Source organism: Mobula hypostoma, chromosome 6, assembly GCF_963921235.1.
Source record: "Mobula hypostoma chromosome 6, sMobHyp1.1, whole genome shotgun sequence".
NCBI lineage: Eukaryota > Metazoa > Chordata > Chondrichthyes > Myliobatiformes > Myliobatidae > Mobula > Mobula hypostoma.
In genome coordinates this window covers 97,312,010-97,783,826 of record NC_086102.1, presented here as the reverse complement: position 1 = coordinate 97,783,826, position 471,817 = coordinate 97,312,010, and the positions used below count along the sequence as shown (strand labels likewise).

Here is a 471,817-nt window from a genome sequence, read left to right as displayed (position 1 = left end):
ATTGTCAAAGATTGCAGAGAGACATTGATAGGATGCAGAAGTGGGCTGAGAAGTGGCAGATGGAGTTCAACCCGGAGAAGTGTGAGGTGGTACACTTTGGAAGGATAAACTCCAAGGCAGAGTACAAAGTAAATGGCAGGATACTTGGTAGTGTGGAGGAGCAGAGGGATCTCGGGGTACATGTCCACAGATCCCTGAAAGTTGCCTCACAGGTGGATAGGGTCGTTAAGAAAGCTTATGGGGTGTTAGCTTTCATAAGTCGAGGGATAGAGTTTAAGAGTCGAGATGTAATGATGCAGCTCTATAAAACTCTGGTTAGGCCACACTTGGAGTACTGTGTCCAGTTCTGGTCACCTGACTATAGGAAGGATGTGGAAGCATTGGAAAGGGTACAGAGGAGATTTAACAGGATGCTGCCTGGTTTAGAAAGTATGCATTATGATCAGAGATTAATGGAGCTAGGGCTTTACTCTTTGGAGAGAAGGAGGATGAGAGGAGACTTGATAGAGGTGTACAAGATAATAAGAGGAATAGATAGTGGATAGCCAGTGCCTCTTCCGCAGGGCACCACTGCTCAATACAAGAGGACATGGCTTTAAGGTAAGGGGTGGGAAGTTCAAGGGGGATATTAAAGGAAGGTTTTTTACTCGGAGAGTGGTTGGTGCATAGAATGCACTGCCTGAGTCAGCGGTGGAGGCAGATATACTAGTGAAGTTTAAGAGACAGGTATATGGAGGAATCTAAGGTGGGGGCTTATATGGGAGGCAGGGTTTGAGGGTCGGCACAACATTGTGGGCTAAAGGTCCTGTACTGTGCTGTACTATTCTATGCTCTATGTTCTGATGAAACCAAAATTGAGCTGTTTGGCCATCGGACTAAACCGATCATCAAAACACACCACCCCTACCATGAAATGTGTTGGTGCTGCATCGTGCAGTGGGGATGCTTCACTGCAGCAGGCCCCTGAAAGCTTGTGAAGGTAGAGGGTAAAATGAATGCAGCAAAATACAGGGAAATCCTGGTTGAAAACCCAATGCAGTCTGCAAGAGAACAGTGACTTGGAAGAAGATTTGTTTTCCAGAGAGACAATAACCCCAAGCATGAAGCTCAAACTACACAGGAATGGCTTAAAACAACCAATGTCCTGGAATGGCTAAGTCAGAGTCCAGACCTCAATCCAATTAAGAATCTGTGGCTGGAGTTGAAAAGGGCTGTTCACTCACTACACGCACACAATCTGACAGAGATTAAGAGGTTTCGTAAAGAAGAATGGGGAAAATTTTCAGTGTCCAATTCTGCAAAGTTGATGAAGGCACAGATTCAATGCTGTAGTTGCTGCCCAAGGTGCATCTACTAAATACTGACTTGAAGGAGGTGAGTATATAACCATATAACAATTGCAGCACAGAAACAGGCCATCTCGGTCCTTCTAGTCTGTGCTGAACTCTTACTCTCACCTGGTCCCACCAACCTGCACTCAGCCCATAACCCTCCATTCCATATATCCATCCAATTTAACTTTAAATGACAACATCAAACCTGCCTCAACCACTTCTGCTGGAAGCTCGTTCCACACAGCTACCACTCTCTGAGTATAAAAAAAAAGTCCCCCCTCATGTTACCCCTAAACTTTTGCCATTTAACTTTCAACTCATGTCCTCTTGTTTGAATCTCCCCCATTCTCAATGGTAAAAGCCTATCCATGACAACTCTATCAATCACTCCTCATAATTTTAAACACCTCTATCAATCCCCGCTCAACCTTCTATGATCCAAAGAATAAAGACCTAACTTGTTCAACCTTTCTCTGTAATTTAGGAGATGAAACCCAGACAACATTTTAGTAAATCTCCTCTGTACTAACTCAATTTTATTGACATCTTTCCTATAATTTTGTGACCAGAACTGTACACAATACTCCAAATTTGGCCTTACCAATGCCTTATACAATTTCAACATTGCATCCCAACTCCTATACTCAATGCTCTGATTAATAAAGGCCAGCATACCAAAAGCTTTCTTCACCATCCTATCCACATGATTCCACCTTCAGGGAACTATGCACCATTATTCCTAGATCCCTCTGTTCTACAGCATTCTTCAATGCCCTACCATTTACCATGTATGTCTTATTTTGATTAGTCCTACCAAAATGTCGCACCTCACAGTTTTCAGCATTAAACTCCATCTGCCATCTTTCATCCCACTCTTCTAACTGGCCTAAATCTCTCTGCAAGCTTTGATAACCTACTTCATCATCCACAACACCACCTATCCTAGTATCATCTGCATACTTACTAATCCAATTTACCACCCCATCATCCAGATCATTAATATATATGACAAACAACATTGGACCCAGTACAGATCCCTGAGGCACACCGCTACACACCATCCTCCAATCTGACACACAGTTATCCACCACTACTCTCTGGCGTCTCCCATCCAGCCACTGCTGAATCCATTTTACTACTTCGATATTAATGCCTAACGATTGAACCTTCCTAACTATCCTTCCATGTGGAACCTTGTCAAAGGCCTTACTGAAGTCTATATAGACAACACCCACCACTTTACCCTCGTCAACTTTCCCAGTAACCTCATCAAAAAATTCAGTAAGATTTTTCAAACATGACCTTCCATGCACAAATCCATGTTGACTATTCCTAATCAGACCCTGTCCATCCAGATAATTATATATACCATCTAAGAATACTTTGCATCAATTTACCCACCACTGACATCAAACTCACAGGCCGATTATTGCCAGGTTTACTCTTAGAACCCTTTTTAAACAATGGAACCACATGAGCAATACGCCAATCCTCCGGCACAATCCCTGTTTCTAATGACATTTGAAATATTTCTGTCAGAGTCCCTGCTATTTCCACACTAACTTCCCTCAAGGTCCTCGGGAATATCTTGTCCGGACCTGGAGACTTATCCACCTTTATATCCCTTAAAAGTGCCAGTACTTCCTCTTCTTTAATCGTCATACTTTCCATAAATATCCTTCTTGTTTCCTTTACCTTGCACAATTCAATATCCTTCTCCTTAGTGAATACCGAAGAAAAGAAATTGTTCAAACTCTCCCCCATCTCTTTTGGCTCCGCACATAGTTGTCCACTCTGATTCTCCAAGGGGCCAATTTTATCTCTCACTATCCTTTTGCAACTAACATAACTATAGAAACCTTTTGGATTTGTTTTCACCTTACTTGCCAAAGCAACCTCGTATCTACTTTTAGCTTTTCTAATTTCTTTCTTAAGATTCTTTTTACATTCTTCATATTCCTTGAGCACCTCATTAACTCCAACCTGCCTATATTTATTGGAGATCCCTCTCTTTTTCCGAACCAAGGTTCCTATATCCCTTGAAAACCACGGTAATCCCAAACTTTTAACCTTTCCTTTCAACCTAATGTAAAGATCCTGTACCCTCAAATTTTCACCTTTAAATGACCTCCATTTCTCTATTACATCCTTCCCATAAATCAAGTTGTCCCAATCCACTCCTTCTAAATCCTTTTGCATCTCCTCAAAGTTGGCCTTTGTCCAATCAAAAATCTCAATCCTAGGTCCAGTCCTATCCTTCTCCATAATTACACTGAAACTAATGGTATTGTGATCACTGGACCCGAAGTGCTCCCCAACACATACCTCCGTCACCTGCCTTATCTCATTCCCTAACAGGAGATCCAACACTGCCCCTTCTCGAGTTGGTACCTCTATGAATTGCTGCAAAAAACTATCTTGCACACATTTGACAAACTGCAAACCATCCAGCCCTTTTACAGAATGGGCTTCCCAGTCTATGTGTGGAAAATTAAAATCTCCCACAATCACAACCTTCTGCTTACTACAAATATCTGCTATCTCCTTACAAATTTGCTCCTCCAGTTCTGGTCCCCATTAGGTGGTCTATAATACACCCCTATAAGCATCATAACACCTTTCCTATTCCTCAATTCCACCCGAATAGCCTCCCTGGACGAGTCCACTAATCTATCCTGCCAGAGCACCACTGTTATATATTCTCTGACAAGCAATGCAACACCTCCCCCTCTTGCCCCTCCTATTCTTTCACACCTGAGGCAACGAAATCCTGGAATATGTAGTTGCCAATCGCACCCTTTCTGCAAGCACGTTTCACTAATAGCTGCAACATCATATTTCCATGTATCAATCCATGCTGTAAGCTCATCCACCTTTCTTACAATGCTCCTCATATTAAAATAGATGCATTTAAGAAACTCTCCACCTCCCACTCTCTGCTTATCCTTAATGGAGCAAACAACTTTGTTATCTTTTTCTTCCTTTTCCCCTACATCTTTGGTCTGATTGCTCCTGATCTCTGTCCTCGGCCTATCCTCCCTCACACACCACCTACCTGCCTTCTCCATTTGTGAACCAACCTCTTCTCTCCTAGTCTCTTTAATTTGATTCCCTCCCCCCAACCATTCTAGTTTAAAGTCACCTCAGTAGCCCTTGCAAATCTCCCCCGCCAGTATATTGGTCCCCCTAGGATTCAAGTGTAATGCGTCCTTTTTGGACAGGTCACGCCTGTGCCAATAGAGGCCCCAATGATCCAAAAATTTGAATCCTTGCCCCCTGCTCCAATCCCTCAGCCACGCATTTATCCTACATCTCATTGCATTCCTACTTTCACTGTCGTGTGGCACAGGCAGTAATCCTGAGATTACTAACTTTGTAGTCCTTTTTCTCAACTCCCTTCCTAACTCCCTATATTCTTCTTTCAGGACCTCTCCCCTTTTCCAGCCTATGTCATTAGTACCTATATGTACCACGACCTCTGGCTTCTCTCCCTCCCACTTCAGGATCTCTTGGACACAATCAGAAACATCCCGGATCCTGGCACCAGGAAGGTAAACTACCATCCGGGTCTCCGGACTGCACCCACAAAATCGTCTATCTGACTCCCTAATAATTATGCAATTATGTAATGAATTATGTGAGTAATTATGCAATGAATTATTTTGTGTTTAACAATTAATAAATTTAGACCAATATCTAGAAATACTTTGACTTGTAAGAGTCTTATTTGTTGGTCAGTGTCAAAAAGCCAAATTAAATCCATTGTGATTCAATGTTGTAAAACAATAAAACATGAAAACTTCTAAGGGGGAGAGGGGTGAATGAGATAGCACCTTAATACCTTAATGAGATAGCATGTGTTATGTGCCTTACACCCTGATTCAAAGAAATGGTGTCTCGTTTCTATATACATTATGTGGTTGTATATGTTTTATGCAGGTATAGAGTTAAATGACAATAATCTTGACTTGTACTTATGACTTGACTGGGGGGTCCTTGTGCAGGATTCCCTAAAGATTAATTTGCAGGAAGGCAAATGCAGTGTTAGAGGACTAGAGTATAAAAGCAAGGATTTAATGTTGAGACTTTATAAGGCAATGGTGCAATCTCACTTGGAGAATTGTGAGCTGTTTTTGGCCTCTTATCTTAGAAAGGATATGCTGAAACTGGGGAAGGTTCAAAGAAGGCTCACAAAATGAATTTGGTTTTGAGCAGCTTTAAGAGCTATAAAGAGCATTTGATGGCTCTGAGCCTGTATTCACTGAAATTCAGAAGAATGGGGGGTGATCTATCAAATGGTGAAAGGCCTTGATGAAGCGGATGTGGAGAAGATGTTTTCTATGGTGGGAGACCAGAGGATACAGCCTCAAAATAGAGCAGCGTCCTTTTAGAACAGAGATGAGGAGGAATTTCTTTAGCCAGAGAGTGGAGAATCTATTAAGGATGGAAGGGCGCCCATTCAGAACAGAAATGTGAAGAAATTTTTTTAGCCACAGGCGGCAGTGGAGGTCAAGTCATTGGGTATATTTAAGGCAGAGACTGGTAGGTATCTGAGTAGCCAGGGCATCAAAGGTGAGAAGGCGGGACAGCGAGACTAAATGGGAGAATGGATCTGCTCATGATAAAATGGCGGAGCAGACGCGATGGGCCGAATGGCCGACTTCTGCTCCTTTGTCTTATGGTCTAATCTGTGAAATTTGTTGTCACAGGCAGCTGTGGAGACCAAGTCTGTATGTATATTTAAGGCAGAGGTTGATTGGTCAGGGCATGAAGGGATACAGGGAGAAGGCAGAAGATTGAAGCTGAGAGGAAAAATGTATCAGCCATGATGAAATGGTGGAGCAGACTTGATGGGCCAAATGGATGCACCATATACAGGGAGAGGGGATTTAGTTTAATTTGGCTACTGGAATGAACATAGAACAGTACAGCGTAGGCCAGGAACAGCCCTTCATCCCACAATGTCTGTACTGGACACAATGCCAGGCTCTTCTGTCTGGATATATATTTCTTTAGAAAAACAGCGTGAGTCAATGAGTCATACCAGAAGTAGCCTACCTATGTAACACTAGCCTTAAATATGATGAGGGTTTCAGTCCTCCCCCTCTTCAGGCGGTGCATCTCAGACCCTGCCACTCTGAATGAAAAGAAAATTTCTCACTGCCCCTCCACTCTGTCTACCAATTACATCTCTTTTCCTGGTTTGGAGAGTGGGCTTTGATAAGGACAGACTGTGGCAGCATCTGGTCTGATGGTGAGCTTAGTCCATGCAGTCAGAATAGCTACATCTGTGGGAGATGCCTCCGGTTTGGACACTTGAGTCCTGGGTTAAGTGATGACTTAAGACTCTACAGCATGTCTATGAAGCTGAGCTACATCGATAGTTAAGAGGTGGACACTCTATGACTGGAAGAAAAGTTATAAGAAAAGGAACAAGGGATGAGGTTCTGCAATGCAAATTTGGGGAACTAGGTGTGCAACAGGAGGGGAAGAAAGATGCAGTCAAATGTCAATTAGCTTAAATTATATTTAGATTATGAAGACACACAGTCCTCTTTTATTGTCATTTAGTAATGCATGCATTAAGAAATGATACAATATTTCCTCCGGTGTGATATCACAAAACACATGACAGACCAAGATTGAAAAAACTGACAAAACCACATAATTATAACATATAATTACAACAGTGCAACAATACCATAACTTGATGAAGAAGTCCATGAGCACAGTAAAAGTTCAAAGTCTCTCAAATTTCCCACATCTCACGCAGACGGGACAAGGAAGAAAAACTCTCCCTGCCATGCCGACCACAATCCGTCTCTGAGTCACCCGAAAACTTTGAGCCTTCGAATCAGCTCTCCGACACAGAGTACTGAGCGCCATCTCTGTCGAAACGATTCGACCTCAATCTCGGTCGCCAACAGCAGGCAAAGCTGGGCATTTTGAGGCCTACCCTCCGGAAGATTCCCAACCACGCAGTAACAACAGCAGCAAACGAGCGTTTCAGAAATTTTTCCAGATGTTCCTCTGTGCTTTCATGTCTGTCTCCATCAAATCAGAATTGTCCACGACCCCTATTTTAGATTTATTTATTTCCTGTGTATCAAAGCATGCAGAGAATATTTTTGTTTGCATTAAAAAATCAACACACCCAAAGATGTGCAAGTAGCAGACAACAAGTGTCACGAAATATTCCAGTACAAATAGAGAATGCCCACCATATTCAGAAAACTGAGATATTAGGTAGAGCAGACAAGGCACAGGGGAGAGGTCCTTGGTACAGAGCAGGTGGAAGAGCAGTGACAGGTTATATATAACTGAAAAATCTTTTGGTATCCTGCTTTATATTATTGGCTAGTGGGCTATTGCCTTCATATCTCATCTTTTTCCTCCTTATAGCATTTTTAGTGGCTGTTCATTGGATTTTAAAAGCTTCCCAATCGTCCAACTTCCATTTACTTTTGCTGCCTTATACACCCTTTCCTTGGCATTTATGCAATCCATAACTTCCCTTGTCAGCCACGGCTGCCATCCCCTGCCATTTGAGAACTTCTTCAGTGGTTATTTCAATAGACAATAGGTGCAGGAGTAGGCCCTTCGGCCCTTTGAGCCAGCACCACCATTCACTGTGATCCTGGCTGATCATCCACAATCAGGAACCCGTAGCTGCCTTCTCCCCATATCCCTTGACTCCGCTATCATTAAGAGCTCTATCTAACTCTTTCTTGAAAGCATCCAGAGACTTGGCCGCCACAGCCTTCTGAGGCAGAACATTCCACAGATCCACAACTCTCCGGGTGAAGAAGTTTTTCCTCAACTCCGTTCTAAATAGCCTACTTCTTATTCTCAAATTGTGGCCTCTAGTTCTGGACTCCCCCAGCATCGGAAACATTTCTTCAGCAGTTTGATCGGAGCACAACTCCGCAAGCGCGTGGACGTCAGCCAGTGAGAACGGCGGGCAGAGTTTAAAAGGAGACAGCTTTAAAGAGCAGGCGTCTGACTGGGCGGGGGACAGAGTAGGAAGGATTTTGCGATAACGGGTCGAGGCGAGGTGGGTTGTTTGTGTAGAATACAGACAGAAGGAATGTGTGTGAGGCCAGTGTTCTGTGCTCAGTGTCAGATATGGGAAATCCTGGAGACCCAGCCTCCTGGACAGCTGCATCTCCACCAGGTGCATCGAGCTGCAGCTCCTTAGGGACTGCGTTAGGGAACTGGAGATGCGGTTCGATGACCTTCATCTGGTCAGGGAGAGTGAGGAGGTGATAGAGAGGAGCTGTAGGCAGGTAGTCACACCGGGGCCTGGGGAGACAGATAAGTGGATAACAGTCAGGAGTGGGGAAGAGCAGGAGTCAGAGGCTAGAGAGTACACCTGTGGCTGTCGCCCTTAACAATAAGTGCTCCTACTTGAGTGATGGCCTACCCGGGGGAAGCAACAGTGGCCGCGCCTCTGGCACAGAGTCTGGCCCTGTGGCTCAGAATGGTAGGGAAAGGTAGGGTAGGGTATGGCAGCATAGATAGGGGACTATAGGTAGGGGGTCAGACAGGCGATTCTGTGGATACAGGGAAGAAGCACGAATGATAGTTTACCTCCCAGGTGCCAGGGTCTGGGATGTTTCTGATCACGTCCATGATATCCTGAAGTGGGACATATTGGTACCAACAACATAGGTAGGAAAAGGGAGGAGGTCCTGAAAACAGACCACAGTGAGATAGGAAAGAAATTGAGAAGCAGGACCACAAAGGTAGTAATCTTGAGATTACTGCCTGTGCCATGGGACAGGCAGTACAGGAATAGAATGAGGTGGAGGATAAATGTGTGGCCGAGGGATTGGAGCAGGGGGTAGGGATTCAGATTTCTGGATCATTGGGACCTCTTTTGGGGTAGGCATGACCTGTACAAAAAGGATGGGTTGCACTTGAATCCCAGGGGGAACCAACATCCTGGTGGGGAGGTTTGCTAAGGCTATTGGGGAGAGTTTAAACTAGGATTGCTGGGGGGTGGGAACCAAACTGAAGAGACGGAGGAAGAGGCGGTTGGCTCACAAATAGAGAAAGCTTGGAGCCAGTGCAAGAGGGAGGATAGGCAGGTGATAGAGAAGGTACACGCTCAGACCAAGGAGTATTATGAACAAAGTGGATGAGCTTAGAGCGTGGATCAGTACTTGGAGCTATGATGTGGTGGCCATTACAAAGAGTTGGATGGCTCAGGGGCAGCAATGGTTACTTCGAGTGCCAGGCTTTAGATGTTTCAGAAAGGACAGGGAGGGAGGCAAAAGAGGTGAGGGCGTGGCACTGTTGATCAGATATAGTGTCACGGCTGCAGAAAAGGAGGTAGATAGCGAGACAAATTCTGGAAAGGTGTAATACTAACAGGGTTGTCGTGGTGGGAGATTTTAATTTCCCAAATATCGATTGGCATGTCCCTAGAGTGAGGGGTTTCGATGGGGTGGAGTTTGTTAAGTGTGTTCAAGAAGGTTTTTTGACACAATATGTAGATAAGCCTACGAGAGGAGAGGCTGTACTTGATTTGGTATTGGGAAATGAAGCTGGTTAGGTGTCAGATCTCTCAGTGGGAGAGGATTTCGGAGATAGTGATCGCAATTCTATCTCCTTTACCATAGTTCTGGAGAGGGATAGGAACAGACAAGTTAGGAAAGCGTTTAATTGGAGTAAGGGGAAATATGAGGCTATCAGGCAGGAACTTGGAAGCATAAATTGTAAACAGATGTTCTCAACAACATATGGAAGAAATGTGGCAAATGTTCAGGGGAAATTTGCGTGGAGTTCTGCATAGGTATGTTCCAATGAGACAGGGAAAGATAGTAGGGTACAGAAACCGTGGTGTACAAAGGCTGTTGTAAATCTAGTCAAGAAGAAAAGAAGAGATTACGAAAGGTTAAAAAAAACTAGGTAACGATAGAGATCTAGAAGATTATAAGGCTAGCAGGCAGGAGTTTAAGAATGAAATTAGGAGAGCCAGAAGGGGCCATGAGAAGGTTTGGCAGACAGGATTAAGGAAAACCCCAAGGCATTCTACAAGTATGTGAAGAGCACGAGAGTGTGAAAGAATAGGACCAATCAAGTGTGACAGTGGAAAAGTGTGTATGGAACTGGAGGAGATAGCAAAGGTACTTAATGAATACTTTGCTTCAGTATTCAGTATGGAAAAGGATCTTGGCTATTGTGGGGATGAGTTACAGCAGACTGAAAAGCTTGAGCATGTAGATATTGTTACGAGAATACACATAAAATTAAGATGTTTGCTGGCCTGGGTTAGCATCAGTGACATCAGCAAGTGGTCTGCCACCTGCCCTCAGGGGAAGGAGAGATAAGGAACAATGGAGCAGCGTCTGGAGATGTGTAATGAAGGGACGTGGGAGAGAGAGAGCTGTCTGGAGCGGCTCCCCCTTTGAACCCTGAACTGTTTGATGTGATGGACAGGCGATACCCCAGCAGGGGGATAAAAAGGGACCGGTTCGCTAAGACAGACACACACGCCACCCGAGGTAACGAGACACTGGAAGCGGAGCGCCTCTCACGAGTGGGTGAGAAGTACCAGACAACGACCAGGGTGGAAAGGTACGATCAGCGGGAACCCGGTGTGTGTCCGCCCTTGCCTGGGTGCCGGGTTCACTGCAGAGGATCGACCGCATCTGGAGGAGGGGTCACAGTCGGTGACCTCAGGTGACATCACCAAGGACCCGCCCAAAAGTTGCTTGTGAGCCATCTCGCCGGTCTGTGAGTGAAGCTGTGCTGAATGATCAGTTGTTCCTGTTCTCTCTGTCTCTCTTCCCCCACGTTGTCCATCCATGGCAACGATTACTGCGAACTGAACTACTAAACTGGACTGAACTTTGAGTCACTTTGAAATTTGGTCATTTACCCCTAGACAACGATAGAGCTTGATTGATGCTGTTATCTTAATTCTGTGCACATGTGTGGTTATCATTGCTGAACTGTTGCATTTATTATCCTTTCGATTACTGTGTTGCTTGTTTCTTTAATAAAACGTTCTTAGTTCTAGTAATCCAGACTCCAACTGAGTGATCCATTTCTGCTGGTTTGGCAACCCAGTTACGGGGTACGTAACAATATTAAGAAAGAGGATACTGGAGCTTTTGGAGCATCAAATTGGATAAGCCACCGGGACCGGACGAGATGTACCCCAGGCTATTGTGGGAGGTGAGAGAGGAGACTGCTGAGCCTCTGGTGATGATCTTTGCATCATCAATGAGGACAGGAGAGGTTCCAGAGGATTGGAGGGTTGTGGATGTTGTTCCATTACTCAAGAAAGGGAGTAGAGATAGCCCAGGAAATTATAGTCATAGTCATAGTCATACTTTATTGATCCCAGGGGAAATTGGTTTTCATTACAGTTGCACCATAAATAATTAAATAGTAATAAAACCATAAATAGTTAAATAGTACCAGCCTATTCGCTCAGGGTGTCTGACCCTCCAAGGGAGGAGCTGTAAAGTTTGATGGCCACAGGCAGGAATGACTTCCTATGCATCTCGGTGGAATGAGTCTCTGGCTGAATGTACTCCTGTGCCCAACCAGTACATTATGTAGTGGATGGGAGACATTGTCCAAGATGGCATGCAACTTCGACGGCATCCTCTTTTCAGACACCACCGTCAGAGAGTCCAGTTCCAACCCCACAACATCACTGGCCTTACGAATGAGTTTGTTGATTCTGTTGGTGTCTGCTACCCTCAGCCTGCTGCCCCAGCACACAACAGCAAACATGATCGCACTGGCCACCACAGACTCGTAGAACATCCTCAGCATCGTCCGGCAGATGTTAAAAGACCTCAGTCTCCTCAGGAAATAGAGATGGCTCTGACCCTTCTTGTAGACAGCCTCAGTGTTCTTTGACCAGTCCAGTTTATTTGTCAATTTGTATCCTCAGGTATTTGTAATCCTCCATCATGTCCACACTGACCCCCTGGATGGGAAGAGGGGTTACCATAGACCAGTGAGTCTTACTTCAGTGGTTGGTAAGTTGTTGGAAAAGATCCTGAGAGGCAGGATTTATGAACATTTGGAGAGGCATAATATGATTAGGAATAGTGAACAGGTCGTGCCTTACGAGCCTGATTGAATTTTTTGAGGATGTGACTAATCACATTGATGAAGATAGAGCAGTAGATGTAGTGTAGATGGATTTCAGCAAGGCATTTGACGAGGTACCCCATGCAAAACCTATTGAGAAAGTAAGGAGGCATGGGAATCAAGAGGACGTTGCTTTGTGGATCCAGAACTGGTTTGCCCACAGAAGGCAAAGAGTGGCTGTAGACGGGTCATATTCTGCATAGAGGTCAGTCACCAGTGGTGTGCCTCAGGGATCTTTTCTGGGACCCCTTATTCTTCGTGATTTTTATAAATAACTTGGATGAGGAAGTGGAGGGATAGGTTAGTAAATTTGCTGATGACACGAAGTTTGGGAGAGTTGTAGATAGTGCAGAGGGCTGTCAGAGGTTACAGCGGGACCTTGATAGGATGCAAAACTGGGCTGAAAATTGGCAGATGGAGTTCAACCCAGATAAATGTGAGGTGGTTCATTTTGGTAGGTCAAATATGATGGCAGAATAGAGTATTACTGGTAAGAGTCATGGCAGTGTGGAGGATCAGAGGGATCTTGGGGTCCGAGTCCATAGGACACTCAAAGCTGCTGTGCAGGTTGACTTTGTGGTTAAGAAAGCATACGGTACATTGACCTTCATCAATCGTGGGATTGAGTTTTGGAGCCGAGGTAATGTTGCAGCTATATAGGACCCTGGTCAGACCCCACTTAGAATGCTGTGCTCAGTGCTGGTCGCCTCACTATAGGAAGGATGTGGAAACCATAGAAAAGGTGCAGAGAAAATTTACAAGAATGTTGCCTGGATTGGGGAGCATGCCTTATGAGAATAGGTTGAGTGAACTCGGCCTTTCTTCCTTGGAGTAACAGAGGACGAAAGGTGACCTGATAAAGGTGCACAAGATGATGAGAGGCATTTATCGTGTGGATAGATGGAGGCTTCTCCCCAGGGCTGAAATGGCTAGCATGAGAGGGCAGAGCTTTAAGGTGCTGAAGAGTAGGTACAGAGGAGATGTCAGGAGTAAGTTTTTTAGGCAGAGAGTGATGAGTGTGTGGAATGGGCTGCCAGCAACGGTAGTGGAGGTGGATATGATAGGGTCTTTTAAGAGACTCCTGGACAGGTACATGGAACTCAGAAAAATAGAGGGCCATGGGTAACTGTAGGTAATTTCTAAGGTAAGGTATTGTGCTGTCGGTTTTCTGGGTCTTGTGTGGGATATAGCTATCCTGTGCCTTGAGAACTATTCCTAGAAGCTTCAGTTATCTCTGCTCTGCTGTTGTCCCCACTGGTATCCTTCTCCAATCCACCTAAGCAAGATGCGCTCTCATGCCTCTATAATTCCCTTTATTCCACTGTGATATTGATACATATGACTATGCTTCTCTCACTCTCAAATTGCAGTATGAATTCAATCATATTATGATTATTTGAGAAGGACGTCTGAGAATCGGAGCAGGAGTGCGGAGGAAGCCATTTTGAATTTTTCAGGTTTTTTTCATCGGATTTCAAAAAGGTGGAACTGCGCAGGCGTGTGATGTCGGGCAGTGAAGCGCAGAGGTTTAAAAGGAACAGAGCCTTATACAGTGGGCAGCAGAGAGAGCTGGGTGCAGAGTGAAGGCTTAAGGGCTTTGGCTCAATGGGCTTAGGCAGAAACGAGCGAGGCGAGGAAGGTTTGGTATTCATTTTTTGTTGTTATTTGAGGAGAGGAGCAGTATGAGTGTGAGAGCAGCTTGTTGTTCTCAGTGCTGGATGTGGGAGGTTGTGGAGTCTCCCAGCCTCACGGAAGTCCACATCTGCACCAGGTGCGCCGAGATGCAGCTCCTAAGAGACCACGTTAGAGAACTGGAGCTGCAGCTTGATGACCTTCATCTGGTCAGGGAGAGTGAGGAGTTGATAGAGAGGAGTTACAGGCAGGTGTTCACACCGGGGCTACGAGAGGCAGAGAAGTGGGTCACCATTAGGAGGGGGAAGAGGAAGAGTCAGGTAATAGAGAGTACCCCAGTGGTTGTGCCCCTTGACAATAAGTACTCCTGTTTGAGTATTGTTGGGGGGGGGGGGGGACAGCTTACCTGGGGGAAGCAACAGTGGCCATGCCTCCGGCATAGAGTCCAGCCCTGTGGCTCAGAAGGTAGCGAATGGAAGAGGAGGGTAGTAGTGATAGGGGACTCGATAGTTAGGGGGTCAGATAGGCGATTCTGTGGACGCAGTCCGGAGACCCAGATGGTAGTTTGCCTCCCTGGTGCCAGGGTCCGGGATGTTTCTGATTGCGTCCAAGATATCCTGAAGTGGGAGGAGAGGAGCCAGAGGTCGTGGTACATATAGGTACCAATGACATAGGTAGGAAAAGAGGAAAGGTCCTGAAAGGAGAATATAGGGAGTTAGGAAGGGAGTTGAGAAAAAGGACGGCAAAGGTAGTAATCTCAGGATTACTGCCTGTGCTACACGACAGTGAGGGTAGGAATGCAGTGAGGTGGAGGATAAATGCGTGGCTGAGGGATTGGAGCAGGGGGCAGGGATTCAAGTTTTTGGATCATTGGGACCTCTTCTGGCGCATGTGTGACCTGTACAAAACGGATGGGTTATACTTGAATCCTAGGGGGACCAATATCCTGGCGGGGAGATTTGCGAAGGCTACTGAGGTGACTTTAAACTAGAATGGTTGGGGGGGTGGGAATCAAATTAAAGAGACTAGGAGAGAGCAGGTTAGTTCACAAATAGAGAAAGCTATTAGACAGTGTGTGAGGGAGGATAGGCAGGGGACAGAGATCAGGAGCACTCAGACCAAAGATGTAGGGGATAAGGAAGAAAAAGATAAAGTTGTTTGCTCCATTAAGGATAAACAGAGAGTAAGAGGTGGAGAGTTTCTCAAATGCATCTATTTTAATGCTAGGAGCATTGTAAGAAAGATGGATGAGCTTACAGCATGGATTGATACCTGGGAATATGATATTAGTGAAACGTTGTTGCAGGAGGGGTGTGATTGGCAACTAAATATGCCAGGATTTTGTTGCTCCAGGTGTGATAGAATAGGAGGGGCAAGAGGGGGAGGTGTTGCATTGCTTGTCAGAGAAAATATAACAGCCGTGCTCTGGCAGGATAGATTAGTGGACTCGTCCAGAGAGGCTATTTGGTTGGAATTGAGGAATAGGAAAGGTGTAGTGACCCTTATAGGGGTGTATTATAGACCACCTAATGGGGACTGAGAACTGGAGGAGCAAATTTGTAAGGAGATAGCAGATATTTGTAGTAAGCACAAGGTTGTGATTGTGGGAGGTTTTAATTTTCCACACATAGACTGGGAAGCCCATTCTGTAAAAGGGCTGGATGGTTTGAAATTTGTCAAATGTCTGCAAGATAGGTTTTTGCAGCAATACACAGAGGTACCAACTCGAGAAGGGGCAGTGTTGGATTTCCTGTTAGGGAATGAGATAGGTCAGGTGATGGAGGTATGTGATGGGGAGCACTTTGGGTCCAGTGATCACAATACCATTAGATTCAATATAATTATGGCGAGGAATAGGACTGGACCCAGGGTTGAGATTTTTGATTGGAGAAATGCTAACTTTGAGGAGATGCGAAAGGGTTTAGAAGGAGTGGATAGGGACAATTTGTTTTATGGGAAGGATGTAATAGAGAAATGGAGGTCATTTAAAGGTGAAATTTTAAGGGTACAGGATCTTTATGTTCCTGTTAGGTTGAAAGGAAAAGTTAAAAGTTTGAGACAGCCATGGTTTTCAAGTGATAGAGGAAACTTGGTTCGGGAAAAGAGAGGGATCTACAATAAATATAGGCAGCTTGGAGTTAATGAGGTGCTCGAGGAATATAAAGAATGTGAAAGAACCTTAATAAAGGAATTAGAAAAGCTAAAAGAAGATACGAGGCTGCTTTAGCAAGTAAGGTGAAAATAAATCCAAAGGGTTTCTACAGTTATATTAATAGCAAAAGGATAGTGAGGGATAAAATTGGTCCCTTAGAGAATCAGAGTGGACGGCTATGTGCGGAAGCAAAAGAGATGGGGGAGATTTCGAACAATTTCTTTTCTTCGGTATTCACTAAGGAGAAGGGTATTGAATTGTATAAGGTAAAGGAAACAAGAAGGTAGTTATGGAAAGTATGATGATTAAAGAAGAGGAAGTATTGGCGCTTTTAAGGAATATAAAGGTGGATAAGTCTCCGGGTCCAGACAAGATATTCCCTAGGACCTTGAGGGGAGTTAGTGTGGAAATAGCAGGGACTCTGACAGAAATATTTCAAATGTCATTAGAAACAGGGATTGTGCCGGAGGATTGGCGTATTGCTCATGTGGTTCCATTGTTTAAAAAGGGTTCTAAGAGTAAACCTAGCAATAATCGGTCTGTATATTTGACATCAGTGGTGGGTAAATTGATGGAAAGTATTCTTAGAGATGGTATATATAATTATCTGGATAGACTGGGTCTGATTAGGAACAGTCAACATGGATTTGTGCGTGGAAGGTCATGTTTGACAAATCTTATTGAATTTTTTGATGAGGTTACTCTGAAAGTTGACAAGGGTAAAGCGGTCGATATTGTCTATATGGACTTCAGTAAGGCCTTTGACACGGTTGCACACGGAAGGTTGGTTAGGAAGGTTCAATCATTAGGCGTTAATATCGAAGTAGTAAAATGGATTCAGCAGTGGCTGGATGGGAGACGCCAGAGAGTAGTGGTGGATGACTGTGTGTCAGATTGGAGGATGGTGTGTAGTGGTGTGCCTCAGGGATCTGTACTGGGTCCAATGTTGTTTGTCATCTATATTAATGATCTGGATGATGGGGTGGCAAATTGGATTAGTAAGTACGCAGATGATACTAAGATAGGTGGCGTTGTGGATAATGAAGTAGGTTTTCCAAGCTTGCAGAGAGATTTAGGCCAGTTAGAAGAGTGGGCTGGAAGATGGAGTTTAATGCTGAAAAATGTGAGGCGCTACATTTTGGTAGGACGAATCAAAATAGGACATACATGGTAAATGGTAGGGCATTGAAGAATGCTGTAGAACAGAGGGATCTAGGAATAATGGTGCATAGTTCACTGAAGGTGGAATCTCATGTGGATAGGGTGGTGAAGAAAGCTTTTGGAATGCTGGCCTTTATTAATCAGAGCATTGAGTATAGGAGTTGGGATGTAATGTTGAAATTGTATAAGGCATTGGTAAGGCCAAATTTGGAGTATTGTGTACAGTTCTGGTCACCGAATTATAGGAAAGATGTCAATAAAATTGAGAGTACAGAGGAGGTTTACTAAAATGTTGCCTGGGTTTCATCTCCTAAGTTACAGAGAAAGGTTGAACAAGTTAGGTCTTTATTCTTTGGAACGTAGAAGGTTGAGGGGGGGACTTGATAGAGGTGTTTAAAATTATGAGGGGGATTGATAGAGTTGACGTGGATAGGCTTTTTCCATTGAGAATAGGGGAGACTCAAACAAGAGGACATGAGTTGAGAGTTAAAGGGCAAAAGTTTAGGGGTAACATGAGGGGGGACTTTACTCAGAGAGTGGTAGCTGTGTGGAACGAGCTTCCAGCAGAAGTGATTGATGCAGGTTCGATGTTGTCGTTTAAAGTTACATTGGATAGATATATGGACAGGAAAGGAATGGAGGGTTATGGGCCAAGTGCAGGTCGGTGGGACTAGGTGAGAGTAAGAGTTCTGCACGGACTAGAAGGGCCGAGATGGCCCGTTTCCATGCTGTAATTGTGATATGGTTATACGATTACTGCCTCCTAAGAATTCCTTTACATCAAGCTGCCTTATAAGGTTTTTACACAACACCCAATCTCAGATAACCTTTCCCTAAGTAGGCTCAAGCACAACTGCTCTACAGAGCTATCTTGTAGGCATTCAGCAAAATCCCTCTCTTGCAAGTTGACAACAACCTGTTTTTCCCAATGCTCTTGCATGTTGAAGTCCCCCATTACAATTGTGTCATTACCTTAATTACATGCCCTTTCCAGCTCCCTTTATAATCTCAACCCCACATATTGGGTACTATTTGTGGCCATATATGATTCCGATAATGTTTTTGTTTGCCCTTGCAGTTTCTTAACTCCACCCACAAAGATTCAACATTCTCTGACCCTCTGTCTTCTCTTCTAAAGACGCGATCCCACCTCTTACCAACAGAGCCACACCACTGCCTATACCTTTCTGCCTGTCCTTTTGATACAAAGTATATCGTTTGATGCTAAGCTCCCAACTATGGTATTCTTTCAGCCATGACTCAGCGATGCCCACAAAGTCATACGAACCAATCTCCAATTGCACGAGTTTGCTCACCTTATTCCAAATGCTTCACACATTTAAATACAACACCTTCAGTCCTGCATTCTTCGCCCTGTTGAATTTTGCCTCTGTGGTACAATTTAACTCTTTGCTCTGTCTGTATTTGTACCAAATCATTGGCTTGTCCTTCTTTACATTCATGTCACAATCATCATCTACTTGTAAACCTACTGGCTCATCCTCAGCTGTATCACACTGGTTCCCCATACCCCTGCCATGTTAGTTTAAACCACTAACAACAGCTCTAGTAAACCTGCCCACAAGGACTCTCCCACCACAGGAAACATCCTCCCCACATCCACTCTATCAAGGCCTTTCACCATTCAATAGGTTTCAATGAGGAAGCGCTTCATTATTCTGAATCCCAGTGAGTACAGGTACACAGCCACCAAAGCCTTTCAATCCTGAATCATTTTTGTGAACCTCCTTTAAACCCTCTCCAATGTCAGCACATCCTTTCTTAGATAAGAACCTAAAAATGCCCACAATATTTCAAGCGTGGCTTCACCAGTGCTTTATAAAGCCTTAATTTTTAGATGCTTGCTTTTATATTCTAGTCCTCTAAAGTATTGGTGAGGTCTAATTTGGAGTATTAGAAACCATAGAACATTACAGCACAGAAACAGGCCTTTTGGCCCTTCTTGGCTGTGCCGAACCATTTTTCTGCCTAGTCCCACTGACCTACACCTGGACCATATACCTCCATACACCTCGCATCCATGTACCTGTCCAAGTTTTTCTTAAATGGTAAAAGTGAGCCCACATTTACCACTTTATCTGGCAGCTTATTCCACACTCCCACCACTCTCCGTGTGAAGAAGCCCCACCTAATGTTCCCTTTAAACTTTTCCCCCTTCACCCTTAACCCATGTCCTCTGTTTTTTTTTCTCCCCTAGCCTCAGTGGAAAAATCCTGTTTGCATTCACTCTATCTATACCCAACATAATTTTATATACCTCTATCAAATCTCCCCATATTCTTCTACGCTCCAGGGAATAAAGTCCTAAACTATTCAACCTTTCTCTGTAACTCAGTTTCCCAAGTCCCGGCAAAATCCTTGTAAACCTTCTCTGCACTCTTTCAACCTTATTGATATCCTTCCTGTAATTAGGTGACCAAAACTGCACACAATACTCCAAATTCGACCTCACCAATGTCTTATACAACATTGCGCAGTTATACAATATTGTGCAGTTTTGTTCACCCACCTACAGGAAAGATATAAATAAGGTTGAAAGAGTAGAGAGAAAGTTTACAAGGATGTTGCCAGAGCTGGAGGACCTGAGCTATAGGGAAAGGTGAAATAGGTTAGTACTTTTTTCCTTGGAACATAGAAGATCAAGGGGAGATTTGACAGAGGTATTCTGAGGGGAAAAGTTTGTCACTCAGAGGGTCATGAGTGTGTGGAATGTGCTGCCAGCACAATCGGTGCATGCAAGCTTGATTTCTATGTTTCAGCAAAGTTTGGATAGGTACATGGATGGAGGAGGCAGTTGAAGTGGTTTGGTATGGACTAGATGGGCTGAAGTCCTGTTTCTATGCTGCACTTTTCTGTGTCTTGCTTGGAGTGCTGTGTGCTTCTCTCGTCACCATATAATAGAATAGATGTGATAGCATTGGGCAGGTTTGATAGAATAAAACTACAGCTATGAGGATCCCTGCAGCCTGTGATCTCTGTCTGTTAGAATGCTTTTGTTATGCTGAAATTGTACAAGACATTGCTGAAACCTAATTTGGAGTATTGTTTGCAGTTTTGGTCACCTACCACCAGGAAACATGTAAACAAGGTTGAAAGAGTACAGAGATAATTTACAATAATGTTGCAAGGTCTAGAGGACCTGCGTTAGGAGGAAAGGTTGAATAGATTAGGAATGTATCCTGTGGAACTTAAGAAATTGAAAGGAGATTTGATAGAAGTATACAAAATTATGAAAGGTATAGATAGGGTAAATGCAAGCAAGGTTTTCCCCACTGTGGTTGGATGGGACTACAACTAGAGATCTTGGGTTAAGAGTGAAAGGTGAGAAGTTTAAGGAGAACATGATAGGAAACTTCTTCATTCAAAGGGTCATGAAAGTGTGGAATGAGCATATGAATTCGATTTTAACGTTTAAGAGAAGTTTGGATAGGTACTTGGATGGTAGGGATATGGTCCCCATGCAGGTTGACGTGAGTAAGTAGTCTAAATGGTTTTGGCATGGAACAGATGGGCCGCAGGCTGTGCTGTACTTTTCTATGACTCTATATCCCATCAAGCCCTGGGGACTTAACCACCTTCATGCTCTTTAACTCCTCCTGAAATTCCCGAGCATATCAATACACTCACAGCACTGATCTCCCTATGCTCCACGTCCCTCTCCTTGGTAAGTTCTGATGTAAAGTATTCATTAAGGACCTCACCCACATCCAAACAAATGCCCCCTCCCCCTATTGGGGTCATGAATCTTTCAAGTTTGGCTTGTTTAACTTTTGCGGTAATTGTAAACTGTTCTTTAGGATTCAGTTAACAAGAATCCTAAACAAGAGTTAAAATATATAAGACAATGTTTTGGGACATTGTAATTTTCTGCAAGGTGAAACTGACTCCTGCTGGAATAACAGGTAGAAGACACAGGCTGTGTAAATAACATAACTTTATTACTGATGTTACAGTAGAAGTGAATTTTACAAAATATACACTATATACAATGGCTTTAGATAACATCAAAAGCCACACATGCAAAATACATTTCCCAATCTATATACAGACAACAGAAGATCTTTTGGCCATATAAGTGTAACTGGGTTTCCCAGAAATCAAGCACTGTCTAAAAACCACAATTTTACAAAATATTAAAAGTTAGAGCGTATTTTTACACACACAATGTAAGCTGACATCAGCTGCAAACTGAAAACCTGATGTCATTCAACATTCAGTCTGGAGATTTTTCAGAAGCACGAGGTCATTATATATATATATATATATATATATATATATAAATTGCATTTGCACAGCACAGCTCACCTTGAAGATGCAAATCAGAAGTTCTCCTCATCTACCAGTTATGCTTCCTCTAGTTATATACTTCTGGTTCGAAACAACCTGCATTTGTCAAAGATTGCTTTTGGTGCCTTATTATCCAAAATAATAGAAATCCATTTAAGTGCATAGGCCATTGCAGTACCCTGCTGTCTACTATCTTGTTTAAAAGAAAAGCAGCACTTTGAATGCACACCATCGTAATGATAACACAATTAACAGATTTTCTTGCTTGATCCTATCTTTTTCTTCAAACGTCAACACTACCTCTCCTTCACAAACAGGTGCTGCAGGAGACTGTATTAGTTATTTGAGATTAGTGATGAGATGATTTGGTGAGTTTATGGCTTAGGAAGAATGCTGTTGATATTTCCTGAGACTGTGCAACATTCATTTATTTTCTGATAACAATCTCCTTTGCAGTACTTGTAAGTAAAATTATTACCTGCTGCCGACATTCTTATATATATCACACTTCTTGGGTGCAAACAAGCAATTCAGGCCCCACCCTAATTTCACAAAACCCACAATCTGTGCTCAGGAATATCTCCAAAAGTGAAAAACAAACTACTGTCTTGAACCTACACAGGTAATTGACATGAAGAAGTGGTTGAAATACTGAAGTGTAACCCCTCCAACCCTTGCCAGTTGTTTGTCCTAATTGAGGCATTCAGTTTTCACCCTCTCGGCCCCAAATTTCACCCACTAATTGAACGTCTAGGGTGGTGGAGTGGAGATACATCTCTACCAAAGGAGATGCAAGGTTTTCCTTCCCTTTGCTAGCCTGCAGCTCACCATTGGACAAGGTGTCACACTTGCCTAGCCCCCAATCATGATCACATGACCATGGGAGCAGTTGGTGTATATCACAAGTTCTGGTCACGTGACCACTGATGTCAGGCAGATCATCTCTGAAGAGTATTAATAATGGCTGGGGTCACCACCTTGTAAAGACACTGCCCAAACCACTTCTATAGAAAATTTACCAAGAACAATCAGGGTCATGGATAGAGAAAAGAATAGAAGAGACTAAAGACAGATGAAAGACAACATGACACATAAAGATGATGAATGGAATTTCTACCAAGAAAAATATTGGCAATAATTACTAAAACACCATTTCCATTAATATAATTCACCACTGACAAGCTGATTTTGATTGAGGTTGGCAGGCAGAAATGGAATTTACTTGTGCTGGATTACCTTTATCATGGAGAATACTATATTCGGTACCCTCACACCTTTGCTCCACCACATGGCCTGCCACACCACCTCAGAGCCCACCTCCAGAACTTTGCCCCACTCTTCAGACGGGTCACACTGCCCTCTTCCCCATACCATTCATAATTAGGAGAACTGTCACTGCTACACCCTAAAATCAATCTTAAGACAAAACTCTCTCCTGTTAATGTTCATTGTGTTGATGTGGTCAGCCCACTCATTTCCCTCCTTCCCCTCTCCTCACCCATGGACCAAGTTTCCACATCACAGAAGAAACCACAAAAATGGTGAAAATGATGCCCATCCCAGCAAAATGCTGACAGCAAACAAATTTGACAAGCATTGCATCATGCAAGCTGTTACATATGAAAAGCAATGTGTATTTGGTGCATTTATATCTCTGTGCATCTTTATTATACCAAACTGCAGCAAAAGATCCACATTCAGAAAGTAGCAGAATCATACACAGTTGTTTCCAAAACTTTGGGGACTTGTGCCTCTGATCCCACTCCTCAGACAGCTGGAGGTGGTGTTGGAGAGAGATGGGTTCTCTGACAACTCCCCCATCCCCAATGCCCCTTCCCAATCCCAATTAACAACTACTTCTGGCAGCAGGTACTACTGAGAGGGTAGTTTTTCCTTTGTTTGGAACTGGCTATTTTTCTTTTTAAATGGCAGTTACAGGTATATTCCTGCATTTTTTTGGTGTCAGCTCTACCTTCATCTGTGTGAGTAAACCTAAGGGTTGGCAGCCATGGACACACAGCTTCATTCATGTTAACTGCAAGCAGTGTTTGTGTGTTCAGAGAAGGCCGGCTGTATGGCTTACAAAGTGACTGCTTTCTGCAGACTGGCACACAACAACTTGTGAGTCAATATCGTTTGGTAGGGGCAATGATTCCTGAATACTTTTATATTTTAACTGGTCCCCGAAATTGGCAATGAAGTCTAATGACTAGCATTTGCGTTTGGCTCCAGTTAGTTCCTGAAGCTCACATAATTCAGTACAACTGTTTGCATATTTAGATAATGCACTACCAGGTGCTGTAGGAAGGCAACTTGTTAGCCTGAATAAACTACAGTGAGTTGTCTGTTCTGTGTTGCAGCACGTCATAATGGATTAAGTATGGTAAAATCTAGAGGTTTAGTTCACAGATCCACGATAAACCACAGGGTTATTCCACAGAGCTAATCTGGGTTGAGTTTTTGGCATTGTTCCTATATTAAGTATGGTAATATCAATTTTACCATCAATAAAATGGCCTTTTTGATGTAAATTTTTAAAGATTCTGTCATATTAGGTGGGGGCAATCACAAATGTCAAAGCAACAAGCTACACCGTTCTTGAAAACATTCCACTAATTTGGGCCTCTCCTCGCTCCTGCTTTTGGTCATAGCTTGAGTCATCCTAAACCATTCATCTGAGCAATGTGTTATTAAGATCCCTCTTTTCATTTGCTCTATCCATGCAGTGGTCAAAATCATACTGATTTGATTTCTAAACTTGTCAGCCAACCAGTCTATCTGATCCAGGGTGTATGATCTGGAATGAAGCACCAGGGAGAACTAATCGAGTGTCCACAGAAACTTGTTTAAACTATTTAAACTCTTTCTTGTTACTTTACTTGCAACAGTAAGTAAAATTTATTTGATTAGTCTGAAACATTGTCAGACATTGCCTTAAACGAGTTAACTGCCCTTCTCTCTCATTACATAATATCACATGAAGATCACAAGCAGATTCTCAGGAAGCTTTAAGGTTGTTCAACTGATGATACCAAATATTAACTAAAAATGACTAAACTACCATCATAAAATAAAATTGCTTAAATCTTTAAAAAAAGCTGCAAGCCTTTCAAATTTACAACCATCATCTCAATGGACGGGTAAAACATCTGAATAAATAATATAAATAAATTATGACTATGTTCTAAACTTCTTCACAACCAAAAGCCATTATTGTATAACTAAACAGTCATAATTAAACAAATTAGCAAAACAAAAGAGTGTCTCTTTAATACATCAAAAGATACAAGAGAGTTGGGCTTTCCCCACTTCTGCAAAAGCTGTAACTATCTGTAGTTGATAAGTTTACATATTAACTAAATACTGTGACAAATGTAGTATGCTTCTAAAACAAATGTTAGTGTACAGAAATAGCTCCACACATCAGCTGAGGAAAATGTCCACCTTTTGTAGGCTGTGTACTCGTCCTGGGCTTGAGGCTATGTCACTTGCTGGACTTCCAGAGGCCGGCAACACTGTGGTTCTGGATTCACGTAAACAATGGGGATCTGGTCATGGCCCAGTTCAGCAGTGCTTGAACAGTCATACTTAGTTTTAGCAACCCTTTTCCTTCCAGTATGTGATGGGGCAAACATAGCTTCTCCTATGGAAAGGTAGCACAAAAAGTAAAGATGTTACTGCAGATTCTTCCCAGACTGATACAAGCCAAAGACATACATGTGCAAGGGGAATTCAGTTGGCTTCTGAACCTCTGTTCGATTACCATCAGGACCAGCGCTAATCAGTCAGGTTACTCACCAGCCTTCCAGCTCACTCACACTCCAACAAGGAACATAACATATGTGGCATGTACATCTCCCTGCTTTCTTGAAAGCAAGTCAAGTTACACCAGCAATCAGGAGAAGAGAGCTTGTATCAGTGCTGAAACATCTTTTCAGCAGTTCATGAATAGCCACACAGATTAAACACTGAAACACCAGAGATCCTAAGCTATTTCTCCCAGGATCAGTTCATCAATATTGATGACCAAGCTCAATGTGCCCCAAACATCTTCATTTGACTATGACTATCTCACTACCTGCCTGCTCAGACCAAATAGCACCCAAGCTAGCCACAATGAATTGGAATTGATATCAATGCATGGGTTTTATCAACAATAGTTTGTACCTCACAACACCCGCATTCTCAGTTTGATTTCTTTGTAAAAGCAATCAAATTTTACTTCATGACTTAAAGTATCTTAAAAGAGCAACTTCTCCTTTTCTGCAAGATCCCCTATGCATTGCCCAGTCCATCTGAGCATAGTCAGTATGGTATCACCAAACCTGCCTATTCACAAAGTGGCCTTGAACGAAGTGAGAAACTCAGTTTCACCATTGGATGGTGCTGAAGGTTCCTCAGATGTATGGTTTCCATCAAAAAGAGCAATTTATTTTCATGTCAAAGGATTTTAGTCACAAGTTTGCTTATAAGTTGCCATTGGTAGGAGATGCAAGTATCTTTCCCAAATAGAAAGAGATTCCACAATCTGTTCAGTCATCCTGGTTTTACAATGACACTGTTAAGATGCAGGAGCAAATGAGTTCAGTCTTTCAGGAAGGTATAGGGTATTCTCAGTTATGGTAAAGAATCACAAAAACAGGTTGTTTGGCCCACCACATCCATGCTGACCCTTGAGCACTTAAGTCACAGCATGTAAACAGGCCCTTCATCTAGACACATTTGTCAGTGAGCTGGTCCCATCTGCCTGTATTTGGCCCAGAGCCCTCTAAACCTCTCCTATCTATGCAGTTATCTAGATGATGTTTAATGTGCCCACCACAGCCACTATTTCTGGCAGCTCATTCCAAACATACACTCTAAGTGCAAAAGCTACCCCGATGTCACCTTTAAATTATTTTATAGTGCGAAATAGGCCCTACTGACTCTTCGAGCCGCACTGCCCAGCAATCCCCCAACTTAATCCAGCCTAATTACGGGACAAATCAGCCTACCGACTGGTATGCCTTTGGACTGTGAGAGGAAACCCACACCGCCACAGGGAGAACATACAAACTCCTTACAGACAGCATGGGGAATTGCCTGCACTGTAAAGTATTCTGTCCCTCTGGCCTCTCCCCTTAAACCTATGCCCTTTTTGTTTTTGCACCCCCTCTTTGGAAAACTCTTGGTCTGCAGTGTAACAGCATGAAACAGACAATGGGTATTAAAAAGAGTACAAATACCTGTAATTGGATTATACACACGGTGCAAGGATATATGCACATGCAATGTTCTAAACCAATACGCTCCAGTTGTAAGTAATATATAGCAGCACTAAAAAGAAAGCGTGGAATACACAAAAGCCAAACAGATCCCAAGTGAGAAAGGCTGGTGCTGGCTGTTGAACTTTCTCCCTGTTTGTCAGCAGTGCGGCAACAGTCCTTTGAATGGTGTGGACGTCCGACTGCAGGATGTCGTACGGAGAGCAGAGGTCAGCCTATCCAAGGGGCAGCAGGCAGAATAGAAGAACAGTGCATGAAATTACAAATACAAAACTTAACGAGAACCATATCAACAAGAACCAACAGGCTATATTAGTTGCATGCATGGGGAAAGCATGCCGGCTTGCATTGTACTATTGGATGCAATTGCTAAGTGGGTTTCTGGAGATAAAACAAAAATGGATATGCTATTTTCAACATGTTAATGCGAGCTGTGGATTGAAGCATACTCTAAAGTTGCTGTACCACAATAAAGCCATTAGACACATGGCAACTGGGAGAGAAGCAGGAAAGAAGCAAGCAACAAGCTCATTTGTCTGTAGATGGCTCATCTATCAGACATCCCAGCTCTCTAACAGTTCTGATACCAATGAGCCATTCCTCTCCATTCTCACATTGAAGGAAAATAGTTTATCAACCCAAAGTTACATTTAGGAATTTTGTTCAAAAAATAATGAGGAATGTGGTTTACATTTACTTTTGTGGTGAAAACTACGTTCTTTCTACATTTCAAAGTTGCTGGTGAACGCAGCAGGCCAGGCAGCATCTCTAGGAAGAGGTGCAGTCAACGTTTCAGGCCGAGACCCTTCGTCAGGACTAACTGAAGGAAGAGTGAGTAAGGGATTTGAAAGTTGGAGGGGGGGGGGAGATGCAAAATGATAGGAGAAGACAGGAGGGGGAGGGATAGAGTCAAGAGCTGGACAGGTGATAGGCAAAAGGGGATACGAGAGGATCATGGGACAGGAGGTCCGGGAAGAAAGACAAGGGGGGGTGACCCAGAGGATGGGCAAGAGGTATATTCAGAGGGACAGAGGGAGAAAAAGGAGAGTGAGAGAAAGAATGTGTGCATAAAAATAAGTAACAGATGGGGTACGAGGGGGAGGTGGGGCCTAGCGGAAGTTAGAGAAGTCGATGTTCATGCCATCAGGTTGGAGGCTACCCAGACGGAATATAAGGTGTTGTTCCTCCAACCTGAGTGTGGCTTCATCTTTACAGTAGAGGAGGCCATGGATAGACATGTCAGAATGGGAATGGGACATGGAATTAAAATGTGTGGCCACTGGGAGATCCTGCTTTCTCTGGCGGACAGAGCGTAGATGTTCAGCAAAGCGGTCTCCCAGTCTGCGTCGGGTCTCGCCAATATATAAAAGGCCACATCGGGAGCACTGGACGCAGTATATCACCCCAGTCGACTCACAGGTGAAGTGTTGCCTCACCTGGAAGGACTGTTTGGGGCCCTGAATGGTGGTAAGGGAGGAAGTGTAAGGGCATGTGTAGCACTTGTTCCGCTTACACGGATAAGTGCCAGGAGGGAGATCAGTGGGGAGGGATGGGGGGGACGAATGGACAAGGGAGTTGCGTAGGGAGCGATCCCTGTGGAATGCAGAGAGAGGCGGGGAGGGAAAAATGTGCTTAGTGATGGGATCCCGTTGGAGGTGGTGGAAGTTACGGAGAATAATATGTTGGACCCGGAGGCTGGTGGGGTGGTAGGTGAGGACCAGGGGAACCCTATTCCTAGTGAAGTGGTGGGAGGATGGAGTGAGAGCAGATGTACGTGAAATGGGGGAGATGAGCAGAGTTGATAGTGGAGGAAGGGAAGCCCCTTTCTTTAAAAAAGGAAGACATCTCCCTCGTCCTGGAATGAAAAGCCTCATCCTGAGAGCAGATGCGGCGGAGACGGAGGAATTGTGAGAAGGGGATGGTGTTTTTGCAAGAGACAGGGTGAGAAGAGGAATAGTCCAGATAGCTGTGAGAGTCAGTAGGCTTATAGTAGACATCAGTGGATAAGCTGTCTCCAGAGACAGAGACAGAAAGATCTAGGAAGGGGAGGGAGGTGTCGGAAATGGACCAGGTAAACTTGAGGGCAGGGTGAAAGTTGGAGGCAAAGTTAATAAAGTCAACGAGTTCTGCATGCATGCAGGAAGCAGCGCCAATGCAGTCGTTGATGTAGCGAAGGAAAAGTGGGGGACAGATACCAGAATAGGCATGGAACATAGATTGATCCACAAACCCAACAAAAGGCAGGCATAGCTAGGACCCATACGGGTGCCCATAGCTACACCTTTAGTTTGGAGGAAGTGTGAGGAGCCAAAGGAGAAATTATTAAGAGTAAGGACTAATTCCGCTAGACGGAGCAGAGTGGTGGTAGAGGGGAACTGATTAGGTCTGGAATCCAAAAAGAAGCGTAGAGCTTTGAGACCATCCTGATGAGGGATGGAAGTATATAAGGACTGGACATCCATGGTGAAAATAAAGCGGTGGGGGCCAGGGAACTTAAAATCATCGAAAAGTTTAAGAGCGTGAGAAGTGTCACGAATATAGGTCGGAAGGGATTGAACAAGGGGTGATAAAACCGTGTCGAGGTTGGGAGACCGCTTTGCTGAACATCTACGCTCTGTCCGCCAGAGAAAGCAGGATCTCCCAGTGGCCACACATTTTAATTCCACATCCCATTCCCATTCTGACATGTCTATCCACGGCCTCCTCTACTGTAAAGATGAGGCCACACTCAGGTTGGAGGAACAACACCTTACATTCCGTCTGGGTAGCCTCCAACCTGATGGCATGAACATCGACTTCTCTAACTTCCGCTAAGGCCCCACCTCCCCCTCGTACTCCATCTGTTACTTATTTTTATGCACACATTCTTTCTCTCACTCTCCTTTTTCTCCCTCTGTCCCTCTGAATATACCTCTTGCCCATCCTCTGGGTCCCCCCCCCCCTTGTCTTTCTTCCCGGACCTCCTGTCCCATGATCCTCTTGTATCCCCTTTTGCCTATCACCTGTCCAGCTCTTGGCTCTATCCCTCCCCCTCCTGTCTTCTCCTATCATTTTGGATCTCCCCCCTCCCCCTCCAACTTTCAAATCCCTTACTCACTCTTCCTTCAGTTAGTCCTGACGAAGGGTCTCGGCCTGAAACGTTGACTGTACCTCTTCCTGGAGATTCCAGCATCTGCAGAATTCCTGTTGTTTTCCTTCTACATTTGGTTTTTGCATTGGAAGTATTAATTTATCTTCCAACAAAAATACACTCTCTGTACGTACAGTGTACTTCCAGTGACTTGTGCAGCACATTCTGGACTAGGAATGGTAACCAAACAATTACCAGTGGGCTCCATGTCAAACTGACTATTTCTGGGCAGGTCCAGATTGCATCACAGAGGTAATTGTGAGATTATACAACAAAAAAAATAACAAGAGAAATGTCATTTGCATTTAATTTTCTGGTGAAAACTACGTTCTTTCTGCATTGGAAGTAAAATACAGATGCATTTGTGAGATTATTCATCCCTGATGAATATGGCGGAGTTTGTCATCAAAACGTTGGTTAAAATGGAAGAAGAGTTTATGCGCCACGCATGCCGGGAAAATACTAAACCCTTCTTTACAGCAAGTATTATACTGGCTAGTGTGTGCTGCAACCCCACCCACCAACCTCACTTCCACTGACAGTGACTTCATGGCAATCTAATCAACACTGTGTTGACAGCAACATATTAAAGGTGAGGCATAGTGTAGGCATCGCAGACAGCTGCTGTCTGTTGCTGGGGTTGAGGTGTACTGTGAAGAATGGACCAATTACTAATGAAGAACAATTTAGTGAAAACTCCAAGCCTGGTTGAGACTGACTCAGGGTCAACTGGTTCCTAACAGCTCAATGGAAGCAGGTATCACAGGATGCTGCATGTTCTATATATAAAAAACTATGGTACATTCGGTATCCCACTTTGCAGCAGTATTTCGAGACATGGTACAGCTCATATGTCCCATTTTGCAGAGTGCGGGTGCTGAAACGGCACTGCAAGGGCCTGGGCAGGTGATACTTCCCACAGTTCCAAGTATGACCGTTACGCACATTGCATTGGACACCGTTCTTGACACAACACAAGAGGAGGAAACCCAAGAGGTCTGGAGGGAAGAAAAAGCTTAGTTCACTCAAGACAAGAAGCTGTTAAATGGATTTAAGAAAGATGTGGAGCCAGACACATTGAAAATTATAGCACATCTGGATGCCAGTGTCTTAAATCATTAGATAAAGCCACAACCAAGCTATGCTAATGCAAGTGCCCCATGTAAGCAACTATGAATGGTGGGACCACTATAGAAACTACTCATCTGATGCAGTCGCAGTCAAACACTCTTTTGAAGCACATCTTTCATCATGCACATTAAATTCCATTCAATTCAGGCTGTGCAAACATGGGCCTTGCTCTTTAAAATGATGCCAACAAAATTACACATAGTTGGTAGAATTTTAAAGCTATAAATTAACCTTGTGATCAGATGATTGTGTACTACATGAATAAAGGCTGGCAGATTTGTGAGCACAGTCTGTGGCAAAGAATACATTATAAACAAATACAAGATGTTTATAGAATTTTCCATTATAATCAAAACTCTAAACCCAACAAAATGCAGTGCAGTAGGCAATATGACCGTAACAGAGTAATTAGCACTACAAGTTCCTTTGCCAGGACTGCAGTTCTCCCTGTGTTATCTTTTCCTCAATAATTCTCCATCTTCCTCCAGACTTTCGGTCTTTCCAATATAATCCCACTGACTTATTTTCTCACAGACACCGCTTGCCAACGTCGATTCTTTTTGTCACTAATATGCAATCAGGTATATTTAGAAAACTGCTCCTGCAGAACATACACATACAAATGCCATCCTCTTCTCTTAATTCGTCTGTCTTCGCCGCATCTGCTCTCAGGATGAGATTTTTCAATTCCAAAACTAATGAGATGTCTTCCTTCTTCAAAGAAAGGGCTTTCCTTCCTCCACCATCATTGCTGCCCTCATCCGCATCTTATCCATTTCGTACATTTCTGCCCTCACCCCATCCTCACCTACCACCCCACCAGGAACAGGGTTCCTCACCCTCACCTACCACCCCACCAGGGAAAGGGTTCATCATCCTCACCTACCACCGACCAGGGATAGAGTACCTCACCCTCAGGGTTCCTCGTCCTCACCTACTACCGCACCAGGGAAAGGGTGCTTCGTCCTCACCTATTACCGAACCAGGGATAGGGTTCCTCGTCCTCACCTATCACCGCACCAGGGATAGGGTTCCTCGTCCTCACCTACCACCGAACCAGGGATAGGGCTCCTCACCCTCACCTACCACCGAACCAGGGATAGGGTTCCTCGTTCTCACCTATCACCGCACCAGGGAAAGGGTGCCTCGTCCTCACCTACCACCGAACCAGGGATAGGGTTGCTCGTCTTCACCTACCACCGCACCAGGGATAGGGCTCCTCACCCTCACCTACCACCGCACCAGGGATAGGGCTCCTCACCCTCACCTACCACCGCACCAGGGATAGGGTGCCTCGTCTTCACCTACCACCGCACCAGGGATAGGGTTGCTCGTCTTCACCTACCACCGCACCAGGGATAGGGCTCCTCACCCTCACCTACCACCGCACCAGGGAAAGGGTTCCTCACCTCACCAAGCAGGTTTTTCCCTCCACCCACCCCCCCCCCACTTTCTGCTTTCCACAGGGATCACTCGCTATGTGACTCTCTTGTCCATTCGTCCCTCCCCACTGATCTCCCTCCTGGCACTTACCCTTGCAAGTGGAACAAGTGCCACACCTGCCCCTACACCTTCTCCCTCACTACCATTCATGGCCTGAAGCAGTCCTTCTAGGTAAGGCGACACTTCACCTGGGTCTGTTGGGAGTCATCTACTGTTTCCAGTGCTTCCAGTGTGGCCTCCTGTATATCGGTGAGACCCGACATAGACTGGAAGACAGCTTTGCTGAGCACGTATCAGAAAAAGCAGGATTTCCTGGTAGCCACCCACTTCAATTCTACTTCCCATTCAGACATTTCAGTCCATGGCATCCTCCACTGCTGTGATGAGGCCTCATTCAGGTTGGAGGAACAACACCTTGTTATTCTGTCTGGGTAGCCTGCAACCTGATAGCATGAACTTTGATTTCTCAAACTTCCGGTAATTACCTCCCCCCCACCCCCCACCATTCTCATGCCTATTACCTTCTCTCATCTTATCTCCTTAACCTGCCCATCACCTCCCTCTGGTGGTGCTCCTCCTTTTCTTTCTTCCAATAGCTGTTTACTTCACCCCTCCCCTCCCCCCCCTCCTGGTTTCATCTATTGGCCACCACCTTGTACTTTCCCTCCACTCCCCTATCTTTTTGCTTTAGCTTCTCATCTTATTTTCCAGTCCTGATGAAGGGTCACAGCCCAAAACATTTACTCTTTTCCATGGATGCTGCCTGGCTTGCTGAGTTCCTCCAGCATTTTCTGTATGTTGCCAGAACACTTGAGGTAGAATTGTTAAATTTTTGAACACATATTTTCGCATCAACTACACTTAAGATGTACAAACAGGATAACGACCTCAGACACTGTAAAGTTTGTTAAGCCTTGTCCTCTCCTGGTAAGCATTCACATTGCCATGCCTGCTCTGCTGAAGATGGAAATATAACCAGATTTAAAGTAATTTTACCAAAGAATGAAAAACACATGGAAAGTACTGTGCTTAATTCTGGTCGCCTCACTACAGGAAGGATGTGGAAACTATAGAAAGGGTGCAGAGGAGATTTACAAGGATGTTGCCTGGACTGGGGAGCATGCCCTATGAGAATAGTTTGAGTCAACTTAGCTTTCCCTCCTTGGAGCAACGGAGGATGAGAGGTGATCTGATAGAGATGTATAAGATGATGACTGGCATTGATAGTCAGAGGCTTTTTCCCAGGGCTGAAATGGCTCGCACAAGAGGGCAGAGTTTTAGGGTGCTTGGATGTCAGGGGTAAATTCTTTTTACGCAGAGTGTGGTGAGTGCATGGAATGGGCTGCCGGCGACGGTGGTGGACGTGGATACAATAGGGTCTTTTAACAGACTCTTGGATAGGTACATGGAGCTCAGAAAAATAGAGGGCTATGGTTAACCCTAGGTAATTTCTAAAGTAAGTATATGTTCAGCACAGCTCTATGTTTCTATGGAATCGAGGATTTGGGAAGAGAAAATAAAAAGCATTGGAGTGGAATAGGAACAGACATAGCATTGGAGAGGGATAGGAAAAGACAATTTAGGCAAACGGAATTGTTTAATTCTCACCTGACCAATCTCATTCTCCTGTTAGGGAATGAGATAGGTCAGGTGACGGAGGTATGTATTGGGGAGCACTTCAGGTCCAGTGATCACAATGCCATTAGTTACAATATAATTATGGAGAAGGATAGGTCTGGACCCAGGGTTGAGATTTTTGATTGGAGAAAGGCTAACCTTAAGGAGATGCGAAAGGATTTAGAAGGAGGGGATTGGGACAAATTGTTTTATGGGAAGGATATAATAGAGGAATGGAGGTCATTTAAAGGTGAAATTTTGAGGGTACAGAATCTTTATGTTCCTGTTAGGTTGAAAGGAAAGTTAATAGTCTGAGAGAGCCATGGTTTTCAAGGGATATTGGAAACTTGGTTCAGAAAAAGAGAGATATCTACAATCGATATAGGCAGCATGGAGTAAATGAAGTGCTTGAGGAATATAAAGAATGTAAAAAGAATCTTAAGAAAAAAATTAGAAAAGCTAAAAGAAGATACGAGGTTGCTTTGGCAAGTAAGGTGAAAATAAATCCAAAGGGTTTCTACAGTTATATTGATACCAAAAGGATAGTGAGGGATAAAATTGGTCCCTTAGAGAATCAGAGTGGACAGCTATGTGTGGAACCACAAAAGATGGGGGAGATTTTGAACAATTTTTTTTCCTTCGGTATTCACTAAGGAGAAGGATATTGAATTCTGTAAGGTAAGGGAAACAGGTAGGGAAGTTATGGAAACTATGATGATTAAAGAAAAGGAAGTATTGGCGCTTTACACGGCAGAGCAGCAGTGGCTGGAGTTTATGCGAGAAGTGAGGAAGGTGCAAGACAGGTATATTCCAAAAAAGAAGAAATTTTCGAGTGGAAAAAGGATGCAACCGTGGTTGACAAGAGAAGTCAAACCCAAAGTCAAAGCAAAGGAGAGGGCATACAAGGAAGCAAAAATTAGTGGGAAGACAGAGGATTGGGAAGTTTTTAAAACCTTACAAAAGTGTGGTCAGATTATCTCGTATTCGGCTGCTTTGAGGAAGAAGCTGAAGCAGGAGGAGTTGGTAATTGTGGACAAGATTAAGGAAATTGATAAGAAATATGTTACAGCTGCCTCTGAGGAGTTATATAAACAAAGAACTGAACTTCAAATGGAACACAGTTTATTACTTTCGTCCTCGATTGTAAACCAATTAAAGAAAACAAGAAGTGAATTTTATGTACACAGTGACAAAATTGGCAAACTGTTGGCTAACCAATTGAAGTCTAATTATGCTAAATCTCAAATTAATCAGATTTATAATCAAAATGACCGACTGATACTTGATCATGCGGGGATTAATCAAACTTCCTTTGATTTTTATTCTTCCTTATATCAATCAGAGTCTCCTCGAGACTCTAAATATATAAATGATTTTTTAGATAACCTAGACTTCCCTGAGATTTCACAGGATATGTCTTCTATGCTAGATACTCCCATTACCACTGATGAGATTAAGAATGTTATTTCCTCTATGAACCTGGGGAAAGCTCCTGGCCCTGATGGGTTTACCGTAGAATTTTATAAATGTTTTGCACCTTCATTAATCCCTTGGTTCTGTAGGGTGTTCGAGGCTTCATTAAAACTTGGTAAACTTCCTGAATCTTTCAATAGAGCGTCAATCTCTCTAATATTAAAGAAGGATAAAAATCCTGCTCAATGTGCATCTTATAGACCAATATCTTTATTAAATGTTGACTCTAAAATTTTTTCTAAGTTATTAGCAAACAGATTAGAAAAAGTACTTCCTTTTATTATTTCGGAAGACCAAACAGGTTTTATTAAAGGTCGTTACTCTTTTTATAACATTCGCACACTGTTAAATATTGTTTATACCCCCTCACAAAATGTTCCTGAGTGTGTTATCTCTTTAAATGCTGAGAAAGCTTTTGATAGATTAGAATGGCCTTACTTATTTAAGGTGCTTGAAATGTTTAATTTTAGCTCGAAATTTATATCCTGGATCAAACTGTTATATCACTCTCCTGTGGCCTCGGTCCGTACTAACTCTCTAAGCTCACCTTTTTTCCCTCTTTTTCGAGGTACTCGACAAGGTTGTCCTCTTAGTCCTTTATTATTTGATATTGCATTAGAACCTCTTGCAATTGCCATTCGAGAATCTCCAAATATTACTCGAATAACTCGGGGCTTAAAGTCCCATAAAATATTACTCTACGCTGATGACTTACTTTTATATATTTCTAATCCTCAAAAATCCATCCCTGCTGTTTTAGAGTTATTAGCACAATTTAGTCTCTTTTCAGGTTATAAATTAAATCTTAGTAAGAGTGAACTTTTCCCGATTAATAAACAACTTCCCTTATATCATAACTTTCCATTTAAATTGATTAATAATTATTTTTCATATCTTGGATTAAAATTACTTGTAAACACAAAGATTTATTTAAGATTAACTTTTTACCCTTAATTGACCATATTATTCAACTTTCATCTAAATGGTTTCCTTTATATTTAACTTTGATTGGTCGTATTAATGTAGTTAAGATGTTTTTTCTGCCAAAATTTTTATATATATTTCAGGCATTACCGATTTTTGTTCCAAAGTCTTTTTTTGATAAAGTTGACTCAAAAATTTCTTCATTTATTTTGCAAAATAAAAACCCGAGACTGGGTAAAATACATTTACAGAAAGCTAAGAGAGATGGAGGTTTAGCATTACCTAACTTTAGATTCTATTATTGGGCAATCAATATTTGACATATGAAATTTTGGTTACTTGACCAGGATATACTATCCATTCCTAAATGGGTAGCATTGGAATTACAATCTGTTCAGGGCTATACACTTGGCTCTATTTTAGGTTCCTCTCTTCCTTTTGATTTGAAACGCCTTAAACAGGTATCTAACCCGTTAAATATACCTTACGTATTTGGTTCCAATTCGGAAAATTTTTTGATCTTAACCAATTTGGGCTAGCGATTCCTATTTTAGGTAACATATTTTTTCCTCCCTCTTTTACGGATCGTGCTTTTCAAATTTGGAAGACTAAGGGTATTTCACGGTTTTTGGATTTATTTTTAGATGGTTCCCTTATGTCTTTTGAACAATTATCTAATAAATATAATTTATCAAGAATACATTTTTTTTAGATATCTACAAGTTAGAAATTTCCTAAGTACTATACTTTCTTCTTTTCCAATGCTTCCTCCTACATTCATTTTAGATACTATAATTAACCTTAATCCATGTCAGAAAGGTGCATCGGTTATGATTTATAATATTATTATGAAACTTAGGAAAGCTCCATTTGATAAGATTAGGGTAGATTGGGAACAGGAATTGGGGTCTATCATTTCCGTGGATGACGGGGGGCAGATTTTACAATTAGTCAATACTTCCTCTATCTGTGCTAAACATTCCCTAATTCAATTTAGAGTTTTCATAGAGCACATATGTCCAAAAATAAATTAGCTCGCTTTTATTCTCATATTAATCCTTTTTGTGATAGATGTCCGGGGCAGATAGCCTCTTTAACTCATATGTTTTGGTCTTGTCCTACTCTGGAAACTTTTTGGAGAGACATTTTTAATATTATCTCAAAGGTATTGAATATAGATATCTCTCCTCATCCTATTACTGCTATCTTTGGACTACCTAAAATTTCCAGTAATCTTTCTCCTTCAGCCCGTAGAATGATTGCATTTCTTACTTTAATGGCGAAAAGATGTATTTTACAACATTGGAAAGAGCTTAACGCTCCAACCACCTTTTTTTGGTTTTCTCAGACGATATTATGCTTGAATTTGGAGAAAATTAGAAGCAATCTTTATGATTCCTCACTTAAATTTGAACAGACCTGGAGATCTTTTATTCAATATTTTCATTTAATGTAATTCTTCTTTCTTCTCTTTTTTGCTCCATATTTATATACCCTTCGTTTTTTTTTTACTGTTTTTAATGGAGGTCGGGTTTGAGGACGTGATTTTAAGTTCTTTAACTCTACTTGGTTCCAAGTTAGCCCATTGCTTTGCTTTGCTTTTAGTTTAGTTGCACGGTGGGTTTTTTTTGGGGGTTTTTTATTTTCCTTTTCTCTATTGATATATACGTATAAAAATTATGTTACCTTAGTATGTTATGTTTAAATTACATTGTTTGTATCACTTTTTTTTCTGTATTAATATCTCCTGTAATTTTATTATATTCTAACAGTGTATTAGTGCCTATATGGCTTACCTTTTTGTATACTTATTCAATAAAAAGATTTAAAAAGTAAGAAAGAAAACCTTACAAAAGGAAACCAAGACGGTCATTAAGAGGGAAAAGATTAACTATGAAAGGAAGCTAGCAAATAATATCAAAGAGGATACTAAAAGCTTTTTTCAAGTATATAAAGAGTAAAAGACAGGTGAGAGTAGATATAGGACCGATAGAAAATGATGCTGGAGAAATGGCAATGGGAGACAAGGAGATGGCAGAGGAACTGAACGAGTATTTTCCATCAGTCCTCACTGAGGAAGACATCAGCAGTATACTGGACACTCAAGGGTGGCAGGGAAGAGAAGTGTGTGCAGTCACAATTACAACAGAGAAAGTACTCAAGAAGCTGAATAGTTTAAAGGTAGATAAATCTCCCAGACCAGATGGAATGCACCCTCGTGTTCTGGAGGAAGTAGCTGTGGAGATTGCGGAGGCGTTAGCGATGACCTTTCAAAAGTCGATAGATTCTGGCATGGTTCCGGAGGACTAGAAGATTGCAAATGTCACTCCGCTATTTAAGAAGGGGGCAAGGAAGCAAAAAGGAAATTATACACCTGTTAGCTTGACATCGGTGGTTGGGAAGTTGTTGGAGTCGATTGTCAAGAATGAGGTTACAGAGTACCTGGAAGCATATGACATGATAGGCAGAACTCAGCATGGATTCCTTAAAGGAAAATCCTACCTGACAAACCTATTACAATTTTTTGAGGAAATTACCAGTAGGCTAGACAAGGGAGATGCAGTGGATGTTGTATATTTGGATTTTCAGAAGGCCTTTGACAAGGTGCCACACATGAGGCTACCTAACAAGATAAGAGCCCATGGAATTACGGGAAAGTTATACACATGGATAGAGCGTTGGCTGATTGGCAGGAAACAGAGAGTGGGAATAAAGGGATCCTATTCTGGTTGGCTGCCGGTTACCAGTGGTGTTCCACAGGGGTCCCTGTTGGGGCCACTTCTTTTTACATTGTACATCAACGATTTAGATTATGGAATAGATGGCTTTGTGGCTAAGTTTGCTGACGATACGAAGATAGGTGGAGGGGCCGGTAGTGCTGAGGAAACAGAGAGTCTGCAGAGAGACTTGGATAGATTGGAAGAATGGGCAGAGAAGTGGCAAATGAAATACAATGTTGGAAAGTGTATGGTTATGCACTTTGGCAGAAAAAATAAACGGGCAGACTATTATTTAAATGGGGAAAGAATTCAAAGTTCGGAGATGCAACGAGACTTGGGAGTCCTCGTACAGGATACTCTTAAAGTTAACCTCCAGGTTGAGTCAGTAGTGAAGAAGGCGAATGCAATGTTGGCATTCATTTCCAGAGGAATAGAGTATAGGAGCAGGGATGTGATGTTGAGGCTCTATAAGGCGCTGGTGAGACCTCACTTGGAGTACTGTGGGCAGTTTTGGTCTCCTTATTTAAGAAAGGATGTGCTGACATTGGAGAGGGTACAGAGAAGATTCACTAGAATGATTCCGGGAATGAGAGGGTTAACATATGAGGAACGTTTGTCCGTTGTTGGGACTGTATTCCTTGGAGTTTAGAAGAATGAGGGGAGACCTCATAGAAACATTTCGTATGTTGAAAGGCATGGACTGAGTGGATGTGGCAAAGTTGTTTCCCATGATGGGGGAATCTAGTACGAGAGGGCATGACTTAAGGATTGAAGGGCACCCTTTCAGAACAGAAATGCCAAGAAAGTTTTTTAGTCAGAGGGTGGAGAATCTATGGAATTTGTTGCCATGGGCAGCAGTGGAGGTCAAGTCATTGGGTGTATTTAAGGCAGAGATTGATAGGTATATGAGTAGCCAGGGCATCAAAGGTTATGGTGAGAAGGCAGGGGAGTGGGACTAAATGGAAGAATGGATCAGCTCATGATAAAATGGCGGAGCAGACTTGATGGGACGAATGGCTGACTTCTGCTCCTTTGTCTTAAGGTCTTTAAAGGAATATAAAAGTGGATAAGTCTCTGGAACCTGACAGGATATTCCCTAGGACCTTGAGGGAAGTTAATGTAGAAATAGCAGGGCTCTGACAGAAATATTTCAAATGTCATTAGAAACAGGGATGGTGCCGAAGGATTGGCATATTGCTCATGTTGTTCCATTGTTTAAAAAGGGTTCTAAGAGTAAACCTAGCAATTATCGGCCTGTAAGTTTGACGTCAGTGGTGGGTAAATTAATGGTAAGTATTCTTAGAGATGGTATATATAATTATCTGGATAGACAGGGTCTGGTTAGGAACAGTCAACATGGATTTGTGCGTGGAAGGTCATGTTTGACAAATCTTCTGAATTTTTTGAACAGGTTACTCTGAAAGTTGACAAGGGTAAAGCGGTCGATATTGTCTATATGGACTTCAGTAAGGCATCTGACAAGGTTCCACATGGAAGGTTAGTTAGGAAGGTTCAATCGTTAGGTATTAATATTGAAGTAGCAAAGTGGATTCAACAGTGGCTGGATGGGAGACGCCAGAGAGTAGTGGTGGATAACTGTTTGTCAGGTTGGAAGCCGGTAACTAGTGGTGTACCTCAGGGATCTGTACTGGGTCCAATGTTGTTTGTCATATATATAAATGATCTGGTTGATGGGGTGGTAAATTGGATTAATAAGTATGCAGATGATACTAAGATAGGTGGCATTGTGGATAATGAAGTAGGCTTTCAAAGCTTGCAGAGAGATTTAGGCCAGTTAGAAGACTGGGCTGAAAGATGGCAAATGGAGTTTAATGCTGATAAGTGTGAGGTGCTACATTTTGGTAGGACTAATCAAAATAGGACATACATGGTAAATGGTAAGGCATTGAAGAATGCTGTAGAACAGAGGGATCTAGGAATAATGGAGCATAGTTCCCTGAAGGTGGAATCTCATGTGGACAGGGTGGTGAAGAAAGCTGTTGGTATGCTGGGCTTTATAAATCAGAGTATTGAGTATAGGAGTTGGGATGTAATGTTAAAATTGTACAAGGCATTGGTAAGGCCAAATTTGGAGTATTGTGTACAGTTCTGGTCACTGAATTATAGGAAAGATGTCAACAAAATTGAGAGAGTACAGAGAAGATTTACTAGAATGTTACCTGGGTTTCAGCACCTAAGTTACAGAGAAAGGTTGAACAAGTTGGGTCTTTATTCTTTGGAGCATAGAAGGTTGAGGGGGGACTTGATAGAGGTATTTAAAATTATGAGGGGAATAGATAGAGTTGATGTGGCTTTTTTCCATTGAGTGTAGGGGAGATTCAAACAAGAGGACATAAGTTGAGAGTTAGGGGGCAAAAGTTTAGGGGTAACATGAGGGGGAACTTCTTTACTCAGAGAGTGTGGCTGTGTGGAATGAGCTTCCAGTAGAAGTGGTGGAGGCAGGCTTGCTATTGTCATTTAAGGTAAAATTGGATGGCTATACGGACAGGAAGGGAAGGAAATGGAGGGTTATGGGCTGAGTGCAGGTCGGTCGGACGAGGTGAGAGTAAGCATTCAGCACGGACTGGAAGGGCCGAAATGGCCTGTTTCCGTGCTGTAATTGATTATATGGTTATATAATTGGAGTATAGGGAAATATGAGGCTATCAGGCATGAACTTAGAAGCATTAATTGGAAACAGATGTTCTTAGGGAAACGTACAGAAGAAATGTGGCAAATGTTCAAGGGATGTTCAGGCAAATGTTCGTGGGGTTCTGCATAGGTAGGTTCCAACAAGACAGGGAAAGGATGGTATAGGATATAGGAACCTATCAATACCCTATATCTATGATATAGGGTATAGGAACCTATCCTGCCTTCTGGCAAAAGGCACCGAAGCATTCGGGCTCTCACGACCAGACTATGCAAAAGTTTCTTCCCCCAAGCAAACAGACTCCTCAATACCCAGAGCCTGGACTGACACCAACCTACTGCCTTCTACTGTGCCTATTGTTTTGTTTATTATTTATTGTTATGCCTGCACTGTTTTGTGTACTTTATGCAGTCCTGGGTAGGTCTGTAGTCTAGTGTAGTTTTTGTATTGTTTCATGAAGCACCATGTTCCTGAAAAACATTGTCTCATTTTTACCGTGTATTGTACCAGCAGTTATGGTCGAACTAGAGGATAAGGCGTGAGAGAATAGGACCAATCAAGTGTGACAGCAGAAAAGTGTGTATGGAACCGGAGGAGATAGCAGAGGTACTTAATGAACACTTTGCTTCAGTATTCACCACGGAAAAGGATGCTGGGATGACTTGCAGCAGACTGAAAATCTTGAGCATGTAGATATTAAGGAAGAGGATGTGCTGGAGCTTTTGGAAAACATCAAATTGGTTAAGTCACCGGGACTGGATGGGATTCACCCCAGGCTACTGTGGGTGGCAAGGAAGGAGATCGCTGAGCCTCTGGTGATGATCTTTGTATCATCAATGAGGACAGGAGAGGTTCCAGAGGATTGGAGGGTTGTGGATGTTGTTTCCTTATGCAAGAAAAGGAGTAGAGATAGCCCAGGAAATTATAGACCAGTGAGTCTCACTTCAGTGGTTGGTAAGTTGATGGAGAAGATCTGGCGTGGCAGGATTTATGAACATTTGGAGAGGCATAATATGATTAGAAATAGTCAGCATGGCTTTGTCAAAGGCAGGTTGTGCCTTACGAGCCTGATAGAATTTTTTGAGGATGTGACTAAACACATTGATGAAGGAGGCATGGGCTCCACCACCACTGCTGATAGTGTATGCTAGGCACCCACAACTCTATGTGTTTCCACATCTCCTTTAAACTTAGCTTCTCCAACCTTTCTTATTAAAGAAAAAATACTGGCTGTGTACTCTATTTATGCCTCTTAAAATTTTACAAACTTCTATCTGTAGATGTCACCTCAGTCTCCACGGTTCCAGAGAAAACAACTCGAGTTTGTTCAACCTCTCCGTACAGTTCATACTGGCGGTGTGCGGGTAAAGCTCTTATACACCTTCTCCAAAGCCTTTACATCTTTCCTATAATGGGCTGTTTAATATATTTTTCAGTACATTTAGTTACTTTTTAATGATTAAATACTTTAAATTTCTTCACATAATTTACCTTAATTTTCATTATTTGTAAATGTTTCTGTATGTTGGGATCATTGGAAAAACTATTACAATTTAGTCACATCTTGTTAAAACTTGGGAGAGCTTTACCAGCTGTCACTGCTTGCTGGGCAGTTTGGAGACAGTGCTTCTGGAGGCTTTTTGAGTCTGGCATGCTTTAATCACTGCATCCAGACCGGATGGATACAGGTAAAGAGCAATTGCAGCAGGTGAAACCAAATCAGAACGTCTTTCAACTAATCCTCAAAATGCCCTTCTTTATAAAGTTGGAAAGCCTGAACTGCAGCAACCTGGTTGAGCCAGCTTTTCTCATGTCACATCAAAACAATCTTTTCCTCCATCAGCACAATTCTTTGAAGAAACGACAGACCCTTTCTCTTGGGGCAGTCATCCAATAATAATATCTATCTGCTCAGACAACAGAAAATAAAACAATTCAGTTGGTAAAGCAACGGCTTGCTAACGTTAAATTCAATGCAAATCCGCAGGAATTTTACACTTGGGATCCTGGTGAAACAAGACACAGTGTGCTATCAAACGTCCTACTGACTGCAGGGAGCAAAATACTTCCAGCCAACAGTATATGTGCACACGACCCACAGCCTACAAAGTAAAAGTCAAGTTATGTAGACAAAAAATCCCTGACACATTCCAGAGGATTGGCATGAAGAAGATATCACATATCAATAGATGGTGGACAGAAAAAGGTTGAAAGTAAGCTACAGAAGGCAGGGTAGGCCAGATGATGGAGGAATTGATAGGAGAATAAGAACTTTCTATTTAATGTTATTGTAGATTAGCAAAGATGGGGGAATTCATCTGAACATGGGATTAGAATTTACTGCTAAAAAGAATTTGGGTAGCTGCATTCTGGGCATTTGTAGACAAAATGGTAGGATACAGAATTTGAGGTGTGATAATAGGGTAGGGAATTCAGTAGATGGGGTCCACAAGGAACAGTGGAAATAAGCCTTGGTAATGAATCTGTTTAAGATAACCACTGGCAAGAACCAGCTTAGCTGAGTAAGTGGTGGGAGATGTTTTGAGAAATAAAAACACACTCTGGTGATCTCCCCTCTACGTGCATCCAACCCCATAGTAATATAAACACACCACTCCGCTGATCTCCCCTCTATGTGCCTACACCCCCATAGTAATATAAACACACCACTCTGGTGATCTGATGCCAACATTGTATTTGCCTTCTCTACCACATACTTAACCTATAAATTAACCTTCTGAGAGTCTTGCACGAGGACTCCTAGGTCCCTCTGCACCTCTGATGTTTCAATCTTCTCCCTATTTAGATAAAAGCCCACATTATTGTTCCATTTACCAAAATGCATTATCAATACATTTCCCATCTGTCACTTTTTGCCTATTCTTCCAATTTGTTTAAGTCCTGTTGCAAACGCATTGTTTCCTCAGTGCTACCTTCCTCTCTATCTATCTTGGTGTCATCCCTGAACTTTGCCACAAAGACACCAATCCCATCATCCAAATCATTGACAAACAAGGTAAAAAGTAGCGGTCCCAATACCAGTCCCTGAGGAACACCACTTGTCATCGGCAAGCAACCGGAAAAGGCCCCTTTTATTCCCACTCGCAGCCTCCTGCCTGTCAGCCATTCCTCTATCCATGCCAGTATCTTTCCTGTAATGCCACAGGATTTTATCTTGTTAAGCAGCCTCACATGTGGCACCTTATCAAATGCCTTCTGAAAATCCAAGTAAGTAACATCCACTGCCTCTCCCTAGTCCACCCTGCTTGTTACTTCCTCAAAGAATTCTAACAGATTTGTTAGGCAAGGTTTCCCTTTACAGAAACCATACTGACTTTGACTTATTTTATCATCAATCTCCAAATATCTTGAAACCTCATCCTTAATTATAGACTCCAACACTTTCCCACCACTGAGGTTAGGCTAACTGGCCTATAATTTCCTTTCTTTTGCCTTCCTCCCTTCTTAAGAAGTGGAGTGACATTTGCAATCCTCTATTTCTCTGGGACCATGCCAGAATCAAGTGATTCTTAAAAGATCATGACTAATGCCTCTGTTAAAATCTTCAGCAATCTCTCTCAGGACTCTGGGATGTAGTCCATCTGGTCCAGGTTACTTATCCACCTCAAGAGCTTTGAGTTTGTCTAGCACTTTTTCCTTTGTAATAGCAATGGCACTCACTCCTGCTCCCTGACACTCACAGACCTCCGGCAAACTGCTTAGTGTCTTAGTGAAGACAGATGCAAAGCACCCATTAAGTTCACCTGACATTTCTTTGTCCCTCATTACTACCTCACCAGCATCATTTTCCAGTAGTCTACTATCAACTCTCACCTCTCTTTTACTCTTTAAATAACTGAGTAGCCAGGGCATTATGATGAGAAGGCGGGGCAGTGGGACTAAATAGGATAAAATGCATCAGCTCATGATAAAATGGCGGAGCAGACTCGATGGGCCGAATGGCCTACTTCTGCTCCTTTGTCTTATGGTCTAATTGCAAATATGGAGGAAGAACTACAGAACTTAATTGATATAGTTGTTGAAGAAAGTGCAAAAATAGGTCTATTTATCAATTGCAAAAAGACAGAATGAATGGTGATATCCAAAAAGAAGGAGAATCCTATCTGCAGGCTGAAAATAAACGGGGAAGACATAAGACAAGTACAGAACTTTTGCTACTTAGGAAGCTAGGTGACATCAGATGGCAGGTGCGACATGGACATCAAAAGAAGAATAGGGATGGCAAAAGACACCTTTATGAGAATGAAGAGTATACTGACCAACACTAAACTAGGCATGACAACCCGCCTCAGAGTACTGAAATGTTACGTTTATCCAGTTATATTATATGGATCAGAATGTTGGACAATATCTAGTAACATGAGGAAATGAATTGAAGCAGCAGAGATGTGGTTTTTGAGGAGGATGCAAAGAATGTCATGGACGAAACAAATATTTAATGAGGATGTCATGAACAGAGCAAGCACAAAAAGAGAAATAATGTATGAGATCATGAAAAGGCAACGTAACTTCATTGGACATGTGACTAGGAAAGAGGAGTTAGAATGCACGGTAATTATGGGAAAGATTGAAGGGAAGAAAGCAAGAGGAAGACAAAGACAAATGATGATGGAGACAGAGAACTGGAAATGAATACCAATGAATTGATCCACTTGACCCGAAACAGGAGTGTGTGGGCGATAGCAGTCAAAACTCAATCTGGGCATGGCACCTGATGATGATCAGTCAGCCCGAAGTGGCAGGAGGCGAGTAGCTAGGTGACTGTCAGGATAAATGAAAATGTGAATAGGCAGGTAGCACAGAGCACCTCTATGGTCATTCCTCTCACAAATAAGTATACCCCTTTGGATACTGTTGAATGCCACGGAGACCGAGCATGGGTCTGTGGTGCAGAACGGAAAGAGGGAGAAGAGGGGGAAAGTGGTGATAGGGGTCTCAGCAGTCAGAGGAACAGACACCTGAAAAGAGAATTTAGAAAGCTGAGAAGAAGGACCTCCTGGGTAGTAATTTCTGGATTGCTGCCTATGCCACATGACAGTGAGGGTAGAAACAGGATGATTTGGCAGATTAATGGGTGGCTGAGAAGCTGGGGCAGGGGGCAGAGCTTCAAGTTCTTGGATCACTGGGATCTCTTCAGAGGGAGGTATAACCTGTTCAAAAGTGATAGGTGGAACTAATATTTTCATGGCAGGTGATGAGAAGTGGAATTCTATTTTCCATTGCAACATTTCCTTCCTTCAAATAATAGCAGAGCCAAACTTTGAAATAGAAATTGTGAGATTTATATTCTCATTTATCTTTGTGAGGTGGGTGCTCTCATTTACTGCCCAGCCTTCAATGGCCAGGAATACTGGTTGGCCAGTCTGGCAGACAGAGTGCCACTTATATTACTATGGGGGTGGATGCACATAGAGGGGAGATCACCATAGTGGTGTGTTTATATTTCTATGGGAATGGATGCATGCTGAGGCTTTATAAGACACTAGTCTGGCCGCACTTGGAGTGTTGTTAACAGTTTTGGGCCCATATATCAGAGAGAGTGCAGAGGAGGTAAACGAGGATGATTCCAGGAATGAAAGGATTTAACATATGAGGAGCGTTTGGCAGCATTGGGTCTGTACTCACTGGAATTTAGAAGAAGGTAGGGATGATTTCATTGAAACCTACCAATGTTGAAAGGACTAGATTGGATGGATGTTTCCTATGATAGCTGTATCCAGAACTAGATAGCACAGCCTCAGAACTGAGGGATAAGCTTTTACAACAGGGTTAAGGAGGAATTTTTTTAACCAGAGAGTAGTGAATCTGTGGAATGCTCCACCACAGATTGTGGTGGAGACCAAGCCCATGAGTATATTTAAGATGAAAGTTGATAGTTTTCTGACTGGTCAGGGCATCAAAGGATATGACAAGAAGGCAGGTGTATGGGGTTGAATGGGATCTGGGATGAACCATTGAGCAGACTCAATGGTCTGAATTGCCTAATGCTACTCCTCTCTTATGGTCTTATAGAGTTGGGAAAGGTATAGTTAAGAGATAACATTTTTCTTCTACGAGCCCAGCAAAAATACAAATTCAGTCACTGAGTCAAAATCCTGGAATAGGCTACACAACCCCACTTTGGGACTAACATGGACAGTTGGGTTGGTGTTAGATTGTAGACCACCAATTCTTATACACTCCACATTACTGAACACATACTTCTAGGAATTTTTAAAATGTTTACATTTGTAGACCTATGACAAATGTGCATATAATCTTCTCTTATTCAGTAATTCTAGATTACTCATGAATGTGAACTAAATCTGAGCCAATCTTCACAGGCTACTGATAATTGCAATAAAAATTCACACCTGTAGAATGATCATCTCAACAAGAGAATCGAAAAGAACACAAAACCCAAGAAACTACCAGTTCTTTGAAAGCTTTTATGCTCCCACTTTGACCTGAAGTGATTTGTTTTGATTACAGATGATGGAATGAGGAAGCCATAGAACACATTCCACAATCCCTGTCCCCCTAAAATGAAGCTGCAGCTAAATCAATGAAGAATATCCCAGAGTACACCAGGGAACACATTGCTCATCAAAGATTGCACCATCTGGACCATGCCATCTTCTCGCAGCTACCATCAGAGAGAAGTTACAGAAGCCTGAAGTCCCACACCACCAGGCATTTCCCTTCAACCATCTGGTTCTTGAACTCATCGGCACAACCGACCTAATCTTTAGTTTAGTGTGCAGTAGGTTTAAGAGAAAACTGACGCAGAATTAGGAATCTAGCTCCTTCATCGACCAATATCATTTCACTGTTTTCCAATTGGTAGATCACAACAAAGGGATAGAACTGATTGGCCTCTTCAGCCTGATCACCATTTTACCTTAAATTTTTACCTCAACTTTTTACCTTAAATTCACAACTCTGCCTTACTCCATCTTCCTTCAGAATATCATGAGATGGCACAATGAAAATTGAGATGCCTTAGGAGTTTGGTACACTAGTCCAATACTGCTTGCAATGTGGAACATGTTTGAACCTAATCCAATACAGTTGGTAATGTGGAACAAGTTTGAACCTAGACCAACCTAGTCCAATACAGTTTGTAATATGGAAAAAGTTTGAACCTAGACCAACCTAGTCCAGTACTGTTTGTAATGTGGAACATATTTGAACCTAATCCAATACTTATCCAACCTAGTCCAATACTGTTTGTAATTTGGAACATGTTTGACCCTAGACCAACCTAGTCCAATGCTGTTTGTAGTGTGGAACAAGTTTGAACTTAGACTAACCTAGTCCAATAGTGTTTGTAATGTGGAACATACTTGAACCTAATCCAATAGTAGTCCAACCTAGTCCAATACTGTTTGTAATTTGGAACATGTTTGACCCTAGACCATAGTCCAATACTGTTTGTAAAGTGGAACAAGTTTGAACCTAGACCAACCTAGTCCAATTCAGTTTGTAGCATGGAACATGTTTCAACCTAGTCCAATACTGTTTGTAATGTGGAACATGTTTGAACCTAGTCTAATACTGTTTGTAATGTGGAACACATTTGAACCTAGTCCAATACTATTCCAACCTAGACTAATACTGTTTGTAATGTGGAACACGTTTGAACCTAGTCCAATACTATCCCAACCTAGTCCAATACTGTTTGTAATGTGGAACAAGTTTGAACTTAGACTAACCTAGTCCAATAGTGTTTGTAATGTGGAACATACTTGAACCTAATCCAATAGTAGTCCAACCTAGTCCAATACTGTTTGTAATTTGGAACATGTTTGACCCTAGACCATAGTCCAATACTGTTTGTAAAGTGGAACAAGTTTGAACCTAGACCAACCTAGTCCAATTCAGTTTGTAGCATGGAACATGTTTCAACCTAGTCCAATACCGTTTGTAATGTGGAACATGTTTGAACCTAGTCTAATACTGTTTGTAATGTGGAACACATTTAAACCTAGTCCAATACTATTCCAACCTAGACTAATACTGTTTGTAATGTGGAACACGTTTGAACCTAGTCCAATATTATCCCAACCTAGTCCAATACTGTTTGTAATGTGGAACAAGTTTGAACTTAGATCAACCTAGTCCAATACTGTTTGTAATGTGGAACACGTTTGAACCTAGCCCAATACTATTCCAACCTAGTTCGATACTGTTTGTAATGTAGAACACGTTTGAACCTAGTCCAATACTATTCCAATCTAGACTAATACTGTTTGTGATGTGGAACATGTTTGCACAGCGTTTCTCTTTAATCAAATCTCACAGATCAGTAGTTCACATTTCAGTGACAGTAATGTCGTGATTTGTGAAATAAAGTTGAAGAACAAACAATGAAAATGAAGCTCCCCACAGTAAATACTGAAATAACACAGGTCAGGCTGCAATGAAGCAAGGACTTACTCTTATTCATTGAAGAGCTTTTGAGGCACTGAATAAAATGGATTGTATTGTCATTTAGTAATATTGACAACATGAATCTTGCTTCCACTTTTTTTTGAAACTGCTTTTGACCATGTTTATTTTTCAATTTTTTTTTTGAGTATGTGCCTGTCATCATCACAACCAGTCATCAATAAAGGTGATGAATTACATCAATTCATGAAATTACCTCAGGTACTCCGATTTTCCTGCAAGCTTCGAGGAAGTTTTCCACATTTCTCCTGCATTTTGCCATGCTGAGTTTAGGCTGTAAGACAAGTTCATGACTATTTTAAAGAATCCATTTTAGAAGTAATGTTTAAATCACACTCTGCATTGTGGACACCTTGGGCTCATGCTGCTCAATGATGAGCCTTGGTGGCAGAGGTGCCCAAGATATCGGCAAATCAATACCATGCAGGCCAAGAGAGTCATCTCCCGCCTGGACACAATTGATTGAAATAGTACCAAGGCAAGAAATCCAGGGTTAAATTCTCCAGCAGTGCACACACACACACACACACACACACACACACAGACATATTGTGCAAAAGGCACATGTAAAGTGAAGATCCTGTCAAAAATAAATGAAATTAAAAGTTTCTAAATATAAAAGAATACTATAAAGACCAGTAAACAGTTAACAAAAATTAAATCAAATGAATATTTTCCTTTAAATTCTGCATGAATACTCTTAGAGTTGGGGGGCAGGATAGATATATTCAAAAGTAGAATTCTAATGGCAGGATTATGCAATTGATAAGGGAAGTCAAAGCCAACGAAAAAGTGAAAGATAGGGTACGTAATAGAGCAAAAATAGTGGGAAGGTTGAGGATTGGGAAGCTTTTAAAAACCAACAGGTAAAGGTGGGATACAAAGATAAGCTAGCCAATAATGTCAAAGAGGATATCAAAAGTTTTTTCAGGTATTTAAATGAGTAAAAGAGAGGTGACAGAAAGTATTGGACTACTGGAGAGGTAATAATGGGCAACCAGGAAATGGCAGACAAACTGAAAGTATTTTCTATCAGTCTTCACTGTGGAAAACACCAGCAGTATGCCGTAAGTTCAAGAGTACTGGGGGCAGAGGTGAGTGCAGTTATTAGTCATAGTCATAGTCATACTTTATTGATCCCAGGGGAAATTGGTTTTCGTTACAGTTGCACCATAAATAATTAAACAGTAATAAAACCATAAATAGTTAAATAGTAATATGTAAATTATGCCAGAAAATAAGTCCAGGACCAGCCTATTGGCTCAGGTTGTCTGACCCTCCAAGGGAGGAGTTGTAAAGTTTGATGGCCACAGGCAGGAATGACCTCTTATGACGCTCTGTGTTGCATCTCGGTGGATTGAGTCTCTGGCTGAATGTACTCCTGTGCCCAATCAGTACATTATGTAGTGGATGGGAGCCATTGTCCAAGATGGGATGCAACTTGGACAACATCCTCTTTTCAGACACACCGTCAGAGAGTCCAGTTCCATCCCCACAACATCACTGGCCTTATGAATGAGTTTGTTGATTCTGCTGGTGTCTGCCATCCTCAGCCTGCTGCCCCAGCACACAACAGCAAACATGATCACACTGGCCACCACAGACTTGTAGAACATCCTCAGCATCGTCGGACAGATGTTAAAGGACCTCAGTCTCCTCAGGAAATAGAGACGGCTCTGACCCTACTTGTAGACAGCCTCAGTGTTCTTTGACCAGTCCAGTTTATTGTCAATTCGTATCCCCAGGTATTTGTAATCCTCCACCATGTCCACACTGACCCCCTGGTTGGAAACAGGGTTCGCCGGTACCTTAGCTCTCCTCAGGTCTACCACCAGCTCCTTAGTCTTTTTCACATTAAGCTGCAGATAATTCTGCTCACACCATGTGACTAAGATTCCTACCGTAGCCCTGTACTCAGCCTCATCTCCCTTGCTGATGCATCCAACTATGGCAGAGTCATCAGAAGACTTCTGAACATGACAAGACTCTGTGCAGTAGTTGAAGTCCGAGGTGTAAATGGTGAAGAGAAAGGGAGACAAGACAGTCCCCTGTGGAGCCTCAGTGCTGCTGATCACTCTGTCGGACACACAGTGTTGCAAGCACACGTACTGTGATCTGCCAGTCAGGTAATCAAGAATCCATGACACCAGGGAAGCATCCACCTGCATTGCTGTCAGCTTCTCCCCCAGCAGAGCAGGGCGGATGGTGTTGAACGCACTGGAGAAGTCAAAAAACATGACCCTCACAGTGCTCGCTGGCTTGTCCAGGTGGGCGTAGACACGGTTCAGCAGGTAGACGATGGCATCCTCAACTCCTAGTTGGGGCTGGTAGGTGAACTGGAGGGGATCTAAGTATGGCCTGACCATAGGCCAGAGCAGCTCCAGAACAAGTCTCTCCAGGGTCTTCATGATGTGGGAGGTCAATGCCACCGGTCTGTAGTCATTGAGGCCGCTGGGGCGCGGCATCTTCGGCACAGGGACCCTCTGGAGCCTCAGGCTCAGGTTGAAGACATGGCGAAGTACTCCACATAGCTGAAGGGCACAGGCTTTGAGCACCCTGGTACTGACACCATCCGGTACTGCAGCCTTGCTGGGGAGAAAGTGATTGGGAAACTGAAAGGTCTGAAGGTATACAAATCACTTGGATCAGATGAACTACAACCCACAGTTCTGAAAGGGGTGGCTGAAGAGATTGTGTAAGCAGTAGTAATGATCTTTCATGAATCTACAGATTCTGGAATGGTTCTGGAGGACTGCAAATTGCAAATATCATTTCACTCTTCAAGAAGGGAGAGAGACAGAAGAAAGGAAATTACAGGCAGTTAGTCTGATTTCAGTGGTAGGAATGACATTGGAGTCGATTGTTAAGGATGAGATGTCAGGATAATTGGAGGCACATGATGAAATGCCAAAGCCAGCATAGATTCCTTAAGGGAAAATCTTGACTGACCAACCTGTTGGAATTGTTTGAAGAAATAACAAGCAGGATAAACAAAGGAGAATCTGTGGATGTTGTGTACTTGGATTTTCAGAAGGCTTTTGACAAGGTGCTGCATATGAGACTGCCTAGCAAGATAATAACCATGGTATTTCAGAAAAGCTGCCAGCATGGACAGAGCACTGGCTGACTAGCAGGAGGCAAAGAGTGGGATAAAGGGAGCCTTTTCTGATTGGCTGCTGGTGCCTGTAATGGGACTGCTTTGTTTTAAGTTATATGTTAATGACAGAATTGATGGCTTTGTATCCCAGTTTGCAGACAATACAAAGATAAATGGAGGGGCAGGTCGTGTTGAGGAAGCAAGGAAGTTGCAGAAGGACTTAGACAGATTAGGAGAATGGGCAAAGAAGTGACACATGGAATACAGAGTCGGTAAGTGTAAGGTCATGCACTTTGGTAGAAAGAATAAAAGAGTAGACTATTTTCTAAATGGGGAGAAAATTCAAAAGTTCGAGGTGCAAAGCAAGAGAAATATGATGTTAACATTCATTTTGAGAGGATGAGAATATAAAAGCAAAGATGTAATGCTGAGTCTTTATAAAGCACTGGTGAGGCCTTACTTGGATTACTGTGAGTAGTTTTGGGTCCCTCATCTAAGAAAGGATGTGCTGACATTGGAGACGGGACAAAGAAAATTCACAGAAATGATTCCGGGAATTAGAAGTTTGTCATATGAAGAGCATTTGATGGCTCTGGGCCTGTATTCACTGGAATTCAGAAGACTGAAGGGGCATATCATTGAAACCTATCGTATGCTGAAAGGCCTAGACAGAGTTGATGTGGAGAGGATGTTTCCTATAGTAGGGGAGTCTAGGACCATAGGGCATAGCCTGAGAATAAACAACGTCCATTTAGAATTGAGATTACAATAAATTTCTTTACCCAGAGGGTGATTCATTACCACAGGCGGCTGTGGAGGCCAGGTCAATGGGTGTATTTAAGGTGGAAGTTGATAGATTCTTGATAAGCTTATTAGATTATGGGGAGGAGACAGGAAAAAATGGGGTTGAGAGGGAAATGGATCAGTCATGATCAAATAGTGGAGCATTCTCAAGGGGCCGAATGGCCTAATTCCACTCGTCTGTCTTATGGACTTACAGACTAATTCTTGAACACACATATAAGTTGTTGGTGAATGCAGCAGGCCAGGCAACATCTATAGGAAGAGGTACAGTCGATGTTTCGGGCCGAGACCCTTCGTCAGGACTAACTGAAAGAAGAACTAGTAAGAGATTTGAAAGTGGGAAGGGGAGGGATGGAGCCAAGAGCTGGACAGTTGATTAGCAAAAGGGATATAGAGGATCACGGGACAGGAGGCCTATGGAGAAAGAAAGGAGGAGGGGTGAATCCCAGAGGATGGGCAATAACGGATGAGGTACGAGGGGGAGGTGGGGCATTAACGGAAGTTAGAGAAGTCGATGTTCATGCCATCAGGTTGGAGGCTACCCAGACGGAATATATGGTGTTGTTCCTCCAAACTGTTGTTCCTCTATCTTTACAGTAGAGGAAGCCGTGGATAGACATACCAGAATGGGAATGGGACGTGGAATTAAAATGTGTGGCCACTGGGAGATCCTACTTTCTCTGGTGGACAGAGCATAGGTGTCTCCACCTGTGAGTCGGCTGGGGTGATATACTGCATCCGGTGCTCCTGATGCGGCCTTCTGTATATTGGCAAGACCTGACGCTGAACACCTACGCTCTGTCCGCCAGAGAAAGCAGGATCTCCCAGTGGCAACACATTTTAATTCCACGTCCTATTCCCATTCTGATATGTCTATCCACGGCCTCCTCTACTGTAAAGATGAAGCCACACTCAGGTTGGAGGAACAATACCTTATATTCCGTCTGGGTAGCCTTCAACCTGATGGCATGAACATTGACTTCTCTAACTTCCATTAATGCCCCACCTCCCCCTCGTTCCTCATCCGTTATTGCCCATCCTCTGGGCTTCCCCCCTCCCCCTTTCTTTCTCCCTAGGCCTCCTGTCCTATGATCCTCTATATCCCTTTTGCCAATCACCTGTCCAGCTCTTGGCTCCATCCCTCCCCCTCCTGTCTTCTCCTATCATTTTCGATTTTCCCCTCCCCCTCCCACTTTCAAATCTCTTACTAGCTCTTCTTTCAGTTAGTCCTGACGAAGGGTCTCGGCCCGAAACGTCGACTGTACCTCTTCCTATAGATGCTGCCTGGCCTGCTGTGTTCACCAGTAACTTTTATGTGTGTTGCTTGAAATGCCAGCATCTGCAGATTTCCACATGTTTGCGAGACTAATTCTTGAAATGACCTCAGGTACTCCGGTGTACGTACACACACACACACACACAAAGAAATGTATTAATCAAAGTACATGTCTGTCACTATATACAACCCTGAGATCCATTTTCTTGTGGACATACTCAGTAAATCTGAGATACAGAACAGATTAATGAAAGACTGCATCCAACAGGGCAGACAAACAATGTGCAAAGGGCAACAAACTGTTCAAATTCAAAGGAAGAAAAATGATGTAACAGTAGTAAATATTATGATAGTGGAGCCACTAGCAATGATCTTTCAAAAATCATTGGACTTTGGCATGGTGCCAAATGACTGGAAAATTGCAGATGTTACTCCACTCTTTAAGAAAGGAGGAAAGCAGCAGAAAGGAAATTATAGACCAGTTAGCCTGACCTTAGTGGTTAGGAAGATGCTGGAGTCAATTGATAAGGATGAGGTGATGGAGTACTTGCTGACACAGGACAAGATAGGACAAAGTCAGCATGGTTTCCTTCAAGGAAAATCCTGCCTGATGAACCTCTTGGAATTCTTTGAGATTACAAGTAGGATCGATAAAGGGGATGCAGTGGATGTTGTATATTTGGACTTTCAGAAGACCTTTGACAAGGTGCCACATATGAGGCTGCTTACCAAGTTAAGAGCCCATGGTATTACAGAAAAGTTACTGGCATGGTTAGAGCATTGGCTGATTGGTAGGAGGCAGTGAGTGGAAATAAAAGGAACCTTTTCTGGTTGGCTGTCAGTGACTAGTGGCGTTCTGCAGGGGTTGGTGCTAGGACCGCTTCTTTTTATGCTGTATGTCAATGATTTAGATGCTGGAATAGATGGCTTTGTTGCCAAGTTTGCAGATGATACAAAGATTGGTTGAAGGGCATGTAGTGTTGAGGAAACTGGTAGGCTACAGCAGGACTTTGACAGATTAGAAGAATGGGCAAGAGAGTAGAAAATGAAATACAATGTTTGAAAATGCATGATCATGCACTTTGCTAGTAGAAATAAACGTGTAGACTATTTTCTAAATGGGGAGAAAATCCAAAAATCAGAGATGCACAGGAACTTGGGAGTCCTTGCACAGAACACCCTAAAGGTTAACTTGTAGGTTGAGTCAGTGGTGCGGAAGGCAAATGCAATGTTTGCATTCATTGCAAGAGGTCTAGAATACAAGAGCAGGGAGCTAAGCACACAGCCTTGTGCTGAGGCTTTATAGGGTATTGGCGAGGCCTCACTTTGAATATAGTGAATAGTTTTGGGTCCCTCATCTTAGAAAAGATGTGCTGGCATTGGAAAGGGTCCAGAGGAGGTTCACAACGATGATTCTGGGAATGAAAGGGTTATCATCCGAAGAACGCTTGATGGCTTTGGGTCTATACTTGCTGGAATTCAGAAGGATGAGGGGGCATCTCATTGAAACCTTTCGAAAGTTGAAAGGCCTAGACAGAGTAGATATAGAAAGGATGTTTTTCTTGGTGGGCGAGTCTAGGACAAGAGGGCACAGCTTCAGGATAGAGGGGCGTCCACCTAAAACAGAGATGTGGCACAATCTCTTTGGCCAGAAGATACTGAACGTGGCATTTGTTACCACAGGTAGCCGTGGAGGCCAGGTTTTTGGGTGTGTTTAAGGCAGAGATTGATCGGTTCTTGATTGGACATGGCATCAAAGGTTACGGGAGGAGGCCTCAGAGTGGGGCGGAGGAGGCCTCAGAGTGGGGCTGAGGAGGGAAAAAAAGGATCAGCCATTATTTAATGGTGGAGCAGACTCCATGAACCAAATGGTTTAATTCTGCTCCTATGTCTTATGGTCTAAATAAATAAGCAATAAACATCAAGATCCTGAGATGAAGCATCCTTGAAAGTGAGTCCATAATTGGTAGGAACAGTTCAGTGATGGGGCCAGTGAAGTTATCTCCACTGGTTTAAGAGCTGGATGGTTGAGGGGTAATTACTGTTCCTGAACCTGGTGGTGAGAGTCCTGAGCCTCCTGTAGCTTCTTCCTGATGCCAGCAGCAAGAAGAGAGCATGGCTTGGGTGTGACAGTGCTCCATGCAGATGTTCTCAATAGTGGGGAGGGCTTTACATGTGATGGACTTAGCTGTATCCACTACTTTTTGTAAGATATTCTGCTCAAGGGCATTGGTGTTTTCATACCAGACTGTGATGCAACCAGTCACTATACTCTCAACCACACATTTATAGAAGCTTGTCAAAGTTTCAGATGTCATGTTGAATCTCGCAAACTTCTAAGGAATTAGAGGTGCTACCATGCGTTCTTCATAATCACACTTATGTGCTAGACTAAGGACAGAACCTCTGAAGTGGTAACACTGAAAACACATGACAAACCAAGACTGAAAAAGTGACAAAAACCACATAATTATAACATATAGTTACAACAGTGCAAAACAATACCGTAATTTGTTAAGAACAGATCATGGGCACGGTAAATCTCAAAGTCTCTTGAAGTTTCTCCAGATGTTCCTCCGTGCTTCTTCACATTTGTCTCTATCAAATCAGGATTGTGCATGGCATCCTACTTCACAGATACGATATCATTCGGAACGGCTGTGCGTGCTGTGTCGCGCCATCTTCTCCTCCCTCAGAACATTAGGCAACAATCAGGAGATGACCTTACCAATCTGAACTGACTAGGATTGTCATGGTCCTGTTTGGCAATCCCCCACCTTGCCATTTGCCTCATGATTTAGGCCTCGATCACCTCATTTAGATTCCAATCATTCTCAAGTACCACTAACTACATGCACCTGCTTCCCCATCAAACGGCAGGATAAAAACCCTGCAACCACAGCAAGAAGCCGCCAGTTTGTTGGTTGACTCTTATTAGAGTAAACCTTGTTTCCTATTCCTGAGAACTGTCAGTTCTAAGCTTCGATTTGTCTCCTGGATATCGGCTCCCCGTTCGCAGAGGTGCTGCGCCTAATGACTCTGCTTCAGCCTGCACTCTATCCTGCACTTGGGTTCGTCCCCAGCCACGTCCTTGCAACAGAATGAACTGGCCAACATGAACCCAGCGGACACGAATCCTTTGCAACAAGCCTTCGCCAGCCAGGGCTCCCTACTGGGCTTGCATGATCAGCTGCTCCGGGAAGTCATGGAAAACTTCCGTTGCCTGTCAGCAGACATAAGAAAGGTCAGTGAACAGGTCGACTGAGTATCCACCCATCTTACCCTGTCGACTCCTGGAACTCAGTCTGACCAGCCCAGACAGTCTGTGGTGGCGACGCCCAAGGCGTCAACAAGACGTCTGCTAAGGGAGCCGCGCGTCCCCGAACCAGAACCCTACGCCGGAGATCTGGGGAAGTGCGGGCTTTTCTGCTACAATGTTCCCTGGTGTTCGAGCAGCAGCCATCCACGTACCCCATGGACAGATCTAAAATAGCTTACATTATGGGGTTATTACGAGGAAATGCCTTAACGTGGGCCACCACGATTTGGGATAATCAGCCAGAAACCTGCTCTTCCTTCCCCACCTTCATCTCAGAAATAAGGAAGATTTTTGACCATCCCATCTGCGGTAAAGATGCCGCTAAGTGGCTACTCACCCTCCATCAAGGCTCACATGGAGTTTCGGACTCTAGCGGCCGACTCGGGCTGGAATGATGAGGCACTCCAGGAGGTATTCTGGCAAGGCCTCTGTGACAAGGTAGGGATTTGGCGGCTAGGGATGACGCTAACAGCCTGTATTCATTGATCCCCCTAGCCACCAGGCTGGACAACCGACTCCAAGAATGACAGAGGGAGAGAATGGGTCATCGTTTGGCCACCCCACGGCATGCTTTACCATCTACTCCCAGCCCTAACCTCTCTCCTCCTCCCACTCCTAGAATAGCATCCGGCCCGGCCGTTTCCACCACCCCGGGAGAGGAACCAGTGCGTCTTTCTCCCTCCAAGCGGCTCGAGCAGGGGATTGTTTCTATTACGGTCAGTCTGGCCATTTTTGCGACACCTGGTCCCTTTGGTCAAAAGAGGAGGGCTCGCCAGTAGAAAAGGAGACCCTGATGAGTCAGACCACATTCCCTTCTGTTCCCCAATCCCAGATGCAAGTCCAAGCCACTATAAGCTACAACCAACAGTCCCTGTCCTTGTCTGCCTTGATAGACTCCGGGGCTGAGGGGAATCTGTTGGATGAAGATATAGCAACCCAGGCTGGAATTCCTCGAGAGCTGTTGACCACTCCTCTGGAAGCTCGGGCACTGGACCTCTGGCCCGAATCACTCACTGTACCCCACCACTGTCTTTGATTCTCTCGGGGAACCATCGGGAACAGGTACAATTTAACTTGATCTCCTCCCCTCAAGCCCCAATAGTTCTTGGGTACCCATGGTTGAGCCGCCACAACCCTTGCATTGATTGGTCCACCGGGAGGATAGTCAGCTGGAGTCCATTTTGTCACGCCACCTGTCTGCAGTCGGCCCTTTCCCCTGCGAAAACCACCTCAACCTCATCTGCAGTTGAACCCCCTGACTTGCCCAGGGTTCCAGCAGAGTACCACGACCTGGGACACGTGTTTAGTAAACAACGCGCCCTTTCCCTGCCTCCACACCGACCATACGATTGTGCTATCGACCTTCTCCCCGGAGCTCCTCTGCCCACCAGTCGGCTGTATAACTTGTCCCGGCCAGAGAGGGAAGCAATGGAGGGTTACATCAGTGAATCTCTCACAGCGGGCATCATCCGACCCTCATCCTCCCCGGTGGGCGCAGGTTTCTTCTTCGTGGGGAAGAAGGATGGTTCCCTACGTCCCTGCATCAACTACCGAGGCCTAAATCATATAACCATAAAGAACAAGTACCCACTGCCTCTGATAAGTTCTGTGTTCGAACCACTTCACGGAGCCACCATCTTCTCGAAGTTGGACCTACGAAGCGCCTGCTATCTGGTCCGGATAAGGGAGGGGGACGAGTGGGAGACAGCATTCAATACCCAGTTAGGCCACTTCGAGTACTTGGTCATGCCTTTTGGCCTCACCAATGCCCCTGCAGTCTTCCAAGCCTTGATTAACGATGTACTAAGAGACTTTATTAACCGCTTTGTGTTTGTCTATCTGGATGACATCCTAATCTTTTCCAGCAGTCCCCAACAACACGTTCTTCATGTCTGTCAAGTCCTGCAGAGACTGGGGGAGAATAAGTTATTCATAAAGGTGGAGAAGTGCGAATTCCACGTCCCCTTGGTCAGCTTCCTAGGTTATATCATCGAGAGTGGACAGGTGAGAGCTGATCCCGAGAAGATCCAGGCTGTGACGGAGTGGCCCAAACCCACGGACCGCAAGCAACTCCAACAGTTCCTGGGGTTTGCGAACTTCTATCACCGGTTCATCAGAAACTACAGTCAGGTGGCGGCTCCTCTGACCTGACTTACCTCAGCTGCCACACCTTTCCTTTGGAACTCCGAGGCGGACTCAGCATTCGCGGAACTAAAGAGGCGCTTCACGTCTGCTCCCGTTCTGATTCAACTGGACCCCTCCTGTCAATTCATTGTGGAGGTTGACGCCTCCGACTCCGGAGTGGGAGTGGTACTGTCCCAACGTTCGGGCCCGGATCAGAAACTACATCCCTGTGCCTTCTTCTCTTGCCTCCCGCTGAACGAAATTATGACGTGGGGAACCGGGAGTTACTAGCGGTCAAGCTGGCGTTGGAAGAATGGAGACACTGGTTGGAGGGGGCGGAACACCCGTTCATTGTTTGGACGGACCATAAGAACCATATATATCCAGACCGCCAAACGCCTGAATTCTTGCCAAGCCCGTTGGGCATTATTCTTTGGCCGGTTCAGGTTTACCCTCACATACCGTCCGGGATCCAAGAACAGGAAGCCAGATGCGCTGTCCCGCCAGCATGACTCCAAGGATGACACCTCCAGTCCCGAGACTATCCTCCCACCTTCCTGCGTGGTTGCCACCCTCACTTGGGAGATCGAGGCTAAAGTAAAGGAAGCCCAGCGGGACGACCCCGACCCGGGCAATGGACCCTGCAATCACCTGTACATGCCCGCCTCCGTCAGGTCCAAGGTTCTCCAATGGGGGCACACATCCCGGTTCGCCTGCCACCCCGGGAGTGATCCGACCCTGGATCTCCTGAGGAAGCACTTTTGGTGCCGTCCATGGAGGGGGACACCTGTTCTTATGTCTCAGCTTGTTCTATCTGTACCTGGGGAAAAGTCTCTCATCGACCACCTGCAGAGCTACTTCGTCCTCTACCTGTCCCTGGTCGCCCCGGTCACACATCGCCTTAGACTTCGTCACCGGTCTACCCCCTTTCCACGGAAACACCACAGTCCTCACCGTGGTAGACCGATTCTCTAAGGCGGTTCACTTTGTGGCCCTCCCTAAACCTCCTTTCTCTCAGGAAACCGCAGATCTTTTCGTCCGCCACGTCTTCTGCCTCCACGGAATCCCCGCGGACATCATCTCCGATCGAGGTCCCCAGTTTGTCTCGCAAGTATGGAAGGCATTCTGCCAAGCCTTGGGTGCATCGATCAGCCTGTATCTGGCTTCCACCCCCAGATGAACGGGCAGACAGAATGGGCAAACCAAGACCTGGAGGCGACGCTTCGTTGCGTAACGGCAAACAACCCATTGACCTGGAGCGACCACATCCCGTGGGTTGAGTACGCCCACAACTCTCTGGTGAGTTCTGCCATTGGGAGGTCTCCGTTCGAGTGCTCCCTTGGGTACCAACCCCCGCTGTTTCCCGTGCAAGAAGCGATTGCAGTACCGTCGGTTCAGGACCATATTAATCGGTGCCTTAAGATTTGGGAGGAGACGCGCACGGCCCTACTCAAATCAACAAATTGAAATAAGACAGCCGACCGACATCATATCCCGGTGCTAGAGTACCAACCTGGCAGATGGTGTGGCTGGCCTCCAAGGACATCCCGCTCAAGAACAAACATAGAAAACTCGCCCCTCGCTTCCTGGGACCATTCAAGGTTGAAAGAGTAATCGAGACTTCCGGTAGCGCTCATGGAGTGAAGTCGCGTTCTTGACTCGCTCCATTACCTCTGAGTTTTTTTTTCTCTATGGTCAGCTATACTTTAATTAACCATTAAGGCATCAATTCTTACAATACTTTGAATTAAACTGAATTCTCTGACAATTGGATGATACTTAGATCTGCTATGTCTAAGAACGGGAAAAACGGCAAGGATGGTAAACCTCCGGTTAAACCGAAAGCCACGGATTTCCCCCCGACTGAATCACCGGTGACTTTGAAAGCGATATCGGAGTTAATTCAGAGGGAAATTTCAACCTCTGTTAGGGAGATGATTCGTACGGAAATTGCAGGCTCTGTTAAAGACCTGATTCATACGGAAATCTCAACTAATCTCCAGAAAATTGCCGATTCAATGGATAAGATGCAAACATTTATTGCGGAACATCAGTCGGCTATATCTGATCTTCAAAAATTCGAGCAACAAAATGAGCTTAAGATGGGGAAAATCGAAGAAACAATTAATGTAATGAAGAAGAAACTTGACTTTTTGACTTTTAAAAACTCTGACTTGGAATCTAGAATGCGACGGCAGAATTTACGAATGATCGGGGTGAGGGAAGCTGTTGAATCCAACAACCCCATGAAATATTTTTCTCAACTTTTAAAAGATGCATTCCCTACTGTATTTCCTGACCAACCACCGCTTCTGGATCGTGTTCACAGAATCCCATCATACTCGTCTAGGTCAGATAGACCTAGGCATGTTATTTTACGTTTTCATTATTTTCAAGACAAGGAGAGACTGTTTCGATTCGCTCGATCTAAAGGTTTCATTGATTATTCGGATCTTAAGTTCCGATTCGTGGAAGATTTCAGTAAACCAATCTGGGACCAACGGGTTCGTTACAGATCCGTGATGTCGGAATTCTATAAGATGGATTTAAGACCAGCGCTGCTGTACCCTGCACGTCTAAGGATTCGCATGTCAGATGGAGCCCTTCGTTTTTTTGATTCTCCATCGGATGCCCAGAGTTATCTGGATCAACTTTCATCTTCAACATCTTAATTGCCTTTTTTTAATTATCTCCGTTGATCGGAGGCTGTGAATTGGTTGGTTTTAACTTTTTCGTGCCCTATCTGGGCAGAAAAGTTTATTTTTGATTTCTTAATATGGTTGCTAAACTTTCTTTTTAACTGCGTCATTTCTTTCTTTTCCCAGGGGATTCTGGGTGGTTACTTCCCTTTTGTCATCTTACGTATTTCCTGTGTGGCCTTAAATTTTGTAGTTTTTTTTTAAATTTTATTCTGTTTTGCTTTTTATAACCACTTTATGTTAATAATCCTATTTTTTCTTGTTGCTGTGTCTATTCATGGGTTTGAGGTTTATTGTAGTTTTTTTTAATATATATTTTCCGGCTTTTGTTCTGTTCTGTGTGTATTTTAATTGAGCTAACTTTTTTTTACTTACTTTTTTACTGTTTTACAACTAGTTGATCCTTTTCATATTTATACCTTTTTTTTAGGGAGCGTATACCGGAAGTCATGGGGGTAGTTTTAGCGCTTGCTTCTTTCTGGCGGGTCTGCTTTAGATTTTGCCTTGGGGTCTTGGGGCGGGGGTGGTGGGAGGGGCTTCACGTTTTAGTTTGTTTTTCTTTGGGCTATATACATTATTGAAGTACTGGTTGCGTCCTTTTCCCCGGTATCTTTTGTATGTTCTGTTTCCTCTCCGGGTTTGTGGGTCGCGCCTATCGTCAATCCTCCTTGTTGTGGGTTGACTTTAGGATTTATGGAGTCTATTATTAATTTTGTCTCCTGGAATACTAATGGTCTTAATCATCCTATTAAAAGGAAAAAAGTTTTTAAAGTGTTCCGGAGACTTAAAGCACAAATTTTATTTTTACAAGAGACCCATGTACGGAGAGGGGACAGACTACGTTTTTTCAAATTCTGGAAGGGACAACAATTTCATTCGAACTCCAATGCTAAGATTCGAGGCGTCTCTATTTTTATAGATTCCTCAGTTACTTTTACACAACAGGATATTATCTCTGATCCGAATGGTAGATTTTTATTGGTTAGTGGTTTACTATTTAATAAAAAAGTAGTTTTGGTTAATGTTTATGCTCCTAATATGGATTGTCCGGAATTTTATAAATCATTGTTTGATCAGTTTCCGAATTTGAACGAGTTCTCATTGATTTGGGGCGGAGATCTTAATACCTGTTTGTCTCCAGCTTTGGACCGTTCGGCTCCTTTACGGACTTTACCTAATAAATCTGCAAATCTGATTAATTTTTTCCTTTCTGATTCTGGGTCGACGGACATTTGGCGTTTTCTGCATCCTCAGGAAAAAGATTTTTCCTTCTTTTCACATGTTCATCATTCCTATTCAAGAATTGATTATTTTTTCATTGATTCTCGTCTCATTCCTTCAGTGATTAAATGTGATTATGATTCTATAACCATTTCGGATCATGCTCCACTTAAGCTTTCTATTAAAATTATGGCCAATATACCAAATACTAGACAATGGCGTTTTAATTCGCTGTTGCTTCAGGACTCGGACTTTGTTAATTTTATGAATGAACAGATTGAGCTTTTTTTTACAATTAACCATACAGAAGATATTTCGGTTAACACTCTTTGGGACACTTTTAAAGCCTATATTCGGGGTCAGATTATTTCGTATTCCGTTGCTTTGAGGAAGAAACAGAAGCAGGAGGAGATGGCAATTGGGACAAGATTAAAGAAATTGATAAGAAATATGTTATGGCTCCTTCTGAGGAGTTATACAAACAAAGAACTGAACTTCAAATGGAACACAGTTTACTACTCTCGTCCTCGATTGTAAACCAATTAAAGAAAACAAGAAGTGACTTTTATGTTCACAGTGACAAAATTGGCAAGCTGCTGGCTAATCAATTGAAATCTAATTATGTTAAATCTCAAATCAATCAGATTTATAACCAAAATGATCGATTGATATTGGATCATGTGGGGATTAATCAAACCTTTTGTGATTTTTATTCTTCTTTATATCAATCAGAGTCTCCTCGAGATTCTAAATATATGAATGATTTTTTAGATAAGTTAGACTTCCCTCAGATTTCACAGGATATGTCTTCTTTATTAGATACTTCCATTACAATGGATGAGATTAAGAATGTTATTTTTTCTATGAATCTGGGGAAAGCTCCTGGCCCTGATGGGTTTACCGTTGAATTTTATAAATGTTTTGCTTCTTTATTGATTCCTTGGCTCTGTAAGGTTTTTGAGGCTTCTTTGAAACTTGGTAAACTTCCTGAATCTTTTAATAGAGCATCAATTTCTCTAATACTAAAGAAGGATAAAGACCCTGCTCAATGTGCATCTTATAGACCAATATCTTTATTAAATGTTGACTCTAAAGTTTTTTCTAAGTTATTAGCAAATAGACTAGAAAAAGTACTTCCTTCTATTATTTCGGAAGACCAAACGGGTTTTATTAAAGGTCGTTACTCTTTTTATAATATTCGTACATTGTTAAATATCGTTTATACTCCCTCACAAAATGTTCCTGAGTGTGTTATTTCTTTAGATGCCGAGAAAGCTTTTGATAGAGTAGAATGGCCTTATTTATTTAAGGTGCTTGAAATGTTTAATTTTAGCTTGAAATTTATATCCTGGATTAAACTGTTATATCACTCCCCTGTGGCCTCGGTTCGTACTAACTCTTTAAACTCACCTTTTTTTCCTCTCTTTCGTGGTACTCGACAAGGTTGTCCTCTTAGTCCCCTATTATTTGATATTGCATTAGAACCTCTTGCAATTGCTATTCGAGAATCTTCAAATATTACTGGGATAACTCGGGGATTAAAGTCCCATAAATTATCACTCTATGCTGATGATTTACTTTTATATATTTCTAATCCTGAGAGATCCATTCCTGCTGTTTTAGAGTTATTAGCACAATTTGGTCTTTTCTCAGGTTATAAATTAAATCTTAGTAAGAGTGAACTTTTTCCGATTAATAAACATCTTCCCTTATATTATAAATTTCCATTTAAATTGATTAATAATTACTTTTCATATCTTGGGATTAAAATTACTTGTAAACACAAAGATTTATTTAAGACTAACTTTTTACCATTAATAGACCATATTACTCAACTTTCATCTAAATGGTTTCCCTTATATTTAACTTTGATTGGTCGTATTAATGCAGTTAAGATGTTTTTTTTGCCAAAATTTTTATATGTGTTTCAGGCATTACCAATTTTCGTTCCTAAATCTTTTTTTGATAAAGTTGACTCTAAAATTTCTTCATTTATTTGGCAGAATAAGAATCCGAGACTGGGTAAAATACATTTACAGAAAGCTAAGAGAGATGGAGGTTTAGCATTACCTAATTTTAGATTTTATTATTGGGCTATTAATATTCGTCATATGAAATTTTGGTTACTTGACCAGGACATACTATCTATTCCTAAATGGGTAGCATTGGAATTACAATCTGTTCAGGGTTATACACTTGGTTCTATTTTAGGCTCCTCTCTTCCTTTTGATTCGAAACATCTTAAGCAGGTCTCTAACCCGATAGTTAAATATGCTTTGCGCATTTGGTTTCAATTCAGAAAATTTTTTGATCTTAATCAATTCGGGTTAGCGATTCCTATTTTAGGTAACATATTTTTTCCTCCCTCTTTTACGGATCGCGCTTTTCAAACTTGGAAGACTAAGGGTATTTTACGGTTTTTGGATTTATTTTTAGATGGTTCCCTTATGTCTTTTGAACAATTATCTAATAAATATAATTTATCAAGAATACATTTTTTTAGATATTTACAAGTTAGAAATTTCCTAAGTACTATACTTTCTTCCTTTCCAATGCTTCCTCCTACATATATTTTAGATTCGATAATTAACCTTAATCCATGTCAGAAAGGTGCATCGGCTATGATTTATAATATTATTATGAAACTTAGGAAAGCTCCATTTGATAAGATTAGGGTAGATTGGGAACAGGAATTGGGGCTTACCATTTCTGTGGATGATTGGGGGCAGATTTTACAATTAGTTAATACTTCCTCTATTTGTGCTAAACATTCCCTAATTCAATTTAAAGTGGTTCATAGAGCACATATGTCCAAAGATAAGTTAGCGCGTTTTTACTCGCATATTAATCCTTTCTGTGATAGATGTTCGGGGCAGATAGCCTCTTTAACTCATATGTTTTGGTCTTGCCCTACTTTGGAAACTTTTTGGAGAGATATTTTCAATATTATTTCTAAGGTATTAAATATAGATATCTCTCCTCACCCTATTACTGCTATCTTTGGACTACCTAAAATTTCTAGTAATCTTTCCCCTTCAGCCCGTAGAATGATTGCATTTCTTACTTTAATGGCGAAAAGATGTATTTTACAACATTGGAAAGAGCTTAATGCTCCAACTACCTTTTTTTGGTTTTCTCAGACGATTTTATGTTTGAATTTGGAGAAAATTAGAAGTAACCTTTATGATTCTTCATTTAAATTTGAACAGATTTGGGGAATTTTTATTCGATATTTTCATTTAATGTAATATTTACCCTTCTTGTTTTTTTTTTCACTGTTTTAATGGAGGTCGGGATTGAGGACGTGATTTTAAGTTTAACTCTGTTTGGTTTCAAGTTAGCCCATTGCTTTGTTTTGCTTTTAGTTAGCTGCACGGTGGGTTTTTTTTGGGGGTTTTTTTTTTCTTTTTTTTCCATTTATATAAAATTTAGTATACTATTATGTTATCTTGGTTTCTTATGCTTAAATTACATTGTTTGTAGTATTTTCTTTTTGGTATTGTTATCTTTTGGAATTTTATTATACTTTAACATTGTATTAATGTTTATATGGCTTACCTTTTTTGTATACTTACTCAATAAAAAGATTTAAAAAGAAAGAAAGAGTAATCAATCCCACAGTGGTCCGCCTAAAGCTGCCTAGATCCATGCGCATCCACCCAACCTTTCATGTGTCTCAGTTAAAGCCAGTTTCCATCAGCCCGCTGTGTCCCCCAGCCGAGACTCCTCCACCTGCCCGTATCATCAACAACCATTCGGCATACACCATCCGACGACTACTAGATGTGCGCCGTCGGGGCAGGGGTCTCCAATATCTGGTGGACTGGGAAGAGCACGGTCCAGAAGAGCGTTCCTGGGTCCCCCGCTCCTTCATCCTAGACCCTTCCCTCATCCAGGATTTTCATCGGGACCATCCGGACAGGCTGGGAGGATTGCCTGGAGGCTCCCATTGGGGGGGGGGGGGTACTGTCATGGTTCCGTCTGGCAATCCTCCACCTTGCCATTTGCCTCACGATTTAGGCCTCGATCACCTCATTTAGATTCCAATCATCCCCAAGTACCACTAACTACATGCAGCTGCTTCCCATCAAACGGCAGGATAAAAATCCTGCGACCACAGCAAGAAGCCGCCAGTTCATTGGTCGACTCTTATGAGAGTAAACCTTGTTTCCTATTCCTGAAAACTGTCAGTTCTAAGCTTCACATCGTCTCCTGGATGTCGGCTCCCTGTTCGCGGAGGTGCTGTGCCTAATGACTCTGCCTCAGCCTCTGTGGCCTGCACTTGGGTTTGTCCCCAGCCACGTCCTTGCAACAAGGATCTGTAAGTGAGGGCATCAAGGATCCAATTGCATAAGGATATTGAGGTCAAAGTCTTGAAGCTTATTGCTTAGTTTTGAGGGGATGATGAGATTGAATCCTGATGGATGCACCTTTGCTGTGCAGATGTTCCAGAGTTGAGTGAAGAGCCAATGAAATGGCATCTGCTGTGGACCTGTTACGCTGGTAGAAAAACTGGAGCGGATCCACGTCACTTCTCAGACAGGAATTGATATGTTTCAGTACCAAGCTCTCAAAACACTTCTTCACAGTGGATGTAAGTGATATTGGACGATCGTCTTTGAGGCATCGTTAAACATCGTTGTAATTGAAGGCTGTTTGAAGAGGGTCTCTAGATTGAATTTAGTCTCTAGATGGTTGCTATACACAAACACTCCAGATGGCTCTTGAGGTGTGTTGGCAACAGCACATGATGAACGTCGAGCTCTATAATGACCTACCGATGCTCACCACTAAAATCGAGGTGAGAACACTGCAACTAGTGGGGTACTGTCTACGCCACCCCAAGCTACCTGCCAGCTTAGTTATCATATGGAAGCCTAAGCACGGGAGGATGAACCCTGGGCGCCCTCCCAAGACCATGGTCAACACGCTCCTAGAAGACAGTGGCGCAGCTAACGTAGATGAACTGAACACACTAATGAGGGAAAGGGAGAAGTGGAGAGTCCGTCATTGTGCCCGAGGCCAGCCCCCCTAGGCCTGAGTCGACGTAGTAGTAGTGAAGTAGGTGGGTACCTCAAAATTCCAGTCAGTGGTTAAAGATCTCAGTGAACAATGATCAGCACATCATCGGTGGCTGTGAGAGTTTGTGAAACCTCCTGTTTTGACAGTGAAAACGAGCACAGAAGACACTGAGGTAATTTAGAAGTGAAGCCTTGTTGTTTGGTTTCACATTCAAGCCCTGCCACAGCTGCCGAGTATTACTCAGTGATTGAAGTTTAGTCAGGAATTACCTCTTTGCACATGAGATAGCTTTCAGAGATCAGAGCCGGATCTCTTGTTTCTCACCTTGTCGACAAACCGGAATGCCACTAATCTGGCCTTCAGTAGACTGTAAATCTCACACGTCCTCCAGGGCTTCTGGTTGGAAAAGACACTGAACGTTTTTGTGGGGATATACTCCCCTACAACTGTTTATATAAAGTCTGTGACAACTGTGGTCCTCTGATGACTCGAAACAAACACAAACACATACACATACGCACAGATACACGTACACACAGATGCATACATACAAACTCATGCATGCACGTATGCACAGATACATATACATACACATATACACACACTGATACATACACATACACACACGCACACAGATACATACACACACACAAGACCATAAAACATTGGAACAGAATTTGGCCATTTGGCTGATCGAGTCTGCTCTGCCATTTCATTGTGGCTGATTTATCTCCTGCCTTCTCCCCATATCCTTCATGTCCTGACTAATCAAGAATCTATCAGCCTCTCCCTTAAATGAACACACCCAATGACTTGGGCTCCACAGCTGCCCGTGGCAAAGAATTCCACAGATTCACCACTCTCTGGCTAAAGAAATTCCTCCTCATCTCCGTTCTAAATGAATGTCCCTCTATTCTGTGGCTGTGTCCTCTGGTCTTAGGCTCCCCCACCAGAGGGGGAATCCTCTGCACATCCACTTCATCAAGGCCTTTCACCATTCGATAATTTTATATGGATAGATATGTACAAACACAGATCGTAGCTAGTGGTTAGCATGACACTATTACAGTTCAGGGCGTTCCAGAGTTCAGTGTTCATTTCCGGCGCAGTTCTAGAAGCAATCAGAATTAGAATTGGGTTTAATATTACCGGCACATGCCCTGAAATTTGTTAACTTTGGGCAGCAGTACAATGCAATATATAATAAAAGAGAAAAAAACTGAACTGCAGCGTGTGTGTGTGTGTATGTATATACGTGTGTGTGTGTATGTACACACACACACACACACATATATACACAGTGGCATGCAATTTTGGGCACCCCTGGTCAAAATTTCTGTTACTGTGAATAGTTAAGTGAGCAGAAGATGAACTGATCTCCAAAAGTCATAAAGTTAAAGATGAAACATTCTTTTCAACATTTTAAGCAAGATTAGTGTATTATTTTTATTTTGTGCAATTTTAGAGTGAAAAAAAGGAAAGGCGCACCATGTACGAGTTTGGGCACCCCAAGAGATTTGAGCTCTCAGATAACTTTTACCAAGGTCTCAGACTTAATTAGCTTGTTAGGGCTAAGGCTTGTTCACAGTCATTGTTAGGAAAGGCCATGTGATGCAAATTTCAAAGCTTTATAAATATTCTGACTCCTCAAACATTGTCCCAGCAATCAGCAGCCATGGGCTGCTCTAAGCAGCTGCCAAGCACTCTGAAAATTAAAATAAATGATGCCCACAAAGCAGGAGAAGGCTATAAGAAGATAGCAAAGCATTTTCAGGTAGCCGTTTCCTCAGTTCGTAATGTAATTAAGAAATGGCAGTTAACAGGAACGGTGAAGGTCAAGTCGAGGTTTGGAAGACCAAGAAAACTTTCAGAGAGAACTGCTCGTAGGATTGCTAGAAAGGCAAATCAAACCCCCCGTTTGACTGCAAAAGACCTTCAGGAAGATTTAGCAGACTCTGGAGTGCTGGTGCACTGTTCTACTGTGCAGCGATACCTGCACAAATATGGCCTTCATGGAAGAGTCATCAGAAGGAAATCTTTCCTGCGTCCTCACCACAAAATTCAGCGTCAGAAGTTTGCAAAGGAACATCTAAACAAGCCTGATGCATTTTGGAAACAAGTCCTGTGGACTGATGAAGTTAAAATATGATGTTAAAAACTGATGAAGCCCAAGAATCTCACAGAACTAGAAGCCTTTTGCAGGGAAGAATGGGAGAAAATCCCCCAAACAAGAATTGAAAGACTCTTAGCTGGCTACAGAAAGTGTTTACAAGTGTTTATATATCACATCACATCTCTCTCTATATATCTATAACAGAAATAAAAAAAGTAGTGAGGTAGTGTTCTTGGGTTCAATGCCCATTCTGAAATTGGATCACAGAGGGGAAGAAGCTGTTCCTGAATCACTAAGTGTGCGCCTTCACACTTCCTACTACCTACATCCAGACAGAGCCTAAAAAGCAAGGTTCAAGAGAGCAAGAAAACTAAAAACTAAGAGGAGGTCGTGGGAGGCTAAAGAACGGTTACAGGTTTCCCTCGAGTGAATGGACTGGGTCGTGTTCACAAACTCATCTGAGGACTGAATGACAACACCTGGGTAGTTACAGACTTTATTAAAATAGTGTGGATGAGTGTGTCCCCACAAAATCGTTTAAGATTTTCCCTAATCAGAAGCCCTACAAGAGGTGCGGGTATGACCTCTGGAAAGCTATCTCTCAGACGAAGTGCAGATCTCAGACTGGACTGGAATCAGCAAGGGATGCTTGACAGCTGTGGCAGAGTTGGAGTTCCATAACCTCCTACGAAGTTAAATCTTGCAACATAAGGGAAAGCAGAGCTTCGCTTCCAGGTGAGCTCAATGCCTTCTCTGCTCGCTTTGACAACCAGAACAGGGAGGAACCATCATGCACCTCCATGATCCTTTGTTCTCAGTATCTGAAGATGATGTGCGGGTTGTCTTCAAGAGAATTAATCCAAGGAAAGTATCCGATTTGGATGGAGTACCTAGCTGAGTAGTGAAGACCGTGCTAACCAACTGGCTGGTGTATTCACGGATATCTTCAATCTCTCCCTCTGGCAGTGTGTGGTATCCACCTGCTTCAAGCAGGCGGCGTCTAAGAAGAGCGTGGTAACCTGTCTAAATGACTCTTGCCCAGTGGCACTTGCATCCACAGTGATAGTGTTTTGAGAGGCTGGTATTGAAGCCTATGAGCTCCTGTCTGAATGGTGACTTGGATCCACTCCAATTTGCCTACTGAAGCAACAGGTCTACAGCAGATGCTATCTCATTGGCCCTTTACACAACTCTGGAAAATCTGGACAGTAAAGATGCATACATCAGGATGCTCTCCATCAATTACAGCTTGGCATTTAACACCATCATCACCTCAAAACTAATCAGTAAACTCCAAAACCTGAGCCTCAATACCCTCTTGTGCAATTGGATCCTGGATTTCCTCACTTGTAGACACCAGTCAGTTTTCGGATTGGCAAAACTTCTCCTCCACAATGTCCATCAGCACAGGAGCATTGCAGGGATGTGCTCTTAGCTTCCTGCTGTACTCACTTTACACCTATGACTGTGTGGCTAAGTACAGCTCCAACACCAGATACAAGTTTGTTGATGACACCACTGTGGTGGGCTGTATCAAAGGTGGTGATGAGTCAGCATACAGAAGGGAGATTGAAAACCTGGCTGAGTGGTGTCATAACAACAACCTCTCACTCAATGTCAATAAAACCAAGGAACTGATTGTAGACTTCAGAAGAGAGAAACCAGAGGTCCATGAGCCAGTAATCATTGGAGGATCAGAGGAGGAGAGGACAGTGATTTTAAATTCTTGGGTGTCACTTCTCAGAGGACCTGTCCTGGACCCATTATATAAATATTATTGCGAAGAAAGTGATTTTCTTAGGGCACAAGATGGAGTAAGTCGCTCTTTGGCTTTGCTCCGTTCATTTTTCAATCTTTTTACCACCTTTTTACTATCTATATTAAAGTGTTTATAACACTTTTATATGCTTGAACTTTGATTCTTAATTGCTGGAAATAAGTACCAGAGGGAAAAAGGCATTAGCCGAAGGCAAGGAAGCCGGTCATGGAAATGGAAGGAGAGAAGGTGACTCTCAATAGCCTAACTCTCAACTCACTTTGGAGGCTATGTCAAAGCTCCTGGATGACAAATTCAATACAAGATTTTCTAATTTGGAAGTATTGTTAAAGGAGATCGAAAGTAGACTGGGAGCAATTAAGTGCGAGTGTGAAAAACAACAACAGCAAATTTCCGAACTTGATGAAGCTGGTAGACAGAGAGTCCGCAAGCTAGATTTGTTGGAAAAGAAATTAACTTCAACCACTCAAACACTGGAACAATATAAAGTTAAGATTATCAACCTGGAAAATCGCAGTCGTGTTCGACACTGAAGTTTTTTCTACTTCCCCTATACTTGATCACTAAACCCCCTGAAGAACTGAAACCTCGACTTGTCATACTCCGATTCCACTATGTGCATAGCAAGGAGCATTTAATTTGAATTGCCCATCGGAAAGCAGTAATTGAATACGGAGACCTCACGTTTTGTTTGGTCAAAGATGACAGTCCTGAGGTAATGCGAGAAAGATCGCTTTTTAAACCGGTGATGTCCGAGCTCTATCAAAGAAAGTTCCAACCAGCTCTGCTATTTCCAGCTCACCTAAGGGCTGTTCTGCCTGATAAATCACGTAAACGGTTTAAATCCGTAGACGAAGCTCATCAATTCCTTGAGGATCAAAGTTCGATCTTAGCTGTTTAATAAATTTACTGTTTTTTCATGTCTGTATTCATTTGGTTTATAAGTTAATAATCAGTTCGTAGATTTGGACTTTTAAAGTTTGAAGAATTTTGCCCTTGGTTTGATAATGCTCGTACCTTGTTTTGGAGTATGGATATTTATCATGCTTTTATGCTAATGTTCCTTTTTTTACTCCCTTTATTATTTTATTTTATTATTTTCAATTGTCTGTTTTTGAAAATAATTAAGAATCTGATTTGGTGATTGATTTTTTTATTGAAATATTAATAAGATTGTATTCTATTTCACTTTCCAAGATCTTGCCTTTCAAAATGTTTTGCAAAAGGCTGTTTGCTTTAACATTTGTTTGGTGTTTTTTTATGGCATTCTCTTCTCAATGTTTTGATTGTGGGTGGTGTTTTGAATTCTTTTCAACTTTGGAGACTTGCCTTCAAGAGAGATGGGGGTAGGGAAGTGTCTAGCTAGCTTTCTGGCTGTCTATTGGCCAGTTTTCAGGCTTTTGTGGGTGGGGAGGTGAGACTATATTTAGTTTAGTTTTTTCCATCTAGGCTGATCTGAAACTACAAATATGTCTGAATTGTTGTGACTTCCTGTTCCTCTTTAAACTTTTTCCCTCTTCCTGATTCATGAGTTTCCTATGCGGTAAGGTTAACCCTTTACACACCATATGGCTTATTCAAGTACAATGGATAATATTATTAACTTTGTTTCCTGGAATACGAATAGTTTGAATCATCCGATTAAACGGAAAAAGATTTTTAAAGTTTTTCATAAATTGAATGCTTAGATTATCTTTGCCCAGGAGACTCATGTAAGGAAAGAGGATAATCAGCGATTTTTTTAGGTTTTGGAAAGGAAAAGAAATTTCATTCCAACTCACAGGCTAAAGTGAAAGGAGTCTATATTTTTATAGATTCCTCGATTTCATTTGTTCACTATGAAACAATTTCAGACCTGAATGGTAGATTTCTGTTAATTACTGGTTTACTTTATAACCAAAAAGTTGTTATGGTTAATATCTATGCACCAAATACCAATTATCCTGAATTCTTTAAACATTTATTTGCATCTCTTCCTAATTTAAACGAATATAATTGGCGGAGATTTCACCTGTTGCCTGAATCTCTCAATGGACAGGTCTGCGCCCAGTCAGGTACTTCCAAACAAATCAGCTATTTTTATTAATTCCTTTTTAGTTGATTCTGGAATTTTAGAAGCTTGGAGGTTTTTACATCCTAATGATAAAGAATTCTCATTCTTTTCTCATGTATATCATAATTACTCTAGAATTGATTATTTATTGACTCTCAATTAGTTTCATCTGTTACTGCCTGTGAGTACGATGCAATTGCCGTCTCTGATCATGCGCCCCTGAAACTATCAATCAAATTAACTGATGTAACTTTCAGTGCTAGACAATGGAGGTTCAATTCTACTCTGCTTCAGGACTTAAATTTTGTTAACATTATTAAAGAACAGATTGCCTTCTTCTTCTCAAATAATTTTACAGAAGGAATTTCCAGTGGGATATTATGGGACATTTTTAAAGTATATATCTGTGGGCAAATTATTTCATATTCTGCTGGATTGAAAAAAAACAAATTAATAATGAAATACATACATTGGTTGATAGGATTAAAGAAATTGACAAAAAAAATATTCTGCTGCTCCTAATTTGGAGCTTTACAAAAAGAGAGTTGAACTTCAGATGCAACACAGTTTGTTATTAACGTCCCCAGTTGAAAATCAATTACTTAAAACTAAGAGTCAATTTTATATACATGGTGATAAATCAGGTAAATTACTGGCCAACCAATTGAAAGCTGCTTCGGCTAAATGTCAGATTATTAAAGTTTGTAAACGGGATGGTACCTTGACGGTTGACTACAACGGAATTAATAAATCTTTTCAAGAATTCTATACCTGTTTATACCAATCAGAATTTCCTGATGATTCTACCATAATACATGAATTTTTAAGAAAATTGAATATTCCGAAATTACCACTTAATGAATATTTAACATTAGATGCATCCATTACGGAAGAAGAAATAAAGAAAGAATTTCCTCGATGAATTCTGGTAAAGCACCTGGCCTGGATGTGTATACAGTAGAATTTTTAAAATCTTTTTCAAGTCTACTTTCTCCTTGGTTATGTAGAATCTATCAGGATGCCTTATTCGTAGGTAAATTACCACAATCTTTTTATGAAGCATCTATTTCTTTAATTCCTAAAAAAGATAAAGACCCCACTGAATGTGCATCATATAAACCTATATTCTTGTTAAGTGTGGACTCCAAATTTTCTTCCAAAATATTAGCAATTAGATTGGAAAATGTATTGCCACAAATGGTCTCTGATGACCAGACAGGATTTATTAAAAATCGTTATTCGTATTTTAATGTTAGGAGGTTGATGAACATTGTATATACTTCTTCATCTAAAACTCCAGAATGTGTTCTTTCACTTGACGCCTAGAAAGCGTTTGATAAGAGTTGAGTGGGAATATTTATTTAACATCCTTGAGAAATTTAGTTTTAGCCCAACATTTTAGCTTCTGTAATTACTAATAATCAGAGATCCCCCTTTTTTAGGCTTTTTCGAAGTACTAGACAGAGCTGTCCTTTAAGCCCTTTACTATCTAATATTGCCTTGGAGTCCTTGGCAATCGCTCTTCATGATTCACCCAATATATTTGGCATTATTCGTGGGAATGAGACGCATAAGGTCTGCATTATATGCAGATGACCTCTGTTACTATATATCTCCAATCCAGAGAAATCCATCCCTGCAATAATATTACTACTTGCTCAGTTTAGTAGTTTTTCTGGTTATAAATTGAATCTTAATAAGAGTGAGCTTTTTCCATTAAATATGCAAGTTCCAATCTATAGACAATCACCATTTAGACTGGTTACTGATTATTTTACTTATTTGGGTGTTAAAATTACTCAGAAGCATAAGGATCTATTTACAGTTAACTTTTTACCCTTAATTGATCATGTTAAACAACTGCTTACTAAATGGTCCCCATTGTCCCTATCATTGATTAGTCGAATCAATGCTATTAAGATGATTATTTTACCTAAATTTCTGTATCTATTTCAGGCAGTAGCAATCTTCATCTCTAAATCCTTTTTTGATATTATTGATTCTAAAATTTCTTTATATATATGGCAGAATAAAAATCCTAGATTAAGGAAGAAATATTTACAGAAATCAAAAAAGGATGGCGGTTTGGCATTGCCGAACTTTAGATTCTATTATTGGGCAATTAATATCCGATATCTAATGTTCTGGACACAAGATCTGGATGAAATACAATGTCTACGAAGGGTGAACTTCGAGTGTGAGTCTGTACAGGGGTTCTCATTTTAGGGGCTTCGCTTTTCTTTGCACTTACTAAACTGAATAAACAAATGATTAATCCAATAATTAAACATACAATACGAATATGGTTTCAATTTCGTGAATTTTTTGCATTGAATAAATTTATCCTATCAAGTCCTATTATATCCAATTTTTTTTCCCAACCATCCAGAACTGATCAAGCTTTTCTTTTATGGAAAATGAAGGGAATAATATGTTTCCGTGATTTATTCATGGATAATTGCCTCATGTCCTTTGAACAGTTGTCTAATAAGTATAATTTGCCTAGATCACATTTTTTCAGATATTTACAGATTAGAAACTTTTTGAAGGTTATTTTATCTACTTTTCCAATATCACATCAAACCGAAATTACCGAAAATATTTTAGGTTTAAACCTCTATCAGAAGAGTTTAATAGCAATTGATTATGATTTAATTACGATAACACATTTAGGTATGTCTGATAAAATTAAGAATGAATGGGAAAGAGAACTTCAAGTATCTTTACTCATAGAGAAATGGGAGAAAATTCTCCAACTAGTTAACACTTCTTCAATGTGTGCTAGACACGCTTTGATATAACTTAAGGTGGCTTTGATACAATTTCATGGGGCCCATATGTCTAAGGATAAGTTAGCTCGTTTTTATGGTCATATAAATCCTGTCTGTGACAGATGTAATTCTGAGGTAGCTTCCTTGACACATATGTTTTGGTCTTGCCCTCTTTTGGAAAAATATTGGAAAGACATTTTTGATATTATTTCAGTAGTTTCGCGTATTGATTTACAACCTCATCCTATTACTGCAATTTTTGTACTATCAATGATAGACTTTAGTCATTTATCCCCTTCAGCTTGTCATTTGATTGCATTTGTTACATTAATAACCAGAAGATCCACTTTATTTAAATGGAAGGATTCTAATCCCCCTACTATATTTCAATGGTTTTCCCAAACTATAACATGTTTGAACTTGAAAAATATTAGGAGTGGTACCATTAATCCTTTGGTTAAATTTGAAGAAACATGGAGGCTATTTATTCAACACTTTCATGTGATGTAAGCTGACCTTTTCCGAATCCTTTTTAGTAACTTTTTGCTTGTGTATAGAGGAGCAGAGTTAATGACACATAATGATCTTAACCGATGAAATATGGCAGCCCAACCTTTGTTTTGTTTTTTTTAGCATAGGGGGTAAAAACTTTTTCTTGAATCTTTTTCATGTCCAGTTATTAAAAGATTGGGAGGTTTATATTAAATACGTTACTCAGATCTGGAGTCTGTGTCTGTATACGCTAACCGTTATTAATGTAATCCCGATCTCTTTGTATTATTATCATTAAGTTTATCATTTGAAACTCAATAAAAAAGATTGAAAAAGAAAGAAAGAAAGAAGGCACAACAGCACCTCTACTCCCTCAGGAAGCTGTGGAGGTTTGGCATGTCACTGAAAACCTTGGCAAACTTCTATAGATGTATGGTGCTGACTGGCTGCATTTTGGTCTGGTATGGGAACACCAATGCCTTTGAATGTAAAATCCCACAAAAGGTAGTGGATTCGGCCCAGTACATCACGGGCAAAACCCTCCCAACCATTGAGCACATCTGCATGAAACTTTGCCGTAGGAAAGCGGCATCCATCATCAAAGATCCTTACCACCCAGACCATGTTCTTTTCTCACTGCTGCCATCAGGTAGAAGTTACAAGAACCTCAGAACTCACACCACCAGGTTCAAGAAGAGTTAACACCCCTCAAACATCCGAACAATAGCTACGCTTGGTTAAGGGCTCTCCATGCTTGTTATTTATTACTATTTATTTATATCTGCATTTGCACAGTTTGTTTACAGTTTGTAATCCCTGATGTTTACAGTTACTATTCTATAGATTTACTAAGTATGTCCACAGAAAAAGAATCTCAGGGTTGTATGTGGTAACCTGTATGTACTCTGATAATAAATTTTACTTTGAACTTTTTCTTCTTGATGGTAGCAATGAGAACAGGGCATGACCTGGTTGTAGAGGGTCCTTAATGATGGACATCGCCTTTTTGAGGTATCGCTCCTTGAAGATGTCTTGGGGCTCATGATGGAGTTGACTAAGTTTACAACTCTCTGCAGCTTACTTTGATCTTATGCATTAGCAGCACCCCCCCCCCCAATACCAGACAGTGATACAGTCAGTTGGAATGCTAAGCTACATCTATGAGGAGGGAGGAAAAGATGGCGGCGTGACACAGCGCACGCGGCCGTTCCGAATGATATCGTATGTGTTAACTAGGGGGCCGTGCACAACCCTGATTTGATGGAGACAGCCGTGAGAAGCATGGAGGAACACCTGGAGAAACTTCTGAAATGCCCGCTTCGCTGCCGCTGCTACTGTGCGATCGAGAATCTCCGGAGGGGAAGGCCCCAAATCCTCAGCTTTGCCTATTGCAAAGCCGGGGTCGAAGCGCTCGGCAGAGATGGTGCTCGGTGTCAGAAAGCTGGTTGGAGGCTCAGAGTCGGACTGTGGTCGGATGCTTCTGGGATGCTGCATTGGCAAGTTTGCGGCACTCGAGGTTCACCATCTGCATGAGATGATGGGACTTTCGAGAGACTTTGAGACTTATTACCGTGCCCATGGCCTGTTCTTTATCAAATTACGGTATTGCTTTGCACTGTTGTTATATATATATGTTATAATTATGTGTTTTTTGTCAGTTTTTCAGTCGGTTTGTCATGTGTTTCTATGATATCATTCTGGAGAAACATTGTATCATTTCTTAATGCAGGGGTCCCCAACCTTTCTCGTACTGCGGACCGGTTTCATATTGACAATATTCTTGCGGACCGGCCGACCGGGGGGGGGGGTAGGGTTGCCAACGTACAAGAGTAGCAGTCAAATACGTTGGGTTTACCCCAAGAAAGACTATAATGACCATGAAGCCTTGCGCGGGCACCAGTGCGCATGCGTAACTTGCACATGTGTTTATGTGCCGATTTCTTAAAAATTGTTTTTGCCGATTCTATTGGTGGCAGCAGCGGGGGGTAGGGGTGTGTTAATCACGACCGGAATGTAGGTGATAAGTGGCTAATACACTCAATTTTGTTTCTAAAAGGGTTTATCTAACGAATTTAATATTAAACATACAGCGCATTTTCCTCGCATGAATATAGGGATAAGGCAATTATCAGGGGAGGACAGGGAAGCTTGAAGTGTTAAACGAACTTCCAGTAGAAGTGGTAGAGGCAGGTTTGATATTATCATTTAAAGAAAAATTGGATGGGTATATGGACAGGAAAGGAATGGAGGGTTATGGGCTGAGAACAGGTCGGTGTGACTAGGTGAGAGTAGCGTTCGGCACGGACTAGAAGGGGCGAGATCGCCTATTTCCATGCCATAATTGTTACATGGTTATATAAGTCACTTATAATAGCATCATAACGTTTTAAGTAACGTTTGGATATCAAACACACAGCGCATATTTTCCTCGTATAAACATATAAAATCATTGCAACGCACCAATATCGCTGAATCAGTGGGAGCCCTGGGCTTGTTTTCCTGCAACAAGACGGTCCTATCAAGGGGTGATGGGAGACAGCGATACTCGAAGAGGGTTCCTTATGTCCAGTCTATTCCGCAATTTAGCTATCGTTGCATTCATTGCAGAGAAATGTTGGAAATGGAAGCAACGTTTTCAGTGCTTTCCTGACTATCTCAGAATATTTAGCCTTGACTTTGATCCGGAATGCCGGCAGAGATGTTATGTCAAACATTGAAAGTGGGCATGCAGGTACAGCAGGCGGTGAAAAAGGCGAACGGTATGCTGGCATTTATAGCGAGAGGATTCGAGTACAGGAGCAGGGAGGTACTACTGCAGTTGTACAAGGCCTTGGTGAGACCACACCTGGAGTATTGTGTGCAGTTTTGGTCCCCTAATCTGAGGAAAGACATCTTTGCCATAGAGGGAGTACAAAGAAGGTTCACCAGATTGATTCCTGGGATGGCAGGTCTTTCATATGAAGAAAGACTGGATGAACTGGGCTTGTACTCGTTGGAATTTAGAAGATTGAGGGGGGATCTGATTGAAACGTATAAGATCCTAAAGGGATTGGACAGGCTAGATGCGGGAAGATTGTTCCCGATGTTGGGGAGGTCTAGAACGAGGGGTCACAGTTTGAGGATAGAGGGGAAGCCTTTTAGGACCGAGGTTAGGAAAAACTTCTTCACACAGAGAGTGGTGAATCTGTGGAATTCTCTGCCACAGCAAACTGTTGAGGCCAGTTCATTAGCTATGTTTAAAAGGAAGTTAGATATGGCCCTTGTGGCTACAGGGGTCAGGGGGTATGGAGGGAAGGCTGGGTTCTGAGTTGGATGATCAGCCATGATCATAATAAATGGCGGTGCAGGCTGGAAGGGCCGAATGGCCTACTCCTGCACCTATTTTCTATGTTTCTATGTTTCTATACTTTTCAGCCCGCCGTCATTTGCAAGCTCGAGGAGTTGATCTCCTTCCCGCGCTGACATGGATGACGTGCGGGTAATGACCTCGCGTGCATTCAAACTCAACAGTGCGTGACAGGGAATGAGGAAAGGTGCAGCTGACTCCTCTCGCCAAATCATATCGTTGCCTCGCGGCCCGGTACCGGTCTGCGGCCCGGTGGTTGGGGACCGCTGTCTTAATGCATGCATTACTAAATGACAATAAAAGAGGACTGCGTGTCCTCATAATCTAATCTAAATCTATAGAAACTTTCAAGTGGTTTATGGAGACATACCAAATCTTCTCAAACTCCTAATTAAATATAGTCGTTATCCTGTCTTCTTTGGAGCTGCATCAATATGTTAGGTCCAGGTTAGATTCTCAGAGATATTGAAATCTCTCACTCTTTCCACATCTGGTCCCTCTATGAGGACTGGTGTGTGTTCCCTCATCTTACTCTTTCTCAAGTCCACAATTAGTTCTTTGGTCTTAGTTGAGTGCAAAGTTGTTGCTGAAGGACTATTCAACTAGCTGGTATATCTCGCTTCTGTATGCCCTCTTGTCACCATCTGAAATTCTGCCAACAAATTTATAGATGGTATTTGAGCAGTGCCTGTAGAGAGTAGAGAGTGGGCTTAGCACATCCCTGAGATGCGCCAGTGTTAATTGTTAGTGAGATGGAGATGTTGCTTTCAATCTGCACAGATTGTGGTCTTCCAATGCATGTTATTCTGTGGAATTTGTGGGCTTTCTCCAGGTCCTCTGGTTTCCTCCCACAGTTCAAAAACATTAATCAAGTAGGTTAATTGATGGCAACACACATAAAAGTTGCTGGTGAACGCAGCAGGCCAGGCAGCATCTCGAGGGAGAGGTACAGTCAACGTACCTCTTCCTAGAGATGCTGCCTGGCCTGCTGCATTCACCAGCAACTTTTATGTGTGTTGCTTGAATTTCCAGAATCTGCAGATTTCCTCGTGTTTGCGAAGTTAATTGATGGAATGTAATGCCAACGAGTGAGAGGTTTTGCAGCACCAACCAGGGTAGATCTGTGGCTACGCTACACTGGCACTTCTGCAAATAACTATTGTAATGCGTGGTTATTTAATTTACTGTCACCTGGTCAGTCTCAACCAGTCTGGCCGTTCTCCTCTGACTTCTCACATTAACAAGGCATTTTTGCCCACAGAACTGCCACTCACTGGATTTTTTTTGTTTCTCGCACCATTCTCCGTAAACTCTAGAGACTACTGTGTGTGAAAATTCCAAGAGATCAGCAGTTTCTGAGATATTCAAACCCCGTCTACTACCAATATGCATCCCATAGTCAAAGACACTTAGATCACATTTCTTTCCATGTCATGTCTGTTTGCTTTTATGCATTGAGTTAATGCCACATGATTGGTTGACTGGATATTTATCTTAATGAGCAGATAGACAAGTGCACCTAATAAAGTCACCTCTCAGTGTAGATAGGGTAAATGCAAGTAGGCTTTTTCCACTAGAAGAGGTCATGGGTTAAGGGTGAAATGTGACATATCTAAGGGCAACATGAAGGAGAACTTCTTCACTTAGAGGGTGGTGAGAGTGTGGAACAAGCTGCCAGCGTATTTGGTGAATGACTTGACTTTAACATTTAAGAGGAATTTAGGTACGGCTGTCCCCTGCTTTACGAAATCTCACTGTTACAAAAGACCTACATTAGTTACCTGTTTTCGCTAACAGAAGGTGTCTTCACTGTTATGAAAAAAGGCAGCACGCGGAAAAAGTAGCGCACGATAAAAGGCAGCGTGCGCCCCGAGCAGCCGCTCTCCCCCGGATTCGGAACTGCATTCTCGCCAGCATTGCTTAAACACGTGCCTCTGAGCAGCCATTTGCAAGATGAGTTCCAAGGTATCGGAAAAGCCTAAAAGAGCTCGGAAGGGTGTTACACTTAGCGTAAAACTAGACATAATTAAGCGTTTCGATCGTGGTGAACGAAGTAAGGACAAAGTAAGTTTGGCTTGTGGAAGTTGACGAAAATGATGTTGAAGTGGTTTTGGCATCCTATGACCAAGAACTGATAAATGAAGAGCTGATGCAATTGGAAGAGGAAAGGATAACAATCGAAACTCAATGTAGTAGTGAACGGACCGAAAGTGAAGTCGTCCAGGGACTGAACGTGAAGCAACTGCGTGAGATTTTCGCTGCAATGATAAAGTACGACTTTAATTTTGAAAGGGTACGTCGGTTTAGGGCATATTTGCAGGATGGTTTGAGTCCTTAAAAAGAACTGTATGACAGAAAAATGCGCGAGGCTAAGCAGTCAAGCATACTGTTGTTTTTCAAGCCTTCCACACCAGCCACAGCAGATGACAAACCTCGACCTTCGACATTGAGGCAGGCAGTCATAGGAGGAGATGACCTGCCTTCCTGTTGGAAACAGACGACACCCCAGTGTCCACCCACCCCAACCCCCAGGCTGCGGACAGATACTGATCCATGGAGAATGCAGCAGTAGTCGGGACACACCCAGCACATCTTTAAGGAAAAAAGCCGAAATAAACAAGCTAATTAATTAGGTGCCGCCTGGCACATAAATATCAGCCCAGATCAGAGGCGATTGCTGATTGCGTTGACATTTAGGCAGCACCTAATTAATTAGCTGACGAAGGGTCTCGGCCTGAAACGTCGACTGCACCTCTTCCTAGAGATGCTACCTGGCCTGCTGCGTTCACCAGCAACTTTTATTTGTGTTACCTAATTAATTAGCTTGTTTATTTCAGCTTTTTTCTTAAAGATGCGCTGAGTGCATCCTGGCTACCGCTGTACCACTGCATGCTTCGCGGATCGGTATCGGGTTGCTGCCCAGAGGCTGGGGGCCACTGCACCACCTCAACCTCCGATGACTCAGCCTAACACACCATCATCAGTGTGCTTGGCGCCGTCCCAATTCCAGTAAGTGATATTAGACTGTACATTATTTCTACTTTATATCGGCTGTGTATTTTTACGTGTTATTTGATATGATTTGGCAGCTTCATAGCTGAAAGGTTACAGGAGAGCGCTTGCGTGAGATTTTCACTACGGTGAACAGTTCAGCAGTGATTGTGGAAAAGTATTTCTACTTTATATAGGCTGTGTATTCATCATATCATTCCTGCTTTTACTATATGTTACTGTTATTTTAGGTTTTATGTGTTACTTGGCATGATTTGGTAGGTTATTTCTGGGTCTGTGAACGCTCACAAATTTTTCCCATATAAATTAATGGTAATTGCTTTACGACATTCCGGCTTACGAACCATTTCATAGGAACACTCTACCTTCGGATGGCGGGGGAAACCTGTAAGTACATGGATATGGTCCAGGTGCAGGTCGATGAGACTGGGCAAATTAATATTTTGGCATAGACTAGATGAGCAGAAAGGCCTGTTTCTGTGCTGTAGTGTTCTATGACGATGACTCTGTACAGCTGAGCTACATGAAGAAAGCTGAAGGAATGACAGCCATGAACCATTCACAGGTTGATGAAGTGATCCACTCTTATAGTCATAGTCATAGTCATAGTTTATTGATCCCGGGGGAAATTGGTTAATTCCACAGCATTTCAATGCTTGGAAAACACCTCAGGAAACAGTGTTCCAGTAATCTGAAATATGTGGTAGAGAGAGCATACTTAGTCGTAACATGAACTTCAAATTGCCAAAGCTCCACACTGCTGGGGCTTTGTCCGAGCCTGCTGTAGACAGAGGATGGTCAGGTTGAATTGGTTACTAGTAATTCCATTACTGCTGTAGACAGAGGATGGTCAGGTTGAATTGGTTACTAGTAATTCCATTATTGCTGTAGACAGAGGATGGTCAGGTTGAATTGGTAACTAGTAATTCCATTATTGCTGTAGACAGAGGATGGTCAGGTTGAATTGGTTACTAGTAATTCCATTATTGCTATAGACAGAGGATGGTCAGGTTGACAGAAAACAAATCAGTTGGACAATCGTACACTTTGTGTTCCTATATTAACTCCTTTTTTCAGCAGAAAAACAATGTTTGGATCCCCAAAATTGCATATTGTTTCATACCTCACAACATAAGGAACAATATATGCAACAACACATAGCATCATCATATAGACTGGATACAACAAAAACTTTTATCAAATCCATGTAGCTGTTCTTTCTAAATGGAAGGCTTACCACTGCAGGTGATGGTACATGTATACTGAGCACGGATCGCGGCCGGATCTGATTAACTAAATGACACAGAACCACTCCGTCCATCAAGGCTTCTCCAATTTCTTCAGGTAGATTAATTTTTAGTCTGGATTCAATGTTCTGTTGAACAAGATTCAGTCAGATTTGTAAGAAACACCTGGCTTAAATTTACAACAATCCACCACAGCCCACCAAAATCCAGAGAAGTCTCTGGTGCACATGTTTCACCAGGGCTAAGTAACATTCTACCTGCATGAACATAATCCTCAAAGCTCCCTCAGGGATAGGAGCTGAGCCACACCAATTTAAAAAAATCCTACTGCAGCCCTGCTTTGTGCTTATTCTCAGTTAACACAAATGGCTAAGCCCCAGCAACTTATGGAAGGCCCACTTTGTTTCAAGGACAGGATCTATATCAGCCATAATGAAGTACCTGAGCAAGTCACCCGGAGGAACTCAGTGTGTCAGAGGGCATCTATAGAGGGAGACATAAACTTGACGTTTTGAGTCGAGACCATTCATCTCGACAACAATCAAAGATCTTGCCCAAACCAAGGATAATCAAAATTTTATATATATATATATTTTTTTTTCAGTACATGATACATTATCCGGTCTCACTGGTCTGGCTGTGACTCCAGCACATCAAAGGGTGCCACAGTAGTGTAGTGGTTAGTGCAACTCTATTACAGTCTGGGCTGCTGGAGTTCAGAGTTCAATTCCAGCATCACATGTAAGGAGGATGACTGCGTGGGTTTCCTCCAGGCATTCTGCTTTCCTCCCACAGTACTGGTTAATCAGTTCACTAGTCATTGTAAATTGTTCTGTGATTAGGCTACTGTTCACTAGGTGGGTTGCTGGGCAGATTTCTTCAGCTAGAAGGGCCTGTTTTCACACTATATCTCTAAATAAATAAAAAATCATAGTGATTGTGTGATGAATAATTCAGCAGAAAAGTGCTGATGGTAAAGTACATTAGTTTCTTTAACACACACAAAAAGCTGAAGGAACTCAGCAAATCAATCGGCATAAATGGAAATGGATAAATAGTTCATGTTTTGGGCTGAGACTCCAATGAAAAGTCAAGTCTTTATTCATTTCCAGAGATGCTGCCTGACCTGCTGAGTTCCTCCAACATTTTGTGAATGGCTCCAGATTTCCAGCATCTGCAGAATCTCTTATGTTTATTATTTTCTTTAACATGTTTTTGAGCTGTATTTTACATTTCAAAGCACCTAATTCCATAAAGGTGCAATCATGAAGAAGGCATTTCAGAGCCTCTATTTTCAAAGAAGCTTAAGGGGATTTGGCATTGCACCAGATGCTCTAACAAACCTACAGATGCAATGTTGAAAGGCTGCATCATGCCTGCTACGGCAAAGCACAGCAATGCAAGAGGCTGCAGTAATTATTACACATAGCCTAGGTACATCACCACACAAACTTTTCCACCACTGACAGGAGGTGCTGCCTCAAGAAGGCAGCATCTGTCATCAAGGATCCCCACCATTCAGGTCATGTCTTTTTGCTGCTACCATAAGGCAGGAATTACAGCTACTTTCCTTCGACCATTTGGTTCCTGAACCAACCTGCACAACCCCAATCACTACCTCATAAGATCAGCACTAACACCACTTTTGCACTGCAATTTTAAAAAAATGTTCCAACTGAAGTCCAACAACAATGGGTTCAACAACAGCTACTTCCCTACAAACATTAAAAAAAGCTTTTTCAAGTATATAAAGAGTAAAAGACAGATGAGAGTAGATATAAGACTGATAGAAAATGATGCTGGAGAAATTGTAATGGGAGATAAGGAGATGGCAGAGGAACTGAACGAGTATTTTGCATCAGTCTTCACTGAGGAAGACATCAGCAGTATACCGGACACTCAAGGGTGGCAGGGAAGAGAAGTGTGCGCAGTCACAATTACGACAGAGAAAGTATTCAGGAAGCTGAATAGTCTAAAGGTAGATAAATCTCCCGGACCAGATGGAATGCGCCCGTGTGTTCTGAAGGAAGTAGCTGTGGAGATTGCGGAGGCATTAGCAATTATCTTTCAAAAGTCGATAGATTCTGGCATGGTTCCGGAGGACTGGAAGATTGCAAATGTCACTCCGCTATTTAAGAAGGGGGAAAGGAAGCAAAAAGGAAATTATAGACCTGTTAGCTTGACATCGGTGGTTGGGAAGTTGTTGGAGTCGATTGTCAAGGATGAGGTTACAGAGAACCTGGAGGCATATGACAAGATAGGCAAACTCAGCATGGATTCCTTAAAGGAAAATCCTGCTTGACAAACCTATTACAATTTTTTGAGGAAATTACCAGTAGGCTAGACAAGGGAGATGTAGTGGATGTTGTATATTTGGATTTTCAGAAGGCCTTTGACAAGGTGCCACACATGAGGCTACTTAACAAGATAAGAGCCCATGGAATTACAGGAAAGTTACATACATGGATAAAGCTTTGGCTGATTGGCAGGAAACAAGAGAGTGGGAATAAAGGGATCATATTCTGGTTGGGTGCCGGTTACCAGTGGTGTTCCACAGGGGTCCGTGTTGGGGCCGCTTCTTTTTACATTGCACATCAACGATTTGGATTATGGAATAGATGGCTTTGTGGCTAAGTTTGCTGACAATACGAAGATAGGTGGAGGGGCCGGTAGTGCTGAGGAAATGGACAGTCTGCAGAGAGACTTGGATAGATTGGAAGAATGGGCAAAGAAGTAGCAAATGAAATACAATGTGGGAAAGTGTATGGTTATGCACTCTGGCAGAAGAAATAAATGGGCAGACTATTATTTAAATGGGGAAAGAATTCAAAGTTCTGAGATGCAACGGGACTTGGGAGTCCTCGTACAGGATACCCTTAAGGTTAACCTCCAGGTTGAGTTGGTAGTGAAGAAGGTGAATGCAATGTTGGCATTCATTTCTAGAGGAATAGAGTATAGGAGCAGGGATGTGATGTTGAGGCTCTATAAGGCACTGGTGAGACCTCACTTGGAGTACTGTGGGCAATTCTGGTCTCCTTATTTAAGAAAGGATGTGCTGACGTTGGAGAGGGTACAGAGAAGATTCACTAGAATGATTCCGGGAATGAGAGGGTTAACATATGAGGAACGTTTGTCCGCTCTTGGACTGTATTCCTAGGAGTTTACAAGAATGAGGGGAGACCTCATAGAAACATTTTGAATGTTGAAAGGCATGGACAGAGTGGATGTGGCAAAGTTGTTTCCCATGATGGGGGAGTCTAGTACCAGAGGGCATGACTTAAGGGTTGAAGGGTGCCCATTCAGAACAGAAATGCCAAGAAATTTTTTTAGTCAGAGGGTGGTGAATCTATGGAATTTGTTGCCATGGGCAGCAGTGGAGGCCAAGTCATTGGGTGTATTTAAGGCAGAGATTGATAGGTATCTGAGTAGCCAGGGCATCCAAGGTTATGGTGAGAAGGCGGGGGAGTGGGACTAAATGGGAGAATGGATCAGCTCATGATAAAACGGCGGAGCAGACTCGATGGGCCGAATGGCCAACTTGTGCTCCTTTGTCTTATGATTTAAGACATTAGGTTCTTGAAAGACCTGTACACCTAAACCCTGCCTCAGCAACAGAACACTGCAGACCGCCTCTTACACTACCACTAACTTGTCTCTAATTGTCTTTTTTTGCACTGTTTTTCTCGCTTTTCACTGTATTGTGTAATTTATGTATTATTTACATTCTGTGTGTTTTCTGCACCATGTCTGTGATGCTGCTGAAAGCAAGTACGACACATGACAATAGACTTGATCTTAGTACATTTGCATATTCACAGCTTCATAGCTTGAACAAAAATACTGGTAGATGGGGCAGCATCAGCACCTCACCTCCCGGAGCTGTTCTATATGTTCCTTTTCCTCTCTCATCTGCTCCATTTTTCTACGGATGGTAAATTGAGGATCCAAGGAGTCGATATGCCGCAATGACCTGAAGAAAGCTGTTAAAAACAGAAGAGGTAAAGCTTCAGGTTATTCTGCAACCTGCCACAATCCCTGCTTCTTGATAATATTCTCTCTACCTTCGATGTGCTTGGCTGAGTGTAATTCATTCTGTTTGGGCTTCCTTTTTTAACACAGTTAAACCACTTCCAAATAAAGTACTGAATATATTTCAATCACCAGCCTTTTTCGCTATCCCGTTAGTTCAACCATCTTTTCCAGATCCAGACTCTGCACCTGCTGATTCAAATTCTTGATTATTTACTCTCTTCGCGAATCCATAACTTTCCAATATCTCCGATCATTTGAAACTGCAGAAGCTGAAGCAATTCTTTCCTCACAATAATATTTTAGTATGAATGAATGAAGTAAAGACATGCAGAACTGAAGATGGAACTTATGAAATGACACCAATAGTTTTCCATCAACCACCTCAACTGGAAAAGATTGATAAATGGTCCAAAGAAATCCCACATCCTCTTAAAGGAAGTTTGAAGACCTGTACTGATCTTTAATATATTAAGAACATATACAAACTGCACCGACATCATGGCATCCACATTTTGGCTACTATGTTGTCTTCTTGGCAAATCAAACACCTGACTAATGCAGTTGATGAAATGGGAAATGATAAACAAAATATACAAACAACAGGAATTCTGCAGATGCTGGAAATTGAAGCAACACATATCAAAGTTGCTGGTGAACGCAGCAGGCCAGGCAGCATCTCTAGGAAGAGGTACAGTCAACGTTTCAGGCCAAGACCCTTCGTCAGGACTAACTGAAGGAAGAGTTAGTAAGAGATTTTACTTTGATGTGTGTTGCTTAACAAAATATACAAGTTGGTTGGAATAACAGGCCCCAATACAGACTAACTGGAAGAAAGTGAGGATGTTTCTGAATATGAGGAATGCTGCAGGACAGTATGATTGTGCTATTCAAGAGTTCAGGGAATAAATGAAAGTAGCATATAAGACTCAGCATAGGGTCCCTTGAAATCAACTTTTATTGAAGCCAGATGATGCCAAAATGGTGAAGCTGACAAAACTGAATTGGACTGAAGCAGCTGTTCCACTCAGTACAGTGTGCTAGTGCAAACCACCACACATGTGAAACGGGATATTGAAATCCAAATAATATCACTACAGGTGGTCAACAGTCTGTGCTTGCTAGTCAACAGCCAACACCCAACACCTATTAACCAAAAGGAGGAGGAGGCTGAAATTCACTGTATACACCTCAACAATTTCAGTCTGAGTCACACCCACAGCTCCGATGCCAATCCCCTCAAATGTCTTTCTTGTGGTGAAAAAGGACATTGTGTTAAAAGTTGTTGGGATAGCATACAAGGTGGAGAACAGGTTCAACAGGTCCAATCCTTTGCCTCAAAATCCTCTGGTCTTATAATACTGTTTGAACAAATAAATAAGAATGAAATAGATGTATTTTGAATTCAATCACAATGAAGTCTTCCTTGCCTTGATGGGAGCAAAAACTAGATGGCTTAAATGTAAACTTACTCATTAGGAATGGGAATGAATGTGCTGAATTCTGGTTAGACTATGATGACCATAACTGTGCAAATAATAATATGCCATGAAATTGCAAGTCATTACAACGAAACACCTCTATTGAATCCAGATCTGATTCTGTACACCGACAACTCCACAAGGATTGAGGGAGGAATTCGAATGGCCGGATTCTGAAACTGAAGTGCTGGCAAAAGCATGACCCTTAGTACCTCTGTGCAATAGACAGAACTGACAGCTCCCACTGAAGCCAGTAAGCTGGCAGAAGGAAGATCAGCTGATATCTACACTGATTCTCAATATGCTTTTGGAATTGTTCATTATTTTGGAAACTTATGGAGACAAAGGGGATTTCTTATGGCTGTAGGAATTCCAATCAAGAATGTCTATAAGACCATAATATACAGGAGCAGGACTAGGCCATTTGGCCCATCGAGTCTGCTCTACCACTTCATCATGGCTGATACAATTTCCTCTCAGCCCCACTCTCTTGCCTTCTCACCATATCCCTTCATGTCCTGACTAATCAAGAATCTATCAATCTCCCTTAAATATACATAAAGACTTGGCCTCCAAGGCTGCCTGTGGCAAAGAATTTTACTGATTCACCATTCTCTGACTAAAGAAATTCCTCATCTCTGTTCTAAATTCTCCCACCATAGGAAACATTCTCTCAAACATCAAAGGCCTATTAAGACCTTTCAACATTCAAAAGATTTCAATGAGGTCACCCGTCATTCTTCTGAACCCTAGAGAATACAGGCCCAGACCCATCAAATGCTCTCCATATGACAAGCTATTTAATCCTGAAATCATTTTTGTGAACCTCCTTTGAACCCTCTCCAGTTTCAGCACATCCTTTCTAAGATAAGGCGCCTGAAACTGCTCACAATACACCAGGTGAGGCCTCACTAGTGTTTTATAAAGTCTCAACATTACGTCCTTGCTTTTATATTCTAGTCCAGCAGTCTCCAATCACCAGGCCGCAAAGCATGTGCTACCGGGCTGTGAGGAAACAATATGATTTGGCGATATGAGTCAGCTGCACCTTTCCTTATTCCCTGTCACAGCCACTGTTGAGCTTGAACGCACGCGAGGTCATTACGCACGCGCCATCCATGTCAGCGCGGGAAGAAGATCAACTCAAGCTTGCAAATGACGACCGGCTGAAAAGTATGTTTGACATAACATCTCTGCCGGCAGTCTGGATCAAAGTCAAGGCTAAATAGCCTGAGATACCCACAAAAGCGCCGAAAACGTTGCTTCCATTTCCAACATATCTCTGCAATGAATACAACGAAAACTAAATTGCGGAATAGACTGGACATAAGGAACTCCCTTCGAGTATTGCTGGCTCCCATCACCCCTCGATGGCACCGTCTTGTTGCAGGGAAACAAGCCCAGGGCTCCCACTGATTCAGCAATATTGGTGTGTTGCAATGATTTTATATGTTCATACGGGGAAAATATGTGCTGTGTGTTAATATCCAAACATTACTTAAAATATTATGATGCTATGGACTTATAAGTGTCTTATAATTCACTTATCACTATATTCATATGAGGAAAATATGCGGTGTGTTTAATATCAAATTTGTTAGCTAAACCCTTTTAGAAACGAAATTGAGTGTAATTCACTTATCACCTATAGTCCAGTTGTGATTAACACCACCCCCCCGAACAGAATCGCCAAAACGATTTGTAGAAAAAAAATTGGCACGTACACGCATACGCACTGGTGCCCGCGCAAGGCTTCATGGTCACGGTAGTCTTTCTCGGGGTAAACACAACGTATTTGACAGCTACTCTTGTCCGTTGGCAACCCTACCCCCGCCTCTCCCCCACCCACGGTCGGCCGGTCCGCGGCGCAAAAGAGGTTGGGGACCCCTGTTCCAGTCCTCTTGCAATGAATTGCATTTGCCTTCCTCAGCACTGGCTCAGCCTGCAAGTGAACCTTTAGGGAATCCTGCACAAGGACTCCCAAGTCCCTTTGCACCTCAGCTTTTGTCTTTTCTCTCCATTTAGAAAACAATCAACCCTTTCACTTCTTCTACCAAAGTGCATGACCATACACATCCTGACACTGTATTCCATCTGCCACTTCTTTGCACAATCTCCTAATCTGTCTAAGTGCTTCCTCTTCCTCAAAACTACCTGCTCCTTCACCTACCCTCGTAATGTCTACAAACTTTGCAACAAAGTCTTCAATTCGTCATCCAAGTCATTGATACATAAAGTGAAAAGAAGTGGTCCCAACACAGTATCTTTCCTGTAGTACCATGGGCTGTTAACTTGTTCAGCAGCCTCATACGTGGCACCTTGTTAAAGGCCTCCTAAAGATCCAAGTACACAACATCAACCAATTCTCCTTTGACAATCCTACTTATTATTTCTTTGAATCCATCAGCTTTGTCATGCAAGATTTTCTCATAAGGAAACCATGCTGACTACAGCCTATTTTATCATGTATTTTTTCTAATTTATCCAATGATACAATCTTAACAATCGATTCCAACATCTTCCCCACCACTGAGGTCAGACTAATTGGCCTATAATTTCCTTTCTTCTGCCCCTCTCCTTTCTTGAAGGGTGGAGTGGCATTTGCAATTTTTCAGTCTTCCAGAACCATTCCAGAATCTAGTGATCATTACTTATGCCTCCACAACCCGTTCAGCCACATCTTTCTGAACTCTGGGGTGTACACCATCTGGTCCAGGTGACTTATCTACCTTCAGACCTTTCAGTTTCCCAAGAATCTTCACCCCAGTAATGGTAACTTCACACATTTCATGACTCCTGACGCCTAGAACAGTCACCACACTGCTAGTGTCTTCCACAGTGAAGACTGATGCAAAATACTTACCTAGTTTGTCTGCCATTTCCCTGTCGCCCATTACTACCTCTCTAGCATTGTTTTCCAGTCCAATATCCACTCTCGCCTCTCTTTTACTCTTTTTTTAATCTGAAGAAACTTTTGATATTATTTGCTTGCTTACTTCTGTATTCCACCTTTCACTTCTTACTGACTTTTTTAGATGCCTTCTTTTGGTTTTTAAAAGCTTCCCATCTTCTAACTTCCCACTAATTTTTGCTCTATTATATGCCTTTCTTTGGCTTTTATGTTGGCTTTGACTTCTCTTGTTAGCCACGCTTGTGTCATCTTGCCTTTAGAATACTTCTTCCTCTTGGGGATATATATATCATGTGCCTTCCAAATTGTTCCCAGAAATTCCAGCCATTGCTGCCCTGCCACTATCCCTGCCGCTGTTCTTTTGCAATCAAATTTGGCCAACTCCTCTCTCATACCTCTGTAGTTTGCATTATTCCACTTTAATATTGATACATATGACCTCAGCTTCTCCTTCTCAAATTTCAGGATGAATTAGATCATATTATGATCACCTGCCCCTAACAGCTCTTTCACCTTAAGCGCTCAAATAAATTTCAGTTCATTGTACAACACCCAATCGAGAATAGCTGATCCCATAGTGGACTCAACCACAAGCTGCTCTTGCAGGTATTCTAAAAATTCCCCCTCTGGAATCCATCACCAACCAGATTTTCCCAATATGCCATGACTACTGCAACAAAGTATGTATCGTCTATCTCCCATGGTAATTTGTAGACCACATCCTTACTACTTTTTGGGGGTTTGTAGGTAACTCTCATCAGGGTCTTTTAACCTTTATAGTTCTTTAGCTCTATTCACAATGATTCAACACCTTCCGACCCTATGTCACCACTTTCTAATGATTTGACTTCATTTCATTGTTTGCCAACAGAGCAACACCACCCCCTCTGCATTCCTACCTGTTCTTTTGATACAATGTGTATTCTTGGACATTAAGCTCCCAACTATAATCTTCTTTCAGCCATGATTCAGTTATGCCTTCAACATCATACATGCCAATCTGTAACTGTGCTACAAGTTCATCTCCTTTATTCTGTATACTGCACACATTCAGACAATACCTTCTGGCCTGTATTCACTCTTTCCGATTATGTCCGCTTTTTACACTCATCCTGTTGACTGCAATTTTGTCCAAATAGTACAAGAACCCATGAATGTCATAAATTGCTGTTAGAAGTGGCTGTATTAAAAAGTAAAAGCCACTCCAGAATGACTACAATGGAAAGCCATGGAAGGCATTCACAGATGTAACTACAGTATGGGAATGAGTAAAAGAAATAAAAGAAGTCAAAAAGGCCAAAGAATTAGAAACTGCACTGAGTACCTACGCAGTGAGCATGACAACTGACTCTATCACAGATGAACATACAGGATAATCGAGAGATGCAAACTCAATGCTGTAACCAGGAAAAGTGTTCTGGATGGAGAATGGTGGGAGGTTAAATTGCGATGGAGCATGGAGATGTGGCAATAGTCATAGACTCGTAGTCCCAACTGCGTTGCTTCCTTATCTGACACAGCAGATACATTCCCTCGGACATATTGGAGTAGAAAAAAAATCAAAAGACTCTCCCATTGGTAATGGAATCCAAAGTTCAGGGCACAAGCTCTAGAAATGTTTGAAAAATACATGACATGAGAGAAATAAAACCCTGGAGCAACAGAAAACCTCCCACAATTAAGTGCTCCTGCCCAACCTGGTAAAGTCTTACAAGTTGACTACAGTACTTAAAGTGTCAAGGATATTCAGACATACTGCACTAGTAACAATGGATAAGTATTCAAGATGGGTGGAAGCTATTCTTGTAAGGCGAGACACTGCCACACACACAGCCAAAACTCTGATTAAGGACTATATTCTAGATAGGGATTGCCATGTCACATCGACTCTGAACACGAAACACATTTAATTGGGAGTGTTTAGAACACTGAACTGGTGAACATCGAGCTGTGCACCACAGGAGTGTTTAGAACATAGAACTGTTCACCACAGGAGTGATTAGAACATAGAACTGTACCCCACAGGTGTGTTTAGAACATAGAACTGTGCACCACAGGAGTGTATAGAACATAGAACTGTGCACCACAGGAGTGTTTAGAATGTAGAACTGTGCACCACAGGTGTGTTTAGAACATAGAACTGTACACCATAGGAGTGTTTAGAACGTAGAACTGTGCACCACAGGTGTGTTTAGAACATAGACCTGTACACCACAGGAGTGTTTAGAACGTAGAACTGTACACCACAGGGGTGTTTAGAACATAGAACTGTACACCACAGGAGTGTTTAGAACGTAGAACTGTACACCACAGGTGTGTTTAGAATATAGAACTGTGCACCACAGGTGTGTTTAGAACATAGAACTGTACACCATAGGTGTGTTTAGAACATAGAACTGTGCACCACAGGTGTGTTTAGAACATAGAACTGTACACCATAGGAGTGTTTAGAACATAGAACTGTACACCATAGGTGTGCTTAGAACATAGAACTGTGCACCTTTCGGCCTACAATGTTGGGCCAAACCAAATAAAGTAGTTATTAAATAGTCAACTAGACTAATCTCTTCTGCTACAAATGGTCCGTATCCTTCCATTTCCCTCACATACGTGTGCCTGTCTGAACATTTCTTCGAAGTCCCTAATGTTTCTGCCTCTACCACCACCCCAGGCACCCACCACTCTCTTATCCTTCAGCCCTTCTCATCTCCTTTCAAATGACCCCTCTCACCTTAAATGCAAGCCCTCCGGTATTATACATTTCAAACCTGGGAAAAGATATTGTCCGTCTACTCTATGCCTCTCATAATCTAATAAACTTCTATCAGATCTCCCCTCAGCCCCTGCCGCTCCAGAGAAAACAAACAAAGTTTGTCTAACCTCTCCTGAGAGCACATGTCCTCTAATCCAGGCAACATGCTGGTAAACCTCTTCTGCTTCTTGACCAGAAATATATGTAATATTCCAGATGCAGCCTAACAAGAGTTTTATACTTTCAGGGAGTTATGAACTTGAATTCCAAGATCCCACTGCTCATCAACACTTAAAGGTCTTGCCCTTAACGGTCCATCTGCCATTTCACTGCCCATATCTGCAACTAATTCTTTGCCAGTTTTCATGATTTTATAAACCTCTGTAAGTTTACCCCTCGGTCTCTTTAGGTTTAGAGCAAACAATCTCAGATTACTCTGCTATCTTATTGTGGGAGAGTGTGCCACAGTAATCCTTAATCCTTGATCTTTACTAAGTCACCATACTAATGATCCTCATGAACTCCTTCTACATCACCTTTCTCCTATGAAACCTGATTCTTAGATCCCATTCCATTCTCTGATATCACCATGTCTCAAACCTTTTCGCAATACAGGAGCCTTGTGCATCAGGATAAATGCCTGACAGATGAAGAGAGTGGCAGTTCTGCACTCTACTGTCTGTTCAGGTCCTTGGACGAGCGAGGGTGTCATAAAGGAAGAACTTGGTTGTGACTGCCAACTGCATCAAGGTGGTGACAGCACATCCAAATCTTATCATCCAACAGTATTGAGTGACTACAATAAAATTTGTTATTTTCTCACAAGCCTTGCCATACTCTTAAGTCATCTATTGGCCTCATCTATTGAAGAGCAGCTCGAGTCAACATTACAGTATTTTCTGTTTTTATTTAATGTTGTAGGGCAGAATATGGAGAATATCTTGATATGCAGCAAAGGACAACCATGCAACCAAGGGATGAGGTGACAATGAAGACAAATGGAATAGACAGAGGGATAGATGTGGAAAGAAAGAGAAAAAGATGTGTAAACTACCCAGGATGGAACAGAATACTGTTGCCACTAGAACCTGGAGTAAAAGGGAATTCCAGAAATGCCCAGCAGGTCAAGCAGAGAAAAACTGTGGCAAGAGGAACTGAGTTTATGACAACTGCCAAAAAGTAAACAAAAAAAACCCTGCAGAAGTTGGATGTCTAAATCAAAAACAAAGTGCCAGAACTACACAGATGGACACATAACATCTACAGAGAAACAAAAGATAACTGGAGCATCTCAACCTCACAATACACCTGGATGGAAGACAAGATACAGTTTCCCAACCTTACACTGGGCTCTGTTGGAACAGTGCAGCAGGCTACAGAAAGACGGTTCAGAGTGGAGGCGAGATGGAAAATTGAAGTAACAAGAAATATGAAGATCAGGGTCACTACTGTAAACTGAACACAAGTGGTGCTTAAAACAACTGCTGCTCAGAATGTCCCAGCTATCCTCTGGCACTTCAAAAATGGCAGTGTTCTCATATTTCCTTACAACAGTAGAGAAGGCCTTTCTGCCTATTGGGTTTTATGCTAGCACTTCCTCCATTTATTTCCCTGTAATCTATTTTCTTCCACAACACTCCTACCACTCACCTACATACTGGACCAATTTACAGTGGCTACTTAAGCCACCAACTTTGGGATGTGGGAGAAAATTGGGGCACCTGGATGAAAGCCCACACAGTTCCAGGGAGAAGATGCAAACTCCATACAGACTGTGTCAGAGGTCAGCCATGAACCCAGCTCACTGCAGCTGTGAGACAGATACCCTATCTCCCTGAAACATTGATAACATTGCTTAATCAGATACACTCTGCAAAATGACATTAGTTCTACCCTAACATCACCAATCTCCAAACCAATTAACTTCATTTGGCAGTGACACTGATACTTGTAGTTTTTCAACTTCCTTGATTTTAAACCTAATCTAAGATTATATCTGCAGTTTAATGTATATTAGAAAATTCAAGTACTAAATTGGATTCAGAATTGGATCAATGTAGGCCAGTGATGCTGACATCAGAAGTGGGAAGGTATTAGGAACTGGAGATATGAGTATTTGGATAGACATGGACTGATTTGGGATAGTCAACATAGCTATAAGGTGTGGTAGGTTGTGATTAACCAATCTTATACAGGTTTTCAAGGAAGTTACCAGGAAAGTGAATGAAGGCAAGGCACTGGATGTTGTTTTGTGGACTTTAGCAAGGCACTTGACAAGGTCCTACGTGGGATGCTGGTCAAGAAGGTTCAGTGGCTTGGCATTCAAGATGAAGTAGTAAATTGGATTAGACATTGGCTTTGTGGAAGAAGCCAGAGAGTGGTAGTAGAGGGTTGCCTCTCTGACTGGAGGCCTGTGACCACTACAGTGCCGCAGGGATTGGTGCTGGGTCCATTGCTGTTTGTCATCTATATCAATGATCTGGATGATAATGTGGTTAACTGGATCAGCATATTTGCGAGTGTAGTGGACAGCGAGGAAAACTGTTAAAGCTTGTAGTGGGATCTAGACAACCTGGGAAAATGGGCTGAAAAATAGCTGGTGGAATTTAATGCAGACAAGTGTGATGTCTGGCACTTTGCTAGGACGAACCATGGTAGGTTTTACATAGTGAAGAGTAGGGCACTGATGAATGCAGTAGAATAAAGAAATCTGGAAATCAGGTCCATAATTTATTGAAAGTGGTGTCATGGGTAGATAGAGTCGTAAAGAAAGCTTCTGGCACATTGACCTTCATAAATCAAAGTATTGAGTACAGGAGATGTTATAGTGAAGACTGAAAGATAAAATTTACAAGGATGTTGCCAGGGTTGAAGGACATGAGTAAAAGGAAAGATTCTATGTTCCAAGGAACGTAGAAGACTGAGGGGAGATTTGATAGAAGTATACAAAATTACGGAGGTGTATAGAATGCAGCTTTTTCCACAGAGGTTAGGTGGGACTCAAACTTTTCAGCTTTCACCCTTAACCTGTGACCTCTAGTTGAAGGGTAATGTGTGAGGAAACTTCTTCACTCAAATGGTCGTGACAGTGTAGGAATGAGCACAAGTGGTGCATGCAAGCACAATTTCAATGCTGAAGAAAAGTTTCAATTGGCACATGGATATGGAGGGCTATGGTCCGGGTACAGGTCAGTGAGAGTAGGCAATTTAGAGAGTAGGTTTAGCCCAGACTAGATGGGCCAAAGGGCCTGTTTCTGTGCTGTATTCTATGATTCTCTAATGAAGGGTAATGATTTGAGAAGTGCTTTGATGATGGTTAGTTTGTCATTAGTACAACAATGAACTAAGTTTAGATCTAAATGTAGAGACATGGAAAAGAAATCTGCAGATGATAGAAAATCTGGCTATGAAAGGACATCTGGTCAGTTGTGTAGAAAGTTGACAAAGGGAATTTAATATGCAGTAATGGGAGGTAAAGCATTTACGGAGGTGTTAAAAAGCAAAGGGTTTAAGAAACTGAGAGCTGTGGAGCGATTAAAAATCCCCAAGGCAGCTTCAGGTCAATAAGGTGATTACAAAGCCATGCAGGTTTCTTTATTAATCAAACAATGGAATATAAGAGCAGGAAATATTGCAGCCACCTTTTATAGCACTAGTTAGTCTATAGTTGAGTACTGTGTAGTTCTCATCGCATTACAGGACAGTGTGACTGCACCCGAGAGGATGCTGAGGTTTGCCAGGATGTTACCATACCGAAAATTAATAGCTCTGAGGAATGACTGGAAAAATTGAGATTGTTTTCCTTCAGGACAGAGAATGCCAAGAGGCAACTTCATTAAAGTATAAAAAATGATTAAGGGCTTAAATGGAACTAACAGAAAGGTAGCAGAACCCAGGAACAGAGTGGAGGGGGAGTGCGAAATATGCTTTTCAGAGTGGTGAGGTCTGGGATTCACTGCCGGAAGAGAAGGGTTGACAGAAATCCTTGTCTATTTAGGCTAGTGTTAAACAGGCAGCTCATCTAGGAGAACGAAAACTAATCTCAGACCTGGGCTGCCTTGTGTCTGTACCCACTCATCGGGAAGGCTTCGGAAGTAAACCCTGAGGGACAAATCCAGGGCTGGAGTCTCTAAGGCAGTCTACATTGTATTCAACGCTGACTAACAACTCCTGTGACACCGCTGGTACCAAACTGTGATAGTCTCTACTGTTACTTTGGGTTGATCAGATGTGTGGAGAAGGGGAGCTTAATACATGGGCAACAGCTTGCTCTCTATATTGCACTGCCCAGGCTTGCGTATCTGGACAGTCAGGACGAAATATCCATGGTCAAGTCTGACTGACGGAGGCCACACACACTCAGGGTTGGACGGTGGTGTTAGGCTAGGGTTAGACAGTGGGGTTAGATTAGGGCTGGACATTGGGGCTAGGTTAGTGCTGGACGGTGGGGTTAGATTAGGGCAGGACGGTGGGGTTAAATTAGTGCTGGACACTGGGGTTAGATTAGGGCTGGACGCTGGAGTTAGATTAGGGCTGGACGGTGGGGGTTAGATAAGGGCTGGACGGTGGGGTTAGATTAGGGCTGGACGGTGGAGTTAGGTTAGTGCAGGACGGTGGGGTTAGATTAGTGCTGGACGGTGGGGTTAGGTTAAGGCTGGACGGTGGGGTTAGGTTAGTGCGGTACGGTGGGGTTAGGTTAGTGCTGTACGGTGGGGTTAGGTTAGTGCTAGACGGTGGGGTTAGATTATGGCTGTGCGGAGGGGTTGGATTAGTGCTGGAGGGAGGGGTTAGATTGGGGCTGGACGGTGGGGATTAGATTAGGGCTGGACGGTGGGGTTAGGTTAGAGCAGCACGGTGGGGTTAATTTAGTGTTGGACGGCGGGGTTAAGTTCGTGCTGGACGGTGGGGTGAGGTTAGGGCTGGACGGTGGGGTTAGGTTAGGGCAGGACGGTGGAGTTAGAGTAGGTCTGTACGGTGGGGTTAGATTAGGGCAGGACAGTGGGTTAGATTTGGGCAGGACGGTGGGTTGTTTTTGGGCAGGACGGTGGTGTTATGATAGGGCAGGGCGGTGGGGTTAGGGTAGGGCAGGACGGTGGGGTTAGGATAGGGCTGGACGGTGGGGTTCGGTTAGGACTGGACGGTGGGGTTAGGTTAGGGCTGGACAGTGGGGGTTAGGTTAGGGCTGGACGGTGGGGTTTAGATTAGGGTTGGACGGTAGGGTTAGATTAGTGCTGGACGGTGGGGTTAGGTTACTGCTGGACGGTGGGGTTAGGTTAGTGCTGGACGGTGGGGTTAGGTTAGTGCTGGAAGGTGGGGTTGGATTAGGGCTGGACCGTGCGGGTTAGATTAGTGCGGGGGGGTAGGGTTAGATTAGGGCTGGACCGTGCAGGTTAGATTAGTGCTGGGGGGTGGGGTTAGATTAGTGCTGGGGGGTGGGGTTAGATTAGGGCTGGATGGTGGGGTTAGTTTAGGGCTGGACTGTGGGGTTAGATTAGGGCTGGACGGTGGGGTTATATTAGGTCTGGACGGTGGGTTAGATTAGTGCTGGACGGTGGAGTTCGATTAGTGCTGGACGGTGGGGATAGATTAGGCCTGGACGGTGGGGATAGATTAGGCCTGGACGGTGGGGTTAGATTAGGGCTGGACGGTTGGGTTAGATTAGGCCTGGACGGTGGGGATAGATTAGGCCTGGACGGTGGGGATAGATTAGGCCTGGACGGTGGGGTTAGATTAGGGCTGGACGGTTGGGTTAGATTAGGGCTGGACGGTGGGGTTAGATTAGGGCTGGACGGTGGGTTAGGTTAGGGCTGGATGGTCGGTTTAGGTTAGGGCTGGATGGTCGGTTTAGGTTAGGGCTGGACAGTGGGGTTGGATTAGGGCTGGACGGAGGGGTTAGGTTAGGGCAGGGCGGTCGGTTTAGGGTAGTGCCGGACGGTGGGGCTAGGTTAGTGCTGGAAGGTGGGGTTAGGTTAGTGCTGGACGGTGTGTTAGATTAGGGCTGGACGGTGGGGTTAGATTTGGGCTGGACGGTGGGTTAGGTTGGGGCTGGTCGGTGGGGTTAGATTAGGTCTGGTCGGTGGGGTTAGATTAGGTCTGGAAGGTGGGGTTAGATTAGGGCTGGACGGTGGGGTTAGGTTAGTGTTGGACGCTGGGGTTAGGTTAGTGCTGGATGGTGGGGTTAGATTACGGCTGGACGGTGGGGTTAGATTTGGGCTGGACGGTGGGGTTAGATTTGGGCTGGACGGTGGTGTCGATTAGGGCTGGACGGTGGGGTTCGATTAGTGCTGGTCGGTGGGGTTAGATTTGGGCAGGACGGTGGGTTAGATATGGGCAGGACGGTGGGTTAGATATGGGCACGACAGTGGGTTACATATGGGCACGACGGTGGGTTTAGGTTAGTGCAGGACGGTGTGGTTAGATTTTGGCAGGACGGTGGGGTTAGACTTTGGCAGGACGGTGGGGTTAGATTAGGGCAGGACGGTGGGGTTAGATTAGGGCAGGACGGTGGTGATAGATTAGTGCTGAACTGTGGGGTTAGATTAGTGCTGGTCAGATTGGGAAAAGGAATTGTGCTTTATTATTTCGGTGGATGACTGGGCGCATAGTTTACAACTAGTCAATAATTCCTCTATCTGTTCTAACAACTCCCCAATTCAATTTAAAGATTTCCATAGAATACATATGTCTAGAGATAAATTAGCTCGTTTTTATTCTCATATTAACCTTCTCTGTGACAGATGTCATGGGGAGATAGCTTCCTTAACTAATATGTTTTGGTCCTGTCCTACTTTGGAAACCTTTAGAAAAGACATTTTTAATATTATTTCAAAGGTATTGAATATAGATATTTCTCCCCATCCTATTACTGCTATCTTTGGATTCCCTTAAATTTCTAAATTTCTAGTAATCTTTCCCCTTCAGCCTGTAGAATGATTGCATTTCTTACTTTAATGGCGAAAAGATGTATTTTACAACATTGGAAGGAGATTAGTGCTCCAACTACATTCTTTCGGTTTTCCCAGACGATACTATGTTTAAATTTGGAGAAAATTAGAAGTAACCTTTATGATTCTTCAGTTAAATTTGAACCGACCTGGAGATCTTTTATTCAACATTTTCATTTATTGTAACTTTTTTTTCTCTCTCGGTCCATATTTACATTCCCTACTTGCTTTTTAACTGTTTTTAATGGAGGTCGGGTTTGAGGACGTGATTGTTTTAAGTTGTTAAACTCTACTTGACACCTAGCTAGACCATTGCTTTGCTTTGTTTTTTAGATTAGTTGCACAGTGGTTTGGGGTTTTCTTTTTTGTTTTTTTTTCCTTTACTTATTGATATGTATGAAAATTAGTATATTATTATATTACCTTGTTATTTTATATCTAAACTGCACTGTTTGTACTAACTTCTTTTTGTGTATTAATATCTCTTGTAAAATTATATTGCAACAGTGTATTAGTGCCTATATGGTTTACATTTTCTGTACAAGTTCAATAAAAAGATTTAAAAAGAATAGATTAGAGCTGGTCGGTCTGGTTAGATTAGGTCTGGATGGTGGGGTTAGATTAGGTCTGGACGGTGGAGTTCAATTAGTGCAGGACGGTGGGGTTAGATTTGGGCAGGACGGTGGGTTAGATATGGGCACGACGGTGGGTTACATATGGGCACGACGGTGGGTTTAGGTTAGCGCAGGATGATGGGGTCAGATTAGGGCAGGACAGTGGGGTAGATTAGGGCAGGACGGTGGGGTTAGATTAGTGCTGAATGGTGGGGTTAGATTAGTGCTGGTCAGATTGGGAAAAGGAATTGGGCTTTATAATTTCGGTGGATGACTGGGCGCATATTTTACAACTAGTCAATACTTCCTCTATCTGTTCTAAACACTCCCTAATTCAATTTAAAGTTGTCCATAGAGTACATACGTCTGAAGATAAATTAGCTCGTTTTTATTCTCATATTAACCCTCTTTGTGACAGATGTCATGGGGAGGTAGTTTCCTTAACTCATATGGTTTGGTCCTGTCCTACTTTGGAAAATTTTTGGAAAGACATTTTTAATATTATTTCAAAGGTACCTTTCGTGTACTAATTCAATAAAAAGATTTAAAAAGAATAGATTACTGCTGGCCGTTGGGGTTAGATTAGGTCACGATGGTGGGGTTAATTAGGTCCGGACGGTGGGGTTAGATTTGGGCTACATTGTGGAGTTAGATTAGGGCTGGACAGTGGGTTGGATTAAGGCTGGACGGTGGGGGTTAGATTAGGGTTGGACGGTAGGGTTAGATTAGTGCTGGACGGTGGGGTTAGGTTAGTGCTGGACGGAGGGGGTAGGTTAGTGCTGGACGGTGGGGTTAGGTTCGTGCTGGACGGTGGGGTTAGGTTCGTGCTGGACAGTGGGGTTAGGTTAGGGCTGGACGGTGGGGTTAGATCAGGTCTGGACGGTGGGGTTAGATTTGGGCAGGACGGTGGGTTAGATTAATGCTGGACGGTGGGGTTAGATTAGTGCTGGTCGGTGGGTTAGATTTGGGCAGGGCGGTGGGGTTCAATTAGGGCTGGACGCTGGGGTTAGATTTGGGTAGGACGGTGGGCTTAGATTAGTGATGGACGGTGGCGTTAGATTAGGGCAGGACGGTGGCGATAGATTACGGCTGTGCGGTGGGGTTAGATTATGGCTGTACGGTGGGGTTGGATTAGGGCTGTGCGGTGGGGGTTAGATTAGTGCTGGACAGTGGGGTTAGATTAGGGCTGGATGGTGGGGTTGGATTAGGGCTGGACGGTGGGGTTGGATTAGAGCTGTGCAGTGGGGGTTAGATTAGGGTTGGACGGTGCGGGATAGATTACTGGTGGGCAGTGGGCTTTAGTTTGGGCTGGACGGTGGGTTAGGTTAGTGCTGGATGGTGGGGTTAGGTTAGTGCTGGACGGTGGGGGTTAGATTAGGGCGAGATGGTGGGGGTTAGATTTGGGCAGGACGGTGGGGTTAGAGTAGGTCTGTACGGTGGGGTTAGATTAGGGCTGGACGGTGGGGGTTAGATTAGGGCGAGACGGTGGGGGTTAGGTTAGGGACGGATGGTATGTTTTGGTTTGGGCTGGACGGTGGGTTTAGGTTAGGGCAGGACGGTGGGGTAGGTTAGTGCTGGATGGTGGGGTTAGGTTCATGGTGGACGGTAGGGTTAGGATAGGTCTGGACGGTGGGGTTAGATTAGGGCTAGACGGTGGGGTTAGATTAGGGCTACATGGTGGGGTTAGATTAGGGCTGGACAGTGGGTTAGAACAGGGCTGGACAATGGGGGTTAGATTAGGGCTGGACGGTGGGGTTAGATTAGGGCTGTACGGTGGGGTTAGATTAGGGCTGTGTGGTGGGGTTAGGTTAGGGCAGGACGGTGGGGTTAGGTTAGGGCTAGACGGTGGGGTTAGATTAGGGCTACATGGTGGGGTTAGATTAGGGCTGGACAGTGGGTTAGAACAGGGCTGGACAATGGGGGTTAGATTAGGGCTGGACGGTGGGGTTAGATTAGGGCTAGACGGTGGGTTTAGATTAGGGCTGGACGATGGGGTTACATTACAGCTGTGCAGTGGGGTTAGATTAGGGCTGTGCTGTGGGGTTAGGTTAGGCCTAGACGGTGGGTTTAGATTAGGGCTGGACGATGGGGTTACATTACGGCTGTGCAGTGGGGTTAGATTAGGGCTGTGCTGTGGGGTTAGGTTAGGGCAGGACGGTGGGTTTAGGTTAGGGCAGGATGGTGGGGTTAGAGTAGGTCTGTATGGTGGGGTTAGATTTGGGCAGGACCCTGGGTTTAGGATAGGGCAGGATGGTGGGGTTAGGATAGTGCGGAACGGTGGGGTTAGGTTAGGGCTGGATGGTGGGGTTAGGTTACGGCTGGATGGTGGGGTTAGGTGACGGCTGGACGGTGGGGGTTAGCTTAGAGCTAGACGGTGGGGTTAGATTAGAGCTGGACGGTGGGTTTGATTAGAGCTGGACGGTGGGTTCGATTAGGGCTGGACAGTGGGGTTCTATTAGTGCTGGTCGGTGGGGTTAGATTAGGGCAGGACGGTGGGTTAGATTTGGGCAGAACGGTGGGGTTAGATTAGGGCTGGACGGTGGGGTTAGATTAGGGCTGTGCGGTGGGATTGGATTAGGGCTGGACGGTGGGGTAAGATTACGGCTGTGCGGTGGGGTTAGATTAGGGCTGTGCGATGGGGTTGGATTAGGGCAGAACGGTGGGGTTAGGTTAGGGTAGGAAGGTGGGGTTAGAGTAGGTCTGTACGGTGGGGTTAGATTAGGGCAGGACGGTGGGTTAGATTTGGGCAGTAAGGTCGGGTTAGGATAGGGGAGGACAGTGAGGTTAGGTTAGGGCTGGACGGTGGGGTTAGGTTAGAGCTGGACGGTGAAGTTAGGTTACGGCTGGATGGTGGGGTTAGGTTACAGCTAGACGGTGGGGGTTAGGTTAGGGCTGGACGGGTGTGTTAGATCAGGGCTTGACTGTTGGGTTAGGTTAGGGCTGGACGGTGGGGTTAGATTAGGGCTGGACGGTGGGTTAGGTTAGTGCTGGACGCTGGGGTTAGATTAGGGCTGTGCGGTGGGGTTGGATTAGGGCAGGACGGTGGGGTTAGGTTAGGGTTGGAAGGTGGGGTTAGAGCAGGTCTGTACGGTGGGGTTAGATTAGGGCAGTACGGTGGGTTAGATTTGGCAGTACGGTCGGGTTAGGGTAGGGGAGGACGGTGGGGTTAGGTAAGGGCTGGACGGTGCGGTTAGGTTACGGCTAGACGGTGGGAGTTAGATTAGGGCTGGACGGAGTGTTAGATTCGGGCTGGACGGTGGGATTAGATTATGGCAGTGCGGTGGTGTTAGATTAGGGCTGTGCGGTTGGGATGGATTAGGGCTGGACGGTGGGGTTAGGTTAGGGCAGGACGGTAGGGTTAGATTAGTGCTCTACGTTGGGGGTTAGATTAGGGCTGGACGATGGGCGTTAGATTTAGGCTGTACGGTGGGGGTTAGATTAGGGCTGGACGGTGGGGTTAAATTCGTGCTGGACGGTGGGGTTAGGTTAGGGCAGGACGGTGGGGTTAGATTAGTGGTCTACGATGGGGGTTAGATTAGGGCTGGATGGTGGGCGTTAGATTTAGGCTGGACGGTGGGAGTTAGGTTAGGGCTGGACAGTGGGTTTCGGTTTGGACTGGAGGGTGGGGTTAAATTCGTGCTGGACGGTGGGGTTAGATTAGTGCTGTACGGTGGGGTTGGATTAGGACTGGACGGTGGGGTTAGGTTAAGGCAGGACGGTGGGGTTAGAGTAGGTCTGTACGGTGGGGTTAGATTAGGGCAGGACGGTGGGTTAGATTTGGGCAGGACGGTGGGGTTAGGATAGGGCAGGACGGTGGGGTTAGGTTACGGCTGGACCGTGGGGGTTGGATTAGGGCTGGACGGAGTTGTTAGATTAGGGCTGGACTGTGCTGTTAGATTACGGCTGTGCAGTGGTGTTAGATTAGGGCTGTGTGGTGGTGTTAGATTAGGGCTGTGCGGTGGGGTTGGATTAGGGCTGGACGGTGGGGTTAGGTTAGGGCTGGACGGTGAGGTTAGATTACGGCTGTGCGGTGGTGTTAGATTAGGGCTGTGTGGTGGAGTTGGATTAGGGCTGTGCGGTGGGGTTGGATTAGGGCTGGACGGTGGGGTTAGGTTAGGGCTGGACGGTGAGGTTAGATTACGGCTGTGCGGTGGTGTTAGATTAGGGCTGTGTGGTGGAGTTGGATTAGGGCTGGACGGTGGGGTTAGGTTAGGGCAGGACGGTGGGGTGAGGATAGGGCAGGACGGTGGGGTTAGGTTAGTGCTGGATGGTGGGGTTAGAGTAGGTCTGTATGGTGGGGTTAGATTTGTGCAGGACCCTGGGTTTAGGATAGGGCAGGATGGTGGGGTTAGGATAGTGCGGAACGGTGGGGTTAGGTTAGGGCTGGATGGTGGGGTTAGGTGACGGCTGGACGGTGGGGGTTAGCTTAGAGCTAGACGGTGGGGTTAGATTAGAGCTGGACGGTGGGTTCGATTAGAGCTGGACGGTGGGTTCGATTAGGGCTGGACAGTGGGGTTCTATTAGTGCTGGTCGGTGGGGTTAGATTAGGTCTGTACGGTGGGGTTAGATTAGGGCAGGACGGTGGGTTAGATTTGGGCAGAACGGTGGGGTTAGATTAGGGCTGTACGATGGGGTTGGATTAGGGCAGAACGGTGGGGTTAGGTTAGGGTAGGAAGGTGGGGTTAGAGTAGGTCTGTACGGTGGGGTTAGATTAGGGCAGGACGGTGGGTTAGATTTGGGCAGTAAGGTCGGGTTAGGATAGGGGAGGACAGTGAGGTTAGGTTAGGGCTGGACGGTGGGGTTAGGTTAGGGCTGGACGGTGAAGTTAGGTTACGGCTGGATGGTGGGGTTAGGTTACAGCTAGACGGTGGGGGTTAGGTTAGGGCTGGACGGGTGTGTTAGATCAGGGCTTGACTGTTGGGTTAGGTTAGGGCTGGACGGTGGGGTTAGATTAGGGCTGGACGGTGGGTTAGGTTAGTGCTGGACGCTGGGGTTAGATTAGGGCTGTGCGGTGGGGTTGGATTAGGGCAGGACGGTGGGGTTAGGTTAGGGTAGGAAGGTGGGGTTAGAGCAGGTCTGTACGGTGGGGTTAGATTAGGGCAGTACGGTGGGTTAGATTTGGGCAGTACGGTCGGGTTAGGGTAGGGGAGGACGGTGGGGTTAGGTAAGGGCTGGACGGTGCGGTTAGGTTACGGCTAGACGGTGGGAGTTAGATTAGGGCTGGACGGAGTGTTAGATTCGGGCTGGACGGTGGGATTAGATTATGGCAGTGCGGTGGTGTTAGATTAGGGCTGTGCGGTTGGGATGGATTAGGGCTGGACAGTGGGGTTAGGTTAGGGCAGGACGGTAGGGTTAGATTAGTGCTCTACGTTGGGGGTTAGATTAGGGCTGGACGATGGGCGTTAGATTTAGGCTGTACGGTGGGGGTTAGATTAGGGCTGGACGGTGGGGTTAAATTCGTGCTGGACGGTGGGGTTAGGTTAGGGCAGGACGGTGGGGTTAGATTAGTGGTCTACGATGGGGGTTAGATTAGGGCTGGATGGTGGGCGTTAGATTTAGGCTGGACGGTGGGAGTTAGGTTAGGGCTGGACAGTGGGTTTCGGTTTGGACTGGAGGGTGGGGTTAAATTCGTGCTGGACGGTGGGGTTAGATTAGTGCTGTACGGTGGGGTTGGATTAGGGCTGGACGGTGGGGTTAGGTTAAGGCAGGACGGTGGGGTTAGAGTAGGTCTGTACGGTGGGGTTAGATTAGGGCAGGACGGTGGGTTAGATTTGGGCAGGACGGTGGGGTTAGGATAGGGTAGGACGGTGGGGTTAGGTTACGGCTGGACCGTGGGGGTTGGATTAGGGCTGGACGGAGTTGTTAGATTAGGGCTGGACTGTGCTGTTAGATTACGGCTGTGCAGTGGTGTTAGATTAGGGCTGTGTGGTGGTGTTAGATTAGGGCTGTGCGGTGGGGTTGGATTAGGGCTGGACGGTGGGGTTAGGTTAGGGCTGGACGGTGAGGTTAGATTACGGCTGTGCGGTGGTGTTAGATTAGGGCTGTGTGGTGGAGTTGGATTAGGGCTGGACGGTGGGGTTAGGTTAGGGCAGGACGGTGGGGTTAGGTTAGGGCAGGACGGTGGGGTGAGGATAGGGTAGGACGGTGGGGTTAGGTTAGTGCTGGATGGTGGGGTTAGGTTAGGGCTGGACGGTGGGTTTAGAGTAGGTCTGTACTGTGGGGTTAGATTAGGGTAGGACGGTGGGTTCGATTTGGGCAGGACGGTGGGGTGAGGATAGGGCAGGACGGTGGGGTTAGGTTAGTGCTGGATGGTGGGGTTAGGTTAGGGCTGGATGGTGGGGTTAGATTAGGTCTGAACGATGGGGGTTAGATTAGGGCGAGATGGTGGGGGTTAGGTTAGGGCTGGACGATGGGTTTTGATTTGGGTTGGACAGTGGGGTTAGGGTAGTGCTGGACGGTGGGGTTAGATTAGGGCTGGAAGGTGGGGTTAGGTTAGGGCTGGACGGGGTATTTAGGTTAGGGCTGGACGGTGGGGTTACATTAGGGCTGTGCGGTGGGGTTAGATTAGGGCTGTGCGGTGGGGTTAGATTACGGCTGTGTGGTGGTGTTAGATTAGGCCTGTGCGGTGGGGTTGGATTAGGGCTGGACGGTGGGGTTGGATTAGGGCTGTGCGGTGGGGGTTAGATTAGGGCTGGACGGTGGGGTTAAGTTCGGGCTGGACGGTGGGGTTAGATTAGGGCTGGACGGTGGGGTTAGATTACGGCTGTGTGGTGGTGTTAGATTAGGCCTGTGCGGTGGGGTTGGATTAGGGCTGGACGGTGGGGTTAGGTTAGGGCAGGACGGTGGGGTTAAAGTAGGTCTGTACGGTGGGGTTAGATTAGGGCAGGACGGTGGGTTAGATTTGGGCAGGACGGTGGGGTTAGGATAGGGCAGGATTGTGGGGTTAGGTTACGGCTGGACCGTTGGGGTTGGATAAGGGCTGGACGTAGTTGTTAGATTAGGGCTGGACTGTGCAGTTAGATTACGGCTGTGTGGTGGTGTTAGATTAGGGCTGTGCAGTGGGGTTGGTTTAGGGCTGGCCGGTGGGGTTAGGTTAGGGCAGGACGGTGGGGTTAGATTAGTGCTGTACATGGTGAGGGTTAGATTAGGGCTGGACGGTGGGGTTAGGTTCGTGCTAGACGGTGGGGTTAGGTTAGGGCTGGACGGTGGGGTTAGATTACGACTGTGCGGTGGTGTTAGATTAGGGCTGTGCGGTGGGGTTGGATTAGGGCAGGACAGTGGGGTTAGAGTAGGGCTGGACGGTGGGGTTAGATTAGGTCTGAACGATGAGGGTTAGATTAGGGCTGTGCGGTGGGGTTAGGTTAGGGCTGGACGGTGGGGTTAGATTAGGGCTGTGCGGTGGAGTTAGATTAGGACTGTGCGGTGGGGTTGGATTAGGGCTGGACGGTGGGGTTAGAATACGGCTGTGCGGTGGGGTTAGAGTAGGTCTGTACGGTGGGGTTAGATTAGGGCAGGACGGTGGGTTAGATTTGGGCAGGATGATGGGGTTAGGATAGGGCAGGACGGTGGGGTTAGGTTACGGCTGGACCGTGGGGGTTGGATTAGGGCTGGACGGAGTTGTTAGATTAGGGCTGGACTGTGCTGTTAGATTACGGCTATGCGGTGGTGTTAGATTAGGGCTGTGCGGTGGGGTTGGATTAGGGCTGGACGGTGGGGTTAGGTTCGTGCTGGACGGTGGGGTTAGGTTAGGGTTGGACGGTGAGGTTAGATTACGGCTGTGCGGTGGTGTTAGATTAGGGCTGTGTGGTGGGGTTTAATTAGGGTTGGACGGTGGGGTTAGGTTAGGGCAGGACGGTGGGGTGAGGATAGGGCAGGACGGTGGGGTTAGGTTAGTGCTGGATGGTGGGGTTAGGTTAGGGCTGGATGGTGGGGTTAGATTAGGTCTGAACGATGGGGGTTAGATTAGGGCGAGATGGTGGGGGTTAGGTTAGGGCTGGATGATGGGTTTTGATTTGGGTTGGACAGTGGGGTTAGGTTAGTGCTGGACGGTGGGGTTAGATTAGGGCTGGATGGTGGGGTTAGGTTAGGGCTGGACGGGGGATTTAGGTTAGGGCTGGACAGGGGATTTAGGTTAGGGCTGGACGGTGGGGTTAGGTTAGGGCTGGACGGTGGGGTTACATTAGGGCTGTGCGGTGGGGTTAGATTAGGGCTGTGCGGTGGGGTTGGATTAGGGCTGGATGGTGGGGTTAGATTAGGGCTGTGTGGTGGGGGTTAGATTAGGGCTGGACGGTGGGGTTAAATTCGTGCTGGATGGTGGGGTTAGATTAGGACTGGACGGTGGGGTTAGATTACGGCTGTGTGGTGGTGTTAGATTAGGCCTGTGCGGTGGGGTTGGATTAGGGCTGGACGGTGGGGTTAGGTTAGGGCAGGACGGTGGGGTTAGGTTACGGCTGGACCGTTGGGGTTGGATTAGGGCTGGACGTAGTTGTTAGATTAGGGCTGGACTGTGCGGTTAGATTACGGCTGTGCGGTGGTGTTAGATTAGGGCTCTGCGGTGAGGTTGGATTAGGGCTGGACGGTGTGTTAGATTTGGGCAGGACGGTGGGGTGAGGATAGGGCAGGACGGTGGGGTGAGGATAGGGCAGGACGGTGGGGTTAGGTTAGGGCAGGACGGTGGGGTTAGGTTCGTGCTGGACGGTAGGGTTAGGTTAGGGCTGGACGGGGAGGTTAGATTACGGCTGTGCGGTGGTGTTAGATTAGGGCTGTGTGGTGGGGTTTAATTAGGGCTGGACGGTGGGGTTAGGTTAGGGCAGGACGGTGGGGTGAGGATAGGGCAGGACGGTGGGGTTAGGTTAGTGCTGGATGGTGGGGTTAGGTTAGGGCTGGATGGTGGGGTTAGATTAGGTCTGAACGATGGGGGTTAGATTAGGGCGAGATGGTGGGGGTTAGGTTAGGGCTGGACGATGCGTTTTGATTTGGGTTGGGTTGGGTTGGGTTAGGTTAGTGGTCTACGATGGGGGTTAGATTAGGGCTGGATGGTGGGCGTTAGATTTAGGCTGGACGGTGGGTTTCGGTTTGGACTGGATGGTGGGGTTAAGTTCGTGCTGGACGGTGGGGTTAGATTAGTGCTGTACGGTGGGGTTGGATTAGGGCTGGACGGTGGGGTTAGGTTAAGGCAGGACAGTGGGGTTAGAGTAGGTCTGTACGGTGGGGTTAGGTTAGGGCTGGACGGGGGGTTTAGGTTAGGGCTGGACGGTGGGGTTAGATTAGGGCTGTGCGGTGGGGTTAGATTAGGGCTGTGCGGTGGGGTTGGATTAGGGCTGGACGGTGGGGTTAGGTTCGTGCTGGACGGTGGGGTTAGGTTAGGGCTGGACGGTGGGGTTAGATTACGGCTGTGCGGTGGTGTTAGATTAGGGCTGTGCGGTGGGGTTGGATTATGGCTGGACGGTGGGTTTAGGTTAGGGCAGGACGGTGGGGTTAGAGTAAGTCTGTACGGTGGGGTTAGATTAGGGCAGGATGGTGTATTCGATTTGGGCAGGACGGTGGGGTGAGGATAGGGCAGGACGGTGGGGTTAAGTTAGTGCTGGATGGTGGGGTTAGGTTAGGGCTGGACTGTGGGGTTAGATTAGGTCTGAACGACGGGGGTTAGATTAGGGCGAGATGGTGGGGGTTAGGTTAGGGCTGGTCGATGGGTTTTTATTTGGGTTGGACTGTGGGGTTAGGTTAGTGCTAGACGGTGGGGTTAGATTAGGGTTGGATGGTGGGGTTAGGTTAGGGCTGGACGGTGGGGTTAGATTAGGGCTGTGCGGTGGAGTTAGATTAGGACTGTGCGGTGGGATGGATTTGGGCTGGACGGTGGGGTTAGATTACGGCTGTGCGGTGGGGTTTAGGTTACGGCTGTGTGGTGGGGTTGGATTAGGGCTGGACGGTGGGTTAGGTTAGGGCAGGATGATGGGGTTAGGTTAGTGCGGAACGGTGGGGTTAGGTTAGGGCTGGACTGTGGGGTTAGGTTACGGCTGGATGGTGGGGTTAGGTTACGGCTGGACGGTGGGGTTAGATCAGAGCTGGACGGTGGGTTGAATTAGGGCTGGACGGTGGGGTTCTATTAGTGCTGGTCGGTGGGGTTAGATTAGGTCTGTACAGTGGGTTTAGATTAGTGCACGACAGTGGGTTAGATTTGGGCAGGACGGTGGGGTTAGATTAGGGCCGTGGGGTGGTGTTAGATTAGGACTGGACGGTGGGCGTTAGATTTAGGCTGGACGGTGGGTGTTAGGTTCGGGCTGGACGGTGGGTTTCGGTTTGGGCTGGACGGTGGGTTTTAGTTTGGACTGGACGGTGGGGTTAAGTTCGTGCTGTACGGTGGGGTTAGATTACGGCTGAGCAGTGGTGTTAGATTAGGCCTGTGCAGTGGGGTTGGATTAGGGCTGGACGGTGGGGTTAGGTTAAGGCAGGACGGGGGGTTTAGAGTAGGTCTGTACGTTGGGATAGATTAGGGTGGACTGTGGGGTCAGATTAGGGCTAGACAGTGGGGTTAGAATAGGGCTGGACGGTGGGGGTTAGATTAGAGCTGGACGGTGGGTTTTGGATTGGGCTGGACGGTGGGTTTTGGATTGGGCTGGACGGTGGGTTTTGGTTTGGGCTGGATGGTGGGTTTTGTTTTGGGCTGGACGGTGGAGTTAGGTTAGTGCTGGACGGTTGGGTTAGATTAGTGCTGGACAGTGGGGGTTAGATTAGGGCTGGACGGTGGGGGTTAGATTAGGGCTGGACGGTGGGGTTAGATTAGGGCTGGATGGTGGGGTTTAGATTAGGGCAGGACGGTGGGGGTTAGATTAGGGCTGGACGGTGGGGTTAGATTAGGGCTGGATGGTGGGGTTTAGATTAGGGCAGGACGGTGGTGTTAGGTTAGGGCTGGACGGTGGGGTTAGGTTAGGGCTGGACGGTGGGGTTAGATTAAGGCTGGACAGTGGGGGTTAGTTTATGGATCACGGTGGGGTTAAATTATGGTGCACAGTGGGTTTAGATTAAGGCTGGACCATGGGGTTAGATTAGGGCAGGACGGTGGGGTTAGAGTAGGTCTGTACTGTGGGGTTAGATTAGGGCAGGACGGTGGGTTAGATGTGGGCAGGACGGTGGGTTAGATGTGGACAGGATGGTGGGGTTAGGATAGGGCAGGACGGTGGGGTTAGGTTAGTGCTGGATGGGGGTGTTAGATTCGGGCTGGACGGTGTGGTTATATTAGGGTGGACGGTGTGGTTAGATTAGGGTGGACGGTGGGGTTAGATTAGGGTGGACGGTGGGGTTAGATTAGGGCTGGACGGTGGGGTTAGATTAGGGCTGGACAGTGGGGTTAGATTAGGGCTGGACGGTGGGGTTAAATTAGGGCTGGACAGTGGGGTTAGATTAGGGCTGGACGGTGGGGTTAAATTAGGGCTGGGTGGTGGGCTTTGGTTTGGGCTGGACGGTGGGTTTTGGTTTGGGCTGGACGGTGGGTTTTGGTGTGGGCTGGACGGTGGGGTTAGGTTAGGGCTGGACGGTGGGGTTCGATTAGGGCTGGACGGTCGGGTTAGATTAGGTCTGGACGGTGGGGTTAGATTTGGGTAGGACGGTGGGTTAGATTTGGGCAGGACGGTGGGTTAGATGTGGGCAGGACCGTAGGGTTAGATTAGTGCTGAATGGTGGGGTTAGATTAGTGCTGGTCAGATTGGGAAAAGGAATTTGGCTTTATTATTTCGGTGGATGACTGGGAGCATATTTTACAACTAAATACTTCGTCTATCTGTTCTAAACCCACCCTAATTCAATTTAAAGTTGTCCATAGAGCACATATGTCTAAAGATAAATTAGCTCCTTTTTATTCTGATATTAACCCTCTTTGTGACAGATGTGATGGGGAGATAGCTTCCTTAACTCAAATGTTTTGGTCCTGTCCTACTTTGGAAACTTTTTGGAATGACATTTTTAATATTATTTCAAAGGTATTGAATATAGATATTTCTCCCCATCCTATTACTGCTACCTTTGGATTACCTAAAATTTCTAGTAATCTTTCCCCTTCAGCCCCTAGAATGATTGCATTTCTTACTTTAATGGCGAAAAGATGTATTTTACAACATTGGAAGGAAATTAGTGCTCCAACTACGTTCTTTTCGTTTTCCCAGACGATACTATGTTTAAATTTGGAGAAAATTAGAAGTAATCTTTATCATTCTTCAGTTAAATTGGAACAGACCTGGAGATCTTTTACTCAACATTTTCGTTTATTGTAACTTTTTTTCTCTCTCTGTCCATATTGACATTCCCTTCTTGCTTTTTAACTGCTTTTAATGGAGGTCGGGTTTGAGGACGTGATTGTTTTAAGTTGTTTAACTCTACTTGATAGCTCGCTAGCCCATTGCTTTGCTTTGTTTTTAGATTAGTTGCACAGTGGTTTGGGTTTTTTTTGGGGGTTTTTTTTTTCCTTTCCTTATTGATATGTATGAAAATTAGTATACTATTATATTTACTTGTTATTTTATATCTAAACTGCACTGTTTGTAATAACTTCTTTTTGTGTATTAATATCTCTTATATTGCAATAGTGTTTTAGTGCCTATATGGTTTACCTTTTGTGTACTAATTCAATAAAAAGATTTAAGAAGAATAGATTAGTGCTGGTCGGTGGAGTTAGATTAGGTCTGGACGGTGGGTTAGATTAGGGCTAGACGATGGGTTAGATTAGCGCTGGACAGTGGGGTTAGATTAGGGCTGGACGGTGGTTTCGGTTAGGGCTGGACGGTGGTTTAGATTAGGGCTGGACGGTGGGTTAGATTAGGGCTGGACGGTGGGGTTAGGTTAGGGCAGGATGGAGGGGTTAGATTAGGGCTGGACGGTGGGGTTAGATTAGGTCTGGACTGTGGGGTTTAGATTAGGGCTGGATGGTGGGGGTTGGATTAGGGCTGGACGGTGGGGGTTAGGTTCGAGCTGGATGGTGGGTTTAGGTTGGGACTGGACCGTGGGGTTAGATTACGGCTGTCCGGCGGGGTTAGATTAGAGCTGTGCGGCAGGGTTGGATTAGGACTGGACGGTGGGGTTAGGTTAGGGCAGGACGGTGGAGTTAGATTAGGGCAGGACGGTGGGGTTAGATTAGGGCTGGTCGGTGGGGTTAGATTAGGTCTGGACGTTGGGGTTAGAGTAAGTCTGTACGGTGGTGTTAGATTAGGGCAGCACGGTGGGTTAGATTTGGGCAGGACAGTGGGGTTAGGATAGGGCAGGACGGTGGGGTTAGGTTAGGGCTGGATGGTGGGTTTAGGTTAGGGCTGGATGGTGGGGTTAGATTAGGGCAGGATGGTGGGGTCAGATTACTGCTGGACGGTGGGGTTAGATTATTGCTGGACGGTGGGTTTAGATTAGGGCTGGACGATGTGGTTAAATCAGGTTGGACAGTGGGGTTGGGTCTAGTTACAGACAGATGCTGGATGGTGGGGTTGGGTTTGGATGGTGGGGTTGGGTTTGGATGGTGGGATTAGGTTTGGATGGTGGGTTTGGGTTTGGATGGTGGGATTAGGTTTGGATGGTGGGATTAGGTTTAGATGGTGGGATTAGGTTTAGATGGTGGGTTTGGGTTTGGATGGTGGGATTAGGTTTGAATGGTGGGTTTGGGTCTGGTTACAGACAGGTGCTCGGTGTTAGGGGTAGGTTTGGGACGGTGGGGTTAGCAAATTCTAATTTGTCTGACACAGATGCACATGGATTGAGAGACTTCTTATTGTGTATTTTCTGTGATTTCTATGTTTAATTCAAGTGAATCCATTAGAGTAAAAATACCAATACACAAAACGTAGGCATCCACAAGCAACAAACATACCATGATTTCTGTCTTCTTCCTGCGGAGTACTGGCGGGGTTGAGTTCCTCTATGTAGGTCTGTGACAGTTTTCTGAAGAAGGAAGGAGGGGAGTCCAAAGAAGAGTTTGCTTGGACTGAAAGTGGCAAGGGCATAGAGAAGGCACAAAGCAAGTCCAAGGAGCATTGGGTAAATGTCAAGCAGATCAGCAAAGTCAAAAAAGAGGATCAGAATTTAAGTATCAGTGGCAGCCATTGCAAGTTTAAGGTGAAATGATACCAAATTGTACCAGAAAATTTCAGATTAAAAGATCAAAAGAAGTAGAGAAACACACAACACAAAACACATGGGGGAAAAATAACCTGTTAGCTGTTGAAAAGAAAAGCAAATCAAATTACAGAGTCACATTTTGTAACCATTCATCCCTACAATATCACACCCAACAGTCTAGCCTAAAGCTGCTGAGTTCAATGTGCCGCTCCACAGCTTTACATGGAATTGATTGTAAAGGGCTGCACTGGTCAAAAGAACATTAACATTTAGTGCTAGCTACTCGCATCTTTACCACTAAACTGCTCTGTCCACTAAACTTCATTCTTTGCTTCACATTCATTCCAAATTAGCCTTAATGTATTCAAGGAATTCCTCCTCATTCACTCCCAAAGCTTAACATTTAACATAAATGATTTTGTTTAAGTTGGTACGGTATGAGTGGAGACGAGTTTCCACTGATATAACTATTTAATAAAGCATGTCAGCAGCTGATCAAGGATGAGAAACAGTTTATGACAACAATGTCGAGAGCGTTGATATTTATAAATAATGTAGAACACTCTCCATGAATTCAAAGTAACTTCATGTTTGGTTGAAACTTTTACCATTTAAACATTAATTACAATAGCAACACTTGGAATCAGAGATCTTATTTAGCAATTAATTACTACAGATGTCAAGTATGTCTAAACAAACACAAGAACTCTATCAGACCCACTCCCATTTTATAACCATAACTGGAACATTCAGCAAACGTGAACACAAGGGTCAGTACTAGTTTAACTGACCAAATTTCAATTGCATCTGATAAATTGAACAGTAAAACAAAATTAATTGTCATTTATTTCCAGGTTTAGAAATAATTTGCTCAATTGGTATAAGTTGGAAAATGTTGTATTTTGTGCAATCGAGTCAAAGTACTTCCACGGATTCATAAGAGAAAGGGGAGGGGGGAGGGATGGATGGGGGATAAGAGAGAAGGGGCAAGAAAAGCAGGGGGTGAGGGAAGCAAAGGAGAGTGAGGACAAGGCCAAGTGATGTGGAGATGGGTGGCAAAGAAGAAGTGGGAATGAGGGGAGGAGGTTGTTGAGGGGAGGGGGCACGTGGGGGGAGGGACAAGAGGATCAAAGGTTAGTGGGCAAGGCAGAGGAGGGATGAGTGGGAGGAGGGGCAGAGCAACAGACAGGGTGTGTGTGAGAGAGAGTGTGAGAGGGAGGGCAAAAAAGAGGACAGGAAAAGTACGAGAGCGAGGGAGGGAGAAGAAAAAGGAAAAAAACACAGAGCAGAAGTAGATTGTTTTTTTAAAGGGCAAGTAATTGACTTTGGACAAAAATCATAAACTTAATATTACAAGGTGCTTCTAAAAATGGGCGACAAATGGAAGAATACAGATGGAAAATTAAGCTTTGTCTTCTATAAATAGGACAGATGGAGACAAAGTAAGAGGGCATGATGAATCTATTACCAGTTAGGTTGTAGTGAAATCAGTGTCTTGTTTAAAGGTTTTTGTTAGAGGAACTTTGGGAAAAGTCCTGCAGAAATTCATCTGGATAATATCAGGGATAAAAGCAAAGCCAGCTGGGAAAGAAATTGAGAAACTTGAAAGATATTAAGAAGTGTGAGGTAAAGTGAGGATGTTGATGGACATGTACTATAGTTACTGATAATTTAGAGTCTGATAAGTTCCATGATCTTTCTTTCTTCTGCAATACAAATATTGCTACTGTGAAAGAAAACACCTAAACTTTGAAATATATCACATCAACTGGTCAAGTTGGAGCAAAGTTAACCCAAATTATTTTATTTTGTAGAACTGTTTAGATGCACAATAATGCTCTCTTCATTCAGTCAGTTCAAGGTACTTTTTTTATGGGCCTCAGGGATGAATGTGTCCTTGGCAAGGCTGCATTCATCATGGAGAGAGAGGAGGTTAAGCTTTCTGCTTTCAATGCTCTGGTTTCTGCAGCAACTGTATCTAAAAGTTGTGTACAACACTTACATTCTTGCCGATGACTTGCAAGGGACTGTAATCATGTACTCATGGTCCACCTGCTCTTGGAATTCGCACCACTAGGGGTCAAGTGCAGGAGATACTTTTGAATTATTTTATAATGCGCCTATATGGTGTGCTTTTGGAGTAAGAGAATTGTTATTAAGCCTTGAGATATTGGTGCCAGACACCAAAATGCTATTCATTGGATGATGGATTTTTTTTAAGGACTACCGGGATTTATGGGAAGAAAACTGGAACAAGATGATGAATCTGATATGAACACACTAAATGGCATGGCAAACGAATGGCCTATCCTTCTCCTATTTTTCAACTTTCCTCTATTTCTTCTTCCATTGCTGGAGCTTCATTGCTGCTTGAGTGGCAAGTACTCTATTACAATTCTGTCCATGCAGAAATAACACTCACTGAAAGACTGGTGTAATTTTGGCCTATGTAGGATCCGATTACATATGCAGTCAAGTTATTGGCAAAGAACTTAAGATAGTTATGGCATGACTGAGGGGTTAATTGACAGGAGGTGCAAGACACAGGAACCCGGGCGACTGTCAGGAGGGATAGAGGGGATAACCGGCCAGTGTAGGGTACCCTTGTGGCCATTCAGTAACAAGTATATTGTTTTGGATACTGATGTCAGGGTGGGCTGGGGGGGGGGGTGGTGAAATGACCTAGCAGAAGAAAGGAATGGCAGAGAAGAGGTAAGAAGTAGTAATAGAAGATTTATTGATTACTGGAACAGTTCTGTTGACATCAACAAGATTCCCAGATGGTACGTTGCCTCCCAAGTGCCAAGAGAGTTCAAGATGCTCGATGGGCCAAGGTTGTGATTCAGGATTGCTAGTTGCCAATTGCTAGTGAAGCCAGAAATAGGAAGATCATACAGTTTAACACATGACCAAGGAGATGAGGCAGGAGGGTGGGCTTCAGATTTTAGGTCATTGGGTTTTCTTCCAGGAAAGGTAAACCCGGTACAGATGGGCTGGTTTGCACCTGAATTGCAAGAGAACCAATATTCTTGTGGAAAGGTTTGCTAGCGCTACTCCAGGAAGATTTAAACTAGAGTTGCAGGGAGATGGGAACCAGAGATCCAGACAGTGGAGTGGTGGTGGGAAAAGGCAAAGTTAAGCCTAGATGCAAAGGCAAGAATCAAAAAGGTGGGACACCATGAGGGAAATCAGTAGGGCTGAGCATGGTTGCGTATATTTCAATGCAAGGATTATTATAGGAAAGGCGGAAGAGCGTAGAGCATAGATCAGCACGTGGAATTAAGACATTGTAGCCATTAGTGAGATCTGGATGCAGGAGGGGCAGGACTCATAATTAGCGTTCAAGGTTTCCTTGATACAGTGGGAGGGATTAAAGAGGGAAGGTTAGCATTACTAATTAGGGGAAATGTCACACAAATACTCCCAAATGGCAGACTGCACAGATCATCTGAGCCTATATGGGTGCAACTGACCAATTAGAAAGGAATGACATTAATAGGATTATATTACAGACCACCCAACAGCCAGCAGGATTTAGCAGCGCAAATTTATAGAGATAGCAGACAATTGCAAGAAACAAATGGTTGTGATAGTAGGCTATTTCCACAGATGGACGTAGTCTCCCATACTGTAAAAAGACTTGATGGGATAACATTTGACAAATGTGTTCAGGAAAGTTCCTTTAAACAATCTACAGTGATCCCAACGAGAGAGAGTGCAATACTGGATCCCCTATTAGGAAACAAGACATGACAAGTGACAAAAATGTGTGTAGGGGAATACTTAGTATCTTGTAATCACAATTCCATTAGTTTTGAGATAATTATGGAAAAGGATAAGATTGGTCCTTGGGTTGAGATTCGAAATTGTAGAATGTCCAACATTGACGGCATCAGAAAGCATCTGGCAAGTGTGGATTGAGATAGGGGGTTGCTTGGTAAGTGGGAGGGCTTCAGAAGTGAAATTTTGAGAGTACAGAGTTTGTATATTCCTGTCAGAATAAAAGGAAAGGCTAGCAGGTTAGGGAACCTTGTTTTTCCAAAAGATTTCAAGGCCCTGATTAATATGGAGATACACAGATAGTTAGGAGTAAAGCATTTGAGGAATGAAGTATTCTCTTGCATTATATGAAATGCAAGAGAACATGAAGCAACTCAGGAGGGCGAAAAGAAGACTTGAGACTGCTCTGGCAGACAAAATGAAGGAGAATCCCTCAGGTTTCCACAGATATATTAAAGGCAAAAGGACAGTAGGGAAAAAATGTGTCTAATTATAGGTCAGCATGATCATCTATGCATGGGGCTGAAAGAGATGGGAGAGATCTTAAAGAGATTTTCTGCAACTGTGTGTACACAGTCAAAACAAGTAAGGGCATGGACTATATACAGAAAGGACAATGCTTGAGTAAAATTAAGGAGGATAAATCTCTAGGAGCTGCAAAGGCATACCTGTGGACCTTGTGGGAGGCTAGTGCAAAAATTGCAGGGACAATGGCAGAAAGGTGCTGAACGACGGCAGGATAGCTAATGAAACTATAATGCAGCTATAAAGAAGTCAGGATAGTGGATATACTTCATAAGGAGTTTGAGGAGATTTGGTTTGTCACCTAAAACACTCAGAAACATCTACAGATGCACCATGGGAACATTCTGACTGGCTGCATCATTGTCTGGTATGTTGGCACTACTGCACAGGATTGAAGTAGGCTGCAGACAGTTATAAAATTAGTCAGCTTCTTCATGGGTGCTAGCCTCCATAGTATCCAGGACATGCAGGAAGATTGTTCCCGATGTTGGGGAAGTCCAGAACGAGGGGCCACAGTTTGAGGATAGAGGGGAAGCCTTTTAGGACCGAGATTAGGAAAAACTTCTTCACACAGAGAGTGGTGAATCTGTGGAATTCTCTGCCACAGGAAACAGTTGAGGCCAGTTCATTGGCTATATTTAAGAGGGAGTTAGATATGGCCCTTGTGGCTACGGGGGTCAGGGGGTATGGAGGGAAGGCTGGGGCGGGGTTCTGAGTTGGATGATCAGCCATGATCATAATAAATGGCGGTGCAGGCTCGAAGGGCCGAATGGCCTACTCCTGCACCTATTTTCTATGTTTCTATGTTTCTATATCTACAAGGAGTGGTGCCTCAGAAAAGTGGATTCCATCATCAAGGACCCCCACCACCCAAGACATGCCTCTTTGCATTGCTACCGTCAGGAAGGGGGGTAAAGAAGCCTGAAGGCACACACTTAGTGACTCAGACACAGCTGCTCCCCCTCTGCCATCTGATTTCCAAACAGACATTGAACTCATTCTGATTTTAATGTTGTTCAAGGAAGGCTCCAAGAATAAGAAATTATAGGCCTGTAGTGGGTGATTTACTGGAAGGTACAGTATTCTAAGACCATAAGATATAGGAGCACAATTAGGCCACTTGGCCCATCGAGTCTGCTCTGCCATTTCATTGTGGCTGATCCAATTTCCTACCTTCTCCCCGTATCTCTTCATGCCCTGACCAATCATGAACTTATCAACGTCTGTCTTAAATATTTATAAAGACTTGGCCTCCACAGCTTCCTGTGGCAAACAATTCCACAGATTCACCACTCTCTGGCTAAAGAAATTCCTCTTCAACTCCATCCTAAAAGGACGCCCCTCTATTCTGAGGCTGTGTCCTCTGGTCTTAGGCTGTCCCACCACAGGAAACATCCTCTCCACATCCACTCTATCAAAGCCTTTTGCCATTCGATAGGGTTCAATGAGGTCACTCCTCATTCTTCTGAATGCTAGTGACTACAGGCCCAGAGCCATCAGACCCATCATATGCTCTTCATATGACAAACCATTCAATCCTGGAATCGTTTTTGCGAACCTCATTTGAACCCTCTCCAGTTTCAGCACATCCTTCCTAAGATAAGGGGCCAAAACCTGCTCACAATACTCCAAATGAGGCCTCACCAGTGCCTTATAAAATCTCAACATTATACCCTTGTTTTTATATTCCACTCCTCTTAAAATGAATGCCAACATTGCATTTGCCTTCCCCAATACTGACTCACTTCCAAATGAACTTTAAGAGATCTTGCACAAGGACTCCCAAGTCCCTTTGCATTTCAGCTTTTGGTATTTTCTCTCCATTTAGAAAACAGTCAACCCTTTCAATTCATCTACCAAAGTGCATGACCATACACTTCCTGACACTATATTTCATCTGCCATTATTTGCCCATTCTCCTAATCTGTCTAATTCCTTCTGTGGCCTCTCTGCTTCTTCAAAACTGCTTGCCTTCCACCTATCTTCATATCATATGCAAACATAGCAACACAGCCATCAATTCCATCATCCAAATCATTGACATATAACAAATAGAATCGGTCCCAAAACAGAGCCCTGTGGAACATTGCTAGTCACCGGTAGCCAGTCAGAAAAGGCTCTCTTTATTCCCACTATCCTTTTGTTACAATGTGTATCATAGAAACATAGAAAAACCTACAGCACAATACAGGCCCTTCGGCCCACAAAGCTGTCCTTACCTTAGAAATTACTGAGGGTTACCCACAGACCTCTATTTTTTTGAGCTCCATGTACCTGTCCAGGAGTCTCTTAAAAGACCCTATCGGCTGGCAGCTCATTCCACCACTCCCTGCGTAAAAAACTTACCCCTGACATCTCCTCTGTTCCTACTTCCAAGTACATTAAAACTGTGCCCTCTCATGCTAGCCATTCCAGCCCTGGAAAAAAGACTCTAACTATCCACGCCATCAATTCCTCTCATGACATTATACACCTCTATCAGGTCATCTCTCATCCTCTGTCGTTCCAAGGAAAGAAGGTTGAGTTCACTCAACCTATTCTCATAAGGCATGCTCCCCAATCCAGGCAACATCCTTGTAAGTCTCCACTGCACCCTTTCTATGGTTTCTACATCCTTCCTGTAGTGACGTGACCACAACTGAGCACAGTACTACAAGCGGGGTCTGACCAGGGCCCTATATAGCTACAACATTACCTCTCGGCTCCTAAACTCAATCCCACGATTGATGAAGGCCAATGCACCATATGCTGCATAACCACAGAGTCAAACTACGCAGCAGTTTGAGTGTCCTATGGACTCGGACCCCAAGATTAGATTAGATTCAACCTTATCGTCATTGTGCCAAGTACAGATACAAACCCAATGAAATGCTGATCCTCCACACGGCCAAGAGCCTTACCATTAATACTATATTCTGCCATCATATTTGACCTACCAAAATGAACCACCTCACACCTATCTGGGTTGAACCCCATCTGCCACTTCTCAGCCCAGTTTTGCATCCTATCAATGTCCCGCTGTAACCTCTGACAGCCCTCCACACTCTCCATAACACCTCCAACCTTTATGTCATCAGCAAATTTACTAACCCATCCCTCCACTTCCTCATCCAGGTCATTTAAAAAAATCCTCCTAATATGACAGATTCTCTCTTTCAGTTTAAACCATTTCAAAAAGGGTTGATAGCTATAATCTATAAACAGTTACTGAATTCACAAATGATATCTAATGATAAATTTAACGAGCTTGGGAATCAGAATTTCAAGAGTCATTTTCAGATAATCAATGGAGTAAAATTTTTCATTTGGTTAATAACTTATCTATTTGTGTCTGTCATTCCTGTGCATTGGGCCCATATGTCAAAGGATAAACTAGCCCGTATTTTTTCCAATATTAATCCTATTTGCGACAGATGTAATATTGAGATGGCCACTTTAACTCGTATGTTTTGGTCTTGTATAAAGCTAGATAACTTTTGGAGAGATGTTTTTAAAATGCTATCAAAAGTCTTGGATCTGGATTTACAACCTAATTTACTTTCGGCAATGTTTGGGATTATCCCATCAGAAGCAGGAAATATTCCTGTTTCTGCTCAACGTATGATAGCCTTTTCGACTTTATTAGCTAGGAGAGCCATTTTATTGAAGTGGAAGGGCTCTAATCCACCTACTGTCTTTTTTAGGCTTTCCTCCATTATGTCCGGTTTAAGTTTAGAGAAAATAAGAAGTCGGACATTTGATACATAGTGAGAGTAGGAGTTCGGCACGGACTAGAAGGGCCAAGATGGCCTGTTTCCGTGCTGTAATTGTTATATGGTTATACATCCTTTAAATTTGAGCCAATATGGCGACCATTTATTCTATATTTTCATTTGATTTATTACCCTTGCAATTTTTTTTTCGAAGTTTTGGATTTGATCAGAAAGTCTTCCTTTTTTCTTGGTTGTATCCTCCGAGTGGACTTCCCAGTCCCCCTTTTTCTTTCTTTTTTTTAGTGCAGTGGGGTTTTTTTTCCTTTCATTTTAAATTTAAAGTTTTTTTTCCTCTCTTTATCAATTCATTGGAGGGGAATTAGTTGCCCTTTTTTATTATATATTGCATATTTGCTTATTGCTATGTGTGATTATGACAATATCTATTTCATCTTTTGTTTATATTGTTGCTGATATATATATATTTGAGATACTTCTCCCCTTGTCTGTATATATGTTTTCTCTAAATCAATAAAAAGATTAATAAAGAAAGAAAGAAAGAAAGAAAAATCCCAAAGAGTAGGGGTCCCAGAACAGATCCCTGAGGCACACCACTGGTGACTGACCCTCATGCAGAATTGACCCGTCTACAACCACTCTTTGCCTTCTGTGGGCAAGCCGGTTCTAGATCCACAAAACAATGTCCCCTTGGATCCCATGCCTCCTTACTTTCTCAATAAGCCTTGCATGGGGTACCTTGTTAAATGCTTTGCTGAAATCCATAAACACTATATCTACTGCTCTACCTTCATCAATGTGTTTAGTTACATCCTCAAAAAATTCAATCAGGCTCGTAAGGCACAACCTGCCTTTGACAAAGCCATGCTGACCATTCCTAATCATATTCTACCTCACCAAATGTTCATAAATCCTCTCTCAGGATCTTCTCCATCAATTTACCAACCACTGAAGTAAGATTCACTGGCCTATAATTTCCTGGGCTATCTCTACTCCCTTTCTTGAATAATGGAACAACATCCACAACCCTTCAATCCTCTGGAACCTCTCCTGTCCCCATTGATCATTGTCAGAGGCTCAGCAATCTCCTCCTTCGCCTCCCACAGTAGCCTGGGGTACATCTTTTCCGGTCCAGGTGACTTATCCAACTTGGTGCTTTTCAAAAGCTCCAGCACATCATCTTTCTTAATATCTACATGCTCAAGCTTTTCAGTCTGCTGTAACTCATCCCTACAATTGCCAAGATCCTTTTCTGCGGTGAATACTGAAGCAAAGTACTCATTAAGTACCTCTGCTATCTCCTCTGGTTCCAACACACTCTTCCACTGTCACACTTGATTGGTCCTATTCTCTCACATCTTATCCTCTTGCTCTTCACATACTCGTAGAATGCCTTGGGGTTTTCCTTAATCCTGTCCGCCAAGGCCTTCTCATAGCCCTTTCTGGCTCTCCTAATTTGTTTCTTAAGCTCCTTCCTGCTAACCTTATAATCTTCTAGATCTCTATTATTACCTGGTTTTTTGAACCTTTCGTGAGCTTTTCACCACTTCTTGACTAGATTTACAACAGCCTTTGTACACCACGGTTCCTGTACCCTACCATCCTTTCCCTGTCTCATTGGGATGTACCTATGCGAACATTTGCCACAGTTCTTCCGTAAGTTTCCCTATTTATACTTCCAAGTTCCTTCCTGATAGACTCATATTTCCCCATACTCCAATTAAACATTTTCCTAACTTGTCTGTTCCTTGGACATTAAGCTCCCAGCTATAATCTTTCAGCCATATTTCTGACACCTACATCATCACACTTCCCAATCTGCAACTGTACTGCAAATTCACCTGCTTTATTCCATAGACTGTGTGCATTCAAATACAACACTTTCAGTCTTGTATTCACCCTTTTTGATTATGTCGCACCACGCTCAACATTTTCATTCCGAACTTTGTCTGAGGTCTTACAAACATCTGCCTCCACAACCTCTCCACCAACTGTTCTCGCACTCTGGTTCCCATTCTCCTACAACTTTAGTTTAAACCCCATTGTGCAGCAACAAACCTTCTCGCTAAGGGACCAGATATATAAGTAAGTCTGATCTTCTATGTAATCCCTTATCACTACTGCAATCCTGTTCTCCCCTCTTTCCTTCTGAATCACAGAGACACACACAGTGCCAGAGAACAGGTTGCTTTGGCGTCCCTCGGTAGATCACCCCGTCCCCTACAGCATTTGAAGTGGTTCTTGAGGGAATGTCTGCGGAGTTCTCTGCACTGGCTGTCTATTCCTTTTCCCTCTTCTGACAGTCACACTGGTACTTGACTCCTGTAACTTTGGTGTGACTACTCCCCATATCAAGTATTTCAAGAATCTCACCTGGTACCTCAGCACCAGCTCCATAGCCAAGACAGCCCAGCAGCAACACACATAAAAGTTGCTGGTGAATGCAGCAGGCCAGGCAGCATCTCTAGGAAGAGGTGCAGTCGACGTTTCAGGCCGAGACCCTTCGTCAGGACTAACTGAAGGAAGAGTGAGGAAGGGATGTGAAAGTGGGAGGGGGAGGGGGAGATCCAAAATGATCCAAAAAGAGTAAAAAAGGCTTTGCAGGTTAATATATAATTAAAAGCTTTCCATCCAGCATAAAAAGAAACTTAGCCAATCTTAGTGATTATCATAAAGGAGGTGACCTGGACTGTTGCCTAGCCTATATATGACTCCAAATGTTTTCTTAGTCATGTCCACAGAATCTTGTGTCTAATTTCTGACTATGGAATCCCCCATCACTACTGCAGTCCTCTTCTCCCCACTTCCCTTCAGAACCACAGCACCAGACGCTGTGCCAGAGACTCAGCTGCTGTGGCTTACAACTGAACCCATGGGGGACTAATATCTTCGTGGGCAGGTTTGCCAGAGCTGTTCAGGAGAGTTTAAACTAATTTGGCAGTGGGATGGAAACCAAAGTGATAAGGCTGAGGATAGGCATTTGGTATACAACTAAATGCAGTGTCTAGTGAGACTCTTATGAAGGATAGACAAATGATAGGGCAAAACTGCAGTCAGTGGGATGAGTTGAAGAGTAACGCGGGGGGGGAAAAAAATCGAAAACGGTGAAGAATACAGGACTGAAGGTGTTATATTTGAATGCAAGCAGTATTCAGAATAAGGTCTTGTAGTGCAGTTAGACATTGGTAGGTATGATTTGTGGCCATCACTGAGTCTTGGCTGAAAGAAGATCGTAGTTGGGAGCTTAACAGCAAAGGATACACCGTGTATTAGAAGGACGGGCAGGTAGGCAGAGGGGAGGGGTGGCTCTGTTGGTAAAAAAAAAATCAAATCCATAAAAAAAGGTGACATAGGATTGAAAGATGTAGAATCCTTGTGGGTAGAGTTAAGAAAATGCAAGGGTACAAATGCTACAAATTACGACGGGTAATTGATAAGTCCGTGGCCTAAGGCAGAAGGAGTCAATTTTAGAAAACCTAGCATATTTATTTTTCCTACATCGTGGAGCATATGGATCCCTTCTTTGTAGAAGTCAGTGTCTTGGACCTCCAGAAGTGGTCCACAGCAGGGGTGATTGATAAGTTCGTGGCCTAAGGTAGAAGGGAATGAGTTATTAATTTCAAACTTTCTGCATTTTCACTCAGTGTTGAACTGCACATGCATGTAACGAGAGCTGTATAACTCATCTCTTTCTACTTTGGGCCACAAACTTATCAATCACCCCTGCAGTGGACCACCTGGAGGTCTAAGATGCTCTCGTTACATGCACGTGTAGTTCAACTCTTTAAGTGATAATGCAGAAAGTTTGAAGTTAATAACTCATCTCCTTCTACCTTAGGCCACAAACTTATCAATTATCCCTGCTGTGGAGCACTTCTACAAAGAAGGGATCAGTATGCTCCACGACCACTGTGTGTACATGTAGGAGGGGACTATGTTGAAAAAATAAATGTGCTAGGTTTTCTAAAATTGACTCCTTCTACATTAGGCCACAAACTTATCAATCACCCCTCGTACAATGGGAGACAGAAGACACAAATCAAAAGGGCAATGTTTAGTGATGGGAGATTTCAATATGCAGGTAGATTGGGAAAATAAGTTTGGTGCTGGATTGCAGAGAGAGAATTTGTAGAATGCCTACAAGATGGCTTTTGAGAGCAGCTTGTGGCTGCATCCACAAGGAAAAAGTCTATTCTGGATTAAGCGTTGTGTAATGGACCGGATTTGATTAGGAGGCGTAAGATAAAGGATCATAATATAATAGATAGAAGCAGTTATCATAATATGATATATTTCACCCTGCAGTTTGAAAGGGAAAAGCTAAAGTCAGATGTATCAGTATTATAGAGGTAATAGAGAGGAGCTGCAAGGTTGATTGGAAGAGGACACGAGCAGGGATGACAGCAGAACAGCAATGGCTGGAGTTTCTGGGAGCAATTCTGAGGACACAGTATTGTCCCAAAGAAGTAGTATCCTAAAGGCAGGATGACACAACCATGACTAACAAGGGAAGTCAAAAACAACACAGAAGCAAAAGAGATGGCATATAATAGAGAAAAAAAAACTGAGAAGTTAGGGGATTGGGAAGCTTTTAAAAACCAATAGAAGGAAACTAAAAAGCCATAAGAAGGGAAAAAATGAAATATGAAGGTGAGCTAGCCAATAGTGTCAAGAGGAAACCATAAATCTTTTGGATATACTGCATAAAGAGTAAAAGAGGGGCTGATAGGAGATAACAGACCACTGGAAAATGACACTAGAGAGGCAGTAAAGGGGGAAATGGAAATGACTGACAAACTCAATGAGAATTTTGCTTTTGTCTTCACGGTGGAAGACTTGGAGTATTCCAGGAGTTCAAGAGTGTTAAGGATAGAAGAGAGTGCAATTGCTCTAAGGAGAAGCTGAATGGTCTGAAGGTAGAAAGTCATCTGGACCACAGGGACTACACCCCAGGGTTCTGAAAGAAGTAGAGAGAAGGGAGAGAGGCAGAAGAAAGGAAACTACAGGCCAGTTAGTCTGACCTCAGTGGCCGGAAAGATATTGGAGTTGATTATTAAGGATGAGGGCTCAGTGTACCTGGGGGCACATGATAAAATAGGCCATAGTCAGCATGGTTTCCTCAAGGGAAAATCTTGCCTGACAAACCTGCTGGAATTCCTTGAAGTAGTAGCAAGCAGTATAGACAAAGGAGAATCAGTTGATGTTGCGTATTTGGATTTTCAGAAGGCCTTTGACAAGGTGCCACACATGAGGCTGTTTAACAAACTACGAGCCCATGGTACTACAGGAAAGATTCTAGCATGGATAAAGCAGTGGCTGAATGGCAGGAGGCGAAGCGTGAGACTGGCTGCCGGTGGCCAGAGGCATTCCACAGGGGTCTGAGTTGCAACCAACTCTTTTTGCGTTATATGTCAATGATTTGGATGATGGAATTGATGGCTTTGTTGCAAAGTTTGCAGACTATATGAAGATACTGGAGGCCAGGTAGTTTTGAGGAAATAGAGAGGCTACAGAAGGACTTAAAGACGGATTAGGAGAATGGGCAAAGAAGTGGCAGATCAAATAGTGTCAGGAAGTGTATGGTCATGCACTCTGTAGAAGAAATGAAAGGGCTGACTATTTTCTAAATGGAGAGAAATACAAAAGACAAAAGGTCTTGTGAGTCCTTGTGCAGGATTCCCTAAACATTAATTTGCAGGTTGAGTCTCTGGTGAGGAAGGCATATGTGATGTTTGCATTTATTTCAGGAGGACTAGAATATAAAAGCAAGGATGCAATGTTGAAACTTGATAAAGCACTGGTGAGGCCTTACTTGGAGTATTGTGAACAGGTTTGGGCCCCTTATCTTAGAAAGGATATGCTGAAACTGGAAACAGTTCAAGAGGTTCATGAAAATGATTCCAAGATTGAAAGGCTTGTCATACGAAGAATGTTTGAAGGCTCTGGGCCTGTATTCACTGGAATTCAGAAGAATGAGGAGTGACCTTATTGAACCCTATCAAATGGTGAAAAACTTTGATAAAGGGATGTGGGGAGGATGTTTCCTGTGGCGGGAGAGTCTAAGACCAGAGGGCACAGCCTCAGAATTGAGGGGTGTCCTTTTAGAACGGAGATGAGGAGAAATTACTTTAGCCAGAGAGTGGTGAATCTGTGGAATACTTTGCCACAGGCAGCGATGGAGGCCAAGTCTTTGTATATATTTAAGGCAAATGTTGACAGATTCTTGATTGGTTGAGACATGATGGAATACAGGGAGAAGGCAGGAGATTAGGGCTGGGAGGGAAATTAGCTCAGCAATGATGATGGCCCAATTCTGCTCCTATATCTTACAGTCTCATGATCTAAGAATGGAAATTATAGCCCAGACCTCATTGGTTGGAAAGAGGTTGGAGATGATTGTGAAGGATAAGGTCTCAGGGTACTTGGACACACAAGATAAAATAGATCTAAGTCAGCATGGTTTAAGGGGAAAACCTTGCCTGATAAATCTGTTTGAATTCTTTAAGGAAAAAACAATTACGATAGACAAAGAAGAACTGGTGGATATTCAGATGTACTTTTACAAGGTGCTGCACTTTCGACTGCTTAACAAGATAAGAAGCCATGGATTATAGTGAAGATTCTAGCATAGATAGAGCAGTGGCTGATTGGCAGGAGGCAAAGGGTAGGAATAAAGGGAGCCTTTTTTAGCTGGCTGCCAGTGACTAATGGTTTTCCACAGGGTCTGGTGTTCGGACTGCTTCTTTTTGAATATGTCAATGCTTTCTGACCAAGATTGCAGATGATATGAAGATAGGTGGAGGGGCAGGCAGTGTAGAGGAAGCGGAGAGTCTGCAGAAGGACTTGGACAGATTTGGAGAATGGGCAGTGTCAGATGAAATACAGGGTTGGGAAGTGTATGGTCACACAGTTTGGTAGAGGAAATAAAAATGTAGACTATTTTCTAAATGGGGAAATAGTTCAAAAATTGGAGATGCAAAGGGACTTGGGAGTCCTCATGCAGGACATCCTGAAGGTTAACTTGCAGATTGAAACATTGTTGAGAAGCATTCATTTCGAGAGGACTTGAAAATAAAAACTTTTTAAGACACTGGTGAGGAATTACTTGGAGTATTACGAGCCATTGTGGGAGCAAAGGATATGCTGATATTGGACAGAGTGCAGAGAAAGTTCATGAGGATGATTCCAGGAATGATTGGGTTATTGTATGAGGAGCGTTTGATAGCTCTGGGCTTGTACTTGCTGGCATTTAGAAGTATGAGGAGGATCTGACTGAAATCCAGTGAATGTTGAAAAGCCTAGAGGTGAGGAGGAATTTCTTTAACCAGAAGGTGGTGAATCTGTGGAAATCGTTGCCACAGGCAGATGTAGAGGACAAGTCATTTTTAGATTATGAAGACACGTAGTCCTCTTTTATTGTCATTTAGTAATGCATGCATTAAGAAATGATACATTATTTCCTCCAGTGTGATATCACAAAACACAGGACAGACCAAGACTGAAAAAAACTGACAAAACCACATAATTATAACATATAGTTACAACAGTGCACAATACCATAACTTGATGAAGAAGTCCATGAGCACAGTAAAGTTCAAAGTTTCTCAAATGTCCCACATCTCACGCAGATGGGAGAAGGAAGAAAAACTCTCCCTGCCATGCTGACCACAATCCGACTCTGAGTCATCCAAAAACTTCAAGCTCTGATCAGCTCTCCGACACCGAGTACTGAGCGATTCGACCTCCTTCTCGGTCGCCAAAAGCAGGCAAGGCTGGGGATTTTGAGGCCTACCCTCCGAAAGATTCCCGACCACACAGTAACGACAGCAGCAAACGGGCATTTCAGAAATTTCTCCAGATGTTTCTCTGTTCTTTCACGTCCATACTCCATCAAATCAGAATTGTCCACGGCCCCTATTTAACAGATACGATATCATTTTTCACCGGAGGGCTGCGCACACAGAGGCGCGCTGCCATCTTCTCCTCCCGCCTCTTTTGGTGTATTTAAGGTGAGAGTAGATAGATTCTTGATTGGTCAAGGTGCGAAAGATTATGGGGAGAAGGCAGGAGAATGTGGCTGAGAGGAAAGTTGAATCAGCTATGAAGAAATGGTGGAGAAGACTTGATGGGCCGAATGGCCTAATTCTGCTCCATTCATGGTCTTATTCCGGCACCAGCACAGCATGCCCACCAAGTTCACAGAACAACACAAACAGCAACAAAACAACAGGAAAACAAGCCCTGTTTCTCCCACCCCCTCACACACACAAACAGCCCTCCAACCGCAGGCCTTCAGCAGACTTGCAGACATTGGGCCTTCAACTTCCCCAGTGGACTTGCAGACTGACAGACCTAGGGTTCCAGCCATCCAGCCTTGACTCCCAGACTACAAACTGACTGTTGGGCTTCAATCTTCATTATCAGCCCCAGGACTAAGCCAATGACAACGAATGGGACTGAACTCCAGGCTTTGCCGATGAAGGAATCCCGAAGTCTGGACTCTCCAAAGACCAAGACCCTGAACGTAAGCCTTGAATTCCGGTCACATCAACTGTATACCTTGAGGATCACCAGCCCTTGTGCCTCCTGGACTCACAGAACTCAGATCCTGAAACCCACCAAAGACTTGCTGATATGAGGGGTGGTAGGGTTATTAGCCCTTACCCTTGGTGGAATGACATCCAACCATGGATGCCCTTCATCCCAAGTCCACCGAGAATAGGAGCCAAGCACATGATTATACTTTGCAGATGGTTGCATTTCAATGCATGGATTGCAAAGGGAAGTGAGCTTTCCACTCCTGGAAAATTTCCCCAATGAGTCTGAGCCTTTCCCACAACACTCACCATAAACCAAGAGCTCCCTTTAGCAAACCGGTCTAAATAGATGCATTCTTTAAGAAATGCTTATAAACCTATTGCACAGGGTTCTAGAGGAGGGTGGCTGTCTCTTAATGCAACTGAAATTCAAAGAATGACTTACCAGATCTTGGCTTCAGCCCAAAGGGGGCTGTGGGTGATGCATCAGGAGACAACGTAGGTGTGACTGCGGGAGTCTTCTTCTCATCCTGTAGGTTTTCAAATGACATTAAAAATAAAACTCAGTTCAATTGTCATCATGCAGCTGATGAACTCGGTTCCCTCTACATATGATTTGTTATATAATTCAGGTTGTTTAATCAGAACATTTCCAACTGATTATGTGTTCAACAATTCACTGATATTTGGTATCAGAAAACAAATGTGTACACTTTGTAAATACTGTGAGGATTTATCCTTTCCACAGATGCTTTAGCTGAAAATGAAACTTTGCCTTTTTTTGGGGATACAGCACTGTTGAACTTCATTTGTGGTGTGAGTAACTTTGAATTCTGAAGTTAAATTGTTAATTAAAACATTGGCAGACGTGTTAAAAATAAATTATATTACTTATTACAATAAAAAGGAAAAGCTAGCTTCAGAAAACTAGCTTGTGAACATTACTTCTAATCTGAAATGAGCTGATTATTTACATTAATTATAAGCAGGATATTCTTAGGGGACCTGAGCTTAAAAATGATAACTTAAGTGATGTAGTAAAGAGTTGATTCTATTTTCCATTGTGCTATTAATGGGTACTGCGAAAAATAGTAATTTTTTGTGGGATCCGGTCAGAGGTTGGGAAGTAATCACACCAGAAAATAGTGAGATATTCTACTTCCAAAGTGAAAATGATATATTCTCTTGATTTTATATCTAGATAATAGATTCTTAAATTTTCAGTAATATTAGAGTTATCAACTATAATCTACTGGTGGTAGTAGTGGGTAGTGTTGGCGCATGGCCAAGTGGTTAAGGTGCTGGTCTAGTGATCTGGAGGTCGCTAGTTTGAGCCTCAGCTAAGGCAGCGTGTTGTGTCCTTGAGCAAGGCACTTAACCACACATTGCTCTGCGACGACACTGGTGCTAAGCTGTATCGGCCCTAGTGTCCTTCCCTTGGACAACCTCAGTGGCGTGGAGAGGGGAGACTTGCAGCATGGGCAACTGCCGGTCTTCCATACAATCTTGCCCAGGTCTGCGCCCTGGAAACCTTCCAAGGCGCAAATCCATGGTCTCACGAGACTAACAGATGCCTATAAAAATTAGTGGGTAATATTCCTTGGCTGCAGGTGTAACCATTGTTATTTGCATTTCAAATGTAACATCAGCTGAAGTAAAATGTATTAGATATTCAGAATTTTAAATAACTTACACAGAAAAGTTCAGTTAGTCATACTTCAGAGTTACATAGAACATTACAGAACAGTACAGGCCTGCAGCCCACAATGTTGAGAGTTTTTTTTTAACCTACTCTAAGATCAATATCACCCTTCCCTCCTATATAGCCCTCCATTTGTACATCATCCAGGAGTTTCTTATATGCCGCTCTGTATCTGCCTCTTCCACCACCACTGGCAGGGTGTCTCAGACACCCAACACTCTCTGATACAAAGAATGTACTTCTGACATCTCCCTTATACTTTTAACTTCGATTTTAACTATCAAAGTATGTATACTATATACAATCTTGAGATCTGTCTCCTTATTGGAAGCTAAAAATGTCCTGAAAAGAGAATTTAGAGAGCTCGGTAGAAAGCTGAGAAGCAGCACTTCCTGAGTAGTAATTTCTGGATTGCTGCTTGTGCCATGCGCTAGTGAGGGTAGAAACAGGATTATTTGGCAGATTAATGTGTGGCTGAGAAGCTGGGGCAGGACTTCAGGTTCTTGGATCATTGCAATCTCTTCTGGGGGAGGTACGACCTGTTCAAAAGTGATGCGATGCACCTGAACCCAAGGGGAACCAATATTCCCATGGACATGTTTGTTAGAGCTGTTGGGGAGGGTTTAAACTAATTTGACAGGGGGGTGAAAACCGGTGTGAAGGGATTCAGGATAGGTCAAATGGTAAAAAAAGCAAAGATAGCATGCAGAAAGACTGTCAGGAAGGGCAGGCAGATGATAGGACATAATTGCAACCAGCAGGGTGAGTATCACTGCATTAGGGATGCAGAATCAAAAAGGGTAGCAAATACAGTACTCAAAGTGTTATACTCAATGCACAGAGTGTAAGAAATAAGGTGGATGATCTTGTTACACTACTACAGATTGTCAGGTATGATGTTGTGGCCATCACTGCATCATGGCTGGAGGATGGTTGTAGTCGGGAGCTGAATGTCCAATAGGAAGGTAGTCTCTGCTGGTAAAAATAATCCCATCAAATCAGTAGAAAGATGTGACGTAGGATTGGAAGATGTTGAATCCTTGTGGGTTGAGTTAAGTAACAGCAAGGATAAAAGGGCCTTGATGGCAGTGATATATAGGCCTCTCAAAAGTAGCTGGGGTTTGAACCACAGATCACAACAGGAAGTAGAAAAGGTGTGTCAAAAGGACAAGGTTATGATGGTCATTGGAGATTTTAACATACAGGTCGATTGGGAAAATCAGGTTGGTAATGGATCTCAAGAGAGTGAGTTTGCTGAATGCCTACAAGATGGCTTTTTAGAGCAGTTTGTCACTGAGCTTACTCAGGGAACAGTGATACTGGATTGGGGGTTATGTAATGAACCGGAGGCGGCTAGGAAGCTTAAAGTACAAGAACCCTCAGGAGACAGTAATCACAATATGACTGAGTTCAACTTGAAATTTGATAGGGAGAAAGTAAAATCTGACATAGCAGTATTCCGGTGCAGTAAGGAAAATTACAGTGCTATGAGAGAGGAGTTGGCCAAAGTAAATTGGAAGGAGAAGCTGGCAGGGTTGACAGCGGATTAGCAATGGCATGACTTTCTGGGAAAAATGAGGGAGGTGCAATATATATGTATTCCAAAAATGAAGAAATACTCAAATGGCAAAATAGTACAATCGTGGCTGACAAGGGAAGTCAAAGCAAAACAGAGGGCATACAACAAAGCAAAAATTAGCAGGAAGATAGGTCACTGGGAAGCTTTAAAAAAAAACTACAGAGAGCAACTAAAAGAATCATTAGGAGTGAAAAGATGAAATATGAAAGCAAGCTAGCAAACAATATCAAAGTGGATAGTAAAAGTTTTTTCAAGTATGTAAAAAATAAAAGAGAGATGAGAGTGCATATAGGACTGCTAGAAAATAAAGCCAGAGAAATAACGGTGGACAAGGAGATGGGAGATGAACTGAATGAGTATTTTGCATCAGTCCTCACTGTGGAAGACACTGACAGTATGCCAGGTGTTGAAGGGTGTGAGGGAAGAAAAGTGGGTGCAGTTACTACTACAAGGGAGAAGGTGCTCAAAAAGCTGAAAGACCTAAGGGTACATAAGTTACCCAGACTAGATGAACTGCACCCAAGGGTTCTCAAAGAGGTAGCAGTAGAAATTGTGGAGGCATTAGTAATGATCTTCCATAAATCAATGGACTGTGTCATGGTGCCAGAGGATGGGAAAATTGAAAATGTCACTGTCGTCTTTAAGAAAGGAGGGAGGCAGCAGAAAGGGAATTATAGACCAGTTAGCCTAACCTCAGTGGTTGTGAAGATGTTGAAGTCAATTGATAAGGATGAGGTTATGGAGTATTTGGTGACACAGCACAAGATAGGACAAATGCAGTATGGTTTCCGTAAGAGAAAATCCTGCCTGATGAACCTGTTGGAATTATTTGTGAAATTACAAGTTGGATAGATAAGGGGGTTGCAGTGGATGTTGTATATTTAGACTTTCAGAAGGCTTTTGACAAGGTGCCACAGATGAGGCTGCTTACCAATTTAAGAGCCCATGGTATTACAGGAAAGTTACTGGCATGGTTAGAGCACTGGCTGATTAGTAGGAGGCAGTGAGAGGGAATAAAAGGATCCTTGTCCGGTTGGCTGCCAGTGACTAGTAGTGTTCCACAGCGGTTGGTGTTGGGATCACTTTTTTTTTAATGCTGTATATCAATGACTTAGATGATGGAATAGATGGCTTTGTTGCCAAGTTTGCAGATGATATGAAGATTGGTGGAGGGGCAGGTGTTGAGGAAACTGCTAGGCTGCAGAAGGAACTTGACATATTTGGATTTTCTAAATGGGGAGAAAATCCAAAAATCAGAGATGCAAAGGGACTTGGGAGTCCTTGTGCAGAACACCCTAAAGGTTAACTTGCAGGTTGAGTTAGTGGTGAGGAAGGCAAATGCAATGTTAGCATTCATTTCATTTCAATAGATCTGGAATACAAGAGCAGGGATGTGATGCAGAGGCTTTATGGGCCACTGGTGAGGCATCACTTTGACTACGTGAACAGCTTTGAGCTCCTTATCTTAGAAGAGATGTACTGGCATTGGAAAAGGTCCACAGGAGGTTCACAAGGATGATTCCAGAACTGAATGGGTTATCATACATTTTTGTATTGCTATATTTATGCTCTATTCTTGGTTGGTGCGGCTGTAACGAAACCAAATTTCCCTCGGGATTAATAAAGTATATCTATCTATCATACGAAGAACATTTGATGGCTTTGGGTCTGTACTCGCTGGAATTTAGAAGGACAAGGAGGGGATCTCATTGAAACCTTTCGAATGTTGAAATACCTAGACGGAGTAGATGTGGAAAGGATGTTTCCTATCGTGGGGGAGTCCAGGACAAGAGGACACAGCCTCAAGATAGAGGGGTGTCCATTTAAAACAGAGATGCGGAGAAATTTCTTTAGCCAGAGGGTGGTGAATTTGTGGAATTTGTTACCACAGGCAGCTGTGGAGGTCAGGTTGTTGGGTGTATTTAAGGCAGAACTTGATAGGCTCTTGATTGGACACGGCATCAAAGGTTATGGGGAGAAGGTCCGGGAGTGGAGCTGAGCAGGGGAGAATAAGACCAGCCATGACTGAATGGCAGAGCAGACCCGATGGGCCAAATAGCCTAATTCTGCTCCTATGTCCTATGGACTAAAAAAAAAGAAACCCAATAGAACCCATTAAAGTGCAGAAGATGAAAACAAATTGTGCAAACAATGAAAGTAAGCAACTAACATTTAGAACTGAAATTCACGAAAGATTGTCCACAGTCACAATGCCAGTCATCACTGCAGCTGATCAAGAAGCCTGTTACTTGCAGGCCACAGCCTCAGTTCAGCCCAGAAATGAGTAAACTTCGCCTAGTTACAAGCTGAACACTGGTCTGTCCCTTGCCTCTAGCCCCAACACCCTGAACATTTCAATCTGGCCTGGTGCTTGAATTGGCCAATCAGTAGGTCGTTCCTCGTTGTCAGATCCGGGCCAGCCACTTCGGTCAGCTCTCCGGCCCGGGCCCTGCTGCCTCATTTAGCCCATACTCAACCTTTCCAATTTGGCCCAGCACTTACATTAGTCAAACCTTGACTTGTTCCTCACTCTCAGGCCTGCACCTCACCCCTGCGACTCTGCCGCTTCCAGTTGTCTCCAATTCCACTCTAGCAGGCAAACACTGGCTTGTTTCCCACTCTCAGGCCTGGGCTACACCACTTCGGATTGGCCCATACTTGTCATGTTGCAACTGTAATGCACCTTCGAGACTTCAGTTCACACCACAAAAAATGGCAGCTCGTACAAGCAGTGCAAAAGCTCGATTCCAAAAGGGAAGTTACAGGCTATTGATAGAAATGATCGTTTTTGAGAAAAAATGTGATTAATAAAGGTATTTATAGTTGTTTTGGCTGCCAACAAGTTGTTACTGTGCTTCACCAGCATCACCTTAAAGTGGAAATCACCTTAAAATGATGCACCTTGGGGAAAAATCTCTGGCCGTCCACTCGATGTATGCCTTTTATCAAACAGTTCACCTCCATCAAGCCTCATCTCATCCTCTTTCACTCCAAAGAGGAAAAACCCTAACTTACTCAACCTATCTTCATAAGACATCATTTTTGATTTACTTTTTAGCTGGTTGGCACAACAGTGTGAGCCGAAGGGCCTGTTCCTGTGCTGTACTGTTTTATGTTCTATATTCTATAAGGTATGTCCTCCAGTCCAGGCAACATCCAGGTAAATTTCCTCTGTATTTTCTCTAAAGTTATGATGTCCCCATTCATCTTCTACCGTCACTGCACATACCTAGCTATTTGCATTCAACAGCACTGAAAAGCTTTGTGGCTCTCTACCTATGAGACAGTATGTAATGTACAAGTATAGTTAATACACTCAATACCACTTTCAAACACGTTTGACCAAGTAGCTTTGGACACAGTGGTTTCCTATTAGTGTAAAATGATGCTACAATTTCCCATCACTGCTTAAACCAGCAAGCTAACATGCATATGAATTTGTTACCTGCAGGACTAGTCTGCTTTTAAAATTGCTACTTAAACCAAATATTATTTACCTTAACCAAATAAAAACAAGGTGCAGTACAATGCTGGATCAGAATATTTATGCACTTTTTATGGAATGTGGATGGGTATGTTCTAAGGGTGGGAAGAAAGGGGGAATTGGTGGCATATGAGGAAGATGGAACAATTTTGTTCTGATTAAACTGTATGAATTAATGCACAACACAACTGGCAGGTGTGTTTACAGATATTTTTAATCTCTCCCTTTCCCAGTGTAGAGTGCTCTCCTGCTTCAAAACATCCACCATTGTCCCTGTACCTAAAAAGACCAAGGTAACGTGTTTGAACGGCTGGCATCCTGCCACACTCACCTCAATAATAAGCAAATACTTTGAGAGGCTGGTTAAGGACGACATCTGCAGCATGTTACCACCCAAACTGGACTCTCTACAATTCACCTACTGACACAACCGATCGACAGATGACACAACAGTCACTGCTCTACACACCGTCCTTAAACACCCGGAGAAGAAGGATGCTTATGTGAGAATGCTGTTCTTGGATTACAGTTCAGCATTCAACACCATAATTCCCTTCAGGTTCGATAAGAAGCTCAGAGACCTTCAGCCTGCCTTGTGTAGCTGGTTCCTGAACTTCCTGTTAGCTCGCCAGCAGGTGGTAACAGTGGGCTCCCTCAACTCTGCCACTCAACACAGGTGCCCCTCAGGGCTGTGTCCTAAGCCCCCTCCTTTACGCTCTGTATACTCGTGACTGTGTCACCATTCACAACTCCAATCTGCAAATTAAATCTGATAACGACACTGCACTGATTGGCCTAATCTCAAATAATAATGAGGCAGCCTACAGAGAAGAAGTCACCACCCTGATACAGTGGTGTCAAGAAAACAACCTCCCCCTCAATGTTGCAAAAACAAAGCAGCTGGTTGTGGACCACAGGAGGAATGGAGACAGGCTATTGGTGTCAATGGATCTGGGTTTGAGAGAGTGAACAGCTTTAAGTTCTTCAGCATAAACATCACTGAAGATCTCTCATGGTCTGTACATATCAGCTGTGTGGTGAAAAAAACACAACAGCACCTCTTTCACCTCAGATGGTTGAAGAAGTCTGGTATGGGCCCCCAAATCCTAAGGGCTTTCTACAGCGGCAGAATTGACAGCATCCTGACTGGCTGTATCACTCACTACCTGGTATGGGAACTGTACTTCCCTCAATTGCAGGACTCTGCAGAGAGTGGTGAGGACAGCCCAGCGAATCTGTAGATGTGAATTTCCCACGGTTCAGGACATTTACAAAGACAGATGTGTAAATAGGGCCACTGGGGACCCGAGTCACTCCAACCACAATCTATTCCAGCTGCTACCATCCGGGAAGTGGTACCGCAACGTAAAAGCCAGGACCAACAGGCTCCAGGACAGCTTCTGCCACCAGGCCATCAAACTGCTTAATTCATGCTCACACAACTGTATTTCTATGTTATATTGCCTATCCTGTTGTATGCAATATTTATTATAAATTGCATATTTAGATGGAGACATAACATAAAGATTTTTACTCCTCATGTATATGAAGGATATAAGTAATAAAGTCAATTCCATTAAATTCAATTTGTCAGATTTTCTCAAGGGCACTCACCTCATTTTCTGTCTCATTCTTCTCCATACTCTCATTAGTATTCTATGTAGATATCAGAACAGGTGAAAATAAAAGAAAGGAAATACTTTGAACATTCAATTTGGTAACTGATCATATATCGGGAAAGGGAAGATCAAACTTAGATCTCATAACAAGTCACAAGTCACAGATAAAACTGAGTGGAGAATTGCTAGAGCACTAGATGCAAGGGATCACCATCACATTTCACTGTAAATCGTACTCCAATGCAGTCATTGAGAAAGGCCTGCTTTGAGCTCAATGACTCTAAATATTACCCAGCTGATCTGTGGGAGCTCTTTTACTTCAAGGAGGCCTAACACTAACTTGTCAAAGAGTTATAGAGCACTACAGCACAGAAACATGCCTTTCAATCCATCCAATCCCTGCTGGCCTTTCTTGTGCTGAGTCCCTTCTATCTTCACCTGGAGCCTCCATATCTTCCTCATCCAAACTTCTCTTAAATGTTACAACTGAACTCGCATCTATCCTTCTGCTAGCAGCTCAGACCAGACTTGCACCACCTCTGAGAGAAGATCCATCTCAGATCCCCATTAAATATTTCCTCTTTCACCCTAAAGCTATAAGCACGAGTTCTTGTCTCACCCAACCTGAGAAAAAGCCTGTAAGAATTCACCCTACCTATACCCCTCATAATTTTCTACACCCCTATAAGATCTTCCCCCATGCATCTGTGGTCCAGTGAATAAAGTCCTAACCTGTTCAACAGTTCCTTATAGCTCACAAGTCAAGTCCCAACAGCATGCTTGTAAATTTTCTCCGGACTCTCTCAAGTTTATTGATTGTATCTTTCCTGTAGGTAGGTGACCAGAAGTGCACACAATATTCTAAATTCTGGTGCACTAGCATCATATAAAACTTCTGCATAACATCCCATCTCCTGTACTCAATGCTCTGATTTATGAAGGCCAATGCGCCAAAAGCACTCTTTATGACACGACGCCACTTTCAAGGAATTATGGGCGTGTACTTGCAGGAGCCACTGTTCTCAGTGACTTACCATTTACAGTGCAAGTCCTACCCTGGCTTACCCTCCCAAAGGGCAGCAGCTCACGCTTGGCTGCATTAAATTCCTTCAGCCCATTTTCAAAGGTCCAATTTAATGTCAGACAAATGTATACAATATACATCCTGAAATGCTTTTTCTTCACAAACATCCACAAAAACAGAGAAGTGCTCCAAAGAACGAACAATGGTTAAACGTAAAAACCCTGAAGTCCCCCCATCCCTCCCGTGCGTAAGCGGCAGCGAGCAACAGTCGCCCCTCCCCTACAAACAAAATAAGAGCAAGCATCGGCACCACCACCAAGCACTCAAGCGCGAGCAAAGCAACAACAGATCACTTTGCAAGCTTTGATAGCTTTTCAAATCAGACATAAATGCTACCTTTGCCAGTGATGTCTGTATTCCCAGAATAAATGCTTGAAAATGCACAACTCTTATTTTATTTAGATACTGCACAGTAACAGGCCCTTCCAATGAGACCCCTGCCACCCAATTACTCCCATAACCTACTGACCTACTAATCCAATCATCTTTGAAATGTGGGAGGAAACTGGAGCACCTGGAGGAAACCCACACAGTCATGGGGCTATCATGCCAGCCGTTCTTTACTAATTGAAAGAGTAGGCTACTTAGCTCCTCAGGCCTGCTTTGTCATCAGTAACTTGTCGTTGATCAGTTTATATCCTCTATTCCACAATCCAGCCTACACCCTCTAATTTTCACCTCCTTGCTTATCTCTAAGACATAGACGTTCAAGTCTCTGTTTCCACTGCCCAGTAAGGAACAAAGACTCATGATCCTGCAAGAGAAAACAAATTTACTTCATTTTTGCTTCAAATGGGTACCCAAAATGGCACCAGTTTGTCGAGATTGCTTAGGATCTTATATTGTTTCCTTGTATGGAACAATTTAATAAGTAAATTATCAACGATGTTGTATAAAAGATTTTAAAGTGTCTTGGATCAATTACAGCAAATCCAGTGGAATATGCATCAGAAAATGAAAGAGGCAATTATAGAACAAGGTGACTCTAATGAGAAAGGAGACAAATCAGAAGCACTACAAAGTAAACACTTTTATCAGCTGTCGGATCTTTGATTTCAATGCATTAAATCTTGAAAAATTTTACTGCAGTATTAAAGATGAATGGGTGCTCAGAAGGTATTTTCTGATTGTGATCAAGCTGAATCTAAACCATTGAGGCACCACTTAATAATAAAAAGAGAGAAGTAACCCACTAGCTTCATTGCAAACAGACAACTGGCATTAATCCGTCTCTAGAGCCTTGGTAGTTTCAGACACAACTGTTGGAATGGAGTAGAAAATGCATACAAACATTAACCAGCAAGTAACTGCTTAAGATTGTTACACAAATCAAAGTCCAGGTAAAGACTGCTGACCTAGTTAATTCAATTCCTTAATAGGACACCTGAATATAATTTCTGTAGAAAATGTAACTCTTGTACCAGGACATTGAAAGAATGGTGGGATTTTGTTTTGCAGGGTGGAGCTGGAAAGCAAGGCAGGAAGCAAGGGCTCAATACAATGAGTTAAAAGTTAGAGGACAGAATATAATAGGAGACTGTACAGATCAGAAATAAATACTGAGAAAACACAGCAAGTCTGTGGCGAGAAACACACAGGGTTAACATCTGACTGGAGAACTGAGAAAGATAAACGAAAAAGGGAGTTTAAAGTTGCAGAGATAGTAGAGAGAACACATGAAATAGTTGTAGTAGGTAAAATGTGAAAATGGGGCCAGTGGAGAATATCTGCATTGCACCTTGCTAACACAAGGTCACAGTGTACAAATGGAGTCAAACTCACCAGTGGATGATGTATACCATGAATGGCCAGTTGAGAAACAGAAGAAGCCATTAGTATACTCTGACCTGCCAGGTATGTCCCACTGCCACATTACATAATATCCATTTAAATGCCACATTTGACAGAGTCTCACCCTGTTTTGGTCATGTTGATCCTTCCTACCATATTCAATGCAACTTAAAATTGCCCTTTATATCTTTCCTTCCCAGTTCAGATATGACCTGAAATGTTAACTCTGTTTGTCGGCATGGATGAGTTGGGCTGAAGGGCCTGTTTCTCTGCTGTAAAACTCTCATTTCTCTTTCCACAGATGCTACCTGATTCACATTTTTAAATTTCATATCAGATTTCCAGCATCTGGAGACTTTTCAATTCTTGAGCTCCAGCATGAAGCTTTTGATCACCACTAACTACTAAATCATTTTAGCACCTGCTTGGACTTCTGCCATTTCAGCCGATGGGATGCAACTTGAGCTTCGTGCCTTGCTTTCTCCAGCATGATCTCACGCTTTCTCTGAAACTCCAGCTCCACCATGGAACTTCCTTTCTGTAAAGTACGCAACACAGGCCATTAAACATTCAAAATATCCTGTTGAATTTCATATAGCCAAACCGTATGGAGGATTAGCAAGTTATTTGCTCATGGCCAGGCATCCAGTCACAACAATGCAACACAACGTCTCCTTTGTCTGTTGGCTGTATTGGGACTCAGTTTGCTCTGCAGCAAACCAAACTGCATTTCACTGGCAAGAAGTTTAGATTGCATGAGGAGAACAGAATTCTCAATGGATCTGGGATTTAGAGGAATTCACTTTCTTTTGTCTATTGAATCCACAATAAATTACATGGAAAAACCTTCTTTAGGGCTGTCACAGTACCCAGCACAAAAATTCATTAATTCAATGAGAATGAAAAATTCACTAATTCAATGAGAAGGAAAAATTCACTAATTCAATGAATAAGTCAACACATACAAAATGCTGGAGGAACTCAGCATCTCTGGAAAAGAGTATAGTTGATGTTTTGGGCCGAGACCCTTCATCAAGACTGTGGAGGGTCTCAGCCCAAAATGTTGACTATACCCTTTTCCATAAAAACACAGAAAAACCTACAACACAATACAGGCCCTTCGGCCCACAAAGCTGTGCCGAACATGTCCTAGCTTCAGAAATTACCTAGGGTTACCCATGGCCTTTTATTTTTCTAAGCCCCATGTACATATCCAGGAGTCTCTTAAAAGACCCTATCGGATCTGGCTCCCCCACTGTCACTGGCAGCCCATTCCACGCATTTACCACAGGCTCGGTAAAAAACTTACCTCTGACATCTCCTCTGTACCTACTACCAAGCACCTTAAAACTGTGCCCTCTTGTGCTAGCCATTTCAGCCCTCGGAAAAAGCCTCTTACTATCCAAGCAATCAATGCCTCCCATCATCTTATACACCTCTATCAGGTCACCTCTCCTCCTCCGTCGTTCCAAGGAGAAAAGGCCGACTTCACTCAGCCTATTCTCATAAGGCATGCTTCCCAATCCATGCAACATCCTCTGCATCCATTCTATGGTTTCCACATCCTTCCTGTAATGAGGCGACCAGAACTGAGCACAGTACTCCAAGTGGGGTCTGACCAGGGTCCTATATAGCTGCAACATTACCTCTTGGCTCCTAAACTCAATCCCACAACTGATGAAGGCCAATGCACCATACGCCTTCTTAACCACAGAGTCAACCTGTGCAGCAGCTTTGAGTGTCCCATGGACTTGGACCCCAAGATCCCTCTGATCCTCCACACTGCCAAAAGTCTTACCATTAATACTATATTCTGTCATCATATTTGACCTACCAAAATTAACCACTTCAAACTTATCTGGGTTGAACTCCATCTGCCACTTCTTAGCCAGGTTTTGTATCCTATCAATGTCCTGTTGTAACTCTTGACACCGCTCCACACTATCCACAACACCCCCAACCGTTGCGTCATCAGCAAATTTACTAACCCATTCCTCCACTTCCTCATTCAGGTCATTTATAAAAATCACGAACAGTAGGGGCCCCAGGCCAGATCCGAGGCACACCACTGGTCACTAGCCTCCATACAGAATATGACCCATCTACAACCATTCTTTGCCTTCTGTGGGCAAGCCAGTTCTGGATCCACAAAGCAATGTCCCTTTGGATCCCATGCCTCCTTACTTTCACAATAAAGCTTGCATGGGGTATCTTGTAAAATGCCTTGCTGAAATCCATGTACACTACATCTGCTGCTCTTTCTTCATCAATGTGTTTAGTCACATCCTCAAAAAATTCAGTTAGGCTTGTAAGGCAACACCTACCTTTGACAAAGCCATACTGACGATTCCTAATTATATTATGGCTCTCTAAATGTTCATAAATCCTGCCTCTCAGCATCTTCTCCATCAACCTACCAAGCACTGAAGTAAGACTCATTGGTCTGTAATTTCCTGGGCTATCTCTACTCCTTTTCTTGAATAAGGGAACAACATCTGCAACCCTCCCATCCTCCGGAACCTCTCCCGCCCCCATTGATGATACAAAGATCATCACCAGAGACTCAGCAATCTCCTCCCTTGCCTCCCACAGTAGCCTGGGGTACATCTTGTCCGGTCCCAGTGACTCTTAATATCTACATGCTCAAGGTTTTCAGTCTGTTGTAGATCATCCCTACAATCACCAAGGTCCTTTTCTATAGTGAATACTGAAGCATAGTACTCATTAAATACCTCTGCTATCTCCTCCGGTTCCATACACACTTTTCCACTGTCACACTTGATTGGTCCTATTCCCTCACGTCTTATCCTCTAGCTCTTCACATACCTGTAGAATGCCTTAGGATTTTTCTTAATCCTGTCCGCCAAGACCTTCTTATGGCCCATTCTGGCTCTACTAATTTCATTCTTAAGCTCCTTCCTGCTAGCCTTATAATCTTCCAGATCTCTACCATTACCGAGTTTTCTGAACCTTTCGTAAGCTTTTCTTTTCTTCTTGACTAGATTTACAACAGCCTTTCTACATCATGGTTCAAGTACCCGACCATCCTTTCCCTGTCTCATTAGAATGTGCCTATGCAGAACTCCACGCAAATATCCCCTGAACATTTGCCACATTTCTTCCGTACATTTCCCTGAGAACATCTGTTCCCAATTTATGCTTCCAGGTTTCTGCCTGATAGCCTCATAATTCCCCTTACTCCAATTAAACACTTTCCTAACTTGTCTGTTCCTATCTCTCTCCAATGCTATGGTGAAAGGAGATAGAATTGTGATCACTATCTCCAAAATGCTCTCCCACTGAGAGATCTGACACCTGACCAGGTTCATTTCCCAACCAAAGCAAGTACAGCCTCTCCTGTTGTAGGCTTATCTACACATTGTGTCAAGAAACCTTCTTGAATACACTTAACAAACTCCACCCCAACTAAACCCCTTGCTCTTGGGAGATGCCAATCAATGTCTGGGAAATTAAAATCTCCCACAACGATAACACTTATTATCACACCTATCCAGAATCTGTCTCCTTATCTTCTCCTCGATGTCCTTGTTACTACTGGGTGGTCTATAAAAAACACCCAGTGGAGTTATTGACCCCTTCCTACTCCTAACTTCCACCCACAAAGACTCTGTAGACAAACCCTCCATGACTTCCTCCTTTTCTGCAGCCATGACACTATATCTGGTCAATAGTGCCACACCCCCACCTCTTTTGCCTCCCTCCCTGTCCTTTCTGAAACATCTAAAGCCTGGCACTCAAAGTAACCATTCCTGCCCCTGAGGTATCCAAGTCTCTGTAATGGCCACAACATGTTAGCTTCAAGTACTGATACACGCTCTAAGCTCATCCTCTTTGTTCATAATACTCCTTGCATTAAAATAGACAAAGCTCAAACCATCGGTCTCTATCACTCTTCTCTATCACCTGCCTATCCTCCCTCTTGCACTGTCTCCAAGCTTTGTCTATTTGTGAGCCAACTGCCTCTTTTTCCGTCTCTTCAGTTCAGTTCCCACCCCCCAGCAATTCTAGTTTAAACTCTCCCCAGTAGCCTTAGCAAACCTCCCCGCCAGGATTTGGTCCCCCTGGGATCAGGTGCAACCTGTTGATTTTGTACAGGTCACACCTGCACCAAAAGAGGTCCCAATGATGCTGAAATCTGAATCCCTGCCCCTTGCTCCAATCCCTCAGCCACGCCTTTATCCTCCACCTCATTTTATTCCTATACTCCGTCATGTGACACAGGCAGTAATCCTGAGATTACTACCTTTGTGGTCGTGCTTCTCAATTTCCTTCCAAACTCTCTGTAGTCTGTTTTCAGGACCTCCTCCCATTTCCTCCCTATGTCGCTGGTACAAATATGTACCACGACCTCAGGCTGTTCACCTACCCACTTCAGGATATCATGAACGCGATCAGAAACATCCCGGACCCTGGCATCTGGGAGGCAAACTACCATCTGTGTTTCTTTCCTGTGTCCACAGAATCGCCTGTCTGACCCTCTATCTATAGAGTTCCCTATTACTGCTGCCATCCTCTTCCTTTCCCTACCCTTCTGAGCCACAGGGCCAGACTCTGTGCCAGAGGTGCGGCCTCTGTTGCCTCCCCCAGGTAGGCTGTCCCTCCCAACAGTACTCAAACAGGAGTACTTATTGTTAAGGGGGACAGACACAGGGGTACTCTCTAGTATCTGACTCTTGCCCTTCCCTCACCTGACTGTTACCCACTTATCTGTCTCCTGAGGCTCTGGTGTGAAAACCTGCCTATAGCTCCTATCTATCACCTCCTCACTCTCCCTGACCAGACGAAGGTCATTGAACTGCATCTCCAGTTCCCTAACGCAGTCCCTAAGGAGCTGCAGCTCGATGCACCTGGTGCAGATGTGCCTGTCCAGGAGGCTGGGTCTCCAGGATTTCCCACATCTGACACCGAGTACAGAACACTGGCCTCACACACGTACTTCCTGTCTGTATTCTACACAGGCAACCTACCTCGCCTCGACCAGTTTTCGCTGAAGCTCCGCTGAACCAAAGCCCTCCTACTCTGCCTCCCTCTACTCCGTCGCCTGTTCCTCGAACACCCCCTCTATAAAGCCATCTCCTTTTAAACTCTTCTCGCTGTTCTAACTGGCTGATGTCCATGTGCTTGCGCAGTCGTGCCTTGATCAAACCGCTGAAGAAATAACTGTCTCCTTTTAAACTCTTCTCGCTGTTCTAACTGGCTGATGTCCACATGGTTCATATCCCCTAATTACCTACTTGTTCATATGTTTTTAAGTGTTTCTTAAAGACTACGAATGTGTCTACTTCCTCCACTTCTCCTGACAGTACATTCCAAGCGAGTCACTCTGTGTAAAAGGACCTGTCTCACAGGACTCCTTCGAACTAACCCCCTCCACAACTCATACATGCCTTAATGCAATGCCCTCTTGTACTTGGCAATTACACCTGGTGGGGAAAAAGACTATCTACCCTATCTATATTTTTCATAATTTTATAAAATTATATCAGGTCTCTCCTCAGCCTCTCAATGTCTGGCTGATACCTTTAATCCAGGCAACAGTCTGGTAAACCTCTTCTGCACCATCTTCAAAGTCTTCACATTCATCCTGTGATGCAGCAGCCAGAACTGCACCAAATATTGCAAATGTGGATGAAGTTTAATATAGCTAGAAAATCACTTCCCAGCTTTTATACTCAAGTGTCCTGACTGATGAAGGCAAGTATGCCGTAACACCATCTTTACCACATTATCTACTTGTGTTAAGCAATTTCATGTGAATAAGGAAATCTTCTCTCTGTGTACAGCTAGATGAAGTGATACCATACATAATACATAGAAACACAGCAAACTCAAGTTTAACAAACTGACTTACTCACCAACATAATGAACTGCTTGCTAAATAAATATGCAGTCCTACAATACAGCTTGTTGCTGACAGAGGTTCAGGATGAATACAGCTTCAGGTAAAGTTAAGTAATAGGCAAGGGAAAGTGTGCACCCGTGGTAAAGTAATTTCAATCCAATGATAATGTACATCATTAGTATTCATTCTCATTCCACATACAAATTCCACCATGCATATTTCAAATGGAAACTACATGCAAACTTATTCCACAAACCTGATCTCACTGTGGACAAGATGTGTATGTTGATGTATAATATTAATGGTATTAGAGACTGGTGGCATTGAAAGCCCATTTTTCTTCAACTACACATTGACCTTAGTTGGCCTGTGTATTTGACGTCTCTGGGCCTGCTCATCCGGATGGGGGAGGGAATTTTAATGAAACATAAATATTGAAATACCCAGACACAGTGGACATTGAAAAGATGTTTCCACTAGTAGGAGAGTCTAGGATCTGAGGGCACAGCTTCAAAATAAAGGGACGTCCCTTTATATCTAAGAGGATAAGGAATTTCTTCAGCCAGAGGGTGAAGAGAATCTGTGGGATTTATTGCCATAGAGGGCTGTGGAGATCTAGTAATAGGGTATATTTAAGGCAGAGATGAACTATTAAAGGAGTTAAAGGTAACAGGAAGGTGGTGTGAAAATGGGGTTGAAAAAAATCAGCCATGATTGAAGAAATGAGTAAACATAATGGACCAAATGGCCAAAATTTGCTCCTGTATCTCCTAAATACCAGTATGTTGCCAGTTGGCCGGATTCTGTTTGAGATACAAAACAGTTCTCAGGAACAGAACCCTGCCATAACCTAGTGAGGGCTTGAAGTAATGACACAATAGCAGATTATTCAACTGCGTTAGGCATTTTAGCTGCACTGTATTTCATCCTTATTCAGGTATAATACTGGACAGAAATTAGTAGGAGATACTCTAGATAATTCCTAAAGTCAGCTAAACTAATGATAACAGTTGAAGCGTTCCAACCACTATCAACACAATTTTTGCAAAGCATGACACTGGGAATAGTGGATGCATAGAGGCTTTGAGTTCCCATACATTCCGATTACTGCTATGTGGTATCAATATTAATGCTAATTTATTCTGTACTTTATTCCATCAATAAGAGATCATATTCTTTTTGCTCACCTGGTAACTGGAGATCTTCGCTGAAAGGTAAATGCTTGGTGTCTCATCACTGCAATAAAACAAAACATTTAGTACAATGTTAGTTGTGGTATCTGAATTAAAACTAGGGGCCTCAAAACATAATACAGTAGAACAAAAGGACACATGTTACATCAAACTATAGAACAAAATTTAAGATCAAATTCCATGAATTTTAATCACAGTGGGAGTTTATAAGGTTATGTCATTCAGCTGCTATCCTTTGCCCAGGGTGTCAAAATGTCTAGGAGGCATGTGTTCAAGGTGGTGGGGGGGAGGGGTGCAAGTTAAAAGGAGGTGTGTGTGGCAATTTTTTTTTAATACAAAAAGCAGTGGGTGCCTGGAATGCACTGTCAGGGCTGGCGATGGAAGCAGATATTTAGTCAATTGTCAAGATCAGCATTTACAACCCTTCCCCCATTTGCTCCTAAATTGAAATTGAAGCAAAAAACTACTACAGAAGAAAATCTGATACAAAAGCAGGAGATGCTTGAGGCACCGAGTAGGTCAGGTAATGTCTGCTTTGTTTTTGTCTTTGAACTGACTGACTTGTTGGGCCACTTCAGGGATCAGCTAGGAATCAACTACTTTGGAGTCACATTGAGGCATAAAGGGTCTTTGTGTCTCATACTGGTTTTTAAACAAGCCAATTGTTTTCTGGTTATTTTACCACTGATTATTAACTGTACTAAAAATTAAGGATGGGATGTGAAATTATCTCTCCGCATTGTTCATGCAAGCTTCTAGATTACAAACCCTGTAATTTTAACCACTGAATGCAAGTGGAAAAGGAAGTTCCAAGATTTAGATCCATTAGTGGTGATACACTGGCAATATATTTACAGGAAACATAGGCATTGGTGATCCAACCAATTATTTCTTTTGACATCTAGTTGGGAGAGATTGTGGATTTGGAGAAGCCTTAGTGGCTACACTGCAGCCACTGGGCACTGGTGCTGGCAGGAATGCAACTGTAGGGTGAGTGGTGTGTGGAAAACCAACCAAGTGGACAGTATTGCCTTGGATGGTGATAAGCTTTTTAGAGGTTGTTGGATTTGTACTCACAGTCGAGCAGTACGTGTACCATCATACTCTTAATCTGTGCCTTGTAGGTGGTGAAAAGAATTGGAGTGACAAGAAGCAAGTTACTCACAAGATACCCAGCCTCTTACTGCTCTCTGGCCACTAATAAGGTTGGCCCCAATAGGTTCCTTGTCAATTAATGGCCTGCCCCAACTGTGTTATGCCCTAAGTATGATACTATCACAATGGATACAATACTCTTGAACACAAACAAGTCATGATGTGCAGACATCACTGACGTACTGTACATAATACAATTTATATAAAGGTTAGAATCAGCCAACCACAATAATCAGAACAAAAACAAGCCATAACTAAAAAGAGTACTTAAGCAAATGTACAGTGCATAATTATTTTTAATAATTAATTTTGGCAATCTGTAAAACAAAAGAAAAGTATCTAAAATATCAAAGGAGATGACCAGTTAATTTAATCGTGTAAAAACAAAGTCAGAGTTTAAAGCTATCCATGCATATTAACAACCTAGATGTGAATGTAGGAGCAATGATTAGTAAGTCTGCAGATGACTACCACTTGGCGGTGTTGTAGAAGGTGAGGGGGACATGTTAGGCAACGGAAGGATATTGAAGATAGATTGAACAACAGGCAGATGGAATTTAATACTGATCAATGTGAAATGAATCAGTTCACAGTTTTTAATAAGAGTAGTGCTTGTACCATTCCTTGTTGGACCCGAGTGAATATTAAGGAATACGGGAATCTTGCGTGCAAGTCCAAAGATCTCTGAAGGTGGTAGCACTGATAGACAGGGTGGTGGAAATGCAATATCAAATGTTTGCGTTCATTAGCAAGGCACAGAATACAAGAGGAAGGAGGCCTTAGCACAACTTTATAAATCACTGGTTAGTCCTATATGGAATATTGAGTACAGTTTTGGTCACCACACTTCAGGAAGGATATGATTGCTTTGGAGAGATCACAGAGGAGATTTGTCAGATGCTGCATGGATAAACTGAAAGTCGAGTTTATTGTCATGCACAAGTAAGCTTTTCATTTGATTTGTATGCAGGCGTAATGAAAACTTGTTAGTGATATCACAAGAAAACAGCATCAGATAGACAACATTCCATAAAACCATAAGACACAGGAAAAGTATTAGGCCATTTGGCCCATTGACGCTGCTCCACCATGACCCTGACACAGTGGTGTCAAAAAAACCTCTCCCTCAATGTCGCAAAAGCAAAGGAGCTGGTTGTGGATTACAGAAGGAATGGAGACAGGCTAATCCCTATAGACATCAATGGATCTGGGGTTGAGAGGGTGAACAGCTTTAAGTTCCTCGGCATTACATCACCGAGGATCTCATGTGGTCTGTACACACTAGCTGTATGGTGAAAAAGGCACTAGAGGGCCTCTTTCACCTCAGACGGTTGAAGAAGTTTGGTTTGGACCCCAGATTCTAAGAACTTTCTACAGGGGTACAATTGAGAGCATCCTGACTGGCTGCAACACTGCCTGGTATGGGAACCGTACTTCCCTCAATCACAGGACTCTGCAGCGAGCGGTAGATGTAGATGTGTACCTCCCACTACTCAGGACATTTACAAAGACAGGTGTGCAAAAAAGGGCCCATTAGGGACCTGAGTCACCCCAGCCACAAACTGCTTCAGGGGCTACCATCCAGGAAACGGTAGGACAGCATAAAAGCCAGGACTAACAGGCTCCGGGACAGCTTCGTCCACCAGGCCATCAGACTGCTTAATTCATGCTGACGTTACTGTATTTCTATGTTATATTGACTGTCCTGTTGTTCATAATATTCACTATAAATTACGATAACTGCACATTTGAACGGAGACGTAACGTAAAGATTTTTACTCCTCCTGTATTTGAAGAATGTAAGTAATAAAGTCAATTCAATTTAATACTCTAAGGCTGTGTCCTCTGGTCTTAGACTCTCCGACTATAGGAAACGTTCTCTCCACATCCACTCTATCAGGGCCTTTCACCATTCGATAGATTTCAATGAGGTCATCCCTCATTATTCTGAATTCCAGTGAATACAGGCCCAGAGCCATCAAACACTTTTCATATAACAAGCTCTTTAATTCTGAAATCTCCTTCTTTTCTCTTTCCTTTGAACCCTCTCCAGTTTCAGCACATCCTTTCTAAGGGGCCCACAACTGCTCACAATACTCCAAGCGAGGCCTCAGCAGTGCTTTCATATAAAAAGCATAAATTAAATGAATGATATACATCTTTTACAAGAAAGAACATAATTATAACAAGAAAGAGCCCAGTTATACTGCAACACATACAAAACATCAGAGGAACTCAGCAAGTCAGGCAGTATTCTATGGAGGGGAATAAACGGTCGACATTTTGGGACAAAATCCTTCGATTGGGAGGATACTTGGTAGTGTGGATCTGGGGGTACATGTCCACAGATCCCTGAACGTTGCCTCACAGGTGGATAGGGTAGCTAAGAAAGCCTATGGGGTGTTAGCTTTCATAAGTCGAGGGATAGAGTTTAAGAGTTGCGAAGTAATGATGCAGCTCTATAAAACTCTGGTTTAGGCCACACTTGGAGTACTGTGTCCAGTTCTGGTCGCCTCACTATAGGAAGGATGTAGAAGCATTGGAAAGGGTACAGAGGAGATTTACCAGGATGCTGCCTGGTTTAGAGAGTATGGATTATGATCAGAGATTAAGGGAGCTAGGGCTTTACTCTTTGGAGAGAAGGAGAATGAGAGGAGACATTATAGAGGTATACAAGATATTGAGAGGAATAGACAGAGTGGATAGCTAGCGCCTGCTTCCCCAGGGCACCACTGCTCAATACAAGAGGACATGGCTTTAAGGTAAGGGATGGGAAGTTCAAGGGGGATATTAGAGGAAGGTTTTTTACTCAGAGAGTGGTTGGTGCGTGGAATAGGTGGGGGATTATATGGGAGGTAGGGTTTGAGGGTCAGCATAACAATGTGGGCCACAGGGCCTGTACTGAGCTGTACTATTCTATGTTCTATGTTTTTGTTCTATGATTGTTTATGCCCCTCCATGGATGCTGCCTGTCTTGTTGAGTTCCTCCAGCATTTTCTGCCCGTTGCTCAAGATCTGTAGCTTCTGCAGAATCTCTTACGCCAGTATACTGTAAAGTAGTCATAGGGTTGTAATGCTAAGGCAGTAATTAGGACTGTGCAGGTTGGTCCAAGAATCTTAATGGTTGAAGAGAGACTGCTGTTCTTGAACCAGGTGGTGTGGGACTTCCTGCCCAATGGCAGGAAAGGAATCCATGGAATAACAGAATTGAATTGAAAATACGCCTGGATTAAGATGTTAACTGTGCTATGCTATCACCAGTGGGATCATCAGTTGATCTGCCACCCGTCTTCGGGAGTTTTGGCCTGTTTATGATCAAGACTCCCTCGAGGTGGTGGGCCAACAGTGCTGAAGCATCATCTCCCACTGGTGACCTTAAAAACTGGGCATCTGCCTCTATCAGAGTTGTTGGTCGCTTCCATCCAACAGATAGTCTGCTCTTCAGGTGTCTGTGCAACTACTGAAGGGTTTGCAAAGGATGGATACACTGTCTGACTATCTGCCCCTCTGGACGTACTTGGTCCACACTCGTGACGATCCTGTCTCTGCTGCCTCGGCTTAGATTGTGGGGATCTTTGCCTTCTTAAGACAGTGCCTCATGTACATTGCACCAAAGGTGGGGAGGGATATGCATGTGATGTGGGATGTGCATCTGATATATTACCCTGAGTCCACACTCTACTTGGGACAGAATGTTTCAGTTATGAGGAGAAGCCTGAAAAGCTGACAGGTTGCTTTCTTTGGGAGCGAAAGAAGCTAAGGGAGGACCTGATAAAGATATCAAAACTATCAAGGCATAAATAGGTTAATGTGCCTGTTCCATCTTGTTCTAGTTTTGGGCAGAAGAAGGGATTTGTCTGTTCCGTTTTTGTTTGTTTTCTTCTATGCGGGGAGGTGGGATTTACAGGGTTGATGATCGTGGTGCCTTTCTTTTCTTTCTTCGTTTTGTGGCTGCTTGGAGGAGAAGAAATTCAGAGTTGTACACCTTGATAATAAATGAACCTTTGAAACTACTCCCCAAAGTAAAGGTGTCTAAGACTAGAGAGCACTGGTTCAAGATCATGAGTAAGAGGTTTAGATGAGAACTGAGAAAGAGTTGTTTTTGGCCAATGATGATTGGATTCTGGAATGTACTACCTGAGAAGATGATGGAAACAAAGACATTCACAACATTTAATCACTTTTTCCACCTCTGAGATGAAGTATTTGGCACTTGGAAGGGAAACGTTTAGAGGGATAAGGGACAAATGCAAGCAAATGGAACTAAATCTGATGGATATCTTGGCTGGCATGGACTGCGTGGACTGAAAGGTCTGTTCCAACCTGTAAGACTCCATGAATTCAGGAATGACTGGCAACTTCAGATACACACAGGATACCTGCTCTAGCTGAGTAAGGCACAGCATACATAGGACAAAGATTATTTCAATTATTCAACTCACCAATTAGGTCACAATTGTATTCTCTGGTGGCACAGAAGTTAATTACTAGGCTAGTACTCCAGAGGCCAGGACGAATGATGCAGAGACCCAACTTGGTTATATTTTTCCCCTTGTTATGAAGAGAAAAAATTATACCTACCGTCTTAGTGACTTCCTGCCCTTCATATTTTACTACGGATTTTCCTCAAAAGTTGAAGGCTGCCAAATGGTGATAGAAGCTGAACTTGAACCTGCCATCACGCAATGACAATCTGCAGCAGCAGCAGCTTCTCTGTTCCAGAAGAACAGCACATTTTGTCCACATCTTTACTGAAGCACAGAGGTCAATTATGACCTAAAATCAGCCCAGTTCAGAATGTACACTGGAACCTCCTGGCGTGTATGACTGATCACTTGTGAAATAACCTAGAATGCCCAAGAAGGCTGAAATAAAGTCTTCCATGACAAAGTAAAATAAATCTCAATGTTTGAGATGTTTAATATAGGAGTGGACAAAAGTAAACTTGTCAAATGATAAGGACATGGTCCTTCCACCCTGGCCCATGTTGTTGTAAATTCTTGTACTTCACTAAAGAGACACTCTCTGCTTGCCTTAAGCTATGGAATCTTCCCATTAAGGTGAAGGCAAATTAAAATTCAGAATAGTTTAAAACAACTGGATTCCTCGCTGACACAGGAGTTATTGGAAGTAACATAGGTTGCACTGATCATTGAGCCAGAGACATTTGGAAGCTGTGGGGGTAGCTGTTAGACCCACTGTCCATGCTAACCTAAGTGGCCATTTCTTTTCAATTCCAATCCTTGGTCAAGTCCTCATCCAGGCACTGGTTCATATGGGGTTCTGCTTTCACTGCACTTTTAGGTAGTGAGTTGCTTCAGTAGTGGGCAAGTTGTTGGAGTAGATCCTGAGAGGCAGGATTTATGAGCATTTGAATAATCTGATTAGGGATAGTCAGCATGGCTTGGTCAAGGGCAGGTATTGAGGATATAACAAAATACATTGATGAAGATAGAGCAGTGGACGTAGTGTACATGGATTTCTGTAAGGTATTTGATAAGGCTCCCTAAGCAAGGCTGACTCAGAAAGTAAGGAGGCATGGGATCCAAGGAGACCTTGCTTTGTGGATCCAGAATTGGCTTGCTCACAGAAGGCAAAGGGTGGTTGTAGATAGTTTGTATCCTGCATGGTGGTCGCTGACCAGTGATGTTCTACAGGGATCTGTTTTGGGACCCCTCCTCTTTGTGATTTTTTGTAAATGGCCTGGATGAGGAAGTAGAAGAGTGAGTTAGTAGGTTTGCTGATAACACAAAAGTTGGGGGTGTTGTGCATAGTCTGGAGGATTGTCAGAGGTTACAGTGCGACGTTGATAGGATGCAGAACTGGGCTGAGAAGTAGCAGATGGAGTTCAACTCAGATAAGTGTGAAGTGGTTCATTTCAGTGGGTCCAATTTGAAGACAGAATAGAATATTAAAGGTAAGGCAGCGGGGAGGATCAGAGAGATCTTGGGGATCATGTCCATAGGACACTCAAAACTGCTGCACAGATTGACAGCGTTGTTAAGAAGGCATATGGTGTGGTGGCCTTCATTAACCATGGGATTGAGTTCAAAAGCCGTGAGGTAATGTTACAGCTATATACTGCCTTAGTTAGACCCCACTTGGAATACTGTGTTCAGTTCTGGTCACCTCATTACAGGAAGGATATGGATACTATAAAGAGAGTGCAGAGGAGATCTACAAGGATGTTGCCCAGATTGGAGAACGTGCCTTGAGTGAACTTGGCCTTTTCTCCTTGGAGTGATGGAGGATGAGAAGTGACCTGATAGGGGTGCATAAGATGATGACAGTCATTGATTGTGTGGATAGCCAGAGGCTTTTTCCCAGGGCTGAAATGGCTAACATGAAGGGGCATAGTTTTAAGGGGCTTAGAAGTAGGTACAAGGGGGATGTCAGGAGTAAGTTTTTTACACAGAGAGTGGTGGGTGCATGGAATGCCCTGCCAGCAATGGTGGTAGAGGCAGATACAATAGGGTCTTTAACTCTTGGATAGGAAGATGGAGCTTAAGAAAATAGAGGGCTATGTAGTAGGGAAATTCTAGGCAGTTTCTAGAGTAGGTTACATGGTCAGCACAACATTGTAGGCCGAAGGGCCTGTAACATGCTGTAGATTTCTATGTTCTATATTCTAAAATCTGGGCCTGGAGCGAGTTGCAGGGTGGCAAAATCTGGGCCCAGAGCCTTTCCAACAGCAGTGCCTGGGTCCTAGTGCTGGGTATGATTTGCTGTTTAGACAACTTAAACACCAGCCCAGCTCAGAGGTGAGAGCTATTTTCATTTGCTCTCCGCGATCTTCAATCCTCTCTCCAGGGCGCCAGATCCTTTCACTGTTCTGTTGCTTGGACTATTTAAACACTGGCCCAGATAAACTGAAAAGGCAGGGAGTTGGGATCCGGGATGAGAGCCAATTTTGCTCGTTCTCCATGGTACTGAAGCTCTGTGCCCTGTGCCCGTTATTGTGATGAACTTTGGGCAACATCCATGTTGCCGTGGGGTTCAGATCCAAGGACTCATTTTGGTTCAGAATACTTCTGTTCACTTGAATTGTTGGCACAATTTGTATTTTTTTCTCTTTCACTTTGCATTGAGTGCTGGTCTTTATTTTTAATTTTATTTCTTTAATTTGGTTTTTTCGGGTTTCTTGGCTACCTGCGAGCAAGCAAATCTCAAGGGTGTATAATTTATACATCTTTTGGTAATAAGTGCATTTGAATCTTGAATCTTTTCTGGGATCTTTGTGTATAAATGACTTGGATGAGAATGTAGGTGGCCTGATTAAAATATGTTGAGTCATATGTAGCAAGGAAGTTTGTCTCAGGATACAGTGGACTAGAAATGGAGCAAGCAAAACTCTGCAGATGCTGGCTCATCTACTGAGTATTTTCAGCACTTTCTGCAGCTGACAGAAGCTGCTCTTATTAATAAACTGCTGACAAGGAAAAATTTTACTGAGAGGCTTCACTTAAACAGCAAGATCAAAAAATAATCTATATAACTTTATAGAAAGCCTGTAAAGTTCTTTGAATGAATAAATGAAGGTGAAGAGATAACCCTGCAGATAAACTGAAAATAGAAAGCATAGGGAAATGAAGAAATAATAGACTTAGAAATAAATAAAGGCAAAGTGCTGTGACTTTTACAAAACAGTACCTCTGTTCTTCCTGCACAATGCCTTCTGGAGAACTCATATGTCCTGCCACCTCTGGCTCACTGTACAGATGGTCATCTGTATTTGGTCTGTAATAGAAACACACCACTAAAATTGGAAATCTGACTTTTCGATTCGTAAAATTAGATTAAATAAAAACTTGCTCTTCACAAATGTGAATGAATTATCTTCTTGAGCCACAGCAATGATTACAATAAGGCGCTCACTAGTTTTGAACAGCCTGCACATCACCAGTCACAGGACATGTTAGCATTACTCCTTTCCATGAATCACTATGATGACTAATTACATGGAACGCTCATACAAACGTTTGTAACATGCATGAAAAAGACAAAGGTAAATCAACAACAGAATGGTTTAAAAAGAAGAAAATTTGTGTTTTGGAATCGCTGAGTCAAAGTCCTGACCTATAGAAATCTTATAGGAATGTTGTGCAAGCAGTTCATGCAAGGAAGCCCACCAACATCCCAGAGTTGAAGCAGTTGTAAAAGGAGGAATGGCCTAAAATTCCTCCAAGCTGACGTGCAGGACCGATCAACAGTTACCGGAAACATTTGGTGGAAGTTATTGCTGTACAAGGGGGAGACACACCAGTTACTGAAAAGGCTCACATACTTTTTCCAACAAATGCATGTAATACTGGATCAATTTTGAGACTGTACCCTCAAGTTCTGGACACTCCCACCAGAGGAAACATTGTCTCCGCATCCTTTCAACATTTGGTAGTTTTCAATGAGATCCTGCACCCCCCCCACCCCCCGCATTTTGCTAAATTCCAGTGAGTACAGGCCTAAAGCTACCAAATGCTCCTCATACGTTAACCCCTTCATTCCCGGAATCATCCTCGTGAACCTCCACTGGACTCTCTCCAATGACAACACATCCTTTCTGACATATGGGGCCCAACACTGTTGACAATACTCAAAGTGAGGCCTGACTAGTGTCTTATAAAGGCTCAGCATTATCTCCTTGTTTTTATATTCTATTACCCTTGAACTAACTGCCAACATTACATTTGCCTTCTTTACCATAGACTCAAACTGCAAATTAACCTTCTGGGAGTCTTGCACAAGGACTCCTAAGTCCCTTTACACCTCTGACGTTTGAATTTTCTCATTTAGGTATTAGTCTGCATTATTGTTCCTCTTACCAAAATGCATTATCCTACATTTCCCAACAGTGTATTCCATCTGCCACTTTTTTTGCCCATTCTTCCAATTTGTCTAAGTTCTGCAGCAATCGCATTACTTCCTCAGCACTACCTACACCTTGCATAATCTGCAAACTTTTTGTCACAAAGCCATCAATTCCATGACCTAAATCATTAAATAACAATGTGAAAAGCTGCAGTCCCAATACTGACCCCTGAAGAACATTACTAGTCACTGGTAGCCAACCAGAAAAGGTTCCCTTTATTCCCACTCGCTGCATCCTGGTTATCAGCCATTCCTCTATCCATACCAGTATCTTTCATGTAACGCCAGGGGATTTTATCTTGTTATGCAGCCTCTTGTATGGCACCTTATCAAATGCCTTCTGAAAATCCAAGTTAATTACATCCACAGCTCTCATATGTCCACTCCGCTTATTATTTACTTGAAGAACTTTAACAGATTTATGAAGCAAGATTTCCTTTTTCAGAAACCATGCTGACTTTGGTTTATTTTATCATCAGCCTCCAAATATCCTGAAACCTCATCCTTAATAATGGACTTCAACACTTTCCCAACCACTGAGGTTAGGCTAACTGGGCTATAATTTCCTTTCTTTTGCCTTCTTTCCTTCTTAAAGAGTGGAATGACATTTGCAATCTTCCAGTCCTCCAGAACCACGCCAGAATCAAGTGATTCTTGAAAGACCATAACCAATGTATCAGTTATCTGTTCAGCAACCTCTCTCAGATCTCTGGGATCAGTATCATCTTGCAGACTTTAAACCGTTTTCCCCACTACCAACACACATTTTTATCTCATCTGCAAACTCACTCACCTTACCTCCTACATGAACAACATTAAGATTTATGTTACATGTATATTTCAAACTTGCTAAAGGCTGTCATGCAGCCAGAGTCATACAGCCTTGATGAGTCACTCCGTTCTTCAGCCTGTTGAGTCAACACTCATTTGCACCAATACAATGCATTTCCCACAATCCAAGGTTCCAAGGCAGAAATGAACCCAGCTCTCTTAAAGCTGCCATTCTGTGAGCTGTGCAACTTCCTCACCCCAGAAAAGAAAACCTCAACAGATTAGTCCATAGGCAGTGTGGGTGGGACCCTTCATGATATTGCCGGCCTTTTATCGACACCATATACATTCTTGTGCACAGACTTGCATTGTGTGTCACATAGCCAAGTTCACTCGAGTATATTCCATATGCACACTCTTCTATGGGTCAAGACAATTAAGGCTGCAGATGCTGGACTCAGGATGTTGACAGTATGGTGAAAGACCTCATTAGAGTGGTGCTTCCTCTGATGGGAGAGTCTAAGACCAGAGGACAGAGCCTCAGAATAGAGGGGCGTCCTTTTAGAATGTAGCTAAAGGGTGGCGAATCTGTGGAATTCGTTGCCACAGGCAGTTGTGGAGCTGTGGAGGGCAAGCCACTGGGTATATTGAAGACAGAGGTTGATAGATTTTTAATTGGTCAGGGCATGTAGGGATATGGGAAGAAGGCAGGAGACTGGGACTGAAAGAAAAATGGCATCAGCTATGATGAAATGGCGGAGCAGCCTCAATGGACCAAATGGCCTAATTCTGCTCCTATATTTTATGGTTTATGGTTTTTACATTCCAGTGCCCGGTACTATAACATCGGAGACAGGAAACTGTGATCCAATTTTTGTACAAGAGCAACATCCACCTTTGCAATGGCAGGCAAAACACAAGTTGAACAGGAAGATAACATTATAGGAGAGCTTGTCCATTGACATTTCATAGCACTGTCTATTAAGGCAGCATGTTGAAGGTCCTTGGTAACGTTCCTGACCTGTACAGAGTCAAAATGATGTGTTTCTAGCAACCACCTACGGTTTCACAGATGAAGATACACTCGGGTTGCATTTTGCATGTAAGATGACGCATACGGAACTGACTTCCAGTATGATTTTGCAGAAAGGACTAGAAACTTTGAGAATGTAACTAAGAAAGCCAGTGGATGCAGTGTACCTGGACTTTCAGAAAGCCTTTGATAAGGTCCCACATAGAAGGTTAGTGGGCAAAATTAGAGCAAATGGTATTGGGGGTAGGGTACTGACATGGATAGAAAATTGGTTGGCAGACAGGAAGCAAAGAGTAGGGATTAATGGGTCCTTTTCAGAATGGCAGGCAGTGACTAGTGGGGTACTGCAAGGCTCAGTGCTGGGACCGCAGCTATTTACAATATACATTAATGATTTAGATGAAGGGATTAAAAGTAACATTAGCAAATTTGCAGAAGACACAAAGCTGGGTGGCAGTGTGAAATGTGAGGAGGATGTTATGAGAATGCAGGATGACTTGGACAGGTTGGGTGAGTGGGCAGATGCATGGCAGATGCAGTTTAATGTGGATAAATGTGAGGTTATCCACTTTGGTGGCAAGAACAGGGAGGCAGATTACTATCTGAATGGTGCCAAGTTAGGAAAAGGGGAAGTACAACGAGATCTAGGTGTCCTTGTTCATCAGTCACTGAAAGTAAGCATGCAGGTACAGCAGGCAGTGAAGAAAGCTAATGGCATGTTGGCCTTCATAACAAGGGGAGTTGAGTATAGGAGCAAAGAGGTCCTTCTGCAGTTGTACAGGGCCCTGGTGAGACCACACCTGGAGTATTGTGTACAGTTTTGGTCTCCAAATTCGAGGAAGGATATTCTTGCTATTGAGGGAGTGCAGCATACTTTCATGAATTTAATTCCCGGGATGGCGGGACTGTCATATGTTGAAAGATTGGAGCGACTGGGCTTGTATACACTGGAATTTAGAAGAATGAGAGGGGATCTGATTGAAACATATAAGATTATTAAGGGATTGGACATGCTAGAGGCAGGAAACATGTTCCTGATGTTGGGGGAGTCCAGAACCAGAGGCCACAGTTTAAGAATAAGGGATAGACCATTTAGAACGGAGTTGAGGAAGAACTTTTTCACACAGAGGGTTGTGGTTCTGTGGAATGCTCTGCCTCAGAAGACAGTGGAGGCCAATTCTCTGGATTCTTTCAAGAAAGAGTTAGATAGAGCTCTTAAAGATAGCAGAGTCAAGGGATATGGGGAGAATGCAGGAAAAGGATACTGATTGTGGATGATCAGCCATGATCACAGTGAATGGCCGTGCTGGCTCGAAGGGCTGAATGGCCTACTCCTGCACCTATTGTCTATTGAAACATTAACTGAACATTTCTGAACAAATATTACATTAAAAAAATCACTAACATTCGTCCTATTGTCCAACTTGAATCTTCCTCAATTATCAGCGGTTCCTCAGGCTCCTCTGCCTGTGTTAAAGCAACAAGAAAGATAGTAACGTGATCTGAGGGCATGATTACATTGACTGACAATCATATACTGTTTCATAATTCCCTGTTAAACCTGGGTATGTTCATTAAAATATTTGATCACTGGGAGAAAAAGTCTCCTCCAAGCAGCAATTTTTGTAACAGTTTGAGGTTAACAAGATAATTTAGATATAAATGAGTGTTTGGTTGTTACAGCTGTCTATTTTATTTCTATGGAACCACTCACTGGGAGAAGAGTTTTTAATTATAACAGTTGCTTTTTACAATGTGAATAGGACAAAAAATAGAAGATATTGATTTTTCTACCATCTTCAACCTGGAATGTTTGTAGGACTCACAACACGCTGGAGGAACTCAGCAGGTCGGGCAGCATCCGTGGAAAAGATCGGTCGACGTTTCGGGCTGGAACCCTTCGTCATGACCTGCTGAGTTCCTCCAGCGAGTTGTGAGTGCTGCTTTGATCCCAGCATCTTTGTGTTTTGGAATGTATGTAGTCTGGTAGAAGGAAAGATCTCAGGGCCCAGAAAACATACTACCTGCTTGGCCTGAAGTCCAGCACATTGATTCAAGCTTTAAAGCAGGGGTTCGGAACCTTTTTCATGGCATGGACTCCTATCATTAACCAAGGGGTCCACGGACCCCAGGCTGGGAACCCCTGATTGAAAGGCTTCTTCTAATAAATAAAGTGGTTGGCCAACCACTTCAAAATTGATATATTCAATCAAATCAAAGTACATTTATTATCATAATGTATAAATCATACACCTTGGGATTTGTTTGTCTACAGGCAGTCACAAAGCAAGAAACCTGAAGAACCCCATTACAAAAAAAGAAAGACCATAACCACTGCCAAGAGAAAGAGGAAAAAAAAAACACACATGATGCAAACAACAGCATTCCGAACAGACTGAGTCCTTAGATCCGCTCTCCGGAGCAGCCAGAGTAGTAGGCCCAAGCATCGATCTCATTCATCATATTAGCAGGGCAAAACTCATAGCCACTGGAGAGAGGAATAAACATTGTGAGAAAGTGATGGTGAGCCTGACCCTCGCTTCTGCATTCAGGCTTTCCAGTCTATCCTGACCAGCTTTTAAATCGTCCAAGCACTGAGTAGTGCCTCACTCTAGTGCCCGGACTCTGGCACAGCGACACACCCAGACGTCACAGCCTAAAACCATTCTTGATTTCACCAAATCAACCCGGCACTTGGAGCAATTCAACCTTGCACCTGGGTTAAGTGGACAGCCATCGAAACTCTTCCGCATTGACTCTGGTCTAAATCGTTCACTCCAACAGCGACAGCAATATGAGCTAAGTCTGTGACCACATCTTGAACACGCTACATTCCAACCTTGTGATGCTCCCGCATGGCCAACCTTCAAATCAGATTCTTCAATTGATTGCTTTGATAGTTGACCACAATTTGCTTCAGAAAAGGTGTTATTAGCAATGTTTATAATCGTAACTCATCTCTGATCAGCAAAGGTGTTATCAGCAATGTTTTAGTCATATTTCTTGCCTCTGATATACCAGCAAGCTGTCACATATTTTCAGCAGCACCTTCTTAAACTGGAAGATTTGAGCAGATTGTCGACTTTGAGGCCGGAATGGGCAGTTAATCTTTGAACAATTGCATTTCTGTGTTCCTGTACATGGTTCTAACTCCATAATCAAGTTCGCAGACGACACCACGGTGGTTGGTCTGATCAGAGGGGATGACGGGATGGCCTAGAGGGACGAGGTCCAGCACCTGGCTGCGTGGCGTGCCGACAACAATCTGGCCCTTAACATCCAGAAGAGCAAGGAGATCATTGTGGACTTCAGGCATGCCAGGAGTCACACTCACGTCCCCATCTACATCAACAGAACTGTAGTGGAGTGTGTATCAAGCTTCAAATTCCTTGGTGTCCACATTTCCGAGGATCTCACCTGGTCCCTGAACTCCTCCATCCTGATCGAAAAGGCGCGACAGCGCCTTTATTTCCTGCGGAGCATGAAGAAAGCTCACCTCTGTCCCAGGATACTGACGGACTTTTACTGCTGTACCATTGAGAGTATACTCACCAACTGCATCTCAGTGTGGTATAGCAATTGTCCCGTATCAGACTGCAAAGCACTCCAGCGTGTGGTGAAAACTGCCCAGCAGATTATCGGCACCCAATTGCCCACCATTGAGAACACCTACCGTAAATGCTGCCTGGGCAGGGCGAAAAGCATTATCAGTGATGCATCTCACCCTAACCATGGACTTCTTACCTTCCTCCCATCCAGTAGGTGCTACAGGAGCCTCCGCTCCTGCACCAGCAGGCACGGGAAGAGCTTCTTCCTTGAGGCTGTGACACTGCTGAACCTCTCATCACAGCGCTAAGCAGTATTGCTTCCGTATTGTACTGTCTCAGTACTTTTATATTTGTGGGCTGTAGCACTTTTTTATTCGCAGTTATTTTGTAAGTAACACTATTCTCTGCATTTCTGGTCAGATGCTAAATGCATTTCATTGGCTTTGTATCTGTACTCAGCACAATGACAATAAAGTTGCATCTAATCTAATCTAATGTTTGCAACCCATTAAAGTGTGTCTATGACATTTACCTGAAACATCTCTTTAAATCCAAGCTTTTTTTAAAATACTGAAAATAATGCATACCTGAGAAAGTTACATACACTGATACAAATATTATAAGCTACAAAGCTACTTTAGTATTAGTTTCAGCAGTTAACACAAGTTGAACTACAACATAGTTGTGCAATGTACTACATTCAATAAAGGTCTTGATACCTGGGAGTATTCAGTTTCTTGTTCAAGATGGTGCTGCTGAGGGTGAGTGACAACTTTGTGGTGGTTCCCAAATAAAAGAAATACAACTAAAAACGTTGTTATTAACACTTTTTCCATAAAAAATTATGGTAAATAATCACAGCAAACAATGAAGACGCAAGCAAAGGCGAGTCTGAGTGAGGGTCGAAGAGTGCAAGTGCGAGATGTAGACAGGGTGAGATTGAGGCATATTCAAGATGAAGTGGGAGTGAGTGGAGCAGGGGAAAGGAGGAAAGGCAGATTTGGGCCCTGTCCACCTAAACTGAGAGCGAAGTTTGGTTGATTTAAGTGCTGGGCTGATTTGGAAAGATTGAATATGGGCTGAAACATGGTGGCAGGGTCCAGGGCCAGAGTATCAAATCAACAGGGCCCAGGTCCTAGAGTGAGGAGCGACCTGATGTTTGGACAATTTAAACGCCAGGCCAGGTGAATTCAACAGGTTGTGTGTCGGGACCAGAGGCGAGGGTTGGGCCAGTTCTGCTCACTGCTCTGTGACATTTGCTCTGCTTTTTGCTGCATGGAGGCTGTGGGTCTGCTTTACTGCTCTGGGCTTCACATCGGAAACTCACTTTCATTCTCAATGCTATTTGCTTTTTTTGTGTGCATGCTTGTTCCCTTCTGCTTACTGGCTGTTTACCGGTCTTTTGGGTTTCTTGTTTTGAGACTATCTGCAAGGAGACAATTCTCAAAGTTGTATAATGTATACATACTTCGATAATAACTTTATTTATGGAAAACACTGTAATTACATATCAAATATGGTGATTTCAATTAATTTTTTTTCCTTTTGCTTCAAATTTTAATGTGACTAGTAATTCTGTATTCAAAGGAGGGAGCAGAAAATGGTTACACAATACAAGTAAACTGCTGCATCTTATTCTCCTCAGACCCATGTGACTTTCATAAATTGAACTTGAAGAAGTGGTCCCTGAATCATCAGCAGGTGAAGTATGTACCAAAGTGAATTCAGCAACAGAATTCAATGAATGGGTAGAAAAAAAGCATATAAACTTCAAAGATAAGTTCTCAATCACCTTGACAACATTTAATTTTCTCAGAAGATGGACTGCTAGCACAGCATGCTTTCCCTCGACTGAATAAACTAAAGAAACAAATCTGCATTCAACGAAGGAAATGGATATTACCAGATGCAGTTTTCAACAAGAGAACCTTTGCATTTGTGCACCCCCATGAAGCACTGAGCTTGATACTTGCCTTCATGTAAGTCCTAAACTCAGAACTCAAGCCATCACCTTGGACAGCCACTTTCTCTTCCACTTCGAAATTACGCTGCAGAAAATCCTTTGTCTCCTGATTAGATTCCACTGAAAGGAAAAGGAGTACTTTAGTAGAGCTGAAAACATATAAAGAAAGCTGCACTGCTTTATAAAACCGTACCAAAACAAAATCTACTACTATTAACTGGTTTAATGGCTAATCATTATTATTCATGCCCAAACTGCAACTAAAGCTGAATTGCTAATCTTTTACCTTGAGATTAGCCTCAAGCAAAGGTAGACTCCACACTACTGCTCATTGAGAGCTTGAACTATAACAAGAAATAATTTTGACATGGGATTTGGTTGCAATAGATGACAAATCTGAGATACACTCAGTGGCAACTTTATTAGATACAGGAATGTACCTAATAATGTGGCCACAGGAGAGGAACCTAGTGGGTTTCTGGCCTCTGTAGCGCATCCACTTCAAGGCTCAACATGTGTTCAGAGCTGCTCTTCTGCACACTGCTGTTGTAATGCATGGTTATTTGAGTTACTGTCACCTTCGTGTCAACTAGAACCAGTCTGGCCATTCTCCTATGACCACTCTCATTAACAAGTGTTTTCGCCCACAGAATTGCCACTTACTTGAGGTTTTTTGTTTATCGCACCATTCTCTGTAAACTCTAGACACTGTTTTGCATGAAAATCTCAGAACATCAGATGTTTCTGAGGTACTCAAACATCTGACACCATCAATCATTCTACGGTCAAAGTCATTTCGATTACAATTCTTCCCTGTTCTGATGCTTGATCTGAACAACAAATGAAGCTCTTGACCATGACTGCATGTATCGAGTAGCTGCCACATGACTGGCTGATTAAATATTTGCAATAATGAGGTGTACAGGTGTACAGTACCTAATAAAATGCCTGTGAAATGTACGTCAAGAAAATTGAATGATTTCTTAGGATTGAATGGAGCTGGAGAAGATTGCAATAGCTTATTTAGATTTGATTTAGCTGTGAAACCTCTTATTCCAAATCTACTGTCAATAAAATCACAGGCCATATGTGAATTTAAAAAAAAATAAGATTAGTTTACTGGTACATACACCAGGGTGCAAACTCAAAGTGTGACCTGACCAATGCCTCAGCATCATATTGTTGCTTGCATGCTAAGATTGTATTTGCCTTCCTTCCCATGGACTCAACCTGCAAGATAACCTTTATGGAATCTGCACAAGGACCCAAAATTGCTTTGCATCTCTCAATTCTGACTCCCTGCCCAATTTAGAAAATAGAAAAAGGAAATAGAAACTGGGAAGCCCATTCTGTAAAAGGGTGGATGGTTTGGAGTTTGTCAAATGTATGCAAGATAGTTTTCTGCAGCAAATACATAGAGGTACCAACTAGAGAAGGGGCAGTGTTGGATCTCCTGTTAGGGAATGTGATAGAGCAGGTGACGGATGTAGGTGTTGGGGAGCACTTCGGGTCCAGTGATCATAATACCATTAGTTTCAATATAATTAGGGAGAAGGATAGGACTGGACCTAGGGTTGAGATTTTTGATTGGAGAAAGGCTAACTTTGAGGAGATGTGAAAGGATTTAGAAGGAGTGGATTGGGACAATTTGTTTTATGGGAAGGATGTAATAGAGAAATGGAGATCATTTAAAGGTGAAATTTTGAGGGTACAGGAACTTTATGTTCCTGTTAGGTTGAAAGGAAAGGTTAAAAGTTTGAGAAAGCCATGGTTTTCAAGGGATATTGGAAACTTGGTTCGGAAAAAGAGAGGGATCTTCAATAAATATAGGCAGCTTGGAGTTCATGAAGTGCTCAAGGAATATAAAGAATATAAAAAGAATCTTAAGAAAGAAATTAGAAAAGCTAAAAAAGATATGAGGCTGTTTTGGCAAATAAGGTGAAAATAAATCCAAAGGGTTTCTACAGTTCTGTTAATAGCAAAAGGATAGTGAGGGATAAAATTGGTCCCTTAGAGAATCAGAGTGGACGGCCATGTGTGGAGCCAAAAGGGATGGGGGAGATTTTGAACAATTTCTTTTCTTTGGTATTCACTAAGGAGAAGGATATTAAATTGTGTAAGGTAAAGGAAACAAGAAGGGTAGTTATGGAAAGTATGATGATTAAAGAAAAGGAAGTACTGGCGCTTTTAAGGAATATAAAAGTGGATAAGTCTCCGGGTCCGGACAAGATATTCCCTAGGACCTTGAGGGAAGTTAGTGTGGAAATAGCAGGGGCTCTGACAGAAATATTTCAAATGTCATTAGAAACGGAGGATTGGCGTATTGCTCATGTGGTTCCATTGTTTAAAAAGGGTTCTAAAAGTAAACCTAGCAATTATCGACCTGTGAGTTTGACATCAGTGGTGGGTAAATTGATGGAAAGTATTCTCAGAGATGGTAGATATAATTATCTGGATAGACAGGGTCTGATCAGGAACAGTCAACATGGATTTGTGAGTGGAAGGTCATGTTTGACAAATCTTATTGAATTTTTTTGAAGATGTTACTAAGAAAGTTGACGAGGGTAAAGCGGTGGATGTTGTCTATCTGGACTTCAGTAAGGCCTTTGACCAGGTTCCACACGGAGGGTTATTTAGGAAGGTTCAATTGTTAGGCATTAATATCGAAGTAGTAAAATGGATTCAGCAGTGGCTGGATGGGAGATGCCAGAGAGTAGTGGTGGATAACTGTGTGTCAGATTGGAGGACGGTGGGTAGCGGTGTGCCTCAGGGATCTGTACCGGGTCCAATGTTGTTTGTCATATATATTAATGATCTGGATGATGGGTTGGTAAATTGGATTAGTAAGTATGCAGATGATACTAAGAAAGGTGGCGTTGTGGATAATGAAGTAGGTTTTCAAAGCTTGCAGAGAGATTTAGGCCAGTTAGAAGAGTGGGCTGAAAGATGGCAGATGGAGTTTAATGCTGAAAAATATGAGGTACTACATTTTGGTAGGACTAATCAAAATAGGACATACATGGTAAATGGCAGGGCATTGAAGAACAGAGGGATCTAGGAGTAATGGTGCATAGTTCCCTGAAGGTGGAATCTCATGTGGATAGGGTGGTGAAGAAAGCTTTTGGTATACTGGCCTTTATTAATCAGAGCATTGAGTATAGGAGTTGGGATGCAATGTTGAAATTGTATAAGGCATTGGTAAGGCCAAATTTGGAGTACTGTGTACAGTTCTGGTCACCGAATTATAGGAAAGATGTCAATAAAATTGAGAGAGCACAGAGGAGATTTACTAAAATGTTGCCTGGGTTTCATCTCCTCTGTTACAGAGAAAGGTTTAACAAGTTAGGTCTTTATTCTTCGGAGTGTAGAAGGTTGAGGGGTGACTTGATAGAGGTGTTTAAAATTATGAGGGGGATTGACAGAGTTGACGTGGATAGGCTTTTTAAAATTGAGAATGGGGGAGATTCAAACAAGAGGACATGAGTTGAGAGTTAAAGGGCAAAAGTTTAGTGGTAACTTCTTTACTCAGAGAGTGGTAGCTGTGTGGACCGAGCTTCCAGCAGAAGTAGTTGAGGCAGATTAATGTTGTCATTTAAAGTTAAATTGGATAGATATATGGACAGGAAAGGAATGGAGGTTTATGGGCTGAGTGCAGGTCGGTGGGACTAGGTGAGAGTAAGAGTTCGGCACGGACTAGAAGAGCCGAGATGGCCCGTTTCTGTGCTGTAATTGTTATATGGTTATAATAGCCTTTATTCCCTCTGCACTATAACCCATCTGCCACCCCTTTGGCCATTCTCCTAATCTGCCTCCTGCCAGTAAACCAATCTTCTAACTATGCTAACACGAGGAAATCTGCAGATGCTGGAATTTCAAGCAACACACATAAAAATTGCTGGTGAACGCAGCAGGCCAGGCAGCATCTATAGGAAGAGGTACAGTCGATGTTTCAGGCTGAGACCCTTCGTCAGGACTAACTGAAAGAATAGATAGTAAGGGATTTGAAAGTGGGAGGGGGAGGGGGGGATCCAAAATGATAGCAGAAGACAGGAGGGGGAGTGATGCAGCTAAGAGCTGGAAAGTTGATTGGCAAAAGGGATATGAGAGGATCATGGGACAGGAGGCCTTGGGAGAAAGAAAGGGGGAAGGGGGAAGGCCAGAGGATGGGCAAGGAGTATAGTGAGAGGGACAGAGGGAGGAAAAGATTAAGAGTAGTAATAAATAAATAAATAAGTGATGGGGTACGAAGGGGAGGTGGGGCATTAGAGGAAGTTTGAGAAGTCAATGTTCATGCCATCAGGTTGGAGGCCACCCAGACGGAATATAAGGTGTTGTTCCTCCAACCTGAGTGTGGCTTCATCTTGACAGTAGAGGAGGCCGTGGATAGACATATCAGAATGGGACGTGCAATAAAAATATGTGGTCACTGAGTGATCCTACTTTCTCTGGCGGACAGAACATAGGTGTTCAGCGAAACGGTCTCCCAGCCTGCGTTGGGTCTCGCCAATATATAGAAGGCCGCATCGGTAGCACTAGACACAGTGTATCACCCCAGCTGTCTCGCAGGTGAAGAGTCGCCTCACCTGGAAGGGCTGCCTGGGGCCCTGAATGGTTGTGAGGGACCAAGTGTAAGGGCATGTGTAGCACTTGTTTGGCTTTACGAGGAGGGAGATCAGTGGGAAGGGATGGAGGGAACGAATGGACAAGAGAGACGTGTAGGGAGCGATCCCTGCGGAAAGCGGGGGGGGGGAGGGAAAGATGTGCTTAGTGGTGGGATCTCGATGGAGGTGGCAGAAGTTACGGAGAATTATATGTTGGACCCGGAGGCTGGTGGTGTGGTAGGTGAGGACAAGGGGAACCCTATTCCTAGTGGGGTGGCGGGAGGATGGGGTGAGAGCAGATGTGCGTGAAATGGGAGAGATGCGTTTGAGAGTAGAGTTGATGGTGGAGGAAGGGAAGCCCCTTTCTTTAAAAAAGGACATCTCCTTCGTCCTGGAATGAAAAGCCTCATCCTGAGAGCAGGTGTGGCAGAGACGGAGGAATTGCGAGAAGGGGATGGCATTTTTGCAAGAGACAGGGTGGAAAGAGGAATAGTCCAGGTAGCTGCGAGAGTCCGTCGGCTTATAGTAGACATTAGTAGATAATCTGTCTCCTGAGACAGAGACAGAAAGATCGAGAAAGGGGAGGGAGGTGTCGGAAATGGACCAGGTAAACTTGAGGGCAGGGTGAAAGTTGGAGGCAAAGTTAATGAAGTCAACGAGCTCAGCATGTGTGCAGGAAGCAGCACCAATGCAGTTGTCGATATAGCGAAGGAAAAGTGGGGGACAGATACCAGTACAGGCTTGGAATATGGATTGTTCCACACAGCCAACGCAAAGGCAGGCATAGCTGGGACCCATACGGTCAGTTTGGAGGAAGTGGGAGGTGCCAAAGTAGAAATTATTAAGAATAAGGACTAATTCCGCTAGACGGAGCAGAGTGGTGGTAGAGAGGAACTGGTTAGGTCTGGAATCCAAAAAGAAGCGGAGAGCTTTGAGACCTTACTGGTGGGGGATGGAGGTATATAGGGACTGGACATCCATGGTGAAAATAAAGCGGTGGGGGCCAGGGAACTTAAAATCATCGAAAAATTTCAGAGCGTGAGAAGTGTCACGAACATAGGTAGGAAGGGATTGAACAGGGGGGATAAAACAGTGTTGAGGTATGCAGAAATGATTTCGGTGGGGCAGGAGCAAGCTGAGACAATGGGTGTACCTGGACAGGCAGGTTTGTGGATCTTGGGTAGGAGGTAGAAACGGGAAGTGCGGGGTGTGGGAACTATAAGGTTGGTAGCAGTGGATGGGCGATCCCTGAGTGGATAAAGTTGGTTATGGTGTGGGAGACAATGGCCTGGTGCTCCTTAGTGGGGTCATGATACGAGGAGGTATCTGCGAGTTGTCGCTATGCCTCGGCAAGGTAGAGGTCAGTACGCCAGACTACAACAGCACCCCCCTTATCGCGGGTTTTATAGTAAGGTTAGGATTAGTGCGGAGGGAGTGGAGAGCAGAGCGTTCCGAAGGAGTGAGGTTGGAATGGTAACAAGGTGCGATGAAGTCAAGACGGTTGATGTCCCGTCAGCAGTTAGCAATAAAGAGATCCAGAGCAGGCAGAAGACCAGAGTGGGGTGTCCATGAAGAGGAGGAGGGTTGAAGATGGGAGAAGGGGTCATTGGTGGGGGTGGGAGAGTCCTTGCCGAAGAAGTAGGCTCGAAGACGGAGCCGGCTGAAGAAGAGTTCAGCGTCATGGCGAACGCGGAACTCGCTGAGGTGTGGGTGAAGGGGGACAAAGGTGAGGTCCTTACTGAGGACAGAGTGCTCTGCCTCAGACAGTTGAACGTTGGAGGGGATGGGAAAGACCTGGCAAAGATGAGACCTGGGATCAGAGGGGGGAGGGGGAGGGAGGCTGGTGGTGTCAGTGGAGAGGGGAGGGTTGGGGTGAGAGGAAGAAGGAGCCTCCAAGGGCCCAGGAGAAGATGATGGAATGTGAGGGAGACGGGATTGCAGAAGGATGGTGGGGGAAGGGGAGACAGGAGTCACAATAGCAGCACATGAAGACCCGGCCTGGAGTTCAAGGCTGGAGTCTTGAGAGCTAGGATCAGAGGGGGGATGGGAGAGGAAGATGGAGCCTCTGAGGGCCCAGGAGCTGACAGTGGGATCTGAGGGAGACGGGGTTGCGGAGGAGTGGTGGGGGAAGGGGAGACGCGAGTCAGAATAGCAGCACATAAAGACCCGGCCTGGAGTTCAAGGCGGGAGTCGCAGTTGGTGGTTACGCAATCGCTTTGAAGGTGTCCATGGTTGCTGCTGGAGTCCGGGTTTTGAATATGCCCTGGGGTGCTGGAGCCAGCGAGATCAATGGCAGGGGCCGCAATCTGAAGTTCATGCCTGCTAACATCGAGGCCAGCAGGTATTCCAGGACGAAGGAGATGTCCTCCTTTTTTAAAGAAAGGGGCTTCTCTTCCTCCACCATCAACTCTGCTCTCAAACGCATCTCTCCCATTTCACGCACATCTGCTCTCACCCCATCCACCCACCACCCCACTAGGAATAGAGTTCCCCTTGTCCTCACATACTACCCCACCAGCCTCCGGGTCCAACATATAATTCTCCGTAACTTCCGCCACTTCCAACGAGATCCCATCACTAAGCACATCTTTCCCTGCCCCCCCGCTCTGCTTTCCGCAGGGATCGCTCCCTACGCGACTCCCTTGTCCATTCGTTCCCCCCACACCTTCCCACCAATCTCCCTCCCGGCACTTAACCTTGTAAGCGGAACAAGTGCTACACATGCCCCTACACTTCCTCCCTCACCACCATTCAGTGCCCCAGACAGTCCTTCCAGGTGAAGCGACACTTCACCTGTGAGACGGCTGGGGTGATATACCACGTCCGGTGTTCCTGATGCAGCCTTCTATATATTGGTGATCGTTTCGCTGAACACCTACGCTCTGTCCGCCAGAGAAAGCAGGATCTCCCAGTGGACACACATTTTAATTCCACATCCAATTCCCATTCTGATATGTCTATCCACGGCCTTCTCTACTGTCAAGCTGAAGCCACACTCAGGTTAGAGGAACAACACCTTATATTCCATCTGGGTAGCCTCCAATCTGATGGCATGAACATTTACTTCTCAAACTTCCTCTAATGCCCCACCTCCCCCCTCGTACCCCATCCATTATTTATTTATATACACACATTCTTTTTCTCTCTCTCCTTTTCTCCCTCTGTCCCTCTCACTATACCCCTTGCCCATCCTCTGGGTCTTCCCCCCTCCCCCTTTCTTTTTCCCTGGGCCTCCTGTCCCATGATCCTCCAATATCCCTTTTGCCAATCAACTGTCCAGCTCTTGGCTCCATCCCTCCCCCTCCTGTCTTCTCCTATTATTTTGGATCTCCCCTTCCCCCTCCCACTTTCAAATCTCTTACTAGTTCTTCTTTCAGTTAGTCCTGACGAAGGGTCTCGGCCCAAAACATCGACTGTACCTCTTCCTATAGATGCTGCCTGGCCTGCTGCATTCACCAGCAACTTTGATGTGTGTTGCTTCTAACTATGCTAGTATCTTTCCTGTAATACAGGAAATTTCTTACCATGTTTAGCAGCCTCACTTGCAGGCCTCTGAAAATCCAAGTAAACAACATCCACTGACTCACCTTTGTCTATCCTGTCTATTATTTCCTCAAAGAACTCCAACAGATTTGTCAGGCAAGATTGCCTCTAAAAGGAATCATGCTGACTTTGGCCTGTTTTATCATGTGCCTCCAAATACCCTGAAACCTCATCCTTAATAATGGACTTGCAACATCTTCCCAACCACTCAAGTCTGGCTATCTGGCCTTTAATTTCCTTTCTCTTGCCTCTCTCCCTTCTTAAAGAGTAGATTGACATTTGCAACTTTCGGATTCACTCAAGAATCTAGGGATTTTTGAAAGATCATAACCAAATTCTCCACAATCTCTTCAGCCAGTTCTTTCAGAACCCTGGCGTATAGGCCATCTGGTCCAGATGACATCTACTTTTAAACATTTCACTTTCCCAAGCATCTTCTGCCTAGTAATAGCAACTACACTCAATTCTTCCCCATGTCACTCTTCTATTTCTGACATTCTGCATGTCTTCTACAGTAAAGACTAATACAAAATACTTATTAAGCTCGTCTGCTATTTCTTTGTCCTTCATTACTACCTCTCCAACTTCATTTTCCAGAGGTTCGAAATTCATTCTCGCCTCTCCTATACTCTTCTCACTGGTGAATACTGAAGGGAACTATTAAGTATTTCCTCTTCCTCTACCGACTCCAAGCACATTACTTCTTTTATTCCTGATCACTCCTACCTTCATGTTCTTCACATACATGGCAAAGCCTTGGGGCTTTCCTTAATCCTACTTCTCATATCCTCTTCCAAGTATCTTCTTAAGCTCCTGGCTACTTTATAACTCTCCAGAGCCTCGTTTGATCCTTGATTCTTTCATCCTCTTTACTACATGTTCCAAATCTCTTGTCCCTGCCTCAATGGGACAAACCTATCCAGAATCCCATGCAAGTGCTCCCTAACCAACCCGCACTTTTCCATTATGCATTTCCTCAAGAATATCACCTCAACTGGCTTTTCAACACTACATCTTTAGCCAAAAGAGCACAGCCATGCCTCAACTTTCTAAAGAAAATGAGGCAAGCACCTTTCTCACAACATTCTACTGGAGTAGCATCGAGAGTGTCCTGACCAGCTGCATCACTGTCTGGTACGGAACTTGAAATGCAGCAGATTGTAAGGACACATCATGTTCTCTCAGGACCCATATCAGAAACACTGCCTACTACAGTGTCTCTAGCATTGTCAAAGATCTCTCCTATCCTTCCCATAATCTTTGACCTTCTGCCATCAAGCAGAGATACCACAGCATAGGAACTGGCTGGGCAACAGCTTCTTCCCCCAGGCTGTTGGACTGCCTAACACCCTGCTGCTACCAGCACATGTGTACACCCTTGTTGGAATGCCATGCCTCCGTCCCCCCTCCCAACTCATGGACACACTTGCATCCTCCACCAGTCACTTTTCATCTTTTGTTGCTGCTCTTTCACATATTTATAGTGCTGCTTGTTTATTAAAACAGTGCCAGTAACATTATACTGTCTTACATAAACATGTAATCTTCAGGCCATGCCACTCAGGGATTTGTGCTAAAATTATTTTGTGACTGCATGTGCTGGATTGCACTAGATGTGCTGTGTGTGGCTGTAGGTACTGTGTTTTGCACCTGGTCCCAGAGGAACAATGTTTTGTTTTGCTGTATACATGTGCATGGTTGAATGGCAATAAACTTGAAGTTAAATTTGAGCATATCTGTTCCCAGTTTACAAACCCAAGTTCCCACCTAATAACATCAGAATTTGCCCTCCCCCAATTAAATACTCTACCATGCTAGCTGCCCCTATCCATTGTTCAAGGCTAGGGCCATTGTAAAGGTCAGGGAGCTGTGGTCAATGTCTCTAAAATGTTCACCCACCAACTAGGTTCATAGCCTAGCACCAGATTCAGTATGGCCTCTCCTCTGGTTGACTTGTACTGTGCCAAGAATCTTTCCTGTACACACCTAACAAATTCTGCCCCATCTAAACCTTTGGTCTAAGGAAATGCTAATCAATATTATGGAACTTGAAGTCACACACAACAACAACGGTGTAATTTTTGCACCTTTCCAAAATCTAGATCCTGATCAGTTTCTTTGTTGCTATCGGGGAGTCTATAGAAAACCCTCAATGGAGTGATTCCTCCCTTGCTCTTTCTGATTTTCACTCACACTACTCCATGCCATCTTCCCTTTATGCGGTCTTTGATTAGCAATGCCACTTCCCCACCTTTTATCTCCCTCTCTGTCCCATCATATTTCCACGTATTTACCCTTAATCTGACTTCATCATCTTGTTCCTGACATTTCTTGCATCAAATCAGACACATTTTAACCCATCCAACTGACTGCATATCCTTTGTTACAATCTCTCTACATACCACATCTAACTTTATACCAAGTGTCCCATCCACTGATCTATTATTCTGGCTCCAAATCTCCCTGCCAAAGTAGTTTAAACCCTCCACAAAAGCTCTGCCAATCCTGCCTGCAAGGATATTGGACCCCTTGAGTTCAGGTGTAATCTGTCCCTTTTGCAAAGGTCATACCTTCTCCTGAAGAAATCTTAACGGACAAATATCCTGCCCCAATTCTTCAGCCACACATTCAAGTGCCATATCATCCCTATTCTTACCTTCACTGGTGAATGGCACAGGCAGCAATTCAGAGATTACTAACCTTGAGCTCCAGCTCTTCAGCTTCCTTCCTAACTCCCTATATTTGTTCCTCAATACTTCATCCTTTTTCATACCTGGGGCCTCAGCAAAGCCAACAAATTAAAATCCTTTTACACCTCTTTACTGAATTCCCATGTTTGCTTAATTTCCAACTTTTCCACTCTGGTGTTTCCTTTGTGTGTATGAGCAAAACGTTCTGCTTACAATCTTTTAAAATTTGCCAATTACTGTCTCAGCAACTGTAGTTCGTACTGGCCTCTTTCAGTTCTATGTTTTTGTGTGATCTCGCCCATTCTTTCTCGTTGCCGATTGGTGAGCTGGGATTGGAATTTGGGCTTTGATGTTCTTGTTGCTGCTTTTGCGTGTGGGTGATCTGTTAGTTTGTGTGTGTGGTGTGGGGGGTTGGGGTTTGCCAGTTTTTGTTTCATTTTCTTTTCATGTGGGGGGAATTGATGTCTTTCTTTCAATTATTTCTATAGTTTTCTGGATTTCATGGCTTTCTGGAAAAGAAACAAATTTCAGAGTTGTATTCTGCATAAATACTTTGATAATAAAATGAACCTTTGATAGTGAGTAAGACATAGGAGCAGAATTAGGCTATTCAGCCCATCGAGTCCAGTCCACCATTCCATCATGGCTGTTTTATTATCCCTATAAATCCCATTCTCCTATCTTCTCCCCGCAGCTTTTGATGCTCTTACTAATCAACTTATACCATATGACTTGGCCTCCATGGCTATCTGTGACAACGCCACAGATTCACCACCCTCTGGCTAACGAATTTCCCCCTTATCTCTGTTCTAAAAGGACATTCTTTGATTCTGAGACTGTGCCTTCTCGTCCTAGACTTCCCCACTACAGAAAACGTCCTCTCCACATCCACTTTATCTAGGCCTTTCAATACTCAATAGGTTTTAATGAGAACTCTAAACTCCAGTGGGTACAGACCCAGAACCATCACCTTTCCTCATATCTTTGCTGTTTTATTGCTGGGATCATTCTCGTAAACGTCCTTTGGACCCTTTCCAATGCCAACACATCCTTTCATAGATAACAGGTCCAAAACACTCACCATATTCCAGAGAGAAAATTGGATGTGATCTGGAAAACTGGGTAATTGCTATCGACACGTCATAAATTTAAGCATTTGGATTAGATAGATTGTTTACCGCAAAGTGAGGTTCCAGTTTGTCTCTAACCCAGTTGGAAAAGTATGCCCTTCAAGACTTACTTAGCTATGTTAATACTAGTGTTACTAAGCCATCCTCAGTGATGCACAGAGAAGCCTATGCCATTCCTTCCATTCAGAATACATCTCACATTTCTTCCCAATACCAGTTAACAAGTCCTACTGATTCTTCAGATGAATGCGTGCAGTAACCAAATATAAAATCCATCCACCTGGATGTTTGAAAATTCCTGGGGAGCAAAGTTAAAGGTAAAAACTCCCAGCACTGTGCTACCCTCACTAGAAGACACAGCCCTGTCACACTGAGACATCAATGCTGTTGCTCTGAATCTCATGTCCAGTTGATGCTGGGTGATTAGAGTTCATAGTTAATTACATCCCTGCGCTTATGTAGTCATATTCCATGGGCAAGCTGAGTCAGTGGGAGACAGCTGGCTGTTCAGTCACAGTACGCAGATCTCAATCCTGTTTAAAGCCATCTTCTGAATTCCAACTTGCACTACTTACAGATCAGGGGTTAGGATCACTCCCTCTTTAGTTATTTCTGTAACATATGCTCACCATTTCCGATACCACCCTGCTACTATCATCAAATCACAAAATGGAAACTTTATTGACAGAATTAGTTGGTGCTGAGCAAAGCAGACCAAGCTCATATTATAGTAAATATGACAAATGACAAATCAAAAGAACTACAAATGCTTCTGAAATAAGAACAAACTGCTGGAAACACTCAAGGTCATAGAGCATCAGTAGAAAGAGTTCACACTGCAAAAGAACTCATAAAGCGAGAAAACAAGTCACGCATAAGTGAGTTACTACCGTAAAGGGATCAAAGTGAGTCCAGGGTTGTTGTAAGGATTCGTTGTGGAGGCAATCTGGTTGATTGGTTGAGGTGAGGAAGAGAGAGAATTCAAACAGGAAAGAATGAATGAAGGTTATAATGGGAGGACAATTTGAGAGAGGGTACAAAAAAGCGTAACTAATCCCACTAATGGACTGCGTAAAACCAAATTGTAAATTGTCCTGTGATGAGGCTAGGGTTAAAGCAGTGGGTTGGTTGCTGGGCGGTGTGCCTCGTTGGGCCAGAAGGGCCTATTCTACACTGTATCTCTGAATAGAGTGGACAGCTGACACTCTATTCCCCAGGGAGATGACGGCTAACAAAGAGGACATAGTTTTAAGGAGATTGGAAGAATGTATATGGGGAATGTGAGAGGAAACTTTTTGTTTTGACAGAGTGGTGGGTGCATGGAGCACACTGCTGGGATGCCAGTCAAGGCAGATACATCAGGGAAAAGTTATAGACTTTGATAAGCAGATGGATGAAAGCAAAATGGAGGGATGGGTTTGATTGATCTTGGAGTCAGCAAGAAGATTGATATAACATTGTGGCCAAGGCCCTGTACTATACTGATACGTTTCTCATATTGTACATGAACTGTGGAATAAACAGCTCAGAAATAGATTTTCTGAACTCAGACTGGCTAAATCAGCAAGTATGTCATAAGCAGCTCACCTTTCATTGATCCAACATTCAAATATTCCTTCTGTTTATTCAAGTGATCTTCCTCTGAGATATGTGCCATTTGAAGGGTCAGACTGGCTGCATCTTCATCTAAAGGCTGAAGGTGGGAATTGCACATTAAATCAAATGAACACAGACCATTTTGAAGCAGAAGTGACAATGTAAAGGCCATTTGGAAAAGTAAGATACACACAATGCTGGAGGAACAGCAGGTTGGGCAGCTATGTAAATGAATAAACAGTCGAGGTTTTGGGCTGAGACCCCTCATCAAGACTGAAAAAGAAGGAGAAGCCAGAAGAAGGTGGGGGTGGGGGTGGGGGAAGAGGAAGACAATCTAGAAGGTGATAGGTAAAGTCGGGTGGGTGGGGGAGGGAAATGAAGGAAGAAGCTGGGAAGTGATAAGTGGAAAAGAGCTGGAGGAGGAGGAGTCTGATAGGAGAGGAAGTGGATCATGGGAGAGAGGAGGGACACCAGGAGGAAGTGATAAACAGGTGAGGAGAAAAGGTAAGAGGCCAGAATGAAGACATAAAGAAGAGGGAAGGAGAAGAAGAAAAATTCCCAGAAATCAATGTTCATGCTATCAGGTTGGCAGCTACCCAGACAGAATATGAAGCGTTGCTCCTCCAACCTGAGGATAACTCGTTGTGGCAGAAGAGGAGGCCCTGGACTGACATGTTGGAATGGGAACATGGATAGAGTTTGAAAAGCTTGGCCCCAGGAAATTCCCTTTTTGCGGATGGAGTTGAGGTGCTCAACAAAGCGGTCCCCCAATCTACGTTGAGTCTCATCCGTGAAGTTGCATTGCGTACAGTAAGACAACCCTAACAAATATGAAGTGTTGCCTCACCTGCAAGGAGGAGGACATCTCTGATGTTCTAGAAAGCAAAGCCTCATCCTGGGACAGATGCAGCATAGATGTGGGAACTGAGAAAAGGGAAGAGACAGGGTGGGAAGAGGTATAGTCAAGATATCTGTGGAAATTGGTGGGTTTATAAAAGATATCAGTTTGACAGTAGAGAGATCGAGAACGGGGACAGAAGTATCAGAAATGGATGAAGTGAATTTAAGGGCAGGGTGGAAGTTGAAGGCAAAGTTGATGAAACTGATGAACATGGATGCATGAAGCAGCACCAATGCAGTCATCAATGTAGCACAGAGAAAGTTGGGGAACACCTGGGGAGCATTTGGAGGTATATGGTTAGAAGAGCTTGAGAGGGCAATGGGCAAAACACAGGCAATGGATGTGGCATCTTGGTCAGCATATGTGTTGGGCTTTATGACTATGTAAACAAAACTACATTGAAGTATACAATGGTAAACAAGGAACAGACTTAAAGGTAGTGTGCTCTCAGTAAAGTTACTAACTCACAACTCCAGCTGATTAGCAATGCTACTTCCCCACCTCTTATATCTCCTTACCCAGTCCTTTTGAAAAATATAAACCATGAAACATTCGGTAGCCATGCCTGCCATTGTGACATCTAAGTCACTGTAATGGCCATACGTCATGACCTGTGCTCCAAGTTCCTAATACTTCTCGAACTAAATAGACATATTTCAACCCATCCATCTGACTGCAATTATGCCCTTGCTTCCTTGCTTATAGTCTCTCTATACGCCACATCTAATTTACACCAACTAATCCATCCTCTGATCTATCACTCTGGTTCCCATTCCTCCACCAAACTAGTTTGAACCCTCCCCAATAGTTCTAGCAAAACTGCCCATAAGGATATCGGTATCATTTGAGGTCAGATGTAATCCATCCCTTTTGTATGGGTCATATCTTACCCAGAGGAAAGCTTAAGCTGAAACCCTGACCCCTGCATTCATCTGCCAAATCATCCTATTCCTAACATCACTGGTGTGTGGCACAGAGATTACCACCCTGAGGTCCTGCTTTTCTGCTTCCTACCAAGCTCTCTCCATTCTCTATGGAGGACCTCATCCCTCTTCCTACTCATGTCATTAGTACTAATATGTACCCTCTCCCATAAGAATGTTCTGGCACTGACTGAGACGTCCCTGACCCTGGTACTTGGAGACAAAATATCATATGTGAGTCCATTTCATGTCTACGCCATCTCCTGTCCGTTCCTTGAATGAGTGACCCCTGTCACAACCACTCTGCTCTCTGATTCAATTCTGAACCACAGAGTCAGACTCAGTGCCAGAAATTTGGTCACTGTGGCTTTCTCCTGGTCAGTCATCCCCACCCAACAATATCCTCACTATTGAGAGGGACGGACACAGCAACAATATCCCCTCTATTCAAGGACACAGCCACAGCAACAAAATCCTCACTATTGAGGGGAACAGCCACAGCAATAATATCCTCGCTATTGAGGGAGACAGTCACAGCAACAATATCCTCACCATTGAGGGAGACAGCCACACCAATAATATCCTCGCTATTGACAGAGACAGCCACAGCAACAATATCTTCACTATTGAGGGGAACAGCCACAGCACTATTGAGTACTCTGCACTATCTGCATATTCATCTCCTCCTTCCTGACAGTCACACAGCTACCTGCCTCCTTCAAATTAGAAGTGACTACCTCCCTGTAGCTCCTATCTATCACCTCCTCATTCTCCCATGTGAGCCAAAGGTCATACAGCTGCAGCTGGATGCACTTCATTCCAGATCTCCCACACAAAAACATAGAAAACCTACAGCACAATACAGGCCCTTCAGCCCACAATGCTGTGCCGAGCATGTACTTACCTTAGAAATTACTAGGCTTACCCATAGCCCTCTATTTTTCTGAGCTCCATGTACCTATCCAGGAGTCTCTTAAAAGACCCTATCGTATCCACCTCCACCACCGCTGCTGGCAGCCCATTCCACGCACTCACCACTCTTTGTAAAAAACCTACCCCTGACATCTCCTCTGTACCTGCTTCCAAGCACCTTAAAACTGTGCCCTCTCACGCTAGCCATTTCAGCCCTGGGAAAAAGCCTATGACTATCCACACGATCAGTGCCTCTCATCATCTTATACACCTCTTATCAGGTCACCTTTCATTCTCCGTCGCTCCAAGGAGAAAAGGCCGAGTTCACTCAACCTATTCTCATAAAGCATGCTCCGCAATCCAGGCAACATCTTTGTAAATTTCTTCTGCACCCTTTCTATGGTTTCTGCATCCTTCTTGTAGTGAGGTGACCAGAGTGAGCACAGTACTCAAAGTGGGGTCTGACCAGGGTCCTATATAGCTGTAACATTACCTCTCAGCTCCTAAACTCAATTCCATGGTTGACGAACGAGAATGCACCGTATGCCTTCTTAAGCACATCTTGCATGAGAAGCACACCACTGACCTGGGATCCATTCTCATTTCTCTAGCTGGACACTAATAAACAAAGAAAGTGAAACTTGATAGAAACCTCACCCTAGACTCCGCCTCTACATGCCAATGACTGCTGTCAAAACCTCTACCTGCCCCACTCTAACCCTGTCCCAGTTGAACAAAGGCCACTCCATTTAAATCCAGCTTCTTTTTGTGGCCCTTGACAAATGCCTATTAATCCAAACAATTTCAATCTCTACAGAACTCCTGATAGGCTTGGTTCACTTTTTTAATCTGCCACTGAAACTGCACAAGCAATTGTCTTTGCAATCTTAGTCTCCACATAAAATCCTGTCAGGTTCTGCTCACTTTTTAAAAATCTGGCACTCAAACTGCACAGACAACTGTCTCTACGATCTCAGTCTCTGACGAGTGCCCTAACAAGCCCCACTCTCTTTTTTAAATCAAGCAAGCTGTTTTACCCTAGATAGGTGCTTCAAGGACGATGAGGAGAAGATGGCGGCGCAACGCAGCGTGCAGCGGCCACTCCGGTGATGAATATCTGTTATCTGTCAAGTAGGGTGCCGTGCACAATCCTGACTTGATGGAGACAGACATGAGAGCGCGGAGGAACATCTGGTGAAACTTCTGAAATGCCTGTTTCGCTGCCGCTGCTACTATGTGATCCTGAATCTTGGGAGGGGAAAGCCCCAAGTCCTCGGCTTTGCTTGTTGCTCAGCAGTGCTCAGTGTTGGAGGGCTGGTCGGAAGCTCGGAATTTTCGGACAGACTCAGAGTTGGCTGTGGTCAGGTGCTTCCGGGGTACTGCATCGACAAGTTTGCAGCGCTGGAGGTTTATGGCAGGGAGAGTTTCTCCCTTCTACCGTCTGAGTGAGATGATGATCTATCGGGACCTTGAGACTTTTTTTTTTACCATGCTCATGGTCTGTTCTTTATCAAATTACAGTATTGCTTTGCACTGTTGTAACTATATGTTATAATTATGTGGTTTTTGTCAGTTTTAGTCTTGGTCTGTCCTGTGTTTCTATGATATCATACTGGAGGAACATTGTATCATTTCTTAATGCATACATTTCTAAATGACAATAAACGAGGACTGAGTGTCCTCATAATCTTAAAAAAAAAATGCTGTTGCAGCAGTACCTGTCCAAGCAAATGGAGAGCAATCCATCACACTCCTGGCTGTGGCCAATGGATGGCTTTGGGTAATCATTATTCAAAACCACTCTATCAGAGACCCACATTTGTAGCTATAGTATATATACAGCTTATACTCTTAAGTTTCTAGTTGGTGGTGATCCTGGGAGGATGGATGCCATTGGTTGTCTTAACCAGGGTGGTAGTGGGAATGGGCTCCCACTACCTATAAAGTACTCCCAATGGCTTCCATCTCAAATTAGCCTCTGAATACCAATTCCAACTCCTGGCTTTCATGTGATGGAACTGTTTACACTGAAGGGGCGAAGGTGAGTCACTGGCTTCTTAAACCCAGTTGCTTCGGGCAGGTGGGGTTTGTTAGCCTGGGAAGGAAGCACACCTAGGAGAAGGAAAACTCTGATTTAAAATCTCTGCTGCCTTGCAGCTATACCTACATGGGAAAGGCTTCGGGAGTAAACCCCGAGGAAGAAATCTGGAGTCAGAGCCCTTAAGACAGTCTGATGTTGATTCAATGTCATTCTGGCAGCTCCTGCAGTCCAGCCATCATCAAAATGTTATGCCTGGCATCCCTTTTGACATCAGCATCTGGACGAAGAGGGGGATCGTGACGCATGGTCTTCATACACCTCCTGCCCAGGATTTGATGACGTAATTCTCCACAACCAACTCAAGAATTGGGGCAATGGGCAAGTGGCAACAGTGGCAGGCATAAATGGTGTTGGGAGCCACTAGTCATGAACCTGCACTCAGGCAGCCAAGGCAAAATGGACAGTCTCATCCCATGAGGCAAGGGCAGTGCTCAGCAGCCACCTTGGTGATGAAGCAGCCCTCTTCAGGGACTGCTCTGTTCCCCCCTCACGGGAAAGGGTCTGGAAAAGGTGACCTAAAGAAAGCTTGCCTCACCCTATCCTACCGCAGCTGACTGGACATCTATTCTGTGGTCGAACTACCTCAAAACCCACAAAAGGAAGGAGAACCACCACAGGCTGAGCAAAGTCTGTGATGGAGCCTGGAATGTCAGGACACTCATGGACAAGAAGACCAGTAACAGACCTGAAAGGCGAACTGCACTTGTAGGACACATGCTTTAGAAGTACAACGTTGACATTGCAGCAGTCAGTGAGGCACGCCTGGCCAAGACTGGTGAAATCACAGAAGTAGGGGCTGGCTATGTTGTTCTGGAATGCCAAGGGAAAGGATGAAGCTAGAGAAGCCGGAGTTGGCTTTGCCAGCTGGACCATAATCGTCAGGAACCTGAAGTCCCTCCCTAGAGGCATCAACGATCACCTCATAGTAATAAGGGTGCCTCTGAAAGCCAAGACTCATCTGACCCAGATCAGTGCCTACACCTCTGAACAGAAGGAACCATTCTACCAGGAACTCGCCCAGCTACTACGCTCTGTCCCCAAAGACAAGATCCCGCTACTTGGCAACTTTAATGCCCGAGTAGGCAGTGACCATCGTTCTCGGCCAGAAGTCATTGGCAAGCACGGCCTTGGAAAGGAGAATTCAAATGGGCAGCTACTACTCACCTTCTGCGCAGAAGATGGGCTGACAATCACCAACACTTTCTTTCAGCTTCCGGACATCCACAGGGTAACCTGGTTACACCTGGGCTCCAAGAGCCGGCACCTGATTGACTATGTGATCACAAGGCACCAGGACATCAGGGATGTGATCATCACCACAGCAATGAGGGGTGCAGACTGCTGGACTGACCACATCCTGCTGAGAAGTCGTCATTTCAGATTGCCAGGACGCACAGGCGAAGCGTAAGGTGACCCCAGCATCAAAGAAGAACTGATCAGCAAACTGAAGGAACATCTTGAACAACTGCCTGAGGAAGCAGACCCAGAAACAGCATGGGCTGCCTTCAGAGACACCCTGTACAGAGCATCAGGTCTATGCTGACCAGAACAACACAAAGAAGTTTTTTGATGATCTAAAGGCAGTGTACTGAAATTGATGTTCCTCTAACATCATGGTACCAGCCCGCTCCTCGGATGGAGCATTCCTCACTGACAAAGGTGACATTGTCCAACGCTGGGTAAACCATTTCAACTAGCTGCTGAACAGGCCATAAATTATTATCCCAGCTGAAAGAATTCGGTTTAATTTACATAAAACCCAAACTTTAAATTTTAATTATGAACCGCAAGAAAACATTTACAGAATGAGTAAATTCAAACAGAAAGGTAATATTATTAAATACCTTGGAGTGCAAATACCTGAAGACTTGTCTACTATCTACGAACATAATTATATTCCCATAACAGCTGATATTAAGGCAGACTTAAATAGATGGTCATTGCTGCCAATGAATATGTATAATCGAATAGAAGCCATAAAGATGAATGTGTTACCTAGATTGCTCTTACTTTTTCAATCATTGCCTGTTGAAGTACCTTTTAAGCAATTTAATGAATGCAAAAGAATGATTTCAACATTTATTTGGGGAAAACAGAAACCAAGAATTAGATTTCAGACATTACAGCTGCCGAAGGATAAAGGAGGATTTGCTGTGCCTTGCTTTGAAGACTATTATAGAGCAGCACAGCTGCGCAGTTTGGTCTGTTGGTGTGACCCTAATTGTGAGGCAAAGTGGAAGGATTTAGAACAAAGTCTAATAAATATCCCTCTCCAATCTTTACTGGGGGATAAAACATCTGGTATAAAGAATTTAAAGACCCACAATTTGAAAGAAATGTAAGAATACTGCGTTGGGTGGCACGACACAGAATTCCTTCCAGCACAATTGGATGGTAGATTTACACATTGGACAAGTAAGGGAATCACCTCATACTGTACAATATCCTCCATTAAGGGCTTGGAGTCCTTTCAACAACTCACAGAAACGTATCACTTAGAGAAACAAGACTTCTTTAGATATCTTCAGTTAAGACAATATTTTAATAATCATATTAAAACTATTGGAGAGAAAGGGTTAAGACTGATTAATATATTCATTGATGTGTATAAAGGTAATATTAAAAAGAAACTGATAACCAGGATTCACTCGATTTTACAATCTATCTCTCCACAATGTATGTTAAACCGAAATGGGAGAAAGAAGCCAACATAAAATTGACAGAAGATGATTGGTTAAACATATGCAGAACACATTTGACTACCTCAAGCTCAGGTCTGTGGAGGGAATCCACCTGAAAGAATACCTGAAGATTTTTTATAACGCTAAAAATAAACTTACAAAGTAACAGACCTGAACAAGGTCAATGTTGGAGAATGTGTGATAATCCGTTGGCTGATCATTTTCATATTTTCTGGGAGTGTCCAAAGATTTTGTCTTATTGGTTAGATGTGGTAACAGAGATAAGGTCAATAATCAGCCCAGAGATTAATTTTGACTTTAACGTTATTTATTTGGGTAATGTACCAAACGGGCTGAAAAAACATGAAAGATATTTGTTACTACTAGCAGCCAGTAAGAAAGCAATTACCAAGAAATGGCTAAGCAAAGAGCCTCCTACAGTCCTGGAATGGATAGAAATAGTTCAAGAAATTTATGTTATGGAACGATTGACTTTCTCTCTGAGACATGCTACTACAAAAATTTGAAAAATACTGGGAAAATTGGACATTTTATTTGAGCCTGAAATGACTTCTTCACTGTACATTTATTTGGATTGAAGAACTTTGTTTTATTTCTTGTTATGAGGTAACCTGCAGAATGGACTTTAGAGTTATGAATCTTAAAGTTCCCTGAGACTTTGAAGGACAGTTATGGACATAAGAGTTTGGTTAACCTTGATACAGCAATGTAACCCATTTCACTATTCATTTTTTCTATTATAAGATACGGATTTTACTTCACCTATGATGACCCTGTCTGTCTGTCTGTTTTTATCCTGTTTGTTCTGTTATTGGCAAAACAATAAAAATAAAGTTTTTAAAAAAAAGTCTTCATAAGTCATAAGTGACAGGTTTAATGTGAGGGTGGAATGTTTAAAGGAAATTTGAGGAGCAATTTTTTCACACAGAGATTTGTTGAAATCAGGAACATATGGCATGAGGAGATAAATGGTGAAGGCAAATACTCTCACGATATTGAAAAGCATCTTGGCAAGCATTAAGGCATAGAAGGCTATAGATGTAATGGAGGTGACTGGGATCAGTGTAGATCAGGAGTTCCCAACCCTTTTTTATGCCTTGGACCCTACCATTAGAGAGGTTGACCACAGGTTGGAAACCCCGGTCCAGATGGATGTAATGGTCACTTGGACGTGGTGGGCTGAAGGTTCTGTTTCCGTGATTGACAACTCTATGACCTCATTTCAAGCTAAAACAATGCAGCTAAGTTTTGGATGATATATTTTATGCAAGTTACTTCTGTTGCTGCAGCACACAGCTGATTTAATTGTTGATTAAAGAAAGAACATTCCAAGCAAGAAGACCAACAATGGTTTACGCTGAATTAAATTTGTGTTGACTTCCTGTGATGTCTCAGCTGGTAAATTCTAAATTCAAACATGTGATAGCAGAAGATAAAACTGCAACTATTGTTTTTTATGTAGAATACCAGCAATTTAGAAAAGCAGAGTATACTAAGAAATTGTATGTTTTCTTAGTAATAATCTTGAGCTTGAACAAGGTTGCAAAAGAACTCCAGGGCCTTAGATCAGCCTCGGCTTTTCTAAGTTGCTGTTATTCCACAGAAAAAAATCATAAATTCTTTTAATCAGTCCCCAAGAATATCTACTGTAGTACAAATAATTTCAACCAACCATTCAGTCACATGGTAAGCACCAGTTATTGCAATCTCTCAATCCAGGTGCATCTTATAACAGTACATCTTATAAAAGCAGCTTAAATTGTCATAACATCAATTAATGAAAACACTAAAATCTGACTCATAAAAGTCAGGGCAGCCCAGCCAAATAGTCAGGCATCCATTTCCTTATCAAACATAGGTTCTTTTTCAAAGCTGAGACAGAAATAGTTAAAACTGCTAGATATAATGGCGTACAGCTATTAGAAATAACGCCCTTACTTACTGCTTACAGTAAGATAGCAGAAAATCCAAGGTACTGCCAACTGAAAGACTTAAGGGTCTTTTACAATCTGGATTGTTATTCTGGTCCAGCTGGCAGTAAAATGATATTCTGCTACAATAGTTTCATATAATGGTTACAGACTTTTGTAATTTATAGTGAAATGAGATTTAGTGCTAAAAGCATAAGAATGGTTAGATAAGAGAACCACTGACTGCTGTTCTGTCTATGCATTTATGCCATCAGTGAAACTATTAAAAATTCACATAACTTTATAAGTTCTATCTGTCAAATGAACATTTTAGTACATTGAAAATACTTACTTCTGTTGAAGAGAGGTGTTTATCCCCATTGTCACTTCCAATCCCAGAATCAAAATCGTGTTTTTTGTCAGGATATATATCTTCAATGCTTTATAAACAAGGAAAAGGAAATCCAAAATGTTAAAACTGAAGCTGTTGCTAACATCACATTGCACCATCAAGACCACTACTCCTGCAGAAAAAAAAAATCAGTACCGTCTCTCTGAAACTATCAGTATAATGAGTGCAGAGTTAGCAATTCCCTGTGAACTTACTTCATTATCCAAAAAAAGCCCTCTTTCTGGCACAGATTCAGTTGGAACTCAATACTCATTTCACTAATACACAGTGGGAATAGCCAATTGTCAATTTACCATTTAAGTAACTGTCCTGCTTCTACCCCTATCACCTAATTATTTTTATGGAAATTCTGGGTCAAGGTGAGGAATAATGCTATCTACATTCATATTTTGATCTTTCTCTCTCCGGAACAGCACTGACAAAACTTTCTCAAAGCTACCACGGTTCTTCAGTCCCACTTTTTCCTTCACTGCACATAGTGACAAGTTGTTTCCTTGTTTTCAGACATTGAAGATCACAAATTTCAGCAGCTCTTGAATCCCCAATCTTTCCAGACTTTCTCTCATCCATCTTCCCTGACCAAACTCCAACTCCTGCATCACTTTCACTATCCGTTCTGATCTTCCATTCTCGGACCCTGAACAATTAGTGCTCAGCAAAGGCCTAATTCTCACCAACCCCACCCCCTTCACCATACCTGCTAAATTCTCTGCTGGGCATGACACTGAGTTCTGGTTTCATCAACACAGACTACAGACCCTTTCTCCAGCATCTGAAAAGAGCTGATCCTCCGGGACTTCTGACCCGGCCTTCTACTCTCTCAAGATCTATTCATTGCTGTCAATGGGACACTGATCACCTTCATTTTTCCACAGATCCCACTTACTCTAATTGATCCCCTCTAACTGCAACACTCCACTCTGTGAGCAGTGACCCTGATATCATCATGAAGAGGCAGGTGTGACTGTGCTCTAGTGAACTCAGCTCTAGCTCACCGAGGCAAAACATCAAACCTGACACATATCCTCATACCCCGCCCCCGCTCTGGTCCATGATGCCAACTACTTGCATAATGTCATAGACCTCAATTCCTCAAAAGATCTTCTTTCACAGCTTCTAAGCTCATAGTGGCCCAGCATCACACACTTGTTTCTACCTCCTGCTTTAGATCCACAAGGATAGTAGTCTGGTAAAGTTAATATTACAGCCCGCTCGTTCCCCTTCTTCCCTCTCTTTACTGGTTCAGTCCCTCCACTTACATCCATGACATCTCCATTTGGATGACCTCCAATGTCCTGGTCATGACTGACTCATTTTCACAATCCTTCAACATGTCCATTCCACATTGAAGGGGTGGAAAGTTCTCTGTTTCTTAATTAAGCAGAGACCCAACCGGTTCACCTTCACCAATACATTTATTCACCTGAGAGAACTCCAGCAGGGATGACAGCAGGGTAGCAACAGCTGGAGTTTCTGTGAGCAATTCAGAAGGTACAGGACAGATACAGTCCTAAAAAGTATTCTAAAAACACACATCAAAGTTGCTGGTGAACGCAGCAGGCCAGGCAGTATCTCTAGGAAAAGGTACAGTTGACGTTTCAAGCCGTGACCCTTTGTCAGGACTAACTAAAGGAAGAGCTAGTAAGAGATTTGAAAGTGGGAGGGGGAGGGGGAGATCCAAAATGATAGGAGAAGACAGGAGGGGGAGGAATGGAGCCAAGAGCTGGACAGGTAATTGGCAAAGGGGATATGAGAGGATTATGGGACAGGAGGCCCAGGGAGAAGGAAAAGAAGGGGGGGGAAACCCAGAAGATGGGCAAGGGGTATAGTCAGAGCGACAGAGGGAGAAAAAGGAGAGTGAGAGAAAGAATGTGTGTATAAAAATAAATAGCGGATGGGGTACGAGGGGGAGGTGGGGCACTAGCGGAAGTTAGAGAAGTCAATGTTCATGCCATCAGGTTGGAGGCTACCCAGACGGAATATAAGGTGTTGTTCCTCCAACCTGAGGGTGGCTTCATCTTTACAGTAGAGGAGGCTGTGAATAGACATGTCAGAATAGAAATGGGATGTGGAATTAAAATGTGTGGCCACTGGGAGATCCTCCTTTCTCTGGCGAACAGAGCGTAGGTGTTCAGCAAAACAGTCTCCCAGTCTGTGTCGGGTCTCGCCAATATATGGAAAGCCACATCGGGAGCACCGGATACAGTATATCACCCCAGCCAACTCACAGGTGAAGTGTCGCCTCACCTGGAAGGACTGTCTGGGGCCCTGAATGGTGGTAAGGGAGGAAGTGTAAGGGCATGTGTAGCACTTGTTCCGCTTACAAGGATAAGTGCCAGGAGGGAGATCAGTGGGGAGGGATGGGGGGACAAATGGACAAGGGAGTCGCGTAGGGAGTGATCCCTGCGGAAAGCGGAGGGGGGGAGGGAAAGATGTGCTTAGTGGTGGGATCCCGTTGGAGGTGGCGGAAGTTACGGAGAATAATATGTTGGACCCGGAGGCTGGTGGGATGGTATGTGAGGACCAGGGGAACCCTATTCCTAGTGGGGTGGCGGGAGGATGGAGTGAGAGCAGATGTGCGTGAAATGGGGGAGATGCGTTTGAGAGCAGAGTTGATGGCGGAGGAAGGGAAGCCCCTTTCTTTAAAAAAAGAGGACATCTCCCTCGTTCTGGAATGAAAACCCTCATCCTGAGAGCAGATGCGGCGGAGACGGAGGAATTGCAAGAAGGGGATGGCATTTTTGCAACAGACAGGGTGAGAAGGGGAACAGTCCAGATAGCTGTGAGAGTCAGTAGGCTTATAGTAGACATCAGTGGATAAGCTGTCTCCAGAGATAAAGACAGAAAGATCAAGAAAGGGGAGTGAGGTGTCGGAAATGGACCAGGTAAACTTGAGGGCAGGGTGAAAGTTGGAGGCAAGGTTAATAAAGTTAACGAGCTCAGCATGCGTACAGGAAGCAGCGCCAATGCAGTCGTCGATGTAGCGAAGGAAAAGTGGGGGACAGATACCAGAATAGGTTCGGAACATAGATTGTTCCATAAAGCCAACAAAAAGGCAGGTGTAGCTAGGACCCATACGGGTGCCCATAGCTACACCTTTAGTTTGGAGGAAGTGGGAGGAGCCAAAGGAGAAATTATTAAGAGTAAGGACTAATTCCGCTAGACGGAAGAGAGTAGTGGTAGAGGGAAACTGATTAGGTCTGGAATCCAAAAAGAAGCGGAGAGCTTTGAGCCCTTCCTGATGGAGGATGGAAGTATATAGGGACTGGACATCCATGGTGAAAATAAAGCGGTGGGGGCCAGGGAACCTCAAGTCATCGAAAAGTTTAAGAGCGTGAGAAATGTCACGAACATAGGTAGGAAGGGATTGAACAAGCGGGGATAAAACCGTGTCGAGGTATGCAGAGACGAGTTCAGTGGGGCAGGAGCATGCTGAGACAATAGGTCTGCCTGGACAGGCAGGTTTGTGGATCTTGGGTAGGAGGTAGAAACGGGAAGTGCAAGGTGTGGGAACTATAAGGTTGGTAGCAGTGGATGGGAGATCTCCTGAGCGGATCAATCCGGTGATGGTGTGGGAGACGATGGCCTGGTGCTCCTTAGTGGGGTCACGATCGAGGGGTAAATAAGAGGAGGTATCTGCGAGTTGTCGCTGTGCCTCGGTAAGGTAGAGGTCAGTACGCCAGACTACAACAGCACCCCCTTTATCAGCGGGTTTAATAGTAAGGTTAGGATTAGTGTGGAGGGAGTGGAGAGCAGAACGTTCGGAAGGAGTGAGGTTGGAATGGGAACAAGGTGCGGTGAAGTCGAGACGGTTGATGTCCCGTTGCAGTTAGCAATAAAGGGATCCAGAGCAGGGATCCCCCCCCCCCTTCTCCTTCTTCCTGGGCCTCCTGTCCCATGATCCTCTCATATCCCCTTTGCCAATCACCTGTCCAGCTCTTGGCTCCATCCCCCCCCCTCCTGTCTTCTCCTATCATTTTGGATCTCCGCCTTCCCCCTTCCACTTTCAAATCTCTTACTAACTCTTCCTTCAGTTGATCCTGACGAAGGGTCTCGGCCTGAAACGTCGACTGTACCTCTTCCTAGAGACGCTGCCTGGCCTGCTGCGTTCACCAGCAACTTTGATGTGTGTTGCTTGAATTTCCAGCATCTGCAGAATTCCTCTTGTTTGCATATTTAAAAGTATTCTAAAGGTAGGACGACGCAAACGTGGCTGACAAGAGAAGTTAAAGCCAACATAAAAACCAAACAGAGGGCAAAGAGAGGGCACAGGGGCCTTGAGTGACAGATAAGTGGGTAGCACTTATCTGTCAGAAGAGGGAAGGGCAAGAGTCAGATACTAGAGAGTACCCCTGTGGCTGATCCCCCTTAACAATAAGTATTCCTGTTTGAGTACTGTTGGGGGGGGGGCAGCCTCTGGCACAGAAAGGTAGGGAAAGGAAGAAGGCAGCAGTAATAGGGGACTCAAAAGGTCAGACAGGCGATTCTGTGGTCGCAGGAAAGAAACACAGATGGTTGCTTGCCAGGGTTTGCAATGTTCCTGATCACGTCCACGATATCCTGAAGTGGGAAGGTGAACAGTCAGAGGTCTTGGTACATATTGGTACCAATGACATAAGGAGGAAAAGGGAGGAGGTCCTGAAAACAGACTACAGGGAGTTAGGAAGGAAGTTCAGAAGCAGGACCTCAAAGGTAGTAATCTCGGGATTAACACCTGTGCCACACGACAGTGAGTATAGGAATAGAGTGAGGTGGAGGATAAATGTGTGGCTGAGGATTGGAGCAGGGGACAAGGATTCAGATTTCTGGATCATTGGGACCTCCTTTGGGGCAGGCGTGACCTATACAAAAAGGACGGCTTTCAGTTGAATCCGAGGCGGACCAATGTCTTGGCAGGAAGCTTTGCTCAGGTTATTAGGGAAAGTTTAAACTAGAATTGCTGGAGGTTGGGAACCAAACTGAAGAGACGGAGGAAGGGGCTGTTGGCTCACAAATAGAGAAAGCTTGGAGACAGTGTGAGAGGGAGGATAGATAGGTGATAGAGAAGGGATGTGCTCAGACCTATGGTTTGAGATGTGTCTATTTTAATGCAAGAAGCATCATGAACAAAGCGGATGAACTTAGAGCATGGATCGGTACTTGGAGCTATGATGTTGTGGCCATTATAGACACTTGGATGGCTCAGGGGCAGAAATGAATACTTCAAGTGCCAAGTTTTAAATGTTTCAGAAAGGACAGGGAGGGAGGCAAAAGAGGTGGGGGCGTGGCACTGCTGATCAGAGATAGTGTCACGGCTGTAGAAAAGGAGGAAGACATGGAGGGATTGTCTACTGAGTCTCTGTGGGTGGAAGTTAGAAACAGGAAGGGGTCAATAACTCTACTGGATGTTTTTATAGACCATCCAATAGTAAAAGGGACATTGAGGAGCAGATAGGGTGACAGATTCTGGAAAGGTGTAATAATAACAGGGTTGTCATGGTGGGAGATTTTAATTTCCCAAATATTCCATTAGAATAGATTAGATTCAACTTTATTATCATTCTGCTGAGTACAGATACAAAGCCAATGAAATGCAATTAGCATCTCATCAGAAGTGCAAATGAATAGCATTATTTACAAAATAACTGGGAATAAAAAGTAAGTGCTACAGCATACAAATATAAAAGTACGGCGACAGTACAATATGCATGCAATACTGCTTAGCGCTGTGATGTGAGGTTTAGCAGGGTCACAGCCTCAGGGAAGAAGCTCTTCCTGAGCCTGCTGCTGAGGGAGCGCCGACCGGATGGGAGGAGAGTAAAAAGTCCATGGTTAGGGTGAGATGCATCCCTGATAATGCTTTTCGCCCTGCCCAGGCAACGTTTATGGTAGATGTTCTCAATGGTGGGCAATTGGGTGCCGATAATCTGCTGGGAAGTTTTCACCACCCGCTGGAGTGCTTTGCGCTTCAATACGGGACAATTGTCATACCACACTAAGATGCAGTTGGTGAGTATGCTCTCAATGGTACAGCGGTAAAAGTCCGTTAGTATCCTGGGACAGCGGTGAGCTTTCTTGATGATCCACAGGAAATAAAGGCACTGTTGCGCCTTTTTGATCAGGATGTAGGAGTTCAGGGACCAGGTGAGATCATTGAAAATGTGGACAGCAAGGAATTTGAAGCTTGATACATCCACTACAGCTTCATTGATGTAGATGGGGACATGAGTGTAGCTCCTAGCATGCCTGAAGTCCACAATGATTTCCTTGGTCCTCTGGGTGTTAAAGGCCAGGTTGTTATCGGCACACCACGCGGCCAGGTGCTGGACCTCTTCCCTGTAGGCCATCTCGTCATCCCCTCTGATCAGGCCAGCCACCATGGTGTCGTCTGCAAACTTGATTATGGAGTTAAAGCCGTGTACAGGAAAGTAGTCATAGGTGAAAAGGGAGTATAGAAGAGCACTCAGTGCACAGCCTTGAGGCATGCTGGTATTCAGAGTGAGAATGGAGGAGGAGAGGTTTTCTAACTTAACAGATTGAGGTCTGTTAGTTAGAAAGTCCAAGGTCCAATTGCAGAGGGATGAGCTGATACCAAGCTGGTGAAGTTTGGCGATCAGCTTAGAGTATTGAATGCCACACTAAAGTCAACGAACAGCATTCTGACGTAAGAGTTGGGGCTGTCCAGGTGGGTCAGGGCAGAATAAAGTGCCCTGGAGATGGCGTCCTCTGTAGACCTGTTGGTGCGATAGGCAAATTGATGGGGGTCCTTAGTAATGGGCAGACAGGATTTCAGATGTGTTAGAACCAGTCTCTTAAAACATTTCGTAATGATGTAGGTGAGTGCAACTGGGCGGAAGTCATTCAGGCCCGTGGCAGTGGAATGCTTCGGCACTGGCATGATGGTGGCAACCTTGGAGCTTGTGGGGATAACTGCCTGGGTCAGGGACAGATTGAAAACATCTGTGAAGACCCTGGCCAACTGCCCTGCACAGACTCTGAGCACATAGCCAGGTATTCCATCTGGACCAGCTGCCTTCCATATATTCACTCTGCTCAGGGTGGAGCAAACATTGATTGACATCTCCCTAGAGCAAGGGGTTTAGATGGGGTGGAGTTTGTTAGGTGTGTTCAGGAAGAGTTCCTGACACAATATGTAAATAAGTCTACAAGAGGCGAGGCTGTACTTGGTCTGGTATTGGGAAATGAACCCAGTCAGGTGTCAAGTTTCTCAGTGGGAGAGCATTTTGGAGATAGTGATCGGAATTCTATCCCCTTTACCATAGCAATGGAGAGGGATAGGAACAGACAAGTTAGAAAAGTGTTTAATTGGAGTAAGGTGAAATATGAAGCTATCAGGCAGGAACTTGGAAGCATAAATTGGAAACAGATGTTCTCTGGGAAATTTATGGCGGAAATGTGGCAAATGTTCAGGGGATATTTGCGTGGCGTTCTACATAGATACGTTCCAATGAGTCAGAGTAAGGATGGTAGGATACAGGAACTGTGGTGTACAAAGGCTGTTGAAAATCTAGTCAAGAAGAAAAGCTTATGAAAGGCATTCTAAAAGTATGTGAAGAGCAGAAGGATAAGATGTGAGAGAATAGGACCAATCAAGTGTGACAATGGAAAAGTGTGTATGGAACCGAAGGAGTTAACAGAGATAGGAGATAACAGATATACTTAATGACTACTTTGTTTTAGTATTCACTACAGAAAAGGACCTTGGCGATTGTAGGGATGTCTTACAACGCATTGAAAAGCTTGAGCATACAGGCATTAAGAAAGAGGATGTGCTGGAGCTTTTGGAAAGCATCAAGTTGGATAAGTTTCTGGGACTGGATGAGATGTACTCCAGGCAACAGTGGGAGGTGAGGGAGGAGATTGCTGAGCTTCTGGCAATGATCTTTCCATTATTAATGGGAACAGGAGAGGTTCCAGAAGATTGGAGGGTTGCAGATGTTGTTCCCTTATTCAAGAAAAGGAGTAGGAAATTATAGACCATTGAGTCTTACTTCTATGATTGGTAAGTTGATGGAATAGATCCTGAGAGACAGGATTTATGAACATTTGGAGAGGCATAATATGATTAGAAGTAGTCAGCATGACTTCGTCAAAGGCAGGTTGTGCCTTATGAGCCTTATTGAATTTTTTGAGGATGTGACTAAACACATTGATGAAGGTAGAGTAGTAGATGTAGTGTATATGGATTTCAGCAAGGCATTTGACAAGGTACCCCATGCAAGCTTATTGAGAAAGTAAGGAGGCATGGGATCCAAGGGGACATTGCTTTGTGGATCCAGAATTGGCTTGCTCTCAGAAGGCAAAGGGTCGTTGTAGACGGGTTATAATCTGCATGGAGGTCAGTCACCGTGGTGTGCCTCAGGGATCTGTTCTGGCACCCTTTCTCTTCGTGACTTTTATAAATAACCTGGATGAGGAAGTGGAGGGATAGGTTAGTAAGTTTGCTGATGACACAAAGGTTGGGGGTGTTGTGGATAGTGTGGAGGGCTGTCAGAGGTTACAGCTGGATATCAATAGGATGCAAAACTGGGCTGAGAAGTAGCAGATGAAGTTCAACCTAGATAAGTGTGAGATAGTTCATCTTGGTAGATCAAATGTGATGGCAGAATATATATTGATATATATATTTTTTTCCTGTGCTCTGTATTCTTAGATGTAAATTAATAAAAATACTGGAATAGAATATAGTATTAATAGTAAGATTCTTGGCAGCGTGGGGGATCAGAGGGATCTTGGGGTCCGAGTCCATAGGACACTCAAAGCTGCTGTGTAGGTTGACTCTGTGGTTAAGAAAGCATGCGGCGCATTGACCTTCATCAATTGTGGGATTGAGTTCAAGAGCCGAGAGGTAATGTTGCGGTTATGTAGAACCGTGGTCAGACCCCACTTGGAGTACCGCGCTCAGTTCTGGTCACCTCACTACAGGAAGGATGTGGAAAACATAGTAAGGGTGCAGCTGAGATTTAAAGGATGTTGCCTGGATTGGGGGAGCATGTCTTATGAGAATAGGTTGAGTGAACTCGGCCTTTTCTCCTTGGAGCAACTGAGGATGAGACGTGACCTGATAAGTGTTGTACAAGAAGGTGAGAGGCATTGATTGTGTGGATAGTCAGAGGCTTTTTCCCAGGGCTGAAATGGCTAACATGCGAGGGCATAGTTTTAAGGTGCTTGGAAATATGTACAGAGGAGATGTCAGGGATAAGTGTTTTTTTTTTACACAGAGCATGGTGAGTGCGTGGAATGGGCTGCCGGCAAAGGTGGTGGAGGCAGATACAATAGGGTCTTTTAAGAGACTCCTGGAGAGGTACATAGAGCTTAGAAATATAGAGGGCTATGGGTAAACCTAAGTAACTTCTAAAGTAAGTTCATGTTCAGCACAGCATTCTGGGCCAAAGGGTCTGTATTGTACTGTAGGTTATTTATGTTTCTATATGATAGAGTAAAAATTAGTGGGAAGGATTGGGAAGATTTTAAAAACCTACAGAAGGTAACTAAAAAAGTCATAAAGAAGGAAAAGATGGATTACGAAGGTAAGCTGGCCAATAATGTTAAAGAGGATGCCAAAAGTTTCTTTGGATATATAAAGTGTAAAAGGGAGGCAAGAGTTGATATCAGACTGCTGGAAAATGATGCTGAGGGACAAGGAAATGGTGGGATGAACTGAATAAATATTTTGCAACCAGTCTTCACTGAGGAAAACAGTAGCAGTGAGCCGGAAGTTTGAGAGCGTCAGCAGAAGGAAGTTGCCATTACAGGTGTCCTCCGCTTTTCGAACGTTCGCTTTACGAAACCTCACTGTTACGAAAGACCTACATTAGTTCCCTGTTTTCGCCAGCAGAAGGTGTTTTCACTGTTACGAAAAAAGGCAGCGCGTGGAAAAAGCAGCGCGCGCCCCGAGCAGCCGCTCCTCCCCCGGATTCAGAACTGCATTCTACCTGGCATTGCTTAAACACGTGCCTGTGAGCAGCCATTAGCATGATGAGGTCTATGGTATCGGAAAAGCCTAAAAGAGCTTGTAAGGCTGTTATATTTAGCGTAAAACTAGACTAATTAAGCATTTTGATCGTGCTGAACAAAGCAAGGACCAAGTGAGTTTGGCTTGTGGAAGTTAACGAAGATGATGTTGAAGAGGTTTTGGCATCCCGTGACCAAGAACTGATAGATGAAGCGCTGATGCAATTGGAAGAGGAAACAATAACAATCGAAACCAAATGCAGTTGCGAACAGACCGAAAGTGAAGTTGTCCAGGAGCTGAACGTGAAGCAACTGTGTGAGATTTTCGTTGCAATGATTGCAGAAAAGTACGACTTTAATTTTGAAAGGGTACGTCGGTTTAGGGCATATTTACAAGATGGTTTGAGTGCTTACAAAGAACTGTATGATAGAAAAATGCACGAGGCTAAGCAGTCAAGCAAGCCTTCCACATCGGCCACAGCAGACGACGAACCTCGACCTTCGACATCGAGGCAGGCAGACATATAAGAAGATGATGGAAACAGATGACACCTCAGTGTCCCACCACCCCAACCCCTGTGCACTCAGCACATCTTTAAGAAAAAAAAGCCGAAATAAACAAGCTAATTAATTGGGTGCTGCCCAGCACGTAAATGTCGGCCCAGATCAGAGGTGATTGCCGATTGCGTCGCCTCTGATCTGGGTCGGCATTTACATGCCGGGCGGCACCCAATTAATTAGCTTGTTTTTTTCGGCTTTTTTCTTAAAGATGTGCTGGGTGCATCCTGGCTACCGCTGTATCACTGCACGCTTCGCGGATCGGTATCGGTCAGCGGCCCGGAGGGTGGGGGCCACTGCACCACCCCAGCCTCCGACGACTCAGCCTAACACACCATCATCAGTGTGCTCTGCGCTGTCTTCCCAATTCCGGTAAGTGATATTACACTGTACATACATTATTTCTACTTTATATAGGCTGTGTATTTTTATGCGTTATTTGGTATAATTTGGCGGCTTCATAGCTTAAAGGTTACTGGAGAGAGTGTTTTTGCCGAGAGCGCTTGCGTGAGATTTTCTGCCGAGAGCGCTTGCATAAGATTTTCGCTACGGAGAACAGTGCAGCAATGATTGTAGAGAAGTATTTCTACTTTATATAGGCTGTGTATTTGTCATATCATCCCTGCTTTTACTATATGTTACTGTAATTTTAGGTTTTATGTGTTATTTGGCATGATTTGGTAGGTTATTTTTGGGTCTGCGAACGCTCACAGATTTTTCCCATATAAATAAATGGTAATTGCTTCTTTGCTTTACGACCTTCCGGCTTACGAACCATTTCATAGGAACGCTCTACCTTCGGATGGCAGGGGAAACCTGTACTAGGGAGAAGGTGCTTGGGAAACTGAGAGGTCTGAAGAAAGATAAATCACTTCGACCAGATAGTCTTCAGCCCAGGGTTCTAAAAGAGATATCTGAAGAGATTGTGGGGGCATGAGTAATGATCTGTCAAGAATCAATAAATTCTGGCATGGTTCTGGAACCTGAAAAATTGAAAATGTCACTAGAATCTTTAAGAAGGAATCAAGGCAGAGGAAAGAAAATCATTGGCCAGTTAGTCTGCTCTCAGTAGCTGGGAAGATATTGGAATTGATTATTAAAGGATGTGGCTTTGGGGTACTTGGCAGCACATTATAAAATAGGCCAAAATCAACATTGTTTTTTAAAGAGGAAATGCTGCTTGACAAATCTATTGGAATTCATTGAAGAATTAACAAGCAGGATAGTCAATGGAGAATCAGTAGATATCGTGTACTTGGGTTTTCAAAAGACCTTTGACAAGGTTGCATACCTGAGTCTGCTTAACAAGTTAAGAACACATGGTATTACAGAAAAGATACTAGTGTAATCCGGTGACCATCAGATCTTATTCAGTATTGTTAAAAGTGTACTTAAGCATCCATCCAGGTAATGCTAGAATAGTTGTCTGTGCCTTTAAGGGAGACGGTGATGTCATTATGCACACGCGGGATAGTGGGGAGACCATTTTGCTTTCTGCTGAAGACGTGGTAGAGCGTTGGAAATTGGGCTCCTCCCGAGGCTAGGCATGGTGAGGAAAGGATTGCCACTACCGTATTTGTACTGTATTTGTACCGTATTAGTTCTGGTATTTTTATACTGCATACGTAATTCTGTCCATACACAAGGGTGTGGATCAAAAGTTAAACAGAGATTGTAGCGGCAAGAACTGGTTATAAATTCGTTCGTTTTGTTTCGCGAGCCTCTTCGGGCACTTAAACATCGAAAACCGATAAAGGAATTAAAACCCGAAAAAGCCTTTGTTGTCCTGAGTGTGTACTTTTTCCCCAGGCTACAAAATCTGGTACTAGGAGTGGGGCTAATTCCAAGCCAGTTTAGAGGGTCTCCGATTGCTGTATGCAGTATAATATACAGTATCTAATACAGTAGTGATGAAGACAGGACCGAGTTCCCATTGGGCGGAAGGAGACAGCGCGGTAGAGCCTCGTGGAAAGCGTGCTGGAGCCTCGGGAACGGGTCGGGACGTCAGCAACTGACGTCAGGACGCAGACTGGTGACGTGGACCCCGGGAACTGCGGGCTGTGAAGGCAGCGCGTTTGCAGCAAAGGACAGCAGCAGCTTCCTTTTGCAGGCTTGTGTGAACTTTAAACACTTGATGTTTTACTATGTCACGTTCAGAGGACATACCAGTTGAATTTGATTTGAATGAACAAATGAGGGAATTGTGTAGTGGGTATGATGAAGCCATGGCAACCACAGATTAAATTAAGCAAAAGGTCCTATGTATATGTCCCAAGGGAAAGACACATTGTTCCATTTACGGGGGATATTGAGAAAGATGGGAGATCTGTTGATGACTTTATTGAAGAAGTACAACATGCACTTAATAGTAGAAATCAGTCTGACCAGGAAAAGTATGACTTTGTTATGTCGCTGCTCGGGGTGCAGCCTTAGTGGAAGTACGTATGTGCAGTGATGCTGGGGAAGACTGCGCTGATGGCTTGTTCACCTATTTCAGGGAAGCTTTTAGAGACAAGCGTAGTGCACCCCAGCTGTGGCATAGATTCTACAGTCGCTAACAGCTTGAGGGTGAAGATGTAAGAGAGTTTTCACATGCCCTAGCCCAAGCTCTTAACTTGATACTGAAGCACTCCCCTGGTGCCATGACCAATAACAGGGTGGTGCTAAGAGATCAATTTATAGAGGGGAGCTCCACAGATTTGTGCGGGGCCACCCTGAGTCCTCAATAATAGAAGTGAGAGAGGAGGTTCGTCTGTGGTTCGTAGAAGAGTCCTTGGGAAATACAAAGTCTGGAAAGTCAAAGTGTAGCAGTGGCCAGGCACAGTGCTCGATTCTTACAGCTCGGGAGTCTGAGTCTGTCACACTAGATGATGTCCTTAAAGTGGTCGCAGAGCAGGGCAAAGCCCTTGGTGAATTGAATCAAGCAGTGAAAGATCTCACTGTACACACGCTACTAGTGGCAGACGTAATTCACAGCCTAGGTTCACAGAAGCTGGGCAACCAATATGTTTCAAGTGTCAGGTGGGAGGGCATTTGGCCAAGAATTGCCCACAGAAGTGGAGTGCAAGGGAACTGGAGTCTGCATCCTCCTCCCCTCAAGAGGTTGGGAGTCGGGCAATTCGGCGGAACCTCACAGATACAGATAATGTACAGCTACTCTGTGACCAGTTGCTGCAACACGCCATAGGGACATGTCCAGTTGTGGAGTTTGAAGTATCAGGTGTCGCTGTCCATTGTCTGTTGGACACAGGTAGTCAGGTAAGCACCCTGACCGAACAGTTCTTTCGAGAACACTTGAATGGAGAGGACAAGGGTATGTTGTCCACTGCTGGCTGGCTTAAGCTAGCAGCTGCAAACGGTCTTGATATTCCTTACCTTGGGTATCTAGAGCAAGAGGTTCAAGCAATGGGCATGAAGATACCAAATAGTGGCTTTCTAGTAGTCAGGGATCCTGTTAGCACCGAACCACCTATCCCATGTATTGTAGGCATGAACATTATCAGCCAGTGTAGGCAACTTGTCTACGCAGTGTTTGACTTTGATGTCCAGTATCGTCCGGGTCGGAGTGATACCGTGACTGATGCACTCTCTAGGCAGCCATTTGCAGGGGAGCCTGAGCCTGCCTCAGAGGATGTGGAGTTCGATGGGGCTGTGGCGATCGGTAGCTTGATCAATCGTGGCACTGCCCTTGACCCAGCACTGGTTACCACTGGTCTTAACAGCTGTAGGGTTAAGCAAATTCGAGCCTGGGAAGCTGGTACTAATGAGGTAAGTGGTCCGACGCAAGGGAACGCTCCCACCCTCCCAGGTTATTCTAATGGGGACTTGCGTACTTTTCAGCAGCAGGACCCTGTGTTAGGTGTCCTAAGAGACTTATGGGATCAGAAAAGGAAGCTGAGTGGCTAGGAGCGTAAAGCTCTACCTAAACCCGTTTTGTCTCTGTTAAGGCACTGGGACAGTAGCAGGTTACTGTATAGGGTAGTTGAGGATGAGAAGCTTGGGGAGTGTTACCAGCTTCTGGTACCTATCAGCTTGAGCAGCAAAGTGTTAGAGTACATACATGACTCTATGGGCCATCAAGGCATAGAATGTACTCTGCAGTTGTTGAGAAGCCGATGTTTTTGGGTGGGCATACACAAGGATGTGGCACGGTGGGTCAAAAATTGTCCACGTTGTGTGCTAACTAAGATGCCGCAGCCTAGGATCCGCACCCCCATGAAGTCATTTCTGGCTTCTAGGCCGCTTGAAGTTGTAGCGGTAGATTTCACTGTGTTGGAGCCAGCAAGTGATGGGCATGAGAATGTCTTAGTGGTCACGGACGTTTTCACTAAATTTACCCAAGCATTTCCGACTCGGGATCAAAAGGCGGATACCACAGCAAGGGTGCTCTTGAGGGAATGGTTCATGAAGTACGGTGTCCCTGAGAGATTGCATTCGGAGACCAGGGCCGTAACTTCAAAAGTGAGGTCATAGTGGAGCTTTGCAAACTATACAGGGTAAAGAAAAGCCGTAACACACCTCATCATCCTACTGGAAACGTGCAGTGCGAGCGTTTCAACAGGGCAATGCATGATTTGTTGCGTACGTTGCCTCTGGAAAAGAAGCGCAGATGGCCAGAACATCTACCCGAGTTGGCGTATGCATATAATGTGACACCTCACGCAACCACCGGGTATTCACCTTTCTTGTTTGGGGTGGATCCCCCCTTGCCCGTGGATGCTCTGCAGGGGCTAGAACAGACGGTGGACCAGAAACATGACTGGCTAGCTGTACACCAGAGCCAACTGAGGGATGCGCATGCCAGAGCAAAAGAATACTCTGAACAGAAGGCGGCAGAACGCATTGCCTGGCAGGAGGACAAAGTGTTCTGCCCCAAAGTTGATGTAGATGCACTGGTTTACTTGAGGAGCAGACCATTAGGCCGTAATAAGATCCAGGATGCTTGGAACTCAGTGGTCTACAGGGTGGTAGAGGTACTGGGCAACACCTACACGGTGGAACCTTGGGGAGGGTGGGCCTAACGAGAGGGTGAACAGGGTAGACATCAGGCCCTGTAAGAACAATCTCTCTCCAGCTATCCGAAGGAGACTGCAAACTCCAGTAACTCAGGCAAGCTCACCTCTGGGGCATGAACCAGATTCTGAGGATTCAGAGAATGGTGTGATAGTGGCAGAAGACATGTCAGAATAAGGGGTACAGAGTCTTGACCCAAGCCGAGACAGCATATCTTCCGAAAATATGACACTTTCTGGAACTGAGATGGGGGAGCCGACGACGGCTGATGCAGGGTCAGAGGTCGGTAGCCCTCTTGTAGCAGCACCCCGCAGGAGTAAACAAGTAAATGCTGGACAGCACCCTAACCTACATCGCGAACCAAGGTCAGTCCTTGATGAGGTCTCCATAAGTCCGGCAGAAGTATCTGAGATACTGGCTAGTCTCAGTTCAGTTCTCTTTAGAGAAGCAGTTAAGGAGGTTAAAAGTACCCTTGTAGTGAGCGAGTAATCGAGGACGATTACTTGAATGCAGGGGAGAACGTAACCGGGTGACCATCAGATCTTATTCAGTATTGTTAAAAGTGTACTTAGGCATCCATCCGGGTAATGCTAGAATAGTTGTCTGTGCCTTTAAGGGAGACTGTGATGTCATTCCACACGTGCAAGATAGTGGGGAGAACATTTTGCTTTCTGCTGAAGACGTGGTAGGGCGTTGGAAATTGGGCTCATCCTGAGGCTGGGCATGGTGAGGAAAGGATTGCCACTAACGTATTTGTACTGTATTTGTACTGGATTTGTACTGTATTTGTACAGTATTAGTTCTGGTATTTTTATACTGCATACACAATTCTGTCCATACACAAGGGTGTGGATCGAAAGTTAAACTGAGATTGTAATGGCAAGAACTAGCTGTAAATTCGTTTGTTTTGTTTCGCGACCCTCTTCAGACATTTAAACATCGAAAACCGATAAAGGAATTAAAACCCGAAAAAGTCTTTGTTGTCCTGAGTGTGTACTTTTTCCCCAGGCTACACTCGCATGGATAAAACATTGGCAAATTGGCAGGAGACAAAGATGAACCTTTTCTGGTGAGCTGCCAGTGACTAGTGGTGTTCCACAGGGGTCTGTGTTGGGACCATTTTTTATGATTTGGATAATGGAATTGATAACTTCGTGGCCAAGTTTGAGGAAGCAGAGAATCTACAGAAGGATTTGGATACGTTAGGAGAATGGGTAAAGAAGTGGCAGATGGAATACAGTGTCAAGGAGGTCTTGCACTTTGGTAAAAGAAATAAAAGCATTAACTATTTTCCGAATGGAGAGAAAATTCAAAAATCTGTGTTACAAAGGGACTTGGGAGTCCTCGTGCAGGATTCCCTAAAGGTTAATTTGCAGGTTGAGTCAGTGGTGAGGAAGGCAAATGCAATGTTGACATTCGTTTCAAGAGGACTATAATACAAAAGCAAAGATGCAATGTTGAGGTTTTATAAAGTAATGGTGAGACCTCATTTGAAGTATTGTGAGTAGTTTTGGGCCCCCTGTCTAAGGAAGGATATGCTGACATTGGAGAGGGTTCAGAGGAGGTTCACGAAAATGATTCTGGGATGGAAAAACTTATGAGGAGCGTTTGATGGCTCTGCTTGTACTCACTAGAATTCAGGAGAATGAGATTGGGGGTGGGGGGAATAGAATCTCATTGAAACCTATCAAATGTTGAAAGGGCTTGATAGAGTGGATGTGGTGTGGGAGTTTAAGACCAGAGGACACAGCCTCAGAATAGAAGGGCATCCTTTTAGAACAGAGATGAGAAGGGATTTCTTTAGCCAGATGATGGTGAAACTGTGGAATTCGTTGCCACAGGCGGCTATGGAAGTCAAGTCATTGGGTATATTTAAGGCAGAGGTTGATAGATTCCTGATTGGTCGGGGCATGTAGGGATACAGGGAGAAGGCTGGAGATTGGGTCTGAGAGGGAAATGGATCAGCCATGAAGAAATGGTCTTACGGTCTTAATTCCCCAAATTGAGGCAGTGGTCAGGATCTGATGTGGGCCCAAGTAATGCTCTCTATCTGTGGGATAATATGGATAAGTTTTTGTTTCCATCCTACTCCAGTGCCCTCTCAGCTTTTTAGCTGGGCTGTTGATTAATTCATGGGTGCTGCTTATAGAGAACTCAGGCATGTTGCTGAACATTGTAACAAACTTGTACAGATGCAGTTTTGTAAGTGTCCTGACTGATTGCATCATGGTCCAGTACAGCTTTCTGAATGTACAGGACCACAAGAAGAGAGTACTGGCTCATTGCAATACATTACACGTGCAAGCCTTCCCATCATGTACAAGAGAGACAGCCTAAAAGTAGCAATGTCCATCACCCAGGACCCCACCACCTAAGTCATGCCATTTTCTAGCTGCTAACATTGGGCAGGCGGTACAAAAGCCTGAATCCTACACCACCAGGTTCAAGAAGACCTACTTTGCTTCAAACATACATTTTTTTCAACTAACCAAGACAAAACTAATCACTACCTCAATATAGCAAAACTATGCACTATAATGGATTCTATATTTTGTTCTAATTGCATTTTTTGTAAAATACAGTACTGTGCAAAAGTCTTAGGTATATATAAATAAATAACTAGGGTACCTAAGGAATTTGCACAGAACTGTAGTGATTTTATGTGATGTACTGTACTGCTGCAAAAAAAAAACAACCAAATTTCATGACATATGGGTGATAAACCCGATTCTGATATGGGTCTCTATTGTGGACTGAGAGTGGGACGGGGGCAGGGAGAAGGGAATCATGAGAGGTGAGGGAGCGGAAAGCACTAGAGAGTCATTTTGGAATGATCAATAAACCAATTGTTCAGAATCTTCATTAACAAATACAGTATTGTGCAAAAGGCTATATATGCACACACATATATATACACACACACACACACATATATATATATATATACATGCCTAAGACTTTTGCACAGTACTGTATGTGCACAATTCATGACTAATTTAAGTTTTTCTTCTGTATCTGGTGCTGTCTGACTATGATGCTGCTGCAAAAGGGTTTTTATTTTATTTAGGGATACAGCGTGGAACAGGCCCTTCCAGTGCCGCCAGCAACCCACTAATTTAACCCTATCTAATCACAGGACAGTTTGCAATGACCAAGTAACCTCGTAACTGGAATGTGTCTGGACTGTGGGAGAAAACTGGAGCAACAAGAGGAAACCCACACCTTCAAGGGAAGGATATACAAACTCCTTACAGATGAACATAACACCATAAGACATAGGAGCAGAATTTGGCCATTTGGCCCATCAAGTCTGTTCTGTCATTCAATCATGGCTGATCCTTTTTTCCCCTTCTCAACCCACTTCCTTGCCTTCTCTCCGTAACCTTTGATGTCACGTCCAATCAAGAACCTATCAATCTCTGCCTTAAATACACCCAACAACCTGGCCTCCACAGCTGCCTGTGATAATAAATTCCACAAATTCACCACCCTCTGGCTAAAGAAATTTCTCTGGATCTCTGTTTTAAATGGACACCCCACTATCCTGAGCCTGTGCCCTCCTGTCTTAGAAACCACACCCCCCCCCCCCAACCATAGGAAACATCCTTTCCACATCTACTCTGTCTAGGCCTTTCAAGATTTCAAAGGTTTCAATGAGACCTCCTTTTAATGACATCGGAATTTAACTCCAAACTTCATTACCCCGAGCTGTAAGGTGCCATGCACTTGTGCAGATGACAATAAACTCTACTTTGAACTCAAAAATTTCATCACCTTTGCTACCAACTTCTACCATCTTCCCTCAACTTCATTTGTTCGTTGTTCAGCTCATTTCTTCCTTTCAAGGATAGGGCAGCCACAATAAGACATAGGAGCAGAATTAAGCCATTCAGCCCATCAAGTCTGCTCCACCATTCCATCATGGCTGATCACAGATCCCTCTCAACACCATACACCTGTCTTCTCACCATATCCTTTGATGCCCTGACCGACCAGGAAACGATCAACTTCCGCCTTAAATGTACCCATGGACTTGGCCTCTACTGCAGTCTGTGGCTGAGCATTCTACAGATTTACTATTCTCTAGCTAAAAAAAAAAATTTATCCTTACCACCCTTCTAAAAGGTCGCTCCTCAATTTTAAGGCTGTGCCTCAAGTTCTGGATACCCCCACCACAAGAAACATCCTTTTCACATCCACCCTACCTAGGTCTTTCAACATACGGTAGATTTCAATGAGATTCCCACACATCTTCTAAATTCCAGTGAATACAGGCCCAAAACTGCCAAACACTCCTCATAGGTTAACCTCTTCATTCCTGGAATCATCCTAGTTAACGTCCTCTGGACTCTCTCCAATGACAACACACCCTTTCTTAAGATACAGTACCCAAAGCTGTTCATAATACTCCAACTGTGGCCTGACAGGTGTCTTATAAAGCCACAACATTATCTCCTTGCTTTTATATTCTATTTCCCTTGAAATGATTGCCAACATTGCATTTGTCTTCTTTACCACAGACTCAACCTGTTAATTAACCTACTGAGAGTCTTGCACGAGGATTCCTAAGTCCCTCTGCACCTCTGACGTTTGAACCTTCTCCCCATTTAGATAATAGTCCACACTATTGTTCATTTTACAAAAATGCATTATCATACATTTTCCAACACTGTATTCGACCTGCCACTCTTTTTGCCCATTCTTCCAGTTTGTCTAAGTCCAGCTGTAATCACATTGCTTCCTCAGCAATACCTACCCCTCCACCTATCTCTGTATCATCCAGAAACTTTGCCTCAAAGATATCAATTCCATCATCCAAATCACTGACAAACAATGTGAAAAGTAGCGATCCCAATACTGACCCGAGGAATACCACTAGTCACTGGCAGCCAACCAGAAAAGGCCCCCTTTATTCCCACTCACTGCCTCCTGCCTGTCAGCCATTCCTCTATCCATGCCAGTATCTTTCCTGTAACAGCATAGGATTTTATCTTGTTAAGCAGCCTCACGAGTGGCACCTTATCAAATGCCTTCTCAAAATTCCAGTAAATGACATCCACTGCTTCTCCTTTGTCCCGCCTGCTTGTTACTTCTCAAAGAACTTTAACGTATTTGTCAGGCAAGATTTCCCTTTACAGAAACCATGCTGACTTTGACTTAGTTTATAATTTGTCTCGAAGTACCCTGAAACTTCATTCTTTTTGTTTAGCATGTGCCTGCGTGCGTGCAGGTCTGTGCATGTGTGTCTGTGTGTGTCCGTGATGATGTCTTTTTCATGGCTTTTACAAGGCGCAGAGCAACAGAGAGAGAGAGTGTGTGGCGCCTCACTCCACGCACAGACATTTTCCACACTCAATGGAAAGTGTACTCCGGAACGGTCCCGACTGTTTCAAACCCAGGAACCCCCACTCCCGGGTCTGGCGCTGATGTCATTGCGCCACCAGCTGGCCCCGAAATCTCATTCTTAATAATAAAGTACAACATTTTCCCAACCACTGAGGTTAAGCCTACTGGCCAAAAATTTCCTTTCTTTTGCCTTCCTCCCTTCTTAAAGTGTGGTGACATTTCCAGTCTCCCCGTCCTCCAGCACCATGCCAGAAAGAAGTGATTCTTGAAAGATCATGACCATCTGTTATCTCTTCAGCAACCTCTCTCAGGACTCAGAGATGTAGTCCATCTAGTCCAGGTGACTCGTCCACCTCAAGACCTTTGAGTTTGTTTAGCACTTTTTCCTTTGTAATAGCAATGGCACTCACTCCTGCTCCCTGACACTCATGGACCTCTGGCACATTGCTACTGTCTTCCACAGTGAAGACTGATGCAAAGTACCTATTCAGTTCATCTGCCATTTCTTTGTCCCCCATTACTACCTCAGCAGCATCATTTTCCAATATCAATTCTCACTTCCCTTTTATTCTTCACATAACTGAAAAAAAATTTGAATCCTGCTTTATATTATTAGTTAGTTTGTCCTCAGATTTCATCATTTCCCTTATAGTTTTTTGGTTGCCTTTTGATGGATTTTAAAAGCTTCCCAATCATCCAACTTCCCACTCACTTTTGCTACCTTATATGCCCTTTCCTTGGCTTTTATGCAGTCTTTAACTTCTTTTGTCAGCCACAGTTACCAACACCTGCCATGTGAGAACTACTTCTTCTGTGGGACATATCTATCCTGTGCCTTGTGAATTATTCCCAGAAACTTCAACCATCTTTGGTCTGTCGTTATCCTGCTAGTATCCTCCTCCAATCCACCTGGGCAAGCTCCTCTCTCATGCCTCTGTAAATCCCTTTATTCCACTGCAATACTGATACGTGACTTATGTTTCTCCCTCTCAAGTTACAGTACGAATTTAATCATGTTATGATCACTTCTCCTATGGGTTCCTTTACATTAAGCTCCCAAATAAGATCTGGGTTGTTACACAACAACCAATTTACAGTACATCCAATTTAAGATGGCCTTTTCCCAAGTTGGCTTAAGCACAAGCTGTTCTAAAAAGCTATCTTTTTAGGCATTGAATAAATTCACTCTCTTGCAATCCGACACCAACCTGATTTTCCTAATCACCTTGCATATTGGAGTTCCCCCATTACAATTTCCAATCTCAACCCCACATTTCAGCTACTATTTGGTGGCCTATATATGACTCCCATAATGTTTTTTTAATGCTTGCAGTTTCATAACTCCATCCACAAAGATTCAACATTCTCTGACCCTATGTCACCTCTTTCTAAAGATGTAATTCCATTGCTTACCAACAGAGTCACACCACCTATGCCTTCCCACCTGTCCTTTCGATACAAAATATATCCTTTGATATTAAGCTCCCCTATGGCCTCCTTTCAGCCATGACTCACTGATGCCCACATCATACCAACCAATCTGTAATTGCGCCACGAGTTCATCCACCTTATTCCAAATGCTACGCGCATTTAAATACAACACGTTCAGTCCTGCATTCTTTGCACTTTTGAATGTTGCCTCTGTGGTACAATTTAACTCTTTGCTCTGTACCCAATCATACTTTATACTTCATTGTTGCCAAACAATTGATACTAGAATGTACAATCATCACAGCGATATTTGATTCTGCACTTCCCACTCCCTGGAGTACAAATCGATAGTAAATATTAAAAAATTAAATTATAAATCATAAATAGAAAATAGAAAATGGAAAGTAAGGTAGTGCAAAAAAACCGAGAAGCAGGTCCGGATATTTGGAGGGTACGTCCCAGATCCGGGTCAGGATCCGTTCAGCAGTCTTATCACGGTTGGAAAGAAGCTGTTCCCAAATCTGGCCATACGAGTCTTCAAACTCCTGAGCCTTCTCCTGGAGGGAAGAGGGACGAAAAGTGTATTGGCTGGGTGCCCTGATTATCCTGGCAGCACTGATCCGACAGCATGCGGTGTAAAGTGAGTCCAAAGACGGAAGGTTGGTTTGTGGGATGTGCTGCGCTGTGTTCAGGATCTTCTGCAGCTTCTTCCGGTCTTGGGCTGGACAACTTCCATACCAGGTTGTGATGCACCCTCGAAGAATGCTTTCTACAGTGCATCTATAAAAATTAGTGAGCGTTTTAGGGGACAGGCCAAATTTCTTTAGTTTTCTCAGGAAGTAAAGGCGCTGGTGGGCCTTCCTGGCAGTGGACTCTGCTTGATTGGCCCAAGTCAGGTCATTTGTGATATTGATCCCGAGGAACTTAAAGCTTTTGACCTGTTCCACTTGTGCACCATCGATGTAAATTGGGTCGTGCGGCCCGCTACTCCTTCTGAAGTCGACAACCAATTCCTTCGTCTTGGTGACGTTGAGGGATAGGTTATTGTCTTCACACCATGCCACCAGGTTCTTAATTTCCTCTCTGTACTCAAACTCATCATTACCCGAGATACGGCCTACAATCGTTGTGTCATCAGCAAACTTATATATTGAGTTTGATGGAAACTTGGCTACACAATCATGGGTGTACACCGTAGTAAGTAGTGAGTACACCGTAGTGAGTACAGCAGGGGGCTGAGTACATAGCCTTGTGGGGCACCGGTGCTCAGAGTGATTGTAGAGGAGAGCTTGTCCCCTATTTTTACAGCCTGGGTCCTATCTGTGAGGAAGTTGAAGATCCAGCTACAAATCTGAGTGCTAAGGCCCAGGTTCCGGAGCTAATGAATCAGTTTATTTGGCATGATGGTATTAAAGGCAGAGTTGTAGTCAATGAAAAGGAGCCTTACGTATGCACCTTTATTCTTCAGGAGGAATGTAGGACCAGAGAGATGGCATCTGCCATTGACCTGTTGCTACGGTAGGCGAATTGCAAAGCATCGAGATTGACTGGTAGGCTGTGGTTGAAGCAACACACACAAAGTTGCTGGTGAACTCAGCAGGCCAGGCAGCATCTCTAGGAAGAGGTACAGTCGACGTTTCAGGCCGAGACCCTTCGTCAGGACTAACTGAAGGAAGAGTGAGTAAGGGATTTGAAAGTTGGAGGGGGAGGGGGAGATCCAAAATGATAGGAGAAGACAGGAGGGGGAGGGATAGAGCCAAGAGCTGGACAGGTGATTGGCAAAGGGGATATGAGAGGATCATGGGACAGAAAGTCCGGGGAGAAAGACAAGGGGGGGGGGAACCCAGAGGGTGGGCAAGGGGTATAGTCAGAGGGACAGAGGGAAAAAGGAGAGTGAGAGAAAGAATGTGTGTATAAAAATAAATAACGGATGGGGTACGAGGGGGAGGTGGGGCATTAGCGGAAGTTGGAGAAGTCAAAGTTCGTGCCATCAGTTTGGAGGCTACCCAGACGGAATATAAGGTGTTGTTCCTCCAACCTGAGTGTGGCTTCATCTTTACAGTAGAGGAGGCCGTGGATAGACATGTCAGAATGGGAATGGGATGTGGAATTAAAACAAGTGCTACACATGCCCTTACACTTCCTCCCTTACCACCATTCAGGGCCCCAGACAGTCCTTCCAGGTGAGGCGACACTTCACCTGTGAGTCGGCTGGGGTGATATACTGCGTCCGGTGCTCCCAATGTGGCCTTCTATATATTGGCGAGACCCGACGCAGACTGGGAGACCGCTTTGCTGAACACCTACGCTCTGTCCGCCAGAGAAAGCAGGATCTCCCAGTGGCCACACATTTTAATTCCACATCCCATTCCCATTCTGACATGTCTATCCACGGCCTCCTCTACTGTAAAGATGAAGCCACACTCAGGTTGGAGGAACAACACCTTATTTTCCATCTGGGTAGCCTCCAACCTGATGGCATGAACATCGACTTCTCTGACTTCCGCTAATGCCCCACCTCCCCCCGTACCCCATCCGCTATTTATTTTTACACACACATTCTTTCTCTCACTCTCCTTTTTCTCCCTCTGTCCCTCTGACTATACTCCTTGCCCATCCTCTGGGTTCCCCCCCCCCACCCCCGCTTGTCTTTCTCCCCGGACCTCCTGTCCCATGATCCTCTCATATCCTCTTTGCCAATCACCTGTCCAGCTCTTGGCTCCATCCCTCCCCCTCCTGTCTTCTCCTATTATTTTGGATCTCCCCCTCCCCCACCCACTTTCAAATCTCTTACTAACTCTTCCTTCAGTTAGTCCTAATGAAGGGTCTCGGCCTGAAACGTCGACTGTACCTCTTCCTAGAGATGCTGCCTGGCCTGCTGCATTCACCAGCAACTTTGATGTGTGTTGCTCTCTGCTTTCCGCAGGGATCGCTCCCTACGCGACTCCCTTGTCCATTCGTCCCCCCCATCCCTCCCCACTGATCTCCCTCCTGGCACTTATCCTTGTAAGCGGAACAAGTGCTGCACATGCCCTTACACTTCCTCCCTTACCACCATTCAGGGCCCCAGACAGTCCTTCCAGGTGAGGCGACGCTTCACCTGTGAGTCGGCTGGGGTGATATACTGCGTCCGGTGCTCCCGATGTGGCTTTCTATATATTGGCGAGACCTGACGCAGACTGGGAGACCGCCTTGCTGAACACCTACGCTCTGTCCGTCAGAGAAAGCAGGATCTCCCAGTGGCCACACATTTTAATTCCACATCCCATTCCCATTCTGACAGGTCTATCCACGGCCTCCTTTACTGTAAAGATGAAGCCACACTCAGGTTGGAGGAACAACACCTTATACTCCGTCTGGGTAGCCTCCAACCTGATGGCATGAACATCGACTTCTCTAACTTCCACTAATGCCCCACCTCCCCCTCGTACCCCATCTGTTATTTATTTTTATATACACATCCTTTCTCTCACTCTCCTTTTTCTCCCTCTGTCCCTCTGACTATACCCCTTGCCCATCCTCTGAGTTCCCCCCCCCTTGTCTTTCTCCCCAGACCTCCTGTCCCATGATCCTCTCATATCCCCTTTGCCAATCACCTGTCCAGCTCTTGGCTCCATCCCTCCCCCTCCTGTCTTCTCTTATCATTTTGGATCTCCCCCTCCCCCTCCCACTTTCAAATCTCTTACTAGCTCTTCCTTTAGTTAGTCCTGAAGAAGGGTCTCGGCCTGAAACGTCGACTGTACCTCTTCCCAGAGATGCTGCCTGGCCTGCTGCGTTCACCAGCAACTTTGATGTGTGTTGCTTGAATTTCCAGCATCTGCAGAATTCCTATTGTTTAGGCTGTGGTTGATGTGTGCCATAACCAATCGCTCGAAGCACTTCATAGCAATTGATGAATCATTGGTTTGTCCTTCCTTACATTCAGATTACACTCATCATTTACTTGTAAATCTGCTGGCTCATCCTCAGCTCTATCATACTGGTACCTATCCCCCTGCCATATTAGTTTAAACCACAATTATACACTCCCAATCAACACTGTCTTTCCTCCCCCTCACCCACAATCCCATTTTATGGAATGATTCCATTCTGCCACTGACATTTTAGTCTCTCTGATGGTGATGTTTTCTACAATGATGCCTCTGAGGTATCTTCTCACCATACAATGGAGCCCTTACCAAACCACGTCTATTCCCCACGTATCTGCTCCTGACGCAAGTAAGTAGTGCACTTGATTCTCACTTTCCAACTCATCTGTTGTCATATTCAAGCCCAATCCCTCCCAGTATCTTGAAGAAATTGCATTCTTTGGAACACTTTTCAGAGGAAATAGAGAATTAATCTTTCAGACAACATGGAGCTTAAGGGGATGTCAGAGTTCTCTGCTGACTGCCAAGTTAATACTTCACCCCCTATCCATTCTGACCAATTTATCTGTGGCCTCCTGTACTGTTTTGAAGATGGTAACAAGCTTTCTGGGCATATCATTGCTTTGCAAATTCATTATCAAATTCTGCAACTTTAGGTAACATGTCATAACTGGCTATTTCTACATAGTAATTCATCCATTAGCTCAGCCTTTTCTCTCCATTATTACTGCTTGACCCACAGAACATCATTTCCCTCCCTTCTCTTTCCATTGTCAGAATTTGCACTCACTGCCTTTGCTATCCTATTTTCTATTCCTCTAATTGTTCCATTAACACAGTCACTAAACAAGTCCTACAACTTATCCCTAGAGTAACTCTGGCCTCATCTGATCACAGATATTCCTTTCCCACCTTCACTGTGACTGAAAAATAACTTTGCTCTCAAAGTTCTCTCAGAGGGCTTTTGTCACAACTCAATTCCCTTTCCACAGCTGCTGTCTGACAAGTTGAGTGCTTTTAAAGTTCAAAGTAAATTTATTACCAAAGTACATATATGTCACCATATACAACCCTGAGAATCATTTTCTTGTGGGCATACTCATTAAATCTGTAACAGAATCAATGAAAGGCCGCACCAATTTGGGTGTTCAACCAGTGTTCAAAAGACACAAACTGCAAATAAAAAAAGAAAAAATATCAATAATAAACAAATAAGCAATAATTATCAATAAAATGAGATGAAGAGTCCATAGGATGTGGGAACATTTCAATAATGGGGCAAGTGAAGCTGAGCAAAGTTAACCCCTTTCGTCTAAGAGCCTGATAGCTATTCCTGAACCTGGGTGTGAGTCTTGAAGCTCCTGTACCTTCTTCCTGATGGCAGTAATGAGAAGAGAGCATTTCCGGGGTGGTGGGGGTCCAAGATGACAGATGCTGCTTTCCTGCAACAGTGCTCCATGCAGATGTGCTCAATGGTGAGGAGGACTTTACCCATGACAGATGGAGCCATATCCACTACTTTTTGTAACACACATCAAAGTTGCTGGTGAACGCAGCAGGCCAGGCAGCATCTATAGGAAGAGGCGCAGTCGACGTTTCAGGCCGAGACCCTTCGTCAGGACTAACTGAAGGAAGAGTGAGTAAGGGATTTGAAAGCTGGAGGGGGAGGGGGAGATGCAAAATGATAGGAGAAGACAGGAGGGGGAGGGATGGAGCCGAGAGCTGGACAGGTGATAGGCAGAAGGGGATACGAGAGGATCATGGGACAGGAGGTCCGGGAAGAAAGACGGGGGGGGGGTGACCCAGAGGACGGGCAAGAGGTATATAGAGCTCTCATCCGTGCCGGGTCTTTACCATCCCCTCCGACCTTCAACTGTCGGAGGCAGAACGCTCTGTTCTCAGTAAGGGCCTCACGTTTGTCCCCCTTCGCCCACACCTCAGCGAGTTCCGTGTTCGCCACGATGCGGAACTTTTCTTCCGCCGTCTCCGTCTCCGAGCCTACTTCTTCGGCAAGGACTCTTCCACCCCCACCGATGACCCCTTCTCCCGTCTTCAACCCTCCTCTTCTTCATGGACACCCCACTCTGGTCTTCTGCCTGCTCTGGATCTCTTTATTGCCAACTGCCGACGGGACATCAACCGTCTCGACTTCACTGCACCTTGTCCCCATTCCAACCTCACTCCTTCGGAACGCTCTGCTCTCCACTCCCTCCGCACTAATCCTAACATTATTATTAAACCCGCTGATAAAGGGGGTGCTGTTGTAGTCTGGCGTACTGACCTCTACCTTGCCGAGGCACAGCGACAACTCGCGGATACCTCCTCTTATTTACCCCTCGATCGTGACCCCACTAAGGAGCACCAGGCCATTGTCTCCCACACTATCAACGACTTTATCCGCTCAGGGGATCTCCCATCCACTGCTACCAACATTATAGTTCCCACACCCCGCACTTCCCGTTTCTACCTCCTACCCAAGATCCACAAACCTGCCTGTCCTGGCCGACCTATTGTCTCAGCTTGCTCCTGCCCCACCGAACTCGTTTCTGCATACCTCGACACTGTTTTATCACCCCTTGTTCAATCCCTTCCGACCTATGTTCGTGACACTTCTCACGCTCTTAAACTTTTCGATGATTTTAAGTTCCCTGGCCCCCACCGCTTTATTTTCACCATGGATGTCCAGTCCCTATATACTTCCATCCCCCATCAGGAAGGTCTCAAAGCTCTACGCTTCTTTTTGGATTCCAGACCTAATCAGTTCCCCTCTACCACCACGCTGCTCCGTCTAGCAGAATTAGTCCTTACTCTTAATAATTTCTCCTTTTGCTCCTCCCATTTCCTCCAAACTAAAGGTGTAGCTATGGGCACCCGTATGAGTCCTAGCTATGCCTGCCTTTTTGTTGGGTTTGTGGAACAATCTATGTTCCGTGCCTATTCTGGTATCTGTCCCCCACTTTTCCTTCGCTACATCGACGACTGCATTGGCGCTGCTTCCTGCACGCATGCAGAACTCGTTGACTTTATTAACTTTGCCTCCAACTTTCACCCTGCCTTCAAGTTTACCTGGTCCATTTCCGACACCTCCCTCCCCTTTCTAGATCTTTCTGTCTCTGTCTCTGGAGACAGCTTATCCACTGATGTCTACTATAAGCCTACTGACTCTCACAGCTATCTGGACTATTCCTCTTCTCACCCTGTCTCTTGCAAAAACGCCATCCCCTTCTCGCAATTCCTCCGTCTCCGCCGCATCTGCTCTCAGGATGAGGCTTTTCATTCTAGGACGAGGGAGATGTCTTCATTTTTTAAAGAAAGGGGCTTCCCTTCCTCCACTATCAACTCTGCTCTTAAACGCATCTCCCCCATTTCACGTACATCTGCTCTCACTCCATCCTCCCACCACCCCACTAGGAATAGGGTTCCCCTGGTCCTCACCTACCACCCCACCAGCCTCCGGGTCCAACATATTATTCTCCGTAACTTCCGCCACCTCCAACGGGATCCCACCACTAAGCATATCTTTCCCTCCCCCCTCTCTCTGCATTCCGCAGGGATCGCTCCCTACGCAACTCCCTTGTCCATTCGTCCCCCCCATCCCTCCCCACTGATCTCCCTCCTGGCACTTATCCGTGTAAGCGGAACAAGTGCTACACATGCCCTTACACTTCCTCCCTTACCACCATTCAGGGCCCCAAACAGTCCTTCCAGGTGAGGCATCACTTCACCTGTGAGTCAACTGGGGTGATATACTGCGTCCGGTGCTCCCGATGTGGCCTTTTATATATTGGTGAGACCCGACGCAGACTGGGAGACCGCTTCGCTGAACATCTACGCTCTGTCCGCCAGAGAAAGCAGGATCTCCCAGTGGCCACACATTTTAATTCCACATCCCATTCCCATTCTGACATGTCTATCCACGGCCTCCTCTACTGTAAAGATGAAGCCACACTCAGGTTGGAGGAACAATACCTTATATTCCGTATGGGTAGCCTCCAACCTGATGGCATGAACATTGACTTCTCTAACTTCCGCTAGGCCCCACCTCCCCCTCGTACCCCATCTGTTACTCTTTTTTATGCACACATTCTTTCTCTCACTCTCCTTTTTCTCCCTCTGTCCCTCTGAATACACCTCTTGCCCATCCTCTGGGTCACCCCCCCCCGTCTTTCTTCCCGGACCTCCTGTCCCATGATCCTCTCATATCCCCTTCTGCCTATCACCTGTCCAGCTCTCGGCTCCATCCCTCCCCCTCCTGTCTTCTCCTATCATTTTGCATCTCCCCCTCCCCCTCCAGCTTTCAAATCCCTTACTCACTCTTCCTTCAGTTAGTCCTGACGAAGGGTCTCGGCCTGAAACGTCGACTGCGCCTCTTCCTATAGATGCTGCCTGGCCTGCTGCGTTCACCAGCAACTTTGATGTGTGTTGCTTGAATTTCCAGCATCTGCAGAATTCCTGCTGTTTGCACTACTTTTTGTAGTATTTTCCATCCAAGCATATTGGTGTTTCTATACAGGCTGTAATGCAGTCAGTCAATACACTCTCTGATATGCATCTACAGACATTTGTCAAAGTTTTAGACGTAATGCCAAATCTTCACAAAGTCCTAAGCTTTCAAGAACTGATATCTCGATATAATATTGATAAACATTCTCTTTTCTTCTATTTTCAAGTAAGATCAGCTTGTAAAGCCTACGGCGTTCCCTGGGGGTCAGATTTAAAGGACCATCCCATTTTAAGTTGGATACATCAGGAATGAAAACTTAGGATAGGGACATATCTGAATTGGGACAAGACTTAGACTGGGATGCGATTTGGGATAATGCTGCCAGTGCTTCGAAAAACCCAAATCATCGGTATATACACTTGAAATTTTATCATAGAGCATACTTAACACCGAGAATTAGATATCAAATGGGAGTGGTTCCTGACCCTTATTGCTCATTTTGCCCCCATGGAGCCATTGGCTGTTTTATACATGTTGTATGGGAATGTCCAGGGGTTTTTGATTTGTGGGGGAAGGTTATCAGTACTCTTACAGAACTAACAGGGGTACAATTACCAATGGACCCCACTGTACATCTTCTAAATGATGACTCCTACCTTTCCCTTACAGCAAAAACACGCAAAATCTGGCTGGCAGGCCTGACTGCAGCTGAGAAGATTGTAGTCCAGTGTTGGAAACCTCCCCATGATATTTCAAATACTCACTGGCTTCGGAGCTTTTTGGACATTTCTTACCTGGAACTTTCATCAGCGAGAGTAAATGATGCACAACCAAACACAATCTTAATGTGGACAAATTTGATATCTAACGTAAAAGATATTTTGTTAAAATAGGAATGCTTTGTCTGTGTATGTACTACTATTCAGTTGATTGGTGGAGGGGAGAGGGGATGGGGGGGAGAGGGGTGGATGATGGTGATGAAGGTTGGGGGGTGGTTGGGTTAAACAGTCAAAATGTAATTGGCAACTGGTTGTATTGAATGTAATTTGTTGGTGTTGCAATAAAAAAGTAATAATAAAAAAAAACAAGTCCTAAGAAAGTAGAGTCACTGACAAGCTTTCTTCCAATTGCACTGAGATACTGGGCCCAGACAGATCCTCTGAAATGATAACACCAAGGCATTCAAAGTTGCCGATCCTCTGATGAGGACCTCTGGTTTCCTTTGCCTGAACTTAATGATCTTGCTGACAATAAGTAAGATGTTGTTGTTTTATGCACCACTCAGCCAGATTTTCAATCTCCCTCCTATATGCTAATTTGTCACCCCTTTGATTCAGCCGATGACAGTGATGTCGTCATCAAACTTGAATTTGGCATTGGAGCTGTGCTTAGCTTCACAGTCATAGGTGCAGACTGAGTAGAGCAGAGACTAAACACGTAGCCTTGTGGTACACCTGTGCATACAGAGATTGTGGAGGAGATGTTGTCAATCTGAAGTGTCTGGGGTCTACAAGCGAGGAAACCATTATCGTTTCTATTTCAGATTTCCAGCATCTGAAACTTTTGATTTTTATATACTGAAGATAATGTTGAAGAGCAGATAATTCCATTCTAGATTCCACATACAAAAAGCTTATATACAGCTGTAGGTCAGAGGGAAATGGTCTGTATCTATAGTCACTTCATTCATGTGATGTCTGGGAATGTGCTTCAAATCTGAGAGCTACTGTAGAAGTAACAGTCCTGGCGAAGGGTTGAAGGGCCTCGGCCTGAAACATCGACTGTGCTTTTTCCTATGGATGCTGCCTAGCCTGCTGCGTTCCACCAGCAATTTGTGTGTGTTGCTTGAATTTCCAGCATCTGCAGGTTTCCTCATGTTTGCGTAGAGAGAGCTGTAGAAGTAACAACTCTAGGCTTATTACTGACAGTTCAATCGATGTTCAATCGATATCTGCTCATTTCAGATCTAATCTGCATTTTTGTTTATCAGCCATTCAATTTCCAATGAAATAAGCTCATCATTCCTCAGCAGAGCTGAGATGAAACTACTTGAAAGATTGATCCTGGGCGCAACACATAGATTCAATCAAGAAGGTGGCACATCAATGACATTACTTCATTAGGAGTTTGAGAACATTTGGTACTTCGACCAGAGGCTTGCAAATTTCTGTAGATTACGGTGGAGAGCATTCTGACTGCTTACATTACAGCCAATGAATGCACAAAATCACAAGCAGCTGCAGAAGGTTGTAGACTCAGCTAGCTCCATCACGGGCGCAGTCCTCCCCTCCATCAACAACATCTTCAAGAGGCAGTCCCTCAATAAGGTGGCATTCATTAATAAGGAATCACGCTATCTTGGCATGTCCCCTTCTCATTATACCATCAGTAAGGAGGTACAGGAGCTTGAAGTCAATAATTCAGAGTAAAGCTTCTTCTGCTCCACCATTAGATTTTTGAACAGTCCATTTCTTTCTTGCACTATTTATTTTGTATGTAATGTTAGCAGAGGTAGCTAATGAGCCAAGTTTGCACATGAGCCCAATGAGAGGGTTACATTTTGTGGGGGCTTGTCTGGGATATTTCAGATGTTGTTGGAATGCTGTTTTAGGATAGATTAAGTGGTTTATGTTTTTAAACCTGTGTTATGAACACCGCAGGGATTAAGGTTTGGTGCGATTCAAGAGATTATTCACAAATAATGCTTGTGTTCCGAACAGGCTGGATATCCAAAGCCCTGATGACTTGCTAATCAGAGTGCTGAGTTCTGTAAAAGCGTTGGGGAAAGTTACACTGATTGAACGATGTTTTGACAAATCAGCTGGTAAGGATGTCTTGTTAGTCCAGACTAGCAGTGTAGTGACTGAAGAGACAAGTAATTTTGTAAGTCTGCAGATCATAGAAGACAAGGATAATAGACCTGATTTAAATCTTGCATGAGATTTAAATCTTGGATGAATCTCGCACAGGATAAAAACAGGCCAAAGTCAGCTTAAAGGGAGATCTTGTCCTAAAAAAACTGATGGAATTTTTGAGGGAGTAACCAGCAGAATAAACGACAGAGAGTCAGTGCATGTTGTTTACCTGGATTTTCAGAAGGCCTTTGACAAGGTGCTGTATGAGAGGCTGCTAAAGCAGATAGAAGCCTATGATATTACTAGCATGGTTAGAAGATTGGCTGGCTGGCAGAAGTCAAAGGCTTGGAATAAAGGCGACCATTTCTGGTTGGCTGCCGATGACAAATGATGTTCCACAGGAGCAGTATTGGATCCATAACTTAACACATTATATCTTTATGATCTGACAGAATTAATGGCTTTGTGCGCAAGTTTGCAGAGGTTACCAAGACAAGTGGAAGATAGGTAATGTTGAAGTTAATGCTAATGTTGAAGGATTTGGACAGTTTGAGAGAGTTGGCAAAGAAATGGCAGATGGAATGGAGTGTAACAAGTGTATAGTCATGCACTCTACTAGAAGCAATAAATGGTAGCCTACTTCCTATTTTCAGATAGCAGAGGTGCAAAATGATTTAGGAGTCTGAGTGCAGAATTTCTTAATGGTTAACTTTCAGCAAGGAAAGCAAATGCATTAGGATTCAACACATGACAATGAGAATATAAAAGAAAGATATAATGTTGAGGCTTTATAAAGCACTGGTCAGACTACATTTGGACAACTCAGCGCAGTTTTGGGCACCTTATCTAAGAATGGAGTGCTGGCATTGGAGAGGGGACAAAGGAGATCTCAAGAATTATTCTGCACATGAAAGGGTTAACATATGAGGAGCACTTGATGTATCTTGACCTGTACTCACTGGAGTTAGGAAGGATGAGGAGGGGGGGAAATTCACTGAAACCTACTGGATATACCGGACAAAATTGGTTCTCTTGATCAGAGTGCAAGGAGCAGAAAGAAATGGGGGAGATCTTCTTTCATATTTACTTGGAGGATGAAAACAGGGTTGATACAAGTGAGATCATGAACCACATACAGATTATACAGAAGAAGGTGCGTGCTGAGTTGAAACACATGAGAGAAAATAAATCCCCAAGGCTTTGTGGGAAGCTAGCCAAGAAATAGCAGGGGCCCTAGCAGAGGTATCTAAAACATCCTTAGCTACAAGTGAGGTGCTGGAGGACTGAAAAACAGCTGATGTTCTATTGTTTTGGATAGATAAGCACTGTTTCAAGCTAGCCAATAAGGCTTTGTGCAAGGTAGGTCATGTCTAACTAATCTCAGATGTTTTCAAGGAAGTTACAAGAAATGTTGAAGAAGGCAAGTCAGTGGATGTTGTCTAGATGGACTTTAGCAAGGTCTTTGACAAGGTTCCACATAGGAGGTTGGTCAAAAAGATTCAGTTGCTTGACATTCAGGATGTGGTAGTAAACTGGATTAGACATTGATTTTGTGGAAGAAGCTAAAAAGTGGTAGTAGATGGTTGCCTCTTTAACTGGAGGCCTGTGATTAGTGTTGTGCCACAGGGAATGGTGTTGGGTCCGTCGCTGTTTGTCATTTATATCAATGATCTGGATGATAATGTGGTTAACTGGATCAGCAAATTTGTAGATGGCACCAAGATTGGTGTGTGGTGGACAGTGAGAAAGGCCATCATGGCTTGCAGAAGGATTACATCAGCTTGAAAAATGAGCTGAAAAATGGCAGATGGAATTTACCGCAGAGAAGTGCTAGGTTTTGCACTTCGGTAAGACCACTCAGGGTAGGCCTTACATAGTGAGCTGTTGGCACTGGGGAGTGTGGTAGGACACCGGGATCTGAGAATACTGGTAAATAATACATTGCAAGTGGTGTCACTGGTAGACAGAGTGGTTAAAAAAAAACTATTTGGCACAATGGCCTTCAAAAATCAATGTATTGAGTACAGGAGATGGGATGTTATGTTGAAGTCACTGAGGACATTGTTGAGGCCTAATCTGGAGTATTGTGTGCTGTTTTGGTCACCTATCTACAGGGAAGATGCAAATAAGGCTGAAAGAGCTGGAGGCGGAGTGGAGTAAAGATGGTGGTAAACGGTGACTCCTTTGCTTGCACCTTCAGAAACAGCTCTATTTCCATCTTTAATATCTTTATTTTTCCCTTTCAGGGTTCTTTTGAAGACTCTGACCTGGAGTTACACTCTGACTTCGGTTCTTTGCGGGAATGGGACCCACTCTCGAGGTTTCATAACTGGCCATTGTTCGACATGTCAAGGGCTCCGCCTAAGAGTCCAGCTCAGATTTGGAAGTCTAGGATCTCGGAGCTCTGGAGACGGGCGGATCGAGGGTCGGTGTCAAAGCAAGAGACCCGTGTGTCGTTGGGGGAGTTGAAATATCTATGACTCCCCGCTCGCTGGGAAAACAGAGACACCTCCTTCTCCCTCATTAGGGGGAGAGAGAGAGCCTGTGGTATGTTGTATACCGGGTGAAACGCGAAGTCTTTGGGGTAACCGCAAATCTGTATCTTTGCTATTGCTTGGTGGCGGGTGTCGATGCTTTTTGTGCCTATGGGGGGAGGGGGGATTGTTGCTTGCTGCCGCTTACATGCAGGAGGAAGGGGAGCTGGGGAGGGGTACTTTGGGGTTCGAACAGTTAACTGTCATTCATTGGTTGGAGCACTCCTCTGTTTTCGTGGATGGTTGTGAAGAAAAAGCATTTCAGAATGTATACTGTATGCATTTCTCTGACATTAAATTGCACCGCTGAACCTTTGAAGAGTACAGAGAAAATTTACAAGGATGTTGCCTGCAAGGATTTGCTGAACTGGATCAGCAAACTTGAGGGTGACAGTAAGATTATGGATGCAGTGGATAGCGAGGATAACTATCAAAGCTTGCAGCAGGATCTGAACAAGCTCAAAATATTGTCTGGAAATGGCAAATGGAATTTAATGGAAATACGTGTGAAGTGTTTTATTTTGGGAGGAGAAAGCAGGGTAGGACGTGCATGGTGAGTTAAGGTTCTGCAGTGTGTGATAGAACAGAGGGACCTGGAAATACAGATCCATAATTTCTTAAAAGTGGTGTCTCAGGCAGACAGGATCGGAAAGAAAGCTTTTGGCACATTGGCATTTATAAATCAAAGTACTGAGTACAGGAGATGGGATGTTATGTTGAAGTTGTATAAGGTGTAGGAGACGCCTAATTTGGCTCATTGTGTGCAGTTCTGGTCACTTACCTACAGGAAATATATCAATAAGATTGAAAGAATGCAGAAGAAGGAAAACGAGGGGAGACTTGACAAAGGCATACAAAATTATGAGGGGTATAGATGAATGAAATGAAAAGAATATAAATAAGATAAGTATTTTTCCACTGAAGTTAGGAGAGACAAGAACTGAAGGTCATAGATTAAAGACGAAAATTGAAATGCAGGGTGAGGGAGTGTGAAATGGAGCATGGAGTCACAATGGTGAGGAATGAGAAGGAGGGTAGGGGAGAGAGGGAGAGGAGGTGGGGAGGAAGTAGGGGAGGGTGTATCGGAGGGCTCGTGACTGTCACGTGACAGCACTGTCCATTTACCTGGTTGAAAAACACGCCACCTGCCAATCAAGGTTTGACCCCTCCTCACCCATCAATGCACTATTGGCCCTTTCAATTAGCCTTGTACTTGACCTCGGGCAATTGGCCTTTGTAATTAGCTTAACCCTGCTGGCACCAAGCCATTGGCTTCCCTGTGAATCACCTGGGCTGGATTCATCAGCCCTGCTGCACTATAGAAGATGCCATGTGTGCTTGACTCTCTCTTTTTTGCTACCTTCAAGGGACTAACTTGCCGTTGGTGAGTTGTGCATTGAATAGGGTTAGGGGTGTGGGTATTGTTCCGAATATCATAGGAGTCGTGCCCGCACAGAGTCAAGAGTCAAGGGGTGTCTGGTATCATATTGACTTCTCTCTTGGTTGTGTGTGTGTGTGTGTGTGTGTGTGTGTGTGTGTGTGTGTGTGTGTGTGTGTATGTATACGCACGTGCGTACTTTGTTCCCACGCAATTTTATTAATTGTCCACGTGTGTTTTATTGCTGATCCGACTACCGTAAATTGTGTGCGTGTGCGTGTTGCTTCTGTTGCCATTTTCCCATGTTTGCCTTCTGTAAATAAAATCCTTTACTACCAAGGCTGTGTGTCCAGAATCCTTGTCCGTGAGACTTATCGAATCTGTTTCCTCACTTACAATAATTGGTGCTGTGAGCAGGGTCTCAGGGGTCTTGGCTGGACACAGGTATGGGAAAATGTTCTGGAACAGGGGCAAAAAAGCCAGTGCAGGCACCGAGGATAGGATTCCCAGGAGGACTGACAAAAGAGAGGGATTTGAGCGCTTGGCCAGCCTACTGGCGGACCATGGTAAACCGGTGGACAGGTCTGAGCAGTTGGACCCACATGGTTCTGGCCAGATCCAGCAGTTATGCAACCAGAAGGACAGGGAGTTAGAAGAGCTCCAGCAGTGCTGCTCCACGCTGCAGGAGGCAGTATAAGCTGCCCAGACTTGAGCCAACGATCTCGAGGTCAGGGGGACTGAAGTTGCCTGCAGGCTAATACAGCTGCAGCAGGCGTGGGCAGCCTGCCAGTCTGGCTGGCAGCCGGACCCGCTAAAAATTCAAGACCTGGTCTACCGCGGTGACAAGCTGGATGAGTGGCTGGGGGACGGGGATATATGGCTAAACAGTGACGAGGATGGGATGCCCGAGGAGCCTAGGTCCCACAACCCCCTGTGCCCCCGAACCCCTGCACGCTCAACCTGTCACCACGCGGTCCCAGGTCCACACAGAGAGGAGGGGTAATGAGGATGACCAAGCCGCAGAGTCGCATGCCGGCTGTCCCACTGAGACCTGGGATTTCTCCCCAAAGGAGCTGACCCAGCTGGCGGATCGGTACCGCCAACGGCTGGGCGAGCACCTGGTCGCGTGGCTGCTCCGACTGGGATGAGGGGGCCACCAACTTGAGCCTCTCTCATCAAGAGGCAAGCGCCCTGGGGAGCATCTCTGACCAACAAAACATGAACAATGCCCTATGGGCACCACTGCCAGAGATCCGGGAAAGCACTACTCTGTGGGATCGGGTGGTGACCGCAGTGAGGGTCCGATACCCCACCCTCCTGGAGTGGGATCTACACGGGCGCCCGCAGTGGGGTATGGTAAGTGAGGGCACCCAGGTTGTTAGAGAGTGGGCGCTGGTCAACGGCATCTACCAGGGAGCCTGCCACTGTAAATTTTTAGAAAAAACCCGGGTGACTGGTGCCCTAACAGGGTGCACCGCCGCGCACCCCGATTTAAAGTCAGTGATTCTGCCCCTCATGGCACCAGCTAACGGGAGGACCATGCAGGATGCCATCACCCTCCTGGAAGGGCTTGAATATATGCAGCGGGAGGCACTCACCCAGGGCCGTAGGGCAGAGGGCAAGGGTTGGAAACACAATCCCTCCCCGCTTTACGCACAGGGGTGGACTGCGATAGCATAGACCAGACATCCTACCTCTCCTGGAAGTTCCGGGAGTCTCCCACATATTGATAGTGGCTCCCTGATGTCTGCAAGTTATATACAATATCCTAGAAAGAGATTTTTTGAGAGAGAGAGAGAGAGAGAGAGAGAGAGAGAGAGAGAGAGAGAGAGAGAGAGAGAGAGAGAGAGAGAGAGAGAGAGAGAGAGAGAGAGAGAGAGAGAGAGAACGAGAACACGCGCCATGGCAGAGTGTTCCAAAAAAAAATATAAAACGTACGTCACCCTGGACTACACTAAAGTGTTCCCCTGCCCAATAGGGATCAAAAATAATGACAGTGTTGCTCGCTGCACTGTTTGCAACAGTGACTTTTCTACTGCCCATGGTAGGTTAAGACTGTAAAAGACATATTGATGTGAGTTTAACAGGTGTCATTCGTTCATTAGCACAGCTAATGTTATTTAAACTAGCTGGCTAGCTGCTAAGGAGCTACTCTATTGCAGACATCCCACTTCTCCCGGAAGTTCCGGGAGTGTCCAGCAAATTGATGGACCTCCCTGAAATGAGATTTTGCAGAGTGGGATCTCTGGCATAGACAGGATCCCAAACCCTGACCTCTACGCCCTTTGTGGGGGGAAAACAGGCCAGGGAAAAACCAACGCCTGCCCTAGGATTAAGCCCGACACAGGGAGCGCCCCCAACCTCCGGACCATGCAGCCAGCCCAAGCCGACACGTCTCTCCCTCTGCTCTCTGCTCACTCCCCCACCCGAAACTGTCTCTCCTACCCTCAAGGCAGAGCACAGAGAGGGGCTGAGATAGGAAATGTCCCATCTTCACCAGCAGGGCAATTCACCCACAGGATGGCAGACCTCCACCCCCTCCCATAGGATGAAGGCCAGGGGCCCCCGGCGCATTTACTCCATCGCCCTCTCCCACCCAGGGGACCAAAGGCCACATATACCCGTTGCTGTATGTTGGGGAAAAAGAAACACACAGAGATGGATGGCACTCGTCGACATGGGTGGCCAACACACCATCATCCCGGGCAATCCCACCGGATGGAAGGGCACCGAGATGCTGGTAGAGGGTTTAGGGGGTTCCTTTTTACCCACAAAAAAGGTCACACTCTGCCTAGCCACTGGGAACCAACCTCCCTGACCTGTAAAAGTCCTTATAACCACTTCGCCTGAGTGCATCCTTGGCATTAATGTCTTAAAGGGACAGTCCTTTGACATTAACAGAGGCAGGTTTACCTTCGGGGTTGCACGGGCTGCTATTGTAGCTATTGTAGTTGGAGCGGCCAAGTGGGAACCCATTTTTGTCACACCCCCCCTTCCAAAATCGTCTGTAACTGTCAGTACAGAGTGCCAGGAGGACACCAAGACATTACTGAGGCCATCCAAACCCTATTGCGGGAGGGTGTCATTAGACCCACAGCCTTCCCCTTCAACAGTCCCGTCTGGCCCGTCCACAAAAAGGATGGGTCGTGGCACATGACGGTGGACTACCGACACTTAAACAAGGCAGCCTTCCCCCTTGCTTCTGTAGTACCCGACAGTCACCCTTGCAGAAGACATTGCAGGACGCCCAGATAAGCCCTGGTATGCAGTAGTGGACTTGGCATTTTTCTCCATTCCCCTCCATCAAGATTGCCAGGAGCAATTTGCATTTACATGGGACGGGAGACAATACACCTTCTGTCGCTTACCCCAGGGCTATGTCCACAGCCCAACAATTTGCCACGGCCTAATCTCCCGTGATTTAATAAAATTCAACTTCCCCCAGAGGTGTCATTCGCCCATTATATAGATGATATCTTCCTGCAAGGTTCATCTGAGACCGTTGATATGTCATCCCCCAAGGAATGTGGCTGGGCAATTAACCTTGAAAAGGTACAGGGCCCCAGCCAAAATGTTCTGTTCCTCGGGATTCAATGACACTAAGGCCAAAGAGACATTCCCGAGACTGCCAAAAACAAAATTTTACACTTTGCCGTCCTCTCAAATAAAACGGACACCCAGAGATCCATCGGCCTCCTAGGCTACTGGCGGCAGCATATACCTCACCTTACCATGCTTCTCAGACCCCTCTATACAATCTCCCACAAGAAAGCCACATTCCTATGGGAACCCGAGCAACAAGCGGCTTTCGATACTGCTAAGCAAGCTGTGCAACAAGCACTGCCACTTGCTCCCCGCCACGCAGGTGCCCCTTTTAAATTGCAGGTTTCGGCCAGTGAGACGATCGCCGAATGGAGCCTCTGGCAGAAGACCCAAGGGCACAGAGTCCCGCTTGGTTTCTGGACCAAGTCTCTTCCTGAAGCTGCTGTACGCTACAGCCCATTCGAGCGCCAGCTGCTGGCCTGTTACCTAGTGCTCCTCACCACTGAACACCAAACAGGCACTGACCCTGTCATCCCTGTGTCCTGGGGCCAACCATTCGACTCCCTCGACCCTGATCACAAATTGCATGCCTGGTTCACAGACGGATCCAGCCGCTGGAAAGGGGGAAAGTAGTATTGGAAGGCGGCGGCACTTCGTCCCACCACAGGCAAAATTTTAATCACAGAGGGAGCGGGTGGGTCCAGCCAACTTGCCAAGCTGGCGGCAGTAGCCCTTACCCTGCAGGATACCACCGGCCCAGTCCACATTTACACCAACTCTTGGGCAGTGGCTAACAGTATGGCTGTGTGGATGGCCCGGTGGCATGAGATGGGGTAGCAGCACTGGTGGTTCATTTGGGACCAGGCTGCCCACAGAAAATTTTCAGTCCATCACGTGGATGCCCATACCCAGAGAAACACTGACGAACCAATACATAACGCCGCTGTGGACCAGGCTGCCCAAATATGCCGTGCCACAACTTCCCGACCAGAAACCGACCTCAATGCGCTAGCTGTGTGGGCGCACCGCAAAGGTGGCCATTTAGGGGCTGACAGTACACGGCGTTGGACAGAGCAATTTGGGTCGCAATCATGCTAGATCAATGTAAGACCTCTGTTGCCAATTGCCCCATCTACCAACAGGTGAAACCACATGGCTGGCTGACAGGGCCGCGGGGTCACATTTGTCACGGGACGGGAGCGGGTCGCGTATTGACTATATTGGACCACTCCCACGCCAAAGTAAAAAACAGTACATCCTGACGATGGTGGACACCATCTGGTGTCCTGGTGGCGGTGCTCTGTGAGAGAGCCGACCAGAACAGCACCATCAAAGGATTATAGTACCTCTCCTCCATCTATGGAGTCCCGTGGGAGGTACAATCCGATCAGGGCTCGCACTTTGCTGGGCCCAGGTTCAGAGCTGGGCTGCTGAAGTGGGGATCTTGTGGCTGTTCCATATACCCTATCACCCACAGGCATCCGGATTAATCGAGAGGATGAACGGCCTGCTTAAAGACAAAGTACGCAGGCTAATGCCCTCTCACACACTGCAGGGGTGGTTGAGCATGCTCCAGTAGGCAGTTGACCAGTTAAATACACCGCGCACCGGCTGGGGGGGTCCCCACTGTCCCACCATCTGGCACACTCCCCATCCCCCGACTTAGAAAACATCGAACCCCCCCGAGACCAAGGACTCGAGGAAAGTATGGATACAACGGCCACATGCCACCTCCCCCTCCCCCAAGAAGGGAGAAGTTGTCATGCGTGGTCCAGGTGACACCCGTTGGGTGGCGATTCTGGGTAAAACTGACTTGTCTTGTCTACATACCCGATACCCAACCTGACGAGAATAAGTCTGTTCCACCCCCCAACCACCCACCCCCTACAGGACACTGGCGTTACTCCAGTCATCCCTCCTGGTCACCGTGATGATCAGCTTCGTGACAGTTGCCAACACCTTCCTCAGGGTCGCTTACGAGTTCGCCAGCACAACCAAACAGATCGGACTGCTGGATCTGCATGCGAACCCCAGCACGCATTCATGACGCCCTGCCACTCATGCCGATCATGCTGGTTGACTCTGAAATGAACTGTTTACACAGACTGTTTGCTCCTGTGGGTTATGGTATATCTGTTTGGGTGGGGGGCCTGATGACAGTCCCCCACCACTCCCCTCAACACGACATAACATCTCTTCCAGCGATCCCCGATGGGGTGCGTGCTTCAGGAACTGGTATTTCCCTCCCTAAAATTTGACCTCCACCCGAGTCCTGACCCTCAGGGTTATCCCTCAGCCAGTGAGCAGACCCAGGGAATGTTGGTGCAGGGTCCGAAATGAGCACAGTTCCAACCTTTCAATTGGCCACAGTGACTCCGAGCAAGACTGGTATCCGAACACTCCAGTGACCACTGCTGATGGTGCTGCTAAGCTGGGGACTCCCTGAACTTCGAATGGGACCCACTGGATTTGCGGCCACCACGCCTACCCCTGGCTCCCCACCAGCTGGTACGATTGTTGCTTTCCAGCATATGTGGTGCCTTTCATCCATCCCCTGAACGACCTGCGGGAGCACCCGGCACACAGCGGCCACCAGGACCAGAGGGCCATCACGGAGGCGGAGAGGTTCTGGATGATAGCCTCTCCCAGATACGGCACAGCCCGATTGTCCCGTGAGGTGATCCAGATGGCCATTCTGCTCAAGATGCTGGCCAACAACACGGCAGTGGCACTGCAACACACCGAGATGCCCTCACCCGAACGGCGGCAGAGCTGTTCGCCATCAAGATGGTCGCCCTGCAGAATCGACTGACCGTGGATTACCTACTCGCGGCTGATAGTGGTACCTGTGCAGTGATTGGTAAGGAGTGCTGCACGTTTAAGACCATAAGACAAAGGAGCAGAAGTTGGCCATTCGGCCCATCGAGTCTGCTCTGCCATTTTACCATGAGCTGATCCATTCTCCCATTTAGTCCCACTCCCCCGCCTTCTCACCATAACCTTTGATGCCCTGGCAGATACCTATCAATCTCTGCCTTAAATACACCCAATGACTTGGCTTCCACTGCTGCCTGTAGCAATAAATTCCATAGTTTCACCACCCCCTCACTAAAAAAATTTCTTCGCATTTCTGTTCTGAATGGGCGCCCTTCAATCCTTAAGTCATGCCCTCTCGTACTAGACTCCCCCATCATGGGAAACAACTTTGCCACATCCATTCTGTCCATGCCTTTCAACATTCGAAATGTTTCTATGAGGTCTCCCCTCATTCTTCTAAACTCCAAGGAATACATTCCAACAACGGACAAACGTTCCGCACATGTTAACCCTCTCATTCCCGGAATCATTCTAGTGAATTTTCTCTGTACCCTCTCCAACGTCAGTACATCCTTTCTTAAATAAGGAGACCAAAACTGCCCACAGTACTCCAAGTGAGGTCTCACCAGCACCTATACAGCCTCAACATCACGTCCCTGCTCCTATACTCTATTCCTCTAGAAATGAATGCCAACATTGCATTCATCTTCTTCACTACTGACTCAACCTGGAGGTTAACTTTAAGGGAACCCTGTACGAGGACTCCCAAGTCCTGTTGCATCTCAGAACTTTGAATTCTTTCCCCATTTAAATAATAGTCTGCCCGTTTATTTTTTCTGCCAAAGTGCATAACCATACACTTTCCAACATTGTATTTCATTTGCCACTTCTCTGCCCATTCTTCCAATCTATCCAAGTCTCTCTGCAGACTCTCCGTTTTCTCAGCACTACCGGCCCCTCCACCTATCTTTGTATCGTAAGCAAACTTAGCCACAAAGCCATCTATTCCATAATCCAAATCGTTGATGTACAATGTAAAAAGAAGCGGCCCCAACACGGACCCCTGTGGAACACCACTGGTAACCGGCAGCCAACAAGAATAGGATCCCTTTATTCCCACTCTCTGTCTCCTGCCAATCAGCCAATGCTCCATCCACGTATGTAACTTTCCCGTAATTCCATGGGCTCTTATCTTGTTAAGTAGCCTCATGTGTGGCACCTTGTCAAAGGCCTTCTGAAAATCCAAATATACAACATCCACTGCATCTCCCTTGTCTAGCCTACTGGTAATTTCCTCAAAAAATTGTAATAGGTTTGTCAGGCAGGATTTTCCTTTAAGGAATCCATGCTGAGTTCTGCCTATCTTGTCATATGCCTCCAGGTACTCTGTAACCTCATCCTTGACAATCGACTCCAACAACTTCCCAACCACCGATGTCAAGCTAACAGGTCTATAATTTCCTTTTTGCTTCCTTGCCCCCTTCTTAAATAGCGGAGTGACACTTGCAATCTTCCAGTCCTCTGGAACCATGCCAGAATCTATCGACTTTTGAAAGATCATCGCTAATGCCTCCGTAATCTCCACAGCTACTTCCTTTAGAACACGCAGGTGCATTCCATCTGGTCCAGAAGATTTATCTACCTTTAAACTATTCAGCTTCCTGAGTACTTTCTCTGTCGTAATTGTGACTGTACACACTTCTCTTCCCTGCCACCCTTGAGTGTCCGGTATACTGCTGATATCTTCCTCAGTGAAGATTGATGCAAAATACTCATTCAGTTCCTCTGCCATCTCCTTATCTCCCATTACAATTTCTCCAGCATCATTTTTTATCGGTCCTATATCTACTCTCACCTGTCTTTTACTGAAAAAGCTTTTAGTATCCTCTTAGATATTATTTGCTAGCTTTCTTTCATAGTTAATCTTTTCCCTCTTAAATCTTCTTGGTTTCCTTTTGTAAGGTTTTAAAAACTTCCCAATCCTCTGTCTTCCCACTAATTTTTGCTTCCTTGTATGCCCTCTCCCTTGCTTTAACTTTGGCTTTGACTTCTCTTGTCAACCACGGTTGCATCCTTTTTCCATTCGAAAATTTCTTCTTTTTTGGAATATACCTGTCTTGCACCTTCCTCATTTCTCGCATAAACTCCAGCCACTGCTGCTCTGCTGTCTTTCCCGCCAGTGTCCCTTTCCAGTCAACTTTGGCCAGTTCCTCTCTCATGCCACTGTAATTTCCTTTACTCCACTGAAATACTGACACATCAGATTTTGGCTTCTCTTTTTCAAATTTCACAGAGAACTCAATCATGTTATGATCACTGCCTCCTAAGGGTTCCTTCACCTCAATCTCTCTAATCACCTCCGTTTCATTACACAATACCCAATCTAGTACAGCAGATCCCCTGGTGGGCTCAACAACAAGCTGTTCTAAAAAGCCATCTCGCAGACATTCTACAAATTCTCTCTCTTGAGATCCAGTGCTGACCTGATTTTCCCAATCCACTCGCATGTTAAAATCCCCCACAATTATCGTAATGAGGCGACCCATTTTCTAGTACCCACGAACCGGCTCACGAAACAGCGCGCGCAGGCAGAGGGCCGGCCTCAAAAAAGGCGCCAGGCCATCTTCACCAGCAGGGGGAAAATCCCGTGCGCGGAAAGGGTCTGGGAATATGCATTCCCCACAGCAGTCCCGCCCCAGGGAGGGCGGGAATGGGAAGGCTTTAAAGCAGGCCGCGAAGTTTGAATAAATCTCTTTATCGCAACTCCAACTCACCGACTCCGTGTGGTTATTCTAGCGCTGTGTGTAGCACACCGCTACATTTGGTGACCCTGACGGCCCAAACGATATTTGGGCCAGAGATGACCGACGCTGCATCTGTTCACGCGGTTTCGTTACAACTGCCAAGCTTTTGGCCGCTGAGACTCCGTCTGTGGTTTGAACAGGTAGAAGCACAATTCCACATTCGGCAGATAACCTCGGAGTCCACTCGCTACTACCACGTGCTGAGCTCCCTCGACCAGGAGACAGCTGCACAAGTTGAGGAGTTTATACTGTCACCCCCGGAGAACGGCAAATACACAGCATTCAAAGCCCTGCTCATAAGGACTTTTGGACTCTCACGGCGCGAACGAGCTGCCCGCTTACTGCACCTAGATGGTTTGGAAGACAGGCCGCCGTCGGCATTAATGAACGAAATGCTGGCCCTGGCTGAAAGACACAAACCCTGCCTCATGTTTGAGCAGGCATTCCTACAGCAACTGCCTGAGGACATACGCCTGCTGCTGTCAAACACAGATTTCAGCGACCCCCAGGAGGTGGCGGCCCAAGCAGATGTGCTGTGGAATGCCAGGAAGGAGAGAGGGGCATTCGTCGCACAGATCACCAAGCTGCGCGCCCAACGGCAGACCAGACCAGGCCCGGCAGCAGAGCCCAACGAACAATGGTGCTTCTACCACCAGCGGTGGGGCACAGAGGCCCGCCGCTGTAGACCGCCACGCAAGTTCCCGGGAAACACCAAGGCCCAGCCGCCGCCGATCGCTACAGCGGCTGGTAATCAGGACAGCCTCCTGTACGTCTGGGACAAGCAGACGGGACGCCGATTTTTGGTCGACACCGGAGCGGAGATCAGCGTTTTACCTCCAACGAGTTATGGCACCCGCAACAGAGAACCGGGACCCACCCTGAGGGCCACAAATGGCAGCACAATACGAACCTACGGCACCCTCACGGTGTGGCTACAGTTCAGCTCCAGCCGGTTCACGTGGGACTTCACATTGGCCGCCGTGGCCCAACCACTCCTGGGGGCGGATTTTCTGCAAGCCCACAGCCTGCTGGTTGACCTGCAAGGGAAGCAACTAGTCCACACCAAGACTTTTCAAACGTTCTCCCTGGGTGAAGCAAAGTTGCCAGCCCCACACCTGGACTCCATCACGCTGTCCAACGATGAATTCACCGGGGTCCTGGCGGATTTCCCATCAGTACTGACACCGCAGTTCACGGCAGCCATGCCCAGACACAGAGTACAGCACCACATCCCGACCCAGGGACCACCCCTCCATGCCCGTGCTCAAAGGCTTCCCTCAGACAAGCTCCGACTGGCGAAGGAGGAGTTCAAGAAGATGGAGGAATTGGGGATCATATGACGGTCTGACAGCCCATGGGCCTCCCCCCTGCACATGGTGCCCAAGGCAACGGGGGACTGGAGACCATGCGGTGACTACCGCAGACTGAACGAGGTTACAACGCCAGACCGCTACCCTGTGCCGCACATTCAAGACTTTGCTGCAAACCTACATGGCGCAAGGATCTTTTCCAAGGTAGACCTCGTCCGGGGATACCATCAAATCCTGGTACATCCGGACGACATCCCCAAAACAGCACTCATCACCCCGTTTGGACTTTTCGAATTCCTCCGAATGCCGTTTGGTCTAAAGAATGCCGCACAGACGTTCCAGCGGCTAATGGACGCGGTGGGACGCGACCTGGACTTTGCATTCATCTATTTGGACGACATCCTCATAGCCAGCAGTAGTCGTCAAGAGCATCTGTCCCACCTCCGCCAGCTCTACTCCCGCCTGAGTGAATTCGGCCTTACAATCAACCCGGCCAAATGCCAGTTTGGACTCGACACCATCGACTTCCTGGGCCACAGGATTACTAAAGACGGGGCAACCCCTCTGCCCGCCAAGGTAGACGCGGTCCGCCACTTCCCCCAACCCAACACAACCAAAGGCCTGCAGGAATTCGTGGGTATGGTGAATTTCTACCACCGTTTCCTCCCCTCAGCAGCCCGAACCATGCGCCCCCTGTTCACTCTGATGTCGGGTAAGGGCAAGGACATTACCTGGGACGAAGAGGCCGCAGCCGCTTTCGTTAAAACCAAAGAAGCCTTGGCAAACGCCGCGATGCTAGTGCACCCCAGAACGGACGTTCCTACTGCCTTCATGGTGGACGCATCCAACACAGCAGTCGGTGGAGTGCTGGAGCAACTCATCGAGGGTCGCTGGCAACCCCTGGCGTTCTTCGGCAAACACCTACGACCACCCGAACTCAAATACAGTGCTTTCGACCAGGAGCGATTGGCACTATACCTGGCAATCCGACATTTCAGGTACTTCTTAGAAGGTAGGCCCTTCACCGCGTTTACAGACAACAAACCACTTACCTTTGCATTCACAAAGGTGTCCGACCCCTGGTCGTCCCGCCAGCAGCGACATCTGTTCTACATCTCCGAGTACACAACAGACATCCGGCATGTCTCGGGAAAGAACAACGTAGTGGCAGACGCACTTTCCAGACCTACCATACAGGCCCTGTCCCAGGGGGTGCACTATGCAGCGCTGGCAGAGGCACAGCAGGCAGACGCTGAGATCCCCAGTTACAGGACTGCAGTCTCCGGTTTGCCGCTCCAAGACCTCCCCGTAGGCCCAGGTGAGAGGACCCTACTATGTGACGTAGCTACCGGCCAACCCTGCCCCGTTGTCCCAGCAGCCTGGCGCCGGCGGGTTTTCGAATCCATTCACAACTTAGCGCACCCCTCCATCAGGACAACCGTCCGGCTGGTCGCCAACAGGTTCGTGTGGCGTGGGCTGCGTAAACAGGTCAGTGAATGGGCCAAAATGTGCATGCAGTGCCAAATGGCCAAGGTGCAGCGGCACACCAAGGCTCCGACACAGCAGTTCGAACCCACCCGCCGGAGGTTCGACCACATTCATGTGGATATCGTGGGGCTCCTGCCGGTGTCACGAGGAGCGCGGTACCTCCTAACTATGATAGACCGGTTCACCAGATGGCCAGAGGCAGTCCTGCTCACCGACACCATCTCCGAATCCTGTGCCTGAGCACTGATTGCAACCTGGGTAGCTTGCTTCGGGGTACCGGCCCACATTACCTCCGACAGGGGCGCCTAGTTCACCTCCAGCCTGTGGTCGGCTATGGCCAGCCTTTTAGGATCGCAGCTACACCACACAACTGCCTACCACCCACAGTTGAACGGACTAGTGGAGCGTTTCCACCATCACCTGAAGTCGGCTCTCATGGCCCGCCTGGAAGGGCCTAACTGGGTGGACGAGCTTCCCTGGGTCCTGCTCGGAATCCGCACGGCGCCCAAGGAAGATCTGCTCACCTTGTCGGCCGAGTTGGTGTACGGCGCACCCCTGGTAGTCCCAGGAGAGTTCACACCAGCCCCAAGGGGGCAAGAGGAAGAACCCACAGCAGTCCTGGACAGATTACGGGAGAGGCTCGGTAACCTGGCCCTCATACCCACTTCACAGCACAGACAGAGCCCGACCTACGTACCCAAAGACCTGCAGAACTGTAAGTTTCTTTTTGTACGACAGGGCGGACACCAGGCACCGCTACAGCGGCGCTACGAGGGGCCGTTTAAGGTGATCAGGAACAACGGGTCCACGTTCTTGCTGGACATTGGGGGGAGACAGGAGGTTTTCATGGTGGACTGACTCAAACTGGCTCATGTGGACTTGGCGCAGCCGGTCCAGGCTCAGGCACCGCGGCGCAGGGTCAGACACCCAAACAGAGGCCGATCCAGACTGTGGACATTGGGGGAGGTATCGCCAGTTCTGCGGTGGGGGGTGGGTTATGTGGCGACCCATTTTCTAGCACCCACGAACCGGCTCACGAAACAGCGCGCGCAGGCAGAGGGCCGGCCCCAAAAAGGGGGAAAATCCCGCGCGCAGAAAGAGTCTGGGAATATGCATTCAACAGGAATTCTGCAGATGCTGGAAAATCAAGCAACACACATCAAAGTTGCTGGTTGAACGCAGCAGGCCAAGCAGCATCTATAGGAAGAGGCGCAGTCGACGTTTCAGGCCGAGACCCTTCGTCAGGACTAACTGAAGGAAGAGTGAGTAAGGGATTTGAAAGCTGGAGGGGGAGGGGGAGATGCAAAATGATAGGAGAAGACAGGAGGGGGAGGGATAGAGCCGAGAACTGGACAGGTGATAGGCAAAAGGGGATACGAGAGGATCATGGGACAGGAGGTCCGGGCATGAACATTGACTTCTCTAACTTCCGCTAGGCCCCACCTCCCCCTCGTACCCCATCTGTTACTCATTTTTATGCACACATTCTTTCTCTCACTCTCCTTTTTCTCCCTCTGTCCCTCTGAATATACCTCTTGCCCATCCTCTGGGTCACCCCCCCCCCGTCTTTCTTCCCGGACCTCCTGTCCCATGATCCTCTCGTATCCCCTTTTGCCTATCACCTGTCCAGCTCTTGGCTCTATCCCTCCCCCTCCTGTCTTCTCCTATCATTTTGCATCTACCCCTCCCCCTCCAGCTTTCAAATCCCTTACTCACTCTTCCTTCAGTTAGTCCTGACGAAGGGTCTCGGCCTGAAACGTCGACTGCGCCTCTTCCTATAGATGCTGCTTGGCCTGCTGCGTTCAACCAGCAACTTTGATGTGTGTTGTGGGAATATGCATTTCCCACAGCAGTCCCACCCCAGGGAGGACGGGAACGGGAAGGCTTTAAAGCAGGCTGCGAAGTTTGAATAAATCTCTTTATCGCAACTCCAACTCACCGACTCCGTGTGGTTATTCTAGCGCTGTGTGTAGCACACCGCTACAGTAACACTGCCCTTCTGACAAGCCTTTTCTAATTCCTGTTGCAATTTGTAGTCCACATCACTGCAGCTGTTTGGAGGCCTATAAATAACTGCCATCAGGATCCCTTTAACCCTGCTATTTCTTAGCTCAACCCATAAAGATTCTGCACCTTCCGATCCTATATCACCTCTCTCTAATGATTTAATATCATTTCTTACCAATAAAGCCACGCCTCCCCCTCTGCCTACCTTCCTATCCTTCCGATACACTGTGTATCCTTGGACGTTCAGCTTCCAGAGACATGCATCTTTTAGCCAGGTCTCAGTGATGGCCACAATATCATACCTGCCAATCTGTAGCTGTACGACAAGATCATCCACCTTATTCCTTATGTTGCGTGCATTTAAGTACAGCACCTTAAGACCAGTATTTGATACTTTTCGCTTTGATTTCACTGCAACTTTATTGCACTGCAACTCATCCCAATGGCTACAAATTTGCCCCATCACCTGCCTGTCTATCCTGACATCTTTACTGCTCACTATCTTAGATTTATTTCTGTTTTCCCCTTCCTCCGCTCTGTCATTCCGGTTCCCATCCCCCTGCCAAATTAGTTTAAACCCTCCCTAACAGCTCTATTAAACTTTCCCGCCAGGATATTGGTCCCCTTCGGGTTCAGGTGTAACGTGTCCTTTTTGAACAGGTCATACTTCCCCCAGAAGAGATCCCAATTATCCAAGAATCTGAAGCCCTGCCCCCTACACCAGTCTCTCAGCCACACATTCATCTCCTGGATCCGACTATTCTTGCCCTCGCTAGCACGTGGCACAGGTAGCAATCCCAAGATTACTACCCTGGAGGTCCTGCTTCTCAGCTTCCTTCCTAACTCCCAGAAATCGCTCTTCAGGACCTCCTCCTTTGTCCTATCTATGTCATTGGTACCAACATGTACCAAGACAACTGGCTGCTCACCCTCCCCCTTTAGAATATTCAGGACCTGATCCGAAACATCCCGTACCCTGGCACCTGGGAGGCAACACACCATGCGGGTATCTCTATCAGGCTCACAGAATCTCCTGTCCGTTCCCCTGACTATGGAATCCCCTACGACTACTGCATTTCTCTTCTCCCTCCTTCTCTCCTGCACAACAGTGCCAGGCTCAGTGCCAGAGACCCGGTCACTGTGGGTGTTCCCTGTCAGGTCATCCTCCTCAACAGCATCCAGAACAAGATATTTGTTGCTGAGGGGGACAGCCACAGGTGTGGTCTCCACTATCCGGGCATTTCCCTTCCCTGTCTTGACAGTGACCCAGTTTTCTGACTCCTGTAGCCTAGGGATGACTCCCTCCCTGTAGCTCCTGTCTATCACCTCTTCACTTTCCCTGATAAGCAGTAGGTCATCAAGCTGCAGCTCCAGATCCCTAACACGGTCTCTGAGGAGCTGCATCTCGGTGCATCTGGTGCAGATGTGGCCATCAGGGAGGCTGGAGGTCTCTCAGGATTCCCACATCTGACACCCTGAACAAAGCACTAACCCTGCAAGTATGCTATCTAATTCTACAGGAATGAAACAGGAATGAATCCCTGATGAGTCGAGTAACATCATCCACTTGGCTGCTCACAATTGGGACTCGCGGCTAAAATTCAAAAATCAAGACACCAGCTCCTCCAGCATGACACCTCATGGGGAAACTGGTGGCCGTTTCAGTCCCTGGGGGAGTGGTGGGCAACTGTCATCCACTGGTCGATTGCACTCATATAACCATATAACAATTACAGCACGGAAACAGGCCATCTCGGCCCTTCTAGTCCGTGCTGAACTCTTACTCTCACCTAGTCCCACCGACCTGCACTCAGCCCATAACACTCCGTTCCTTTCCTGTCCATATATCTATCCAATTTAACTTTAAGTGACAACATCGAACCTGCCTCAACCACTTCTGCTGGATGCTCGTTCCACACAGCTACCACTCTCTCAGTAAAGAAGTTCCCCCTCATGTTACCCCTAAACTTTTGCCCTTTAACTCTCAACTCATGTCCTCTAGTTTGAATCTTCCCCACTCTCAATAGAAAAAGCCTATCCACGTCAACTCTATCAATCTTAATTTTAAACACCTCTATCAAGTCCCCCCTCAACCTTCTACGCTCCAAAGAATAAAGACCTAACTTGTTCAACCTTTCTCTGTAACTTAGGAGATGAAACCCAGGCAACATTTTAGTAAACCTCCTCTGTACTCTCTCAATTTTATTGACATCTTTCCTATAATTCGGTGACCAGAACTGCGCACAATACTCCAAATTTGGCCTTACCAATGCCTTATACAATTTCAACATTACATCCCAACTCCTATACTCAATGCTCTGATTAATAAAGGCCAGCATTCCAAAAGCTTTCTTCACCATCCTATCCACATGAGATTCCACCTTCAGGGAAATATTCAGGGAAATTCCTAGATCCCTCTGTTCTACTGCATTCTTCAATGCCCTACCATTTACCATGTATGTCCTATTTTGATTAGTCCTACCAAAATGTAGCACCTCATATTTTTCAGCATTAAATTCCATCTGCCGTCTTTCAGCCCACTCTTCTAACTGGTCTAAATCTCTCTGGAAGCTTTGAAACTCATTCTCGTTATCATCGCTGTGTGTATTTTATGCTGTGCTTGCCAAAGTATTAAGAGCACATCTGCCTTTCTTTAGTTCTATATAGTCACAATTAGCGTTAACCTTAGAAATAGTTAAGTGTAAGACTTCCATTAAGATATATTACTTTCCTTCTCACTGTGTTATATGTTATGCTTGACCAGTGGCGTGACTTCCGAGGGGTGGACTGTATCGGTGTGGTCGAGACTGTCATGTGACAGCACTGCCCATTTACCTGGTCGAAAGACACGCCATTTGCCAATCAATGTTTGACCCCTCCTCACCATCACTGCACACCTAACCATTGGCCCTTTCAATGAGCCTTGTACTTGAGCTCAGGCAATTGGTCTTTGTAAGTAGCTTAATCCTGCTGGCACCGAGCCATTGGTTTCCCTGAGAATCACCTGGGCTGGACTCATCAGCCCAGCTGCACTACAAAAGATGCCACGTGTGCTTGACTCTCTCTCCTTTTTGCTACCTCTGAGGGACCACCCTGCCATTGGCGAGTCGTGCACTGAATAGGGTTAGGAGTGTGGGTATTGTCCCTAATATCATAAGAGCCATGCCTGCGCAGAGTGTCGGGTATCGTACTGACTTTTCCCTTGTGGGGGGTGGGTGTGTGTGTACTTTGTTCCCAAGCGATTTTATTAATTGTCCGCATGTGTTTTATTGCTGATCTGACTACTGTAAATTGTGTGCGTGTTGCTTCTTTTGCCATTTCCCCACGTTTGCCTTCTTTAAATAAAGTCCTTTACTACGAAGGCTGCGTGTCCAGAGTCCTTGTCCGTGAGACTTATCGAATCTGTTTACTCACTTACAACAGAGGGGGAGGGGGAAGGGGAGGGGGAAGGGGAGGGGGAAGGGGAGGGGGAAGGGGAGGGGGGAGGGGGAGGGGGAGGGGGAAGGGGAGGGGGACGGGGAGGGGGATGGGGTGCGGGGAGGGGGAAGGGGAGGGGGGAGGGGGAAGAGGAGGGGAGGGGGAAGAGGAGGGGGGAGGGGGAAGAGGAGGGGGGAGGGGGAAGAGGAGGGGGAGGGGGAGGGGGAAGAGGAGGGGAGGGGAGGGGGAAGAGGAGGGGAGGGGAGGGGGAAGAGGAGGGGAGGGGAGGGGGAAGAGAAGGGGAGGGGAGGGGGAAGGGGAGGGGGAAGGGGAGGGAGGAGGGGAGGGGAGGGGGAGGGGGGAGGAGGGGAGGGGGAGGGGGGAGAGGAGGGGAGGGGGAGGGGGGAGAGGAGGGGAGGGGGAGGGGGAAGATGAGGGGGAAGAGGAGGGGGAGGGGAAGAGGAGGAAGGGGGAGGGGGAGGGGGAAGAGGAGGAGGGGGCGGGGAAGAGGAGGAGGGGGGAGGAGGAGGAGGGGGAGGAGGAGGAGGGGGGAGGGGGAAGAGGAGGGGAGGGGGGAGGGGGAGGGGAGGGGGGAGGGGGAGGGGGAAGAGGAGGGGGGAGGGGAGGGGGAGGGGGAGGGGGGAGGGGGAGGGAGAAGAGGAGGGGGAGGGGAAGAGGAGGGGGAGGGGGAAGAGGAGGGGGGAGGGGGAAGAGGAGGGGGGAGGGGGAAGAGGAGGGGGGAGGGGGAAGAGGGGAGGGGAGGGGAAGAGGGGAGGGGAGGGGGAAGAGGGGGAGGGGAAGAGGGGGGAGAGGGAAGAGGAGGGAGGGGAGGAGGAGGAGGAGGAGGATTAGGAGGGTGAGGGGGAGGAGGGGGAGGGGGTGAGGGGGAGGAGGGTGAGGGAGGTGCAGGGGAGGAGGGTGAGGGGGGTGAGGGGGATGAGGGTGGGGGCGATGAGGGGAGGGGGAGGGGAGGGGGAGGGGAGGAGGAGGAGGGAAGGAGGAGGGGAGTGGGAGGGAGGTGGAGAGGGAGCAATATAGTATGAGTGGATATGAGCAGGATGAGGGAGTGTGAGAAGGAGCAGGTAACTGACGCACAGTGGTTCACTAGAGGGTTGGGAGTGGAAGATGGAGCACAAGGCAGTAAAACATAAAAAGCTGTGTTTTCTTTTGTTACGTACAAGGCATGAAGCACATGTTTAAAATGATAAATTGGTGTGAAAAGACAGATTGGCAAGAGGACAAAAAAGCTTCAGACACAAATGTCAGATTTTGAAGAGTGAGGAAGGTCAACCTGTTTGGAAGTTACAGTGCTGTGAATTATTACTTGAGGCTTTCACAACTGGATAAAGGAATACATGGAAGGTAAATTCAGCAGGGACCACCCTGCCCAACAGTTTCACGGCTTAACTTCTCTACATTGGTGTGAAAGAGAGAATGATTACAGGTCAGTGAGAAAGAGTGCCCTTACCGATAATGAAGACAGGAAGAGGAGTATTTACTTGGACATTTCAGTGGAAGAGTAGTGTTGTGGGGAGCAAGACTGAGTTTCTTTATTTTGTCAAGGAAGACGAGCGTTATGAAATTTCACAATTTGATGTTGCTGCGTGGCCTAGTGCTCCATTCCTTCTGTGCATCAGGCATCTCCACATCCTGATCTTAAAACAGTTGATAAGCAACATACATTATAAATCCAAGTGTAGGTGGCTCCTGGCACATAAATAAATAGTCCTTTTCCAGGCATTAATTAGTCTAAACATATTATTTTGTATTGTAGGATTATGCAAAGAAGTATTCATAAATTTCACATTAAAGAACAGGCCTCAGGAAGACATACAATGCATTTCAAACTTACCTCCCAGAAACAAGTTGTGGAACACAGGCCTTCTCCATTGGCGGTTGATAAAGGCATTCTGCAGTCTTATCAGTTCTACGTGCTTCTATGTTCAGGTACTTGAATACGTGCACTTTACCCTTTATGCAGATCTAAACAAAGAATACTTGTGCTCCTTAGAATGCATTTGCAAAAAAAGATAAATGTAACATCAGCACTGTGTTTTAAAACAAAAACAACAAGGTCAGAATAAATTAATCTACTTTTAATACAGGTTTCCCCCACTATCCGAAGCTAGAGTGTTCCTATGAAACAGTTCATAAGCTGGAATGCCGTAAAGTGAATAAGCAATTACCATTTATTAATATGGGAAAAAATTTGAAACGTTCCCAGACCCAAAAAGTTACCTACAAAATCATGCCAAATAACACATGAAACCTAAAATAACAGTAACATATAGTAAAAGCAGGAATGATATGGTAAATACACAGCCTATATAAAGTAGAAATACTTTTCTGTAGCACTGTCTAGCACAGCGAAAATCTCGCAGAAGCACTCTCGGCAGAAACACGGCGCAAGCGCTCTCAACAGAAACACTCTCTCCAGTAACCTTTAAGCTATGAAGCTGCCAAATCATACCAAATAGCACATAAAAATACACAGCCTATATAAAGTAGAAATAATGTATATACAGTGTAGTTTCACTTACCTGAATCAGGAAGACTCCAATAAATTGGAATTGGACGAAAATTGCAGTTTCGTCACAGTTAAACACTTGCTTATACGAATAACCACCTGATGCAATCGGCAATCACCTCCGATCTGGGCTGACATTTACGTGCCGGGTGGCACCTAATTAATTAGCTTGCTTATTTTGGCTTTTTTCTTAAAGATGTGCTGGGTGCATTCTGACTACCGCTGCACCACTGCATTCTTCACGGCAATGTATTGGTCTGCGGCCCGGAGGTTTGGGACCACTGCTTAATCTATGAAGCTGCCCTCGCCTCAGAAATTGATCAAACCACTCATGACTACCTTTAAATTCCACTTTTGCAACACTTTCATCATCATCATCCAGTGCTTTCTATTTCAGCTTATTAAAAAGACTGACTAATTTCTCCTTAAGTATAAGAAAACTTAATGGAACACCACGCTTTGTACACCCATCAATCCACTCAAGCAATAGACTTTCCATTTTATCCATTATTGGATGCCAACTAAGAGAGACCACTTTGCTACAAGCAGATCCAACAGTAACATCGGCAGCTTTCAAAATCCTTTCCCTCTGCGTATAAATAGTGCAAATGGTGGACGCAGGCAAGTTCAACACACAGACAATGTCCTTACTTCGTTCACCACGATCGAAATGCTTAATTATGTCCAGTTTTATGCTAAGTGTAACACCCTCATGAGCTCTCCGATACCTTAGAACTCATCTTGCTAACGGATGCAGAAAATAAATCGAGATAAAGCACATGTTTAAGCAATGTCAGCTAGAATGCAGTTCCAGGAGAGGAGGTTGGCTGTTTGGACGCACGCTGCCTTTTTTCGTAACAGTGAAAACACCTTCTGTTAGCGAAAACAGGTAACTAATGTAGGTCTTTCATAACAGCGAGGTGTCATAAAGTGAACGTTCGGAAACGGGGGCCACATTACAAGATCAAATAACCTCACGTTGATTCACAGCTGTAGGGCTAACAACAGTAGTGCTTCAATATTACTAATGACTTCAGCAAACAAACTGCTGCCCAGCAATAAATCACCAGAGGCATCATCAAGCCAATACCAAACCACCACCTCTGAACTTTTCACATATACACCTTTGACGTACTTTCAAAAAGCTCACCGAGTTACTCACAAGAGCGACCCAAGGAAATAGTTGGTGGGAAAAATGGGAGCTTCCAAAGTGACTGGAAGGATATGCCTCTCTTTGATTTTGGTGAATATAGATTCACTAGATTGATGAATGCAATGAGTTGGTTATGCAAATGAGTGTGCTAAGCTATTCCATCATGGCTGATTTATTATCCCTCTCGACCCCATTAGCCTGCCCTCTCCCCGTAACCTTTAAGACCCTGATTAATTAAGAACCTATCAACCTCCACCTTAAATATACCAAATTACTTCGCCTGCACAACCATCTCTGGCACTGAATTGAACAAATTCACCATCCTCTGGCTAAAGAACCTATTACTTATCTCTGTTCAAAATGCATGCCCCTCAATGCTGAGGCTGTGCCCTGTGGTCCTAGACTCCCCCACTGTAGGAAACATCCTCTCCACATCTACTCTATCTAGGCCTTTCAATATTCAATAGGTTCGAATAAGATCTCCCTCATTCTTCTAAACTCCAGAGAGTAAAGACCAGATCATCAAATGTTCCTCATATGTTAACCCTTTTATTACTGGGATAATTCTTGTGTAACTCATCAAGACCCTGTCAATATTTTCTTAGGTAAGGGGCACAAAGCTGCTCACAATCTTCCAAGTGCATCTGACCAATTTCTTATAAAGCCACAGTATTACATCCTTACTTTCGTATACCAGTTTTCGTGAATTGAATACTAACATCGCATTTGCCTTCCTTAATACAGACTCAACCTGCAAGTTAACCTTCAGGGAATTCTGCATGAGGACTCCCAAGACCCCTATGCACCTCTGATTTTTTGAATTTTCTCCCCATTTAGAAAATAGTTCACAAAATTATTCATTCTACCTAAGTGCATGATCATATATTTTTCGATACTATATTCCATCTGCCACTTTGTAGGTCATTCCCCCAATCTGCCTAAGTCCTTCTGCAGACACCCTGCATCCTCAACACTACCTGTTCCTTTATCTTTCCTCATATCATCCACAAATGTAGCCACAAAGCCCTCAATTCCTTCATCCAAACAATTGACCTATAACGTGAAAAGAAGTTGTTCCAACACAGCCCCTTGCTGCACACTAGTCAGCAGCAGCTAACCAGAAGAGGCCCCCATCATTCCCACTCTTTGCCTCGTGCCAGTCAGCCAATCTTCTATCCATGCTAGTGCCTTCCTTGTAACATCATGGGCTCCTAACTTGTTAAACATAGAAAATAGGTGCAGGAGTAGGCCATTTGGTACTTCGAGCCTGCACTGCCATTCAGTATGACCATGGCTAATCATCCAACTCAGAACTCTGTACCTGCCTTCCCTCCATACCACCTGATCCCTTTAGCCACAAGGGCCATATCTAACTCCCTCTTAAATATAGCCAATGAACTGGCCTCAACTGTTCCCAGTGGCAGAGAATTCCACAGATTCTCTGTGTGAAGAAGTTTTTCCTAATCTTGGTCCTAAAAGGCTTCCCCTTTATCCTCAAACTGTGACCCCTCGTTCTGGACTTGCCCATCATCGGGAACAATCTTCCTGCATCTAGCCTGTCCAATCCCTTTAGAATTTTATACGTTTCAATAAGATCCCCCCTCAATCTTCTAAATTCCAGAGAGTATAAGCCTAGTCGATCCAGTCTTTCATCATATGAAAGTCCTGCCATCCCAGGAATCAATCTGGTGAACCTTCTTTGTACTCCCTCTATGGCAAGGATGTCTTTCCTCAGATTAGGGGACCAAAACTGCACACAATACTCCAGGTGTGGTCTCACCAAGGCCTTATGTGTGTCACCTTATCAAAGGTCTTCTGAAAATCCAAGTAAACAACAGCCACTGACTCTCCTTTGTATACTGACTGTTATTTCCTAAGATAATTCCAACAGCTTGTCATGCAAAATTTCCCCTAAGGAAACCATGCTGACTTCAATCTACTTTATTATGTGCTTGCAAGTACCCCAAAACCTCATCCTTAACAATAGACTCCAATAGCTTTCCAGCCACTGTGGTCAGGCTAACTGGTGTATAATTCCATTTCTTCTGCCTCCCTCCCTTCTTAAAGAGGATAGTGACATTTGCAATTTTGCAGTCCTCTGGAACTATTCAGAATCTGGTGATGTTTGAAAGAAATTTTATATTATTGGCTAGCTTATCTTCATATTTAATCTTCGCTCTCTTTTGTTGTTAGTTGTTTTTAAAAGCTCCCCAATCCTCTAACTCCCCACTATTTTTGCTATACTATATGCCCTTCCATTTGCTGTTAAGCTGTTTTTGACTTCCCTTGCCAGCCACGGTTTCCTCGTCCTCCCTTTAGAATACTTCTTCATCTTTGCTGCCTCTTCCAAATTTCCCCCACAAACACCAGCCATTGTTGTTCTGCCAACATCCCTGCTAGTGTCCCCTTCCAATCAACTTTGGCCAGCTCTTCTCATGCCTCTTTAATTCCCTTTTACTCTACTGTAATATTGATACATCTGATTTTCGCCTGTCGTTCTCAAACTGCAGGGTGAATTCTATTATATTATGATCACTATCACCTAAGAATTCCTTTACCTTAACCTCCCTAATCAAATCTGGCACATTGCACAACACCTAATCCAAAATTGCTGATCCCCTAGTGGGCTCAACCACAACCTGCTCTAAAAAGTCATCTCACAGGCATTCTACAAATTCAGCACCAACCTGATTTTCCCAATCTAGCTGCATATTGAAATCCCCCATGACTATTGTAACACTACCCTTTTTACATGCCTCTTCTATCACCTGTTGTAATTTGTAATCCACATCCTGCCTACTTTTCGGAGGTCCGTATACAAATCCCATCAGGGTCTTTTTATCTTTGCAATTTCTTAACTCTACCCACAAGGATTTGACACCTTCCGATCCATTGTCACCTGTTTGTAATGACTTGATTTCATTTTTTACCAACAGAGTCACCCCACCCCCTTGCCTACCTGCCTGAACTTTCAATACAATGTGTATCCTTGAAAGTCAAACTCCCAACTATGATCTTTTTTCAGCCACAACTCAGTGATGCCCACAATGTCATACCTGCTAATCTCTAACTGCGTTACAAGATCACCACTTTATTCCGTATACTGTGTGCATTGAAGTATAAACCTTCAGTCCTGTATTCATCATTCTTTTTGATTTTGGCTCCTTGAACACTTTAACTCAACACCCTGACTGCAATTTTGCTCTATTATCTGTCTGTACTTCTTCACAGTTTCACTGCACATTGCATCTAGTTCAGAATCAGATTTAATATCACCGGCAAATGTCATGAAATGTGTTAACTTTACGACAGCAGTACAATGAAATACATGATAAATAAACCTAGAGGAAAAAAACTGAATTACAGTAAGTATACACTTGCCTATTAAATAGTTAAGCTGAAATAAGTAGCACAAAAAAAAAACTGCCCCGTCCTCTCCGGTTCCCATCTCCCTGCCAAATTAGTTTAAACCCTCCCCAACAGCTCTTAGTCGCTTCACGCCACGGAACTGGCATAAACACCGGCTTACAAACATAGAAACATAGAAAATAGGTGCAGGAGTAGGCCATTCGGCCCTTCAAGCCTGCACCGCCATTCAGTATGATCATGGCTAATCATCCAACTCAGAACCCTGTACCAGCCTTCCCTCCATACCCCCCCGATCCCTTTAGCCACAAGGGCCATATCTAACTCCCTCTTAAATATAGCCAATGAACTGGCCTCAACTGTTTCCTGTGGCAGAGAATTCCACAGATTCACCACTCTCTGTGTGAAGAAGTTTTTCCTAATCTCGGTCCTAAAAGGCTTCCCCTTTATACTCAAACTGTGACCCCTTGTTCTGGACTTCCCCAACATCGGGAACAATCTTCCTGCATCTAGCCTGTCCAATCCCTTTAGGATTTTATACGTTTCAATAAGATCCCCCCTCAATCTTCTAAATTCCAACGAGTATAAGGCTAGTTAATCCAGTCTTTCATCACATGAAAGTCCTACCATCTCAGGAATCAATCTGGTGAACCTTCTTTGTACTCCCTCTATGGCAAGAATGTCTTTCCTCAGATTAGGGGACCAAAACTGCACACAATACTCCAAGTGTGGTCTCACCAAGGCCTTGTACAACTGCAGTAGTACCTCCCTGCTCCTGTACTCGAATCCTCTCGCTATGAATGCCAGCATACCATTCACCTTTTTCACCGCCTGCTGTACCTGCATGCGCACTTTCAATGACTGGTGTATAATGACACCCAGGTCTCGTTGCACCTCCCCATTTCCTAATCGGCCACACCATTCAGATAATAATCTGTTTTCCTGTTTTTGCCACCAAAGTGGATAACCTCACATTTATCCACATTAAATTGCATCTGCCATGAATTTGCCCACTCACCTAACCTATCCAAGTCACCCTGCATCCTCTTAGCATCCTCCTCACAGCTAACACTGTCGCCCAGCTTCGTGTCATCCACAAACTTGGAGATGCTGCATTTAATTCCCTCATCTAAGTCATTAATATATATTGTAAACAACTGGGGTCCCAGCACTGAGCCTTGCGGTACCCCACTAGTCACCACCTGCCATTCTGAAAAGGTCCCGTTTATTCCCACTCTTTGCTTCCTGTATGCCAACCAATTCTCTAGCCACACCAATACCTTACCCCGTGTGCTTTAAGTTTGCACACTAATCTCCTGTATGGGACCTTGTCAAAAGCCTTTTGAAAATCTAAATATACCACTGGTTCTCCCCATCCACTCTACTAGCTACATCCTCAAAAAGTTCTTTCTTTCTTTTTAAATCTTTTTATTGAGTAAGTATACAAAAAAGGTAAGCCATATAAACATTAATACAATGTTAAAGTATAATAAAATTCCAAAAGATAACAATACCAAAAAGAAAATACTACAAACAATGTAATTTAAGCATAAGAAACCAAGATAACATAATAGTATACTAGATTTTATATATATCAATGGAAAAAAAGAAAAAAAAACCCCAAAAAAAAACCCACCGTGCAACTAACTAAAAGCAAAGCAAAGCAATGGGCTAACTTGAAACCAAACAGAGTTAAACTTAAAATCACGTCCTCAATCCCGACCTCCATTAAAACAGTGAAGAGAAAACAAGAAGGGTAAATATTACATTAAATGAAAATATCGAATAAAAGGTCCCCAAATCTGTTCAAATTTAAATGAAGAATCATAAAGGTTACTTCTAATTTTCTCCAGATTCAAACATAAAATCGTCTGAGAAAACCAAAAAAAGGTAGTTGGAGCATTAAGCTCTTTCCAATGTTGTAAAATACATCTTTTCGCCATTAAAGTAAGAAATGCAATCATTCTACGGGCTGAAGGGGAAAGATTACTAGAAATTTTAGGTAGTCCAAAGATAGCAGTAATAGGGTGAGGAGAGATATCTATATTTAATACCTTAGAAATAATATTGAAAATATCTCTCCAAAAAGTTTCCAAAGTAGGGCAAGACCAAAACATATGAGTTAAAGAGGCTATCTGCCCCGAACATCTATCACAGAAAGGATTAATATGCGAGTAAAAACGCGCTAACTTATCTTTGGACATATGTGCTCTATGAACCACTTTAAATTGAATTAGGGAATGTTTAGCACAAATAGAGGAAGTATTAACTAATTGTAAAATCTGCCCCCAATCATCCACAGAAATGGTAAGCCCCAATTCCTGTTCCCAATCTACCCTAATCTTATCAAATGGAGCTTTCCTAAGTTTCATAATAATATTATAAATCATAGCCGATGCACCTTTCTGACATGGATTAAGGTTAATTATCGAATCTAAAATATATATAGGAGGAAGCATTGGAAAGGAAGTAAGTATAGTACTTAGGAAATTTCTAACTTGTAAATATCTAAAAAAATGTATTCTTGATAAGTTATATTTGTTAGATAATTGTTCAAAAGACATAAGGGAACCATCTAAAAATAAATCCAAAAACCGTAAAATACCCTTAGTCTTCCAAGTTTGAAAAGCGCGATCCGTAAAAGAGGGAGGAAAAAATATGTTACCTAAAATAGGAATCGCTAACCCGAATTGATTAAGATCAAAAAATTTTCTGAATTGAAACCAAATGCGCAAAGCATATTTAACTATCGGGTTAGAGACCTGCTTAAGACGTTTCGAATCAAAAGGAAGAGAGGAACCTAAAATAGAACCAAGTGTATAACCCTGAACAGATTGTAATTCCAATGCTACCCATTTAGGAATAAATAGTATGTCCCGATCAAGTAACCAAAATTTCATATGTCGAATATTAATAGCCCAATAATAAAATCTAAAGTTAGGTAATGCTAAACCTCCATCTCTCTTAGCTTTCTGTAAATGTATTTTACCCAGTCTCGGATTCTTGTTCTGCCAAATAAATGAAGAAATTTTAGAGTCAACTTTATCAAAAAAAGATTTAGGAACGAAAATTGGTAATGCCTGAAACACATATAAAAACACACCAATACCTTACCCCGTGTGCTTTAAGTTTGCACACTAATCTCCTGTATGGGACCTTGTCAAAAGCCTTTTGAAAATCTAAATATACCACTGGTTCTCCCCATCCACTCTACTAGCTACATCCTCAAAAAGTTCTATGGGATTCATCAGACATGATTTTCCTTTCACAAATCCATGCTGACTTTGTCCCATAATTTCACCGCTTTCCAAATGTGCTGTTATAACATCTTTGATAACTGACTCTAGCATTTTCCCCACCACCGATGTTAGGCTAACCGGTCTATAATTCCCCAGTTTCTCTCTCCTTCCTTTTTTAAAAAGTGGGGTTACATTAGCCACCCTCCAATCCTCAGGAAATAGTCCAGGATCTAAAGAGTTTTGAAAAATTATCACTAATGCATCCACTATTTCTTGGGCTACTTCCTTAAGCACTCTGGGATGCAGACCATCTGGCCCTGGGGATTTATCTGCCTTTAATCCCTTCAATTTACCTAAAACCACTTCCCTACTAACATGTATTTCCCTCAGTTCCTCCATCTCACTGGACCCTCCATCCCCTACTATTTCTGGAAGATTATTTATGTCCTCCTTAGTGAAGGCATTAGTAATGGCATTAGTTTCAATTTAATTATGGAGAAGGATAGGACTGGACCCAGGGTTGAGATTTTTGATTGGAGAAAGGCTAACTTCGAGGAGATGCGAAAGGATTTAGAAGGAGTGGATTGGGACAATTTGTTTTATGGGAAGGATGTAATAGAGAAATGGAGGTCATTTAAAGGTGAAAATTTGAGGGTACAGGATCTTTATGTTAGGTTGAAAGGAAAAGTTAAAAGTTTGGGATTACCGTGGTTTTCAAGGGATATAGGAAACTTGGTTCGGAAAAAGAGAGGGATTTACAATAAATATAGACAGCTTGGAGTTAATGAGGTGCTTGAGGAATATAAAGAATGTAAAAAGAATCTTAAGAAAGTAATTAGAAAAGCTAAAAGAAGATACGAGGCAGCTTTAGCAATTAAGGTGAAAATAAATCCAAAGAGTTTCTACAGTTATATTAATAGCAAAAAGATAGTGAGGGATAAAATTGGTCCCTAAGAGAATCAGAGTGGACAGCTATGTGCGGAGCCAAAAGAGATGGGGGAGATTTTGAACAATTTCTTTTCTTCGGTATTCACTAAGGAGAAGGATATTGAATTGTGTAAGGTAAGGGAAACAAGAAGGGTAGTTATGAAAAGTATGACAATTAAAGAAGAGGAAGTACTGGAGCTTTTAAGGAATATAAAAGTGGATAAGTCTCAGGGTCCGGACAAGATATTCCCTCGGACCTTGAGGGAAGTTAGTGTGGAAATAGCAGGGGCTCTGAGAGAAATATTTCAAATGTCATTAGAAACAGGGATGGTGCCGGAGGATTGGCCTATTGCTCATGTGGTTCCATTGTTTAAAAAGGGTTCTAAGAGTAAACCTAGCAATTATCGACCTGTGAGTTTGACATCAGTGGTGGGTAAATTGACGGAAAGTATTCTTAGAGATGATATATATAATTATATGGATAGACAGGGTCTGATTAGGAACAGTCAACATGGATTTGTGCATGGAAGTCATGTTTGACAAATCTCATTGAATTTTTTGATGAGGTTACGAGGAAAGTTGACGAGGGTAAAGCAGTGGATGTTGTCTATATGGACTTCAGTGAGGCCTTTGACAAGGTTCCACACGGAAGGTTAGTTAGGAAGCTTCAATCGTTAGGGATTAATATCGAAGTAGTAAAATAGATCCAGCAGTGGTTAGATGGGAGACGCCCATGAGTAGTGGTGGATAACTGTGTGTCAGATTGGAGGATGGTGTGTAGCGGTGTGCCTCAGGGATCTGTACTGGGTCCCCCTCCCCTTTATCTTCTCCCTGGGCCTCCTGTCCCATGATCCTCTCGTATCCCTTTTGCCAATCACCTGTCCAACTCTTGGCTCCATCCCTCCCCCTCCTGTCTTCTCCTATCATTTTGGATCTCCCCCTCCCCCTCTCAAATCTCTTACTAGCTCTTCTTTGAGTTAGCCCTGATGAAGGGTCTCAGCCCAAAACGTTGACGGTACCTCTTCGTAGAGATGCTGCCTGGCCTGCTGCGTTCACCAGCAACTTTGATGTGTGGACTGGATCCAATGTTGTTTGTCATATATATTAATGATCTGGATGATGGGGTGGTAATTTGGATTAGTAAGTATGCAGATGATACTAAGATAGGTGGCGTTGTGGATAATGAAGTAGGTTTTCAAAGCTTGCAGAGAGATTTAGGCCAGTTAGAAGAGTGGGATGAAAGATGGAAGATGGAGTTTAATGCTGAAAAATGTGAGGTGCTACATTTTGGTAGGACTAATCAAAATAGGACATACATAGTAAATGGTAGGGCATTGAAGAATGCTGTAGAACAGAGGGATCTAGGAATAATGGTGCATAGTTCCTTGAAGGTGGAATCTCATGTGGATAGGGTGGTGAAGAAAGCTTTCGGTAGGCTGGCCTTTATTAATCAGAGCATTGCGTATAGGAGTTGGGATGTAATGTTGAAATTGTATAAGGCATTGGTAAGGCTAAATTTGGAGTATTGTGTACAGTTCTGGTCACCGAATTATAGGAAAGATGTCAATAAAATTGAGAGAGTACAGAGGAGGTTTACTAAAATGTTGCCTGGGTTTCATCTCCTAAGTTACAGAGAAAGGTTGAACAAGTTAGGTCTTTATTCTTTGGAGCGAAGAAGGTTGCGAGGGGACTTGATAGAGGTGTTTAAAATTATGAGGGGGATTGATAGCATTGACATAGATAGGCTTTTTCCATTGAGAGGGGGGAGATTCAAACAAGAGGACATGAGTTGAGAGTTAAAGGGCAAAAGTTTAGGGGTAACATGAGGGGGAACTTCTTTACTCAGAGAGTGGTGGCTGTGTGGAACGAGCTTCCAGCAGAAGTGGTTGAGGCAGGTTTGATGTTGTTGTTTAAAGTTAACTTGGATAGATATATGGAAATGGAGGGTTATGGACCGAGTGCAGGTCGGTGGGACTGGGTGAGAGTAGGAGTTCGGCACGGACTAGAAGGGCCGAGATGGCCTGTTTCCATGCTGTAATTGTTATATGGTTACATGGATATGGTGGGGAGGGGATTGGAGTATTATAGAGTTAATGCAAGCAACGGAACTAGAAGGGAGGATGCTGTGATCAGCATGGACCAGTCACGCCGAAGGCCTATTCCAACCTGTATTATGCTGTGATACTACTTAAAAAGATAAATTAGGAGGGACCACAAAATATCACTGACAGAGAAAATTTAGGAAAATCCCAAAACATTTGACATGTATACTAAGAAGAAGAAGGTAACAGATGTCTTTTGGGACCCAAGGGGCACCTGTTCACGGATCCAGAGGACATGGGCAAGATACTAAATGATTACATCTAATCAGCATTCACTAAGAAGCAATAATTGTAGTCACAGACTTCAGGACAAGGATATTCTAGTCCATGATAACATAAAAAAAAGGAGGTCCAAAATAACTTAGTGGATATAAAGCAGAATAAATCACCAGGGTCTGATACAGCCCTGGCAGCTGTAGGAGGCAAAGGACGAGAGTACTGGAACAATGCCTGAGCAAGGCTTGAGACTGCTGTTGATCAACTTCATTTTGGCATTCAACACCATCATGCCCCAGAAACTGGTGGGGAAACTGGCCTTGCTGGGTCTCAACACCTCCCTCTGCAATTGGATACTGGACTTCTTAACAGTAAGGGTATAGTCAGTCTGTGTGGGAAGCAACATCTCTCATTAGATTACACTAAGCACTGGCACTCCCCAAGGCTGTGTGCTCAGCCCACTGCTGACACATGACTGTGTCGCGGGCTCCAGCTCAAACTGTGTTATCAAGTTTGTAGTCGTTGGCCTTATCAAGAACCATGACGAAACAGAGTATACAGAGGAAGTGGGGCGGTTGGTGGATTGGTGTGAGACCAACCTAAGCCTGAACGTGGAGAAGAAACCACTGTAGACTTCAGAAAGGTCCAACCCCCTCTGTGAATACATGAACCAACCCCCTCTGTGAATACATGATCCTCCACAGAGAGGGTTAAGTGCACCAAGTTCCTGGGAGCTCACATCATGGTGAACCTCACCTGGTCTCTTAATATCACCTCCATGAACAAGAAAGCACAGCAGTGGCGCCTCTTCATAAGAAGATTGAAGAAAGCAAGGCTCCCATCCATACAGCTTCATCATGGGCACTAGCCTCTTTAGCATCAAGGACATCTTCAAAAGGTGAGGCCTCAAAAAGGTGGCATCCATCCCTCAAGGATCCCACCTCCCAGGACATGGCCTCTTCCCATTATCCCCATCATGGAGGAGATACAGGAGCCTGAAGACCCCTCTTCCCATTACCACCATCAGGGAGGTGGTATAGGAGCCTGAAGACACACACTCAACATCTTAAGAACACTTTCTTCCCCTCCACCATCAGATTATTGAAGCATCCATGAATAATACCTGACTATTTTTGTTCTCTTTCTGTGTTACTTAATACATATTTATTTATTTATGTATTCTTGTGACTAGAGAGGAAGACTAGATGTGTTGTACTGTACTGCTGCTGCAAAACAACAAATTTCACGAGTTATAACAGTGAGAATATATCTTTGTCTAATTCAGATAAATTTACCATACCAATACATTGAGGTAGCACATAGGAAAGTCATTAACAGATGTAAAATATAGTGTTACTGCCACAGAGGAAGTGTAGTGCAGGCGGACGATATAGTACAAAAGCATGGCGAGGTAGATTTTGAGGTCAAGAGTCTATTGTATAGTACAAGAGGTTTATACTATTGAGGTACGGTGCCACATGACTGGAGTTCAGCAAATGTTATCAAGAGAATCTATAGGGACACCAGACAGCCATAGGCCAGTGTATCTAACATCACTGGTAGGGAAATTCTTGGGACAAAATTCTGAGGAAGAGCATTAATCCTTAGCTGAGACATACAAGACTGCAGATGCAAGTCTGGAGCAAAAGTGAGTTTCTGCAGGAGCTTAGCAGGTCAGGCAGCATCTGTGATTAATCTACTCTTGGAAAAACAAGAAGTGACAAGACAGTTGGTTAATGGGAGATACTGTTGAAGTAATTTGATGGATAAGGTCATAGAGCATATTGATGAGGGCAGTGCAGTGATGCAGTTTCCATGGACTTCAGATTCAGATGCATTTATCACATGTACATCAAAACATGCAGTGAAGTGTGTTAACAACCAATACATCTAAGGATGTGCTCGAGGCAGCCCACAAGTGTTGCCACACATTCCAGCGCCAAAATAGCATGTCCACAATGTTCCACAGAACAACACGAACAGCAGCGACAAAACCACACGAGGAAAGCAAGCCCCTTTCCCACTCTCCAACAGACCATCATCCAACTCCAGCTCTAATAAGGATGGTCCAAAAAAATTCATGCCCATTGGATTCAAGTCAAGGTTGCAAATGGGAGCCAATTTCAGTTTTATAATACACAGGATGATGGTGGAGGTTTGCTTTAGTAATTGAAAGCCTGTGACTTGTGGTAAACCACAGTGATTGGTGCTGGGACACTTATTGTTTATCATACACGTTAATGAATTAGGCGTGAATGTCAGAGGTATGATTAGTAGGTTTTTAGATGACATGAAAATTGATGGTTATATTGAACTCTTGGGTCAAACTAATATTTGTTAGCTGGTAGGTTCAGCTGAAAAATAGCAGATAGAATTTAAGCCTGGTAAATGTGACTCAACACATTTTGGGAAGATCTAATAAGGTTAGACATACACCATGAATAATTTGGATCACAGCAAGTATTGCTGACCAGTGACCTTGGTATACTAGTTCATCAATCTATACTGGTGAAAGGACAAGGTAATGAAGAAAGCATACGGGATATAGACCTTCATTAGCTGAGGTACAACATATAAAAGCATGGAAACCAATTTGCAACTCTGATTAAGCCATATTGCAGTTCTGTATTACCACACTATAAGTAGTACATGATTGCACTGGAGAAGATGTAGAGGAAATTTACCAAAATGTTGCTTGGAACAGAACATTTCAGTTATGAGAAACTGAAGTTGCTGAGCTTGTTTTCCTTGGAGTGGAGTTGGGACTTGATAGAGATGTATAGTATTATGAGGGGCTCCAAAAGCCTGAATAGTGACCTTGCAAACACGAGGAGCTCTGCAGATGCTGGAAATTCAAGCAACACACATCAAGGTTGCTGGTGAACGCAGCAGGCCAGGCAGCATCTATAGGAAGTGATATAAGTCGACGTTTCGGGCTGAGACCCTTCGTCAGGACTAACTGAAAGAAGAGCTAGTAAGAGATTTGAAACCTTCATTAGCTTTTCCGTAAAACTGAGACATTTGGAACCAGAAGCAAAGGTTTAAAATGATGAGTAAGAGAGTAAGAGAAACAAAGCATTTGTAATGAAGAGGACAATTCCAAACTGGAATGCATTCCACAACACTAAAAGGTATATATACAAACACTTAAATTGCCAGGACATAGAAGATTATGGACCAAGTGCTAGTAAATGGGGTTAATGTAGATGGACAGTTGATGGTTTCTGTGCTGTATGACTCCATGAAACATATCCTTCTTCACACAGCCTGAGGCTGAACTCAATATCTGCTGGAAAAGTTGATAATTATCAAACTTCACAATTGATTGTCACTGTAAAGCATCCTAAAATAGAACTCGCTTCTTCAACATGGCCATCAGCACAGATCAAACCCAACAATGAATCAAATATAGTGATATAGACGTGCAACCACAATTCTAATCATGGACATTTCATCGCTGAATGTACATTACCTCACACGGTGTGACAACCTTGAGTACCATGGCTAGCTCATGGTACAGCAACCTGGAATTCCCGAGTTCAACAGAAATGGTCCATGCCGTCACTAATTCCTAGCTACTCATACAGCAGAGTAAACTCGCGCATGCAGGGTTACTGTTTAGCGTTGTGGTCACATAAAGGAAGGATGTGACTATGCTGGAAAGGATGCAGATGAGATTGACCTGGTTGCAGCTTTGATTGGAGGACTTCAATTATGCAGAGAGATTGGATAGATTGAGCTTGTTTTCCTGAAGTGAATGAGGCTGAGGGATAACTGGATAGAAAAATGCAAGAGGGTCAAAGAAGGTAGATAGTCAAATTACTTTTTACCATGCCAAGAATATCAAAGAACAAGAGGACACTTATTAAAGTACGAGGGAGGAGTTTTAAAGGGGATTGATGGGTAAATATATTGTTTCTACAAAGAGTGCTTGGTACACGGCACATACTGCCAGACGAGATGCCAGAATCAGACAAAATACTTCGTTTAAGAGGCACTGAGCCAGGAGCTTATAGACAGGAAACAGAAGGATGCAAACTGAACATGTGTTGATGGACAAGGTATGCTGTACAGCTCCAAGTGGTGCAGGTTTAGATGCTAGTCAAGCCAGGACAATCAGTACAAGTCATGAAACCTGCATTAGGAAAACAAGATATTGGTTCCGGTGACGTCATCGTCCAGAATGGCAGCTTAAATCAACAGCTCCTCCGGAAAAACGCATATATTGCCCCCGTTAATCCATCAAATATAAGATCTTTCGAAAATATCTTAATTGATAAGGGGGGCAAGAATAGGGAAAAAGAATGGAGATAAGAAAAGCATCATTGCGGAGCCTATGGACGAGAGAGGTGCAACACACAGCTCTCCTACCCGAACGTGTGCTAGCGAGGCTGAAGATAAGCCTTGTTCAGGTGAAGCGGCAAATATGATAAAAATTCTGGAAGAGATATGGGGATTCCAAAAAGATATAGGACAGCAACTCAATGATATCAAGTCAGAGCTCGCCAACATCAATCAAAAAATAGTGGTGGCAGAGACTCAAATTGAGAAGGTGGAAGATCGTGTGCAAAGCATGGAACAGATACTAAGTAAGACGATAAAAATATTAAATCAACAAGAAAGTAAACTGATTGACCAGGAGGGAAGATCCCGACAGAAAAATATCAGTATATACAATGTTCCCGAAGGAGCGGAGGGTTTGTCTATGATGGAGTTTGTAGGAAAGTTGCTGCGGGATGTGCTAGAGATTCCCTCCACTATGGAGCTTGAAATTGAGAGGGCGCATCGTGCGCTCGTCCCGAGGCCTACTGGAGACAGAGAAGATAAGCCACGCTCAATAGTAATTAGATTCCTTTGAGATTCCCAAACCGAGGGAAAGCCTGGCTGAGCAGTTATCCCCATCTGCTTGGGAAATAGTAAGAGAACCGAGAAAGCAGGGGACGGGAGGATGGCGAGAGAAGAATATCAGGAAAAGACTGAGTTTTTCGAAGACAGCCTTCACCCCCTCCAGAAGAGCCATTTGGCTAACCTTAAAAGTGTTGATAAGATAAATGGAAGCAAAAATAGACGGTGCTACACCTACGTTTGTATTTCAAGAAATACTTATTATAACGTGGATTTCATATTACTCAATTTTTAAATTTTGTTTATTCAATTCATTCACTCCTTTTACCCCACCTAAATGAGTGTGTGTGTATATATATATATATATATATATATATATAGATAGGAGGAATACACAGGGAAACCTTCTCTGTGTAATGGACTTAGACTTGTTCACTTACTTTTATGGGTGCTGTAATGGGGGCCCCCAACTCACAGGGAGGAGGGGCTATCCCCCACAGCTAGACGTTTCTTCTAGCTCAACCCAGGGTCATCTACTAGAGACCTCAGCCTTGGAATCACACCTTCGTTGTCTTTTTTTAAATTATTAGCATTTCTTGGCTCTTATTTGTTCAGGGAGTAGATCGATTAAGTTCTATTCTGCTAATTTCAATGATATATTGACATGGCTAAGGATAAAGTAAAATTAATTTCTTTTAATGTCAATGGGCTGTTAAATCCAATCAAACGCAGTAAAATTCTATCCAAAATGAAAAAAAGAACAAGCCCATGTATATTTACAGGAAACTCACTTGAGTGATAATCAGCATGGAAAACTAAAGAGAATGGGCTTCACTAATTTGTTTTTCTCCTCATATAAATAAGGACATAGGAGAGGAGTTGCTATTCTTATCTCAAGCAAGCTAACTTTTGAAAAAGTATTCGAAATAGGAGATAAGGAGGGCAGACATATTCTGGTAAGGGGGAATATAGATGGAAATTCAGTTACTCTATTGAATATATACACACCCCCAGGAAATGATATCAGTTTCTTTCAGAAAATTACTAATATTATGGTAACGGAAACAGAAGGTCTCCTGATGTGTGGGGGAGACTTAAATTTACAATTACAACCAAAGTTAGAATTAAATCTTTACATAAGAGAGTTAATACACTTTTTGAGGATGTCGGTTTAATTGATATATGGAGGGACCTTTTCCGCGACAGAAGGAATTACTCTCATTATTCTGTTCCCCTATTCTGTATATATAAGAATAGACTATTTCACAACATTTGGAAAAGACAAAGACAAAATAATCACCTGTGTAATTGGGACAATAGATGTAAATGACCATGCACCTATATATTTATCTGTTGATTTTGACCTACACCAAAGAACACTATTTGGAAACTAAATTCAAGTCTACTCAATGATCCCTACTTTAAGGAACAAATTAAAAAAGAAATTGGTCTTTACTTAGAATTCAATGACAATGGAGAGTTTTCTCCTCCCATTCTATGGGATACTCTGAAGGCCTCTTAAGAGGGAAAATTATAGCGAGATCTTCATATGAAAAAAATAAGGAATAAAACATTAGAGGAATTACAGGTGGCACAATCCCTTATCCGAAATTCTGAAATCCAAAAAGCTCCGAAAACCAAAGTGTTTTTCGCCAACAGCTGACGTCACTCAGGTGTGACGTGGCAGCACTAGCAGAGGCGGCCAGACGGCAGTTGTGGCACAGCACTCGTACTGGTTACACGTGCATTTGCTGTGCGCTGATATTTTGAGTTCACTGTTGACATTGTGTTTAATTTCACTGTAAAAATGTCAAAAAGAGCTGCAGATACTCCTATGGGTAACAATGAGAAAAAGAGAAGGAAGCATCTATCATTATCAATAACGCAAAAAGTGGAGTTATTGCAGAAGCTTGATCGTGGTGTGTCTGTGCGGCATCTTACTGAAGAATATGGTGAAGAAACAGAAAGACAAGTTACTGAAGTTTTATAGTGACAGTGACGTTCTACATTTATTCCAATAAGTCGTTTACCATGTGTTTGATTCAGTTCATTTGAAGCTGTATATTTTAATGTTTTATTGAATGTTTTTTTCTTGTCATTATTCCCTAAACAATACAGTATAACAACTATTTACACAGCATTTACATTGTATTAGGTATTATAAGTAATCTAGAGATGATTTAAGGTATACGGAAGGATGTGTACAGGTCCGGAGCTCCGCTGGGTCCTAAAGTGCACCGCACTGAGACAGGTTAAATAAGGGACTTCAGCACACCTGTTTTTTGGTATCCGCGGGGGGGTCCCGGAACCAACCAAGGCAGATTCTGAAATGCAACTGGCCCCAACGATTTCGGCTGAGGGATTGTGGACCTGTACAAAATAGGCTGAAGGAACTAGAAAAAAAACACAAATTGAATTTGGCACAGGATACATTAGAGGAAATGAAAAAAAAATTAGGAATGAAATTAATAGTTTGGCTACACAAGAAATCAGGAAAAATTTAATGTTTCTGAAACAGAGACATTATTAAAGTGGATCTAAGTCTATGAAAATACTGGTGTGGAAATTGAAGAAAACGATAGCAAAAATACAATTCATAGAATCAGGGATCCAAGAACAAAAATTATAAAATATAAGCTAAGTGAAATTCAAGAAGCTTTTGAAGTGTTTTACAAAACTCTATATTCCAAAGTTCCAGGGGGAAGCATAACCCAAATTGACACTTTCCTGAATTCTCTAGAGTTACCCACTTGAAGCGAAGAACAAAATAGAACGATGACTGCTGACATAACTGAAGTTGAACTAAAAGCTGAAATTAGTAGGCTTAAATTAAGCAAGTCACCAGGTTCAGATGGGTAGGCGGCAGAATCTGAAAATGAGTTAATTCCTGTCTTACTCTCCACACTGAACTGGGCTCTAAAAAAGGCACAAATGCACCCAGCTGGAAGGAAGCGATAATCTCAGTTATACCGAAAGAAGGCAAGGATAAAATGGAATGTGGGTCATTTTGCCCAATATCCGTTCTTAAGGTAGATTACAGATTATTTACCTCCATCATGGCCAAGCGATTAGAAGACCTTCTACCCATACTGATACATAAGGATCAGACAGGTTTTATACAACAATGCCAAACACAAGACAATATACGAAGGACACTTCACATTATGGATCATATACAAAAAATAAAATCGAAGCAACAGTGATAAGCGTGGACGCTGATTCGGTTAATTGGAATTTTCTTTACAGAGTGTTACATAGATTTGGTTTCCATGACACAATTATTAAAAATATACAGGCACTATATGCCAACCTTACTGCTAGGATTAAAATCAACGGATATCTATCAAATAGTTTTACCCTAGAAAGGGGTACGAGACAGGGTTGTGCATGGTCACTGCTACTCTTCGCATTATATCTTGAACCATTAGCTCAATACATCAGACAAAATTAAGATATCAGGGGAATTACTATTAAAGGGACAGAGCATAAATTGGCCTGTTATGCGGATGACATTTTGATCTATCTAGGGGAACCAACATACCCTTTACCTAAATTGATGCAACCCTTTGAACCATATGGTCAATTATCAGGTTACAAGATCAACATAGATAAAACTTAATTACTTTCATATAACTATAGCCCACCAAGAGAAATTGAAAGTAGATATCCCTGGGCATGGCAAACAGAGTCTTTCAAATATTTTGGCATCATTATGCCAAAAGATTTGTCAAAACGATCATAATGCAATTATCAGCCCATATATAAAAAAAACTAAGGAAGATACAGGTGTCCCCGGCTTTCCGAACGTTCTCTTTACAACATTTCGCTTTTATGAAAGACCTACATTTCTACCTGTTTTCGTTAACTGAAAGAGGATTTTTGTTTTTACAAAAAAAGACGCTCGCTTTAAACTTGTGTTTACCCCGAGAGAAAGACTACCATGGCCATGAAGCCTTGCGCAGGCAGGTGTGTGTGCATGCGTGATGTGCGAATGCGTGTACATGTGCATGCGTGACGTGCGTGTACGTGCAAATGCGTGACGTACACATGCATGTACATGCCAATTTTTTTTTGACAAATCGATTTTGGCTCAAACATCCCGATTCTGTTAAGTGAAACTACACAGTACATACATTATTTCTACTTTATATAGGTTATGTATTTACAATATCATTCCAGCTTTTACTATATGTTAGTCTTATTTTAGGATTCATGTGCTGAATACTCTAAAGGTAGATAAATCTCTCGGACCAGATGGAATGCACCCTCGTGTTCCGAAGGAAGTAGCTGTGGAGATTGCGGAGGCATTAGCGATGATCTTTCAAAAGTTGATAGATTCTGGCATGGTCCCGGAGGACTGGAAGATTGCAAATGTCACTCCACTATTTAAGAAGGGGGCAAGGAAGCCAAAAGGAAATTATAGACCTGATAGCTTGACATCGATGGTTGGGAAGTTGTTGGAGTCAATTGTCAAGGATGAGGTTACAGAGTACCTGGAGGCATATGACAAGATAGGCAGAACTCAGCATGGATTCCTTAAAGGAAAATCCTGCCTGACAAACCTATTACAATTCTTTGAGGAAATTACCAGTAGGCTAGACAAGGGAGATGCAGTGGATGTTGTATATTTGGATTTTCAGAAGGCCTTTGACAAGGTGCCACACATGAGGCTACTTAACAAGATAAGAGCCCATGGACTTACGGGAAAGTTACATACGTGGATAGCGCGTTGGCTGATTGGCAGGAAACAGAGAGTGGGAATAAAGGGATCCTATTCTGGTTGGTTGCCGGTTACCAGTGGTGTTCCACAGGGGTCCGTGTTGGGGCCGCTTCTTTTTACATTGTACAGCAACGATTTGGATTATGGAATAGATGGCTTTGTGGCTAAGTTTGCTGACGATACAAAGATAGGTGGAAGGGCCGGTAGTGCTGAGGAAACAGAGAGTCTGCAGAGAGACTTGGATAGATTGGAAGAATGGACAAAGAAGTGGCAAATGAAGTACAATGTTGGAAAGTGTATGGTTATGCACTTTGGCAAAAGTAATAAACAGGCAGACTATTATTTAAATGGGGAAAGAATTCAAAGTTCTGAGATGCAACGGGACTTGGGAGTCCTCGTACAGGATTCCCTTAAAGTTAACCTCCAGGTTGAGTCGGTAGTGAAGAAGGCGAATGCAATGTTGGCATTAATTTCTAGAGGAATAGAGTATAGGAGCAGGGATGTGATGTTGAGGCTCTATAAAGCGCTGGTGAGACCTCACTTGGAGTACTGTGGGCAGTTTTGGTCTCCTTATTTAAGAAAGGATGTGCTGACGTTGGAGAGGGTACAGAGAAGATTTACTAGAATGATTTGGGAATGAGAGGGTTAATATATGAGGAACGTTTGTCCACTCTTAGACTGTATTCCTTGGAGTTAGAAGAATGAGGGGAGACCTCATAGAAACATTTCGAATGTTGAAAGGCATGGACAGAATGGATGTGGCAAAGTTGTTTCCCATGATGGGGGAGTCTAGTACGAGAGGGCATGACTTAAGGATTGAAGGCACCCATTCAGAACAGAAATGTGAAGAAATTTTTTTAGTCAGAGGGTGGTGAATCTATGGAATTTGTTGCCACAGACAGCAGTGGAGGCCAAGTCATTGGGTGTATTTAAGGCAGAGATTAATAGGTATCTGAGTAGCCAGGGCATCAAAGGTTATGGTGAGAAGGCGGGGGAGTGGGACTAAATGGGAGAATGGATCAACTCATGATAAAATGGTGGAGCAGACTTGATGGGCCGAATGGCCGACATCTGCTCCTTTGTCTTATGGTCTTATGGTCTTATAAATTAATGGTAACTGCTTCTTCGCTTTACGCTATTTCAGCTTACAGGAACGCTCTCTATTCGGATAGCGGGGGAAACCTGTATAACACAGGGGCTGGCAACCTTTTTACCTCTGTGGGCTGGATCGCGTATTAATGAGCGGACTGTGGGCCAGATAAATGCCATAAAAAACTTGAATTATGGGAATTATCCATTTGAATACATCTAGTTATGTTTTGCCTCAAATTAATGAATAACGCTTGCTAGAAAATCATTTGTGCTTAACAAAGGATGCCAATTAGTAATCAAAGAACTCAGTTTCATTGCAATTTATTTCAATCAAGGTATCTTTTGAATCTATTAAAAGGACACAAAGAATCTTTAAACATAAAACGTATGAACATGATGCAATGAATGGTGGTAAATTAAGTATAATAAAAAACAAAATTTTAATGCAAACAGTTGATAAATCAATGTGAAACTTCATGCTGTTTGTTGCTTGAAAGCTTCTCAATAATGGATGTCAGACTTGTTGATGCCAAGAGCAAGACATTATCCAGATGGGCATCAGTCAATCTTGTTCTCAAATGGTTCTTGGTGTGCTTCATTTTCGAAAATAATTGCTCACACAGATAAGTCCACTGCATGGTCCACTAAGTTAAGATACTTCCCACTTGGATGAATACGTTTTCTACAGAAGTCAAGCACTGACACATCTTTAGAATGAAATTTTGATATCAATATGTCGTCACAGTGCATCTCAATCAATTCCGTTTGAAAAATTTCTGATGCAATGTCCACTTCCACATCAAATGGTGTAGCAAACAGCTTGAACTAATTTGCATGCAAGCGAAAATCAGCAAAACGAGATGAAAACTCTTTTCTCAATTCTTGGACCTTTGTCTCATTTTCTAAGCAAGTGAGACAAACTGGTTTCCTCGATTGCTCGATGAAGAAGTAATCTAGTGTCCAAGTGTCTTGGAAATTTCGTGACTCAAGTGTCTACCTTCCTGTGTTTTGCATTCATTACCATTGGAATTCTTTTATTCGATTTTATTTCGAAACGCGAGTTATTCAATAAGTATCGTAGCACATGTAAATATCTGGATATTTAGCATGGATTTCTTGTTCAAACACAGTGACGTTGTTTCTGTTTACAAATTTGAACAATCCCATCTGAAAACTTGCGTGTGCACGGAGAGTATCTAATACATATTAATAAGGTAGGTTGCCTTCCCATCATTTGTATATACCAGTGTTTGGTTTGGAACAAAACGGAACCTGGGGTCAATGTAACATCACGCCATGCATGTCCATCAGTGTGGTCGCGTGAAACATTCAGAATAAGGAAAAAATCGCTCGCGGGCTGGATAAGCATATTATCCCAATATTTGCTCCTGGGCCGGTTAAAATACCTTCACGGGCCGGATCTGGCCCGCGGGCCGTAGGTTGCCTACACCTAATATAACAAGATGGAACCTAATTCCTTTTTTGAGTCTCAGTTCAAGGATTGAATCTATTAAAATGAATTTATCTCTTTCCGGTAATGAGAGGGTTAACATATGAGGAACGTTTTTTCTGCTCTTGGACTGTATTCATTGGAGTTTAAAAGAATGAGAGGGGGACCTGAGAAATATTTCAAATGTTGAAAGGCATAGAGAGTGGATGTGGCAAAGTTGTTTCCCATGATGGGGGGGGGGGTCTAGAGATGCGAAGAAATTTTTTTTAGCCAGTGGGTGGTGATTCTATGGAATTTGTTGCCAAGGGGGGCAGTGGAGGCCAAGTCATTGGGTGTATATAAGGCAGAGATTGATAGGTATCTAAGTTGATAGGCATCAAAGGTTATGGTGAGAAGGCAGGGGAGTAGGACTAAATGCTCATGATAAAATGGCAGAGCAGACTCGATGGGCCAAATGGCCAACTTCTGCTCCTTTGTCTTATGGTCTTTCAGACCCTACCAATAGAGATTAATCAGAATCAATTCAATGAATGGAACAAAATGTTATCAATGTACAATGTACCTTATATGGCAAGGTAAAAGGCCTAGAGTTCGTCTCAAAACTTTGCAATTAGCCAGGAAAAGGGGGGATGGGGCCTACCTTCTCTTAGAGATTGTTATTTTGCAGCACAGTTGAGAGCTGTGATATGTTAATGCAACCCATCATATGACGCTCAATGGAAAAACAGGGAGGAGGGGATAATTCCCATCCCCATACAGGCAATTCTGGTTGATAACAACCTACAAAGGTACATAAATACTATCATTAGTCCATGGGTGAAATGGACTCTTAAAATATGGAAAACTATTATAAAAGAATATAAACTAGAGGGAGATATTGCAATTCTTAAATAGTGTACATATGACTTGGATTTTACGTCGAATAAACTGGATGCTGGACTTAAAGACTGGACAGCAAAAGGAATAACAGTTCTTTGCAATATAATGAAAGAAGGAACACTGTTCAGTTTTGAAATGCTTAAAGAGAAATACTTATTAGAAAAACAAGACTTTTATCGGTACAGGTGTCCCCCGCTTTTCGAACGTTCGCTTTACGAAACCTCACTGTTACGAAAGACCTACATTAGTACCCTGTTTTCGCTAACAGAAGGTGTTTTCACTGTTAGGAAAAAAAAACAGCGCGCGAAAAAAATCAGCTGCGATAAAAGGCAGTGCGCGCCCTGAGCAGCCGCTCTCCCCCGGATTCAGAATGGCATTGCTTTAACACGTGCCTGTGAGCAGCCGTTTGCAAGAAAAGTTCTATGGTATCGGAAAAGCCTAAAAGAGCTCGTAAGGGTGTTACACTTAGCGTAAAACTAGACATAATTAAGCGTTTCAATCGTGGTGAACAAAGTAAGGACAAAGTGAGTTTGGCTTGTGGAAGCTGATAAGCATGATGTTGAAGAGGTTTTGGCATCTCATGACCAAGAACTGATAGATGAAGAGCTGATGCAATTGGAAGAGGAAAAGATAACGATCGAAACCGAATGCAGTAGCGAAAATGAACGTGAAGCAACTGCGTGAGATTTTCACTGCAATGATAAGTACGACTTTAATTTTGAAAGGGTACGTAGGTTTAGGAGATATTTGCAGCATATTTCCTTACAAAGAACTGTGTGATAGAAAAATGTGCGAGGCTCAGCAGTCAAGCAAGCCTTCCACATCAGCCACAGCAGACGACGAACCTCGACCTTCGACATCGAGGCGGGCAGTCAAAGGAGAAGATGAGCTGCCTGCTCTGATGGAAACAGATGACGAGATGACACCCCAATGTCCCACCACCCCAACACCCAGGCCGCGGATAGATACTGTACCAATTCGGGGAGAATGCAGCAGTAGCCGGGAGGCACACAGCACATCTTTAAGTAAAAAGCCAAAATAAACATGCTAATTAATTAGGTGCCGCCCCACATGTAAAAGTTGGCCCAGATCAAGGGAGATGCAATCAGCAATCGGCACTGATCTGGGCCAACAATTACGTGCCAGGTAGCACCTAATTAATTAGCATGTTTATTTCGGCTTTTTTCTTAATGATGTGCTGGGTGCCTCCCGGCTACCGCTGGACCCCTGCATGCTTCGCAGTTCAGTATCTGTCGGCGGCCTGGAGGGTGGGGGCCACTGCACCAGCCAACCTGCGACGACTCAGCCTAACACACCATCATCAGTGTGCTCGGTGTTGTCCCGATTCCCGTAAGTGATACTACACTGTACATACATGATTTCTACTTTATATCAGCTGTGTATTTTTACGTGTTGTTTGGTATGATTTGGCAGCTTCATAGCTTAAAGGTTACTGGAGAGCAGTTGCGCTGTGTTTCTGCCTACAGCGCTTGCGTGAGATTCTCTGCCGACGGCGCTTGCGTGAGATTTTCGCTACAGAGAACAGTTCAGTAATGATTGTGGAAAAGTATTTCTACTTTATATAGGCTGTGTATTTATCATATCATACCTGCTTTTACAATGTGTTACTGTTATTTTGGGTTTTATGTGTTATTTGGCCTGATTTGGTAGGTTATTTTTGGGTCTGCGAACGCTCACAAAATTTTCCCATATAAATAAATGGTAATTGCTTCATCGTTTTATGACATTTCGGCTAACGAACCGTTTCATGGGAACGCTCTACCTTCGGATGGCGGGGGAAACCTGTATCTACAGATGTGAGAGTATGTTAATAGGAGGGTTAAAAATGTAACCAAGGCAAGTACATGTTTGATAGAGCTATTTAGAAAAGCGTATAATTCAGATAACGGTAGTAGAATCATTTCAAGCATGTATAAGGGTCTGTCAAATCTTAAAACACATTCGACTTCATACAGCAAAACAAAATGGGAGAAGGAAGGAGGGATAATTATATCTGAGGAAGAATGGAAAATAATATGGAGGTATCAATGGAAGTGTACCAGTTCACAAAAATGGAGGGAGCTTGGATGGAAAAACTTGATAAGATATTTAACTACACCTTCTCAGAAATCCCATTATGATAGTAACCTCCCTGTTGGCTGGAGAAATTGTGAAAATCAAAATGCAAACCATTATCATATTTTCTGGGATTGCCCCGTTATCAAAGGCTATTGGAGTGGGACACACAATGCCCTACAAGACGTTTTTAAATGTGAAATACCCTTAGAAAGTAAGACCATATATTTTGGGTACGTACCTCAAGAATGGTTGAAAAAAGATAAATATTTAATGAATATACTGCTGGTGGCTGGTAAAAAGATCCTGACCAGTTAATGGTTATCACAGGAGAGCCTAACTTTAAATGCATGGATGGAAATTGCAATGGAGAAGATAACAGCATCTGTTAATCATAAGTTGGAACAATTTGATTCATACTGGGAAAAATGGTTCAACTACATGACACCTCATAGGCCTGATTTTATTCTCACAAATCAATGAATATGTTGTAATAAAAAAAGACCACTCCCTACTTGTACATAGTTTTCTCCTTTTGCTTGTTCTTTCTTTCCTCGTTTTTCTATAGGTGTATACCTCAGATAAATATTATGTGGAGATCTGTGGCAAATATGATTATATGATATATATGTACAATATCTGAAATACTTCTTATGGAAATGTTTGCTTGATGATGAAATTCAATAAAAAGATAAATTACAAAAAAAAGGAAAACAAGATCTTAAAAAAATCACAGGTAGAAATGGATCAGTATTAAAGAAGCTGAAACCAAATTCTGCAGAACAAATACAATAAGCCACTTAAACAAACAATTCCAGATCAGCCACTGGATTCAAAATGTGAAATACTACAACTCTATAAAAACAACAATGCTGCAAATATTCATCAAATCAAGGAAAGAAAAGGGAATGCTCAGCTTGATAATCTTTCTTCAGAATTGAAAAAGCCTTGAAAGCTATTTGAAGTTGCAGAAGAGGGATGGGGGAGATGTGGAAAGATCAAATGGAATGTCTGATAAGATGGAGACCACAATACTCAATGACACACACCCAGCTGAGAGAGGACAGTGAAGATTTGTTAAACACAGGCAATCTCTGTGATAGAAGTGCAAAAGAGAAGACAAATCAAGACAACAGATGAAGAAAGATTGAAAATAAAACACTGGAACTGCAGACACGTAATGAAAAGCAAAATACTACAGTTATTGTAATCTGAAATAAAGACTGAACATTAAGTAAACATTCAACAGGTCAGACAACACTTGTGGAGATAGAAAATGAATTTACATTTCCAGTTAATGATGCTTCATCAGAACTGGCCATTTCTGATAAAAGCTGGGTATCCGAAATTTGAGAAGTGATAGTCGACTGGAAACACACAGTTACACTTGCTGAGTAAATGGAGTTATTTGGACTAGTTACTGGAAGCACAGAATTACTAGAGTTCAAAGTTGGGTCATTCGCCTTGGAAGGCAGACTTGAGTCCCTGAACAATGAAAAAGAAGAGATGAAAGGAAAAGGACTCTTGAAGGGTATATTGCAACAAGCAAAGTAGATACAAGGGATGCAGTGGATGTGGGCTCCCCCTCTTTGAAAAGAACATCCTTCCTCAGATAAGGAGGTAAGAAACTCCAATGGGATCTCAGGAAGGCTCTGCACAATTGCACGATACACCAGTGCTCTTTCTCAGCAAGCAGAATCACCACCATTATTTAATCTCTATTCTGTTATGAATACTCCATTAATTTTTCCATCCTTCCACCTTCCTTGCAAAAAGCATGTGTTGGATTAGAAACGCAAACAACAGGAATTCTGCAGATGCTGGAAATTCAAGCAACACACATAAAAGTTGCTGGTGAACGCAGCAGGCCAGGCAGCATCTCCAGGAAGAGGTGCAGTCGATGTTTCACGCCGAAACCCTTCGTCAGGACTAACTGAAGGAAGAGTGACTAAGGGATTTGAAAGTTGGAGGGGGAGGGGGAGATCCAAAATGATAGGGGAAGACAGGAGGGGGAGGGATGGAGCCAAGAGCTGGACAGGTGATAGGCAAAAGGGATACAAGAGGATCATGGGACAGGAGGTCTGGGAAGAAAGACAAGGAGTGGGGGGGGGTGACCCAGAGTATGGGCAAGGGGTATATTCAGAGGGACAGAGGGAGAAAAAGGAGAGTGAGAGAAAGAATGTGTGTGTAAAAATAAGTAACAGATGGGGTACGAGGGGGAGGTGGGGCATTAGCGGAAGTTGGAGAAGTCGATGTTCATGCCACCAGGTTGGAGGCTACCCAGACGGAATATAAGGTGTCCCTCCAACCTGAGTGTGGCTTCATCTTTACAGCAGAGGAGGCCGTGGATAGACATGTCAGAATAGGAATGGGATGTGGAATTAAGATGTGTGGCCACTGGGAGATCAGAAGTCTTCTCTGTTCTAATGTAAAGATCATTCACCTAAACAAGTTAATAGTTTCTCTCCACAGATGTTTCCTGGACTGTTTTTAAGCAATAAACAGTATCAGCAGCAAGTCACATTTAATCTATCGAAAGGCACCTGAAAGGGCAATTTTAAAGATAGCATCCTGGGCATCTTTTAAAAAATGACTGACCTGTGCGGGTGGACACTGCAGGGGATTATTATCCATTTCTATTATCTGTAGATGCTTCATGTTTCTGTAGCAGATTGGTATTGACACAATCTTATTACATGAAAAGTCTAACTTCACAAGAGGGAGGTCTGCTAGCTCTGCAAGGAAAAAAATCAATTGCTTCAATATTTTCTTTCATTATTCCATGGCGTCATGGCATCATGTGGAAATAGAAAGATATTAAGAAACTGGAAAACAGCTTCACCTTCTGGCAAAATCTGCAGATAATTTCTTCTAACGTTCAACTCCCTGAGAGACTGAAGTTGTCCCATTTGTTGTGGCAATACCGTAATTTCATTGCAGCTCACATCCTGAATGTTAAAAAATACAAAAACAAAGTTATTAGCTCCTCTCAAAAGGTACTGTCAGATTCTATAAATAGCCTTGTATTACTGAAGGGTATAGCAGGGTATTTATAAAAGCGATTAGAAGGACAAAGAGGCACCATGAAATATCACCAGCACTTAGGATTAAGAAAACTCTGAACATTTTATTGAACTCCCAGTCTCGGCCCGAAACGTCAACTGTACCTCTTCCTAGAGATGCCGTCTGGCTGCTGTGTTCACCAGCAACTTCGATGTGTGTTGCTTGACCATTTTATTGCAAGATTCAGATGACATAAAAATTAGTGGGTGTGTTCTTCACTGTGAGAAGGGCAGTCTCAGGCTGATATTGACCAGCTGTTAAACTGAGCAGAGCAGTGGCAGATGGAATCTAATTCTGCTAAGTGTCAGATGGAGCATTTTAGTGGTTAATGAAAGACATGACATATACCCTCAATTTATACTGGGGTTAAAAATAGAACAAAATCATTTGATGTACAAAAGCATTTCTCAAGAACAACACACATCAAAGTTGCTGGTGAACGCAGCAGGCCAGGCAGCATCTCTAGGAAGAGGTGCAGTCGACGTTTCGGGCTGAGACCCTTCGTCAGGACTAACTGAAGGAAGAGCTAGTAAGAGATTTGAAAGTGGGAGGGGGAGGGGGAGATCCAAAATGATAGGAGAAGACAGGAGGGGGAGGGATGGAGCTAAGAGCTGGACAGGTGATAGGCAAAAGGGATACGAGAGGATCATGGGACAGGAGGCCCAGAGAGAAGGAATAGGGGGACGGGGGGAAACCCAGAGGATGGGCAAGGAGTATAGTCAGAGGGACAGAGGGAGAAAAAAAGAGAGAGAGAGAAAGAATGTGTGTATATAAATAAATAATGGATGGGGTACGAGGGGGAGGTGGGGCATTAGCGGAAGTTAGAGAAGTTGATGTTCATGCCATCAGGTTGGAGGCTACCCAGACGGAATATAAGGTGTTGTTCCTCCAACCTGAGTGTGGCTTCATCTTTACAGTAGAGGAGGCCGTGGATAGACATATCAGAATGGGAATGGGATGTGGAATTAAAATGTGTGGCCACTGGGAGATCCTGCTTTCTCTGGCGGACAGAGCGTAGGTGTTCAGCAAAACCATCTCCCAGTCTGTGTCGGGTCTCGCCAATATATGGAAGACCACATCGGGAGCACCGGACGCAGTATATCACCCCAGCCGACTCACAGGTGAAGTGTCGCCTCACCCGGAAGGACTGTCTGGGGCCCTGAATGGTGGTAAGGGAGGAAGTGTAAGGGCATGCGTAGCACTTGTTCCACTTACAAGGATAAGTGCCAGGAGGGAGACTTGTTCTGCTTACAAGGAACATTTCTTAGACCACCGTAGAGATATTCCGTGTAGTTTCAGCAATATGTTGATTGGAATGGAATGTTTCAGTTACAGGGAGAAGCTGCAGAGACCGAGTTTGTTTTCCTCAGTCACAGAACACCACAGCACAGAAACAGGCCCTTCAACCCATCTAATCCGTGTCAAACCATTAATCTGCTTGTCTCATCAACCAGCATCCAGACTATATCCTTCCCATCCATGCACCTATCTAAATTTCTCATAAAGGTTAAAACTGAACCTACATCCACCACTTCTGCTGGCAGCTCATTCCACACTCTCACCACCTTCTGAGTGAAAAAGTTTCCCCTCATTTTCCCCTTGAACATTTTCACCCTTCACCCATGAACTCTAATTGTACTTTCTCCCACCCTCAGTGAAAAAGGTCTGCTTTCATTTACCCTATTTATACCCCTCACAATTTTTTATATCTCTATCAAATCTGCCCTCTATCTTCTATGTTCTAGGGAATCCTAACCAATTTAACCTTCCCCAATAACTCAGGTCCTCAAGTCCTAGCAATACCCTGCACTCTTTCAATTTTACTTACATTTTTCCTGGAGGTAGGTGACCAAAACTGCACACAATACTCCAAGTTTTTTTAGGACCCATTGACTTGTGATGCCACTTCCAATGAATGATGCACTTAATTTCCCAGACCTCTCTGTTCTACCACTCAGCTCAGTGCCCTACCACTCACTGTATCACCACTCACTTGGTTGGTTCTCCAAAAGCGCAAGACCTCATACTTTTCTGCATTAAATTCCACCTGTCATTTCAGCCCAATTTTCTAGCTGCTCCGGAACACACTACAAGCTTTGATAGTCTTCTTCGCAATCCACTACACACCCTTCCCCCCCCCCCCACAATCTTGGTGTCATTCGCAAATTTGCTGATCCAGTTAACCCACATTATCATCCAGATCACAGATTTAGATGACAAACAAAAATGAACCCAGCACCAGTTCCTGCGGCACTCCACTAGTCACGGGACTCCAGTCAGAGAGGCAGCCCTCTACCATCACTCTCTGGCTTCTCCCACAAAGCCAACGTCTAATCCAATTGGATACCAAGCAACTGAATTTTCTTGACCAATCTCACCTGTAGGACCTGCTCAAAGGCCTAGCTAAAGTCCATGTTGACAACATCCACTGCCTTGCCTTCAACTTTCCTGGAAACTTCCTCAAAAAACTCAAAGATGGGTTAGACATGACCTACCACGCACAAACTATGTTGACTATCCCCAATTTGTCACCATCTATCCAAATACTTACATATCTGGTCTCTTAAAAATATCTTCCAATAACTTTCCCACTACTGATGTCAGGCTCTCCAGCCTATAATTTCCTGGCTTATTCTTATAGCCTTTCTTAAACAATGGAACAACATTAGTTACCCACCAATCCCATGGCACTTCATCCCTGGTAAAGATGTTTCAAATATGTATGCTAGGGCCCCTGCAATTTCTGCACTAGGCTCCCAGAGACCGAGGAAACACTTTGTCAAAATCTGGGATTTATCCATCCTAATTTTCCTCAAGACAACAAACACCTCCTCCTCTGTAATCTGTAAAGGGCGCATGTCCTCGCTGCTGCTTTACTCACTTCCACAGACTCTGTGTTTGTCTCCTGAGTAAATACAGATGCAAAAAAAATCTATTTACGATCTCCCCATCCAATTCGGTTCCATGCATAGACTACCACTCTGATCTTCCAGATTATAAAGTACTAAGTACACTTATTATCAAAGTATGTCAGGAACAGAATCGAAATTAGGTTAAAATCACCGGCATATATGGTGAAATTAGTTAACTTCGCTGTCTAAAATCTCTCCGAAGTTTTGCCAACATATCCAAGTGGGCACACGGGAAAATAACATACTCGACCACGGCTACTCTTCCGCAACACTTACAAAGCCCTTAGAAAATCAGATCACTCTTCCATTTTGTTGCTGCCCAAGTACAGGCAGAAGCTGAATCAAGAGCCAGCCATAGTTAAAACCGTCCAATGTTGGTCCGACCAATCGGTCTCCATGCTGCAGGACTGCTTTGATGATGTTGACTGGAATGTCCCCCATGATGAGGATGGGGTCATGGGGTCACGAGTTCACGGATGGGGCCACCAGTTTCATCCAGAAGTGCATCAAGGATGTTGTCCCTCAGAAATTGGTCAGGGTCTATCCAAACCAGAAACCCTGGATCAACAGTTCCGTGCAAGCAGCACTTACCGCGCGACACAGAGCTTACGTTGCCAGTAATTAGCAGGAGCTCAAGAAATGCAGCTACAATCTGCACAGTCATCAAGGCAGCAAAACCACAACACAGAGACAAGAGTCAGACTCAGCTCTCCACTAAAAATACATGCAGTTTATGACAAGGTCTGCACACCATCACAGACTACAAAGCTAAATGCAGTGGAGTTTCCAATATTGCTGCCCCTCTCCCAGATGACCTAAATCTTTTTTATGCTTGATTCAATATTGCCAACACCGGTGAGCCCCTGAGGAGACCTATAGCTGATGCAACCTGCACCTTGGTCATCTCTGAGGCCAAAGTACGCAGGTGTACGAGTGGACAGTCGCATCCCAGGACAGGGTACTCAGGATGTGTGTGGCACAACCAGTAGGTGTGTTTACAGACATTTTTAATTTCTCCCTCTCCCAGTGTAGAGTGCCCTCCTGCTTCAATACATTCACCATTGTTCTGGTACCTAAAAAGACCAAGGTAACATGTCTGAATCACTAGTGTCCTGTTGCACTCACCTGAATAATAAGTGAATGCTTTGAGAGGCTGGTCAAGGATTACATCTGCAGCTTGCTACCACCCACACAGGACTGCCTACAATTCACCTACTGACACATCCGATCGACAGATAATGCGATAGCCACTGCTCTAACACCATCCTTACACATCTGGAGAAGAGGGGTGCTTATGTGAGAATGCTGTTTTTGGACTACAGTTCAGCATTCAACACCATAGTTCCATCCAGGGTCGACAAGAAGCTCAGAGATCTCGGACTTCACCCTGCCTTGTCCTAGCTGGATCCTGGACTTCCTGTCAGATCACCGGCAGGTGGTAAGAGTGGACTCCCTCACTTCTGCCCCTCTGACCCTCACACATATGCCCCTCAGGGCTGTGTACTAAGCCCCCTCCTTTACTCTCTCTGTATACCCCCTCCTTTACTCTCTCTTTACTTCCCTGAAAGTGGCGTCACAGGTAAGACAGGGTTGTAAAGAAGGCTTTTGGCATCCTGGCATTCATAAATCAAAGTGTTGAGTATAGGAGTTGGGATGTTATGGGGAGGTTGTATAAGACATTGGTGAGGCCAAATTTGGAGTATTGTGTACAGTTCTGGTCACCTAACTATAGGAAGGATATCAGTAAGATTGAAAGCGTGCAGGGAAGATTTACAAGGATGTTGCCGGGTCTTCAGGAGTTGAGTTACTGGGAGATTTGATAGAGGTTTACAAGATTATGAGGGGTATACACAGAGTAAATGTGAATAGGCTCTTTCTACTTAGATTAGGAGAGATAAATACGAGAGGACATGGCTTTAGGGTGAAAGGGGAAAGGTTTAGAGGGAACATTAGGGGGAACTTCTTCACTCAGAGAGTGGTGGGAGTGTGGAACGTGGTAAATGCAGGCTCACTCTTAAGTTTTAAGAATAAATTGGATAGGTACATGGATGGGAGAGGTCTGGAGGGTTATGGACTGGATGCAGGTCAATGGGACTAGTGGAATAATGTTTTGGCACAGACTGGAAGGGCCGAATGGCCTGTTTTCTGTGCAGTAGTGTTCTATGGTTCTATACCCATGACTGTGTTGCCTCCCACAGCTTCAATCTGCTAATTAAATTTGCTGACGACACTACACTGATTGACCTAATCTCAAATAATAATGAGGCAGCCTACAGAGAAGAAGTCATCACACTGACACAGTGGTGTCAAGAAAGCAACCTCTCCCCCAACATCGCAAAAACAAAGGAGCTGGTTGTGGACTACAGGAGGAATGGAGACAGGCTAATCCCTACAGACATCAATGGATCTGGGGTTGAGAGGGTGAACAGCTTTAAGTTCCTCGGCACACACATCACTGAGAATCCCCCATGGTCTGTACATATTGGCTATGTGGTGAAAAAGGCACAACAGCACATCTTTCTAGGATTAATTCATGCTGACACAACTGCATTTCTATGTTATATTGACTCTCCTGTTATACATACTATTTATTATCAATTACTATAAATTGGACATTGCACAATGTTGTAGAACATCCAGGTGGTCTTTTGCAATCCTGAGGTGTGCAGCTAAGTTTTTTATGGACAGCAGTGGTTTCCTTCGTGGTGTGCTTCTATGAACACCATTCTTGTTCAGTGTTTTTCTTATAGTGGACACCTGAACAGAAACTTTAACAAGTTCTAAGAGATTTCTGCAGGTCTTTTGCTTTTACCCTCGGGTTTCTTTTTCACCTCCTTCAGCAATGCACATCGTGCTCTTGGTGTGATCTTTGCATGTTGCCCATTCCTTGGGAAAGTACCAACAACACTGAGCTTTCTCCATTTGCAGACAATTTCTCCTACTGTAGACAGATGAACACACAGATCTTTAGAAATGCTTTTGCAGCCTTTTACAGCTTTATTTATCTAGACAATTTTTCTTCTAAGGTCCTCTGAAACTTGTTTTGATCAAGGCATGGTGCACATAAACAGATCTTTCTTGAGAAGATGAGGCTCAGAATCAGAATCAGGTTTATTATCACCAGCATATGTTGTGAAATTTGTTAACTTAGCAGTAGCAGTTCAATGCAATACATAATATAGAAGAAAAATAAATTACAGTATCCTTATAATGAATAGATTAACAATCATGCAAAAAAACAGAAATAATATATACTAAAAAAAGTGGTGTGTTCACAGGATCAACGTCCACTTAGGAATCAGATGGCAGAGGGGAAGAAGCTGTTCCTGAATCGCTGAGTGTGTGCCTTCAGGCTTCTGTACCTCCTACCTGATGATAACAGTGAGAAAAGGGCATGCATTGGGTGCGAGGGTCCCTAATAATGGGTGCTGCCTTTCTGACACACCTTGAAGATGTCCTGGGTATATTGTAGGCTCCCAAGATGGAGATGACTAAATTTACAACCCTCTGCAGCTTCTTTCGGTCTTGTGCAGTAGCTCCCCCCTCCCATCCCAGACAGTGAAGCAGCCTGTCAGATTGCTCTCCATGGTACATCTACAGAAGTTTTGGAGTGTTTTTGTTGACATGCCAAATTTCTTCAAACTCCTAATATAGTATAAATGTCATCTTGCTTTCTTTGTAGCTGCATCAATATGTTGAGACCAGTTAGATCCTCAGAGATCTTGACACCCAGGAACTTGAAAATGCTTACTCTCTCCATTTCTGATCTCTCTATGAGGATTGGTATGTGTTCTTTTGTCTTACACATCCTGAAGTCCACAATCAGCTCATTTGTCTTACTGACACATTTGTGCACCAAGAGGAGTTGATCATGAAGTAAACACCTCCACATCTGCTTTTGAGGTACTTAACAGTCCTACCCTGACAGTGTATAGTGAACTTTTCAATCTGAATCGCTGCATCCAATATGGAAGCAGTTAACCAGGATTCTGTCAAGCAGAAGATGCACCCTGACCTAACATCCCTCTGATACAGAACTCCAGCTCTGAGATCATCAATTTTATTAGACTGGAGTTTGTATCTTTGCCAGCAAGATAGCTGGTATCAGGAGTTGAAAATGCAGTATTTTAAAACACACTTGTAACCCCGAGCGACAGCCATATTTCCTACAAGAAGTATGGCCACAATCAGCATTATCTCCGTCAGTTTTAAGCAGCAATAGATTGTTCAATCACACTAAAACATCTTTATTAACTGTACAGACCTTGGATGCAGTTGTGATTCTCAGCTGAAGTAGGTTGAAACAGGTATTTATGCAGTATACAACTTTGAAATCCACCTTCTTGCAGAAAGCCACAAAACAGAGAAAACCTCCACACAAGACCATCAGATGTGTGGATAAACAAGAACATTCAGACAAGCAGAAAAAAGCCAACATAAAAAACACACTAAACATTGAATATCACAGTGTAGAGTCCCTAAAAGCCAGTTAAGGAGCCAACGGCCATAGCCACAGACCTGAAGCTTTATAGACATTGGATGACACAAGAAGACAATGATCCGAAAGACAAGAGTAAATCAACAACGGAATAGTTTAAAAGAAGAAAATTTGTGTTTTGGAATGGTTGAATCAAAGTCCTGACCTTAATCCTACAGAAATGTTGTGGAAGGACCTGAAGCAAGCAGTTCATGCAAAGAAGCCCATCAACATCTGGGAGTTGAAGCAGTTTTGTAAGGAGAAATGGCCTAAAATTCCTCCAAGCCAATGTGCAGGACTGATCAACAGTTACGAGAAATGCTTGGTTGAAGTTATTGCTGTACAAGGGGAGGGCTTACCAGTTACTGAAAGCAAAGACTTAACGTACTTTTTCCAACAAATACATGTAACATTGGATGATTTTTCTCAATAAATAAATAAATATAAAGATTTTTTAATGTGTTGTTTGCTGACTTGGGGTCTCTTTATCTAGTTTTAAGATGTGTGTAGATGTGATCATATTTTGGGTCATATTTATGCAGAAATACAGAAAATTCTAAAGGGTTCATAAACTAGGGTTTACCTTTCTACTTCACCTCATCTGCTAGAGCAATTTCATGCCTCTGTTATCCCTCCTGATTTCCTCCTTAAGTGTTCTCTTGCATTGTTATATTCCTCAAATACCTCATTTGTTCCTACCTGCCTATACCAACCTCCTTTTTCTTAACCAGGGCTTCCAAAGCTTTCGAAAACCAAGGTTCCCTAAAAATCTGTTTTCCTTGCCTTTTATATTCTGACAGAAACATACAACTTTTGTACTCTCAAAATGTCACTTTTGAAGGACTCCCACTTACCATGTACACCTTTGCCAGAACACAACCTGTCCCAATTCACACTTGCCAGATCCTTCCTGGTACCATGAAAATTTGCCAATCTCCACTTTAGAATCTCAATGGTTCAATTTAATGTCAGAGAATGTATACAGTATACAAACTGAAACCTTACTCCTTGCAGACATTCACAAATAGAGAGAGAAAAAGAACAAAGAATGAATGACTTAAAAATGTTAGAACCCCAAAAGAGGACCAGACCTCAACTTGAGGACCAGACCCATCCTCCTCCATAACTACCTTGAAATTGATGGCCTGATAGATCACTGGATGTTTTCCTACACAAACTTCTGTCACCTGCCCTGCCTCGTTCCCTAATACAATTCGAGTATAGCACTCTCCTGTTAGAGAACAGTCTTCCCTGTTAAAGAAACTTTCCTGAATACATTTGACAAACTCATTCCCATCTAGTACTTTTACAGAATGAGAGTCCCAGTTGATATGTGGAAAGTTAAGATCACCCACCATCACAACCTTATCTTCCTTGCAACAGTCTGCAATCTCTTCACAAATTTGCCCTCTAAATCCCATAGATTGTTGGGTGGTCTAAAATACAATCCCAATAACATGGTCATATCTTTTTATTCCTCAGTTCTACCCATAAAGCCTTACTAGATGAGTTCTCCGGTCTGTCCTGACTGACATTTTCCTTGACTAGTAACGCCACCCCTCCTCCTTTAATTCCTCCTGCCTCTGTCACATCCAAAACAGTGGAACCCCAAACAATGAGCTGCCAGTCCTACCCCTCGTGAACTCGTGTCATAATTCCACGTGCAGATCTATGGCCTACGCTCTACAATACTCCTTGCATTGAAATATATGAAGCGCAAAACATTAGTCCCACCATGTCCAACCTTTTGATTCGTGACTCTGTATGCACACTTGACAACACCTTACTCCACAACTACTCCATTATTTGCTCTGGTGCACATCTCCTTTTCACTCTAGTTTAAACCCGCTCTCTGTACAGTACTAGCAAAACTTCCTGCTAGGATATTAGACCCATCCAGTCCAGGTACTAACATCCCTTCCTTACAGCTTCCACCTTCCCTGGAAGACAGCCCAATGATACAAAAATCTGAAGCCCTCCCTCCTGCACCATCTTCTTAGTCACATATTAAACTGTATGACCTTCCTACTTCTGGCCTCACTAGCACATGGCACAACTCTGGAGGGCCCGTCCTGTAACTTAGGACCCAACTCCCTGAATTCACTTTGTAGGACCTCATCACACCTCCTACCTATGTCATTGGTACCTACACAGACCATGACTCTGACTGTTCATTCTCAAGAATGTTGAAGATTCGATCCGAGCTCCACAACCCTGGCACCTAGAAGGTAACAAACCATCTGGGAGTTTAGTTCTCGTCCACAGAACCTCCTTTTTGTTTTCCCAACCAACGAATCCCCTTTCTCACCAGCTTGCCTCTTCTCCCCTCATCCCTTCTGAGCCATGAAGCCAAACTCAATGCCAGAGAACTGACCGCTATAGTTTTCCTCTGCTAGATCATTCCACACTCCTCCCCCACCCCACAACAGTATCCAAAGCTGCATACCTGTTGTTGGGGGGGGGGAATGGCCACAGGGGTACTCCGCACTGGCTGCATATCCCCTTTCCCCACCTTACCGTCAACAAATTGCCTGTGACCCATAACTACCTCCCTGAATGTTCTGGCTAGCAATCCCTCAGCCTCCCAAATGGTCTAGAGTTCATCCAGTTCCAGCTCCAACTCCTGAAACATGATCTGTCAGAAACTGCCGCTGGATCACTTCTTGCAGATATAGTTTTCAGGGACACCGGAGGTCTCCCTACCTTCCCACATCCTGCAAGAGGAGCAGTCCACTATCCTGCCTGATCTCCACTCTAAACGTGCAATAAGAGAGAAAGAATAAATAAGAAAAAAATTGTACCTTCGGCTCTCCTCACCGAAGCCTCGATGAGCACTCACACACCCACTCACACTTAACCCAAACTTCTTTATATCGGATCTCGCCAAGCGCTTAATTTTACGCATTGAAATGTCTCCTTGGGAACTGTGGCATGCAAAATGTGTCAACTGTTCCCCATTTGCTTCCTTTAAACTATCTCTCCATCTACACGATCCAATGTCTCCTTGCTAACTGTGGCACACAAAATTCGCCGGCTGCATCAGCACACTTTTTTTAAACTCCCCACTCCCTCTACACGATCTAATGTCTCCTCGGTAACTGTGGCACACAAAATATGCTGACTGCACGAGTGTCAATTAAAGTGTCCAGCAAGATTGAAATCAATGACGACAAGAGCGGAAGGCGATCGATGGTGTTCAGCACCATCTGCCTGTGATTCACCTGTCTCCTTCCCCCTCGCCGTCCTGGGCCCAGCATGAAAGATCGTGGCAGAGCCTCTGCTTCCGTTGGAGTTTGCGAAGATCCAACATGATATCTAAAACATTGACAAACTTCCACAGATATGTAACAGAGAGTATGTTGACTGACTGTATCACAACCTGGAAACACCAATGCCCTTGAATGAAAATTCCTACAAAAAATAGTGGATACAGTCCAATCCATCACGGGTAAGCCCTCCTCACCATTGAGCACATCCACATGAAACATCCTGGGAAAGCAACAACCATCATCAGGGACCACCACAACCTAGGACATGCTAGGAAGAACATAGGACATCAGTAGAAAGATGTGACATACGATCAGAGATGCTGAATCCTTGTGAGTTGCATTAAGAAACTGCAAGGGTAAAAGGACCCTGATGGCAGTTATATTCAGGCCTCCCAATAGTATCTGGGATGTGAACCACAGATTACAGCGGGAAATAGAAAAGGCGTGTCAAAAGGGTAGTATTATTATAGTCATAGGAGATTTCAACATGCAGGTCAATTAGAAAAGTCAGGTTGGTTAAGGATCTCAAGAGAGTTAGTTTGTTGAATGCCTAAGAGATAGCTTTTTAGAGCAGTTTGTCATTGAGCCTACTAGGGGATCAGTTATACTGGATTGAGTGATATGTAATGAACTAGAGATGATTACAGAGCTTAAGGTAAAAGAACCCTTAGGAAGCAGTGATCATAACATGATTGAGCTCAACTTGAAATTTGATAGGGAGAAAGTAAAGCCTGACATACAGTATTTCAGTGGTTTCTATACAGAGAGTGGTGGGAGTATGGAATGAGCTGCCAGACGAGGTGGTAAATGCGGGTTCTTTTTTAACATTTAAGAATAAATTGGACAGATACATGGAGGGATACATGGTGTATGGAGGGATATGGTCCGTGTGCAGGTCAGTGGGACTAGGCAGAAAATGGTTCGGCACAGCCAAGAAGGGCCAAAAGGCCTGTTTCTGTGCTGTAGTTTTTCTATGGTTTCTAAGGGAAACCATAAGGTAAGTGGTATGACAGAGAAGTTGGCCAAAGCAAGCTGGAAGGAGATGCTGGCAGAGATGGCAGCAGAGCAGCAATGGCGTGAGTTTCCAGCAAAAATGAGGAAGGTGCAGAACAGATGTATCCAAAAACAAAGAAATATTCAAATGGCAGAAAACAGAACAACCATGGCTGACAAGGGAAATCAAAGGTAACGTTAAAGCAAAAGAGAGGGCATACAACAGAGCAAAAATTAGCGGGAAGACAGAGGATTGGGAAGCTTTTAAAACCCAACAGAAAGCAACTAAAAGAAGCATTAGCAGGGAAAAGATGAAATATGAAAGCTAGCAAGCAAACAAACAGTATCATAGTGGATAGTAAAACCTTTTTCAAGTATGTAAAAAAATAAAAGAAAGATGAGAGTGGATAAAGGACTGCTAGAAAATGAGGCCAGAGAAAAAATAATGGGGGACAAAGAGATGACAAATGAATTAAATGAGTATTTTCAGAATCAGAATCAGGTTTATTATCACCGGCATGTGAAGTGCAATTTGTTAACTTAGCAGCAGCAGTTCAATGCAATACAGAACACCCTAAAAGTAAGCTACTGCAGGTGAGTCAGTGATGAAGAAGGCAAATGTACTGTTTGCATTCATTTCAAGAGGTCTAGAATACAAGAACAGGGATGTGATGCAGAGGCTTTAGAAGGCAGTGGTGAGGCCTCACCTTGAGTATTGTGAACAGTTTTGGGCTCCTCATCTAAGAAAATATGTGCTGGCATTGGAGAGGGTTCAGAGGAGATTCACAAGGATAATTTCAGGAATGAAAGGGTTATCATATGACGAATGTTTGATAGCTCTGGGTCTGTACTCGCTGGAATTTATAAGGATGAGGTGGGGATCTCATTGAAACCTTTCGAATGTTGAAAGACCTAGACAGAGTGGATGTGGAAAGGATGTTTCCCATGGTGGGGGAGTCTAGGACAAGCGGGCACAGCCTCAGGACAGAGGGACGTCCATTTAAAGCAGAGATGCAGAGAAATTTCTTTAGCCATACAGTAGTGAATTTGTAGAATTTATTAGCACAGGCAGCTATGGAGACCAGGTCATTGGGTGTATTTACTGCAGAGCTTGATAGGTTCCTGATCGGACATGGCAATAGAGGTTATAGGGAGAAGGCCAGGGAATGGGGCTGAGGAAGGAAAAAAGATCAGCCATGATCAAATGATGGAGCAGACTTGATGGGCCAAATAGCCTAATTCTACTCCTATGTCTCATGGTCTTATGCTCTCTTCTCACTACTGCCATCAGGAAGGTGGTACTGGAGCCTCAGTACTCACACCACCGGGTTCACAGCTGTTACCCCTCAACTATCAGGCTCTTGAACCAAAGGGGATAACTTCACTCATCTTCACTTGCTACATCACTGAAATGTTCCCACAACCTATGCACACAAATTCAAAGACTCTTCACATCATTTTCTCAATACAGGTTTCCCCCACCATCCGAAGGTAGAGGAATGGTTCGTAAGCCTAAATGTCGTAAAGTGAAGAAGCAATTACCATTAATTTACATGGAAAAATTTGTGAGCATTCGCAGACCCAAAAATAACCTACCAAATCATGCCAAATAACACATAAAACCTAAAATAACAGTAACATATAGTAAAAGCAGGAATGATATGATGAATACACAGCATATATAAAGTAGAAATACTTTTCCACAATCATTGCCTGCACTGTTCTCCGTAGCGAAAATCTCACGCAAGCGCCATCGGCAGAAAATCTCATTCAAGCGCTCTCCAGTAACCTTTAAGCTATGAAGCTGCCAAATCATACCAAGTAACACGTAAAAATACACGGCCGATATAAAGTAGAAATAATGTATGTACAATGTAGTATCACTTACTGGAATCGGGAAGACAGCGCCAAGCACACTGATGATGGTGTGTTAGGCTGAGTCGTCGCAGGGTGGGATGGTGCAGTGGCCCCTACCCTCCAGGCAGGGGACCGATACCGATCCGCGAAGAATGCAGGGGTACAGCGGTGGCCAGGACGCACCCAGCACATCTTTAAGAGAAAAGCCGAAACAAACAAGCTAATTAATTAGGTGCCGCCTGGCACGTAAATGTCGGCCCAGATCAGAGGCGACGCGATTGGCAATCGCCTCTGATCTGGGCCGACATTTACATGCCGGGCGGCACCTAATTAATTAGCTTGTTTATTTTGGCTTTTTTTCTTAAGGATGTGCTGGGTGCCTCCTGGCTACCGCTGCATTCCCCGTGAATCGGTATCTGTCCACAGCCCGGGGATTGGGACCACTGGGGTGGTGGGACACTGGGGTGTCATCTCATCATCAATCAGGGCAGGCAGGTCATCTTCTATGGCGAAGGCTGAGGTTCATCGTCTGCTGTGGTTGTTGTGGAAGGCTTGCTTGACTGCTTAGCCTTGCGCATTTTTACATCATACAGTTCTTTGTAAGCACTCAAATCATCCTGCAAATATGCCCTAAACCGACGTACCCTTTCAAAATTAAAGTCGTACTTCATCATTGCAGCAAAAATCTCACACAGTTGCTTCTTGTTCAGTTCCTGGACGACTTCACTTTCGGTCCGTTCATTACTGCATTCGGTTTCAATTGTTATCCTTTTCTCTTCCAATTGCATCAGCTCTTCATCTATCAGTTCTTGGTCATGGGATGCCAAAACCTCTTCAACATCATCTTCGTCAACTTCCACAAGCCAAACTTACTTTATCCTTACTTCATCCACTACGATCGAAATGCTTAATTATGTCTAGTTTTACGCTAAGTGTAACACTCTTACAAGCTCTTTTAGGCTTTTCCGATACCTTAGAACTCATCTTGCAAACGACTGCTCACAGGCACATGTTTAAGCTAGAATGCAGTTCCGAATCTGGGGGAAGAGTGGCTGCTCAGGGCATGCGCTGCCTTTTTCGTAACAGTGAAAACACCTTCTGTTAGCGAAAACAGGGAACTAATGTAGGTCTTTCGTAAGAGTGAGGTTTCGTAAAGCGAACATTCGAAAAGCGGGGGACACCTGTAATAATAAATAACCAATAAATACTATTTCTTTCTCTTAGTATTTACACAGTTTGTGTTATCTGCACACTGATTGAATGCTCAAGTAGGTGCAGTCTTTCATGATGGTTATTATTCTATTATAGGTTTACTGAGTACGTCCACAAGAAAATAAATCTCAGGGTTGTCAATAGTGACACATATGTACTTTGATAATACATGTTTTTTGAACCGTGAACTATTTAGCCTCTGCACCCTGAAAACAACCAGCACTGTGGAAGCAAGCAGCCAAAACAAGTTAAGTCAACATATGCTCAAGTTTCCTTTTCTAAATAATGTCATTTTAACAAAAACACTCAAAAGGATGAATCAAAGAGACTACACACCAACAACAACCACCAAACTCAGATCCTGGCTGCATTAAGTAGAAACCCACAGCAAAATTAATCAAATTTCCATATAACACAAAGTATGCAAACACACAGTGAACACTGGGGACTCCATCCTTGAGAATACCCAAGTTAACAGATCATTCTAACAGACCGCTTTGAATGGAAGAGTAGAATACATGGAACCATGGTGAAATTGTGATCAAATGAATGAGGTGCTTGTGAAAGCATTCACTCCATAGGTTCCTGATTCATCAGGGTTTCAAAGACAGGAGAATAGGATTGAGAAGGAAAATAAATCACCACGATTCAATGGCGGGGCAGACTCAATAGGCCAATTGGCCTCACCTGCTCCTACGACTTATAGTCTTATCTGTATTTGATCTTCCCAGAGGAGGAGGACCAGGTGCCATGCAGCAGGTTCTACTGGAAGCTATGGGATTGTTTCACTACTTGGTCAGTCCTGGAGATGGGCACAGATGTCTGATCTGACACTCCAAAAATTGGAATTAGAAGTGATTTCAAATGCTAAAACTAATAGCATTAGTCAGCATCAAATAAAAGTACAACGCACATCCACTGTTGGCAGATCACCTTACAGATCCAGTTTTTCCACATCTTCACATCTTCCTGATTTTCATTCCAAATTGTCTATGATACGTATTCTTGTACATTTTATAAATGTTGCACACTTTTTTTTGGATTGGGACAACAGAGCGGCGTGGGAGCTGAATTCTGAAGGAAGACTGTTTTTTTAAACACTTCTTCGAGTGCAAGAAGGACGAGACTGCGCAGGCGGGTGACGTAGACAGGACAGCACGGAGAGTATAAAAAGGAAGATTACTTCCAACGGCTTTCTTTTGGATTGGGACAACAGAGCGGCGTGGAAGCTGAATTCTGAAGGAAGGCAGTTTTTTTAAAAACCTCTTCGAGTGCGAAAAGGAAGAGACTGTGCAGGCGCGTGACATAGGCAGGACAGCGCAGTGAGTTTAAAAAGGAATGTTACTTCCAACTGCTTTCTTTTGGATCGGGACAATAGAGCGGCATGAGAGATAAATTCTGAAGGAAGGCAGTTTTTTTTTAAATCTTCGAGTGCCAGAAGGACGAGACTGCGCAGGCGTGTGACATAGGCAGAACAGCACAGAGAGTTTAAAAAGGAGACCACCCTATACAGCAGGCAGCAGAGTGAGTGGTAGCAGAGTGGCTTTGGCTTCAACGGGCTTCGGCGGTAAACGGAAAGAGGCGAGAGCAAAGCACCAACTCTTATCTCCCCGCCCCCCCCTTGCGAATCGGCCTGGACAGACAGGAACAGCAGGGCTTACACAGCTAACAGTACAAGATAACGGTTTAAAATGTTCCATCTGTTTGTCCAGGTAAGTGGGTGAGTAGACTTATTTTTCCTGTTTCATTCCTGTAGAATTAGATAGCATGCCTGCAGGGTTAGTGCTTTGTTCAGGGTGACAGATGTGGGAATTCTGGGAGACCTCCAGCCTCTCTGATGGCCACATCTACACCAGGTGCACCGACATGCAGCTCCTCGGAGACCGTGTTAGGGATCTGGAGCTGCAACTTAATGACCTACTGCTTATCAGGGAAAGTGAAGAGGTGATAGACAGGAGCTACAGGGAGGTAGTCATCCCTAGGCTACAGGGGAAGAAAATTGGGTGACTGTCAGGAGAGGGAAGGGAAATGCCCGGATAGTGGAGAGCACACCTGTGGCTGTCCCCCTCAGCAACAAATATCTTGTTCTGGATGCTGTTGAGGGGGATGACCTCACAGGGGATGCCTATGGTGACCGGGTCTCTAGCACTGAGCCTGGCGCTGTTGTGCAGGAGGATGGACGGAGAAGAGGAATGCGGTAGTCATAGGGGATCCCATAGTCAGGGGAACAGGCAGGAGATTCTGTGAGCCTGATTAGATACCTGCATGGTGTGTTGCCTCCCAGGTGCCAGGGTACGGAATGTCTCGGATCGGGTCCAGAATATTCTGAAGGGAGAGGGCGAGCAGCCAGTTGTCTTGGTACATGTTGGTACCAATGACATAGATAGGATAAGGGGGGAGAAAAAAAGAGTGATTTCTGGGAGTTTGGAAGGAGGCTGAGAGGCAAGACCTCCAGGGAAGTAATCTCGGGATTGCTACCTGTGCCACGTGCTAGCGAGGGCAAAAATAGTAGGATCAGGCAAATGAATGTGTGGCTGAGAGACTGGTGCAGGGGGCAGGGCTTCAGATTATTGGATCATTGGGATCGCTTCTGGGGGAAGTATGACCTGTTCAAAATGGACAGGTTACATCTGAACCCGAAGGGAACCAATACCCTGGTGGGAAAGTTTAATAGAGCTGTTAGGGAGGGTTTAAACTAACTTGGCAGGGGGATGGGAACCGGAATGAAAGAGCGGAGGAGGGGAAAAACAGAAATAAATCTAAGATAGTGAGCAGTAAAGATATCAGGAAAGACAGGCAGCTGATGGGGCAAATTTGTAGCCATTGGGATGAGTTGCAGTGCAATAAAGTTGCAGTGAAATCAAAGAGAAAAGTACCAAATACTGGTCTTAAGGTGTTATACTTAAATGCACGCAGCATAAAGAATAAGGTGGATGATCCTGTCGTACAGCTACATATTGGCAGGTATGATATTGTGGCCATCACTGAGATGTGGCTAAAGGATGCATGTCTCTGGGAGCTGAACGTCCAAGGATACACGACGTATCGGAAGGATAGGAAAGTAGGCAGAGGGGGAGGCGTGGCTTTATTGGTAAGAAATGATATTAAATCATTAGAAAGAGGTGAAATAGGATCGGAAGGTGCAGAATCCTTATGGGTTGAGCTAAGAAATCACAGGGGTAAAAGGACCCTGATGGCAGTTATATACCGGCCTCCAAACAGCTGCAGTGATGTGGATTACAAATTACAACAGGAAATAGAAAAGGCTTGTCAGAAGGGCAGTGTTATGATAATTGTGGGGGATTTTAACATGCGAGTGGATTGGGAAAATCAGGTTGGCACCGGATCTCAAGAGAGAGAATTTGTAGAATGTCTGCGAGATGGCTTTTTAGAACAGCTTGTTGTTGAGCCCACCAGGGGATCGGCTGTACTGGATTGGGTATTGTGTAATGAACTGGAGGTGGTTATAGCGCTTGAGGTGAAGGAACCCTTGGGAGGCAGTGATCATAACATAACTGAGTTCACTGTGAAATTTGAAAAGGAGAAGCCGAAATCTGATGTGTTGGTATTTCAGTGGAGTAAAGGAAATTATAGTGGGATGAGAGAGGAACTGGCCAAAGTTGACTGGAAAGGGACACTGGCGGGAAAGATGGCATAGCAGCAGTGGCTGGAGTTTATGCGAGAAGTGAGGAAGGTGCAAGACAGGTATATTCCAAAAAAGAAGAAATTTTCGAATGGAAAAAGGATGCAACTGTGGCTGACAAGAGAAGTCAAAGCCAAAGTTAAAGCAAAGGAGAAGGCATACAAGGAAGCAAAAGTTAGTGGGAAGACAGAGGATTGGGAAGTTTTTAAAAGCTTAAAAAAGGAAACTAAGAAGGTCATTAAGAAGGAAAAGATTAACTATGAAAGGAAGCTAGCAAATAATATCAAAGAGGATACTAAAAGCTTTTTCAAGTATATAAAGAGTAAAAGACAGGTGAGAGTAGATATAGGACTGATAGAAAATGATGCTGGAGAAATTGTAATGGGAGATAAGGAGATGGCGGAGGAACTGAACGAGTATTTTGCATCAGTCTTCACTGAGGAAGACATCAGCAGTATACTGGACACTCAAGGGTGGCAGGGAAGAGAAGTGTGCGCAGTCACAATTACGACAGAGAAACTACTCAGGAAGCTGAATAGTCTAAAGGTAGATAAATCTCCCGGACCAGATGGAATGCACCCTTGTGTTCTGAAGGAAGTAGCTGTGGAGATTGCAGAGGCATTAGCGATGATCTTTCAAAAGTTGACAGATTCTGGCATGGTTCCGGAGGACTGGAAGATTGTAAATGTTACTCCGCTATTTAAGAAGGGGGCAAGGAAGCAAAAAGGAAATTATAGACCTGTTAGCTTGGCATCGGTGGTTGGGAAGTTGTTGGAGTCGATTGTCAAGGATGAGGTTATAGAGTACCTGGAGGCATATGACAAGATAGGAAGAACGCAGCATGGATTCCCTGAAGGAAAATCCTGCCTGACAAACCTATTACAATTTTTTGAGGAAATTACAAGTAGGCTAGACAAAGGTGATGCAGTGGATGATGTATATTTGGATTTTCAGAAGGCCTTTGACAAGGTGCCACACGAGGCTACTTCAGATAAGAGCCCATAGAATTACAGGAAAGTTACAAACGTGGATAGAGCATTGGCTGATTGGCAAGAAACAGAGAGTGGGAATAAAGGGATCATATTCTGGTTGGCTGCCGGTTACCAGTGGTGTTCCACAGGGGTCCGTGTTGGGGCCGCTTCTTTTTATATTGTACATCAACGATTTCGATTATGGCTAAGTTTGCTGATGATACGAAGATAGGTGGAAGGGCCGGCAGTGCTGAGGAAACGGAGTCTGCAGAGAGACTTGGATAGATTGGAAGAATGGGCAAAGAAGTGGCAAATGAAATACAATGTTGGAAAGTGTATGGTTATGCACTTTGGCAGAAGAAATAAACAGGCAGACTATTATTTCAATGGGGAGAGAATTCGAAGTTCTGAGATGCAAAAGGACTTGGGAGTCCTCGTACAGGATACCCTTAAGGTTAACCTCCAGGTTGAGTCGGTGGTGAAGAAGGTGAATGCAGTGTTGGCATTCATTTCTAGAGGAATGGAGTATAGGAGTAGGGATGTGATGTTGAGGCTGGTGAGACCTCACTTGGAGTACTGTGGGCAGTTTTGGTCTCCTTATTTAAGAAAGGATGTGCTGACATTGGAGACGGTACAGAGAAGATTCATTAGAATGATTCTGGGAATGAGAGGGTTAACATATGAGGAACCTTTGTCCACTCTTGGACTGTATTCCTTGGAGTTTAGAAGAATGAAGGGAGACCTCATAGAAACATTTCGAATGTTGAAAGGCATGGACAGAATGGATGTGGCAAAGTTGTTTCCCATGATGGGGGAGTCCAGTACAAGAGGGCTTGACTTAAGGATTGTAGGGCGCCCATTCAGAACAGAGATGCGAAGAAATTTTTTTAGGCAGAGGGTGGTGAATCTATGGAATTTGTTGCCACGGGCGGCAGCGGAGGCCAAGTCATTGGGTATACTTAAGGCAGAGATTGGTAGGTATCTGAGTAGCCAGGACATCAAAGGTTATGGTGAGAAGGCGGGGAAGTGGGACTAAATGGGAGAATGGATCAGCTCATGATAAAGTGGCGCAGCAGTCTCGATGGGCTGAATGGCCGACTTCTGCTCCTTTGTCTTATGGTCTTATGGTCTATAACTAAGATACAGGGGCACAAATTATGGTCACATTTCTTTCATATGTGCATTCCACAATTTTTCTCTTCCTGCATCACATGATCCATCTCCCGATACTGCTGCAGGCCAGGATCTATGCCCTAACAGCACAGCATAGTGAATCAGTTATATATTCTGGGCTTATTGCACCACAGCTTGGTATGGCAACTCTAGCTGAAATGGAGAAAACTGCAGGGAGTTGATGATCACAGATCAGTGCACCTCAATGCATTGTTGTAATGAATTGATCTGTACTGATGGCATGCAAAGCCAAGTTCTGCACTGTACATCTGACTGAAACAATAAATACCATCACATCCATTTCAACCCCATTCTCCTGCCTTCTCCATGTAACCTTTGACACCTTTAATCAAGAACTTATCAACATCCACTTTAGATATCTCCAATGACTTGGCCTCCATAGCCATCTGTGGCAATGAATTCCACAGATTCATCACCCGTTGGATGAAGAAATTCCTTATCTCTGTTCTAAAAAGGTGTCCTTCTGTTCAGAGGCTGTGCCCCCTGGTCCTCGACTCTTCCACTATTGGAAATATGCTCACCATGTCCATTCTATTGTGGCTTTTCAATCTTCAGTAGGCTTCAACAAGAACCCCAGCCCACATTCTTCAAGACATGGTGGGCCAAAGGGCGTGTTGGTGTGCTGAAGACACTGACTCAGTGGGGAACTCTGATTAAAAACACTGAAAGAGCTCATAATTACCATCTCTGTTAAGGAGTGAGGAGAAATGGTGCCTGCTGGCAATGGAGCACTCATGGGAAAGTCCTTGAGAAAATGCTGACACGTGACAATATGTACTGGGTCACACACTATCAATGCCTACATCTAAATGGTGCCTCTCCAAACTACCTGGTGGGTAATGAAGAATACCTGAAGTGATGTCTGCTAGAAAGCAGAAAATGCAGCAACCAGGTTGTAAAGAATAAGATCCCATTAAATGTTAGCAATGTAATAATAAATAGACCATTTCGCTCATGACTAGCTGAGAGAAACATCTCGATCATGACATCCCATTATTCCCTGAATCATTTAAATCCACCTCAAGACGCAGACAGGGCTTCAATTTTATACGGCAGTGCATCGGTCAGAGCAGCAGGGGAGTATCATCAGATACTGATGAAGAAAATTAGGTGCCTTAAGTTGAGTTTAACCGTTGGCATGGATTAGATGGTCAGTTTCTGTGCCACACATTTAATGGCGTAATCCTGGATTTTCCGCCTAGTCTCTAGGCTGGGCCTTTGACTCCATAACCCCACCTCCCAATGTTTCATCTCCGAAGTCAGCCATACACCCAGTATCATTGCTGACCAACTGAGCTGATTGTAAACACAACAGAGGAAGGGAGGAGTAATTAAGACAAATGAGTGGTGCACAAGTTAAAGAAGCTAAGTGGAGTCGTTATAAAGGAAAGCAATGGTCAGATGACACCAAGTATCAAAATGGGAAGAGGGACAGAGCAGAAAATATCTAGCATGCGGGATCATCAAATGACCTACATTTCCAAGAGAACTGAGCAAGTAATATACTCAATGCCAAAGATGAAACAATATATTGGCTTAATTTTACGAACAAAAAGATAAGAGGATGTGATTTTAAAGCAGGAAACTGCTGTACTCAAAATATTTGAAATAATCCACCCGGTAGCTATGGAATCATACAACTGTACGTCATAAAAGGTCTATCAGTTTATCATACCTGCATTGGCCCTAATACTCTGTGTGCTTCCTGCACGACCTACTTTTCTTTGAAACGTTTTATGCTAATAATTGATCTGCTTGCCTCTTGAAAGCTATTTAGCTTCTGATATTGAGCATTAAAATGTTTTTTTCATATTTCTTGGTAGGATTTTCAAATTTGTTATTTCCAGTTAACAACTTACTGACTCAACTTCACCAAAGCACTCTGTCTCTCAGCAGTTGAACGGGACACGATTGCACAAGCGTGTGGAAGTCCGACCGTGAGGCAGCAGGAGAGTTTAAAAGCGAGAAGATTAATGGAGCGGGTGACGTTGTTGAGGGCTACGGAGTAGAGGGAGACAGAGTAGGAAGGCTTTGGCTCGAGAGGCTTCGGTGAGCAGAGGCTGAGGTCGAGCTTCACTCCAAATTCCTTTAATTAATCTAATTAACTTAGGAGTAGGTAATGAAGGCAGCAGTTAGGGCAGTTGAGTGCTCCGTTTGCAGTATGTGGGAAGCCAGGGCCAGCACAATCATCCCTGATGACTACACCTGTAAAAGGTGCATCCAGCTGCAGCTCCTGACAAACCGAGTTAAGGAACTGGAGCTGGAGCTGGATGAACTTCAGATCATTCGGGAAGCAGAGGCAGAAATAAACAGGAGTTACAGGGAGATAGTTACCCCTAAGAGTCAGAAGACAGGTGACTGTCAGGAGAGGGAAGGGGAACAGACAGAATGAGCAGAGCACCCCTGTGGCCGTTCCCACCAATAATAAGTATACCATTTTGGATACTGTTGATGGGGATGATCTACCAGGGACAAGTTGCAGTGCTTGCATCTCTGGACCCTCAGCTCAGAAGTGATAGGGGATTCGATAGTTAGGGGGACAGATAAGAGGTTCTGTGGAAGAGATCAAGAATCCCGGATGGTCTGCTGCCTCCCTGGTGCCAAGGTCTGCGATATCTCCGATTGAGTTCTCAGTATTCTCAAGAGGGAGGGTGAGCAGCCGGATGTCGTGGTCCATGTAGGGACCAATGACGTGGGTAGGAAGAGTGAGGAGGTCCTGAAAGGTGAGTTCAGGGAGTTAGGCACCAAGTTAAAGGACAGGACCTCCAGGATAGCAATCTCAGGATTGCTACCAGTGCCACGTGCAGGCGGGTTTAGAAACAGTAAGATAGCGCAGATCAACATGTGGCTGAAGATATGGTGCAGGAGTGAGGGCTTCAGATTTATAGATAATTGGGCAGTTTTCCAGGGAAGGTGGGACCTGTTCTGGCGGGACGATTTACATCTGAACTGGAGGGAGACAAATATTCTTGCAGTTAGGTTTGCTAGAGAGGCTTCAGAGGATTTAAACTAGATACAAGGGAGGAGAGGAACCAGATGTAGGGGAGAAGGAAGAAAAAGGAGATAGTAAAGTTGTTAGTGATAAACAGAGAGTAAGAGGTGGAAAATTTCTTAAATGTATTTATTTTAATGCTAGGAGCATTGTAAGAAAGGTGGATGAGCTTAGAACATGGACTGATACCTGGAAGTATGATGTTGAAACATGGTTACAGGAGGGGGGTGATTGGCAACTAAATATTCCTGGTCTATAATTTCCTGGGCTATCTCTATTCCCTTTCTTGAATAAGGAAACAACATACACAACCTTCCAATCCTCTGAAACCTCTCCCATCCTCATTGATGATGCAAAGATCATTGCCAGAGGCTCAGCAATCTCCTCCCTCACTTCCCACAGTAGCCTAGGGTACGTCCCATCTGGTCCTGGTGACTTATCCAACTTGATGCTTTCCAAAAGCTCCAGCACATAATATCTACATGCTCAAGCTTTTCAGTCCACTGCAAGTCATCCCTACAATCGCCAAGATCCTTTTCCGTTGTCGATACTGAAGCAAAGTATTCATTGCTACCTCTGCCATCTCCTGCGGTTCCAGACACATTTTTCCACTGTCACACTTGATTGGTCCTATTCTCTCACATCTTATCCTCTTGCTCTTCACATATTTGTAGAATGCCTTGGGGTTTTCCTTAATTCTGTCTGCCAAGGCCTTCTCATGGCTCCTTTTGGCTCTCCTAATTTCATTCTTAAACTCCTTCCTGCTAGCCTTATAATCTTCTAGATCTCTATTATTACCTAGTGTTTTGAACCTTTCATAAGCTCTTCTTTTTTCCTTGACTAGATTTACAACAGCCTTTGTACACCACGGTTCCTGTACCCTAGCATAACTTCCCTGTCTCATTGGAATGTACTTGTGCAGAACTCCACACAAATATATCCTGAACATTTGCCACATTTCTTCCGTACTTTTCCCTGAGAACATCTGCTCCCAATTTAAGCTTTCAATTTCCTGCCTGATAACCTCATAATTCCCCTTACTCCAATTAAACGCTTTTCTAACTTGTCTGTTCCTATCCCTCTCTAATGCTGTTGTAAAGGAGATAGAATTATGATCACTAGCTCCAAAATGCTCTCCCACTGAGAGACCTGACACCTGACCAGGTTTATTTCCCAATCTGTAATCTCATTAGACTCTGCCTGGGTTGCCTCATTTAACTGGTTTGGACCAGTCACTGTAAATGCACAAATACACAAGGCTGGAGTGGTCAGAACCATGAAATAATGTTGGTTGTAGCCCTGTACAATGACCAGTAAGAAGGTGACCCAGGTAGGTCAGGTGATCTTGAGCCAATGGGATAAAGATCAACAGTTCAATTGATTCAGGAGTTCCAAATACACAGGGGCGATAACTCTCCAGCAGCCAGAGACCAACCATTGCGGATAAGGAGGACCCCATGGACATATGGAGATCAGGACCATGAGGAACGCCCGGCCAGCGTAGACTCCTTTCCCGGGTAATACGTTTTCTCTTCATTGACTCTTCATGGAGTGTCAGGGGTTCTAGCAGGGAGCACACAGGTAGATAAGAGTGTGAACCCAAATATTTTTTATTTGAAATAATAAAAGTTACTTGTCAGTAAATTCAGATTCTCTGTGCCTCACTGATCATTATTGCAAGGGGTGATTCTTGTAACAATCTGGGAATACACGTCCATAATTCATTGAAAGTGGCATCACAGGTAGATAGGGTCGTAATGAAAGCTTTTTATAAATCAAAGTATTGAGTACAGGAGATAGGATGTTATGTTGACGTTGTATAAGGAGGGAGGAGAAGATGGCGGCGCGACACAGCTTGCAGTGGCCACTTCGGTGATGATGATATCTGTTATTTGTCAAGTAGGGTGCCGTGCACAATCCTGATTTGATGGAGACAGACGCGAGAGCAGGGAGGAACATCTGGTAAAATTTCTGAAATGCCTGCTTCGCTGCCATTGCTACTGCGTGATCCAGAATCTCTGGAGGGGAAGGCCCCGAGTCCTCGGCTTTAATTGTTGCTCGGCAGCCAGGGCAGGGTCGAAGCGCTCAGCAGAGGATGGCGCTCGGTGCTTGGTGCTAGAGGGCTGGTCGGAGGCTCAAAGTTTTCGGACGGACTCAGAGTTGGCTGCAGTCGGATGCTTCCAGCGCAGTGCATCGACAAGTTTGCGGCGCTTGGAAGTTCATGGCAGGGAGAGTTTCTCCCTTCTACCGTCTGCGTGAGATGATGGGGCTATCGGGACTTGAGACTTTTTTTTTACCGTGCCCATGGTCTGCTCTTTATCAAATTACGGTATTGCTATGCACTGTTGTAACCATATGTTATAATTACGTGGTTTTGTCAGTTTTAGTCTTGGTTTGTCCTGTGTTTCTGTGATATCTCTCTGGAGAAACATTGTATCATTTTTTAATGCACGTATTTCTAATTGACAATAAACGAGGACTGAGTGTCCTCATAATCTATAATCTAATCTATAATACACTGGTGAGGCCTAATTTGGAACATTTTGTGCAGTTTTGGTCACCTATCTACTGGAAAGATACAAGAAAGATTGAAAAGAGTACAGAGAAAATTTACAAGGATGTTGCAGGGTCTGGAGGACCTGAGTTATAAGGAAAGATTGACTAGCTTAGGACTTTATTCCTTAGAATGTAGAAGATTGAGGGAAAATTTGACATAAGTATATAAAAAAAATAGGGTAAATGCAAACAGACTTTTTCCACTGCGGTTGGGTTGGACTACAACCAGAGATCGTGGTTAAGGGTGAAAGTTGTTGAAAAGTTTTAGGGGAACATAAGGGTAAACTTTTAACTCACAAGATCATGAGTGTGTCTAATGACCTGCCAGCACAAGTAGTGCATGTGAGCTTGATATCAACATTTAAGTGAAATCTGGATAGGTACATGGATGGTAGGGCTACGGAGGGTTGTGGTCCTGGTGCAGGTGGATAGGAACAGACTGTTTCAATGGTTTGACACAGACTACATGGGCCAAAGGGCCTGCTTCCGTGCTGTAATTTTCTATGACTATGACAATTTCCAAGTGCGAATTTTGTCCAGGGCGCAGCAAGTGATCGAAATATTGGGAACAATTTGCATCAGCCTGTTCCACATCATTGCTCAGTGTGAATGTGTTATACATTTTACCCTTAGCTTAATTGGGGCAATCTTTGCATGTTGGTTTACCTCATTAAAATGTAAATGAAGTATTAAAGAAAACAGATATTGAAAACCTGAAAAAGGTAGAGGGACCAATCTTATTAAACACACTTTACAATAAAGGAATACGTACCAGCTCCATTAAACACTTCAACTGTCCAATATCTTCTGGAAGCGACACCAACTTATTGTTGCTGACAACCAAGACTTTAAGTGGAAGGGCACAGATGCACAATGGCAATGTAGAGAGTTGATTTCGACTAGAAAAAAAGGACATATCCTTCAAATGACACTTCAGAATAAGCTTCACTTAAATTACAACTGCTTCATTTAGATTTTATTATAGACTTTATTTTAACCTCTCATTCGTTTACCAGATAAGTTTTGATTGCTACATCACCTTCTACTAAAACTGTAAAACTGGCTCCAAAAATAATTTCATGTCTTGCCTTATTTCTAATGGGTTAGTGTACAATCTTTTCATGTTAGTTTACAGCTTTTTAAGTTGCATCTAAAGGGATAGACACATTTTTAAAAATAGAACTATTTAAAAATTTTACAACTTGACAGTTTTATGTGATTCATTCATCTTAATGTCCTGAACTTTTCATCAGCAACAAACCTCCCCTCACCTAGTTAACTGTAAAATCAAAGGCGTTACTCATAACCAAGTTTTAACCTACAGTTCATTCTCAAGAAATGAAGCACAGAAGAGAAACATTTGGCAGTCATCATGTGAACTACACCGTGGTTTGTAACAGAGTATATGTTCTATACTTGTGATGCCTTTGACAACAATGGCACTTACTGTCCATCACTAATGGCCCTTGAACAAACTGGCTGAACAAGAGGCAATTGGGTCTGGAGTCTGAATTGGGTTGGCAGATTTTCTCTTCCCTAAAGGACATTAGTGACTCAGACAATTATTCTATATGCATGAATAAACTTCTCGGGCTTCCAGCCGGGTACAAGTACTAATTTTAAAAGACGTTCTGCTGACAAACTCTACTATCATCATCAGGGATATTCGTCACATATGCTGGTAAAGCACTAGATCTTTCGTCATTCTTCATGCATGTTTGGAAGCAAAACTACAAGATATCCCCAACTTGTTTACCACAGCAGAGAAGATAATGGCCCTTACACTTAATATTCATACCAACCCGTTTCTGCTGCACCATAACAGTTCTTTGCATCACCATAAAAAATGTGTCTTGGGAGTCATGTCTCAGCAAAAGAAGACATCAATGATGAAATTCACCACCACCGTAAGGGCAACAACACAACCTTTGGTCGATTGAAAAATGGGGTATTTGAAGATTAAGAACTCAAACCTGGTATAAAACTCATGGTCTACCAGGCAGTACTAGTCTCTGTCCTCTGGTCTAACTACAGTAGGCACCTCAAGGCATGGAAGAAATATCATCAATAGTCCTTCCCTAAACCTACTGGAAGACTAGCAAATCAACTTCAGTGTCTTCTTCTTGGTCAAAATCTCCGCATTGATTCCCTAATTACACTAAGCAGGACATGTTGCTCACATCTTCAACATTCAACTCCCAAAGCAGACACTCTATACTGACCTCCATCGAGGAAGCACAGAGCAAAAGATTCAGGAAAATGTTCTAAGTCTCCATAAAGTGCAACATCTCCACTGACTCCTGAAAACCGTCAGCCCATTACCACTCAGAGTGAAGGAGAATATTCAGAATGGTGCTGAGAAATTCAAACTGGACTTCAGGAGCACATGGAAGTACACCAACTCAAATGGCCCATTGGGCTAATCCATCTATTGAGTCTGGCATTCACAAATTGAGAGAGTCTGGAATGCAATAGTCACAGTCATAGTCATACTTTATTGATCCCGGGGGAAATTAGTTTTCGGTACAGTTGCACCATAAATAATTAAACAGTAATAAAACCATAAATAGTTAAATAGTAATATGTAAATTATGCCAGGAAATAAGTCCAGGACCAGCCTATTGGCTCAGGGTGTCTGACCCTCCAAGGGAGGAGCTGTAAAGTTTGATGGCCACAGGCAGGAATGACCTCCTATGACGCTCTGTGTTGCATCTCGGTGGAATGAGTCTCTGGCTGAATGTACACCTGTGCCCAACCAGTACATTATGTAGTGGATGGGAGACATTGTCCAAGATGGCATGCAACTTGGACAGCATCCTCTTTTCAGACACCACCATCAGAGAATCCAGTTCCATCCCCACAACATCACTGGCCTTACGAATGAATTTGTTGACTCTGTTGGTGTCTGCTACCCTCAGCCTGCTGCCCCAGCACACAACAGCAAACATGATCGCACTGGCCACCACAGACTCGTAGAACATCCTCAGCATCATCCGACAGATGTTAAAGGACCTCAATCTCCTCAAGAAATAGAGACGGCTCTGACCCTTCTTGTAGACAGCCTCAGTGTTCTTTGACTAGTCCAGTTTATTGTCAATTCGTATCCCCAGGTATTTGTAATCCTCCACCATGTCCACACTGACCCCCTGGAAGGAAACAGGGGTCGCCGGTACTTTAGCTCTCCTTAGGTCTACCACCAGCTCCTTAGTCTTTTTCACATTAAGCTGCAGATAATTCTGCTCACACCATGTGACAAGGTTTCCTACCGTAGCCCTGTACTCAGCCTCATCTCCCTTGCTGATGCGTCCAACTATGGCAGAGTCATCAGAAAACTTCTGAAGATGACAAGACTCTGTGCAGTAATTGAAGTCCGAGGTATAAATGGTGAAGAGAAAGGGAGACAAGACAGTCCCCTGTGGAGCCCCAGTGCTGCTGATCACTCTGTCAGACAGGTAGTGTTGCTAGCACACGTACTGTGGTCTGCCAGTCAGGTAATCAAGAATCCATGACACCAGGAAAGCATCCACCTGCATCGCTGTCAGCTTCTCCCCCAGCAGAGCAAGGTGGATGGTGTCGAACACACCGGAGAAGTCAAAAAACATGACCCTCACAGTGCTCGCTGGCTTGTCCAGGCGGGCGTTTTAATTTTCATTTCAATAAAATGAAAACTCCAAAAAAATTGTGCTCTATCCCCATGCTCAATTATTACCAACAAACACCGCAAATGCTGCGCTCTCAAACAACAAGTAAACAACCAACATAACCGAAAAACATAGAATTAATATATTCCTGCCAGATTAACTAACAAATAAAAACAAACAGGCGGGATAAACTCTACAAAGAAACAGAAAAGAAAAAGACACATGAAATGGTCCGCAAAGTGCCATGCCAGCCAGTAAGCCTAGCCCTAATCAGACCGCTTTAACCAGCTCCCCACCCACCTTGTTATACCTAAAAAGTTATCTCCACCTATTACTGTAATCATATTCTGTCTCTCAGTCAGTGCCAGCACCGCAGTTTTCCTGAATGAATTTCTCTGCTTCTGCAGCAGTAGTAAAGAACTTGTTTTTTCTCCTTTCCACATGAAGCGTAGAACTGCTGGATAAGCAAGTGTATACCTCACATTGACTTTTTGCCATCCGGGTCAATGTATATTTTTGCACATGCGTGCATGAAGTTTGGGACATGAAAATGGTTAATTACATATCATGGAACATTACTGGGTGTGGAAATCCAATCAAGAGGAAAAAGGATTTATCATACCTTAAAGGTAAACAAATTGATGTTGCATTTGTCCAGGAAACACATTTTAAAGATGTTGAAGCACTGAATTTAGAAGAGATTGGGTGGGCCAGGTATTCTATTCATCATTTAATAGCAAACAAAATGGGACAATGACACAAAATAATCTGCAGATGCTGGGATCAAAGCAACACTCACAACATGCTGGAGGAACTCAGCAGGTCGGGCAGCATCCGTGGAAACGATGAGTCAATGTTTCGGGCCGGAACCTTTCGTCAGGAGTCCTGACGAAGGGTTCCCGCCCGAAACGTCGACTCATCGTTTCCACAGATGCTGCCCAACCTGTTGAGTTCCTCCAGCGTGATGGGACAATGACTTTAGTTAACAAAAAACTTAGTCTTATATTGCTTGGGGAATTTAAAGACAAGGAAGGCAGGATAATTTGTATAGATGCACTTATTAATGGGGTGAAACCAGTACTCTGTAACATATATGCACCTAATAAGGAAGACCCAGACTTTCTTAACAAGGTGAACAAAATTTTAGGTACCAAGAAAGGAAAAATAATTTTAACAGGAGACTTTAACCAAGTAATGGACCCTGTTATTCATAAAAGCAAATTTCAGACATTACCAGTACCTAGGGACAGGGCTGCCTTACATCACCTTATTGAGGATATCGGTCTGGTAGATATATGGCGATTAGTAAATCCATCCCGAAAAGAATATACATTTTTCTCTCATCGATATAAATCCTACTCTAGAATAGATTTTTTTCTAATATCCAACTCCATTGTAGAACAGGTGATAGATGGTAAAACTGGCCCAATAGCATTATCAGACAATGCACCAGTTGAAATTCAAATTGATTTAAATACTGAAAGGGGAAGGAGGGGTAGATGGCAAGTTAATACTATGCTGTTAAAAAATGAGGATTTTAGTGATAAGTTGGCTGAAGATCTCACTTCATTCTTTGAATTGAATGTAGGGACCACAGTAAAGCTGTCCTTGGTATGGGAGGCATCCAAAGCGTATATAAGAGGAAAATTAATAGCACAAACATCTAAAAGGAAGAAAGAAAGTATGGAGCAAATAAAAAATCTGGAAGCAGAAATAACCACATTGGAAAGGGTCTTATCAAGACAATATACCAATTAGTTATACAAAGAACTGTGCAATTTGAAATTCCAGCTAAATAATATATATAACAAAAAAGCAGAATATGCATTATTTAGATTAAACACAAGTTCCTACGAAGGTGGTGACAAAGCTGGTAAGCTGCTAGCACGATATTTAAAGCAGCAGAATACAAATAGTATTATACCCGTAATTAAGAAAGGGGATACATTAGTGTCATCATCTAAAGAAATAAACAAAGTCTTTCAATAGTTCTATGAACATTTATATGCATCACCGTTTAACCATGACCAGGAGGAACTGTATCAGTTTTTTGCTAACATAAAATTGCCTACATTATTCCCACAACAAGCTGAGTCCTTGGATACCCCAATTACTGAGGATGAGGTCAGACGAGCTATTGTGGCTATGAAAATGGGGAAATCTCCAGGTATGGATGGCTTCCCATTTAATATTATCAGAAATTTCTGGACATGTTGGCTCCTATTCTAACAAAAATCTATTCAGAAGCTTTTAATGAAGCATTAATATCATTGATCCCAAAAAAAGAAAGGGATGCAATAGATTCTTCCAATTATAGGCCTTTAAGTTTAATTACAGTAAGTGGCTGACTAAAATACTGGCTTCGCGATTACAGAAAGTATTGCCATCTATAATTAATACTGACCAGGTTGGCTTCGTTAAAGGTAGATCCTCAACTGACAATTTAAGGAGCTTACTGCACTTAACATGGCTGAACTCTTCAAGTAGTATCCCAGTTACTGCCATCTCCCTGGACGCCGAAAAGGCCTTTGACAGGGTTGAGGGGAGATTTTTAACCACAGCCTTGTCATTCTTTGGGTTTGGCTCTACTTTAAATCATGGATTAGAATTTTGTATTAAAAACCCTCAGGCTGCAGTTATTACAAATGGTATCATATCCCCATTTTTCAACATTTCAAGGGGTACATGCCAAGGCTGCCCCCTCTCTCCACTGTTATTTACGATTTTTTTGGAACCGTTGGCAATCATGATTAGAGCAGATTCAAATATTAGAGGGGTGAAGGGAGGCAGAAAGGAACATAAGCTGGGGCGGGGTTCTGAGTTGGATGATCAGCCATGATCATAATAAATGGCGGTGCAGGCTCGAAGGGCCGAATGGCCTACTCCTGCACCTATTTTCTATGTTTCTATATGCTGACGATATTTTATTACTGATTACTGATCTTCCTAATTCCTTACCCCCACTAATGAAAACAATTCAATTCTGAGGTATCTGGTTATAAAATCAACTGCAATAAATCTGAGGCTATGCCAATGTCAAAATTGTGCTCAGTATCTCAGTTTAATTTCAGATGGGTGTCAGTTGGAATAAAGTATCTAGGGGTCAAACTCAGTCAGAATTTGGATGAAATAATATTTCATTAATATTTCATATTATTTCATATGGTTATAAATAATCACTTTAAATTATGATCCATTATTGAGTAGGATAAGAAATAATCTGGATAAGTGGGGGCCACTGAGACTGTCACTCTGCGGTAAAGTCAATGTAGTTAAAATGGTCATAGCATCTCAGTTTAATTACCTTTCTATGATGCTTCCTTTAAATATATCAGATTTGATCTACAAACCCCATTTCCAGAAAAGTTGGGATATTTTTCAAAATGCAATAAAAACAAAACTCTGTGATATGCTAATTCACGTGAACCTTTATTTAACTGACAAAAGTACAAAGAAAAGATTTTCAATAGTTTTTCTGACCAACTTAATTGTATTTTGTAAATATACACAAATTTAGAATTTGATGGCTGCAACACACTCAACAAAAGTTGGGACAGAGTTAAAATAAGATTGAAAAGTGCACAGAATATTCAAGTAACACCGGTTTGGAAGACTCCACATTAAGCAGGCTAATTGGTAGCAGGTGAGGTGTCATGATTGGGTATAAAAGTAGCGTCCATCAAAGGCTCAGTCTTTGCAAGCAAGGATGCGTCGTGGTGTGGGTCGTGGCTCACCCCTTTGTGCCAAAATTCATGAGAGAATTGTTAGTCAGTTCAAAAGGAACATTTCTCAACGCAAAATTGCAGAGAATTTAGGTCTTTCAACATCTACAGTACATAATATTGTGAAAAGATTCAGAGAATTCAGAGACATCTCAGTGCGTAAAGGGCAAGGTCGGAAACCACTGTTGAATGCGCGTGATCTTTGAGCCCTCAGGCAGCACTGCCTAAGAACCAGTCATGCTACTGTGACAATTACAGCCACCTGAGCTCAGGAGTACTTCGGAAAACCATTGTCACTCAACACAGTCCGTCGCTACATCTAGAAATGCAACTTAAAACTGTATTACGCAAGGAGGAAGCCATACATCAACTCTATGCAGAAACGCCAGCGAGTTCTCTGGGCCCGAACTCATCTCAGATGGATCGAAAGACTGTGGAACCGTTTGCTGTGGTCAGATGAGTCCACATTTCAGCTAGTTTTCGGAAAAAACGGGCGTCGAGTTCTCCGTGCCAAAGAAGAAAACGACCATCCAGATTGTTATCAGCGAAAGGTGCAAAAGCCAGCATCTGTGATGGTATGGGGGTGCATCAGTATGGGTGAGTTGCATGTATGTGAAGGTACCATTGACTCTGAGGGATATATTAGGATTTTAGAGAGACATATGTTGCCATCAAGGCAACGTCTCTTCCCCGGAGGTCCATGCTTATTTCAGCAGGACAATGCCAGACCATATTCTGCACGGATTACAACAGCGTGGCTTTGCAGACACAGAGTACGTGTGCTTGACTGGCCTGCTGCCAATCCAGATCTATCTCCTATTGAAAATGTATGGCGCATCATGAAAAGGAGAATCAGACAACGGAGACCATGGACTGCTGAGCAGCTGAAGTCTTATATCAAGCAAGAATGGACAAATTTTCCAATTGCAAATCTACTACAATTAGTATCCTCAGTTCCAAAAGGATTAAAAAGTGTTATTAAAAGGAAAGGTGATGTAACACAATGGTACACATGCCTCTGTCCCAACTTTTGTTGAGTGTGTTGCAGCCATCAAATTCTAAATTTGTGATTGTTTACAAAATACAATTAAGTTGGTCAATAAAATTATTGAAAATCTTTTCTTTGTACTTTTGTCAGTTAAATAAAGATTCACGTGAATTAATATATCACAGATTTTTGTTTTTATTGCATTTTGGAAAATATCCCAACTCTTCTGGAAATGGCGTTTGTACAAGCAATACAACAAAATTATCAGTGATTTTCTATGGGATAAGAAGAAGCCCAGAATTAAAATGAATAAGATGTGTATGTCCAGGGACACGGGTGGGCTCAGTCTACCAGAACGTCAGGGCATATAAATTATCCTTTGAAATGACCAAATTAGCTAAACATTGGGACAGGGCTGATGTTGATTTAGATTGGGTAATTATAGAACGGAGCCTGGCTGCACCACATTCACTCCTTAACATCCTCTCACAACATGTGGAAAACAAGAATAATCTAAATCTTATACTATTTCACTCAAGGAGTGTGTGGAGTACAATTCATAAAGCCTGTAGAATGTCACATTTAAACCAGTTATACTCCTCGCTCTGGAATAACCCTGAGATATGCATTGGGAAAAGAATAGTGTACTGGAAAGAATGGAAGATTAAAGGTGTAAATACAGTAGGTGATCTCTATGAGAATGGGATTTTTATGTCATATGTGGATTTGCAGAGGAAATATAACTTTGTAGATAAAAGGAATTTTTGGAAGTATTTACATTGACATTGCATTAGTAGCATATTTAAGAAGGGTGACCCACAAAGTAACTCTACAGCTGAATACTTTACATTACCCCAGGAAGTTCATAAAGTTCAGTGTTTTATAAAATGTTCAAGAACTCTGTGGGTGAATCGTGTAACAATCTCAAAGCAGTATGGCAGAAGGATCTTGGAAACGATATTGAAGATAATGAGTCGTCAAATATTTTATCAAATGTGGGTAAACATATCAGGGAAGCAAGAGGGAAATTTATTCAGTATAAGGTAGTACACAGATATTATTGGACACCAACCAGACTGTACAAAATGGCGATTGTTGATAATAATTTATGCTGGAAATGTAAAAATGAGGTGGGTACATATTTTCACATGATTTGGGAGTGTTCCATGGTTCGTCCATTTTGGTGTAAAGTTCTTGATCTGTTGGGGAATTGGTCGGGTTCCTTGTGCCCACGGCTTTGTCTCTTGGGTGACAGGACAATGATACCAAATGTAAATAATGACAAATTTACTATTTTAAAGGTGGGTCTCATCACAGTTGCAAGAATTATATAGCAAAACTGGAAAAAACCCAGATGTCCCACTGTGAAGGAATGGACTGAGGAAATGATTAAGATTTCATCATATGAACACATGTTGGGAAGAATTAACGGTGAAGGAAAAGTGCAAGATGCGTGGGATCAATTTTGGTTGTATGCTAATTTAAACCTAAATTAGAACTTCTTTCTGTCCCTAAGTTTTATTTGTTTTCCTGTCAATGGGATGGCTGTGTAAATATCTGTACTGTATCTGCTCTGTGATATGCTGTGCTGCTTTGTAAAATAAGAATAAATAATAATAAAAATTTGAATTAAAAAAAAATTGAACATCAGTCATCTGAAAGTACACCAACTTGGAGTGGGAACACATCAACCTCCATCTCAAGGAACTACTCAAGAAAAAGCTGACATTGATATTTTCAGCAGGCTTGATATAGTGAGCATGTTTGGAGGCAGGTGAGTTGAGCACGAGATTTAAAATGTAAGCAGGGCCTTTCAGAACTTTTTGGTGTGCCAGGTTTATTAGGCACCTGGAACAGGCCTATTAAAAGAAGTTAAGTGGAGCAGCCATTGGGGGAAAGGCAAATGAACCCCTGTACACTTCCTCACTTTTTATTTTTCTCTCTTTTTGCTCTATTTATTTATTTTTTAATATATAGCTGTTAGTTTAATTTATCACTATTTTGATAAATATGTATTGCAATGTATTGCTGCTGCAAAACAACAAATCACATGACATACAACAGTATATTAAACCTGATTCTGATTCTGAAGTGAGTTAATAGGTAAACTGTCCTGTGATAAGGCTACAGTAAAATATTGTTGGGCTTCTGGGCGGCGTGGCTCGTTGGGCCGAAAGGGGCTATAAAAAAACTGTACCTCTAAAAAATATAACAAAATAAATGACAGACAGACCCTGTAAATATCCAGGTTGAACTCCACCTACCACTTCTCATCCCAGCTCTGCATCTTGTCAATACCCTGTCATAATCTACGCCAACCTTCTCGCCTATCCACAACTCCCCATCCTTTGTGTCATCTGCAAACTTACTAACTCACCTTTCCAGTTCTACATGTAAAAAAGCAATCACAAAGAGCTGGGGTCCCAGAGCAGATCCAGCCATACACCACTGGTCACTTACCGAAAGGCAGAAAACACTCCATTCACAACCCACCCTCTATGGGCAAGCCAATTCTGGATCCACAGAGTCAAGTTTCCCAGAATGCCATGCTTCCTGACTTCTTGAATAAGACTATCATGGGGAACCTTTTCAAACATATTAATAAAATCCACATACACCACACAGGGAAGAAAGAGAACATATAAACTCCTTACGGACAGCCCCAGGACTGAAACCCGAAATTTCACCTGGAATATCGTTGCGTAATGGCTTTGCTACCATAGCTGGTGAACCTTCACAAGGTGACAGCTACTGATGTGGTACCTGGTAATGCTCTGAAAACCTGTGCCAATCAACTGGTGCGTGTGTTCAATGACATTTTCAATATCTCATTGCTACAGTCCCACCTGTTTTGAAAGGGCAACAGTTACATCAGCGCTCAGAAGAGCAGGGTGAACTGCCGTAACAACTATTGTCCAGTAGCACTCACTGTTGAAGCGATGAAATGCTTTGAGAGCTTAGTCATGGCTGGAATCAACTCCTGCCTCAGCAAGTACCTGGCCCCACTGCAATTTGCCTATCGCCACAATAGGTCTACAGCAGGTGCAATCTCTTCATGCAGTCTTGGATCACCTGAAAAAATACTAATATACTAGGCTACTGTTTATTGAATACACCTCAGCAATTAATATAATCGTTCCTACAGGTTTGAGCAAAAAGCTCCAAAGCCTGAGCATCTGTACCTCCCTCTGCAACTGGATCCTCAGCTTCCTCACCAGAAGACCACAGTCCGTGCAGATCAGAATAACATCTCCACCTCACTGATAATCAACACTGGTGCACCTCAAGGATGTGTGCTTGGCTCACTGATCCACTCTCTCTATACCCATAACTATGTGGCTAGGCACAGATCAAATGCCATCTATAAGATTGACAGAACAACTAACAATTGGTGAAGAGAAGGTGTACAGGAGTGACAGATCAGCTGGTTCATTGATATCGCAGCAGCAATCCTGCACTCAATGTCAGTAAGACCAAAGAAATGATTGTGGACTTCAGAAAGGGTAGCCCTCATCAAAGGATCAGAAGTGGAAAGAATGAGTGAATGAATTGCACAGGATTGAAATAAACTGCGCAAAATTGTAAACTCAATCAGCCCATCATGGACATCAGCCTCCTCAGCATCCAGAACATATTCAAAGAGCGATGGCTCAAAAAGATGGCATCCATCTTTAAGGACCCCCATCACCCAGGGCATGACCTCTTCTCATTACTACCATCAGGGAGGAGATACAGGAGCCTGAAGGCACATACTCAATGACTGAGGAACAGCTTCTTCCCCTCTGCCATCTGATTTCCGAATGGACACTGAACCCATGAACACCACCTCACTATTTTTTTGCCTACTTACTTAATTTTATATATAGTGTATGTATATATGTGTGTGGGTGTGTGTGCGCGCACGTGCACGCACACACAAATACATTAACAGTTCATTGCAAAGAATTCACAAACTTTTTCTTGTAACCCTTTGCAATTACCTGTTTTCCTGCATTAATCACTTATAAAATGTGGTCTGGTCTTCAAAGTCACAATAATAGACAAACACAATCTGCCTAAACTAATAACACACGAACAATTGTACTTCTTCTCTTCAATCCTGAGTACACCATTTAAACAATCACAGTCCAGGTTCAAAAAAGTATGTCACCTCTGGGGTAATGACTTCGACAAAAGCTATTTGGAGTCGGGTGTTCCAATCAATGAGATGAGATTGGAGGTGTGGGTTGTAGAGGTGCCCTGCCCTATAAGAAAGTGACAAAGTCAGGTTACTGACAGAGCCTGCTCTTCTCAAGAAAGATCTGTTTATGTGCACCATGCCTCAATCAAGACAACTTGCAGAGGACCTTAGAAGAAGAATTATAGAGATGCATGAAGCTGGAAAAGGCTACAAAAGCATTTCTAAAGACATGAGCGTTCATCAGTCCACAGTAAGAGTAATTGTCTACAAATGGAGGAAACGCAGTATTTTTGCTAGTCTCCCTAGGAGTGGGCATCCTGCAAAGATCACACCGAGAACACAACATGCAAAGCTGAAGGAGGTGAAAACGAACCCAAGGGTAACAGCAAAAGACCCACAGAAATCTCTAGAACTTACTAAAGTCTCTGTTCATGTGTTCACTATAAGAAAAACACTGAACAAGAATGGAGTTCATGGAAGGACATTATGGAGGAAACCACTGGCCTCCAAAAAAAACCCATTACTGCACATCTCAGGTTTGCAAAAAACCACCTACAATGCTTCTGGGACAATGTTCTGTGGACAGTTGAGGCAAAAGTTGACCGTTTTGGCAGAAATGCACACTACTATGTTTGGAGGAAAAACTGCACTGCACAACAACACCAAAACCTCAACTCAACAATGAAACATGGTGGAAAAGGCATCATAGTTTGAGGCTGCTTTGCTGCCTTAGGATCTGGACAGCTTGCAATCACTGAGAGAATAACGAATTCAAAATTATATCAAGACATTTTACAGGAGAATGTCTAGGTACCAGTCCGTCATCTGAAGCTTGGATGATGCAACAAAACAATGATCCGAAACACATGAGTAAATCAACAACAGAATGGTTTATAAAGGAGAAAATTTGGGGTTTGGACTAAGTCAGAGTCCAGATCTTAACCCAATTAAGGTGTTGTGGCATGACCTGAAGAGGACTATTCATGCAAGTTATCCCAGAAATAGTGATGAACTGAAACAGTTTTGTATGGAGGAATGGTTTAAAATTCCTTCTCATCGTTGAGCATGTCTGATCAGCATCTACAGGAAATGTTTGGTAGAGGTTATTGCTGCTAAAGGAGATTCTATCATTTATTAAATACAAGGGCTCACATACATTTTCCAGCCTGGACTGTGAATGATTAAACAATGTGTTCAAAGATGTGAAGTACAATTGTTTGTGTGTTATTAGTTCAGGCAGATTGTGTTTGTCTATTATTGTGACTTAGATGAAGATCGGAGCACATTTTATGAGTAATTAATCCAGAAAAACAGTTAATTGCAAAAGGTTCACAAACTTCTTCCAACTGTATATACTGAGCCAATAAAAAGTATTCACCCTTCCCCAGAGATTTTTGTGTTTTTTGTTTTACAACATTGAATCAAGTGGATTTAATTTGGCTTTTTGACACTGATCAACAGAAAAACACTCTTTTGTATCAAAGTGAAAACATCTCTACAAAGTGATCTAAATTAATTACAAATATAAAACACAAAATAGTTGACTGCATAAGTAAGACACACCAAATTATCACTAGTGCAGCCAATTGATTTTAGAAGTCACATAATTAGTTAAATGGAGATTTGCAGTCAAGGTGCTTCAACTGACTGCAGTAAAAATACACCTGCATCTGGAAGGTCCACCTGCTGGCAAGAACTACATCATGAAGACAAAATAACAGTCTAAGCAAGTGCAAGTCAGGAGATGGGTACATGAAAACTTCCAAGTGCAGTTAGGAAAGAATATAGCACAGCTGTACATCTGCCTAGAGCAGGCTGTCCTCAAAAACTGAGTGACCATGCCACCAAGAGACCTATGATAACTCTGGATGAGTTACAAGCTTCAGTGGCTGAAATGGAAGAGCCTCTGCACACAACTGTTACCTGGTGCTTCACCAATCACAGTTTTATGGGAGAATGGCAAAGAGGTAGTCACTGTTGAAAAATATTCACATGAAATCTCAGCTAGAGTTTGCCATAGGGCATGTAGGATTCTTTGAAGTCAGCTGCAAGAAGGTTCTATGGTCTGTTGAAACCAAAATTGAGCTTTTTGGCCATCAGACTAACCACTATGGTTGGCATAAGCCAAACACTGCACATCATCAAAAACACACCCTCCCTACTGCGAAGCATGGTGGTGGCTGCATCATGCTGTGGGAACGTTTCACTGCAGCAGACCCTGGAAGGCTTGTGAAGGTAGAGGGTAAAATGAATGTAACCAAATACAGGGAAATCCTGGAGGAAAACCTGCAAGAGAACTGTGACTTTGGATATTTGCTTTCCAGCAAGGCAATGACCCCAAGCATAAAACCAAAGCTACACAGGAATAGCTTAAAAATAACAGTTATTGTCCTGAAGTGGCCAAGTCTGAATCCAGACCTCAATCCAATTGAGAATTTGTGACTGGACTTGAAAAGGGCTGTTCACTCATGATCTCCACACAATCTGAGAGAGGCTAAGCAGTTTTATAAAGAAGAATGGGGAAAATTGCAGTGCCCAGATGTGCAAAGCTGACAGAAATCTATTCATACAGACTAAAGGCTGTAATTGCTGCCAAAGGTGCATCTACTAAATACTGACTTGAAAGGTGTGAATACTTATGCTATCAATTATTTTGTGTTTTATATTTGTAATTAATTTACAGCACTTTGTAGAGATCTGTTTTCACTTTGACACAAAAGAGACTTTTACTGTTGATCAGTATCAAAAAAGCCGAATTAAATCCACTACGATTCAATGTTGTAAAACAATAAAACATGAAAACTTCAAGGGAGGTGAATACTTTTTATAGGCATTGTACACACCTCTTACTGTTATTCAGTTTTTATTACAGCTATTAGAGTCTTTTTCGATAAGTCTCTATCAGATTTGCACAATGTAATGGAGCAAGATTTGCATATTTATCCTTGCAAAATTACTCAAGCTGTGCCAGGTCAGTTGGGGAGCAGCAGTGGACAGCAACCTTGAGATGTTCGATCAGGTTAAGGTCAGGACTCTAGGCCACATAAGGGCATCAATTTTCTTCATTTGTAGTTAATGTAATTCATGGTTACTCTGGCAGTGTGCTTTGGGTCATTGTCCTGCTAAAAGACAAATTTCCTCTGCAGTTTAAGCTTTCTGGGGGAGGCTGGCAGGTTTTTAAACCAGGATCTCTCTGTATTTAGCAGCACTCATCTTCCCATTAATTCTAACCAGATTTCCAGTCACTGCTGATGAAAAGCATCCCGATAGAATGATGCTACATCCACGATACTTTAGAGTAGGGATGGCGTTACCTTGCTCATGCGCAGTATTAGATCTATGTCATTCGAACACTTAGTGTTGAGGCCAATAAGTTCCACTTTAGTCTCACCCAACCACAAGACCTCTTTCAACATCTTTACAGCATCTTCTAAGTGAGGATTTGCAAAGTCTTTACGGTCACTCTTGCCACTTTTCCATAGATACACTTTTTGTGCAAGGCCTTAAGAGATTGTGGAACCATGAACATCATCTCCAGTTACAGCCATTGATTTCTACAGCTCACTCAGAATTACCATTGGCATCACAGTAGCCTCTCTTACAAGTACCATACTTCTCAGTTTAGAGGTGCAGCTGACCTAGGTAGTGTGACTTGGATTTCATATTTTTTCCACTTTTCACGATGGACTGCATTGAGCTTCGAGGTATATTCACTGCCTTTGAGATGGTCTTGTACCTTTCCCCAGATTTGTGCTTCTCTATTATCATTTCCCTGACTTGTCTGGAATGCTCTTTTGTCTACATTTTTGTTTGGTCAAGTGAAAATCCTACTTCAATATATTTTAAATTTAGAAAATGAAACAGTAAAATGTGAAAATAGTTTTAGGGGTTGAATACTTTTTCAAGGCACTGTAAATACTTTTAATCAGCCTCAGGAGTCATTGTACATGTGCAGAAGGCCAGCTGAATAGGTTGTGTCATCATCATATAAGACCATAAGACATAGGAGCAGAATTAGGCCATCTGGCTCATCGAGTCTGCTCCGCCATTCAAACATTGCTGATCCTTTTTTTCTATCTCCTCCTCAACCCCAGTTCCCGGCCTTCTCCCCATAACCTTTGATGCCATGTCTAATCAAGAACCTATCAATCTCTGCCTTAAGTACAGCCAACAACCTGGCCTCTACAGCTGCTTGTGGCAACAAATTCACCACACTCTGGCTAAAGAAATGTTCCCGCATCTGTTTTGAAAGGGCGCCCCTCTATCCTGAGGCTGTGCCCTTTTGTCCTAGACTCTCCCACCATGGGAAACATCCTTTCCACATCGACTCTATCTAGGCCTTTCAACATTTGAAATGACTCAATGAAATTCCCTTCATTCTTCTGAACTCCAGCGAGTACAGACACAGAGCCATCAAACGTTCTTCATATGATAACCCTTTCATTCCTGGAATCACCCATCTTCCCACTAATTTTTGTTTTGTTGTATGCCTTTTCTTTTGCTTTTACAATAGCTTTGACTTCTCTTGTCAGCCACGGTTGTACAATGTTACTATTTGATTATTTCTTCATTTTTGGAATACACATGTCCTGCACCTTCCTAATTTTTTTTTACCAGAAATGCATGCCATTGCTACTCTGCTGACATCCCTACCAGCAGCTCCTTCCAATTTACTTTGGCCAGCTCCTCTCTCATACCACTGTAATTTCCCTTACTCAACTGAAACACTGCTACGTCAGACTTTACTTTCTCCCTATCAAATTTCAAGTTGAACTCAATCATATTGTGATCACTGGTTCCAAAGGGCTCTTTGCCTTAAGTTCCCTAATCACCTCCGGTTCATTACATAACACCCAAGCCAGTATAGCTGATCCCCTAGTAGGCTCGAAGACAAACTGCTCTCAAAAGCTATCTCTTAAGCATTCAACAAACTCACTCTTGAGATCCATTACCAACCAGATTTTCCCAATCAACCCACATGTTTAAATCTCCCATGACTACCATAATATTGCTCTTTTGACTCGCCTTTTCTATTTCCTGTTGTAACTTGTGGTCCACTTCTCAGCCACTGTTGGGATACCTTTTACCCTTACAGTTTCTTAACAACCCACAAGGATTCAACACCTCCCTATTCTATGTCACATCTTTCTACTGATTTGATGCCATTTTTTACCAGTAGAGCCACACGACCCGCTCTGCCTACCTTCCTATCTCTCTAATACAACATGTAACCTTGGACATTCAGCTCTCAACTACAGCCATCCTTCATCCACGATTCAGTGATGGCCACAACATCAAACCTGGCAAACTGTAATATTGCAACAAGATCATCCACCTTATTTCTTATACTACGTACATTTAGATACAATACCCTGAGAACCATACTTGCTATCCTTTCTGATTCTTCATCCCTAATGATTTGATACTCAGCCTACTGGCTGCAACTAAGTCCCATCACGTGCTTGCCCTTCCTGACAATCTGACTGTACACTATCTTTACTTTTTTACCATCCGTCCTCTCCTGAATCCCTTCACTCCGGTTCCCACCACCCTGCCAAGTTAGTTTAAACCCTTCCCAACAGCTCTAACAAACCTGCCCCCAGAAAATTGGTCCCCCTCAAGTTCAGGCGCAAGCCTTCATTTTTCAACAGGTCACACCTCTCCCAGAAGAGATCCCAATTATCCAAGAACCTGAAGCCCTGCCTCCTGCACCAGCTTCTCAGCCACACATTTATCTGCCAAATCATCCTGTTTCTACCCTCACTGGCACATGGCACAGACAGCAATCCAGAAATTACTACCCGGGAGGTCCTGCTTCTCAGCTTTCTACCTAGCTCTCTAAATTCTCTTTTCAGGACCTCTTTGCTTTTCCTTCCTAGGTCATTGGTATCAACATGTACCAATCTGTCTGCTCCCCCTCCCTCTCCAAGATGTGGAAGTGATCTGAGACGTCCCTGATCTTGGCACCTGGGAGGCAACATACCCTCCAGGTTTCTCGTTCATGTCCATGATATGCCAGTGCACCCATAATTCATGGTCTTCCCAGTGGATGTCTTGTGGTGATACACAGCAAAATTTGAGATCCCAATACTCCTCATTCCCTGCCTTCAACTTGGCAAAGAAATATGGCAGGGATAAGACATCATAGAACAACAGACCTAAATACTGCTCATTGTACCAGGTGTATTTAACTATTAAAATTTTCCAAATCAGAATCAGGTCTATTATCGCAAACACGAGGAAATCTGCAGATGCTGGAATTTCAAACAACACACATAAAAGTTGCTGCTGAATGCAGCAGGCCAGGCAGCATCTATAGGAAGAGGTACAGTAAACGTTTCAGGCCGAGACGTTAGTCCTGACGAAGGGTCTCAGCCCGAAACGTCGACTGTACCTCTTCCTATAGATGCTGCCTGGCCTGCTGCATTCACCAGCAACTTTTATCTGTGTTGCCTCAGGTTTATTATCACTGACATATGTCATGAAGTTTGTTGTTCTGCAGCAGCAGTATTGTGCAACACATCACAAATTATTACAAGTTACAATAAGAAATATAAAAATAGAAATAGTGCAAAAAGAGACCAAAATCGAGAGGTAGCGTTCGTGTCTCATGAATCATTCAACAATATGATGGCGCAAGGAAAAAAGTCTTCAGGCTCCTGTACCTCCTACCTGATGGCAGTAATGAGAAGAGGGCAAGAACTGGTTGGTAAGGGTCCTCAACCATGCTTGAGGCACCACTTTTTGAAGACATGCTTGATGGTGGGAGGCTAGTGTCTGTGATGGAGCTGGTCGAGTCTGCAGCTTGTTTCAATCATGTGCATTGTGGTGCCTTCACACCAGGCGGCGAAACAATCACTCAGAATGTTCTCCAGGGAACAGATGAGGAAATTCACGCAAGTCTTTGGTGACATATGAAACCTCCTGAAGTATAGATGCAGGAACACCTTTTTTGTGACAATACCAATATCTTGGGCCCGGATAGATCCTTTAAGATGTTCACACCCAGGAATTTGAAACTGCTCACCCTATCTACTCCTTTCCACTGACGTTGAATGCTAGGTTGTTGCTGCAACACCACTCAACCAACCAATCTATTTCACTCCTGTGCACCTCCTCATCATCTGAGATTCTGCCAACATCAGTGAATATATACAGATGGCCATTTGAAGCAGGTGAGAACCTCCAAGTGCAACAATGAAACCTTGAAGATGTTCCTGTACATTCCAGCCAACTGATTTGCGCAGGTTTTAAGTAGTCTGTCAGATGTACAATTGCACTCTGCTGTCTTGTGAGGGTTCACTCTTATGACATTGTCTTCCTGAAAGAGCTTTAGTAATATTCCAGTTTGAGGTATCTCTGGTTTGCTGCGCACCACTTCAGAATTTGGCCAGCCAGCTGAAATAACTTCAACTTTAAGATTACACCAGCATGCCAGCTGGAATTCCAACAGAACTTTTACATTAAACTCTCACATACTTGATTGACACAAGTGACAAAGTCAGGGACATGGGGACTCAGTGACCATTGCCCTCCATTTCGCCTCACAATTCAGAAAGCTAATTGAGTAGAAGATTGCCATAATTTTGGAACCACTAGAACTCTGAAGAAAACAATTCAGTTTTTCCACAGGGGATTTTGTGGTTACATTTCAAAATAAACTTTTTGCTAAACACTGCATGGAGTAGTTCTTTATGTTACCAAAGAAAGTAGATTGTTTTCCTGCAAGCAAACCAAATACAGTATTATTTCAGGAAGGCAAGCAGATTTTGAAAGCTAATTGAAAATAAAATATACTTTAGCTTTCTGTGGTTTGTTGGCTAATTCTGCCGCTTGCTAGAAAGTGAATAAACAGTATCCACAAAAACTGTGACAAACTTTGCAAACCCAACACTGTATGGTTCTTGTCAGCCTGGTAACTGTTATGAACTATCTAGGCTTCACACTGACAAGCAATACTAGAAGCACACGATTTTACTCAGTCTTTACTGATGATATTTTCTCAATTGTTGTTTTTGTAAAATCTTGACATGAAAATATAAAGTATTAAAATAATATATTGACTGTACCAGCAATTGCAGGACATGTCGGAGCAGACTCATTGGGTAAATGGCCTAATTCTGATCCGATATTCTATGTCACTGAGGGTCTTGGATTATATAGGTGCTTTTTTAAATGCGAATATGTTTCTTTAGTCGCTATTTTGAATGCGATTTTTTGTTTGTTTTTGCACATTCGTCTCGGAGAAACACTGTTTTGTTCGCTGCATCTATTATGGTTGAGTGATAATTAAACTTGATTTGATTTGATTGATTGATTTAAAATCCAGGCCAGAGGATATAAAGCAACAGAGAAACTAACAGGAAAATGACTTAAGTACCAGTTGCTTTTCTCAATGGATCACATAGAACTATTCAATCTCTAGTGATTAGGCAAACGTGCCAGGATTATCCCAATTCAGTTCTTGCTCTATCTTAAACCACTTTTGTACATTGATAAATGAATGCTGCGATTTTATTTTATGTTATTTGGATGCTAGAATTTTTTATGACTAAAGTGTACAGTTTGTTGCTTGCTAAAGGACCTCACAGGAAGTGGTTAAGGCTGAGTAAATGCCCCATCAGCTATGGCTGGAAGGCAATGAATATATTTCCCTTGTCAAAAAGAAACCGATCTGACATCCGTAGCTACAGTGAGTGACTGAGGCACAGATATTGAGGGGTAAGAAAGGGAATTGGCCCAGGATGGTTCTGCTATTAAAACTCATACTGCATGGAAACAACACCATTTGGCCTACCATATCCAAAATAACCATCTGGCGGCCATCTACATTAATCTTTGCACATTTGATCCATAGCATTCTATACCAAGGTAATACAGGTACTTATCCAAACACTTCTTAGATGTTGTCAGTGTCTCTCCTTCCACTATACCCTCTCCAACAGTACAGTACAGGTACCCACTCTCTGGTGATAAAGGATCCCCTCAGTTCTCCTCTGAATCTTGTATCCCTTACCTTAAAATCTACATTCTCTAGTTTCATCTAGGGGCAAGATTTTTGCAGTCTACCCTATCTATATACCTCATAATTTTATATACAGTACTGTGCAAGCATCTTAGGCACATGTAAAAAAAAATGTAAAGTGAAGATGCTTTCAAAAATAATGAAATGGGGGGCGTCACATGATGATGACGTGGGGATTGAGACATGTAAATCCAGCTCTCCCGCAACAAGTCAGTAAAGTACCGTTTAAACAAAACAAAGTTAGTAAATATTTTCTGAAGACTATTTATAAGCTTTGTAAGACTACTTTACGATATGCCTCCTAAACTGCAACAAAAGAAGTCTGCTGTTGCGAAGCAGCCGCGAGACGGGAAGAAAAAAGGGCCTACTGCAACGATGGAGCCTCGGACTCAAGTTGGATCTCCTTCGGTAGAACAGGGAGCAATGGCGGTGGTAACGGCTTCTTCGAAGAAGACACCGGAAATGCGCATGCGCAAAGAAGAGCGCATGCGCAAATTGACACAACGCAAACTACAAGAACCGACAGCCACTGCAATTGAAAATGACTCAGAGTCAGAATTGGATTCTGCAAAGAACACAGATGAAGAAGAGGAGGAAGAATTGGAAGCAATTGGAAGTAAAGGAGATGATAGAGACATGAGAGAGGCTATATCGCAATTAACGGCTGAATTAAGAAAAGTAAGAGAAGAGCTTAGAGATACGAAGATGTGCTATGATAAAGTTATGGCAAGACAGGACAAAATGGATAAGAAGCTTCAGAAGATGGAAAGAGCAATGGGGCATATGAATGATAGAGTGGAAAAAACAGAAAATGATTTGCTTGTCTGGAATTCGGAAAGAAACCGACTCTTGGAGAAAGTGGACATGTTGGAAAATTTTAGTAGACGTAATAATATTAAAATTGTTGGTCTTACAGAAGGTATGGAGGGAGATAAACCAATAGAATTTTTTCAAAGATGGATCCTGGATGTTTTGCAAATGGAAGAGGAGGTTCGACCAATTGAAATTGAGCGGGCACATAGAGCTTTAGGACCAAAACCAAAAGATGACCAATATCCACGATCGATTTTAATAAAATTCTTAAGATTTCAAGACAAGGAAAGGATTCTACAGGCAGCTGCTCGAGCTGCCAAAGATAGAAAAGGGCCATTGATAATTAAAGGGAACAAAGTTTTTTTCTATCCTGATATAAGTTACGAACTTTTGAAGAGAAGGAAGAAATTTAATCCAGTGAAAAAAACCCTATGGGATCATGGTTATCAATTTACACTGCGTTATCCTGCAACCTTGAAGATTTTTTTGCCTGGTGGAGAAAAAAGATTTTTTGATGACTACCAGAAAGCAGAGCAGTTTGTGCGAGATTCTCTGAATATTCACCAGATACAAGAACAAACCCAGGAGAGCGAGATAGATTGAAGATGAAGATTGGGTTAAAGAATGGACTTGATGGATTTTTGAAGCTGGATGAATGTATAAATATATTATTAATTATACGAGGGGGGTAAGAAAGGTTAAAACTGGAGGAATATTAGTTGGGAATAGTAATACTAATTTTGTCTATATATATATATATATATATATATATATATGTTTTTTTGTTGCGGGGGAGCTGGAAGAAGCACTGATTGATTGCTACGCTAGTCATGTGTGCAAGCGTGGCTTTTGCCACGACCCGCAAAATGGAGGGGGGTAGTGTTGTGTATCCTTTCATTCACAACATTAGTGGGGGGGTATTTTGTTTTTTCTTTTTTTGTATTTTTTCTATCTTCTTTTTTCTTTCTGCCTGGAAGGTTGGGAGGGAGACACATAGCAACATGGTGAAGTTTAAAGAGATTCCCCAAGGAACTATGAGAGTTGAGAAGATATATAATGTTTTAGATTGGAGTAACTTTGTTAAGAATAATGACTAATTTATTGAATTTTTTGAGTTTTAATGTTAAAGGGCTTAATGGACCAGTGAAAAGAAAAAGAATCTTAACGCATATTAAAAAAATGAAGATAGATTTAGCTTTTTTACAGGAAACGCACCTAACGGAAACAGAACATCAGAAACTAAAGAGAGACTGGGTGGGTAGTGTTGTTGCGGCTTCATTTAATTCAAAAGCGAGGGGAGTAGCAATTTTGATCAATAAAACGTTATCAATTAGAATACAGAATGTAATAACTGATTCTGCGGGGAGATATGTGATTATACATCGTCAACTTTTTTCTGAACTATGGACTTTTATGAATATTTATGCACCAAACGAAAATGATGCAAAATTCATACAAGAAGCTTTTCTGAATTTGGCAGATGCGCATGAAAAAATATTAATTGGAGGAGACTTTAATTTTTGCTTAGACCCAGTCTTAGATAGATCAACCAAGGCTGTTATAAAATCGAAGGTAGTAAATTTAACTTTATCATTGATGAAGGATTTAAATCTGATTGATATATGGAGAAGAATCAATCCTAAAGCAAGAGACTATTCGTTCTATTCCCAAAGACATAAAACTTTCTCAAGGATAGATTTGTTTCTATTATCAATGCATATTCAACACAGAGTGAAAAATATGGAATATAAAGCAAGAATATTATCAGATCATTCCCCTTTATTAATGACAATAATAATGGCTGATAAGGAAGAAGTGGCTTATATATGGAGATTTAATTCAACATTATTAAAACGTCAAGATTTTTGTGATTTTATGAAAAAGCAGATCCAATTTTTTTTGGATACAAATTTTCATTCAGTGGATGATAAATTTATATTATGGGATGCGATGAAAGCATATCTTAGGGGCCAGATAATAAGTTATACGTCTAAAATTAAGAAAGAATTTATAGCAGAACTAGATCAATTGGAAAAAGGGATTACAAAAATAGAAAAAGAATCTCAAAGATATATGTCAGAAGAAAAACGAAAACAACTTGTCAATAAGAAGTTACAATATAATATGCTTCAGACATATAGAACGGAAAAAGCAATTATAAGAACTAAACAAAAGTATTATGAGTTAGGTGAGAGAGCACATAAAATTCTTGCCTGGCAGTTGAAAACAGAACAAGCTTCCAAAACAATAAATGCAATTAGAACAAGGGCAAATAAAATATCTTATAAACCTCTTGAAATAAATGAAACCTTTAAAAATTTCTATTCTGAATTATATCAATCAGAATCCCAAAATGATGTTAATGAGATAGAAAGGTTTTTATCACAAGTTTCTCTTCCAAAATTGAATTTGGAAGAACAGAAGGGATTAGATATGCCTTTTACATTTAAAGAAGTTGAAGAAGCTTTAGGATCACTCCAAAGTAATAAATCTCCAGGAGAAGATGGTTTTCCACCTGAATTTTATAAAAAATTTAATGATTTATTATTTCCTCTTTTTATGGAACTAATACGTCAAGCAGAAAAAATACATAAACTTCCAGAATCTTTTTCAACAGCGATTGTAATAGTATTGCCAAAAAAAAACAGAGATCCTATGAAACCAGCATCATACAGGCCTATTTCTTTATTTAATACGGATAATAAAATAATAGCAAAAATTTTATCGAATAGATTATCTAAATATTTACCAAAATTAATACATATGGATCAAACAGGATTTATTAAAAATAGACAATTGGCAGATAATGTAACCCGGCTACTCAGTATAATTCATTTGGCACAAAAAAGGGATGAGAAGAGTATAGTAGTAGCTTTGGATGCAGAAAAAGCATTTGATAGATTAGAATGGGATTTTTTATTTAAAGTACCAGAAAAATATGGGTTAGGAACATCTTTTATAAATTGGATTAAAACTTTAAATACTAACCCTAAAGCTAAAGTAGTGACAAACTCTCAAATTTCAACACCATTCCAGTTAAAAAGGTCAACTAGACAAGGTTGTCCACTATCACCTGCTTTATTTGTATTGGTGATAGAGCCATTAGCAGAACTAATTAGAATTGATCCAGATATTATGGGTTTTAGAGTTAATCAGGAGGAATATAAAATTAATCTTTTTGCCGATGATGTTTTAATCTATTTAACAAATCCACAACATAAATTATCTTCTAGATTGGATGAATATGGGAATGTATCAGGTTACAAAATAAATTGGGATAAAAGTGAAATTTTACCTCTTACTAAAGGAGACTATAGTCAATGTCGATTAGTAACCCAATTTAGATGGCCGGTAAATGGTATAAAGTATTTAGGTATAAGACTTGATAATGATGTAAAGAATTTATATAAATTTAATTATTTACCTCTATTGAAAAAAATTCAAGAACATCTTGACAAATGGATGATATTACCAATAACATTATTAGGTAGAGTCAATGTTGTAAAAATGAATATATTTCCTAGATTACAGTATTTGTTTCAAACATTACCAATACAATTGCCACAGAAATTTTTTCAAGAGTTAAATAAATGTGAGAAAATTTCTTTGGAAAAGTAAAATGTCAAGAATATCATTGGAAAAATTGACATGTAAATTTGGGTTAGGAGGGTTACAACTTCCAAACTTTAAAAACTATTATAAAGCAAATCAACTTAGATTTATTGCATCTTTCTTCGATGATCGAAAACCAGCATGGATTAAAATAGAACTAGACAAGATAGGAGAAAATAGACCTGAAGATTTTATATATAAATGGGAATCTAAATCGATACGGGAAAAGAAAGAATCTCCTATATTAACACATTTGATTGATCTATGGAATAAGATAAATGTTGATAATGAAACACAGAAATCTCTATTAGCAAGGAGACCTTTGTTCCAAAACAGACTTATTCCTTTTACAATGGACAATCAACTTTTATATAATTGGTACCAAAAAGGGATTAAATTTATAGGAGATTGTTTTGAACGAGGTATATTGATGTCATTTGAACAATTAAAGGATAAATATAAAATATCTAATAATACTTTCTTTTGTTACTTTCAATTAAGGGCTTACTTAAAAGGTAAGCTGGGTCAAACAATGTTTTTGCCAAAACCTAATGAAATTGAAATTTTAATTCAAAAAGGGAAAATTAAAAAATTTATTTCTTGTATGTATAATTTGATTCAAGAACAGACAATTAAACAAGGAACCCATAAGTTAAAGCAAAAATGGGAAACAGATCTGAATATTAATATTGATGAAACTAATTGGTCAAGACTTTGTCTTGACAGTATGACAAATACAATAAATGTTCGACTTAGATTAGTACAATATAATTTTTTACACCAATTATATATTACACCGCAAAAAATAAATAGATTAAATTCAAATCTATCTGATAAATGTTTTCGGTGTAATCAAGAAATTGGTACTTTTTTACATTCTACTTGGTCTTGTTTTAAAATTCAACCCTTTTGGATAAATTTAAGAATCTTATTGGAACAAATTACTGCAACTCAACTTCCACATAACCCTATATTATTTTTATTAGGTGATATTGAAGGGATAAAACCAAAACTTAAATTGAATAAATATCAGAAAGAATTTATAAAAATTGCATTGGCAGTAGCTAAGAAGACTATAGCAGTTACTTGGAAATCTGATTCATATTTAAGTATGGATCGTTGGAATAATGAAATGGCACTCTATTCCACTCGAAAAAATTACTTATAATTTAAGAGATAAATATGTAACATTTTTGAATATTTGGCGCCCTTATTTACAAAAGATAGGATGGCATATTTAAGTGCTCCGATAAAGATTTTGGTTACTTGGGGAAAGTAACGAATAATTATACCAAATTTATTTTGAATCCCATGGAGCATGTGGAAACCTTCCAATACCCAGGCGGTTCCTTTCTTTTTTTTTTCTTTTTCTTTCTTTTTAGGTAGGACTATATATGGGGGGGGGGGTTAAGGGGAGGGGGGAGGGTAGATTTTATTTTTTCATGTATTCTTTTTGAAAATTCAATAAAAATTATATTACAAAAAAAATAATGAAATGAAAAGTTTCTAAACATTAAAAATAACTATGAAGAGCAGGAAACAGTAAAAAACTAAATCAATTCAATATTTGGTTGACTACCCTTTGCCTTTAAAACTGCATGAATTCTCTTAGGCAGCTGTCCCCAACCACCGGGCCACGGACCAGCACCGGGCCGCAAAGCATGCGCTACCGGGCCGCAAGGAAGCGATATGATTTGGCATATGAGTCAGCTGCACTTTTCCTCATTCCCTGTCACGCCCACTGTTGAGCTTGAACGCGTGCGAGGTCATTACCCGCGTGTCATCCATTTCAGCGCGGGAAGGAGATCAACTCCTCGAGCTTGTAAATGACAGCGGGCTGGAAAGTATGTTTGACATAACATCTTTGCCGGCATTCTGGATCAAAGTCAAGGCTAAAAATCCTGAGACAGCCACAAAAGCACTGAAAACATTGCTTCCATTTCCAACATATCTCTGCAAGAATGTAACAAAAACTAAATTGTAGAATAGACTGGACATAAGGAACCCCCTTCGAGTATCGCTGTCTCCCGTCACCCCTCGATAGCACCGTCATGTTGCAGGAAAACAAGCCCAGGGCTCCCACTGACTCAGTGATATTGGTGTGTTGCAATGATTTTATATGTTCATACGGGGAAAATATGTGCTGTGTGTTTAATATCCAAACGTTACTTAAAATGTTATGATGCTAATGACTTATATAACCATATAACAATTACAGCACGGAAACAGGCGATCTCTCCCCTTCTAGTCCGTGCTGAACGCTACTCTCACCTACTCCCACCGACCTGCACTCAGCCCACAACCCTCCATTCCTTTCCTGTCTATATACCTATCCAATTTTTCTTTAAATGATAATATCGAACCTGCCTCTACCACTTCTACTGGAAGTTCGTTCAACACTTACTTCAAGCTCCCCTGATAATTGACTTATCACTATATTCATGCGAGGAAAGTATGCGCTGTGCGTTTAATATTAAATTTGTTAGATAAACCCTTTTAGAAGGGAAATTGAGTGTATTAGCCTCTTATCACCGATATTCCGGCCATGATTAACACCCCCCCGCCCCCCCCAAACAGAATTGCCAAAAACAATTTACAGAAAAAACCGTACACGCATGCGCAAGTCACGCATACGCACTGGTGCCCGCGCAAGGCTTCATGGTCATTGTAGTCTTTTGGGGTAAACCCAGCATATTTGACTGCTACTCTCGTCCGTTGGCAACCCTACCACCACCACCACCCCCCACCCCCTGGTCGGCTGGTCCGCAAGAATATTGTCAATATGAAACCAGTCAGCAGTGCGAAAAAGGTTGGGGACCCCTGCTCTTAGGTACACTGTCATGCAGTGTTATAAGAAAGCCAGCTGGTAGGTTGTTCCAAGCATCTTGGAGAGCTTGTCACAGTTCTTCTGCAGACTTTGCCTGAATCACTTGCTTGTCTCTCCAGGTAATCCCAGACAGCCTTGCTGATGTTGAGATCAGGGCTCTGTGGAGGCCATACCATCTGTTGCAGAACTTCTTTTTCTTCTTTGCACTAAAGATAATTCTTTACGACCTTGGCCGTGTGTTTGAGGGCATTGTCCTGCTACAGAATGAAATTGAGACCGATCAGATGCCTATCTGATGGCATTGTGTGTGATGGATGAGAATCTGCTTGTACTTCTCAGCAATGAGGATTCCATTAATTCTGACCAGATCACCATCTTCATTTGCAGAAATGCAGCACCAAACCCGCAAGAAACCTCCACCTTGATTTACTGTTGGCTATAGACACTTATTCATTTAGCACTCTCCAGATCTTCTAAAGACAAACTGCCTCCTGTCTTGAGCCAAAAATATCAAATTTTGACAAGTCAGTCCAGAGCACTTGCTGCCATTGTTCAACATCCTAGTACTTGTGTTTTTGTGCACAGATGAGTCTCTTGGTTTTGTTTCCACTTCAGAGGAACGGCTCTTTGGCAGCAACTATTCCATGAAGACCACTTCTGACAAGCCTTCTCCAGACTGTAGAGGGGTACACTTCAGTTTCAGTGCTTTCCGTGAGTTCAGAGATAATGGCAGTGATCGACTTTTTCCATTTTAGAAAGGATGCCAGTCTGACCTACTTCTTGTCTGCTGCACTCAGTTTGTGTGGTCAACCACTGCGTTTCTGGTCTTCAACCTTGCCCATTTCTTTGTGTTTCTTCAGAACAGCTTGGGCAACACACCTTGAAACTCCTGTCTGTCGCGAAATTTTTGCTTGGGAGAGACCTTCCTGATACAGGACGACCACCTTGTGTCTTGTTGTTATGCTCACTCTTGCCATGGTGTATTGATGATTTAAGAATTAAACTGTCACATCTGCCACACCCTCACCTTTAAGTCTGGTTGTCCTTTGCTCAGTTTGATTCCTTCTACACCCATTTTTGTTACAGTTAGTCATCTTTGTTTAATCATGCACTGGGCTGTATACCTACAAAGTCATCAAGTTTGTATTTGAAAAGTGGTCTATTAATTAATAAGTTACTTTCTTTAGCAAAATACAAACATTCTCCGTAAAATTTAATTTTTTTGTAAAATCTAAAATTTGCCCTTTTCTACTGACATACTAATGCAGAAGGCAAAAATAAACAAAATTTACATTTTAAAAAATCTGGAGGGCCTAAGACTTTTGCACCTCAGTCATGGCCCCTCTTAACTCTCCCACTCCAGGGAAAATAGAAATATTTTATATAAAAAGTGGCAGCATCAATACCAACAGAGTGAACGGCCAATGGCCAGAGACATATCACTGTAAGGCACTGGTTTGGAGACAATAGGAGTAATATGTGCCATTTTGGTTGCAACACTATAGGAAGTATGTGATTACACGCAAAGATGACTTATCAGAATGCTGCCTGAATTAATGCATGTTACGAGAATACACATAAAATTAAGATGTTTGCTGGCCTGGGCTAGCATCAGTGGCATCAGCAGTTGGTCTGCCACCTGCCCTCAGGGGAAGGAGAGATAAGGAACAATGGAGCAGCGTCTGGAGATGTGTAATGAAGGGATGTGGGAGGAAGAGCTGTCTGGAGCGGCTCCCCCCTTTGAACCCTGAACTGTTTGAAGTGATGGACAGGCGATACCCCAGCAGGGGGATAAAAAGGGACAGGTTCGCTAAGACAGACAGACACGCCACCCGAGGTAACGAGACCCTGGAAGCGGTGCGCTTCTCACGAGTGGGTGAGAAGTCCCAGACAACGACAAGGGTGGAAAGGTACGATCAGCGGGAACCCGGTGTGTGTCCGCCCTTGCCTGGGTGCCGGGTTCACTGCAGAGGATCGACTGCATCTGGAGGAGGGGTCACAGTCGGTGACCTCAGGTGACATCACCAAGGACCCGCCCAAATGCTGTTTGTGAGCCATCCCGCTGGTCTGTGAGTGAAGCAGTGTTCTGAATGATCAGTTGTTCCTATTCTGTCTCTCTTCCCCCACCTTGTCCATCGCCATGGCAACGATTACTGCGAACTGAACTACAAACTGGACTGAACTTTTGAGTCATTTTGAAATTGGTCATTTACCCCTAGACAACGATAGAGCTTGATTGATGCTGTTATCTTAATTCTGTGCACATGTGTGGTTATCATTGTTGAATTGTTGCATTTATTATCCTTTCGATTACTGTGTTGCTTGTTTCTTTAATAAAACTTTCTTAGTTCTAGTACCCCAGACTCCAACTGAGTGATCCATTTCTGCTGGTTTGGCAACCCAGTTACGGGGTACGTAACATAAGTGGGGTTCTCGTCCGCGATTTTGAACGCTAAATTTGGGACGGAGTAAATTGATTGGGTTAAAATTCCCGAAAGAAAGAAAAGACAAACAGCAGAAATGGAGGTTGAGGAATTTATAAAGGCGCCGACCTTGGAGGCATTAGAGGATGCCAGGAAATCGGAATTGATAGCTGTGGCAAAACGGGTGAATCTTGCTAAGGTGAAGTCGACAATGAGGAGAGAGGAGATACACAGAGCTATTGTAGAGCACTATGTATCTAAAGGTGTGTTTCCCCAAGGTGAGCTGGGGGAGGTGTCTATTGAAAAACCTGCTGGAGACGCGGTACAGGTACAGCTTGAAAAACTGAGACTCGAGCACGAGTTCCGGGTACGGCAGTTAGAAAGGCAGGAGAAAGAGAGAGAGTTAGAAAGGCAGGAGAAAGAGAGAGAGTTAGAAAGGCAGGAGAAAGAGAGAGAGTTAGAAAGGCAGGAGAAAGAGAGAGAGGTAGAAAGGCAGGAGAGGGACAGACAGTTGGAGAGAGAAGAGAGAGAGAGGGACAGACAGTTGGAGAGAGAAGAGAGAGAGAGGGACAGACAGTTGGAGAGAGAGGAGAAACAGAGGGAAAGGGAATTTGAGCTGGAGAAGTTAAAGATAAGGGCCGAGCAGGGGCTCGTGCCGAACCAAGGTGGAGGGTTCCGGGCGACCCAGGAGGTTAGGCTGGTTCCCCCATTTGACGATACCGATGTGGATCGGTACTTTCTCCATTTCGAAAAAGTGGCCATAAGTCAGGAATGGCCGAGGGATAAGTGGGTTGTCTTACTTCAGAGTGTACTGAAAGGGAAGGCCCAACAAGCTTACTCCGCTTTATCCGCGGAAGATGCCCAGAAGTATGAGGTGGTGAAGGAGGCCATCCTCAGGATTTATGAGTTGGTCCCGGAGGCATACCGGCAGAGGTTCCGGAATGCGAGGAAGCGGTGGGACCGCACGTATTTGGAGTTTGCTCGCGAGATGCAAACATATTGTGAGCGTTGGTGCGCCTCGAAAGGGGTAGAGGGGGATTATGACAGACTGCTGCAGCTGATTCTGATTGAGCAGTTTAAAGGTTGTGTCCCTGAGGGTATGAGACCCTACCTCGATGAGAAAGAGGCAGCCACGTTAGCCGCAACTGCTAAGTTAGCGGATGAGTATGCGTTGACGCATAAAATGAAGGTTGCCCCGAGTAAAGGCTACCAGAAGGGTAGTCAGGACGGAGGGGAGAGTCCGCCGGAAAAGTCAGAAAGTAAGCCGGGGACTAGTGAAAAGGATAAGGTAGACCGGGAGCAGTCCGGTAGGAAGTCTCCTGGGGTCGTCTGTTATAATTGTGGGAAAGTCGGACACTTTGCGTCCAGGTGCTTTGCCCCAAGGAAGGAGACGGGGAAAGGAAAAGCGGAAATTTTGAATGGCTGTATTGAGCTGTTAAGCGAACCGCTAGGGAAGGACAGGTCTGAAAAAGTCCAGGAAGGGCGCGAGAGGTTTATCTCGGCCGGACTGGTGTCAGTGAAAAAGAGGTTAAAACCAGTTCCAGTGCGGATCTGGAGAGACACGGGAGCGTGTCAGTCACTAATACTGAAGAGTGTATTAGAGTTTAGCTCAGAGACCCAGACTGGGGAGGTAGAGGTCAAAGGTGTTGGGGAAGGGACAGAGTCAGTCCCTTTGCACCAGATACATTTACAGAGCAACCTGGTCTCTGGACTAGTCACGATCGGGGTGAGGTCCGAATTACCGATGAAAGACGTGGAAGTCTTGCTCGGTAATGACATCGCCGGAGGAATCGTGTTCCCAGTCGTGAGATTGACGGGTCAGCCTGCCAGCATGGAGGCCCCGCCCGCGATGGTGAATTTGGCTGAAACATTTCTGCCAACCTTGTATGAGACAGGGTGTAGTGAGATAAGAGGTAGTGAGGGAGCTGGGACGGACGTAGCAGTAGCCAGGAAAGAATTTGTGCAGACGCAGGAGCGAGACGAGGGGCTGATGGTTTTGGCCGAGACCGCTCTCTCTGACACAGCCTTGACAAGGGAACTAGTAGGCTATTGTGCGGATGAGGAAGTGCTAAGGAAGAAAGGGAAATCAAGGACAGTATCCGCAGATGAGGAGTGGGGGGTGGTGCAAAAGAGTTATGGGGATGAGGTTTTTAACATGGCCCACGAGGTACCCCCCGGTGGACATTTTGCGGTGCTGGAGGAAACAGTTGGTGGAATCATGAAAGAGATTTACCGGCTGCCCAGGGGGAAAAATGTTATTGATCATGACCGACGCGAACTGAGACGGTCACCGGCTTTTGATATGCTAACAAACCTAGTCGGTGTTAGCGTGGAAATCAATGAAGCTAGGGGCCCCTTGATAAGAGGAAAGAACCATTTTGAAAAGATTAGGATGGGATCGGTCAGATGGGAGAAGGCTATTGTTTTGGCCAGGTCTACTGATAAGGTCTCTCCCTTAATCCCCGAAGGAGTAATTAAACGACTCGCACCCATGTGTTTGATTGTCCCGAGGAAATGCAAAGAACTGGGACGTTGGGTGATTGTGGTTACAATAGGGCGGCCAAGTAAACAACACCCATATTTTTTGAGTAATTCAGTGACTAAAGGGCTGATGAACACAGAGGTGTGTATTGGCAATTTAACACGGCTGTCTGAAGCCAGCTTGATAGTGAACCTTGGAAAAAATGAATTCGGCCACACGAATGTCACTTACCTGGGAATTGTGGTGACACAGGGGCAGCTGGCAGGGATGCAAGCTACAGTGCAGGCTATCGCTGACCTCCCAACCCCGACGGACAAGAGGGCCCTCAGAAGGCTTTTGGAGATGGTGGGGTACTGCAGGAAGTTTTGCAATAACTCTGCGGTCAATACCCGTCCCCCTCCTACTAAGCCCTTGCGAGAGAAAATTGAGTCGGAATGGGACGACCCTTGTTGTTGTGGTCCGGGACAAAAACCAAATGAGAGGTTACATTGGTCGCAATTCATCAGTGTTTTTGGCCACTATGAAGTTTGCTGAGTTGGAGCCTGGTCTAAGGGATTATTAATAACACGTGTAAAAGGAACAGAAAATGTGATGACTGTCTGTCAAGGTGTTGACAGCTTCAAATTTTCTGTATTAGCTAAATAACTGTTAAAGATGTATATTGTGTATGTATCAGATAATGTAGTCATGTTTGTAATTTTTACCTCCCGGTAAAAATCCTTAAAGGGGGGAAGTGTTACGAGAATACACATAAAATTAAGATGTTTGCTGGCCTGGGCTAGCATCAGTGGCATCAGCAGTTGGTCTGCCACCTGCCCTCAGGGGAAGGAGAGATAAGGAACAATGGAGCAGCGTCTGGAGATGTGTAATGAAGGGATGTGGGAGGAAGAGCTGTCTGGAGCGGCTCCCCCCTTTGAACCCTGAACTGTTTGAAGTGATGGACAGGCGATACCCCAGCAGGGGGATAAAAAGGGACAGGTTCGCTAAGACAGATAGACACGCCACCCGAGGTAACGAGACCCTGGAAGCGGTGCGCTTCTCACGAGTGGGTGAGAAGTCCCAGACAACGACAAGGGTGGAAAGGTACGATCAGCGGGAACCCGGTGTGTGTCCGCCCTTGCCTGGGTGCCGGGTTCACTGCAGAGGATCGACTGCATCTGGAGGAGGGGTCACAGTCGGTGACCTCAGGTGACATCACCAAGGACCCGCCCAAATGCTGTTTGTGAGCCATCCCGCTGGTCTGTGAGTGAAGCAGTGTTCTGAATGATCAGTTGTTCCTATTCTGTCTCTCTTCCCCCACCTTGTCCATCGCCATGGCAACGATTACTGCGAACTGAACTACAAACTGGACTGAACTTTTGAGTCATTTTGAAATTGGTCATTTACCCCTAGACAACGATAGAGCTTGATTGATGCTGTTATCTTAATTCTGTGCACATGTGTGGTTATCATTGTTGAATTGTTGCATTTATTATCCTTTCGATTACTGTGTTGCTTGTTTCTTTAATAAAACTTTCTTAGTTCTAGTACCCCAGACTCCAACTGAGTGATCCATTTCTGCTGGTTTGGCAACCCAGTTACGGGGTACGTAACAGCATCATTTAAGAAATTTTGAATAATTTGTGTTTATTTTACCTGGACAAAGAGGCTAAAAGGGTGACCTAGTAAAGGTACAGAAAATAATGATGAGGATAGATAGGGTATGTATTTTTTCCAAGGTAGGACTCATTTAGAAAGAGGTTTGTGGTGTGAGGTCTTTAAGGGAATTGAGGGAAATGAATTTCACACAGGTTGGAGTCTGGAATGTGCCTCTCAACACTTAAGGAATCTAGACAAGTATGCGAATTTCCAAGGCACAGGTGGACAGGACACAGACCTAATGAGGGTAAATGGGATTTATGTATATTGGTGCAGCAGGTAGCATGGACATGGGCAAAAGCCTGTTGCTATGCCATATGACTCTGTAACTCTAAATATGAATGAGTGCACAGATCACTTCATTATACTTGCTATGAGTGAGCAATCATCATACTCACCTCAGGTTTAAATTCGTTAATGCCTGTAGATTAATGACTGTGTCTGGAATGACTCTGATGCAGTTATGATACAGGTTCAACATCTCCAAGGAGATAAAATGGCACACTTCCACTGGAATTTCACTCAGTCTGTTCTTCGACAGATCTGCCAAGGAAACAAAATGCAGCATTTAGCAGTTTGAATGTTGTCCCTTATACTGCCATGGTGCACTCAACAACAGCCAATTCATTATCAGAGCACACTGTTCTAGCAAACAGTTACTGACTTTATTTCCTCTGGAGATTCTTAAGTTCCAACCTCCAGCCTCTCAGTCACCAAACACTGAACAGCCAACATCTACCCGTCTACTATCCTGGTAGAATCATCAGTTCAATTTGTGCTTGCCCATGAAATCTATTTTTACCAAACTTGAATCTACTCTTTATTGTTGTGTCTAGTTTCTTTGCATTTCCATCTGCAACTCCTCTAGCACACTCTACCATTTTGACAGTTTTCAGGGTCTAACTGGCTCATTTTCGTACAGATGACCAATCCTCTAAAATGACATTCTGTACCAAAAGATTTCAATGATCCTACACTTCTCGGATCTACCAGCATCTCCATCACCACCCTTTGGCTGCCTGCCCCTCCTCATAAAGAACTTGCCCAATAATTGCATTCACTTCCTACGGGAATCAACATGAGCCTGGTTTCCTATATCTCTTTGTGTGATATATGGAAAGTTCCTTGCTTCAGTTCTACTTAAGCTCCTTGCCTCACACATTGAGGCTAGTTCTTGCTTGTACATAAATTAAAAGCTTCACCCCTCCCCCCCCCGATCCCAATCTTCATCCTGTTCTCACCTTCGCATGGTCCATCTTTCATTCTTCCATACCCATAAGGTTACAGACTCTAAGATATAGGAACAGAATACAGCTATTCAGCCCATCAACTTTGCTCCACCATTCAATCAAGGCCAATGTTTTTTCAAACCTATTCCCTTGCCTTCTCCCCACGCAGCAATGAGTTCCATAAGTTCACCATACTCTGGCAGACGAAATTCTTCTTCATCTCAATTTCAAAGTGATGCTCCCTTATACTGAGGTATGCCCTTGAACCTTAGACTAATGGAAATATCTCCACATCTACTCTATCCAAGCCTTTAGCTTTCTGGAATGCCCTCTTTGCATCTCAAGGATCTAAATCAAGTACAGCAGCTACCACATCTATTATTTTGCCTGCTTCCGGTGAGGACTTTCATTACATTTCAAGTTCATATCTGCTCAGAGAGAATACTTGCTACACTTTTATCTTTCAACTTGGCATGTTACAACCCTCAGGAGATATTTAAGATTTGGACTTGAATGCAAAATGACATGGCATAGAAGGCCACAAGCAAAGTGCTAGAAAACAGGATTACACATCAAAACACTCAATTGCTGCTCCCTTGGAACCTGGCTCCTGCTGGACCGCATGGAACCTGGCTCTTGCTGGACTGCATGAATTGTCCCTGAACACCTGGAACACTGGTTATTTTGAATTATATTCATTACCCAGTTCAGGTAAGGGTTCTGCGAATTGCCTAAAACCCAAAATTTCATAAACTGGAAATACTATCAGATGAGATTACTATTGGCTAAGATTGTAAAAATTGCAATACTGGGTTGATTACATACAGACTACTAAAGATCTTAGCAACACACATCAAAGTTGCTGGTGAACGCAGCAGGCCAGGCAGCATCTCTAGGAAGAGGTGCAGTCGACGTTTCAGGCTGAGACCCTTCGTCAAGACTAACTGAAGGAAGAGTTAGTAAGAGATTTGAAAGTGGGAGGGGGAGGGGGAGATCCAAAATGATAGGAGAAGACAGGAGGGGGAGGGATGGAGCCAAGAGCTGGACAGGTGATAGGCAAAGGGGATATGAGAGGATCATGGGACAGGAGGGCCGGGGAGAAAGACAAAGGGGGGGGGGACCCAGAGGATGGGCAAGGAGTATAGTCAGAGGGACAGAGGGAGAAAAAGGAGAGTGAGAGAAAGAATCTGTGTATGAAAATAAATAACGGATGGGGTACAAGGGGGAGGTGGGCATTAGCGGAAGTCAGAGAAGTCGATGTTCATGCCATCAGATTGGAGGCTACCCAGACGGAATATAAGGTGTTGTTCCTCCAACCTGAGTGTGGTTTCATCTTTACAGTAGAGGAGGCCGTGGATAGATATGTCAGAATGGGAATGGGATGTGGAATTAAAATGTGTGGCCACTGGGAGATCCTGCTTTCTCTGGCAGACAGAGCGTAGGTGTTCAGCAAAGCGGTCTCCCAGTCTGCGTCGGGTCTCGCCAATATATAGAAGGCCACATCGGGAGCACCGGACGCAGTATATCATCCCAGCCGACTCACAAGTGAAGTGTCGCCTCATCTAGAAGGACTGTCTGGGGCCCTGAATGGTGGTAAGGGAGGAAGTGTAAGGGCATGTGTAGCACTTGTTCCGCTTACAAGGATAAGTGCCAGGAGGGAGATCAGTGGGGAGGGATGGGGGGGACAAATGGACAAGGGAGTCGCATAGGGAGCGATCCCTGCGGAAAGCAGGGGTGGGGAGGGAAAGATGTGCCTAGTGGTGGGATCCCATTGGAGGTGGTGGAAGTTATAGAGAATAATATGTTGGACCCGGAGGCTGGTGGGGTGGTAGGTGAGGACCAGGGGAACCCTATTCCCAGTGGGGTGGCGGGAGGATGGAGTGAGAGCAAGATGCGTGAATTGTGTTGAAGTGTGTTGCTTGAATTTCCAGCATCTGCAGAATTCCTGTTGTTTACTAAAGATCTCAGTTAATTTTGGATCTTAGTTATAAATAGTTCATTAACACAAATTAAAAACATGCAGAATCATGAGAGCTGCCAGTATTTCAGCCAGTAGTATGAATTAGTAGTTGATGACAAGAATAGCCAAGATGGACCAAGTGGCCTGTTTCTATATTCATGACTCCATCCAACTATTCAGATAATTACTCTTTACTTTCTTCAGAACTGATTGTTTCTGTTGAACGGTTATCAACCTGTGATTAGTTCAATTCTTCTCTCTCCAAAGACTTGCTGACCTGTAAGTATTCCCAATGCATAATTTTTATTCCAACCACTGCAGTGTTTAGTGTCTGTTACTTCATTTTGTCCCTCTTCTTTATTTTCATTCATCTCCTTCTACCTACTTATGCTCCAAAGAGATCAATTCATAGGTCAATTAATCAAAATCAATTGATTACAATTAATAACAATAAGACCGTAAGATATAGGAGCAGAATTAGGCCATTTGGCCCCTCGAGTCAACTCCACCATTTCATCATGAGTGAAACTATTTTCCTCTCAGCCCCAATCTCCTATCTCCTCCACATATCCCTTCATGCCTTGACCAATCAAGAATCTATCAATCTCTGCCTTAAATATACATAAAGACTTGGCCTCTACAGCTGCCTGTGGCAAAGAATTCCAGATTCACCACCCTCTGGCTAAAGAAATTCCTCCGCATTACCATTCTGAAAGGGTGCACCTCTATTCTGAGGCTGTGTCCTCTGGTCTTAGACTCTCCCACCACAGGAAACATCCTCTCCACATCCACTCTATCAAAATCTTTCACCATTTGACAGATTTCAGTGAGGTCACCACTCATTCTTCTGAATTCTAGTGAATACAGGCCCAGAGCCATCAGATGCTCTTCATATGACAAGCCATTCAATCCAGGAATCATTTTCGTGACAACCAACACACACAAAATGATGGAGGAACTCAGCAGGCCAGGCAGCATCTACGGAAGAGAGTACAGTTGACGTTTCTTCATTTGAATTGCAGATCATAACTATTTTCTATATAAAAACTTCCGTTGCTACAGTCCGAAGTTTCCGCCTGGTTCAAAGAGGCAACAATCATCCAAGTGCCCAAGAAGAGCAGGGTGAGCTGCCTTAATGACTATCGTCCAGAAGCCCTCACATTTACGGTGATGAAGTGCTATGAAAGGTCGGTTATGGTTAGATTTAACTCCTGTCTCAGCAAGGATCTGGACTCACTGCAATTTGCCTATTGCCAAAATAGGTCTACAGTGAATGCAATCTCATTGCTCTTCACGTGGCCTTGGATCACCTGAATAACAGTAATACTTACGTCAGGCTGCTGTTTATTGACTACAACTCAGTGTTTAACACAATTATTCCTACAGTCCTGATCAATCAGCTACAGAATCTGCACCCCTGTATGTCCCTCTGCAACTGGAAGACCACAATCTGTGTGGACCGGAAATAACATCTCCACCTCACTGACAATTAACACTGGCGCACCTCAAGGATGCATGCTTAGCCCACTGCTCTACTCTCTCTACACCCATGTCTGTGTGGCTAGGCACAGATCAAATGAAATCTATAAATTTGCTGACAACAGAACTTGATGGCCGAATTTCAGGTGATGACGAGAAGTCATACAGGAGCAAAATAAGGACATAAATATAGGAGCAGAATTAAACCATTGGCCCATCAAGTCTGATCTGCCATTTCATCATGGCTGATCCATTTTCCCTCCCAGCCCCACTCTCCTACCTTCTCCCTGTATTCCCTGACTAACCAAGAATCTATCAACCTTTGCCTTAAATATACCCAATGACTTGGCCTCTACAGCCACTTGTGGCAACAAATTCCAAACATTCACTACTCTCTGGCTAAAGAAATTCCTTACCTCCAGTCTAAAAGGACATCCCTCTATTTTGAGGCTGTGCCCTCTGGACCTAGACTCTCCCACCATAGGAAACATCTTGTCCACATCCACTCTGTTGAGGCCTTTCACCATTCGATAGGTTTCAGTAAGATCACCACTCGTTCTTCTGTAGCCTCTCTACTTCCTCAAAACTACCTGCCCCTCCCTACTTGTCTTTCTATCTACCTGCCCCTCCACCTATCTGTGTCTCTACCAGCCCCTCCACCTGTCTTCATATCTACCTGCCCCTCCACCTATCTTTATATCTACCTGCCCCTCCACCTGTCTTCTTATCTACCAGCCTCTCTGTCTTCATCTCTACCTGCCCCTCCACCTATCTGCGTATCTACCAGCCCCTCCACCTGTCTTCTTATCTAGCCCTGCCCCTCCACCTATCTTCATATCTACCTGCGCCTCCACCTGTCTTCTTATCTACCAGCCACTCCACCTGTCTTCTTATCTACCTGCCCCTCCACCTATCTTCATATCTACCTGCCCCTCCATCTGTCTTCATATCTACCTGCCCCTCCATCTTTCATATCTACCTGCCCCTCCATCTGTCTTCATATCTAGCTGCTCCCCTACCTATCTTCATATCTACCTGTCCCCACCTATCTTTATATCTACCTGCCTCTCCACCTGTCTTCAGATCTACCTGCCTCTCCACCTATCTTCATATCTACCTGCCCCTCCATATCTACCTGCCCCTCCATCTGTCTTCATATCTACCTGCCTCTCCATCTGTCTTCATATCTACCTGCCCCTCCATCTGTCTTCATATCTACCTGCCTCTCCACCTGTCTTCATATCTACCTGCCCCTCCACCTAGCTTCGTATCATCCGCAAACTTGGCCACAAAGCCATCAATTCCATCATATATCAGCCAGTTGAGTGGTGTTGTAGCAAGTCCCCCCACCAAGAATTCCAGCAATTGAACTGAACGTGGCAGAGCCCACGTGGCAGGAGGACCAGGATATCATCAAGAGAGCAAAGTCATCTGACACCCCTGGACCAAGTGGTATATAAGAAATGCCATAAACTCTTCTGGAAGTTGTAGAAGATCATGAGGAAGATTTGGACCAAAGGCTCTATCCCACCAAGCTGGAAACTGGGAACGACGCTTTGTTCGCAAGGAAGAAGATTCCTCCACAATCACCCAGTTTAGGACAATCTCCCACCTTAGCATGGAGTGCAGGATATTCTTCTCACTACTTGTGAGAAGGTTGGCCTTCTACTTAATGGAGAACCACTATATCGACACATCCATCCAGAAAGGTGGCATCCTGGGTTTCTCTGGGTGCCTTGAACACACCTCAATAATCAGCCAGTTGATCCACGAGGCCAAGCAGAAGAAAGGTGACCTAACAATCATCTGGTTAGACCCAGCCAACGCCTACAGATCAATTCCACATGTCCTCATCCAGGTTGGCCCAGACCACTACCATATCCCGCCAGTAACACAAGACATGATCACCAGCTACCTAGGGTGATTCAAGCTACACTTCACTACAGCCAACTTTACAACCAGGTGGCAAGACCCTCAAAAAAGGGATTCCAAACAACTGTACCTTCTTCCCCCATCTTGATTGTCGTGGGCATGAAGCTTCTCACATCAGTCGCAGCAGACGTAACCTGAGGCCCAGTGTTGGAGCCTGGGATCCGACAACCTGCAATACGGGGGTAGGGGGGTTCGTGGATAACATCACAGTAACCACAGTAACCCCTGTCCAAGCAAGATGGGTACTGGAACCCTGGACAATGTCGCTACCTGGGCTACAATGACCTTTAAGGCCAAGAAATCCAGACACATGGTAATCAAAAAGGGCAAGAGTTACTAACAAGTTCAAATACAGGGAGAAGTTATAAAGGACAACCCAGTAAAGTGTCTTGGAAAGTGGTTTAATGCAGCAATGAAGGATAGTGCCAACATCACCAACACTGTAAAGCAAACTGAAAATTGGCTGAAGAAGAATGATAAAGCCGGACTCCCTGGTAAATATAAGACATGGTTGTACCAACATGGTCTTCTACCAAGGCTGCTCTGGCTTTTCACAGCGTACGAGTTCCTCATGACCACTGCAGACAGCATCAAGAGTAAAGTTAACACAAATCTACACTTTGCCACCTTGAACTCCTCCACTACCAATGACAAGAGGAGCTGTAGCTGGCCTAATCTTATGTAGAACCCCAATGAAGAAAAACTGGGGCGGGAGGGGGTGAATCCCAGCTACCTTCGCAAGTACTTGTTAACTTTTGTCTCAGTGAGTTTTATAACTGCAAAGGAAAAAATCAATGTCACCTATCTCAGCTTTCATTACATAAGAACCTTTTACTAAAACCATGTAGTAACGTCAGAGGTGCCATATAGAAGTCAGCTTTGAAACAAAGTCTGCTGCTACTGAGCAAATCCCCATCCTCAGTAAAACAATTTGTGTAGATTCACGTGTAAATACCTCTGCAGCATACACCGTCTGTTACAACCTCAAAATATTCAACTATGAGTCAACATGATAAAGGTATTGGGGGTAAGGTATTGATGTGGATAGAAAATTGGTTGGCAGACAGGAAGCAAAGAGTGGGAATAAACGGGACCTTTTCAGAATGGCAGGCGGTGACTGGTGGGGTACCGCAAGGCTCAGTGCTGGGACCCCAGTTGTTTACAATATATATTCATGACTTGGATGAGGGAATTAAATGCAGCATCTCCAAGTTTGCGGATGACACGAAGCTGGGCGGCAGTGTTAGCTGTGAGGAGGATGCTAAGAGGATGCAGGGTGACTTGGATAGGTTAGGTGAGTGGGCAAATTCATGGCAGATGCAATTTAATGTGGATAAATGTGAAGTTATCCACTTTGGTAGCAAAAACAAGAAAACAGATTATTATCTGAATGGTGGCCGATTAGGAAATGGGGAGGTGCAACGAGACCTGGGTGTCATTATACACCAGTCATTGAAAGTGGGCATGCAGGTACAGTAGGCGGTGAAAAAGGCGAATGGTATGCTGGCATTTATAGCAAGAGGATTCGAGTACAGGAGCAGGGAGGTACTACTGCAGTTGTACAAGGCCTTGGTGAGACCACACCTGGAGTATTGAGTCCTGACGAAGGGTCTCGGCCTGAAACGTCGACTGCGCCTCTTCCTATAGATGCTGCTTGGCCTGCTGCGTTCACCAGCAACTTTGATGTATGTTGCTTGAATTTCCAGCATCTGCAGAATTCCTGTTGTTTTCTGGAGTATTGTGTGCAGTTTTGGTCCCCTAATCTGAGGAAAGACATCCTTGCCATAGAGGGAGTACAAAGAAGGTTAACCAGATTGATTCCTGGGATGGCAGGACTTTCATATGATGAAAGACTGGATGAACTAGGCTTATACTCATTGGAATTTAGAAGATTGAGGGGGGTCCTGATTGAAACGAATAAAATCCTAAAGGGATTGGACAGGCTAGATGCAAGAAGATTGTTCCCGATGTTGGGGAAGTCCAGAACGAGGGGTCACAGTTTGAGGATAAAGGGGAAGCCTTTTGGAACCGAGATGAGGAAAAACTTCTTCACACAGAGCATGGTGAATCTGTGGAATTCTCTGCCACAGGAAACAGTTGAGGCCAGTTCATTGGCTATATTTAAGAGGGAGTTAGATATAGCCCTTGTGGCTAAAGGGATTGGGGGTATGGAGAGAAGGCAGGTACAGGGTTCTGAGTTGGATGATCAGCCATGATCATACTGAATGGCGGTGCAGGCTCGAAGGGCCGAAGGGCCTACTCCTGCACCTATTTTCTATGTTGCAAGTTCTCTTCTCAATTTTTCAGCTGTTTCCCCTTCATTGCAATAAAAGCCAAAATCATGGCTACAAAAAAAATCACCCAATTAAGATCATTCTTTTTGATAGCACAGAGTTCATGCAATAATCCATTTATGCATAACCACTGCTAGTCTCCTAATAGAGCAAATTCACTCTTTTCTGGAAGCCTCTAACGATCTGGAAGATTAGATGCAAGGAAACTGGAAGTCAAAAAAAGACCAGCAAAGACTGGGAAGCTGTGGGAGATAGATGGGGAATGGAATACAAGCAGCACTGCTTTAGAACAGCTAATACTACATGGAGGATAAGTCTGCCGGGAACCCATTGGAATTAATGGCAGAGGTAAGACAAGAATGATTTAAGGTGGCACTGGTGAAGCTCAGTGACTGCTTGCTGGTGGCCAATAAAACAAAGAAAACAACTAAATACTTCATTAATTACAGTTTTTCTGCAAAATGATCACTGCAAACAATAGACATTAACTTCCGCCGGCTGGTGGCGCAATGGCATCAGCGCTGGACTCTGGAGCAAAGGCTCTGTTGTGTACGGTCTGAATCAAGGCTGTGTGATCTGGGCCAGAGAGTGGCGAATGAGCCAGTGTTTGGCCATCCCTGGAGCGAACTTGGAGGCAATTCAATTTGGCAGAACCAAGGCAAGGCGAGTGGAGGCAAGGCAGAGTCAAGGCTGTGGGGCCCCGACCTGCGTCTGAGAGCGAGGAAAGACCCAAGGTTTGATCAATTTAAGTCCCGAGCCAAATTGGAAAAGTTGGGTACGGGCCAAATTGAGGTGGCGGAGCACCAGCCTGAGACAGTATCGAAGTGGCAGGGTCCAGGTCTGAGATAAAGTCTGAACTATTTAAGTGCCGGGCCAGATTGAAAAGGACAAGGCACCAGGGCCAGACACAAGGCATGAGCCGGTTCAAATCATTACTCCGCGAGATTCACTCATCTCTGCACCTAAATGTGGCTGTGGCCTGCAACTATCACAGTGTGACACACATCAAAGTTGCTGGTGAACGCAGCAGGCCAGGCAGCATCTGTAGGAAGAGGTGCAGTCGACGTTTCAGGCCGAGACCCTTCGTCAGGACTAACTGAAGGAAGAGTGAGTAAGGGATTTGAAAGTTGGAGGGGGAGAGGGAGATCCAAAATGATAGGAGAAGACAGGAGGGGGAGGGATAGAGCCAAGAGCTGGACAGGTGATAGGCAAAAGGGGATACGAGAGGATCATGGGACAGGAGGTCCGGGAAGAAAGCCAAGGAAGGGGGGGGGACCCAGAGGATGGGCAAGAGGTATATTCAGAGGGACAGAGGGAGAAAAAGGAGAGTGAGAGAAAGAATGTGTGCATAAAAATAAGTAACAGATGGGGTACGAGGGGGAGGTGGGGCCTTAGCGGAAGTTTGTGAACTCACTTTTGTAAACTTCAGTTCTGAATGCTGTTTGCTTACTTTTATTCTTTGCAGGGTTTTTTCCTTTTTTTTCCTCTGCACGTTGTGTGCTTGACTGTCTTTTTTTGCTTTAATGTTTTTTTTTGTTTTGTAGCTGCCTGTATGAAGACAAATCTCAAGCTTGTATAAAGTGTATATTGAAAGCCGAAGCACCCCACAGGGTGATACTGAGGTGACAATGGGCATTAGCTTGGATTTGAAAGTAAACATTTTATTTTTGGGCAGGATATTGAGTTCACAATGAAATTAAAAACTTTAATTCAAAGTGAGGTGATGTTCAGGGAGGGGTTGTAATGTGCAACACGAATAGAAAACTATGACTTTAACTTTCCTAGCATTTATTTGAAAGATGGCATACTGAACAAAGCCTTACACTATGGCTTCGGGAGAGGTGAGACTGAATTAAATCCTGTGTTGTCCACCAACACCTGGAAACTAAACCCAGGCATTTGGGTATCATAAAAAGGAAACATTGAGAAGGGTTGAAAAGGTCAAGTATGGCTCCCTCAATGACTCAAGGTAAATCAAACATGAGGATGGACCAGAAATAGACAAATATTAAATTGGAGTGCTTTCAATAAATTGAAAATGCAAGTGAAACCAAATGATTTGAACTATTTCAGAATGACATGGAAGAATATGGATGATGGGCATAGTCTACCATGTTAAAAATTGTAAACAGGTTAATGGAGCACGCAGCACATTTAATGTCACAGATTACATCAGTTATGACATTTCACTGCTGTACTATGGTCAAAATCAGGATTGTGATAGATTTCTGAAAGAAGATGCAATTTACGTTGATATCTCTTCATACCATCCTCATAAATCGGCTTTTACCTGCTTCCAATGACATTCATCCATCCAGTGTACATAGTATTGAAGCCTTAGGGTTGTATATATGCTCATTATCTGATGATACTTTTTAAGAGAAACTGAATACTTTTAGATTTACAACTGAACACCCAACATGCCTCCTTTAGAACTGTCAATCAAAATCCCTATGCCTTTCTGCAGAACCAATATTTCCTTAATTCATTATCTTTAGTTTTATTTCAAAACCTCCTGAAACATGTTATTAAGGACTTTGCTAAAGTTTACAGACATGACATCCACCACATTCCCCCACTTACACATGTAGTATCTTGTTTTGACATCTAAGTACTAAGAACTATTTTTGGACTGAGCCTACCGATAAAAAAAAGCTCTTCTTGAAAATTTTGCCCAAAGGGCTGGAACTGTTAAAAATATTTCTTCATTCCCCTCTTTTCTTGTGTTTTTCCAGTGCTCCCACTCCTTTGCTTTGGACTTTCATCCTTGCCTTTTTCCTCTCCCACCTGTGCCCCCAGTCAATTCTGCCCTCTATCCCCCTACTCTATTCTTTCCATTCTCTCTTCGACATCACTGCTTCACCCTTTGTACCTTTCCTTCTTTCCTTTGACAGTTACTTCTCATCCCCATGTGAGAAAGACTACCTGCCAGGTTAAGATTGACCAGTTTGTTTGCTCAGATCTCTGCTGAGTGATTATTCCAACTGCCCATTCTGGGAGGAAATTTAGCCAAATAGAAACTTGATGAAGAATTACATAGGTAAGGCTGCAATTCAGAATTGGAGTCAGAACTGGGTTTAATATCACCAGAAAATTTCATGAAATGTGTTGTCTTTAGCGGCAATACATAATAATAGAAAAAAAATTGAATTACAGTCAGTATGTATATGTTCTAAATAGTTAAATTAGTGCAAAAATAAAAATAAAGAAGCAATCAGTTAATCAGAGATTCTTGTCTCTTAGATGTTCAGTGGGATAGCATGGTACTTCAAAATTTCGACTCTTTCACTTCCAGAGCCAATCATATGACCTTGGAACTGTCTATTTGGCTGCAAAGAGAATTAAGCAAAATCAAATTTAAATGAGTCAAACTATCCCACCTACTTAAAACAAAAACAGACTGAAATCCTGAATTCTCTTTCCCCAAAAAAAATTATCTTTGAATTATCTCACCAACAGCACCAAATCCAATCTTTTAGTTATAATCTGTTGCAACAGATTCAGCTGATTCTAAAAAAACGGAAAAGCAGAGTTCTTCAAAGAATGGTGACAATGGAATCATTGTGCCTCTGTAATGCAGGAAATTCCTTAATTTCCCAATGAAAACTATTTGTTTCCTTGAACTCAATTACAATTCACACTTCCACTGCTCAAAGAATTTATTGTGCATTGAAAGACTGTTCCCAAAATGTTATTCCATAGCCATATTACACCCACACACTGAAATCTACGGATATAAATACAATTGCATAACTAAGATGAAATCTTTTCAGAAATGAATACTATATTTGACAGTCAGAATACATGAAAGAAATATTTGAGCATAATATCACTACAGTTCTGCTCTAGAAAGAGCTATATTTTGAGATTATATTAAAGGGGTCAGAAGGATTAAACAGGAGTGAACTCGACAAATAGATTTAGAGTATTGTGAAACACCCCAAGAAAAGTACAGGCTCCAACCACATATTGATAAAGGTGTGTTACTATTAAACAAAACCTTGTGTCACTATTCTTGGCTCTCAGCACAAGAGAACTTTAGACAGTTCAGCATTAAAGAACTGAAATGCACAGAAAAATGCATGTTTATAAATAATTATGTATCATCATGGCACCAGAAAATTTAAGTGACTGTACTGCTTGAAAGCCACACCTTCTAACTTCCCAGATATTCATCTTCATCTGTGATTGGGAAATACCTGGCAAATCATGGAAAATTTCTGTGGCCAAAATTAACATTATCCCAGCTTCCAGCTTATCAAAGAAATAGCCGTCCATAGTACATAGAAAAATGGTACTCTGCCTCACCTCTGTGATTGGGATTTTTAAAAAGGGATTAATGAGAGACACTGTATATTTTGATTTTCTAAAAGCCAATGATAAAGCTCCACGCAACACACACAAAATGCTGGTGGAACGCAGCAAGCCAGACAGCATCCATAGGAAGAAGCACAGTCGACATTCCGGGCCAAGACCCTTCGTCAGGACTAACTGAAAGAAGAGATAGTAAGAGACTTGAAAGTGGGAGGGGGAGGGGGAGATCCAAAATGATAGGAGAAGACAGGAGGGGGAGGGATAGAGCTAAGAGCTGGAAAGTTGATTGCCAAAAGGGATACAAGGCTAGAGAAGGGAGGGGATCATGGGACAGGAGGCCTAGGGAGAAAGAAAGGGGGAGGGGAACACCAAAGGAAGATGGACAGCAGGCAAGGAGTTATTGGGAGAGGGACAGAGAGAGAGAAAAAAGAAAGAGAGAGGAAAAAAGGGGGAAATAAATAAATAAAGAATGGGGTAAGAAGGGGAGGAGGGGCATTAACGGAAGTTAGAGCAGTCAATGTTCATGCCATCAGGTTGGAGGCTACCCAGACAGAATATAAGGTGTTGTTCCTCCAACCTGACTGTGGCTTCATCTTGACAGTAGAGGAGGCCATGGATAAACATATCAGAATGGGAATGGGACGTGGAATTAAAATGTGTGGCTACTGGGAGATCCTGCTTTCTCTGGCGGACAGGGGGTAGGTGTTCAGCGATACGGTCTCCCAGTCTATGTTAGGTCTTGCCAATATATAGAAGGCCGCACCGGGAGCACCGGATGCAGTATATCACACCAGCCGACTCACAGGTGAAGCGTCACCTCACCTGGAAGGACTGTCTAGGGCCCTGAATGGTGGTGAGGAAGAAGTGTAAGGGCATGTGTAGCACTTGTTCCGCTTATAAGGATAAGTGCCGGGAGGGCGATCGGTGGGTTTTTAGGTCCAGGCGTTGGCTTAATTTGTACAATCAACTAGTTTCATCAGTATATGCAGAAAGTATTTATTTATGAATAATGGACACTTGAAATTATTCAAAATTCTGCCATTCTGCTGAATTTGGATCAAATGATCATACACGCTTGTTGACTAGAATAACTCCTCTCACCCTTCATAGCTCTCATTTGTTTTAGGCCTAAACCCCTCAAAGGATGTATCCGAGTCCGTTCACTTTGGCATTCCCAATTTTAATCTCTCCACCACAGATGACCATGCCTTCAGCTGTCTCTGTAGGTTACTCATTCAATCCACCCCCTCTCTCTCTCTCTCTTCTCAGAAACTTCATAAAATCTGACTCTTTTGCCAGACCTTTGTTCATCTACCTACCTTAGTATTTCTCATCTTAAATGTAGTTTAAGTTATGCCCCCTGAAGCACCTTGAGCTGGTTTACAACATACACCATGTGGCCACTTTAATAGATACCTCCAGTATCAAATAAAGTAGCTACTGAGTATGTTCATGGTCTTCTGCTGCCGTAGTCCATCCACTTCAAGATTCGACATGTTGTGCTTTCAGAGACTTTTCTGCACACCACTGTTGTAACTAACGTGTGGTTATTTGAGTTGCTGTCAGCTCGAACTAGTCTGGCCATTCTCCTTTGACCTCTCCCATTACTAAGGTGTTTCCACCCACAGAACTGCCAATCACTGCATTTTTTTTTGTTTTTCACGCCATTCTCTGTAAACACTAAAGATTGTTGTGCATGAAAATCCCTGGAGATCAGTAGTTTGAGATATTCAAACGATCCTGTCTATAACCCACAAACATTCTATGGTCAGTCACTTCAATCACATTTCTACTCCATTCTGCTGCAACACTTGTTCCTTCAGCACCTCCCAGGGATCAAAACAGCCCTTCCAAGTGATGCAGAGATTCAAAAACACCTCCTCCAACCTGAGCTATTGCATTCGGTACTTGCAATGTGTCTTCCTCCACATGAGTGAGGCCAAACATAGACAGGGCAACAGCTTCAGAATAATAACCATAATATATAGAGGTACCAACTAGAGAGGATGCAAAATTAGATCTCCTATAAGGAAACGAGTTAGGACAGGTGACAGAAGTGTGTGTAGGGGAACAGTTTGGTTCCAGTGATCATAACACTATTAGTTTCAACTTGATCATGGATAAAGATAGATCTGGTCCTTGGGTTGAGGTTCTAAACCGGAAAAAGGCCAAATTTGAAGAAATGAGAAAGGATCTGAAAAGCGTGGATTGGGACAGATTGTTCTCTGGCAAAGATGTGATTGGAAAGTGGGAGGCTTTCAAAGGAGAAATTTTGAGAGTGCAGAGTTTGTATGTTCCTGTCAGGATTAAAGGCAAAGTGAATAAGAATAAGGAACCTTGGTTCTCAAGGGATATTGGAACTCTGATGATGAAGAAGAAGAGAGAGAAATATGACATGTATAGGAAACAGGGAGCAAATAAGGTGCTTGAGGTATAAGAAGTGCAAAAAAATACTTAAGAAAGAAATCAGGAGGGCTAAAAGAAGACATGAGGTTCCTTTGGCAGTCAAGGTGAAGGATAATCCAAAGAGCTTCTACAGGTATATTAAGAGCAAAAGGATAGTAAGGGATAAAATTGGTCCTCTTGAAGAGTGATCAGCTAGATATGGAACCAAAAGAAATGGGAGAGATCTTAAATGAATTTTTTGCGTCTGTATTTACTAAGGAAACTGGCATGGAGTCAATGGAAATAAGGCAAACAAGTAGTGAGGTAATGGAACCTATACAGATTGAAAAGGAGGAGGTGCTTGCTATCTTGAGGCAAATCAGAGTAGATAAATCCCCAGGACCCTGACAGGGTATTCCCTTGGACCTTGAAGGAGACTAGTGTTGAAATTGCAGGAACCCTGGCAGATATATTTAAAATGTCGGTATCTACAGGTGAGGTGCCGGAGGATTGGAGGATAGCTCATGTTGTTCCGTTATTTAAAAAAGGCTCTAAAAGTATTCCGGGAAATTATAGGCTGGTAAACTTGACGTCGGTAGTAGGTAAATTATTGGAAGGAGTACTGAGAAATAGGATCTACAAGCATTTGGAGAGACAGGGACTTATTAGGGAGAGTCAACATGACTTTGTGTGTCATGTTTTACCAATCTATTAAGAGTTTTTTGAGGAGGTTACCAGGAAAGTGGATGAAGGGAAGGCAGTGGATGTTGTCTACATGGACTTCAGTAAGGCTTTTGACAAGGTCCCACATGGGAGGTTAATTAGGAAGATTCAGTCACTAGGTATACATGGAGAGGTCGTAAATTGGATTAGACATTGGCTCAATGGAAGAAGCCAGAGAGTGGTAGTGGAGGATTGCTTCTCTGAGCGGAGGCCTGTGACTAGTGGTGTGCCACAGGGATCAGTGCAGGGTCCATTGTTATTTGTCATCTATATCAATGATCTGGATATTAATGTGGTCAATTGGATCAGCAAATTTGCTGATGATACAAAGATTGGAGGTATAGTGGACAGTGAGGAAGGTTTTCAAAGCTTGCAGAGGGATTTCGACCAGCTGGAAAAATGGGCTGAAAAATGGCAGATGGAGTTTAATACAGACAAGTGTGAGGTATTGCACTTTGGAAGGACAAACCAAGGTAGAACATACAAGGTAAATGGTAGGGCACTGAGGAGTACAGTAGAACAGAGGGATCAGGGAATACAGATACAAAATTCCCAAAAAGTGACATCACAGGTAGATAGAGTCGTAAAGAGAGCTTTTGGTACATTGGCCTTTATAAATAAGAACTGGAATGTTATGGTGAGGTTGTATAAGGCATTGGTGAGGTCGAATTTGGAGTATTGTGTACAGTTTTGGTCACCAAATTACAGGAAGGATATTAATAAGGTTGAAAGAGTGCAGAGAAGGTTTTCAAGGATGTTGTCGGGACTTGGGAAACTGAGTTACAGAAAAAGGTTGAATAGGTTAGGACTTTATTCCCTGGAGCATAGAAGAATGAGGGGAGATTTGATAGAGGTATATAAAATTATGATGGGTATAGATAGAGTGAATGCAAGCAGGCTTTTTCCACTGAGGCTAGGGAAGAAAAAAACCAGAGGACATGGATTAAGGATGAAGTTTAAAGGGAACATGGGGTGGGGGGGCTGCTTCTTCACACACAGAGTGGTGGGAGTGTAGAATGAGCTGCCAGATGAAGTGGTAAATGCGGGCTCACTTCTAACATTTAAGAAAAACTTGGACAGGTACATGGATGAGAGGTGTACGGAGGGATATGGTCCAGGTGCAGATCAGTGGGACTAGGCAGAAAAATGGTTCGGCACAGCCGAGAAGGGCCAAAAGGCCTGTTTCTGTGCTGTAATGTTCTATAGTTCTATGGTTCTAATAGAATCAATGAAAGACTACATTAACTTCAGCATTCAACCAATGTGCAAAATGCATCAAACAAAAAGAAATAATAAAAAATAAAAAAACAAAAAAACATCAAGAACATGAAATGAAGAGTCCGTAAGTTGAGTGACGCTATACCCTCTGATCAAGAGCCTGGTGGTTAACAGGTAATTGCTGTTCATGCACCTTATGGTTTGAGTTCTGGGACTCCTGTGCCTTCTTCCTAATGGCAGCAGTGAGAAGTGAGCACGTCCTGCATGGTGTTGTCAGCAAACTTGAATATAGCATCGCAGCTGTGCTGACTTGTGGTGCACCTGTGCTGATGGAGATCGTGGAGATATTGTTACCAACCCGAATTGGCTAGACAATTATAAACATGAGAAAACCTGCAGATGCTGGAAATCCAAAGCAACACACACAAAATACTAGTGGTAATCCATGCATGGAGCCAAAAGAGATGGGACAGATCTTAAATGCATTCTTGCATCCGTATTTACTCAGGAGAAGGACACAGAGTCTACAGAAGTAAGGAAAAGTGGCATCAACTTCATGGACTCTATACAGATTAGAGGGGGAGGTGTTTCTTCCGAGACAAATCAGGCTGGATAAATCCCCAGCGCCTGACAAGGTGTTCACTCAGACCTGACAAGAGGCAAGTGTAGAAACTGCCGGGGCCCTATCAGAGACATTTAGATCATCCTTAGCAACAGGTGAGGTGCCAGAGGATTGGAGAGTAGCCAATGTTGTTCTGCTGTTTAAGAAAGGCTCTTAAAACTAAACCATGAAATTATAGGCTGGTGAGCCTAACATCAGTAGTGGGAAAGTTACTGGAAGGTATTCTAAGGGACCTGATATATGAGTATTTGGATAGACATGGATTAAGGGTAGTCAGTATACCTTCTTGTAGAGTAGGTTGTGTCTAACCAATCTTAGAGTTTTTCGAGGCAGTTGCCAGGAAAGTTGACGAAGGCAAGGCAGTGGATGTTGTCTACATTGACATTAGCAAGGCATTTGACAAGGTCCTGCATGGGAGGTTGGTCAAGAAGGCTCAGTTGCTCGGCATTCAAGATGAGCTGGTAAACTGGATGAGACATTGACTTTGTGGGAGAAGCCAGACAGTAATAGTAGCTCCCTCTCTGACTGGAGGCCTGTGACTAGTGGAGTGCCGCAGGGATCAGTGCTGGATCCTTTGTTGTTTGTCATCTATATCAATGATCTGGATGATAATGTGGTTAACTGGATCAGCAAATTTGTAAATGACACCAAGAATGGGTACATAGTAGACAACAAGGAACTGGACCGCCTGGAAAAATGGGCTGAAAAATGGCAGTTGGAATTTAATACAAGGTCTTGCACTTCAGTGCGTCTTACACAGTGAATGGTAGGCCACTGAGGACTGCGAGAGAACAAAGGGATCTGTGAATATAGGTCCGCAATTCATTGAAAGTGGCACCACAGGTAGATAGGTCGAAAGGAACGTTTTTGGCACATTGGTCTTCATGAGTCAAAGCATTGACCACAGGAGATGGGACGTTATGTCCAAGTTGTATAAAACTAATTTGAGTTGAGGCCTAATTTGGAGTATTGTGTGCAGCTTTGGTGACTCACCTACAGGAAAGATGTAAGGTTGAAAGAATACAGAGAAAATTTGGAAGGATGTTGCCGGGGTCTGGAGGACCTGAGCAAAATGGAAAGATTGAATAGGTTAGACTTTATTCCTTGGAACATACAAGATTGAGGGGAGATTTGATAAAGGCATACAAAATTATGAGGGGTATAAATAGGGTAAATGCAAGCAGCCTTTATCCACTGAGGTTGTATGGGACTATAACTGGAGGGCATGGATTAAGGGTGAAAGTCAAAAAATTTAACAGGAACATGAGGGGAATGATCTTGTTAGGGATCTGGAGCAGCAGCAGGATGACATATGGCTTGTCCAGGAGAGTGAGGAGACTATTGATCAGAGTTACAGGGAAGTAGTCACCCCTAAGTTGCAGGAGGCAGATAGCTGGGTAACTGTCAGGAGAAGGAACGGGAAAGTGAATAGGAAGTTAGCGCAGAGCTCCTCTCTGGCCATTCCCCTCAGTAATGAGTATATTTGTTTTGCATACTGTTGTAAGGGATGACCTCCCAGGGGAATGCCTTGGAGACCAGATTACTGGTACTGAGCATGGGTCAGTAGTTCAGAAGGGTAAGAGGGAGATGAGGGGAGTGGTAATAGCCAGAGGAACACACAGGAGATTCTGTGGACATGAATGGAGCACTCCGATGGGTAGGTTGCCTCCCAGGTGCCAGGGTCAGGGACGTCTCAGATCGTGTCTACTGCATTTTGGAGGGGAGCAGAGAGCAGCACGATATCTTGGTATATTGGTACCAATTACATAGGAAGGAAAAGCAAAGAGGTTCTGAAGAGAAAAATATAGAGAGCTGGGCAGAAAGCTGAGAAGCATGACCTCCAGGGTAGCAATTTCTGGGTTGCTACCCATGCCACGGGTAGAAACAGGATGATTTGGCAGATAAATGTGTGGCTGTGAAGCTGGTGCAGGGGGCAAGGCTTCGGGTTCTTGGATCACTGGGAACTTATCTGGGGATGGTATCACCTGTACAAAAGGGACGTGTTGAACCGGAACCCGAGGGTGACCAATATGCTTGCAGGCAGGTTTGTTAGAGCTGTTGAGGAGGGTTTAAACTAATTTGGTGGGGGGGGTGGGAACCGATGAGAAGGGACTCAGAATAGGACAGATCATAAAAAAGCAAAGATAGCGTGCAGTCAGACTATCAGGAAGGGCAGGCAGATGATAGGAAAAAGATTGCAACCAGCAGGGCAAGTATCAGTGCATTAGGGAGGCGGAATAAAAAAAAACAGCAAATACAGTTCTCAAAGGGTTATATCTCAATGCACGGAGTACAACAAGAAATAAGGTGGATGATCTTGTTGCACCTTTATAGAATGTCGGGTATGATGTTGTGGCCATCATTGAATCGTGGCTGACGGATGGCTCTAGTTGGGAGCTGAATGTCCAAGGTTACTTGTTGTATCAGGGGGATAGGAAGGTAGGCAGAGGGGGTGATGTGGCTCTGCTGGTAAAGAATGGCATCAAATCGGAGACATAAGATTGGAAGATGTTGAATCCTTGTGGATTGAGTTAAGAAACTGCATGGGTAAAAGGACCCTGATGGCAGTTATACACCGGCCTCCCAATAGTAGCTGGGATGTGGACTACAGATTACAACGGGAAACAGAAAGGGCATGTCAAAAGGGCAATGTTACAACAGTCATGACAGACTTTAACATACGGGTAGATTGGGAAAATCAGACTGGTAATAGATTCCAAGAGTGTGAATTTGTTGAATGTCTATGAGATGGCTTTTTAGAGCAGTTTGTTGTTGAGCCTACTAGGGGATCAACTATACTGGATTGGGTGTTATGTAATGAACCAGAGGCAATTAGGGTACTTAAGGTAGAGGAACTCTAAGGAGCTAGTGATCCAAATATGATTGAGTTGAACTTGAAATTTGATAGGGAGAAAGTAAAATCTGATGTAGCAGTACTTCAGTGGAGTAAAGGAAATTATAGTGGTATGGGAGAGGGGTTAGCCAAAGTAAATTGGAAGGAGATGCTGGCAGGGATGACAGCAGAGCAGCAATGGCTTGAGTTTCCGGCAAAAATGAGGAAGCTGTAGGATAGATGTATTCCAAAACCATTTAATATCAAACCCGACCACCTCCTTACCCTCAATGTTTTCACTTCTTAATAAATTTCGTCAACTCTCTGGTTATAAACTTAATTTACATAAGAGTGAACTTTTTCCAATCAATAGAGAAGCACAAACTTTAATATTTCAGGACCTCCCTTTTAAAGTAGTTAATAATCAATTCATTTATCTTGGCGTTACAGCAACAAGGAACTTTAAGAATCTTTTTCATGAAAATTTTACCAGTCTCCTAAACTCTACAAATCAGAGACATAGATCACTGTTTAGGAGACACAGTGATCTATGTCTCTTTTAGGTCGTATTAATGTTATTAAAATGTATATCCTTCCTAAATTTTTGTATTTATTTCAGTCTCTACTAATTTTTATTTCTAAAGCTTTTTTCGATGGGTTAGATTCCATTATTTTGTCTTAACTATGGCAGGGAAAATGCCCCAGACTTAACAAAGCTCATCTTCAAAAATCTAAAAAGGAAGGTGGTATGGCCTTGCCTAATTTTCGTTTATATTACTGGGCAGCCAATATTCGTTGTCTTATTTTTTGGTCCTTCTTTCATAATAAGTCTGATTGTCCAAAATGAGTGGCAATGGAGTTGGATGCTACTAAAGACCTTTCAATTCCTGCGCTTCTCAGTTCCACACTTCCTTGTCATTTACCTAGACTTATTGCTAATCCTCTTATTAGACATACTTTAAGAATATGGGCTCAGTTCAGAAAATTTAATGGTCTTCATGGTTTTTCTCTTTCTAGCCCTATTTTACACAATCATCTCTTTCTACCTTCTATGCGGGATTTAACATTTCACGACTGGCATAGAAAGGGTATTAGGTGTTTGAAGATCTCTTCATAGATAATCGTTTTGCAACTTTTCAACAACTGTCTGTAAAGTTTAATCTAACTAATACTCACTTCTTTAGATATCTTCAAATTCGACATTTAACCCTTTGATTTCAAACTTCCCTGAGATGCCTGAGAGAAATGTTTTGGATTTGTTTTTATGTACCAACCCACTGGGTGAAGGTTTAATATCGACTATTCGGGATAAGTTAGTGATTTTGAGGCGTGCTCCTTTCAATAAAATTAGAACTGCCTAGGAACAAGATCTAAATATCTCTTTATCCGTTGCGGTTTGGGATTTGATTCTTAAGTCAGTTAACTCAACCTCTCTATGTGCTTGCCACTGCCATTTGCAGTTTAAGATTGTACACAGGGCTCATATGTCTAAAACTAAATTATCGCGGTTTTACCCTGACATTAGTCCTGTTTGTGATAAGCGTAAAAGGGCTGAGGCTTCTCTTATTCATACATATTGGACCTGTCCTAGTCTTGAGAAATTCTGGAAAGAAGTTTTTTTAACCCTCTCATATTCTTAACTGTCATTTAGAACCTAACCCTCTGGTTGCTCTTTTTGGCACCTTGGGTGAAATAAATATGCACTTGAGTAAGACTAAATTATCTTTTGCCTCTCTTTTGGCTAGACGGTTAGTTTTTCTTAGTTGGAAAGATGCTGCCCCACCCACTCATGCTCAATGGCTTAATGATATTATGGCCTGTTTAGACCTCGAAAAGATTAATTATTCACTTCTTAATTTGGACATAAAGCTTCATAAAGTGTGGGTACCTTTTCTTGAATATTTTCACAGCGCTTCTTTAGGGTAAGTTTATCCTTTTTTTTAGCATGCTACAATCCCTTACTTTCAGCTTTTATTTTCTTGAAAGTTATACGGTTTTTTTGTTATGAATTATATTATACTTTTGGTAGTCGGCATTATTTTTTTAAATATTTATTTACAGTTCTCTGGGGTTGAATGTTTTATATAAGTATAGTGGTTGGCCTGGGTTTTTCTTTTTTCAGTGGGAGTTTGGGGTGGATATTAATTTTACATAATTCTCTTTTGGGTGCTTTTTTTTCTTACTGTTATGAACTATATATTGGATTTGTTTGTTTTACACTATATAAATTGCCATTTTATTACTGGGTTCTTGTAGTTTCACTGTAGAAATGTATTAAAAAATTAATTTAAAAAAAGATGTATAGATGTCCCCCGCTTTTCGAACGTTTGCTTTACGAAACCTCACTGTTACGAAAGACCTACATTAGTTCCCTGTTTTCGCTAACAGAAGGTGTTTTCACTGTTATGAATAAAAGCAGCGCGCGAAAAAAAAAATCAGTGCGCGATAAAAGGCAGTGTGCAGCCGCTCTCCCCCGGATTCAGAACGGTATTCTCGCCAGCTTTGCTTAAACATGTGCCTGTGAGCAGACGTTTGCAAGATGAGTTCTAAGGTATAGGAAAAGCCTAAAAGAACTCGTAAGGGTGTTACACTTAGCGTAAAACTAGACATAATTAATCGTTTCGATCGTGGTGAACGAAGTAAGGACAAAGTGAGTTTGGCTTGTGGAAGCTGACGAAGATGATGTTGAAGAGGTTTTGGCATCCCATGACCAAGAACTGATAGATGAAGAGCTGATGCAATTGCAAGAGGAAAGGATAACAATCAAAACTGAATGCAGTAGCAAAAGTGAAGTCGTCCAGGAACTGAACGTGAGGCAACTACGTGAGATTTTCGCTGCAATGATAAAGTACAACTTTAATTTTGAAAGGGTACGTCAGTTTAGGCCATATTTGTAGGATGGTTTGAGTGCTTACAAAGAACTGTATGATCTAAAAATGCGCGAGGCTAAGCAGTCAAGCAAGCCCTCCACATCAGCCACAGCAGACGATGAACCTCGACCTTTGACATCAAGGCAGGCAGACATAGAAGAAGATGACCTGCCTGCCCTAATGGAAACAGACGACGAGATGACACCCCAGTGTACCACCACCCCAAACCCCGGGCCGCGGACAAATACCGATCCGCGGAGAATGCAGCGGTGGCCGGAACGCACCCAGCACATCTTTAAGAGAAAAAGCTGAAATAAACAAGCTAATTAATTAGGTGACGCCCGGCACGTAAATGTCGGCCCAGATCAGAGGCGATTGCCGATTGCAATGATTGTGGAAAAGTATTTCTACTTCATATAGGCTGTGTATTCATCATGTCATTCCTGCTTTTACTGTATGTTACTGTTATTTTAGGTTTTATGTGTTACTTAGCAAGATTTGGTAGGTTATTTTTGGGTCTGCCAATGCTCACAAATTTTTCCCATATAAATAAATGGTAATTGTTTCTTCGCTTCACCACATTCCGGCTTACGAACCGTTTCATAGGAACGCCCTACCTTCGGATGGCGAGGGAAACCTGTATTCCAAAAACAAAGAAATACTCAAATGGCAAAACAGTACAACTGTGGCTTTCAAAGGAATTCAAAGCTAACGTAAAAGCAAAGGAAATGGCATACAACAAAGCAAAAATTAGAAGGAAAATAAACGATTTGGAAAGTTTTTAAAAACCTACAGAGAGCAACTAAAAGAATCATTAGGAGGGGGGAAGATGAAATATGAAAGCAAACTAACAAAAAATATCAAGGTGGACAGGAAAAGCTTTTTCAAGTATATAAAAATAAAAGAGAGATGAGAGTGGATAGAGGACAGCTGGAAAATGAGGCCGGAGAAATAACAATGGAAGCCAAAGAGATGGCAGATGAACGAAATGAGTATTTTGCATTAGTCTTCACTGCAGAAGACACTAGCAGTGTGCCAGATGTTGAAGGGTATGAGGGAAGAGAAGTCAGTGCAGTTACTATTACAAGAGAGAAGGTGCTCAAAAAGCTGGAAGACCTAAAGGTACACAAATCACCTGGGTCAGATGAACAGCACCCTAAGGTTCTGAAAGAGGTAGTGGTAGAGATTGTGGAGCAATTAGTAATGATCTTTCAAAATCATTGGACTCTGGGACAGTGCCAGAGGCATTCTTTAGGAAAGGAGGGGTGCAGCAGAAAGGAAATTACGGATCAGTTAGCCTGATCTCAGTGGTTGGAAAGATATTGGAGACACTTGTTAAGGATGTCATTTTGGGTTACTGAAGGGACATGATAAAATAGGCCATAGACGGCATGGTTTCCTTAAGGGAAAATCTTGTCTGACAAACATGTTGGTATTTTTGGGTTAGATTACAAGTAGGATAGATAAAGGGGATGTTGTATATTTGGATTTTCAAAAGGCCTTTGACAAGGTGCCACACATAAGGCTGTTTACCAAGTTAAGAGCCCAGGGTATTACAGGAAAGTTCCTGGCACGGTTAGAGCATTGGCTAATTGGTAGGAGGCAGTGTGTAAGAATAAAAGGATCCTTTTCTGGTTGGCTGCCAGTGACTAGTGGTGTTCTGCAGAAGTCAGTGTTGGGACTGCTTTTTATGCTGTACATCAATGATTTAGATGATGGAATTTGTTACCACAGGCAGCTGTGGAGGCCAAGTCGTTGGGTGTATTTAAGATGGAGAATAATAGGCTTTTGATTCACCACGGCATCAAAGGTTACGGAGAGAAGGATGGGGTTGTGCCTCAGGAGGGGGAAAAGAAAGGAGCGGCCATGACTGAGCAATCCCAGTGGATAAATGGCCTAATTCTGCTTCTATGTCTTATGGTCTACTTCTTCACTCAGAAAGCATGGAACAAGCTGCCAGTGCCAGTGGTCGATGTGAGCTGGATTTGAGATGTTTGGATAGATACATGGATGGTTGGTGTATGGATGGCTAGGGTCCTGGTCCTGGTGCAGGTCGATGGGAGCAGGTAATTTAAACGGCTCAACATAGACTACATGGGCCAAAGGGCCTGTTTCTGTACTTTACTTTTCTATGACTCTATCACTCTGCAGGTCAGGCAGCATCAATGCAATTGGATAAATAGTCCACATTTCAGGCCAAGACCCTTCTTTCAGGGTCTGCAAGTGAGGAAAACAAGGAATCAATTGTACAAGGAGGCATTGAGGTCAAATTCTTGAAGCTTATTGATTAGTTTTGAGGGGATGACGGTATTGAATGCTGAGCTGTAGTTGATAAAGAGCATCCTGATGTATGCACCTTCGCTATCCGGATGTTGCAGGGTTGACTGAACAGCCAATGAGATGGCATCTGCTGTTGACCTGTTGCTCTGGTAAATAAACTGAAGCGGATCCAAGTTGCTTTTCAGGTAGGAGATTTGAGGATAAGGAATAGAATTAGATTAAATAAAGCAGGAGGGTGCTCGTATGAAACAAGATAAGCAAAAGTTACCTAAAAGTGAACAAGTAAAAGGTGCAGAGAGCTATAGGATCTTATTCACATACACTCAAAGAGACGATGAGCTTCCAGTCGCATATCATTTTAAGTCTTCATCCTCTTCCCACACTGATCTGTCTATCCTCAGCCTTCCACACTGCCACGGTGAGGCCAAACATATTGAGCTTAGATAGTCAACCACCCAGGGGCATGGACAGCGAATTTAACAATTTAAGATAAAAATACCTCTCTTATTTTCCTTTCTCATTCCTACTAATTCCATCCATTTGTTTCTATTGTCCTCTTCCCCCTCCCATTATCAAGACCCATCATGTTCCCCAACCTGGCTCCATCTACATATTTCCCTTGTCTATTTTCACCTATCACCTACCAGTCTCTGCTTCACCCCTTTCTTTCAACTTTTATGCACTGGCTTTACTTCCCTCTACAGTACACTTCAGTTCAGCATTCAACACAATCATTCCTCAGAAAGTGATTGGAAAGCTGAGCCTACTGGGCCTGAACACCTCCCTCTGCAACTGGATCCTAGATTTCCTGACTGGGAGACCTCAGTGAGTCCGGATCAGAAGCAGCATCTCCAACACCATCACAGTGAGCACAGGGGCCCCCCCAGGGCTGTGTGCTCAGTCCACTGCTGTTCACTCTGCTGACCCACGACTGTGCTGCAACACACAGCTCGAACCACATCATCAAGTTCGCTGATGACACGTCCGTGGTGGGTCTCATCAGCATGACCGATGAGACAGCATACAGAGAGGAGGTGCTGCGGCTAACAGACTGGTGCAGAGCCAACAACCTGTCTCTGAATGTGAACAAAATAAAAGAGATGGTTGTTGACTTCAGGAGGACTCTCAGCTGAACATTGACGACTCCTCTGTAGAGATCGTTAAGAGCACCAAATTTTTTGGTGTTCACTTGGCGGAGAATCTCACCTGGTCCCTCAACACCAGCTCCATAGCAAAGAAAGCCCAGCAGTATCTCTACTTTCTGCGAAGGCTGAGAAAAGTCCATCCTCACCAAATTCTACAGAGGTTGTATTGAGAGCATCCTGAGCAGCTGCATCACTGCCTGGTTCAGAAATTGCAGCAGCTCGGATCACAAGACCCTGCAGTGGATAGTGAGGTCAGCTGAGAAGATCATCAGGGTCTCTCTTCCCACCATTACAGATATTTACATCACACGCTACATCCGCAAAGCAAACAGCATTATGAAGGACCCCACGCATCCCTCATACAAACTCTTCTCTCTCCTGCCATCTGGCAAAAGGCACCGAAGCATTCGGGCTCTCACGACCAGACTATGTAACAACTTTTTTCCCCAAACCATCAGATTCCTCAATTCCCAGAGCCTGGACTGACACCAACCTACTGCCCTCTACTGTGCCTATTGTCTTGTTAATTATTTATGGTAATACCTGCACTGTTTTGTGCACTTTATGCAGTCCTGGATAGGTCTGTAGACTAGTGTAGTTTTTGTGTTGTTTTACGTAGTTCAGTGTAGTTTTTGTATTGCTTCATGTAGCACCATGGTCCTGAAAAACATTGTCTCATTTTTACTGTGTACTGTACCAGCAGTTATGGTCGAAATGACAATAAAAAGTGACTTGACTTGACTTGGTCCTCCTGATGCAGGGCTTTGATCCTAAGCGTTGACCTGCCTCCACAGATATCTGGCCTGCTGAGTTTTTCCAGCAGTTATACTGTTTGCTGCATATGCCAGCATTTATAATGTCTTCTGTTTTAATTGCAGCACTACTCAAGTCAGAAGTATCCAAGGTAGTACTGCCTTACAATTCCAGTCACCTAACACTGTGTGGAGTTTGCATTTTCTTCCTGTGACAATTTCCTCCAGGTGCTCAGTTTCCTGCCAGATCTCAAAAAAAAACTTGGAGATTGGTAGACTAATATGCCATTGTAAAAGTGAGGTAGAATCTGCAGAGAGATTGGTTGTTGAAAGGGTACAGAAACAATAAAATAAAATGGGATTACTGTGAATGGGCTCATCTGCTTTGCATGATCGTACAACTAAAAAATTAACTTGACTAATTTTCCTAACAGATCCAGAATTTTATGATCTGCAGTTTGTAGATTTGAATGTGCTTCTGGCTTTAGACAATATTTAAACTAAAATGATCTGGATTGGACTTCTGCCTGATATCTTAGGATTCAGAAAGAGGGTGGAACAGGAAGGACTGTGTTGTTTTCCTCCTGGCAGTAGCTGATAACATAATTCTATGGTACAATGCACCCTTTCAGGAAAATTATTAGTCAAATGACATCATCACTTCACTGCATTCCTGCTTGGCATTATTACATTAAAAAACTGATCAGAACAACATTCAGGCGCTGGAAATACTGCAGAAAGGAAAACAGGAGTAGGCTTGCATAAGTTATGGGAGTATTTCTGTAGAAAAAAACTGAATATTAAAAGTGAAATAAAAACAGAAAAGTAATCATAGAGAAAGAAGCTATTTCTTTGTCTACAGCCACTACAGATCTGCTGAGTATTTCCATTTTCCATTTTAATTTCAGGTTTCTAGTATCTGCAGACCTTTCAGTTCAGTTCAGTTTTTGTTTATTGTCATTTAGAAATGCATGCATTAAAAAATGATACAACGTTCCTCCAGAATGATATCACAAGAAAACACAGGACAAACCAAGACTAAAACTGCCAAAACCACATAATTATAACATATAGTTACAACAGTGCAAAGCAATACCATAATTTGATAAAGAGCAGACCATGATCAGAGATTAAGGGAGCTAGGGTTTTACTCTTTGGAGAGAAGAAGGATGAGAGGAGACATGATAGAGGTGTACAAGATAATAAGAGGAATAGATAGAGTGGATAGCCAGCGTCTCTTCCCCAGGGCACCACGGCTCAATACAAGAGGACATGGCTTTAAGGTAAGGGGTGGGAAGTTCAAGGGGGATATTAGAAGAAAGTTTTTTACTCAGAGCGTGGTTGGTGTGTGGAATGCACTGCCTGACTCAGTGGTGGAGGCAGATACACTAGTGAAGTTTAAGAGACTACTAGACAGGCATATGGAGGAATCTAAGGTGGGGGCTTATATGGGAGGCAGGGTTTGAGGGTCGGCACAACATTGTGGGCCGAAGGGCCTGTACTGTGCTGTACTATTCTATGTTCTATGATAAAAAAAGGTCTCAAAGTCCTGATAGACTCATCGTCTCATGCAGGCAGCAGAAGGGAGGAACTCTCCATGCCATGAACCTCCAAGCGCCGCCAACTCGCCAATGTAGCACCATTGGAAGTACCCGACCGCAACGAACTCTGAGTCCATCCGAAAACTTTGAATCTCCGACCAGCCCCTCCGACACAGCCTCTCCGGGCACCATCCTCTGCTGAGCGCTTCGACCCTGCCCCGGCCGCTGAGCAACAAGCAAAGCCGAGGACTCGGGGCCTTTCCCTCCGGAGATTCTGGACCACACAGCAGCAGCAGCAGCGAAGCAGGCATTTCAGAAGTTTCACCACATGTTCCTCTGTGCTCTCACGTCCATCTCCATCAAATCAGGACTGTGCACGGCACCCTACTTGACAAATAACAGACATCACCACCGGAGCGGCCACTGCAAGCTACGTCGCGCTGCCATCTTCCCGCTCCTGTTGCTTTTGCTTTTTAATTGAAGATTTAAATACCCCTTTAATCTTTAATTGAAAATACCACCTCGGACATAGTACCCTATTGCAAACATCTTTGAGCCTTAAATAATGACTTCCATTTTAAAAAATCGAAAAGTACTCTTCAAGCTTCATGTACCTGAAATGTCTGACTACTGGAAATATTTTAACTGATGTCCGGCAAATAAAAATTGTAAAGCCAGTATCACCAACAAAATACAGATGATTGCAGTCTGACTCAAAAGATCAGACTCAGAGGCAAAAGGAAACCATGACTAGCATGATTTTCAATGACAAGGATTGTGCACCGCGTTTGTAGGAATCTAGCACATGTTCTGAATTCTCTGCAAAGCTCATTGAAAATCTGTATTATAATTACTATGGCTAAATCCTAAGCATTTCCTCTCATTTTGGGGTGGGGGGGGGAGAATATAGTCATGGTTTTATGAATGCCTCGCTCTGAAGAAAGGCTTAGCAGCTATATCAATCTTTTGTAGAGCAGAGGAATCAAAACACTGCATGACTTCATCAAAATAACTACACCTAATAATAAATTGAACGAAGTATTCTATCTGGTGCAACTCAAAGTGATGCAGTTACCTGTGATGGAATCAAAGTTCACAGTATGTATATGCTATTAAAGTACATTATATGTCACTGTATATATCACCTTGAGATTCATTTTCTTGCAGGCATTCACAGTAGAAGAGAGAAATACATTAGAATCAATGAAAACGACACACACAAACAACCAATGTGCAAAGAAAGACAAACTGTGCAAAAATATAAATAATATCGAGAACATAAGTGTAGAGTCCTTGAAAGTGAGTCCATAGGTTGTGGAATCAGTTCAGTGTTCAGGTGAGCGAAGTTAACCACACTGGTCCAGGAGCCTGATGTTTGAAGGGCAATAACTGTTTCTGAACCTGTTGTGGGACCTAATGTTCCTGTAACTCCTTTCTGATGGCAGCAGCAAGAAGAGAACATGGCCAGGTTGGTGGCTGTCTGTCATAATAGATAGTACTTTCTTGTGGCAGTGCTCCTTGTAAATGTGCTTAATGATGGTAAGTGCTTTGCCTATGATGTAGAGATGTGTCCACCACTTTTTGCAGGTTTTTCTATTCATGGGCATTGGTGTTTCCATACCAGGCAGTGATGCAACCAGACAGGATACTCTCCACTGTGAATATATCAAAGTTGGTCAAAAGCTTTAGATGGTATAACAAATCTGCACAAACTTCTAAGCAGCAGAGGTGCTGTCAAGCTTTCTTTGTGATAGCATTTACAGTACGTGCTGGTCCCAGGACAGATTCTCTGATATGATAACACCGAGGAATTTAAAGTCGCTGACCCTCTCCACCTCCGATCCCCTAATGAGGACTGGCCTATGGACCTCTAGCTCTTCCTCCTGTAGTCGATAATCACCTTAGTTTGCAGACATTGAGTGAGAGGTAGTTATTGTGGCACCATTCAACAAGATTTTTAACCTCCCTCCTATTTGCTGATTCGGCCAACTGTGGTGTTGTCAGTCAAGTTAAATATGGCACTAGAACTCAACTATCCACACAGTCGTAGGTATAAAATGAGTAGAGCAGTTGGCTAAGCACAAGGCCTTGTGGTGCATCTATGCTGATGGTGATTGCAGAGGAGATGTTGCTGTCAATCCTACTGACTGGGGTCTGCAAGTGATAAAACTGAAGGTTCAGTTGCACTGGGTTTTGAGAGGAAGACTGTGTTGAAGACATACAGTGTATTGGCCTTCATCAATCATGGAATTGAATTTAAGAGCCGAAAGGTAATGTTGAGACTATATAGGACCCTGGTCAGACCCCACTTGGAGTACTGTGCTCAGTTCCGGTCACCTCACTACAGGAAGGATGTGGAAGCCATAGAAAGGGTGCAAAGGAGATTTACAAGGATGTTGCCTGGATTGGGGATCATGCCTTATGAGAATAGGTTGAGTGAACTCAGCCTTTTCTCCTTAGAGTGACAGAGGACGAGAGGTGACTTGACAGAGGTGTATAAGATGATGAGAGGCATTGGTCATGTGGATAGACAGAGGCTTTTTCCCAGGGCTGAAATGGTTGCCACAAGAGGACACAGGTTTAAGGTGCTGGGGAGTAGGTACAGAGGAGATGTCAGGGGTAAGTTCTTTACTCAGAGAGTGGTGAGTGTGTGGAATGGGCTGCCGGCAACGGTGGTGGAGGTGGATACGATAGGGTCTTTTAAGAGACTTTTGGATAGGTACATGGAGCTTAGCAAAATTGAGGGATATAGGTAAGCCTAGTAATTTCTAAGGTAGAGACATCTTCGGCACAACTTTGTGGGCCGAAGGGCCTGTATTGTGCTGTAGGTTTTCTATGTTTCTATATTTCTAGAATAGGTTGAGGGAACGCGGCCTTTTCTCCTTGGAGCGACGGAGGATGAGAGGTGATTTGATAGATGTGTACAAAATAATGGGGTGTATGGGGTGTCAGGGAGGGGTAGCACCTCTAGTGGGGGAACATGTCGCGTCCCTTCAAGGCGGTTAGTCCACCTTTGGTCCACACCTGGCACTCAGCTCTCACTTGCATGCGACAGCGGCCACACTCCGGGCAACGGTCTCGACAAGCCGGCTAAACTAGGTGAGGGTAACTGATAGGTCTCAAACCCTCGGTGAGATAGGGAGTTGTCTATCCCAGCACATGAAGGCAGACTCCAGCGGATTGAGCGGACAAGACCAACGGAAAGTCCAATGGTCAAGAAGGTAGTCTCTGCAAGCGTCGTGAAACGTGTAGAGCAGGACAAGACACAGAAGATGTCCTGGTCATCCACTGTGCCTAGTCCCATCTCCAGCCATCTCGACTTTGTCTTGCCACTGGATCCAGATGGGAATTGGGAAGAGAGAGTGAGGCTGACGCTGCGCAATTCTCCCTCACTTAAATCCAAATCACGTCTTCATCGACATCGACGATGGACAAACACAACACACACAAGATAATGAGAGGCATTGATCGTGTGGATAGTCAGAGGCTTTTCCCCAAGGCTGAAACGGCTAGCACGAGAGGGTATAATTTTACGGTGCTTGAAAGCAGGTACAGAGGAGATGTAAAGGGTAAATTTTTTTTCATGCAGGAAGTGGTGAGTGAGTGGAATGGGCTGCCGGCAGCGGTGGTGGAGGCAAAAACAATAGGGTCTTTTAAGAGACTCCTGGATGGCGACATGGAGCTAAGGGCTATGGGTAAAGTCTAGGTAGTTCTAAGGTAGGGACAAGTTCGGCACAGCTTTGTGGACTGAAGGGCCTGTATTGTGCTGTATGTCTTCTATGTTTCTATGAATGCTGAATTACAGTCAATGAAGAGCATCCTGATGTAAGTATCTTCAATGTCCAGATGTACCAGAGCTCAGAGCTGAGTGAAGAAATGGCATCTGCTGTTGACCTGTTGTGACGGTAGGCAAAATGAAGCAGATCAAATCTCTCCTCCGGCAGAAATTCATATGCTTCAATTCAGCCTCTCAAAGCACTTCATCGCAGCGAATGTAATTGCTACTGGTTAACAGTCATTGAGATAGGTTACCATGTTCTTCTTGGGCACCTGCATGACTGAAGCCTGCTTGAAACAGATGGGTATCTCAGACTGCCAAAGCAAGAGGTTAAAAATGTCAGTAAACATTCCAATTGACTAGCACAGGTATTCAGTTCTCGGGTAGGTACACCAATTGTGATCCTTTAGTTACTGCTACATGCCTTTCAGCAGCTGCAAAAGTGGGCAGGGGGAGGCAGCGGGGCTCGGGGTGGTGGTGGTGCCGGTGATGGTGCAGCTGGTGCAGGCTGGGCCGGTGCGTCTTCCGGCCGCCACGGTGCAGAGAGGCACGATGCCGCCTCTTGGTGAGGCCGAGGCCGGGGCCCGGCCCCGGGCCACCTGCTGCCACCGCACTGTCGGCGGCCTGCAGCCAGTGCGAGGCGGTGGCGGGCGGAGGGGACGAGGCCCGAGGCCTGGAGCTGGCCTGCCGCTCGTCGCAACCGCCGCCGCCCGCCCCCGGCACCTGGTACGGCCAGTGCGGCGGCGAGCTGCGAGCCCACTTCCATAGGCCAGTAACCAAGGTGACCATCCCAATGGCGGAGCAGGCAGAAGAGGAGACATCTCCCAACGGCTGCAAAGGCGGATGATGATGCCCAACAATGGGTAGGGAGGCTTGCGAGCACGCCGCAAGAACCGCCGTAGACCCACAACACTCAGGGCTTGTCTACCTAGCGTGTGAAGCCTGGATTCGACAGACTGTGCAGAAGAAACCATCACTGGTTCAACGGGCAGAAAGGCGATTCTCAGCAATGCGTCGTGGAGCGCTAAGAGGGCACAGTGAGACACACAGAACACTGCTGGCCATCCACTGCATCCTGACTTATCTCCAGCCGTCTCGACTATGTCTTGCCACTGGGTCCAGATAGGCCGGGACGAGAGAGTGAGGCTGACGACCTGCGCAACTCTCCCTTACTTTAATCCAAGTCAAGCGCAAGTCATGACTTCAAACCCAACGCGCAACCTAAAGTCCTGTGGCGATGGGGGAGTGGCGAAGCAGCAGGTACGGATACACTGGAAGCTGTAGTCACAAACCTGCACACAGGTGGCCCAGGGCATAGGGTCGCTCTCTACTGGACTGAAGCAGCAGTTGAGTTCGGCAGCCCCCTGGGTGTCTGAGCAGCCCTCTTTAGGATCGCTCTGCTCACCTCCATGGAGGAAGGGGCTGGAAAAGGTGCCTCAAACATAGTCTGCTTCACTTCACCCTGGCCAGCTTACCACGGCTGGTGGGGATCCCTCATAGCGGTCGACCTACAACAGTGAAGAAAAAAGTGATGGTGCTCAACCTTGGCACGTGGAACGTGAGAACTCTGCGAGATAACGTCAAGGCAGACAGACCAGAGAGAAGAACTGCACTGGTTGTAAAAGAGCTAACTCGCTACAACATGGACATAGCAGCTCTCAGTGAAACACGCCTAGCAGACAAGGGCCAGCTGACAGAACGTAGTGGTGGATACACATTCTTCTGGAGTGGTCGCAGCAGCGCTGAACGACGAGAAGCAGGCATGGGATTTGCCATCAACTCTAACCTCGCCCGTAAACTCACCAAGCACCCAGAGAACATCAACGACTGCCTGATGACACTTCAGCTCCCACTTGCAAACAGGAAGAGTGCTACGCTGATTATTGCCTACGCTCTCACCATGACCAACCTGGATGACATTAAAGACAAGTTCTATGAAGAACTCGACGCCCTCATCTCAGCAATCCCACAGTCAGAGAAGCAAATCGTTCTCGGGGACTTCAATGCCAGAGTAGGGACAGACTACCAAACCTGGGAAGGGATCATTGGAAGACACGGCATTGGCAAGTGTAACAACAACGGCCTTCTGTTCCTCAAGACATGTGCCACACACGACCTTGTCATCACCAACACCCTGTTCTGCCTACCCACCCATAAGAAGACATCATGGATGCACCTACGCTCGAAGCACTGGCATCTGATTGACTACATCATCACCAGGAAGAGGGACAGGCTGGATGTCAGAGTGACGAGAGCCACGTGTGGTGCCGACTGCTGGACCGACCACCGCCTCATTGTGTCCAAGTTCAGGCTTTGCATTCTGCCCATCAGAAGACTCCAAGGGCAGAAGACTGCAAAGAGGCTGAATGTCTCCAAGCTGAAAAGCAGCAGGGTTGCAGAAGAATTCGTCGATGACCTTGAAGGCAGACTGCCAGACACACCACAAGATGACGGGACCAGCGTTGAGGAACAGTGGACGGCCTTCAGAGATGCTGTCTACACTACCACGCTCGAACATCTCGGACCAGCAACCCGAAGAAACCAAGACTGGTTCGATGAGAATGATGAGGAAATACAGGCACTACTAACGGAGAAACATCAACGTTACAGAGTGCATCAGAACGACCCCACGTCTCTAGCCAAGAAAGATGCCTTTACCAACGCAAGAAGAAAGGTGCAGAAAAAACTTCGCGAGATGCAGGACAGCTGGTTCAGCAAGAAGGCCGATGAAATCCAGGGCTATGCAGACAGCCACGACATAAAGCGCTTCTACGATGCGCTTAAGGCTGTATACGGACCTCAGTCCTCCGGCTCCTCACCCCTCCTCAACGCAGATGAGATGCAGCTGCTGACAGAGAAGAAGCAGATTCTGGATCGGTGGGCTGAGCACTTTAACAACATCCTTAACCGCCCTGCCGACATCAACGACGAGGCCATTGCCCGCCTGCCCCAGGTGGAGATCAACAAGAACCTCGACACCCTCCCCACAGTAGATGAAGTCAGGAAGGCAGTGAAGCAACTCTCCTGTGGCAAAGCGCCAGGACCCGATGCAATCCCTGCTGAGGTATACAAAGCAGGAGGCCCTGTCATGATGCAAAAGCTGACTGTACTCTTCCAGTCCATGTGGAAAAAGGGACAGGTCCCGCAACAGCTGAAAGATGCCAACATAGTCCACATCTACAAGAGGAAAGGCAACCGCCAGTCTTGCGACAACCACCGAGGCATCTCCCTCTTGTCCATTGCGGGGAAGATTCTGGCCCGCGTCCTGCTCAACCGCCTTCTCCAACATCTTGAGCAAGGTCTGCTCCCAGAAAGCCAGTGCGGCTTCCATGCTGAACGTGGGACCGTGGACATGATTTTTGCTGCGTGCCAACTCCAGGAAAAATGCCAGGAGCAACACAGCGACCTCTTCGTGACCTTTGTCGATCTAACCAAGGCTTTCGATTCGGTCAGCAGAGAAGGCTTGTGGAAGATCTTGGAGAAGTTTGGCTGCCCCAGCAAGTTCATCACAATCGTCCGGCAGTTCCACGACGGTATGATGGTGAAAGTTCTGGATGACGGCGACAAGTCAGAGGCCTTCCCAGTGACAAATGGCGTCAAACAAGGCTGCGTTCTTGCCCCGACTCTGTTCAGTATGGTATTCTCTGCCATGCTGACAGATGCCTTCCATAACTACGAAGAAGGAATCCACGTCAGGTACAGGACTGACGGCAGGTTGTTCAACCTTAGGTGCCTGCAGGCAGTTACAAAGGTGCAAGAGACAGTCATCAGAGACTTCTTGTTTGCTGATGACTGCGCACTCAACGCCAGCACAGAGCAGGAGATGCAGCGTGAAATGGACTGCTTCTCACAAGCCTGCGAGAACTTCGGTCTCACTATCAGCACCAAAAAGACCGAAGTTATGTACCAGCCTGCCCCAGGAAAGCCATACCAGGAGCCGCGCATCACGCTGAAGGGCCAGAACCTCCAGGCAGTCGACAACTTCACCTACCTGGGCAGCATACTCTCTCGCGCAGTGAACATAGACGCTGAGGTCAACAACAGGATTGTCAAAGCCAGCGTCGCCTTTGGGAGACTCCGTGAGAACGTCTGGGAGCGGAGAGGACTCAGCCTTACCACCAAGCTGAAGGTCTACTGTGCAGTGGTCCTTACCACCCTCCTTTACGCCAGCGAGACCTGGACTGTCTACAGCAGACACACCAAACAGCTCAACCACTTTCACGTGAGCTGTCTCCGCAGACTCCTCCACATCAGGTGGCAGGACAAAGTCCCCGACACGGAAATCCTGGAACGAGCTGGGCTCTGCAGTGTCTACACCCTCCTGCTGAAAGCCCAAGCCAGGTGGGCTGGACATGTGGTCAGAAAGCCAGACAGCCGATTGCCTAAGCAGCTGCTGTACGGAGAACTGTGTCAGGGCAAGCGCTCAGTCGGGGGGCAGAAGAAACATTACAAAGACTCCCTCAAAGTGTCCCTCAAAGGCCTGGGTGTCGACATCATCACATGGGAGATGCTTGCCCTCGACCGTCCAGCTTGGCACAGCAAGATCACCACAGGAGCAAGTGCAGCTGAAGTCAGGCGCATCATCGAGGCGCAACGAAAGCGTGCTGTGCGCAAGGCCCGAGCAGCATCCACTGCCACGACAGCACCCACCCACTTGTGTCCCACATGTGGGCGAGCCTTCAGGGCCCGGACTGGCCTCATCAGTCACCTCTGGACCCACAGCCACCAATCTCCCATTTGACTTTGAAGCCATGGTCATCTTCGACTACGAAGGACGAACAACAACAACAGGTACACCATGTGGACCAGATGCTTTCCATTGGTTCTTTCCTGAAGAATGCACTCACGTTGGCCTCAAAGACTGAAATCAGAGGTTTGTCAAGGACTGTCCGAGTTTGTGAAAGTGCCTCCATGTTCTGTTGGTCAAAAGGAGCTCTTTTGGGAACAAATCCTTGCTGCTTGGTTTTGTTTTGTAAGGGGTAATGGCATTCAAACCCTGCCACAGCTGTCAAACATCCAGACTACTCATGAACCACAGAAGGAACTGCCACTTCAGATGTGAAATGGCTTTCCGAGGGCCATTCTTGGACCTCCAGGGTCGCCAGTTTTGTGTGTCACTGATCTAGCCCTCACAGATTGCTGATCTCTTGGCTCATCTGGGCTTCTGGTTGGGGAAGAATGACTGATTTTGTGGGGACACAGTCATCCACAGGTGTTATTCAATAGTTTCAAAGTTCTAAGAAATTTATTATCAAAGTACATATATTACAATATGCTATTTTAAGATTTATTTGTTTACAAGCATTCACAGAAAAAAGAATCTTATGAAAATTTTATGAAACCCAATGTGCAAAAGACAAACAGTGCAAATAAAAATAATACTAAGAACATGAATTGTAAACAGTCCTTGAAAGTGAGCCTTTAGATCGCTAAGAATCAGTTCAGAGTAGTGAATGAAGTTATCCACATCACTTCAGGAACTTGATGGTTCTGGAATAGAAACTGTTCCTGAACCTGGTGATATGGGACCCAAGGATTCTGTACCTCCTACCCGATGGTAGAATCAGGAAGAGGGCATGGCCTGGATGGTAGGGGTCCTTACGATGCTTTCTTGAGGCAGCACTTCATGTAAATGGTGTGGAGGGCTTCACCTGCAATGGATGCTACTGTATTTAGCTCTTTCTGTTCCTGGGCATTGGTGTTTCCATACCAGGCCCTGATGTAACTAGGTAAAATACTCTCCACTATGAATCTATAGAAGTTTGTCAAAGTTTTTGGAAGGAGGTGCTGTCATGCCTTTTTCCTAATGAAATTTAGATGCTGGTCTCAGGACAGATCCTCTGATATGTTTACACCAAAGCTACTGACGCTCTCCATGGAAAGTTTTCTGCCTGAAAGTAGATGACCAGTGATTTTTAAAAATTAATTGGATGAACATAGAATAGTACAGCACAGTACAGGCCCTTCGGCCCACAATGTTGTGCCGACCCTCAAACCCTGCCTCCCATATAACCCCCAACCTTAAATTCCTCCATATACCTGTCTAGTAGTCTCTTAGACTTCACTAGTGTATCTGCCTCCACCACCGACTCAGGCAGTGCATTCCACGCACCAACCTCTCTCTGAGTAAAAACCCTTCCTCTAATATCACCCTTGAACTTCCCACCCCTTACCTTAAAGCCATGTCCTCTTGTATTGAGCAGTGGTGCCCTGGGGAAGAGGCGCTGGCTATCCACTCTATCTATTCCTCTTATTATCTTGTACACCTTTATCAGGTTTCCTCTCATCCTCCTTCTCTCCAAAGAGTAAAGCCCTAGCTCCCTTAATCTCTGATCATAATCCATACTCTCTAAACCAGGCAGCATCCTGGTAAATCTCCTCTGTACCCTTTCCAATGCTTCCACATCCTTCCTATAGTGAGGCAGCCAGAACTAGACACAGTACTCCAAGTGTGGCCGAACCAGAGTTTTAGAGAGCTGCATCATTACATCGCGACTCTTAAACTCTATCCCTCGACTTATGAAAGCTAACACCCCATAAGATTTCTTAACTACCCTATCCACCTGTGGAGCAACTTTCAGGGATCTGTGGACATGTACCCCCAGAACCCTCTGCTCCTCCACACTACCAAGTATCCTGCCATTTACTTTGTACTCTGTCTTGGAGTTTGTCCTTCCAAAGTATACCACCTCACACTTCTCTGGGTTGAACTCCATCTGCCACTTGTCAGCCTACTTCTGCATCCTATCAATGTCTCTCTTCAATCTTTGACAATCCTCTACACTATCTACAACACCACCAACCTTTGTGACATCTGCAAACTTGCCACCCACCCTTCTACCCCCACATCCAGGTCGTTAATAAAAATCACGAAAAGTAGAGGTCCCAGAACAGATCCTTGTGGGACACCACTGGTCATAATCCTCCAATCTGAATGTACTCCCTCCACCACCACCCTCTGCCTTCTGCAGGCAAGCCAATTCTGAATCCACCTGGCCAAACTTCCCTAGATCCCATGCCTTCTGACTTTCTGAATAAGCCTACCGTGTGGAACCTTGTCAAATGCCTTACTAAAATCCATATAGATCACATTCACTGCACTACCCTCATCAATATGCCTGGTCACCTCCTCAAAGAACTCTATCAGGCTTGTTAGACACGATCTGCCCTTCACAAAGCCATGCTGACGGTCCCTGATCAGACCATGATTCTCTAAATGCCCATAGATCCTATCTCTAAGAATCTTTTCCGACATTTTTCCCACCACAGACGTAAGGCTCACTGGTCTATAATTACCCAGACTATCGCTACTACCTTTTTTGAACAAGGGGACAACATTCGCCTCCCTCCAATCCTCCAGTACCATTCCTGTGGACAATGAGGACATAAAGATCCTAGCCAGAGGCTCAGCAATCTCTTCCCTTGCCCCGTGGAGCAGCCTGGGGAATATTCCATCAGGCCCCAGGGACTTATCCGTCGTAATGTATTTTAACAACTCTAACACCTCCTCTCCCTTAATATCAACATGCTCCAGAACATCAACCTCACTCATATTGTCCTCACCGTCATCAAGTTCCCTCTCATTGGTGAATACCGAAGAGAAGTATTCATTGAGGACCTCACTCACTTCCACAGCCTCCAGGCACATCTTCCCACCTTTATCTCTAATTGGTCCTACCTTCACTCCTCTCATCCTTTTGTTCTTCACATAATTGAAGAATACTTTGGGGTTTTACTTTACCCTACTTGCCAAGGCCTTCTCATGACCCCTTCTGGCTCTTCTCAGCCCCTTCTTAAGCTCCTTTCTTGCTTCCCTATATTCCTCAATAGACCCATCTTATCCTTGCTTCCTAAACCTCATGTATGCTGCCTTCTTCCACCTGACTAGATTTTCCACCTCACTTGTCATCCATGGTTCCTTCACCCTACCATTCTTTATCTTCCTCACCGGGACAAATTTATCCCTAACATCCTGCAAGAGATCTCTAAACATCGACTACATGTCCATAGTACATTTCCCTGCAAAAACATCATCCCAATTCACACCCGCAAGTTCTATCCTTATAGCCTCATAATTTGCCCTTCCCCAATTAAAAATTTTCCTGTCCTCTCCGATTCTATCCTTTTCCATGATAATGCTGAAGGCCAGGGAGCGGTGGTCACTGTCCCCCAGATGCTCACCCACTGAGAGATCTGTGACCTGACCCGGTTCATTACCTAGTACTAGATCTAGTATGGCATTCTCCCAGTCGGCCTGTCCATATACTGTGACAGGAATCCGTCCTGGACACACTTAACAAACTCTGCCCCATCTAAACCCTTGGAACTAATCAGGTGCCAGTCAATATTAGGGAAGTTAAAGTCACCCATGGTAACAACCCCGTTATTTTTGCAGGAAATTCCTTTTTGAGGAAGTGGAAGGGTGGGTTAATAAGTTTGCAGAAGACATGAAGGTTGGTGGAGTTGTGCATAGTGTGGAGGGTTGTCAGAGATTGCTACAGGGCATTGTCAGGATGCAGAACTGGGCTGAGAAGTGTTTGATGGCAGGGTTCTATATAGCTGTAACATTACTTCTCGGCTCTTAAACTCAATCCCACGGTTGATGAAGGCCAATGCAGCGTATGCCTTCTTAACCACAGAGTCAACCTGGTCTGGTCAAAGAACACTGAGGCTGTCTACAAGAAGGGTCAGAGCCGTCTGTATTTCCTGAGGAGACTGAGGTCCTTTAACATCTGCCGGACGATGCTGAGGATGTTCTCCAAGTCTGTGGTGCCAGTGCCATCATGTTTGCTGTTGTGTGCTGGGGCAGCAGGCTGAGGGTAGCAGACACCAACAGAATTAACAAACTCATTCGTAAGGCCAGTGATGTTGTGGGGATGGAACTGGACTCTCTCACTGTGGTGTCTGAAAAGAGGATGCTGTCTAAGTTGCATGCCATCTTGGTCAATGTCTCCCATCCATTACATAATGTACTGGGTGGGCACAGGAGTACATTCAGCCAGAGACTCATTCCACCGAGATGCAGCACAGAGCGTCATAGGAAGTCATTCCTGCCTGTGGTCATCAAACTTTACAACTCCTCCCTTGGAGGGTCAGACACCCTGAGCCAATAGGTTGGTCCTGGACTTATTTCATAATTTACTGGCATAATTTACATATTACTATTTAACTATTTATGGTTCTATTACTATTTATTATTTATGATGCAACTGTAACGAAAACCAATTTCCCCCGGGATCAATAAAGTATGACCATGACTAACCTACGCAGCAGCTTTGAGTGTCCTATGGACTCAGACTCCAAGATCACTCTTATATATTGAGTTTGATGGAAACTTGGCTACACAATCATGGGTGTACAGTAAGTACAGCAGGGGGCTGAGTACACAGCCTTGTGGGGCACTGGTGCTCAGAGTGATTGTAGAGGAGAGCTTATAATGAATGGACTGCTTTCTGAGAAAAGATTGAACAGATTATAGACTTGAATCCACTGCAGTTTACAAGAGTGAGGAGAACACCAGAACAGGAGTAAAAAATAGTTGGTGCACAGAAAGCAAATAGTGTGAATAAAAGCATTCTTCAGGAAACTACATGTTCACTATTTTACCGTCCATATAAAATATCAAATTTCCAAGTTTGCAGACAATACCAGACAAGGTGGGATTGTAAATATGAAGTATGATGTAAAGACGCTTCTAATGAAAACAACAGGTGAGAGGACAAGAACATGGCAGCTCACAGATATACTGCTTGGGGCTGAGATGAGAAGAAATTTCTTCACAGAGGGGTGCTGAACAGTTAGAATGCTCTTACCTGGGAAGCTGCAGCAGCTCAGCTTGTACAAACATACATCAAAATTGAGTGAATCTACTGAAATGGGGATAGAAGTGGAAAATGGTGATGAGGCAGATGTACACGCATGCCTTAGGGGCCTGAGTTACAAGGAGAGGGTGCATAAACAGGGGCTTTATTCCCTGGAACGTAGGACATTGGGGGCTAGCCTGATAGAGGTATGTAAGATCCGAAGAGTAATACTATAAGAATTAGGAGCAGAATTAGGTCACTTAGCCCATCGAGTTTGCTCCACCATTTCATCATGGCTGGTGCATTTCCACAGCGTCTCTTTTACCTCAGACGGTTGAGAAAGTTTGATATGGGCCCCGAAATCCTAAGAACTTCCTACAGGGACACAATTGAGAGCATCCTGACTGGCTGCATCACTGCCTGGTATGAGAACTATACCTCCCTTAATCGCAGGACTCAATCTGTAGTTGTGAACTTCCCATGATTCAGGACATTTACAAGGACAGGTATGTAAAAAGGGCCCGTAAGATCACTGGGGACCCAAGCCATCCCAACAACAATCTATTCCAGCTGCTATCATCCGGGAAGTGGTACCGCACCATAAAAGTCAGGACCAACAGGCTCCGGGACAGGTTCTTCCACCAGGCCATCAGACTGATGAATTCTCGCTGATTTGAGTGTACTCTATATTACACTGACTGTTCTAGTTATTATAAATGACTATGATTGCACATGGCACATTTAGATGGAGACATAACGTAAAGATTTTTACTCCTCATGTATGTGAAGGATGTAAGTGATAAAGCCAATTCAATTATATAACCATAACCACATAACAATTACAGCACGGAAACAGGCCATCTCAGCCCTTCCAGTCCGTGCCGAACGTTTACTCTCACCTAGTCCCACCAACCTGCACTCAGCCAATGACCCTCCATTCCTTTCCTGTCCATATAGCTATGCAATTTAACTTTAAATGACAATATCGAACCTGCCTCAACTACTTCTGCTGGAAGCTCGTTCCACACAGCTACCACTCTCTCAGTAAAGAAGTTCCCCCTCATGTTACCCCTAAACTTTTGCTCTTTAACTCTCAACTCATGTCCTCTTGTTTGAATCTCCCCCATTCTCAATGGAAAAAGCCTATCCACGACAACTCTATCATAATCTATCATCTATCATCCCTCATAATTTTAAATACCTCTATCAAGTCCCCCCTCAACCTTCTACGCTTCAAAGAATAAAGACACAACTTCTTCAACCTTTCTCTGTAACTTAGGTGAGGAAACCCAGATAACATTCTAGTAAATCTTCTCTGTACTCTCTCAATTTTGTTGGCATCTTTCCTATAATTCAGTGACCAGAACTGTACACAATACTCCAAATTTGGCCTTACCAATGCCTTGTACAATTTCAACATTACATCCCAACTCCTATACTGAATGCTCTGATTAATAAAGGCCAGCATACCAAAAGCTTTCTTCACCACCCTATCCACATGAGATTCCACCTTCAGGGAACTATGCACCATTATTCCTACATCCCTCTGTTCTACTGCATTCTTCAATGCCCTACCATTTACCATGTATGTCCTATTTTGATTAGTCCCACCAAAATATAGCACCTCACATTTATCAGCATTAAACTCCATCTGCCATCTTTCAGCCCACTCTTCGAACTGGCCTAAGTCTCTCTGCAAACTTTGAAAACCTACTTCATTACCCACAACTCCACCTATCTTAGTATCATCTGCATACTAATCCAATTTACCACCCCATCATCCAGATCATTAATGTATATGACAAACAACATTGGACCCGGTACAGATCCCTGAGGCACACCACAAGTCACCGGCCTCCAATCTGACAAACAGTTATCCACCACTACTCTCTGGCGTCTCCCATCCAGCCACTGCTGAATCCATTTTACTACTTCAATATTAATACCTAACGGTTGAACCTTCCTAACTAACCTTCCCTGTGGAATCTTTCAAAAGTTTTTTTTTGTATTTTCTCTCCATTTAGAAAATAGTTCAACCCTTTCATTTCTTCTACCAAAGTGCATGACCATATGTTTCCCGACACTGTATTCCATCTGCCACTTCTTTGCCCATTCTCTTATTCTGGCTAAGTCCTTCTGTTGCCTCTCTACTTCCTCTCCACTGGCCTTCATATCATCTGCAAAGTCAGGAACAAAGCTATCAATTCTATCATCCAAACACAAATGATGTAAAAAGACTCCTGTGGACCTCCACTGGTCACCAGCACAGAACCCGAAAAGGCTCTCTATATTCTGTTGCCAAACAGCCACTGCTTTATCCATGCTAGAATCCTTCCTGTAATACCATGGGCTCGTAGCTTGTTAAGCAGCCTCATGTGTGTCACCTTGTCAAAGGCCTTCTGAAAATCCAAGTACACAACATCAACCGATACTCCTTTGTCTATCATGGTTGTTATTTCTTCAAGGAATTCCAACAGATTTGTCAGGTAAGATTTTCCCTTGAAGAGACCATGCTTACAATGGCCAATTATATCATGTGCCTCCAAGTACCCCTAAACCACATCCTTAACAATTGATTCCAACATCTTCCCAAATACTGAGGTCAAACTAACTGGCATTTCATTTCATTCCTTCTGCCTCCCTTCCCTTCTAGAAGAGTGGAGGGACATTTGCAATTCTCCAATCTTCCAGAACAATTCCAGAATCTAGTGATTCTTGAAAGATCATTACCAGTGCCTCCACAATCTCTTCAGCCACCTCTTTCAGAACCCTGGGGTGTGCCCCATCTGGCCCAGGTGGCTTATCTGCCTTCAGACCTTTCAGTTTCCCAAAGATCTTCTCCCTAGTAATGGCATCTTCAGACACCTCATGTCCCCTGACACCTGTTACTTCCACCATACTGCTGGTGTCTTCCACGCTGAAGACTGACGCAAAATACTTATTTGGTTCATCCGCCATTATGTTGTCCCCCATTACTACCTCTCCAGCATTGTTTTCCAGTGGTCCAATATCAACTCACATCTCTCTTTTACACTTTATATATCTGAAGAAGCTTTTGGTATCCTCTTTAATATTATTGGCTAGCTTACTTTCATATTCCATCTTTACCTTCTTAATGACTTTTTAGTTGCCTTCTGTGGGTTTTTTAAAACTTTCCAATCCTCGAACTTCACACTAATTTTTGATCTATTATATGGCCTCTTGTATGCCACAGTTGTGTCATCTTGCCTTTTGAATACTTCTTCCTCTTTGGGATGTATATATCCTGTGCTTCCAGAAATTCCAGTCATTGCTGCTTTGCTGTCATCACTGCCAGTGTTCTTTTCCTATCAATTCTGACCAACTCCTCTCTCATGCTTCTGTAGTAATTCCCTTTACTCCACTGTAATACTGACACATCTGACTTCAGCTTCTCAAATTTCAGGGTGAATTCGATCATATTGTGATCACTTTCTCCTGAGGGTTCTTTTACCTTAATCTCTCTAATCAATTCTGGTCCATTGCACAACACTCGATCCAGAATAGCTGATCCCCAACTGGGCTCAACCACTAGCTGCTCTGAAAAGCAATCGCGTAGGCACTCCAGAAATTCCTCCTCTTGGAATCTAGCACCAACCTGATTTTCCCAATCTAACTGCATATTGAAATCCCCTATGACTATTGTAACATTGACCTTTTGACATGCATTTTCTATCTCCCAATGTAATTTGTAAACCACATCCCTACTACTGTTTGGGGTTCAGTATCTAACTCCCATCAGGATCTCTTTACACAAAATAACTTACTTATTTATTTATCCCTGTAAGCACAAGTGCTACACCTGTCCCTACACCTCCTCTCTTGCCACCATTCAGGGCCCCAAACAGTCCTTCCAAGTGAGGAAACATTTCACTTGTGAGTCTGTTGGGGTCATCTATTGCATCCGGTGCTCCCGGTGCGGCCTCCTCTACATCGGTGAAATCCGACGCAGATTGGGGGACCGCTTCGTTGAGCACCTCCGCTCCGTCCGCCACAACAGACAGGATCTCCCAGTAGCCACCCACTTCAACTCTGCTTCCCACTCCCATTCGGATATGTCCATACATGGCCTCCTTTACTGCCATGATGAGGCTAAACTCAGATTGGAGGAACAACACCTCATATACCGTCTAGGTAGTCTCCAGCCCTTTGGTATGAACATAGAATTCTCCAACTTCCAGTAATTCCCTCCCCCTCCCTTCCTCTATCACTATGTCGCTCTGCCCCCTCCCCCAGCTGCCTATCACCTCCCTCATGGTTCCACCTCCTTCTACTACCCATTGTGTTTTCCCCTATTCCTTCTTCACCTTTCCTGCCAATCACCTCCCTGCTTCCCCTTCCCCACCCCTTTATCTTTCCCCTTACTGGTTTTTCACCTGGAACCTACCAGCCTTCTCCTTCCCACCCTCCCCCCAGCTTCTTTATAGGGCCTCTGCCCCTTTCCTCTACAGTCCTGATGAAGGGTTCCGGCCCGAAACGTCGACCGATCTTTCCCACGGATGCTGCCCGACCTGCTGAGTTCCTCCAGCGTGTTGCGAGGGTCTCTTTACCCTTGCAGTTCTTTAACCACAATGATTCAACAGCTTCTGACCCTATGTCACCTCTTTCTAATGATTTAATTTCAATTTTACCAACAGAGCACCACAATCCCCTCTGCCTTCCTGCCTGTCCTTTCGATACAACGTTCATTCTTGGACATTAAGCTCCCAGCTATAATGTTCTTTCAGCCATGATTCTGTGATATTAACAGCATCATACATGTCAGTCTGTAACTGTACTGTTAGTTCATCTACCTTATTCAGTATACCACGTGCATTCAAATATAACACCTCCAGTCCTATATTAGCACTTTCCAATTTTGTATGCCATTTACGTTACAACTCATCCTGTTGACTGCAATGATATTGGAGCCCCTGGAGTTCAGATATATCCCATCCTTTTTGCACAGGTTGTACCTTTCCCAAAAGAGATCCCAATGATTCATAAATCTGAACCCTTGCACCAGTTCCTCAGCCACACGTTCACCTGCCAAACCATCCTATTCTTAACCTTCAGTGGCATGTGGCACAGGCAGCTGTCCAGAGATTACTGCCCTGAAGGTCCTGTTTCTCAACTTTCTGCCCAGCTTCCTAAAAGCTCTCTTCACCTTGTCTACCTATGTCACTGGTACTAATATCTACCAAGACTTCTGGCTGCTCACAGTCGCCTTTGAGAATGGCATGGAGCTGATCTGACACTCTCTGATCCTAGCAGCAGGGAGGCAACATTGCATTCAAGTGTCTCTATCACATCCACAGAATCTTGTCTCTGTCCCTCTGACTAAGGAATCTCCTATCAACACTGCAGTCCTCTTCAACTCTGTGCTCTTCTGAACCACAGCAACAGACTCAGTGCCAGAGACACAGTCACTATGGCTCCCCTTGGTAGCTCGTGCCCCTCAATAGTATCTGATTATTTATTATTGAGGGGAGCAGCTACAGGTGTATACTCTGCACTGGCTGTGCATATCCCCTCCTTCTTCTGACAGTCACCCAGTTACCCATCTCCTGCAATCTAGGGATGACTACCACCCTGTAGCTACTCATTTAAAGGTCATTGAGCTGCAGCTCCAGTTCCTTAATATGTTCTCTCAGGAGTGCAGCTCAGTGCACTGGACTGGAGGTCTTCCAGACTTCCAACATTCCCACACACACAGTACAAAACACTGCCCCTACAGCCATTCTCACTAAACTACAATGCCCTGATAGATGAGGAATGAATAAGAACAGAGAGAGAGAGCAACTTAAGAGTGGTGCTATAAAGTTTGTGAACCCTGTAGAATTTTCTCTATTTCTGCATAAATAAGACCTAGAATGTGATCACATCTTCATGCAAGCCCTAAAACTAGATAAAGAGAACGCAATTAAAGAAATAACACAAAAACATTATAAAGTACGTGAAGCTCTGAGATAATGTCTTTTACAAAAGCTATCTGGAGTCAGGTGTTCCAATCAATGAGATGAGATTGGAGGTGTGGGTTGTAGAGGTGACCTGCCCTATAAAAAAGACACACAAAGTCAGGTTATTGACAGAGCCTGACCCTCACAAGAAAGATCACCATTCCTCTATCAAAACAACTCTCAGAAGAAGTGTAGAGATGGTGAAGTTGGAAAAGGCTACAAATGCATTTCTAAAAATCTGTATGTTCATCAGTCCATAGTAGGAGAAATTGCCTATAAATAGAGGAAACCTGGTACTGTTACTACTCTCCCTAGGAGTGGGCATTCTGCAAAGATCACACCAAGAACACAATGTGAAATGCTGAAGGTGGTGAAGAAGAACCAAGGGTAACAGCAAAAGACCTGCAGAAATCTCCAGAACTTGTTAAAGTCTCTGTTCATGTGTCCACCATAAGAAAAACACTGAACAAGAATGGTGTTCATGGAAGGACACCACAGAGGAAACCACTGCTCTCCAACAAAAAAAAACATTGCTGCACACTTCAAGTTTGGAAAAGGTCACCTGGATGTTCTACAATGCTTCTGGGACAAGGTTTGGTGGACAGATGAGACAAAAGTTAAACTTTTTGGCATATTGCCACTGTATATTTGGAGGAAAAAGGGCACTGCACACCAATACGAAAACCTCATCCCAACTGTGATGCACGATGGAAGGAGCATCATAGTTTGGGCTGCTTTGAATTCAAAATTGTCCCAAGACATTTTACAAGAGAGTGCCCCTGGGGCAGTCCATCACCTGAAGCTTAATCAACTCTTAATCAACTTGTTGGATAATGCAACAAGACAATAATCCAAAAGACAAGAGTAAATCAACAACAGTAAGGTTGAAAAGGAGAAAATTTGTGTTTTGGAATGGGTGCATCAAAGTCTTGACCTATAGGACTCCTATAGGAATGTTGTGGAAGGACCTGAAGCAAGCAGTTCATGCTCGGAAACCCACCAACATCCCAGAGTTGAAGCAGTTTTGTAAGGAGGAATGGCCTAAAATTCCTCCAAGCCTATGCGCAGGACTGATCAACAGTTACCGGAAACATTTGGATGAAGTTACTGCTGTACTGGGAGGGGGTCACACCAGTTACTGAAAGCAAAGGTTCACATACTTTTTCCAACAAACACATGTAAAATTGGACCATTTTTCTCAATAAATAAATGAACAAGTATAATTTTTTCTGGTATTTATTTAATTGGGTTCTCTTTCTCTAGTTTTAGGACTTGCGTGAAGATCTGATCACATATTAGGTCATGTTTATGCAGAAATAGGGAAAATTCTAAAGGGTTCACAAACTTTCTTGCACCACTGTAAAGATTCTTTACCTTGCCCAAGCTGAAGCCACTCTAAGGACTGGCACACTCAAAAGAATTGCCACTCTGCTTGCACTTGAGTTATTTTTTAAATCAGCTCCTTCTATTGAATCCCTTTTGTTGATTGGTCACACCTCAACTCAAAGAAAACTGCCGCAAAGCTCTACTTTTTAAATCTTGAACACGGACCTGACTGAAAGGTAGCTTTTATTATGCAAGGGCATAAATCATGAGGCGCATAGATATGGTGAAGGCACAGTCAGCTTTTCCCCTGGGGAGGAGGTACAAAAAAACAAATGGCATCGGCTTATGATGTGAGGCAAAAGATTTAAAAAGGACATCGGGTTGGGGGGGGTGGTAGCTCCTTCATGCAAATGGTTTTGTGTATTTGAAATGAAGTGTTAGAAATCGTGCCTAAAGCAGGCACATTAGCAACATTTAGAATAGAAATGGTTTAGAAGGTTATGGGCTAAACACAGACAGATGGGACTAGCTCATTGCACAAATGAGTCAGCATGGTCGAGCTGGGCCGGAGGGTCTGCTCACATACCATATGAACGGACCGAGGAGCTGGGTGTCCTCTCCTGCTTCCATTTCTTATAGAAACATAGAAGCACGGAAAATAGGTGCAGCAGTAGGCCATTCGGCCCTTCGAGCCTGCACCGCCATTTATTATGGTCATGGCTGATCATCCAACTCAGAACCCTGCCCCAGCCTTCCCTCCATACCCCCTGACCCCCGTAGCCACAAGGGCAATTTTCTAATTTCCTGTTTAATACCATCTCCGACCTCACTACTACTGTTAGGTGGCCTGTACACAACTCCCACCAGCATCTTCTGCCCCTTAGTGTTACGCAGCTCTACCCATATCGATTCCACATCTTCCCAGCTTATGTCCTTCCTTTCTATTGCGTTAATCTCTTCTTTAACCAGCAACGCCACCCCACCTCCCCTTCCTTCATGTCTATCCCTCCTGAATATTGAATATCCCTGAACGTTGAGCTCCCATCCCTGGTCACCCTGGAGCCATGTCTCTGTGATCCCAACTATATCATAATCATTAATAACAATCTGCACTTTCAATTCATCCACCTTATTACGAATGCTCCTTGCATTGACACACAAAGCCTTCAGGCGCTCTTTTACAACTCTCTTAGCCCTTATACAATTATGTTGAAAAGTGGCCCTTTTTAATGCTTGCCCTGGATTTGTCGGCCTGCCACTTTTACTTTTCTCCTTTGTACTTTTTGCTTCTACCCTCACTTTACACCCCTCTGTCTCTCTGCACTGGTTCCCATCCCCCTGTTGTGAACTAACCTCCTCACGCCTAGCCTCTTTAATTTGATTCCCACCCCCCAACCATTCTAGTTTAAAGTCACCTCAGTAGCCCCCGCTAATCTCCCTGCCAGGATATTGGTCCCCCTAGGATTCAAGTGTAACCCATCCTTTTTGTACAGGTCACGCCTGCGCCAAAAGAGGTCCCAATGATCCAAAAACTTGAAACCCTGCCTCCTGCTTCAATCCCTCAGCCACGCATTTATCCTCCACCTCATCGCATTCCTACTCTCACTGTTGCGTGGCACAGGCAGTAATCCCGAGATTACTACCTTTGCGGTCCTTTTTCTCAACTCCCTTCCTAGCTCCCTATATTCTCCTTTCAGGACCTCATCCCTTTTCCTACCTATGTCATTGGTACCTATATGTACCACAACCTCTGGCTCCTCACCCTCCCACTTCAGGATATCTTGGACACGATCAGAAATATCCCGGACCCTGGACCCTATGAACCTGATTCTCCTAACATCACTACTTTTTGAAATTAGAATCACGTGAAGGATTGTGAACGCCACATGAATTCTTCAACCTATGAGCTACAAACAGCAACCTTCAATTTCTTGTCTTTACAAAACAAATAACCTCAGCTGAAAACATGAGTTCCAGATGGCTCTGAACAGTTGCTCATGGGACTGGTCTCAACAAAGACCTTTTCGCTCCCCTAAAGTGTATATTTCCTTTGAAGCAACAAAGCAAATGGAAACTTCAGAAATGGCAAAACTTGTCTATCCTGCTTCATTAACATTTCCATACCATACTTTTGAGTATGTGTTTATCCTGCTTCCCATAAAAACATCTTAACCTGCTATTCATAACTTTGCCGAACAATGGGCTGCTAGGCTGAGACAAACAACAGCCACAAAGAATCTGGCAGAAACTATTGACAATTTGGACAGTCTTTCTTGTTTGTAATACGAAACTGCTCAATCTACATGAGATGATGTAATTTATTTACTTTATCCTTGTAGCTGGTGATAAAGCTTTGTGGGTGTTGGAAGGAGTGTCACCCAAGACAGGATACCTGCACTCAAACCATTGTATCAATGAAACTTGTCCGGTTAAGATTCTGGTCAATACTGACCTCCGGGATATTGATGGTGTGACGCAACAATAAGCCATTAAATATTAGGAGTAGGTGGTTAGAGTCATTCTTGTTGAAGGCTCTTATTGATGGACATTGAATGAAGTTCCTCATCCAGAGTAGTCTGTGCCTCTGCTACTATCAGTTCCTCCAAGAGTTGTTGAGGAACAGTTATCAACGAAGGGAGGATGGCAAGTGATAATCAGGGTGAAATTTCCTTGTCAAATACTGAGACAGTTCTCTGAAGTTAAAGGGTCTGAGGGGGAGGATTTTGTAAATTTATGTGCTGCACAATAATATGAGTTGAGAACCAACTGGACCTTCCATGAACAATTCTATAACCTGGTCTACTATATCAATATGGAATGTGGGAGTGGGTGGAGCCCAAAATACCAACTTGTTGATGATCAACTGTTAATTTTAAAAACTTACTTGTAAATTAAGTTTTAAACCAGTAACTGTGGTAGCCAAGGATCAAACAACAAACACATTAAGGCACAGCTGGCACAAACCATAAGCTAGTAGGGTCCACTCATTTTGTTCATCGACTGATCAGTGTTCTTTGCAAAATAGGCCAAAGTCAGCATGGTGTTTTCAAAGAGAAATCTTGCATGACAAACCTTTTGGAATTCTTTGAGGAAATAACTGGCAGTATAGACGAAGGAGAGTCAGTGGATGGTATTTATTTGGATCTTCAGAAGACCTTTGACAAGGTGTCACACATAAAGCTGCTTAACAAGATAACAGCCCATGGTAATACGGAAAGATACTTACATGGATAGAAAATTAGCTGACTGGCAGGCAGCAAAGGATGGAATAAAGAGTGCCCTTCCTGGCTGCTGGTGATTAGTTGTGTTCCTCAGAAGGTCAGCATTGAGACCACTTCTTTTCACATAGATGTCAATGTTTGGATGATGGAATTAATGGCTTTGTGGCCAAGTTTGCAGATGATACAAAGATAAGTGGAGGGGCGGGTAGTGTTGAGGAAGCAGAGTCTGTAGGACCTAAGACTGATAGGAGGAATGGGCAAAGAATTTGTAAATGGAATATAAAGGCGGTGACTATTTTCTAAATGAGGAGAAAATTCACAAATCAGAGATTGCTTGTGCAGGATTCCCAAAAGGTTAACTTCCATTGAGTCGATGGAAAGGAAGACAAATGTAGTGTTAGCATACATTTCAAGAATAGGAATACAAAAGCAAGGATGCTCTTATATTCAGGCTTTATAAGGTATTGGTCAGACTGCACTTGGAATATTTTTAGGGGTTTTGGGCCCTTATCGATGAAAGGATGTACCGGCTTTGGAGAGGGTCAAGAGGAGATTCACGAGAACGATCCTGGGAATGAAATTGTAAGACTCTTGGCAGCGTGAAGGATCAGTGAGATCTTGAGGTTCATGTCCATGGGACACTCAAAGCCTGCTGCGCAGGTTAACAGTGTTGTTAAGAGGCGTGTGGTGCATTGGCCTTCATCAACTGTGGGACTGAGTTCAAGAACTGTGAGGTAATTACTGCTACATAAGACCTTGGTTAGACCCCATTTGGAGTACGGTGTTCAGTTCTGGTCACCTCATTACAGGAAAGATGTGAGTACTATAGAGAGTGTACAGAGGAGATTTACAAAGATGTTGCCTGGATTGGGGAGCATGCCTTATGAGAATATGTTGAGTGAACTTGGCCTTTTCTCCTTGGAGCGATCGAGGATGAGAGGCGATCTGATAGAGATGCAAAGATGATGAGATGCATTGATCGCGTGGATAGTCAGAGGCTTTTTCCCAGGGCTGAAATGGCTAACACAAGAGCACACAGTTTTAAGGTGCTTGGAAATAGGTACAAGATGTCAGATGTAAGTTTTTCACACAGAGAGTGGTGGGTGCGTAAAACGCACTGCCAGCAAAGGTGGTAGAGATGGATATAACAGGGGCTGAGACAGGTACATGGAGCTTCGAAAAATAGAGGGTTAGGCAGTAGGTAAATTCTAGGCAGTTTCTAAAGTAGGTTACATGGTCGGCACAAGATTGCAGGCCCAAGGGCCTGTAATGAGCTGTAGATTTCTATGTTCCTATGCTTATCATATGTGGAATGCTTGATGGCTCTGAGACTATACTTGCTGGAGTTTAGAAGAATGAGGAGGGATCTCACTGAAACCTATTGAATATTAAAAGGCTAGATACAGTGGATGTGGAGAGGATGTTTCCTTTAGTGGGGGAGTGTAGGACCAGAGGACACAGCCTCAGAATAGTGGAACGTCCTTTTAGAACAAATATTAGGAGGACTTTCTTGAGCCAGAGGGTAGTGAATTTGTAGAATTCGTTGGCACAGATGGCTGTGAAGGCCAAGTCATTTGGTATATTTAAAGCATAGGATAACAGGTTCTTGATTAGTCAGGATGTCAAAGAAAAGACTAGAGAATGGGGTTCAGAGGGATAATAAATCAACCATGACAGTATGGCAGAGCAGACTCAATAGTCCGAATGGTCTAAAATTAACACTGGGGCATTAATTATTCTGTGTTGAATTAAGCAAGATGGGGCCAGCGACCAATGAATCTAATGGCAATGTCCTGCAGATAGTTCATGAAACTACTACTTCTCCTCCTTCTTTTAAATACACTTCTACTATCAGATTCAGAATCAGGTTTATTATCACCGGCATATGACATGAAATTTGTTAACTTAGTAGCAGCAGCAGTTCAGTGCAATACAAAATCTAGCAGAGAGAAAAAAAAGTAATAATAATAAATAAAATAAAAATAATAATAAGAGAGAGATCTACAATAACTATAGGCAGCTTGGAGTAAATGAGGTGCTCAAGGAATATAAAGAATGTAAAAAGAATCTTAAGAAAGAAATTAGAAAAGCTAAAAGAAGATATGAGGTTGCTTTGGCAAGTAAGGTGAAAATAAATCTGAAGGGTTTCTACAGTTATACTATTAGCAAAAGGATACTGAGGGATAAAATTGGTCCCGTAGAGAATCAGAGTGCATGGCTATGTGCAGAGCCAAAAGAGATGGGGGAGATTTTGAACAATTTCTTTTCTTCGGTATTCACTAAGGAGAAGAATATTGAATTGTGTAAAGTTAAGGAAACAAGAAGGGTAGTTATGGAAAGTATGATGATTAAAGAAGAGGAAGTACTGGCGCTTTTAAGGAATATAAAGGTGGATAAGTCTCCGGGTCTGGACAAGATTTTCCCTAGGATCTTGAGGGAAGTTAGTGTGGAAATAGCAGGGGCTCTGACAGAAATATTTCAAATGTCATTAGAAACGGGGATGATGCCGGAGGATTGGCGTATTGCTCATGTGGTTCCATTGTTTAAAAAGGGTTCTAAGAGTAAACTTAACAATTATCGGCCTGTGAGTTTGACGTCAGTGGTGGGTAAATTGATGAAAAGTATTCTTAGAGATGGTATATATAATTATCTGGATGGACAGGGTCTGATTAGGAACAGTCAACATGGATTTGTGCGTGGAAAGTCATGTTTGACAAATCTTATTGAAGTTTTTGAAGAGGTTAATAGGAAAGTTGACGTGAGTAAAGCGGTGGATGTTGTCTTTATGGACTTCAGTAAGGTCTTTGACAAGGTTCCACACGGAAGATTAATTAGGAAGGTTCAATCGTTAGGTATTAATATTGAAGTAGCAAAACCGATTCAGCAGTGGCTGGATGGGAGACGCCGGAGTAGTGGTGGATAACTGTTTGTCAGATTGGAGGCCGGTGACTGGTGGTGTGCCTCAGGGATCTGTACTGGGTCCAATGTTGTTTGTCATATATATTAATGATCTGGATGATGGGGTGGTAAATTGGATTAGGAAGTATACAGATGATATTAAGATAGGTGGCATTGTGGATAATGAAGTAGGTTTTCAAAGCTTGCAGAGAGATTTAGCCCAGTTAGAAGAGTGGGCTGAAAGATGGCAGATGGAGTTTAATGCTGATAAATGTGAGGTGCTACATTTTGGTAATCAAAATAATCAAAATAGGACATACATGGTAAATGGTAGGGCATTGAAGAATGCAGTAGAACAGAGGGATCTAGGAATAGTTCCCTGAAGGTGGAATCTCATGTGGATAGGGTGGTGAAGAAAGCTTTTGGTATGCTGGCCTTTTTAAATCAGAGCATTGAGTATAGGAGTTGGGATGTAATGTTGAAATTGTACAAGGCATTGGTAAGGCCAAATTCGGAGTATTGTGTATAGTTCTGGTCACCAAATTATAGGAAAGATGTCAACAAAATTGAGAGAGTACAGAGAAGATTTCCTAGAATGTTACCTGGGTTTCATCTCCTAAGTTACAGAGAAAGGTTGAACAAGTTGGGTCTTTATTCTCTGGAGCCTAGAAGGTTGAGGGGGGACTTGATAGAGGTATTAAAAATTATGAGGGGGATAAATAGAGTTGAGGTGGATAGGCTTTTTCCATTGAGAGTGGGGGAGATTCAAACAAGAGGACATGAGCTGAGAGTTAAAGGGCAGAAATTTAAGGGTAACATGAGGGGGAACATCTTTACTCAGAGAGTGGTAGCTGTGTGGAACAAGCTTCTAGCAGAAGTGGTTGAGGCAGGTTCGATGTTGTCATTTAAAGTTAAATTGGATAGCTATATGGACAGGAAAGGAATGGAGGGTTATGGGCTGAGTGCAGGTTGGTGGGAGTAGGTGAGAAAAAGAGTTCGGCATGGACTAGAAGGGCCGAGATGGCCTGTTTCCATGCTGTAATAGTTATATGGTTATCATAAATAATCAAGTAAATCAATTACATATATGGAATAGATTTTTAAAAAATCAGAAATACTGAATATTAAAAAAGTGAGGTCATGTCCACAAAGATTCACGAAGGGGAAGAAGCTGTTCCTGAATCACTGAGTGCGTGCCTTCAGGCTTCCGTACCTCCTACCTGATGGTAACAGTGAGAAAGGGGCATGCCCTGGGTGCTGGAGGTCCTTAATAATGGATGCTGCCTCTCTGAGACCCGCTCCTTGAAGATGTCCTGGGTACTTTGTAGGCTCGTACCCAAGATAGAGCTGACTAGAATTACAACGTTCTGCAGCTTCTTTCGGTCCTATGCAGTAGCCCCTCCATACCAGACAGTGATGCAGCCTGTCAGAATGCTCTCCACGGTACAACTATAGAAGCTTAGTTAACACTACTAACCTGTGTGTCACTGGAGCCTATAACTTACATTTGGAAAATGTGTTTTTGGGCCGACTGGCACATATGGCTTCAAGGGAAAACGGAGTGTTTGGCCTAATGGTGGAGCACAACCCATGACAGGCTATATTTCTCATTGATCTCGCTGATTATAGCATCGATCAAGGTTAAAATCAACAAGGACAAGAGCCAAAGTGGGCGACAGCATTCAGTGCCATCTGCCTGCATTTGATCAGTCTCCCTCTCTGGCTTGCTTGCAGGTGCTGGAGGAGGATACAGCCCAATCCATCATGGGTAAAGCCCTCCCTTCCATTGAACACATCTACAGCAAACAGTGTCACAGGAAAGCAGCAGCCATCAACAGGGACCCCCACAACTTAGAATATGCTCTCTTCTCACTGCTGCCATCAGGATGATGGTACTGGAGCCTCAGGACTCACACCACCAGGTTCAGGTATAGTTATTACCCCTCAACCATCAGACTCTTGAACCAAAGGGGATAACTTCACTCATCTTCACTTGCTCCACCACTGAAATGTTCCCACAACCAATGCACACAATTTCAAAGACTCTTCACTTCATTTTCTCAATAATAAATAACCAATAAATACTTCAAAGTTGCTGGTGAACGCAGCAGGCCAAGCAGCATCTATAGGAAGAGGCGCAGTCGACGTTTCAGGCCGAGACCCTTCGTCAGGACTAACTGAAGGAAGAGTGAGTAAGGGATTTGAAAGCTGGAGGGGGAGGGGGAGATGCAAAATGATAGGAGAAGACAGGAGGGGGAGGGATAGAGCCGAGAGCTGGACAGGTGATAGGCAAAAGGGGATACGAGAGGATCATGGGACAGGAGGTCCGGGAAGAAAGACAACTTTCACCCTGCCCTCAAGTTTACCTGGTCCATTTCCGACACCTCCTTCCCCTTTCTAGATCTTTCTGTCTCTGTCTCTGGAGACAGCTTATCCACTGATGTCTACTATAAGCCTACTGACTCTCACAGCTATCTGGACTTTTCCTCTTCTCACCCTGTCTCTTGCAAAAACGCCATCCCCTTCTCGCAATTCCTCCGTCTCCGCCGCATCTGCTCTCAGGATGAGGCTTTTCATTCTAGGACGAGGGAGATGTCTTCATTTTTTAAAGAAAGGGGCTTCCCTTCCTCCACTATCAACTCTGCTCTTAAACACATCTCCCCCATTTCACGTACATCTGCTCTCACTCCATCCTCCCACCACCCCACTAGGAATAGGGTTCCCCTGGTCCTCACCTACCACCCCACCAGCCTCCGGGTCCAACATATTATTCTCCGTAACTTCCGCCACCTCCAACGGGATCCCACCACTAAGCAAATCTTTCCCTCCCCCCCCTCTCTGCATTCCGCAGGGATCGCTCCCTACACAACTCCCTTGTCCATTCGTCCCCCCCATCCCTCCCCACTGATCACCCACCTGGCACTTATCCGTGTAAGCGGAACAAGTGCTACACATGCCCTTACACTTCCTCCCTTACCACCATTCAGGGCCCCAAACAGTCCTTCCAGGTGAGGCATCACTTCACCTGTGAGTCGACTGGGGTGATATACTGCGTCCGGTGCTCCCGATGTGGCCTTTTATATATTGGTGAGACCCGACGCAGACTGGGAGACCGCTTTGCTGAACATCTACGCTCTGTCCGCCAGAGAAAGCAGGATCTCCCAGTGGCCACACATTTTAATTCCACATCCCATTCCCATTCTGACATGTCTATCCACGGCCTCCTCTACTGTAAAGATGAAGCCACACTCAGGTTGGAGGAACAACACCTTATATTCCATCCGGGTAGCCTCCAACCAGATGGCATGAACATTGACTTCTCAAACTTCCGCTAATGCCCCACCTCCCCCTCGTACCCCACCCGTTATTTACTTATATACACACATTCTTTCTCTCTCTCTCCTTTTCTCCCTCTGTCCCTCTGACTATACTCCTTGCCCATCCTCTGGGTTTTCTCCCCCCTCTCCCTTTTCTTTCTCCCTAGGCCTCCTGTCCCATGATCCTCTCGTATCCCCTTTTGCCTATCACCTGTCCAGCTCTCAGCTCTATCCCTCCCCCTTATGTCTTCTCCTATGATTTTGCATCTCCCCCTCCCCCTCCAGCTTTCAAATCCCTTACTCACTCTTCCTTCAGTTAGTCCTGACGAAGGGTCTCGGCCTGAAACGTCGACTGCGCCTCTTCCTATAGATGCTGCTTGGCCTGCTGCGTTCACCAGCAACTTTGATGTATGTTGCTTGAATTTCCAGCATCTGCAGTATTCCTGTTGTTAACCAATAAATACTGTTTCTTTCTCTTTGTATTTACACAGTTTGTGTTATCTGCACACTGATTGAATGCTCAAGTAGGTGTGGTCTTTCATTATGGTTATTATTCTATTATAGATTTACTGATTACGCCCACAAGAAAATAAATCTCAGGGTTGTCAATAGTGACACATATGTACTTTGATAATACATTTTCTTTGAACTGTGAACTATTTAGCCTCTGCATCTTGAAAATAGCCAGCACTGTGGAAGCAAGCAGCCAAAACAAGTTAAGTCAACTTATGCTCAAGTTTCCTTTCCTAAATAATGAAATTTTAACAAAAAAAAACAGTCAAAACGATTAATCAAAGAGACGACACACCAGCAGCAACAACCAAACTCAGATCCTGGCTGCATTAAATAGAAACCTACAGCAAAATTAATCAAATTTCCATATAATGCAAAGTTTGCAAACATATTCTGAGGAGAGAGGGCGAGCAGCCAGGAGTCTTGGTACATGTTGATACCAATGACATAGACAGAAAAAGAGAGGAGGTCCTGAAGAAAGATTACTGGGAGCTAGGAAGAAAATTGAAAAGCCGGACCTCCAGAGTAATAATGTCAGGATTGCTGCCTGAGCTGAATGCTAATGATGGTAAGAATAGCAGAATTAAGCAGATGAATGTGTGGCTAAGTAACTGGTGCAGGGGGCAGGGCTTCAAATTCTTGAATCATTGGGATCTATTTTAGGGAAGGTATGACTTATATAAAATAGATGGATTACACCTGAACTCAAAAGGTACTAATATCCTGGCGGGATTGTTTAATATAGCTGTTAGGGAGGGTTTAAACTAAGTTGGCAAGGGGAAGGAAACCAAGGTGTTAGGGTCAAGGAAGAGGAAAATGGAAATAAGTCAAAAATACTGTGCAGCAAAGATGGCAAGAAGGACAGGCCGGTGAATATACAGGATAATTTGCTGCAAAAAGAATTATAGCAAAATCAGCAACAGATACTGATCTAAATGTACTGTACTTAAATGCACGCAGCATTAGAAATAAAATGGATGACCTTGCTGCACAGCTGCAGATTAAAAGATATGACATTGTGGCCATCATTGAGCCATGGCTAAATGATGGATATGATTGGGAGCTGAATATCCAAGGATACACAGTGTATAGGAAAGATAGGAAGGTAGGTAAAGGGGGTGGCGTGGCCCTGATGGTAAGTAATGACATCAAATCAATAGAAAGAAGGGACATAGGATCAGAAGAGGTAGAATCCTTATGGGTAGAATTAAGAAATGGCAAGGGTAAAAAGACACTAATAGCAGTTATATACAGGCCTCCAAACAGCAGCCGGGATGTGGACTACAAGTTGCAGCTGGAAATAGAAAAAGCGTGTCAGAAGGAAAATGTCAAGATAATTATGGGGGATTTTAATATGAAAGTGGATTGAGAAAGTCAGGAAGGTAATGGATCTCAGGAGAGGGAGTTTGTAGAATGCCTACAGGATGGCTTTTTGGAGCAGCTTGTCCAGAAGCCCACCAGGGGACCAGTTGTTTTGGATTGGGTGCTGTGTAACGAACCTGAGGCGATTAGGGAGCTGGAGGTAAAGGAACCCCTTGGAAGTAGTGATTATAATATGATTCAGTTCAGTTTCTAATTTGAAAAGGAGAAGCTGGTATCAGGTGTATCGATATTTCAGTAGAACAGGGGAAATTACAGTGGTATGAGAGAGGAACTGGCCCAAGTCGATTGGAAAAGTAAGCTAAATGGAGGGACAGCAGAATAGAATTGGATGAAATTCCTACAAGAAATAAGGAAAATGCAGGAAAAATATATTCCAAGAAAAAAGAAAATCATGAATGCAAAAATGGCACAAATATGGCTAACGAGAGAGGTTAAGGCAAAAATAAAAGCAAAAGAAACGGCGTACAAGGAAGCAAAAATTAGTGGGAAAAATGAAGACTGGAAGACTTTTAAAAACTTACAGAAGGAAACTAAGAAAGTCATTAGGAAAGAAAAGATGAATTATGAAAGGAAGTTGGCGATTAACATAAAAAAGGATACTAAGAGTTTTTTTAAACATATGAAGAGTAAAAGAGTGACAAGGATAGATACGGGACCGATTGAAAATGATGCTGGAGAAATTATAATGGATAACAAAGAGATGGCGGAGGAACTGAATGAGTATTTTGCATCAGTCTTCACAGTGAGCAATATACCTGGTAGCCAGAGGTATCAGAGAATAGAATTAGGTACAGTCAAGATTACTAGAGAGAAAGTGCTTGGGAAGCTAAATGGACTAAGAATAGATAAGTCTCCCGGTCCGGATGAGGTGCACCCAAGAGTTCTGAAGGAGGTGGCTTTGGAGATTGTGGAAGCATTGGAAATGATCTTCCAGGAATCAATAGACTCTGGCATGGTTCCGGAGGAGTGGAAGGTCGCAAATGTAGTTCCGCTATTTAAGAAAGTAAGGAGGCAGCAAAAAGAAGATTACAGACCTATTAGTCTGACCGGTAGTTGGAAAGATATTGGAGTCAATCCTCAAGGACGAGGTTATGAAATACCTCGAGGTGCATGACAAGATAGGCTGAAGCCAGCATGGTTTCATGAAGGGAAGATCCTGCCTCACCAACCTATTGGAATTTTTTGAGGTAATCTCGAATAAGATTGACAAGGGAGAGGCTGTGGATGTTGTGTATTTGGATTTTCAAAAGGCCTCTGACATTCCCTCGGTACCGACTCCCAAGCAACTTAAAACTATGTCACCTAGTGTTAGTCATTTCAACCCTGGGAAAATGACACTGGCTATCCACACAGTCAAAGCTTCTCATCATCTTGTGCAGCTCTATCAAGTCACCTCTCATGAAACAAACAAAGACCTATCATGACAAACTGCAAATCGAAGGCAATTGTTTCATGCACAAAATTATTAAAAACAGTATATAAAACTACCCCCCCCCCCCCGGTTTGTAGTTGCGGTGGAACAGGTGAGTGGTTGAAATCAGTGGTGGATGTGAAGCCAATCACAGCAATGCAACCCAGTAACAGACTTCTCTAACTTCCATTAATGCCCCACCTCCCCTTCGTACCCCTCCGTTATTTATCTTTTATTATTATTAATAATTTTTGTTCTCTCTCTCTCCTTTTTCTCCCTATGTCCCTCTCACTATGCTCCTTGCCCATCCTCTGGGCTTCCCCCCTCCCCCTTTCTTTCTCCCTGGGCCTCCTGTTCATCCCATGATCCTCTCATAACCCTTTTGCCAATCAACTTTCCAGCTCTTAGCTCCAGCCCTTCCCCCTCCTGTCTTCTTCTATCATTTCGGATCTTCCCCTCCCACTATCTCTTCTTTCAGTTAGTTAGTCCTGACGAAGGGTCTCGGCCTGAAACGTCCACTGTACCTCTTCCTATAGTTATGCTGCCTGGCCTGCTGCGTTCACCAGCAATTTTTATGTGTGTTGCTTGAAATTCCAGCATCTGCAGATTTCCCCATGTTTGTTGTAGTTGTAGTACTAGCAGAAGTCTCTTGATTCTACTTCCACAGTAATTAACAACAATAAATTTAAAGAGAATTAGGTAAATACCTCACAAGAGATATCAATGAGAGTTAAGAATACTTTGAAAAGTGCAGTAAAAAGTGGTTCATTTTGGAGAAAAGTATCTGCAAAGCTTGAATATCCTGCTTCCTTGATGTTCCTGTCTTCTTTGACAGACTGTTTGAGCAGAATATAACTAAATGAAAAAGACTGTCAGAGCAGACTAAACAGATGAAGTGCTTGGCTTACCTCGGCTTCCTTATTGCCAAGGCCGAGTGTCGTGTCAAGTCAAGTTTACTGTCATTTTGACCATAAGCTGCTGGTATAGTACACAGTAAAAATGAAACAACATTCCTCCAGGACCCTGGTGCTACATGAAACAACACAAAACTACACTAGACTATGTAAAGCAACATAAAAACTGCACTAGACTACAGAAAGTGCACAAAACAGTGCAGGGCAGTACAATAATTAATAAACAAGACAATAGGCACAGTAGAGGACAAATTACAATATAATAATAAATGATGTAGATGTCAGTCTAGACTCTGAGTATTGAGGAGTCTGATGGCTTGGGAGAAGAAACTGTTGTATAGTCTGGTCGTGAGAGCCCGAATGCTTCGGTACCTTTTGCCAGATGGCAGGAGAGAGAAGAGTTTGTGTGAGGGGTGCATAGGGTCCTTCACAATACTGTTAGCTTTGCGGGTGCAGCGTGTGGTGTAAATGCAGGAGGAGAAGATGGCGGCGTGACGTAGCTCGCAACAGCCACTCCGGTGATGATGTCTGTTATTTGTCAAGTAGTGTGCCGTGCACAATCCTGATTTGATGGAGACAGACGTGAGAGCACACAGAAACATCTGGAAAAACTTCTGAAATGCCTGCTTCACTGCTGCTGCTACTGTGTGGTCCAGAATCTCCGGAGAAGGCTCCGAGTCCTCGGCTTTGCTTGTTGCTCAGTAGCCAGGGCGGGGTCGAAGCGCTTGGCAGAGGATGGTGCTCGGAGAGGCTGTATGGGAGGGGCTGGTGGGCTCGAAGTTTTCAGACGGACTCAGAGTCGGTTGCGGTCGGATGCTTCCAATGCATCGACAAGTTGTCGGCGCTTGGAGATTCATGGCAGGGAGAGTTTCTCCCTTCTGCTGCCTGCATGAGATGATGAGTCGATCGGGACTTTGAGACTTTTTTTTAAGGTGCCCATGTTCTGCTCTTTATCAAATTATGGTATTGCTTTGCACTGTTGTAACTATATGTTATAATTATGTGGTTTTGTCAGTTTTAGTCTTGGTTTGTCCTGTTTTTTTTTGTGATATCACTCTGGAGGAACATTGTATCATTTTTTAATGCATGCATTTCTAAATGACAATAAACGAGGCCTGAGTGTCCTCATAATCTAATCTAAAAGAAAATGTCTGTAATAGCAGGACAGAGACCCCGATTATCTTCTCAGCTGACCTCACTATCCGCAGCAGGGTCTTGCGATCTGAGACGGTGCAATTCCCGAACCAGGCAGTGATGCGGCTGCTCAGGATGCTCTCGATACATCCTCTGTAGAATGTGGTGAGGATGGGGGGGTGGGAGATGGACTTTTCTCAGCCTTCACAGAAAGTAGAGAGACTGCTGGGCTTTCTTGGCTACAGAACTGGTGTTGAGGGACCAGGTGAGATTCTCCGCCAGGTGAACACCAAGAAATTTGGTGCTCTTAATGATCTCAACGGAGGAGCCATCAATGTTCAGCGGAGGGTGGTCAATCCATGCTCTCCTGAAGTCAACAACCATCTCTTTTATTTTGTTCACATTCAGAGACTGGCTCTGCACCAGTCTGTTAGTCACTGCACCTCCTCTCTGTATGCTGACTCGTTGTTCTTGCTGATGAGACCCATCACGGTCGTGTCATCGGCAAACTTGATGATATGATTCGAGCTGTGTATTTGCTGCACAGTTGTGGGTCAGCAGAGTGAACAGCAGTGGACTGAGCACACAGCCCTGGGGAGCCCCCCGTGCTCAGTGTGATGGTGTTGGAGATGCTGCTCCCGATCCGGACAGACTGAGGTCTCCCAGTCAGGAAGCCTAGGATCCAGTTGCAGGGGGAGGTATTCAAGCCCATCTGTTGAGCGGTTGGGACGATACTCGAACTGCAGGGGGTCCAGTGAGGGGGGGGCAGCAGGGTCTTTATGTGCCTCATGACGAGCCTCTTGAAACATTTCATGATGATGGATGTGAGAGCAATGGGACGGTAGTCGTTGAGGCAGGACAATGAAGACTTCTTCGGCACGGGGACAATGGTGGCAAGTGCAAAGCAGCTTGGTTAAGGTCTGATAACTTGGTGGCAATTTGAGTTGCATTTACTTAATAAGTCAAAAGGGGGAGCTACACCTTCACTATATGGCTGATCTGTTCCAGACAGATAAAGCAAGACTATACAGGGGTTCAAGTGCATATATGTCACCATATACAACCATGAAATTCATTTTCTTGCGGGCATACTCAGAAAGTCCAAGAAACATAATAGAATCAGTGAAAGAGCATTCCCAACAGGATGGACAAAAAATCAGAATCAGGATTAATATCACATGATACATATGGAGAAAAAATGAATTACAGTAACTATATATTTAATATGTATATTAAGTAGTTAAATTAAAATAGTAGTACAAAAACAGAAATAACAAAAAAGTGAGGTCATGTTCAGGGGTTCAATGTCCATTTAGGAATCGGATGGCAGAGGGGAAGAAGCTGTTCCTGAATCGCTGAGTGTGTGCCTTCAGGCTTCTGTACCTCCTACCTGATGGTAACAGTGAGAAAAGGGCATGCTCTGGGTGATGGTGGTCCTCAACAATAGACATCATCTTTCTAAGGTACTGCTCCTTGAAGATGTCTTGGATACTATGGAGGCTAGTGCCCAAGATGCAGCCAACTAATTTTACAACTTTCTGTAGCTTCTTTCAATCCCATGCAGGGGCTCCAATACCCACCCCACCCCATACCAGACAGTGATGCAGTCTGTCAGATTGCTCTTCATGGTATATTTGTAGAAGTTTTGAGTGTTTTAGGTGACAAACCAAATCTCCTCAAATTCCTAATAAAATATAGCCCCTGTCTTGCTTTCTTTATAGCTGCATCAATATTGGGACCAGGTTAGATCCTCAGAGATACCACAAACAACAAACTGTGTAAATACAAAAGAAAAAGAAATAGGAATAATGAATAAATAAGCAATAAATATCAAGAACATGAGATGAAGAGTCCTTGAAAGTGAATCCATAGGTTGTGGGAAAAGTTAAATGATGGGGCACTTCTGGTTTAAGAGCTGATGGTTGAGGGGTAATAATTGTTCTTTAACCTGGTAGTGTGGATCCTGAGGCTCTGTACCTCCTTCCTGATGGCAGCGTTGAGAAGAGAACATGGTCAGTGTGGTGAGGGTCCATGATGACAAACGCTGCTTTCCTGCGGTAGCACTCCGGGTAGATGTGCTCAATGGTGAGGAGGGCTTTACCCATGATGGACGAGACCATATCCATTACTTTTTGTAGGAAACAACAGGAATTCTGCAGATGCTGGAAATTCAAGCAACACACATCAAAGTTGGTGAACGCAGCAGGCCTACTTTTTGTAGGATTTTCCATTCAAGGGCACTGGTATTTCCATACCAGATCATGATGCAACCAGTCAATAAACTCTCCACTACACATCTATAAAGTTTGTCAAAGTTTTAGATGTCATGCCAAATGGTTGCAAACTTCTAACCAGATAGAAGTGCTGCCATGATTTCTTTGTAATTGCACTTATGCGCTGGACCCAGGACAGATCCTCTGAAATGATAACACTGAGAAATTTAAAGGGCTGGCATTGAGTCAGAATTTCAATCTCCCCCCTATATGCCCCCCTATAAGTCAATGGCAGATGCCATCTCTCTGGCCCTACATTCCTCCTTGGAACACCTGGAGACTAAAGACGCATATGTAAGGCTCCTTTTCATTGACTACAGCTCTGCGTTTAATACCATCATTCCAAATAAACTGATTCCTAAGCTCCGGAACCTGGGCCTTAGCACCCAGATCTGCAGCTGGATCTTCAAATTCCTCACAGACAAGACCCAGGCTATAAAAATAGGGGACAAGCTCTCCTCTACAATCACTCTGAGTACCGGTGCCCCACAAGGCTGTGTACTCAGCCCTCTGCTATACTCACTGTACACCCATGATTGTGTAGCCAAGTTTCCATTGAACTCAGTATATAAGTTTGCTGATAAGACCACAATTGTACGGGTAATGATGAGTTTGAGTACAGAGAGGAAATTAAGAACCTGGTGGTATGGTTCGAAGATAATAACCTATCCCTCAACGTCAGCAAGATGAAGGAATTGCTTGTTGACTTAAGAAGGAGTAGCGGACCGCACAACGCCATTTACATCAGTGGTGCGCAAGTGGAACTAGTCAAAAGCTTTAAGTTCCTCGGGGTCAATATCACAAATGACCTGACTTGGTCCAACCAAGCAGAGTCCACTGCCAAGAAGGCCCACCAGTGCCTTTACTTCCTGAGAAAGCTAAAGAAATTTGGCCTGTCTCCTAAAACCCTCACTAATTTTTATAGATGCACCGCAGAAAGCATTCTTCTAGGGTGCATCACAACCTGATATGGAAGTTGTCCTGTCCAAGACCGGAAGAAGCTGCAGAAGATTGTGAACACAGCCCAGCACATCACACAAACCAATCTTCCGTCCTTGGACTCGCTGTCGGAGCAGTGCTGCCAGGATAATCAAAGACACAACCAACACAGCCAACACACTTTTCGTCCCTCTTCCCTCCGGGAGAAGGCTCAGGAGCTTGAAGACTCGTACGGCCAGATTTGGGAACAGCTTCTTTCCGACTGTGATAAGACTGCTGAACAGATCCTGACCCGGATCTGGGACGTACCCTCCAAATATCCGGACCTGCCTCTCGGTTTTTTTTTGCACTACCTTACTTTCCATTTTCTATTTCCTATTTATGATTTATAATTTAAATTTTTAATATTTACTATCGATTCCTACACCAGGGACTGCGAAGCGCAGAATCAAATATCGCTGTGATGATTGTACGTTCTAGTATCAATTGTTTGGCGACAGTAAAGTATAAAGTATATGCTGATTCATCTCCATCTTTGATTTGGCCAATGACTGCAGTGTCAACAGCAAATTTAAGTACAAATATATACCCCATGTGTGCCGGAAGATTTTCGTAGGTTCACCCACTTGGGTCAACAAAAAGCTAATGTGGTCACCTTCCCAAACTGATGCAACAAAATGGAGGAAAATCCATTTAAATAAAAACACAATCATTGAAGATAAAAAACAAAATTGAAATATTTCCTTTTTATTAATGTACGGGGTCTTTCTTTTTGTTAGAGTTAAAATGGCGACATTGTTATGTTAATCTGGGGAATGCGGCTTTGTTGTGTTAAGCGCTGAAGAGAGTTTGCGCTAGCAGTTTGTTTTACTTTAAAGTGAGATAGCAGCGTTCTATTAGCCAATGGGTGGTTATGTATCACTTTGTTTTCGGATACCATGCTGTATGATATGACTGTGGACTGGGTTTTGGCGGGGGGGTCGGAGGAGAGACGGGGAGGACCGCAGACGTGCGGTGGTTTTTGGCGGGGAGTCGGAGAAGAGACGGGGAGGACTGCGGACGTGCGGGGGTTTTTGGCGGGGAGTCGGAGGAGAGACGGAGAGGACCGCGGACGTGCGGGGGTTTTTGGCGGGGAGTCGGAGGAGAGACGGGGAGAACAATGGACGGGGTTTTTGGCGGGGAGTCGGAGGAGAGACGGGGAGGACCGCGGACGTGCGGGGGTTTTTGGCGGGGAGTCGGAGGAGAGAAGGGGAGGACCGTGGACGTGCGGGGGTTTTTGGTGGGGAGTCAGAGGAGAGACGGGGAGGACGGTGGACGTGTGGGGGTTTTTGGCGGGGAGTCAGAGGAGAGACGAGGAGTCGGAGGAGAGACGGGGAGTACCGCGGACATGCGGGGGTTTTTGGCGGGGAGTCGGAGGAGAGACGAGGAGTCGGAGGAGAGACGGGGAGGATGGTGGACGGGGTTTTTGGCGGGGAGTCGGAGGAGAGATGGGGAGTCGGAGGAGAGACGGGGAGGACCACGGACATGCGGGGGTTTTTGGCGGGGAGTTGGAGGAGAGACGGGGAGGACCGCGAACGTGCGGGGTTTTTGGCAGGGAATCGGAGGAAAGACGGGGAGGACGGTGGACGTGTGGGGGTTTTTGGCAGGGAGTCGGAGGAGAGACGGGGAGGACGGTGGACGTGCGGAGAGGCTCCGGTCGATCACTCCGGGTGGTCCGGAGCCGTGAGTCGACAGGATTCGGATGGTCGTCTGAATTTGACTGAGCTCCAATGGTAGCATGCGAAGAACTTGGACTTTGATAAGTGTTGGCACCTTTTTTTTTCATTACTTTCCTCTCTGTATCAAATTCATATTAATGTCATAGAATTTGTAATATCTATAAAGTGTATTTGTTAAAATTTACTGGGTGTGCTGGCTGATGATTGATGTTTGTGATTGATTCGGGCGGCGACTGACGCTGTGGGGAGTGTTGAGGCAGGTGCTGGGCGGGATTTCCCCTAGACATACACGAGCCAATATAACGGAACGTTACAAGTGGGGGCTACCGTCCTGGATTTGGACTTTCGGTAAAGTTGTAATTGTCGTCGCTTTAAGTGGTGTGAAGATGGATCGAGATAAGATTGTAAGTTGGTGTGAATTGGAGGAGGTAGCAGTGAATCATGCGTGCGTGTTAAGTGGGGTCCATTATCGCATTCCAGCAGATGTACTGGTGCGAGGGTTGAGTTTGATTAAAGGTATCGGGCAGGTAGAACTTATGGCTAGAAGGTGTGGGAAGGAACTGGTGTCCAGCTGGATGTTGGTGCGGACGAGTGCCGACGTCATAACGTTGGAACTACCAGCGACAGTCCACGTCCAGGGAGAGGCAGGGCCGTGGGGTCTCTACACCCTCCCGGAGGACGCGTGAGGAGGTGCCAGAGGAGGAGCTAGATGTGGCCCCCAGGGGTGTGCCAGTAGCAAGGGGTGGAGGTTTGGCGTGGGAAGGTTTGGCCAGGCCCTGCCCCCATGGGCGTGATGAGACTGCCGAGTTAACGGCTGCCATTACCTCCCTGGCGAGAAGGGTTGAGGGGCACCGCCCGAAGCTGAGAATTTTCTCGGGAGCCAGGCCCACCCCGGAAGGGGAGGATGAATATGAGACCTGGGTTGAGGATACATCCCAGTTGTTAGAGGTGTGGCCAGTTTCGGATGAGGAAAAGAGACAGCGATTGGTGGAAAGCTTAAGGGGCGGGGCGGCCCGTGTGGTCCGCGATCTGAGAGCGGAATGCCCTTCAGCTTCCCTGTCGGAGTGTTTGGACGCTTTGGAGGAAGTGTTTGGACTGTCAGGAGATCCCTGGAAACATTTAGCGGAGTTTCAACGGATGAGGCAGAGAAGAGGGGAACAGCTCTCAGAATATGTTTTCCGGCTGGAAGGAAAGCTTACGGGGTTGCTGCGACGAGGGTTAGTGAGGGCGGACGAAGTGGCGAAGTTAAGGATGAGCCAGATATGTAGCGGTTCCCGGGAGGATGACAGGGTGGCTTGGAGCGTACAGCAGTCATTTAAGTGGAGCCCCCCTCCATCACTCGGACAGCTGATTAGAGAGGTACGGGCCGAGGAGAGTGCCTCGGGCCGACCAGGGGGTTCGGACCCCCGGGGACGGTCTTCAGCGGTTCAGGAGGTGGTAGCCGGGGTGAGATCAGAGAAATCCAAGGGGTCCCCGGCGGGGGGGGGGCGTATTGGGAGGAGAGAGGCGGCGGGTAGCGGGTGCTATAACTGTAGGAGAGAGGGGCATTTCCGGCGGGAATGTGAGTGGCCGGGGGTGTGCTACCGCTGTGGGGAAGCGGGCCACTTGCGGAGGGATTGTGAGAGACGAGATGCGCCGGGGGAAGGGGGAGGGCCCCCGGGCCACCAAGAAGGGAGAGGTGTCGGGAAACTTAGGAGAGGCTCAGTGAGGGAACGGACTGGAGTCTCGGGAGGAACACGTTCCCAGAAGACAGCTATGGAACCCCGGAAAGAACAAGCCCAAATTCTTGATGGACCGGTGGGACCCCATTCCAGCGTGTCCCTACGGATAGAGGGAACCTTTGCGAAAGCCATCCTTGACACCGGGTCGCAGGTTACCTTACTGTACTGGTCGTTCTACAACAAATATCTAAAGCATTTGCCAGTAACTCCGTTTAATGCATTGGAGATTTGGGGCATAAGTGATGGTGATTACCCGTACGATGGGTCAGTGAGATTGGAATTTTCGAAGGGAGATGTGGGAGTGTCGGAAGCCTTTGAGACGCTGGTGTTGGTCTATCCGGACCCAGTAGAAACCGGTGCTGCTGCCCTGCTAGTGGGGACTAACTCCCCTCTGGTGCGACGGCTCTTGGGAGCCTGTAAGAAGGCGGCGGGGGAGAACTTCCTGGAGACCCTCTCGGTACACCCCGTGTTCCAAGCGGTGTACGAAGGAGTGGGTAACCCCCAGGGGCTGGATCCTGAGTGCAAACGAGGGACGGTGTGGTGCACTCAGGCGAGGTCTAAGGTTATACGGCCAGGGGAGGTGGCATTAGTGATGGGGACCCCCAGATTCCCCGGAGTACCAGCGGGCGAGGCCCTGCTAGTAGACGGCCCCAACGACCTGGAAGGGGAGTCCCGGTTCCCGGCTGGGGCGCTGGTGAGACCTGAATTGCAGAGGCCCTCAGCTGTACAGGCACGGCGGATGGGGGTGATGGTAAGGAACATAACGGAGCGGGAGATCATCTTTAAGCGCGGGATGCCCCTCGCGCACTTGTTCCCGGTGACGGTGATGTCCAGCGCCCCCGTGAAGCCCACTGGAGGAAAACTATTGGAGAACGGGGGGCGGCTGACCGAGGAGGCCTTTAATTTTGAAGACTCCCCTGTACCGCCGGTGTATAAGAGCAGGCTGGTGGAGAAGATGCTGAAGTTAGGGGATGTCTTTTCTCAGGGCGAGTTTGATGTGGGATGTTCCAAGAGCACTTGGCACACTATTCGGGTGACAAATGACACCCCGTTTAGAGAGAGGTCGCGGCGTTTGGCCCCAGCAGATGTGGAAGATGTGCGGCAGTTGAAAGATGCAGGGATTATTGCGGAGTCCCGAAGCCCCTATGCGTCCCCCATAGTGATGGCAAGGAAGAAAAATGGGAAGGTACGCATGTGCGTGGACTACAGGACCCTGAACTGCCGCACTGTTCCCGACCAATATACGGTCCCGAGGGTGGAAGATGCCATAAGACCATAAGACCATAAGACAAAGGAGCAGAAGTAGGCCATTCGGCCCATCGAGTCTGCTCCGCCATTTTATCATGAGCTGATCCATTTTATCCTATTTAGTCCCACTGCCCTGCCTTCTCACCATAACCTTTGATGCCCTGGCTACTCAGATACCTATCAATCTCTGCCTTAAATACACCCAATGACTTGGCTTCCACTGCTGCCCGTGGCAACATATTCCGTAGATTCACCACCCTCTGACTAAAAAAATTTTTTCGCATTTCTGTTCTGAAAGGGCGCCCTTCAATCCTGAAGTCATGCCCTCTTGTACTAGACTCCCCCATCATGGGAAACAACTTTGCCACATCCACTCTGTCCATGCCTTTCAACATTCAAAATGTTTCTATGAGGTCTCCCCTCATTCTTCTAAACTCCAAGAAATACAGTCCAACAGCGGACAAACATTCCTCATATGTTAACCCTCTCATTCCCGGAATCATTCTAGTGAATCTTCTCTGTACCCTCTCCAACGTCAGCACATCCTTTCTTAAATAAGGAGTCCAAAACTGCCCACAGTACTCCAAGTGAGGTCTCACCAGCGCCTTATAGAGCCTCAACATCACATCCCTGCTCCTATACTCTATTCCTCTAGAAATGAATGCCAACATTGCATTCGCCTTCTTCACTACCGACTCAACCTGGAGGTTAACTTTAAGGGAATCCTGTACAAGGTCTCCCAAGTCCCGTTGCATCTCAGAACTTTGAATTCTTTCCCCATTTAAATAATAGTCTGCCCGTTTATTTTTTCTGCCAAAGTGCATAACCATACACTTTCCAACATTGTACTTCATTTGCCACTTCTCTGCCCATTCTTCCAATCTATCCAAGTCTCTCTGCAGACTCTCTGTTTCCTCAGCACTACCGGCCCCTCCACCTATCTTCGTATCGTCAGCAAACTTAGCCACAAAGCCATCTATTCCATAATCCAAATCCAAATGCCTTGGCCTGTCTGAGTGGGGCGCAGTGATTTAGCGTATTGGATTTGCGGAGTGGGTATTACCAGATTCCGATGAGTGAGACTGATAAAGAGAAGACGGCCTTTATCTGCCCCCTGGGATTTTTCCAGTTCGAACGAATGCCCCAAGGCATCTCGGGGGCCCCAGCCACCTCATGAAGCGGACAGTGGGGGACATGAACCTGCTGGAGGTATTGGTGTACCTGGACGACCTGATAGTGTTTGGATCTACATTGGAGGAACATGAGGAGCGGCTGCTGAAGGTGCTGAGTCGGCTGAAGGAGGAAGGGTTAAAACTTTCCCTGGATAAATGTCAGTTCTGCAAGACGTCGGTCAGTTATGTCGGGCACATAATCTCGCGAAATGGAGTGGCCACTGATCCGGGTAAGATAGCCACAGTAACCACCTGGCCGAGACCTCAGAAGGTGAGCGCCTTACGCTCGTTTTTGGGGTTTTGTGGATATTACCGGCAATTCGTGAAAGGATATGCGAAAATGAGTCATCCATTGAACCAGCTGCTGTGTGGCTATCCACCTGTGGGGAGGAAGAGGAAGGGAGACTGAGGGCCAGAGGTAGGAGGATACTTGAACCCGGGGGAACCTTTTGGATTGAGGTGGGATGCTCAATGTGAGGAGGCGTTCCAATCTCTGAAAAGGGCGCTGACACAGGCCCCGGTGTTGGCGTTTGCTGATCCCCGGAAGCCGTATGTTCTACACACTGATGCCAGTCACGAGGGTCTGGGGGCTGTTCTGTACCAGGAACAGGGAAACGGATTGAGGCCGGTGGCGTTTGTCAGTCGGAGCTTGTCGCCATCTGAGAGAAACTATCCCACTCACAAGCTGGAGTTCTTGGCGTTGAAATGGGCGGTGGTGGACAAGTTGAGTGACTACCTATATGGGGCCCAGTTTGAGGTGAGAACTGACAACAACCCCCTCACTTATATCCTGACCTCGGTGAAGCTGGACGCTACTGGGCACCGGTGGTTAGCAGCCTTGTCTGCCTATGAGTTCAGCCTGAAGTACCGCCCAGGGAGTCGGAACATCGATGCAGATGCTCTGTCTCGTCAGGCTCACGACGAGTCGGGCATGTCCGAGGAGTGGAAGAGTGTCCCTGCCCAGGGAGTAAAGGCCATGTGTCAAGTTGGGAGCGACGGGGAAGTAGGAGCACAGATGGGAACTGATCAGGCAGTAGATCAACTGGGGGCTGACGATGACGCGCTACCCACTGTTTACTGTAATTTGACTGCTCTGAGGAACAGGCAGCTGCCGGAGTTGAGTCCCCAGGAAGTGGAGGCGGCTCAGTGTGATGACCCAAGCATTGGCACGATCTGGTACGCGGTTAGCCAGGGTGATATGGGGCAGGTGGAGAAGGCGAAGCATGCCTCCGTTCCCCTACTACTGAAGGAGTGGCCTCGGTTGAAGCTGAAGAACCACGTCCTGTACCGGGTCACGTTGCCTCCGGACCACCCCCGGTGCTGGCAGCTGGTCATGCCTGAGAAGTATCGGAAGACTGTGCTCCAGGCTCTACATGATGATTCCGGGCACTTAGGGGTAGAGAAGACCTATGGATTAGTCAAGGACTGGTTTTACTGGCCCTGGATGAGGGGGGAGGTGGAAGAATACTGTAAGACCTGTAGCCGTTGCGTCAGGAGGAAGACCTTGCCTGCGCAGGCGGCTCCGTTATCCCACTTGCAGAGTGCGGGACCCATGGACCTGGTGTGTATGGATTTCCTGTCTATTGAGCCAGACACCAGCAACACCGCGAATGTCTTGGTTCTCACGGATCACTACACTAGATATGCGCAGGCTTTTCCTACTAAGGATCAGAAAGCGAATACAGTGGCGAAGGTGTTATGGGAGAAGTACTTTGTTCATTATGGCCTTCCCCGGTGGATCCACAGTGATCAGGGACGGGACTTCGAGAGCAGGCTTATCCATGAATTACTGAGTATGCTTGGGGTTGAAAAGTCCAGAACCACCCCCTATCACCCGCAGGGTGATCCTCAGCCCGAGAGGTTTAACTGGACCCTGCTGGACATGCTCGGCACTTTGGAGATTGGACAGAAGAGTAAGTGGAGTCAGCACATTGCCCATTTGGTTCATTGTTACAATTGTACTCACAATGATGCTACAGGGTACTCGCCCTACTATCTGATGTTCGGACGGGAAGCGAGGTTGCCCATTCAACTGTGATTTGGGACTGATGGGGGTGAAATACCTTTGAAGCCATGTCTGAAGTACGTGTCCGATATGAGGAGAGAGTTGAAAAGGGCGTACGAGTTGGCTGAGGCGGCAGCCATCAAGCAGAACCAGCGGAATAAGAAGAGGTATGATCAGAAAGTAAAGTTCGTCCAGCTATTGCCAGGAGATCGAGTCCTTATCCGGAATTTAGGACTACCGGGTAAGCACGAGTTAGCGGACCGTTGGGCAGCCACCCCCTATGTGGTGGAGAGTCAGATGCCGAATCTCTCTGGTTACTGGGTGAGACCTGAGGGCGGGCAGGGGCCTGTCAAGGTACTCCATCGGAACCACCTGTTGCCTCTGGGTCGAGAGGTGAAGATGGACCCAGAGCCCGAATGGGAGTTTACTCCTAGTACGAGGACTATGCGAGGGCGCGGGGCGAGGGAAGAATCCGCTGCAAAAAAAACGGGGCCGGTCCCCACCTCGAGAAGGGATACGTCATCGGAAGATGATGATTCGGACGTGTGGTACCTGCTTCCATTCGCTGATTCCCGGTGCCGGGAGAAGAGACTCCTGGCCCTTCCATCACTGAGTTAGGGGAACCGAGGGAGGGTGTTGCAGAGCCGCCTGTAGTACAGCCAGAATTGGGGGAGGAGAGGGTGGAGGCAGAACCCGAGCCAGAGGGCTCACAGGGGCAGAGGGGTCCCAGTGAGGGGCAAGGTCCGACAGATAGGCCCGGGGGGGGGTCACCTGGGGTGTCTGAACAGGGAGAGCCCGCAGAGGAAGTACAGAGGCCTCAGAGGAGTAGGCATCCCCCGGAAAGATTAACTTATATAGCACTGGGAGAGCAGGGTGTGATCTCTACTGCCCTGGAAAGTTATGTCACTGCTTTATGCACCTGGGTTGGGTTTTGTGTTTTACAAAGAGCACTGGTGAACTATGTTAACGTCATGAGGGCATGACTTTTTGTGGTGGGGGGAGAATGTACGGGGTCTTTCTTTTTGTTAGAGTTAAAATGGCGACTTTGTTATGTTAATCTGGGGAAATGCAGCTTTGTTGTGTTAAACGCTGAAGAGATTTTGCGCTAGCAGTTTGTTTTACTTTAAAGTGAGATAGCAGCGTTCTGTTAGCCAATGGGTGGTTATGTATCATTTTGTTTTCGGATACCATGCTGTATGATATGACTGTGGACTGGGTTTTGGCGGGGAGTCGGAGGAGAGACGGGGAGGACGGTGGACGTGTGGGGGTTTTTGACGGGGAGTCGGAGGAGAGACGGGGAGGACGGTGGATGGGGTTTTTGGCGGGGAGTCGGAGGAGAGACGGGGAGGACCGCGGACGTGCGGGGGTTTTTGGCGGGGAGTCGGAGGAGAGAAGGGGAGGACCGCGGACGTGTGGGGGTTTTTGGTGGGGAGTCAGAGGAGAGACGGGGAGGACGGTGGACGTGTGGGGGTTTTTGGCGGGGAGTCAGAGGAGAGACGAGGAGTCGGAGGAGAGACGGGGAGGACCGCGGACATGCGGGGGTTTTTGGCGGGGAGTCGGAGGAGAGACATGGAGGACGGTGGACGGGGTTTTTGGCAGGGAGTCGGAGGAGAGACGAGGAGGACGGTGGACGTGTGGGGGATTTTGGTGGGGAGTTGGAAGAGAGACGGGGAGGACCACGGACGTGCGGAGAGGCTCCGGTCGATCACTCCGAGTGGTCTGGAGCCGTGAGTCGCCAGGATTCGGGTGGTCGTCAGAATTCGATTGAGCTCCAACGGTAGCGCGCGAAGAACTTGGACTTCGATAAGTGTTGGCGCCTTTTTTTTCATTACTTTCCTCTCTGTATTAAATTCATATTAATGTCATAGAATTTGTAATATCTATAAAGTGTATTTGTTAAAATTTACTGGGTGTGCTGGCTGATGATTGATGTTTGGGATTGATTCGGGCGCGACCGACGCTGTGGGGAGTGTTGAGGCAGGTGCTGGGCGGGATTTCCCCTAGACATACACGAGCCAATATAACGGAACGTTACATTAATATCTCACGTGATGACTCCATGACTTTTGTGACCAAGTACTAAATTTATCAGACAGTTATAAGTAAATTGCAGTGGGACATTTGAAATGGAGTAAATTCCATTTCAAATGTCAGGCCAGGTTGAAGCTTGTGCATCACACTCAAGTCCAGACAGATGTAATTGTTGTTATTTGACTGCATTCCAACTCATTTGTAAAGGCAACAAATCCAACAACATACAACAAATCTGCCCAGTGGTCTCAATAATACCTAAAGTTGGAGGCATCACCCACTTTCTTCACCACAAACTAAGCATTGACCTTTACCATGTGAGTATACAGAGGCATTAGAAAACATAGAAAACATAGAAAATAGGTGCAGGAGTAGGCCATTCGGCCCTTCAAGCCTGCACCACCATTTATTATGATCATGGCTGATCATCCAACTCTGAACCCTGCACCAGCCTTCCCTCCATACCCTCTGATCCCCCTAGCCACAAGGGCCATATCTAACTCCCTCTTAAATATAGCCAATGAACCGGCCTCAGCTGTTTCCTGTGGCAGAGAATTCCACAGATTCACCACTCTCTGTGTGAAGAAGTTTTTCCTAATCTCAGTCCTAAAAGGCCTCGTCTTTATCCTCAAACCGTAACCCCTCGTTCTGGACTTCCCCAACATCGGGAACAATCTTCCTGCATCTAGCCTGTCCAATCCCTTTAGAATTTTATACGTTTCAATCAGATCCCCCCTCAATCTTCTAAATTCCAACCAGTACAGGCCTAGTTCATCCAGTCTTTCTTCATATGAAAGTCCTGCCATCCCAGGAATCAATCTGCTGAACCTTCTTTGTACTCCCTCTATGGCAAGGATGTCTTTCCTCAGATTAGGGGACCAAAACTGCACACAATACTCCAGGTGTGGTCTCACCAAGGCCTTGTACAACTGCAGTAGTACCTCCCTGCTCCTGTACTAGTTAATTGATAATCTGGGCCCATACATCTAGCATTTTGCTGAGCTCACTAACAATGCTGGGGAGCAGCCAATACCTGCCAAAAGAACATCTGCAGGCATTCTGACCTCTGCAAGGGACTGGCAGCTGTTGGTGGACCTCGAAGGGCAGCTGAAGTTCCCCAACCATATTGCAGCCATCACCCTGCGACCAGACATTGTCCTAGTGTCTGAGTCAACTAAGCAAGTGGTGCTGCTGGAGCTGACAGTCCCATGGGAAGATAGCTTGGAAGAGGCCTTTGAAAGGAAGCTCTCCAAGTACGCAGGACTGGTCAGCAACTGTCAGCAGGATGGATGGAGAGCGAGGTGTCTCCCAGTGGAGGTTGGTTGTAGGGGATCCGTAGCCCATTCTTTAGTTAGAGCCTTCAGCATTTTGGGCATCGAGGGAGAGAGGAAGAGGAGAGCCATCCGAGTACCACCGATGTGGCAGAGAGGGCCTCAAGATGGCTGTGGCTCAAAAGAGGGGAGCCATGGAGTCATAAGTAGCTAGCCATCTGGACACAAGCTAGGGTCTGATCAGCCCCGGCCGGGTCACCTGGAAGAGGTTGTATGATGTTGAAAGACCCGAAACGCCCGATGATTCCAGGAACATCACTAAAGATGTGTCCAGAAGCATCAATAGATGTATGTACACAGCAGAACTAGAATTCAAGCTTCATGGGCATAAATGGGCAAAGTTTCTCAGCACTGCATGGGAATGATTCACAGGAAGTTAAGGTGAAGAAACACCAACAATTGAAAAGCAGTGAGAACTGTAGAAACATCCAACAACTTGCACCACAGAGCAATCGTCTTGGCTGTCAGAACTCAGGGACATCTTTGACTACAACTGAATTTGAGGATTAAACTATAACTTGTAACAAAAATAAGTTTTTTTTTGTAAAGCTAGTGATGTTCAACATGCTCAACACATGGTGGAAATCCAGTTCACGAGTTCACAACTATGTTTTTAAAGCATAGTTTTGTAAAAAAAAACAAATCCTGATAATGGTGAGAAACAAACAAAATTTTTAACTGAAGTTGCTGTCTCTGAGACATAGAATTAGATTAACAGAGCAAATCGGGAGAACAAAATTAATGCAATAGCTCAATTAACTAAGATTGAGGCAAAGAACTGATGATAGATGTGAATTACATCAGAATTATTTTATTTTAAATTACATCGCAGTTGGAATGATTGAAAGTGATCAAACGAATGATGAACTTTTTTTTGGCACAAATCTACCCCTAACAATCCAAAAGCCTGAGTTCAAATCATGGCAGTTGCGGAATTTAAAATCAGATAACAATCTGGACTCTGGAAAAGCAGCAACAGTAATTTTTGAAATAGTCACAGAGTAATAGAACACTACGGCACAGAAACAGGCCTTTTGGCCCATTTAGTCCATGCCAAACTATTCATCTACCTAGTCTCATTGACCTGCACCCAGAGTATTACCTTCCATAACCACCCCCCACCACCGCCCCAACCACCATCCATGTACCTATCCAAATTTCTCCTCACCATCAAGGACATCACAAAGAGGCAACTGCTCAAGAGAGCAGCATCCATCACTAAGAACCCTCACCATCCAGACATGTTCTTTTCTCATTACCATCAATAGGGAGAAAGTACCTAAACACTTCGAATAATTCAGGAACAGTTTCTTCTGTCTGCTATCAGATTTCTGAACAATATCCCACTGTTCCCTTTTTATATTATTTATTTTTGTAATTTATAGTAATTTTACGTCTTTGCACCGCAGTTCTGACCCAGAATAAGAAATTTCACATCAGTTAAGAAGAAGATAATAAATCTGATTCTGATGTCAGATGTGGGAAAGGCTGTGGAAAAGTTACCTGTATGTGAAATTTGGAAAGAGCTACAAGTGAATAGAGAGGCTATGTCTGACCACACTTAAAGTATTGTGAGCAGTTTTGGGGACCTTATCTAAGAAAGGATGTGCTGGCATTTGGAGATGGGTTCAAAGGAGGTTCACAAAAATGATTCTGGGATTGAAAAGCTCATCATATGAAAAGTGTTTGATGGCTCTGGGCCTCCACTCACTGGAATTGAAGCCTATCAAATGGTGCGACCTAATTGAAACCTATCAAATAGTGAAAGAAAGCCTTCGATAGAGTGGATGTGGAGAGGATGTCTCCTATGGTGGGGGAGTCTAAGACCAGAGGACATGGCCTCAGAATAAAACAGAGCTGAGGAGGAATACCTAGCCAGAGAGTGGTGAATCTGTGCATTTCGTTACCACAGGCAGCTGTGGAGGCTAAGTCTTTAAGAATATTTAAGACAGAGGTTGAAAGAATATGGGGAGAAGGCAGGAGATTCGGGCTGAGAGGGAAAAAGGATCAGCCATGATGAACTGGCGATGCAGACTAAATAGGCTAAATGGCCTAATTCTGCTCCTAAATCTTATAGTCTTATGACTAATTTCATTCAAATGGTTCAATTGAGTACCTTTTATCAGAAATTGTAGCACCACTATCAACCTAATGAGAATTAAATCCCATAGCAGTACTGAGCCTGCACATTCTTCTAGTTGGACATCACATCATCAATGAACAAATCAGCCATTACTGTGAGCATTGACTTAAGCACCAGGCTGAATTGGAAAGGTCAGGTATGGGCCAAATTGAGGCAGTGGTGCCCAGTCCCAAGAGCACATCGAAGCAGCAAGGCCCAGTTTGGATGATTTAAACGCCCACACAAATTGAAAAGGTCAGGGTGTCTGGGCCAGAGGTGAAGGTTCAGCCTACTGCTCTGTTCCTGCGCTGAACTGAGGCTGTAGCCCACAAGCAACTGGCTCCAGAATTGGATGCTGGCTTCGTATCTGTAGACTGACTTACTTTCAGTTCTGAATGCTATTTGCTTACTTTTATTGTTTGCATGATATGTTTTTGCCTGCACATTGGGTGTTTGCTAGTCTTTATTTAAATGGGTCCTGTTGGATTTCTTTGTCTTGTGGCTGCCTGTAAGGAGGCAAACCTCAAGGTTGTATATAGTATTTATAATTTGATAATAAAATGCATTTCCAACTTTGAAATATATCCTAATAAAATGGCTTCACATAGCTACACAAAGATATACAACACTTTGACTAAAACTTAACACTTTTAGCATAAAAATGAACAAGAGCAACCTCAATGAATGCAGGACCAACCTCTGTTTCCTCTGTCTATCATCCTACACCGTCATCACACTATGCGGAGGGCAAAGAAAATTATCAAGGTATTCTTTGTGATTCCATACCAATTGTTAACATTAGTCTTTGAATTGTAACATCGGAAAATGCTTTGAAGGCATTAAGCATGCATCAAGTAACCTTGATGAATTTAATCTTCCTTATACATGAACCGATTTGAAGAGAAAAGATTCTTCCAGAGCACAAAGCCAATGCAGCATCCCTGAGAGTACAATCAGAGGTGCTTATCAGTGTGTCCTATCCCAAACTGGCTGGAGTGTTCACTGAGATCTTTAAGCTCTCATTTCAGCAGTCCAAGGTACCCACCAGCTTCAAGTAGGCTTCAATTATACCGGTGCCTAAGAAGAAAAGCTAGCAGCGGGTTCCTCCAGCGAAAAACAGCTTCAACCAGCGACCGATCTGGAACTTGGAAGTTTTGAGTGGAGGGGATTTCACTCCGGTCCACTGCCCGAGTAGAAAAGCCAAAAGTGGGTCACAGAGATAAAGAGCATTGCCAGCCATCAATTGGTATTTGCGATTGACTGGTAAGAGCAAATTAAAAGAAGACAGGGGCAAGCGCAGCAGTCATCGTCTGAGTGGTCAGAGTCAGAGTTGTGATTTTGAGGCTTTAGGAAAGAGAGGCTTCAGTCAGAGGAAACAAAATAAAGAATAGCTCAAGGTTAAGTTTTCTTTCCTTCCCTTCTTTATATCTGCTCAGCTAGGACAGTAGAGATGCCAGGCAGGATAGTTGAATGCTCCTCCTTGGGATGTGGGAAGGCAAGGAGACCTTGTGTCTGTAACATCTACAACTGTGAGAAGCGCATTTAGCTGCAGCTTCTAGCAGATTGTGTTAGGAGTTGGAGCTGAACTGCATGAACTCCGGATTATTCAGGAGGCTGAAGGGTTGATAGATAGGACATATACAGAGGTAGTTACACCCAAGGTGCAGGACGCAGTAGTCCGTGTAACAGTCAGGAAGGGGAAAAAGGTTAAGGAGCCAGCGCACAGTACCCCTGTGACCATCGCCCTCAACAACAGGTATATCACTTTGGATACTGTTGGCGGGGATGACCTAACAGAGAAAAGTGACAACGGTCAGGTCTCTGGCAATGATTCTGCCTCTGTGACTCAGAAGGGAAGGGGGGTGGGGGAAGAGGCCAAATCTTCTCTCATGCCTCCGTAATTCCCTTTACTCCACTGTAATAATGATACATTTGACTTTAGCCTCTTCGTCTCAAATTTCAGTGTGAATTCAATCATATCATGATCACTTGCCCAGAAGGGTTCTTTTACCTTAAGCTCTCTAATCAATTCTGGTTCATTGCACAACACCCAATCCAGAATAGCTGATCCTCTAGTGGGTTCACCACAAACTGCTCTAAAAAGCCATCTCATAGGCATTCTAGAAATTCTCCCTTCTGGAATCCAGCACCAATCTGTCTGCATATTGTTCACCTCGTACAAGCATTTTTATTGATACACCAGTAACACTAGCCTGGGAGGTTGCTAGCAATGCAACATAAACTCTCAGTGTAGAACTAAATCTAATATAGAAACAAAGAAACATAGAAAACCTACAGCACAATACAGGCCCTTCAGCCCACAAAGTTGTGCCGAACATGTCCCTACCTTAGAAATTACTAGGCTTACCCATAGCCCTCTATTTTTCTAAGCTCCATGTACCTATCCAAAAGTCTCTTAAAAGACCCTAATGTATCTGCCTCCACCACCATTGCCGGCAGCCCATTCCATGCACCCACCACCCTCTATGTAAAAAACTTACCCCTGACATCTCCTCTGTACCTACTCCCCAGCACCTTAAACCTGTGTCCTCTTGTGGCGACCATTTCAGCCCTGGGAAAAAGCCTCTGTCTATCCACACAATCAATGCCTCTCATCATCTTGTACACCTCTATCAGGTCACCTCTCATCCTCCGTCGCTCCAAGGAGAAAAGGCCAAGTTCACTCAACCTGTTTTCATAAGGCATGCTCTCCAACTATACAAATAACTATACAACTAATATAAGCACTCGATCATACCCCTAGGGATCAGCTATTCTTCTTCAATTTAGGTTTCTTGTTAAATCCCATTTTTAAAAAAATCAACAGCTCCAGGAAACATACAGTGGCTTCAACCTTTAGGATCCACTGCACAAATCCAGATTTAAGTGCATGACTTATTTCCGCACCAAGTCTGACGCAATCATTGCTATTGTTTTCTGTTCAGAGTAATAATGTCCAAAGTTACTAGATCTGAGTTTCACTTCCTGCCTCCGACTGAAACCAGTATGAAGGGAGAGTTAGTTTAGACCCCCATTATTAGACTGAACCACCAAGGGTTTTTTCCTTCTAAAGCAAATCAATGCCCTAAGAAGCTAAGAAAGGGAGGGGGCCTTACCCTACAATACAGGCCCTGCCATTGAAAATGTTGCTAGATAACACATAACAAAAGTTGTGTTGTATCAAAATTGGCATGATGTGTCAATTGGTATGACTCCAAAGATCACCATGAAGTGTGAATTAGATTATGTTACTGTCCTAGCAGGCTACCCTGGATTCATGTTATTGTTTATCTGCAAGGATGCTGCTTCCACTTTATATTGTTTTTCTTATTATTACATATTGGTATGTATAACATTGAATCTTGAAATACAAGGAAGATGGTACCTTTTAGAATAGTGTAATACATTACACTATGTATTTAATCTGTATTCCTTCTGCTTTTGGATTTTGTATGAGGTAGTACCTATTGTCAAAATTAATTTCAGGATTACTACCCGTGCCACATGCTTGAGCGGCCAGAACTACGTGGCTAAGGAGTTGGTGTAGGAAGGAAGGTATAAGATTTTTGCATCATTGGGCTCTCTTCCAAGGAAGGTGAGACCTGTTCAGAATGCATGATTGGCACTTGAACTGGAGGGGGAACTAAGAATTGTTAGTGCTGCACGGTGAGGTTTAAACTAGAGTTGCAGGGGGATGGGAACCAGAGTGCCAAAACAGTTAGTGGAGAGGTTGTGAAGGCAGATGTTGGTTAAGACTTCAGATAAAGTTAGGAATCAAAAGGTTGAGCATGGTGCGACTAGTATCCTGAGCTGCCTATATTTAAATGCAACAAGTATCATAGGAAAGGCAGATAATATTGCTGAAGATGAGGTAGCTGGTTTACAATCAGAAACAATGCGTAGGGTGCGTTGCAATGTAAAAGGTGGGCAAATTTGAAAAGGGTGATTACAGGATTGAAGGTGTTGTATCTGAATGCACACAGTAGGCAGAAAAAGGTAGATGGACTTGCAACGCAGTTATAGAACAGCAGGTATGACGTTGTAGGCATCACTGAATCATGGCTGAAAGATTATAGCTTAATGTTCAAGGATACACATTGTACCAAAAGGACAGGCAGGAAGGCAGAGGGGGAAGTGTTACTCTGTTGGTAAAAAAATTAAATTAAATCATTAGAAAGAGGTGACATGTGTTGAATCATTGTAGGTTACTGCAAGGATAAGAAGACCCTGATGAGAATTGTATACAGAATCCCAAACAGTAGTAAGGATATGGCCTACAAATTACAATGGGAGATAGAAAATGCATGCCAAAAAGGGCAATGTTACAATAGTCATGGGGGACTTCAACATGCTGATAAATCAGGTTGGTGCTGGACTATAGAAGGGGGAATTTCCAGACAGCCTACAAGATAGCTTTTTAGAGCAGCTCGTGGTTGAGCCCTTTGGAGCTACTCTGGATCGGGTGTTGTGCAATGACCCAGAACTGATTAGAGTGCATAAGGTAAAAGAACCCTTATGGGCAAGTGATCATAGTATGATTGAATTCACACTGAAATTTGAGAAGAAGAAGTTAAAGTCAGATGTATCAGTATGATCGCAAACACGAGGAATTCTGCAGATGCTGGAAATTCAAGCAACACACATCAAAGTTGCTGGTGAACGCAGCAGGCCAGGCAGCATCTCTATGAAGAGGTACAGTCGACATTTCGGGCCGAGACCCTTCGTCAGGACTAACTGAAAGAAGAGCTAGTAAGAGATTTGAAAGTGGGAGGGGAAGGGGGAGATCCAAAATGATACGTCCCATTCCCATTCTGATATGTCTATCCATGGCCTCCTCTACCGTGAAGGTGAAGCCACACTCAGGTTGGAGGGACAACACCTTATATTCCGTCTGGGTAGCCTCCAACCTGATGGCATGAACATTGACTTCTCAAACTTCCGCTAATGCCCCACCTCCCCCTCGTACCCCATCCGTTATTTATTTATATACACACATTCTTTTTCTCCCTCTCCTTTTTCTCCCTCTGTCCCTCTCACTATACCCCTTGCCCATCCTCTGGGTTTCCCCCCCTCCCCCTTTTCTTTCTCCCTGGGCCTCCTGTCTCATGATCCTCTCATATCCCTTTTGCCAATTAACTGTCCAGCTCTTGGCTCCATCCCTCTCCCTCCTGTCTTTTCCTATCATTTTGGATCTCCCCCTCCCCCTCCCACTTTCAAACCTCTTACTAGCTGTTCTTTCAGTTAGTCCTGACGAAGGGACTTGGCCTGAAACGTCGACTGTACCTCTTCCTGTAGATGCTGCCTGGCCTGCTGCGTTCACCAGAAACTTTGATGTGTGTATCAGTATGAAAATGGAATAAAGGGAATTACAGAGGCATGAGAGAGGAGTTGGCCAGAATTGATTGGAAAAGAACACTGGCAGGAATAATGGCAGAGCAGCAATGGCTGGAATTTCTGGAAGCAATTCGGAAGGCACAGGATATATACATCCTGGAGAGGAAGAAGTTTTCTAAAAGAAAGATGACACAACAGTGGCTAACAAGAGAAGTGAAAGCCACATAAAAGCCAGAGAGAAGGCATAAAATAGAGCAAAAATTAGAGGAAAGTTTGAGGACTGGGAAGCTTTTAAAAACCAACAGAAGGCAACTAAAAGGTCATTAAGAAGGTAAAGATGGAATACAAAAGTAAGCTAGCCAATAATATAAGAGGATACTAAAAGCTTTGTCAAATACATAAAGTGTAAAAGAGAGGCGAGAGTAGATATCGGACTGCTGGCAAACGATACTGGAGAGGTAGTAATTGGGGACAATGAAATAGCGCATGAACTGAATAGGTATTTTGCATCAATCTTCACTGCGGAAGACACAAGCAGTATGGTGGAAATTCCAGGTGTCAGATGACATGAAGTGTATAAAGTTACCATAACTACAGAGAAGCTCTTGGAAAACTGGAAGGTCTGAAGGTAGGTAAGTCACCTGGAACAGATGACTTACCTGTACACACCAGAGTTCTGAAAGGGATGGCTGAAAAGATTGCGGAGGCATTAGTAATTATCTTTCAAGAATCAATAGATTCTGAAATGGTTCCAGGAGAATGGTAAATTGCAAATATCATTTTACTCTTCAAGAAGTGAGAGAGGCAAAAGAACGGAAATTATAGGCCAGTTAGTCTGTCCTCAGTGGTTGGGAAGATGTTGGAGTCAATTATTAATGATGAGGTCTCAAGGAATAAGCCATAGTCAGTATAGTTTCCTCAAACGAAAAATTTGTACTTGGATTTTCAGAAACCCTTTGGCAAGGTGCCACGCATGACGCTGCTTAACAAGCTACGAGCCCAGGATATTACAGGAAAGCATGGATAAAGCAGTTCGGCAGGAAGCAAAGAGTGGGAATAAAGAGAGCCTTTTCTGGCTGGCTGAAGGTGATTAGTAGTGCTGCTCAGGGGTCTGTGTTGGAACCAATTCTTTTAAAGTTACATGTCAATGATTTGGATGTTGGAATTGATGGCATTGTGGCCAAGTTTGCGGACGATACAAGGATAGATAAAGGGGCAGGCAGTTGTGAGGAAGTATAAAGAATACAGAAAGACAGACAGATTAGGAGAACGGGCAAAGAAATAGCAGATGGAATACAATGTTGGGAAGTGTATGGTTGTGCACTTTGGTAGAAGAATTGAAAGGATTGGCTATTTTCTAAATGGAAATAAAATACAAAAAAACAGGTGCAAAGGGACTTGGAAGTCCTTGTGCAGGATTCACTAAAGGGTAGCTTGCAGGCTGAGTCTGTGGTGAGGAAGGCAAATGCAATTAGCATTCATTTCAAGAGGACTAGAATATAAAAGCAAAGATGTAATGTTGAAACTTTATAAAACACAAGAGAGGCCTCACTTAGAGTATTGTGAGCAGTTTACGGCCCCTTATCTTCAAAATGATGTGCAGAAACTGGATAGGGTTCAAAAGAGGCTCAGGAAAATGATTCCAGGATTCAATGGCTTGTCATATGAAGAACATTCGATGGTTCTATGGTGGGAGAGTCCAAGACCAGAGGACATGGCCACAGAATAGGGGGATGTTTTTAGAACAGAGACAAGGAGGTATTTTTTTAAGCCAGAGTGGGGAATTTGTGGAATTCTTTGCCACAGGCAGCTGTGGAGGCCAAGTCTTTATGTATATTTAAGGCAGAGGTTGATAGATTCTCGATTGATCAGGCCATGAAGGGACAAGGGGAGAAGGCAGGAGATTGGGATGAGAGGAAAATTGGATCAGCCATGAAGAAATGGCAGAGCAGACTCAATGGGCCAAAATGCCTAATTCTGCTCCTATAGCTTATGGTCTTCAGTTTTAAAAACTGAATTGAATATCTTTACACAAAATCTCTTACCTATAGTTCCCCAAAACATGCTTTTCTTTGTTACCTGATGACTGTCACACTCAACAACAACTTTGCACTCAACGCAAGACCAAGGAATTGATTGAGGAATTCAGGAAGGGAAAGTTAAGGGAGCACACACCAATCCTCATTGAGGGATCAGAAGTGGAAAGAGTGAACAGTTTCAGGTTCCTAGGTGTCAACATCTCTGAGGATCCATCCTGGACTCAATATATTGATGCAATTTCAAAGAAGACACAATAGTGGCTATATTTCATTTGGAGTTTGAGGAGATTAGAAATGTCACCAAAGCCGCTAGTATATTTCTACAGATGTACTGTGGAGAGCATTCAAAGTGGTTATATCACTGTCTTGTCTGGAGGGGCCACTGCACAGGATTAGGAAAAGCTGCAAAAAGTTGCAAACTCAGCCAGCTTCACAATGGGCACTATCTTCCCCAGCACCCACAACACCTTCAAAAGGCGATGTCTCAAACAGGCGGCATCCATCATTAAGAACCCCTATCACCCAGGACTTGCCTTCTTCTCATTGTTACCGTCAAGGTGGCAGTACAGGAGCCCGAAGACACACACTCAAGCTGTTTAAGGAACAACTTCTTCCCCTCAACCATCAGAATTCTGAACAGACAATGAATCCAAATACACTACCTCTATTGTTTTTGCTCAAGTTTTGCACTTAATTCATTATATCTCTTATTGCAATTTATTTTTTTTAAAATGTATTTCAGGTACTGCTGCTGGAAAACAACAAACTTCATGACAGAAACCGATGATATTAAACCTGATCTAGATTCACAACCATCCATATACAATAGCTCCAAACTGTAGTTCCAGTATCCTGCTTAGTACTGTGCCAATAGTGACCAGTTACCACTGTGAAAGATACTTGAACTTTTAACTTTCCCTTCTAATGTAGCAATTATCTGAAGGACTGGAAAACCCTATCGTGAGTGCCACAATTTATTTGTAGCTTCCTAACCCTATCATTGCCATTAAATAATCAACATGGCAGGGGATATTACATACTGCAAGGAAAGTAAATTCTCTCTGGAGGAAGGAAGGTGGCACAACTTAACAGGAAGGCACTGCCGGAAGACCACCCCAAGCAAAGAACTGGGACCTCCTCTGTTGCAATTTGGACTTGTACAACCACTTTAGAGTGTAAAGAGCCCACAGCACCTCACAATAAAAGACAGTGTCGATGAGGCAATGGTGACATTAGGACCAGCAACAAAGTTGAAGACGTGTGTCAACAATGAAGAAAAGTGAGGCAAAGAGAAAAGGATGCCTGCATGTGAACAAAACCTCACACAATAATTTACATTAAGGTGTAAATGCACAATAGTTTATTCACAAGCAGATTCGCACTTAAAACAGCAGAGAGTAAATCAGATACCATCCGTGGTTGGAAACAGAGTTAACATTAACTGTCGCAACACACATCAAAGTTGCTGGTGAACGGCCGAGACCCTTCGTCAGGACTAACTGTAGGAAGAGCTAGTAAGAGATTTGAAAGCCGCATCTGCGCTCAGGATGAGGCTTTTCATTCCAGTACGAGGGAGATGTCCCCCTTTTTTAAAGAAAGGGGCTTCCCTTCCTCCACCATCAACACTGCTCTCAAACGCATCTCCCTCATTTCACGCACATCTGCTCTCACTCCATCCTCCCGTCACCCCACTAGGAATAGGGTTCCCCTGGTCCCCACCAGCCTCCGGGTCCAACATATTATTCTCCATAACTTCCGCCACCTCCAACGGGATCCCACCACTAAGCACATCTTTCCCTCCCCTCCCTCTCTGCTTTCCACAAGGATCGCTCCCTACACGACTCCCTTGTCCATTCTTCCCCCCCATCCCTCCCCACTGATCTCCCTCCTGGCACTTATCCTTGTAAGCGGAATAAGCGGAACATGCACTTACACTTCCTCTCTTATCACCGTTCAGGGCCCCAGACAGTCCTTCCAGGTGAGGCGACACTTCACCTGTGAGTCGGCTGGGGTGACATACTGCGTCTGGTGCTCCCGATGTGGCCTTCTATATATTGGCGAGACCCAACGCAGACTGGGAGATCGTTTTGCTGAACACCTACCCTCTGTCCGCCAGAGAAAGCAGGATCACCCAGTGGCCACACATTTTAATTCCACATCCCATTCCCATTCTGATATGTCTATCCACGGCCTCCTCTACTGTAAAGATGAAGCCACACTCAGGTTGGAGGAACAACACCTTATATTCCATCCGGGTAGCCTCCAACCAGATGGCATGAACATTGACTTCTCAAACTTCCGCTAATGCCCCACCTCCCCCTCGTACCCCACCCGTTATTTACTTATATACACACATTCTTTCTCTCTCTCTCCTTTTCTCCCTCTGTCCCTCTGACTATACTCCTTGCCCATCCTCTGGGTTTTCTCCCCCCTCTCCCTTTTCTTTCTCCCTAGGCCTCCTGTCCCATGATCCTCTCGTATCCCTTTTGCCAATCACCTGTCCAGCTCTTGGCTCTATCCCTCCCCCTCCTGTCGCCTCCTATCATTTTGGATCTCCCCCTCCCCCTCCCACTTTCAAATCTCTTACTAGCTGTTCATTCAGTTAGTCCTGACGAAGGGTCTCGGCCGGAAACGTCAACTGAACCTCTTCATAGAGATGCTGCCTGGCCTGCTGCGTTCACCAGCAACTTTGATGTGTGTTGCTTGAATTTCCAGCATCTGCAGAATTCCTCGTGTTAACATTAACTGTTTTGCTTTCTAGAGATACTGCTTGATCTGCTGGTGCCTCCAGCATTTTGCTTTCATTTCAGATCTCCAGCATTTGCAGTTTTGTTTATACAATCATAACTGCATGTGTGAATAGGAAACTACTGATGAGTTTGAATGGTAAATTGTAGAATTACCAATCCAGGTAAATTAGTACAATGAAGACCAGAATACCCACTTAGAAAAGCTGATTTCCAAATGTAATCATTTTATGAACCATCCACAAGTAGCGAAAAATGCCTGCAGCTCTGGGTTATTACAACAATACAGGCATCCGTTAGTCTCATGAGACCATGGTTTTGCGCCTTGGAAGGTTTCCAGGGTGCAGGCCTGGGCAAGGTTGTATGGAAGACCGGCAGTTGCCCATGCTGCAAGTCTCCCCTCTCCACGCCACCAATGTTGTCCAAGGGAAGGGCATTAGGACCCATACAGCGTGGCACCAGTGCGTCACAGAGCAATGTGTGGTTAAGTGCCTTGCTCAAGGACACACACGCTGCCTCAGCCAAGGCTCGAACTAGCGACCTTCAAATCACTAGACAAACGCCTTAATCACTTGGCCACGCGCCAACACAGTTATTACGACAATATAATGCTTAAAATGAATATCTACAATAATATTAAATGCTGAATAAGTCAGAATCACAAGGCTTGCCACAATTTTGGATGAACAGATGAATCTTGAAGTCTTTAAGTGCATAGATTCCTCAAAGTTGCCACACAAGTTGACAAGGTGGTTCAGAAGGGATATGGTGTGTTAGCCTTCGTTAGTGAGTTCAAGGACCGCAAAGTCATGTTGTAACTCTGGTTAAAACTTGGAGTATCGAGTTCAATTCTAGTCACCTAATATGAAGGACGTGGATGCAAAGATTTACCAAGATGCTGCCTGGATTAGAGAACATGTCTTATGAGAAAAGGTTGAGCAAAGCAGTGTTTTTCCTTTTAAAGCAATGGAGGATGAGAGACAACTTTATGGGGGTGTAGATGTAAACGGCATAGATAGAGTAAACAGCACCTTTTCCCCAGGGCAGCAGTGGCCAATACCAGAGGACATTCGTTTAAGGTGAGTGGAAAAACATTTAGGGGAGATGCGAGAGGTAATGCATGCATATTTTATTTTTTAAACATAGAAAATGGTAGATGCCTGGAACACACTCCCAGGGGAGGTAGTAGAGGGACACTTACAATGGGGACATGCAAAAGACTTTGATAGGCACAAGGATACACGATAAATGAAAAGTTATGGGCTACATATGAATATTTGAAGTAGATCCATGGAGCTCTGCACAACATCGGAGGCTGTAGGGCCCATACTATGCTCCACTGTTCTATGCAACAATTCTTGCTTCTATGATCGTTTCACTGTCTTGTAGCTAAACTACTTTTGTAAACATCAAGACAATAGGAACCAAAATACATATTTCAGAAACAAGAGAAAATCTGCTGATGCTGGAAATACAGGCAATACATACAAAATGCTGGAAGAACTCAGCAGGCCAGGCAGCATCCATGGAAGGGTATAATCAATATTTCGGGCACAGACGCTCAACCTGAGGTTCTGATAAAGGGTCTCGACCAGAAACATCGACTATACTCTTTTCCACAGATGCTGCCTAGCCCGCTGAGTTCCTCCAGCATTTTGTATGTGTTACATATTTCAAGAGTCCACTTTGCTTGAATTTGTTAAAAAAAAAACATATCAAATGAGTGCTAATATAATCAGCATCACACCAACGACTGCAGCAAAGTTTTCAACAACTTAGGACCCATAATTGCTCAGCAACCTCATCCATCAGGCATCACAACAAATTAGGCCATTTGGCCCATCGAGTCTGCTCCACCATTTCATCATAGCTGATTTATTTTTTCTCTCAGCCTTAATCTCCTGCCTTCTTCCCATATCCTTTCATGCACTAACAATCAAGAATCTATCAATGTCTGCCTTAAATATATATAAAGACTTGGCTTCCACAGCTGCCTGTGGCAAAGAATTCCACAGGTTCACCACTCTCTAGCTAAAGAAATTCTCTCTCAACTCCGTTCTAAAAGGACGCTCCTCTATTCTGAGGCTGTGTCCTCCGGTCTTAGACTCTCCCACCACAGGAAACATCCTCTCCACATCCACTCTATCAAAGCCTTTCACTATTCGATAGGGTTCAATAAGGTCACTCCTCATCCTTCTGAATGCTAGTGACTACAGGCCCGGAGCCATCATACATTCTTCATATTGTAAACTTAACTTTGCTAGATCAAATAACGATAGCACGAAAAGATCGTTACTGATCTTTCCACCCGTTTATTTCTTCGAGCTCAGCCGGCGAGTGAACTTGGACCCAAAATCAGGGAAAGAACCTTTCTTATCTCCCCGGCAGTTCTACAAGTTTACTGCCCCATGTCAGAATTGTCAGAAGTTATAAGGCCACCGATACAAAAGAACAATCAGTTTGATAACTTTTCCGGTCAAGTCAATGGACTATTGATACAGAGAACAATCAGTTTGATAACTATTCCGGCCAAGTCAATGGACTATTGATACAAAAGTACAATCAATTTGTTAGACACTCCAGACATCTTAATTAAAGAAAGAATGTCCTACCTGGTTTGCTGGAGCCACAACTTAATTACAAAGATAAGAACATCCATCAAATTTATGCTTTAATTAAGAAAGGAATGTTCTGTCTAATTTCTATTAGGTATTGTTTTTTGTCAAAATCAAAAGGTGTGAAAAGCCCAGAGACATCTGATGTGAATCTGGGCAAACTTGAATTATCTTGCTCCAAAGAAGGCAGCTGTGAGACATTATTCAAACACACTGCAGTCACAGACATAGTCAGTACTGAAGCCATTGTTTTACAGGAATCTTGAGAATCCCCCTTTCCCTTAAACTTTATCAATATGACAAACCATTCAATCCTGGATTCATTTTCACGAACATCCTTTGAACCTTCTCCAGTTTCAGCACATCTTTCCTAAGATAAGGGGCCCAAACCTGCTCACAATAATCCAAATGAGGTCCCACCAGTGCTTTATAAAATTTCAACATTACATCTTTGCTTTTATATTCTAGTTCTCTGGAAATTAATGCTAACATTGTATTTGTTTCCTCACCACAGACTCAACCTGCAGATTATCCTTTAGGGAATTCTGCACAAGGGCTCCCAAGTCTCTTTACGCCTCAGTTTTTTTGCATTTTCTCTCCTTTTAGAAAATAGTCAACCCTTTAATTTCTTCTACCAAAGTGCTAGGCATACACTTCCCGACACTGTATTCCATCTGCCATTTCTGTGCCCATTCTCCTAATCTACAAGTCCATCTCCACTTCCTCAAAACTACCTGCCCCTCCACCCATCTTCATATCGTCTGCAAACTTTGCAACAAAGCCATCAATTCCACCAACCAAATCATTGACATAACATGAAAAGAATCGGTTCCCACACAGATCCCTATGGAACACAACCAGAAAAGGCTCCCTTTATAGAACGTAGCACATTACAGGCCCTTTAGCCCACAATGTTGTGTCCATGCAACTTACTCTAGAAGCTGCCTAAAATTTCCCTACCACATAGCCCTTTATTCTTCTAAGCTCCATGTACCTATCCAAGAGTTTCTTAAAAGACCCTATATTCCCACTTCTGCCAATCAGTCATTGCTTTATCCATGCTAGAATCTTTCCTGTAATGCCATGGGCTCACAGTTTGTTAAGCAGCCTCATGTGTGGCACCTTGTCAAAGGCCTTCTGAAAATCCAAATATACATCAACCAATTCTCCTTAGCCTATCCTGCTTGTTATTTCTTCAAAGAATTCCAACAGATTTCATACTGACTAAGACCTATTTTATCATGTGCCTCCAAGTACCCCGAAACCATATCCCTAATAATCAACTCCAACACCTTCCCAACCACTGAAGTTACACTAACTGGCCTATAATTTCCTTTCTTCAGCCCCTCTCTCTTCTTGAAGAGTGGAGTGACATCTGCAATTTTCCAGTCTTCCAGAACCATTCCAGAATCTGTGATTTTTGAAAGATCATTACTAATGTATCCACAATCTCTTCTGCCACCTCTTTCTGAACTCTGGAGTATACACCATCTGGTCCAGGTGACTTACCTACCTGCAGACGTTTCAGTTTCCCAAGAACCTTCTCTCCATTTGTGTTATCTTCACACACTTCAAGCCCTCGACACCTGGAACTTCCACAATACCGCTAGTGTCTTCCACAGTGAAGACCAATGCAAAATACTTATTCAGTTTGTCTGCTATTTAGTTGTCTCCCATTACTACCTCTCCAGTATTGTTTTCCAGCAGTCCGATATCCACTCTCGCCTCTCATTTACATCCCAGCAAATATCAGTACATTGACTGCTCTAGAAAGACGGACTGTGCTGTAAAGAAAGCTCTCAACATATCTGTAGCTGACAGTTTCATAAACAAGACAGCTATTTTACTGATACCACCTCCCTGGCCCTGCAGCCTCAGAACTCAGACTGATGCATTTGCCACGTCAAGATGACAGCCCTGATAAACTGGGTGCAGAAAGCCCAGGCTGACCTACCCCTATGTCAGACTAGTTTTAGGCAACAAAAACAGTCATTTGGCAGATTCCCTGGGATTGGAACTTTGTCCCTGGAATAGACAAAGACATAATATGCATCTGCCACATTCATACACTGTCACCACGCTGATTTCCTGGATTTAAACCTATTTATCCTGCAGATTTAGTGCACAACAGGAGCAGAACTTGGCCAATTCAATACACATGCCTGCAAATCAGTAAACACTACAGTAGGACTGCGTGCAATGAGGTTGGGCTGGGATGTGTGGAATCTAACTAGAATGTTAATGTGACCCACAAGCAAATTGCCAGATCCCAGCAATTTGTCCCTTGGTGGACATCAGAGCAACTATGGTAAACAATGCCTCTAGAAACACAATAATGTCAGGTGGAGAATCTCAGCTCCAGCATTCCAGTCAAGTTAACCCCTGCAATACAGGAAACATCATGTCTGGACCACTCCTGTTCAAATATCTAAAGGAAGTCAGATTCACTGTACATCAGCAGAACAAAACTCATTTTTAAGTGGACCTCTTATGACATACACTTCACAATGAACAGATTTTCTTCGATTCTCAGCATTACATATCTGCATAATTTCTTGCCTTTTCCTGGAAAATAGTTAATTGGAAGAGAAATATCATTAACAAAACACTTTCAGCTCTGGTAACACACACACACTGCTGGAGGAGCTCAGCAGGCCAGGCAGCATCTGTGGAAAAGAGTATAGTCTACATTTAGGACTTTATTCCCTGGAGCGTAAAAGAATGAGGGGAGATTTGATAGAGGTATATAAAATTATGATGGGTATAGATAGAGTGAATGCAAGCAGGCTTTTTCCACTGAGGCAAGGGGAGAAAAAAACCAGAGGACATGGGTTAAGGGTGAGGGGGGAAAAGTTTAAAGGGAACATTGGGGGGGGGCTTCTTCACACAGAGGGTGGTGGGAGTATGGAATGAGCTGCCAGACGAGGTGGTAAATGCGGGTTCTTTTTTAACATTTAAGAATAAATTGGACAGATACATGGATGGGAGGTGTATGGAGGGATATGGTCCGTGTGCAGGTCAGTGGGACTAGGCAGAAAATGGTTCGGCACAGCCAAGAAGGGCCAAAGGGCCTGTTTCTGTGCTGTAGTTTCTATGGTTCTATTTCAGGCCCTTCTTCAGGACACGGCCTGAAATGTCGACTATACTCGTTTCCATAGCCTGCTGAGTTCCTCCAACATATTGTGTGTGTTGCTTGGATTTCCAACATCTGCAGATTTTCTCTTGCTTGCACTTTCAGTACTGCTGTACATCTTTGAAAAATCAGCTCAAGGACCAGGCTTGGGCAATCACCAACAAAGGGAAAAGGATTTATTTTTGACCAATTAACCTACTCAGTACGTCTTTGGACTGAGAGAAGAGACCGGAGCACCCAGTGAAAACCCACACATTCTGCAGGAAGGACGTATAGACTCCTACAGAAAGACACCAAAATTGAACTCAGAACAACACAGCACTGCCACACTACCATGGTACCCTGTGCAGGATAGAGTCCTATAAAGTATCGTTATGCCTGACAGCAATGTTACTCCACTGATTTCAGTAACTACTGTAGACAGTGCCAGAACTCCCCATTTCACAGTCATTAGCTGCAACTTTGAAGTTAATCCTTTGTTCCCAATCCTCCCTTCAGCCCAGGTTTGGGGACTGTAATTTATGAATTTATGGGATGAGAGCAGTGGGAATGGGGGGTGGGGTTAGAGGAGGGGGATGGCAGACTATTTGCAGCACCTTAAATACCATTGACAGCCAGGAATGCCTTTAATATAGCTCAACAGCCTCAGGATCCAGGATTGCTCACCAGCTGACTACTCACTTCCCTTCCAGGTGTCAACCCACCTCCTGCCCCAGAAAGATTACAAAATGCAATGCATGACAGAATATGATTGGGGGGGAACACAACTCCACCTCTCCCACCCCCACACATCTCTAGCTAAAAATGTCTGCCTGTTCATGGGATAAATGGGACCCAGGAACAAAAATGGATATCAACAATCCTTGCATAAGAGGACACTGAAGTCCCTCCCTCAAGCATGGAGAAGTGTCACCAAACACCCTACGAGTGGGGTCACTGACCACACACTTTGGAGGGATCAGGGAAGTTGTGATGTATTGGCTCATTCTGGGACTGCCACCAGAAATCAATGAATTACAAAGCGATCGAGGCACACCAAACTCTGAATAAAATTGTCCAATCTGTATTTTTAGTGAAATGAAGTTGAATTTCCCAGTCGAAACAACTGGCCGAGAGGATATGCTGAGGATTAGGATTAATGTCCAACAGAAAGATGAGTATCAGATTCCTTCTGCTTTGATTACATGGACAACCAGCCATTTCAAGCTTGGAGAAGGCTTGGAAATGGAACTGCTTAATGTTGTAATGGACATTAACTGTTTCTCTTTCTAGAGATACTGCTTGACCTGCTCAGTACCTCCAGCATTTCACATCTCCAACATTTGCAGTTGCAATAATGCTTTCAATGATTCTTTTCTTCATTTTCATTGTAACATTCAAGATCAGAAGTAGTAGGGGACAGAGGGTCCAGTGAGATGGAGGAACTGAGCGAAATACTTGTTAGTAGGGAAGTGGTGTTAGGTAAATTGAAGGGATTGAAGGCAGATAAAACCCCAGGGCCAGATGGTCTGCATCCTGGAGTGCTTAAGGAAGTAGCCCAAGAAATAGTAGATGCATTAGTGATAATTTTTCAAAACTCATTAGATTCTGGACTAGTTCCTGAGGATTGGAGGGTGGCTAATGTAACCCCACTTTTTAAAAAAGGAGGGAGAGAGAAACCAGGGAATTATAGACCGGTTAGCCTAACGTCGGTGGTGGGGAAACTGCTGGAGTCAGTTATCAAAGATGTGATAACAGCACATTTGGAAAGCGGTGAAATCATCGGACAAAGTCAGCATGGATTTGTGAAAGGAGCATCATGTCTGACGAATCTCACAGAATTTTTTGAGGATGTAACTAGTAGAGTGAATAGGGGAGAACCAGTGGATGTGGTATATTTGGATTTTCAAAAGGCTTTTGACAAGGTCCCACACAGGAGATTAGTGTGCAAACTTAACGCACACGGTATTGGGGGTAAGGTATTGATGTGGATGGAGAATTGGTTAGCAGACAGGAAGCAAAGAGTGGGAATAAACGGGACCTTTTCAGAATGGCAGGTGGTGACTAGTGGGGTACCGCAAGGCTCAGTGCTGGGACCCCAGTTGTTTACAATATATATTAATGACTTGGATGAGGGAATTAAATGCAGCATCTCCAAGTTTGCGGATGACACGAAGCTGGGCGGCAGTGTTAGCTGTGAGGAGGATGCTAAGAGGATGCAGAGTGACTTGGATAGGTTGGGTGAGTGGGCAAATTCATGGCAGATGCAATTTAATGTGGATAAATGTGAAGTTATCCACTTTGGTGGCAAAAATAGGAAAACAGATTATTATCTGAATGGTGGCCGATTAGGAAAAGGGGAGGTGCAATGAGACCTGGGTGTCATTATTCACCAGTCATTGAAAGTGGGCATGCAGGTACAGCAGGCGATGGAAAAGGCGAATGGTATGCTGGCATTTATAGCGAGAGGATTCGAGTACAGGAGCAGGGAGGTACTACTGCAATTGTACAAGGCCTTGGTGAGACCACACCTGGAGTATTGTGTGCAGTTTTGGTCCCCTAATCTGAGGAAAGACATCCTTGCCATAGAGGGAGTACAAAGAAGGTTCACCAGATTGATTCCTGGGATGGCAGGACTTTCATATGAAGAAAGACTGGATGAACTGGGCTTGTACTCGTTGGAATTTAGAAGATTGAGGGGGGATCTGATTGAAACGTATAAAATCCTAAAGGGATTGGACAGGCTAGATGCAGGAAGATTGTTCCCGATGTTGGGGAAGTCCAGAGCAAGGGGTCACAGTTTGAGGATAAAGGGGAAGCCTTTTAGGACCGAGATTAGGAAAAACTTCACACAGAGAGTGGTGAATCTGTGGAATTCTCTGCCACAGGAAACAGTTGAGGCCAGTTCATTGGCTATATTTAAGAGGGAGTTAGATATGGCCCTTGTGGCTACGGGGATCAGGGGATATGGAGGGAAGGCTGGGGCGGGGTTCTGAGTTGGATGATCAGCCATGATCATAATAAATGGCGGTACAGGCTCAAAGGGCCGAATGGCCTACTCCTGCACCTATTTTCTATGTTTCTATGTTTCTATCATTGTCGATGCCTTCAAATTCTTCGTAATTCCAAACTTGCTGAGGTAGTGAAATCAATTCATTTTCATTCCCTGCCATTTTCAACATCTTCAAGCCTGAAAAAGCAGTGAGTAAAGCAGTTCTGAATTACCTTACTGCTTATTTCTCACCAACTGTCAATGACAAAAATCATTGTTTTTGAACACAAACACATGCAAATGACGCTATTTGATTAACTGATGAGGTTGACTCTGTGGTTAAGAAAGTATACAGTTTATTGGCCTTCATTAATCGTGGAATTGAATTTAGGAGCCAAGAGGTAATATTACAGCTATATAGGACCCTGGTCAGACCCCACTTGGAGTACTGTGCTCAGTTCTGGTCGCCTCACTACAGAAAGAATGTGGAAGCCATAGAAAGGGTGCAGAGGAGATTTACAAGGATGTTGCCTGGATTGGGGAACATTCCTTATGAAAACAGGCTGAGTGAACTCGGCCTTTTCTCCTTGGAACGATGGAGGATGAGAGGTGACCTGATAGAGGTGTATAAGATGATGAGAGGCATTGATCGTGTGGATAGTCAGAGGCTTTTTCCCAGGACTGAAATGGCTGCCACAAGAGGTCACAGGTTTAAGGTGCTGGGGAGTAGGTACAGAGGAGATGTCAGGGGTAAGTTTTTTTATGCAAAGTGGTGAGTGCATAGAATGGGCTGCCGGCAATGGTGGTGGAGGCGGATACGTTAGGGTCTTTTAAGAGACTTTCGGATAGGTACATGGAGCTTAGGAAAATAGAGGGCTATGGGTAAGCCTAGTAATTTCTAAGGTAGGGACATGCTGTAGGGACAACTTTGTGAACCGAAGGGCCTGTATTGTGCTGTAGGTTTTCTATGTTTCTATTTAAAACTGTTCACTGAGTACAGTGAAGTGTCTAAAGCCACACAAATGCACGACTGTCACTAGTTAGAAACTGTGCAGCAACAGCCTCCTGTCCCAATTAAACAGCAAAATATCCCACATAAACAAAGAAAATCCTGGCAATTTTCTCAATCAGATTTTTGTTCTTTAAGAGTTGTCCCAAATAAGCAGCTGTCCCAATTAACTGGAATCCACTGTACTCAATCAACAAGAATGGCAAAAACACAAAGTAACTGGGAACGTCCCTCACTGCTAATTGTGGGATCAGATTCACAGTTTTATTTGCAATGACAATACAGTGACTGTAATTAACTTTACCAAAAGCACTTTGCAACATCTTCAGAACCTGGCTAGAAGTTGAAGTGAAGTGTCTGTGAACCAGGCGCAATGGGGACCTTTCATAGAATTGTTACTGTTTAATACCCCACCAGGGGCAAAGAGGAAGGGCCTACAGTTGCCTGGATTTCCGAAATATAACCAGGAAGATCTAATCAAGAAATTGATGTTTTTCGTCTTCCTTCTAGGACTAGAACCAGATCAGACATTTTTAATTGGACATACAGGTAAAAGAGCTCAACATTCAATACCATCATCCACCTCAAAAATAATCACTAAGCCCCAAGACCTTGGCCTTAAAACCTCCTTGTACAATTGGATCCTCAATTTCCCCACTTGCAGACTGCAGTAAGTTTAAATTGGTAACATCTCACACATCTCCATCAGCATAGGTGCACCACAAGATTGTGTGCTTTGCCCCTACTCACTGTACACTTATGACTATGCAGGTAAGCACAGCTCTAAAGCCATATTCAAGTTTGCTGATGACACCATTATCACAGGCTGAATCAAAGGTGAATAATGAATCAGCGTATAGGAGGGAGATAGAAAATCTGGCTCAGTGTGCCATGGCAACAATGTCAGCAAAACCAAGGAGCTAATCATTGATTTCAGGTGAAAAAAACAAAGCCAGTCCTCACTGGACGATCAGAAGTAGAGAGGGGCAACAACTTTAAATCCATGGTGTTCTTATTTCACAGGATCTGTCCTGAACCCAGCACACAATTGCATTTATGAAGAAAGCATGGCAGCACCTGTGAATATTTGGCATGACAGCTAAAACCCTGATAAACTTTTATAGATGTATATTGACTGGCTGCATCACAGCCTAGTATGGGACCACCAAAGCCCTCGAAATCTGACAAAAAGTAGTGGATACAGCCCAGTCCATCTAGGGTAAAGCCTTCCATTGAGCACATCTATATGAAACGATGTCGCAGGAAAGCAGCACCCATAATTAGGGATCCCCATCACCCAAGACATGCTCTCTTCTTGCTGCTGTGATCAGGAAGGTAACATATATGTACTTTGATAAGAAATTTACTTGAACTTGATTCATATTTAAACATGGGACAATCTACTGATATTCTGCATGTTCAGTTAAATCACCCACAGAAACTGATAGCAGTCAACCACAAGCAGCTGCCTGCCCAGCACTGAAAATGTTGCAAAGCTACACAGCACCATTTAATGTTGCTACTTAACATCTGTTGAGAATGCTCTATTATTTTACTCTTTCACATAAATGGCCTCCAGGCAGTCCCCTTTAAGTTTAATCATAAATTCAGTAAACGCTACTTAACAGGAGCAGAGTTGTCCACACCACGCAAATCCCCTCTGCCATATAAGATTATAGATTCTCATACAAGAGAAAATCTGCAGATGCTCGAAATCCAAGCAACACACACAAAATGCTGGCCACACAGCATCTATGGAAAAAAGTACAGTCGATGTTTCAGGCTGAAACCCTTAAGCAGAACTGGAGAAAAAAAATAAAGGGTAGATTTAAAAGGTGGGGGAGGGGAGAGAGAAACACCAGGTGATGGGTGAAACCAGGAGGGGAGGGGTGAAGTAAGGCTGGGAAGTTGGTGAAAGAGATACAGGGCTGGGGAAGGGGGAATCTAATAGGAGAACACAGAAGGCCATGGAAGAACGAGGGGAGGAACACCAGAGGGAGGCAACGGGCAGGCAAGGAGATAAGATGAGCGAGGGAAAAAGGATTCCCATTTCACTTGCTTGCCAGATCCACATATCCTTGATTCCCTTTTCATGCAGACATCTCAGACTTGATATGTTCAGCATCCATTAATTTTGGGGTAAACAACTCCATACTTTCCAAACTCAATTGAAGAGTTTTTTCATCTCGGTCCTGAGCAGCTGCTCTCCTCTACGTGTTAATATGTCTGACTTCAATCCAGTTGTCAGTCTCTCACTATGTACACTCACCCAATCCCATTTCATTTAGATTTTTTCTAATATTTCTAAATTACAGAAAGTACAAATCTGTTGTCCGAAGAGGATAAGCCCCTGATCCCAGGAGTTAATCTATGCACCTCTGTTACACTATTTCTAAACCAACTACACTCTCCTTGGGTAGTGATCAAAACTTCAGTAGTAATACAGAGCTCCTGTGCTCTCTCTGGACAACAAGCTCTTTCCAAACACTGTACTACTTCAGAAAACATGAATAACCCCTGCAGATTCACTCCAAGTGTGGCATTTAATCCAAGTTTCAATTCCAAGAATTCCACACAGTATAGAAGCTCATGTACTCATTCAAGGTACAGGATACAATAGTGGTATATTCACTCCAGATTCAATGTACAATCCCCTTGCACAGAGTACCATGCACATTACTGTAGAACACACTTTTACCCACAGCAGCCACTGTACACAGTGGCACAAAGAGCACATTTACACAGTCACCACGGACTGCACTACCTGAAAACCTCACAAGTCACAGTGAATGAGATAACAGTACATACTGCAGACATCTGTCCAATTCTACAGCATCTGCACCTGCAGCAAGTGGATACAGAGCTAAACAAGTACTTTTCCATCTTAGGCTTCAGAGGTGGGTCTCAGTTCCAATGCTTTATTCCAGCGGCTGAGCCTTGGCTCTCCGCATGAGAGCCAGCAGTTATCCTGATAGACAAAGAGCCTCCCTCAACACATGTAGCTGGTTGCTTTGTATAACGTGCCCATCATCGAGAGAGAAAGAGCGAAGAACAGCTCTGCAGGAGCCACAGACATTGTGTGGAGATACAGGCGTCCGCTGCTTTTCCAACGTTCACTTTATGAAACCTCACTGTTACGAAAGACCTACATTAGTACCCTGTTTTCACTTTCAGAAGGTGTTTTCACTGTTACGAAAAAAAAAGCAGCACGCAATAAAAAATCAGCGCGCGATAAAAGGCAGCGCGCGCCCTGAGCAGCCGCTCTCCACGGATTCGGAATGGCATTGCTTTAACACGTGCCTGTGAGCAGCCGTTTGCAAGATGAGTTCTATGATATCGGAAAAGCCTAAAAGAGTTTGTAAGGGTGTTACACTTAGCGTAAAACTAGACATAGTTAAGTGTTTCGATCGTGGTGAATGAAGTAAGGACAAAGTGAGTTTGGCTTGTGGAAGCTGACAAACATGATGTTGAAGAGGTTTTGGCATCCCATGACCAAGAACTGACAGATGAAGAGCTGATGCAATTGGAAGAAAAAAGGATAAAAATCGAAACCGAATGAGTAATAATAAAGTACGACTTTAATTTTGAAAGGGTACGTCGTTTTAGGGGATATTTGCAGGATGGTTTAAGTCCTTACAAAGAACTGTGTGATAGAAAAATGCGCGCGGCTCAGCAGTCAAGCAAGCCTTCCACATCAGCCACAGCAGACGACGAACCTTGACCTTCGACATTGAGGCGAGCAGTCATAGGAGAAGGTGAGCTGCCTGCTCTAATGGAAACAGACGACGAGATGACACCACAGTGTCCCACCACCTCAACCCCCAAGCCACGGACAGATACTGATTTGTGGAGAATGCAACAGTAGCCGGGAGGCACACAGCACATCTTTAAGAAAAAAGCCAAAATAAACATGCTAATTAATTAGGTACCGCCAACACATAATTGTCAGCCCAGATCAGAGACGACGTAATTGGAAATCGGCACTGATCTGGGCCGACAATTATGTGCCGGGCAGCACCTAATTAATTAGCATGTTTGTTTCAGCTTTTTTCTTAAAGGTGTGCTGTGTGCCTCCCGGCTACCGCTGCACCCCTGCATGCTTCGCGGCAGTGTATCGCTCGGTGGCCTGGAGGGTGGGGGCCACTGCACCACCCAACCTGCGACGACTCAGTCTAACACACCATCATCCGTGTGCTCGGCGTTGTCTTCCCGATTCCGGTATGTGATACTATACTGTACATACATTATTTCTACTTTATATAGGCTGTGTATTTTTAAGTGTTATTTGGTATGATTTGGCAGCTTCATAGCTTAAAGGTTACTGGAGAGCGCTTGCGCCGTGTTTTTGCCAACAGCGCTTGCGTGAGATTTTCTGCCAACAGCGCTTGCATGAGATTTTCACTACGGAGAACAGTTCAGTGAAGATTGTAGAAAAGTATTTCTACTTTATATAGGCTGTGTATTTATCATATCATTCCTGCTTTTACTATATGCTACTATTATTTTAGGTTTTATCTGTTATTTGCCATGATTTGGTAGGTTATTTTTGGGTCTGCGAACGCTCACAAAGTTTTCCCATATAAATAAATGGTAATTGCTTCTTCGCTTTACGACATTTCCGCTTACGAACCGTTTCATAGGAACGCTCTACCTTCGGATGGCGGGGGAAACATAGAAACATAGAAAATAGGTGCAGGAGTAGGCCATTCGGCCCTTCGAGCCTGTACCGCCATTTATTATGATCATGGCTGATCATCCAACTCAGAACCCCGCCCCAGCCTTCCCTCCATGCCCCCTGACCCCCGTAGCCACAAGGGCCATATCTAACCCCCTCTTAAATATAGCCAATGAACTGGCCTCAACTGTTTCCTGTGGCAGAGAATTCCACAGATTCACCACTCTCTGTGTGAAGAAGTTTTTCCTAATCTCGGTCCTAAAAGGCTTCCCCTCTATCCTCAAACTGTGACCCCTCGTTCTGGACTTCCCCAACATCCGGAACAATCTTCCTGCATCTAGTCTGTCCAATCCCTTTAGGATCTTATACGTTTCAATCAGATCCCCCCCAATCTTCTAAATTCCAACGAGTACAAGCCCAGTTCATCCAGTCTTTCTTCATATGAAAGTCCTGCCTTCCCAGGAATCAATCTGGTGAACCTTCTTTGTACTCCCTCTATGGCAAAGATGTCTTTCCTCAGATTAGGGGACCAAAACTGCACACAATTCTCCAGGTGTGGTCTCACCAAGGCCTTGTACAACTGCAGTAGTACCTCCCTGCTCCTGTACTCGAATCCTCTCGCTATAAATGCCAGCATACCATTCGCCTTTTTCACCGCCTGCTGCACCTGCATGCCCACTTTCAATGACTGGTGTATAATGACACCCAGGTCTCGTTGCACCTCCCCTTTTCCTAATCGGCCACCATTCAGATAATAATCTGTTTTCCTATTTTTGCCACCAAAGTGGATAACTTCACATTTATCCACATTAAATTGCATCTGCCATGAATTTGCCCACTCACCCAACCTATCCAAGTCACCCTGCATCCTCTTAGCATCCTCCTCACTGCTAACACTGCCACCCAGCTTCGTGTCATCCGCAAACTTGGAGATGCTGCATTTAATTCCCTCATCTAACCAGGAAGCAGCACAAGCCAGTTATTGACTGAGACATGTGATCCCAGCTGGATTCCAGCAGAGGGTCTCCAGCCTCACAGTAATCAGCACATACATCAAAGGTTCGTCTCCAGACACATCGAACATGATTCAATTATAGAAGCAGTCATCCGACATGCACCACACAAGGGCTGGCTAAGCCCTTGTAAACATTAACCTCTTTGCTTATCAAAGACTCTGTTTTCACCACACTTTGAGGAGAGAATTTTGAAGACCAAAGCCCCTCTGAGACAAATACCACCATGCAAACATCCATATTACATAGAAGACTCCTTATTTTTGGACAATGATCTCAAATTCTAAGAGGAAATAGCCTCTTCCCACCCCACATCTATTCTGTCAATTCTTATATACCAAGTCCCTCTCCCTCTTCTAAACTCCAGCAGATATAAGCATTTCTTCAAGGTAATATGCTCATTCAAGGTATTAATCTATAAAACATTCTCCAAACTGCTTGCGACATATCACACTACCCAATACTCTATGCAATAAGACCAAAAGACAAAGGATTAGGGTAGTTGATGCATTGAACTGCTCTGCCATCCCATCATGGCTGATTTACTTTCCCACTCAACCCCATTCTCTCCTGTCTTCTCCCTATAACCTTTGACACCCTTACTAATCAAGCACCTATCAACCTCTGCTTTAATGACTTGGCCTCCACAGCAGTCTATGGCAATGAATTCCCCAGATTCACCACCCTCCGGCAAAATAAATTCCCTCTCACCTCCACAAGAGGAAATCTGCAGATGCTCGAATTTCAAGCAACACACATAAAAGTTGCCAGTGAACGCAGCAGGCCAGGCAGCATCTCTAGGAAGAGATACAGTTGACGTTTCGGGCCGAGACCCTTCGTCAGGACTAACTGAAAGAAGAGCTAGTAAGAGATTTGAAAGTGGGAGGGGGAGGGGGAGATCCGAAATGATAGGAGAAGACAGGAGGAGGAGGGATGGAGCCAAGAACTGGACAGTTGTTTGGCAAAAGGGATATGAGAGGATCATGGGACAGGAGGCCTAGGGAGAAAGAAAAGGGGGAGGGGGGAAACCAGAGGATGGGCAAGGGGTATAGTGAGGGGGACAGAGGGAGAAAAAGGAGAGAGAGAAGAATGTGTGTATATAAATAAATAACGGATGGGGTACGAGGGGGATGTGGGGCATTAGCGGAAGTTTGAGAAGTCAATGTTCATACCATCAGGTTGGAGGCTACCCAGACGGCATATAAAGTGTTATTCCTCCAACCTGAGTGTGGCTTCATCTTTACAGTACAGGAGGCCGTGGATAGACATATCAGAATGGGAACGGGACGTGGAATTAAAATGTGTGGCCACTGGAAGATCCCTCTCACCTCTGTTCTAATTTAAGCAAAACCAGAAAAACTAGAAATAAACAAAAAGGCTGTGCTTTCCCAATTACTTGCTGTGTCTACATTCCAGCCTTTTGCAAATCTGGCACCAGACACCCAGATCCCTGTGTTTCAATACCCTGCAATCTCTCACTATTGAGACAACAGGATTCATTCACTGCACCGACAGGATTTCCTATATAATATTCCACTTGCCAGATCTTTGCTCACTCACTGATCCCGTGTGCCCTCTTTACAACTTGTTATCTACCTTTGTCTTAAAGTATTTCATCAAAGACAATTACTTATATTGGAAAATGTTGAAGCTCCAGCACAGATCACTGAGGAACAGTAATTAAATTTACATCTTAGAAACCAATAAAGAAGTGCTTAATTATCATACATGATTGAAAGAGGGTAAATCTTCCATCAATAATGCCCAGGTCTCAACTGTACCAATAAAACTGGTGGTCAGTGGGTCATGCCCTTGCTCTACAGGTTCTGAGTTTAAGCCCTACTCCAGATGTCCTCGGAGCACACAGATCCCAACCGGTTGTCGATACACCAATGTCAGATGTGGCCAACAACCTGATAGCATAGGACTTGGAAACATTACCAGTACCTTTGATCTGCATAACCGATATGTACTGAGGGGTTCCCAATGGTTGGTATGGGTCAAAAAGCAGAAGAGCCTATTCCCATGCACTGGTATCCCAGGACTCAGGCAGTAGTAGATGGGCTAACTGCCTGAACTCGCCAGCACGCCCCAGCTTGCACATACCTAGTGGTCTCCTACACCTAGTACTTAAACTTGTCATCATGACATTAGTTAAGTTAGTTAACTTCAACACCACCGGTTATAATAGTTGCATCAACTTAACACTAGCAAACTTTCCTCCGTCACACTCCTGCCACAGGTGCGTGGCCAGCGGGATACGCTAGTTTTGTTAGTTACGATGGTTCGCACCCACCTGCCTGCACCGTGTCGCTCAGGTCATGTCCCGTTACGCTCCGCGGGAACTCCTTTAGTTTGCGGCCGCTCAAGCCTAAGATCCCAGAGCCCGCGGCCTCGGCCAGCGCCCGCTCCAGACTTCGGGCCAGCGGCATCGTTAGCCCCGCCGCGCCGCCGAGACCTCGGCCCTCTGCTGCCATGGTCACCCAATACTACCGGCTCACTGGCAGCGTCGCTCACCGCCAGCCGGACGAAGGCCGAGTGAGGCGGAGCGGGGGGAGGGCGGCGGCGGGAACTGCAAGCCCGAGCCGGGCAGTGGCGGCAGCAGCGCGATCTGCCGGTACCAGCTAGAGGTGCAAAGTGGGGACCACGCCGCAGTCGTTCCTCCGAGCTCGCTCCACCCTCAGTCCCGCCGCTCACTGCGAGCTCTGTACCTCTGGCAAAGCTCCACCCATGATGGAGGCTGCCGACTGACTTGCTCAGTCCACCCTGCGCCCTCAGGCTTGTTCCTCCGACTTCTTGGGCATGCAGAGGTATCCCATCCACTGGAGTTGGTTGAGAGTGATCAGGGCTCAATACCTATACTGTTAATGCGGGTGAGGATGTTGAATTTGTTTGACATCCATCTTTGGAACGGCAGGATTCTGCAGAAGGCAGTGCTGGTTATTTCATAGAGCTTGTTGTAGATAGTCTATATTTCTGGCACATACACATCACTGCTCCCGGGTAAACTATAAACTTGCTGTATCATTGGAAATCTTGGTCTACAAATATTCTCTTCCAAGTTACTGAAGGCTGTGCTGGTGTAGGATGTATGGAAAAGCTGGAGGTGAATTTCCTTTTCTTTGCTGAGAGGTGCCTCCTGAGATAAGGAAAGTACCCCAGTTTCCAGGCTCTCCTTACGATGTTTGATGGTCAAGGATGCTGTGGAAAGTTGGGGCCAGGATACTTAGGGTGCATATCACAATATTCTCTACTTTGATAGAATGCTTACACCTCAACAAATACTGGAGACATCAGAACAGAAGGACACAATAGAGCCAGAAAAGGTCCTTCCACTACTCTCCAACCCAAAAACAAGTTACCACAGGCAAAGACCTCCTTGGTTTGGTCTAGTGGGGAGTGCTTCTCCTTTAAGTATGAATGCTCCAACAATGCAAGAGGGACCCTGATGGCAATTATATACAGGCCTCCCAACAGTAGCTGGGATGTGGACCACAGATTACAACAGGAAAAAGAAAAGGCCTGCCAAAAGGGCAGATATCAACATGCAGGTCGATTGGGAAAATCAGGTTGGAAATGGTTCTCAAGAGAGTAAGCTTGTGAATGCTTACAAGATGGCAGTTTGTCATTGAGCCGACTAGAGGATCAGCTACACTGGATTGGGGGTTATGTAATGAACTGGAGGTGATCAGGGAGCTTAAGGCAAAAGAACGTTAAGGAGGCAGTGATCACAAAATGATTGAGTTCAACTTGAAATTTGCTAGGGAGAGAGTAAAGCCTGACGTAGCAGTATTGAGAGAGGAGTTGGCCAAAGTAAATTGGAAGGAGATGCCGGCAGGGATGACTGCAGAGCAGCAATATGTGTGTTTCTGGGGAAAACAAGGAAGGTGCAGGATAGATGTATTCCAAAAACAAAGCTCAAATGGCAAAATAGTCAACTGTGGCTGACAAGGGAAGTCAAAACTAATGTTAAAGCAAAAGAGAGGGCATACAACAAAGCAAAAATTAGTGGGAAGACAGAGGATCGGGAAGCTTTTAAAATCCTATAGAGAGCAACTAGAAGAAGCATTAGGAGGGAAAAGATAAAATATGAAAGCAAGCTAGCAAACAATATCAAAGTGGATAGTAAAAGTTTTTTCAAGTAAAAAAAAAGAAATGGGAGTGGATATTTGACTGCTAGAAAATTAGGTCGGAGAAATAATACTGGGGGCCAAGCAGATGGGAGATGAACTAAATGAGTATTTTGCATCAGTCTTAATTGTGAAAGACATCAGCAGAGTGACAAATGTTGAAGGGTGTGAGGGAAGAGAAGTGAATGCAGTTTATATTACAAGGGAGAAGGTGCTCAAAAAGCTTACATACCTGAGGGTACATAAATCACCCAGACCAGATGAACAGCGCCCTAGAGTTCTGAAAGAGGTAGTGGTAGAGATTGTGGGGGCATTAGTAATAATCTTTCAAAAGTCATTATTCAGAATCAGGTTTATTATCACTGGCAAGTGTCGTCAAATCTCTCCAAACTCCTAATAAAGTATAGTCGCTGTCTTGCCTTCTTTATAACTACATCGATATGTTGGGACCAGGTTTGATCCTCAGAGATCTTGACACCCAAGAACTTGAAACTGCGCACTCTTTCCATTTCTGATCCCTCTATAAGGATTGGTATGTGTCCCTTCGTCTTACCCTTCCTAAAGTCCACAATCAGTTCTTTCATCTTACTGACGTTGAGTGCCAGGTTGTTGCTGTGACATCAGTCCACTAGTTGGCATATCTCATTCCTATATGCCCTCTCGTCATCATCTGAGACTCTACCAACAATGGTTGTATCATCAGCAAATTTGTAGATGGTATTTGAGTTATGCCTAGCCACACAGTCTTGGGTATAGAGAGAGAAGAGTAGTGGGCTAAGCACACACCCCTGAGGTGCACTAGTGTTGATCGTCAGCGAGAAGGAGATGTTATCACCAATCTACACAGATTGTGGTCTTCCGGTTAGGAAGTTGAGGATCCAATTGCAGAGGGAGGTACGGAGGCCCAAGTTCTACAACTTCTCAATCAGGATTGTGGCAATGTGGTATTAAATGTTGAGCTATAGTCGATGAACAGCATCCTGACATAGGTGTTTGTGTCGTCCAGGTGGTCTAAAGCTGTGTGAAGAGCCACAACTTGATGTGACTTGTTGGTATTGTTGTATTTCACAGTTATGAATGTCATTTCCATAGGAGTTATTCAATTTAGAACTTCTACTGGAGAAAAGATAACTCCTATGGAAATGACATTCATAACTGTGAAATCTGCAGGCTTCAGTTGGTAACTTTGAAGTGCCATTCAAACTCAATTGTAGTATGACTGAAACAGCTGAATCAATAACATATTCCATTTTAATTAATTTGTCGTTCACTTCTGGTGTAAGCCATATTGATTGTCTATTGTTAGATTTCAAATTGTAAATCTCAAGGCTAGCCAGTGCTGTCTCACTGTCATCATTATCTTTTTGGAACTACAACTTGACTTTTTATCGTTTTCTCTTCTCTGTGCTGTCCATTTATTCCTGTTTGCCCGACATGCTCTATGTATCTGACCTACTTTGCTGCATTTTCTGCCAGTTTAGCATTATGAATTTAAATCTGCATTAGTCTGATGTACGTGAGCCTCTCCCACAATGGTATCACAATCTGTTCGTCAGGCTGTTTTCTGTTTCAATGCAGCAATTTTGTTCATGCTCACTTTCATTCCTGACTGCAACTCAATTGCGTCTCTGTCTATGGTTTCCATTAAAACAGCAATTTTAACTGCTCTTTTAAATGTGAGCTGTGCTTCAGTTAGTAGCCATTTTTGAATGCTTTCTTTCTGAATGATCTCATAAGCCCATCACTGAACTGACAATGCTCAGACAATCTCTTTAATTCAGCCACTCAAGCTAAAATGGACTCCCCTTCTTTTTGATTCTGCTTATGAAGCCTAAAGTGTTTGCAATCAACAATGGTTTTGGTTCTAAGTGATCCTGCAATACTTTGACAATATCAGCAAAGCTTATTTTGAATGGTTTGGTTAGAGCAGTTAAATTTCAAAGTAAACTGTATGCCTTTAAACCCAATGAACTCAGCAAAATTGGCACTCACTTCTCATTGGTTATTTCACTTGCTTCAAAATATTGCTGAATTAGCTCAGTATACATACGTATTCCAGTTAACTTTTGTGTAATCAAATGTGTCAATTTTTCCCATGTAGCCAGCCATTTCTGCTTTTTTTATGATTATTATCACCTGCTCCTCAGTCAGCCGTAAATTTACCCGTTTACTGCTTTTTTTTAAAACTCGATCATGTCTTCCCCTTCGGAAGAACATATGCTGCACTGCTTTTTTTTAAAACTTAGCCGTTTCTGCATGTGCCGGGATGTTTTTTGAAACTCTGACAGCTCCTCACTGCATTTTTTGTTTCAACATCTCGCTGTGCTTCAACAGGGCGATAGCCATCTTGGGTTCGTTTTAAAAATATCTCATCACCAATGTTATGCTTGGTGTACCAATGTACCTTCAAACCATTAAACTAATTCAGTTAGAAATGGGAGTCTGAAATGCAGGTCTAACTTCGAGTTTAAGCATGGCACGCCCACGTATAATGTGGTTGCATGACAACGTATGCAATTCACATATTTTACATACATCCCATAATGAATTATTTAAACGAACATGAATGCTTAATCATCCAATATAACAAGATTATTCAAATATAATTGAAAAATTAAATACATAACAACCACCGATCCAGCCTGTAAATTAGCCCATAGGGATCCTGCACAAGGATTCTCAAGTCACTTTGCATCTCAGATTTATGTATTTTCTCTCCATTTAGAAAATAGTCTACCCTTTTATTTCTTCTTCCAAAGTGCATGACTATACACTTCCCAACACTATATTCCATCTGCCGTTTCTTTGCCCATTCTCCAAATCTAAGTTTCAATAGGGTTCAATAGGGATACTTAATGTCAGAGAAACGTGTGCAATACACATCTGAAATGCTTTTTCTTTACAACCATCCACGAAAACAGAGGAGTGCCCCCAAAGAATGAATGACAGCTAAATGTTAGAACCCCAAAGACCTTCCCAGCTCCTCCTCCCACGCACAAGCAACAGCAAGGCAACAACCCCCCACCCCCAAAAGCAAAATAGTATCAGCACCCCCCACCGAGCACTCAACCGTGCAGCAAAGCATCAATAAAGCCACAGACTTGCAGTACCCCAAAGACTACTCGTTCACCCGGTAATTCGACATACCACAGGCTCTCTCTCTCTCCCAAATAAGGCAAAAGGTGTGTCCCCGTTTCACAGCGAGAGGGGAGACATAACAAAATAATTCACTGATTTACAATGTTAAAAGTCTGTTGCGTCACTTTTTCAGAGCTCTGCACCCAGAGATTCGGCCCCAGAAAGGCACAGCTCTTCAGATACACAACTTACGGCAGCTAACCTGCTGCTCCCGATGTTCCGTGTTTTCCCACGATGCTTTAGTCTAGAATCAACACGCCTCTAGAGCCACAAAAATCCGGAACCCTGAAGGTGTGCTCATCTTCCAGGCCGCGTCCTTGGGATATCAAAAAATGGCTGGTCGTGAGCCCTAACAGCAGATCCCATTCCCACAAAGAACTGAAGTCAGAGTGCAACTCTAGGTCAGGGTCTTCAAAAGAAACTTGAAAAGGTATAAAAAAGATAGCAAATATAGAAATAGATCTTTTTCCAAAGATGCAAGCAAAGGAGTCATCATTTAGCGCCGTCTTGACTTTGCTCCACCCCTCCAAGTCTTTCTGTAGCCTCTCTTCTTCTTCAGCGCTACCTGCCCATCTAGCTATCTCTGTATTGTCTGCAACCTTGGCCAGAAAGCCATCAATTCCATCATCCAAATTATTGGCATATGTAACCCTCAGGCTCGGCCAGCACGTGTTCATCTAGAGGAAGACAACTTCTAGCCCTGCCAAACTGAGAAATCTCGTTTTTTGTCGATGCTGCATGATGTGTTGCCCAGTTACAAATCCGCACCACAAGATATCAGACAGTACACCATATGCAATTAAATGATTGAACTTTATAAATATTATTCTGAATATAAGGTTAGGAAAGAAAATAAAAAGAAAAAGGGCCCATTTTAAGAGAAAAGTCAAAAGTGCACATTAGAGCTTACTGGTACAGCTATTCATCAACCATCGACCTCCCCCGAGCATTGCTGACCTTCGGACCCTCACTCCCGGTCCACTCCGTCTGGTGGTCTTCCAGCTCTCTCCACACGCATCTTCCGTCTTCTCCTCTCGCCAACCAAACACCATGAAAACCTCTCTTCCAGACTCACAAGAAAGAACAACATTTCTCTCATTGGATAGTGCCCACATTCCAAAGCCCCGTTATCTACATAGAAACATAGAAAATAGGTGCAGGAGTAGGCCATTCGGCCCTTCGAGCCTGCACCACCATTCAGTATGATCATGGCTGATCATCCAACTCAGAACCCTGTACCTGCCTTCTCTCCATACCCCCAATCCCTTTAGCCACAAGGGCTATATCTAACTCCCTCTTAAATATAGCCAATGAACTGGCCTCAACTGTTTCCTGTGGCAGAGAATTCCACAGATTCACCATGCTCTGTGTGAAGAAGTTTTTCCTCATCTCGGTCCCAAAAGGCTTCCCCTTTATCCTTAAACTGTGACCCCTTGTTCTGGACTTCCCCAACATCGGGAACAATCTTCCTGCATCTAGTGTCCAATCCCTTTAGAATTTTATCTGTTTCAATAAGATCCCCCTCAATCTTCTAAATTCCAGAGAGTATAAGCCTAGTTGATCCAGTCTTTCATCATATGAAAGTCCTGCCATCCCAGGAATCAATCTGGTGAACCTTCTTTGTACTCCCTCTATGGGAAGAATGTCTTTCCTCAGATTAGGGGATCAAAACTGCACACAATACTCCAGGTGTGGTCTCACCAAGGCCTTGTACAACTGCAGTAGTACCTCCCTGCTCCTGTACTCGAATACTCTTGCTATGAATGCCAGCATACCATTCGCCTTTTTCACCGCCTGCTGCACCTGCATGCCCACTTTCAATGACTGGTGTATAATGACACCCAGGTCTCGTTGCACCTCCCCTTTTCCTAATCGGCCACCATTCAGATAATAATCTGTTTTCCTATTTTTGCCACCAAAGTGGATAACTTCACATTTATCCACATTAAATTGCATCTGCCATGAATTTGCCCACTCACCCAACCTATCCAAGTCACTCTGCATCCTCTTAGCATCCTCCTCACAGCTAACACTGCCGCCCAGCTTCGTGTCATCCGCAAACTTGGAGATGCTGCATTTAATTCCCTCATCTAAGTCATTAATATATATTGTAAACAACTGGGGTCCCAGCACTGAGCCTTGCGGTACCCCAGTAGTCACTGCCTGCCATTCTGAAAAGGTCCCGTTTATTCCCACTCTTTACTTCCTGTTGCAACCAATTCTCCATCCACATCAATACCATACCCCCAATACTGTGTGCTTTAAGTTTGCACACTAATCTCCTGTGTGGGACCTTATCAAAAGCCTTTTGAAAATCCAAATATACCACATCCACTGGTTCTTCCCTATCCACTCTACTAGTTACATCCTCAAAAAATTCTATGAGATTCGTCAGACATGATTTTCCTTTCACAAATCCATGCTGGCTTTGTCCATGATTTCACCGCTTTCCAAATGTGCTGTTATCACATCTTTGATAACTGACTCTAGCATTTTCCCCACCACTGACGTTAGGCTAACCGGTGTATAATTTCCCAGTTTCTCTCTCCCTCCTTTTTTAAAAAGTGGGGTTACATTAGCCACCCTCCAATCCTCAGGAACTAGTCCAGAATCTAAAGAGTTTTGAAAAATTATCACTAATGCATCCACTATTTCTTGGGCTACTTCCTTAAGCACTCTGGGATGCAGACCATCTGGCCCTGGGGATTTATCTGCCTTTAATCCCTTCAATTTATCTAACACCACTTCCCGACTAACATGTATTTCCCTCAGTTCCTCCATCTCACTCGACCCTCGGTCCCCTACAATTTCCGAAAGTCATAACTCAAACATTGCTGCTACAGAGAAACCAATACATTAGCAGTGGAATATTACAAAGAGGCCAATACGTTAGCAGTGAAACCTTACAGTATGTTACACTCTCCCCCCCATCAAATTTAGTCATGTCCTCATGATGCTGAGATAATTCATCAACCGTTCCTGCAAAACAGAAAGCCCAATCCAGGTGTAAAAGGCAGTGACATAGCTCCCCAAAATGGTAGGGGTCACACTCTGTTCCCCTGGTGCTACATAGGCCAGCCTATCCGATGGTCTCCTAATTCTCTGAGACCTCCATTTCCCCTCATCTAACCCTTCAGGTTCAGACACTACTGGGGATACTTCCAATTTAGCTGACGAGGCCTCTCCCGATCTATCAGTCGTATCCACTTGCAACTCTGAGCCCTCTATCCCGTGGCCAAACCCCGCTTCCTCTCCTGCAGAGTCCCACTGCAACCCAGGCTGCCCACAGGTAGCCTCCCCCAACTTCACCTGACTCAATGGGAGAAGGGCCGGGAGTTTCTTCCTCAATCAATGGGGAGTTGGCGAAAGGCTGCATATACCACACATCCTGGTCCTCATCCTCCGAATCAGTATCCCTCTCAGGGGTGGGGCAGGCCTAACCTTACCTGTTGGGGGCCCTGTAGTCACCCCATGTTTCTGCAGAGTCCTCCTACAAGGTGTAGGCTCCAAGTTGGGCTCTGTGTCTACCTGCACCTCTTGACCCATGGGCAGCAAGTGGTTCCAATGGAGAATCTTGACAGGCCCATTCCCATCCTCTGGTTTCATCCTGAAAACTGCTAGGTTTGGCATCTGACTCTGCACCACATAGGGTGTAGCTGCCCAGCGGTCAGCCAACTTATGCTCTCTAGGTAGCTGCAAATTCCTTAAGAGGACTCTGTCTCCCAGCAGGAGTTGGGAGAACCTCACCTCCTCTTAGTCCCTTGATTCTGCTTGGTAGCCGCGACCCCAGCAAATTCATAAGCCCTTTTTAGCTCTCTTCTCATGTCAGACACATACTTCAGATAAGTCTTTGGCGGTAAGTCACCCTCATCAGTCCCAAAACGAAGGTCAATGGGCAACCGTACCTCGTGCCCAAACATCAGATAATATGGCGAGCACCCAGTATCTTTATATTGTGTACAGTTGTAACTGTGAACCAGATGCCCAAAATGTTGCGTCCTTTTCAGGGCGGTTAGTCCACCTTTGGTCCCCACCTGGCACTCAGCTCTCACCTGTGGCACCCGGTAGCTGTTTGCATGCGACAGCGGCCACACCCCGGGCAACGGCTTCAACAAGCCAGCTAAACCAGGTGAGCGTAGCAGATGGGTCTCAAACTCTTGGTGAGATAGGGAGTTGTCTATCCCAGCATGTGAAGACAGACTCCGGTGGATTGAGCGAACGAGACCAATGGAAGATTCAACGGTCAAGAAGGTGGTCTCTGCAGGTGTCGTGGAATGTGTAGAGCAGGACAAGACACAGAAGGCGTCCTGGTCTTTCACTGCGCCTAGTCCCATCTCCAGCCGTCTCAACTCCGTCTTGCCACTGGATCCAGATGGGAATTGGGAAGAGAGAGTGAGGCTGACACTGCGCAACTTTCCCTCACTTAAATCCAAATCACGCGCTAGTCTCGACACCATGAAATGGTGTGGAGGTCTTCATCGACGAACATACTGTTGACTTCACTTGCTCTTCTTGCTGATCTCCAGGGTCCCGAGCATGTCTGGCAAGGTGCAGTTAAACATCTCTGGCTGGGGATCACCCTGTGGGTGATAGGGCATGGTCCTCAACTTCTCCACTTCAAGCATGCCCAGTAATTCATGGATGAGTCTGCTCTTGAAATCCCAACCCTGATCACTATGTATCCACCTGGGAAGGCCATAATAGATGAAATACTTCTCCTATAGCACTTTTGCCACCTGATCCTTGGTAGGAAAAGCCTGAGCATATCTGGTGTAGTGGTCCATGATGACTAAGACATTTGCTATGTTGCTGGCATCGGGTTCTATTGACAGGAAATCCATACATAGCAGGTCCAGGGGCCCTGCACTCTGAAGGTGGGACAAGGGAGCTGCTCGCGTAGGCAGTGTCTTCCGCTGTATGCATCGAACGCACGACTTGCAGTATTCTTCGACCTCCGACTTCATTTAGGGCCAGTAAAACCGGTCTCTGAGTAACCCATAGGTCTTTTCCACCCCCAAATGTCCAGAATCATCATGAAGTGACTTCAAGGCAATCCTCCAATACTTCTCGGGCAGAGCCAACTGGCAATGCCAGGGTCTGTGGGTGACATAACCCGGTATAAGATCTGGTTCTTCAACTCCAACCGAGGCCATTCTCGTAGTAATGGAGGCGTCAACGCGTGTTTCGTCTTCTCCGCCTGAGCCATGTCTCCCTTTTCGACCACGGACAAATAGTGCCAATGCCCGGATCATCTCGCTGAGCAGCTGCCACTACCCCAGAACTCAATTCCGGCAGCTGACTTGTCTTCAGAGCAGTCAGGTCACAATACCCTTGGGGGATGGCATCATCAGAAGCCCCCAATTGATCCACCGCTTGATCCTGCCCCTCCTTTTCCTCTGCCTTCACTGTCATGGCAAACTGACACAGGGCCTTCACCCCCAGGGCAGGAACATTCTCCCACTTGTCCCTGACGAGTCCCTCATATGCCCGTTCTTGGAACAAAGAATCAGCATCAACGTTCCGGCTTCCCAGCCAGTACTTCAGGCTGAAATCATAGGCAGACAATGCCGCCAACCACCGATGGCCTGTGCAATCCAGTTTTGCCAAGGTCAGGATATAAGTTAGTTTTTCTTGGAGGGTGACAGACTCCGGCTGACAAACACAATGGGTCTCAACTTGGTGCCCTGATCCTGATACAGGATGCCACCCAAGCCCTCCAGGCTGGCATACATATGGCAATCGGGGTCAGCAAAAGCCAGCACCGGCACTTGGATCAGCAGCTCCTCAACGACTGAAAGGCCTCTTCATAGTTTACATCCCACCTCCATCCAAAGGGCTCCGGCAGGTTAAGATACTCTCCACCCTCCTGTCCTTTTTTCCCCCTCCCTTTCTTCCCAAGGGAGGGTAACCGCATAGAAGCTGATTCAACGGGTGACATAGCCCTTTCATGTAGCCCTTCACGAACCTCCGATAGTGACCACAGAACCCGAGGAACGAGCACAGAGCGCTCACAGTCTGGGGTCTTGGCCAAGTGGTAACCACCTCTATCTTAGCTGGATTCTGGTTACTCCATTCCATAAGACTGTGTGCCCAACATAGCTAACAGACATTTGTCAGAACTGGCACTTGTCCAGGGAAAGTTTTAACCCTTCAGCTTTCAGGCGACCCAGCACCTTCAACAGCCTTGCTTCTCAGAAATGATAGAACCCTGACTTTGAAGTCTCCGCCCCCAGCTACGGGAAACTCAACTTGTGACTCAGCCCGCTCGGCTACCTTCTCCTCCTTGACAGTATGGACAGGCCATGGCCCCGCCTCACCTGGGGCACCAGTAGAAACTGGCAGTCCCACCGCCTTACATCAGTGCTAGTCTGAACTAAAACAAGGTCTGAGCCCGCCATTTTATCAAAATTCCATGCTATGATCTCAATTTTGCCAATAGCTTTAACCGTACTCAAAAATCGAATTAACAATTTATCCAGGGTATGAATATTCACCCCACTCAACATGCACGAATTAGTTACGAGTAACCCCATGGAGGCACATCACCGCTCCACCCCAGCAGCATCCATACCAGCACAGATCTAAACACACAGCCCACTGGTTCAATGCTCAGGGCAATCACACAGCATCCAACAGAATCAATCCCAAACATGCCCCCACAATTGTAACACTCAGACTCGGCCAGCATGCGCCCACTCTCTGCCTCCTGCCAATCAGCCAATGATCTAACCACACTAGTATCTTTCCTGTAATACCATGAACTCTTAAATTGTTAAGCAGCCTCATGTGTGGCACCTTGTCAAAGGACTTCTGAAAATCCGCATACACAATGTCTACCAATTCTCCTTTGTCTATCCTGCTTGTTATTTTTTCAAAGAATTCCAACAGATTTGTCAGGCAAGGTTTTCCTTGAAGGAAACCATGCTGACTTCAGCATGGGGAAGTATTTAATTGCGTGAGGGGGAATTATAAATACCAGAGACCCTGCAGGATCTGGAAATTCAGAGCAACACACACAAAATGCTGGAAGAACTTAGCAGATTAGGCAGCATCTATGGAAATGAATAAACATTTGACATTTCAGGACTGGAAAGGAAGGGGGAAGAGGCCAGAATAAGGAGGTGGGGTAGAAGACAGAGGGCAGGGAGGTGAAAGATGAAGCCAGATGGATGGGAGGTGGGGATGAAGTGAGAAGCTGGGAAGTGATAAGTGGAAACAGCAAGGGGCTGGAGAAGAAGGAATCTGATAAGGGAGGAGAATGGATAATGGGGGAAAGGGGAGAAAGGAGGGGCACCAGGTGAGGCGATGAGATAAGAGGCCAGAATGAGGAAATGAAAAAGAGTGGAGGGGAGGGAAAAAAGTTACTGAAAGTTGGAGAAATCAATGTTGATGCCATAAGATTGGAGACTATCCAGTAGGATATGAAGCGTTGCTCGTGGATTACAGTCAAAAAACCTAACAGAGTCACATGTATTGCCTCACCTAGAAGGACTGTTTGTGGCCCTGAATGGAGGTAATGGAGGAGGTGAATGGGCCGGTGTATCACCTCAGTCGCTTGCAGGGATAAGTGCTAGGACAGATGGACAAGTGAATCATGAAGAGAGCAATCTATGCGCAAGGTAAGAGTGCCCATTGCAGGTGGCAGAAGTTGCAAAGAATGATGTGTTAGATATGGAAGCTCATGGGGTGGTAGGTGAGTTCAAGAGGAACTATCCCTGTTAAGGTGATGGGAAGGTGGAGTGAGTGCAGATGTCTGGAAAATGTAGGAAATGCAGGTGAGGGCAGCATCAGTGGTGGAGGAAGGGAAACCCTGTTCTTTGGAGAAGAAGGACATCTTTGATGTCCTGGAAAGGAAAGCCTCATCCAAGGAAGAGATACAGTGGAGACAAAGGAACTGAGAAAAAAGAATGGCATTTTTACAGGAGACAGAGTGGGAAGAGAAATAGGCACTATGGTGGTGGGAATCGATGGATTTAAAATATTAATTGTTGATAGGGGGAATTATGATACTATTAGGCAGGAATTGGGGAGCATACATTGGGAACAGATGTTCTCATGGAAATGCACAATAGGAACATGGAGGTTGTTTAGGGAGCACATGCTGGTGGGCTGAGAAGTGGCAGATGGAGTTCAACCTGGAGAAGTGTGAGGTGGTACACTTTGGAAGGACAAACTCCAAGGCAGAGTACAAAGTAAATGGCAGTGTACATGGTAGTGTGGAGGAGCAGAGGGATCTTGGGGTACATGTCCACAGATCCCTGCAAGTTGCCTCACAGGTGGATAGGGTAGTTAAGAAAACTTATGGGGTGTTAGCTTTCATAAGTTGAGGGATAGAGTTTAAGAGCCGCGATGTAATGATGCAGCTCTATAAAACTCTGATTAGGCCACACTTGGAGTACTGTGTCCAGTTCTGGTCGCCTCACTATAGGAAGGATGTGGAAGCATTGGAAAGGGTACAGAGGAGAATTACCAGGATGCTGCCTGGTTTAGAAAGTATGCGTTATGATCAGAGGTTAAGGGAGCTAGGGCTTTACTCTTTGGAGAGAAGGAGGATGAGAGGAAACATGATAGAGGTGTACAAGATAATAAGAGGAATAGATAGAGTGGATAGCCAGTGCCTCTTCCCCAGGGCACCACTGCTCAATACAAGAGGACATGGCTTTAAGGTAAGGGGTGGGAAGTTCAAGGGGGATATTAGAGGAAGGTTTTTTTACTCAGAGAGTGGTTGGTGCATGGAATGCACTGCCTGAGTCAGTGGTGGAGGCAGATAGACTAGTGAAGTTTAAGAGACTACTAGACAGGTATATGGAGGAATTTAAGGTTGGGGCTTATATGGAGGCAGGGTGTGAGGGTCGGCACAACATTGTGGGCCGAAGGGCCTGTACTGTGCTGTACTATTCTATGTTCTATGTTTTGGATAGGTTTCAGGCAGGGTCATAGGGTGAAGAAACCATGGCTGACAAGAGATGTGGAACATCTAGTCAAGAGCAAGAAAGAAGATTACTTAAAGTTTAAGAAGCAAGGATCAGAGCAGGCTGTAGGGAGTTACAAAGTAGTCAGGAAGTACCTGAAGAATGAACTTAGGAGAGCTCAAAGTGGGCATGAGAAGGTCTGGGTGTGTATGACTATGGAAAACCCAAGGGCGTTCTACACATGAAGAACAGGAGGGTGGCCAGAGTGAGGATAGCACCGATCAGGGATAGTAGGGGAACAACATGCCTGAAGTTCAATAGGGTAGAGGAAGTCCTCAATAAATACTTTGCTTACGTACTGACCAGTGAGAAGGATCTTGATAGTTGTAAGGACAAGAAAAAACAAGTTGATTTGCTTGAACATGTCAACGTTAAGAATGATGCTGAGATACCTCCCAGGATGTGCTGGGACACATTATCGGTTATGTAACCTGGGGTCATCAGGTATTTCAGATCTTTCAACATGAAACATCCTTGCCTGGGCAACCTAGCCAGGGTTGATCAGGCCCGGCTTGTATCCCAGCAGCACTGGCCCACGGCTCACACCTCTCGATCTATTGCCACCTGGAGACTCGCTCAACAGCCCCTGTGATAATGCTGATGACTCTTCTCTTTGTAGCTCCCTAATGCCAGAGAGAGAGTAGGTTCTACGGGGCGAACTGCAAGCAAGACCGCTACACCCCAACTCTATAAGCTTTGTTACGTACCCCGTAACTGGGTTGCCAAACCAGCAGAAATGGATCACTCAGTTGGAGTCTTGATTACTAGAACTAAGAAAGTTTTATTAAAGAAACAAGCAACACAGTACTCTAATCAAAAGGATAATAAATGCAACAGTTCAGCAATGATAAACACACATGTACACAGAATTAAGATAACAGGATCAATCAAGCTCTATCGTTGTCTAGGGGTAAATGACTAGTTTCAAAGTAACGCAAAGTTCAGTTCAATTGAATTCAGTTCAGTTCGCAGTAATCGCTGCCGTGGGACATGGACAGTGGGGGGAAGGAGAGAGAGAGCAAAATGAATGAATATTCAAACGGATTCCACACACAGACCTTCGATATTCTTCGCAGTCAGCTTTCGTGCGAGCCCTTTGTGATGTCATCTGAGGTCACCGACCGTGACCCCTCCGTTTCCAGATACGATCGTTTCTCTGCGGTGAACCTGGCACCCAGGCAAGGGCTGACACACACCAGGTTCCCGCCGATCGTACCTTTCCACCCTGTGCGTCTATGGCTTGATCCCGCGACCAGCCGTCCAAAACTTCCCACCGACTTGTGGGAGACGCACCGCTTTCAGGGTCTCGTTACCTCGGGGTGTCGTGTGTGTCCTGCCTTAGCGAACCTGTCCCTTTTTATCCCCCTGCTGGGGTATCGCCTGTCCATCACTTCTAACAGTTCAGGGTTCAAAGGGGGAGCCAATCTTGACAGCTCTCCTTCCGATAAACTCTCCCGCCCCTTCATTAACATCTCCAAATGCTGCTCCATTGTTTTCCTTATCTCTCTTTCTCCTGAAGACAGGTGACAGACCAACTGCTGATCCCACTGATGCCAGCACAGGACAGCTAACATCTTAATCTATGTGTATTCTCGTCACAGCTTGCAGTGTGCCTTCTTTGGCATTACTCTACCAGCTCCTGGTATTTGTCCTTCTTATTTGGTCTGCTCAAAACGGTTCTCCCAGGGCACTGCCAGTTCTACCGTGACCACCTGCTTTGAGGTTTCGAAGAGAATGACCATGTCAGGCCTCAGTGATTATCATGCGATGAAGTCAGCCAAAGATTGGCTTCCAGTTGCCAGTCAGACGCTGTGATGAGCAAGCCTGCTGGTTATCTGGACTAAGGCTGTCATTGGTCTTCAGTTTTGACAAAAGCTAAAGGCTTTCTGTGTTGGCAGAGGTGCTGACTGTTTCTAATGGCTGAGGAGATATTTTCTGCCACTGCTTTCAACACTTGGTCATGGTGCCAGTGCAGTGATCCTCTCCCAGAGCTTTTAGGCTGATGCATCACAGGATTCCTCTGCCAGGGCAGAGAGGACATGATGGTGCCTTGCTTTTGTGCCAATCAAAAAGGTTTGCTGGACTAGGCAGGATGTCATACACAGCCTGGATCTTAAACTTGATGCGCTGTGTTACTGCCTGCCAGATGTTGGAGCAGGAAATTTTCCACTTCATCGCACCTCCCCACCTTGTCCAAATTCCCTGCTGCCCCATTCCCACCATCGTGGTGGTACATACTTCCTTGACAGCTGCTCACACCTCTTCAGAGATCAGTTTGCATTTGTCCCTGCCCTGGACCATGTTGAAGCAGGTTGAAGGGAAGCTGCCCAGACCAGGCACCACTGTCCCTACCAGACCCATGTACCTCAGATATGACTCAGCCACCTCCACAGCATCCTGGGCCTTCCACTTCCTGCCTGTCTGGACCTCAATGCCTGCTGTCGAGATTTTGGAATCTCTGTACAACAGCAATCTGCTTGTATGGAAAACCCCAAAATGGAACCCCCGTATGGAAAACTCTTCATTCAGGCTGCTGAAGGGAAGCTGCAGTTTATTCCTCTTTGAGTACAGGGCAATGCTGCTCAGGCAATGTGGGAGGCCCAGCCATCTTCAAAGGTAGCCTTGATCTTTCTTTCAAGAGCCTCAACTGCTGTCACGTGTACCTTATATACCAGTGTAACACCCTGGTTCATATCTTTACTGTTATGCTGTATGTATTTCATTTTAGCAGCTCTGTAAGAGCAGTCTGTTCTGCTGACAGACTGTTTGGGTTATTGTGGAAGATAAGGTATGTGTGCCATCCAATTTGGACTAACGGTTAATTAATTCTGAGTTAGTATCAGCCCTTACCTCTCTGGCGAATAAATGACCCACTGCCCAGGTGAAAGGTCCTAGTTATCAAAAGTTGTGAATATTACTGAGAGTGAAGCACACTCCCAATGGGAAAGAGGAGTATGAGGCTTGGGCGGAGCAGAACTCTCAGTTGATGGATGAGTGTCAGTGCTCTGATGACGTTAGAAGACAGATTTGTAGAGAATTTGAGAGGCCCGATTGCTGACGTAGTGAGATCCATAACGACACAGAACCACTTTGGGCTACATGCAAGCGCTAGAAAGTGTGTTTGGTGTGATGGGAAGCCCAATGGAGTTCACGACAGGGTTTCAGAACATGTTTCGGGAGAAGGGGAGAAGCTTTCCACCTACATTTTACGGCAAGAGAGGCAGCTAAATTGCTTGTGGCGCAGAGGGGCCATTCAAATAGCTGAGGTGAATCAGTTAAGAATGGACCAAATAGTGAAATGCACCCAGTCACCGGATCTGATCACTTGGGGTCTCCAATATGTCTCATAAGATGCACCCCTTCCTCAATTGTGAAGCTGATCAGAGAAGTAAGGGAGGAGGAGAATGCGGTGGAGGCGCAAGAGGCCTCCGTCCACAGGGTGCTGTCCTCCGTAATAGCCCCCTTGGCTGAAGTGACCACTGGTAACCCACTCGTGGAGTGGTGAAGGAGCTCGTGGCGGAGTTCAGGACTGAGATGTCCCAGTTGTTATTGGCAGGTGCGGCCACCCCACACAATAAAGCCGACAGGAAGTTGGTCCCCTTGAGGTGACAGACTAAGCAGAGGGCTGCGAGTGACCGGGGTCCTGCAAGAAGGGGAGTGATCGTTATTGTCTGTTATAACTATGGTGAAGAGAGACACTTCAGGTGAGACTGTGAAGGATAGGAAACCCCTCGGAGAGTGAGCCCTCGGGTACCTAAACGGAGAGACCCAGTGAGGGAACAGCCTGGCGTCTTGGGGGGAGTACCTTCCCAACAATATAACAAGGAACACTCTAAAGCAAAAAAAACCCTATTCCTGAAGGTTTGGTGGGGCCAAGCTCCAATGTATCGCTACAGATTGGAGGTATTTATGCTAGAGCCATACTTGACACTGGCTCTCAGGTTATTTTGCTGTACCGTTCATTTTGCAACTGGTATCTGACACATTTACCATTGACGCCATTCAGTGTGCTAGAGATCTGGGGTCTTAGTATGGATGACTACCCGTACGATGGTTATTTGTCATTGAAGCTGGAGTTTTCAGAGGTAGATGTGGGAGTAGCTGAGGTCCTTGATACATTAGTGTTGGTTTGTCTGGACCCGGTCAAGAGGACAAAGCTTCAATTCTTGTGGGGACGAATACTCCTATTGTGAGGAGGCTAGTGGGAGCCTGCAAAGGGAAACCCGGAGAGAGCTTTCTGAGAACATTGTCCATTCACCCTGAGTTCCAGGCTGCTTTTGAGGAAGTGCGTGGCTGCACTGGGCTGAATAATGAGCATAAACGAGGGACTTGTATGGTACACCCAGTCCAAACCAGTCGTGTTACAGCCCGGGCAAGTTACCAGAGTGATGGAAACCCCAAATTTCCCGGAATGCCTGAGGCCGAGGCCCTCTTGGTGGATGTTCCGGAAGACCATGAAGAGGAGTCATGCTTACGTGCTGGGGTACTTGTGAGGCCTGAATTGCAGAAGCTCTCGGTTGTACAGGTGAGTGTCAGGAACACTTCGGACCTCAGGCAGGGGATGCCAATGCTGCATCCAAAACTCTATCTAAAAAGGGGAAGTTAACTGCCAAGTCATTCAACTTTGGAGACACCCCAGTACCTGGAAATTGGAAGAAGAGGTTGATAGAGAAGATGTCTTTTCTACTGACAAGTTTGATGTGGGTTGTTCCAAGAGCACTTGCCACACCATCTGGGTGACAGAGGATACCCCATTCAGAGAAAGGTTGCGGTGACTGTCACCTGCAGGGGTGGAGGATGTTTGGCAGCATCTGTGGAAGTTGAAGGAAACTGGGATCATCACTGAGTCCAGAAGCCCTTATACATCTCCAGTAGTGGTGGCCAGGAAGAAAAATGGGAAGGTATGGATGTGTGGGACTAAAGGACTCTGAACAGGCACCCTGTCCCTGACCAGTATACAGTCCCGAGAATTGAGAATGTGCTGGCCTGCCTGAATGGTGCAAAGTGGTTCAGTGTGCTGGACTTGAGGAGTGGGTATTATCAGATCCCCATGAGTGAGGTTGATAAAGA

General features: G+C 44.1%; 1 protein-coding gene across 8 annotated transcripts; it reads right to left on the bottom strand.

The window, feature by feature from the left end:
* Nucleotides 1-21,346: 21,346 nt before the first annotated feature.
* LOC134348231 (leucine-rich repeat and calponin homology domain-containing protein 1-like) lies at nt 21,347-453,173 on the bottom strand. 8 transcript variants are annotated; one of them, XM_063051300.1, is made up of 21 exons: nt 452,804-453,173; nt 343,578-343,722; nt 308,601-308,727; nt 281,532-281,637; nt 281,288-281,424; nt 251,950-252,080; nt 195,270-195,357; nt 185,460-185,565; nt 171,915-172,028; nt 167,803-167,860; nt 163,379-163,465; nt 154,568-154,616; nt 147,939-148,055; nt 144,638-144,679; nt 136,704-136,788; nt 119,459-119,572; nt 90,755-90,864; nt 86,875-87,012; nt 50,708-50,785; nt 44,795-44,858; nt 25,213-25,348 (listed from the first exon to the last, which is right to left on the bottom strand). In XM_063051300.1, the coding sequence occupies exons 1-20, from the start codon at nt 452,982-452,984 to the stop codon at nt 44,847-44,849; spliced, it is 2,025 nt and encodes a 674-aa protein (XP_062907370.1). In that variant the 5' UTR covers nt 452,985-453,173; the 3' UTR covers nt 25,213-25,348; nt 44,795-44,846. The 8 variants fall into 8 exon arrangements, with proteins under 8 accessions (XP_062907366.1, XP_062907371.1, XP_062907370.1 ...); XM_063051294.1 differs by lacking the exon at nt 44,795-44,858 and adding an exon at nt 26,931-27,184 and having other exon boundaries at nt 25,221-25,348; XM_063051296.1 differs by lacking the exon at nt 44,795-44,858 and having other exon boundaries at nt 21,347-25,348.
* Nucleotides 453,174-471,817: the final 18,644 nt, after the last annotated feature.

Bases quoted from the DNA above. Each gene is read 5' to 3' on its own strand.
- LOC134348231 (XM_063051294.1), bottom strand. From the start codon at position 452,984: ATGGCAGCAGAGGGCCGAGGTCTCGGCGGCGCGGCGGGGCTAACGATG. The intron at 185,566-195,269 runs GTAAGTATTTTC...TCCCACCTTCAG, and splicing joins AACACCTCTCTTCAACAGAA to CCTTTAGATGAAGATGCAGC. The intron at 27,185-50,707 runs GTAATTTCATGA...CCCCTTGGATAG, and splicing joins GGAAAATCGGAGTACCTGAG to GCTGACCTCTGCTCTCCGTA.